This window comes from Patagioenas fasciata, chromosome 2 (genome assembly GCF_037038585.1).
Source record: "Patagioenas fasciata isolate bPatFas1 chromosome 2, bPatFas1.hap1, whole genome shotgun sequence".
In the NCBI taxonomy this organism is placed as follows: domain Eukaryota; kingdom Metazoa; phylum Chordata; class Aves; order Columbiformes; family Columbidae; genus Patagioenas; species Patagioenas fasciata.
Window position 1 is genome coordinate 113,065,338 of NC_092521.1, and position 576,716 is coordinate 113,642,053.

A 576,716-nucleotide genomic window follows, 5' to 3' on the forward strand; every position below is an offset into this window, starting at 1 on the left:
AATGTACAGGTTTGTTTTGGCAATAAAAGAGAAGTCTTAGAATATTATACTGAAGCCAGGTGACCATAAGGCCGTACAATGAAAGTTAATTGCAAGGAGTATTAGCTTGAATATGAAAATCATGTATATTATTGCTGTACCTTTAGAAACTAATAACCAGAATTTCAATTGAGAGGAGATAGAACTGTCCTTTAAAACCACATTAAGTGGTTGACACTGAGGTGAGAGGGCTATCAAAGTTAACAGGGTTATTACAAAAACATTAATATAACTATCACAAATACATTTCATTTGCAAATGACATAATATAAGAAAACCTTCTTTTTTTGGTCTGTTACCACAGGTCTGTTGAATATCAGGATATGATGGCGGGGTGTGTAAATGTCACCCTGACCATATAAGCCAAGGGCTATCTACAGAGATCTTTGGTTGCCGTTTTACAAAATGTTGTTGAGACCTCACCTGGAAATAACAATACATGTCAAAGTCACCTTTGCTGTAAAAATGATGAATTCAAACTGGAAAGGAGCAAAGGATTACTAAAAGGAACATAGAAATGTAAGGTCTGTTCTAATGGAGAAGACTGGAAAGACCCTTCTTCAGTCTAGAAATAAAAAAGAGCTGAAGAGGAAGAAGAGGTATTAAAGTAATAGGTATGAGATAAAATAGGTATCAGCTATTTTCAGTACATTTAGGCTGGAAATGAGAAGTAGATTCCCATGTGTCAGACAAGTGTGGTCCTTAGAAGAACCTTGCTGGCAAGAAATTTAACTGATTTCAAGACTAGACTTAATAAACTTGTATAAGAGACAGTAAGAGGTATTTGCTGACAGATGTTTCTTACCCAGAGAACTCATTCCAGTCCAATTCTGACCTTCTTGAATCTTAGTCCTGTTCAAATCAATGAAAAAAAATGTTTCTGTCAGTGGAGCCAGGATTTGTCCTGTAATATGTAATGCATAGCTACCTTATCTGATACTTGAAGACTCTGTATATCTAGTGAAAGGAAAATGCCTGATACAGGTTTTTTTGCCCCTCTTTCAGGGGAAAAAGAACTGCATAGGAATTTTGCATTTTGAGGTTTGTTTTATTTTTTATTTCTTTTTTCTTTCCTTTTTTTTTTAATTCTTTAATTCCTCAACAAAGACATTTTGTGACACTTTTTAAACTGGAATGAACATTAATAACTGACTTTGTAAATGCCAAGGAAAACAGAGTGTAAGGGAAAGGATGGCAGATCTTGTAAACTTTGCTATTATAACAGCTAACAGGGCACATTTGTTACAAAGAGAGCCGTCAAGGAACAGCTGTTCTTGTTTTCATTGCACATAGAATAAGTGGTATAAACAATGTGATTTACTTACAGTGTGCTACTTATTTCTGGCAGAAACACACAAAACTGATTTTTTCTTGTTTAGGCATAAGGTATTAATTTGATCTGCCATGATTATAGCTTTTTATTGTGTCAGGAAAATTTAATATTTTGGCATCTGATTCTGCCACCCTTCTCACACCCACCCTCCAAAAGTGCTGAAAGCCATGTAGAAGCAATGACGTCAATGGGTTTTAAAATCTTTCAGTATCTCCTGCAAAGCACTCAGCATCCTACAGACTTGGACCTGAGAACATTCCAGCCAAGCTTTGGAGATAAAAAGCTTATGCGTAGTTCAGCACAAGTGGAAAATAGAGCACTGCCTAAGGGAAGTAAATGTTCTGCCCTAACCTTAAATACTACTCTCTTCCACTGTCTTGCCAGCACATAGATCTGAAGTTTGGGTTAATTCAGTTGTACAAGAGGGAGAGGTTTGGGATCCCTGATGAGATTATGAATGCTTTGAAGTTTAGGTAGGGTGTTTTGGCTCAGATCCATCTCAAGTGATAGGCTGGCTCTACCTTATCATTTACTTGTAACTTGGTTCATAAAAAATAACACTTTTCATAAGTCTTTTAAAAAATATATTTTAGCCATACCACAATGCTTTTAATGTTCATAGTGCCTACTTTAATACAGAGTTCCAGTTGACAGGAATTCTGCAGGACATTTCTAACAGGATGCTGACACATCTATCCAGCTTTCTAGAATTCAAGTCTATCAGGAGTTTCCAATTTATCCTTTGCCACAGAAATCAGAATTATCATTGAAACTTGGCACTGCCAAACATTCAGATTCCAAATACTGGTACAATTTTTAGCTCTTCCTTTAACACACTTTCTCCCTGAGTACTGTGAAACATAACAAGTAGCAGGTATCCAAGCCATTTGGTAGAGGTTATTCCATTTATTTCAGTCTCCAAGAGCTCTCAGTTACTTTCAAGTAGGACTGATTCATCCAACAAAATATTCAGCTGGTTTATCTCCAGCCACTCTCACCACCACTTATTCAGTTAAAAAAAAAAAAAAAAGAAAAACAACCAACAATTTTGTCTGTAAGTTAATAACATTTTAAAACACTATACTGGATAAAACATAGCTAATATTGTTGTCAGAACAATAGAAGTTCAAAGGCTTTCCTCTTTCTGTTTGTTTATTTGTAGAAAGAAACTGGCAAAGGCTTTTCTTTTCTTGTTTTTTTTCTTTTCCCTTGATATCAAAGAATTATTTCTGTGAAGTTACTTTCAATTTGTACCATAGCTTCCATAAATATAGTCTTGAATATGTTCAGGAACTTCATACTTTAAAAAAGCTCCTATGTCAAGTGCTAGCATTATTTTGTTTTGCAGTTGTTTACTTTTTTCTTCTCAATCCAGCTCTAGAATTTATTTATCTCATTTCTTCTTGAAATATGTATCAGAACAATTTCTATAAAACCACTTCAATTATAAATTTAAAAAAACCACCAAAAACAAATAAACACACTTTAGTGACTTGAAATTAGATAAATCATTCTCATAAAGCTAAGATCTTATGCAAATGTTCATAGAATAATCATGCACAAGGATAAATAAATATATTCTTGTTAAATATATTAGTATCATATGAGCATCATAGTACCCGCCTTCTTTAACTGAAGCTAAAGATTACCACTGTGTAATTTACCATACAACCAGAAAGGGAAGGTAAGGAATGGAAGTATTACCATTATGTCCCACCACTGCAGCAGATTTAAACTGAATTTAAATGATCACCTATTTGTATAAAAATGAGAGTGGTAGTAATATCAGAAAGATTATTACAAATTATTTAAAATAGTTGATCTGTGTTCCCTGACATTTAAAGACTTTTCCAAATTATAGTGAATTATTTTCAAATCCTTCAGGCATAACATTGCCGTTAGTCTTTTCCTTCCTCCTCTGACCCTCACTCCCTGTGTTTCTTCTTCTCCCTTTCTTCATCTGCACTCTCAGGCAGTCTTTATTGAAAGATACCTTCTTGTGCTAGGTAGAGCACACAGAGAAGATGAAAAAATGTGAAGAACAGTAAACAACATAAAGCCAGTACAATTATCCGTTTATTAAAGATAAATAAAGGCTATATATAAAGAAAAAAGTAGTAAGGAACTCTTTCAAAAACCTTATAGTTAAAAATATTAAGGTCCGGGTAAAGAAGGAGCAAGTCTAAAATTGAAAAATTATTATACTATGAGAAAATTTCATAGATCTATAGATTACAAAGCCAGACGGGAATAGCACTGTGATTTAATCTCAGCTCCTCCTTAACATGGGCCATGAGATTTACCTGAATTAATTCCTCTTTGTACCATCTTTTTAAAAGAAAACATACCTGACATAACATTTCCAATTACATGGAACTCCCTGTGCTTCTGATAAGTCATTTCAAGGGCAGATATGCTCACTGCTAGAAAAATAAAGAAAGCAAAAGAAATGTCTTAATAGATCAGAGCAGTGGTCCATCCAGCCCAGTGTTTGGTCCCCAACAGTGGCGGTAAGAGATGGTCTTTGGGGAGAGCACGTACCTCTGAGCTCCACTCCCTTGTTTTACCCCAGCATCTGCTGGCATGGAATTAGGGATGTTAGAAGGCACATCCCTGACTGCTCCTTCTAGTATGTGTTAAGGAATATGTAGTTGATTAACTTGATTTCTTTTGGACCTGCTGATACTACTTGCCTCCACAAACTCCTGAGGCAACAAAGACCAGAAGTTCTCTGCCTGCCAGTTAAAGAAGTTATTTCTTTTTTCCCTGTTTTAAACTGCTCTGCCGTGGGTCTGCTACCAGTTTTGATATGTACCCTTTAGTTCTAATATTGCAGGACTTTCTACGTAACGAGTTTTCCTTATCCCTATGGCAGATTTAAATTGGTCTTACTTCAGCTTTGAGCCATTCCTTTATGTCCACTGTGGCATTGTCTGTTAGCAGATTTTGAAAGTTCTGTATTAAAAGATATCTGTTCTCCATGTGAGTACTTGTAACCTAACATGAAATCACTTAGTTATTTGTTAGGTTAAATAAAAAGATGCCACAAATTCTTTTGTGAAAGGTGTTTTACATCCTATGAATAGTTTTTGTGACTGTTGTCTGCTATACCTCCAGTCTGTTACCATGTTTCTTAATTTGTGTGGGACAGGACTCTATGTTAAAATAATGCAAGATACTCACCTCTTTCACATGTATTTTATTATTGTGAGTAACTTTACCAAATTCAGCTGTCATTCCATTTTTAGGATTGCTTCTCCTTCCTAACAGAATTAAAACCCTGTTTAATTCTTCTAACATTGACTTCTTTTATTCCTATTTCCTATAATATGTATTTTTATGATTCCTGTGTTTTAATTCATAGTTACTGCCACTGATTTTTTTTTCTCTTTGAAACAAAATACAAAAATGGAAGTCTATAGACATAAACCTTTAATGGATGCTTTCATGTCTTCCTCAAGGATATTTTGTGTTTTGTGGTCTTATAGAGTCCTCACTATTCTTTTAAGAGTTCCCTCTTCCCATTTATATGTTCCTCCTAGCTGGTTATTCATTAGTTTCATCTTTTAAAAGCAGCATTAAGTGTTTGTTTCTAGTAAGAGCTATACTCCTTTGTAAAACATAAGTGGAATTTGAGTAACAAGCATTTTCATCCAAAAAAGCACTCAGATGTGATCTAATTGAAAATTAACATATAATGGTTACAGCAGTCTTAAGATACTGTTTGATTCATGAATCTCAAGAACAAGCTTAAGTTTAATGCTCTTGTTCATATGTAGGTTCTCTTAGCTTCTAGCAATTGGACTTCCTTCTTGTGTATCAAGAACTGCTGTCTGTCTTCTTAAGTGAGACCAATTCTTAAAAGAAAATTCATATTTTGGTAGGACCCCAAATCTTGAATCTAGGATTTTATGGTTTTAGAAATATTTCTGCAATTTGAAATTGAAAATCCAGAATCCCAATTTCTAAATCCTCAGTCAAAGTTAAGATGTTTTTTATAAATCCGTCTTACAATGTGACTTTAACAGAACTGTTTATCATGTTCATTATGATCATCCATTTATCATGTACATTGCTGGCATAATGAAGTCCTTGTTATTACTGAATTATTGAGACACTTCTGTCTATATTCTTGTTATAGGTTGCACCAGCAAGAGAATCCTGGTTCCCGAGGTGATTGGTGCAGACTGTCTTAAGGCTTTGTTTTCTTGTGAACTTCCAATTTGAGGTACCTGAAATGATGTGAAGATAGCTCTTTCTGTTGGTCAGGTGGATGTCTTGCATTATGCTGAGATTTTTCATGTCCAGGAAGGAGACACAAAGGAACATGCAAAGGCACAAAGACTCTGGGGTAGTGTTGGAGGACTATCTTAAGAGGAAGGAGCCACACTTAATGGGGTCTGCCATGGTCTTATCAGTCTATAGGAGACCCTGGAGCAAACTGTCACAGAGGGCACTAGTGTCCTCACTACAGAGAGGAGCTTGGATGTGAACAGCCACAAGGACAGTTTCGGTGATCGGGGCAACTGGGCATTAGAGATAAAGAGTGAGCCAAGCTGGCAGTGTGGAACTATACACAGAAAAATTTTGTGCTCTCATGGTCTTTCTACATACAGGTGATGTTGCCTGGATATTTTGCTATTATTTTCCTTAGGCTGTTAGAAATTTGCATGAATCTCAGTAATATACTGCTGCTTTCACTCACACCCACCACAGCTGCTACCAGATATTGATCACAGGTAACCAGAAGATGATGTAGTAGTAAGTTTCCCTTTAAAGAAGACCTTGTTTAAAAAGCATCTTTCCAAGTGGCTTACCTAAACTGACACATCACAAAAATCTCTCTTTTCCAAATCTTAGTGATATTCTTCTGTATAAACTGTGTTATGGTGATACACAGACATACCTTGGATATAATTGGCCTGCTTGTATTTTAATCTAAAGAAAAAGGAAGTTTCAGGATAGAACAAAATAAATAGAATCTAAAGCGTTCTTCTTTTAATCTTGAATTTCACACCTGATGAAGGTTTTTCCACTTTTAGCTAAGAGGCTTTCATTAGAAAGACGTTCATTAGAAGGGTCAGTGTTAGCAACATTTGTTCCAAGTACCTTAGAGGAGAATATTGCAAAAACAGTAAAGGAAGAGATCAGTACCTAAACAGTGACATTTTCATCAGATACAATCCTGAAGAAAATGTAATACGGTATATTTATACATACAGTGGATAGATGAGTTTTCACTGGAATATGAAGCTTCTCTAAATTTGGCTTGGGCTGCCTTACTGGCTGGGTTGTGAAGACACAGTAAATCAGTTTGTTTATGTCACATCTTCTCACTGTTAGAGATTTTGAGTTCTTTTGGAAGTCTTTTCCACCTGAAACAAAAGTGGTATTCTTTTTGAATTTGACATATTTTGTATAAATACAAGGTGAAAAAACTATAGATTGCATGTATTTTCAAAATAACCGTCTTCCTCCACACACCAAAAAAAGCACCTATAAAGTAACATTTTCAGAAGCAGCTGCTTATTTCAGAAGCAGCAGCTACCTTCTGGTAGGAGTTCTGGTATTGTTTTCAGTAGGAAAATATCTAGACCAACATTTTATGCCTTTGAAAATTATTTTTCAAACAGGTAATATATAAGAAATAAATATTTAAAATATTGTCATATAGATATGGAAAATTCCATTTTCTTTACAGATGTGTTGTGTCTTGCCTTGAGTCTTGGAAGTCAAATCACCAAAGCCTAGTAAAGCTCTCTCCTATTCCTTTTCTTCACAAGTGTTATTTCTGATAATTATTTTCCCTCACTTCTTCTGATCTGGTCTGTTACTGAAGGTTTTTAATGGTGTCGATGTTAAACAGATCATTGGAAAATCTATTTTGTATTTATGGCAAAAAACACTTTTCTTCTTCTTCTTCTTGACATACACTTAACCTCAAGGAAAAATACTTAGCTTTCCACTTCCTTAAATAGTGTACATAACATAAAGGAAATGATTGATGAGGTTATCAGAGTCCCTACCTCAGGAATACTGTATGATTTCCATGCATAATGTTCTGGTCATAACCACAGAGCATATTACACTAACATTCTGAAGTGAATTTTCAACTTTGCCATCTTTGTATAGATATTTTGTAATACGGCTTAACTGAGATCTGGAGAGTGGAAGTAAGGAAAGAACTAAAAAGGTGAAAAGGGAGGAGAAGCAGCAAAATAAATTAAGCCACGATTAGACAGAGCAGATAGGTACTGGTACTGCCATTTAACAAATGTGACATAAAATTCTGGTTCCACTAAAATGAATAAGGGTTATGGTTTCACCCAAATAGTATATATTCCATGTTAAACTGATGACTGGAACATTAAATAGGAGTGAACACATGGACCTAGAGGCATAAAACTGGTTACAACAGAACAAAAAAAGCCTCAGTGTATATTCTAATGTTTAAGGCTGATTTCATTCCAAGTTAATACAGCATAACTGAAAAAATCTTAATTTATATATAGATTTTGCAATTCCATTAAAGAGAGAAGTCCAGTTAACTTCCCTACAGCCCCAAACATTAAATGAAATATGTCACGAACCTGTACAGCACCTCTGATTGTTGCTACCACTGAACAAGGTGCTACACTGTTTGAGCAGGGGGGGAGAAAGGATCCTGCCCAGCAGAATAAACCCTCGATTTTCTCAATGAACTCTCCTTTCTTTCCAGTTCTGTGTGACATTGACACAAATAATAATTTACATTTCAGATCCTTTTTACACTCACAATAAACTTAAAATTTAAAAAAGGCCTCAGTGTAACTGAGGATCTGACCATCAGTTTATTGCTGTTGGGCCTTTTAATCACAGATTCCTGTACCTATGAGACAACCTCTCCTTTTACTGAAAGCACAGTCCTCACTGTGTGTTCTGTTTGCTGATGCTCTAATCGCAACCTAGCTTAGAAAAAAACTCTTAAAACCAGTTCTTTCTTTCTTTACATCTTTAGCTGTGTATATCAACCCACTTCTTTGCACAGCTGTGTTTTCCTTGCCATGTCTCCCCATCCTCTTACATCCCCTCAGGATTTGACCCTAGACCACATAGCTGAAGTCTGACAGTTCACCCTGGGACAACCCTTGATTATGAAGCAATGTCAGAGTCAAAACCCAGGTCCCTGGGGTGCAAGGTAGTGCCTTTAAGTGGTGCCTGAGGTAATATACAGACTATTTAAGTATATCCTCTTACCTCCCTTCACCTTGGAGTGGAATAGCTTTTTAGTCAAATACATTCTCAGTGAGTTTTATTTTGATGTAGAAAACATACCTAGCTCTGGTAAAGTATCAGCAGATTTCAGCAAATTCAGATGTAATGCTTGAGGTTGTGTTATCCACAGGTTGCGGATTTAAAAAATGCTGTACAATCCACCAACCTCTGACATGGAAACAAAACTAACAGAATGTTAACAATCCTACTGAAGTCAATGGTCCCTACTAGGAAGGGATTCACCTCCAAAGGTTTTAAAATATATGAGTTTCTCTTAGAAAAATAGGCCACACAGCTTTTATACATAGCATTCCTACATATCATTCCTACTGCATGTGGTTATAGTATAAAAATGTTAATGAGATGATCGCTCTTGACAATGAATGTGGATAAATACAGCTGCCACATGACCATAATAGAATGATATCCTCCCAAGGATAAGCCATTTTTTAAAAAATAAATTCTTTCAATTCTTCTCATTCTTTAGCTCCAAAGAAGGTATTTTGTGGATAATAACAGTTTTATGAGCTTTTGGGTCAGATATTGAAGGGCTCTACCCATTGCATGCTAAGCGTGCATAGCAGTAGCAGAATGCCAGTCTTCACCTTCCCACTTCGTTTAAGTAGATTTTTAGTACAGTGCTAAGAAGCAGCCTCAGTTTTATCTGTGCCTGGATTGCTGTCGGCAGTGATAGTGGCAGGTCACCAGCAACACTTCTCCACAGTGTTCACTGCCAGGCCAGAAAGTACCCATAGTACTTGAAAACTGTTATCATCTGTTTGCTTCATGCAGCATCCACGAGGAGCAACTTCCCATTTTTCAAGTGGGGAAAGTGAGGCAAAGAGCAATAGTAACTCATTTTAAGCAATTCAAAAGGCATGTCTCTGTCTCCTGCTTCTCAGCCTTGTGCTTTGGCTACAGGACAGCCCTTCTACCCTTGATGGCCTGCCTCAAGTATTGACTTTTGCCATTAAGCAAATATTGATTTTGTTCTCCTGCTTGAAAACAGAATAGAAATTAACATGGCTCTTTTTGGTTACTTCATTGTTTGTGAACCACTTGGGAATAGTATTTATTAGTTAACTGCTGTTGCTCATCCAGTGGTCACTCACAATCTTTTTTTTCCCCATGGTAGGTATTAAACAGCAGCTATTAAGAATGCTTCTCTGTGACAAAGTGCCAGGCTTTCCCTTTAACATCATGCAGACAGTCCAGCCCCCAACATATGAAACAGATTATATAATTTATAAGAAACAGGACAGGGGCATTCAAAGATCTTGTTATTTATTTTATGAGCATCCAGCTCCTTATTATAATTAGCCATTTATATTGAGGTGGTGATGATAGCATGCTATTTATTTTTGAACATAGATGAGAGGATACAATTTCTGTCTGAAAGAACAGACTTCTAAATCAACACAGGATCTCATTTGAATTCCATCTAATCCCTTGAAGTAACAGGGATTAGTAAGAGATGGGGAGGATCAAAGAGTGATAGGGAAAGATGCAAGTGAACTGCCATGATGAGAGCTGGTGGTGGCAGGCACAGCACACTGGGATTTTAGAGGTTTACTAATACATCTAGCACTAGTCCTGAGGGATCAGTATACAGGTCTCCCCTGTCAAGTCATACATAACACGTTACTTCAGAGTTTAGTCAGAAGCAGGGCAAAATTACTGGAGTAACAAGTCCGACCATTATTTCCTAAGGCAATCCTTGTGAGAAAACTTGATTGAGATAGCAGAAAGGGAAAGTCATGGGAGCTGACTGCCATTCTGTGATGTGCCACACGCTCACTCAATGATAAGGGGAGAATTGTTTCACTCTTCTATACCTCAGTTTCCCCATCAATGAAATAGAAGTAATGAAATGTACTGATTGTTGTGAAGTATTTTGATATCTAGAGATGAAAAGTCCTAAGAACTTGAGTCTCGATCCAAAGCCCTTTGAAGTCCTCAGAAGGCCCTTGATTCAGCTTTCTTAATTTGCATTTGTCTAAGTCTGCAAGTCACCCACCAGTCTCCTGAAATTTGGAAATGTACCACCCAACATATTTCTCGAAGATGGAAAAATATATTCTCAAGTAATCATAATCATTATCTTCAACTATTTTACTATTCAGTTTGAATTTACAAAACAGCAGAGCAATATATGCATTTGGATTATTTGTAATATTTTACAAGATCAAGGTGAAAACTTGGAAGATGGAGAAGGAAAAAACCCAGCATGTTTCCCTGACACCAAAGAACAAACTCTGACAGAAACAAGCTTTTTTTTTTATCTTTCTTCTCTGAAGATAGATGAAAAAGATCAGGAGAAACTATGTCTCATTAGAAGTAAATGCAGTCTGTGGCAATCCATACTAAATTTATCAGGTCGTATCTTCTGAGAAGATATTAGGCACCAAAGGGCAGGTATTTAGATTGAAAAAATAAAAAAAACCTCACTAACAGTATTTAAAAGTTGGTGTTTAATTTTTGTTCAATATAATAAATGAAGTGGCACAGACTTTCCAGAAGAATTTTAAGTCTTTCAGTGTGATAGGTAAGGTGAGAGAAGGTTGTAAGACGAATGACAGTTTTGCTCATTATTCAACAAAGCTCACAACAAATGAAATGGGTGCCTTCAGAACATACTTTGTTTTCTTTTTTCTCGAGACTAAGCAGCTTCTTTTTGCTAAAAGAGAAATATTATCTTTATGAAGAAAATATTTTTCGTAATCAATATTTTGTAACCCCTGGGTTATTACTTCCTCAAATCTCTTTTTAATTTTTTTCCTCAAGATTGGTCTATGTACTTTAATGAAAAATCTGCAGAACAGACACATGCTATTGTTCACATTAAAGCTTTCAAAGGTTATTAACTGTGATGGGGCATTACTTGTCTTCAGCACATTTTTCTGTAATGTATCATGTTCTTGGGATGCGTGTGTGTATATATATAATTGAGAGCGGAAAAAATTAGCTGTTGGCAAAGCAGAAATGTCCACATGCTGGTTAAAGTCAAAGATCCAGGAAATACACATTCTGTTCTTGCTATGCCACATATTTCCTGCATCTTGTGTATGTCACTTAGCTTCTTTCTGCTTCAGCTCAGGTATCTGTTAAATGGGATTAATACCATGGGGACATTTATCTATCTTTCTTGACCACTTCAGAAGCCTGGTGATTAATGGAAACTTTTACATTTTTTTCTTTTAAACTTCCTGTGATGAAAAATAATTTAACTCTTCAGTTTTCTTATTTTTCTTCACTTTTAGAATAGAAAATATGCAAAGAGTATAGGAAATTATTTACATCCAAAAACCATTATGCCAGCTTGTCATTCTCCAGAAGCTTTTCGTCTTTTCGCGCCAGGTCATTATTTTGCATTGCAAAGCAGCTTAAATTCTTAGGAGTACAAAACTCCGTTTACTTCCATCAAGACTTCAACTGGTCAAGAACTGTTGGAATTAGTCCTTCTTCCAGATCTAATACTGGTCAAAGGGTTTGAATGTATTCACTTTAACCAGATGTAGCCTGTACATCAAAACAGAGCCTTAGATGTTTTATTTCTTTGAGCTCTGGCCAGAACGGTATGATGAACACTGTGTTTGAAACTGCTGATTCTATTGAAAAACCCTACAATAAAATATCTCATGCTATCTTTTTTACTTGATTGCCAAGCTGAAAGCAAGATTTTATAATAAATGGCAAATCATGATCACTTTCTTTTCTGCCTGTCACCTATCTTATTTGGAGAACTTAGACAACTATTGCTGGATTATTGGGCTCAATTCCAGTATGCTTGTAGAATTTCACTGTTCTCTCAAATCCCACCCCTACGTCATCAAAGTTCTTGGTGGACTCTTCTCCCACCTCTCAATCCTCTTACAAGCTACATTCTCTATCTCACATGAGTTTGGGTGCACAATTTGAATTGAGCCTATACCACAAACTTGATCACTCATATGAAAGTAGATAGAAGTACGGTTCTCACCTCACCTCACCTCACTCATAAACACTTTTAAGTTAGAGTCATGTCCTTAACTGCACTGGACCCACTTTTACTTACTAATCAAGCGAAGTCTGGAAAACTGGTTGCAGTAGAATAAAGATGAGTATACAAGTAGGAATACATGATATAGCAATATGTGATATCATGAGACTGGACTTGATCCTAGATGTCCTTTCCTGGAGTATCCACTATGTAAACATGAGGGTTTTTTCTTTTTCTCCTGTTTAATTTGTTTTTATTTTATGAGTTTGGGGACTTTTCCAAAGTGAACAATCTTGTGTTAAAATATACACATAAATTACATAAGGGTGCATTTCTTCTTGTGAGCTGACAGAAGTACAGGGGGAAGTCAGTGGCACTGAAAGAAGAATGTAACAATTCAACTTTATATCCAAACTCTGCTACAGGCTAGGACTGTTCAGATGAGGGGCCAACCCTCTCTAGTTCAAATTCTTGTTTCAGAATTGTTTGTATGTAAGTTTTTGGCAGTTTTTCTTATGTTTAAGAACATGATCCAATGCTATTAAAAGTACTAGAAACATTCCCATCAATTTCAACTGATGTTGCATGACAACAAAAGATAATAAAGTACTCAGTGGATTCATTTTTTGCTCTATAGGTCCTTAATGTTACTTAATTTTTTAGAGCTTTAATAAATCATCAGGGAGGAAGAAAGTATCTCTAATGTTAATGTCAGGGGCAGAATAGCTTTGTTAGCAAAACGTACAGTATCACTCTTGTTCATGGTGTGTTGAACACATCATTGGATTGAGCAAAGGAAAATTGGTGATGACAGATCTTGTTTTCTAAAGATATAGTTAAATATGTAGTGGAATAGGTTCTCCCACGTGAGTAAATGGATGAGAAAACATTTCACATAGATATCAACAGATATCCTAGTGAACCTCATGCTCCTAAAATTTACAAAACAAAAGATAATTCCAGAATCCTTACCATGCTTTCTGTGTCACGTCAGATTCACTCCTCTGCAATACTTAAAGAAACCCCGAATTGTATTTCATGGTTAATGGCTCAAAAAGTAGGTCTCTGATCTTGTAATAAACATGGCTTAGGAAATGCAAGGCCTTTAGCATTATGAAGGTCAAGGCACCCAGGACACTGTGCAGCACTACCCCAGAATGCCCTGTTGGGTTTTTTCATATGCTGCTTATCCTTTCATTTGTACTGCATCTGCTGCAAACACACGATTATGTTAGCCAGGTGGGCACAGGTTCCATTATAGCCATAGTTATAATGATTAACAGATAACCTCATGATTTTTTTTTCCCTGTTTTTCTGCTGCATCCTGCTTGCTTCGTTTCTGCTCATACAAAGAGTACTACTCCTGCTATCAAACTGATCACAACAATGCGCAATAAACACCACTATTATCCTTTGGAAGTTTTATTCCAAAGCACAAAATCCTGCTTGCTGGTGAATGAATACCTAAGATACAAGCTTGCTGAGATTAGCATCTATGTTTTCTTCCAAGCAAAACAATGTACAAAGTACCTTCCAAGGTCAAGTTCAATAGCAGGGAATCTCCAGCCGACAGAGGTATATAGGATAACTGATACAGGCACATGCTGGAGAATGAGAATCTGCAATGAATGAACATCCACCTGCAGCTTTTCCCTCTGAAGCATTAATACACGACCACAGGAAGCTTCTGTTGTTTCAGCTCCTCAGGAATTATAGGCTGTTTCTGTGTCTTGGTGGTACATTAAACAGAGACTGAGCAATGCAGATGCATAAAAAGAGCCTCCTTTTGGCATGCTGAGCAACTAAGGGACATTGGCACCTCACAGAGTTGGGCCTCAGAGGAAGACATCTCTACGGCTTTTCTAAACTTAGATGTTTTCTCAAATAGATGTAATAGAATAGCTATTCTAAAATGCTCTATATCTATATATATATATATTTTTTTTTTTTCCCAGAAGAAAATTTTGCATGCATAGGAGGTTAAGGAGAGGGGGTGGAGGAGCTCACTGGCCCAAGAAAAACTTTGTGCTATAGCCAAATGTTTTTAAGTATTTATGTTCTAGTTTAAACATACACAGAAAATGTAGACAGATCCACAGGTTAGTAGAGCTTCTTGCTCAGGTCTGAAGGCAGAAAACTCCCTAACCTCGTGGCTTTCTGGAGCATTCAATCTGCCTCCTTTCCACCTGAGTGCTGAGCTGCTTCTGATACTGTGGACCCCATCCCTCCACCGGCTTCCAACCAAGGTCTGATAAATGCAGGGAGGGCTGTGTTCCACAGTAACATAATACAGATGTGTATGCTTCAGCATGGAGAAAGTCAGATGCGAAAAGTCCAGGAAAGTTTGTGCTTTTGCTGGTCAAGGACGAGAATCTCTGCCCTACTTCTACATCATACTGTAGTCAAGTAGGACTAGAAGGACGGGTCTTTTATTTGGGTCTGATCTAAAGTCCACGGAAGTCAATAGAAATAACTCCTATCCAGTTCCACTCTGATTAATATTTTAACTCGTTAGGTTTTTAACCTAAGTAAACAAACCCTGAAAACAAATTATGCATTAAATTTATACCTTTGTGTGACTCCCTTCTGGTCTTCTCCCTCTCAAAATTTCCAAATGCAAAGCTTTCATGCATAGACGTGCTGCAGTTACAGAAAAACACTTTAAAAATGTATGCCTCATTTGTTAATTTATGTTAAATACCATTTCTGGTTCTGCATGACTTTGGCCCTTAGACTGAAGAGAAAGAACAGCTTTGCAGCAATACTGACCAGCAGAGAATCTCACTAGAGTAACATTGCAGTGCAGATGAATTATGAAAACAGATGGTGGCTAATGGCAGCTGAATTAAAAATAACACCATTATTAATCTAGAGGCATTTCTACAGAATTCTACCCATAGATCTCAGCAATTTATATATAGATTTTTAAACTGAAAACTCTATTTTGCCTTTCAGTTGCAACGAAATGAGAGCACATTGCTGGCAACTGTAGGCAGCAGCCTGTGCCCCATCTGTTGTGCTCTACATCAAGCCAGCTCTGCTGGCTTTCATCAGCAGGTGAGCCAGTGCTATCATATGTTGAGTAAAGTATGCTTTGCAGGAGCATACGGCCTTACCACATGGCTCAAGGAGTAGAAGGACTTTGTGGAAAGTATTGTTTCCATAAGCCATAAAAATTCTTTCCGTCCTTTTCAGAAGAGCAGGACACCCATATTCTTTCCCTGATTTTTCATGAGCAAGCTTCATGAAACACAGAAGTGAGGAGACCACATCTGAATGAAATTATTACACTGGTGGCTTGGGTGGCTAACTGAGCACATTGACCTGAACTACCAGCTTTAGGCTGTATCTGCCTGGATGCTTACATGGTGATACACTCAAAATCTGTGTAAATGCTGAATATTAGCTGTAGTAGTCTGATGCCACGTACACGATCTCTGGACTTGCACTACTATGAGAATTAAAGCCCACGTTTGAAACAAGAGATCTTACACCTTTACATCTGTAAACTCAGCTTTATTGCAGGATGTCACTGGTGACACTGGAGTTTGTATGTGTTTAACAAACACAGGAGCAGACAAGTGAAAATTCTGATTCTGAAAATGAGAAGTGACAAAATGAAATTCACTATTATGTTATGGAAGCAGCCTGTGTAGTCCTTAAAACTAAGACACTTTTAGAGCTAAAAAATGGGTATTTTCTATAGGACAGAAAAGATCATGATTCTTTTTCTGAAGTGGCAATAGAAACTTCCTAACCATTTACAATTTGACTTCAGACACCCATTTTATAATCCTCTTTTCCCTTGGTATACTCTGTACTAAAGGCAGAACTGGTGCAGTGCCGATAATGGTGTTTTCTGCAACATCTAAACAAATTCTAGAATGCAAAAAAAAAAGTAAAATAATTCCAAATCTTGCTGTTAAACCGTTACAGAGATAAGAAGCAATTATATGAAATAGTTGTTCTGTCTTTAGAAAGAGAGTATTTAATTTTTTCCTCTGCCATTTACCTCTTTATGTGATAATTACTTTATCTTGCAAGCATAGAAACTTCTTCACTTAAAGATCATGAAAAAAATCACTGAAAAGTAAAACAAAATGTACAAACACATGAACAAATTAAAATAGATTTTACACTCAGTAAAGTTAAAATCCTGCAATTGAAAATGAATATATTTCACTAATGCTGGTAGGAATTAGAAAACAGAAGTCCTGATATTTTCACTCTAAGACTTTTGCAGTTTCAATTTCAGTAATGCTTTTGGCTTTTGAATTGTTACTTTTGCTGACTTTCTGCTAATACTTGAATACTGCAGTCAAGGCAGCAGTATGAAGTCAAGAGATATATTATTTTACTGTCCTTGTTCTGTTGTGCTTTTGTATTAGTGAAACCTTTCCCAAGCAACTGTCGTGATTATATTCAAAGCTTTCAACTGGTTCAACACTGGCTGTGATCACAACAACCACCTTTCAGTTCAGGTGTCTTGGACAGTAACTAGACTGCACAGCTGCAGTTTCTTTTAACCCTTCACTGAGGACAGTGCTGGAACAGAAATTTTAGAAAATATCATCTGCGCAGTCTCCTTTATTTACTACAATATGAAATGTTGAGATATTTTTTAAAATCACCTGTAAAATAGTGAGAAGGTTGGCCACAGCTTGTTGCTTAAGTGATACCAAGGCTGTCTTCGTCTTCCAAAGCATTAAATTACACAAACAAAAAGAGCCACAGCTTACCCCCTTCAGTATTTTTTCTGAACCTGAGCGGAGTTCATTTCTACTCCAGGAGACTTACACAGCTGCAGTGTTTCAAAATCAGTCATTAGCAGCCCATCTTTCAGACGACTACTATTAGCAGCACTGTCAACACAGGTTACAGATGCTGTTAAGGAAACAAGGGCTGAGTTCCTCTCCCTGCCCCTCAGCCTGCCTGTGAGTCCACCAGACCATTACAAGTTCTAAATGAACAGTTCTGTGCTTCTGCTCAAACCCTGAATATCTGTGTGTTTCTTGGCCTGTTATAAGATTGTTGGTATTCAAGATACACAGTTAAAACTGAGGATGGTTTTACACAAAGCTCTTCATGAAGGAATCCTAGATCAGACTTTCAGAGAAGCTGTGAGCGCTCAGTGAATTTGACAGCACTTACTTGAAGTTCTGAAAGAAAACGACAATATTTTATATAACCAGTTGTTGTAAATATGTTTTGGGGGTTTGTTTTTTGTTTTTGTTGTTGCTGTTGTTTGTTTTTTTCTGATAATATTCTGCCTCATATATTTACTGTACTGATAAGTCTGAAGCATGAACAAAGCTGCAAGTCCCCGTAGTGTTCCAAAATGAGCTAGGACTATAAGACTGGCTTATTTTACAGAAATGAAATGGGCGTGACATGATTGTCACATTTTTTCAGGCCATATAGCACAGTGATGTCATATTTTCAAGCTTCCTGTACACACACCAGAATTAGAAGTTAAAGTTTATAGATGAAATCTGAGATTCCCATGCAATAATGACTCCTGCAACTGGAATTTTAAGGAAAATCAATGACTGCAAGACTTAGCAAGTCCATTTGTCTATGGGCCATTTTGCCTTCCTGAAGAACATAATAAGTGCCAAATTAGTTCACACCACAGGTGTTTTCAACAGTGGCTACTCCTAGGTGTTTAGAAAGAGAGTATAAAAATAAGGCAGATATAAAGTAATCCTCCTGACTTCTTACAATGAAGAACTTGTTTAGGGTTTTCAACCAGACCACTGTGTTCTGAACCCATTATCTTGTACCTTTGCCTTTCATAAAATCCTGTGGTTGTGAGTTCCATAATTTAACTACCTGCTCTTTTTTAAAGTGGCACTTGTGTGTTTGAACTATGTCATTTGATCATGCCATTGGCTTTTCTTGAGGTCTTGTAAGCAACAGTGGCCAACCACGCTGTGTTCATGTTGTCCCCATTGTGCATGGTTTTGATCTTCCCTTCTCCTATTCTATCTCTTCGTAGCCTTCACTGGCCTAGCTCCTGCTTTGAGTCTTACCCCTGAAGTCTGGTCCTCAAGAGACCTTACTCCATGAAAACATTAATGTTTATTGGTACTCAGTTGTACCCACTGTAATTCCTTAAATATCAACCATCCCAAAGGCACAGACATTGCAACTTCAACCTCTTTTAAAGAATATGATGAGTTGTGAAGGTATGATAGCCAGGAAACCACATTTGTGCACCACAGTAATTTTTTGGGAACTGGAAAGCAGCTGCAATTGACAGCAGATAGATTCTGAAGTGACCCAATTCTGTTATTTTTATGCTCCCTCTTTTCTTCATCCTCCAAAAATAGTTGGAAATATTGTCAGCTACCAAGGCAGTAGAAAATATCAATAACTACTTTACCTATCTTGTTGTTTCAGTGACTTGTGACAGAGGACTTGAGAGCGACTTAGTCAATACCTTAATGGAGATGCCTGTTAAAAATACACTGTTATCTGGTTGGTAGATAAAGAAGATAAAAGAGGAACGTTACAATGGAAAATGTTACAAGAAATCAAAATGGTGGCATTCTACAATGCCTCAGAATACATGAATACACATGAACTGAGGCAACAGGGAGTGAAACACAAAATTTTCACCAGGCCCTTAGCAGGTAGAGACTTGAATGTTTGGTCACAGTGCTACTGCCTCAGTTCTTGCAATTTTTTTCCGTTTTCATTCAGTGTGGGAGTCAACTTATGATGGTGTTCTTCCTCTCATTCACCTCCTTTGTTAGACTGAGAAAATCATATTAAAATAGAGGAAAGAATAAGTTAATTCTGCTAGTTTTTGGCATGACAGTTTCATGGAGATCTACATTATGAAGGCAGGAATAGCAGGGAGGTGATGTTTCTGTTGTACTTGTCAAGGTCAGCAGAGTGTAAACAACCCTGTTTTCTCCAAATCAGTCTCCAAAAGCTTGGAGTATTATTTGGAAGAACAAATGTAAGGGAAATTAGCTCCATTCCTGTCCTAAATGTCTACCTTCAGTTTTCAAGAGTCAGGCTTCTTAGTTCCTTGCTGTCTTGTCCAAGCTGGATCTGCACAGGTATAGATGCAGCAGACCCGTTACCCTCTCCACAGAAGCATTGGAAGAAACACAGGAAACTTCTTCAGATTATCATTATAATCTTAGCTCTGAAACTTGGACATCCTCATCCTCCAGTCTTTTACTTTCTGTTGCCAATGGCTGCTGTTGCCCCTTTGTTTACTGTCCAGCTCCCACTCCCTTAATTGCTCAGTTGTCCCCATCCTATTTCTCTGCCTTCTTGCTTCTTACCCTCCATTCTGCCAAAGTTTCGATTTTATTTTTTCTTCTCCCTCCCCTCAATTTCCTATTCCCCACTTACCTTTCTTCCCAAACTCCTTCGTTTAAAGACCCTTTAAAGAAAGTTTAAATGAGATATGATACAAATTAAATAAAATTTCTGAAGCTAGATACAACTAATGTGATTCTCTCAAAGCTGCCTCAGTCATTTTCATTTGGGTGACTGTCTTTCTTGTTTTCCCCCCTTTTCTTTAAATAGTAATTTGGATCAGGAGTTGTGTTTCAAAAGTTGTGTCTCATGATGAAGTGAGTGATATAATGAGGCCAAAGTTCAAAATGGTGTGCAGTCCTGATATAAATGACCATAAAATTAGGGGTTCTTGTTTTGAATGGGTGACAGCAGATGTAGATCCTGTATGGTTTCATTGTGCCAAACAAAATATGCTTTTGCAGTTCTGCATGGGGCTTCCAGCACAACTAGGGGTTTGGCTGGACCTAGTGTCATGTCAGCGATGTAGCAATGCAGTTACACATCTGTAACTGCTGCCTTTACACTTGGGTACCTTGTTTTTATTAGATGTGGTTGAAAAATGGAACCATTTTTCTCATGGGACTTATTTAATTTTTTATTCTTTATTTTTTAGATGTTAATTTTCTAGAAGTAAGAAATTGAAAGAAAATAAGAGAAAGTTGAGCAGCTGATTGATAATTTGAGTGAAAGATTAATGGTACAGTTTTTCAGAACTTGCGCCATGAGAAAGGATCGAGATCTTGCCAATTTTTGAGTAACTGCAATAGTGGCCAGCAACAAGTGCACAAGAAATTAAGGAACTGAAAATCCATTCAAGTGCATTACACTATAACACTACAACTTAGTTCAGACATGGTGCAATAATATTAGTATAATATTTTAAATTAATTTGTATTTTGCTTTTTTCTAATATGCATACTCTTCTAGTTAATGAACAAATGAAACTGCACAGTGATCATTTAAAAAAATCTCCTTGTTCTAATTTTATTGTTGTTACACACTTTTTACAGCTATATTTCTTGACTACAGCAAAACTGATAAATCTGTTGTAGTAGTCTCTATTTGATTACCAAATCCCAGTCAGGCAGAGTCAAGTCACAAACCTCGAATAAACAGATATGTGTGAGTTTTTCAATCAAATCTGACAGAAATTAATTTGAGGCTAACATTTCCCTTTGAGATATCTTCTGTGTGTGGTTGTGCACACAAGACAAGCTTTTTCTGCTGGAAGCTCTTAAAGAGGACCTTGATTTTAAGGGAATAGCTTTTCCCTTGCTGAATAGTAATAGGATTTGATATTATATAGGACAAGATCTTTGAAACTTTGATTATCCCACCAGAGAAAATACTTTCATGTAAACAGGTTATAGCCATGACATTCTTTTTTTCTGACTCTGAAGACATTTATCTTGTGGATTTATTCTGCTTCAGATATTTTATTTTATTTCTATAACATCAAATGCTAACATTATTCGGTTGCTATTGTTTTCTTTGATGTCTTGATAGCAGGTTCTTATTGAACTGGGGCAAAACAGAAATAAAGGCACATGCAGGTGGATGGGTGAGGCTTTGAGAATAGATGGAAGATTAAACGAGAGTGATATTCCAATACCAGGGAAGTATCTACATTTAAAATGTATGTTAGATCAAACATGCATGCTCTACACTTACTTTGGCATCCAGGCCCCTTTCTGTGCTGCCCATCAGAGTTGTGGCCTTTGCCTTGGTCCAGGATACATTCTCCCCCTCTCCAGAGCAGGGATGGTGCTAACGGAAATCGTCTTCCACTTCAGCAAGAGGAAAGGAGAGGAGCTAGAGGCAGATCACGATCCTCTTCTTCTTCCTAAAACCAGCATCTTTTCCACTGAGAGCAGAGCACTTCATCCTGTCAACAGAGATTCCTGGAGGCTGGAGATTGTAGCCTCTCTTTCTAGCTCTCCAAAGAGTCTTCCAGCAGAAACTAGGGAAGCTAAGATGCTATGCTAGATATTTCTAATGTGAGGAGGGGAGGGGAATGGGCAAAACACATCCAAGAAACATTCTGCAAAGAATTTCAATAAATCAGTTTGTATAATTTTAACTGTGAGGGTGTAAAATCTGGTCTTAGACACAAGTTGTTGCATATGCAATATATACTAGCTTAATATGTACTTGGTCAGTGTCTGCAACTGTCCTAAACAGACTTCCCTCTGAAGGCTTATAATGTTTTTACCATGGCCCAGAGAAGCATCTCTAACAATAAGGAAGGTCTTTCTGAAATAACCACAAAGGGCTGTTAACTTTAGCTCAGAGAATCTATGCTCTTAACCTGATCTGCTGCCCTTGATCTGCAGAGGAACTTGTACTGATATTATGGGCCATTAGGAAAATTGCAATTCTTAAAAGGACTGCAAAAGGACTGCTGAGAGGTAGTTTAGGTCCTAAACTTTGAGAGAGGGAATGAATGCATTTTTTACAGTGATTATAAAACCTAATGATTTTATGTAATGGTAATTCCATGGTGTGAATTCTTATCATTCTCCTTTCAGTGTTTTCAGTCCAAACACCGAAGCGTTGTGCATTAAAATTGGCACAAGAAACTGATTGAAAATAAAAGATAGTACTGTAATTTTTGTCCAATCTGAAAAATCATAGTCCTTAAAGTGAAAGCAAAAAGCAGGACAACTACTCTGAGTTTTAGGATTTTCTCTGTTTTACTGTTGATGTGGCTAGCAGCACCAACTGCTTATAATTTTTTGTTTCCACCCAAATATATCCATTGAGATCTTAGATCTCCATTTCTCAGAAATAGTTCTATTTTGTGTATAAAACTGCTTGAGGGAATAAATTTACAGAGCAAGGCCATAAAGGTCTTCCAGGAGTAAGGACATGCAAAGATAGAATTCATTAAAATCACAGCATGATATGACTTCTACAAGTCACGCAAAAAATAATCTAGAAGTATATGGACTTTATACATGTTTTACTTTATCTTGAAAATCAATGTAGTTTAAACACCCAGAAACACCAGAAGCATTTACTCCACTAAAGATGCTGAAAGCACTAAGCAAAGACTGGCCTACACAGAATCATGGACATTTGATACAAGTTTATATAGCCTGTGGCTTACAATATTAATAATAGTTCTCATTTTTACATTCTGTCCAACTTAATCCAGATCATTTGAAACTAAAAAAGTTGATCTAAAGTGCTTTGCACATGAACATGTGACTTAGTCTGGTTCTCTCTGTTCTCAAGAGATGTAAGTCAACATAGCTTCGTATATTTTAAGAATGCCTCTCTGATTTACTCTAGTTCAAGATTCAGTTGGAAATTACTTCTGTTTGCTCAATACTAAGTTTTAAATTATTTTTGTAGTTGCATAGGGAATATATTGATATAATACACTTTTGTCCTGCTCCATTTTCTTCAGATGTGGCTAATTTTGTCATCAGTCTCCTCTTCTTAAATGCTTTTATCCATTCACTGGCTACATTCATTCATTCATCCTTGAAAAATAACGGAGTGTTCTGTCCTAGCCAGGAGCCTACAGTCTCCACATTTTCCCTACTGGACTACATTGACCCATTATCTCAGCTTGTTCTCTTCATGGCTGCTGGCACCTATTTATTTGATGCAGCAGATCTCTCATTGCAGGCTTATTAACATCCATGTCAAGACAATGTGTAAAGTCCTCCTCTTTCAAGACTGATGAATGCAAACAAGTAGAGAACAGAACCCATGAGCAATCTGTATCATTTCACTGCCACATTAATACCTCTAATTCTAATTGACAGGGTAATTAAAACCCAAAGCTATCCCAAGAAAGCAGCCTGGGTAGCTGTGATCATGCCATGTAAGTGACACAGAACACATTCTGTGAAACAGGATCAAAATGGTTTCTCTGCATTTTGTGTCAACAAAACAGCTGTCCTGATTATTCACATCCTATTAAGTGTGCTTTGAGCATGTCATAATCAATTACAAATAGTTGTCATTTCAGATAACAGTTTTGAAATTTTGAAACTCATAATAGCTTCCTTGGGACAAAGACTCCCTAGGTCTCTCCTCCATAGGGACCCTGTCATTCACCTGTCTCTCATTCCTCAGGTTTGTGACAGTTCAGGGTCAGTCTTCCATGGGAGACCTCTACCACAGAGGCACCGCTCTATGTGCATCCCTCCCTGAGCTGCGTGCTCGCTCAAATTGGACAACCTTCCCCAGTAGAGGTGTATCATTCATCAGCCGAGGAAGCACAGTTGTTGCGCTCCCCTGCTAGAACCCCCAAAGAAGCTCAAGGTCCCTTTTTAGGAGAAGTTAGGGTAGTGAAGCTTCCAAAACTGCAGACACATCCAAGTGAGGCAGTGCATGGGGTAGGGTGTGTATTGGTTAGTTTAGCTTGTTTGGGTTTTGGTTGTGTAGGTTTTTTAGAGTGTTCTAGCTTGGTTGCTGAAGTTTGGTTGGTTTGGATTGATTTTTGGCTTGGTCATTTTAGGCTGGTTTAGGTCGGGTTTATGTTGGTTTGTGTCAGTTTATGTAGGCTGTTTCTTTAAGGTTTAGGTCATTCACTTTTGGTCATCTTGTTTAGGTTGTTTAGCTTGTTTGTTTTTTTTTTTTTTATTTTTTAGGCGGTTAGCTTAGGTAGTTGGTGTAGATTAGTTGTTTTAGGTGAGTTTATATTTTGTTTGGCTGTTTGTGAGTTGTTTCAGGTTGAGTAACGGTTGTTTTAAGTTGATTTATGTTGGTTGGTTTTGGTTGTATAGGTCCTTTGGGTTAGAGTATTTAATAGCAGTATTTCTTAGGATGTTTTTGGTTTTATTTGCTTGGTTCTATAATGTGTTTGGCCAGCTTTATTTTGTGTTTTGTTTGGTATAGGTTTTATTTTCCTGACTTGGATGTGAGGGCAATTTGGCTGCAACCTCTGTCACCCCACTGATGGCCAGTGTTGACTGGGCTGATCTGGCTGGCTGGGTGGGTGTCCCCTTCCTCCCTCCCCATTCCACGTGTGTCCCTCCTGAAGCTGCATGCTGCTCAAAGATGACAAACCTTCCCTGACAGAGCTGTTCCAGCCATAGGTCAAAGGGTATACAGTAGCTGCGCTCGCCCACTAGAACCTGCAAACAATCTCAAGGTGCATTTGTAGGCGAAGGTAGGGCAGTGAAGCTTCCGAGACTGCAGACACATCCAAGTGAGGCAGTGCATGGGGTAGGATGTTTGTTGGTTGGTTTAGCTTATTCAGGTTTTAGTTGCTTGGGAATTTTAGGGTGTTTTAGACTGATTGTTGAAGTTTGCTTGGTTTAGACTGGTTAGTTTAAGCTATTTGTTTTAGGTAGATTGGTTTATGTAGGCGGTTTTAGGTGGGTTTCTGTAGGTGATTTAGTTTGTGGGGTTTTTTGTTTTTCGGTTGGTATACATAGTTTTAGGTTGGTTTAGGTAGGTTTTTTGGGTCTTTTTTTTAGGTAATTTTCTTTTGCGGTGTATAGGATGTTTCTCTTCAGGTTGGTTTAGTTTTTTTAAACTTTTTTTTGTTTCACTTGGTTTAGGTAGGTTTGTTTAAGTAGGTTGGCTTAGGTTCTTTGTTTTTACTTGTTTGTTATAGGTAGGTGGTTTGAGGTTGTTTAGTTTCATTTATGGTGTCTTTTAGACTAGTTTAGGTTAGGGTTTTTTTAGGATGGGTTAGGTTGTTTTAGGTAGATTGGTTTAGGTTGGCTTTTTAGGTTTTTTAGGTAGGTTGGTTTCGTTTTTTTTTATTTGGGTCTGTTGTTTTAGGTTGTTTAGGTCTTTTCCAGTGGCTTAGGTTGGTTTGGATTATTTTAGTTTGGGTTTGGTAGGTTTGGTAATGATTGCTTTCATGGGTTGGTTAAGGGTTTTTTAGGTCATTTGGTTTAGGTTGGTTTACGTTGTTTAGGTTGTTTTAAGTTGGTTGTTTTCAATTGTTTTATGCAGTATTAGTTTGTGTGTTTGTAGATTTTCTGTTTCTTGAATGTTTAAGGTTGTTCAAGCTTGGTTCTTTCAGGTAGTTTAAGGTTGGTTGTGGGGTTTTTTTGTTTGTTTACATTGTTTGGTTTAGGCTGATTAAAGTAGTTTGTTGTAGATTGGTTAAGGTACTCTTTAGGTTGTTCAAAATGGTTAAGTTTTGCAAGGTAGATTTGTTTAGGTTCTGTAGGACTGGTTGTGTTCAGCTGCAACCCCTTGCAACCCCTTTCTCTTATCTTTTCTCTCTCTTCCCTCACAGTGAGTCAAATAACAAAGAGACTGTTTGCCTGAAAGGACAGGGGGGTTTCAGCTCCAAAACCATTTTCAAGGACACATAACACAATGCAGACAATTGTTTATTTTATTTTATTTTATTTTATTTTATTTTATTTTATTTTATTTTATTTTATTTTATTTTATTTTATTTTATTTTATTCCATTTATTTTATTTTTTTAATTTACCTTATGTTATTTCATATAATTTTTTTCTGTTTCTGATTCTGTTTCAGAGCCAGTGCTCACAATCCTTAACACAAGCCCAAGTGTAGCCAGGAGCAGGCTGATGCATTCTTCAGTTTAGCTTGAAAAAACAGCCCCTGCAGGCTGGCAAAGGCAAGTCCCAGAGCTGCAGAGAGCAACCGCAGGAATAGAGGCCAAGCTTTCCCTGGTTCCTAAGAGGGAGAACCTTGAGAATGAGGCGTGGGACTGACCATGCACAAAAGAAGAAGAAGGAGGAGAAGAAGGTGATGACGGGTGTGGTACCGTGGGATGTTTTGCAGACCTACGTGACACGTAGCGATGATGAGCAGACGTTTTGCCTTCCTCAACTTGTTTTGCTGCTGTGTTTCTTGGGCAGGGATGCACGAGAAGCACTCTGGTCCCTGCCAGGCGCTGGTGTTGCCCGCAGGGAGAGGTGCCGAGTGGCAGCTGTGGATGGTGCAGCCAGGCTGGAGCCCTTCCACGCAGGGGCTGTTCTGGTGGAGGGAGGTTTTTTGTTTTGGTAGCTTGGTTGAGGTTGTTGAGGTGGTTGGAGGTGGTTTGTTTGAGGCAGGTTCTTCTTTGAGGGTGGTTGTGAGAGGCTGGTTGTTGAAGGCTGGCAGGCTTAGGTAGCTTGATGAAGGTGATTTTTGGTTGAAGTTGTCTTCCGTTGTCTGTTTTAGGTGGGGTATGTGAAGTTGTCTTCATTGAGGTTGTTTTCAGTAGTTTGGTTGAGGTTGTTGAGATGATTTGAGGTTGGGTGGTTTAGGTGGGTTATTGGAGGTTGGTTTGATTTGTTTCTGTTTGTTTTCAGTAGACAGTTTAGGTAGGTTGGTGGATGTCTGTGTTTTTAGGTAGGTTGGTCTAGGTAGGTTTGGTTTCCGTCATTGAAGTTGCTTGAAGGGTTTGTGTTGAGGTTGGTTCAGGTTGTTTGGTTGAGGTTGGTTTAGTTGTATTTAGGTAGCTTGGGTTAGGTGATTTGATTTGGGTAGGCTGTTTGAGGTTGTTGAGGTGTTTTCTGGTGGTTTAGGTTGAATAGGTGGTTTAGTTTGGGTTTATTGGAAGGTTTGGTTTTGGTTGTTTGGTGGTTGAGGTTCTTTTGGTCATTTGGCTTAGGTTGTCTGGGTTGTTTAGGGTTTTTTCTTTTCAGTTGTTTTGTGCTGTCTGAAGCTGGTTGTGTGTTTCTAGGTTGTCTGTTTCTCAGAGGCTTCATGTTGTTGAAGCTGGGTTCTTTGAGGCCATTGAAGGTTGGTTGTTTGTTGGTTGGTTTCGGTTGGTTGTTTGAGGTTGATTTTGGCTGGTTCAGGTAGTATGTTGTAGATCGTTGAGGGTTCTTTTTAGGTTGTTCACAGCTGGTTGTTTTAAGATTTTTAAGCCAGATTGGTTTAGGTTCTTAAAGACTGGTTGTTTGCAGGTATTTAAGGTTGGTTTAGGTGAGTTGTTCTATGCCGGTTTAGGTAGGCTGTTCTAGCTAAGTTTAGGGCCAGCTCGTGGAGCAGCAGGCACCCAGCCCAAATGGCCCAAAGAAGCCGTGGCAAGGGGCCGTGCTCAATGCTGCAGAGGAAGGCAAAAAACCCCCGGAGACGCTTGCTGTCCCACCTGGGGGAAAAAAAAAGCCTTCCTCCCCCCAGCTGCAGGGCACGAGAGGCCATCTTCCTGGTGCTTGAGCAGCAGGCAGGATCCGAGCCAAAAGGGCCCAGAGGAGCTCTGCAAAGTGGTCATGCTCAATGCTGCAGAGGAAGGCAAAAAACCCCCGGGGACCAGTGCCAATCTGCCCTGGGGGAAAAAATTCCTTCCTGACCCCAGTGCTGGCGATCGGCTGTTCCCTGAGCATGTGAGCCAGACCTCTCTCCTTGTCCCACAGGCTGCTCACGCCTCCCAGGACCTGCCCAAGCCCTATCCTATCCTATCCTATCCTATCCTATCCTATCCTATCCTATCCTATCCTATCCTATCCTATCCTATCCTATCCTATCCTATCCTATCCTATGCTGTCCTGTCCTGTCCTGTCCTGTCCTGTCCTGTCCTGTCCTGTCCTGTCCTCCCTTGAGCTGGAGCCATCTCCCGGACTTCTGAGAGTGCTCAAATGCCTCTGAGCTGATGGACCTTGAGGGCAAGAATGAATTTGGAAGGTGGCCCTGCCAGCAGTTTGTCTTGCAGTGGAGAACCTCCAGCAGCCTCATGCAAGCCCTTCCTCCCTCAGCCCTGCCCTGTGATTCCACCAGCTCCTCAAGTGCTTCCTGTGGGATGTGTTGGGGCTGCCCCCGGGCCAGTTCTTGCAGTGGACAGGAGACCTGGCTGCTCCTTGTGATCCTGCCTGGGGCATTGTGAGTGCTGCGTTGCCGGGTGCTGGCATTGTGACACAGGGGTGACAGAGCCACACTTGTGCAGCCCTGCCCACAGCAGCCCCGCCCACCCCCCTTCTGCCCAGTGCCCTTGGGAGGAAGCCTTTGGGGTGCTGGACCCGAATCAGTCCCTGGGCTCAGGATGCCCAGGGAGCTGTCCCTGCCATTTGGTGTCCATGCACTGGGGACAGCTGCTGGGTGGCCCTGATGACTCTTCTGCCACTGGGCTCCCAGGACAAACCTGCTGTTCTTCTCTCAGACCGTGGCAGAAACACGTCTTGCAGCCGTGAGGCCACCCCATTAGCCATCCTCTCTCTGCCTCACAGCTATTGCCCATAGCAAGGAAGACCAGGTACTTGATCTGGCTCAACACAAATCCTTTTTGGGGGGCCTATGGGGAGGTATTTTGGCAACCTGAGTCTCAAGGAAAGCGGAAGTGTAAGCAGAGCCATAGACTGGGATGGATGGTGCCAACAGACTGCCATGGAAATAAAAGAGGTCTTGAAAAACAACTGAGCAGAGGTTATACTGGTGTGGTGGAAAGGTTGGTCATTTTTACACCTAGAACATTTGGATCTGTACCCAAAGCACAGCCAGGTAAATTACAACCCTTTCAGACTGTATAAAATAGCCCATTGCTGCTGTCGCTGCCATGTCCCCTTGTCCCACTGAAACCAAGCTGCACAGCTCCTCTGTTAAATGCACCCTTTGCCTGTGTTTATATGAAATATAAAATTTGCTTCAGTCCTGAGGTGAAACTTTCAGAGCTCATTTGCGACTTTAACCTGAGAGGTATTTGCCTATCTCAGTTTGTGAGAAGACATTCTGATCTTATCTAAAACCTTGCTAAGTCTCATTTTGCTTTACGATTTAGTATTTGGAGTACTGAAAGAGTGAGGGAATTACTATTCTTGTCATTTCGTACGTTGGTGCCAAGATTGCTCCATACCTTCAGACTATGTAAATCAGGGCATTTATACCCTAGACATCTATTTGTCTGTGGTGATGCCCAAGGTGAAAGAAAGGGATTTGCTTCCCTCTGTGTGAGCTTTGCAGAGATGTAGAGAGCATGCATGATTTCCCCACCATTCCTCACCAGTGCAACCATGGACATTTGCTACTATAGTGTCTATGGTAAGGTCGTCTTCTTGGAAAGAAGTTGTGGTGGTTTGACTGAAAATGAGTGCAGTTATAAACCTTTCTTTTTTCGTAGCTAGCATGAGAGTTGGGGGCTTCCTGTTTTGTTTTGTTTTCTCTTGAGCATTTCTCATTCTTGCTTTTTTTCTTTGTTGGACTTTGGATGGAGGAGTTTGGGTCAGGATGCTTACTTCGGCTTTTTTCCCATTTTGCAGAGGCCTCTGAGCCTTTCTGACTTTTTCCTCTCTTTTCTCTCTCTGGGATCGACTTTGGGATCAGGTGCTGCTTTCCTGCGACTGGCTGCTCAGTTGTGGACAGAGTTTGCAAGGAATTGCCTTGAATATCTTTTATTTCTATTTTATATATATTTACTAGTAGTGTATTAGTATTTTGTTATTTTATTAGACAATGTTTATCTCAATCCAAGTTTCTCCCTTCCCTTTTGATTGTCTCCCCTATTGGGGGGTGGGGGAGGGGGTGAATGAGTGGCTATCGTGGTTGTATTGCTCACTGGGGTTAAACCACAACATGAAATTACTGATGATGTTATTCAGATACAAAGGAACTTTTTTTTTTTTTAAATCAATGAAAGAAACTATGAAAAGCAATCTTCCAGCACATACATGGTATTTGCTTTCCAAAACTGGTGCAAGGAGTACAGAAAGCTGCCAGACTATCTCTGTTTCTTTAAAGAATCTCAAAATCTTGATAGATAGCTGTAGATAAATCCTCTCCTGTATGGTCCCCTCAGATGTAGGTCATAGCTTGCCTCTAGCCCTGCCTCCTGAGTGGACCTGGGATGCATGATGCAGCCCTGTCTACAGGTCTGTTTCCAGCTTCATATCTTGATATAGCCAGGCCCCTGACTGGACCCTGGGCCTGGCTCATCCCCTCGCTGTGTCAGGGGCTGTTGATGGGGCAGGTTATCAGCTGCTGGCTCTTCCTATCTGGGCCAGAGCCTGTGGTATGGGGCTCTGTCAGTGAGGGCATGACTTGTCCCCAGATTCACCAGCAGCTCCTGGCACACCTACCGTCAGTGAGCAGCTGGCCCTTGCTGTCCCCTGACAACCCTCTTGCATAGCCTCATCCTCCAACATTTTGCAGCTGTGGCACTTCCTAAACCAGAGGATGTCAAAGTATTCAGCAATCCATCAGTGGATTGCTGTCCTATCACCTTGTGTCATGGTTGAACCCCAGCTGGCAGCTAAGCACCACACAGACACTTGCTCATTCCTCTTCTGATGGGATGGGGGAGAGAATTGGAAGAATAAAAATGAGAAAACTCGTGGGTTGAGGTAAAGACAGGTACACCAAAAGCCACACACGCAAGCAAAGCAAAACAAGGGATTCATTCACTCCTTCCCATGGGCAGGCAGGTGTTCAGCCAACTCCAGGAATGCCGGGCTCCATCACACCTAACAGTTACTTGGGAAGACAAATACCATCACACTGAATGTCCTCCCCTTCCTTCTTCCCCCGCTTTTTATTGCTGAGCATGATGACATATGGTATGGAATATCACTTTGGTCAGTTGGGTTCCGCTGTCCCAGCTCTGTCCCGTCCCAGATTCTTGTGCACTCCCACCCTACTTGCTGTTGTGGTGAGAAGCAAAAAAGACCTTGACACTGTGTCAGCACTGCTCAGCAATAAATAAAACATCCGTGTATTATTAATCAACACTGTTTTCAGCACAAATCCAAAACACAGCCGCATAGAAAGTACTATAAAGACAATTGACTCTATCCCAGCCAAAACTAGCACACTTTGCAAGCTTCTGGTCCATAAACATCCTAAAGCATGAAAATATTAGACAAATTTAAATATAGGTATTGCTATTAACCACATTTATCATAATTGTCATCGCTAAATGACTTTCTCATATGCATAAGCCATTAACACAGTTTACTTGACAGGTGAAACTAACCCAGGAACAATTAGTGCATAGCAGCTCTTTCAGTAGCTCAAACCTATCACGTTTTCACTCCTGATCATGTGCAATACACAGCAGGATATAAAGTGTGTAACCAAACGATGTGAACTGACTATCAGAAGATCAAACATTTCTCACTGCAAGATGTCCTAATGTAATGCCAGGAAGTACCTGTCTGTATATAGCATACCTTTGTTTGACACATGAAATATTCAAACATCATCTAAAGTGCTTGGAGCAAGAGAAGCACAGGTAGATGGGTACATCACTTTACTTGGGTTCTGTTTTTTTTTTCTTCAGAGGAGAGAGGCATCTACTTAGGAGCTGGGGATCTGAGGGATATTGTAGTGTGCAGGAAATGTGTACTTTCACTGGCATTACCGACCCCTCCTGCCGTATCACATCCACTAATTTTTTTGTCTCTGATGCTGCTGTCACTCCATTGTGTTTTGTTGAAGTGGGAGCAGCAGTTATGTCAGATGAGTTATTTACAGCTCAAATAAATGAAAGCAAATATATCAGTGAATAAGCAGTTCATAATAACCATACACACTGTGAAACTACCTGCTTTTCTCTCTAGTTGTGGTAAAGAGCATTACTGCTCAGAAGAGTTATACAGCTAATACTGCAACTCATTAATAAATTCCTTCTAATCAATGAACATAAAAATATGCCTTATTTTCTGATGTTTCTGCTGTCCTTGTCAATGCTGTGTTCTAAATCCTACCAAAGATTTTGCAAAAATTTTAGAAGAAGACAATTCCCTTCACTGTAAGCATCATCTTTTTGCTTATTCATATTTCTTGGATGTCTTGCTTCAATGATGTTAGTTCAATCAAATAAGTCTGTTCTTCACATGATGTAAACCTCCATTATTGTCCATGCTATATCCAATAAAGAGATGGCTTAAAAAGCACATTGTATGAGATACTGCAGAAAAAACCCATGAGATGTGAAGAATGTGGTTTTATTAGACTGCTGTAACACATTGGGGACGTATATTCTTAAACCTTACCCAGTCAGTATCACCCTTTCTTGCTAATCCATTGTGCCTCTTGGCATTTTTTCCTCCGCAATTCCATTTCACCTGGGAGAGGTGTGACATTAGCTTGGCATCTGACCAACTAGGTTCCAGCATCACTGTAATCACCTCTCATCACTTTACCTAAGAGTAGAGGAGGAATGTGATGTCTCTTCACTATGTAGGTAGGAGGAACCACAGTCCCATTTCCTAGATTTTTTTTTTTAGGGGGTGCCCTGCATTTTATATAAATTATAATTTAATCAGAAAGTTGGAAAACTTACTGAACGATTCTCCAGCCAGAGAATAAAATAAGTTTTCAACCAAACCAGCTTGTTAGATCTAGCAGGAAAAGGAGACAATTTATTCCCACCTTCCCAAAGATACAGTGCATGGCAGCAAGCCTCTTTTTTCTAAAATAACAAGAGAAAGAAAATTCTTCTGCAGAAATTTTCTTTAGATGGTGCAGGGTAGTGCTGTGGGAAGGTGAGACATTCCACTGGCTGCACAGGAATGGGTAAAATGTAGGTTGTGCTTAGCCGTTGTTCTACCAATTTAGGCAGAGAATTATCTTCTTTTCCCAAATTTCCTTTCCATGATACAGTCAAGCCCTTATGAAAGGAAGCAAGTGCGGTCCTTGAAGTGAGTAAGTATGTCCTAGTAGTTCAGTTTTTGAAAAGTGGAGTTCTGGGGGAGTGGAAGGGGCCCAGAAATTATGCATTAATAAAATGTGGAGGAGCAGAAATTAGAAGCAGCAGTGTTGCGGTTGGTTTTGGTTTTTGTTTTTTGCTAGTCGTTGCTTTTGTTAGTCGTTTTTTCTTTGGGGTTTTGTGTGTGTGTGTTTGTTCGTTTTTTTGTTTTGCGTGTGGGTTTTTTTGCTTGTTTTGGGTTTTTTTTTTTTTTTTACAAGTGAAATTCCTTTCAAAAAGCAAAAATAATTTACCAGAATATACTTGCACAGACAGAGACTGTAATCCATTAGTGCCTCTTAATATAAAACAATTCTTTTGGAATTAGCATAAATGAGAGCAGAACTTTGTTCTTACGGAAAACCCACTCACATATCCATGAAAATCAAGATGCAAAATGTGATACAGTGTCTGGTTGGCACAGATGGACAGAGCGAGGGAGAAAGGGAGGAAGAGCCATTGACAGCTTAGAATTAGGCTTGTTTATCTTCGAAGAGTGCAAGACTGAGCTTTACATGTTTAACTTGTTCAGCACTCGTGAGTAAAGGGCCTGTAGTACGAGGTACAACAGCTTGTTTGGACAGTGTTGTGCATCCATCACTCCAGAAAAGAGGAAGAATAGTCCCCCTAGTGTAGCAATGCTGTAAGAAGCAGGAGAAATCTCTCGCTTGAGTCACTGAATCTGCTGCAAGTTCTGCTATGGCGAGTGAGCAACTGCATAAAGCTATTGCAGTAAAACCCCGAGCTCTGTTGATCACAAGGCTTGTATTTTTTGAGGCAAGAAATACTTGTAAATAATGAGCATTTTTAAAAAAAAAAAAGTGTTTTGACACATTGTAACTATTAAGTAATTGGGTTTTGCATTGCTATTTAATTATTTCTTTTCTCACTCAGGCAATGTACGTTCTCCTGAAAGAAAGAAGAGAAAGTATTATATACAGTAATACTATTTTCACAATTTCTTAGCTTTGTAGCTGAGAAGTAAATTCAAGCACATTATTCTATTCAAAAGTACCGCTTTATTTTTTTATTGTTTCAATTAAACAGGGGAAGTATACCGCAGAGAACTGATCAGAGAAAAAAGTAGAGTCTGAGAGGGATACAGCACAGCTGACCGGGAAGCAACATTTGTCATTCTGTCCTTCAACAATTTTCCTGAAGTTGGCAGTGTTAGAGTGAACCTGGCCTGCTGCGCTCCCCTTTGCACCCTGCTCTCCACCCCAGTCTGCCCTCTGGCAGATTAGGAGCTACCTGGCTCCCTCACCTTTCTGCCTGCTGACGGGGGAGCTAAATCACCTTTCAAGCAGCAAAGTAAGGAGGTGTTGTGGGGGGGGGAGGGAGGGAAGAAAATTCCTCACTATGAGTAAAGAGAAATATTGGACTGACACCTCTTGGGAGATGGCTGGTGGAAGACCCAAAGGATGAGCGGTGAAGCTGGGATGGTGCCCAGGGACCAGCTGTGCAGCCCCTACAGGACTAGGTGGATTTGGCTGAGGGAAAAGGTCTCCAGCTCCACAGACGTAAGGGCGGCTTCAGGGGCAGCAGGGGAGGCTGTTACAGCTGTTCAGGTTAACAGTGACACCGTGAGTTACGCAGAAGCATTAGCTACAGGGACGTTGTTTTACATTTTACAGGGTAGACTGGCATTTCCTGGAAGAGTAGGTTAATCGTGGTAAAAAGAGAGGCAGCATAGCTCTCATTTTGGGAGGAAGGAGCTCTTGCAGCTCTGCCCGAGTGTGTGCAAGAGTCTGGTTGGTTTGCCGGTGTGTAACAGTGCAGCAGATTTGTGTGCATATAGTGCTCTGCTTATTTATGTGCTGCAACATATGTCTAGGTCAGTGTCTTTGCTAATAAAAACCCCACAGTAGTAATTGTCATGTTTAGTTGCTTGGATAAGTTAATGGAACTTAAAAGGTGTTTGTACATATCCACTGCAAAAAAAAGGCTTCTCCTGAAGAAAAACCATAAAATAAACATCCTTACCTTTCCTTTCAGTTTCAAATACAGTATTCAACTTCAGCGTGTCTGCTTTCCTGGAGGCAGCCGAAGCAATCTCCGCTACTCACTCCCCCATTTACCAGTTTTATTTTGGATTGCTTGCGATGATATGGATGCTGATTATGGCCTTCACAACACTGCTTGGTTTTTCCATGGAATCGTCCTGAGGGATGAGACCGCAGCAAATTCTCAGCTGACCAAAAGGCAGCCCAGTGTATTAGTTCAGTGTATTTTCTTTCATGAGTAAGAAGCAGATAAGATTTCAGCACAAATGGTGCATTTTAATTATGTTTATAAGTGAAATGCAGAGCAGATGTTGGAAGCACCATTTCAAGTACTCCTTCCTCAACCCAGAGGCAGAGTTTCAGTGCCAATATTGTAGATCTCTCTAAAAAATGCTTTATTTGAAAAACTTCTAAAGCTAAAATATCCTGTTAGCCTAGGTGTACTTCTGAGTCCTCTTGCATCTCCTTGTGGATTTTTTTCTTGTTTCCGATTTTTGAAATACATACCAAACTTCCTTTCTTAACTTTTTCCTTAACAAGTAAAAAAAAAAATGTACTATGAAAATTCAAAGAATGCAAAGTAAACTTGATATTCCCTGCCTGTCTCATTCCCCTCGACACAAATTCTCTCTCCTGTACATGCATGCATATGCACATACATATACACATATACATATACCTACACTTGTACATGCACTCCATCACATTCCAAACAGTCCTGGATGTTGGACCTTAAAATTATATTGTAGGAAACATTAGACTGGCAAATGCTGTACATACAATTGGAATATTGTTGATATTCTCATTTCTTTGGCTATCACATGCTAAGATCAATATTGTCAATACCTTTAAAAGTGAGATAACAAATTCAAAATAGTGTCAGAACTTACTTAAAATGGAAGGGGTGCATTATATTAAGCTTAGAGACTAGACTGCTTTTTTCTGCATTTTTGCCTCTGATAGTCTTTCAAAAGGAGGTTGTTTGCACTAATGATAGAAATGTAATGTTAAGAGGGCAGAAAGATGCACTAATATTTATATGAAGCTGTAATAGAGGAAAAATTATATGGGCTGTTATGCTACTATATTGCCAGAGGACTGTATTGATCTTCAAAGGGTTAAAGTGCTACTGGGTTACATTAATGTCACCCTTCAGCAATCACTGGCCAATAACAGAACAGCAATCAATGCTGCAGCGTGTTGTTCACGACACTCAGTTTTTGGAGACAAGTGGCTGATATATTTTGACAAGAAGAAAAAACAGTCTTGGAAATTCTTGCAAATCTTAACTCAGAGGGGAAGATATATGAAACAAACTGCTTCCATTAGAAAAAATGGTAATGTTTGCCTTCATAAGTAACAACATTTTATGTCAGTTCAGTGGAGCAGTGAATGAACCAAAACTCTGCTAACCTTCAAAATGGAAAGGATTCTGTAAGTAGGATTTACATAGTCTGAATATTTTATATTTTGAGTGCTCATCACAGCTCACATAAACTAATACTTAAAAATACATTTCCAATAAAGAAAACATTTGACTTCTGGTGGAGTAAAGCAGTGAGGCACGTTTTGGTTTGTGAGTACAGACACAGGTTTCTCAGCCCCTGCTCCTTTTTTTCCTGCTAGCAATTTTCTTCTATCAAGTTCTCATAATTTGTGCACATCCAAAGAAGGCAACGCAAGCCTCTTCACTTTGACACAAAAGAAACTTACAGAAAAAAAAATAATGAGGAACTCAAACAGCCATGAAATAGAAGTACAAAGGGGAGAATAAAAAATAGAGGCTGCGAGAGGACACGAGGGGTTAAAGTTCTGACCACTGTCTGCATATATAAAATTATATCACCTTATCTGAAAAGTTTAGACTCAAAAGAAAAGCCTCCGTTTAAAACACCTTTTAGGTTTATTAAATCTTTAGAGTGAAGATTACAGCAAGTGTTTTGTCTTTGGTGAGTAGCTGTTTGTCTCACTTTATTTACTTGGTATTGGGTATTTGTCAATGTCATTTCATATCTGCAGAAAATTCATACGTTCTATGGAAGTATGTATGTGTGTGAGTGTGCTGAAGGTCACATGACTGTTTCATCCTATTTGGTGGAGCAGCTTGACTTTTTTTCCCTTGCTTTTGGTGATGGTTGTGAGTGCAGAAGTTGATTGACAGATGCATGCCAGAAACCCCCATTCTCCTTTTCAAAGACTACATATGATGGATTGCGATCTTTCAGCTCAGCAGGACACAGGGACCATGCAAGCTGTAATTGGTCAGGTATGGAGTCAGCCATTTCTCAACTCCCCTTTTATTTTTTTTTTTTCCACAAGGGTCTAACCATATGATTCACATAATTCATATTTACAGTACCATCTTTCTATCTGTATCTTCAGCTACCAGTGAGTGTAGTACTGAAAGTGAGAAAGGCAAAAGAACCACAGTAATCTGGCCAGGGAATCACTAGTTAAACCTAAAATGCCGTGCTTTCCTTCTGATAAACCCAGTTTATAATTTAGTCTGAGCTTTGCCAAATTAATCTATTTATTAATTTGTGGCTATATTTTGTTTAAATGTGCTGAAGTAGAAGAACTGAGGAGTGATAGTGCTATGTTTGCTGGGGAGTTGCTTTCTATTTCTAATGCTGTTCATTATTTCTATATTGACTGTATTCCTGTATCACAAGCTGTGGATTTTTTTTTTTTTTTTCTTTTTTCTTCTTTTACTCCTAACCCAGATAATGTGTGATTGAGCTTGGTAAATGTAGTAGTCTTTGCTGCTGCAGAGGGGCAGCCTGCAAATTAAACACTGCCACAATCTGAAAGGTCCAGGTGGTCTGCTCGTGCTTCCTAATGCAATCCAGCACAACAGCTTTAATAAACAGCTCTATTTAGTTCTCCCTCCCTGTATCCAGGGAAGTGAACTGGTCTGGGGCTGCTGTGATGAAATGCCAGAAGAATATCTCTCAAAGGCCTCACAAGCTGATTTTTAGAGCTTTTCCGTTTTGTCGTCTTTGTCTTCCAAATGGGTCAGTGAGTCCTTCTCTTTCTGTTTTGTGATTTCTGATAAGTCTGTAGTTTTTATGTGTGTGCTTTAACCGTGCTGCTTTGAGCTTTAGCCAGAAGAGAGGAGAATCATTGTCTTTTCATTTGCTTCAAATAATAACCTGAAGTGGGGAAAGAAATTAAATTATTTTGTCCTGATGTACAGGGAGGGCTGTTTTCCTATGAATGCAGTCAGAGTCAGATGAGGGTTGCTGTTTTTCTTTTTCTAACAAAATTTTAAGTGTTCAACACTTTCTCATTAACCACTGACTTGTAAATCAGTCTCTGGCAAAGGCTATTTTTTGAACTCTCAAAAGTTTTGTGTTTTTTTGCATATGTTTCCAGTGTAGTGAACGCATGCTGCTGAGGTGATGACATAGTATTTGTGTTTCCTATATGTTGATACAATGGTGGAAAAATACGCATCCTACACACTGTTTTCAACTAAATTATGGCAAAGCACAGAAGTCCCTCAAAGCACATGGTTTATTAATACCATCGTACGCAGTAATGCATTTCTGGGCGGAAAATGTCAAATATGTAATACCGTGTTTACCACAGACTTTTATTGCTCTAAATATTTTAAAAATAGAAGATACATTTTTTATTAAAAAATCCCCCAAACATTAACAGCTTTCTATTAGGCTGGCTTATAACTAAAAAGTGGGGCATGTCTGCCAGTATTACATCGTGTCAAAATTTGTATTTTTAGAGTGGATTAATTACCTTTTTGTGTAAACTTGTTTAGTCTTAAAGAAATACATTTAATGATTCTAAGGCAGGTACAATGGCAAGGCTTCGAGCAAGTACACTTGACAGAAAATGTAACCTGAAACCTTCATAAATCTCAAAGCTTGTAATATCTCTTTAATGTAACTTTTGCTTTGGCATGTAAGAAAGTGTAAGTTAGCTATTTTATGTTTAAAAATTCTTAGCTCTCGGAAAGTGATTTTTTAAGACTGGAAAGAATAGAAGCATGGGTTCGTTTCCTGTGTGTAACATTCTATATTTCATAAATTAAAAAAAAGTTCAGTGAATGCCTGGAAAAATGTTTATACTGTGTGTTAGTGTATTTCATTTCCTAAAAATCAATAGCAAGGGCATGGACTTCAAAGAAAAATACGTGTAGCTGTTTTAAGTGACTAACTTATTTGGGTTTTTTATGTCAGAATTTATGGCTATTATGATTGTGCAACTTAATGTGTTAGATGTTGCAAACTTTTATTTTTATGTCTGTGTGTGTGCATATTTACATATCATATGTGTAAGTGTGCACATCCAAATATCTTCATAAATCTACAAAATTCTCAAGTATATTTGTGTTTTGTTTAATTGTCCTGTGTGTGGTGGTTATTAGCTACATGTGAAGATAGAACAAAAAGTTTTTTATTTTTTTTCTGATAAAAATGATGTATTTTCTAGTTCTGTAATAAAATCATTAGAACTGTGAAACGCAGTGAAATCAGTATAATTACCATGCATTGCTGAAAACAGAAATGGACTTTCTCTATGAATTCTAATACTTAGCTGACAAGAGAAAATAACTATCAAAAGGCAAACCTTATGCCATAAGGTCTTTCCACAGTTTGTCTTTAGTACTAATAAATAATAAAGATATGCATACTTGGAATATGTATATTTTTAGAAGAGACATTCATTTTCTGACACTATTGTTTTAGAAAAAGTTCTTAAGAGTCTTTGTTAACTTTCAAACCTCCAAAAGCAAAAACTTAAATAACTGTTTATCATTTGGCCTTTTTATTTCCAAATTGTATCTTACTCCAACTGTGAGATTTTGACTAATCCTGCAGATGTAGCTCTAAATTCAGTCTTGTTTGCTGTTAATGGAGTGTGAACTTGCCTAATTAAAAATCCAAACTATACATGTACATCTCTGCTCCAATGGAGATCAGAAACACTGGCCGTTATTTGTAGTTCAAACACTAGTCTGTGTCTGACACAAAAGTAATAGCAGCAGCATGCTGATTTAAAGGCATTTTCAACACCAAGTACTTGTTCATCATTAAATGCTTTTTTTTTTTTTTAATATTCTTGATTTCATTGGTCTCCAAGCACCAGTGTCCACTTTGTCTCCCAGTGGCGCTGGCAATGGTGGGCATAGTGCTGCAGTCTTGACCATTACCTGGCACCTGGGTGTACTGGCTCCAAGGTGCGGAATGGCTTGTATACCTTCCCTCTGGATTTTTCCTCCCCCAAGCAAGCAATTAAACAGCCAAGTACTCTGAAGAACAATCTCCTTGCCTAGCGTGTCAAGCTCTAGAAACTCATTGCTCATTGTGATTTTGATTCATAACTGGAGTGTTTGGAATGAAACCCCGATCCCTGTCAGCACTAGTCTGTAGCATCCTTCCTTGCACACTGAACCACAATACCCATTATTTCTTCAAATGTGTTTTGCTCTTATAGGAACTATTAGCTGGATTTTTATGCCTTATCCCTTATATATCCTGAGCCCATCTAAATGAAGAGGTAGTTAAATGTGTCATCTAATTATTCGAATTATGCTGTATTTTCTAGCCCTTGTATGCTTTCTAAAATCTGTACTGTACCTTTCTCTTTTTTAAATTTTTATTTATCTCATCTCCCCCCCTTCCTTTCCTTTTTCTTTTCTTTCTTTTTTTTTTTTTTTCAGACCTGAGCTTGTGAGTGACAGGTTAGTTCATCAGCATTACAGCCCTCCTGTTTTTGTCTCATCTCATGCAGACAGGTCACTGTGTCCAATCACCCTCTGGCTCTGCGATCCCCGGGGGAGCCCGGGCCAGCCTGCCATCTTGATCCACCGGCCTGAGGGCCCGGGCTGGCTGCACATTTCTGTGTTCACTGGTTCTTGCAAATATAGTAAAGCGGGAAGTGTGCGTGGGGGGTGGGGGGAGAGGGCATATTAAATGAGATCTCTGTAAACTGAGAGGGAGTAAATTAGGTAACATTCTTCCTCAAATAAGCGGGCTTTTGTGGTTATTATTGCTGTGTTTGAGTTCTCTTTCTACATGTTAACTGTGTTTGTTTTCTATATTTCAATGGTATTCTCCATGCAATCTCATCATCTAGTAAAAGCTATTTATGCAAGGGTAAACATACGCTCTTTTCCCATAGAGAGTTCTGCTCTGAAACTAAATTTATGAGATTGATACATTGCTGTAGCCAAGGTGGGTCTTCCTGCTTTGTGTTTTATTTTGTTGTTTTTTTAAATTTTGTTTTGTGTTTTGCCCCTCAATTAACAACAGTAGGACAGGGGGATAAACGTTTCAGAGAAGCCTTTCATTTCCATAAGTTTTCAGAAGTTTCATCTGTTGTCAGTGTTGTTCTGTAACGCAGATCAATACATATCCAGGAGTTTAATTTTTACAAAATGAAGATCAGATCTATAATGTTAGTTTGTCTGGAGCAATCTTTGAGTGATTCTTCTTATAGTAGTAAGGGAGGTCTTTTTGTCTTCAAATACCCATTTCCATCTCTAATCTAATATACAGAAGTGCCTGTAACATACACAAACAGAAAAGAACCGTCTTACACATAAATTGGAGACTCACTTTTACAATGCAGCAAGGAATTGTACCCTTTTGTCTACAGTTTGGGACAAATCCTGTTCTCTCTAGCAAGAATAAGACCCATCACTGTAAGCATGACTACTTGCATAAGTAAGGTCAGGCTACTTATCCCCTTGTCTGTTTAGTGTATGTCCAGCACAGACGTTGTTGTCCTTTACAGTCACCAGCAGTTGTTTTCTGCGGTTCAAGACTGTGAGGGAGAGACTTATGGACAGGTACACACTGACTGTTGTTTCCAGTAGTAGAGAGACAATATAAACGATAAGAATCATGTTTGAAAAACTTCAAAAACATATTTTTTAATATTTATGAACAAGCTGGTACTCTGATAATGAAGTATTCCATCTCTGCAGAAACTCACTGTTTTATACAGTCTCTAGTTTACTGTGTCCTTAAGAATTATTATTGTAAGATGATGCAGGAATGTGGCTGTAATATTTTACAGTATAAATATTTGTTGTAGAGGAGTTTGGGTCTCGTTAATTTAATATATGTAGATTCTTTGGTCCTAGGCCTGGATTCCAGCAAAAGAATGCATTTCTCTGTTGGCTTTTGTTTTTACAGCAGAAAAGAGGGATTTTTACCATTTTCATTCATGCTTAAAAAGATTTTTCTTGTTTTCACACTAAAATCAGGTTTTAATTAAAATCAGCCCTCTAAAAACATCTTTAGTCATTTTTTCTTATTGAATTTATTTATTCTTTTCCATTCTGTGCTACTCTACTGTTTCATGTGTTAGTTTGTGAGTCAGACCAATTAAGAGGTCAAATCTTGAAAAAGCCGTGAATCACACTCTGTGTATATTCACTATTATTCTAATTGTAAGAGAAAAATAAAGTATGTCAGATGACCTTTAAATTGCTGGGCAAGTGACACTCATCCACCGATGTAGATTTTTATCTTTTGGCAATGCTTTTACATTCAAGTACCTCTGCTGTGTTTCCTAGATTCCAGACTGATAAGCTAAATACCAATCTGGGCCACTTTTGTATGTACCATACATAGAAGTGACTGTGCTGCGCCTCTTATCTTCCACTGACCTGTAGCTGTAACAAGACCTGGATTTTTCTCCTCTGATCTGAACTGCAACTCAAACGGAAGAAAACAAAAGGACAATCAAGTACAAATTGTATACAGCATTTTCAACATTAAATGAGGACGTGGCAAAATATTAATTTTTCCTGTGATTTACATCTTTCAGTGGCACTTGGTTGTAATGCAACTTCTTACTCTGAAATTGTAAAAATGGCAGGAAGAACCTCAGATCAGTCAGTTCTGAACATATGCATGTGTATCTCTTCTTAAAGGTAACAGGACTTAAACATTTACTTAAAAGTTGGTCACCAAACCACTTATGCCCATATAAGAAGCCTGCAGCTGCTAAATCTTCAGGTGCCCAGTACGATACTGAACTCAATGGGACTCCTCACGTAAACAGCACTTTGCAGGATCTGGTCCAACTTGTCTATTGAGTAACTGTCATTGCTAATTAATATAACAAAGTCTGGTTTAAACGCTGGCTAAAGAATTGCTATGCAAACTCTTTTATAATTAGAACTGACTATTGGGATTAAATATAGTAAATCAAGGCTCTTGAACACTTTTATTTTTTGAGGGTGTCAGGGCTACAGGTAAATGGACTATAGCTTCAGGGTTTTTGTTTTATCGTTGGCTTTGAAACCTCTGTGATATGTAGGACTCTTTCTTCAAAAGAGAAAGATTAGTTGTTGATATTTGCTGCTGATTCTCTGTTGACTGGTAGTGCTGTTCCATTGGAGCGCTTTATCTAACTGTTAGATCAAAAGAAAATTTTGAAGTTCAAGAGCCTGTTCTAAATTTCTAGCCATTTTAAAAAGTGGTAGTGGGGAGCAAGTTAAAAAACAACAAAAAAAAAGAAGGTGGGGGAGAAGAAGGACCCAAAAATCTTTATTCCAAACCATCCTTTTATGTTGAATGATATAAATTAATTGTTCTTAAGCTATTTTGAATAGATTTTGTAGTTACAAATAAGACTATTTTTTTCTAGCACAGAATGGTACCATTTGTACATGCCATACCATATTATAGCAAAACTAGGTCCATCAAACTTTTATTCGTAGTCTTCTTTTTACTCACATGAGTAATAGTAATTGATGTCATTAACACTGGTGCATATACTTGAAGTTGAAGAAGCATGTTTCAGAGATAAGAGCCTCGGAAACAAAACTTGGTTGCTTGTTTAGTTGCACAGCTGTCCTTTGCTCATGGGAATTAGGATTTACAGGGTAAGACACTGATAGCTGTTCTTGTCAAAATAGATGGGTCTTGATGGGCTTTCCTGTACCACCTTACCGTAAAAAAAGAAAAAAAAAATCCAATAATTTGATAAGCAGTGCTGTGAAATCTTACTTGTGAGAGTACTTTTTGATCCTGTGATATTTCCAGTGAGTGTTACTGAAACTAGTCGCTAAATATGATCTATTCCCATAGGTAACTCTCTCCAGGATGAGGCTTTGAACCCATGGATGGGGAAGGGCACTGTAAAGAGAAACAGGTCCTTAGGCCAAAAAAGAAAAAAAAAAAAAGTTAGAATGGGACTTCATGCTGAAGTCACTGATTTCATCAAGTAATTTTTATTTTACAAGTTTATAGCATTTTCAAGGATCTCAGACTTGCATGTGTTTAGAAGACACGATCCAGCTGTGTAATGGCACTTCCAAAAAAGAAATATTATAAGGGCGACAGTAAAAGACAAAAGTGTTTTTTTAGTCACCCCCTGCTATGGAAACAAGAGTTTCAAGCAATAGAAAATAACAGAGCATGAGGATTTTACAAGCAGATTAGTGAAAGTCATGTTAATAGTATTACACAACAGTTGCTGTTAGACGTATTAGAAGAGAGAATTCTGTATCAGAATGTTGTCCTTTTCACTAAACTGTTTACATCTCTGACTGCTTTTCCACTTACTGAGCCAACTTGGGAAGCTTTTACTTGAGCTTTACTCTCATGTTTCATGGGCAATGAAGTATGGAGGAGTTTTACTGGAATAAAAACTCTGGGGTTTTTTTTGAGCTAGAGGCTTTAGCCCATGTCTGGAATTTCTCTTTTTGGGGAAAAATATGTATATATTAAACTTGCAGCATGGACTAAGACTGAAGCAGCATTATTAATGATAGAAACATTTTGTATCCTTATTTCAGGCTTATGACTTAAAATCACATTGTCTCCCATCAACGGCAAACTAGCATTGGCTTGCATCTATTCATAGAATAGCAGACTAAAGGCTGTGATTTATTTTTTAAATTTATAACTATGGAGAACTGTACCTGGTTGATGCTGATTCCAGCTTTAAAAATAAAAAAGGGCTAAAGATGCAAATAACTCTGATAATGTTTAAGTCTGGAAGTTCTGAGATACCGTCATGATGGGTAAAGCTGTTGGTACTTGCACCAGAAGCTGCCAAGTGTTGAATGTTTCCAGATTCCTGGACTTCCCACTGGCTTTGTTAGGCAAGGCCTGAATGTTTTCAGTCTTCTTTGAAGGCAGGACTAGGCCCTGAAGCACATGAGGGCAAATTTTTTATTTGTTATCTTTTTTTCTGCTCAGACATTGTTAATGAAGGAAAAATTGAAAGTTTTCCTGTGAAAATTGTTTTGTGCAAAGTGAAATAAAATAATTGGGAATAAAGGAGAGTTATTCTGCTCTAGGAAACAAATAACTATTGCAGGATTCCTGTCTTCCCTTCACTGTGCCCATCCCTTTCTGTGTACAAAACGTGCTTCACATTCTTCAAATGGATTATACAAAGCAGAAATAATATCTGCAAACAAGAAGCTCCCAGTCTTTTGGAGGAAAGGTTGAAAGTTGTGGCAAATGTAAAAGTGGCTTGTAATGTGGATGAATAAAGCAGAGAACATCAAACTCATTTCACTTAGTGTCATTCATGATGATTTATCATTGTAGTCAGGGCAAACCGTGATCTTGGAGCTGAAACAATTTTGTCCATTAAGAGGAAAAAAACAACTCCAAAAAACAGAATGTTCCAGCTTGGTTCTTATATCCTTAGGGTTGCAATATTGAATTCAGAATTGGGGAAGCTTAATCTTGCAGCAAGATTTGACAAGATGCTGGTTGAACAGTAGGCAGAGTGATGGTTTGTGCTTTGTAATGTCCATGGTGGGAAACAAAGAAAGTTACGAAGATTTTTCCAGAAGTCTGGATGCCGTATTCACCACTTGCTCCAGTTTCTCACCAAAGTAGGCAAGAAAACCTGTGTGTGCAAGTTAGTAAGCAAAGTTCATATGTTCAGAGCCTTGGAGAAGACAAGCTGGAGCGCTCTGAAACAGCATGTGAGGGTTTGTAATGGCTCTGAACAATTACCTTTGTGTTTGTTCGGTTTATTGCTGTTGCTTATTTGAAGAGTGATCATGAAACCATTTAAGCACATCCATGAGTATCCCCACAGTCTTATGAGGAAAGCTCACATGAACACCGTATTGTGCATTAGACTATGTGATCCTAAGGGCTTGGATCTCACCTGGCCTCAAGGGGATACAAACATGTACAGCTGAAAAAAATCCAAAAAAAAGCAACAAACAAAAAACCAGTTCTTCAGCTTCACTCAGTTAATCCCGGAGAGTAGGAGTCTGGTGACGAGGGGAAGTAAGAGGTGTAGGCAAAAATCTGGAGGCTGCATCTGCAGTTTTGGAGGGATGACCAATGGACTCATTGGCAGGTGTTCAGAAAATAAGACCTGGATTTTGACTTGTCAAGCAACCACAAAAAAGGGCTGAACGCTGGACCTTCCTCCCCTGAATGTACTGGTTTCTGGTTATTTTTTAAGTTCATGTGGGATTCTTAGCAAGAGGAGAAACTGAGGGTTGCTTCCTAACTAGGGATTTAAACTGACTCTATAATGAATTTTAACCCAAGAGGCACTGTGGATATTCAGAAAACCTTTGTTCTATTCTGCTCATGTCCTTATGCTAGACCCATCACCGTAGTTATTAGATCTCAAAGATTACATTCTTTGATCTAGTGCTTCCTAAATCCTTAAACCACAGTTTATTTATTTAAAAGGTTATATCCAGCATTGGATTGGATTGTAAAGTACCCTTTGACTCTTTCATGAAGGACACAGTAGAAGCACCTGCTGCCGAAGGAGTATTGCCTTCTGACCATGAAGCATCACAGCATTTTATTGAATTAAGATCTGCACAAGGCTCTGTGCTTTTAATCTAGCCAGTGTGTTGTGCGTTTTGTCTTGTTTTGTTTTTCTTTTTCCTCATTGGTATCATGCTGTCATTCATTTCTGATACAACAGACATTTGTTAGGGTATGTAGATGAATTTCAGTTACTCTCTAACTTAAAAAAAACCCTGCAAAGTAGCCTCATATTTCCCTAATAAAATAAAAACACAATAAATGTCAAACAGATGTTAAAAATTAGTATGTTCGGGATGTGTTCTTGGGGTCTCTTTTTGATCTGATGTTTACTAGGGTTCATCACAAGTAACTGTGGAGCTAAAGAGATCTCCATGTGGGTAAACATGATCACCACAAGCTTTTAATCTTGTTCCATCAGATTCAGAAGCCCTTACATGAGCAAATTTACCAGTTTAGTCTACAATACTTGAGTAATTAGGAACTGTGTGATGAGACTCACCACCTAACCAGCAAGAAGGCACAGAAAGCAACAGAGAAGGACACTAAAATTGAGCCCAGTGTGCTCAGTCCTGACAGATATTAATTAAACTGTATTCAAACTGGTCTCCTTTTTTTTTTCCCTCCTCTCCAATCAGTCCTGCAAGGCAAACTATACAAATTCTCTTATGATTTTCCTTAATCCTGGAGAAACCAAGACTGAAATTGGCACCTGAAAAGAGAAATTCTATTAAAAATAGCTATTATTGTTACATGTTTTAATGCTTGTGTTTGGTTATTTTTCTTTTTTGAAAAGCTCAGCCCCTGGAGATAATAGCCTGGTTCTACTTTATAGTGAGACCTCTTTATGCCATCTGGTAGTATAAACCAGGTGTAAAGTGGGTGTAAGAGCAACTTATTTATTTGTATTTCAAAGCTCTTTTATATTTTCAGAATTTTCAGTACCTGACAACTTAACCCAAAAAAACATAAAGGTTGCTTTCTCAATCAGTCAAGTGCACTATAAAATGAGACAAAAGGCTTAAATTTTTGTTCGCTTGTTTTGTTTTCTTCATGGGCTGTAGTGTTGCTCACTGCGACATTTGACAAAGAACTGTGTTTCCAGAGCATTATTCAGTTAGTACACCTGGATTAGTGAAAAGGAAAACAAATGAAATGCATATGAATTAATGTCAGTTAAATTCCCTTCTTCTGTACTTTATATTGTCAAATGAATTCTTCAACTCCAAGTCAAAGGGTGAATAAAACCAGCAAAGACAGAAGCAGCAAAATGAAAGAATGACAGTTATGCTAATGGAAACATCTTAAAATTTAGTCAGACATGGGAAAAAATACTAAAATAGCAATTTTAGGATTGATCCAAGAGTTTTCTTTGAAATTTTGAGAAGCTTCCTACTCAGTTTTATTTCATAATCCCTTTTAAACAGGCACATAGGAGGCTTAAGGGATTCTGTGAAGGTTGTGAGATATTTCTCTGTTTGCTTCCCCATTTTGTGAAAGCCCAAGGGAAAAATATTGGCAGGGCTTGTAGGACCTTCTATAATTAAAGTAGCCCAGTATTTCCTATCTTAAGACCTTTACTGCTGCTGTTAGCATTTCCACGTGGTTGGCTACCTCTTCTTGAATATTTTTGAAGACGATTTCAGCTAAAATACTTCAGCAGCTCCTGAGGAGGATAGGGAAAAAATGGGATAGTTTTGCACATTTTAAAGACACTCCATATTTAAGTGCAAACCTCTGAATTTGGTGAGGAGCAGGAGCATTGTGTCTGAGATGTTTCTTCTGGTGTCCCCTGACAATCCACCCATGTTTGAATATGTTCCAAGCCTTTGAGAAATGTTGTTGGCACATGTTTACTTGGCAGCGCTAAACAGCTACATCCCTAAAGATTCACAGAAAATAAAGGTGTGAAAGGAACCTCATAAAGTCATCTGCACATAGACAGGATCAGCTTATCTGAGTCGCATCTGATGAGTATTTGTCTAAGCGCTTTCTGAAAAACTCCAGCAGCACCAATTCCACAGTATCCTCGTGATACTGGTTGAGTTTAACTATCCCTGCCTTAGTGTGCACTGTTAGAAAGTTTTCTTTGCAGCAAAAAGAAACTTTTTTGCCCCAAGTTAAGACCATATCTTCTTCTGTTTGGGGATATCTGATTATTTCTGTCCCTGCCTTGAAAGCCTAGATTCTAATTGGCCCATCTTAGAAAATGGCAGAGGTGCAACCTTCACTCTTCTATGTACTCAGCGACCACCATCTGGGGAGATGGGGGAGGAAAAGGCACAATTCAAAGGAAGACAGGACAAGAGCCAGGAAGATTTAGGTACAGACTGAACCAACGAGTGCACAAGTAGTGAACCAGGTCCAGAGAGTGGTGAGAGATGGAGAGGAAAAATAGGAGCTTGAGGGAAGAGTGGGCCCAAGAGAGGCTGGGAACTGTGAGGGCCAGTAGGGAAGAGGACTTGCCCCATCTGTGGGCAAGCTGAGAGGAGAGGAGCAATGGAGAAGGGGCTGGACCTGGCTAGGGATAAAGACAGAAATAGAACAACTGTGGGGCAGGTTCCCTCACTGCTCGGAAGTTGCTGCTGGCAAATCCCACTGGCAAAGTATTTCAGTTTTCCTTTAAAAAATACGAAGCTACATATGCCAAATGTGAAAAACATTATTTATATTGTTAAGCCACATAATTCAAATGAAGTATTGGTACAGTCATAATTTGTTTTCTTTGTAAGTATTTATAATAAAAGACCATTTAAATATGTAAACAGCTACGCATGCCACACAGATTAGGTTTCTTAAATGTGATCTCTATACTTCCACACTTCCACTTATGTTTCCATAATAGTATTTGACAATATAGATCATATTTTATTATGCTTCTTTCTGGATATTATATTTTATACATAATGGGGTTTGGCTTCCTAGAAATTGCAGAAAGTTTATGTACATGCACATATATACACACATACATGTGTACGTATATGTATTCTGGGCCAAATTCCAGAAGAGCCTTATTTTATTTTAAATGGTGTGTGTGTGGGGGGGTGAATTAGCATAACTTTTAGAGATGAAAAAAGAAAATTTTTAAAGAAAAAGTGACTTTGAATTAAGCACTCAAACTCTCCTGCTCACAAAACGCCAAACTGAAACATATGGACTGTTTTTATCTCTTTTTCATATGAATGGTAGGATTAAGGGTTCTAACATAGCTGAATTTTCATTTTGAATGAAAATTTTCCCAGAGATCTTGCCATTACTATTTCTAACTGACAAAACCTATCAACTTATCCAGTAGCTTTGCTAGAACAGTGAGTGACTTCTAGATTTCTGGATATAGACGCTGGTCTTTGTACCAAGTAGACACATGATATCCCTATAGTAGGTGATATCTGGCTCTTAATTCTCCACAGCTTCAGGTTACTACAGAGAAACAACATCGGATTATCATCTGAGCAGATATAATTGTTACTTTCAGCAGTTCGAAGTCACTAATTCCTAAACAATGCTGTTTTTTTCTCTGATGGGAAGGGATGAATTTCTGAAATTTATTTAGCTTTTTTCCTGCATTATTTACAGTTACGACTATAATCTAATGTATGATTTAGTAAGAACATGCCATCACACTAAAGGAGAACTGGGAACAGGCAGCTGGTGCAAACCATTTATGGAGGGCAGAGTAATGGAGGAAAAGAGTAATTGCCAATGTGAGGGTGTGAAAAAAGGCAGGATTAGGAGAAAAAGGGGGAGATGCAGGCTAGAAGGAGGGCATGGCAGCTAGAGAAAAAGGTGTTTTGGTAAGGCTGAAAATTTCAGAGCTATTTTTTAATAGGTTTGTTACAGTGTTATATATTGAACTAGTGGTAATAAGGACTCACAAAGGTTCAAAGATTAGGACTAGTGGCTAGGATTAGGCTGTGGCAGGGAGCTCTGGGAAACAGTTGTGTACAGTAAGACTGAGGATAATAAAACTACATCCATGTTATAGCCTTTCTCTTCACCTTTATCCATGCAGCATCTGCTCAGATGCAAGTTCAGGGACTGATCTTACCATGCGTCAGCAAAGCATGGCTGTGGTAGTGGGGCAGCAACAACTGAGACAAGTGTAAAACCAGGGATCGAGCCCATTACCTTCCTGTTCTTTAGCAACGCTTTGTAAAACTTTTAGCTGTTACCACAATTAATCTCTTAAATTCTGTTTTTATGCCTTAACAGAAGGTAGATTGGCCTGGTGGCAAATTGGGGCCTACAGTGTTTCAGATACAGCTTACAAAATTAAGGACAAGTCTATGAATCTGTCCTTAAAAGTGACTTAGAACCAGAGCTATTCTGTTAGCAGAGGCATTGCTGACTATGGTACTAATCATTCCCCTCAATGTGATGTAATGATTCTTTTGAAATGTTGTTTGGGGTTTTTTTTTTTAAACACAATTTGTTTTTTGGTCAGTATCCTTCTGCTTTGGATCGGCTTCTGTTTGGTAAATGACACTCACTGCATCTGCAGCTGTCTTGAGCATGAGTAAAGCTAGAAGGATAAAGTATGTATTTTTAGCCCCTCTTTCATGCTTTCTTCTGGTAAATGTCTCCCTGTCAGGCTAGAGAAAGAGAAGAACTATTATTTGATTAAATTTTACTAAAATAGTAATAATAGTAACAACAACAACAACAACAATAATAATTATTATTAGGCTTAATAATAATAATCATTATTATTATTATTTTTCTTCACAAATGATCTGATAAGAACGGGTTCCATGTGGAAGCTCACACGGGTATCTGGGGTGTATATCTGTATCAGTGAATCACTTTATGCTGTGGTCCCACATTGGTGCCCCTGGGTTCAGGTACAGATGCTCCTGGCATTGGAAACAGCAAATGCCAGGTAGAGACATTCAAAATTTGGCTCTTTAGCTCAAGGGTGGCATACATAAGAAATGTAGTTGCAATAGTATCATGTAATACAGTGGGGAATGAGCAATTAAATAAACTGTAAATTTTTTAGTGAGAGTTATTTTTTCCATAAGTTTTGCCAGACTGTGAAGTGACATCAGCTTCTTTAATTCTTATGCTGTAAAATTTTAGCCCCAGAGTTTTAACTGCAGCCCTTCACCTGCAGCTTCTTGGTAATGAGTAAGTTTAGTCACATGTGTAATCCTTTTACATGTAAATAGAAGACAGAAAAGGCATAGAGGACACCAGCTGGATCTTAATTACACATGGACATTTATTTCCATCAGCTGCAGTGGAAATCAAGCAGCACATTTACACAGGGAGGTGTGAGGGAGCTGCTGCCCTGAGATTTGGGGAGCAGTGCTGGGCTTCCCTGGCCAGTGGTCTGTCCCCACAGCTCCTGAGTGGGGCAGGCCCAGGATGGCAGGTGGTGGTGGCTGAGTCTGAGCCACGATGCCAGGCAGTGGTCAGGTAGGAGGCCATGCCAGGACAGGGGGGCTGTGGAGAGCTGGAGGTAAGCACAGCTGTGGTATTGCTGGGCTACGTGGGGGCAGGGTGGGGGAGGCCCCAGGTGTGGCTGTTTAGGGCTGTTAAGGCCTGGAGAAGATGCGTAAGTGTCCTCTGTGTGCAAGTGTTCCTGGGAGGTGCAGAGTGTGGCTTCTGGTCCTTGTCCTTCTGGTGCCAGGCTGGTGAGGTGGTGCTGGGTCCAGCTGAGAGGGCACTGAGGCTGCTGGCCATGCAGCTGGTGGGATCTACAGGCACACAAGTTTAATGCCATGTCTTGCTGGTGGTTTAGACTCGTGCTGCTCCTGGTACTTCCCAGTTTCTCTAAGTATCTTTGTAGCTGTGGTAACAGGTGCTATTTTTGTGTCTCTGGATTAACACTAATAATGTTGGATTGTGGGGTGACTCCTAGTGTGCATTAAATAACCAGCAAAGATCATGTTGATTGTAGTAGGGTTGGATTTGCTTTGTATGTTCATCTGAAATGTTGTGTTGGGATCATTTTGAAACTGTGTAAGTGCAACAGAAAGGGTGCTGCTGAGTTTCAGCTGAGAGCTTCCAGCTTGTAAATGACCCTGTGCTGAGGCCCAGATCTTATAGTGGTGCAGGAATAGACTCAGGTAATTGCAGGGATCCACTTACCTAGAGAATGTCCCAGGAAGGTACAAATAATAATAAGAAATTAAGGAGCAAGCTTATTTGGCCAATATTTATAAAACTTCATTGTCACTTTTTGATGTGCTTTATTCAGTTTGGTGTGAATGTTTGCTAGCTGCAAGGAAAGGTCAATGAAACCTTTAATTGGCCTAAAATGTAAGGTAAAATGATTGGTGGTTTTTGCAATTTTCTGCGAAGATGAAAGGCATGATTGTTGCATTGCTGAGTTTTAATTCCCGAGTGAGGTTCTCTGTGCCAGACACATAGGGAACTCCAGAGAAAAATGTAGTAGTTGAGTTTATCTGTGTTATGTTAGGGGAAGCTGATTTCATGGGAAGTGTAGGCAATCTGTGAGCAGCTGCAGGCTGTTACAGAGTTGTTGGTCAGGAAATATCTGGGTAATCGGTGTTAAAAGATTATAATGTCTTTCTAAGTTGCTTCCTAATTTAGAATTATGAAATACAGGTCAGAGACCTGTGATAAAGATGTAGCCTATTCTCCAGTATGTAGTTTGAGTTTGGAAGAAGTGTTTAGCTTATTTTTGTTTTGGTAGTGTCTGACTTTCCCATGGATTATTGTTTGAAGGCTTGTGGGTGGAGGAGGGGGAACCGAAAAAAACTAAAGCCCACCAAACAAACAGAAAACCAGTTTCAGGATGGATTTTTCAATAGCTGGAAACATTTTTTTCAAGGAGGAAAATCTAGCACAGATTAAAAAGTAGAACATTAATAGGGAGCTTTGAAAGCTATTTTTAAGAGGAGGGACAAAAAACAATCAGCGAGTGCATACAAGGCTATGGGTTTCTTTTATTTATTTATTTATTTATTTATTTTTTATATTTGGTTCTTTTTCCCGACAGCCTGGTAAAGGTTTTTGACATTCAAGCAACACAGACAAGAATGGCCAGGCTTACAGATGCATTCTCGTACTACTACTTGCAAAATTCCTGTTAGGCTAAACAAAATCACAGGTTAAAACTGAATTATTTTGAGCATCTGTCCTTTGCTGCACTGCGTTAAGCATTGCATTACAGTATTGCCGTCAAGCTTTCTTCTCAACAGAAAGTATGTTTGGCTTACTACAATTAAAGTTCACTATGACTGCTTTTTACTCTCTACTTGTAGAGATCTTCTACATCAAAGGGTTTTATTCTTGGATAATGTTATGTCAGTGCATCTGCATGTTTCTTAAAGAATCTTTCTTTAGTGTACTTCTGTATTCTGAAGTGTTTTACAAATGTAACGTTCTCCAGCTTCTGAGCCCTTCAGCTACCTGTAAGATGAAATGGAGAAAAATGTAGTGGAGCCTAGTGATTTTATGTGGTAGTGTGTATATGGAAGTTGAGAATGTGTTACCAGTGGAGTTCAAAGGAGTGTGGCAATTCCAGCATGGAGCTTGGGCAGCCTATCAGCACTGCTCTGTGGGAGATGTCCATTGCCCTCTGATAGGCCAAAAAGGGGCAGGATAAAAAATTGCTCTGCAGCTGCCCTTGTGCAGGCTGCTTTTTCACTCTGTTTCTCATTTAGGGAACAGATCACAGATGTTTCTAAACTCATGTTAACATGGGTTAGTGTGGCTTCTGACACACCTTTTCTCCTCTTCTGTGATTCTATTGGGTGTTTTTTCTGGTCTAGGAGATAGTCCTCCCTCAGGTGCTTTCCCAATACTGCATCTCCACTTTGGGTGGATAACAGGATCAGTAGATGGAGCTCAGGTGTACTGGGCTCACTTAATATCCCTTCTTTCTATAGTTCAGAATAGGCATTCATTCATTTTGTAGTAGCTGGTTCCTAGCAAAACCTGACAAAATAGCACACTCCATTCTTGTACCAATGGAGACAGAGCTAGAATCTAAACCGGTGTGCAAAATTACTCCCATTGACCCTAATATAGAACCTTGTTCAAAACAGGCTGTACACATGGACATAGTTTTGGCACTGTTGCTAAACATGGTGTTATCAATATTGCTAAACAGACCTTTATCATGAGCACAATCAGACCAAGTGTAAATACTAATTAGGGCCTAATCCAAAAATCTATTGAAGTTTGTGTCAAGGTTCAGTGTGCTTTGGACATGTCCCAAGGTAAAGAATGAATCACTTTTTTAGCAAGGTTCTGTCTTTACAGTTGAGAAAATTACCTTGCTGATGAGGGACTACTTAGTTTACTGAGTCTTCCCATATTACAAAACTCTTCTCTTTTTATCTCAGTAAAAATACTCTGTAAACTCTTAACAAGTATGAACAGACTGTGGAGAAACAGCAGCAGCAAACACTATGTTGCTGCATGAAGAATGCCATAATAGAAACTTACCTCTATAAGTAACATCTTGGGAATTTACACAACTTTATTGTCAGGCTACAAACTCTAGTAAACATGTTTGCAAAAGTCTGCGGAAGAAGGGTGAAAATTCTGGCTTTATTGAAGTCAACATGGATTTATTCATGAACTGATATCACCTGGACAATTTGTGGTAGTTCTGGGTTCAGAAAGTCTGTGCCGGGGACAGAACAATCCCAAGTCTGCTCTGAAGTATCTTGATGAACTCAAGTTATGAAGAAATTTCATAAGAAGCTACATATTGACTAATACCCAATGTATTGACTAGTTCCCATTAATGTACTAGTCAATTTCTTAACTTGTCCCATTAAGAGAGTCCCAAATCCTGAAGGTATGTTCATTCTCAGTGGTCTAAAGAACCAAATCTGCCAAGGATTAATCTTTTATTATCGCTGCTCCCTGTTGATCTGTGGCAGTATCCAAGTTTTACTGTAATTATTCACTGCTTCAGGAGCAACAAGAACGTTCATCGTAAGACCCCTGTTAAATATCCCACTTATGGCAATATTCAATACAGTGTTAAATGTTTTATGTAACATTTTAGTATTATAATACATGCATTTTCTTGGAATGTCAACATTAGGACACTGTGATACTTAAAAGTTACTATGGCAGCAAACTTCAAATGGATCTGCTTCAATAATGTTCTTATCACAGTATTTTGGAGCCCTGCTTGTGTGGGAGAAGCTGTGCTGAAGTCAGTGATGCTCCTCATGCCCCCTGTGCTGCAGTCCTTTGCTGGAGTACAGCCTAACATCTGAATGGGCAAATGAGGCCAGCGTGGGAATCTCCACAGTATGCTTCATGCAGTAGTCTTCTCTTACTGCTCCCTGGGCTATAGGAATCTAATTGCCCTTATGAACTTGGAATCAATGTTGAGTTGTCCAAATGTCATCTGATTAGCTTAAACAGATACCATATAGGAATATGCACAAGTGATACATTCACTTATACAGACCATCTGAGAGATTGTGGTGATTTAACCCCAGTTAGCAATATAACCACAGTAGCTGCTTGCTTGTTCCCTCTTGCCCCCCAAGTAGGGGAGAGAATCGAAAGGGAAGGGAGAAACTTGGATTGAGATAAACACAGTTTGATAAAATAACAAAATACTAATGCACTATTCGTAAATATATATATATGTAATAGAAATAGAATATAAAATAAAAGATACTCAATGCAATTACTTGTGAACTCTGTCCACACCAAGCAGTCAGTCTTGGGAAACAGCACCTGGTCCCAAAGCTGATCCCAGAGAGAGAAAAGAGGAAAAAGGCAGGAAAGCCCAGAGGCCTCTGCAAAATGGTAGGATGGCAAGGGCCGATCTAAAGAAAGTCCTGAGCAGAACTGCACTGAACAGGTCTCCGCGAGTGAAGAGCCAGAGAGAGTGCAAGAGACTGGAAGATCCTGAATCTCCTTAAATAATTAGCATGATACTAATGGGAAGGAATACTCTTATTGATCAGTCTGGATGTCAGTCAAGCTCTGCCCCATCCATGCCTTCCTTTCTCTGCCTTACAGCTGTGGGCAGAGCACTCAGAATGTCCTTGGCTCTCAGACCAGACCAGAGCAATGAAAAACATTAACTCTGTCCTGGGGTGTTATCTTCTTATTCTCAAACCAAGTCCAAATAATGACCGTTGTAGCTATGAAAAAGGTTTCTCACTGCATGAAGAAAATTAACTCATTTTCAGTCAAACCAGCACAGAGATTTACTTCTATTTATCTGCTTCTGTTATACAACCTATGCAAATTAAAATATGTATTAATTTAAGATGCTGGCTGTATATGAACCTCCAGACAGACATGCAGACTTTGTGTTGTTTACAGTCCTTCCTCAAGTACAACATAATTGGACCTTAATATGTTGATTCAGTTCCTCTGAAGAGAAAGGTACTTCTTTTCAAGATCAGATTTAACACGTTTTGGTATTTTTTTTTCTTTCCCTTCACAAGTTTGTCATTTTCATCTGATAAAAAGATTGCTGCTGCACAAATGGGAATTAGCACTTATCCCAGTTTTTAGGAATTAGTGTAGAGTTAATGTTATCTTAAAGGATTTCAAATTGTTAGAAGTATTTCCTAAATTTAAATCATTACAAGTGTTCTCATACATGAGACTGAATTCATTTTTAAATTATTAGATTTAGAGACCAACATAAAACTGCTGTATTTTTCTGGTAACTGAAAGGATGTTGCACTTTGTACAATTATATATTTCAGTGGAAGAATTGCCTGGCACACCTCCATCTACATAATTTAGGGGAACTTTTAAAGAGTTTTCAGTTTTCCAGATGTACTTGTGTGTTTTATGAATCTTGTAATTGTCAGTCAGTAAGTTTCCTCCTTCAACCTATAATTATGGTTAGACTTATTTAATGTGTGTCTGTACATCTTCTGATGTTTAATTTCTCATACGGCATTCATCTGCTTTGACTTGGGTATCTTAAAAAATTATGTGCTGGAGTCTGAGCCAGTCACTCTAAAGCCTGTTTTCTCTCTAAGTACTATAAAGGAGAGCAAGGACTGAGAGCTACGCTGGAAAGTCTTATTGACCTCTTGTAAGTAACTCTTCAGTTAGGAGATACGGACCGTACCTTTCATTACATAGCAGTTATAAACAAATAATTGTTTTAAAAGCTATTTTGGAAATTCTAGCTGACAGGTTAATTCTTGCAAATGAATTTCCAAAGCCTGTGAGTTTGGCTTGATAAAAAGACAGTCCTAAGCAATGCACTGAAATTGAGGGTTGGAAATGCTCTCTTTCCATAGGATGAGAATATGTGTTTCATAGCGCAGTTCACTTAAATAGTGAAAGAGATCTTTTTCTCATATGAATTATAATAGATTTTTTTTTTTCTGAATCCTCTGGTATGTGAGGATATGTTTCCCTGCAAAAAGTTTTTTAAAAATACCATGAAATTAGAATTTTTCACAGAGCAAGAATTCAGTGTAATATAATTCTTACGTGAGTTGAGCAGTAGTTGGGAAAGGGAAAAACCATCTTGCAAAAAAGTTCAACTTCAATAAAGAGCTTTTTCCCTCCAATTATTACATAATAATATATAATCACTTCCTAGTGATTGGTGCTGGATACTGAAAATAAATTGCTAGTGAATAGAGGCCTCTGGTTTGACCATGTCATCTGAGCCTCCTTTTGACTGTTATTTTCAGAACTTGCCAAGTGTCCAAAAATCATGTCTCTTTGTAGAGCTGTGAACTGGGCTCTCATGAGTTGATAATAACTGATCTGTCTTAAGTTCCAGTTATGTAGTTCTTCACAGCAAGAAGTTCTTTAGTATGTATACATAGTGATATCTGGAGTAGGCGTGTTAGTTATTTTATATCACTTATCAGCAATGGCTGTTGTAACGTGGTTTACTGTTCTTTTAAGCAGAGTTATGGTGTGAAATTGAAGGTGTGGTTTTTTGATGCTTGACTTGCTAGGTTGTGTAATAATGTAGTGACAACAAATACCAAATGTAACAATAAAAAGGTTGTCTAGGGTAAAAATAAACAGCCTTAAACAGCTTTTTGTAGGCAATAGTTCATTTGCTAAATTTCTTTATGGTAAAAAGCTTTGACATCTTACTCCTCCCTTCAGTCCCTCCACCAAATGCTACTTGTACTGGTGCTGCTTTTTTGATGTAGGTTCCTCACTGCAGCCCATTCCTGCTCCACCTGTCCTACCTCCTACTGTCAGTTTATTAAAAGGTTTTAAACAAAAACAAAAGCCCTCCTCAACCTATTCTACTGTATGCTTCCACTATGCTGCTCTCTAGGAGGGCAAAGTACTTGACTTCTGTAGCTCCTGTAAATATCATGTTCAAGAGGGTGGAGCCAGACTGAAACATGATGCACATCAAAGTGCTCATCTTTTGACTCCTAGCTTGGGTTTTCCTCTGGATCTGAACTGGGAGAATTTTCTGTCTGGTCAGCAAGAATTACACTAAGTCATACTTGTAGGCACAGCACAAATAATGTTGCTGTAATCACTTAGAAACAAAAATTCTGCATGAGGGTTAATTCCATTATTGCTGTGGAGTGGCGCATACACAAACCCATGCCATGAGCGTAGGGAGCCCTATCCTGGTTGCAGTGGTGTACTGAAATTCTGTGTAACCTATAGTAAGTAGTGTGCTTGTGCTGTAGAGCAGTTAAATAACTATATAGAGTTATGTCACTAAAGAGGGGCTGGGGCATCTAGATTTTTCTCTTCTCTGTTCCATTTCCTGTCTTTTATCATATGAAAATATAAATGTGGATTGACTGACTTCCAAAAATGTTCTAGCTGCTGCATGCTATTAATATACAAATATGCCTTTTTTTTTTTTTTTTTTGGCAGTCTTCTATCTTTAACTAAAAAAAAAACCAAAAACCAGTAACATAGACTGGACCTTCTCTCTTTGTTCTCCCTTGAACTGTTTCGTTCCATCTCTTCCCTTTCCACAGTACAGCAAGTTCAAGCTAAGTCACCTATGCCCATAAACTGGTGGTGGGACAGAGCAGCAGAAGAGCATGGTATCTCTAGTAAGGGGCTTAAAATCACATTTTTCCATAATGAATATTCTAACAAGACCTCCACTGTACTGAAATTGTTAGTGTTACATTAAAAAAATCTTTAATGTTGTAGTTGGAACAATGAAAAGCTGTTAAGATCTTCATAACATGGCAGCAAGTGTCCTGTGCAGTGCCATGTTCAGCAGGACTGGCAAGTGAAATGTTGTCCCATTATGCACCAGTGCCAAGGGAGGGAGGTTGTCTGAAAGGCAGTGGTCCCTATCTGGTAGGCTGGAGCAGGGATGCCTACCTGATAGCACAGGCTGGGTCCAGGTGAAATGATTAAAGGAGAATGCTTGAGTTTTGTTTCACTTGAACTTTTTCTCGCTATGCATGCTAATTATAGTGATTAATGAGAGAAGCTTTCCTTAGTAATATCTTCATCCCACCCTGACAAAGACATCTGCTGGCAGGATATTCTTTCTTGTATCTGCTGAGCATAATGTTCCGAAGTGCACCAAGTGCTGTCTGTGCTCATGCCATGCTGTTTCCCTATCATCTCTGCCCTCTTCCAGAGAGAGAACTGGGATGGTTCTCCATCTTTGTTTGCAGCAGAAAAGACTCAAGGTGAGAGAGAGAGAACAAATCCTGTAAGGCAATTCTGTCACTCACCTCATCTTCATAATCTTTCCTTAGCTTCCTCTGCCTTCTAACCCTGGTATTGATCGTGTCATAGGCTACAGTAGACCAAGGCAGGGGGCTGAAAACCTTTCCAAACAGCAGTTGCCAGTCTGCCTGTTGCAGCTTGAAGAAGAAAAGCATGCTGTGAAAACAATCAGTGCATTTGCTTTAGATCTAAGTGATTCCAACTAGGTCGATGCTTCATGCTGATGTGTTGAAAACATTTAAAAAATTTCTCTGAGTTTGATTTCAACTGAAACATTTCAGCATGTGTCTGACTCTCTGAAGTTGTTATTTCTCACTAATGTAGCAGACAACTGGTTTTTTCCACCCTAGCACAAAGCAGTAGGGAAACTGGGCCTCTTGTCTAGATAGGTTTGTTCTGAATGTTTTTATGGGAGAGGGAGTTGGTGTTTTGTTTTGTTTTTTTAATAAGCTGAGGCTCTTGCAAATTGACTTTAGACAAGTAGTAGTTTATTTCATGAAGGGGAAAAGAGGTAATCACAGTTCTACAGCATGTGAATGAGAGTATAGCTTTACTTAAACTGCTTTTGTTCCCTGTATTTGAATTTTCATTCTACGGCAGACTAGATCATTCATAAATACATGAAGAATATTCCATTTTCTTCAAAGCACATGATGATTCTTTATAATGTGTTTGCACTCAATATAATTGGCCTGATTCTCTCTTGAGATCACTGAACAAATGAAGCATTGCAAAAGCAAGCTATCCTCATCCAAAGTAGCGTTCATTGAGGTTCCAGGAGTGGCAGAAACCCAGAACAACATTTTTCTACAACAGGTGGTGGCACAATTGGTTTCCAAACTGCTTGGAAGGGACCACAGAGAAATTTGCTATAGTTTCTCTTACTGTTCGTTTTGCTCATGCTCTGCAACCATTAGAGTCTATAGGAAACCAAACCAGGCAAAAACGACAGGGCTGCTGTCCTAGTTTGGAGCGGGCTGTTCAGTGGTCTCCGTGGGAGCCGACCTCTAGGACCTCACCTCTGATTCTGCTCTACTGCAGTTTGGTGCATAATCCTTTCCTCCTTTTGTTTTGTGTGCCGTTTTCAGTAGCAAGTGCTTATCAGTGCCTGATGTTCTCTTTGAGATACCTTTTTAATTACATGGCATATAAATATATATTAAATATATTCTGGAATTTGTCTTCCCCCAAGGAAGTGAAGTCACCCACGTGTTGTTGCCATCTTTGCTGCTTGCTTCAAATAACACAAAGAACATTTTTGCACTGTTTCAACAGGAAATAGCGAACAAATACTTGCCTTGAGGTATTTCATTGAGTTTCAGGATACCAGCAGATAGAGATGTTCCAAAACCCAGATATTTTGTTGAAAGAAAATAATAATAATAATAATAACTTTAAAAGCTGTATTTATCTGTGGAGAGGGATTTCCCTCCCCCCTGAACTAAGCCTATACAAATGCCCTTTATGGTATATGTGGCACTAATGGATTTCATACTTCAGCATGTATTTCACCCAGTATCGTGCAGTGAACAACAGTTGTCATTTAAGCAGCTGTAGTTTGCAACTGTGTAAGTCCCAGACATTAAAACTAGATTAGCCAGTCTAGGGGTGTGTGAGAGGAATTCTCTAGTTTTAGTAGCATTATTTCTTTCATTTTTAAAATTAACTCCATGGGGATGCTGCAAAAGTGCAAGTTATAATTTAAATGTACTATTAGGAGTCCTGTTTCGAAAGAATATATATACTTCAGTCATATACTCAAACTGATGGTTTACGTAGGTACTTGATTATTTTATTTCACCCCAGAGCACTAGAGAAGGAGAAACTTCAACATTAAGAAGCTTATGCCAGGCAGGATTTTAGCTGGATCAAACACTTCTGCCATGATCTGGTATGGCTGTTGAACAATGATGAAAATGTTCTTTCTAAAAACAGGCTTGTCTCATGGGAGTTGTCCCGTTGGATTCAACAGACCTATATATGTGAAATCAGGGAAGGGAGGAGTGTTGTTTTAGTAACGAGTCCTCAGGGGTCCAAATGAGTTACCTTCTACTTGTGTGCATTTATATTTTTAATTTTGCAGTGGTTCACATAGCACTGGAACCAGTTGGGGATTTGTAAGAGTGTCTGCAAATATAAGGCCCTTTCAAGCAGAGGCCATTGATGCTGAAATGCTCAGTTCCTCCATTGAATTCAGAGGATGTGAATTAGCAAGTCCTTGTGTTGGTCTTTCTGGCACATTTTATTTTCTGTGCATATCATTACAATGATTTTATATTTTCTGCTGTGCCTTTGAAGAAGTATTTATAAGAGGCAAACTGCTTCCAGTGTAACCTTTCCACCTTCTATGAATTGTAAACAAAGGCAAATTTGAGAATTACTACCAAATTCAAACCAAAATCATGGAACTTCTTATGTGCGTACTGACCTTCGTCCTACTTTTCTTGATGTAGTTTTTTTAAGCCTAGGGTTTACACAGCATTAGCCATAATTGGAATCGACACTGGAAAACCACAGAAGGCAATTCCTTTAATCTGCATTTGTTGTTAAATTGAAAACAGAGCTGTGCCTGAATTCTCTGTAGGTTTCCTGGCAGGAAGCGTCTTGGCACTTTCAGGTGAAACTTGTTCAGGAGGACCTTAAAGAAAGGGTCTTGCTTTGATCCGTCTCTTACTGAAGTCAATAGAAAAGACTCAATTGATTAGAATTATAATAATACTAGGAAGCTGCCCCATTCAGAGCTACATGTAATTTCCACTTCTGGACAATTGCTTTTCCTCAATAGCAATCCAAGGAGAGACTGATGTCACTATATGGGGAAGGAAGACAGCGGTGAGTAAGAGGGAGCTCATCCCAAAGAGCAACTGAACAAGGAGGAGCAGAACATGATGACTGCTAAGCTTTGTTACTGCTCATGTGCTGAAATGATGGGTGCAAATCAGTCAGCTGTATACTGAGTTAGAAGAAGGAAATAAAGGAAGAACAGACATGTTAGATACAGTTGGCTGTAGGGCTCATAATTCTGTAATATTTTTAACTCTGTCTTCAAATGCTGTTAGTTCTTGGATACTTTTACTACAGTAAACAAAGTCTATCAATATATCCAAAGGAAGAGAAAAAGCTTGCATAACGCTGTCCAACTACTACCTGTACCTCTACCCTGTTGCTTGCTTTGAATTGTCTCCTTTGCATGATAGTAGTACAGTTTAAGTTGCTCAAATATTTTATGTACCAAGGTCAGACTACTAATGCCATGTATACTGTACAACTTGCATGATTTCTCTAGGCTTGTCTAGCTAAACTGTCAGCTAGACCATATAACTGTGTCAGTTTCTCTGCTACAGAAATCCCACAGTGCAGCCCTGAGTGATAATTGAATCAGATGGATATTAAGTAAGGCAATGAGAATGGGATCTAATATTATGAGAGGGATTTGGCTCTACTGTCTTTCAGAGTAATCGGGGTGCTTGCAGTTATCACAAGGCCTAGTACCCCAGAGCCAAGGACACTCTACCCAAAATGTTGTCACCAAGCCAATAGAAACCTAGACTAACAAGTGCATGTGGCTTCTGTGGTTTTGGTGGTGTTTTTTTTTTTTTCCTTCTTTTTAAGTGTGTGGGGGGAGGCATTAGCAGAGTTGTCTTATGTTTGCCCCCATTGTAAACACCATTTGATAAAGCTCTGACTTGGGCATCTGACAGCAAAATACTCTCTTGGGCACAAATCTAGTCTTCCCGTGGACTTAAGATATATACCAAGACCTTTAACTCTAGTTATTCCAGGCTATTAAGAGATGATGCTAGTACATGGTCAAAAAGTTTGTAAGCCGCGATACGCTAAAGTCAGTGGAAAACTCCCTTAGCAGAATTAGCAGCTACACTCTACTTCCTGCTTCCCCCAAACTTGTTTCTGCTTTGCTTTTTTCAACCAGCCTGCCAAGCTCAAGGTTTCTTTTTCAGAAACATATATTTCTTCTCTGGAAAAAGTTGATATAAAGGGGGAAAATAATTTTCTTTATCCTTTAATCCTTTATTCTCTTTGCTTTTAAAAGTTTATTTACTTCCCACAGTTGGCCATTGTGAGCTTCTGCTTCTCTGCTGTGTCAAGACTTGCTTAAGCTTGAAGGTTTTTTAGGCTTGACCAAGCATTGACAGCACTATCACAGGAGCTAATGCTGGAGTCTGCCAGTTTGATGGATTAAGTAAACTTATTGAAATCTTTTTTATTTAATACGAAAAGATGCCAAGGGCTGTTTTCTATTCTTGTGCTTTGTGTGAAACACCCACTGACATTAATGGGAGTCCCATGTGTGGAATTAGAGTAGAACATGGCCCTTAATATTTAAAAGACTTGTCAACCTTGTGTATGAAGTAATCTGGAGGTGTGTTTTGATGCTGATTTGCTCTGCAGAGGCTGTTCTCCTTATACTTTTCCTGCCTTTTAAAGACACTTCTTGCATGAACTGCATGGCTGATAGCAACAGCATTACTGAACTTTTTCCCCTTCTAAAAGTATTTGAAAAAATACTGTTCCCTTTTTGTGCCATCTACCTGCTTTGCTTGGTCAATAAAATACACTTGAACTGTTTCAGTCTAGTCTTATTTTCTGATTTTGTTCATGCTGCTACTCTGTGGAGGAAGAGGAGGAGAGAGAGAGAGCTTAACAGAGAAGTTATTTCCAGTGGCCTTTACATTCTTTTTAGTGTTTGAACAAAATGCCTAATCTTTCATGTTCTACTTGCTTTGATTCTCTGCTCATTCTCAAGTTGTACCTTGCTCTAATGCCCTGGTGGTGTGCTAGGTAGCTAAGGAAAATTAAATAATTTATGTTACCAAAAACCCCATAGTTCACCACCAGTCCCATTCCTATTTCAAATGCACACCCTGCTTATTTTGTTAGAACTGAGCCTGCATCGCCTTAGTTGGGCAGAACTTTCTGCTTAGAGAGCCAGCTGTAAACTCGTTTCTTTCTCTTCCCAGAAATACTTTCTCTGCTGAACCTCCTGCTCTTCCTTGGTTGTGGCTCCTGAAATTCTTCATCTTTACTTGGGAACAACTGCTTATGCCCACAAAGGAGGTCTTGGGTAGCTTTTCAGCAGGCAGGGTAGGAAATTATTCTTGAAGATTTTGGTTATAATGCTAGAAGGTTATGGAAGAAATGAATGGAGGTAGGGAAAGAAGGGCCTAGGTGACTGTGTTTTGAAGATAATTTTGACAATCGACTGAACAAGACAAAGGTGGTTACTTCCAGTCTCAAATGCTTCTGAATATGGCATTCATTTACCACCATCTAAGCCTTTTGCAAATGTGGCTAATGAGTTTGCTAATAATAAAGCATAAAGGCAGTTCTGACTATTTTTATTAGAATGAGGATGCTACTTTTTGTGAATATCCCAGAAATGCTGCCCAAATCTGTATAGAGAGTACATTAAACCTGATACTACTGATGTCAGTGACCTGGATCAGGTCCTAGATGTTCATCTGTGTTAATCAGTCTTCAACAGATCTAAGCATGTTAATGTGGAAGTCTACTGTAGTTAATATGCATAGCATATATGCTTTACAGTGCTGTGGTCTGCTCTGCAAACTGTAGTTCCCAGGAATTTTTAAAGGCACCTTCCCAGAGGACCTGCCTGCTATGCCATTTCTTAATTTATTAAATTTCTGGTACGTCTAATCTAGCTCACCTATGTAAACAACTGAGAGATGGGTCAAGTGCATCCTTTTAAATATGGTTCTGAAAACACATATGGGCTTCAGTAATGAGTACATTTTCCTGGTATGTTTACTGGGTTGGCATGTTAATGATTAGTTAGCCAAACCTGAGGGTGACTACAGAAGGTGGATGATACAAGCGATAGTAGCAGTTAATAGTGCAGAATTGCCAGAAACTGGTGGAAGCCCTTAAGTCTCCTTCCCAGATTCTTTACCTTAAAGTTGTTCTCTAAATAGTTACAAAAATTACTGTAGTATTTCAGGATGACAGTAGCTGTGAACTGAAAAGATGTCTGAACTCAACCCATATGGTAATTTGATTTTTTTTTTTTTCTTTATTATGGATGAAAGTGGAAAGCTTATCACGCCAAAGCAGACTTTGTCCTGCAGAATCCAAGGTGCAAAATGTGTAATGTGTAATGAAAGAACATTGAAATGACATTCCTTGATTCCTTACTCTGTTGTGCTCATAGCTGAAATTAGTTCACTTCAAAGCATGATGGCATTCCAGGTCCTCTGTTTTCCTTTACTGTTCCTCCTGTGCCTTCCCAAACTCAGCCTCTCTCTGTGGGACTTATTTTCCCCATCTGTCTCCCTTTTTGGCTCTCCATTAAGCATTTCTAGTTCCCTCATCTGTTAGATAAGACAGAGGAGAACCTGAAGCCCAACAAAACAAGGTAAATATTTTTAATTGGTTTTTAATTAAAAGTGATTCTTTCTACTGTTCTTTCATTCCTTTGCTTCTGTCCAGTGGGGAAGAAAAAATGTGGAGAAGTCACAGAATGGTTGAGGTTGAAAGGGACTTCTGGAGATCATCTAGTCAGTACCTCCTGCTCAAGCAGGGCCACTTGGAGCTGGTTGCTTAGGGTTGTGTCCAGGTGGCTTTTGATTACCTCCAAGGATGGAGATTACACAACCTCTCTATGCAACCTGTGCCAGTGCTTGGTGATGCTCACAATGAGAAAGTGTTTCCTGATGTTCAAAGAGAACCTGCTGTGTTTCAGTGTGTACCCCTTGCCCTGTCACTGGGCACCACTGAAAAGGGTCTAGCTCTGTCATCTTTGCACTGTCACTTCAGGTATTTATATACAATGGTGAGGTTTCCCTGAACCTTCTCCAGGCTGCACAGTACCAGCTCTATCAACTCTTATTCATATGTGAGGTTTTCCAGTCACTTAAGCATCTTAGTGATCATCCTTTGTTGGACCCTTTCCATTATGCCCATCTCTCTCTCTCGTACTGGGGAGCCCAAAACTGGATACAGTACTCCAGGTGTGGCCTCACCAGTGTTGACTAAAGAAAGATTGCCTCCCTCCACCTGCTGGCAATACTTTGTTTAATGCTGCCTGGGATACCTTTCACCTTCTTTGCTGCAAGGGCACATTACTCACTCCTGTTCAACTTAATGTCCACCAGAACCTCAGGTTCTTTTCTGCCAAGCTACTTTCCAGCTGGTTGGCCCCCAGTATGTGCTTGTAGTTGTTACTCCCCAGGTGCAGGAGTTCTCACTTCTCCTTGTTGAACTTTGTGAGGTCCCTGTCAGCTCATTTCTCCAGCCTGTGGAGGTCCCTCTGGATAATCGTTCTTCTACAGGGCAGATAAAACAGGTTAGAATAGGTTCATTTTCAATACCTCAAAGCTCTTTTTTATTATGCTTTTTAAACTTCTCAGAAGAAAATTTACTTTGTGATGTGCGTACAACTTTGTAAGTTGGGTTTCTTTGAGAAATCAAGTGAAATTTTATGGCATTAAGAAGGGAAATAAGCTTCAACCATTACTACAGGGTTCTTCCATAATTGAATTTGAAAATTCATGTTGTCTAGTTGTATTAATATGAGTGTAATATGCCTTTGAATACAAATGAAATTTTTAGTTCATGATATAGAAAGCTTAAGAAAGGAGCTCTTCTAGGAGTTTATTGTAGCATTATATTCTGGTTTTTTGCAGACATGTATATGTGCTATCTGACATAACATTCACATAAGGCTTCAGAGAATATAATTCAGTTAGCGAATCTCCTTCACATAATTTGTTTGGGGCAATGAGTCAAAATGATTGCTTTAAAATGTGGTTGGAAGAAACTTTTTATTTTGGAAAACACATCTTAAGATGCCTTATTGAAGGTTAATTTTGTTGTGGGTGTTTGACATAAAAATCTTGTTTCCAAGCAGTGTTTCCAAGGGCCTCCCCTTGATTTCCCGGATGATATCTCCCCTCTTGAAAGCAATGGGCATTTTATATTTTGGTGGGTGCAGGATTTGGTCCTTCATGCAAGTTACAAACATTGGTCTTTGAAGGTGTATGTGTGCTTTGGTGTTGAGGCGTTTTAGCTGGTATCTTTAAACAGAGATCCATACTATTTAGTACCTGATTTTCTTAGTCTAGATGAGGAGTAGATAAGTAGCCTCAAAGGGTATAGACAACCATGATTTGTCTTGGCTGTAATCACACAAACTCTTCCTGTTAAGCAATATCCTACAACTGAGATTGGCTTCCACTGCATATTATTCCAGGATTCTGAGTGCACTTCTGTTGTATGGTTTGTGAAAGGGCACAGTATCAAAAGCAAAAAAAAAGGGTAAATGAAGTTGTGTTAAGAAAAAACAAGCAAAACAAACAAAAAACCCCCACCAAAACAACAACACAACAATAAAAAATTCCAAACCAAACAACAACAAATAATTAAAAAATTGTTCGTTCTTTTTCTGACCCAAATAGCTCTTGTCCAGTAGCAACAGGCCCATTTTGAGTAGGCAGACACAAAGTTCTAAGACTTGGTTTTCTGTGTTTGTTCCAAAACCTACTTGCAGGAGAGAGCCTGATCTCCAGACTGTAGATTTCTTTGGGTAGCAGAGGCTACCCCCTCTGCTCTCTGCTTTCTCAGCATTATGGAGAGGGACAAAGCTCTTTTTTTTCTTCCCACAGCATGCATCCCCTCAAAGATTGCCACCCAGAATACTTCTGTGCTGGGAGCGCCAGGAATAGAAATGCAGCCCAGCATGCAAGTTCCATACTGGCACTGGCATTTAGAATTGGAATAGATGTTTAAGTGCCCACACTGTGCATATTACCACCGCTGCAGAAACAACACTACAGACGTTTCTGGCAGGATCCTCTTTACTCTCTGCAGCAGGAGAGATTGTGTAAAAAGGACAAATGAATTCCTCTGCTTGCGTGCGTAGCCCACTTCTGACTTGGCAATACCTTTGGACTGCTGGCTGTAGGCTGTATTATCTTGCTGTCTTCAGGCAGGTGCTGCTTTTACTTGTATATAAAAATCATATGTTAAAGTACAATGTGGCTATCTGATTTGAAAGCGTAAAAGCCAGATGGTGTGTGCTACCTCAGTAACTGGCTGAACACCTTTCAGGTCTGTGAAGCATCTAGCAGAAGTTACAGTTGCTATATATGTTATAATTAACTCTCAGTGCCTGAAAATGTAGCTATATATGTGCATGTACAAAATAACACAGTGCAAATACACAGAGTGTAGTAAATATTTGTGTGTGTATTTGTGTGTGTATACAGAGAGAATACAGAATATTTGTGTAGGTACAGAGAGAGTGATATAGTAACAAACATATATGTGTGCATGGGTGTAATGACATTTCCTCCTATCACATCTATCAGGTTACAAGCAGCTAATAATTTTCTTTTTCTACTCAGAGCCAAGCATTATAATGGCATATAGTCATAAATCAACATCAACGTGGAACATTGCTTAGCAAATATAAATGTATGTGCATTGCAGAATGATCTGAGATTACAAAAATATATCAGAAGTCAAAAGTAGCTGGTGGAGAAATGCTATGTCTTTAGTTTATTGAGATTGTTTGGAGGATCCTAATGTACTGTCACTGAAAGAATAATTTTTCCTTTACAATCTACTTAGCAAAGATTTATTGATCCTTTTCCCCTTCATAGAGAATTACTGATCCATTTTAGAAAATCAGATTTTCACACCTTTCATGAGAATGTGCACAGCGCAGTTCCCTAGGGATTGCCAAGGAAGTTGACTTTGACACGAAATCCCTAGGTACTGGTGCACAACAGCCTATAGTCTCATCACTGATTTGTTGCATGGGGTGGTAAAATACTTTTATACATTTATAGAAAAATGATTGCACTGCAAGGACTTATTTTTCCATGCTAGTGGATGTATTCAGGGTCCTGTTATTTGTGTAAACAGCATTTTTCAGGGGGGCTTTTTCTTCTCAGCTGTGATGTTATGAACAGTAAGGTAAGATAAAAGTTGTTGAAATTCATGTTGCAAAGCAGTAGGGTACTGTAGAATTTTTCAGTGTGTGTAAATAACTTTCTTCCAGATGTGTCTACTCTCTGTCCTCATTATTGTAGTATCCTAGGTAGCTAAACATTAGGCATGTTATATTGAAGTATGCATCATAATGAAGGTGATTTATTATAATTAAAACGGCATGGAGAGCAGCTTTTATTAGACATATTGTTTCACAGGAGAGCTTAATAAAGAGCATTATTATTAGTTATAGATCTGCGTGAAGGATGTTGTTTACTGAGAGTTATGTGAGTATTAGTCAAAGTCTGAAGTTGCTCATTTGAGCTGTCCACTGTAGGGGGAAAAAAGCATTCGGCACAGCAAAGAGAAGAATTTTAAGATTGGAGGGGAGAGAGAGAGAGAGACAGAAGGAAATGCCGAGTGCATGAAGTGTTCTCTGCAGGAGCAGTTCTAGAATACTTTATTACATATCTACGGAGACAATGGCATGGACTGTAAGTAGCTCCTGTCTCTCAATATAATAATGCACATAAAGTCGGGGTCAGATTGGGTTCGCTCTGGGCTTTGATGCTGCAGAAGGTCACCAGGGGAATCGATGGACAAAAATGAGACCTGAGTTTCATGCAATCAATGAGATTTTTCTATTTAAAGTGGACACTGCTGGGTGCGAGTCTGGGAGCTTCAAATGTGGTTTTGCTCAGCTTTAGCAGATTGAGAGAAAGATGCGCTGTAAATGTATTGTTTGTTTTAATAACTCTACTGGCACAAGGTGCGTATATCTAAACAGGTTAGTCTGGCAAACTCTGTTACCAAGTTGCATGAGCTGCAAATAAATGGACAAATTAGCAGCTACTTTGAATGTTAATTACACTGAGTTTTTATTCTTTTTCTGTGGAGGTTTAATTGCCTGGCATTTAGATAACCCTTAAAGTATGGTTAGAGAATTACTGAATCGTTTGTTTAAAAATCACGTGTAATTTAGCTGTTCTATAAAATATACTTTCTACTATGAATTTCTTAGTCCTCTATAGTCATTACAGTAATTTCTTTAAAAATTATTTACATTTCCAAGCATTAAAAAAATTCTTACATGCCTTTGGTTATGAAGCTTCATTCTTTTGGGTAGCAAGTGGATACTTGGGACAGAATTGCTTTGATAATTTTCTCGTTAAAGTTTTCAGGCAGCTGAAAGATTGTCTGTTGTTTTGCCTTTATTGTGTACAGTTATCTCTCTAGGATGAGGGAAGCAATCAGGGGGAATGTGATCAGTGAGTCTGACATAGCTGTAACACTGGCAACAGCAAATAATTGACTGATATGGAGGAGATTTATCTCTGCTGTGAAATGGTTAAGAAATTAAAGCATGTTACAGGCCAATTCCTAATCACTGATATATATGATTTTAACTGCTTCGCAGTCAATGGAGTTGTTTCAAATTTACACTGCCCTAACAGACATAGGTCCTGACACCATTTTCAATTTCAAAGCAAGTCAGCTACTGGACTGCACTTTGTGAATGAGAAAGCCACTTCAATCTGGGATTTAAATAATCTGATTGGTTGTCTTTGTAACATAAAAAGAAAATAGCTAATCACCCCCCAACAATCCTCTTTCAGTAGGTTGCATTCTGCATTTTCTGAGCTTCCATTTTACAAATTTAAATATTCAGTCTGAAGAAGTGTTTATTCTACATCGCTGCATAAGTAAATGTCCACCAGAGGCTAAGAGGGAGGAAAGGGGGAAGCAGCAAGCCCAGCCCCCTATGTTTTCCCGTGTATTATTAAAAATAACCTTTTTGATGACAGTAAATAAAATCAAATTATTCCCATAATGTGGGTACAAAACAATCCCAAAACAAACAAACAAAACAAAAACAATAAAAGGCTTTGATGGTCTTTCTTATTTAAACCTAGTAAAAGTACACTAATTGAAGATTTGTGAGAAGAGCGTTGGAAATCATAGGTTTTCTACAGCTCAAGTCTAAATTTGTTTGCCAGAGTCTGAAAAATGCCCCAAAGAAGAGCAAGTGCACAGAAGAGAACTTAAGCTTCTGCCTCAATCTAATTTCTGTTAGCAGGGTCATTTACAATTCAAGCAGAATTTATGCTCACCTGAAATGATTTATTTGTGTGTTCATACATGCCCTGAGTAAGAACACTTCAGTTTACATTATTCTGATTAGAAAGAAAGAAAAAAAAAAAAAAAAAAAACACACACCACAAAAAACCAAAAACATGCTCCACCTCAACATCCTCTCTTAATGTTCCTTAGTGTTGCATTCTTAGGATATGTTAAACATTTTCCAGCTAAATCTTTTTGAGAAAGCATAGAAGGAAATCTATTAGTTGAATTTTGTATATGAAGATATTGTCAATAAAATCCTCTTGCAGTAACCACGTTCCATTGTAATACAGGTCTCCAGCAGATAATGGAAAGAGTAAACAATTGCAGGTAGATTATATAAAACTCAAACAATAGCACAATGAGCCACCAGATTCTCTGTGTAACCTAAAATAAATCAGAAGGTACTACAGAAAAGAGGGGGAAAGAAAATACGGCAACATCTGTAACACTTTTCTCTGGACACGCTTTAGTTATCAGGATTTCTTTCTTGTCTTTGACTGCTAACATAGGAAGGTGGTAAACCATGGCACCTACAAATCCAATTGTTGTCATTTGTAGCGCAACTTACTTTTTTTTTAAGCCAATATTGAGGTTTGTGTCTTTTGGGGACAGCAGGCCTGGCAGCATTCTCCCTCAAGAGTCACTGAGAGTTAAATTATGTATTTTCCGGTAGACACAATGACTGCTGCCCTTTAAGGTATTTTTCTTTGAGTTAAGTATATGCAGCCTCCTTTGGGCTTCCCTAGAGAGATCTTCTGGTACAACCAACCCCAACAGGCTCAAGTTCCCAAGTCTCCACTCATGAAAAAGTTTTTTTTGAGACTTATGGTGAAATATCTACTTGCAGAAAGCAGAGGCAACTGGTTTTCTTTGCAAGGATTGCTGCAGAATTACTTGCTGAATTAGTGCATGCTGAGAAGACCTCGCATATGAGGCTAATAGAATGGTGGGTTTTTGATTCTCTGGTTTAAAGGTACTGTATATTTAATTGTACTTTATCTTTCTGAGTGTTTTAGTAGAGGGTGGAAGATGAACTGCATATACAACAGCAGGAACGTGTGGGCTACAGGGAAAAGTACAAATGATCCAAAACTGAGGAAATGGATGAGTTCAAATGAAAATTTTCACACACTGGGAAAATGTTGAATGTAATTTATAAGGACTTCGCCTTAATATTCACACAGTATACTTTCTATTTTATACTAAATAGTGAACTATGCTAATTAGTAAACTCTTTCATCACCTACACATTTTAATTTACATGTCTGTGTCCCAGTGTTTTAAAGCTTCCCTTGGACATTTTTAACTTCTGCAACCAGCTCTTATTCAACATATCATCCTAGGTCTCGCTGATCTTAGCAGCATTACAAGGATCATATTTTCACACAGATGAACCATTCATGGCAATTTCTCCAACAGATTTGACACAAACATTCTTTTCTTTGATATCAGAGATATAAGCTTTCTATTTTTGACCTATTTTTTCCCCCAACCGACATATTTATTGAGGCTATTGCAAGGAAAATCCCACTTTCCATTAATATTTGACTTCTCTGTTTCTTTCTCTTGCAGAATTTCAGGCTGATAGAGCAGTAAGAGGGTCTTGGTTAATGTCAGCTTATGTGTGTACATGGGTTAATGAAAACAAATCTCTAAAGTGTATTTAGAATTAATATTTAAATAAACACACGCATGCAGTAGTTGATAGGTATATATGTATCATTTTGAGTAGACACCTTCATGATTCTACTGTTGTAGATCAACAAGTGGCATTTATTGATCTGTTATAACAGCAGTTCCAGTTCCAGAGAAGATTTTGATTGATTGTCCTCATCCAGAGCGAGTTCTTTCTCCATCTCTCCAGAGTCTTCAGTGGCATTGGCTGCGGGTAGCATGGAGACAAAAGATTCATTTCTGAGGAAAGGATGTAATCGTATATGTGTATAATCACATTTGGATTCCAAGTAATTATTTCAATGCCCTGTATGCTAAGTGTCTATAAACTATCGGTACTAGTATATATATCTTAAGTCACCGTTCTACAGAATAAGAGGATTACAACTTAATGCACCGTGTATATTTTGTCTTGTAGTGTTTGTTTCATCAGACAAATGTTCTTCCCCTTTTACCTTTTAAATTAAACCTAAAATCAGTGTTTCGGTTTAAAGAATTCCAAGCATGCAAAATTCTGTTTTAAGAAAGTAGGAAAACACTTAACTTTGCAATTTTTGTTCTTTGATATTAAACTTTACCTTCCAGCATATTTCAACACTAAATGTTTATTGCAATGACAGTTTATTCTCAGTTTAGGTCAAGAGGTAAGAATGCACTTGTGTTCATTTAGATAAATAAGCTACTCAGCCACCCCTTGCTTACTTGTGCCAGGTGCAACCAAAAAAATGTATTTTATAGGTCAGGTTTTAGATCGCAGTCGCCAACTGATAAGCAGCTCACTTTTCTTATCTTGCCTTTATTCCTACATCTCCCTATGGTCTAAATCAGAGGTGTCAAACTCATTTTCACTGGGGCCACATCAGCCTCACTGTTGCCTTCAAAGGGCTGAATGTAATTTTAGGACTGGATAAATACAGGAGTAGTTACAGGCTAATGTGGCCTCTGGTGGAAGTGAGTTTGACACCCCTGGTCTAAATGATCTCTTACGTTTTTATCTCCGAGTTCCTTCTACTTTTGAATGAATTAAAAAGAAAGGGAGTCTATCCTCCACCTTTTGCATTGCCTTTATAAACTGAAATTGTCACCACAGAAGCCTGGAATGGAAATGTATGAATGCCAATACTACTTCCTAGGGGGTTCTCTGTCATCCAGATCTCTTGGTTAGACTCATGTCTCTTCAGGTTATTCTCTGAAAATAAATCTTGCACTGTTCTGAACACTTTTATAACCCCCATGCTGTTGCTTGTGGATTTTTTGGTGTTTGTGTTGTGTTTTTTGTTGTTGTTGTTTTTGTTTGTTTGTTTTGGGTTTGTTTTGGTTTTTTGTTTGTTTGGTTTTTAACTTTTTTTTTTTTTTTTAGACCAACCATACTTTGTGTGCATGCATGTAACTGTCCTGAAAAATGAGGCTGCTGGTATGGAATTCATCACATCTTCTGACAAGCTAAACTAGAATAACCTATTTGGAGGCTATTCTGCAAGAGATCTGAGCTTGGCAATGGTGTGAACAGTAGATAAACCTCATCCCCTTGCAGAACTAAACTGCCCCATTGGTTGTGTGGCTCCCTGAATACTGTAGTCTGTAGTGTGGACTGAAGGGGAGCTCTTTGCTACGTGCCAATTCAAGACGACTTTACTTACTCTTGAGCTGCAGCCTACCTCTGGATGGCAGTACGGTCACTGTGAACAGGTCAGAGCTCCATCTTAGGAACTACCTGTCTGCTAAATTTTTCTAGTCTTCACTCACACCCCTGGTATGTTTTGTCTTTACCTTGAGCTTTCAAAATTTGACACAAGAAGTGAAACCTCGAGGCTGGAGTCTCCATGCACAGACCAAGACCTACAGAAAACTTCATTTCCAGCTGCATTGTTTTCAAGTTTTTCTGTCCCTTCCTTCAACTGACTCATCATTTATGTCTGTTCAGCATTTTGGGGGGCTGCTTTTTTTTTATTTTTTTAATTGGGTGTTATTATAGTACCTCATCTGAATGTTCTCCGAAAGTTGTTGAGAAAGTAGGAACTTTTCTCACACAGGCTAACTATATTCAGTTTTAATGAGAGTTACTCACAATTTATTCCGTTCAGTAGACTTAAGTTCTAGTATCTTAAATATTTTTATATTATATAAAGATATTCAGGGTTGGTAATACGTTTTCTTGAGCTACAAGGAAACCAGAGGCACCTTAGTCATAAGTGAAAATTTTCTGAGTCTGTACTACCCCCCTCTGCCCCTATGAGTTGCAAACAGGAATTGTCTGACAAATTTTCCCCAACTATAGTGTAAGTTTTTATCTTTGGTCTTTGGAATGTATGTGGTATTTTTTTTTTTCCCTTGCAAATAAATGTTTGCAAGCCAAAGCACGGGAGTTTGAAGCAGGACAGGGAGCCAAAAACAGCACTTTGTAAAATTATGTAATCATCATGCTCACAGTTAAAATGAGATTATTTTCTAAATAATAACTATACACATTATAGTTCTTAGAAGTATCACATCAGTGTAAACGTGTATGTGGAGCAGGCATGCTAAGCAAAGTCAGATTTTACTGCTGTTGTATCTGTGACACCGACTGGGAGACTAAAGAGGACTCTGCTGTTTATTGTCATCAGCAATGTTATAAACTGTGCTCGACTTCTTGGACTTCCTTTGCAATCTCATTGCCTTAAATGAAGTGCTAAATTACACTTGCAGAACCCTAGTGAAGGCAATAGGATTAGAATAGATGTTACCAAGGTCATAACTTATTAATGATGCTGCTACAGTATACAACACAGGAGGAAACCCACTTTCATAGTGAGATCCTAGGCTGAGTCTGTAGAGACAGCATTTAGAGGGAAACCTAGCAAACTTGGGAAAGACTTTTGGAGAGAAAATAAACAAAAAACTGTATGTTCTTTCGCTTTTACTTTCATTGTCAGTACAGTGTTCCAAAATTTTTCACTGGATAATAAGTAGTGCAAAATGTATTTCTTTGACTCGTAGCAAGTTTGAGGTGAAAGACCTTTGGTGATACTATCAGAGAAATCACCATAACTGTGCATGATTGTGCACTGTTGTGTTGTGCATTTCTCTGTCCTGTAGAACTTCAAATTTCACAAATAGAAGAGCTTTTTCTACTTGCCTTTCTAGGAGAAGGTTGCAGTCTAAGCACTTTTCTGGTTGTTTTTCCTCTATTCATAATGCCCATTATATGCGTTTTGATGTAATTTTTGTCCTTTTCCTTCTGCTTAGCTCTGTGGTTACCTTTGAGTAATTTGCCCCCACTGCTGCACTCCAGCCTCAAAAACTCTGATCATATAAGTGGTCCCATTGATTCCAATATGTATACTTAGTGCAGGGTTAAATGCTTGAAGGACCAGTTTATACCCTTCAGGTATAGATAAATGACTGTCATACCTTAAATCCATAATTTAACCACAGCATAAACATGGCTTTGTTTTCATTACAGCAGTTGAGTTCTTCTGTCACAATAAATTTAATGTATTTGGTTGGGCTTCTTGTAGTGCTTTTAAGTATGTTGTCCTCTTTTTGCTGAGGACCCTTAAAGATGGATACAGGCACTAGGTCATCCAGGAGAAAGAAATCCTATTGATGGAGTGACTGCACAGTGGGGTAACATGAGACCCCTGAAAACTGGAGTTTGAAGCCCATCAGAAGTGTTCATTTGTGTTGTCAGTTCTCTGTGCCATGTATCATCTTTGTGGTCTTCCAGATCAGTTTGATAGCATAGAAACTGTGTTGAGATACTTTCAAAAGCATTACTTTACCTGTGTAAAGACGTGGAGATTAAAGAATTTTTATTTAACAATTTCTCATCATAAGCGTGCATTCATTCACTCTTTCTTCTTCCTTGATGTCTGCAAAACCACAATAAAAATAGTGGAAGTCTGCAGCTCAAAGTCTTCAGAAGAAAAGCCCAGTAACTTGATCGACTGTTTGTACTGTTAGATCGTCTGTCCTTCTCCTCCTATTACTACTTTTTCCCAGTTGCTGTGCTGGAATCAAGTTGGGGAGTGATGTAGAGCTGGGAACAGTTCTCTGAGTAAAGGATTTTATGTGGGCCATGTGAGATTTCGAAGATCATGAAGACTTTAAACTACTAGCCAAGGCAGATTTTGATGTGGTAAAGTCCAGGGACTAGCTTCTTAAGCATACAATTCATGTTAATGCACCCAAATCCCTTGTGAGTTTCTGATTAATCTTAAGTGGGTTCTAGCATAGCCCCTCAGTGGCTTTTTTTTAACTGATACATGGAACAAGATTCATTTACTATTATATTTAATATATGATCCTAGAAAACTGAAAAGTAGTCCAGCTTTTTTATCCTTGGGGATTTAGGTATTCTCCTTATTTTATTAACTTCTGTTCCATACAACGCTTGGCCTAATGAAAGTCATATTCTGTGCTTAATCCTTATAGTCCTCTAAAACTGGCATTATCCTTTTTATTTTTATATATTTCTAAAAATCTTGGCGTGCATTTGCTTCAGACTTCAAGGCTTGTGAGATTCTAGGCTTCTCACATGAAGACGTAGTTTTCAGTCCAACAGAAATTTGGTTGTGTATGTTAGGATTTGAAGCCGAAAAGTGAGCAGAAGAAGGAAGTTTGGGAACTGCTAGTAGAACTGTACAAGTAGTATTACTCATATAGGGGTTACAGTTTCTCTTTGCCACTAGAGTTTTGTATACTTCATAGGGAATATCTGTGTGCATATTCTAGTGCAACACAGCTGATCTTGTGCTAGCTAAATATCTAGGCTGAGAATATTTAATGCTTTTTCTATTTTGACTGTACAGGTTGTGCAAGTGATTTGATTCTGTGTAAATGGTTTTGGTCATCTTTTACTAATAATTCTCTATGTAGAATGTATTTATCCTCTCTTCAAAACAAGCTACTACTTTGTGATAGTCACTTAAGTGATGTTATTGTGTTCCCTAAGAATATGCCCTACTTGTGAGCACAAAAATGGTAGCAGGTTCCTATGGAAAAAGAGCTTTTTTTTCCAAAACCATTGTGGCTGCTATTGCAGTAATGGGATATCAAACAGGCAAAATTGTATGTGTTGTCAATGGCTACAATATAATTTCATTGACTTACAATGTTTAAAGTGAAGACATGATGGTAAGCTTATATAAGGTGTCACATTGAAGTAATTGCCCACCAGCTTGATTTTATGGCCAAAAAGAACATTTTAACATCTAGACAAATTCTGAGGACACTCTGGCCTGTGTGGAAACAGAGATCAAAGGATGTGATTAAGAATTCAGATAGTATAGGGCTGTGTACTTAACTCAAGAAATAAATGGATGAAGTAAATGTGGGTATAAGTAAATGAGAAAGTTGATTTAAATCTACGAATAAGAATTTGGTCTAAAATGCAAACAAGCACAAAAGTGGGTGGTCACTGTTTTTACTCAATCCAAATGCAGGCAGTTTTACTTATTTGGTGTTTGCCGAAGTCTCTGTTTATGATTTAATTACACCAAGACTTGTGTTGGGCGCTCCTCCAGCTGGCGTGTTGGGTTTGGAGTTGGGTGACAGACAGGAGCCCGTGTTTGGGCCCAGGGGAAGCACGGGAGCTGGGGCTGCCAGGCCTGCCAGCTGAGCAGAGCTGAGGTGCCGGGCTGCGTGGAAAGGGACCTCAGGGAATGTCAGTTGTGTGGGTGCTCCACCCATTTTCCTAATTGCAGATCTGAATTGTTATACTGAGACTGGCTCACTGGAGGTAACTTGCTTCACACGAGCCTGTATGGTGGCGCGGTTTGGCCTTGTGACTAAAACCATGCTGATAACATGAGTGTTTTGGCTGTTGCAGAGCAGTGCTTACAGTGTCTGTACTAGAGGTGGCGAGAATTTGGGAGAGGACACATCTGGGGCAGGTGACTCCAAATGACCAAAGGGATATTCCATACTATGTGATGTAGTGTTCAGCATTAGAATCTGGGGGTAACAGCAGGGATGTTTGTGATTACAGTGTTTGTCTTACAGTGTGGCTCTTGTGCATATGGAGGCCCTGCTGCCCTGGAATTGGCTGCACATCTGCCTGTCAATGGGAAGTAGTGGAAAATATTCCTTATTCAGTTTTGCTTACACATGCATCTTATGCCTCCTCCCCTATCAAACTGTATCTATATTGTTCCACAAGCTTTCTCTCCTTCCTTCTGTTTCTTCCCCATCGCATAGGAGAGGGGAGTGAGCAAGCAGCTGTGTGGGTGCTTGGTTGCTGGCCAGGGTCAGCTCACCACAAGAGTGCAAATCTACAGCAACTGCTGTAACCACTTAAACCAGAAATAAATGTGCTGGAAGAAAATCTCAGTAGGTTAAGGACTAAGACCCATCTACTTGAATTTTAAGGAGAGTTGTTTAGAATGTCACATTAATAACTGCTTGGAAAATGAATATTACTGAGGAAACAGCAGTGCTAGCTCCAGCTATGGAAGAAAAGGAAAAGGAACAAGGATAGGACCTGATAGCAGTAGAGATGAGCTCTGCTCCACTCCTGTTTTATAGGGCTTTACTTTCCTGTTTTCTTTCTATGTAATGAAGATCTGCTTTCCTAATTTTTCTTGAGATCTTCAGGCTGAGAGGATGGAAGGCACACATTGTACCAGTGAGTAGCAAGACAGTGATGAAAAACCATCTCTTACTCCTAGAGGACCCTTTGAAGTTGCCCCAGTGTTGGGTTTCCCAGGCACATCCAAGATCTGCAGCAGGTCTGTGAAAGGCATCAGAAGTCCCACCAGGTTGAGAAATGGGAGGGACAGATTTTTGTTGATGCAAGGATTAAATTGGTTAAGTATGCATAGCTTGGTTATTTGCTCAACACATGAGAAAATGGATATCAGAAGCAGGTAAATTGTCAAAGGAGTAGGTTAACAAAACGAATAAATGGAAGTGATGGGATTAAATTAAGAAAGGGCCACTTAAATAGAGTGGAAAGTGTCCTAACAGTGAATATCATCAAAATTTGATACCTATTGTTTGAGGAAAGTGGGTATTTATAAAACTTTAAGGTAGATTTTTTAAGCCTTTCAGTAGAGGATAGTGTAGATTACTTTGCACATTTTCACAGGAATGCTTAAAACACAAAATAGACACCTTTGCCCCGCTCTCCCTTTTGCAAATCTATTAAACAGATGATAGAGATTAAGTAAATTGGCCAGCAATGCGTAGAGGTTCAGCGCAAAACTAAACCTACAAGGTGCCAGCCCTCCTATTCTAACCACCTGGTGGCAAACTTCCTCTCCCACAAAGAAAAGGCTATTTTTCATTAAGAGGACTACTGGGGAGGCCAAAGGGTGGCTTGAAAATGTGTTCTCTTCCAGCTGTACCTGGAGCTTGCTGCAGGAAACCCAAGTGACTCTTCAAATTTGCATATACAAACTGTAAATTCATGTAGCCTACAGGTTCAGAAAACTAATGATAAATATGGATATAGGAATTAGCTTTTCCTTACAAGTAAAAAACAAAGATTATTTTTTTCCCGAACATTTAAACTGCATGGAAATAATTTAAAATTAACAAGTAATGCGAGATTGGGATCAAAACTCTTGGTCTACATTTTAGTGCATTATTTTTGTTAGTTTTTAAAAATAATTTTGAAGTTATTACGGGATATTTTTATATTCATATTTGGTTTGCTAATGGATTTTGTAATGGCATGCGTATTTCTGCATGGGTTGTGTATGTGCTTTGTAATCCTACAGATTAAAAAAAAAATCTGCAAATTATGCCATGTCTCTAAATAATATTAATCATTTGAAAATATGGGTTTTGAACATAACAGATAATTTTTTTTTTTCTTAAATAACAAAGTTTGTAGCAGGTTGAAAAGTAATTTGAGACAAATAATATTATGAGACTGTTTATGTTGACCTATGATTTTTTGAAACAACTAAACTACATTTAGGATTACCTGTTGTAGTTTTGTTATCGATTATTTCAGTGACAAGAAGATCAGGGCCCTTGCATAGATTTCGGTGATAATTTTTTTCATGGCAAGATGGGTTTGTTCCTGTTGAAGTGGGTGGCAACAATCCAAGAAGCCTCATTGGGAAGAGAATCGGGACTGCTGAAAAATTTTTTTATATGTAGTATAAGCACACGTATATACACGTTATATAGGTATGTGATAAATAGCAGCAGGTTGTTTGGAAAGGTTTTTCTGCTGTTGAAGCAGAAGGGAATCAGCAGCACTTGTGACTGTGCCCTCCAAGCAGACCAATGATGGTTACACTTTAAGGGTGGAGCTGAGCAGCCCAGTGGTGTTGGCCACTTTGCAAATAACAGGCACAAGCTACAAAGTGTTGATGTAGTTGCATGTTTTGTTTTACTCTGATTGGGTTTTCTGCCTTAAGATATCATTTGTTTAGAAGGACTTTCCTTAAGAAACAATAGGGAGCCAATGGCAAATCATTATGTCGCAACTTTTTAAAAAATAAAAACAACAACAACAAAACAAAACCAAGCAAACACACACACCAAACCCAAGCCAAAACACAAACCAAACAGTATCTAATAAATAATAGAATTGTTCATGTAGGAAAGTACTAGCAGATCTGGAAAATGCTTCATCCACTGTATATTGATAATCCAGTTACTGTAATTGCTACTAAAATGATCAGTAATTGTTACGCTGTTTTCCTATTGTAAGGCCGTAAACAGAAAAGCTGCTGTTGCACTGCTCTGAATTGAAGTGATCCTCCTGTATGTCCAACACATACTGTTACTGTGTGTGGTGTGTGACATATCCTCCCCCAGCATAATGAACAAAAAATTGCGAGTTTGTACATATACCTGCAACTTCCAGCAGATTAAGGCCGTTGACAAAAAGGTGAAGCACCCTTTGGGCTTCACTTCAAGTTCTTAGAGAAAGCCAAGTATTTATGCAAATTGCATTAGAAGTATGAAGCTGTGTGATAAGGGCATGTTGAATTGGGAATACATTTAATTAGAAATTAATATGTTGTGATCTCCAATGTGAAAAGAAAGCTGTGGTACGCAGGTGCTGATGAAGACCTGGTATGAAGAAAAGTAACTCTGAAGATCCTCGGTAATGATTAAAAAAAATTGCACTCATTTATCAATGGGAAAGGCTTGGAAAATACAAAAAGCATAATGTTATTGATCTGCAGTATTTGTGGCATTATTAAGTATGTTTAGGAGTTATAACAGTAGGTTTTGCTGTCCAATGAGCTCAACATAGGAGAACCCATAGGAAAACTGCTCGGGATTCTTACTCTTAACCTGGGAGCTGCCCGTTTTATGGCAGTGCATCTTCTAGTATCTTGATAAAGAAAAGAATATCTTAGCCTGTGAGGCTCAGTTCAAGTAAAGCTTTCAGGAAAAAAAAATCACTAGAAAAGGTTGCTTTATTTCACTAAAACTAATATGTCCCTGTTTCAACAAATTTTCTTTTGAAAGTGTTACTTCGTCTTTGTAATTTCTGGTAAGAGCCAGGGAAAGGCTCATCCTGAAACAGAAAGTGATTGTCCTGATATGGCCAAGTCCATGGCTGGCTACAGAAGCATCTTGATTAGGGTTTTCCTAGAGCAAATGCAAGTAATTGAATTAAGTGCTGAGCTAGGTCACTGTTTAACCCATGCTTTGATTTTCAAAAATTCAAGTTAATGGTTTTTGTTTTACAACTTGCAAATCCTGACATGTTACATAAAATCAAGTTTTTGTTTAACTAAGAGGAAAGTCTTTTTCATTTGCTGTGACTCCCTTCTATGCTGCCTAGCCAAGTTTCTCTCTTATACTTGATCAATGTTCAAAAGTGATTGTAAGTTTGTCTTTGGTGTGGTTCTGGATGTGCTGATTTGTAAAAGAGAGCAATTTGACCTGAATTCTGGCTTTGATATTTCTTTCCTCAAAGCTGTTTCTGGTATGTGCATGGTAGACAAAGCCTGAAAAAAATGAACATATATAGAAACCATATGTAGTAACATTTAAATTCTGATTAGGCCAAACTAGTATTGTTTGAATGCTTTGTGGTGGCAATCCTGCTAAGTAGTCTTTTGCCTAGGAAACTAACTGCATTTCTTAGTTCCAAAGAGGGCATTTGCAGCTTGTTCTTTCCCATGGAGAGCAGAAAAATTATGTTGATAAGGGGATGCTTTAGGTTCCAGAAGGATCTTTTAACATATGTAGCATGATGGTCTGGAAAGAGAAGCCTTGTGTTTAAGGCCACTTCATAACAGAAATAGAGCAAATATTGAGGGGAAAAAAAAAAAAAATTTTGGAACTGGCAGGCTTGTGAAAGAGCTCTCGTGAAGATAGTGCAATGATTTGGTAAACAGGATCATGTCTCCTTTAGGTGGTCAGTGTGTCAGTGTGGAGACTAAAACAACCCAATGTGAAGTCATTTTCAGGGTGAATGAGAAGGTTTTGTTTTGACAGCAAATTTCCTTTAGACAGCTACAATATGTGTCTATTACATGAGCACAGAATGGTATTTTTTGCCTTAAGAGGTGGGGTGTGAGGGCTTTGTGTTTGGTTTTGTTTTGTTTTGGTGTTTTTTTAATGGAAGACAATGTCTTCCTCTTCATAATGGAAATTTTTTAAAGTCCTCTGTTAAGTTGGCCCCACAGTATACAAGTTTTAGAAAATCCCAGCTATTCTTACAAGCTTATAATTTTCTGCATGGTTTCTTATGTTTGATGTGGCTCCCTGCAGAATAAAACCGACAGAACAGTGGGAATCATCCACTACTCCTATGAAGAAAATGTGTCAAAGTTTTACTCTCCTGATAGAAACCATCTCTAATATCAGATTTAGTTGCACTGCATCTCCTTCTTTTGGGAGACCACATGGCAGAAGAGAAGGAAATATCTTGATTCAGTGATCTTAAAAGGTCATTTTCAACCTAAATGATTCTATGAAATGAGTGGGAAAGTCTCTTGAAGGCTTATTCCACCATGTTGGCCCTAGTCAAAAATGGTCCTGCCTGTTCAGCCTTTGTCCTGTCATGATCTGCTGGGCCTGATCATCTGGTTTCTTAAGAATCGGGTCAGCTTTTGTGTGTCTGCAAGAATCTTTAACTAGAAGAAGACTGCTTTCTCTCACCACTCCCAAGACTTGTTATTTCCCCTGATGGCTGTATACTATTATCTGTCATTTGTTTTGAGGATCATGGCAGCTTCCCAGAATAGTAGCTTTTCTGGCTAGTGACCTCTGTATGCATACAAACTTGTGCTATATGTCCATGTATTAACAATCTCCTTTTCAGTAAGCAGGAATGTAATTTAAATGGGGGAATCATTATTAGAACTCTTATTGTCCTAACAGAGGAAAGTTTTATATAGCTTCACCATGTAGTAGAAAACTGTAAAGATGAAATGGTTTGCAACAAGAGCAGAATGACTCGTAATTCAGGTTAATAATTGGATCAGAAGCATTCAGGTCAACTCAAGAGTTGAAAGCAATGTTTACAGTAAAGCTTCTGTGCTGCGCGTACTCCGGCATTAGTGATTCTGAAGTGTCATGTGGGTCAGGAAAAACACAAAGTCTGGATTCATACATATGAGAGTCTGTCTTTCTCGGCCAGTTCCAGAAATGGCTCTTCTGGACCAGAGGTGCAGCAATCTCCTACAGTGGTGTAGTTGTTCCTCACTCTTTCTATGGTGAAAGCAACATACTTTGCCTTTCTTTTCTGTTTGAAGCATGCAGCATGACTGCTGGGGTACATTATAGAGCAATAAACCCAAGCTGATTATAAAATAAATTGTCATGTAGCCATTTACCGCTGTGCAGCTGCTGTGTGCATATTCCCTTCCAGCAGCCTATAGGCAGCAAGTCGCAGAACAACTTGACCAGCAAATGAGTAGGACTTGTCTTATGGACCTTTCAGCTTGCTCTCCATAGGTCTAAGAAATGTCCAAAACATTTTCAATAGGAAATACCATTTGATGTGGTGAGGAGCAGGGAATATTGTTTAATGAGGGGTTTTTAATATGATTTGAAAACCATGTTGCAGTACCTCAATCTCAAGACACAGTAATTAAGTGATATTGCCATATAAAACCTTGTTTAAGAAAAAATAAATCCAATCCTTTCCTCTAAGTAAAGTCTTTCTAATGTATTCCTCATTCAAAACCTATAAGCTAAGTTTTAGAACAGCTTTATCCCAAGTTATGAAGGTACTCCGTCTTGACTAAAAAAAATTTTAAAGCTGCAGTTTTTGGTGTAGTCATTAGAACAATGTATGAACAGTATAAATTTTATGTTTATTGATAGTATAATTTGAGTGTTTGCTCAAATGTATGCACTGTGTTATGTCCCAAATACAAGTCTGTGAAATATCAGAATCCTAGAGGGGGAGACAGGATCTATTTCATGTTTGGGGAAAACAAACAAAAATCCAAACCCCAAACAAACAAACTCAAACAACAACAAGAAGCCAGAAAATTAAATTCAAGTACTTCTAAGCCAGAGAAATATAAGGGCAGAATAAAAAGCAAAACAAAGGATCTTACTTTTTCTCCTAATTAAAGTAATTAAATTCAGACCAACAATGTTTATGGTGCAGTAAGTACAAAATTTAGACCAGTGGCTAAACCAGTGCATTAAGTTTTTATAAAGCCCTATCATTACCCAAATCCTACATTAAGGATAAAAGTAGTTTGTTCTCCCATTTTTAGACTTCTGCCTAGGGCATGTTTCTCACAAAAAAACCCATAGTTTCCTTTAAAAGCTGTCTTTGATTACTAAATAGTTTTTGCTTAGAAACTGCACCTTTACCCTTAAAGTGCAGAGGCAACGCTTTTAACACAGTGATAAACATTCTCCTGTACTTACTTCATACAGCGCTGCAGATAAGGTAAAGGTTTTAAAAAGAGGGTAACCAGAACTGTAATTTGCATTTGCAAATCCACACAGTTTTTACTGTTAAATGAAGCCCAACACCTTAAGTCATCAGGGAGTGGTAGAGCTGAACCAAGATGTCAGAGGTATTGCAGCTGAGTTACAGGAGGTATGAGCCACCCTTAAGGGAGACACACAGCGGGGAGGACCACTTGCTGTACAAAAATGTCAGTGAGATCTCATAGAAAACAGGCAAGTCTGGAAATACTGGTGCTAGTTGGACAAGAAATAGATGACAAGTTATACGAGTATCTGTGAGAGATGGTGTGTAAAATTTGTCACTACTTGTGTGGTATATACAGGTATGTTTTGAATAAGGGGATTGTAATTTCTTAGTTCTCATGTAACTAGAAATTTGCTCTTGTGGTTATAAAGCAATCTGACATTCTGAAGCATTATATCCCTTTTACGTACCCTTGCCTCTTACTAAAGCATGTAAACCCTTTTCACAAAGTTCATTTAGCTGTTTTTTTGTGCGTTCTTAGACTTTTTAATTTTGGATGTGAAAAACTAGAAGTTTTTTGTGGTGGCTGTTGGTCAAATCAATGGGAGATTCTGTGTTATGCTGCAAAGTGTAACCTGACCTTTAACACCTTCCAAATGAAACCAACCAACCAACCAAAAAAACCCCACAAACAAACAAACCAACAACAAAACCTGAGCATCGAGCCCACAGACATCCAGGGCAGCAAGCAGAAGAAATCCTAACGGGACTATCCACTAGTTACTAGCCACTTGCTATGCCCTGAAATTAGAATTTATTACACTTTTTGTAAAAATAATAGTTTTTACTCATACATAATCCACTGCAGAAGTGACATGTTCTTAAGTATGGAAAGCAATTGAAGGCCTGGAGACAACCTGAAGTTAAAAAATGTCAATTTAAAAAAAATGTTTTTGAAGGAAACAAACCTCCTCTCAACCCATCATTTCAGTGATTTATTTAGTCCTCATGTAGACTAGAATTTTAGACAGATTCTAATCCATCTGCTTCTAGAGAAAGTTGTCATTCATTTACCACCTGACAGAGAGAGCTACCCTAGGGGTTAACTACAGGTTCTGGTACTGTCTGAGGGAAGGGGCAGCAGTTTATATTATTTCAGTTTTTATAGTCCTCAGCTCTGTGTTTGCAAAGCTATTTTAAATTCACTGCTAAGAGTCTGCCCAGCCACACAAGCAACTCTGATGCTTACTGCAGTGCAAGTCTCTGTGATACCTTGAAGCAATGAGTTCCACAGGTTTTCACTTCTTATTCTTTGGAAAAGTATATTTTATTATGACTACATGTACAACTTTGCCATTTTAGTGGAGGCCCCTTTTCTCCTCGGGTGAAGTGGGGTGAATAGTTCCTGCTCTATGTTTTCTCCCTGCCATTTATTATTTTGTGTACTTTGGTCATGCTCATTCTTATTTGTGTTTTTCTGTAAACCTTCCCAGTCCTTTCGATCTCTTTATCATTCTTACTGCACATCTCTTTCTGATGTATCTTTCTTAGATGGGCTGACCAGAAATGAACAAAATACTCCAGGTGAAGCCAAATTATTGATGTACATAACAGGTAAAATCCTGGCCCAAATGAAGTTGCTGGGAATTCACTGACATCTGAGGGCTGAGGTTTCTCCCAGGGCTGTCACACTTCCTACATTATTCTTTCTCCGGTTTTTTATATATTCAACTTCAAAATTTGGCAGCTGAGACTTTAATGCAGAATCCTACTGATTCAGCATCCTCTGTTAAATTGCTGTTAGTCCTCAGATTAGCAGGGTAGCTCTGCGGACGGGTTTAGTTCTCTCCCCCAAATACTTTGATGTGAAGGGTCAAATTTTGTCCCGATTCACACTTGTTACGAACAACTCTTGATGTTAGTTTTGAACATCTGAAATTCAAGGGCAGCAGCCCAGACTTTGAAACAATGCTCTTTGTGTTCACAGTGACCTTTAGCTGCAAAGTCTGCTAAAATAAATTATTTAGTGTATGAAAGCAAACAAACAATTTTTGCCTTGATAAATGGCTGTCTATAATGCAATATGAATATGAGGCCAAACAAGTCAGAGGGTTTTTTTTTTTACAGCGTCTGCAAGAGAAATCTGTTAACTTCTGTTTCCTCCCTAGAAACATCTAAGAAATGTTCAGATTGTTGCTGGCTAATAAATACAGTAAATGAAATGTTAATAAATCACCAGCAATTTAGCCTGACGATAACATGGATTGACCACATTGATTAAATTGATTATGTTTCACATATTTACAATATGTAGACACAAGCCTAATTTATTTTCTGAGGAGTTCAAGGTAGGTATGAATGGCTTAAAAAAAAATGCAAACCAAAACAATGGAGTAATGTTTGTGGTTGCTATCTGCAATAATCTAATGCTGACAGAGAGCAGTATTTTATTTAGTAATTAACAGTGTAAAGGGGAGAGAAGCTGTCATGTTGGTTCTTAAGCTGGGGAATGTGATGAAAGATGATATCTGCGATCTCATCCTTTCCACTTGTTTAGGATTGTCAGGATGAGAAATGTCAGCATTATGAAAGCTCAGCTCTGCTCTTGATATGATAAAACCCTTCAAAAGCCAGTCTTTCTCTCCTTCTCCCCCCTCCTTTCTCCCTCTCGCACTTGCTTTTTTTTATTTATCCTGTTTTGTTAGATGGCAGAAATATAATTCTTTTCTTTCTTCCTATTATAAGCCACCATTTTTGTTTTATTATATGTTTCACAACCCCTAATGCCCCACTGAAAATTACCTTGTTAAATGACAGTGTTTCAAAGCCATGAATCCTTTCCACCATTCCCTCAGAGGTTTGAAACAGTCAACAGACTGTAAAGAATAAATAATAAAAAAGTATTGATTATTTTGATGACTGTGAGATTCAATTAAGTATTAATTTTGCCCTCCAGTGGACCTATCAAGGTATTCAAAAGGGAGGATTCGGCTCAGCTAAATGCGTGCTGAGTGCTTCAGCCTTAAATAGGGAGAAAATGTGTTTACCTACAGTATTTGAAGAGGAGTGCATTGATGCACAGAGTCCAATATTTAAGTGCTGTGCAAATTAAGCCCTGGTGACAGTGACATTGTTTTCAGCGATATGAGTATTGACTAAAGAAGTGCATTTGATGACAGCTTAAACTATTTGTATTGATTAACATTTTCATAGATTATCATGTGTCATATCAAATTCACTTTTCAGACACGAATACATTAAAAAACCCATAGGCAAACATCGACCAATGTGAGGACGGGGCAGAGGGAACATGCTAACCAACCTACTTGCTCGCTGGTCACCTGTTCTCTGCATAAGAACCATTTAGGCATGAACTTTGCAATAAATAGCTGCCAGAGAGCGCAACAAGGTCACTTGCTCCTTCCTTTCCTTTTTTAAAGTTTTTTTCTTTTTTCTTTTTTTTTTACTCTTTTTACTCTGGTTTCTGTGCTGTCATGATATTATGTCTATTAGTTTGCAAATGGAATATTAGAGTATGCTTGGAAATAATGCTCGACCCCCAAATGTCCTCAATGAGCAGAAGATAAAACAGATCCAAATCATCAAGAAAAAAATTAGATATATATGTGTAATGTTTTACGGGGGATATAATGTCACAAACACAAGAATAATTGCAAACTGTTTGTGTAAGTATCTTCCCTAATTTTATATTTTTAAAAATGGCTTCTGTGGGGATTTTTTAATTTTATTTTCGAAAGAAAAATGTGTGTTTGTGTGTGTTTTTATGGACTTTTGGAGCATAGTATCCCAGAGACAGGGTTAGAAGAAATCTGTATCTCTGAGTGTATGTAATGAAATGGCTATTTGTTGATGTGTATTTTCATAGAAATGCCGGAATGCTAGAAACTGTGTATTTGATTTTGTTAATGTTGTACAGCTGAGGATGCCTCTTTAAATCACTACGGAGCACTTGCAGGGCGCTCCTCTTCCGTGGCGTTGGAGCATACAGGAATTTCTTTTCTTAGTACGTTAAGGACAGGGTGAGGTGTAAAAACATACACACACACACACACACACACCAGAAAAAAAAGAGCACATCCCACAATTAAAGCTGTGCTGGTTATGTTGCTTTCATAGAAGTTTTTCTCCAAAGCATCCTGAATGTCTCACATGCTAGTTGAGCTTTAATAGGGTGGGGAGTAATGGAAAACTCATTGGATCTGTAATAGCTCTTCACTTGACTGCAGCCAGCAATAACAGCAGGAGCAGCCAGAGATAAGAGAGAGAGAGAGAGAGTGTGTGTGTATGTGTGTGAGAGAGAGAGAGGGAGTGGAAGAGAGACTATACGCACACCAAAGCTGCCACTTTTTTTTTTTTCCCCTCACTCCTTTTTTCCCCCCCCATCCTAGGATCCAATGATAGCTGGACAAGTCAGTAAGCCCTTGCTGTCACTGCGGAGTGAAATGAATGCAGAGTTGAGAGGTGAGGACAAGGCAGCTACTTCAGACAACGAGCTGAATGAGCCCTTGCTTGCGCCTGTGGAATCAAATGACAGCGAGGACACTCCCAGCAAGCTCTTCGGTAAGTCTGTCTAGGTATTTCATTTCACTGCTACCATGTTGTCCGGAAGAGCAATCTCCCCCCCCGCCGTTCTTTTTTCTCTCTCTTTTTTTTTTTTTTTTTGGTTTGCTCAGTTTTCTTGTAAGTACGAAGGAGTAGCTTGGAGCGTGTGTACAGCCCTCTGCTCCCACTGCAACTGGTTACCTGAACGACAGTGTCAGTCCTGAAAACTTTTGTCAACAATGAAGTTATTTTATGCAAGTTGCAGATGTTTTATGTTTTCTTTAGATTCGTGGTCTCTAATGTAAGAAAAAAGGGGGCATCATTTTCTCAGAGTAGTTCATTAACATTTATCTTATCAGATGCTGATGTGTCTCATGCTACTGTTTTTTCTAATGCAGGATTAAACTGAAAAGTTATCATTTTATATGGCAAAGCTGGCTGAAGAGAGGTGAAACATTCCCATAGAAAACATTCTGTACTGAATAAACAAAGGCTACCAAGGGTACTGCACGTGGAGCTAGTGTTTTTGGAATTTAAATTAGAAATTACATATTTCTCGTAAAAAAGCCTGTGTAAAGAGAAATTATATTTTGATTTTATTTATTTGTAAATAGTCGAAGTTGTGGCAGATAAGTGTAACTTTTCACAATCAAAACAAAAGCATCAAGAGTGACACTCCAACACAGACATCTGTCATTCAAACGGATGACACCCTGTAAACCAACTCAAGCAACTCTGATCTCTAATCAGAAAAGGGAGCAGAGTTGTTGAGGCGCGCGCTTGAGTGATAGATGTTGATAGATGTTTGAGCTGGAGCAGCGCTATATGGTACATAGTGGTATTTTGGGTTTAGAAGGATTGCTTTCCTAAAGGAGTTCCTTTTAATTATCTCCATTTGTGACTTGAGACAAACCTTAATAGAAATGGAGCATTTCCTTATTTTACATGATTGCAAAGGTGGAAGTTGAAGGGAAAAAGATCTTGTTTAAAGGGAGTGAACCTCTAAGGGAGAGAAGGTGAGAGCCCATTTTCTAAGATTCAAGTTTTGATTTTGTAATCTGCAAGGAAATCTATAGTAGTGTTCAGATTTCAGTATTCTAGCTACAGTAAGGGCTGCAAGATTTTTTTTTAAACAAAAGAATACATGCAATTTTATTTAAAAATATTCTTTACTCTTGACTAGAAGATACAGCACAAAATGTTTTACTAAACAACTTCACTACAGATATGGGAAAATAATAACAATTTAAAAATCCTAAAATTTAATTTCTGGATTACAGTAATGACCGTTACTGAATATCACATCCATTTTTAAGCACCCCTTTAGTGATCTTTGTTTCCATGGAAAGCATAATTTCCATTAGCAGTTTGAATGTTCAAAAAGCATATAATAATTGTTTTAGCCCATTTCATCCAGAAAATAATTATTGTAATGTCTATAATTCACAGGGCTATTAGTTGTCTGGAGTAGTATAAATATCTTCAGTTCTGTTTATATATTTTATTTGCTCAAATGTTTAGGATGTATCTATTAAATATAGCAAGGCATGTACGAAACAAAAAACAGACTTTTAATTTGTGGGTACTGAAATGTCTGGTTTTATATCAGGCAAGTGTCACAATAAAAGGCAGGATATCTTTTGAGCCATTGTCATTTGGATGCTCTGTAGTGATAGTGAAATATTCACAGACACTTCCATTAGAGTTGCCGTATGGGATATCAAAATTATGTGCAACAGCACTGTGTCTCCTTCTGAACTGCAAATATAATTTATGGCCCTAAAAGCACTAATGAAAAAGCTACAAATTAATATATTGTGCTGTTTCTATTGGGGAGTGAAGATGTTTGCCAGCCTCATTCTCATACTGCTAAAAAGATGTTCCCAAGTAAACGAAAGTAGGTGAAATAGTTCAACTGCCTTCCTATGAACTTATGTACTGTTTTTTGAGGTTCTGTTACAATCGTGACAGATGCCAAGGATCTTTTAGCAGCTGCCCTTTTCAGTGAATTTTGGTAACTTTGAGAACATAAAAGACAATTTCAGTACATTTCAGGATCAAACTGAGGAAAAAATACTTAAAATAAAGATGATTAGCCTTTATGTCATGGATGCATCCCTTAAGATAGATTTGCAGTGAACATAAGTGTAGTTTTGTTTAAAGCCTTGATACATAAACATGGAGCGTTATTCTATAGCTGTTTCTTTGTTTAATGTTATGAATAGCGTGTTAGGAATGCATACTTTAGGCCTTTATTTGCAGTCTCTGAAATTACATTATTTGTGAACTTTTTTTGACATGTGATGTATAGAGATTGTAGGTTTTCTCCTCCAATTTTCTTTCTTACGATCAGAGAGAATTTTCTTTTTACAATATAACATTTAATACATGCTGTGTGAAAATTTGCCCAGAATCTGTTAAGCAGGAGAAGGAGGAGCATTTTAGAAAGTCAAGGGGAGGAGACAGGTCCATAGAGAACAAAGTTTTTCTACACTGCTGCTTTCCTTTTTTTTTTTTTTTTTTTAAATTTGTGAAAATCGTGTACTGATTTAGTTGGAATGAATGACCAGCATTTGAGTGTTTTGTTGATGTTAGCAATATTTCACAAGACTTATTTTCATGTAGATGAACAGAGTTGAATGATTAGATGTGAAAAGCTTTCTTCTTTCTTGCCGGGCACGTTCTGCTTAGCTTCTTTTGATGGACAGGTTTATTTCTGCAAGGACTTGTATTGCTTACCTGTACATTTTCCTAAAAATCCTTCTCCTTTTCCTCAAACTTCCTTGTTTTGGCATTTCACTGAATACCTTAGAAACACTGGGTATTTATTTTTTGTTTTGGTATCAGCACAATTAATCATAAAAATGGCAACTCTTAAACAACAGTCCCTGCTGCAGGTGAGGAAGGGCAGGAGTACCATTAATTGTACTTATTTTAGAGTTAGTAAGATATGCAGTAAACTTTTGTTTCTCTTATGGGTGCTTTGCAATCAGTGACACAGCAGGTGAATGCTGAAGCAACTTGGGTCTCAGAAATAGCAGCGTGAGCTGGGCTAAGTTTCTGATGATCTGAAATAGCTCCCACCTGAAACTGGCGCACAGGTGACTGGGATAATGCACTTTGTTACTGCGGTGCAGTTGGTACCTGTGAGTGATAACGGGAGCAGCTCTGATTTAGAGGGGTTGTGTCTGCTTGTTGTTTGCATGCTTGCTTTCTCGTGGTGCTAATGGTTGGGGTTTTTTTGTGATTTTTATTTTGTTTTTGTGAAGAAGAGGGTGTCCTGCAGTCTGAGGGTTTGCATCTGTAATCCTCTACTTGTGTATTTATACTAGTGGACTTCTTGGAAACTGCATACCTGCGTGGAAAAGACTTGGTACTGAAACCATGTGAAACAAGAAGGGAGTTGAAAACATGGTGAAAACACTTTCTGAAGTGCAAAATGTTGTTAAAGAGACTCTATCCTGAAATGCAGTAGCTCAGCAGTACGGTTTTGAAGCGTGGAGTTAGCACAGCTACTGTGTTTCAGTTACAGAAATCCCAGTTTTGTTGAGCAGTATGAGGTGAAGTTGCTTTGCAAAACATCTTGTAGCATGTTGTTTACTCTTTAAAATACCTGTGAAGCGGTATCTTCCATTTTAATCATACAATGTGATTGAGAAACTGAGTCTGGCCGCTGACATTCCTGGCGATGTCATTTTCAGCTCAACTTGTCTTGCTCTGCAGTATGCTTCAAAACAGTAACCCAGGCCAAATGCTTTGGCTCTTACTAGGGAGAGCTTTGTTAATGCTAAGTAGTAGCTTCACTTGAATAGATGCATTGGGATTTGATCCTTAGTTAATTAACCCTAGTTCCCATTTTATACAGTGTCTTTAAACAAGTTTGGAATACGTTATGGAGTACTGGCCTGAAAAAATCTTAGCTAAACATGAGAGGTTTTTTTTTTTCTTACTATGCGATACTATAGCTGCTGATATTCAAAAGTTGGTATAGATACCAGGGATGTATATTGAGTGTAAAATTATCTGTACAGCGAAAAACCCAGGGAAGAAGTGGCTGGCCTGAGCACTAGAAGATGTTGTGGACTGAGGCTTGCTTTCCTAGGGTTAGATCAGTCCTTAATTTGTTCTTAATTGAAGGTAATTTGTGGCATAATTAGATGATTGTAAAAAGAAAGCCAGGTGTGCACTTGCATATTAAGGTAATTTTATTGTGTTATAAAAAGTTGCTCTTTAAGATGGAGCCTGTAGTTCTACACATTAAACTTATAGAAATAAAGCTGTAACTATATAGTGAGTGCAAGACCAAGCCTGTAATTGTGGAGCGCAAGTGTTTCCTATTTAATAATTGCAGGACAGCAAAAAAATGACTGCTTTTTTTTTTTTTTTGTCTGCTCACAAGGTTCTGCTCCAGTAAAATTAAATCTTAAGTTTCCTGTGCTGGATCTGAAAACTGTGGTTTCATTTGGTTCACTACCAGTTTTTTTGCTTTTTTTTTTTTGGTAATGCTATGTATGCTTGAAATATGGACTTGGGGATATGTGAGATAAATTACTGCACACACTTGTTTATACAAGGGTTTGCTTTCAAACCACTGCATTGGCTTTGGTGTTTTGTTTTCCTTTCCCATATTGTTACCCAAGTTTCAGCACTGCATGCATCTTTCTCTATAAGCATACATGTACATGCTGTAGCTGAACAGCGATGTGTTGCTGCTTGTGTTTTGCTAGTAGATGCCTTGTATTGCTCTTTAAGAAAACATTTGTTATCCTTTTTTTAAAAAAAAGAACGGAGTTGCCTTGATTAGAATTTATGGCACTGAAGTAATTTCAGTTACAAAGGATAAAGGACTAAATTGTCTTTTACCTCTTGAGACAGTGGTCTCCGCAGGTCAGTGCAGAGGTCATTGCCAGGTTGCTGTGAGGAAGCTCACATTATTGTCATTAACAGCATATCTAGCCTGGGGGGGGGGGGGGGGGGGGAAGGCATTCAGACTAAGAGCTTTCTTTTTATTGGTGTATTTAAGGATGATTCTCAGTGTTTTGGTTCTTTAGGAACACTTTAAGGTTTGGTAATTTTAGTGAAAGGTAGCAATGTGTGGTGTTTGCTCTTGCTGCATTTTAAAGATCTAGTGAATATTTCTGTTGTGATGGGCAAGTTCAAGGCCCAAATCATTTCCATATTAAAATCAGAGCCATCTTTTAGATACAGCAAACATTTAAGCCTTTATATATTCCTGTCTCCTCACCTAATTGTATTCAGTAATATCCACATAGTGGGTGCTTTGTTCTGAGACACTATCAGTATCCATGCCATCCATAAGGGCCATGGGACCGGTCCTGGTAGTACTTGAATGTGTGGTACCTTTATTAAAGCAAGTAATCTGTGGTTTATAGGATCTTTAATTCATTATAAAGACTCTGTCAATGAGGAATAGATGGCATGTTTACAGAACCAGGTCGTTATATAGGCTTGTAAATATATTTTTCTAAAATGTAGTGGTTTCTCTCTGAATTAACAAATAAGTTTTCAAAGAGTCTGAAAATATGGCTGTGCAATTGAAGGTTATTTTTGAACGATGTATTTGACATCAACACTTTAAAATAGGTGTTTGCGAACAGTTAAGCATTACTCTGAAAAATGTTGTCTGATCACTTGCAGTTGTGACTGAAGTCAGAGAGGGATGCACTTTTGAATGGAGAGTAAATTAAAGCCTAAAAGATGTTATGAGCATTTAAACAGAAAGGATTATGCAATGGTAAGAGGGGAAAAAAAAAAATCCATCCTTAGCTCAGCGTTCCTGCTGTGCCTCGGTATTGCAGGTAGCTCAGGCAGTGGTGGTTCTGATGCTGGCAGGTATATTCTAACTCTGAAGAGGCTGGAGTTTTAACTCCTTCAGCCTTCAATGAAAGCACTACTGGGCTGATGAAGGGCAAATATTGCAGCCCCACTTAAATTCCCTTGCTTGTATGGAAATAAATTTCTTATTGATGTGCCTGAATTGTGACAAAGACAGCCTATTTCAAAAAAGCAAACAAACAACAGAAGCTGATTTGGGTACAGAGAAAGTTAAATGTGTGGGATTTTTTTAAGATAATTCTGTTTATTGTCAAATTACTACTTTGCCAATTTTTTCTTGAGCTAAGTGTACGTTATATGTTTCTTAAATGAGGCTTGAAGCCTGATTTTTCTGTATTTATATACAGAATGACTAACATTAGAGAGGGAAGAAAAAAAGAATAAAATCCTAGTAGGTAATTGGTAGTGACTGAATGACAAATAGTTTGTTTTTAATTAGTTAATCTTTCTTCTCTCTGTTTTTGAAGTTATAAAAATAACAACAAACTTAAGAGCAACAGAAGTGGCTGGCTGTTTCAAAGGGGACTTGCCAGCTACTAGACAGTAAACAGGTAATTTGTGAAAGAACTGTTACTTTCTTTGATTGAGATCCTTGCCGGTTTGTGTTTTGAGATTAATAATAGATCAGACACTTGCACATTAAAAAGGAAGCAAACACAGAAAAGAGAAAGAGAATTGGATGTTTCTATTGGACTTCACATGATTAGGCAAGTTCTCTGTGGAAATGTGCAGGTGAGGCAGATGGACGCGAAGCTGGATTTGCCCAAGTGTGCACATGGCACCACTTAACACCTCTCTTGATTTCCTTATGCTAAACAAAGAGACAGCGAGTGCTTATACCAAGCTGGCACCCTGTCAGGGGGCAATCCTGTATAAAGTTTCCTGCTGTCAGGTTAATAAATTTTTTAAAAATATCCAAAGGCAGAGGTAGCTGTAGGAAGCTCATAGTAACAGTTGCCATTCTCCTGTGGATCATTTTTCTCTTTAATATCCTCTGTAGTGCTTAGTTTTTACTTGTTGTGTTGTCTTCCTAGGTTTTGTTCTTTCTGACATTTGTGAGTTTTTCGTTTTAATTCTTTTTCCTTGCTAACTTGTTTCTTCTGTTGCGCCCATCATCTGTGGTCCCTTTTTTGGGGGAGAGATGGTCAGAGGATGGGAGTATCAGCTTTATGGCTTTTTGTACTTTGGTTTAATTGTGTATTCAGTATATTAGTGTTTCTTCCATTAGCAGTTGATTTTTCTGACTACTTATGATTACTACTAGTACTACCAAAATAACATTATTTTGTTAGTTATAAAATAATTTCTGATGAGCTCAGTAGTAGAAGTTACGTTAAAATGACAACTAAATGAGAAAATTAATGCCGAATAGGGGCAAAAGTAGAATAAAATTAAATGTGTCATAACTTGTGTGTTTCAACAGGAACATTATTTTGTCATGGAAAGGGTTTGATATTTGTTAGTGTAAAGTCTCATTTTTCTCTTTTTTTCCAATGTATAAAAATCAAAATCAATATCAGTATGAAACAAAGGAAGATTTGTATTGTGACATGTCCTCCTTTATATTGTGATACTGCTTTGATGCTCTTGGAAGCAGGACTAAGCCCTTTTACTTTGAAAGCAGAGGTCATCTAGAGAAGAATAGTATCTCATCCTGGCTGGCTAAATAAAACCTGCTGTTTTCAGAGAGACTGAAATTGCGTTCATTCTCTAGATATTCCAGGGACATCTACATCTGCCAAATCGATGCACAATGCATACCCCTGCCACTCTAAAAATTGTTTGTTTAACACTAAACTAATGCTTGTCTATTCCTAAAAGTAGTTCGGATTTCTGTTATTTTAGAATATGCAAAAAGTGTCGTTGGGAGAATGGGAGGGGGTTTTTTTTGTTGTTGTGGTGGTGGTGTTTTGTTTTGGTTTTGGGGGTGTGGTTTTTTTTTTCTGTGTGCTTTTTTGTATGTTTGGTTGGTTTGGGTTTTTTTTTTTTTTGGTCATATCAGATGTCCTTTCTTTTCAGAAAGGTAAACCATCATTTTAATTCCTTAACAGCTTGAAGTTGTCTTAAGGAGAATGTTACATTTCAGAAAACAAAGCAATCATGCTACTTGAAAGTGATTACATAAGTTAAATACATGTATATTTATGTACATGTAAATTATCAGCCAGTGATATGATATGATGTAAAATATGATGTAAACTATTTTAACGCAATAAAACTAAGAGTCCTAAACCAGTTCCTTGTTATGATGAAGATTTGAATGTTGCACAAATAAGAAATAAATATTTTCCTATATTAACAACAGTATTCGCTACAGCAATCTATTATTAGATTACTTCTTTGCAAACTAGCGTGGAGTTTACAGAAGTGCATTAATACTGGCTTTTAAAAACATCTTTGTGCTTTTCAGTTCAGGTGGAGGTTGTATGGTTTGATGACCATTAGAGACTCTCTTAAGCCATTTTCATTTTCTAGCTCAGTTTCCCATCTGACATAGTTCTGCTTTTAAAAATCTTGTTTTTAAGTTGTTGAATAAAGAACAACAGGCAGTCAATTGCCTTCCAGCAGAAGATAAAGCAAGTCCTCTCCCAGCTTACACAGCCTGGCCTGGCATTTTCACTGCAAACACTGAGGCGTGTGAAGGGGAAGGTCAGTGAAAACAGAAGTGCCACCTTTCCTTTCTACCCGTCTCCTTCCTTACAGCCAGGTTTGGAGCCGCTTCCTTCCCTCACCCTCCTTGGTGCATGTGCACAGCTGGAAGAATATACAGCTGTGCACAGGCAGATGTTGCTCAGGTCTGCTCGAGTGCGTTTTGCCTCTGTGCTGTTGAGGTCTGCTTTAGGTTTCTGTGCTTTGTTTGAAGCTCAGCATTTGGAGGGGTTTGCCCTTTGAAGAGGATGATCTAAAACCTGTGTTTAATCAAGAAGGCAGAATTGCTTTTCAGTAAATATACCTTAAGGCATACTTTAATATATTGTACTATTAAGTATGTGTAATTATTTCTTGAGATAGCACAGTATTAACTGGAGAGGAAGAAAGATCATTTGAATTCAGTCTATAATCTCTTAAGCAAATACAATATGGGGCAGTTTTTGTGTTCTCTTTTGCATACAATTAGGATTTATTCACATGGTTTAGACATGTCATGTTTGCTCAGCGATTTGAATAAACATGAGGACAGATTCTGACAGGTTGCAGGTGACCGTCCATCACGTATGCAGGAAGACCAAATATTTTGAGGGGGGAGGTATTTGACCTATCAATAGTTGCATGCCAGTCCATGGCTTCCACGTCTGTAACATGGTCACTGCTCTACAGCTTCTCATGTTTTGGAGCTAAGATCAGCTGCGTAAACGTGCTGACAGGTCAGAGCAACCACTCTATAATTATGCTACCTTCATGTTTAACAAAAGATGAATTGTTGAGCCAGTCCCAGGTTACTGTGCGGTTCTGTTACACCGTGCAGGTGTATGTACCTACTCCAAAAGCTGCATGACTCATCCTCCGCTGTTTTGCCATGGGGACACAGGCAGAAGCTGTGGCAGGATCACCATCGGACCTACTGTGGGCAGAGGTGATGTGTTTGTGTCAGAAGCTACATAAAGCTTCCATAAAGGTGGAGAAGTTTTTAGAGGAATGCATATGGGACAGGTAGAGCAGATTAGCAAAATTAGTCATTCAAAAGTATATAAGGACCACAAATAGTACTTATTACTAAAACAAATACTGAAACATGACTAGTGATTAGGATGGAGGAAGGAAATTAGACAGATATATGAGCTCAAAGGTGATTGTAAATGTACGGGCTTGATATTTCTCCTCCTTTCTTATGCTTCCTTGCCTGAAATCGTAAATATTTGGGATTGCAAGTCACAAATCTCTCCAAAGGAAAAATGAAGTTTACAACCAGAAGAAAGCGGAAAATGACAATATTTTAATTTTTTTTTCCTACTAATTGAATATACTTTAATCTCTTAAGCACAATAAATGTAATGGTAATACCTAGCAAGAAAAGCATCTGCATAAGTCATTTAAGTTGTGATATTTTTTTCCCTGGTATGAAGAGTGTGAAGGAAACTCTTGTGTGGCTGTGTTGCTGGGATTTGATGCATTGCTTTCAGAGTCTCCTTATTTTAACTATGTGGATACAGCACAGTGAACCTTCTCATAACAGTTGCTGATAAAAAAAAAAAAAATCTTTCAATCATCTGGCCCTGCTCACTCTCCCCCAGCCCCTGCACCTCTCTCTGCTTTTATGAGGCAATGAATAAAAGAGGGACCAGATGATGCAAAGGTTTACTCAGATGAGATGTCCCAGTCAATGAGCAACTTCGGATTTGCAGGACTCCAGCTTGTGACCCTGAACCTCAAAGGGATTGAGTTTGGGGGCTGAGCCTTTCTCACAGTGCCGTTATCTCATTTGTGTGAAATGATGGCTGGCATGTTTTGAATAGCACTTCCCGTATTTCAAGCTTGCATGTGGTGGCAGACCCCTGTCTGGTGTAAAGGCTGGTGCACTTTTGGTGTGTTACAACACCGTGCATCCTCCTAGAGCAGCAGGAGGGGTCTCAGGGCTGGGACTGGAAGGGAGATGGAGGGAGGGTGGGTGTTTTTATATCTGTCTGAAAACTCAGGAACAAAACATTCATACTTATCTGAAGGAGCAGAATCAGTCCCTTGAAATTATTAAAAAAAACCAAATCTAACCTCTAGGCTCTGGTAAGGTTTTTGGTTATTTACTTTTAATAACTCATTTTTCTGGTTTTGTATTCTCTTTTCTGTGGGTTCATATAACTGGTGTATTTCAAACCAGGTGAAAACAGTCTAAAAAAAAAAAAAGAAAAATGAGGTTCCCTAGAAGACAGCTTACTGCTGACTGTTTTATTTTGTTTATATCTGATATTTCTTATGGTATTCAGATGGTTGTAATAGACTAGCACAAGAGCTGCATGTCTTGTCATCTGTACTGTATCAATACGTTTTTATAATGATACAATAACCTGAACCCTGTAACAGTTTATGATCCATTTGAGAATTCTTATGGATTCTCAGAGTGACGGAGACCTGAAAAAATAACTTGACTGCTTTCGCAAAACTGGTGCTGTGACAGGAAAAACTAGTGTGCCTGTGATTTAGTTGCTAAGGAATCATATTGATCTGATTTGTCATTAAACTTTTAAGTTTGAAGAAAAAAAAAGTCGAGCTGGTTGAAGGTGGAAAAAACAGTGATGTGATTGTGAGGGTCTGCAATACAGGTAGACTGTGCCATACCACTACTGCTATTGATTTGTTATGATTAATAAATATGATTTTATGCATTACCCATGCACTGTATCTATAATAGTGCTTTTTTAGAGCAGAAGAAAATTGCTTCTTGCTCTTTATTTTTCATTGACTATTTTTAGTCAATGATAAATAAAGAACTTTAACAGCAGTCAGAATGCAGGAAAGACAGGACTTTAAAACAGAAATGTAGAGGTAATGAATAACCACACAGTGAACTACACACGCGCAGCCATCTTAACATTTGTAATGGTGCTAATTTCCTACTGCTTTTTAAAATATGCTTCCACATGAGCTCTCAAGAACCATAAAAGCTTGGCATGTAAAGTAAATTGTTTGTCACTTGCTGACGACCTGCCATATTTATTGTCAGGAGAAATGGACATTAGTTGGAAAAGCAGTTGTTAAAGGCCAAACAATTTTTAAAGATGGCAAAGATGTGCAAGGGCTTTCCTTTTTCTAACAATGAGCCACCCCTTCAGACATCAAAAGACAAGATAATAAGACACTTCAAGCACAATTCAAGATTATATTCAACATCTAAAGGCTCATCTCTTGTCAGTTTGCATTTACTTTCCCAGGGATGTGATGCTTCTATCATCATTCTGTCAAGAGGAGTCTGGCAGAAGCGATGAGGGCCCCTCATTTCACACACTTAGTGTTTTTTATCAAATAGCCCACACTCATTCTGATTCAGCCAAAATGGAGGGATAATTTGAAGAAGGTCATGCACAAGTACAAAAATCTTGTGCTGATTTGTGTGATTAGAAGGCATTAAAATTGCACATTTATGTTAGTTCAGAGATGTTTTGGCAGTTTATTTAGTAATACACTGTTGGAGCATTAAAAACGTTTTTTTAAAAGAAAAAAGGAGTTTGCTTAAAACAACACACACTCTATTTTTCAAATATTTCAAACAGTTAGCTATTCTAAAAGGCATTGTTTTAATATAACCTTAAAATGCATTCACCTCCCCTTTCCCCTTTAAGAGTGGGGATGTCAAGAGCTCCAGAGATAAAATCTTGGCCCACTCAGGCTCATTAGGGTTTCACTCACTGGTGATTTCATCCTCAGAAGTTTTGTTTAGGTAAGGACTAAGAGGCTGAATTCAGCATAATATCGATATAAAGGGAATACTTTCAACAGCTTATGTCGGCATACCTAAGGACAGACTAAAATACTAATGCACCAATAGGGTTTCCTAGAGAAGATATTTAAATTATGTCACATGAAATCTTTGATTTGACACATGGGTTGTTTTCACCCTATTTGTATCTCAGTCAGTTTTATATGGGCAGCTGTTGTGGAGTATGTTCTTCTGCAAACCAGAGTTGTGATAATGTATGCTGCCTGAGGACATATTTCCAGTCCTTCCCCTCCACTTTTCATTCTGCAAACTGGTAATGTGGCATTAATATGCTATTCGTGATAACTTTTTCAGTGAATTGAGGGACAATTGTTCTGTGTTTTGGAGGTTTATAAAAGAAGGAAGGGGATGTGTCCACGTAAGCAGTTCTTTTGCTTGTTCTTTTCATATGGCTTAGGTTAATGATGAAGGGGCTAATTACTAGAGACAGCATTTGAAAAGCAGTTTTATTAATCCTAGTAAGATAATGTGGCATGACAATGTTCTCGAGTAAACCATAACACCACTTGTAGAGCAGTGGTCACCAAACTTTTCTGACTGTGAACCCCATCAGCTTTTGAGTGTGCACCCCAAATATATGTATATTTATATATATTTTATATATGTGCTATTGTAGTAATACGTACATCATAAAGTGCACACAAAAACAGATACTAAAAAGGATGAGATAAAGATGAAATAAACACAATTTTAAGAATGCCTTTAAATTTAATTGGAGTATAAAATAAAAATCTTCCTGCACCCCAGTGGATTGTCTTGCACATCCAATGTTGGAGAACAGTGCTGTAGAGGACCAAGAACTGGAATTAAAGTAAGCAAACTACTTGCCTGTCTAAGCATGCTGAGCTCAGAATCCTCACTGAAATGGGTAGGGCAACAGCTCTGTTTGTTTCCACATCTGTGAGGACAGAATTTAGCTCGTTGTGATTTGAACTGCCTAAGTGAAATTGAGTCTTGAGGAGGATGTTGCATCTATTTAAAATGTTAAATCACTTTGCTTGTACAGCATTCTAGCTTTTCAGGAAAGAAAATAAGACTGGTGCCTCAGCAAGCTTTTTTTGGCATTTCTGTTGCATATTATGAATTAAACTTCTCAAGGGATGTCTTCTGTGGTATGAATTATTTTCATGTCATTTGGATCTTGCCACCTCTTGTCTTGGCAATACACAGCTCTTTTTGCTAACAAGGGATATGAGGAGCTATGGGAAGAGGCAATGGGATGTGAGGCTTTTTAACCCCTCTTATAACAGAGCCACCGTTGATAGGCTTGGCTGGGGCTGCTCTGAATTTTGAATCAGGAACTTATCAGCTCTGATAGGAAGAGACCATGAAGGAATGTGTATTTTGTCTTGTGGAAAAAACACCCAAAACGCTGTGCTCTGTGGCTTGCCTTTGCACAACACTGAAGAAAAGTTAACCTGCAATCATGGTGCGTTCCAAGGATTTTCACCAGACAAGAAACAGCAAGGGAATTGGGAAGCTGTGAATAAATTGTCAAAAAGACAGATGGAATCACTGACTGACCTACTGGTAAGATACGCTAACAACTTCCACCTCAGTGGTGTGGTATTTATGCTGCAGTGCAGAGTGACTTCTCAAAGGAATTTGCTCTTCTACACATGTAAATGCCTTTGTGTATATAATATATCAAAGTAGTGTGCAGTATTTCTAGGCAACTTACAAGGAGAAGTGAGTGTGCATTTAAACAGCGGGAGATGTTTAAACTGCCAGACTGTTATGTCCAGAATAAACAGGATTTTTTTCTCATAGGAAAGACTTTTCTTGTTTATTCATAAGGTCTATCTATATTCAGAAATTTGGCTTCTTTCTGCTGAATTATTCTGGCAGATGACTTATGGCTGTTTCCACATCAGCGTGACTCTCTGTGCACCCACTTCTGCTCTTCAGACTGTCCACTGGAAAACCAGTTTCCTCTGAGACTGAGTAGGGAGACAGGGAGATGCTTCCTTTGCAGGATGCTCAATGTCAAAACGTTAAGCAGAAGCAAAGGCTGGGGGGAAATATGACCAAAAGGCAGCATGAACATAGTTGTACAAGACCCATAGTACCACTGGAGAGTGCAAGTGGTCTCTCTACAAAGCTTGTGTTCTGAACGGAATTTGATTTCTAATAGGACAGGATTTACTTGCTGAGTTTTTACCAGGTCTGTGGGCCAGCTCAAGCCTGTTGTGTTATCATCTCTTTCAGTATAGGTGCGTAGGCTCATAGCAACTCTGGTTGCTATGTGTGTGTCACACTCTTGGTGAAGTTGTTCCCCAGCATTTATATTAATTAAAGATCAGGTCCTGAAATAGTGCAGTGCATGGGGAGTGGAGAGAAGAGGGACTGCGAAGTTACAGGGCCCTCACTATAAATTTGGCTATGCTTACATCTGTCCTAACTTGTGTATCTTCCTTACTCTGTCCCTCCCTTGTTGCTCTAGGAGGCTTCTTCCCCTGTGTCTGGGGATGTTGTCCCTTTCCTCAGGCATGAATGTGCAGAAAACAAGCATCAGTAACAAGTACTGGTAAAGGTCTGTAAATTGTTCTCTATCTGCTTTCACACCTTTAACTCTGCAACTTGTAGGGGTATATGCAGGGAAGCTGATGCACATGCTCAATCCCAATGAACAGACCAAGCATCCCACACAGGGCAACAGTTTTCTGTTTAAAAAGTATTTAAACTGTAGCTATCGTGAAGTCAATTGACAGCATTCACAGTAGGATCCAGGAAATGAAAATGAATTTTCATAAATGAAGATAGAGGAACTGCTGTGTTTAAGGCATTATGGATGTGTTCTGTCTTTCTGCCTGTCCTTCTACAAGTAACAAGGATAGGTAGCAGCTTTTGCTAAAGTAATTGTTGATTTGCTCTGTGCTGCACACCCAGTTGCTTTTGGAACCACTCTCTAAGCTGTTCTGGCAAGAATTACCTGGTGCCTTAGAGTGAGCACCATGTGATAGACAGAAAGTTCACATGTGAAGTTGTGAGGACTGCAGTTGGTGTGCAGGAGTATAGAGCTTCTAAAGCATAAATATTTAAAACTGCTGTTTTGTTAATTTCAAAATCAAACTGAAAAAGCTGGAGTAGCAAATTTGACACTAGTTATGCATTTTCAATGTACATGAAGGCACCTCTCCCCCAAAGCCTGCACTAATATACAAAGGGACTGGGAGGAGCCTGCACTTACATAAAGTGCCGACTTAAGCTCTTGCACAATGACACTTTGAGTAATTCTGTATGCTTCTGGGTTAGTGTTTACATGAGTTAACTGTGCATTGTTTTCATGGATAAGTGCAAGTGAATAAGCATGCATAAATGTGCTTCTGAAGATACAATTCAACCTTTCTGTGTTACCATTCAACTGTTTTTCAACTGTGTCTCTGACTGTGGCATCTCCTGTTAGAAAATTCCTGCCTAACAAAGAGCTCATTAAATCATTGATAAGATTCTGCTAAACAAACACTGGATAACACAATATATCAGTCCCTGACAAGCACATGCACAGAAAGTTGCACTTCTCCAGTTTTATGAATGCTTTTGTGGGGTTTCTTTTGAAGTGAAACTGTTGCTCAGGCCTAGTAGAATTGTTGAAATTACTGAACCAAGCTTTAAGTAAATAATGAAACCTGTAGCAATGAAATAGTTTTTTGCATTTTAAAAATCATTACCATATTTCTTAAGTGTATCTCACTCTCCCTTAAAAAGATTTTCACCATCTCTTCTCTCAGAGGCAGGAAGAACACACAGTAGCAAACAGTAAAAAAGCAACAGTGTAAATCTCTGTCATTGCATCCTTTGGTCCCTAAAAGCCAGACTCTGACACCGTAATTTAAGTCATACATCCCAGGAAAACACAGGTACAGAACTGTTTGGTTTCGCTGAGGAAACTTAATAGCTCTGCGTGTAGGAAAAGCCATGTGCTGATATTAATCCAATACAACAGCAGCCGTTGAAGGTTGTTCTCTCACTTGTACTTGCAAATTGTGAATTATTTCAGTGAATGCTGGAATTACATGGCAATATTACATCTCTACTCTTTTGTGTGTGAAAAAAGATCACAATTTCTCAAGATGGATAAGGTGCTTCTTTGGAGGTGGTTAGCCAATGTTAAATGTGTTTGATGTGATAGTCTACAGGTTTCAAGTACGTAATGCAAGCCAGAAGTGACTTCAGAAAGCACCCTCTCCCCCTAAATGGTTCAGAATATGTTGTAGTAAAGCCAGTTAAAATTCAGCAAAGACGAGTGACACTGTGTACAGCTTTAAAAAGTCTATCTATAGGAAGTAAAGGCTTAAGAAATGGCATCTAGAATTGGTCAGAAAAAAAGCAAACCTCCTTAATACAGTTACAACTATTTCTTTGATTTTATTTTTTATTTATTATTTTTTTAATCAGAAGGTCTTTTTGGTTCCAACATGAATTAGAGGGAGACAGGTGAATGCCTGGCTCTCTCTCACCTGCAGTGAAGCCAAGGTGCTGTTATAAAATAATGGGATAATGGAATTTGTGGCATTTTTAATGTAGAAGTTTTTCAGGTCAGCTGTAGGGAGAAGGGGTTTTCAGTAGTGTTCTGTTTATTCCTTTAATTGCAAAGGACTGTGAATAGAGGCAGAAGAGCAAAGACTGGCTTATTTGTCAGTCTTCCAGAAAGACAATTTGATTTAACTACTTAGCATGTTGTAAAATACATAGAATATATGGGGAGATTTGTTGCGACACTGAGAACACACTTCATGGCCTTTCTCATTCACATGCTGTTATACCAGTTCTGAAATAACTCTCCAGTCTTTCTAGTCCACCCAGCCTCTTCTGAGAGAGAATTGTCATGCAAGTGCAGATAAGAGCCAAATCTGCTTTTTTAATGAGAGGTGACAAATGACAGTGGATTCAGATAGAGTGTATATAAACATGTCTTCCTGCTGGAAAATACAACTTATAAATGTAACAATCAATAGTCATTTAGGAATGATTTTTTGTTGGTCGTTTTGCTGGACTACAACTTTCCAGAGAGGAGACTTCTGTGATGCGCATTAGCTGCTGACAATGTTGCGTATTTTAGCTGCAAGAAGCACAGTGGCTTATGTGCACTGTCCTTGTTTACTATGCCTTATTTTCCTGTAATGTAATTTTAGTTGAAATCATACTTGTGGATTTTAGATGAAACAGAGACCAAAAAACACCATCAACATATCTCGACTTCGTTGTCACAGCAATACCATGCTGCGTTGCTTAAAATTTTAAAATAAGATCTTAAGCCATAAAATCAAACTCAGTAACATGAATTGATAAAACTTGCCTCTCAGTTTGCTTACTCACAGTTCATGGAAACTCCTACTCCAGGCTGTGTGATGGGGACACTTGACCTCCAAGTTGATGGAGAGGAGTTTTGCTGTATGGATATCATGAACTGTCATGGGAAATTAGAGACTTGCCTAGGATGGTGATAATAAGTAATAACTCTAGGAGAAGCGTTGTGATCATGGTACCAGGCCCTGATCTGGGCATCAAGCAGCACTTTCAGACGCTAGGTTTAGAGAACAAGAGGTGCAAGGTAGCTGAATGGAACCCACACGAGGATTTGGTGTATCTGGAGACTGTGTCCAGTAAAGCACAACAGTTGTATAAAGAAGTATTTACATCCTTTAAAGCCATGCTGTTATTTAGGATGTGATTCTTTTCTCCTTGGGGAGGACTGGAACTGGGGAGGATTCCAATGAAAACCTGTGGGGGAATACTCCTCTTTCCTGTTCACTCATCTACCCAGATTAAGGTAGAATTAGCTTCTGTTGCTAGAAGGCATATTTATTTATATTTAATAAAGATTATGTGTGTCTGCCCTGTGTTCCTATGACACAAGAGCTAATTTCTACTTTTTCATTAAGGTCATTTATACCTAAACTCAGTGCATGTAAAATGCTATCTTGGCAGGGCGGGAATGTGTTACGCCTACTTAACACAGATCTACCCATGGTGCAATGCAGGAAAGACTCTTCTACTTCGGGATTATGTTTTTATCTCAAATGCAGCACAGCAATATAAAACCCATAAACCCATTTATTTTTTATAATCATGTATTGCTGTATGTCACAGTTTTAGCAGACATTCCCTATTCTTTATTGACCTGTTTTGTGAGATTTTGTAAACTAGCTAATAAACCTTTGCTCTTGCTACTGTGAAGTTTAATACAGTACATTACATTCACAGCTGAAATAAAAACTAAGGTTTAGATAATTAAAAATTGTTCAAAATGTCCTAACAGTAGACACTTTGATATTTGTTCACAAATGGACTTTTATGTTGTATCCTGCTCAACACAGGACATTTTTTTCTCATTCATCTTCAATTTCCCCTTTCAAAGCACATATTTCTGAGTTTGGATTTAACTTGTATGCCTCAGGCAGTGCAAATCGCACTTTCTCGTAACTAAGGGGTAAAAAGCCCATATGTTGCAACAGTAGCTTGGTCGTTAGGAGCTGCATTGGAGTCTAGGATGGTAGAGGCTGCTTGGGGAAGTACTGAGTGCAGTAGATGTAGTTTTCTTACTTGTTATCTTTGGGGAATAAGACAGCAATTTAGACCCTCAATATTGGACTTTATGGGTGATAGGAGTCCTTTTGTTAGCCCAGACAATGGTGTGACTCCGCTGGTGATGGTCTGTCCAGTGCAGGTGTCGATGAGAAGTTCTTTCCAACTTGTGGGGTGTTTGTTGGATGAGAAGAGCCTCTGCTGTGGATGAATGGTCTAATATTTTGAACCACATGGATGAAGGGAAGTGTTTGTAAAGGAGTAATGGCATGGGATGGCTATGATGTTGGGAAGGTGGTTTGGAGTACAACAGTGGGGTACAACTCTTAATACAGTATTGAGATGAGTTTTAGGCTTTCTGCTGGAGTCTTCTGCTGCAGACAGGGAAGTAAGACTGATTTGGGAGGACCAGAGATGTTTCTCAGGACTGTCCTCAGTGTATGTCCTTCTGTCAGGAACCTTGGAAGCTGGCTGTTCCCTAACAGAAAGTGGAGGGTGACCCCTGCTGATGTGGGTGTTCAGTGGGATGTTAAATCAGGTCCAAGGCCTACCCAGGGAGCTCAGACAGAAACAAATGGAAATGGGGCCAAGGACAGGACTGGAGACAAACTAGGACATATGTAACAAGAGTTTGGCACAGGAGATAAGTTGCCTACAGTGTAGATCCAGGGATTATCCAGGAGACAAGGCCAGAGATGGGACTGGACACAGGCACAACTAAAATGCAATTTAAGCAAGGGTTAAATGCTCAGGAGTCCCTGACCCATGTGTAGGGCATGTAAGAGGAAGCCCCCACACATCAGATTGGAGACGTTAAGGCCTGTTGATGCACTCATGGCTCTGACACCACTGTTTTCTCACTGCTATCCAGAACTGAATTTTGAAGTGTCTTTGTATGTCTGCAAGACACAACAGGAGCCTTATAACAGAATGTATCCAGTACAGGCAGGTAAGACACTGGTGGGGCAGGACTTGCTGCTCTATTCAGACCGGTGATCCTCGGCAGTAGTGTATGTGAAAGTTATTCTAACCAGCGGATGATGCTATTTTCATGTGTGGCCCAGACTTAAGGGGAGATGCTCTGTGAACTTCTCCATTCTGATTGATTCTATGAAGTTTGATGTGTGGAAGGGTTTTTTCCCCCCACAACCTCAAGCAGTGAGGAAAGCTGCCTTCTCAGACCCTCCTTCCTCAGCCTTATGAGTCTGTGAACACTGATTGCACTGCCTGTATTAAGACCTTGTGTAACCAATAGGTCTTACAGATAAAATTGAAGACTTCCTCGGTTCTGTAATTAACAGGTTTTTACTCTGGCAAAACTTTCTAATGCTTATTTTCAATTAAAATAAGAATGAACTGTGGATAGAAAAAACACTTTCACTCCCAAAATTTAATGATCATCTTCATACTCTTTGAGTCCTCCTAGTCTTTGGAGTTTTTGTGGAAGGCCTTTCAAGCTTATCTTGGAAGAAAGTTTTTAATATACAGCTTTCAAATGCAGGACCAACTCTCCAAGGATTTCTGCTCATGGTGGCTGTGGAACACCACGCTGCTACTTCTGATTATTTCTCCTGTGAATTAAACCCAGGTCATCTTTTATGGCTATTGTCCTTTTAACTAAAGTAGTTAGGAAAACATGTTCCATTTGTAGCACGTGCAGGTTGATACTACTCTGGTGATAACTGGCTGTGGCGAGTTAGTGGTGACTGTCAAAGGAATGAATTTTATGTCTGAGGAATATTAATGTGAGGTGCTCATGCATAAAGAAAGAGTTAGTTGGAATTTACATAACACTTCCTGCACCTGCTGGAATGAGCTGTTAGATTATTGTACCGGGTTGCCTCTGTTCAAATGCTTCAGCTTCTGCCATTCTCAATGGATTAGTAGAAATAATTGTATGGTTTGACAGAGGAATTTATATTGTGTTTGAGAGTCTCTGAGCAAACACTAGAGAGTAAAAAATACATTATAGACATGGTGAGCTGTACTGTGGGAAATGTAGACTAAAGCAGTGATGTATCTTTAGGAGCTGTTACCCTTTTACTACTTTTGAAACACCTCCCATTTTAATCAATTGTGAATAAATAAGATCTGTGGTATAAACTATAAACTGATGAGGGAAATTTATTAAACTGTAAATCTCATGCAATGTTTACAGAAGAATAAGGGAAATCATTATATTTTCCTGGCATGAAGTTAAATTTGATCTCATAGGACATGCCCAAAATTCAGCTTTAAACTCAAATGTTTATGTTTTAAGGAAGAGCATACTATTTTTCCTTGTGCATGTGTTTACATGACTCTTCAGACTTTGTGATGAGAGAAAAAAAGTTGCCTTTATTTACTAAGATGGAGACAGTTGTCTTCTAATCTCCTTAACTAGTTATTTCCTTTGGCTTGTTCCTCCTGATTAAGAATGCAGTAGTTATTGATATCGTGAATGTTGACTGTTAGACTCCCACAGCTGCACTAACCGTAATAGGAGTGGAAACAGAGTTATTATAACGTATACACCCAAGGGTTATATGGAAGAGAGAACAAAATGAGATGGTAAGGGTAAAACACTTAGTGTGCTCCAGGTTTACGATGTTAAAAAAAAAAAAAAACCACACAACAAAAAACAAAAGGTGTGTTATACAGCTTGCAGGTCAAATCCAGGTACTCAGAAGATGATACCAAGGAAAACAGACTTGTGGTTGAAAGTGCAGCCATAAACTTACTAGCTGAGGTTATGCTATGAAATACCAATATTTAGAATTTTAAAACAATTTATTCTTCTTGACTTGTTGGTTTTTTTTTTTTTTTTTGCATTTACTTGGTACTGTCCTTATTCCAAGTCACTCTGGACTTACACTAGTATTTTAGATGTTAATAATGTGATCCTTTTCCCATTTAGAGCACATTCAATTTCTACATTTTGAAGCTTGCTTAAAAAAAATAAAGCTTCAGAACGTAATTCAGGATCATTTTACTTTATATAGTTAGACACATAGGCCTTAAAGACCAAGAATATAGGAAAAAGTTTTCACCTGTTTTTTGTGTATGTTAAATTTACATTGGATTTAATTACTGTTATTATCTCTATCATACTTTACAAACAATTCCCCTAGTATTACATGACAGCTCTCTAATTAAACCAAGTTAAACTGCTTTGCGTGACTCTGGGAGGTATCACAAGCATCCCAGAGAGCAGGCAGGACTTGAGAGGTGGTGTGTCTGGGAGTTGGCTGCTCTGACTCAGTAGATTGCAATCACTTATTTCCGTATGCTGTTAACAAACTTAGTCTTTTGGGGATATGTTCTAGAGTTTATCAAACAGCCATGGATTTCATTCTGGGTCTAGCACTTAATGACCTCATGCACTCATCCTTTAAAGGCAATTCTCTGTCATTAATGGTGTTGATAATTTTTTGTGTACTACAGTAGAAACATGATTTGGTCTATATTTCTAATAAGGTGTCAACTTGTAAGGTTTAAGTACTGTAGTTGTATCCTTTAAATCTGTCTCAGAACTTAAAAAAAACACCCAAACAAACCAACCCCAAACAAAATAAAAATAAGTCCCCATGTTCCCAATCAAAACCAGCATTGTGTTCAGGTTTTTTAGTATGTAAGATACCTCACTAGGCCAATGTGATCAATGGCATCAGGACAGCCTGTTGAAGCAGTGGTAACAGGAGTTAGAAATTTGGTGGTGTTAACCTCTAGAAGCCACTTAGTATTCAACGCAGCAAGATGGGGGAGCGTTGTATGAATAGTGCACTCCACAGTACCAGTCCTGCCAAAATGACAGATTTGGACCAGCTTCAGGACTGAGAGTAGGTTTTATTTAGATGTGCTTTTTGTGGGATACTTCTCATGTGCCTGAGGAAGATCCTTTGTATCTACTGTTGTTGGTCCAGGAAGCACCTGCAGTTCTCAGCCTGGAAGGCTGAACGCAGTAATGGGCCAAACCAGCCCAGCGTGTGTGCTGTAACACACAGACTTGGTAAAAATCCATCAAGTAGTTCAGCACTATTCAGAGCTGCTTACAAGGCAATGCAATGGCAGTGGTGAGGAGGGGATGAGTTTCTTTGTATCTTTACTTCCAAAGAGTAGGGAAGACCTTGCTGATTGTGTTTCTTGATTCCAGCCATATTCAAGGGCAGCATCTGATCTCTGTCTAGACATCAGCTGGTGGAGAGAACCAGAGGTTAACAGTTTTCCCCAAGATTTTGTGACTCTGAGAGCTGGTAGCTTTTGTCCACCAGCTCCCCACTCAGCATGAAAGCAGTAGAACTGGACTCTGTGGTTCTCTGTTCTGGTGGGTTCTATACTCTATAAACTGATGGCACCTATGGCAAAGTTACAATATGCTAAGGATTAGTCTCTGAGCTCCTTCAGGTTCGCATGAAACTCCCAGTGTTTTGAGGACTCTGTTTATAGACTTTTAAGTCTCTGGGCTGGATTCTGAGACCAAAATTCCCACTCATCTTGCCTGATACCTACAGGTGTTCAACCACGTGCTGCTGGGGCCAAGCCCTGGCACCATATGCTACAGAATGGTTGTCAGTGGCTCAGCTTAAGGAAACTCACTGTGTTTAGCCTTCAGTGGGTCTTTGAAAAGCCTTGTGGTTACTGTTTTAATAAATTCTTTTCTGATTTAAGATTAAAGGTTTGGCAGTTTGTAAATTAATTATTAGCTTATGTTGCTTTATAAAACAACAGATGGTTTAATAAAAGTCTACTCTCTTGCTGCCTTCACAACATCTGAAATTCACCTCCTCATGAGAGCAGTGTTATAAATACATACAGAGAGTGAGATGCTATAGCAGTTTTATGGCTATGTAAACAAAACTCCTTTGTCAGAATTCAGTCATCTTTAACAGCTGGGAGGTGATGCTTCTAGTGATGATGATCACCTTCCAGATGATAGTACCTACTTATCCATCTCATAGTAATTTAAAGAGGAGCCACAGCTCATCCATCTTTTTCAGAGGGTTACAATGAATATTTGACTGTAAGAATTTAGCATTTACCCTTCATGGGTCAGTGGATGGGTTAGTTTTAAAGCATCTTTAGGGGGAGATTATTCTAATAAAGCCTCTTTGCACACAACATACTGTACTAGTATTTTATGTTTCTCTTTAAAAAAAAGAAACTGAGTTGCAGGGCTACATGTCCTAACAAGCTGTGTTTCAGACATAACATCCCCACAAGCTGGGAATGATGTGGACTTTTGTAGAGAGTGGATTGATGGAAATATTTAAACCCTTTTTGGGGAAGTAGATATCCATAACAGGCTGGCAGGAAAGCACTCTGATTATTGTTTTGAACCAGTGTTCTACAAGCATTCATCTCAAAGGCAACCATATTCCTTTTGTTGTTGCCTACTCATTCAATGCCGATTTTTGTTAAGTTGTGATTTGTTTACAGAGTGGTTTACCTTGAAATTTGCAAGCCATGCAAGCATAAAGTGAGATCTTAATATAACATTTCTTAGGAAAATGTGTCAGTCATATTTTACAGACATGGAATTTTTTTTACAGCAAACTACAATTGTTATAAATTTTTGCATAGGCTGCACACTTGTCTTGCCTGATTTGCATCCACAACACTCGCTATGCTCAGTAGCTTACAATTTTAGAAAGTAGTTCAGGACAGGGAGTGAAGAACATTATTTTTGGGTAAAAGCAGAGGGGCATTTTGTCTGACAGTGTAAACAGCACGGAGACCATCGCTTATCACATGTCCTGACTTTGTAATTAGAGAGAACAGTATCTTTTCTTCCTTATGTTAAGAAACTAATGGAAATGCTACACAGTAAAAATCTGTGCCTTTACATTTGAAAATACTGTGATAAGCACTGAGGAAGAGCTTCGGCTTTTTTGTTGCCTGTTAACACTTACCATCAGAATTGCCATGTCTTTAGGAGGATTTGGCCTTCCATTAGTGTTTTTCTCATCATGAATACCAGTTCTGACATTCTATAATATACGAAAAAGTGAAAATCTTAACCTCTCCTAGACATAAAGCGAACTCTAATCTGTACAGAATGTAAGGGATGCACTGACATCTACCTGAGGTCTGTGAATCTGCTTAGCCTCAGCTCAGGATTGTGGAATTTGCTCGCTTTGAGATGGATCTTTGAATCTTTATGATGAAACTGGGAATACGTTTGTTCTTTTTTTTCTTTTGCTGTTACCAATAATTTCAACAGAAGCACGAGTGTGGTGTGTATTTGGTGGTGAGGTTTTTGTTTGTGTGTTTTTTATTTAGTTGTTGTTGAGGTTTTTGGTTCTTTGACACACTCTGATGGCACCTTCTTGATCACTGAATGTGCTCCTGTTGTTCTGTGTCCTGTACTTACAACCTCAGCCTTGCTGTCTAAACCTGTGGCACTGATCCATGTTAGGGGAAAAAAATACTTTGTAGTATGCTGCTAAAAATGTAAAGGAAGAGTAAAATTAGATGAATTAGAAGAAAAAAAAATATTTATGATCAACTTTTATTTAGTTGTTTTTAAAACTGAATTGAACTGAAGATTTCTGGCACTCCCTTGGGAGTACAGCAGAGTTCAGACTCCTGATACAGAGCTTGGACCAGGCAGGCTCAGCCAGGAAGGAAGCTGGGTTATCCAAGGTAAAACTGGAAGCTCTTTATATATAAGCAATATATAAGCTAATAATTAGTATGCGTCCTCTAATTTTCAATGTGTAGAAGTGCATTTTTTTCACTTGAACTCAAAGTAAAGTTTTGGAGACAGTCAGTAGTAGTAGGCTATCCAGAAATTAGTATAAAGAGGGTTTTTGGCAGAGGAATGCATGAGTTCCCGGATTTGCAAAGTTTCTTCAGTGAACAGAATTAATTTGTGATGTAAACAGTGAGAAAAGATGGTGGCTCAGAGAAGGTTCTTCTGAAGAATTCAAGAATCCAGGGTTCAAGTTGCAGCTTCTTCATGCTTTCCACACCACCAGTGGGCACAGCCCGAATTTTACAGATGTTGAAACACTGCCCTTGTAGGCATGGCAAGATCTCAGCTATTTGTGGGGGAGTGACTTAAGTACAGATTATTTGAGCATTAGAGCTAGGTATTTAAACACCTTTAAGAATCTGGTCCATAAGATTTTAAGAGGTTAACTTCTATTGACTTTCACTGAGTTTTAGGCACTGTTATAGTCACTTTTGAAAATGGTTATGGCCTGGAGGACCTCAAAATTGTTAAGGAGGATTAAATAAAAGAAGGAAGTGGAGAGACACAAATTAAGGCAGTTTCATATGTGTATATGGACTTTCTCCAAAGAGTTTCCAAGTGCTTTAGCTTAATGCTAGAGTCTAAGCACTTAAAAAACGTGCCTTTTCCTTGCTTTACCTAGCTTGCCTATGTATAAAGCAGGGATAATAGCTTGTCCCTGTCTCACAGCGATAAAAACATTAGAAGATTGTGAGATTTTTCTCCAGTGCTACACTAATGGGGGCTGTATAAACACCTTAGATATGGAAAGGTAAGTTGAACTGGCAAAGCAGAGGTCATGAGCAACTAGAGATGATAGGTAGGAAGAGCAAAGTTGTGCAAGTCCTGTAAGGCCTAGTAATAACTTTATGTACTATATTATGTCTAGGAAGGAGAATTTCAGCTTTCACTGACCTTTATTTTGGATTTTTTTCTTCTCTGTTTTATTTACAGTTACACGTACTGACATTTGTACAGTTTCACATTTGTCAAAGACAGAAATCTGGCAATTTTCTCTTTCAGACTTTGTTTTAAATTGTGTGTTTGTGAATGTATGAGATTAGCCTTCTGTTAACTACCGTGACATGCAATTAGAATTTGCAGCAAGGGTACAAAACTCTCTCTTGTAATAGTAATGGGTGTACAGGTACACGTGTTCAATCTAAGTAGCAAATTTAGATAAGAATGATTCTGAAACTTTTTCTGTGTCATAAGAACTGGAAGAAACTCATCTAGCAAGGCTTACCTAATATTTTGTGCTGTAAGAGTATGATTTCAGAAAAGTATGACTTTGTTAAGCTCCAGTCTTAAGTTTGAAAACTTCAAACTAAAATCTTCCATGCCATGTGATTGCCTAAGGGTAACTCTGCAAGAATGATGATTCAACCAGTTCTTGAACTAACAGCAGGGAAATATGTATTGCCTAGTATTGTCAATTGATTTTAGTTTGTTTGTCTGTCCTCATATACTGGAACGAACTTGGCAGGGTGATGTCCTCTTAATATTTCCTTTAAAATCTTCCCAAATTTCTCTCATTCAGCCTTGTTAGTCACTGGCAGCTAAGTTACTGGAGGAGTTTAGCTTGCATCCACCAGTGTGATTCACCTCAGAAACGGAGCAGGACTTCTGCCATTCCTGGTCCGCTCTGGCACATAGTGCTGCATCTAGAGAGCATGTTTGGTGAAGGAGATAAGAACAGAGAAAAATGGGTACAGAAGATGCTGACCAATAGTAACTGAAGAAAATTGGTCCTTCGATAAGCCCAGAAACTATTCTGGGGAATCAGTAATTTCACAATCCCCCAGAAAAATGCATCTTCCCCATGTGGTAGTGACTGGGCTGCATGGAGGATCCCTGCTGTCTTCTCACTGGACCTGCATGGGGAACCGAGAAGGTCCCAGTCCTGCTGAGAACCCTTTTTGGAGCCAGAGTGTGCTCCATGATCCCATCTCCACTGCTTCAGTTTTCTTTTGTGTTAGGACAGTAAAATCGCATCGCTGATTGCTTCTGGGTTAGGAGATGGCACGCCTGAGGCCCAGATAAACTTTACGTTAGTACTTCCCAGTTTTTACAAGCTCAATTACTATCTGATTTTTCTTTTGACCTAGTGATCCGAGTTAGGATGTGGTACTTTGCTTGAGAATGCATATTTTCATAAGATGTATGAAGGAGAAAAATCACCTTAGCCCCAGAGATGTCTGTAAATTTAATCTCCTGTAGTCACTGGTCATCTTTAAGAAAGCTTATGCTTTGGGTAAACAGATGGCTTGATCCTGCTGCTGCTGGAGTAGTGAGAATTTCCATTGCACCGATAGATACCGGGGTCAGGCCTAGAAACTTCTTAACCAAGAGGTTGGAGAAAATTATCTTTTGGACCGTTTTTTTAAAGGTACTCAACTGAGTGATCCTGTTCTTCCCCGCCTTATTTTGACACTGAGTTATCTGGCTAAAAACCAGTCTTGCAGAAGACCCTTTCAAAGCTGATCCTGCCAGAGGGCAACTGCTTCTTTAGCAGTACAGAGCCCTCTCATCACAAGAGAGAAGGGTTGTGTATTGAAGACGTTTGCCTCTCAGCACCTTGCAGCATCTCACCTAATATGCCTCATCTTGCAAGTATGTCAGATCTCTAAGTGTCATACAGCAGGTTTGCAGGATTAGCCCCACCTATTGTCCTTCAAAACCAGTTTTCTAACAATGGTAAAAAAATTGTACCTGTATGAGCAGGGGTATCTGTGTAATATGTGCATATGTACATACACACCATGTATGTATAGGCTGACTGTCACATATTGTATCTTAAATAGCAAGACGCTTTACTGTTTTCTGCTTAGCGTGGAAGTTTTAAAGAACATATGTGGACTATAAATTTATATATGCATACAAATGTACATTACATACACATGCACGCACACAAATATTCCTGTCATCTACAGTGCATTAAAAGGAAGACATCTCAGTTTCTTCTCCTGATGGAACTTGTTAAAAATAAGTGGATGGCATGTGTATTAGTTCCTGTATTTCAGACGAGAGCAGCACAGAGACATGCGATCCAAAGTTGCTTGGTATTTTTAAGCTGAAATTAGATTCATTGCTTTGATTATTCCATTGTGGGCCCCAAGTTATATTTTAGTGTCCTTCACCCTTTTCTCCTTTATTATTTATAACCCACACTCTTTGAGCAATGACCAGGACTAATATGTAACCTTCTGTCCTTCTGCCTGATTCGTTCTCTTTTGAAACACACAAAGATTGAAGCAAATATTCTCAGATTCTCTGTTAAAATATAGATAGATAGATAGATAGATATTTCTCCCACATGTCTTCTACTGAAATAAAACTTAATGTAGGTTTTGCTTTTCTAATTCAGTCTCAGTGGACCTACTTCAAAGTGAAATGGCAGAGGACTGGGAAGTATATATTTGGTATTCATTGTATTATAATGCATCTACCACACATGCTTGCGTGTAGGTATTTTATAGACGCTCACCAAATGGCTTGTGTGGCCATCTTGATTGTTAGATTAATGCATCTGTGCTTTGTGGGGTTCCCCCCCCCCCAATGTTTTTTTGTTTCCTCTGCAATGTTAGATGCACCTAAATAAATAAATTAAATAGCAATTCATTTGTGCTCACTCTGCATCACAAAGAAGTGGGGCATAAAACAGCATTAGCAGTGAATCCCCTGAGGACCAAAGAACCTCACAGGGGGCTGGTCCTCTGAATGGTCTCTGTCACTCCCTTGCAGCTAATGACTGAAACAGGATCCATTGCCACTGGGAGCTTTTAATTTCCTTACATTGTGCAGATTGCTCTGATCCAATGCAAAGTGACAGCTACCGTTTCAGTACAGCTCATTAACAGCTTTTGCGAAAGCCAGCGTGTGCCGTATCTTCATGGATGCTGTATTCCCGTGATCTGTGTTCGTGCAAGCTAGAATTCAGCCTTTGGATAAGTTATAAAATAACATAGTTGCAGGCATAATAAATGCAACGTGTTAGATACCTGGGGAAAATAGACAGTATATTTAAACTTATCTTGGGGCAGAACGATTCATGTCAATGCATCAGAATAACTTGAGAAAACTCAGGGGTTTCTTTGCATGGTGAAAGACCAACAATAATGTATTGAAGAGCAAGGAGCACAGAACGCTTTCCGGGAAATTTAGGGAATGTCATGATAGCTGATGGGGAAGCAGAAAAGGAAACAATTCAAGAAAATAATTGGAAAATTAAGGGAAAGTTCTCAAATTCTCTAAGGCACATGGAATACCAGGACACTGTTATGTCTGTTGTGCAGGGATAATAAAAGCAGAATAACTTTTCTTGTGTTAGGTTGGTTTTGTGTTTGTGTATTGTTGTAAGCACTAGGAAGCTGTAGCCAGCCCTGGTATCTCCAAATCAGTGGAAAAATCTTGCTCTGATTCATACAGGGGTGTTTTTGCTTTGTGTGTGTGTGGTTTTTTTTTGGTTTTTTTTGTTTGGTTTTTTTTTTTTTTTTTCCAGAATATGTGTATGCATGGAAAATTGTATTGGCTGGGTTAGCAGTCCTAAAAGCAACTTTGCTTATTTTTAAAAATAACTTTTGCTACAAACACAAATCCACTGAAAGCAAGGAAAATAAAGCCTGGATTTTCCATTTTTCAGAAGGAACTTTTATGCTGAGTAGGAGAAGAGTAGAACAAGTCCAGAGCATCGTGGTGTTCCTCAGCCTTCAGCCCTTTGAGAGGGGCAAGAACTGTCCAGCTGTGGTCTGGTAATCCTAAAGTAGTTGATGAACCCTGGAAGGGTGTCCCAAATCAGAAGCAAAGTTGATATTTGTCCTAGGATGACTTTGTGGGTGCCGATGTGTGGTGCTTCCATATCAGCATTTTTGTTCTGAGTACATCAGAGTAGGTTCAAAGTCTGGAACAAAAGTGTACAGTCACAATAAACTCAGAGGATGTTGCTGAGTATTTAATGGTGCAGGTTTTTATCAACAATTCTTCAACCCAGTGAAACCAAAGGTATTCAACGTCTTCTATGGTTGTAAAGAAGAGACAGTCTCAGAACTGAGAGTATAAAATATTCTGTGGGTGTTTACTGAGGGTGGCATTTATAGTTGCAGAATGAGAATTTGGAAAATCGATGGGAAACAGCATCACCTTTGTGTGAAGTCCTGATTCTGAAATATGCAAACCCTGAGAGATGGAGCTTGGGGTCTGCATTGCTGAGAAAAGGCAGCCCAGTTCCAAGTAGTTGTCATTTAAGTTATTTCTCTAGCCTTGTTTCTGACTCTTTCTGAGACTAGTTGGAGTCTAATTGTCAAGAGAACCTAATGGTGCTTAGAAAACTTTATTTTCACCTCTGACTTCTCTGTGAGGTAGAAAAATTAGCTAACTACTAAGGGACCTATTGAAGATTTTGTCCTCAGTGGTTGGGGTTTGGTTGTTGTGTGTGTTTTGTTTTTTTTTTGTTTTTTTTTTTTGGTTTTTACATGTTGTTACCCCAAAAGGTGCTGATAGTTTTTCAAGTGGAAAGGTTACATGTGTGAGTTAAATTGCAGGGTCAGATGCTGCTCTTGGATGTGCATGAAGAATCCAGTTGATGATGATAGATGAGTCAGGCCTTAGGTGTTGAAATTGGGGTTTTTACTCTTTAAGTTGAAGGAGAATGTGTGTGGCCATGTTTTCAGAAATATAGAGTGGCTGTGTACCCTTAAGAAAATGTTCCTAAAATAAGTACTCTGTTTTGGTTCACCTGACCTGAATAACTTTGGGAAGATTAACTTGTAAAACCATTAATATTAAAACCATAGTGTGGTGCTTTGGTTTTTGTTTGTTTTTCTTAATAGTAATTTATTGTTTCTTGAGTTTTGAGGCTCTGTATTTCTTGAATTCACATTTCTATTCTCTTAAACCTCGAAAAGCTGAGGGTTTGTTTTTTTTGTTTGTTGTTTGTTTGTTTGTTTTTGGTGTGGGGAGGAAGGGGAAAGAGACCTTTAGAAAAGCATTGAATACCGTAAGCCTCAGTGAAGGAAGGTGACTGTCTACGCTACATGTGGTCACTAGACTGAGGATCTTGTGAAAAATTCGTAGCTATGTTGATGCCTTTTTTCTTATTGGGGCCGTAGCTTCCAGGATTAAGAGAGAAGCAAGCAGACTTTGTGACTTCTCAAAAGTTCTCGTGATGAGAGATGTATCCTGGGCCTGGACATAGCGATGTATTTCCATTTAGTATTCAGTTCTCTGCTGGCCCGTGTCGGGATGCAGCCACTACAGATGAAGGGTGAGCTATTGTGGAGCTGCTTAGCCTGGCACCAGGAGCTGCAGGAGTTGAATGGCTGTGGTGAGGCTGTGCAGTACCTGCGCCTCTTGGGCTGAGCTCCCAGGAAATGGTGAGTGGTGATGGTTTTTCACTCTGCAAAGAAAGGAGACGCTGTTGTGTGGGGTCATCTGTTGTTTTCTGTCTTCAAATAGCACGCGGTGGTGGGGGGAAAAGGGGCAAATAACCTTTTGAAGGAGGATGTCTGCAAAAGGGTTCTTTATTAGGGTGCAGGACTAATGTGTTTAGTCTCTTTTTATGTGTTTGTTTTTCAGAGAGCAACTTAGTTGGTCTTACGAGTCTCAATGTTTATCTTAGCTGGTTCCCCTTCTCCCTCAGTTTGAAGGACTTGGTGAGGCAAAGGAGTGTGTCCAGGACTGGATTATTCTACCTGCAAGAAAGAGGAAATGGTATTTAAAAACCCATTTAATTAAATGACAACACTTGGGATTTCATTTAGTTCACATTACAGGAGGAATTTAGACTTCCACTGCTACCACCTGCTGCCAGGCTGAGCTGCGAGCGTTGTTCCCGTGTCTCACCAATGCAGGTGAACTTACTGCCGAACCACTTTCACAGTCCAGAAAGCATGACATTCCTTGTTACCAGTGGGAGGAAAGGCTAATTGAGAAGTGTGTATAAAAGCTGTAATGAGTAGCATTTACATGTATTGATTAGAAGTAGGGCCACCGTCTCTCATTTATCACCACCAGCAGCTGTGAAATTTTCCCCACGTCGATTGGCACGGCTCAGATTCCCGCTCCTCTGGTTCTTTATTGCTTTTTCTTCCCCCCTCCTGCCCTGAACCAGAGTGCTGATCCACCAGCTGGAATGGGCTGGTAATTACTCCAGCTTCTCCACCAGCTGCCACAATTGCCAAACCGCTGGAGTGAAAAATTCCATCCTGCATTTCCGATTTTTTACATTACCACTGCATAATCATATTTGACGAATAATTAACCTGGGTTAATACTTCAGGGAGCCATTTGCAAGTAAATTGATAAGCTGAGTGCTGTAAAGGCGCACAAGGGCTAACGGCTTTAGGAAGCTGCACACAACAGCCCACCCCACAGACTGTGCTGATTTAATCCACGCACACCTTCTGACCATCTTAATTAAGAGTGGTCTGTGGGTGCTGTCCCCCAGCCTCCTTAAACAGAGCGTGGCTCAGGAGAAGGGAGAGGATGGGAAATACACTCAAACTCTCCGCCGTATGTCTCTCACAGCAGTGATGCAACGGATGTGAATACGTGCACTTTTCCTCCCTTTACTTTAGAAATGAACACTGTTAGATGGGAAACTTGTTAGACGGGGTTGAAATCAATGGGAATTTTCCCTGCCAGCTCAGTGGAGCTGGATGCAGGTCAGGTGTGGCAGCCGTTTTCCCCACCTTTAATAATGGCATGCAGGTCAATGAGAGAGCAGAGTTTAGTCCTTTGGGAATGTATACATTTGTATATATATATTTTTTTCAATTAAGGCAGCTGCACTGTGTTTCAAATGCATGCCTTTTCTTTGGGATTGATCCTGGACTTCTGAGATAAGTGGGAAACCTCCCTATGAGACTTCTGTGGTTTACAAATCCACTCTTCTTTGACTTAAGCTTTTAGAGTTTGGCATGCATCTTATTCGGAGCAGCATTGCACCAAGTAGTTATTTGTAGTTTTCATCATTTTTGGGGGGTGTTGAGGGTTTTTTTTCTTTATTTTCTGTTTGTTCTTCACTTTTAAATTTGCTACCAGTATGTTAGGGGTTTTTGTTGTTGTTGTTCTTTTTTTTTAAAATAAATATTTTATAGCAAAATAGTTTAAAGAAATAAGCTTATCGCAGGTGAATCAACAAAAACTTTATAATGTACTTGTAAGGATCCTATAAAAAGTAAACCAGACTAAACTGTTTGCTGAAATAAAGGCTGTTCAAATGACTGATCCCACCGAAGGTTTTCGTGCTTCCAAGCCTTGTACTTAACTCCCTCCAACATGGACTCCTTGGCAGATCCTTCCTTGATAATTCAGCAAGAGAGAATAAAGCCACCTTCCTTTAGGAAGACAGGTACAATTCATTCTATTTCATCATCTTAGTTGATTAATACAATGCTTTTCTGACAAAAAGTCAGGTATTGATTGAGGCCACATGTGAAGGCTGTAGATGAGGGGTCCAGAGAATCTCTGCCATGTTTATTTTTCTGGTGCAAGGTTGCTGTCATCCAGGCAAATACTGCTTCTTCAGGGTGGCCAGTAAATGCCATAGAAATGTTCTGAAGCATAGCTTTGTGCACAGCAAGAGGAAAGAATTATAGTTGAATAACACTTCTATTATTGCAAATCTTATCTGGGTTTTGCTTTGATTTGGTTTTTGCTATGTGGCAAAATTTATTAGATTCACAGAAAAATCTCATAAGGAACATTAAAATATATTTCTGTTTCTGGTGAAAATGCCAGAAAACACTGTCTACATGATCTGAAAAAGAAACGAATTGGTCACTTGCTATCACAGAATCACAGAATGTTAGGGATTGGAAGGGACCTCAAAAGATCATCCAGTCCAATCCCCCTGCCAGAGCAGGAACACCCAGATGAGGTTACACAGGAAGGTGTCCAGGCGGGTTTTGAATGTCTCCAGAGAAGGAGACTCCACAACCTCCCTGGGCAGCCTGTTCCCAGTGCTCTGATACCCTTACTGAGAAGAAGTTTCTTCTCAAATTTAAGTGGAACCTCTTGTGTTCCGGTTTGAACCCATTACCCTTTGTCCTACTGTTGGTGGTCACAGAGAAGAGCCTGGCTCCATCCTCATGGCACTCACCCTTTATATATTTGTAAACATTAATGAGGTCACCCCTCAGTCTCCTCTTCTCCAAGCTAAAGAGACCCAGCTCCTTCAGCCTTTCCTCGTAAGGGAGATGCTCCACTCCCTTAATCATCTTTGTTGCCCTGTGCTGGACTCTCTCCAGCAGTTCCCTGTCCTTCTTGAACTGAGGGGCCCAGAACTGGGCACATTATTCCAGATGTGATCTCACTATTCTGTGATTCTGTGAAATTGTGGGATTTGTTATCTCCCCAAGAGTTCCAGCCCAACTTTGGGAACATCTGGTTTGACAGTCTCGGTGGCACCCCTGATGTGCCACACGACTGCAAAGGCTGTAAATTGAGAGACCAAGTAATAAATTTAATTATCACACCCTTGCAGCGTGCCCCAGGCAGGTGTCAGGGAGCAGAGGAATTCCGCAGCAGCTGCACAACCAGCCGGGTGGATCCATCCCCAGCCCAGGATGCTGCCTGGCTAAACTCCCTATGCAAAGCCCTGTGAGCTCCCATGGGGCCCTGGCACATCTCATCGCCCGTGCAATGGGAATACCTCTGGAGATGGTGAATGGGCACATTGGAAGCTGCAAGTGGCTTTAAAGTGATTTCATCTCTACATGAAAAACTATCAGAAGACAGTTAAATAAAAATGTATGCGTTAGGGTTTAAGAGATCAAGGCAGTTTTATTATTCACTAGGATGACTCAGGACAGAGATGCAGATGGGATTATTTACACTACAGCTCCATGAAGACCAAGGCTTTCTGTAACACAGTTCCCTCTTGTAGGTGTGCTGACTCTCGGAGCAGATTTGGGTAGGTTGCTGTGAAATTATAAGCCCAGTACCTGAAGGCAACAGCATTTTTCTTGAAAGGTATGATATTTCTTTAAGAAACATAAACCCTAATCTTGTGGAATATTTTCTTTCTATTATGTCATTTGCTTTAATTAATAGATTTTTTTCAAAAGTAACTCAAGTTAAAATTTACCTTAAGTGTAGTGATTAAACCCTGTTGCTAGAAGAGAACCTAAAAATTTCTGGGTCATTTTGTGTCACTTGAAATCTCTGTAGTTTCAGAGAATTCCAAGAGAAAGAATAACAAATATATGGTATTTACGTGATTTTCAGTGCTTTTGCTACTTTTTTGCAAATAAATTTTAAGAATTATTTTAGAAAAAAATTTCTTCATCATACAGGAGAAAGGGTAGCCAAACGCTGAATTTCTTCTTTAAACCTCAGGCTGAGAGCTACAAGTATTGTGGCAGATTTACAGGTCCTGTGTAAATCACTATTAGGAATTTGGTACAGGGGTTTTATGTGGCAAATATGATACACTAAAAACCGCTGCTGGTAAGCCATTGCTGGTCAAAACTCTGTGCAAAAGGTGAGTTTGCCCTAACAAGTGATGCTAGAAACTGAGGCAGGCGCTTTGGAATGTGGTCCATTCACAGTAAATTTGAAAGAAATTATCCTTTTCAGTTTTGTTTTCCTCCGCTGTGCATCTTCCCAGGTCTGCCTTATCATTTTCGTGCAGCCAAATTGTCAACTGACTTATTGTCTGCTCAGCTGTTTCTGTGAACATCCTCTTTCAAACCTAAATAGGATTGCATGGGATGGCCTGGCGATTCAGAAAATAAATAAAGAATAACATAAATATGACTATCATGCTGTATTCCCCCGGCATGTAAGCAGTCTGGATTTTTTTTAAAGCAGAGCTTCTGTGCATGCCAGACTAAAAGTCAGCGCTGGGCATTTGTCACCATGTGTGGTAATGCAGGCGAAAGCAGTTCCTTTCAGAGCTCAACTGTAGCACTAAGTGAAATCAATGGCCAAACAATCTAACACAATTGGTCACATATTGATAGAATTAAACACCGCTGTTAACGTGACTTGTCATTGATCTGACAAAAACAGAGTCCAGGGTAAAAGTCGCCTGAAGCCTTTAGACTCTGTGTTTATGTAGCAAAGGTTGGGAAATTATTCGCTCCATCTGCTTCTAACATAATTTTTTTTATTTTTGCTGACAATACTCCTCACTCTAGAAAACACGTGCAGAACTTTAACCTCTTCATTGTCAGAAACCTGGGAGTGTGCAGCAGCACTCGCAACATGCAGATTCTCTCCTGGTTGAGGGCACTGGTCTCTATCCCAGTGCATGGGTAGGGAAACGCTTACAGAAGTTGCTCCGAGTCCAGGGAAGATGCCTCCGGCTGTAAGTGGAGGGAGGCTGTTCAGCACAGGGATGTGGCCATCTGGATCAGCTGCAGGCAGATTTGTCAAACTCGAACGGTGGAGTACAAAGTGTTACTGACTTTGAAACGGGGAATATATCAGGAAAGCAGAATTAGGCTCATACCTTCTGGTGCACAGTGTGTCTGGCTTCTGCAGGGTTTAGCCTATTGTCATGTAGCAGCTATGGTTCAGAGGGTAAAAATAGCGATAAAGACAGCAATTAGGAGGTTCTCTGCTAATATCACTTGAAAATAGTCTGCATTTCAGGAATCATTTTTATTGAGCTCCAGCTTTGCATCTGTAGTTTAGCTCTTGGCCTTACGTTGGTGTGTCAGAAGCCAGAAGATTTTACATTATGAAATCTTCAGCTAGCTGGAATAATTGCCATGCATGCTGGAAACAAACGCCTAATGAGTGCCTGAAGTATCTGAGCAAATTGCTCCAGAATATTTTCAGGGGAGAGTTGTTCTTAATGCTGCTGAATTCTCCGATGTGACCTACGAGTCACATTTTGCTTTTAGGCTGATTGCAAACCTGATAATGTTTTCTTAAGTATAGTTAGAGGAAGGAACCTGGGTTGGTAAAAGACATATCTTAGCAGTAACTCGTGGTCGCAACGTGTCAGCCCTGTGTTTCTGCATCATTCGCAGTGTCAGGAAAGGCATTCTCACCTGCTCTTCACTCACAATCACTTCTCTGCTTCTGCAGAGCTTTGCCTCTTAGATGTCTGTTTTGTGTGCTGTAATCTTTATGTTGTGTTATAGGTTATGGATATTTGACACTTTGGTGGTGGGTTGTTGCTGCTGTGATCTGCTGGTTGCCGAGCAGGGGCATCGCTGGCGAAGGTGCCAGCCGGCTGCGCTCCAGCCCGTGCCGACTCGGGGTGCGGAGCTCCAGGGAAACCCAAGCACCCTGGGGTGATCTGCAGCAAAAGGCTCCTGCATGCCTTGGTTTTGGGTGAGGAGCTGTGTTCGTGCTTGTTTTTTTGTTTACTTCTTTTCCAGTGTTACAGCTGTATAATAAAAGCTTTCCACCTAAGATCTGTGTAGATATTGCTGGTGGATTGTTGTTGCCTGTGGCAGCCGCAATGCAAGATTTGCTGTGCTGCATGCGGCCTAGGGACTCTAAGGCAAGTTATGACACCTCCATGGCTCCTTCCTTTAATTCACAAGCCTTGAGAAAATGTAGGGAAGGAGGAAGAAAAAACTTCAATGTACACAGTAACCTCATTGCAGCGAGGAGAGAATCAGAAAAGACTTACGCTGCTTACTTGCACTTTTGGCAACATTACAAAAGCAGACAGGTTTCTTCTGAGTGGAATATGAGTTTTTCCAAGATTGTTAGTAGAAAGACATTCCCCCAGTAGGAAAAGAGCGAAAATACCTGTGCACAGTAATTGCATTCTCACAGTCTGAAGCTCTGTGGGACATGGTAATGGTTCTGATCCACCTTCTCCACGCTCTCATCATGAAACCAGTTCATTGACGGTATATGCATCTGAACTGGAAATGTGAAACGCTCGGAAAATATTACCCTGTGCTGAAGTCAAAAGATAATTGCACATCATGACAATTCCTGGTAGACCCATAGCTCTGAAGTCTCAATGTGAACACTAAAAGCTCATTCCATGGGTTAAAGAACCCTACTGACAGACAGGATGTCAGGAGGGAGACAAAATTGCACAAAAGAAGTGGTAACATGTATAGCTTAGGATAAAAATAGGACACAGCTCCCGCATCTTCAAAGAAATAGCTGTGGCCAGGCCTTTGAACTCTATCAGGAAAGATCACCTCTTCCAGGAATGCAGCAATGTGATGTGGCCTTCCTTCATACAAACGCTGTCTTCACCCCCTCTCTTTCAGTTGTACCCCTTCCCTCTTCTTAAAGTGAACTAGAAGTCCTGCAACTTGGTGATGGTTTCATGAAATGCCTTGATGAAGAATGTGAAAAGCATGTGAATTCCAAACATCATACTGCGGTGTGAAGGCAACACAGAGAGCCTTGTGCACATAAAGGCTTTCTCTCATCTTTCTATGCCGTGGTGGGAGTAACTCATAAAAGTTCTTCAGCAATTCTGCTTGAGTGTTTTGGATGCTTATAGCACCTGCAAAATCTGTTGAAGCAAGAATAAATGATGGGAAATAAATTTCAGATGTTTCAGAGTGGATCCACATCTGAATAGTGCCCGTAGTTTTAGTAAGTCTGCTTTCTCCTATGTTAGGGAATTCAAGATGTTTTTGTAAGACATAAGGTTGCATTTTTTCAGTAAGAGGTCTTAGCTGTAATGGCATTTTCTCAGTAAAAGAAATTAAAAGACAACTCAGTTTAAGGTGGGTAGACTACACAGATATATCTCAGTGTCATTTTCATGCTGTGTTATTAGAGAAAACTCAGAAATGCCCATCTTATTTCATTACTCATTGCAAATAAAGTGGATTTAAAAATAAAAAGCTCTTCATGTTTACTTGACACGTTTATCTTTTAGAAGGAAAAGGTTAAGGACTTCAGTTACATTTTATCTTCGAAGTAAAAAAAAATACCAGAAATTTTTGACAAAATCCCCAAATCTAGTCCTTAGAACTTCAAGCCTGTGTTTGTAGTGCTTCCTTTTGAATTTTTTTAACCATCAGCAAATAGTTCTGTCTAAAAGCTGCTCAAAATTTGTGTCAATTAACTTTTTCTAGACTTCATAGGATGCAGAAGCAATGGCCAACTCTGCCCTGATTTTTTTGTGATTTGCTAGAATAATGGTACTTAATTAGAAATGTGGAGCTAGTTAAATAACTACATGTAACCTTCTCATTAATGTTATTTCATCACTTTCGTTATTGTGTTCTAGTCTGAGAGAGAATTAAACCTAAATATCCCAGACAGACTTGCAGTAATGTATTGTGGTCACTGGGGACATGTTAACCAGTGCAGCCAGCTGAGTGAGGTTTCTCTGCTGTCTTTATCTCCTTGTGTCCGTGAAGTGTTTAGTTTTTATTACAACTTACTTATGCAGCCTAGGATTGAATTTTTTTTCCTTTAGCTTAAACAATTGGCTGATCAAGGACAGCTCTTTAAGTGAGGTTGAGAGATCTGTAATAAATTATCAAAAGCTTACGAAGCCAGCGTCATAATAAATTGTCCCAAGTCCCATGCAGTCCCTCGCATTGCAATTGGAATTCATGGGAGCCTGGCCTGACACATCTCAGGAGAAGGTCTTAATCCTTCAAGTGAAAGCCTGAGAAACTTGACATGACAGAGTCTATAAGATAAAGCCATGACAATCTGCCAGGACTGTTTTAGAAATTTTGTGCTTAATGGCCTCAGCTATATTTCTTGCTTGTATCATTCTTCCTCCAATGGATCTTTAAGTCTGTTGACATAGTAAAACATGGATGGGCCAATAGGACAAGTGAACTTTTAATTACCTGTATGCCACACTTCTCTTGCAGGCAATACTGTGGGTTCTTGGTTTCATAAATATTTCCATGTGTCCATAACCTTGCTGATGTAATTCCACTGATGGGAGCAGAACCATCCCTCCATCTCATGGCAGTATAGGTGCAGAGTGGGCAAGGAAGAGAGGATTTGCTGCCACTTGCACGTGAGGTGGGATCAATACTTAGTGGGGGCTGCCACCCCTGAGCAGCCCCCAATGTCTCTATCCACTCTATCAGTTCCAGTCTAAAAGAAAGCACATGCAAACGTACCTGTAGAATCAGAGCTTGTAGCTACTCAGTGTTGATTTTACTGCAGTTGTTTTTTTCAGTTCTCGAGTGTATTTGGGTTGAGCTGAACTGAACAAGTCTCAAAGTGATCCATAAGATCTTCCAGGGGGGAAAAGAAATCTTAAAATATCTTTTCTCTACATAAAATTGCAATGATGCTGAAGTGTTTTCAGTGGAGACCTCATGTACAAAATTTGTTGCTTTAGGAAGCCAAGACTCTGCCTTTTAGGGTAACATTAAGTTTTTCTGTAAGAGTATTGTGAAAGGCTTCCACCTTGAATCCACCATTAGAACAAGATTCTCTGTTCCTGTGTCCTGAGCTAATTTATTTTTTTAATAGAAGTTTCATGTTTTTGGAGATTAACAAAGGAGTCTTGCTGTGCAGAGAGACAGGAATCAAACAATTACCCATTGAATTAGTCAGCTAATCAGGGCATTAAAGGTTAAAAAAAAAATCCACACATGGTTCATTCATAAAATGTTCGTATGTGACCTGGCAAGATCTGAATGACAGATGTATGTCATGCCTTTCAATATTGTGTGGATAAAGCATCCACCTAGATTGTATAGTTCTATATTAGTTGTGTTGTAGTGCTTTCGAAAGACCCAAGAAGGATTGCATATTATATTGCAGTGTGTTTATAAGCATCAGAAAGCTGGTCAGGGAAGTGAAGAAAATATGTATTCTGATGACTATAATAAATCCAAGAAACAAGCAATGGAAGCGAACTTAGAGGAATATCTGCTGGCAGATGATGTGTATTGTATGATGTATCTGTGGGACACATACGACACTTCCTATAGGAGCAGCAGCAGCCATACGTGCACATGCAGCATTAAAGAGAGAATTCACGTCCTGCGTTAAGATACTTTGGTGTGTGCCCAGAAGCCAGTCTGCTCAGTGATTAATATTAGCGCTATTCTCCCTCTTGATTGAAACCCCTCTGGAGGGAAGGCAACCAGTAGCTTCAGCATCAGGTTATTAATGTTGCTGACGTTCAGAGGAACTGTTGCTAAAGTTGCAAGGTTTAACCAAATGAGTAACCGCAGTATGCTGTTCCTCCAGAAGGATGTTCACACCCCACACAATAGTGTCCCCTGGCTGTGACCCAGTGAGGTACATACGTCCAGTTTTAAGAGGGATGGTGCTCTGGGTTTGTCCCAGGAGACCTTCAGTCATCCCCACAGGGACCATGCACACTCATCTCTGCAGAGCCTGGGAGGCAGTGGAGAAAAAAATTGGTTTCCTTCCACCAAGAGTGTGGGAAAGATCTCTATTGGAATAAACAGTTCGCAGGAATAGGTAGCTGGTGGTGAAAGAAATTTCATTATGTGAAATTATATTGCTCAAAAATGCATATATATCTACTCATATTTATTTATTTTGATGTATGGTGTGAGATTGGTAGTTTTTGAAGGACTGGCAAGTAGTTGTTTGACAGTTATTACCACTGCTGAAAACTTACACATTTCTTAAGTTCTTGCAGTTCTGAGTAAAATTAACACCAATTAATTTTAAAAATTAAATGCTAAGTTTTCATTGATGTAGGTGGTGTGGGATTTGATTGTTTGATTGTTTTAATAGGTGCAATACAGGAGGGCAATCCTGGCTCTCCTGTTTTTTCTGCATGTGAACCACATGTAGCCAGAACCATTGCAAGCAGGTTCTTTGCACTGTAGCTGGGCTTGGATTTCTAACTTCTGCACTATGTGAGCTGTGCACTGACACTTCATTTGAGATGCCAAAGCACACGTAGGGTAATTCGGTAAGTGCTGGGTTCCAGGAGGGCTGAAGGCTGCTGAGAGTGACCCAGACACACAAGTCCTGCTTCACTGAAACACCAAGGGTTTGTGCCTGGCTTTCTTCCCATTATTGGAAAGTTGAGCTATTTCAGTAAAAGAAGATGGAGAGAAATGTTCACTTTAGTGAACATGATGGTATGGTGTCATGGGGCACTAGCTTGGAGAAATGAGAGATTCAGTTTTGTGTCCTGAATCAGATCTTAGTGCTCCCAGACTCAGTCAAGAGTGGAAACTGCTGGGGCACTGGGGCTCTTAGGAAGCCTGGTCCATTTCTTTCCCTTTGTCTGGTTCTGATTTTGTCTGAAATTTCATTCTGGAGTTACAAATGAGTGTTCTGCTCTATGTTGAGAGTACCCTTCCTCTTCTGAAAATGGAGGTTTGGTGCAATTCGGTTAACTGGTTTTAGCTACTTTGGCATTTTCCAGTAAAAATAGTAGTATAGAATCAGAAATATTCTACCTGGGTCTACAGGTCAAATTAATCCCATGTCAGAGATGTGGAATGCAGGTTTTATGGCAGTCCTTATCGCTAAGCAGGGTAAATTAAATTTGCTAAGGTTTGGTGTCTTAAAAAAAAAAAATATATATATTTGGAAATGTATTTTTAATTAGTTTATAAAACATTGGGAATTAAGTGACATGAAAGACAGGCACTTTTTAAATAAGAAAATGGTTGCATATTTTTAGCCCACTCCTTTTGGTCTAATTCAGCAAGGTCGACTGTTGTAATAGCTCTTTGTAATCCCACTCTTTGTAGAAGGGATTTCATGGCACTAGGTGCTGTACATACAGGACAAAAAAATCTTCTATCCCCAGAAGTTACAGCATTTTTGAAAAATAAGGAAAACTTAACAGCGCTGGGAATATTAAATTAGATAGTGGAAATGAAAGTTAAATAATTTTAGGTGCTGTTCCTACTAGGCACTAATTAATTCAAAGATATGCCAAAATGTTCCAAATTTCCATAAACCAGAGTATGGCTCAGTGTCTGGTGGGACTGAGCCCTACAATGCTGAAGCAACCATGATACTGCTGGGCAGGAGTTTTCTTAAAGCCTTTTGTTCATTCTATTTGTTTTTACAGGATGGAAAAACCAACGTATACAACAACTAGACAGCATATATTTTGCATATATAAAAAAGCAAACAAAATAGAAATAGCAAGTCATTGATACACATGAGATAAATTGCATCAATACTGTAGTCATACATCAGGTTATGAATACTGTATTGATCTGTTTTACTTCTAGCATCAAGATAAGATTAGTGTTACATGCATGGAGCTTCCTTAGCTGTTGGATGCAAGGATTAGTGGTCGGAGCATGGGGACAGCTAGTCAAAAGACCTCAAATCATAAGTTGGACAGAACACTCCCGACTTTCTTTTCTGGCTTTCCCTACCTGTTATTGTGACCAGAAAGATACTTCATACTTGCCTGTCTCACAGGTCTGATGTCAAGTATGTACTGGACAATTTGAACTATTTTAAAATATTTTATGTGCAGAAAAACTGCTGCCTGTTATTCTGATCCATGAGCGTCCCCGTTTGTTTGTTTTTACTTTGTAGTAGTTGTATCCTTGTGGCAACCAGAGCTAAGTGCTGCGTCTGACACTGTGTAAGTGTGTTGCAGGAGATGGCGCCTGTGCTTCTGGAACCAGTGCCTGCTCTGCAGACCAGGACTGGGCACCTCTGCTTGCGGGCGGCCCCATCCACCAACCCCAGATACCTCGTGCCTCCTCCTGGCAGAGGGAACCTTGTGTCCTCCAATTCTCTGCCGAGTTAATGTGCCTTCCACTCCAGAGCTTGTCCCGTGTCCCTGTGTCTTAGGGATGTGAGAGAGTCATCTGGTGATTGATCTTACGGAAGTAATAACAAAAAGAATCAGTTCCTTAGGAAAATGGTGTTTTTCCAAGTATCAAGTCGTGGTCTGAATTTCCTCCCTCCTCCCCTGTGTTTTGTGTAAGAGAGAGGGAAAATAGGAAAAACAGGTCACATAGCTTGCACATCATGACAATAGATAGTAGTAAGCAGCTCTGGTGGCCTTTCCTGTCGAAGTGCTGCCACTCTCCCTGACAATTTGGGCATGCTGACTAAGAAGGATGGAAAGGAGAACTGAGCTGGTACAAAGGAAATACAGAGTGTACCATACTTAAAGAAATCTAGATTGCTGTCTTCCTGAGGAAAACGCTTTTATTAACCAGCTTTACTTTGCAGCTGTAAAAAGGCATAGTTTTTACTTGTCATCTCCTGATTACATTTGTGTGAAGGAAGTACTTCAGAAGTAAAATATGCTTCTGAGTTTGGAAGACGTGGGGTTTCGTATGGTTTCTATTGACGTCTATTGGAGCTTCTCTCACTGGTCTTATTGGAAACACGTTCAAGCGCAGGAGTAATGGGAAGGACCTGTTCGCCTTTATAGTCTCACTTAAAAGTCTTCTTAGGGTCTTATGAATACTCTAATAACAACCTGCTTTTCCCCCTAGTTACCATTTTCAGGTATTATACAAATACATCACTAAAGACACAGTTCTGTGCTGGCATGTGTCTTGGCCAAGCCCTGTTAGAAAGTTACCACATTGCAGTCTAAAGAAGTAAGTGTTGAACTCTTGCATGTTTTGTGAGCTTTTGGAGTCTGGCAGAGCCTCAGGTTTGCCTTCCACCTTCAAATCTACTTTTTTCTTTTTTTTTTTTTTATGTGAGGAATTGAGGGGGAAGTGAAAGAGAAAGAAACATGAAGAAACCAGACAGGTAAACAGGCTTTGCACAGTGATTTTTAACACACCACTGCTTTTATTTAAAGCATGCTGTTGTTTCTATTTAGCAGCTCTGTTGCCAAGCTCCAAACCTAATCTAGTTCAAGCTTCCCTTGGGGGTCCCCTTTACTGAATTTTTGGTGAGTCAAGGAGTATTTCTACTTGCCTCAGTGTGCTCCTGAGACAAGAGGAAACGGAGAGGAGAAGCACTCTTGCCTTTCTGTATTGGATACTGATCTGATTTGCTCCCATCAGGCGACCAAATTCTCCTTTGTGGGTGACTTACCCCGGTGGCTGCCTCCATGACAAACTGGCACTCTTTAACAGGAGTTATTTTACATTCTGGGGCAGTTACCTGTCTGTTTCATAGCAAATAGGTCAAAGACCTTCATTTTCATGCTCATGTTTGTGGACTTCTAGTCTGCAGCTGAACAGACAACTCATCCTGCCCCTAATTCAGGGCTGGCTGGCATCTTGCTGGCCCCTTCTCCCAGCTCAGTGAGTCCATGTTCACTAGCAGGGTGTATTGCTCGTGTGTAGACAGGCATCGCATACGCTCTCCTGAAAGCTGCATGTAATTCTAAATGCTATTTTTTTCAATTTCAAAAGTTCAGTGGGGAATGCCGTGCTCTTTGATAGGAATTTCACTTCTTTATAGGCTTTCCATGCCATAGTAGGATTAACCTGCATGCATTACATCTCCGTATGCCAGTGATAGATGTGATCCTCCTAATTGTAAATATTCGTTCTCTGCATCTCATCCATCCAGAACATGTATATTGAAAATGCATTGATTTGTGGTGCAATTCTGAAAATCTTTTCTCTTCCCATCCTAGCAACATAGATATTGCAGCATTAGATTTTAACAAATTGGGTGGAAAATACCAGATATAGCAAAATAAAAGGAGCAAGATTTGCAACTCAGGCCTTTTCCTTGTTTCTTAGATGGTAGAAAAAAAATTCAAGTCATAGAACTGCAAGTTCCCCTTCAATTAATTTATTGAATCTACTTTGACCCTGGAAATGTTTCAGATTCTTGAGGTGAATGATTTACAGAATGGTAATAGGTGTTTAAAAACAAACCTTTGATGTAGTTTGAGTACTTGAACACATTTTACAACTAGGTACATGTAACTGCTGCAAACTTCAGATGTAAAATTTTGCTTGAAGATGAGACAGTGGAGGGGACTGACTTTTAGAGGAATATTTCTGTTGTAATTCTTTGTCCTTCAGAATGATGCTAAAGCATAAACTAACACTGAGGGAAAAAGGAGGGATATTATATTTTTACTTGTGTAGGAGTCAGCCTGCTTGCATTTCTGTGTATGAGGTGATCTGAGGATGATTTTACTCAAAAAGGAGAGAGGAAGTGGGGGAGATGTATGTGTGCACATGTGTATTATGACAAACAGGTTGTTTCTGAAATTTATTGAATAAATAATATTTCACTGAATAAAACAAAACTTGTTAAAAGCACCCAGCTTACTTCCAATGGTTTATGCCATATTCAGAAAAGCCACTATGAGCAACATAATAAATCGCATCCCTTTTGCATTAAGCTTGCATTAATGTTGTTGTTTTGCTTTTGATATTTTGATTGTCTCCATCCATTTTGGTTTGCTTCTGTCTTAGATTGTCTTCAATGGGCTCTTAGCCTGTGCAAATGCACAGTGATTCCCCACTGATGTTTTAACTGAGGATGGACCCATTGAGGAGGAAGTATAGTTGAATTTAGTTGACTGAATTTTTCTCTTCCAGTTCCTAGTTCTTTTTTAGCATGTTCATGTTTTAAAGGCGGCAGACAAATCTTTCTGTTATAAACCAGTACTTCACATATAGCCAAATGGTCCTTGTCCAACAATCATCTTTCAAATCGATCGGTCTTTCTGCTGGCCTTGCCACACCCTTCTGTCTTTGGGAGGCTTATGTGTTTCAAGTGCTTTGCCAGATGGAGGTTTAAGGGATCAAAGTACTGAGTGATGTTGGATTGGACCCTCTGTGTTTAAAATTATCTTTGTTTTGCCATTCCAGTTCTTAAGACACTCACCAGCCATCTTCCTTGCCTGTGATGCGACATCCAGTTCTGTGGTGGGAGAAGGTCTAATTTGAGGCTTTGTTTGAGCATGGAGCTGGTTCTAAATGCTCTTGCGTGCCGTTGCAAAACTATTATGTTTTTAAAAAATATAAAATAATGTTGCAAAATGCTGTGCTCAACTCTGGGGTCCCCTGGCCAGAAGCAGAGCTGATACTTCTGCTGGCTGGCTCTGGCTGTGAAGTCCCATGCTGGTCTGTGATGCTATAGTATCATGCACCGTCAGTGTTGGATCTAAGGGAAGGCTACAAGAGAACTGAACAATCCTATGATCTAATAGACCTAATCTTAATTATCTTTTCAGTGTCCGCATGCCATTGCTGGCACATGATGACAGAGCTATAGAGCAGCAGCAACTCTATTTTATTGTGTGCTTTTGTTTGTTTGTTTGTTTTTGTGTATGTGTGTGGTTTGGGTTTTTGTGGTTTTTGGTGTGGTGTTTTTTTTTTTTTTTTTTAAATTCCTGGAAATATTATTGGAACCAGCTAGTCCTCTTTAATTGCAGTATTGAACTCTTGTTTGGTAAAGATTTTTCTAACTGTATTGTTTGAGGCACCTAAAAAAAATGTTATCAGAACCCACCAGAGTTTTTTCCCCCAAAAAACCTTTTCCCGTTCTTTAAAAAAGGGTAAAAACCTTTGCAAGAGTCATCATAAAAATAATAATAAAATCTCAGCTTTTCTTTATTTGCTGTTGAAAATGAAAGCAGATAGAAGTACAACATTTCTCTTGGTTTTGAGTTCTTTGTGTTGTCTTAATGTTGACTTGAGAATGTGCAGGTGAGTGTTTCTTAGCCTTATTGTTACTTGCTACCATGTTAAATCCTGCAAACTAAAATATGAACCTCTCTTTAGAGAGAAATCCTATTGATAACTTGGTATACACTTGAGTAAAAATACTTTTGCTTGTATGAATGGAGCTACTCACAAGAGTAAAGTCCCTTTGCTACGTAGAAGTAAGTTGGATCCAGCCTGTGTAGTATCAGCCTGGTTATTTGCAGGGACACAGTGGGAAGCAGAAGCAATTTCTTTCATATTGTGCATCAAAATCCATTCAGATTTCCTAGAAGAGTCTGCTTCATTTCCACTTTATTAAATGTAGTCTTGCTTATCCTCATACCTATTGTGTGTGTGTGTTTTCTGAATGTATCTTCCTTTATTTATTGTAATATGGGAATATTGTATTTTGCAGTCTGTAAATTAGATATTTGATTCAATGCAGTGGCAGAACACAAGAGTGTTAAAAGTGTCCAATTTCAGCAGGCAAAGCCAAGGGATGTTTAAAGCTTGGTGCATATAATGTTTATATTACATTAAGTACTGTGTTATTGCACAGGATGCTTATTGTTAATGTCTGTAGGGAGAATCAGTTTCAAAGATTTCAATTTCAATAAACTGATTATGCCGTTCCACCACATACAATTAGGAAGGTAGTAATGAAATGGTTATGAAGTCCCTTGGCACTCTGTAGTTGTTTGTTTTTTTTTTTAATTTTGTAAATAACATCAGGAGCATTCTGGGGGGAAGTGTTTATGTATTTATTTATTATTGATTTTAAAAAATACATTTAACATTACTAGTTATTACAAATCCAGTCTCAGCAACAGGAAGGAGATAAGCTGTTTCCACATTATTAAATGCAAGATGCCTAGGGAATTGAGGAGATTTATCCTTTATATAAATATATTAAATATTAATGAATAGTGATTACAGAAATTAATTTATAGCTGCATTTAATTTTTTAATAACCTTTCATGGCTTTATTCCTTTGTTGCGAACACTGCATATTTAAATACAGCCTCTTGACAACTACCTTGGATGACTACAGAATGATCTTGTCCACTGATCAGAGTACTGTGTGCACTTCACTGGATAAGAGAGAGGATGAAGTGGAAAGAGTCGGAATCCAATCAGTGTTCTATGGCTCAAGAAGAAAAGCATCTCACATCTTCTGAATGTAAAATGGGGGTAACACAGAGAGGATTCAGAAACTTAGAAAAGGTTGTCAAGTCTTACTACTTGTCCCATTTGGGGGAGAGAATCTATTATCACCTGTTTTGAAAAACCTAAAAATATCTGGTTTGCTGTTTCTCATCAATTTGTGCTGAATGTTTTGAGTTTCTACGGCTTGTTGTTCTTTAGGTTTCTTGGGAAGAATGTTTGCATTTATCTCGTGCAACTTTGTGTTCTCATGAGTCAGTTTTCTACTTTCCTAGCTGCCAATACCATTTATTGTTGTTTTGTGGTTTATTTTTGCTTTTGTTTGAGCTCAAGCCTAGGCACAAAACAGCTCCAGAGAACAGGTCGGTTCCAATTCTGACATGGATTTGTTGCATCATCTTGGACAGGTCAATCTTTGGCAAGATCATGGTCAATATACTCCCTGTGCCTGAGTTTTCCCATCAGTGAAGTAGGTGGGGGACATCTTATTTCTTCTTTTTTTACTCATCTAAACAAATAGATGCAGGAGAGAGCTCAACTCTTCTGTTGTTTCCGTTAGAAGAGCTAAGTATACTCAGGTGGTAGGTTGGATATGAACCCTGTCTTTACTGTGGCTGACTGCAGAGCGTCTAGACTTCCAAACCTTTCATGAACTCCATTTCTTTTTCTATGTAGATTACAGGTGGGAGAAACATAGTAAAGAGAGAAAATAGTTCTGCCATGCGTGCTTATTTTTTTCCTGTTCAAGCTTTTCCTGGCTTCTCTTGGGAATAAAATAAAATGGACAAGTCTTAGTCTGTATGGCCACCTGAGCATGGTTAGAATTGTACCATTACTATCCAACAGGAGGAATTTTAGCATTCAGGTAAAGGGTTTTCAGTGATTAACTAGATTTGCATGATTTAGTGTCCCTGAAAACTTGGAAAACAATAAATTCATTCTCCGGTTAGCAGGGAGATGGTTGAGGGAGACTTGGGGAGACAGATGTAGACGGGAAAAAGGCAGCCATGGATTGTCACTTTCAGAGAACGTGGGGACCATTTTGCACCAGCTCAGCTGTGGAACAGAAATAACAACAGAATTTCCAAACAGAATGGTGCACAACAGCGTTGTACGTACAACAAGGTGGCAAAGGGATTTGTACATAGGTTGATAATGCAAGTCACGGGAGTTGCTTTGCTGAGTAATTCTCACCGTGGCTAACAGCGATGGGAAAGTATGTTATCTTCTTCACATTAGGCTGATTTTAAACAGTGGTGGTTTGTCTCATTTGAGTTGTCTGCTACATATCTGAAAACCAAGGCACTTTTTAGTACATGATGAATTTATGATAAGAAGGAATTGCCAGATTCCAGGGATGATGAGAGCATGTCTAAAGAAGTGTTTAAGTCAGAAGTGGGTGGAACACTGATCCCTCCTGCAGAGCATAGATGGAATGGTTGAGCACTTGCTGGGACTTTGGCAAACAGGACTCTTTGCATGTGCTCCTCCTGGTCTTTTACAAGAAGATGGTTTGATGTTGACATGCTGACTCAAACCTGTGGAAGTCAAAGAATGTCTTTTGTATTGAAAGTTTGTGTTATGCTCTGCAAATGTAAGTTCACTGCCCGTATAGAGCATTTCTAGCCAACAGAATGCAGAAAATCTCTTAGAAGACAAATTCCCTTTGCAGAGCAGATGTATGCAATTCAGGATCAAAACTGCAATTTGACCAAACAGGCATGTTAAATCATCTAGATCCTCTTGGTTTTCTCTCTTTTTTTTTTTTTTTTAATCAGTGGAGGTGGGCTTGACAAGTCTAAAAACTGTTGAGCACTCAGAATCACAACAAGCTCCCTGGGAACCCACTGAGAGAGCAGTGTATGTGTTGGCCAACATGGAGTTGAGCAACATGTCAACAAACAGGGTGTCAGGGAAGGCTGCAGACCCGTCGGGAGTCTATTGGTTTGAGCACTGATTCAGACACATGTATTAGAATACAAAGAGCTACTCTGGATCTTATCTCCTGGCCTCCTGCCAGTTTCATTTCCAAGCTCAATGTTTCATGCTGCCAGCCTGAGTAATCTATGCCTTTGTGTGTCTGGACGTACCAGCTCTGCTTGTTGTTGGTGAAATGCATGCTGTCGTCTTTGTGAGAAGGCAAACACAACCACTCTGCACTACTGTGTTGTGCTGTTTGGAGGCAAGCAATGTTCCATGAGAAGAGGAATTTTTGAATAAAACTTACATTGTCAAGCTTTCCTACCCTCTGGAATGAACATATGAGAATCCAGAGCAGATAGAGTATCGTACAAGGGTTTTTCAACTGCATTATAGTGCACCTGTCCAAAAATTTGAAAGCAAGGTCTTCAGTCTGGTTTGCTGCTGAAGTTGTTTCCAGTTCTGTCTGCCAGAGCAGAATCTCACAGGCTTGGGTTTTGTGACTGGTCCAATATACTGTCAGTATAGGTCCCTGAATGTGTGTTTGAACCATTCACATCAGTAGAAACTCAAAGATGAATCCTTTCTGCAGAAATAGCCATTGACAGCTTCAGCAGTACTGCTGTTTAAGCTTCCTCACTCCACCTTGACCCTGCTCTGCCCTTTGCACTGATCCCGTGTGGTGAATCAGATCAAGGAGCCCATCCTGCTGAAAATATTATTTTTCTTGTATTCTCCCCACTCCAGCCAATCTATCATTTCCCCCAGCTGGGTCTCCACACAGGCGTGTGAAAAGGGATGCTAGCACATCATGTTGTAGCAGATGCATAAACACATGGACAAGGTGCAGAATATATGCCATTGCACCTTCATGTGCTTTGCAGAGGACATGATGTTTAAGCATAAAAAATATGCATGCGGAAGGGATTTTGTTTAGCTGTCACATAATCCCCATGCCTGTACATGTTGGTGTGTGTATAGTTTTATGGAAATTAAGCAGAAACACGTAGCCTTAGAATTGAACAATAGAAGATGTTGACGTATGCCTACCTAATCTAACACATGTCAAGACCAGATCTATAAGCTCCCAGCAGAGCTGAAGGACAGTTAGACCTTCAAAGGGTTCATCTTTTTGAGTGATCTGTTGGAGCTCTCCTGTATTCAGCTGAACTGCATGAATGTCAGAGAGCAGCATTTGGCCAACTGGATGTAAATTCAGAAGAAGTCTACTACCCCAGGACTTGTCCTTTTCAGGAAAAAAAAGTATTTGCCAAGTGCTTCTATGAGAGGAAAAATAATTGGCAGGGCTTTTTGCCTGTTCTGTAATGCAGATTAGCATAGTGTGGTAATAATTATGTACCGTTTACAAATGAAACCCTTGGAAGAATTTAAATTATAGTAATGACTGGGAAGACTTCACGGAACACTATTGTTGCTGCTGAACTGACTGACAGAGTTAAAAATTAATACTTTGCTAATCATCCTAGTTCTAATACAGGTTGTTGCCATTTTAATTCGTGGTTTATTGGGCAGAAAATAATTCAGGCCAGTATCTCAGAAGGTAGCAAGGCAATGTGTTCCCACACAGACTGTCTTGGGTCTTTTGTGCAAATGGGCCCTAACAGCTTGACGAAGTGATGAGATTTCAGGTGAAAGCAGATGGTTACCTGGTGACACAAGCTGAAATAGTCATGATTCTACATAAATGTTAGGGAGTGCCAAAGGGAGAAACTGGATGCGAAGAGGTTGTGAAATAGTTGAGACAAGAAGACAGTAGTGAGGCCTAAGTGTTTTGCAGTGTTGGAGTGTACTTACCACAGTGATGATGGAGTCTAAGATATTCCAGCATCCACCTGGGAGCATTGCTCCAGTCCCACTGGGTGAGAGGGGTGACTATAGAGAAATCCTTGCCAGAAGGGTTGCTTTGGTGCAGTGTTCACTGCTGTTGTCTGCACTGTGGAGGACTGGAGTTTGGCGCAAAACTGACTGTGGAGTTGGGCTGTTTAAAACAGTCCTTGTTAGTCAGAAGGATGAGGGTGATCACTTCCAATGCATTCTGAGGTTTTTGTCTCTGCAGTAGCACATGGAGAGAGGACTGAACAGGTCTGTCAGTGAGTGTATCCATTTCAAAATTCCTGACTGTGGGTTGTGTTTGACTGATCGGTTTGGGATATGAATTCACTCCTCCTGGACTCTGTTAGCTCTGAGGAATTAGCCCTCAAGGGAAACTGAGCAGAAACAAATTCATGCTAATAATGCTGTCAACTGCCATTGCTGCATAGTTAGTATTTCTTTTCATTTATTAAAAGTGAGTGATAATGCCTTGATATTCACTGGCATTACTGTAGGAATGCCCTGTAGTTTTGTTTTGCAAAATCAGCAAAAGCTATCAAATGAGTTCAGGAAAATTAATGGACCCAGAGCATGTGAATTTCCTAGAAGAGCTCAGAAAGGAATTTTAGCCTCTGTTTTGTGCGCTTGGGGACTTATGAGAAGCAACTTATTGCACTTAAACTGAGACTGTATGAACGACTCCACATCTGCTCCGGAAAATGTTTGGGAGTTCAGAAACTGAAAACCTGTGGTACATGAGGACTGAGAGCTGACTAAGCATGGCTGTGGCATTTGTCGTGGTATATGACACTCCTGTCATGACCTTTTGCAATTTTTCAGTGGATCCCTTGAGAATAACCATAACCTGCTGCATATTAGAGAAGCTGAGGGTTATTTAAATTCGGATATTGGTTTGGAATTAAGTTGTCTGTCAAAGCGTTGGGTAAAAATGTGTTGGAAAATTCTGTTTGGTCCTCTGTAGTGTGCAATTCAGTAAGATCCGACCTCCAAATACAAAACCTCAGCCTTGACTCTTCTGTTCCGCTGAAATGATTTAAAAGTTTATTAATAGAGGAGAATGATGACAGTTACCATTTTCATTACCTGCATTATTCCCATCAGTTGTATACAAATTAAATGGTAAAAACATTTTACAGCAAAAAACTTTTTAAAGTATGAATTCTCTATGTGTAATTTTGTCCAAGTGTGCATTTACCCCCCAAACTCTGTAGACCCATAAAAATCAGGATTTGTAGTGGTTCCAGCTGGACTGAGTACAATGTGTTACATCTGAAAATGGCTAGCCAGTTGAGAATAATTAGTAAAATCAAGAATTTCAGGCATGGAAGTAGGAAGAGAAAGCTGTCTTTGAATGATTTTTTCATCATGGCTTTCAGCCTTGCTCAGGGGGGATAAAATGAGATGACATTGAGAAGAAAAGTACCTCACCAGAGCTTGTAGTTATTGCTGTTTTGAATGCTTATGCAGCTGCTCCACTGGAGCTAGATTGATCCATTTCTAGGCAATGGTCATTATATATCCTTTCATACAGAAAATGCAATACTTTTCTTTTAAGTTGTCCTTTCTGATAGATGTTATTATGCTGAATATTATTACATTATATTATAGTTTTGAAATATGAAGGTATTTATGTCTTTGGTAAGTACAGGAGAAGAGTATGAATATGATACAGTGTTTGAAAATATTTGTCTTTGCAGAGGATGAAAGTATCCTCGCAAAATGAGCTGCTCCTAACAGGGAAATTCTGCTTTCTGTTCCAGCATGGAAAGGTGAAATGTGTGGGGCTTCCAGCCTCAAGCATGCCCTGATATGTTTTAAACCTTTGTGTTAGTGGCAGGGTCTGTCACCCATTTACTCTGACTTCTTCCAGTGGTCCCTTTTTAATGCAAAATATTTTTTTTATTCCAAGTACGGAATTTCTATCAGAAAACAGTGGGTTTAAAAGTTGCCTTATATACTGCATTGAACGTTACCTGTTTTCAAGAGCCACCCTGCCTTTAAAAACGTAAGCCATTAACCCCACGTATTTTTAATATTCTTTAAGTTACTCTTCAAGGGGTTTTGTATAAGAATCCTCATAAAAGACGAGGTAAACGGCTCAGAAAAAGGGGAAAGCTGAGCAGTAATGGAGAGCCAAGGAAATCAGCTGTAGCCTGAGACCAATTCTTTCTTGGAAGTATGTCAGGTATCAGGCTTCAAATGTGTGTATGTTATGAGAGTGCAGCCCCAGTGAAAAGCCATGAAGAAAAAAGTTGGGATCGCTGTAGGAGAGCTTTTGTCCCTGATATCTGCAGGACTTTTCTAAGGATTACAGGGTATCTTTGAGATTACGTGATTAAAAACCATTGACTATCAAGGTCTTTCTGTATAAGAAGGGATGGTGTGCTTTGCTCTGTGATGTTTGTCACAGATCACCAGAGTGGGAGAAAAAGAGCTCAGAATTATAGATTTGCACTCTATACACTTATTTTTATAGTCTTGTGACCTCTTTGTTTTAAAGAAATAAAAGGTGTATATTCTTGCTTCCTCTGTTAGACCATGTGCTTCAAAATGGTTAAGATAGTGCCTGTTTTACCTATATATGAGACATAAATTTACTTGCTATTCATTACAGTGACTAAACCACTTTTTTTTTTCTGTTCCATGGGCTGTGTCCCCCATGGTGGGTCAGCCTGAAGTTCTACTATGAAATTACTTCAATGCCTGGAGCTCAGGCACAGAGGCACGCTCAGCCTGCTGCCCGATGCCATAGGCAGACAGCAGCCACTGCTGCCGTCTCTGTCTGAAGAGCAGGCCCCTCTCCTGAGGTCTACAGTCTATACGATGCTCAAACAATTCACCAAGTCTTAGCAATGGCTCTCCCTGACTTGACGATGCTGGCCTAGGATTTTGGGGAGCTATCCCTAGAAAGGCTGTCACAGAAAGATCAAACCCTGCTAAAAACAGCGAGTACCAACAGACATGCTGTGAGATGAACTTCCTTCTATTGTGTTGCAGCCCGTCAGCCCCTAAATCTGCTGCACATGGATTAGGAGAACTGATATTTGTGCTGCTTGGCCCCTTGCTTAGCACTTGGTGTGCTGCAGGGCAGCACTGCAGCCATTTCCCACTTAGCCCACTGGTATTTCACAGAACCACAAAATGTCAGGGATTGGAAGGGACCTTGAAAGATCACCTAGTCCAATCCCCCTGCCAAAGCAGGAATACAGGTTACACAGGAATGTGTCCAGGTGGGTTTTGAATGTCTCCAGAGAAGGAGACTCCACAACCTCCCTGGGCAGCCTGTTCCCGGCTCTGTCACCCTCACTGTGAAGAAGTTTCTTCTCATATTTAAGTGTAACCTCATGTGTTCCAGTTTGCACCCATTGCCCCTTGTTCTATCAGTGGTTGTCACCAAGAAGAGCCTGGCTCCATCCTTGTGACATTCACCCTTTACATATTTATAAACATTAATGAGGTCACCCCTCAGTCTCCTCTTCTCAAAGCTAAAGAGACCCAGCTCCCTCAGCCTTTCGTCCTAAGGGAGATGCTCCACTCCCTTAATCATCTTTGTTGCCCTGCGCTGGACTCTCTCAAGCAGTTCCCTCTCCTTCTGGAACTGAGGGGCCCAGAACTGGATACAACATTCCAGATGCAGGTTTCAGGGCAGCTGGGCTGACAGGAATGCTGCTGAGGGGTCCCAGTGTTGACGTGCTGCAGGTAAGGACTGCACTTGGAGCCCCCAGCCACGGTGCAGCCTGCACTGAGAAAGCACAGCATCCCTGCCTGCAACCCACTGTGATAGCCTCCAGCCCCAGCACAAGTCAGAGCACAACCATCCTGCCTTCCTCCAAGTTGGTATGTCAGGCACATGCACTGTCATATAACCCGGTGTTTAAGATCTCAAACTTTGCAAAAGTCAGAGAAACATTCTACTTTATTATAAGGCAGCAAGCCTGTAGCTTACTGCCATAATTTGTGTCACTGTTACTGTATGACATGAAATGAAAGTTATGGGGAAGATAGTAACTTCTGTGCAAGAAATTTTCATGCTCTTCACAGTAGATAGCACTCTATATTAATTGTGTACTTGTATCTGCCCAGCTGTCAGAGCCTGGTTCTTCAGTGCCAAAAAACCAACACCATGTAAATTAAAAGAAAATATTTAAATTCTTATGAAGCCTTGCAAGCCCTTGCAACCTCTCTAAGACCTGAGGGTAGTACTACCCACTCACTCTGTGCACAGAGGGGTCTTACCCTGGGGTCGTAAAGAAGCATCACCAGTGCCTCAGGCTCATGTTATTGCAGTGAGTCCGCTCACAAGAGCGAACTTGTTTTCTGAGACCTTTACAGTGTTGAGCCAAATGCAGGTGACTGCAACACCTTCCTGCATGAGGGACAGGAAAAGTAGAAGTGCAAGTCTTCTTCAAACAAAACTCCATAATGAATCCCAAACTGCATAGTCTTCTATTGCTCATCAACTGGATTTATACTCTGTATCTATTTTAGAAGCATTTCCTGTGGGCTTTGTGTGTTTTGTTTGTTTGTTGTTTTGTTTTGATTTTGGCTTAGGTTAACAAAGTGTAGGTATGTGTCTTTACCCTCTGCTGTTTTGGGCAACACTGTCTGTGGTAAATGTTCGAAAAAAATGGATCCAGAGGATGTCGTTGTACAACATGCATCTCCTGTGCTCCTCTGCAGATAACCTGTCGGCTGCTGGAGCTGTGTAGAAGGGACTGCATTTGTCCTCCAACCAGTGCTCCACAGCAATCTCATCCAAAAGCCAAATGCAGAGTTAGGACGTATTTCAGCAGTGAACCATGCATCAGAACAGGAAAATTTTCATCGATAACAGATCACGTGTTCAGCTAGCTAAGAAGGATGAAAGAAAAAGATATTGTATCTATAAGTCTAAGTAAGCCTGTGGGTGTGTATTAAGAACTTAACTCAATTTGAAAAATGCTGCCCAAATTTGTTTCTACTGTGAGTAAAGTGTTTCTAAGCCTCAGATGAGCCATTATATTTATCCAGCGTGACATCTGTTAAAATATTTTTGAATGAAGAGCCTGTATGGGGCATACATAATAAGATAGCTTTTGTGAGTATGTTTGTATTCCTGATAGATGAGAATGGCTCATTTGGAGCCCTCCCAATTTTATGCTGTTTAGGAGGTGTGCTAGATCCCAGATGAACACCCACAAGAAAATGTAATTAGTGGAACAAAATTTAGTGCATATGCCCCATGGCTACTTTTTACATTGCAGCAGCTTTGCTGTTAATTTTTCTTCTTCTTCTTCTTCATACTGAAAACAAGAGATTATCAAGTTAGGTACCTAATCACATCACAAAATTAAGCCTTATCTTCTAGTGCTTCAATATATATATATATTTTTTTTTTCTTAAAGAATATTTTTAAAGGGAACAAATCCTCTTTTCATTAAGAAAATAAACCAACCACGCTCATAAACTTTGACCTTGGATTGCAATCTGGCAGGACCCCACTAATGGAAACACACTCACTGAAATAAAATGGTCAACTTTCTTTAGTAAAGGTTTGTAGAATCTGGCTTATGGTTCATCAAGTTTCAGGCCAAAGCAAATTTTATAGCCGAGTTATAAAATTTCAGAAATGGGGAGCATAATGAAAATGCTGACACATCCTTAACCATAGAGGCATAAGCAGCACAGTGTTATAATCTGGCAGTGTGATTTTGACAGTGGTTATACAATAATGCAATCCAGGCCCGGAGCACTTCCAGCTAAATGTATCAATATGAACCTAATTTACTTAGACCTTCATGTAGTCATCCACATTAAAAACCTCTATCACTCTGATGTATAGATCAAGACAGTTTCTTTCTCCCCGATTTATTTATTTAAAGTACACAATAGATAGAATATTAAATTGCTGAGGTGGTGTTTCTTCAGTCTTTTCCTTAGACCACCATTTACTAAACAATATCATAAGAGCTATATATCCTTCGGAGTGTTAATATGTAACCAGAACAAACAGAGGACATAGGAAAGGTGGAGAAAAGTTAGATATATAAGCAAGAAAAAGTGAGTTATTGATTTTATTGACTGGTCTGTTAACTTCTGACATTGCAATAAAGCCTTATTTATTTGTATACAGAAGACTCAATTACACAGATACATATCATTTTAACAACTGGGTTATTTACAGGAGAATTGCAGCTTCATAAATAATATAGACTTGCATTTCTCAAGCTGATGTTTATCCATTGTTACCATTTAGGGAATTGTGGTGTCCACAAATGGTCTTTGGAGGAAAGTCATTGGAATAACATTAAGTAAAAACAATGCTATTATAATAATACATGTGTGATGTACACTAACTCAAGTGGTGTGCTTCACAATGACTGAAATAAAACCTATTGCATCCTGTTTTCTGCATACAACTGTTGTATGTATTATGGTAAAAGGCTGGATTTTCTCTGGAAGCTCTTTAAATACTATTTTAACTGAGAACATGGTAGGTTGGTTTGAGGCTTTTGTTCGGGGTTTTTTTTTACTGTGTTTTCAATCCAGATCAAGGTTTGAACCCAGACATCCTTTGCTGAGTGAAATCTACTTAGTGTGTTATCATCTGAATAATCAACAAGCTTTACAGAATGGCAAAGTGAGTAACCTGAGTGATGGTTAATGGGTTGACTGATTGTGACCAGAACCCAGCTTGAGATTATATACTCAGTAGTCAGCCAATCTTGCTTCCTTCAGCAGTTCTTCAGTAGCCAGTATGTGCAGAGAGTTAAAGAGAGGCGAGGTGATAAGAATACGAGCTTTCTGTGCCGATGTGAGGATGCAAGGGAGACATGCAGTGGCTCTGTCCCAACGACAAGAAGAAGTTATCCCAGATATCTGAATGCAGCTTCTTTTGATGAGGAGGAATGTCCAATATATGTGTTTGCCATGAAGAGAGGGTAGTGTCAGATGAGAACAAGTCTGAGACTGGAGGAATTGGGATGCTGGCAATACCTGCTGATGCAGCTCCTCTAATCAACATGCCTCTTTGGTCCAGAACTTTCTGAGCTCTGAGGGTCCAACAACGCTTTTTGTGTGTGAGATTAAAGGAGCTGGTAAAGGTCTTATAGGAGTTCTTTGATGGTTTGGCATTGAGCCTAAACCTTGCTTTTGCTGGATTAGTACCTGAGCCTTCTTTCCTTTATGGTAGCCATAAGGGATGGATGGTGAAAGTGTTGGCTATTTCAAACCAACCCAGGCTGTCTTTTGCATATCCTCAAAACCGAGAGCACTAAAAGAAGATATTAAGAAAGCCATGGCAATGCACCTCCATAAAGCACATCATATGTGCTGAACCATTTGTTGTCTACCAAAAGATCGGACTTGTAGGAAAGGTGGGCCCAGGCTCCTCTTTGCTCCAGGTCCTCTGTGCTCCACTGTGGCCAGACACAAGACAGCTTCTGCCTAGAAGCAACACAGCTGTGCTGGGGAGGCACACAGTGTGCATGGATGGAGCACCTCGTGAGCAGAGCTGTGCGGCTCCCACAGCAGGACCAGCTTCTCTCAGCTCACCTGTGAGTATGGACAAAGAAGTTCAAATCTGTTTGTCTGTTTGCATCTCTAGACGTTGCCTTTTTTTCTTTGTAAATATAGCTGTTTTTTTCTAAAGCGTTGCAATGGTCAAAATCAGATAACAAAGCTCTTACAAAAGTACAGAATAATTTAAAAAGGTTTTCTTTACAAGCATTTTTAGAAGGAATCAGCGATTACATTTTGCCCAACTCCAAATTATGTTTAGTAGGCACGTACACATAGTCTGAGATCTGACATAATCCTCAAAATAAATAATATGACAAATGGAAGCTGATGCTGGTTTTGTGTTGTTGTGTAATGGAGTTAGAATAATGACAGGACAATAATATAATAGAATTCTGCAAAGCCCTCACTCTACTTGACTTTAAGTGGAAGTAAAATCTTAGAAATGAGAGGACAATAAAATAATGCTTTGTAAAAAGGATAAAAGAATAATGTTACCTAAGTCTATTAGTGACATAACACACTATGAATGCACTTAAATTAATAGCATCTTTTACCAGTAGATATTTTTCAATTACAGTAATGCTGAAAAAATAAACAGAACAATAATATAAAGATGAAAGGGATGTAGGAAACTAATTTGTTTTAAAATATGTATCTATATATAGAGAGGCATACATATATAGATGAACACAAGCATTTTCATGGATTGGAAACACTTTGTATATTCCGTATAATTTAATCCTGTTAGGATGAATCACAGTGCCCTCTCTCACTCTTTGAAGCAAGTTGCCTGCCACTTGGTATTTTGGCGAAGCTGAGTCGTGTGGCTTCTTTTTGCTTTTTACCTTCCTGCACGGCATGTTGTTACAGAGAGGTCTTGCCATGACAAGGCATTGCTAACCAGGAGATCTTTCGTGCAGTATGACTGTCCTGGATATATGTCTCTTACGTTTAAGGCTTCTTTAACCTCTGGTATATTCTAATCCAATACATGTGAAATCTGGTGGGCGTCCGACTCACCTAAAGGCAAGATCAACATATTACAGGAGGTAAACTTCTTGGTTATTGCCCTGCAGTTCTGTTTTAGGGTATTTTTAGTTTGTGAAAGACCATCTTAGTGTTTGCTGCAGTGTTATACTATCATTGTTTGGAAAATAGCTGCTCTACTAGTTCTTCAGGTTTGTTTTGGTGTGGTTTGCTTTTTTTTTTTTTTTAATAGACTTTTAGCTTTTGGTCTACAGAGGAGGGAGGGAATGACATTGCGTGTGGTGCAGGACCCAAAAGCCCATGCTGTTTTAAACTTGGTTTAGTGACGGTCAGTCTTGCCATATCTTGCAAGATCTGGGTGGCAACCTGAATGCTCTTTAAAAACAGATAAATATAAAGGATTTAGGAACTCCTAGCAAAAGCTCCTTGTAAATAGTCACTACAATTGATTTCAGGTAATAATAAAGAGACAGAAGTTAATTCCGTTTAGGATTTACAAGATCAGGATGCATGCATACCACGAGTTTCTGCAGCTCCCAGCCAACACTTTCATTTGAAATAATGGCTCACCCTGCTGAGCCACATCACGAGAACTTGCTGCAGATATCAAATGGCACAGGCTGCTTTTGAAGGGGGAGGGCTGTTGAATTTTTGTAGCTAGGAATTTCTGAAGGTACATGTGCAGCTAAATAGGTTTATAATGTAGACTTGCCAGTTTTGTGATTTAGTCTGATCTGGGAGCATTGTCTCCTGCATACAAAGTTGCTGCCACTGCTAAGGTTTCCTCCTGGATGTCGACTGGACTCCTACAGTATGCCGCTCTGTGGGATGGCTCTTTCAAGAGTCTCAATAAAGTCTGAACAGCTGAACAACCTGTAATGAGACACTTGATGGAGCTGCCCCACAGGGCTGTGTAAAGACCACAGCAGAGAGTGTGAAATTGTTAAAGACACCACAGGGCTGAAAACAGACAGTGAACTCAGTAGCAGGAGCGATAAACCACTGTGGCCTGACGACACTTGCTGATCAGGATGCTCCAGTAGGAGTTTACATATATTGTGGGGTGCATTTTGCTATATGCCGGCTTTGCTGAAGATCTAAGTGCTAGGTGCTTTCACTGGGTTTAACTGAATGCTTCCTCCCTTGACTGGATATTCCCCACTCACCAAAAGAAATTATTTGAATTTCTCAACAAGCTCTCATAGGACTGGTAGGACACTGTGTTCATCCCCTCTCCATGTTACATTTTTTTCTTTCCAGTCCTTGGAAGGTCTCAAAACTGTGAGTTAAATTTCTGTCATCAGCCACCTACCCGTGCCTTATCCTTTGTAAATAAGTTTGTCAGTGTAACTTCTAAAGAGCAAAAGATGTCAGACATGCGACCCATTTGTTCCACCCAGAAGCCTGAATTACTCTGTACCAGATGCTGTCCACATTTTGCCTGACTTTCAGTAGCCCAGAGTGCCAGCAGCCAAGCCCATAATACGTAAATTGTGCAAGGTTCTCCAGGCAAACAACTATGTATATGACTATAAGATATCATCATAGTCTAACTTATTTTGGGGAGGGTATAGGAATCAGATAGGCAGGGTGAGCATCAGGAAGTTGGGTTTTTTCCAGAAAGCTTGTCCTCTGCATGCATGGATAAACACTGTAAAAATCATAAAGAAACCTTAGTTAGCTATAAAGATGGCAAGCTGTAGCAGTTGTCCCAAAATAGATGTTCTTTAATGTGCTCACTCTTTGGCATTTAGTAAGCTTCCAGGGATGGAAAGAAAGGAAAGTTTAATTTAGAGAAGCCTCCTGCCCTTCTTAGCTAGGGATCAGCTGCCCAACATGAAATAATAATGCATTCCACTGTCCATCTTCTGGTAAGTAACCTTTATCATCGTTGCATTCACTGGCACTAACAGCAAACAGTGAGTATGAAATGTTGTATGAATTCAGGGAAAACTGATAGGGTCTTTGTGACCTTAATGTGATTATATTTGTGCTAATGCGTACAGTATAAAAGAAACTAGAACTCTCAATATGAAGGGTCCAATTCATAAAAAATGTATGTACCATTAACAAGGGATTTTTATGCACTGTACTTAGGGGGTGAAGAAAAGTAGAATAAGTCTATTTTGAATAAAGAACATACTTTTGCAATTATATCCCTTCACATTTTCTGCAGTAGTGACGCTTCTTTTCTCACATGAAGTATCTGAAGTGGAAGAATATTCATATCGGCACCAGTAAGAAAAAAAATTTCACTTGGGGAAAAGAGAAAGAAGAAAAGACAAGAACAATGAAGGAGGAGCAAAAATAAAGATGGGAAAGAAGAAAAATTAAGACAATTGTGGGAGATGGGTTTTTTGCATTATCTGTGATTTTTGTGCCTTGGTATGGTAGTTTTTTTGTTTCGTAGCAGATGTAACTGCTGGTTGCCCAGGAGAAGTTCTCTAATATGAATCACTTTAATAACCTGATTTTCATTGTAAACAGTCATGGAGTTTTAATGTTATCAGTCCTGATGCAGAAAGATGCAGGTGTGTAAATACAAGCCAGACTCTGTGCTTATGGGTAATAAGCACAGTGATTTTGGCTACCTTATGTGTCTTGCAGAAGATTCTTTAGGAGAAAATATCCCCAGGGACCAGGGAAAGACAAGATTTTGTGCTCTGCTGGCAGAATGATTTTGAGCTTTGCAGTGATTTTGGTGGCTTTGCAGTAGCAACTGTGTGGCAGTTTCAGATAAGTGTAAAACTGAGGGATTTTACTTAAGTACTGAAAGATACAGTCAGTAAAGCAAATCTGCTATATGCATTCTGCTGTCTAATTCAATCTATTTTATATGCAGGATTTTAGCTTTTCTGTACAGGATATTGCATTGACATATATGTCAATATGGTAGATCAATACGTCATTTCCTTATCACACCACAAACATTTTCAAAGGTAAACTAGAAGGTTTTTGTAGGGGAAAATTAGGAGTGAGAGTTCTGTAAGTTGAGACAATCTGATGCTGTGGAAGATAAGCACAGTACTTGTATGTTGTGCTAAAATGATCGAACAGTAAAGTAATGATATTGACATTGCAACATTGTTAGGTTTCAGAGTGAACACGTACTGGTGATAATTCTGCACGCACCCAGATCTCTACGTGCTTGGTTTTCTTTGTGAGGCTGAAATCACCTCAAAATAAAAGCTTAGAATCCAAAGTAGAGGTCAACAGGAAAAGATGAATTGCTTAACGATCTGTGGGATAACCTGATACTTAGAGAAGTTTTATACAATCCAGATAAGTGAATTGTATGCCACATCTTGGTAATGGACTGGAAGAAGACAACTATCTGACTACTTAAATTAAATATGAGAAGTCCAAGCTTAAATTCATACCTTTCAGTGGGTGATTCATTATTCTTATTTAGTTTCTGAGCCTGATTTTCTTTGCTGAGCTAACAGGAATATCCCCTCTGATAACTGTAGGATAATACTGATGTAAAATGGATTCAGCATAAAATCTCAATTTTCTCTCCTGCAAGTATTGTAAAATGTAGATATGTTTGTGAAATTCTGTGTAGCAATCTGATTACTAAGGTTTTAAAATTAGGTGATTTGGAAAGCTTTCCTACCTCATGTCCAACATCTGAGGCAGCAGGAAAATGAAAGTAGTGAAATTAAGAACAACAATATGGTTTATCATGGCAGACTGAGGATTGTTTGGAGGATATGTCACGTTTTTTTCATTATCAGCTGCATCTTTTTCTTTCAGCTATTAAATTTTGTTCAGCAAGATTGCTCCTGGTATAATTGCTGACAATTAAGGGTTCATTTAATGAAGAGCTGAGTTACTTTAATTAGAGATGATGGACTTTCACACACCATACCCAATAATTTGAATATTGTCAGTCGGTCTATTTAATTTATTTAAAAATGTTATCTTTTTTCTTCTGGTAATATGGCTTATGATCTAAATGCGGCTATATTACATGCTCAGACTGTGAGCTTATTAGTTTTAAAAATGCAAGACACTTTTTTTCTCACAGGCAGTATTTTCACTTTAATGATTCCATTCTTAAAGCTGTATCTTTAATGTGAGTTGGCTCAATGAGTAAGAAAAAACGTCTACTCTTGATTTATTATTGTTACAGTTACTGAGAGATAAATACAAGTAATTTAATGTCACATTGTGGAACTGTATCTAAGGATGTTAATACATTGCTTGAAATGTTGTATTCTTTTATTAATGTTGACTTGTTTAAAATATTTGCTTAAATGAGTATCTTGGAAGGATTTATGTATTCTTTTGATTACTGAATATGTAGTATTATTAAATTTGATCCTGCTTGTTTTTCAAAAGCATTGAGTATTAAAGAGAGGTGGGCCAGCAGCTCCTGGGTTCTGATACAGATGCCAGAGACACTGAATTAATTCTTGAAGACCATGAGGGAATTATTTATGTCCAGATCATCTGCTGAGGCCAGTCCTGTGCTTTGGTTTGAGCACTGGCTTTGAGTAAGTTATGGTGCAGAGTTGGAGAGGAGAACCCCGTGTGCTGCACGCCTTGGAGCAGCCACAAGCACACATCTGCAGATGAGCTGGGACATCCCGGACAGAGCTGGATGTACGTGTTTAATGCACTTCATCCTATATCCCGTAATCTGCTTCGGTGTACACACGTGTGCCAGTCAGCTGCAGGTTCCCCGCAGGCGTCCGACCTGGTGTGAGACAAGAGCTGCTGGACGGCCAGCACATCCAAGTGAGGGTGCTGAGCAGCACGGGCAGAGCTGTTGGCAGCCCTGGAGCAGCCAAGGAGTCACAGAGCCCTTTTGTGTTTTGACTCGTGCTTTCCTGAACAGCGTCGCTCCACCTGGGGAGATCTAGCTGCATAAATCTTGCTGGCTTGAGAATCTGGATCTGAGTCCTTCTGTCCATGAGTTGCTCATTTGCAAAGTGGGGATTAGGGCGTTCCATCCTTTGTGGGGCACTGGGAGATAAATGCATTTAGAACTGAATTATCTGTTGTGTTGCTGAAGGTGTGTAAGAAACAAAAAGGAAGTAAACTGTGGAAAGCCTGTTTATAACTAGTGCATTTATAGTTATATAATAATTTTGTATGTGGCTCAAAGGCCTTGTGATGTGGATTTTTGTTTTCCTTCCAGTGTTTCTCTTGTGGTTTTCTTGTTTTCAAAGCAGGTATTGTTCAACAAGGTTTTTCACTTGGTTTTGGGGATTTGTCCTCCCCCCCCCCCCCCCCCCCCGCCTTTTTGATAAGGGGAGAAGAAGGTTGCCTTTGTTTTACTTAGCTTTATTTTAAATAATATTTTATTTTAAGAGGGTTATTTTACAATGTTTACAGTGTGCTTCAATTTTTTATTGTGTCATGCCCTCCCAGCCCCTTGGTGGGATGAGAGGTGAGTGTATGTATTATATAATTTATAATTAATTTATGATGAATCACATATGATGAATACTGCTTATTAAATATTAAAACCTTGGCTACAGTCATGGCCGTACCATGGCAGTGGCACTCCTGTCTGTTCATACGGTACTACTGAGCAAACTCATTGATTTAGGCTGCGATGGCAGTGGTCGGTTATAAATAAGAGAAGTCTCAGCAACCTGCTTGGGCAGACAGTGTGATGGAGAATTCCTTCTCTGTCCAGAGTAGGTGCCCTGCTGCTGCCTGCTCCCTGCCCCATGAGCAGCAGCAATCGGAGGTGTCATTGAGAGTATAGTCATAGTAGAGAAGAGAGAAGATGCTGCTAGTAGCTCCCTAGGGACTGCTGTGAGTCCTGGTTCCTCGCCGCTGTGCCCCTTGCTGGTAGAAAGCTGAGCAGCGTTGGAGGAGAACCTAACAGGAGGTGATGGCCTGGATCTGGACAAGTGGAAAATCTAGGCTAAATTTTGACAGGCCATTTTTATTAGTGACGACTGGAATTTGGACAGGGGAATAATTTACCTGCAGAGGTCATTCCAGCATCAAGAACTAATGAATTCCTAAATAGAGGTGGTAAAACAGAGGGGGAAAACAATACAGGGGATTGTGCACTGTGAGTTTAGGGCAATGGTTTTAATGAAGGTATTTTTACAAGTTAGTAGCAATGAGACTGTGAATCAGAAATAGTAGCTGTGACACAGAACTGTCCCGATTCCTCAGATCCCTTGAAATCAGGGAATCCACACGGTCAACATTATACAGCAGAAAAGGAAAAGTAGCCTTCTGCCTGTGTTTTGTGCTCTGCTTTGCCTTTCCAGGAGCTTTGACCTATGCGTCTGGCTGAAGATTGTGTACAGTAAGGAACAAATGTTGTCACCCTATGTGATGCAACAGAACTTAACCCCCAAATCCTCACTTCGCTGTATTTACTGCCAGCCCAGCAGGCAGATTTTCCTGTGCATTTTGAAAAAAATCTCGACTCATGAATGGCTGTACAGCAGGTAGATTAGAAGGGGCACAAGAGGGAATGTGAGAATTTTGGTCTGAGAATAGAGCGGGCATAATTTCATATAGGGTGCTATGTAAGACCGCATTCATGCACATATGTGTACTGCTTTGCTGAGATGCCTGCATCATATGGAAAGGGAGCTAGAAGCAGCAGGCAGAGCATTTGAGCACTGAAATAAAAAGATATATCATCTGCAATGAGTGACCGTATGAAAGGAATGCAATCCTAAGTGATTCCAATCAGTGCAATGCAAAAGGAAATAAGTGTATTTAATTTTTGCTTTATGGTCCCTCTTGTACTACATACAGCTTGTGAGACGAAATGTTGCAAAATCCTTAGGCTAGAGATAGCAGAAGACAGTGGTTCTTAGGATAGCTGCACCGTGGAAAGCATAGGCATATTTATTCAGAACTTCTTATTTATTTTCTGAGAGCTCAAGCTATTGTAGTTGCAATAAAACATAATTCTAGTCAATATTTTACTCCAGTTTTGTTCTTCTCCCAAGGCTTTCATAGGACAATTTAATGACAGATTTTCAGGAGCTCATTTTAATACTAATTAAATCACACACAAAGACAAAATTCTAAGCCCTTAAAATTGCATAAACAAAATTGATTTAAAATATTTGATCTTGATGGGGACTGATATGTTCCTTGGTATTGAGCCTTTGATCTAATATATCTTTATACATACAGCGGTGATGAGGAGATTAAAAAAAACCCACTGTAACGGTATGTGGAAATTACCAAAGGTAAAATTGTTTTTAGTAACATAGCACTTTATTTTGTGTAGGAGGAACCCCTACTGAAGAAAACGTATCTTTGGTCTTAGGGATGGCAGCAGTGCTATGATTGTAATGCATTTGAAAGAAACAGTTTTCACTGAATCTTGCATATCTAGTTGCATTTCTTTCTTTCAAGTAACTCGGATGAGTAAATTGCACATAAAAATTTAGTGACTGGGTCTCTTTTTGTGTGTTATTAAGCAATTGTTGGAGTCCTCACTGATTATAGTAGGTCACCTATTCTCATTATGAAATGAAAGTGGTCATTAAAATGCCAAGCATATTTTTATAGAACTCACTTTATAAAATGTCAGCAAGTCTACACGTTTTTATTAGTTCCAAGTCAGATATTTCAATAGACCATTTGTAAGTATTCCCAAAGCAACATCCATTTCTGACTTTTTGAGACCACACAAAAATATTACAAATTAATCAGGTTTTCAGATTTCTGCATAATAACTCTGCACTTTTATTGTTTAATCCTATTCTAAAATGCTATTTTGATTGACACCTTGCTGTAGAGATAGAAGTCAATTGAATAATACGTAGCAGTCAATTTTATTTGTACCTTAATGTGCTGAAGTATTTTTTCCCCCCACATTTCCATTATTTATAAGTCTGTCCCCTTGGAGAATATATAGAAGAATTTGTTTTAAATGAGCTGATAATACCCTCTTTAAAATTTATAAGTATGACAGAGTCATTTCCTTTTTCTTTGCTGCACCAGGCTGTGCCAATAAACCAGTTTTGAATTGTCTTGCGCTAGCTATCCATGGGACAAATGCTGGAGAAGAGCATCTCCTTAAGGTTTACTTAGAACAGTATTTTAGTTGTGTATCCGAAAAAATAGCAGAACAGAAGCTTTTGTACCAGCTGGGAAACCTGATGCCGTTGCCAGGATTTGCTTTTTAAGAGACCACAGTGCTCTTGCAGCTACTTTTGATACTTGCCATTCTTTCAGCTTCAAAGATAAATGTGGGCCTCATAGTGCCTGAAAAAGTTTGTGATTCAATGCAAGTCCTTCACCCAGAGGAAATGGAGGGTTGGGACATAGTTTTGAAAACATCTTGGTACTTTCTTCCAATGGATAGGGCATTTTTCTTTCTCCTTTTCAAATCTGTTTTGCAGACTTCAGTGAAATCCAGTAGGGCTGGAGTGTGTTCTGTGCTTAGTGAGTCATTAGTGCCCAGCATATAGTCCAATTGTTGGATATTGATAATCTCAATAAATGCTGGAAATCCTTGGGTTTAGAGAATTTTGCTTGTCCCTCACATGCAATTTGTAAAACAAGCTGTCATTTGGGAGCATACCTGTTTTCAGTTTTCATAATGCCTATTTATTGCATATAATACAGCCTTCGCTGCCTCAGTAACTGACAAAAGAAAATACTTTATTAAGATGCAAAGTAGATGTGACTTGATTGTTTTTCAGATAATTTTTGCTTTCAGAAATTAGAATGGCTGATGCTCACCTAAGCGTAAAAAATGCAGTTCCCACACACGCAGAGTGCTCATGTTCTGTATGTAAATTGATGTATAATGCAACCCACATTAGCTGGGTTGATGATAGCTTCAGTTTCACTGCTGTCAGATTTTTGTAGCTCCTTGAATGAGCTGGCTGGTCTGAATGAATGTTAGCATAATTTATGCAGCTGATAAGTGATTTGAGTGCTTGAGTTATTGATAAAGCACTTTAACATATCATTTTCAGCTTGATGTTATGTGACATCAGAGTAGAAGGTAATGTGCCGGTCCCCAGGCTTGATATTAAAGTCAATCTGCTCTTTGGATTTCAGAGGCCAGAGGAAACACGGTGCTGCCTGACACGAGCCCAGCAGACCAGCACCAACCCAGTCAGTCCCATCCTGCGTTCCCTGTTGGGCCTCAGGTCAGTATCTTTCCTTTCGACTAACTGAGATGTGAAATTTGATGAAAAGTAAAATAACTGCGATTCATCATCTTTGATCTGTGTAATGTTTGGTTTCATTTAGTGTTAGAAAAAGGGAGCATGTATGTATCGTGTATATTCTTTAAAGTTATTTGTTTGTTAAGATTTTTTTGTGTTTTTCTAAAAGAAAACCTAAGTAGATTTGAGTGTGTGGGAGGTTAAAATATTTGAATTCCTTATACAAGTTATATTTTAAATACATGTCATAATTTAATATTACAAAGCATGTGGAATTTTAATGCAACCTTATTGGCTCTGATAGTTCTGCCTGTCACACATAGCTCCTGCATTAGTAAAGGCGTTTCATTATCTTTTATGCCAGGTATTTCTTTTCTTTAGAGCAAAATGTAGGCATGATAGTATGGCACTGTATAACTTTTAAAGAGATTTCCTATGTCACTTCACGGTTTATCCAAGTCCAGCCATGCTCTAAGAAGATAGTCCACTTCCCAGGACAGTGTTGGTCCACGTAGCTTCTGGTAATTGTTGCTGCAGTGTTTTCAGCTTTTAGCGATCAGTATACAACTGGGAAAATCTGGGAAGCGTTGGCAGTTAGGTAGTTGTAGGCTGACTCAAGTTAGGCCTTCTTGTGTTCATAAATTATCTTCGGTGCACGTATAATGAATATTCCAGTCTAGATTCACCTGGGATTGCTACGATGCTACATAACTGTAAGGCTTACAGCTTCAGCCTGTCGAGTTTGTCAAAACTTTCTGTGTTGGTGAAATGTGTGCTTTAAGATATTGGGAGCAGTGCATGTCCATGATGGAACACAAAAGAATCCCACACCAGAAGAGTCACAAGTGTGTAATACCAAGCTATGCACAGTAAAATGGGCTTGCTGTTTGTGTTTTGTTACAGCCGTTACTGACAGCCCAACAGTTGGCCTCAGCAGTAGCGGGGGTGATGCCGGGAGGCACTCCAGCCCTCAATCAGCCCATCCTTATTCCTTTCAACATGGCTGGGCAGCTGGGAGGCCAACAAGGGCTCGTCCTAACTCTACCTACAGCGAATCTCACCAACATCCAAGGGCTGGTAGCAGCAGCTGCAGCAGGAGGCATCATGACTTTGCCATTGCAAAATCTACAAGGTAAGCCATGTTTAGCGTTTTTTTTTTCTAATAGGTTCTTTTGCCTGTTTGTTTAATTTTATCTCTCTCTTTTAAACTGGGTGATCTCTGTTTTCAATGAAATGTTGCTCTTGATGCATATGGAAAGTTAATACTTGGATTGTTTTGGATACTTGAGAGATACTTAAAGGATATTTGATTTTTTTTTAGAACAGATTGGAGGTTTGGTCTGAGATTCTATGGATCAGTAATGGATAGTACTCTAATGATTCATTAGGCTTTTCTGTCATCAGTGATCCGTGTTCCCTGCTCACAGTTCACTTTAAAATTTCAAATGACAGTATGAAGACAAGTATTCTGTTTCACCACTGCTGATTGGGGTAGCTGAATGAATGGGGGAAACTAAAACCACAGTATTGCATTCAAATCACTTAAAAAGGCTTTTATTTTAAAACTAGAGTTTTCTCAGCTGCCATCAGTGCCCCAGATATACATTCTCATTCTTGCTGTGGGATGTCTGCTGTATAAATAAGGTTCTGCCATCCTTATCCAAGCTGTTGAGGAAGTCATATGACTCCCAAATCACCAGCAAAAAGTTAATCTCTCTATGTATCCTTCCTGTTGTCTGAGATGTACTGTGTTTGCAACAGTTCTACCTGAAGATATCTGCTGCCTTCTCCCTGTGGCTTAAAATCATACTGAAAGGCAGTTCTGTAAGATCCCTGTTCTTCAGTAGTTTTCTCTGCTGTTCAATCAATGTGTCTAACATGGTTAGAAACAGTACTCAATCCAAACACATGATATAAAATATAGATGTATTTATTTACTATTCCTATTATGTTGATTGCTTCTCAGAAAGCAGTCAGAAAGCTGAGCAGAACTGAACCAAGTATAGCAAGATAAGTATTAGCCAAATCTTACAATAGAATTGCACAGCTTTAATGGAAGAGGATGGTAAAGAAGTGATTGTCCAGTGTGAAAGTGATGAAGGTGTGAGCAGGAAGTATCAAAATAAGGCTTTAGCTCTTTCAATTTATGTATTAATGTATTTTTATTTCTGGCTGATGGAAACGGTAGGAAAAGTTTTCCTTGAATGGAAGGGTAATTTTTAAAAATTAACGCTCTGCACTGCACCCTGGTTTTAGTTATTAAACTCTGGTGTCTGTTGATTACCAGATGAATTGTTTGAAGCACCAAATCCTACAGGTTGTGAAACAGAGAAGAGGAAGAGACAGCTCGTGTTGAACAAACTCCCTTACAAACCACATGCATAGTACTCTCACCTGTTGGAGCAACTACTTGCCTTTACCTTGTGCATGTTTTAAAGTTTAATGTCAACAGACCTCTCTTATCATAGTTGTAAATGGTTTTCACTTTAATGTTTAAAATAATGTCTCTCTCATACCATTAAGCTGCACCAAAGAACCTGTCATTCATAAATCATAGATGAAAAGGACACACTAATGCACAAATTTTACTTGTTTAAAATTTGAGAGTGCATGTAAAGTAGGGAACTGGAGATTAAAAAAATAATGCAGGAACAGGAGCGGGTAAAAGCAGATATAACAAAATGAAAGGGAAGTGGCTTTTTAGCGTAGGTGGGTGATGAAATCTTAATGAAGAAACAGGCATTATAAAAATGTATCCTTCCACCCTGGAGTGCTTCAGGTTATAGTTGCTGGGTATGTAGTATTATAAATAAACATAAGCTCGTGCAGTTCTTACGTCATTTATTCACCCCATGTTGCAAAGCTGGAGGGTAGGGATTAAGCCAAGCAACCTTTGGTTTTTGGATTAGCCATGGGTGTCTAATTGCTGGCGAAAAGATGTAACTCCACTGCCAATAAATTTTGCAAGCAATGACCTTACCGGATGAAAAGGTTTCCTCTATAATCTTTACTGGTAAATAGGAGCATGGAATCAAATAGGGACTTGCTGGAGCATCAGGTGCAGTTCCTTGTCTATGGGCATAATCACATCTTCCATAAAGTAGATGAAAGGAAGAGAAGCCATGAATTCACTTAGCTGCGTTGGTGTTTGTCATCTCTGCCCTTCCCTCCTGATCCTCTAAGCAAGTGCCACTGTCCTCATTATTTGGAAGTGAAAACGATACACAAGGAAACGAAGTAACTTGGTCAGGATAGCTCTTAAGAGCCCTGAGTCACAGCTGTAAGCTTCTACTGCTTCCTATATAGCTTACTGCCCAGTGCTGTATGAGTGAAAGTAGGAGTCGGGTGAGAGTTTCTAGAGAGAACGTCTTTAGCTGTGTGGTATCATCAGTTCCATTGAACCTGATTGATTCTGATCCCTGTGTGTGGTTTTTTTGTTCTTGTTGTTTGTGTGGTTTTTTTTTGGTGTGTTTTTTTTTTTTGTGGTGATTATTTGAAAGATAATAATGGGATATGTGTACTAGTTTGTAGCCAGCACTTTTGTAGGTATACTCATAGAAACCAATGCTTCGACACAGTTTTGATAATTCCCACCCTTTGGGTGAAATCAGCCCGTATTCAGCAACCTCTGTCTCTATAATTAAGTCTCACTGTGGCATGGTCAGCCTAGACAGCTGAGGGACGTGTTTTCATGCTGTTTTCTAACTTGTCTTATTACTCACGTTGTCGTCACGTGTTCTGTCCCTGAATTCCCAGCGCAGTCAAGCATGTATGTCCACAGCTCCTGTGATCTTGGACTTCTCTTGTCTTCTTTTTCTTTTCTCATCAGTAAACTTCTAAACCTCTTCATCACAAACTACCCCAGCGAGGTAACTCAAAAGACACCCTGAAGACTTTTTGAATAATATTTGAATTCAGAAAAGTTCTGAACAAACAAAATACTTGAATGCATACTAAACATTGGTTAAGGGAGTAATCCCACTACATTTTGTGTGATCCACATATGCGTTGAACTGATTTTCTTCTCAGGGACTTTCAGCTGTGGTTCAAGGTGCTAAGTGTGAGAACTCAGGGTGACGGGATAAAACAATGAAAAACTTTGCTTGTGGACAGAGAAAACAACATTCAGTGATAGGAAACATAGAGGAGATATGCTAACTATTTAAAACAAGAAAACAGGAGTTTCTTTAAAAATTCAAGATGGGTAAAATGGAGTGATTAATGATATGGAAATTACTCACACAGTGTAACTTATTCAGTGAAATTACCTATTCTTCAGTTGTCAGTTACTTATAAATAAGATTTTTTTTTTCAAATGTATTTGTGTTCAGTTGTTCAGTTGCTGTATGGTCCTGATCTACCACTGGGTCAATAGGAATTTTGTTGCTGTAAGTGAAAAGAGTTTTAGACTAAGCCTCTTTTAAAGCTACTGTTTTTGATATGTACTTGACTATTTTCTGTTTGTTACACTTTGTCATTTGCCATACACACTGCTATGCCCTATCTGTTCCCTGAACAAATAAGTCAGATGTGCATGAACAGAAGGAAGGTGAATGCATAAATTCTTGCTGTGAAACTTATAAAAATATGTTTTACCTGGCTCCCATTAAGCAAATTTCATAGGCACAAGGAGATGCCAGAGGGTTGGTGGCAAAACAGAGCCATCTGCTTTAGAGTAAACAGAAATCCCTGAATATAACACAGATTCACCTATGGAACTTTGGCTTTCCACCAACAGTTCTTTGAAGAAAACAATAAAATCAACAACTGTAACTTTTTACTGTGAGCTACTGAAAGCACTGAAGGCAAAACCATCCAAGAAATGTACCCACCAGTTTTCCCATCACCATTTCTTAGAATTACAGGTGGAATGCAGCCAATGCTTTTCTAACCAGCAAAAAATTTGGAGGTGCCACAGTAGCAATGGTAAAATTGTGAGAAGGGAAGAAGTGAGGCAGGTGCCCTACAGGACAGTGTGCCGCCTGTCGTTGCTATGAGTCTGTTGCTTTTTGACCTGTCCTTAATGACTTAATGCAGAAAACACTCTGCCAGCTTTCCTTTTATGATCCAAACTGGTGTTCGTCAATATTCAGCATTCTGTCTTCAAGAAATTTTTCTCTGTGCTGAACAGTTTCAGTTTCTGTATCTCCTTTGCCAGATCAGGTTTCTCTAGGTTTTTTGGGGAGTGTGTTCTTCTTTTTGATTGCGTTTATCCTCAAGTGTCTCTGCACAGGACTAGAAGTTGCTTAATCTCAGAGTGTTCAGGAACGCCTGTGAGCCGATATTCATGGAAACACATAATCTCCTTAAGCCTATCTGATTTTTATGTCTCAATGTAATATTTCTGTATATCTGAACAGAAAGATACGTTTTTGGTGGGCTGAGTTCTGTCTTGTTTTCTTACTCTAATGTTTAACCCCATTAATTTCATGTTGAAATCACTGAGAAATGGGTAGGTATTCCAGTGCTGAAGAGTAGCTAAGGGCTGTCCTCTCTATTTCATTCACTTTTCCATCACAGCCAAAGCAGTTTTGACTAAAAAGTACTGTATTTTAACTGTCCTTTCAGTGTAGTATACTTGGTTGAATTGAGAAGAAACTCGCACGGTGTTACCCACCAGCTCACTGCTGGCCACTCACGCACCATGGATAACAATTGGTAGTTAATCCAAATTTGGGTTAATCCAAATGCATTATATCACATGGCCCTGGCACAACAGCATTTTAGATATCTGCACGGATATGAAGCTTGAATGACACTTGAACCTTGAAAGAAATCATCAAGTTGGAGATTCTGGCCTCATGGCACTGAAACTTTACGTATTTTATTTCCACTACACATTGTATGGTTCCTAAAGTGGATGTCAATAATTTATTTCCAAACCAGAATTTCTCATTATTAGAGCTCTGAAAGAAATGAGAACAAACTAACCCCCCAAACCGTTAGCGAAAGGCTTCAGTGCTGAAAGGAAGCCTTGCATGTCTGAAAATGTGGAATCATTAAATTTATTATTTAAACAGCAGCAGGTCATATTTTAGCTGCAACACAATGGAAGGGGAAATCTATTAAGCACCTTGAGAGCTAGGAGACAGCCATTAAAATGTACTGATATGTGTAAAAACAGACAGTTGATGGTAAAAAAAACAAATGTAAAGAGGCTTTTTGATGTGGAGATGAGTCAAATGAATGTTGGGTAAAGACAATGTTAACAAAAAGGAAAATAAAAAGTATTGTTTACATTTATTAGATCTTGTTTCATCTGTGTCATTAATTGTGCAACAGATAAAGTAAACATGCTCTGTCTCCATTCTCTCATGTACACATACCTTAAAAATCAGAAATCAGAGAGATGAAAACCAAAAAAGAGACAGAAAAGTAAACTGCAAACCTCAATTGCTTACTGATCTAGAGTCCAAATTCCAGTATTTTAGAACATTTTCCTCTTTTTACTAAAGTGATGCAGTCCCTATTCATTTGTATTCCCCTTCAAGTAACATGAAATAGCTTTCAGACTCTACAGAAAGGCAGTGTTTCACTTATGTATTTTAATGAGCACCAATGTCAGTAATAATCAAAATGATGTTTCACTTAGAGGAATAGTTTATTCCCAGGTACTTCTGCAGTGTACTAACATAACCAGAACAAGAATGACAAGAACCAAGAAAAGGAACTGCACTCGCTAGCAATTTCCATGAAGCCCTCAAACCAAATATACCTCCCCTATCGCTGTATAAATGCTGCACATAATGCAGCCTCTGTGAGGGGTTCACTTACACAAAGAAGGGCTCAGCCACCCCCTAAGATGAACCTCACTACTTTAGTGCGTGGAAAGAAATAGGAGAAATTTGTGCACTGAAGCACTCAGTGGTGTGCACGGAGCTCCTATGGATTAGCAACCACCACAGCAAGTTTCCTTAGGCTAACAGCTGTATCCCAGGCAAACCGTGTTGTAGGGGAACTGAAGTCGTAGGCAGAGATCCCTAAAGATGGGGTGGATATTAATAGAAGGTTTTGTGTTACTGTCTGGTCTCCCAAGAAATGTACTGTTTGGGAGGCCTAACGTGCTGTGGGAGAAAGGTCAAAAACTGCTTTTCTGAAGGCAGCACAGAAAGAACCTTACTGGGCTTGCTGGTTGTTTTTTTGTTTGTTTGTTTTTCCCCACCACACAAGGCTTCTCCTGTGGGAATGCTGTGGCCCCATGTTAATTGCTCATCTTGTTTAGTGGCAAATTGCTGCCTTCACAGAGGGAATGTGAAAGGTTCAGGGCTTTATTAGTTACTAGTTGTTTATTGATCACTCCCTGTGTGTTAGCTATTTGTTGTTTGGATTTTGTGCCCCATAAGTTAAAGGCCTACCGTCAGAGGCATTAAAATGCAGAAGTCTTCATGCTTATGTGCTCTGTTGTTGACTTATACCCAGGATAGACCTCAGACATGCATATTTTTTTCACTGCTGAGGGTTATGGAATAACATCAGTGAGGAGTAATGATGTGATGTAGATCAAATTAATTCTGAAATTGAAGTGTTCACACCTACTTAAACTTTGTGGGCCAAGTTTTGGCAGAGTCTAAGTTTCCAGACTTGTATGCCAAGAAGCAGATGGGAAAGACAGAAGTAGTTTACACCTCCCCAAAGTTTCCACAAAAAAACCTCTGGTTAACTACCCTCTAGCAGACATGACCACTAGGGCTAGGAGTTAAGGACTGACTAGTATGCAAGGCCTGGGCATTTCTGGGAAGGTACCCCTTTATTTAGCCCTGACTTAGACCAATACTGCTCCTGGCAGGAATATGCTGTGTGCAGGATTATAAACGAAATTTCTGTCAACCAGAACTTGGATGCATTTTAATGCTGCTTTTAAAGTATATCTTTGCACCTGTTTCCAGGAGTCTTTAATCTTCTTGAATTTAGACTGTGACAATTTAAATTAATGTAGAGAAAACACATTCCAATAATTTTAAGCATTTAACTTACTGTAATCTTATAAAAGCCAAGAAATTGCAAATGCAAGTGAAAATCCCAGCTAGTGTTAGTCACTCCGTTCCTCACCTCTGCATTGCAGCGTGTATGTTACATACACTGGTCACATGCAAATACATACGGACATCTAGATCACATGCAAATAGATAGGTACATCTATATGGTATATGCATATGGAACTCATATGCTGTCATATGCTGATCCAAGACTATTTACTGCAGTAGAGTGAGTTGTAGAAGGATTACCAGGATGGATTTGCAGCCTTCACTCTTAATTTCCTTCCCTTAGTGGATTTAAGTCAGACATTTATAGTCTTTGTGGTTTAATTTCCTTTGTTTTTCCATGGTGTTTGTATTAATAAAACCCCTATGATTCATGTTTTAAAAACTCTCTGAATACAAACTTGTGTTCCTCATAGACCAGTGAGATTGTAATCAGGCACATATATATTTAAGGACTCACAAAAGCAACAAAGTCTTTATTGACCAACTGGGTTTCTGGGTGTTTTTAATAGTGTGAATTCTGAATGCATGGAACATACAAGATAACTGCCTGGGAGCCAATTGTTTAAATGAATATTTTTTTAAAGTCTATGTGGTTCTGAACCATACACCTTTTTATGGAGAACTTCTTTTTTTTTTTTTTTTCCTAATTGTCATGGAAACTTCTGAAGGTATCTTATGACTTTCTTATTAAAATCTTAATTAATGCGTCTCAAAACATTTTACAGCATTTGCCCCCCCCCCCCCCTTTTTTTTTTTTTCCTTAAGACAAAAATTCTATCTGTCACGGAGATTGCTCTAGAAATGGGAACAGAACCTGTCTGGTAACATCAGAAGCAATGAAAGTGAAATTTCCTTGATTTTTCTCATCCCAGACCTCTATGCAATTTTATGTCCTTTGGGTAGAAATCTGTACTTACAGAGATCCGCAGGCCTCAGTCTCATTTTGCCGCCGATCCCTGAAGCTGCTTTCATTCCTTGACCGCTTTGTTTTTACAAGCCTGTTGCTCTGACAAATGTAGCAGAGAATGCAGATGTGAGACCTATGTTCTGCTCTGTACTCTCCCCCCGATGTCCCGTGTGATGGCAGACAATTCATGCATGTTTTCTGCAACTCCCCACCTGTAAATGCATGTGTGGATAGTTAGTGTTATGCTTTCCTACAAAGTGGCTTAAATCACTACTATTGGATGCCTTGAGCTTCTCAGGCACAGCTAGATCTTTGCTAAATATCCTAAATTCTTGAGTCTTGTTCTGGTTCATAGACCTAAAAGAGACCAGGCTCTTTTTCAGTAGCTGCAATAAGGTGAATTTTCCTTATTAGGGACCTGCAGTGACCTTTTCCAGCCTAAAGAAGGATTGGAAGTTTCCATCAATGTTAGTGAGATCCAACCCAATATGGGTTTTCAGACTAGTGCCTGCTACAGGTTTTTTTTTGCTTTTTTATTTTAACATGAGTATTGCTATTAAACTTAATCAACTGTAGGTTTGACATATCTCACAGACTCTTCTTTCACCTAGTCGTGTTTTGTTAGGATAAATCATGCAATGCTAAAAATAAATCTTCAGCATAAAGACAAGTTTCTCATTTCATTCCATGATTAATTCCATTCAAGTCAATGCAGATTTTTTTGATTCAGATAATCTGATCTTTGAATATCTTTCCCTTTCTGTTTCTGAGATCCCATTTCAGTCTCTTGTCCCTTTCCTCATTGAGTGCTGTTTCTGTCCATCCTTTTTATATCAGCTTGTTTTTTTAAAGTTATTAAAATCCAGATATTCTTTGATATATTTTGTAGTGTGCAGCTGATTTCCCATTACATCAGCAGTAATAAGTGAAAAAGAGGTAAATGTCTGGAGGTGCTAAACCTGTTGTAATTTTCCCAGTATATTTGGGGTCCATATTTTAGAAGATACAGTTGTAAGAGGACACAAACTCTGTCTAAAAAGCAAGGAAATGATAGTAGTACATTTTCAGGAAATGCACTTATTGACAACCTGAAAGTTGTTTCTCTTATTTTGTTTATTTTTTAAAGGATGAGACCTTTCAAAACAAAATTTTCTACATGTTTGCTGAAAACTGTAAGTCTCGCAATATGAACAGAGCAATCACTTTCAAATTTTCTCTTTGAGATTTAGCTTTTCCTTTCCCAAATCAATGCTTGTGAACTGTAAAGGAAATCAAGTCCCCTTCCAGCACTGTAGCATCCTTAAAAAAATATTCAGTCCCAGCTTTTTTTCCCCTGTTCATTTTACTGGTAACAAAAACAGTTCTTTATGTCTTTGTTTTATTCTGCTTTAGCAGGAGTGGTAGTTCGAAGTTATGTCTTATGAAATTACATTTATCTAATATGAGCACCTTGGCCAGTTGCAACCAAAATTAAAATCATATACTATTTGTTCTATTTGTCAGAATATAATTGCTTGTAAGCGTAAGACTTAGCAAGTGTGTCTTTATGCATTTGTGTTCCCATGAGTGCCATTATTTTAAAATTTCTTAGTGGTATTTATATATATTCAACATTTGACATCAGATAATTTGGGCTTGCTATGTTTGCAAGATAACTCACAAGGGAGAAAGTTGTATTAAATAAATAATAGAGATAAATTTTATACTTCCATATATTTCAAAGCTAATGCAGCTAACTTGCAGTGGAATGGTAACATGAAGACACAGTGCTATAATATGATTGATTTGTTTTGACAGCAGCCAAATAATTGAGAGTGAAAGGTGTCAGCACAGATGAAATATTGTATAAGCCACATTCAGAAGGCAACCCCAGCAGCAACAGCAACTGGAGTTTTATTTCCTTTGATATCGCACTGTTACTCACTTCCAGTTTATTATAAAACCATGAAAGGTACACAACTTTCCATATGATGGAGGCTTTTATGGAGGGGATAGAAACAGAAGTTTGTCAGGTACTTGAACAATAGATACTGACAATGGGATTTATGATGGATACAATATACAAGGGTAAATTATCTTAATCTTTCCCCCTGGTTTTCTCTCTTCTTTTAATCCCTTTTTACAGGCTACTGCTTATCTGGCTTCTTACCTCTAGCTTGGAGGGTAAGTGACTCCCTCCAGAGCAAGCATCAGTGTCAGTCTATGGATTGCCTGGCAGGGGATTGATGCAAAAGCAGTGCTGCTATTACCCTCCCCAGCAGTGAGACTTGTTTTTAGTTCACCTCTTCTGCATGACAAACTGTACCCATTTGTGCTGAGACAGGGTAAGGCTTGTGTATTCGCATCGTGGCGTCCTACTGCACTGCAAGGAATACAAAGAACTGTAACATCTTTTGAGCCTAGAAGAGTGTAACTGTGCAAGTAACCTAGTGCAGAAGGTAGCCAAATAGACCAGCTGAAGTAATGCCCGAAAGCAGAATGATTTGAAAATCACTATCGGCCTTCTTTAAAAGCACACTGAACAAGAGACTAGGACGTGCCTGTAAAAACACAAGCTGTAAAGCTTCCTTTGTCCTGAAGCCCCGTTGACTTCGGTGGGAGCAAGACTCCAAGGTACAATTTGAATTGAAATGTGTATGTCCTGCGGTTCATTTCAGAAATGCTCCATTAAGAAGACACAAGTCGATGTGAATGACAAGGGTTCTCAGTAATGAGCTCTTGCTCATGCAAAACAAAACAAACTATGACAACCATCATGTTAACAAGATCAGGAACCCTTGTGGCTTTGTAATGTAACATCTAATCTATATCTATACCTTTACCTATACAAATATAATTATCTTACTTGGAGAGAAGTAAATAACAGAATGGGATGAGATTTCCAATACAGAGCAATTTATACACGGTCACATCCCACTTGCATTCTCATTGTCTCCTGATCCGATCATTTCATAAATGGCATGACAGAGGTTAGAAACCGGGGCTGAGAAAGCTAAACTTACTGGTATTAATAAGGGGAAAAATTTTGTTGGAGTGGTGTAGGAAGGCAGAAGGCAAGCCACTGTTCATTAAATAAATCTTACTGTATAGCAGGCTGTACCTACTGAAGTATTTTGCTTTAGAGAAGTAAAGCACATTTGACATGAATCCCTCTGTTTTCACCATTTTCCTTATGGTGGCTTGATGTGTGCAGAACAGATTTCTTTTGGAGGAAACTGAAGTAGGAGCCCCACTCCAGATGCACACCAACTGAATTCCGGAGCCAAGTGGAGATACCGAGGCCCAAAACAACAGCTGACCCTTTGGAGAGCTTCAAGACCCATACATTCAGTGCAAGATACCAAAGTAAACCCAGTCCAAAGTAAAAACCCCTAAACTGCAAGTAGAGGGAAAGAAAGGGACTCAGAAGCAACTTCCTCCATCTAGTGATCCTCTCACACTGCAACAAATCGCTTGCTAAGGTTGACGTGGTGTTAAACCTGTAGTAGTGCTTCAGGAAGAAGTAATTGGTGACTGGTGTATGTGCAATGAAAACAAATCCTCATTGCTGATGATTCAGACCAAAGTTATTCAGGTAGAGACTTCTGTTAGAGCACTGAGCGCCCAGGTTGCAGGGGTTTGTGGCTTATGCAATAAGTAACTCTGCCATCAGCGCCTGCAGAGTTAAATTTAACTTGGCAGCTCTGATTTTAGCCACCAGCACCTGTAATGTTCTGTTTAATAATTTTAGACAAAATCCTGAAAATTGAATGCCTGAATGTTGTGTGTATACAAATCTGTTGATGGGCATTGAAATGGGCACATAGACATCTAAATCTTGAAGTTGTGATCTGCATTTGCTAGTGAGGGATTTGCAGTGGAAACAGGCTTTCCAAGCGTCATGTTTTCTGTACAGACATTAGTTTTCTTATCTTAGAATTACAGGAAAACATGGGTGGTTGAAAAGACTCTTAGGAGAGTGCATGGTTTTCATGAGGAGTCTTTCCTTTCGTTTTCTTTCTAACATGCCTTCAGATATTTTCTTTTTCACATCCCAGCTTGTAACTATGAGCATGTGCATATACTTCTTTCTACTGCCCCTTTTAAGCTTCAGCTAGCTCCTTTGTCCAGAAGGCTCTGTCCAACAGGCTGTGGAATAGAAATTCCTTCCGAGAAGAATTTCACAATGTAATGTGAAGACTTAGAGGATCTAGTTAATGGAAAAACATTCAAGTGTCTAACATGCTTTCTGGCCACAGTAATTGGGATTCCTTTTTGGTCGCTCACCTCTTGATCATTAGAGGCATTTGCTAGTCCATTGCTGGTGGAACAAAAAACCACTAAAAGAAGTATGAGTGGAAAAATAAAAAGTGAGGTAAACTCAAGAAACACAGCCTTCTGGCCCTTAGCTGGTCAGGCAAATGGGAAAGAGGAAAAAAAAGTTAGCTAGCCACTCAACTGAACCAACTCTCAGGCATTTCCCATGTTGAATGTTTTTGTGGGCCTTTTACTGATTGGTCAGATAAGCCAACCACTGTTTTATTTAGTTAAAGTAGTTAACTTTAAAAGTCTTGTTAGAAGAGTATGCAGGTTGTCTTCATAGAATTCCTACTCCATAAACATTCCAGTGACTATTAATAGACGTGGTTTTGGATACTTCACTGTTGCGGATAGCTTCCTTCTTACATGATGGGTTTTCTCTAAATCGGGAAGCAAAGTAAACATTTTTCCCCACACCTTCTCACATCTGAAGCAACTCCACATCATTGTCACGAGTAAGTGGTCAGCTCTAAGTGGTGGTTGTGATATGCCAGCACAGAGCCAAATCCAGAGGCCCTCAACTCTCACTTTCAGTGAGGCAAATTCACATTAGATGTGATGCTTGAGGCCCCGTTGACATTTGAGAGGTTGGGTTTTAAAAAACCCTATGTGAAGACCCTCAAGGTTTGGCTGACTATAACCTGCAAATGGTTTGGCAAGACCCTATTTACAGAGACTGCTCAAGAGCCTTTCCCTTCCCCCATTTCAGTGGTCAGCACTGACATATTGCATTATGAGAAAGAGCCCCACTTAGCGCAGAACTACTTTCAATTGTCATGAGCACTCAGCCTTATTTAAACTGACACCCTCTCCATCACCCCCAAGCTAGAATCCCAATGTCAGAGTGCTTCAAGAACTTGGGATTCAAAGCTGTGCTGTCTTGCTAAGATCTGCGATAAGAGTGGTGCAAAACAGCAGGGAAGGGAACTTCAGAGGCAGAAGAACAATCCCAAAGGTGGAGGTAACATGGTAACTCTGTATATGCAGGTAAGCAGAAGAACAGAGAGTGAAGGGGGAAGGCTTGTATGTGGGTGCAGATAAGGAAAGAGTCTTGGGAAGGACCCTTGCACTTCATCAGTTCATTAGACTCCGGTGATCTGGGGTCATGCCATTAAAAAGCGTTACAATGCCTTTGTGTTCCAAGAAAATATACAACCCTTCTTTCTCCTACCGCACCAGGTTGCTCTGTTGGAGTATTTGTCCTTCAGGGTTTGGTGCTGAGTTTCTCAAGTACCAAGAACAAATGAAAGCAGTCTGAGATTAAGCATGGAAAGCCCTAGTGCAAGGAAGCATAGTCTACCTATAAAAAGGGTTAAATGACCACATGATCACTCTTACCTCATACTGATTCAGGAAATGCTTATGCAGACTTCAGTTCAGGCATTTAAATGGTCCTGATTAATATGAATAAAGGATCATTTTAATGATCTGCTTTTTTACTAATGGGGAAACTAAGGTGCAGAGTAGTGAAATGACAGCCCTGTGTTTCTCAGCAGGACAACAGCAAAACCAGCCATAGAAACCATGTTTCCCAAGTCTAGTCTGCCAAACATATATTACAAATTTATTGACGGAGAGCGCTGTGCTTAAAGGAAGAAAAGAACATTTTGGAGAATACTGTTTCAGGATATTTTCTGGGCATTCCTATTAAACATTTCTTATAGATTGTTTTAAAGGCTGAATCCTGCTTGTCTGACAGGCATATCTCGTTGGTTTAAGGGTGGCTGCTTCCATAAGTAAAGTTAGCAATATTCAGCCACGTATTTTAGCTCAGACAAAGGATCTGTTAGAATATGAGGAAAATAATGGTTCAAATAAAACACGGCCAATGGCTGAACTGTGTATGGTTTTCCTCCTTTTCTTCCTTTTCTGTCTTCTTTCCGCTGGAGAAGTGAAGTACAAGGTTGCAGTAGGGGTTTGGCAGTAAGTAATCATGTCTGCTTTGTTCAAATCTGAAGCAGTTTATATATTTTGCTGAATTTTTGGTTTAGGAACAAATGTCATTGTCGTGAAAGACATTTAGCTCTACATACGGTTACATTTCAAAAATGTACCTGCTTTTTAGAGGTGGGGGGAGGACAAGGAAGGGAGGAGTAGCATTGCTTGGGTCTCATGCCAGACTTTAATGTAAAATTAATTCCTTTAAAAAGATTTTTAAAAAACCACAACATTTTTCTAATGTGCATTAAGAATGTTGGAGAGCTCACTGAAGCATATGCTTTGAGCTTTCAGGAGCAATCTGTAGTCAGGCATTTTAAATGAAAATTGATTTGTGATTTACATGGTCAGTGGAAAGAAAATTAACTTATGGAAGGTTGTAATGAAATATTAGACAAGTAAAAAAGTAGATGGTGATCTAGTGGAACTAAAAGTCCCATCTGGAAGAATTCTGTGACATTTTTACATTTATCTGTGTTCTGCATGAGTTGTAATGTTAGTGGTAATTTTATGGGACTGAACTGAAATGAAAAGGGTGTTATCACAGATTGCCTACAATATAGGATTGTGTTCAGTGGAGAGTCCTGTATCCTTTTCTCCATTTTCCTATAATATGACTCATTGCACTTTTTTCAGCTACTGTTGTTGAATTCATTCAGCCTTTTACTTGAGGTTATTAAAGAAGAACATCAAATGCTCACAAATACAATCTAGCAGCACATTTAAAAGCAACACTGCTGCTTCCACTTATTCCTGCGTAGTCGAGGCACTGTCCAGGAGACCCTTTAAAATATATGCTAAAATAGCATGTTACCTCTCTGAAACACAGTTTGTAATCACAGTTTTAAGAATATGTTCTTTTTTGATTTCTGACTTATCAGCGTAGAAAGAGTAAGGAATTAAAGCTTCTCCAGAAAACATACTGCCATACTTCTATTCCTTGTCCCTTTTGAACTCTGATATTTGGTGTATGACATCTGTGATTGCTCTTACTGTTAGCTTCTTGGAGAATGAAACATGTTAGAATAACATGATGTCATACTCCCTGCACTCTTCTCTTGCTTTTGTACTAGACAATCTTTCTGTTGTTTCAATAATACAGACTTTGCTGGTATTGGAAATAGGAACTTCTATACTACCTTCTAAGAGATAATCTTCTTCCTTCTGTAGTCTCCACGTATGGCAACTTCTGATTTATAATAGTTCATGCACTTTGAAACGTAGGGCTCTGATTTGGCAGAAGATTAATATTCTTTGGAATCAGTAGGATTTATTAAAGCATTTGGTGAAATTAATCCCATTATGTATTTAAAATGCCTCCAGTTTTCAAAATCTAGAGAAAAATCTTCCCATCAAAGGCTTGCTTCCTTCTGTCATTAAATGAATTAGCTCATTGTCCTATCAAAGTCTTGTTTATTGTGGGCATTCTAGTTTCTTTGAACTGCACAGGGTTTAAACAAGGCTCAGCACCATGCAGGATTTGGGCACGGCCAAGCAAACAGAGACTGTAGATTTGTGCTTCTTCTCGTTGTTATTTTTAATTAAAGAAGACTGGAGAACCAGGTTTGAAATTATACCATGTGAATATTACTGTTAGCTGAAATAGTCTTAAGCATCAAATTGTATTAGTTTGAACGAGTGCAACATTCAAGAGTATAGTTTGAAACACATCATGTTATTTCTGCAGGATATTAATTTTGTAAGCATATTTGAAAGAGGAGAAATATCACAAAGAGTATATATGTTTTTCAATAGAATGATGTGGCTAATGATCATAGGAGCAGCCTTTCTAATCACAGGATACTGTAAAGGTCAATATTAGGTATTGGCTTTCCATCCTGTCCATCTGCAACAATATACCATAGTGAATGTAATCCGTAAATGGTGGTAAATGAACCTATTAGAAACATTAGCATTGCAGAAAGACAAGTTTTGAGAATAGATGTTAAGTGGATCCTGCAGCTGGTAATTGTCATCCTGGGAATAATTACACTAATTAATAGTTGCTAACCCCAGACCCTTGTATGTGTGACTTTGAATGAGTTAATGATTGCTGCTCTGGAGAGTGTATTGCTGGTAGATTTTCAGTAAGTGTCAGCAGAGTAAAAAGGCCCCAGGGAAGAGACTTTGGCTCTGATGATCTTTAGGGTCCCCATTTTTACAAACCACAAGTACATCACGGAATGATCAGATAACGTCTCCACAGACCACAGAGTAGTTGGGGATTTTCTAATGAAGAGATCCATTTCATCATAAAGTTCCTGATTTGTAAAGTTAATATTAAGTTTGTGTGACCTCAGACTTGTAGCACTTGCAATCAGCAGGTTTCACTTTTGAGGCTGTGCTTTAAATGAACCACAGAAGCCAATATTTTCTATTGTCTTTCCTCCTGATCCTAGTTAAGTGGACTCTATTTCTACTAGAGCTAGTTTAAAATTCTACCAAATATTTATTGACATAATTTAATTTTTGAAGGCTTTTAAAGGCTGGGAAATTTATTTTACATAGGAGAGTGGGTCTAATTCCTTTGACTCTTTTGTTCTCTTTCTCTCTCATCCCACCTATCCCCTAATAAATAAGTATGTGAATCCTGTAATATCCATAAATTCAGGGCATAAAATGTAGCTGTCTTCTAAGGGTAAATATCAGGGATAATATTGTATCATTAAAATCGATAATTGACTGGTGTCACAATGGCAACAGAATTCTGGTAAAATCAAGGTGATGTTACTCAGGCAGAAAAGATATGAAGAGGGCAGTATTTCTCTTGGTCTTGCAGTCTGTGAGGGAAAGGATTAATACACTTTGGAATATTAGTCCATGGCCTTTGATCACATGGAACAAAAAACGACTGAGTGCTGCCCCATGTTGGAGCCTTTACATTTTTTTTCTAAACAAACAAAAACCAAGGTAATATTATAATATCAAAAATCCCGGTTACTTACACTACTAGTTGATGATTCCTCATGTTGTCTTCAGGGAGTCAGAAGGTATTTTAAAGACAGATCTTCTCTCAACTGCATCTGCTACTTCTGATCATTTCCCATGGCCCTCCAAATGGACAAAACAGCTCCTTAAAGACCAGTTTGAGTTGTCCTGGATTGAGCTGTAAAGCTGCTAGTTGACAAGGGTCCTAGCCATCCTTAGGTAGAAAAGGAGAACTGCTTATAGAAAAATCTATGGAAGTTTCAAAGAATTGGAAAAATCAGTGCTTAAATGTTGCTTTGAGTGTAGAACCTGGAATATAAACTTAGTATCTCTACAGGACTTTGAGCAAGAATAAACATGACGCTTGTATGGGCAGCTCATCCATTTTCTACAATATGCAATAATTTATTTTGTAAAATTTTTCTTTGTGGCTTTTTTCTTGTTTGGTTTGTGTGGATTTTTTTTGTTTGTTTTGTTTTTCAGCACTTATTTCTCATTGGCTTGTGGTATTTTTTCTTTGCTTCCTTTTGTTTACTAATTATGCCCATAAAGGCAAGTGTACATAGTGCGGAAGTAAGATAAAAATGCCAGACATTTTAAGGAATAAACCAGAATTAAATTTAGGGGCCTCATGGGTGCTAAATGGCTTCTTTAGCGACCACAGTGTCATGTAGACTGAGAGGAAAATGTCCTTGGGGTTTTGAAACCAGAAATAAGAGCTATGTCATTGCTACCTTCCTTAATTAAGATCCTGTGATTCCTCACCTGACAATTTATTGAATAGTATGTTTTATAATGGCAAGTATATTATTTGTCTCAGAAGGAACAAACTATTAGTTATCAAAGTAGCAGAGCAAAAAGGTACGAAACAGCTAGAGAAACATATTCCTTTGCCAACTCTAACCACTAGTTTTTACAGTCCTAAAAGATTTTATCTCTGACAATATGTTAAAGAATTGTAAATATTTTAAGTAGTTCATGTTGCATTATGCCATGATAGTAGTGATGAAGCTCAATTGTCTTTATCTTCACTCAACATCTCTGAGAAGGGTGGCAGATAAAAATATGGTATCAGGGTTAACTGCAGGCCTGCTTATCATCTATAAAACAAGAAGAAAATTAATGAGATCTATATTTTTGTGTATACATGTTTCAAGGATGCCAGTGTCAATTTGTTAAGTTAAAAGAATACCAGAATTTTATGGAATAAGAAAACAACCCTGAGTAACAGGAGACTTCGGGGGAAGGAACGCAAACTGGGTGGAAGATCATGTTCATGGAAGTTGCAACCCATCCAGCAAAGCAGAATGAAACAAATGACCCTGAAAACATGCCAGTTGTCCAAAAAGATGGATATTATATACAGCAATAAAGGAATAAAGAAATAGTACAAAAGAAACTACTTTGTGAATGAATAAGAGGGCTTGGCTTTTAGAACTACAGAGTGTCTGAACTCAGACAGTGGCACAAAGAGCTGGTACAGGAGATGTCAGTGTTCTGGAAATGGTAAGAGAGTCCATGGGGTCTCCTCACGTCAGTTCTGAGGGTGAGCTTGCCCCTGGAAGACAACAGTCATTGCTCAGTGACAAAGTTAACCACATGATGCATAAACCCTTGACGTTTGATATCAACCAAGCAGATTAGGTTTTTTTGTTCCAGACATAGCAAAGGTCATGAGACTTGCATGAGCGAGCGAAGGACAGAAATTGGAGGCTTACAACAAGTGGTCTCTGAGTTGCAAAATTAATTCATTTCACTTCAACTTAGTTCTTAGACTGCTGTTGCTGAAACTGGGCATTTGCAGCTAAATTTCTAGAGGGCTGTGACTAGACAGGGTCTAGACAGGGACATGTTCTGGAAAGAGCATGGACTTTATTGAATTCTGTCCAGTTAAACTTCAAAGAGGTTTCATTGCCTCTTTCTTCTTTGTTTTTATACTTTGATTCACTGTGCTGCCGGAGACAGTAGTCTGTCTAAGAGGGAAAATGTTGATTCTGAATTAGTATTATAAGGGTAGAAGGTTTGAGAAAATCACAACGTGAAAATTAAATCTGGATTTGAGATGGACAGAGAAACAGTAAATCCACATAGATGGTGAGGCACAAAAATATTAAGCATAATGGCAAAGAACATAAAGCAAGGAAACCCAGAATTAAGCAAAAACACGAAGAGAAGTCCTAGCTCCATTGAATGGGATAGCAGAATTTCATTTGATTTCAGTCAGGTCAAGTTTTTGCCATTGTTGGAGTGGAAACAGAAATCCTAAAAACATGGAATGGAAAACAAAGCACTTGGGAGAGACAGCCTGAGAACGTGCGACAGATTGTCCCTGGAGGCACAGTGTATCAGGGAGTCTTTTTTGCTCTCTGGTCAAAATACTTGCCTAAATCACATCAGCGCTGCCATTAGGAAAGGCCATATAGCCTAGAGAGTGACCAGGGCAAGTCTACATCCAGAAGAGGGGCTGCTTCTTGTTTATTAAAGAAATATGCTCCTTTGCGCCTGTGACTCTTTGTCACTAGCGTTTTGGAATAGGGTGGAAATAATTCAGCCCATGGAAACAAGCTGTCCATCACAACATATGTTGGCAAGGACTAGAACATTTATGAAATAAATATGTGAGTGTTGCTGTAAATGTGTGTTACTTCTGTTTTGATTGTGGTGTAGGAGAAGGGAGAGATGGAGAAAGATAAGACAGGGAGACTTTTCTGATTAAAAAAAAAAGCAACAGGAAGACATTAAAGACATTATAGCCCAAAGTATGTTCTGCTGGTTTTAAAATTACTGTACACAGTAAAACTAAATCAGCCAAATCTCTCTGGAGGTGTATTTTATCCAGTAAGAATGGAAGAAAAGAGTAGGATTTGCTACTCAGTTTATAAGATTGTTCAAGCATTTAAATACAGCCGCTACCATAATACATAGACACAAGGCAATGTCATTATGCCAGATTTCTTGCAGTGAAGCAATTAAATTTCAAGGTGTTTCAGAAGCTTCTTTCAGATAAAATTCCAGAAGCTGACCAGCTTTTCCAATGCTCATCTCTCTTCAGTGAGGCTGTACAGGTGGTAGCCATAAAAACAGACACTCTCAATGTATTTTTAGCTGTGATTCCAGCTACCACCAGAATGCCAAGAAGTTTTTCCTTGGTATTTGGTGTACATTTTTTGCAAGAAAACAGGAGTATTTATAGTGTGTTAGGATTCCATGGTTATATGTCAGAAATTTTTATCATGAAATGTTTTCGTAAACAAACCAAATTCCATTGGGAAATATACAGATACCATTCCTTTTTTTTTTTTTTTTTTTTTTCCCCTGGCTTTTTTATTATTATTTTTAATTAGTGCTCTCCACAGAGTGTTGAAAGTCATTATAAATGTTTCCTGGAGCAGATTTTCAAATGATCACTCTGAAGAAAAAATATGCATTTAAAGATGCTGCCTTATATTTTGACTATGAAGAGGATTTAAAAAAATGTTCTCACTAGATGCTTTACAGTTTCTTTTCTCAAACGAAGTTATAGGATATCTAATGAAGGATGTTTATCCTAGCATTAAAATGAGTTAAATTTATGTGTACGTGTTTGTTATTTTCTGAACTACGTGACTCCAAACAGTTAAAGCACCAGGCTCAGCCAATATGGAAATACAGCAGAATTTGAAATTTACTATATGCTGTTTCTGCTTTTCATTTTTTACCATTTCACACCTTGTCCGCATCTTGAGCAAGCTTGTAAGTTTCCAACGCATACATTTCTTGTGATGATATATTGTCCTGGTGGAAAATTTCATTTACTGGCTGTGCCCTTTGCTGAACCTGTTGCTAGTCAGGGAACATGATAAGCGTATAAGTAGCATGCTACTTCATTTATCATACATCGTTTTAGACACTCAAATATCTCATATACAATTCTGCATTCTGCACCAAGGGAAACTACTAAAGTTGCAGGAAAAAAAAATCTACAAATAAATTGTCAGTTTCTAATACATAAATGTATCATCCTAATAAAAATTAATCACAGTTTACACTAAAACTGTAAGTGCCCTTTTTTATTTTTTTTTCATGGCCTCAGTAACCACATGCTATCAAACACTAATAGAAAATATCTGGCTTTTGTAATTTTGTTTATAACAGAATTGAAATATATAAAAATACTGTATATTTTTAATAATTGAATTACACTGCAAGTAAATCACAGGCTTGAAATATCCAGCAGTGCTAAGAACATTCTGCTCTCCTAGCATTTCTTTCAGGTTTAAACATTCACCGTATCTTGTGTAAAACAAAATTAGATTCAAAAAGCAACCAGAACAGCAACACCAAAGAAATCCTTTAACATTTAAGGAATTTAGAACTCACCAGAAAGAAAACAAGTGCAAGAAATTTAAGGTCAAATAAAACCAAGTCTATGTGATGTACTAGCTGTTCCTAGCAGAGCAGGTCAGGCCTCCCTAATTTCGGTAACTTGTCATCTATTGATTTCAAAGCTTCTTCAGACCATCATCACAATATTTTACTACAAGCGGCTTTTTATGTCCAACATAAAATAATCTACATCTCGTCAAGATGTTGCATTTGAAATGTTGAATGCAAAGCTCTGATTTATGTTAAGCAGTGCCTACACTAATTACAACCTTTCACTAAGATATTTGACTATGAAAAAGCCTATCTTATATTTATATAGCACCTTTCATCCTGCATCCTTTAAAAACTGTACATAAAAGAGTCACTTCAGCTACCTCTCATATATATCTATATCTAGGCAGTAGAAGCATTTAATGGCTCAGAGTGACATCGTATTCTAGCTTTGAACTGGAATTGAAGAAGGATTTGTTAAACAGAGTTTAATTACCTGAGCTGTAATTTGACTAGGTTATCAGAGCTGAGTCAGATGTGTTTGGGGAGAATAGAGGAGGGAGGGAGAGAAGAGAAATGAAAAAGCCAAACAGCCCATATGTCATGTGTCTCATCAAGGAGGGGGAAGGAACCGGCATACAGGGTTGTTTGTGTTTTGTTTTGTTGTTGTGTTTTTTTTTTTTTTCTTTAATACTTTTTGAAAGCATTGGCTTTGGAAAAGATGCTAGATAAGATGATAGAACAGAATCTCCAAAACAGGTTTCCTCCAGCTGAGAGGTTTTCTGCCAAAGTCCCCATAAGAACTGATCATGCTTAGCCTCTGGAATACAAAATGTTGACATGTAAGTAATCTGAATACGAAAATTATTGTTAGGTTGCAGTCAAAATTCACCTAGATGAAGAGAATGGGAAGATCTGAAGGCAAGTAACTTACACATGTAATCACCGCACATCGTAAACAGCGGACTGGAAAGGAAGGAAGTGGAATTGGGCCTGTACAAAATGGTGCATCTAGTCTAAAACTTGACATCTAGGAGATATGTACCATGATTCACGTCTTTATCTTTTCATAGGAACAAAGAAGTCACAATTTCAGTATGACCTGTCAGCTCTAAATTTGAAACTAATAACTCTGATTGGCTTATTAGAGCAAGAAGTTTGCAAGGTTTATTTAAAAACATAACAGTATTTTTTCCCATTTAGAACACGGTGATAAAGAGGTTGAAACTCAAGTCAGGTTCAGGACTTTAAAATTCCCTTCTAGAATTTTAAATGTAGATTTATTTACAGTTGCCAGGAGACTACAGGGGCAGACACTCAGAAGTTTCTGCTACAGAGCTGGATGACTTGTTGAGCTCTAACAGAATTGCTGAAATCAAGAGCTCCTTTTAGGATAGAGTAGTTTATGTTTATCTCAATAAGCAGGAGATTACATCTACTATGTTAGCTGCTGTTTATGGTTACATTTTGTTCCTGCAGCTTACAGATAAAAAGAATTACTGGGTAAATGAGTAATTCTATATTTTATTTACTCCTCCAGTGTTTTAATTATGGGATTTGGAGGTAGAATCCTTTTTATACAAGAGTTTTGCACAAGAACAAATAGTTTGACAGTTAAGAAATATCAGCTGTGTTTCTTCATAACCAGGTACTTCGCGTCAGTGCAAGGAGACAAATATTTGCTGCATTTAGTTTTCAGAAAACAATGTGACGCAAAGTGATTAATAAAAAAGTTCAAGTCATACATTTTGTTTGCCAGAACCAACTAGAGTGGATTCCATGTCCTGCTTTACAAGGCTTTGAAATATAAACAGCCATGGCTTTTCCCCTATAAAACAGGCAAGGCCTCAATAAAGGAAATAATTTCTTCTCGTGTTGAACTGCCTCACCTTCCTTGCCATATGAGCTTCTTTCATATGCTGTTAAAGCGGTGAAAGCTCATTCACTTTACTTTTAATATATATTTAATATGAGTATAGAAGACAGGAAAAACTGTGTTATGGAGGAAAGATTGTTGAGATACTTTAGTCAGTGATGTTCTCATTTGTTCTCCTGAAAGATATCCAAGGCTGGTTAGTAGAACAGTTGATTTTATTGTGGTGGGTTTGTAGATGCAAAGATAGCCTTTGAAGAAAATCTGTGCATAACTACATTAAAAGAAAAAAAAAGGCAGGCAACAATGGCCTTATTGTGTAGAAATAATGGTTTACATGCCCACCTTATTGTGTAGAAATAATGGTTTACATGGCCACCTTATTGTGTAGAAATAATGGTTTACATGACCATGATTTGTATCATCTTGCCATCTAAATGTGCTCTACAACCATTAATTAATATTTCACAACATCACTATTAAGTAATGTTATATCCAGTTCTTTGCTGAGGGCGTTAAGACGCTGAGAAGTTAGAGAGCAACAGAACCCAAGATTTGCCTCCAGACCTTTTCCTTCCTTTCTACACAGAATTTTCTTCCCATGCTCGGGGTCTAAAACCACTGGCAGACAGACGCATCCCCGGAAATAACAGAGACTCCAGAATCAACAGTTGTTTCTTGTAGAAAAACACGACTTGCAGTTAAAGAAGACTTAGACCTCCCATTCCTCCTTATGTATTCCTCAGCAATACCTTGATTTATGTTTCTGGAGACAAGTGTTTTGTGTTGATGCCCTAGATTTGTAGTACTTCAAATTCAGAAAAGAGTTCTGAACAAGGAGGAGGACAGAAAGGGCTCTGTTGTACTCCTACTGCAGAGCTCCTTGGCAAAAACAGAGCAATAGGATGCAGGCCTAACAGAAGCATTCAGGGGGAAAACCACCCTCAGTTAGAGGTAGTTATGCTCCCTTGTGCTTTGCTGGGAGCCAAGGGGAGGGAGAGAAACATGGTCCCCCAAGAGTCCTAACTTCTTATAGTTCGAGACACTCAATGGCATTTTTTTCTAAAGGTTTTGGTTTAGGGTACAAGATTCTCCTTTGAATCTTGAAGGTAGCTGTTAAATACACAGAGGTTTGCAACATCTCTTTATTATTCTATTCCCACAAAACAGCGGGGCAGAGTTTGCCTTCAAGTTGTTATTGTTCTAAGTAGACTTCCCGTATAGTGATATCTGTGTGAAAAATCATTATTATTTTTGTTTGTTTGCTTGTTTATAATTCGTTTTATATCAGTGCCTAAGGAACAGACTGGGATCCCATAATGCTGTGCACTGAAAAAATGCAGAACAAGAAGGGCTCCCAAAGCTATATGTAAGATAGGAGACCACAGGTTAATATGGTCAGATAGGGAATACAAAGAAACAGTAAAGCAGTAGTGGTAAGTATGTCTTAATGTGTACTGGCTGTCCTTGAAGAATAAATGAGAGATAATGGGGGCAGAGGAAGCGCAAAGGCAGGCAACACAGATCCTTGAAAATGAAAACAAGCAGCTTGTATTTAATGTGATGAAAAAATGATAAGCTGACTAAACAATGTGAAGAGACATCTCAAACAGTAGCCTTGGAGAACCAGCAGCACTCTAAATCGATGAAAGGCTGCCAATTTCTTTTCTTGTAATAAAAATAAAAAAGGATATTTTGATAAAAACTTGGGCAAGAGTTTTGGTTGTGCAAGTAGATAGGGAGAACCTTAAAATAGGCTATGTGTAAAGAAACTGTATGATTTAGGAGTTGACGGGAAGATTTGTTTACTGTCAGCATATAGACAGAATTGAATTTGTGTCTTCGAGATTACTTGGATAAAGTATTAGGAGGACAAGAAACAGGATTTGAAGAAAGTGTTACAGAAAGCTGGAATGAGGGATTAGAAAGATCTTCCGTAAGGCATGCCAATGAAGCAATTAAAAATGTGGCATGTGAAGTGCTCCAGGATGGAACACTGAATCTGAACAGGTATAGTAGAGAGAAAATGATGGGAGATAGGTTGTAGAGGTACGTGGTGAAATTAGTAAACAACTTCAGGCTGTGATTGTGAGTATATGTTTAATTATTAATTAACTGAAGAAGGCATCTGGAGCAGTAGTTGCAGTGTCAGATGAGGTCAAAGGTTAAGGTTGATACTTTTAAATTTAGATTTATTTTTCTAAACCCAAAGCGAATTAGTATTTTGAAAAGGAAGAGCCAGCAGGGCATGAAAGTTGATGAACAAAAGGCAATGATGGTATCTCCAGTGAGGAGAGAGGACCTTGTTAGTGGGAGTAGTGGCACAACCAGTAAGAAACTGATAGTTGGAGAAAGTTATAATTGCATTGTATGTTGTTAGCTTCCCCTTGGAAGGCATCAGGGCAATACTATGTGGAAAGAGGGGTGAAGAAAGTAGAATATGAAGAGGAAGCTGGTGATTTCCTCAGGAAGAAGCATTTGGGTTGGTATGAGACATCAACAATACAGTAGAAGAGAGAGAAGACTTAGATGTAGGGTTGTTGAAAGGAAAAGCATAAGGAAAAGAATGATGCTGTGATTTGAAGTAGAAACCATCAAAAGGGAGAAGCATCTTCTTCTCCTCACAAGCTACTTCAGATCAGGCAGTGCTGGGATAGGAGAGGGTTCCACACAGAATGGTTCTCAAAGCAGCAGCAGAGCAGTTGTAGGCACCCAACTGCCAGCAATTCACAAATCCTTCTCATCACCTCAGAAATGCGCTATATATTCCAGAAACAGTTGAAGAGGGGAAGGCAAATAGAGTAATGTCATCACTTAAATTTTCTCCTTGAAAATTAGTACTTAAAATTCCGCTTCTGAAGAAATATTCAGCATTAAATTAACAAATTCCCCAACTGTTGAATGCAAATCTGGAAAAAAATTAATAGCTTCAGTTTTTTGCTGCCTTCCTCTTACTTCTAAGTTATCTTTAAGAGCAACCACTTTCAAACTTGTTGAAATATATTGATTTTCAGAAGAAAATATTTTTTTTGGGGAGTCTCACAGCAGCTCATTTCTGCTGTCATTGTCCCTTTCCAACTATAAGAGCAGTGTAAGTGAAGTGGATAATGACTTTCCACATCTGTTCACTTCTTTAAAATCTTGAGGCAACTAATTATCTGTGCATTTTATTGTATAGCCAGCTAACCATGCAACCTTGTTTCAACTTGTTCTTGCACAATCTGTTAGATGAACAAACATACACCCCTGTATGTGTGTGTATTACGTTTTAGAGTTATGTATTTGACATAAAGAATACTGCTAGTTCTGTGTACATCCAGCTATGAATTCAGAGGCTTGGATACATCATTCAGAAGGTGATGACCAAAAATTAAGGGTGGAATCCAGCTTGTCCTCCAGCTGCAAGTTCCTTGATTTTATAGCAGTATTTTTTTTCCCCATTCTTTCTTGGTCAATTATATTATGAAGTACATATTAATTTCACAGGTGTTAAAGAGGTGAGGGAGGCTTTTGTATAGTATTCCTGTTTTAGAATATATTGTCTTTGCCATGTTGAGTTCTACTTTGGTGTATAATATTATTATTCCACTGATTTCTATGTGCTACTACTCAATATAATTAATATAATTTGAGGTTTTTCATACTGCAATGTGTACTTTCCTAGTTTGAAAGAAAATGCATTTAAATTAAGATGTTACTGTGGAAAAGCTGAAAAAGCTGAAAAAGCCTTATAGGACTCCACAGAACAAATCTTCATTAGGGAACCACACTAGGTGTTTTCCACGTGAGTACTGTGCCAGCGGTTATTTGCAAGTAAACATTTTTTCAATGAAGTTCTTAAGCAGGAGAACAAGATAAAGTAAACCAATGGTTAAGCTCCTGCAGAATAATAAGCTGGTTGCATTCACTGACTAAAAACAGAATTATAGGACAGGACAAAAGTAAGTAGTTGAGAAAGTTAGAGGACACAAACTCATTTGTAACTGTACAAAATATATTTGTACTAGTGGTAACATAACCCGTTCAAGTGTTTCTCATTGAATTTCCTTCAAACCTGATGTTTTAAACAATAAATATACTACATTATTAAGTGAAACAAGTCAACATGCAAGTTATGCTGCTTTGAGGTAATGAAACTATTGTTCTCACACAGATAACAGGAAACAAACCTTAATTATTAAATTTCAGTTTTTAATTTGATTTAGTTGAAAGCTATGCTGATTTGTCATCCCTCAACCTATCTTCACCTAGAGCCTTCGCAGTGGTGACGTATGGGTGCATCCTGTCTGCTCCTGACTTCCCTCAGCCTGTCTTGGTTTGTCTCTCTGACATTTTGTTTTTCCAAAGATGCCTCAACTTTCACCACTGTCTGTCACTTCTGACAACATCCTCTCCATTAGCCTGTCACTTAACCTGTCTTTGACTTCCTTACCATAGGTGTACCCAAGTCATCTCCAAAACTTGCCATTCTAATGTTTTCAAATAGTTCTAATAGTTCATCTCAACCATTAATAAAACTTCTTTGCAACTTCCTTTTCCTGATAAACCCTGTTAAAGCTTCGTGTCCTTTCCAAGCTCAACCACTAGGCTCTTAACTTTTCAGTCCGATCTCTTGGGAAGCCTTGCACTGCTACCAATCTGTTATCAATATTTGTGTTCCATGTCATTAAGGTTCTGCTCATAACCTCTAATTTTGCTCACATTTCCTCCCTTCTTTTGGTCAATCTGTTGTTGTAGCCTAAAAACACCTCTGTAAAAAGTATCGAGCATCTTCTTCTGAATTAGCTGTTGTGTGTCCATGGATGTGCTATTCTTGCCTTCATTCTCAGGGCACTTGCTCATTACCATTCCGGGGACATATTAGCAATGATTATTCATAGTGGCAGGGATGCAGATTAACCTCAGCTTCCTTTAAATTTGACTGTGTGTACATGCATGCATTTAAATATTTTGCAAAGTTGTCAGGATTTTCATTTAACAGCTGGAAGTACACCACGTTTGCAATTCTCTGTTTTCCTTCTCTCCTTTCTTCGTGCTACAGTTTTGCCCTTTTGCAATTTAAAGGCTCTATTTTTTCTTTGTATTTTTATAGTACCTTTCACATTGGGTAACTTTGAGCTGTTTGAGTAGAGCTGGTAGAGTTAGGGTCTATTTTTTCTCCAGTAGCTCTTAGAGACACTGATCGAAGACTTCACGTACTAGAAACTTTTCAAATGCACATTAACACAATTATTCTTGCCTTGGGCAGGTGCCAGGTCCAGCTATGATCAGATATGCTGCATAGGAGCAGCACACAATGGAGGAAAAGCAAGCTTCTGTGTATTAAGCCATGTTCTCAGTTTACCATGTACCTGGTCAAAGTTTGCTGTGGGGAAAATGGAATAGGTTTATGGGTACTTCAATACAGTTTCCTTGATGTCTATGGGTGAGATGATACTTTCTCACCAAACTGTGAGATCCTTGAAGCAAAACTTGTATTTTATATAGTACAGAATACTAAGCTCTCAGCAAGTAACCTTCACCATAATTGCTGTTTGTTTTCAGTGTTCGAGTGTTAAAAATTTGCTTCTAATACAGCTTTAATGTGGAATTTTTTGTTAGTTCATTCATTTTGGGAAGAGAAAGACCAGGAGAGAGTGAACTTCTGGTTTTGAGTAGAGAAAATTGTACCTATTTCTTTCACAGGCGTAGCGAGTAGTTTTTTGATATGGGACAAAGGAAGAAATGACCACACTGTAGAAACAGCCAGCCATGTGTTCTCTTCTGTTACCTTGAACCCAGAAGTCTGGACTCCCTTCAGGGGGACTTTTTGCCACTTTTGTTTGTCATCTTCCTTAAGCCAAATCTTGTAAGTTGGTGAAGAACTCGCTGCATCCAGAGGAGTAGTTGCTGGAGGAAAGGTTGAGAACAGAGCTGTTGGTCTTCAGCTCAGCATTTATCTGATGGTGGGACACCTTCAACTTATGAGAAGGTTTTGTTACACAGACTTTATTCTTTAATTTGGCATCCCTGATGAAGCATGAGTGCAAACAAAGGTGAATATACCAGTTTGTAAATAGATTGGTGCTTATTCCTTCCAGCAACTGTCATCTGTGACCCTGAAATCGATGTTCTTAGGCCTTGCATGCCTCTGATGAGCACTAGAACTGTGTTTTCACTGCTGTTGTGCTGTTTCATGTCTAATGAAGATTATCTATTAACACTGTTAATCATTTAGGCTAAGAGAAAAGATATATCAAAAGAATCAGTATAATTTATCATGGAAACTGTGATCTTTCTTCTTTGTGTTTCTTCTTTTGCATCACTTATTGGAGAAGTGTATCACACTACACAAAAAGGAAAACGAAGTTTTAAAACACAGAAATGTAGCTTGCCAGAAGAGACACTCCAACTCTTTGAGGTCTTTTTCTGTGCTACCGGTTACAACCTCCATAGGTAGAAAAGTGCATTGCCCCACATACTCTTCTGCCCTGCCAGATGTGTGTGTATAAACACTGATGGTAGAAAAAGCAGGCAAGCTAGGGATTTATACGACAGCACCCATAGTCTAAGGCATATTGCCAGTGTCTGTGTTCCTTGTTGTGTTATTTATTTTTCCAATCAGCAGGAAAATGTCTTTTTCAGCACTTGTTCAAAAACACTGTAGTCAAGCCTTGACAGACACCTCCCATAGAGCTACAATGTGACTCTGCATTGACTAGTTCCTATCAGGCATCAATCCGCTGTCTACCCTCTGAGTCAGCAGGGGCCTTCCCTCTTCCTTCCTTCTTTCTTAAAACAAGTGGATGAAAATTCAGCCTCTCTCCAAAAAGAATTCACTGAACCTCCATCCCACACCCAGGTAGGTTTCACACAGTTGTGTGATTAGTCCAGTCCATGTGGTGGTCCCTTCTGTGCCCCAGGAGGGCTCAAATGGGTGCAGTCATTCCACAGATGAACCTTCTACTTATTTCAGGCAGGGGGGTAGCATAACAAGAAAACAGAACAGGGGACCTTGATCTGAGGAACATTGGTCACCTCCAGCATTTTTACTGAAGTCATTGCAAGCAGATGCTGTCATCTCTTGGCAGTGGCACCTGAATGAAGGATAATGAACGGAGCTCCAGAGCTGGTTTATAGCTGTGCCAGTCCAGCTGCCGTGGATGGCAGCTGCTTCTTGGTGGTTCTGAGGTCACATGGTCACAGAAGACCAGTATACACGCACAAAAATGGCAGATTTAGGCTGAATTCACAAACCCTATTTGCACAAATATTTGTTATAGAAGAGGATTTAAATAGCGTAATCAGGATGCATGGAGCTGTGTTCCAACTGGCACTATCTATCTGTTAGGCACAACTCCTTTGTGAAAGTTTTTGAGGAAATGTTCTGTACTCAGCTGCTGGCGGGTGGCTGTGGCTCTGCTGCAGGAGCTCCAGCGGTAGTAATTTCTAATTTGTGAGAATTCAGCTAGCTAGCATTCATTATATTTCTATAGCATACAGACACCAGTGTTTTGTAAGGAAATTTGTGTGTTTTGTTTCCATCCCTTTTTTTTTTTTTTTTTCATTTATGGCTATAAAGGGCTGTATTTTTTACCCACCTCACATTTGATGGTTCGAATCTGAAATAAAGCCAAGGACTTGACCTGTTGTAATTAATCAGCATTAGTGAATGTTTTAAAAGTGCGAGCCACAGCTAAATAGGCACATAGATGTCAAAAAGCTGAATATGGGAGTATATTTTGTAATAATTTAATGACAGTTGCTATGGAATTCAGAGATTTCTAAACCAGCTAGCAATGCATTTCTTAATCCTTTCCCATAATCTGTATTAATCATTTTACTCATAAACTATAATTTATAACAAAAGTAGAAGACAATGATGAGAAGCTTGTAATGCCATCTAATAAAATATTTCTATGTATTTACAGTGAAAAAAATGCAGTGCTAGTGCATTCGTGTTCTGAACAGCTGTATTTTTTGATGGAAGGAATGTATGTAATTTTCCTGAAGTAGATTACCGGGGTTTGTTTCTTATTTCAGATATTAATTTTCTTCACCCATTTTCTGACACCCCCCTTCTGTGTCTAAAAAAGAAGTATTCATGGAGTCTTTAAAAATTCTTGTAGGATGTTCACCCTAATATTAATCTACATCTCGAAACCTATTTTCTAAAAAACCTTTGAGGGGCTGGGTTTTGTTTAGTTGGTGTTTTATTTCTCTTTCCCTCTCCTTTTTATTTTCTTTTTTTTTTTCTTTCTGTTAAACTCCATCTTTGTGAACTATATCTGTCCATGTTTAATGGGCAATATTAGCATCTTGAGCTACAACAGCCTGCACAATCTGTGCAACATCCCTGGCTTGTGTTGCCCTCTCATACAAAAACAGATACTGTGTATGTCTTTTTTAAGACTTACAACACACACTGCATTTTACTCTTTTTAAAATAACATCTGGGAAACTGAGAAGCTTCTTTTGAAGGATTACATTACAGCTTTGATTTTTATTTATAAAACATAAAGGACTAATATATATCAGTTAGGACATTTTGCTTCCAAAGTGCATTGTAGCAAAATAATTGGAAGGCAGTTGTGGTGTGAAATATATGACAGCTTTACAGGACATAAAAAGCAGCTTTTTCTTTGTAATAGTGTAATTGCCTTAAACCCCACAATCATAATTGTTATCAAAAAATAATCCCAAGAAAAGGCTAATATAAGGTGAGCAGACTATTATAAGAGCTCTAATACACTCAATTCCTTGAACGGCAAATGCAGCCCCTCAATCTCCCAGTGCTTTTAGTGTCAGTCAGAGAGCACTCAGTCATTTCTGTACATCAAGCCTGCAGTATTGATTTTTCCACTGACTGAAACAGCCATATAAGCATAAATTTTGCATGAGGCTTTCACTTTGTAGACTCTCCTTTGGTCAGATGACACATGATGTGAACATGAAGACTGTATAATAACAATGCATGGTCAACCTGCAGGCATTAAAGCGTGGTCTCTCACAGCTTTGAAGGACAAAAGCTGGAATGGTGCATCTCTGGTGTGATAGAAAACAAATATCATTTCCATCTTGGCAGTCTGCATTCAATTTTATACTCTCTATCTCCCCCCCTTGTGCGTTCACATTCTCCTTTTAGAGAGGAAATGCACACCCGTGCACGCACACACACACACACACACACACACACACACACACATGTATGGACGTAAAGTGTACTTATCGCTGATATCCAGTCCAGATAAAAATCAGCTCTATGGAAAAGCAAAGCTGTGATAATGACTGTGCATCAAACTTGAACCCTTTGCTGTACTTGCCTTCCACTGTTCTTTGGTGCCGGTGTGGTGTTTTGTTTTATAGTTGATGCCATTTCTTTTAAGTCAGCCCTTGAGACTAAATATTGTACAACAGCGTTTGATAACATCTTGTATCATGCTGAAAAACCCTTATCTAAAGATTCGGCCTTGTGATAGACAGGCAGGAGTGAAAACATTCCTTAATAGCAACGTTGCTTTCATCTCATTGCTGCCCTGTTGAAGTTCCCCTGCTCATTAATATTCCCACAGCCGCTCTCCCTCTCTCTCTGTGTCCTCTTTTATTGTTTAAATGTTTAGTGTAAAATACATTCATCCTGTTATGGGATCATGTCAATGGAATGAAACAGAGAAGTAATCCTAACCAGCATGAGTCTGAAATAACAGTGCAAGGAGTAATTTGTGACTAAGAACTGTAGCACTGCATTAACTGTTTGTTAAAGTGCATTAAACTGCAGGCAGTTGATGTAATTAATTTATAATATAATGCAATGCAACCTCTTAAAATTAAGTTGAATTGACCCAGAAGAAAATTTATCTGTAAGCAAAAAGCTCACTGATAAGCCAGTTTTAGTCAGTGAAAATGACAGAGCTGTTTCACCTTAAATAACAATCACAGGAGGAGAGCGGGCCATACTCTAATGAATAATTGCGAATGAATGCTGTTTTCATTTTGTAAAAGGGTCTCAACATAATCATTGCACAGCAACATGATTACTCCAGCAACAACAGATGTTAGAAATGCTGCTTCTGTTTCTATTTATGCAGAATCCGGATAAATGTTTAAATAGTAGGATTTAGTCCATAGTATAGGCACATTGCTGTTCAGTGCATTGAAAGAAGAAACTTATATTTTTCTATTTGAAAATGCTTTGCCAGGGTAAACAAAATCCTGACCTTCCTGGTCAGAGGGAATATTTTAGATTTGTTTCTTTCCTCCTCACCCAACTCTGCTTGTCTCCTCTCTTGAGGTTACAGTAACATAGTGATCTGAATACACTGACTGTGTAAGTGCTACCTTTCCCTAATGGGTAGAGTTGTGAAATTATTATTACACTTTTATTTCAAGTTGAGCATATGTCGTGAAATGAGAGTGTGTGGGGGTGTGTGTGCTTTTTTCTGTTTTAGTTCTTAACCAAAGAAATTACACTATTACAGTTATTTGTGTTCTCTGAAATGAGCTTTTTTTCCAGAAAGACAATGAACATAATGACATTTGCATACATGAGCTTCACTACAGACACCTGTTAATCAGACTGGGATTATAAGAAATACATGTCTAGGGCAATGGTGTGTTTGGGATTTTTAGTACTCCTACGAGTTAGACGCAGATTCACAAGTGCCCTCAGACACAAAGGTATCTGTATATTATAGCTCACACTGCAAAAATGTGGCTAGATGAAAAACGGATTAAAAGTTGTACTGAAAAAAAGAACACAGCTTGCCAGTTTTAACAGAGAATTGCAGAAGGATAATAGAGAAATAATTCTCAAATTTGACTAACAGTGTTCACGGGCAGTTTTTAAAAGGACCCTAAGCAAAGATATTTGTATTTCTGCGGTGGAAGCCACGGCCCTGAGCATTTTGAAAGGCTGGCTGTTAAACACAAATGTACAGATTTAGAAAAGGAGGCAGGCGTTTTTTAAGAGTCTTGGCTGACTGGCTGAGCAAAAAGCTAAAAAGATAAGTTCTGTCCCTATGTTTGCTGTAGAAAGGCTGTGTAAAAAAGCTAAGTAGCATAGAAGATAAAATTTGAAGGAAAAGACTATTTGCCTAGCGTTGCAGATGTGGGATGAGTTTTGTAACTTCTCCCACATAAACTGCCAGCCTAAATCCAGTGTAGGCAATGGTCCCGTTATTTGAGAAGCAGTTGGTGGCACATTCAGGAGGGATAACTATCCTCTGAAGTGCATTTTAGTTCTACTAGCTCAGCAGGCTGCCACCTGGACACCATGACTCTCTGTAATGTCATAGCTCTAGCCAGCTTCGGTCCTGAAAGGCAGAAATCTGGGTCCCTTCACCAACACTGGGTTTCCCAGGGCAAAATGCAGGTTTCCTGACATTGTGCTGCGCTGCTGCTCCCAGAGGGAGCACGGACTCTGGGTTGTGACAGTCTGTCTGTCTGTCCGTCTTCTGGCTCTTTGTGAGGCTGGCAGAAGCAGGAGCAGAGGAGGTGTCTGGGGTGGCTCTTTGTTGTTTTTAAACCACCAAGGTGTGTGACCAGGTGAATATCTTGCATGCTGTGGCTCTTGTACCGGCGAGCACAGTTCAGGCGAAAACAAAGAAAATATGGATGCGTTAGTAAGTGCGAGATGAAATTTGGATCCTCTCTGAATCCGGCTGAAATGCTGGGATCCAGATGGCTACCCCCTGTGAGCCTGTTTAGATAATCATATATTTTGCCTCTGCATGTTGTGGCATTTCAGTTTCTGTGCCCTCGTTTAGACGTTCTGGCATTTCACTTTGTGTGCCCCTGTTTGGACGGAGCAGAGCTTTTTCAGGATGTTACAGAATAATGGTGTTTGCCGTTGAAGGGGAACTTTTCAATGATTTAAGTGAACTTTAAGTAGTTTCATTATTAAATTGCCTCTTGTTGAACTGAGTGAAAGGTGACTTTCAAGAATCTTGTCCTAATCTTTGCACCAGTAGAGGTTTCTCTCAGATTTATTGGTGTTTTGGAAGCATATAGGAGCAATAGTTCGTCTGTTGTAAAATAGCAAACAACTGCAAGCCTATGTTTAAGTTTGTGAAATTAATCACTAGTTAAAATAGGTAAGTCCCAGAGGTACACCCTAGGTTCCTTTCACACAAATGTTTGATTGATTTAACAATATCTATAGCTATCCCTATTTCTATACCTGTACGTAGAGAGATATCTCTCTCTATATAGATATACTCAAACACTCTTAATAGTGCGAATACTTACATAAGTATCTAATCTTAAGGAGAGAGGCATTTCTTTTGAGTCATGCTGAGAAAATACCTTTTTTTATAGGGTCTGGGAGGAAATTGCCAAGTCAGTGGTTTTCTGAATTACCTAAGTAGACCTAAGTAGTAATATGGGGGAAGGGTGAATTACAAATTTTTGTTGACATTAAAATAGTCAACAAAAAACAAGCCTGTTGTTGGACTGTTTCAGAATCAAAGGGTCTCTGTTGAAGTGTTGTAGCTGTTTGTTCCTTATTTTCTCCTAGCTGATTTGAAATTATTAGTGAATTTACAGGAACTTTAACTGTGCAGTTTTCATAAACTTTGCATTTTAGTGTAGCTGAAGTAGAGTGCAGCCCTCAAAGGAGGTGATTCTTTGAAATCAAATGTTGGCTATACTACTTGAAACATGGAAAGAAAAAACAAAAGACTGCAAAACTGTTCTGCTGAGGAGGAAGGGCAAGTGACATGAGTTCCCTGAAAAGGTAGATGATAGGACTTGTGGGAAAAATCAAAAGATTTTTAATAATAATAAAGTTGCTCAGGGAAATATTCTGTACGAGATGAAAAGCTGCTTGGAAAATGCAGGAAAAAATTTACACAGGTGAGAAAGCAATGAGGAAAAGAGAAGAGGTGCTTGGAACCTGTTGTAGAAACTCAGCATGGAATACCAAAGGTCACTTTGAAGAGAGGGAAATACGCGTATATACCTTTTTCTTGTTCTGTATTTCTCTCAGGAAAGATATTACCCATCTTGCTTCTCTGAGGTTCTGGCAGAGTGTTTTGGGATAGTTTATGTGTATAATGTCTGCACATGTGAATAATTCATGCTTCTCAACTCTTTGCAGTTTATAAACATGAAATTAAGATACTCAATTTATTTTCTGTTACCGTGTCCAGTGTTAAGAAAGCCTCTCTTAGCATTTGAGTACTTCTGTTTGAGGAACTTGTTTGCAGATGATCCTTGGCATAGAATAAACACAGAAATCCACTAAATATTTGAAGAGTAAATGGGACAGGTTTCAGAAAAGTTAGGTTAGAGGAATGCTGTAAGACTGAACCAAAGACTATTGAAATGAAGAGGAATTAAATCAGATTTTTAATTAGGAGGCTAGAACCTCATCTCATACAAACTGGTAGAGTTTTCTTTATAACAACTGAGAACCTGGTATACAGTTATAGAATCAAGAAGATCTCAGACCTCCAAAATATAGATTAATTATTATATGATGAAGTTCACAGGTGCATCCAAACTGTAACAATATCCTCAAGAATACTTCAATACAGACACCAATGAGTGTGTGCTCACAAGTCAGTGTAAATCCAAATCAGCTCCATTGATTTCAGCAACACTCCTTTGCCTTGGAGTAATGTGAGTGAGGAGAGATTTTAGCCAATACCTGAGCAAATAAGCAAAGAGGTCATAGCACTCATCTCTTACCTATAGAAAATGCTATAAATTTCAAAAATAGTAAGAAATTTATGTCGAAGGCATAGTTTTACTGTAACAGGAATCAGGACATCCCAGGTATACAAGTATAGTTAGTACCTGAGAAGACTGATAAATCACCAATCTCAAAACCCATATGTACTGTCCAAACAGTATAAACAGTGTTATATTTCTTACTATGTGCTGCAAGATAAAGGGCTCTTAAAAATTATATTTTTATGAAGCTCCATGAAGGTAAAGAAGGGGAAAAAGTAATAAAGAGAGACACAATTGAATTAAAAGTCCAGGATTACAGAATTCCTCATCAAAACTTCTTCAGACTCTAATGAATCATTCAATTCCTTTTCATTTGTCTTTTTCTAGTTCTCTCCTCCGGGCATTTAAGATTGCTTTGCATCATCGTAGTCATAAAAAAAGAAATTTATGCCCCTCAGAAAGGATGCATAGTTTTGCAGGAAGTAATATAGACATGTCCAATTTAAGGTCAGCATAGTCCACCTTCAAAGAAATGTCTTTTCCAGGAAGCCTGAGTGGCTTTAACAATGTCTGGGTAAGTTAGATATATGCTTAGACAGAGACTCTTTCACCTGTACCAGATTTAAAATTCATCTTCCCACCTCACATTGGAAGGAATACATGACTGAGGTGCAAAAGTGAATTCTCGAGGTGTGTTTTTTCCTTTACTAGGAACTCTGAGAAGGACAGGGGAGTGCCAGAACAGAAATTGGAGGTGAGCATCATATTTAGCCTCTAGTAAATCCTTGACTCAGGATGACTGGAGATGGCTTCTCCAGAAAGGCTCATAATCCCAAAGGTGGCATTGCTGTCACCATTTTCCTGGGTTGAAAAGCCCAGCAGCCTAGGATTGTCTGCTGGAAGAGAGATGAAATTTCCAAGTCAGTTTGCAGGATACAAATGCCTCAGTTCTTCCCACCTAACTTTACCTGAGGTACGTATTTTGGGAACATGATGCCCCTAAGTGCTGTCTGGAGTTATTGCACACAGAGAAGCACCCACAGAAGCTGAACAAGCTGGCTGAGGTGTGAGTCACTCACAAGAAATGCCTGTAATTTTCCACTGGCTACCAATGTTGTCTAAGATGAATTGAGATGTACAGACTTAGATGAGTGAATTTGGCCTCAACTGTTAACATATATTCTAGAAATATTTTTTCTGAGTACTAAAGTAGCCATTCTTTCTGTAGAAAAGGTTTTCCTCCCCAAACCCTCAGAAGTGGTTATAGGAAAATAAGGATGGTGAGGTGAAAGCCACAAGCTCCAAATGCTTCAATTTTTAGGTGACCAGTTTGAGACATGCCTCGTGCATCAAATGTCTGTGGTCATAGATGTACTGGTAACTAAGTTGAGAGTATAGCTTCAGGTCCAAATTCTATGGTCTGATCCTGAGCTTCTTCCAATGGGTTATTTTTCTGTTCCATTTTAAGTAAGCAACAGAGATGTGTATACAAGTAAAGTATATATTTATTTCCAGGTACATTGTTCTGAGTGCTTAGGAGTGCTTTACAATAGCGATCCCATAAGCAGTAATGCAGTTGGGGTATTTTGACCGCCGTGGTCTGATTTTTCATGGAATTAGAGGTTGTTGTGTTTGGTCCTGTATTACCATGTATGCTTAGCCCATGTCTAGTTGGTGAAGGCAGTGAACTAAAGCTTGATTTCCATCAGTGTCACTTTGGAAGATGATGCATTGTTGTATTTGCTGATACTGATTTTTGTTCCTCCTTACCTCACTCACCTGCTGCTTCACAGCAGTTCCCGTGAGTTAATGTTGTCCTATCTGTCTTCTTCGAGAGGAAAAACTTAACAGTTTCACACACTGCAGAAACAAGACATCCCCAAGCAGAGAATGAATGGTGAAGAACTGCCTTAAATCTGCATAGATCAGTATACACAAGTAGGACAAATTTGCTTGACTGCTGCCACTTTTTTCATTTTCCCAACTTGATTTTATTACTAGGCAGCCTGTAAATAATGCAGAAAATGGTACAGAATCCTGAAGTCTGTTGCAACGAGGATTGGTTTGACTCTTCAGCAGGGTTGTAGTGAAATTCAGACCTGACCAAGCTAATATATCTGCTGATCATGACTGTTTTGGCCCATTCCCTCTGACTTCACATTGACATTGAGCACTGTGAAGACTCCATCAGTTTCATATTAACACTAATCAGGTCTGTGAGATTAAAATGCACACAGTCACATACAAGTGAACAAAAGCCCAATCTCACATCCATATGAATGCCTCAAAAAGTCCAGTGAATGTAATTGTAATAAAAGATTTCTTTGGTTTTCAGGAAAGGGAAAAAATCTGATTTTCAACAAGAAATAATAGTCACTCTTTATTCAAAAGTATATTTCATCTTTAATATCTATTTTCGCTTGAGCAGATTGCTAATGACCACTCATTTCTTCATAAAAAATTACCTCACTACATTTTACAGAATCTGTGTTTTAAAAGGCATTGATAAATTGAAGGGAGTTCAAGGAAGAGAATCAAAGATGATTAAAATGCTGCAAGTATTGACTTATGACTGAAGATTCAAATAATTGAATGTGTGTGGGCTTGCTAAACAGTTCTTACAACTTCTTTCTCAAAAAAGGAGATGTTTTATTCTTTTTTAATTCACGTTTAAAACTGAGAAAATTGTCAGGAAGAATGATCTAATTGTAAGGTGGACACATTTTTCAATTTTAAACCTCAAAGTTTGTTTCTCCCATACTACCTATGCTGCAAAATACCTTACTTACTAGATATTCTGGTTGCTACCAGTAAAGTATTTTAAGGATAAAGAACTACATAATCTTAGTAAGCCTGATAGAACTTTATCTATTAAAAGTAAATTTTGGAGAAAATTATTAAATGAGTACAACTCTGAATTCCCATGTTAAATGTGAGACAAAGATTCAGCTCATCAGGTTAAGACAGCATTTTAGGACTGAAAAACAGTTCATGTTTGGTTCTGGATCTGGTGTCATGATACGAGTCATCTTTTTCAGTTAAAAAAAAAAAGGTATTACGCTGTTAAAGGATTAACAGAGAAAAGTAAACAAAAGCAAACCAGCTGCGAATGCGATCCTCAGTTTATTGTTTCCTTACTTTGCAACTTTAGTTCTCTGTCAGGAAGCTCACGTGAGGGGCAAGAAGGAATCTTGGACAAGAGACTTGAAAGTTTCAGCCCTAAGAGCCCTCTTTGATAATAACATTTGTGGATATGCCTCTTAATGTAATAGCATAGACACCCAAAATTATCTTGATGACTCAACTAGTTCTCCATCTCACCGTATCTCAGATTATGTGGAAATTAAGTAAGCAGAAAAGATTTGTGAGGGCCACAATGAGTTTTGCAATGAGCTGGGACATCAGAATCAGTTTATTAGGGAGGACCATTAAAATGTTAACAATTATTAGAAAGAACTGGAGAGAGCAAAAGCAAAAAACATCATGATGTTACTTTTCAGATACATAGTTTGCCCACATGTTGAGTGTCTTACCCACTTTGGGTTACTGAAGAAGAACTGAAGTGGAAGTACTGAAGTAGAACTAGGAAGACCCAGAAGAGGGTGACCAAGATGTTCAGAAGTGAATGCTGGAGAAGGGCAAACTAAATAGATTAGTCATCTTCACTTTAGAAATATAAAAGAGAGAGAGATAGAAAAGAGAGAGCAGGTATGGAAGTTTGTAAGTCATGAATTGCATAGAGCAACTAAATAGGAAAGAGTTCTTCAGCATGGGCTGCCCGTTGAAATTGTCAGAGAATAGTTTCAAAACAAGCAAAAGGACATACTTTTTCTCACAGTGTGTAATTTAATTGTGGAGCTTGTAGCCACAGGGAACTATGGAAGCAAAATGTATAAATGAATTCAAAACAGCACTAGATAAAATAATGAAGGATTGGCTTGGTGGTTTTTCATAGTAATTAAGTTAAATGGCTTAGATGTGACCTTGGGCTGACGAAGTCCCTTGACAACTGATTTCTGGATCCTGGGATGATATGCCACAGGAAGGATCACTGTGACAGTGCCCTTAAACAACATAAAAGTTGGCCAATGACCACAGCTGGAGATTATATACTGTGCTAAATAGGTCTGATGCCATACAGTACATCTGATGCTTTTGTAAAATAGAGACCTGAAGTCCTTTTCCTCAACTCCCATCCACGCATGGTTTATTTCTTATAGGAATATCCTGAGGGACCAAGATATTGCATCTCACCCTAGAGAGGCAAATTTGTACCAGCAACAGTGATATAAATATGTGCCTTTGCACATTATGTCTCAGATAGATTTTTAAGACATAGCTATGTGTTTATCCTCCCTATTGTTATTATTTGCTATAGCATCCAGAGATCCAATTCAATAATGAGGACGTTGTTAAAACACTTAGTACTTGCCCTGGAAAAGAAATTACAAAACTGTACAAGGGTGATATTTTGACAACTCCATCTTTTTCATGTGTTTGTTTGTTTTTTCTTCTAATTTTAATTTCATAGGCAAAAAATGTTTTTTTCTTGTTCTGAAATGCTGGTATTTCTCCCAAAGCATGAACTATTTCTGAAATGTTGCCATCTGTCTGTAAGAGAATACAAACTAAACAGGCCTTCCATGTGCTGTAGTGTTGTCAGTGAATGAGAAAGCCTTTCTGTAGACAAGTCACTGTGGTTTCCCTGCCTTAAAACTGTCCCCATCGTTGTTCAGTTGATAGGACCTGGCACAGAACACAACATGGGCTTGTTGAGCCCAAGTAAGTAATTTTTCTCCCTATCCTTTTCCAAAGATCTCCTCTAATCCCTGGTGTTTACGTATATTTGGTTTATAAAATAATCTGAAATACGAATTAAATATTGAATAAAACAGACAAGGAACACCTGTTAGAAATATGAGACAGCACTAATTGTTCTTTCCTTGTCATAACACCCTTATTCCACATCTCTTTGTGCTGTTTGCTGTCATGTTCCACCATAAACATCTAATTTAGGCTCTAAGCACCTCAGGGTAGGGTCTTGTCATTCTCGTTCTCTGTAAAGCATCAGGTTCACCTGTGGTGATGTATAAATAATAATAATTAAAAAATGCTGAGCCACATCACTCAAGTAGGAAAGGTGTCAGAATGGATCCAAGCAAGGACTTTTTGATTAATAACCCACATACCTCTTATTTGCTTTCATACTAACTTTGTGGAAAATAAGATGCACACCTGAATAAGCAAAAGTATTTGGGTGGGGGTTTTTTTTGTTTGTTTGGTTTGGTTTTTGCTTGTTTGGTTGGTGTTTTGTTTAAATTTTATTTGTTTGGGTTTTAAGACATAATAAGCTATGTGTTTAGAACAACTTCAGAGCCTGGGGCTGCTTACTGTGCTGTGTTTATCTATCAAGATGGAATAATGGATAAAATAATAGAAAGCTAATACGCTAAAAACTAAAGCATGGGAATAAAATTTTTCCTGTCTAGTGCTGTTTTCTGCACATCTGTCGCTGGTATTTTGATGAACTTCAGTCAACAGAAAGGATTTGTCAATAGGAAAAGTGCATTTTCTTCAGCGAGACCACAAAGACGCAGTGTCTGCTGCTCTGTAATGTCCTGGTGCACCAGGCTCCACACATTATGTCACCTCCCTAAGCCAGGTCAGCATGGTAAAGGTTGTCTTCCCATGTCTGCCCAAAGATACGATAGCTAGCACATATTAGTGTTCCAACAGTAAAACAAACGAAAAGGACACACACAAAAAGCAAGAACAAAACCACAGTCACACATCTGGGTTGAAGCATTTAATATTGCATCGTGCAACATTATTGTTTAAGTAATAAATACTGCCCATGATCAGGGCTGAGCATGTCACGCTGAATGGTGAAATGGGAAGTAAAAGTTTATTGGAAACTACTAAATCAATGTAAAGTATTTTAACTGCCTTAAATCTGGTGAGTGGAGCTGTTTCTATGTACAGACAAGAGAGTTTGTGTTGTTGTTTATAGCACTACTAGGATCCTCACGAAAATATTTGTACACTTTTGACAGATATCCATCAGAAATGGTTGCATTGGCAAAGATATAGGAAAGAGGTTGAAAAATGGCTGGAGGACTGGAAAGTTTGCTTTGCATCTGGAAACTCAAAAAGTTTGATGTCTCTGGCTGTAAAAGAGAAAATTAATCACAGCCTACAAGTGCCTAAATGAGGGAAGCTTTTGTGCTTACAGTAAAAGGCTAGCAGTAAATCAGTCTAACAGACAGAGCTATGGCTTTGGATGAGTGGAAGCTGAAGTTATGTGGTGAAAATACACATTTTGATAAAAGCCGTAGTAATTAACCATTGATTGATCAGGACTGTGGTAAATTTCTCTGTCCTTGAAATCTTCAGAACAATGGTCTAAGACCCAAAAAGTTATCTTGTGCCAGTGGAAGTTGTGCTGCTCAGGCACATATCAAAATGCCCATCATTTATGTATGGGTAGTGCATATGTGGTCATGAAGGGTTGTTTCAGTTCTTTAAATAAAAGACATGTCAGAACTTTTGCTGGGTCAATATTAAGAATTGTCTGTCTCCTCCTCCCTGCCCCACTTATCTTTTCTGACTGTTTTGTAAGTTGAAGCCCCACCTCACACGATACAAGTTTGATTAGCTAAATCTGGCTTCTTCAATGCTCCCTCATGTCTCTTGTTATTTATTTTATGCATTAAATGCTTATAGTGTGCTTGAGGCTGTACAAGACATAAATATAAAGGGAGTCCATGCCCTGTAGGACTTACTGTGTGGAAGGCAGCGAGGAGTAATAGCTTGGGTGTACGATACTAGTTGTTCAGAAATAATGCGTTATTGTTTCAGGAACAGGTTGATGCTTGAATCCAAGAGCATGGGTCTGGGGAATGGGCTGCGATGAAGAAGAGGTGACTGGGGCTTGAACAACAGTTGACACGTTGGGAACAGGACATAGGAAGTTAGGGAGCAGAAGTCAGAGGAGGGCACAAAAGGGACATAGAGTGCCATAGGGTGACAGGCACACATGATAAGAATTAAGGTGTGGCAGCCCTGACTGTACATAGAGACTGGGGGACAAGGTGCTGGAGAGCTCTGCAGGGAGGGATTGATGGCAAGTTGAACGTGAGCCAACAGTGTGTCCTGGCAGCCAAGAGGGCAACCGTGTCCTGGGTGCACCCAGCACGGCATTGCCAGCCGGGAGAGGGAGGTGATTGTCCCGCTCTGCTCTGCACTGGTGCGGCCTCACCTGGAGCTCTGTGTGCAGTTCTGGGTGCCACAGGATGAAAAGGATATAAAGATACTGGAGAGTGTCCAGAAGAGGGCTACGAAGTTGGTGAAGGGTTTGGAGGGGAAGCTGTATGAGGAATGGCTAAAGTCACTAGGTTTGTTCAGCTTGGAGAAGAGGAGACTGAGGGGAGACCTCATCGCGGTCTATACAAGGGGAGGAGGAGGGGTGGGCGCTGATCTCTTCTCTTTGGTGACCAATGACAGAATCTGAGGGAATGTCAGGAAGATGTGCCAGGGGAGGTTTAGGTTGGACATTAGGAGAAGGTTCTTCCCCGCAGAGGGTGGTGGAGCACTGGAACAGACTCCCCAGGGAGATGTCACGGCCCCAAGCCTGACAGTGTTCAAGAAGAGACTGGACAAGGCCCTCAGACACATGGTGTGAACTGTGGGGTTGTCCTGTGCAGGGACAGGAGTTGGACGCGATGATCCTTGTGGGTCCCTTCCAACTCAGGACTTTCTGTGATTCTATGATTCTATGAAGATGTGAATTGCAGTTTGGGGTACAGTTATACAGATCCTGGAAGTGAAGGAGGAGTTGCTTAAACTTGAGACAAACATGAGAGGACCACAAATTGCTAAATTCAGCAGAGAGGAGAAAGCAAGACTCTCTCCTGCTAAAAGATTAACAATCTTCAGTCTGTTTTATGGAGGAAGTTGTACCAAAAGATCTTAAATGGCCTGCATATGAATGGCATGAGGAGGACTGTTGCAGTGGGGATAGCCATTAAATATTTGTGATTTCCTTGGTGACCTAGAATATCCATTGTCTGACTTTATTCAAAGTCCTTCCTGTCTTCAGGATAATACTGTTTGTACTATAGTAAATCTTTTCACTTTTATTTACGAATTGTACATGATAAACACTGCCATCAGTTTATTTGGTGGCCATTTCAGCTGCTGGAAGTATTTCATGTTACAGGTTGCACTGATTTCCCATATAATCTGAATCAGTAGCACTCTGACTGATAATTCTTTCATCTCAACCTCAGAATTATATGGGGGCTCTGAGCTCAAATTATATTTAAGAACTTTTGACATTTTGGATGTAAAAATCAGGAATAGTTGCAAATTGTTTTCTGGCTGATTTGTGTGTCTGTACTTTTTTTAGAGAAAAGGAAATCTGTAGTGTCATAAAATAGCCCAGGTGTGCAGAAAGCCACACTGACAGGTGTAACAACCCTTGATACAGATTTCACACACAGAGTGAAACAACATACCAAGGAAAGGGGACTGGGAAATAATTCTTCTACCTAAAGTAATTGTGTTATTCGTAGGAAAGTAGTTTGTAGTATTTGTAGCTACTCAGAAAATGCAAACTTAATTCTTCTTGACCTAATTCCACCATGCTGTTCAAAACCCATTTCGTTTAATATATTTTATTATGCAGTTTGAAGGAGAAACTCATTCCTCACGTAAAGTGCTCCAGCGCTTCAAGACTCATGTAACTTATTTAATCATGATAGTTATTTGATAGCGTTATCTAGTAATCACTTTATCAAACTCTGATGATCACCCAGAAGCAGCTTTGGGCAGGATTGTTGAGAACAGTATGGATTGATGAAGACAGAACTATTTGTTATTAGGCACTGAGCTTTATGGCTTGTGGGCAGTAAATGGCACTACTTTTCACATTTGAAACTCAAAAGATGTGTTAACTTCAGTATAACACTGCATTACTTCTTTTGAAAGGGGAAATTCTCTTGTAGTCCATAACTCCTTTTGTTCTCCTCCTAAACAAAAAGTAAAGATATTTTTCACTTATTTCAGTAGTGTGGTGGCCTCCCTCTAGTTATAACTGGAGCTTGCATTGTATCACAAACCTGATTTTGCTCCTCTTCTTTCCCACCTTTCATGTAACTATGAGTGTTTAATTCTCTCAGGAAATATCCCTCCAGCTTCTCTTCCATCATGACAAAGCAGGTGAAAGTAAGTTTTTCTTCCCATTCAGTGCTCTGGGTGTGAGGCCCAGAGCAAGCACTGGAGGCAACAGCAGTACATTTGCCAGCACCCGTGCTCCAGCCGAGGGAGGCACTTGGTCTTCACCTGTCCTTGTACAGGAAGAACAGTGCAGGCATGTGAAATGTGTCCCCACCCTGCCATGGAAACAGCATGTTGGATCTGATGTCGAATGTTTGTTTATACCCAAACTCCCTCACAGAGCTGATGTTCATGTGAAATAAAGGGACATGTTTACATGTGAGTGAAAATCATTGATTTCTTATAGAAAATGTACTGCTCCTTCTCAGCGTGACAGGTGCACGAGTGTATACACAGCAATAAAGCAAGAGTGGGATACAGTCTCAAAAGATTCCCTGAAAGACATGGAGATGAATTCAGTGAAGTTAGCTGTTTATTGGTAGCTGAACTATGCTGTCCAAGTACCCTGAGGATGACAAGCACGGATTTAACGTAGCTCATGTGTCTTATGCTGCCAGACCAGACATTCGGGGCTTTCAGAATTTAGTTGTGAATGTTCAGTATAGGCGCCAACCAGACGCACTTGAGTAATGATAAAGGTGCTACTCTCCTGTGCAGAGAACTAGACTTTTGATCCTTAATGTAGATGTTTGTATCTGGAATGCTTCCATTAACAGTCCTTTGAGGGAAGCACGTGTGTGGTAAATGAATGTAGTAATGTATTGATTACAGAGGGCCTGAAAGGTTTTGAAAGCCTTCAGTCTCAGACTGTTCTTTGGTGCAGGCCTGCTTGCCAATGTTCATGACCCCGGGAGCTGATCAATGGCCAGGTGAATGTGGAGCTCCTGGGGTAGTTCATAAACAGGAGATGCCAGCGCTTCCCCAGGGGCCCCGCTGCAAGATGGGCTAAGGTCTGTCTGCCATCTGCTGACCTTGAAACCTCCTTCCTCACAGGGGCTTGGATTTCACAGCAACTCGCACCCTGCCCCTGGTCCCATGGCGTAACTCCGTGTGGAACTGCATTTCCATTGCTCACTGTACCAGGGAAACTTGAGTACAGGGAACTGGTACAGGGAAATGTGCCAGTCAGCTCCCTGCCTGCTGGGACTTGGTGCCTCATACCACTAATTGTCTCTGTTTTCGGAATGCAAATTTGTTTTAACACTAAAAATATTCTCGCATCCTTAAAATAATTCCACATCAATGGAAGAGAAGCCCACTGGTGGTAGTAAGGCCCAAATGCAGTCAGTATGGGAGGGGACAGAAGTTGTGTGATCTCCAGTGTTGTCAGCAGATCATGCTAATTACACCACTTCAAAAAAAGCAGAGGAAATTATCATTAAGCAGCTGTTTAGGCACCTGTTCGACCTTTTGAGGAATTTTCATTTCATGTCAGTAGGTCAAAAATATGGACTGTGATCAAGTCCCTGGTATGAACGGGAGTTGTTTGTTTCCTCATTCCCAGCATCATAGACATGTTGTGCAACATTGAGCCAGTCACTGACCCATTCTGTGTGCCACTTTTCCTATCAGTAAAATGGGATAAGGCACCCCCTACCTCTTAACACAATTAACTTATTAACAGCTCTGTGATGCCAATATGATATGGTGGCATATTCCACAAAAATGAAAACTGTAAACATAGAAAAGTGCAAGCCATCTCTTTCTTCTATATTGCAACTTCTTGCTTGTACCCTATTTGTAGATTCTTTCTTGTCTCGGAGAATCAAACAATGTTGTTGGGGTATTTTTTTGTATATTATAAGCTGCAGTGAATAACATATACTTAACAAAATTACCCACTGCATTTTCTGTGAGCAGCACCCCAGTTCCTTTTCACTTCTGACAAGAAGAACACTATCACCAAGAAAATCACCGACCTCCATTTCCACCTCACTTTTATTTGGCAGAAAACAGTCAAGTTTGCCATTGGTTTCCTGTAGTATTGTTCAGCTCATCTGGTATGAGATCACATTAAAGAAGATTGTTGCAATTTGTCTCATCTTGTTGTGAAAGCACATACTGTCTCTATGCACTCAAGCCATACTTTAAGTATGAGTGATTGAGTGGACCTAAAGAATGCTGAGTAAATATGTTGCTGCAATTAGGCTTGAGAAAAAAAAAAAAAGTGTATCCAGTATTTTTCATTCCTTTACCATTCCTGTATAAAAGGTATACATGATCTTTCTCCTGCACACACAAAACTTAGCAGATAAAATAGCTTGGAAAAATTTATCATATTGAGGGCCCTTTTCTTTACTGGTTTACCTGCAGAACAGCACAAAACCACCTCCTGTAAAACAAAAGAGAATCTGGCCCTGTGAATACCAAGACTGACTTTACTAAAATAACCTACTAAAACTCTCATTTTTCTTTGCATTTTGTGCACAGAGCAGGGATGTCTGAAACACATTATTCTATAAAAGGGTACTGCAAGATAGGAATCTTTTCTCCATGTCATGCAACGGTTTGATTTTGCATTTAAATAACATCTTCCACCCAAGATCTTGCAAGTTTTTAAAGCTATTAATTTAGCCTCACAACAGCCCTGTAAAGAAGTTACAAATGAACAGCAGATAACAGTAGATGTAATAGTAGATAACTTAATAATAGGTTTATCTTTTTTTCTGTGGTCACGGAGACCATCACAAAACCCTGTTTTATTTTCTTGCTGAATATTAGTTTGTGATGCTTGTGGGCTTTAGATGGCAAACTAAGAGAGCTTGGGTTTCATTTTCAGAGAAATTGAACACCTGAAATGGTTCTTCATTTCAGCGAAAATTCTAAGGACTTAGAAAGAAAATCAAGTATATGTAGTCTCAAATGAACTCCCATAAACAGGGACTCTGTGGTCAATGAGCTACTTCAGAAAACATTACCTGAGGTATTTTGTCTCCTGTTACACAGGTTATGACTGGCCACATAGATACAGATAGACCCAAGCTCCTCTGTTTTTGAGATGGCCAGGTATGAGATAGCCCATGTGTGGAAGCAGATTACATAGAACTAATGGCTCGCAGAGCATCAGTTGAATTTCCAGTCTTCTGCCTCAAATATGAGAAATAGCACCCTTCCTCTTCTGTCACTTCAAAGGTGGCGCCAAGCTGTATGTTTTTGACCAGACTCTGTATTCAGACTTTTTGTTTTAAATGCCATTACTGTAACTATCTGCTGCTACATGGAAGAAAGAAATTAAAGTTAAGCTGTTTGAGCAGTGTTAACACCATTATCTGACCCATGCAACAGCAGAGTGCAGTCTTCAGGGTGCTAATATCCATGTCGTGTCGCTTCAGGACTTTGGGAAAAGCTTCGTGCAAGCACATTGCTATCCGACAACGAGAAGTACTGCTGTTGTGCAGGCTGCATTGAGATTTTAATGGAAGACAGTGTTGCTCTTTACATTCACCCTTGTTGACTTCCCATTGAAGCCAACAGGAGATTTGTTCCCTGGGTTCAGGATCAAATCTTAATACCTAACAAATGTGTATGTTATTGTACAGCGAAGATCTACTTTAGATTTGTTTCCAAGGTACCAGCAGTCAGAAGGACCAAAAAACTATTTTAAAAATGCCAGGAGTAGGTTGTTGATTAATGAGGAATTTATTTTATTTTGCAGCGTCTCTTATTTAACTGGATGCCTCTGGAGACATGCATTAAACAGCAAGGCACTATCTTAGACTAGTATGGTAGATTTTCATCTCACGTTGACTCCATTAAAGTAAGCTTCTATAAACAGACATCAATTACAACCAGTTTAAAGGGTTTTAAAATGTAATCCAGCAGTGCTGCTTAACTAAATGAATCCTGAGAACTGATCTCCAGTGAATTAATAGAGCAGTGTGTGGAGAGCTCACTATGAATCTGAGTTAATGACTGGAGAAGATCAAATTAATTACAACTGTCTCTGAGGACCTGCAGGGAAGAACTCCCCCGGATCAGCTAAGGTTTGATTAACTCTTCAGGTACCAAATAAAGATTATCTACAAGTCATTTTTAAGTAACTGGAGGTAAGACAATGGAGTGAGGCAGCCTGGTATTTCCCAGGTGGCATGAAACCACTATGAGAGGTAAATTTTACTGCAAATTTCGGTTTTCAATTGCTCAACTAATTAATTAGGAAAATAACAAGATACAACTGTGGGTTCAAAGCAAGACTGTGCTGATGCAGTTCTGAGGCCAGGAAGGCACACTACACAAAATGAATGGATCCAGTTCTGAGAAAACAGATATCCAGATAACAAAAAAATTCAAGTAATAACTGATAGTAATTGGCCATCTCAGAAGAAGTGTATATAGGCATTGGTCTAAACGTTCATCTTCTCAGAGACAAACTCTTTGAACTTTCACTTCTTACCCCACTCGTCTGGTACAGCAAACACTTGATTTTGTAGAACTGTAAAATGATCATCCCTTGCGAGGGGCAGACCAGCCCCAAGTGTCACCAGAGTTGGCCAGGGCATTAATATGGGATATTTATTCCCTGGAACCCAGGCCCCTGGCAGACGTCTCTTAGGTTTCTCTACGGAGACCGAGCAGACACCTACAACTGGAAAGAGACATATTTCTTTCCAGAAATACACCCATATTTACACCAGGCAGCAGAAAAGTATGCCTTCAGCCTACCCACCACATTAGCAGCCTGTAGTGACAACTGGCTGCTGCAGATTTAAATTCATGCTCTCTCCATGCTTTTGAATTACTCAAGCCATCAAAGAGTATACTGCTTTCTTTATTATTCAGTGACTATTCAGTTCTTGGTTGTTGGTTTTGTTTGTTGGCTTTTCTGTTGTGTTCCCCCACAAACAAACAAACAAACAAACCGACCTGTAACAATAAAATCCTGCAATGCATTCCACTTTATGGTACATTAGGAGGCTAATGGGGGGGCTGTCAAGCAGAAGAGCAAGGAAGGCTAAACAACAGATAATTATTGGGGGCCTAAAGTGAAGAGGATATGTTCAGTAAAGAAGGGAAGGTACTAATCAGCTCCTGAACTGTTAGACAGCATTTATAGTAAGAATGAGAGAAAGCAATACACACAATTAAGCAGCTGATATATCTGCACATTCAGGAACAGGCTAGTCATCCACTCTGCCTCATCCGATACTGAAGCTCCAGAGGAGTTTAGAGAGAAAGAAGTGATGGGCTAGGTTTTAGCAATTTTCAAAGCACTTTATAAGCCTGGCAAATTAAGCTTGTGATGATACAGTGGTTGCTCTGAAATCAATGGAAAAACCTCTTTCCTGTGAAGTGAATACAGTGATTCAGCAAGAACTGCAGAACAGCCCCAACACCCTAGTTTCCAAAGACTGACATCAATATTCTTCCCTCTGTATTTGAGTTCTTCCACAAAATCTGTGTAGCAACTAGAAGATTTTCAATGTTAGATTTTAGGGAGACACGGTTTTCTGCTCTGAAATGTTGCTTATATTGGGTTTTGTTGTTGTGTGCATATAACACATATTTCACTCATATAACATGTATACTTCACAGTCGAGTTTGGTTTATAATTTCAGGTGTTTAGAACTAAAGGAGCTATTTGTTTGTCCAAAATATTCTTATTTTTCACCCGGCAGACTCTGAAGGTAAGCTGGTGTGTTTCTTCCAGAAAGGTGTCAAATAATGAATCTGAATTCAGAACAATAGAGAAATCTACTGTTTTCCAGCCATCTTTTTTTGCAGTGGCCTTCATTACTAACAAACTGCTGTACTTCTTGTTTGTATTAATGTACACCTAGAATTCAGTGTCTTATGCGTACCTTGAGGAAACTTTTAGTGAAATCAAATGACCTCACTATTTGCTTGGTTTTATTTCAGATGAATTAAAGTCAACCTCTTTCAGACTTTCAGTAATATACTCTCTTTAACAGTTTTAGCAGCTCTTTCCACATCTCTTCTGTTTTTCAAGAACTTTTCAAGAACTTTTTTCTTTGGTCACTAGGACTTAATACAGTGCTCCAGTAGCTTTCTCACTGGTGGCTTTCACACAGCAATAACATTATTCTTGGCCTCTTGCACATGATATTTCTGAATTCCAGTGGTTCTTTGGGATGCTGCTGTACCCTGGAAGCTCTGTAATGCATTAAAATAAGCAACTTTGGAATGCAAGAGGCAGTTCTCCATTTGGAGATACGTCCTCTTACCTTGTCCATTGGTATTTAATTGTGCATTTTGTACTGTGTTAAAATTGATTTGGACCCAGCTCACGAGGTGTGTCAGGTTACTTTTGACTGCTCAGTTCCTCCCAATATTTGCCTTTTTGCTGTAGTGTTTATATATTTACTTCTTAGATTAAAATATTTAATGTTGTGAGAGAAAATGTAAACACCTTTGGGCATTGCACAGTTCTATTCTTTTGTGTCTACTTTTGATCCATACATACACTGTTAAAAATACCCCTTCCAGAGAATTATGCCCAAGTGTCAGACTGTCAGTTAGCTAGTTCTTAATCCATTTGACATGTACTATATTGTTATGGTATATGTCTGATTTTTTTCAAAAAAAGGAAATCTAAGGACTTCCTGTCATCACAATTTCTTTGTCCGACAAACTTGCAGCACTCTTGAAAACGGTAGTCAGGCTTGTCTAGCTAAGCCTGTTTTTCATAAAGCCCCATTGATTTTCACTATTCCAGTTTCTTAATTAAAATAATCCAATACTGTCTTTTTCATTATTTTTCCTGGGACTGAAGTCAGGTTACCATTTTATTTACAGAACAGTTCTGTTTTTTCTGCTTAATTTTAGCAGTTTTAACTACCTTTGTCTAATAATGGGCCTGGCACTTTACAGGACTTTTTTTTTACTCTTAATATACCTTTAAAATCATGTTCTTGTTGCTACTCTTAGGCTCTTATATTTTTTTCCCGTAAATTTTCATTTATCATGCTAACTCTTTAAAAAATAAGCTTTTACTTTAGACTGATTGCTTGCTTTTACTTTGTCCTATTTGATACATGTTTGGGGTTTTTTTTTCTTATTCCTCTCTTTGATTTTTTATTAAACAGGGGCAGGATTTTAGTCAAAGCTGTCCTCTTTTCTTACTTACGCCTGTTTGCTACCAAATTGTGATTTTCATTATATTTTTCCTACATGCTTTTCTCTCTTAGTCAGGTTTTGTTCTAATTAATTCAGCTTTCAGTAATTTCTCTTTTGAATCCTCAGCTGTAAATGTTAGTAAGAGTTCAGTCCTCTGTATGACATCAGGAACCTGATGAAGCTAATTTGGTCGTGATCTCTGGTCCGTTATCACTCACCAGCATGATGTCCAGATGTTAATTCATCTTCACCACACATTAGGAGGTCCAAACTGGGCTTGCTGCTTTTTAGATACAGTACATTTACTTTCAAAAAGTGTTTTAGAAACTGTAATTGTTTGTTGGTTTTGTTGTTGTTGTTTTCACTAAATAACTGTAGAAATTTATCTCATGACTTTTCACTTCCTTCATCCATCCTCTCCCTTCCTACCTATATTAAGTGGAAATACATCTACAAAAGCAACCTGCCATGACTGGTTGGTTTATAACAGATTCCTACCAGGGCTTTTAAAATGAACAATTGATCCATACTGCGTGGAAATGAAAGGTATAAGGAAATCATAACGGAAGCACTTTCTGAAGCATTTTACTATTTATGTTACATCACTTGAGGTAATTCAACATGTCCTGATGTTTTATTGTGTTTCATGCTTCAGTATCATTTTATTATGATTTAATTATATGTTTCTCTAATGACATCACAACTATGATGAAGACTATGTTAAATATGAAGCTTCCACAGTGTATTTTGCCCAAGTGCAAGTATATTCTCTATAGCTTATTTTTTGCTAGTCATTATTAGTAATTTGTGTTACACTGCATTATTTTGTAAAGCGCTTTACAACCTTTGCACTGCACTGAACAAAGAGCGTGGGTTGAGATTGTGTAAATGTAAAGGAAGAGGCATCCTAACTGTTTTGAGACCATAGCAACTTTAGCAGCTCCAAGAACAAACAAACAAACAAAACACGAACAAGCAAACAAACCAAACCAGAAGTGTGTACAGTTCATATGGTAGTTACAGTAAGTATTTGACCTTTGTAGAGGATTAAAGAAGCAAAGACTCGGAGTGAAGTATGGACCATCTTATTTGTAGCTTCACAGGGTGGGGACAACAATCACTAGGTAACTCATCCAGTACCAAGGTAGGTGACTAGAAGGTAAGAAGCCAAACTATGAGGGAGAAAAGACTAAAAAGAAAAGATTGTTACATGGCAAGAGTTAAATAGGGGATATTGAAGAAAAATAAGTTTATAATCAAGCGCAAGGAGAGATTTGAAAAGAATGAGAGACATGAACTTGGTGTGGAAATAGAGAGGTAGAGCGAGACAAGTAATGAGAGGGGAGAGTAGCGGCAGCTGATGTTGGAGCATCTTTCTGAAATGCAGGGAAAAGAAACAGGATGAAGCAGTCCAGCACATAGTTACGAGTAGTCAGAAAGACAGGAATGAGAAAGTGCTTTTGCCCAGTGAGGATGAAAGCAAGTTACGAAGGTCAGCCATATACAAAATCTTGCCAGGTCAAAAGAACAATTAGAGATTACATTGGAGGCCTGAGGAGAAGACATCATGGTGATGTTGTCAATCTTGACAGAGAAAAAGGAGAATTAGGGAAAAGAACAAAGCCATTTTTACAATGTAAATTCCTCATGGCAGAAATCTGTCTTTTTTATTTCTCTGCAAGACATCATGCATGTTTATGCCTTTGAATCAATCATATTTTCTGCAGATAGTAAGCCTGTAATAGCAAACAGGCTTCCAAAAAGGGGGAAGATGGGGCAGATTGAATGGGAAATGATGATGGTGGGGAGGAAATCTCTTCAGGAATCACAAGCTTAGAGACTGTAGCTGAAGGTGTAACAGTGGATGCAAACAACCAAAAAGGTCTTGGTAAAAACAATGAAAAATTGTTAGGAGCAAGAAACAAAAGTAATAAGAATGTATGAAACTCAGCAAATAATTAAGGTGATATCTCTGTGCCACAATGCAAAAATATGTTGCCAGTCTTCTCCATCTGGGTAATTAATGCACGTCCCCAGTCACTGAACTGACTTCTGCCCTAGGAAGGAGGCTGGAAACAGAAAGTGATAGAACGCTAAGGAATGTTGTATGGAAAAAAAGAGAAAATGATCCGCTATGTCAAGCACATGTAGTAGATCAAGATCCCCGGGCTTTTGCTTTAATACCAGCCTGAGCTGTGATACAGCAGCGATCAGGCATCCAGTGTCTGCTGTTACCACACAAAAATATGATTAATGTAGCAAGTGCTACCACAAGTCGCTACTTCATTACTAGGTTGGGTTGTAAACGAAAGAACAAATAGTTTCAGGCTTTGAAAGGTCAATTCCAACGCGCCATGCAAAACAACATGCCATCTTCCACCTGCCAAGTACCTAATGCGTCTCAGCACCAACCGTGTGATGTATCATTTCTGCTAGTCTGTACAGACAGATCAGAGGGAATTCACCCTCTTGGATTGAAGAGCCGGGATCATTTGCTTTGTGTTCAGCTGCTGCCGTATTTTCCTACATCCAGGGAATGATTTCATAGCCACAAAATTGGATGAAAAGCACCGATTCTTAATATTCTGCCAGCAAAGGGGATGTTGCAGGTGCAGCTCCATAGGTGACTCTGAATTACCACAGCTGCGAGATCACTGTGCTCTTTCCTTATTCTTGCTGGAGAAACCTCTTGCAGCATTCCTGTCGAGATGATATCTGTGTTCTCAGTGAGAACAATACTGTACTAGGAAGTATTCACATTAGGAATAATTTTCCCAGGGAATAATTTTCAGTAATAAAAGAAGGAAGGGATTCAGGCATTTACTCACTGTGTGTTACTGGGCTTTTTATGGAATATAACTATCCTCCAGCATGCTAGAAATGTATTGTTGTTACTTTTAAGCTGAAAAGGGATAACTTGACTGATTACTCCTTAGCCTGAAGTTGTTCTATACCTGACAAGTGAATCATAAAGCCATCTCATGGTTATGCAGCTGATCAAGTCAATGTGCCATAACAACAGTGCATACGTATAATGTCTATAATTTCGATTATATGAATGGTCAGAACCATAGGGTAAATTCTGGAGGAAAGGAAAAGGAAGGAAATATGGGACAGCTTCCTGGCTGTAGCCTTTATATCAGCAACCAAAGGCTGGTGAGGCAGGGACCAGACTTACCATAGCTCTCATGTTAAGTGCACACCAAAGACTGTTAGGTGTGTCGTACACTAAAGCATTTTCAGTCACATGCAATAAGACAACAAATTCCATAAGTTCAGCCTGCTGTGGCAGTAAAGCACCATTCCAACTGAAAAGTGAGTCATTTTGTGAGTCTAAGGGTACAGAAATTGCTATACTGCATTGGGCCAGGAATTTATCTACCTTAATGTCCAGTCTCCAGCATTGACCTCCCTCAGAAAATGATATCTGACAGTAATCTCACTGATAAATTTTTCATGTAAGAATTGACTGCAGGATAAGGCCCTGAACACAGGATGTACAAATGGCTGAAGCTGTGCAGATGGATGTAACAGAGAAGAGTGGAGCTGCTCAAGGATGTCTCATTGCCATGAGTGGACAGGCTTTACTTGAAGGTGTATCTTTACTAGTGATTTATTAGTGTTTCTGACGTTCATCTACAGTCCAAAAGATGCAACATGGGAGAAACAGTGTGGGGGCAGAATCAAGGATAGATTTCGTAGTGGATCCAGCTGCTTGGGTGTGGATACAGAGAAGAGACCAAGAAGGGAAAATCACTGAAATTAGTTAGTGCTGTAAATAGGGAGAGCAGAAGAGAGGCAAAAAATAAACAACTGAGATATACAAATCCGTTGCATCCATGCGCAGACAGCAATATCAGATCCTGCAGGTAGGCCCTAGGTTGGTGTTTGAATAGAAGCATCAGCTGCTTGGCAGAAATTTGCAACATCTCTTTGAGCTGTTTTGTAGACTGTAACTCTCTCCCCAGCACCAGCTGCCACAGGAAAGGACAGTCCTTTTCATTAAGTTTAGATATGTCAGCTTTCCATTTAATCTATCCCAGCGGCTGCTCCAAGAAGAACAAAATATTAAAAAGCAATAGGAAACAATTGTTTTATGAAGGCTTGATGCCTGCCATTCTATTTAGAGTAGCAGGAGCAGGGTAAGTGATTTTATGGTCTGGATAGCACATGAGATATGCAATACAGTGAATAGTATAACAGGACAAGACCAGAAAGCTCATCAACACCGAGTATCCTGTAGTATCAAAGAATAGTTATTAACACAGTTCTGTTCCCTCACGCTGTCCTGAATGCAGAGGAACTATTGATACTTCTTTTTTTAATTATGGAAACATTTTATTCCACTGGCTCTTGCTGTGGCCTGTCCATTATTGTTCTGATAACTATCTTGCTGGATATGGGTATCATTCTGATCAACAGGTACACACTGTACAGAAATGTGTGCCAACAATACCCTATTGGAGAACACCCTTAATTAAAAGTTTTATATTGAATTAGTTCAGTTCTGTAAAGAACAGAGTGAATGTAAACTTGAATATTAAAAGTTGTGTAGACCATTGTGTTTAAAGATGCCATTTTTTTGCAATGTTTAATCAAGTGCTTGTCTTCTGTGTCTTACTGAGTATACTAAGGAGTTTTCATTTTCATAATTGTGGAAATGATAATAACAGTTACATTTCAGAGCTTTGCATTTAGAGTGCACTCAGAGCTGGTCATTGTTCCAAGGGGTTATTTTTCCTCCTCCTTCTCCCTTCCCTGCTACTGGAACTGTATAACTGGGCAGTACACCAGAGGACAATATTCAATATAGTTAAATAGAAGATCATAAACTTAAGACATAAAATGGTAAAACTACATGCAAAAGATAAAACAATCAAAATTAAATGAAAATGTTTAGAAATCTCTCTGGCTATCTTAAACAATATGTGTAATACTTAATGCATAGTGCAAGCAAAAACATAGGAATGAAAGGCCATTTAACGAGTAGGAGTTAATATACAACATACTGAGAATGAAGCTTGGCTTCAGTAGAAACAAAGGCCACATTTTTTCACAATTGGAGTCTTCAAGCATCCATCCAGAATGTTACTCAAACATGTATATGAATTCAGAAATAGTTGGTTAAACTCAGTGCTGATGTGTTTTGTTTGTATGTTCTTATATCCAGGATATGTGCTCGATAACTTCACCAATATTCTTAGTAAATTATAGGCAAAGCTACCAAATTTGTACTTGGCTCTGTGGACTGAATTTCTGGTGTCCTGAGCAAGCACAGCTCTGAATCATGGACTCATTAGCTTATGGGACTGGAGTCAAGGACAGTAATTTTTTTTCCAACATAATAAGCTTCCATTTGGAGTTAGAGAGAAATACCCTCACCTTAACATGAGTTTATCCAAGTGGCTTTGACTGTGTAGCTGGTTTTCTAGCTGTCTTTGAAGGGTCTTTATCAGTATCTATTTCACATTTGGGTTGCTTAGGATTTTTAAAGCAAAGCATGGAAAGCAAGGTACTCGGCCTGTAACTTCTGAATGATCAATTTAAATGCCTTACATGTTGGCCGTCTCTTACATAGGGTCACTGCACAGGTAAAAATAAGTTTACCTCATTTTTTTTTTTAACTGCAAGACTGTAACCTATAGTTTGTCAGTGTGAGAGGGGATGCTCATTAGCAGGGCTACTGGGGCCAGATTCTTTGGGCTTCTCTTGATGACAGCATGAACGCTGCCTTCTGAAATAAGGCATCACCAGACCCACCGTGTGGCTGTTTTAATCCACTTTGTGTAATGGTATGAGTAAACTGAGGCAATTCTTCCTCCTGAAAGTCCATACAAATCTCGCACATTGGCCAGAGTGCGTGTGAGAGAAATATTCTCTCCCAATATACTAACAAGTGACATCTCGCTGCAGAAAGGATCAAAGCCAAATGCTTTCACTCTCATTTTCTGCATTTCTTAAGATAGTTAGAGGGGAAGCAAGATGTTTCCCAGCTCTGTTTTAGTGAGCGAGGATTGCATTTTGGATTGCCACTGATCTTCCTGGTGCTGTGACCACCTGGGAGGGATGAGTGGCGCTAGGAATGACTGATGGATAATGTTTGACATTTCAGTACTCTGCTAGGTGGCATCATAGGTGGATGCAGGCCTGGAAAGCATTCTGCTTTACGGGGTTAAACAGCCAGAGTGTCATGCAGGGCCTGATCCCACTAAAAAGAGTTTACTACAGGGGGAGCGAGAGCAGCTCCAAACAGAGGAAGGGAACACAAGGGTGTACAAATCCTGAAGAAATTGTAGCTGTGATGACAACGCGCTGGCTGGCTGGCTTCAGGTTGCTGAACACTGCCTCCCAAAGTATTTGGAAAGCCTCTCCCACTTTCTGCACACTCCCTGGTATAGATAATAAATAATAAGCAAAAGTCAAATATGGAAGAAGAACACGCAATTTTCTAGTCAATGCCTTTGTGTTAAAAGTGCTATTTGGTGAATTCTAAAAAGGAATATCTTAAAATCGCAGTTAGCACATCAGATGAAACTGAAATTATTTTTCAGAGAGGTTGGCTGTACCACTTTATAGGAGAAACTGTTCTGCCAATGCGTAAGCGAGCTGCTCAACTTGCAAACATTTTTTGCTATGAATGTGCTACAGGAAATTTTTACTGACAGGTTATTATGACTACTTTAATGCACATATGACCCACTGTCTGGAAGACAGTTAAAATTATAAACTGTTCATAAGTTTACTGACACTGTTGGCAACACTGTGTTACAGCAGTAAACATTTAATTTGATCCTCATTTCTTAAAATAGTGGTATTGCTATGCCTGCAGAAATGTGAAGCTTCCTGTTGAAGAAATCTCTTTCAGGTCTCTGCGTATTAGTCCTTCAGCTTTGCTTATGTGCATTTGTGACAAATGAAAGTAGTCATATAAAATCTCCATTTAATGTTAAAATGAAAGCAACAAATTCATACAATTCACAGCTTTCTGCATTAAAATTCTTATAAAGCCTTACACCCCAATTCAAGGAAATAATTTCTGTCCATGATCTTTCTCTAAATGATTTTTTATGTAGTTGTCTGCCACAGCTACTCCTAATACATGTGAGGCAGAAAGAATAGTCTTGTAAGAAGGGAAGCTTATAAGTTCTTACAGTTCTTACTCAGGCAAATTTCCTTCAGTGAATAGGAATTATGCTCAAGTGATAATTGCATCATCTGGCTCACGCTTTGAGTATTTAGAGATCTTTCAATTCAATGCCGTAAAATGATGTTAGGATGCAATGAAGCAATATCTGTAGTCTTCTGCCCTATTGTTCGCTTCTCCACATCCTGCAGCTGCAAGAAAGAGTTTCTTTTTCTCTCACACGTAGGTAGAACTCGCCTTCCAACAGGAAAATCTCAGGAACAGCGATACGTTGACGGGGGAAGAACCCCTCCTTGCTCTTTTGTTCTGTTAATTTTTACATACTGATGGTTGCTGTGAGGCTGGAGGAAGAGCTCTGAGTTTGCCAGCTGTTGGTTACATGCACAGAGCTTGCACCAAAGCCAAGCTTTGAGGAAGACTGTTAAAGCCCTCGTTTTCAGGGCTATCAAAGCTCATTTTGTTGGTTTTGCATGCTTCTGGACCCTTTTAATGCTGAACAAATAATAGCCCTATATTGCTTGCTGCTGACACCACAGGTTTATTTTAATGGCTCTCACTACAGCTTTCTTGAGCTTATCCTTCTGTCTTGTAAAGTCATTGCTTGTTGGTTCCTTGATTTTTTTGCAAAAAAAAATCCAGTTCTGGATTCATTTGTAGAATTTATGACATAGAATTTCAGAACTGTCTTGAGGACTCCTAAAGCACAACCACAGAAGGAAGTGAGGTATTGAAAGAGATCAGCATGATCAGAACATATGTGTCATTTTGTGCTGTTTCACCATAAACCTGAGGTTCATCATTGGAGATCAGACAGAAGACATAAAGATAGTATCAGGCCCAAGTAATGACTGGAGAGAGCTGGAGTGACAGAACTATGCAAATTTCATGAAGGAAAGGTAAACCTTAAAGAACTGAACACAAAATCAGGAAAGAATAGAAATGCCAGTGAATTAAAGTTCAAAACCCCCCAAAAAATCTCAAAGCAGAAAACCACATTGGATGTGAGCTGGGAAGGGGGGTGGAGATGAGACGGGATGCCACATACAGATAGGGTGAAAAGGTGCTCCATCACTTAGGAAAACAGGCTCAGCATAACACTCTGATGACAGGGAAAAGGGATTTTATTTTGTATTGTTTGGATCTGCAAAACATAGAGGTGGCACACAGCTAAGTAGAACAGTGAAGTCAATGGGAAACTCCAGTAGTAAGGCTGTTAGCAACTGATCATAATACTCTGGTAAACAGCAAAAGAAAGAAAGTAAAGGTGAGAGACCAACATTCTCTAAGGAAAAGTCTGCTTAGAAATGGTTTTAAGTTACATGAACATCAGTGTTGAAAATAACATGGGAAAACCAGGCAGGTAGCGTCAGCCTGCAGTGGAAGCGTAGCCAGTGTCTGAATAAAGCAGTGGTGAGAACAAAGTGTTACTAATATCTTATTCAAGCATAGAGCAGCTTACTATGGTTTTCTCCTTCTGTATTAATTATGCAACAATTGGAAGGCCAAAAAGCATGGAAGAATCCTCAGGCAGATGAGTAAAATTTAACTCGTTGTCTCCCTTTGAAAATAAAGCCCTCAATAGCATGGGAAATAGCACAGAATTTTTTCAAAAATTCATCTCAGTGGGCAGCTTTCAAACTGCTGTTGCCAAAATTGAGAGGAATTCAACTGCTTTTCACTTGCATGGTTCAGTTTCACGCAGTGAGAGTTGTAAAGATGATGTCTGATGGTCTACAGCAAATCCATACAGGGAACCCCGAGGAGTTACTGAATGAAAGGAAACTGAGGGAAAAAATATGAACAAAAAGGGAACAAAACAAAAAAAGTAATTTTTTGAGAAAGGGGGGAGCCAAGGGGCCAGTTCAGAGTAAGAAAAAAGTATATTATGGGTGAACTAACTGACTTTCAGCAGATATGAAGGCCCATGTACCATCCTTCACTAAATATTTAGTTTTATTATGTTCCACATAGTTAACAAGTATTCCTTAGCTAATTGGGTGGAGCAATGCTGAGTGGCACTTACGGTACCAAAACTTTGGGGTCTCACTGCACCTGGAAAGAGTCCTTGACAGTCTGCATCACTTCCAGATTGTTGAAGAAAGCAGCTGCCTGTCTTATATCCACAGGGGCTTCTTCATGCCCCCCACTCCCACCCGAGCGGCAGAGCTCACTGCTTCCTCAGCTAATTTCTGTGCTAGATGTGACCAAAAAACAGAGCCGTGTAGTTCCTAAGAGCCGTGGGTAGTAGAGAAGGGCTATAACTTGTCAGGAGAAAGCATGGCAGTTTAGCAACAGCCTGCTATGAATTAGCATTCATTCAAGGAAGTAAAATGTGTTTATGGTGGCAGTTCTCGGCACAGTATCATGGTTCTGTTGTACTGTTTAGCTAAATGTCATCTATTAATATTTCAGTGAACAAGGCTCCTTGCAAAACCCAGCTGGGATCTCATAATCAGTCATTTTACATAATGAAGAGAGGCTCTCCTAGACAGTGCCTTACTCTGTTTTCCAATTACTTTCATCCGTGCACTTGGCCTGATCTGCCAGTGCTGCTTCCCGCATTAGAGTAGCGTCACTCCAGGCTTTAAACTGATATACTGCAGCACACACGCAGAAGGATGTCCACACTGTAATATGGTTAGAAAAGCAGCATGCAAACACAGTGATACAAGCAAAATTATCTTAACGACAAAACATCTATTCAAATCTTAATTGGTGCCATCCTCATCCCATCTCATAGTTGAAAAATCAAATTTTGTTCCCACTGGAGATTTGGAATAAAGAAAAGTATCCTGAAGGAAAACTTAATTTTTCAATAAGAATGTTGGTGGTTTGGTTTTTTTCTTCACGTCACTTTGATTATTTCCTCTCACTGAAATTTCTTCTAGTTTTATCTTACTTGAGAACTGCTCAAAACTGAGTTGTTTTGGCTAACATTTTGGAAGCACACCATATTTTGTATGCCTTGAAAACCCAGTCAGGTCAAAGAATTTCAGTAGTTCCGGAAACTGGTCAATTCTAAATGCCACCATTACTGTCAAATAGCACAGGAGAGCCAGGTACCCTCAAATTTTGGATTAACTAACTACTGTCAACTTATTTTTGCAAAACATTTTGATTTTCCCATCTGAGATGCTGTTCATGCAGTTAGTTTCACTAAAGTCACTACATTTGCTTGTGCAGGGACCTAGATGAGTGTGAAATGTTATTCCATACAGATTTAGTACAGTTTCAGGATATTTTTGCCCAAGAGTGATTATAAATATTTAAAAGGTCATTTTTCTAGCTAAAAGGAGGTATTATGTTGTCGAGGGTTAAGATTGCGGGGTGACAATCAAACCCTGGCAGGTGTATTGTTAACCTCCTCTCCCCCCCACTTCCCCCTTTTGCCCCTTCCTCTCCCCCCTTCCCACCAAGGACAGGCGATCGGGAGGGAAAGAAGAACAGAGAGAAGAGAGTTGGAAAAATTAAAGATGTTTTACTAATGCTACTAATAAGAATAGAGAAAATAATACAAAATATACAAAACCAATCTTGTAAGTCTCAGCAACTGCAGAGCCAGCACCCAAAGGCCTGGATTAGACTCTGTAGCCAACCAGAGCTGGATTCAGTCTCTCACTAGGCCTCAGTTCGCAGGGACGACCAGCAAGGTCCTCTCCTAATGTCGGCCATAAGCAGAAGGGAAGGAAAAAGGGAAAAAAAAGGGAAAGAAGGCCGAGATCCTCGTGATCTCCCACTTTTATATGAAGTATTCACGTGAATGGAATGTTATACACCATTGGTCAGTCTCTCGGTCATCAGTTTCTTGTTGCCCCTCTCGCGAGATGTCCATCCGTGCTTATCAATAAGTTTGCATTCCATTGCTAGGTTTAACCAAAACATGTGTTGGGTTCTCCAGGAAAATGCAGCTAACATGAAGGCTTTAGCTGACAGGCAAATTCACTAAAAGAGAAACTTGTTTTTAACAAAACCAGGACAATGTCATTTAATCAACATACGTGTATCATCCTGTGCAGCAATGCATTTGATGAAAATTAATTTAGTAGATATTCTCATTCTGCCACTGAAGGGTTTCTGATTCTGTTCCTCTAAACAGAGGAAGTCCTTGTACAGATAGGCTTTAGATGAGGTTTAATTATGTAGTTTATCCTAAGATCTCTTTGTGTGAAAAGCACTCAGAAACCACAAGAGTATTGCCTTTATATAAATACACAAGAAGGTAACTGCACTTAAACTTACCTTTGACACAAAATGGTTTTATTTGAGGAAGCATCCCTTGGATGGCATCCCATTTCAGGCCAGCTGAAACTTCACTACATAGAAGTAATTTAACTTCAATTAATTTAGATGTTTAATTCTTTTAAGGGAATTATTTGCTATTTTTTTATCCAAATCAGGCATATAAAAATCATGCTCACAGTAAATCGACGGATAGTTTCAATATTAGCATTATTCCAGTGGTGCACAGCTTGTGATTATAACAAAAATATGTTTTTTTTTTTTTTCCTCATAAATGATTTCAAAATATTGTATGTTTTTTTTCAAGGTGCACAGATTTAAGTATGATTCAATTACATTGCTGTGTGGGCTTTGGACCTGCTATGATTGAATTACGTTTTTGTTCATTCAGTCGTTTACACTGCATGTATGTTTTCAAATCATTCTCACTGTAGTGGCAATTTTCCAACTTCTCTGTGCAAGAAAACGATCTTTAAGATTGTCCTCGCTCTGTGTTACTTAAGAAAGGGAAGAAGTAGTACATGAAGAAGAACCTCAAAGATGAAGGCCAGACTTGAGACACAGTTTCATTAATACTGGATGGCAGGAAAGGAGCCAAATGCCAGATAATGAGGAAGGAGTTGCAATTTTTTTTAAAGCTATCTGGTGACAGGGAAAACAAAAATGACATTCAGCTGACGAATGAGCAGAGTTTGACCTAGCCTTTTGACCCTTGACAATCAATCTTACCTGCTGCTTCATAAAGAATTATAGCTGTGCCACTCACATTTGACTCTGGATTTTTACAGTTCTCTGTTACTTCTTTACTTCTTTCTTTTTTCCTTTTTTTGAATACGTAGTCCAAGAAGAATAAATGTATGCGTTGCATGCAAGACCACAAAGAACAGAAGGTAGTCTTGAGAAAGAGAGAAAAAAGGATGGAGGAAATGCACAATTGAGGCAGGGTGGGGTTAAGCGATAAACCAGATTATACATGCAATTTGTAAATGCTTGTGATGGCTTTGGAGGATGACATAAATAAACAACAGCTTGGCATCCTCCTCCGAAGTGCCCTGTGCTCAGAGCTGACACTGCTCTCATTGCTCTGTGAAACTCAGAACAGAGTTTGTCCCACTGTCCTCATCAGCCATGTTGATTTGTAAGTTTTATTTTGCAACATTTTTGCTTTGAGATACTAAAGGTAAGGCTAGTCAGCAAGTGTATCTGTAATGTAGTTCACTAGCTGCAAGAGATGAGTGTTGGGAGGTTTTTAGTGTTTAAGGACAAGAGGTTGTCAGGGAGGAGATGAGAGGTCTATGAGGGATCTTCTTCTGATTTTTTTATTATTTTTTTTACTGCTAGTAATTACTGTGAAGGTACAAGAAGGTGCTATGTTAGACTCATAGACAAAGGAAATAATGATCAATCATTATTTTTAAGCTGCATATTGTAGAATTTTAAAGGTACATCCTTGGTACACACTTACATGAGTGAACACTCAAAACTGTAGCAGATGATGGACAAGCCTTCTGTGGTTTTTATTGTGTGAACATGTTTTTGCCCCATCATGTGTAAGGAAGGGGTAACTCCGCCTCATATGATGCCTTTTTAGACAGGGGAGAAAAGGATACAAATATAGACAGGACAAGTCACAGGCCTGTCTTTCTCTTGAGTTTCATGATCATGAGTAGCCATAGCCAGCTGGGTTGGGCATGGTCTTTTCATATTTTGCTCTTCAGAGGTAAGTGCTAAGAGAAGTAACTGTTTTCTCCTATTGTGAGCTGTAATAAGGAGAGCCGTTGGGTATACAGAGTGTAGGCCTGGAGGGTACCCCCAGAACACTTCACATGGCTGCTCTCTCTTCAGCTCTCTGACCCCTGCTGTGTGTTCTCAGTGGACAAAATGGCTGAATGTTGCCTGCACAGACTTTATAATGCATGAAGTGTCGTGGTATGTCTTTCTTGCATGTATAAATGTCACACCTGTATGTGAACATCATAAAATCTACTCAGTTTTCTTGGTTTATTTCTGTTATTACTTGTAATATATTTAGAAACCAAAACCAAGCAAGTCTTAGCATTGCTGGTCCTGAGAGCCTGAGAATTATTTTGCAAGGAGTCAGGAAAATGGAAAGAAGGGGCTGTTGAACAAGAGAGGGAGAGTAGTTTCAATTTCCCATTTGTTCTTCTGTAATTTGGGAGGCAGTAATCATTGGTGCAGGAAGGAAGAAGGCTCACGCGATGGTTCAAATTTTGTAATCATGATAAAAATCTGGGCACAAAGCAGTGCAGCCTTGTTAGTGGAAGAAGTAAGGCCAGTAGTCTTCAGCCTCTTGACAAGATGACAAAATTTATGAAGCATCACAGCACCAGGATATGGTTACCTGCAATCTTCACATAACAAACCCACCAGGGTCCTATAGTTATCACCCTTGAATTTCTTTCTTCATTTTCTTTTGTCATCCTCCTGTTTCTTTGGCCTAGCTGACCACAGTGGAGGAATCACTTTATTACCTGTGATGCCTGGTTGGTGAAATTTTCTCGTGTTTTTTTTTTTTTTTTTTTATCACTGCTATCATTAGCTAGTTTGGTTTAGCTGGCTCCATCAGTGTGTCTGTGATGACAGAGGTGCTCACAGTGGTGTACAATGAACTCTTAAGTACTAGTCTTCCAGGAAGTCTGGGATTGTTTTTCATTCTGAGGTATCCTTTAAACCCGGTGTGAGACAAGTGCCTAAAATGTGCCTGAGCTGAGAGTTCATCTTAAAAGACATCCTTATTATTGGAAATCTCAAAAAGTCTTATGAGCTGTTGGGAATAAAAGCATTACCCAGACATTATCAAAAAGTAGGAAAAAAAGAAAATAAATGGGTGCTTTTAAACCATCTATCTGTCTTTAATGCAATGTAGGAGGTAGTTCTAGAAGAATCTTTTCCATGGGGAAATAAAACTTCGTGTGTCTTTGACCCCCTTCATTTGGAGGATCTTATCGCACATTGCTGTACTTCGCTAATTTAGCTTCCTGTGGTGAGGAAAGCCAAGTTTATTATCCTTCCTTTTCTTTTATAGAACAGGAAAGTGAGGCAGGGAGGTTAAGTGGCATGTCCAAGGTGTTGCGGGTATGGTAGATTAGGAAGTGGTAGAATAGGAAGTGGGATTCCCAGGCACTGATCTTCATCCAAAAGACAATCAGTCCAAACTCCGTTTCTGATCTGACTTGTTCTGTCATACAGGATCTGGTTTGTTTGTTTGTTCTAATTAGGAAAATCGTGCTTTCCATCTTGGAAGCATAACATCCAGGTGGGAATAGTATTTGTCAGTACAGCATATTTAATTATTTATAACTACTTTGTCTGATGGTTTGGTTGTTATTTATTTTATTTTCCACTGGAAGGTTTGATCACTTAAGCAGCCTGAAATCAAACATTTGGCAGTGCTTACAAGTTATGAAAATGGTTTCTGATTAAAGTGTTCCATGGGGAGATTGAAGTTTCACATCAGTACATAAGCCAAAGGCACTCTTCTGAGTCTCAGCAGAGAGAGCTGCCCTGTGGCACTTGCTTTGCGTTCATACCCACGCTGGCACAAGGTGCAGGCGGTGGCTCGCACATTTTCCCTACCGTTTCCTTGGGGCTGTTTCTTTAGAGTGCTCTTACGGCAAGGGGCAAACTGAGCCCTCTCAGCAAAGTGAGATGCAGATCTGCAAGGCACCCATCAGACAGCACCTGACAAAAAGGCTGCTCACAGTCACAGCTGAAAGAAGTGACAGAATCGTGCAGGCAACTACAGCTTGTCTGTTTTGTGGATATACTGTGATCAGATCTGAAAATCATTACAGCGTCAGTTAAATCAGCAGTGCTTCTAGCGCTATAATTGAAAGAAGTCAGACGACATTTCACTGTGTAAGATAATTAAGGGCTATTAGAATTAATCTGTTTAAGAATACTGCTGCTTTAGGGAAAAAGGACAGAGATGGAGAGATGGAAATTACTTCTGTCTTTGTCTGTACTGGTGCAGAGACCAGTGTTGATTCACAGGTATCAGAGGTCTCGTGTTCTTGGCTTCCTCTCCTAATTTCCCAGTGCAAAACATTAAAGCATAAGATGCTTTGCTGGCAGTAGTTCCTTTATGAATTGGAAGTCCATGTGATCCATAATCCAAATACATAAGATGGTCAGCAGTGTATGCTGCCGACCTCCTCATGAAATGTGTGGCACCGGGTGATTGCTTAAAGAATGCTTGCCTTCACTTATGTGTCTTATCTTTGCAGGTGTCTTTCTGATGCAGTTCTCATCAGCTCTAATGATTGAGTAAAAAATACATCCCTAAACAATCTTGAAAAAATAAAGGCAGGAATTTACACAGCTACTTTTGCCCACAATCACAACAATAATGTTTCACCAGATTTACATTTGCTTCAGTCCCTTGTTCAAAGGCCAAGGTTGCTGGAGTGCCATCATAGGTCCTTAAGCTAGCAAGAAGTAAATGTGTAGATTTGGTAGGAAAAAGAGGCTCTTGAGGCTGTATCTGCTCAAACTGAGGGCTCTGTATGAGAAGAACAGCAGTTGAACTGCTGGGCATGACAGCCATAGGAATTTCCCTCCCCTATAGAATGCTGATGGACCTCTGTAGACCTGGGCTTTCCAGGTAGTCTTTAGACAAACACAAGGCAAAAAACTGCCTTTTTTTGGAAGACTGTGGGAGAGAGAGAGAGAAAGGAGTAGTGTTGGGGTCATGTGATGCTGGACCTGGCTCTGTCTCAAGGATGGAGATGAAAGCATAGCTTGCCCCATGCACCCTGGTGCTTGGATGGAAAATCAAAGGGAACTGTATTAATTTCAGCTTCATTGAAAACATACAGTAGAAAAAACATCCATAGTTGGCAAATGGAAAAGTTTTAAATTGATGATGGAAGAACGTTCATTTCCAAGCTTCTGAGCGAGCTATTAAAATCAACAGAGTAAAGACAAAATACCTGGCACTGAAAATGAAAGGAACAGTTTTTTTGCATCTGCTTAGTCAAAACTTGGCAAAACTAATCTAAAGTAGTGGTTTCAGATTTCCGTGTGCACTAACTGTGCCAAATTTTGTTCTCATGTTTGTTGCCATGATAGATAGATCATCCCGCTTGAGAAGAATTTTTTCCTCTAACTTTTTTAATCAGAAGTCAATTTAAGCGAAAAGCTAGATCTTCTATCAGCACTGACATGTGTTTCTGTGTTTTGTACTGTTGAACAGTCCAGGCTTTTGATTTAAATACGCTATTTTGGAACAAGTTCATCTCCATTTAATTGACATGGGAGGTACTGCAGTAAATCCAGTAACGGTGTTTGCCCATTATTTATGTAGCATTTTCACTTACACCTCTCAGTGGGCTTCCTCAGGAGAATGAGAGATCTACTAATTTCACAACCAAGGTATTTTTTTGCCTTTTCCCCCAGAGCCAAACATCATTATCTATGCCTAGACATTAGCAATCGTTTTCACGCGATGATCAATGTTCACATTATCATCAAAATTTTCTTAATGCTCTACAGTTAAAAGTTACCTTTTGCATTATTATATGAAAAGGTTATATACAACAGGATAAAAAAAAAATAAAAGAAAATTATAAATGTTCTATGGAAATTTCAAGTAATCTAGTTACATCACTGCCAGTAAGTTTCTATAGGATGAATAAAATTTGCCTATTTGGATACATTCTCTTGTGAATTTTCTGTATTTTTATAGCAATTTCTGCAACATTCTATTGACATTCTCAAAAGCATAACATTAACAGCAGGTGTGTTTAATATTTATACCAGCCTTAGTGCATTGGTAAACATTTATTTGAGCATTAACACATTGTTTAATTCATTTAAAAGACTGAGAAACCTGGAGATGACAAACAATGAGAAAACATGTTTTGTAGCAACATTGAGATTTGCTGTAGCTAAGCACATGCAGCTGATGAGGCCTAAACCCTTATTTGAAATGATATTTCATTATCATGAATATTAAAAATAAGGCAATGCTACCTTAAGGAAGGCAAAGACTAGCTTCCTATGAGCTTTTTGGAGAATTATGGTTATCAACCAAATTTGTCTTTTCTTCCATTATCTGGTCTGGAAAAACAATTGATAAGGGTAATAAGGTTAGTTAATGCGTAAAAAATAAAGTTAGTTAATGCATCAAAAGGGCAACAACGTTCTGTGCTGTCTGAATATGTGGACAGAAATAGTGAATTATTTTTAAGTAGATTTTTGGCCAATTGTAAATTTATACTTGGGATTTTGTTCACTTTCTCTAACTGGGGACTCCAGCTCCATATAAGTAAATACATAATGTGAATGAAATTTCTTTTACTAATTTCTGTGTACCCCTTTGAAAATAAAAATAATTAACCTTGAAGAAGCAGCTTGGTAGCTAAAGTAAGATCCAGATGCAGTTTTTTTCAAAGGCCTTCTTTTAACTGTTTTGCAGTGTACAAAAAAGCATGAATTATCAAATAGCAGGAGGTTCCTGATGTGCTTTTCAAAGCCGTGGACACGATAGTGCATGGACTGTGCAGAGCCATGCAGCTGCTTTTCTGGACTCCCCAGTCCTTCCATTCAGCTGTGGATTGAGCTTCGTCCCAACACAGAATTGTGACTGACGTTAGAGCCCGTGAATGAGAAATGCCTATAAAATCCTCTCCCTAAGTCTCCCACCTAAATTTTCTACCGATGAACAGTTTATCTGTGAGAATAACCAGGTTGTTTACTTCAACAGTGCAGGAAATTAAGGTAGGTGGAAGCACATGAGCACTCAGAGCAGCTAATTCACTGTTGCTGTGCCAAGGATTAGCACCTGGAGCAGCAACACGTTTGGCTGGTGAGCTACGGGGGCAGGAGAGAAATCTGCTATTCAGTTTCCCTCATTTTACTGCAAATTAAACATGAACAGTCAGTACATCCACAGCAGATGACCAGCTGCAGAGTTAGAACCACTGCTCACCTACTATTTAACTTCGGTTTTAATAGAAAGGAGGGATATAGGCAAATCGCCTTAAACAAACGTCTACTTAGCTTAAAGCTTACAAAAGTAAAACAGCTACTGGTACTGTGGTATGTTTTGAAATGTACACAACTAAATACAGCCATTCTTATATTTGCGCAGCAAATAATAAAAATCACAGAAGATTCTTAAATAAATCCAAGTAGTGCCACTGTGACTCAACAGCAGGCAAACATAATGTACCTTGCTAGTGGTACATACGTTCAGGAACGGCCTGTGGTGTGACAGATTACCAAATTAGAGTTCGCTTCCCAGCTCTTCTGCAATTTCTCATGTGGAGGGACTTGCGTAGTCTCTCTGCATTGACCGTTTATCTGAAGAAGGAACACCTGCATCTTCCGCTCGCATATTGAGGTTACAGCACCCACCACAGCACCTCCTCACCAAACCAGTGACCCATGCTCAAGATTGCTCCTGTACCACAGCTATTAAGCAATAGCTCATGTCACTTAGAGAAAGTTTTTAAGTCCATTTTGATGCTTCAGTGACTGATGAACAATGCCATGTTCAACATATTACTGCCTCTGTGTCCCAGCTGGTAAGGAATGGTCTCTGGGAACTGCATAGGGAGTGAGGGCATTCCAGCCCTTGTTCTCCTCCCCACCTTCTTCACCCTGTTGCTACAATCTTTAATTTTTTTATGGCTTGGTAAAAACAGAAGTTCAAGGCTCTATTGAGGATGATGAGGCCTGTTGTCATCAAGGGTGAAGTCACTGCTCTGGCAGAACATTTGTATGCATGGCCTTGCAGCAAAGTAGAACTGCCACTTTTGCACCTGGTTCTCATACATGCTGTTGCAGTTTTATTGATTATAATGGAAAAGACTGGGATGGGCTGCATTTTTTCCCTTTCTCCTTCTAGGGTACACATTGCTGTCTTCTGAGTCATTCTGTGGCCTGTTGTCACTCGTGTTCAGCTAGCTTCTCTAGCTGGAATTTGCGTGCTTGGAACAGAATTTGCAGTTGCTTGAATCTTGGAGTTCTTAATAGAAAACAGAGTTGTCTCACGTCTACCAGCTTTCAGAATAGACTGGAAGGGAAAATGATAGAAACATGGAGATAATGAGAGTCTGAGAGATGAAAGCAATCGGTTATACCAAATCGTCTGGTGGGCACAGTACTCTCTGCTACTTCGCTTGGCTTGCCCTTTGTCACTCTCAGGACACTTCCATAAGCTCAGCATCAAGGCCAGCCTTTTAAACCACAGACACTTTGATGCACTATTCCATTGCATTGGTATTAAAAAAAAAAAAAAAAAAAAAGACCAAACACACATGTGCACAAAAAAACAAAATAGAGGTGCGTTTCACTTACAGTAACTTCTCTTTTAGTTAAGGAAACGTGATTCACTTCAAAGACTCTTTGAAGAGACCTGTAATAATTCCTGATCTTCAAAGAACCATTGCTGGAGCTCTACCTGGTTAAATATTTCTCTGTCAGAAGAGCCATTTGCCATAAACAATTACAGAAAACACAACTGCAAATCTATTCTCTGAAAGAATGCAAAATTGCCCTTTAAATCCATCGGGCAGTTCAACCAGTTCCTCTTGACAAGACTTTGCCACAAAGCCTCACATAGCCACATTGTCAGCAGAAATGGCAGGCTGCTCAGTGGTCGGGGGACCTGTGGCTCTCTGAACTGCAGGACAGGATTCTGCGCAACCTCTTCCAAAGCTTCTGAGACCATACGTGATTGCAATGCTTCCTCTACAAGCATTGCTCTTTTGAGGCATGCCAAACATGCAGTCTGCTTAAGTGCCATGGAAATCATGTTTACCATCAATATTAGAGAATTTGAAAGAGACAAAGGGGCGGGAAATAAAGTACAGTTTGGCTGTTAAGGGTTGTGTGTGCAGAGAGTGCCCAGCCTTTGTCTGATGTCCATTATGAGTCATGATCATTGTTCTTTGAGTCAGCAGTCTTGTTGTAAACTTTATTTCTTTGTGTTGTCCGTCCATTCCCTGCCACATCCCTTCAGCTCTGAACTCTTACATTGGGCTCTATTAGCCCTTAGATGATAATTTTTTCTCCATCAATTAGTTTATTTCAAATGAGTCATGCAGATTTTTTCCCAATAAATGGAGGGTTATCTTAAATACATTCTCATAGGCTCAATATGGTCTGGAAATCCATCTGTAGGAACACCATGTCACTCCATTTGCTTTTCCATTCCAACGCTGTTCTGTTCTTGGACAGTCTGGGACCACTTCTTCTCACTGTAAGTAGAAAACTGCTTTTATCTGGCAGAAGGATTTGATGTTAAGAATCCTGCTCACTGATCTCTGAGAGTATCATGTTTCCACAAAAAAACAAAAAAAAAAAAAAGAAAGGCTGGTTAAATTAGGAGTTTACCAGATCTAGATATTACTTGCTTGACACCCAGCCTTTGGCATTCAAACACTTGCATTGCCCTCAGACTATGTTATGGTGGGTTTTTAATTGCCTGTCTTTGCATGAGAATCCCAAGATGACTCCCTGATTGATCCCCTGTGTCTTGATGATACCCTGACTCCAGTTAATGTTTCAGCCATCTGTGCAATATGAGGCCTAAGGTCCCATTTGAGCTAAGGAAGCAAATGGCTTATTAAAGTCTAATTTCTCCAGCTTGTTCTTGCCTTTGGGCATTTTAAATAGGTTAATGCAATTTTTACAATACACTCAGGGAACTTTACTCACAGAGTGTTGTCATAAACTAGAGGAAAATGTCCCCTAGATTATGTCAAAATGGCTAGTATTCCAAATATACTTACCCTGATACTTAGTCAAGCTCTCTATCCAGAACAACAACTTTTTATTTTTTTTTTTTCCCCCCCGCTAGGATTTTAGTGGATTATTGTACATTTTAAGGTTTAGTAGGGGAAAAAAAATGTCAGATTTATTTAATGCAGTGGATCATTTTTCAGGGAAGTTCCAGTATTCATCAAAATGTGGAGACACCACAGGCACCATATAAATTATGATGGTTTTCTTCTTAATACTTCCTTTTTATTGCCTATATTCTTTAAAGTGAATTTAGTGCTCATGAAAGATGCTGGATATGACAACAGTAGAAAGTGAAGCTCTCTGTTTATCTGCAGAATTGGTATAGAGGAGCATTGGCAATGCAAGTTTCTACCCGTAACCCCATCAGCGTTCTGCAGCTGTAACCTTGAGGGATCACCTTTAGGGAGGAGAAGATGACTTGGTCTCCTTATTCTTTCTGTCCTTACCCCCTCTGCTCCAAGTGCAAATAAAGATGTCAGTTGATGCCATCCAAGGCCATAGTCTTTATGATCTTCCTAATAGATATTGGGAGACCATCAGTTTAGTACCTTGACTGTGTGGCAGACTGTCTCCAGCACAGGCTCCCTGTGGGTATCTGTGTGTGAATACATCTTCTATACATCTAATACATCTTCTATAAGGTAGAAAACACTCGAAAGCACCGTTAAAGTGCAATGACTTCTGTTCCCTGTATTGACCTAAACTGGATTTGAACGAGTGATTTAGAAATAATATGCTCTGTATCCCATTACTAATCTCTTCGGCCACAAGTCCAACCCTTCTTTTTTTTTTTTTTCTTTTTTCTTTTTCACAAAGAGGATGCTAACACATTTAAAACAATTCACATTTTGCTCTTAAAAAGAAAATTCAAGCGTATGCAAAAACACATTGGATATTCGGCTAACCTACCCCTCATTACCCAGGAGGGAGAGAGCGTAAACACAGGCTTGCATTAGATTGTTCAGCGTGTGCATTCAATCTTTAGAAATCTGTTTCAAAGAAAAGAAATGCATATACCTCATTAGAAGAGAAGCAACAGGGTGGAAAAGAAAAGCAGGCCATGTCAGTTCAAACGCAAGCCCAGCTGCTTAAGTTAGTTACACTTTTCAGTTTAAGGCAATGCAAATCCATTCTCCATTACTGGGGAAGTGGAAAAAGGCCAAGTTCTGTGCTCAGTCAAATAGGAAAAGGTTTAATGTATGATTTTCTCCTTTTTAGTCCATTGTACATTGTATCAAGGCACTGGAGAACATCTATGCAATTATGTAAATAGGAGGCTAGGGTACAGAACAGCACAATAGTTTGTAGGCTAAAATTGTCTTATTCCTCCTACCCCTTCTTCATCTTTACACAGAAACAAAAATGCACAACACATTAATGAAATAAATCAGACATTATGTGAAGCTTATCCACAAGAGCAGATTCTAGATACAAATTGAATCCCTGAACATTATTTTGATCTTCTGCCAAGCACTGTAGAGGTCTTAAGATTCTGAGTTTGTATTGTGAATGACAGGTGAAAAGAGAGTTATAATTTTTACACTGTTTTCATTTTACAGAAAATTGTGGGCTTATGTATGTTCCTTGCTTATTGGAGAAATATGACTGAAGTTTAAAATATATATGTTTATTTAAAATATAATTCCCATACTTAATGCGGTTGGGATTTGAGGGCAGAGCCTTTTCAGTTTTCCTACTAAGAAAATGATTCACTCATTCTCCCTTTCATGAGGCAGACTGCTGCTTTCAGCATGGTTGCACCATAGATGAATTTTTCCCATTGCACCACTCTACTTGACATAGGGGCATTTTAGTTTCATTTCAGTTTGCTGTGTAGGTAACCAGCAGAGGAACAGAAGACACAAGGAAAACATCCAAAGTCATAATTTTATGTAAAAATTATAAATGCATAGAACCATTGTGCCTAGGGTGTTCCCCAAAGGAAGTCAAGGAGTGTGTTCCTTAGATCATAAATTTCTCTGAGTTCTTAGAGGAGTCTGAGGTCTGTGACAGGTACAGAAGCGGTGACCTGGGAGATGAGAAAGTTTGCTTTTGCTGCCAGTTGACCATCCATTTGCACCACTTAACTCCATATCTCTTATTCTAATGCAAATGCTTTGATACTGTGGCTAAGCATAATCTGCTTAAAGTAGGATCATAAAATGTGGGGTGATCCCTTGGGAGGCCTGCCATGGCACCACAGCAACCAAATAACCATAGTTATATCTGATGTTTGGAAACCTGTCATGCCATCATTTCTTCTCAGGTATTAGTTCTTCTTACTGTTTTCTGGGATACCTGGTGGATATTCAAAATGCATTTTTCTTAAGGAAAGTTGAAATGTCACACAGCCTTTGTGAATTTTCCTCGGAGTTTTTCATAGCGTGCAAGCATTTTTTTTAGTTAATTATCTCCCCTTTAAAATGATGTACTTTATGTTGTCTTTTAAAACTATATAAAGAAGCTTTTTGCAATTTTTTGCAAGCTTTTTTTTATTCTTGAATGCAGTTCTGAAAGGAAGTAGGCACTTCTTGCTTAAATACGTCAAAGTTTTACCCAGCGGTTAGCCAGTAAGTCATAAAAAGATTCCAGTGAGATAGGCAGTGCATGTTATCTTTTATACATGCAGACACAGCACTGTTGAACCACCTGAAATTCCATCAGGCTCCAAGCTCTGCAGAAAGTGACAAATGCTAGACAGGTATACGATCTATAATGGATGAGGTATGCAAGGAAGCTCTGGGAGTTGGAGTGGATTTGATTACAAACAATAATATGACACAACCCCTGCTGTGGATAGTACACGCGTTGCGAGAGGCAGTGCAATCAGGCAGCGTGATCACCGGGCTGCGGGCATGATCCACAGCCCTAAATCCACCTTTGCAGCACACCTACTGTGTGGCTTTGGGAAGGCTTGGTCTGAGGCTACAGTCCTTCTTCCAGCTCCCTATCTGTTTGTTTAGCAGCAGCACGTTAAACAATCATACCTCACTAGACCACTTCAGTGCAATTTATAGCTCAGCATGACAGCAGGCTTCAGAGAGGCTCTTTTAAGGAATTACATGAAGAGACAAGAAGTTATTTGAATAATTTTGTGAAGTTGTTTGCAATGAACTTGGAAACTTTTCCATGAAGTAACTTTTCTCCATCAACAAAATTTTCCCTTAGGGACAACCTTTGCCCCCAGCAAGAATGAATGCACTTCCAGTACAAAAGCGAATGACAGAGATATTGATATTCCTGCACTGGCCAACATTCAAGTATTGAGCAGTACTGAATGCAAAGCTTTTCTACACCTAGATGGGGAATGAAAAAATTTCCATACCAAGGCATCATCTGAGAATGCTGGGCATGCCCACAGAATTTACAAACTTCATGTTTTCCAAGTCAGCTACAGAGCTGCTTCATTCATCAGACAAATCAGGTTGGGGGCGAAAGGGCTTGGGGACCATTTCAGTACAAAAAAAACAAAAACAAAAAACAACCCCAGCCCACACTATATCTAGTTTGCTATAGAGAAAGCTTTGTCTCATCCTGTCCAGTTGTGCACATAGGATGTAAAACAACCCCTCGTTCCTCTCTATGAGCTGTGTGGACTACAAGTTATGCCTCTGTGGGGCATCATTGCATTCATTTCTGTATTGGAGTCTGTGGAAGCAGTTAAGGGCCTGTTGTGTTTGAAGACTTAGTTCTGGTTATCAATGGTTTGTCCAGACTGCTAAACTATCACAGATGAGGAAAGGGCCTCCACAAGATAAAGAGTTGATCTAGATGAGTTTTTTCCTCATGGGAATGGGAAGGGTCTTTTCATCTACCAAAGTGTTTCTTGCTATGGTTAATATTTGTCTATGCAGTTGCTTTCTTGTATAGACACCCTCTACGTTCTTTGTTTTCATATGCCTTAGATTATATTTTGCCTTACTACCCTCTTGGCTTTGGGGCATTTAGATGCGAGTTCTGATCGTGGAACTGATGGGAGCGTAACTGTGCTTCCCCAGCCTGATTCTTTTGCATGAGATTTAGAGCAGCTATGAGTATAGGAAGGGATGACCAACAGCTTTTCCTACCAAGACTTTCACTTTTCCTTTATACAGCCTTTTCTGGTATACCCATTCTGCCCCGTCTTTCTCCTTTTTCTTTTTTCTTTTGCTTATTCCAGTTTATGGCTCATTGATTTCATAAGTCATACCAAGACCTCAGGTTCATCCCCAGGGCATAGAAAGCTGAAATAGGGATGTCGGCATAAAAAGAAAGTGGAGATGACTTGGCTTTATCTGCCAATCCACAAATAACTTGGTGAACGGAGTTTCTAGACATGAAATCTGAATGCTATTTTAGAAAAAACAAATTTGATTCACTCCCAGTTCACTTTGGCTTCTGCCAATGGAAGTTAGAATAAAGAATGGTATTGACAAAGCACTGCAGAGGGCAAAGTAGTTCAGTGGTGTTGTAAACTGTTCCTCTTGGGGATTTAGAGCCATCTAACGCAACCCCTCAGGTCCTGATTGAAGTGGTCAAGGCTGGGGACCCAGATGACTTATTCAGGGCATAACCCCAGAAAGCATCAGGCTCCTGTGGTGTTCTGGCTGCTGCTTAAAGCTGTTCTTCCTTAGTGACATCTCTGTGGCACACTTTTTGCCTTCCTGAATTTAATGAATGCCCTAGTCAATTTGAAAAGTGTCTCTGAGAGATAAAGTTTGGTCCTCTGTGCCAGCAGGTTGATGTGAGCCACCAGATACCAAACCTCACATCTGGAGCACATGTTTCAAAACATGACAGACTACCAGGAGTAAGTGAGCAGTGCGAGTGTACAGAATAACTACCCTATTAAGAGGAACTTCATACCTTTGAGATATGAATGATAAGGAGCAGTTCTCATTTCAGAGACAGACACATTTTGTTGGATATTTTTGCTACATATGCATTGCACAGGAAATTTCACAGCTGAATGTTTTCTTCCCTGACATCTGCTGTATAAAGATGTGACAAAGCTCTTTTCAGAGCAGCCTTTGTTTTACAACTGTGGTTGTCTTCTCCTTCACATAACATCATCAGTTCATGTTATGAGTTCTTGCTATGCTATGTACAGTGATGGCCTGTTGGCCTCTTCTCCACGCAGGCAGAATTCCCACTGGCTTCACTGAGCCATTGTCTGAGCGAAGACTTCTGGTCAGCTCTGAGGTCTGTCCTGTGGGCAGAGCCGTAACCCTTCCAAAAGTTTGCTATCATTGCTTCCAGTGAAGTCCAGCTCTTACCACAGAACTGCACTGGCAGAACCACAGGGTGCTATTGATGGGAACGTGTTCATTAATTTCCTGCCACAACCTGAACTCTGACGCCACCTGACCTCAGTGGGCAGTATGCCCCACAATGTAACAGAACCATAATTTACTCCAGAACATGTTCAGCCCAGTAGGTATTACTGAAACCTAGATAACTCTCTTCCCTCTCTTCAATTCACAGCTACCTCATCCCTGAACTCTCAGCTTCAACAGCTTCAGCATCTTCAGCAGCTCCAGCATCAACAGCAGCAGCAGCAGCAAGGTCAGCAGCAGCAGCAGCAAAGCCAGCAGCAGCAGCAAGGTCAGCAGGCACAGACGCCACAGCCAGCCCAGCAGACCCAGCAGCCACAGCCACAGACGTCAGCGCCACCGCAGCAGAACCAAACACAGTCCCAGAGCCAGAGCCAACCACCTCCGGCCCCACAGTCCTCCAACTCCCCTCAGAAACCCAGCCAGTCGCCAGGGCATGGCCTTCCATCTCCTCTTACTTCACCAAATCCATTGCAGGTAGGATGCTGTGTACAGATCTCTGACGGTCTAACAACAGAAAGTGCATACTCTCTCACTGCAAAGGGAAATCAAGCAAAGATTATACCTTTTGACCATACAGGCTGAGAAATTCCACCACATATTGATTAATCCTTACAGGCATGCAGTTTAGAACAGCTCAAAGTCCTGATAAGACAGAAAAGCATAACTAACAATGGTCCTGCTCTTCTCCTTTCTGAAGAATAAACATCTGTTGCTCTTAAAGTCCATGGATTCAGCATGTGACCTTCGCAAATTATGTTTGCCCAGCAGTCACACTTTATGGTAACTTATAAGGACAGAAAAGTTAGCTGTTCATTAGCAGATGATCCTGACTGTCCCTAAAAGAAATAGATCTTCTGATGGTGGACATGTGCAAGGCATCAGTGGGTTATCCTTCATCTTGAAATTACAATCCTAACATTTATCCTGCTAAGAATCAAATGCTTCTGTTAAGAGTCTCAGTATATCCTCCAAAGCTAAGAATGCCTGTTCAATGACACAGATGTCTTTTAACAGACGAACAGCTGTGGCACCCACACTGATGCTGGGCTCTGCTCACCTTGGAAATCCTGGGCAGAAATAGGAGAGCTCCAATGGTCCTAGTTTCTTATACTTGGGTGTTCTTGCACTACATGTGTCATGCTATATTCACGTCATTCAAGAACAGTTTTGACTGTACCCACAAGTATGATTCTGAATAAACACCACAGTAGTCTGTGAAGTGAGGAGTCTCTTTCACTGGGCAGTGGAACTACACTTAGAAGCCAGCAGTTTCTATTCACTGTATTTTCTAAATGTTGAGACCCCACTTTAAAGGTTTTATCCACACTGATGGATTCTGCTCCATTCCGTGCAGAAATTAAACTGCATTAGCTTAATAATTAAAAAATCCTTTTGCAAACAATTAAGGGAATTGGTTTACAAGAAGCTGTGTTTGCCGTGTGAGAAGTTAAACCTGCATTAATCTGAGCTTCAACTAAATTGCATCAAATCTGATTTTTAATGGTTTAGATAATAGACTTAAAAGTCTGCAAGAGATATGTTCTTGCTTCCTAAACTTTTTCTTATAGTAGAGCATAGTGTTTCTAGAGCTGCTTCTGTGGATTGTCTTAAGGGCTACTTAGGCACCACTTAATGCCCAGTCTATCATGCTAGTGAGTGCTTCGGGACTCTTTAGTATGCAGATTATTGACATACAGAGACAGGAGTATTTCCAGAGGAGCTTCTGTTACATTTTATTGTCTTGGTGCAACTGTAATGTATGCATACTAACTATATACATGATATGTTGCCAAAACTGCCTGCTAAATATTTTGCTTCAAAAGGCACTCAGTTTTCCAAATAAAGGAAAGGCACATTTAAAGTAGGAGTAAGGAGGAAGTGGTATTATCTCAGTGAACATACCTCAAGAGGGTTGTACTAACATTGAATCTGAAGTCTTAGCTCTCATGTAGCCCCTGGTTGCAGTCTAAATCTCAGATGAATCCGAGTACTTCCAGTCTCATCTGTCACCTACAGGTACAGGCCAGTAGAAGCACTTTCTACTCTTAGGTCTCCATGGTCACATCTCACTTGCAGAAGTACAATAAAAGTAAAACCAATAATTCATTGCATGGGAGGTGCCACTGTCAATGTTTTCATGGAGATTCCTTGTTACATCACTCTCTTCAGCATGCTTATCCTCACAACTACCCTTTTGAAGGCAGTCTGGATGTGTCAGACTCAACAGAAGTAGAAAGAGTGAACTAAATACTCTTCAGGCAGTTTTAGTTTGAACACTATCCCTTAAACCTTTTAGGAACTGGGATTAAAGTTAATGAAAGACACCAGGGTGAGAGGTCTGGCATTCCCACTGGGCTGAGCTCGGCCAGTACTGCTAAGCCAGCTGCGTGACTGGGACAATTTCAGAACACCAGTCAAAGGAATTAGAAGTCATTAGCTGTCAGATCTGGCTCGGCATTAAAGATTTACTAATAAATTGGGGGATAAGTATTTTTAATGTTCTTTTGTGTCTGATCCTCACCCTTTAAATAACCATGAAAACTCAGTCTTTGTGTTCACATCCGTAAGAGAAGCCAGAATTCAGCACTGTACTTCAGTCCTCACCTTAGCGATGTGCATAGGGCTGTTAATTTGACCTTCTAGCCATTTCTACAGCACTTCTACAGCAAGCATAATACTTCTCAAGCTTCCCTAAGAAATACTTAAGAACCTGAAACTTGCTCTGTCATATTGCTGAGAATGGTGAGACTCTTTAATATGCAAACAAGTAACACTCAGAACTATTTCCAAAGGAACTGCTCTTGCACTTTATAGGTGGCTTAAGGATGTGTTTGGGCACTTTACTAAAGCAGAGCAGTGGTAAATCTCCTCCATGAAATTTGTCTTTCCATTCTAAATCCTGCAGAGAAAAGCTGTTTTACCCCTGTACATCTAGCTTGAGAACTGGATCTGAAATTGTTTTCTTCTGCACAAACATAAAAAAATTAAAAAAGAGTGAGCACGTTTGCAGCAGTTCATATATCCAGTTCGTAACAGCTACTTAGAATGTGGATTTTTTTGATGTCTAATGTCTTAACTTAAAAATTGACCTAGAACAAAATTCAGAGATATTATGGCCTCTAAGGTAATGTTCTTTATGAACTAGAATGAAATGGGTTTTGTTTGAAGAATATTAGGGGAATAAAGATCAACTAAGTTAAAGTTTGACAGCTTAAATTTCATTTCTGAATTCTTGATTTTTTTCACGTGGGCTTTATCGTCTTACATTATTCAGGATCTGTCTGAAAGATATTAGTTTAGAACAACGCAACCTCAAAAAATTGTCATGGAAAGTCAGTGATTCAGGAGGATGATTGTGTTTGTTTCAAAAAACTCTGAAGGATAACAACAATTACATCTCAAAATGTACAGATGCTGTCATGTCCTTCAGAAGGCAAATTAAATGAAAGTGACTTGCTTAGGTGTACCTGGGTGAGGTACTTCCTAGCTGATCAGAAACTAATAATACCAGTGCAGCATACACCAGCTAAAAGTCTCAGAATGATTCTTGTCAGATCATGCTATAATACTCTGCACTAATTTTATCACTGTTTTTTACTCAGTTCAGTGGGCTTGACTGTAGTTACAAAACTATTATCTTTAAGAAGTCTTTTAATGATTGTGTAGAAAGATGACAAACCTTTCTTCAGGTTCCAGGACCTGGATTCTGTGCTGACATTAGCAATGATGCTCTGGTAAAAGCAATCCTCTGCAGAACCAGGGTCATTGCTGATTTACAAAAGACAACAAACCAGAGGAGAATTGTCAAAAACAGAGCAATATTTCAGGGGGTGGTAGGTTGGGTGGATGATGGAAGACTTTCATCCCTTCATTTGAAAATGGTGAAATTCCTCATATAGATAATCATAGTCTGATTTTTATTTTTGTTTTGTCAATTTGTTGAGACAAAGGAGTCCAGAGGTGAAAGACAGCCTAGCTCATGTTGTAAATTGGGGACTTAGTTCTGGGAAAATACACTTCTCCAAATAAGCTTCTGCTGTGAATGTTTAATGTTATATGGGTTCTTGAATGGTCAGCATGTTGCAACTTCAGAGCATAGTTAGCACCTCTTACAGAGTTTCCATTCAATTAAATTTCCAGAGCCGTAAGATCTTGATTATATGCTCTATAAAATCAGATGAGCCAAGTACTAAGTAGCCAATTATTCTGCTTGACTACCAGAATAAGGCGCTTTGTATCAGGATGTCAAGGTTTAAAGCAAGGCAACAATAAACTGTGGCAGATGCTCTCTGTTGTCTCCTCATTCACCCCCCTTTTTGATAGGAAAGATGATAGGGAGGAAGGAAGAGAGACTTAGAGTTCAAGTTGGAAGGGTTTTAAAGGACTTTACTAATGCTACTAATAAACAGAGAAAAGACACAAAATATACAAAACCAATCTTGAATGTCTGATATGGAGTTGGCATCACTCCAGTGGCGGTGGAGCTGGGATCTGGCGTGGCTCCAGCAGCTGCAGGGCAGGCACCCAGAAGTCATGAGCGGGGCTTCACAGCAAACCAGACACTGGATTTCAGGGATGCAGGGCCTGAGGCCTATAGATTGCAGGCAGACAGACAAGGTCCTCTCTAGATGTCAGCCATGGTCCAAGAGGAGCGAGACCCTCTTATATGGGGGGTATGACGGTTATGGGATGGAATACTCAGTTGATCATTTTTAGTCACCTGTTCCATCCACCCCTCCTGGCAAACATGTCCCATTATCAGTTAACCTTGGTTACCATAGTAATAAATCTAAACATGAGCTTCTTCAGCATTCCGTTGGTCCTCTTATCAGCACCGAGCACAGTGTCCGAGAAAAATACGCAGTTACTTAGAAGGCACTTAGAAGAACTTAGCTGAAAGGAAAATTCACTAAAAGGGAACTGGTCTTGTTTTCAACAAAACCAGGACACAGGAACATAAGCAGCTCCAAATGAGGGATGGCTTCTGGTGCTAACAATCACTGTGTATTTTAGTGGTATGGGTAAGATGAACGTACCCACAGCCAGATCTACAAAGGGAGAGCTGCACTGTAGGAATAGAAGAATTCCCAATGATTTCTACTGCTCTGTTCATGTGTGAATAGGAACAGACAAACAGGAAATCCCCCAGGGATTGCCCCACTGTAAAATTATTCTGACCATTTTCAGAACTCTTTCCTAAAGCACCTTTTTTGTCATAGAAGCCTACCTACAATAACTGGAGCTGACGGAAGATGATGAGCGAGAAAAAAAAAATAATAAAAGGAGGCAAGAAGGGAAGCGAGGAGATGACAACAGCAGAAAAATCTTCCAAGTAATAGCAGACTCTAGGATAGCAAAACCAGAACCTCCTTCAGATTAAATTTTCATACTAATCTTAAATAATGTATTTGGAACTTCAACTCTTTTATAACAAAAGAGAAAAGAAAAGCAGAAAGGCTGAAACACACAGCTGTAAATGAGGGAGAATGTGCACACAGATGCCTCAGGCTCCAACAGTCACAAAATCCAAATCGCCAGTTCCTTTCCCACCCAGCCTCAATCACTGGTAAGCTTCTCATTAAGGAAAGATCTACTTTAAGGAAGTCTCAGTGATTACTGACACTTTGATAAATTTACATATATTTAAGTTGCAGAAGAAACAACCAAGTATCTGTTGGTTGGAGGAAGGCAGCTGGGATAGGTTTGCAAGGACTGTAGTCATGGGCTGCCTATATGTCTGTGTTCACATCTAAGACCTGATATATATTTTTCTCTTGCTTATTGAATTCTGAAGTGAAGAATACTTGTTCAAGATTATGACGCCAGTAATCCCACTGAGGTGTTTTTTTTTGTTTCGTTTTGCTAAAATTATCTAGCCTTCTTCCTGCATACGATACTGTGAAAGATATGAGTGCCTGAATGTGTTCCCACGTTACTTGTTAACCAGTTTGACAAAGAAATATTTTATAAATGGTGAACAAATTCAGTGCTTTTAATCCATTTTCCAAAATTTCCTAATTTTCGTTGTCAATAGGGAGTGAAATATTGCACATCACAAGGCAACAGGTGATACAGACATGTACAGCAGACATTTATTCAGGAAGGTTCGTGCCCATCTCCTGCTTAGAGTGAGCCTGTTGAAGTGTTCATCTTAGGAGGATTTCCAGCAGGTACTGGCAAGACCTAGATCTTAGCTCTAAACTGACAGCATGGAAACTCCCCAGCAACCAGCTAAATTCAGTTAAGCTTGGTGAACTGTTTAGAATATTGTGCGTGTTTCATCCCCTGCTCATTTCAAAGAGGTCCAGAAAGACTTAAACATCTTGTTCTATGTACAGTTTTGGATTTCTGGGTATTCTTACAATATTTTAATTTTTGTGGGTTGATAAAGGTGATTTAATGAGTGGAAGAGGCAAGTACTTGTGTAAAAATTTCCAGTGGCTAGAAAGTCATGGTCATACTGTTGTACCACCTACACACACGCTTATTACCCACTGTGAACGCTGTTGTGATGCAGGTCCCCTCCTTTCATTTTTGTGCTCTTCCTTTTGCCACTGCAGTAGTTCTGTGAACCACACAGACATTATTGTTCACAAAATGGAACCTTGCTTGAGAACCTGGCTTTGAGTTTCAGTGCATCCAGGGCCTCCTTTTCTTCTTCTCCTTTCACCTCTTCTGGGCATTTCTGTGATCCTCCTTGTCCCTTCTGGGTCTGCTACCAGCTAGGCCACTCTGACATGGCAATGTGGCAGTTTGTCCTGGCTGGACTCCCAGGTGTCACCACACTGTGCTGTACCATGCTCCTTGGCCTCGGTGCACGGTGCAGAGGCATGCAAGCTGGTTTCCTGGCACAGCTAGTTTGTTTGAGGGCTGCTATTCTTTGTGTCTACCTGGAAATGCAGGGGTGTTGTTTCCACAGAAAGGCAAGCTTCAGTTCTGTGTAAGACTGCATCCATCCGCAGCACTGAGTAGGGTTTCAGATCTTCTCAGCTGTCTTCCTTCTCTTAGAAGCTCCCTGCTTTTGGGGTCTGGGGCTTCACACTGTAAAGCTGCATTTCAACAGAGCAAAGAAATGATAGGCTGAGAGACTTGGGGTTGTTCAGCCTGGAGAAGAGAAGGCTCCAGGGAGACCTTATTGTGGCCTTTCAGTACTTAAAAGGGGCCTATAAGAAAGATGGGGACAGACTTCAGACTTTTTAGTAGGGCCTGTTAGGACAGGGCAAGAGGTAATGGTTTTAAATTAGAAGAGGGGAGATTCAGGCTAGACTTGAGGAAGAAATTTTTTACAATGACAATGGTAAAACACTGGCCCAGGTTGCCCAGAGAGGTGGTAGATGCCCCATCTGTGGAGACATTCAAGGCCAGGCTGGATGGGGCTCTGAGCAACCTGATCTGGTTGAAGATGTCCCTGCTCATTGCAGTGGGTTGGACTAGTTGACCTTTGAAGGTCCCTTCCAACCCAAACTATTCTGATTCGATGTTTAAGGGTTCTCAAGGAGACTTTATAAGCAACTCTCTTCATTCCCTGAGGAAACCTCTCAGTTGGAGCACTGGTCCATCCAAATCTACTCTGCAGGTGTTGCTATTTTCAGAAGCACAAGAAGTACTGATGTCTGACTCACATTCAAAGCAAAGGAAATTAATCTTCGAGCAAAACAACTGGCATTATTAGCACCCAAGAGGCAAAAACTGAGGCTAATATAGGAAACCATTTGCTAGAGAATTCTCTGAAGGAGAGGAAAGAGTAGCTGTTTGCCCAGAAAGCTCTGACTTCTGAAATGGGAGCTTTTAATAAATTCCCTAAAGCAACTGAAGTATTTAATAAAGGGGGAAATAAATAAATAAATAATATCCTCCCAGGACAAATTTGGGAAAGGATCCATATCCCAAAAGGTTGTCAGTTTCTAGAACCTCTCTAGGCAGAGATGAGGACCTTCGGGGATCTTAGGGACAGAAAACAATGACACAGCCCCTCAGATACTCTTTTGAATCCAGTGAACCTGTTTTGCTGGCATTCATTTATCTTAATTTTTCCTTTCACTCATATTTCCAAAAATTTTCAGGGATGTAGAGAATATCCCAAAGAATTAATTTATTTTCCCCTACTTTTCATACCCCTCACCTTTTTGTAATAAAGAAAATAAAAGATTGCAAGTCATCACAGTTCTGCAAGAAAAAAAATTCTTCTACTTGGAAGCAAGTGGACCTAGTGAATGCAGAGAACCCAGTGGGCTTGCTGCATCTGATTGAGGAGCAATATTCTGGAAGTGGTGTAACCCTGATGTTGTGTCGTTTGAGTCTCCTTGTACAAATAAGCACCTAAAAGATGTTGCTCAGCTTCCAGGCTGTGTTTAAAGTTCAAAATTAAGCCTTTTTCAGGAGTATTGCTGAGGTCTATCAGAGTGTGCATTTATGTATTCTGTTGGTGGTTTTGGCAGATGCAGTTTAGGACAGGTGTTTTAAAAAATAATACTACTTTCATTTTTTTATTGGTAACCAGAATGTTTTGAAAGAGTGACTAAGCACAGGCCTGGAGATTATGAAATTTGCTTAAGTGTTAATGGGTTGATTGCTGAGTTACAGCCTGCCGTCTTTACTGGAAATTGATTGACTGGTGCTGCAGGTCTTCACACTTGACGCTCGGATTTGACTCGAAAATTCTGCCAAGTCTTTTACTCTGAAATTTATCTTAATTAGATCTGAAAGACCTGCCACAGCAGAATAGTCACACCGATTAAAATGAAAAACAGGAGAAATTACTGATCAAATTAATCATAATGTCGGGTTACAGCTGTAGGTCTGATGTAATTTGCCACTCCAGTGAGTTACATCGGCCCAGGCAGAGGAAAGAGAGCTGGTTTTACGCTGATCCGTAACACCAGGCAGCTTCGGGCAGCCCATCAGGACGTTTATTCCATTCATTCTCTTGGCTTATTCTGACCTTAGTGCTGCAACTAGAAACAAATTAGGCAAAAGAAAAAAATATCCTTTTATCCAAGGGGTCGCGCTGGAAACATGAGCTTTCCAAAGCCGCCTTGTTTTGGTTTTCCCCTTTCTCCACCAACCTTCTGCTTTTGTTTGAAGTAACCAACAATTAATTATGTGGAAATTGGAAAATTAAAAGATCAGAGGTTATCACCTCAGGCACAAGTCAGAAAATGTGTATTTCTAACAGCTCCTGGTGAGTTGGTATATGAAGAAATTAGGATCATTTAAGCAAATGGATATATAGCAGCATATGAGAACACACGTCCTAGCAGGTAGGAAATAACAGTCAGACTTGATATCTTATACATGTGATGATCCCCAAATTTATTTTCATATTACATACTTGTAATATACAACATTTACTATAAACTTAAAAAAAAAAAAGTAGAAATCATTGGTTGAATCCATGTTAGTATTAGATAGGTTGTAGGGCTTAAGGGGCCTGAGCAGAAAATTTTCATCTAGAAGAGAAGTCTTCTGCAAGTTTCCTAATATTTGTTCCACCAGCAAGGTTTGAAATATTTTTTGAAACAAACTACCTTGTAGTAGCACTGTATTTTTTGCTACTGATCCAGGACAAGGTCATTAAATTAAGATATTTGAAAGCAGTTGAGAAAGGAAATTAAGTAACGACAATAAGAAGCTAGATTAGCACTGTGAGTCTCAGGGAAAAAAAAAAAAAGTCTTACCTTTGAAATACATACAAATTTTTATTTTGATACTGTAATAACATAAACTGATAATGAATTTTCTAAATGATTTTTCTTTTCCAACAATGCTGTAATTCCACTAAGTTGGTTTCTCCCCTGCCCAAAAATTCATTTTAATTTTCTATTTTAGGCCTGAGTAATGCAAAGAGTGGAGGATAGCTTTTGTTTAAAATTAGCTTAAGTTGTATATAAACAATTTATTACATTGAATTGCCTAAATATAGTGATGTAGCAAAAGAAATTGAAATAATCTTAATTCATGGTAGTGATTTGAAACCTGCTGAAATACTTCATCATTTTTAAACGCAAGTTTTGTTTGCTGAACCATTTCAATATTCCATGTTTTATCTGCATTTTCATCAGAAGTTACATCTTAAGTCAAAAGAAATTCCTGCAGGACAGGAATTTGACTTATTTCTGATAGCTTAGACATGATCAAATATCCTGTGAGGATTCCAGTTGGAGAACCAAGATAGGTTGTGTTTGTGAAAGAGACTGGAAGGCAAAGCAGAGTTTCCAGAAGAGAAAAACTGATGTATGAATATAGCACATCATATATTGCCAGGATTATCCTTTTACTAAAGCAATGATGATAGCGCATTTTGGTTCTTAAAGGAGCTGAAACTCCTTAAAGAAGGTATCAGTGCTGCAGTGTACCTGTTAAGAAATACTTACATGCTTGTGAAAAGCATCAGGGAAGTAGTCAGACCTGGGAGGATCGTAGACATGTAGCAAAAATACAAGATGCTATAAAGAAAACCCTAAAATGTGGGCCAAGTCAGAGTACAGAGCAATAGTCTGTAGTAGTGATAGCCAATACGTTGATATCAGAAGACGCTTCTGAATGAACATGATAACAAGTGATATAAAAATAGTTGCTAATGGTTTTATGATTTTTACCATTACCTTATAATCCCATTTTCAACCTGCTGGATAGCCAAATCAGGCTGGAGTGCTGTCTCTTCTTGCTCTCCTTCCAGTTTGGACACTGTGGACTGATGGCTCTAGCTGGCACAGGACAGGAGGTGTCAGAGGACTCTTCTCCTCTTGACCTTTGCCCAGCGGACACCCCTCAGAGAGTCAAACAGAGCTGCCAGTGTGGGTGCTCCAGGGGCTGTAGGGCAGGGGGGGCAGAGGATGAGGAGTGGCTGTACTGGGATCAAGGTCCAGGATGCATCTGAGGGTGCAGCTTCCAGCAGTGTAGAAGTCCTCAGAGGCAGGGCCTGATTTTAGGGAGGAAAGGGAAAATGTTTGGGGGAGGAGGAGATGGGAGAAAAACAATGTCTTTGTTATTCACAGTGCCTTTATTCCTACTGACGTTTTCCACTGGGAGAGAGATACAACAACAAAAAAAATCAGAAGGGAGACACAAAAAACCCATAAGGACTGGCATTGTGAAAGACTGAAATAGTGTCACTTGATCACCACTCTGGAATAAGATGCTGTGTGCATTTCTACCCTACCTCTATCTGCAACTTTTCACTTTAAAGCGAGACCTAATGCTATCCTAGGGAAGCTTCTCACAGTTCTCAAATGAGACAGGAGCAAGCTCAATATGCCATTAGGAAGGTTTCCCCCTCTTCTCCCTCCTCAACTTTATAGGATTACAGCTTCCTTTTTTTTTTTTTTTTAACTGTCTGCTGACTATGAAACATGTTCTTCATGAAATCAAAATGTGTCTGACAGAATTTTCAGTTCATGTAAAACAAATATAAAAATAAACAAAACTTGAGAAAACCAAGCCGTTCCAAAAATCCTTGATGTTTTCCCCATAGACATTCAAAGAGTATGTCTAGGGGGAAATCACTGGTACTTCAAATATACGAGCATGTATAGTGATAACGTGTCAGTCCTGTAGACCCAAACCTGGCAGTCCACGCTCTCATGAATGAAAACTACAGGGAAAGGAAGGGAAGGGAAGGAGTTATTTCACTGACACATAGAGTCTGCATATTTAGCACTAATCTCGTTATCAAGTTACACCTTTGCTTACTGAATTCACTTTTGGAAAATAATTTACACCAGGAAGCAAAGTGCTCTAGTAAATGGGTGGTTGGAGTCGGGAGCACCAGGCTGCAGTCCCAGCTCTCTCACTGTCTGGCCTGTCACTTCGTCTTTCTGTTCTTTTGTTGATTCTCCCACCGTTGTTTGATCTCTTTAGACCCTAAACTTTTAGAGTTTTTTCGGTATAATTCAATGAGGCCTTGATCTAGGCTTCTAGATACTGCTGAAACACTGGTACTACGAAAGCAAGGAATATTCAAAAGAGGAATCACATTGCCCCAGTCACTCACTCGCTGAATTCAGTAGTAGTATTGCTGTTGACTTCAGAGGACAGAGAATTGGTATCCATCTTGTTATCAAGCATATTGAATATTTTGAAGTTTCTGTCAGCTGCTCAGTGTGCTGTCAAATGCACTAATGAAAGGTTTTCCTAAAGTTAATTTTCCTACTCGTAATACAATAACCAAATTTGCTTTAACACTTGAAAAAATCCATCCATACTAAAGAGAATCAGTTGCTTAATCCTAAAATTAAAGGTTATTGCATGCAAGAGAAAATAATTACATGCTCAAAGTATGGAAAAAGAAAACTTTTTTAATATGTAGGTATTTGTATAATTAAAGACTAATCAAGCATGAACGCTGCTGACTAAACCAGAAAATGAGATTGTTGGCAAGCAATATTGTAATGTAAATGCCATTTTTGTTTAAGTACTAAAAAGCTGGAGGAATGATATCCTGAACAGATTAAAAGCAAACAGCATTGATAATACATATTTATCAGATTTCAGATGCAACACACAGAGATTTTTATATTTTACATGCAAAATATATTGGCATTGAAATATTCAGTCACTTTTCAAAGGTTTGTTCACATCTTCACTTTAAAATGTTGAAAAGCAAGCACTCACTAGTAAGAGAAACAGCTTTAGAACTCAGTCTTAACCTGTAGCAATGTCAGTAATCTGTAGGCAATGGAAAACAGCTGAGACTTGCTAACATACTTAACTACAAAATGTATAAGATCAGCTCCCGAGGCTGGAGAGCCGGAATTTTGATGGTCTTTATGTATGTTTTCTTTTTTTCCAAAATGTTCACATTAATTTTTCAAAAAGAGAGAGAAGCTTCTCAGACTTCAATCTTTGCCATGAAACAAATGCATAGTAAAGTATTTCTGGAGGACTTATGTAGATACAGAAATTTTCGCAATGTAACCACCATTTTGTTGTTGAGCACTGATTTAGTTAGAGTTTTGTGTCTTCTTAGGGCAATGCTTTTAAATTTGTGTAAAAGTATTGCACTAGTTAAATAGGCTCATCATATACCTTTGTGTTTTCTTACTATAGCCTACATCTTGTTCCAAAGTGGATATAGAGATATTTTGTTACATCAAGACTTGAGGAGAATAAGGAAATGCTAGAAATGAAGTACCAAATGTGTTTCCATTCGCATCCATTTTCTTTCTGTTTCACTCTTCCCAGAGCTGGCACTACTCAACATGCTGAAATCCAACAACAACCATGTCTTAATCGAACCTGGTCATGCGATAGTTGAAGCTAATTTAAAACGTCCTTTGACATCTGTGAAAAGAGGCTAAACCCCAATGGTTATGATAGTAAGGCAATGAAGACCTTTGCTGTAGTATGTGCGCTGTGGGCCGTTGCATCATTTGTGTTGATGTGTACCTCCTGTTGTTTCCTCAGACATTTACTTTTCAGAATAATTTTCATCTCACTTGATTATGACTGAGAGATACAATAGTGTGTCACTGACAGAGTTATCGGGGGAAAGTGACAACAGGGATTTTTGAATTTAAGGCTGCCTACAACATTATCAAATTTTTCCTAGCCTAGTGTAATTATATTCTATTAGCCTTTGGGCAAAGGGAGTGTAGACAAGTTAAAATTCAATAATCCTGTGCAAAAGTCTAATGCTAGTCTCTTGAATACGCATTGATCTAATTTTCACAGAATCATAGAGTGGTTGGGGTTGGAAGGGACCTCTGGAAATCATCTAGTCCAACACACCTGCCAAAGCAGGTACACCTGAGTAGATCACACAGGAATGTGTCCAGGTGGGTTTAGAACGTCAAATTTTCAGAAGGATTGAATCACTCCCACTGATACGAACTGCAGAAATTATTACTTAGACACTGAAGGAGCAAAAATAAAGATTTCAATGCCTGGATTTCTTAGAAAAATCTTACTTGTGTGTATAGGTTGTATCCCAGGGAACTGACAATTTGCAAATGCCGAAACTCAGACCAGGCCAGCCAGGTACATACAATAAATATCCTGTGTTTGTCTGAGTTACTGAGTTCTTAATAACTTTACAGATAGACATATTAATTTTTTTGTTTTCTAACTGCAGTGTCCTATAAAGTGTAAGTTAAAAGAAGGGTTTACCTATTTATTTCTAGAAGGAAGATTACAACAGTTTACTGAGGAAAACATGGTAACATGTAAATTATTTAAAGGCTGGAACGGACACTTTCACAAGTCATTAAACTACCCTATGTCTTGGAACACAAAGAGGTTATCCCTGGGATATTTATCTGAGGGGTCTGCAGGTCAAGAGGGGAATGGAGTCAGCAGAAAAAGAAGCAGCTACATACAGAAAGAGCAATTATTCACAAAATAAAAATGAGTATAGCGGTTAGAAGTGTCAGCATAAACATCTGAGATGCCTTTGGTGGGGCCATTACTTATGAAAAAAGTCATTATTGCCATTTTGCAGTAGATACCATGTACCTATTTCATGGTAATCGTGGCTCGCGCAGCATTCATTTATATGGAAAACCTACGAAGAAACCTGAAGCCACCTAGTGAAATGTAGAAGCGTCTCCCAGCATTCTGGCTTTGTACTCTCTGACAAGCATCAACCTAAACAGGCCCTTAAAATGCTCAACACTTGTATGTTTCATCTCCATTTACCTTCATGAATCAATAAGGACATGCAAGCCTCATCTTCAGTGTGTGGTTTTGAAAATCTGAATCAGATTCTTTAAGTTAACAATATCCTTCACTCCAAATCATAGAAAGTAAGATCACAGTCCTGGTTATAGCCTCACTTGGAAGTTCAAAGGCCAGCGAGATGCTGTTCTGTGTTCCAGGAGTGTCCAAAAAATGTTGCCTTATTTTCAGATAAGATTTGTGCTTCGTCTGAGCAACAGATACTGAAATTTGCACATTTTTTCTGGACATGCTATTTGGAGTTTGTAATTTCTTCACAGGGGAAAGTCTTATATTAGGATTAGGCAAAAATCAGACCCAAGGGTATTTCATGGTCCCAACAAATACTTGACTCCAAACAAAAAAAAAAAAAAAAAAGAAAGCAGAAAAAACAGGGTAGCTGACAAAGTTTCACATGGATGAAATAAAACTATGAAGTCTGATCTAGTGCATTACTTTATCATATGCACATGCACACCTACGCTATTTGAGAAATCGGATTAAAAATGAAGGGCCCAAAACTGGGGAATTTTAGTACTACTGAAACACTTTCTTTGTGAGCTTATGGAGGGAGAGACTTCCTAAACACGATCAAAATGCCTACTGCTTTTCAAAAAGTTTCAATTTCAATGGAAATAATAAAGTGATAAACTTTTCCATCAACATTTTTAAAACCTATTTGCCAAAAAAAAAAGGTAACAAAATATTTTAAATTAATCCTTATCTTGGAAATCACCAGGGGATTCAGAAATACTACCTGGTGCTTAGAAAATCTGAATCTGACATTTTTCCAGTAAACTGGAAAGCTGCACACTGTTGAATATAATCTTCACATTAGGGTGCTGTTTTTAAATTTCCCAGGGGGGTGATTCAGCGCATCAAGGCAACAGGGGTAATGATCTGAGGAGGAGACTCCTCCCAAAGTAAAAAGAAAAGATCAGTACACTTCCCACTTCTGACAGCTGACAGTCCAGGGTTTGCCCTATGAAATGAAAGTCAGCTGTGCCAGGGAAATGGTCCAGCGCTGAGCAAAGGAGCTTTAAATCAAGAGCTGAGGTTTGTAATCGTCAGGGCGATAACCACCCCCATTTTCCTACAACCTGTACCTTTTCAAAATGCTTAGCAACCTTCTTTTAAACAGCTAAACAACTCAAGACATGTTTTTCATTAGTTTTTGTTTAAAACCTTCGATTGACTGAAAAGCAAGTCTATTCATGGCATCTGGTGAAATCATCTCATGAAACAATACTTCAGGTTCAAGCCTTTTGCTGCACCCAGTTCAGATGGGAGGCTTCAACCATATTCTCCACGTGCTGGTGAATGCCCTGATTTGACAGAATAATGAATGCTTGTGGGCTCTTACTTTTCTACCTTGGAATATAAATAGTTGACTGTTCATTAGGCCAGAAGTAGGGCTTAGCCTCCTACCCGTCCCAATGAGCATGGTAACTTTTACAAAAGAAACAATTCTAAATAACAGTGGAGAAAGGTCATGACTCTGAAACTTACTGTGTATATGTATGTCTTTTCTGTTTGAGAATTGTCTGCTGGAAGTTTAAATGAACAATTTGTATGAGTGCTAGACAAGCCCACAAGGAGCTCTGTTATATATTCGAGATATAAGCTAAGACTTGTTTAGCTTTGTTCTCTTTGGGGAGAAGAGGGGCTGAACATACGGGTTACATGATATTCCATCAGTTGTTTGAATGTGAGAGCTGCCAGTTTAGCATAGCATGAGCAATACTTTTTCTGGGAGGGCTGGCTGACGTTTGGGTTGTGTCTGGCTAATGGATGAAGCATGTTTCCTCAGCTCCTTTAAGGGGGAAGTTTTTAAAAGATGATTGATACAGAAAGATGAGTATAAGGTACATAGGGAGGATAGGTCTGATGAAAGTTGATCACATTTTAAAAAAATAATTGGTATCTTCCGAGGATAAGGAATGATCTTTAATGTAGGTATTGAGTGACTTCCTATCATTCAACACTAATTTTAATATAATGGAGTGTTGAAATGCTTCTAGAAAGTCCGGTTAAAGTAAATCCTTAAATGTCTAAATGTTAGCTACAATAAGATTGAGATTTTATGAGCAAAATTTGACTTTTAATGATACTAGGTCAATACAGACTTTAAAAAAACTGGGAATTACAGGTTCTGAAAATAAAGTTTTAGCCTTAGTGCTTTGATAAAGATCCATGACCCCTGGCCCTTTAAATATTGAACTCAGACTGTAAAAATATCACTTCTTATTGATCACATGGTTATTAAAGTCAGTCAAATGCTCAATTTATATGTCAAATACTTGTAATATTTCCTGTAAATATTAGAACAAAAGAAGAGGGTGATAATATCATTGCATTCAGTTGCATTAGATTTATTCAGCTTTTCATGACTGAGGAATAATAAAAGTGTCACTAAGAAATGCATTAAATATGCCAAGCATTTATCAAGACTAAATTAGTTTACAGCTGCATCATGTATGTGGTGTATGTGTGCGTTGGTTCATGTATACAAAGACAGGATCACACCCATCCATGTTACGGAGTGTGAATATATATATATGCCATGTGCTCTCATTCTCTCCTTTATGTTCACCTTCCCTGTCACATACTTGCAACCCTGGAAGTGTATGGTTTATTTGTTGAATCACAAAGAGAATGAGGAAACTTAATCAGTCAACAGATATTAATTAAATGTTAAAGGCAGGTTTTAAAGTGCCTTCAATATATATTGCTCCTAATGACATTCAAGTGTGCTTACAAGGGAGGTCAGCAGGGAGATCTTTAGATCTCCTAGGCTCCCCCAAGATGCCTTTCCATAACCAAATGCTTTCATATGAGTAATCGAAAGAAACCTTTAGTCAACCACTGGGGAGTCTTTACAGCCTGACTTCGATTGGAGTCTGAGTGCAGGCCTGTGAGCAGGAGGTGTTTGTAAGCATTTCTAATGGCATTTTGATGTACATGTACAAAATTGATGTCGGAAGGATCATTGTAAAGTCCCAAACAGTGGAATATTGAGGACATTTTCAGGTGGCAGTCAGATTCTGGCTGGGTGAGCCCAGTATATTTTCTCATGTCACAGTTGATTAGGTTCACAGGGAAGTGGAAAGAGTAAAAAATTCTCTTATTACTGCAGCAATGCCATATCAGCCTCTTTTCCCTTTGAATGCAACATTAGTTTTTGTCCAGAACTCTAACTGCTTTCTACAGTTTGGGGAATTGTAAAGCAGAAACAATTTTCCCAGCTAGGCTGACCTTCACAGTAATGAGAAATGACTGGAATTTCTCTCTATTTCTCTAACATTTGGGGAGGGGGGGTAGGAGGAATGTGTTTGTTTTACCTGATATTATGTTGTGGGTGTCTATTTGGCACTTTGAGCCTAATTTTTTTCCATTCAGGAGATTACATGGACTGTTGCACCATCTGACCCAGTAGCCAGCCCTGAAGTGTATAGAGAAGTGATAGTAAGGCACTTTAAACCTTTTGTTATCGCAACAGCAATAGCTTTTTGTTTCAGCCATTAAATGATTTTTTTCTTCTTTTTTTTTTTTTTTTTTTTTCATGGGATGGCTATTTTCATTTACTCTTCAGTACTTGTTCAGATGATAAGCAATGATCTTGGGAAAATTTAAGATTCATTAGAGGCCAGGCAGATGGGGAAGCCTCAAGACGGAGATGCATCTGCAGAGTGTTCCTTGTGAGGCTGGCGCTATACTGCTACAATGCTGATCATCTCTTGGGGACGGGATATGAAAATTCTGCATTTCTCTGCAAAGCAACTTGGTACTATGTCTGAACAGTCTTTAACAGCAGCACATCTGGCTAGAAATGTGACTTGTTTCCTTGTTCTTCCCAGCTGTTTCAGAATAAACCTCTTTCCCTGTGGAATCTGAGGCCTCTAGCAATGCACAGTGGTCCAGGCTAGGGCTGCCCTGCAGATGGAGTAGTAGCATTGCGGAGGTGTTAACATACCCAAGCTACATTTTGTGAAGAAAAATTCAATGCCAGGAAGAGTAAAGGTTCTACAACAGGACATTAAATACAACGAACCACCCAAGTAAACATGCAGGATCTCAGGCACACTTATCCAGCCTCTGCTAAAAGTCCATACTGCTGCATCTTTGTTGTGGCATTGTCATGAACTAGATGGGCTCAAGTGGGACTCCACCTGCTCCTTATTATGGTGTAGACCTATCTGCCACTTGGCATCTGTGCTAGGAAAATACCCAGAAGTTCCTGGAAATGGGCACAGATCAAAACATTTCAAACAGAAGACAAATTGGATCCAATCTGTGGCTGCAAATCACTCCAATATGAAAGCTGAGTGGTAGTTTCAGGGAATTCATAAATTTCAAGAGTTTTAATTTTTGCGTTGTTATAGCTAGGGCAGGCTATGGAAACATCAAAATATTATGGAGGAGGCAGGTTTTCACCTGTTTTCACCATGAAGAAATAAAAGGTCTCAGGATATTTCTAGGAGAAGTTTGTATAATACCCTGTAAACTTTCAACAGTTTTACTGTACCCCTCTACTTCTACTGTAATCTGAAAGGTCCGAAGTGGTGAACGTATTCCATTAAGTTGGACTTATATTTTCCTAGTTAATATATCCAAGTTATGATGTTAGGACGTTACTTTGATTCCATGTTAATAGTCTGCAATATGGGGAGCAAAGTCAAGAAATATTAAACTTTGTGATCATGCTGTAACTTCTGGAGTGTAATAGCTCATTAATTGCAATTAGTGGCGCTCTGAAGCCTCCACTTTAATTTTTTTAAGCCTCCAACATAAGTGACATGATGTAATACTGACAGGTGACTTTTTTCTGATCTCTTCCTTCACTCAGAAATATCCGTATGTCTGCAGCTCATGGATTATGAACAAGGTCAATAGGGAGGAAAATACTTAAAATTGCTGGGAACATTTCCTTGTGTTGCTATAGGGCATTACAGGAGGCTTAATTTAGATGCCATTTTTCTAATTTTCTGTTAAACTATTTGGTAGTCATCCTTGTCTTTCTTTTCTTGTCATTTAGGGCAGATGTTTCTTGAAGGCCTCAGCAACCTATTTCTTACCCAGTACTGCTTTCTCTCTGTATTCTCTTTACTCCATACATTTTTATCATGAGTAAGAAAGATTGGATTCCTGTGCCCAGTAAAATGAACAGAAATAAACTAAAGCAAAATCTGAGTGGATCGAGACAGATCTGCTGGCCCTTAGAAGTTTAGATAGAGTGGTGGTAGAGAAAAGCAGCAATCTCAAACAGTGCTTGATGAAATAGTGCTCAGATAATGCCTTTACCTAAATTAATTACAGGAAACAGACTGATAATCTGAAACACTTTGTTCTTTTTATTATTATTATTATCAATGTCCTGCTTTGTTCACTATTTGCAGTGTCCCAGTGTTCAATTCATGCTCCCATCTATAGCTAACCTTTATGAAGACTCATAAAAAGAGAGCATATTAATTCACAGATGTTCAATGCAGATCAATATTCATTGCAAAGCAATTGCAAACACATCATCTTCCTTCTTCTATTGACAGCATTTGTCAGATTTTTTGTCTAGTCCTGAGTCAAGCCCTAAATCTGATTCTATACCAGTGAAAATCAGGACCAGCCAACTCTGTAGAAGGTCAGGTGCAACGCATCAGTACAAAAGCAGTGTGAGATTGATGCGAGTGGTTGTGAATTTTGGGAAGTTAGTCTTCATCCCACAACTAAAACTTTATGACTGTGACTTGTCTTCATCCTGGAGTTTCTCTTAAAATCTTTGGGCTTGAGAAAAGTTGGTAGAGCTCTCAGCACAGCATCCCGTTCAGAGCCGTCCCTGCCTGGAGACTTTAAGAAGGTCCTTCGTGTCGTAAGGCGGGATCTGATCCTGGAAATACAAAAGCATACCCTGATTCCAGGACTGGTAAATCAATGTCTGGTACTGACAGCCCTTAGTGAGAGAAGCACTCTCTCAAGCATTTCTTCTCTGGCTGGAGTGGGAAGATGTACACTGTATTGAATTTGCCATGCAAGGCAAGAGATACTCCAACTTCAAAAATAACAGCAATGTCTCCACATCAAGTGCTTCGGGATTTGGGTTATACACTTGGCAGTTTTGTATTTTTTTTTCTCTCCTAAGTAGCAGTGACAAATCACTAGGTTAAGAACGTACCCAATTAGGAACGAAAGGTGTTCTACCTCCTGATCTCTCTCCCTGGTGTGCCCATATTCCAAAGCCACATTGTCACTACTGCATGTTAGGGGCTAAATGAGTGTAAACTGATCATCCAGTCTCAAAGCAGTGGGCTAAGGTTTAATTATGCTTATTAAGAAAGGGACAAAAGTGCCTAAGATGTGTTGACCTCAGCTACTGGGCTATGTTAAGTGTCATTGTCACCGTCAACCTGAGGCCATCTTCAAATTGAGAAAAACTAGTGGGTAGGCTGCCATAATGAGGAAGAACACGAGAAGTGTGTTTGTGGGGCCCAAATACATGAATGGCACAAAGGGGTTGTGGCTGTCCTGTCTGGCACTGGCAAGCAGCAGGAGCTGGGTCTCACCCTGCTGACAAACTGACGATGAGGAATATCGTATCCTGCATCTCATCAGGCCCCACAGGTTGAGTCCTCACACTCCCCATGGCTGTTAGGAATTTGCTCAAATTCCTAAACCTTTTGGATGCTGAAGGAAGCAGCCAGGGAAAATGAAACGTGACTAAATACAGGAGAAATAAAAGCAGTATATAAATATTGGAAATGGCGTTCATTCCTGGCTCTGGCCTGCAGAAAGCAGATGAGTGCCACTGAAAACTGTGGAGAACCAGGACATTACTGCTCTCTGCCCTACACCTCTGCAGGAAAACTCAGCATAACCTTTAGTGAGTGATCTCCTGAATGCAAATGATGTTCATAGCAATTATTTTGAGGTTTTTCTGCCCCTCCTACTGCCAGAATTAATGGCACAGCAGCAGAATGAGCAAGTGCTGCATGGAAGTGTCAAAGAATGTGTGCCATAAATGTACAGTGGCAGCATGCACCTCATCCTGCTATAATTTCATAAGCAGAGTGCCCTTGTAGAGATAACCCTACCGCTCATCTTTTTGTTAAGAGGGTCCCTTTCTCAGCCCATTTTCTACACCCCAGCACATACCCTCTGGACTTGCATACTGAGCCTTGCTGCCATGCCAGTAATTCTCCTTGTTTTTCCTTTGCTGAATTCCTTCCAAAGAGCCTAGGAGCGTGCAGCCAGCAGGCCCGGGCAGCAACAGGAAAGTCTTCCCAGAAAACAGCAGGCTACTAACCAGCTGAAATGGGGGATTATAGTATCCTTAGGTTGGGCAGAAAAGAGTAATGTGTAAAGCATGGAGTAGAATTACCTGCCTCTGTTCATCCACAGCCAGGCTCACTCTGAGCACCACACTCTTCTTGTTGCAGCATTCAGAGATTTCTGAAGCTCTAATGATGCTGTTAGCACTTACTCCACTTCTAGCTGGTGAGGAGGCATTATCATTTGCTGGGTTTTCCATTCTGTCATTAAAGTAATATTTTTAATATACAGGTAGTTCCCTTTCACCAAGCTAGACAACACTGAAAGTGAAAATTCATTACATAAATCTATTTAGTATGAATTATTGCCCCAACTCTGCTAAGATGAGTATGCTTGAAAGTATTACTGTTAAAAAGATTAAGGAAAAGACAGCTTTAAAAACTTTTTTTTTCTTTCCAAAGGTATTTCCTTATCTAGACTTTTCCTATGTCTTAGTCAGTCCGTATTTTAACACAGTAGTTTTGCCCACCCTCCATCACAGTGTGCCTTACTGGAGTGTCAGAACCAAATCACAGCGATCAGCAGTCGTACTGGCTGTTCACAGTTGCCATTGTAGAGCAGTTCAGAGATCCATCCACTCCTGCCAAGCAAAGATGATATTGATAAAGAAGATCTGGAGTAGTAGTGGGTGTTAGGGAAGGATCTAGGGGAACAGGCTAAGATCACAAGCCACTGGGCTGTATGAAGTGCAAGCACATAGTCTGTAACATTTCCTGTTCCTGAAGATATTCCTGTCTTAGCAGACAAGCGAGACAAAGGAATTACGATTATCTCCACTTTACAGATGGAGAAATGAGTTAGTAAGAGATTAACTAGCTTGTCCAAGGTCACTCAGGGAACCTGACAGGCAGAGAACCAGGAACTAGATTTTCTGAGTTCCTAAGGAAGGATCAATCTCTAAGAAATAGTGTCCTAAGCTATGCTTCTTAATAAAAGAATCTTGTATTAAAACGTTACAAAAGTAAAAATGCAATTTCTTTACCTTTCAGTTTGATTAATGGATTCTTCACAACACAACAAAAGCAAGTTCCTTTTATAATATAGAGTATTTGAATTATTTTTTTCAGAAAGTAATGATGGGGAAAAAAACCTTTGATTAATTTCAGGTAGATTTTGTTTTCTCCTTTTTTTTTCTCATTCGGCCGATAACTTGTAGATATCAAATAGATGTATTTTAAAGTGCTAGGATTTGGCAGGATGGTGAGCCAACTACCAAGAGACCACCCTTTATAGATAATGTAATAGTAGAACAAATTGAGTTTCCAGACCTTAATCCTCTAAGAAAAGCTGAAACCAGAGGGGAAAACTTCCACAGTGTTACTCAGTTGGTTCACCCTATTTGATTGCCGGTCAGTACATGAACCCTATTTTAGAAGTGATGTGATTTCTATCTAAAATAAGCTGTTTACAATGTTCTATGGGTTATTACTGTTTGAATGCTAGTTTCTAAAGTTCTTGAAAGAAGTCTACATTAAAGCAACATTCAGAAGATTACAGGATTGTTTTGTATTCTCTCTGAAATGGAATGTGATTTCATCTGCATCAGGCTGATTTATATGGAGTAATTTTGTCGTTTTCCTTTTGAGCATTTTATGAACTCCCAGAGAGATTATTGACCCCGCTTAAAAAGTTTGTGATGAGAAGATATACCAAGAGTAGTCCTATTGTTAGTTATAATGACCATAATGGACATAAATTTAGCTGCTCTTTTTAGGAGATGAAATATTTTCTTTACTCTTTTATAGGCACAAGTTAGGCTGAAAAGCAAAGACATGGGGAGAGGGTCATGATTTTCTGTGAGTTCCCTTCCAGTGTAATATGTCAGCGTACAACAGCTGTAGAAAACAGGATCGCAAACAACCAGGGTTACTCAGTGAAGAACAACCACTAAGGAATAGTCTGAGGGTTAATATTTTATTTATTATGTTGGAAATTTTTGTACTCACTTGTTAAAAACATGGGCAAAATTACTTTCCTTATAATGTGGAGTGCCTTCAGGACCACACCTTCATTGTCCACAAGATATGAGCATGTGGTTAAAGTGAAACATAATTTCAGCCCAACAGCAGATTTTCTTAGGCACTTGGGCTTGCCCTGTGGGATACAGAATGGTGCAGAAGTACTGATGTGGGTGCAGAAGTTTGTCTTCCTTAACACTACACCCAGGATAATGAGAATGAAAAGCAGGGAGAAGGGGTCTACCGTGTTAGCACAATCAATGTTTTTGTGTGGCTTGGGCAAGCGTTTCTGCATTGCTGCTCTTTGTAGTTTGCTCTCATTATAAGACGTCTACATATATGCTCAGGAACTGATCATAGATTCCTGAAGCGAAGAGCTACAAGGTCCTGAATATGTCAGTCTGCTTTAGATGCAGAGGTAATCACACTGTCATTTAATTTAATGATCATTTGACTTAAACATGCCATTTGGGAGCTAGGCTATATAGTCCTATATAGTTATGGATCAGAGGTAGGCCCTTAATGCAGGTACTTGCCTCTCTCTGCTCAAATCTAAATCACTAAGTAACACATAGACAGACCAGGTCAGGCAGCAGGACTTGATGTGCAGTGTGACCAAAACCTGGAAAAACCGCAAAACTCCGTTTGAAATGGGTCCTGCTACAAGGCACGTCCCTTCAGTATGCGCCATCCAACTGAGCCACTTAAATGTATGCTCAGTTGCCTCCATGGTCACGGGGAAAAGAGAGCTCAGAAAAGGACCTTGTCTTGTAAGCTCTGAACTACCCCTAGAGCATCTGTTTCCCTTTACCAACTACAGAGACAATGAGGGGCAACTGGCTTTGTAACTTTAGTGTCTGAAAGTAGGTGTTGGGGGCATTTCTCAGACAGAAAGAAAAGTGTGACTGCATTGTGGGCTAACTGTATTCCCACACAGGCCATTTTTGTAGCTTTGTGACAGAATATGGGCTTGAGAGGAGCATTATCACAAGTTTTTTTCCTCCTGTACTAATGTAAGGTATATCAGAATAGTTGTGACACTATTTTGTAAAACTGAAAAGAACACTAGTCAAAAAGACTTCATGTTTCTAAGATCATCACATATAGATTAAAGGCTCATCTCTTATGCAATGACTTATGTATGCCTATCATCTCTTCTCCTAGATCTTCTGCACAGCAGGACTGGTGTATGGGCTTCATGAGATGCAGAAAGATGACAGAAATACATAAGTGTTTTGATTTACCTATAGTCTTCTCTCTTCTATTCCTAATCTAGGATTTAGTGTGTTTATGATGTGTTGTATGTCGTGTGTCTGATTTTAAATAATTATTTCGATAGTGATTCTTGTGGTTCCACTTTTTTGTGTTCCAGCACTCTTGTGTTGATATGTTAGAATTAGTTATTTCTTTTTATTAGCTCAGTAGTGCTTTGCTTCTGTAAATACAGTTCAAGACCTGTAATTTTCTTCATCCTTGGTGAGATTAATCTCTATATACTTTATTTTTTTTTTTAACTTGTGTTCTGCTTGGGTAATGGGAACATTCAGAAATGTATATATGGCATATTTCTTGTTTTTTTCTTTGATATAGCATGTCACCTATATTCGATGGTAGCCTATATTAGGTTATTTGTTTGTTAAAGTCTATGGAGCAATCCTGCATTTTGTGTATTTTCTCTTGCACATTTCTTGCACACTAACACACATACACACACAGTCAGCGTCATGGACTTCCAGGGCTCATTCCTAAGGGCAAACAATTCAACTGTGATTGCTTTTTTGCTTCTTTCTTATATTGTTTTTTTTGCTCAGTTTTCCTTTTATGCCCGTTGTCTTTTGTACTTTGCCTTCAATGACATTTTTGATCCAGATTTGGCAAATATGTTCCATGTACAGCATTGCTGTGGAATTCCTTTCTTTTTATTGCTGCACATTTGTTCTGTAATACTGTAATTTGAGTATTTGACCATCTATTTTTACTTTTAAGTTTCTGGATTTATAGTGTTAGACCTTGACTCTCATCTTATTTAAGCAAAGAGCAGGCCTCCAGCTGTACTAGGTTTTTCCAAACTTTTAACACTTTTGGATGTAAAGGGTCAAGAATAATTTGATAATACTTATTTTCCCCACTGCCTTTATTACTACGTATCCAATCCAGGACATTTATAAAGAATAGCTAGTAAGCACTAGGCATAAATCTCAGCTATGTGAGAAGGATCTTGAGATGCCCTTACAACATCATCTGTTGAGTTCCCCTGAGTAAAGTACCACCATCACTTTCCATTCTGGCTAAGTAATGTATTTTGAAGATTCAAAGGCAGCCTGTACTCAGACTGTTCCATGGGATATCATGCAGTAGCATATATTCTCTGTTGATCCTCCAACTTCTTTCTCCAAGAAAAGCAGAGGTAGTGGCAAGGAAGCAAAAGTAGATCTTGGATAGTAAGAATACCCCAAAGCAGAAGTAGGATGGCTAACATTTGAGAAAATGTCTGCCCATCAGTCACACATACCAAAAAAAAAAACCCACAAACCCAATTACAGCCATCCTTCCTGTGACAGGAACCATCCCCAAGACACTGCTGGTGACATAGGGAGCTGGCTGCCAACCATTTCCCATCAGTGACAGATGAGAGGCAGCACAAGAGCTCCCTGCTACTGCCCACCATGTCATCAACCCTTCTTTTCCACAACAGTCACTTGTGTGACTGAGCAGATGAGGCCTTGCATCCATCACTACTCATCTGTGCCCACCAGCCTGGAGGCCAGTTAGTCCCAATCATAAACAAGGGGCCTGTAGTACTTTTGTACTACTCTTGTAGGTTAACATGGAATTTTTCCCCCTGATTTTTTTATATTTAACATCTATATGATGAGGGTCATCTTGTGAGTCATCTTTTCTGCATAGTAAGATAGAGTGATAGGTAAGCATTATGTGAGTTACTGTAATTCATGTTAAAATAGGACTTGATAAAAACGAGGTATCGTATGTGACATTTACTACAAGAGTGTGAATAAACAGCAAGCCTGAAGGAATGGCAGGATGCACTGGGGATTTCCCCACCACTACAGTGGCAAGTTGAGTAGTTTATTTATCTTACGAAAAGTCCAGAGCATTAATGGTAAAATTAATGTCTTCTAAAGAATATATATGTTGTCAGATTGCAACTTCAGAGAGAAGACAAGGCTTTCATTTATGCAGGGTGTTCTGGTATCGTAAGCCAACAAAGCTGAACCAGTTAATTTATAAACAGCAGTAGATCCAGACATAGGTACTGTGCTCTCCTGGATTCCTTATGTAAAGTCAGCCTTCACTCTGAAATAGCCACTTGTAGTTATTTTTACCATTTATGTGCTTCTTAGTTAAAGACCTATATTTTGTGGGCAGCTTTGCTAGCCACTTAGTTGTTCATTCATTTCTGTACCTCAGAAGAATGTTTTGGCCTCCATTAATATTACTTGTATATATATTATGATAGTGGTTTAAGTGTCCAGCTTATATAATTACTAAATAAATACCTAAATCAGTAGGTACTGTGCAGCAAACAGGAAGAAATACTCTACATGTAGACTTACCCCGAAATAAGAAAATTGGTTTTAATTTGTATTTTGCCTTACTTTGGTGCATGTGTGTATGTAATCCAGTCCTAATGGACTTTCAGGTATATTGTCTAAAGAGAAAACAAGCAAACAAACAAGATGAAAGAAAGGGAGTTCTATTATTCTCATTTTTCAGACAGGAAATTAAAGAAATGAAAGTATATGGAAGAATTGGACCCCTAGTGAGATTTCTAGATCTCTACCCAGGGACCCTAATCACAAGACTTCCTTCCTCCTCAAACATAATTATTATTATTTCCATCGTATATACTTTGGAAAGTTTTTCATGTTTCCACATGAAATACTAATTTTCTAACCCTGAACTTTCCTTTTAAGCAAAATCAATGAAAAGCTATTGTTGCTTTTACAGATGCCAGGGAGAATTATTACCATCATAGGCAACAATAAAAAAAGATATTTTCACCCTTGGTAGATTGGATTACTGAGAAATAACCTTATAATTACTGTATAAAACACCCTGTTTTAACACTGTTTTTAATATCCATAAAGTTTCTGATTTATTTTTCACAAGCCAGCACCAATATGCTAAATTCTGCCTTGCTCTAAGCTGACGCAGTTATGCTGACCTCCCTGGGGCTCCACCTATTGCATTGGTGGCTGCTAAGAGGCATGCTATTTTTAGGTGGTTTATCTGATTTCACTGACATTGATTTAAATAAGCAGCATAATTTTCTTGAAATCAAAGGAAATATTTTGGAATTCTAACAGTATGTTGGGAAAATCTGTGTTAAATTAGGTCTTTGTCAGGCCAGTGGGGAGAAGCAGCCTTCTGATATCCCCTAGCATGGGATTCACCACTGGAAATGTCAGGGAACCCTTGAGTTACAGTGAACTTGCCAAATGGACCCTGGTCTCTTGCTCCTTGCAGATCTTGGCTCAAATGCCTTAGCAACCTGCAGTGTTCAGCCAGCTCATGTTCTTCAAGAGCGAGAAAGGAGATTCACCTCAGCACACTCACAGTGCTCTCTTGCAGCTACAACCAAAAACCTGGCTCCTGGACCCATGCAAAACTAACAACTTCTGGTCTAGTTTACTCTGTTGATCTTGTTTGCTTCTTCTAGCTGGCTGATGTTCACCAGGTCTTCTGAAAATCAGAGTCCTTGTCTGTCTCTTTGAGGTGAAACTAGGAGGATTGTTACCTGCCTGCTGATTGCTGTTGTTGAAATAGGAAACAACCGAATGCGGAGTGACTGCACCCTGCTTTTGTGTTCAGTTAATACATACTTAAAACTAGGCCATCCCTTTTCTGATCGTCTGCTTTCTTCTGGTGTGGTAAGAAACCATGCAAGTGCCCTCTGTGAAATTTCTCTTTTCAAAGGGATACATTCAGGTTTAAGTTTGGAAAGCAACAGCACATACCTCATATTTTATAGGAAGTATTTGTTTTATTGCATGTGCAAGTCATATGAATGTGCCAGGTGTAGTGAGAGAGTCTTGCCTAAAATTGCACTCAGGCTGAATTCAACACTGTTTCTACCTTGTTGGAGGTGCCTTAGAACAGCAGCATTATCTGACTGGGTTGCCTGCAAAAACATTTTGACCTTTGGCTTACCCCATTTACTGACAGAATTACCAGTGGCAGCGACCAGTCCTGGTGGCTGCAAAGAGGTCTGCAGACTGCACCCTTTCCAAAGGTGTATATTGGCAAATAGTTAGGAACATATATATGTTCCTCCCACCACAAAGTGGGTGAGATTGGGAAAAGGTATATAAGAATTATTTCTTTGGAAAGAAGTATTTCAACTCAATTTATAAAACACCCATCTGTGAGAGTGATCCATTTTACATTTCCTTTCAAGAAATCATTTCAGTCTGAACTAAATGTTTCATGTGACCTAAAATTTATGTCTTTTCCATTTTTTGTCACTCCAGATCTGCCCGAAGTGTGTTTCGTTATTTTGGGGGGGGATTTTTTTTGAGGCGGTGAGTAGGGTGTTTCAAGGGAATTTTTCAGTCTGCAAACAGAAAAATCCATTAGTTTCACAGCTGTAGGTGTAAATGTTTTGACCTCTGACTTCAATGGATAGCTTCTCCAGTTTACAGTGGCATAACTGAAAATAAAATCAGGCTTTAGGTGAGAATATTTGATTATAACAAAATGTCAGTGTAATTAGATAATTCTGCTATTTCAAATGAGAGCATTATTCCCCCCTTATTGCAGATTTGAAGCCTGTAAGAAATTGAAGGGGCTGATTCTGACAGTAGTTACTTCCTTTTAATGGATTGCAGTTCTGCTGACCTCATTAAAATTACACCAGATTTATGTCCTGGTGGAGAGAAATCAGAATCAGACCAAGAACTTGCAACTTACGTTATTTTTAGCACAAAAAAAATTCCTTGTTTTGTAAAGCACAAGAATTGCTACAGGGCCCATAAATATTTTGTGGATCTGGTCAACAGATGAAAGTAGAAAATACTTAGAACATGAAGAAATTCATCTGTCTTTCTATTGACAGTGCCTTATGGAAGAACAAGAGTCTAGGTACAATAAGGCAGTAATGAATTTAATGAAAAAGCTACAGACATTCAGGTTGTAAGCTGAGCTGCCGCTGAAAAAGATAGTACATATTTTTGCTGATATAGCAAAATTCCTTGGCTGAATGTCTATGAGTAGATTTCCATTGATAATAAATATGGAGGAAATTATTTATTGTAAATGATAATTAGACTTTCTCCAGGCTATGCATTCAGCCAGGAGGAGATACTGGATAATAACACAGGCATTATTTCTCACATTCTGCCTCAACACAAAAAAAGAGGATGATAGGCACTAAACCTTGCCATGACTTTGTTTAAAATACAGTAATATCAGCATAGGGATAAATTAATATTTCCATGTTATTTTATGTAATGATATGTATAACGTGGAGTATAAGTCAGGCCCATATTTTTCTGTGAAGCAGAAAAATCACAGTCACAAGAGCACACTGACACAAACTCTTGAGTTTACCCAGGACTGCATTAGGACTGGCATGCAGGCTAACTTTAAGCAGTCTTTGCAGGATCTCAGCCTCAGATTTCAACCAATTTGGAATTGATCCTTGCAGCAAAAAAAAATTCTTCAGTTTATACTTGCAGTCATCACTCACATTCAGCTAACAGCAGTTCTTCTGTTACCTCAAGCAATATGGAGCTATGCTTTTGTTATAAGAGGATCTCAGTTTCATATACCCTCTTGCCATCAATTTATAGTGCCTAGCACAGTGGCAATTGCAAACACCTCAGAAACAATACATTCCTAGCCTATATGTTTTTAATTATATTTCCGAGTTTCATTTGCTGTTGGCAACTTGACGTTATTTTGATTTTCCTGAGGTGAAAAATATGAGTTTCAAATACAGCTTTGAAATTGATTAGGAATTAATATGGCAGCATTACAGACATAGTAGATTTACTGCTGCTTTTGCAGCTCTGGGTGAACTCTTATATGGAAAACCTATTGTGACCAGATCCAGGGTGACTTGAGCAAAGTGGCTGAGACTGGAACTAAGAGATCAGAGAAATAGAATCAATAGCTAAAAGCAGCAGGAGGGTCTGTCAGGGAAAAAAAATTGATACCCACCCCTAAAAAAAACCCTGGGGAACAGTCACAGGAAAGGTGGGATATGGGTGGATTATGAAAAAAAAAAACAAAACAAACCAACCAAACAAAATGTATATATATGGAGATATATATGAAATACATAAATAAAGCTCTCAAGGCAATCGGTAAATTTAAAATGACTGGTAAGTGTTCTGTACACCTCTCAGAAGAACACGAACAAAATTAAACCTGGAATCACTAAGCTGATGCTGAGCACAAAACAGCTCCACACAGCATGTGTAAGGGGGCTCTGGCAGTGCTGCTTCTGGGGAAGGACTTGCAGCTCATTTTGGGAGCAGGTTTCTTGCTGACACCAAATGAGGTGGAAGTGCCTGGATGGGGAGAGGGTTCTCTGCAGAAATACTTTGTATGTGGCTGCATTACGCTGTTAACCCTTCTGCCTTTCCTGTTCTGTTGGAGCTGCATTGAGTGCACAATTTTTGGCATGTTAAATACACAATTGTTAACAGTTTATATGTAGCTTTACGTACTGAGCAGAACATCTGGTGAAAAAAAGAATAGTGTGTGTATGTGCGTATGAACAGTGGCTTTGAAATGCTGTGTCAGTCAGCTAGTGGGTTCTTATATATTTACAGTCAGATTAAACCTTCCAAAGGTGAATGTGGCAGGAGGTTGCTACCATCCGAGATGTAATATGCTCACACAGTGATGGTGCAAGGAGGGGGAGTTAGGGCTCATAAGTCTTCATTGCTCTATGTTTAGAAAAGGAGTAGCAGCAAGAACCTCCCCATTGACACACAGACAGCAAACAGTTGAACAAAGTCACGTTCCCAGACCATCACCAGGCACTCAGAACTGTACTAACATAGTAGAATAGTGCCCCAAGGAAAATGCAAACAGTGTCCTGCTTAGGGATCCCCAGCATCCTTTTTTTTCATGCCCTCTCCCGTCACACAGGCTTTCACTCAGGTTTCTTGTTTTAGTGGCTATCACTCACCCCTTATATTTTATTTTTTTTTTTTTTTTCTGACCTCAAGGTTTTCGAACTAAATGCTTCCTTGAACTTTGTTCATATTTCTCAAATCTCACTTTGTATTCTGAGATTTTAGCGAAACTGTAATGTCTAGTTAAAAATCAGTGTCTCCACCGATTTAATATCTCATATTCTCCATGAAACCTAGAAAATAGAGAACTTCTCAAACACATGGCATCAATTATGGTGTTTATATAATTTTGACTTTTGGGTGAACTGATGTAACCACAGAGGATTAAATTCTTCCAGCTTTCTAGATACCTGGATTCGGAACCAGATTTGGGGTTTGGACCGGCCTCTGTCTTTGCAGGAATCTTTTCACTGCAGTCAGGAGTCACCTGTGTCATTCTTCAACTTTGAATCAGATCAGTGCATCTAGTAAGGTCAGGTTTGGTGATGAAAGTAGTGAAAAATATTCTGCATAGTTCCAGTTTTAGATCTGATCTTGTTCACATTCAAGTCAATGAGACTTCAATGAAAGAGCTTACATGGAAGCAGACCTGTTTGGTGAAATTATTACATTACAAAGGTTATAAACAGAAGTACCCAGATGTATTTCTATCTTCAAAAATTATGAACTTTGCTGAACAGGTGTCTTAGAATTTTTAAAGAAGCCTTATTTTTGTTCTCAGTAAGCGATGTATCCGTAAGTATTAAGTAGGATTTATTCTTCAAAGAGCAAAAGAGAAGGTCTGTACCTAAAAGTCTGATTTTTAATATGAATATTTGAATAAACAGTTCCAGGCATGTATACTAATATTGCATGTTGTACTGTAAAACAAGACAGTTTCAGAAATATTCTCTCAAATACTCAACATAAATTGTCATATTATCATTGTGTGACCTCACATTACATTTTTAACATTTATATATGCAAATAGTCATATTTACATGAGCGTGTGCCATTCACACATTCGAATTAAAGGCAAATATATGTTTTAGATTAAAGAGATTAATTTGGTATGTCTCATGGTTGACACACTTTCTACAGAGACTAGATCACTGAGACCCAAGTGCTGGGCTCTTATCCAAGAAGACAGATGGCAATTTCCTTTTGATAAGAGTTCATTTTTTTAGCAGCAAGGGAGCCCTGAAGTAACCATTTTTCTTGTGGGGAAAGCATCTTTCAGAAGCCAGATAAATCATTCTAAAATAGACAAACACAGGAACCAAGGAACTGATCAACCTGAAATGAGCTGAGTTGCAGCCCCTTTCAGCAAGTTCAGGAGATCCTCTTTGCTTTCATTCTTGGCACACATGGGAACTACTTCAGAAAATTAAAGAATTCAGATAATTTCTTCAGTACTTTTTCCTCTCTTATGGGTGCCAATACAATTTATGATTAGTAGCAATGTAAAATTTCATCAGATGAAGTAGTTGGTTTACAATGCGTTTACATCATCCATCAACTAAACAGCTGTAGGTATTTTAAAGACTGCATAAACATAAAGGTAACTAACCAGACTAAACCAAGATAGCTCTGTTTAATTAAAATTTGGAACAGTGTGTGCCAGCTTGTATGGATGTGAAACACTTCATACTTGTAAGTTATAAATGCGGACAGCTGGGAACCCACAGGACTAGAGTCTGTGGGTAGTCTGTAAGTACTGACCTGCTGCCAAAGGAGTCAGCCAGCTATTCTTTGTAGTTTTTTATATTTAAATACATTTGCTCTTCCCTTTGGTAAACATATAAAACCCAGCCTCAGACATGTTGACGCCTTCTGTTTAGTTTATTTGGTAGGATTAGACCCAAACAGGATCCCTTCCCTTTAGTTTCCTTTCCTCTCTTTTCTATCTATCTATCATTAGCAGAGCAGAAATGAAAATGGCTAGGGTGGTTTCCACTCACTCCTTGCCTGTGCCCTACTGTGTTCTTCATTACTCATGTCTCCAGTAGTTTTGTCCTAGAGACATGGGAACAATGCCTGCTCTTTATTTGCTTTGCCATGGCTCTATTAAAAATACGCCCTTTTTATTTTGTAAATTGTCATTGTAGTTTTTTAGACTGGTTCCAATTTGACCAGCAGCACCTTGTTTACGAAGACATTGTGAGAAATTTTGTGCATCCTCCTCGTTCCATGTCATATCAAGGCGCACATGAGCACTGCGTGCTTCCCATCACCTCAGGTCGCGTCGCTTTGCATTGAATCAAGTCATGTCACATCAGTGATACCACTATCAGTACTTATTCTTGATAGAAAATTCAGCATAGATTTAGACAGCAAATAGCTCAACCACAACAAATGTATATAATGAGCAGATTAAGTATCTGTGAGAACCAGATATTTTAAGTGTCTCTGGCAAGTCAGTGCTTTCAGATATTCTAGTATTCTTGTCTCTACACTGTATTCTGCACATAAATATGTGATATATGTGCATATACTGAAATGTCTGTCTAAGCAGCCTATTTGGAACTCTTACCATCTACAGCTATTTGCAAATGTAGACCTGTGCAGTTTTGAAATCTCCAGGCATCATGATTGGATGGGTCTGGATATTGTAACGACATTGTATAGTTTGTAGGTTGATCATATCCTAGCAATGTAAAAATAACAAATGTTGACAGGTTTGGTTCTTTTTTTCATAATTTGGGATTTGCTTCAAACATTTGCCTGCTGGGGTGTGTTTTCAAAGAGTTATGCATGATTAGTCTCTGTGACAGCCATTTTATTAGACATTTTACCGTGTTGTTCATTTATAAAAGTTAAACGTTGTAATTATCCTATTACATAAACTAAAAAGAAGGCAGGGGAGGGTCAAAATCAATATATAAATAAAGTCTTTAACTGATAGCTAAAACATACAGGGATCCAAAAATATTTTATGAAAGTATCTCTTTGGATATAATTAACTTCTTTTGCTTTGTGTTACCTTTGTGTTACCTCTGTTGGCTTTCTTGGTATCTGCATGTTCACAGGTTTCTTGAAAATTTGACTTATTTTTGCTTAAGACCCCAAAACTAAAATAAACCAACAGAGCTCAGGCACCCATAATTGAAAAATTTGGCTGGAAAAGTCTACATAAATGCTAAATGGTTTTCATATTGTTGCCAGAAGAGCTACGAGGGGCTTCCAGAGAAACTGTACTTCTGCATCAGTCTGTTCGTGTTTATAAACCAGGCATATGGGTTTCTAGGTTGGAATATTCTGCTTCTCTGTCATCAAGTTATTGAAGATACTTGCATATTGCTGTTTGTTTTATATAATCTACAGTTACTGGAATGGGATGGTGTGGTGGGTTCGCTTTGGCCAACCGCTGAACACCCACCCATCCACTCGTTCATTGCCTCAGTGGCATGGGGAAGAAAATAGGGTGACAAAGCTCATGGGTCAAGATAGAGAGACTGCTTACCCATCACTTTCGCAGGCAAGACAGACTCAGCTTGGGGATAATTAATTTATTGCCAATTAAAATAGTGAGAAACAAAAAGAGAAACATTGAAATAACTTTCCTCCCCCCTCCCTCAGACTTAACTTCACTCTTTCACTTCTAACTCCTCTACTCACCCCTAATGGTGCAGGGGGCAATGGCGGGTTCTGCTGCTCCTTCCTCTTCACGCTTTTCCCCTGCTGTTGCACGTACTCTCCACAGATCACGGTTCTCATCAGGAAATATCCATCTGCCCCAGTGTGGCACCCTCCAAGGGCTACCGTGGTGATACCTGCTCTTCTGTGAGGCACCTGCTCCTACTCCTCCTTTCTCTGCCCTTGGTGTTCCCTCTGTGTGTTCACTCTTTTTTTCGCCCCCCTCTTTCTCTGCAGCTCCCCTGCTACCAAAACCTTGCCATCTACACCTGGTACAGATTATAATGCTGGTCACAGTAATAAAGAAGGTACCAGAATATCCTCAGAAGCCTGTGCTCAGTTTGAAACAGTCTTTTTTTCCCTTAAGACCAAGTGACCACTACCCAGAATCTGTCTCACGAGCCATTGTGAAAAAAACTGGAATAAAGCCCACTAGATTTTAACATGCAGTTCTCTCATAATCTAAACACACATAAAATTCACATAGATTCTCAGTTAAAAGTTCCTATAAAAGCAAATGCCTTGCTAATGAAATATTTCACTTCTGTGATCATTTTCACATAGTCTGGACAGAAAATAAAAATGTCATATGTTTCTGATTGAAATCCATTGCTAGATTCTTCTCAACATTTAGATTTATTTAAATCCAAGGATTTCTCCGTTTTCCGTTGAAATGCACCCATTTAGGCAAATGCTCTCAGTAGCTGATCGGTAGCTGATCTAGTAGTGTGATGCTCCCTACAGAAAGGATTTTCGGAGTACATAAGAGACTGAAGATATGTCAGTCCCTAATCAAATATACTGGTTTTCTACACTGATTTAATCTCTAGGAGATATCCAGAAATGTGTTGTATTATTTTGTTTTGTTTTAACAGTCTTCCTGAAAAACACCGCTACTGTTTTGTAAAATGAAGTTATGCCAGCTTTTACTCCACAATACATCCTTCCATTCTCTGTTTATGCATTCAGATAGCTTGTGTTCACTCGTAGCCTCTCCCAAAAGTCCCTTAGAAAACACACAAGATCTAACTTTATTCTTATACTGGCACTAAATAAATTGACCTTACCTTTCATGTTATAGGCCCAGTTTTTCATATGATCCTCTGGCATCCCAAAGTGTCTTGGCTTTTCATTAGTCAAATCATTTAGTTTTTTCTTTTTGTTTGTTGAATGGGTGATATTGTAATGAGTAAAACTGGTTCTTTGATTTCCAGACCAGGGGGATGAAAGTTCAGCAGGATATGCATTTTACAGAGAAAAGTAAAATTAGTGTATAGGCCATCAAATCTAATCTTGTATTCAGCAAGAAGTGAATGCTTAATCAGTTAGTGAGCTTTGGGGGGGAAAAAAACAAACCAACCCAACCAACCAACCAACCAACCAAACCAAATCAGACAAAACCAAACAAAACCACAAAACCAAACCAAACCAACAAACAAACAAACAAAAAAGAGGATATTCTTCCAGAAGAAAACAGTATTTGTGACTCTCAAGCTGCCTGCAGTATTGACTCTACCACACTTTTCTTGAAATTGTTCTTTTTGAAGTCTATTTCTCAACCCTAGAAACTCTCACTTCACATGTCACAGTTTTAGGATCTTGTAAGCAGCGCATCTTTCATCCCCCATCATTTTACATGTTAGTTTCATTTGTGTGAGTTCTAGTCGTTGCAGTGGAATGGGTCCTACTTTGCACTGAGTTAGAGCAGAACAACCTTCATATGCTTTTCCCTTGAAAGTTCAGCTTTGGGAAGTCAGAAAAATGTAGTGAAGCTACTCAGTTATTACAAGATTCTTCCTCATAAAGTTTGCTTCCCCATATAATCATACCATTAGCGGAGTTATCCTTGAGAGGGCTGACCTGTCACTTTAAACTAAGATCGCTATTACCTGCTGTTGCAACTGCTGGTTTGTGTGGGAGCAGAAATTTGGGTACTGGAATTGACAGCTCCAAATGTCTCAGCCTTCCAAATTGAAGCATTATTTAAATACAGAAACAAAATTGGAAGAGGCGTTTGTGGAATCTTTAATAATATATTTCTAATATTTCCAATAAGTGTTCTCAGGGATACAAACCTGTACTGAGAAATGGCGTAAACCTCTCAAATGAGAGATTTTATTTTTAAAATAAAAACAAGATATAATGTGTTAGAAGTTACCTTGGTGTCCAGACGTAATGAAATGAGGTGTATTTCTCCATCCCCAGTTCGCACACAATATAAAAGGGGTCAATTTAACGGAGTGTAACTTGTAGTCAACAGTTTCCCAAAGAGCTCAAAGAAAAATGCATCTTCTCATTTTCAATCCGCCTTATGAATAGATGGGGATGTTTTTATATGCAATTGGAAGTCTCTTACCCTGCAAGTTGGCCCATTCACTGTGATTTTTCCTGGAACATGGTACTACCCAGGGTACCTATGCATATCAGAGCCTCTGCTATCATTTTTAATAAGTAGCTTATCTCTGTGATGCAACTAAAAGCAATCCTGAGTGTCTCCAGGGTTTGTTGTAATTAAATTTTATTGTTGTATTTGAAAATGTACAGTTTTTCAAAACTGGAGCAAGAAAAATGGAAAGGAGATTCTAGGAGGTGATAGTCTGATTTTTAAACAGTTTTAACCCTTTGTAGTTTCTAGATTCGTGAGTTTACTTATGCTCTTCAAGTAACTGTTCCTATACACAACTAAAGTCATAAACTACAGCAGCTGGTGTGGTATATCAGCTGATGTCAGGTAACTGTGCAAAGATTATCTGTTATGACTGCAGTCAGATGCTGTATAATCACAGGTGCAGTAATTTGTAGGTTCCTAATAAGATTGTAGGCCTTCTCTGAAAGTCTTACACTTCTGCTGTTGCCCCTTTCATCTCCAAGTGTTTACAGCTACAAGGGAATTACTCCAAGTCCCAGCAATACCCATGAAGTGCTGCAGAGGAAGGAAGGGTTTACCATCTTCTGATCTGGACAATAAAGAAATGTCACTGTTTTGAGCAGAAAACTGACAATTTTCTTTATACTTCTATCTGGCATTATACTGCCATGCTCAGACACCACCACCAATGTGCTGAGGAGCATATGCAACTACATTTGGGCTCGCACCTTGGGCCGTCGGTGGAATTGCTTGCACTCTGCATGCAGGGACCAAGCTTTGCCTTGGTCATTGTGCCTGTCTCTACTCTCTTCAGAGCTCGTCAGGACTGGTTATCAAGCAGTCATTTCAGTTTCCCCCTTGATGTTTTATTCCTGCTTGATTTTCTTGCCATGGAATACCATGGACTGGTTTTGGAGATTCATATAGCAATTTTTTCCAAATCAAAATATTTCCTCCAACGATGTCATATTTTCTGTCCAGCATTGCTACTAATCTTTATTTACTTATTTACTTCACAATTTCTAGAGGGATTGGATGTGCCCAAGGCACCCCTTTAGGCAACATTTTATATCAAGGTTCCATTTATAAATACTTCATGAAGGGCTAATGAATGATTAATAGATGTTTTAATGTATGACCAATCAATTGTTGTAGATTTCGCAATGTCCAACAGACAAGTAGGTTTCTTATAAGCATAGATTATAACCATATCTGACATCTTCTACTGATGGGCTTCTAAACATCTATAACATACACACTACTCATATCTGTAACATGCTTAAAACATCTACTAATCACTGATTAATTTTTTATAACTTATTTTGAAGCAGAGCCTGTCTGTGGCTTACATCCTTTACTGGTGTCTGTGACTTCCCATTTCTACAGGATTGATAATTTACTCATCATGTAAGGGCTTTGAACTCCCACTAATTTCAGCTCAAACATAAAGCTTTTCTGAGATAGCTTCAGCATTTTCATCTCAGCCTAAGAAAAAATGTCTTTGCTGTCCCAAGACTTTTTTCTCCCTCAAACTTCTGGTTCCTTTACCCTGCTAATATGCATTTTGCGAGCTCTGCTACAGTGTAGTGATTCTTAGGGGGCAAACCCACTCTAAAATATATTTTCTTCCTGTTGAACTCAGTTTGTCTGATTGTTCTCAGGACAGATGTCCCAGTAATGATGGTTCTCAGAAGGTTTTTTATATATATGTATGTATACATATAAATATATATATTTTTATATATATATATTTTTACTGTCATCCCTGCGTGCTTGGTTCAAAGTTTGTCCATTCTCAGAAAAGGGTGACAAAATATAAAATTCAGATTAATCCAGTGAACAAGCCAGCTCCCAAAGGACATTTGATTCTGACAAAGGAACACACATTTTGTATGTTTGAGAAACCCAGGTATTGGTGGGAACGTTCCTCTGTGGGATTCCTGTAGTCTCCTAAGGTGAAAGCCAGGACTGTGCTTTATGTGGAGCAGCCAGATAGGACTGACTGAAGTGGGCAGTGCAACTCCCTTCCAGAAAATGTATGAGTCCTGCAATTAATCATTCACAGTTGAGAAGCAGTAAGTTGCTTAGGTTCATATCTCGCAAATGAATTTTGAATTTTTAGTCAATTTCTACTGAACTTAATCACAGGGTTGAGTCCTCTGCGGTGATTTATCTAGATGTTAAGACCAATTCTTTAATTATATAAATTCAAACGATCTGCAGGTTTTTCTCATTTCTGGTGTCATGGGTAAAATGATCTCTGTTCTGAGTATCCCCTAGTAAATATTCTGTTAAAATCAAATGCAGATCTTTCAGTGGTGGCTGTTTACAGCAGGATTAGGTTGCTATAACTGCAGCATTAGCACATTGAACATAAAGAAACATATCAAGCATAACTATGAAAAAAAATAATAAAGGGTAAAAAGAGAGTTTTATTCTTCAGTGTTAACATGGAATTTCCTCTAGCTTTTTAAAAACCATTCATTGTCAAAGTGACACCAAAGCCTCAGAAATAAGAACCTCTCAAAACTACTCAAGCTCTCAGAGTAGTTTTTTCCCCACGTTAGTACAATCACTTTCATGTTACCCAGTTAGCACTCCATGTTTCTGTGTTTATTGGGGGTTTTACAGTGATATTTTCTTTCTTTTTTTGTTTTTTTTTTCAGCTGGTGAACAATCCGCTAGCAAGTCAAGCAGCAGCGGCTGCCGCCGCAGCAGCCATGGGCTCGATAGCAAGCTCCCAGGCCTTTGGCAATGCCCTCTCCAGTCTTCAGGGGGTCACAGGTCAACTCGTCACTAATGCACAAGGACAGGTGAGTGGAAGATGGAACAAACAGTGAATTCTGATGGCAGGCTGATCTCGGGACAAAAATGAGTTCCGCTTGTATGACAGCAATTTAAAAGTGCACATATTGAAGATAAATAAATATTGATTTGCCAGACAAGGTAAGAAATGGAAAGTCTGAGAACTGGGAGGAAGTTAGGAGCTATTGGAAAGTGTTTTCAAGCCAGAAAAGGCTTAGGGTTTGTTTTATTTTAATTCAGTCTCTTGAAAAGATCACAATAGCGCAATAATATGGTATTTTAAAAGTCCAGCAAACTTGTGATTCTTAACAAACATACCAGATGTCTTCATCCGCTTAAATATGCCTAATAACAGATACCTACATTAAAGTGCTATGGTTCTAACAAAACCACGCTTCTTCTTTCAAATTGTAGCATTTCTGTATTACTTCATTTTAAAAAGGTATTACATGTTGTAAATGTTTTAAGTAAAGGAACACAACGGAAATTGTAATGGTGTATCTGGAATGGATTTAACTGGGTGACTTATTCATTCACTGATTAACTAAGTTAAACAATTTGCAATGAATCTGCCAGTGTGTAATGCAAATTTGGGAGAAAATTTTGCTTTACAGAAATTTTCCAAACAAAAACTTGAACAATATTTATTGTGTGTCTGAGAGAGAGATTGTGCGTTATCTGCACTTGGGAGCTGCTTATTTGTTGCAAATTATTTCAGTTTCAGTCTTAATATGATGCAGAAAGATATGAATCCATGTATATATAAAAATAATTCCATTGATGCAAGGTACTTAAGTAGCTTTCAGATTGTGGCCACTGTCATTCTTTATTGCACTTACTAGGACTAAAATTAACACAGCTACTTGTTTCATATAAAGTCACTTCCACAAATCTGTTCATATAAGTTATGACTGGATCTAGTAACAGAGTAATTTGAATGTCATTATTCTACATGGTAGAAATTGGGCACACAGTGATATCCACAGTCCTTATGTGGATTTTGGGCTCTGGTAAACATTTATTGAAATTATGCAGCTTAGATGATATGTGAATCTAAAGTTTAGTGTCAACTATTAGTGTTTCTAATGGGAAAAAAAAAATGAAGAGCAGGTTTTTCCTAGTAATTTTCTTTCGCCATGTTATTTACTTGGAACGGTGGTGACTTTTTTTTTTGGCCCATTAAAAAATAAAAGGCAACACTTTATAGGAGCACTTTTTTTTTTTTTTTTGTTTAACATAACACATCAACAAAGATGCATCCTGAGCTTCACTATCACCATACAAGTCCCAGGAAAAAAATGCTGACCTTGTTATATTTACTGGGTGGGTGCAGAATTGTTCCATCACTACCCCGAGGGTTGAACGATGGAGCTTGTCAAAGTGAGGCCTTATCTAATGAATCATCTTATCGCAGGTGCACACCACACATATTAAAGGAGGATTGTATGAACAATGTGCCCTCTACAATAACCTTTCAATGTCTACTTTAACCCTTGTTTCAATCCCTTTTCATCAAAGGATCATTTTATGCAGCCAGCTTTAAATGGAGGCTCTCAAAAGCCTATTAAGATTTCTGGAGGGATGGGGTATTGGTTTGGAAGAAAAGTTGGTTATAATACCTATAACTCATAGTCAGATCAGCTCCAACCTAGAAGCCTGCTTGTTTCTATCTGTGCTCCAGAAATGGTTCACAATCGCCACTCGCGTGAGGCACTTGGCATCAAAGATGTTCATTGTAGGAGCTGAAGATATAAACCCAGACTGGTTTTTCAATAGTTTTCCCTTTACATGTTCTCCACAGAAAATGTAAGTGAAGAGTAGCCATTCATTGTAAGTTTAAAAAAAAAAAAAAAACTACTGTGAAGATATCACTGAAGTAAACTATAGATTCCCTCAGGCTGAGTCTTGTTTATTCCTCACATGATGTAAAGTCCAATAGTTCCACAGGTTGCAGAGAAAGAGAAGAGAAAGGAAGAATCTTCCCTATTGTTGGATAAAATTACAAAATCTATCTGTTTGCCTAGCTCTTTTGAATAAGGGCTGTCTTTTTATTACTTGTTTTTACAAATATTCCTTGGTTTATAATCAGTATCGCAGACCTTGCCACAATATAGATAAATATTGATAAGAAGTGTGTAATATAACAACCATTTTTATAGCATTCAGCATAAACCCTAATGCTTAGAGCACACTTCTGAAGCTATCTGTCTACAAAACTGGACTATTCGGTGTAATTAAACTACAGTCCAGAAATTAAATTACATTCCCTGCAAATAGTAAAATTATAGCAACTGAACAAGAACTGAAAGGTGTGTTTCTTCAAAATTGGGAGCATAAGTGGATAGTAATTTGGGATACTCCATTTCTGAATCATCTTCTTGGACTTCTTAAGGAGCCAGATTTCCATCACATGTTAAGAATCTGCCCTTTGAAAATTGCCCCTTTCCAAAGAATCACAAATGTGATACCCAAAATTCACTCCTGTAAATATAAGGCTGGATGACTTACCAGACTGTTTGTACATGCAATCTTTGTAATTATACGCTGCTTCTGTTATAGAAATTCAGGGCTTGTAAATGTCCATCTGTCTAGCTAAATATATGGTGATCAGTAAAATCCCTAGAGATGTTAAGCTATAGGTCAAATCCAAGATCCTATGGCAAATTTAGGGAAATGATCTTTTAAGTGACATATGGCATGACCTTAATTCCCAATGGTCTAGGAATTCTTACAATCACAGTGACAAAATTATATATATTAACAATCATTTATATAGCATATTTGTTATTCATTTAATTACTAAATTCACCATGGTATTATTATTTTTAATTTTTTTTTTTTGCTTTAGATACAAGAGCTCCCCAAGACCACTGTAGCCAAGGGATCTTATCCATTGGAATAATATGATTAGATCACCTGAATTATTTGATACAGTACAGGTAGAGAACTCTAAATCAAATTTTTGTTTTCAGAGGCGTACTATGAAGAGCTGTTGGCCCATGTAACACTGCTTACATTCTGTTTGCCCTCAGCACTTTTCAGGAAGCGTTTGCAGGAGTAGTCTTTCATATGTTAAATTTGAAGGCCAGGGAAGCAGAATTGCTAGATTCCACACTGTCAGTAGATTAACTGATTTCAAAGAGAAGCTGTTTACCCACCTGGTTTCAACCTGCCCTTATAGTAGGATCCTAGTGCCATTGCTGCACCTGGACTCTTCTGAGATGTAACAACCAGTCATCTCTGGTTTTCGCTCTGTTATTGGAAAAGAAAGAAAATACCAGGAGTTTTGAGTGGGTTTTACCATGTCTATTAAATACAGAAAATGTGTATTTTGCCTGTTTTTTTTTTTGTAAGGAGGTAAACCACGGAAACAGGGAAGCAAGGCTGATGCTTCTTGTTTCCATAGGTGCTACCTACAAGCTAGCTTCCTGCTTGGCTAAAACATAGTGGTTAATTGTCATCTGTTGCATTTGTGTAAGTCCATTGACTTCAACATCATCAAATGCATTTTAACTATGGCTGCTGAGTAAGTTTCGTTTCTTTTTTGGAAAGATGGGAGCTGCCTAATAGGAGAAAAATACATCCTAATTCAGCAATTGCAAAATAAGATTTTACCGTAAAGAGTAAAAAAGTAGCGTGATGAGAGCTGGCATTATGAACCGTCTTGTGGTTAAAGAGGGCAAGGCATTCTATTTCCTGGTAGGTTAACAGGAAAACCTAAGTAAATGTGGTATAATTGTATGGTACGTACTTTAATTGGACAGTGGATTTAATTGGGATGGCATCAGTATAATCTAAGAATGTCCTTGGAGGAACTTGGGCTTCATTGTGCCCATGCCTTGCTCTTTACATGTGAAAACCTTCTGTGTACAAAAAACCTTGAGCACAGCTCCACCCTGGCAATTAACAAAAAAATAACTTATTTTTGAGAGTTATAGTCCACAAGTAGCTCAGGAAACTAAACAGAGAGAAGGGCATTGTTGATTCAATTAGATAATAGGAGTACTTTGGTTCTCATTATTCTGATGAGAGGGTACACGTTTGCTCTTTGAGCTTCTTGATGGTAAATGGTGCTAATGAGGCCTGATGGATTCCCTGCTCCTAACAAGCCTCTCAGCAGCGCGAGTGATTACAATGGAGATAGATTTGATGGGATGCGCTCCCTTTTGTAGTGTCTCAGCTGCTGACACTCTGCGACATAATCAGGTCACAGAGCCGGTCACAGCCATCAGCAAAAGCCATAGCGCTATCCCTCATTATTAAAGTGCATTATTCAGTTCCAGGCCTTCACAATACTGCCAAAGGCCTTTTTTTCCGTCTTCTTTTTTGTTAAGCCTCAGTTCTCAAATACAAGGGTTAATAAAATCATCAGCTAAAGAACTAGTAAATTAAAGAAATGGAAATAAAGCACTCCCTTTCAAATCCGTTGAAGGATCACAATTAAATAAGCAGGGAATTTCTCATCACCACACACTGTACAGTACAATGTAATATGTCATGTGCAATAAAAAAAGGGAGTAGGATTTTTAAAAAATAGCATTGTCCTCATTGTGGACTGGCTTGGAAAGTGCTGAAGTCTCTTTCATTCAGAAGGGAATTTCTGTCCTCCCAACTATTACATATGTACATGCAGTACTATTATTTTCACCACTTTCTGTAACTACTTTTCTGGCATGGTGAGCATTACTTGCAAACCGAGTTGATAATTTTAAGCGTAGCAGCTATCTTGTCTTAGTTAAAGTGGCTGAGGCCACAATCTGGAAAAGACCTGACAGGCCACTGTGCTGGGACTGCTCCATTCCCATAGACAAAGCCGTTACCGTCTTTTGGAGGGTAAGCTAATTACAAAATGGCAGGGAAAAGATGATTGTAGGATTTCCTTTCTCTTCAAATAGTATTCAGTTGGGGCTATCTCTCCTCCAAGAGCAAATATACTTTTAAAGTCTAAGGTAGGCTTTAATGCAATTTTGTTAAACAAGTGATAAAAAATGAGTGTGGAGTCCAATTTTATTATGTGGTGTGGTTTTTTTTTTTTTTTTTGGTGTTTGTTTTTTGTTTGTTTGTTTGTTTGTTTTGTTAATTCTTTGTTTCAATTTCATTTCAGCTGATTATGAACAATTTTCAGCTAAATAGAAATAAGATATTAGAATATTGAAGAGTTTTACAGGGATTTACACTGTTTCTGTTAAATCACTGAAGTACATATTCAGTGACAGTAGTGTAATTTTTTGTACAGATACTAAAGGGACTAATATATTGCACTTTTAACCATATTGTTCAGCTCTACAATTGTTCCTCCTTTTTCTTGCTGGTAGAGTATGCTGTGATGTGCAAATCAACATGTATATGCAAAGTTGCTTGTAAAACTTTCAGTTCTCTTGAACCACAGATGCAAGAATTGCTTGACAGCTACAGGTCAAAGTTCATATTGTCAAATTAGTAGTCATCTCCAAGAAGAAACATAGAGAGTGGCATGTAACCTCGTTATTTTTTACACTAGCCAATAGAATAGGCAGCTGTCAATGGGAATGCATGGTGGGCTTCCTCATGGGACTTAAAAACAGCATGTTGGTCATTTGTTGGTTTTGTTTTAGTTTGTTTTCTTCTGTGGTTTTTTTTTTTGGTGTGTGGTTTTTGGTTTTGTTTTTTAACTCTCCCATAAGATCTGGAAGGCCCAAAGCCATGTAATGTGAAACACTTTTCAAAGTCCTTCTGAATATGTGCAATTCATACTGTTCTTCAGGTGTGTGGTGTCCATTAGCGTTTTCTCTTAACAGTTGTGGTCATTGTTACATCTGTTTCAGCTCTGCATCTCTAATACATACTAACCACTAATATTTTAGCCCTCACAATGTCTAACAGTGTTCAAAATAATCTAAACAATAATTGTTTAAGTAATGACTACTAATAATGTCTTTCCAGGGCTAAGATTGACAGAGATCTGAGTTGGTGGTATCAGAATGATGTACATTATGGAAATGTCGTTACAAGCCTGAGATAATAAAAGAGGCACATTTTGAGGAAGAGGCTAGAGGGAGGGATTGTAGCAATCAAATAATATTAGCATTTAAGAACATTCCTTGGAAAACCCTTTTGCCAGACATTCATATTAGTATATTGAATTTCTGCTGGGTGGAGTCTGAGTCTCTGTTCCCCTTCTCAAAGTTTTATTGGGCTGAATACATTATTTCTACTGTTTTCAAGAAGAGAAGGACACATATTATGAGAAAGGTCAGTTGTAAGGGAAGAAATTTTTTTTGCATTGGTTTCTTCTCCCCACAGCCGAGCATCGAGGAGGCTATTTGTTTAATTACCTCCCATGTGAATTTCAATCAAAAGACAAATAATTCTTTTAACATAGTTTTGCTGACTATGTCTCTACTGTACTATTCACCTAACCTCAATTTTAGCCACAGTGGCATAAATGTGAAAATGTATGGACCAAACTCTCAGGTCATGCAAATTGGTAATTTCATTGAAATGGACAGGAGCAGAGAGTGAGGTTAATTATACCAAAACAAGACCTGGCTAGTCTGTTCTGTCTGTTTTAGGCAGTGATCACTCATGAGTTTTGGATACGCACAATAGTGAGCATCTGTGAAATTCATATCCATATTTTTTAAAACAGTGCTGAAATTTAAAACACTTACCATCTGCAACATGGAAAAGTGATACTCCGCTAACCCCTCATAACAACAAGGAGTTCATAACTACCCTGGTGCCACCATATCTAACGGAGGGGATCTTTCTCACAGGATTAAAAAAAAAAAAAAGGGAAGGGTAAAAAAGGTTCAGAAATTAATTATCCAAAGAACCAACAATTGCAAAAATATGGCAAAAACGCAGTATGACCAACTCACAACCTGCTTTTACAAAGAGGCTGGCTTCAAACCAGAAGCACCACCACTTTCCTCTAAAGCTCAAGGAAAATGAGTAGGAAGGAGTAGCGGAGACTCTAATATTCCAAAAAACTACCAGGACAAGAGAAGATATGTTAAATAGTACTTATTGCAAATAGGAACTGCAAGGGTAACATTGTTGTTTGAGAAAAGTGAGGAACTTTTCCTTACTGCAAAACTCATACTGGAGCCATACTGGATCACAACCGGAGTCCCCAATCAGACACCAAGGAAAGGACAATTGTGTATTAAAGTCTCTTTCAGCTTGAAAATGATCAGCTGCTATCCAGAAAGGCCTCCAAAATTTATTTCGTCTAGCTTACAACAAATCTTACTTTGAGCTTCACACTCCAGGCTCTTGCCTGGATCTCTGCCAACGTTCTGTATCTTTGACCTAGATTTTTTTTCAGAAGTGCCTAACTCTTACTTTCAAAATCAACTTACATACCTGTAAAAGCCTGAGTTTCCTTCAGTCAGTGTTACGAATCTTAGTGCTTGAAGGCACGTCTGTGCACTGTAATGGAGCATTGCAAGCAAACTCTAAGAGACAGAACATTTATATGTCTCAGACAGTGACAGACTAGCACAGATCCCAGAAGCCAAAAACCTTAGTAGTATGGTGTTATGGCAATACTAATTAATTCTGCTTCTCAACAAGGTGACATAGGATCTAGCTCATTAGTTACTAGCTCTGGGGTCTTGGCAACATGCTGTATTATGTGGAGTAAATACACTTTGAAGAGAGCCGTAAGAGCCTGAAGCATTTAGGTACTTTTAAAAATGCTATTCACTAATCTAAGTTAATCATTTCAAGTCAGAAATACAGGACATACACATCCTTTTGTCATTACTTTCTTAATTACTTTTCAATGGAGGAGAAAACAAAGCTAACTACTAGTTCAGCTTACCTACTATTTTCACAAAAACTAGTAACTAAAAGAAGCACCTACCACTCCTATAATCTGTTTATCTTCGCATCATGAGGTGGTTATAAGCATGGCAAATTTTCATTGTTATCACCAGTGACACACATCACAGTCAATGAAATCTTTCTGCTCTATGGAGGTCCTCACACTGCTCTCCTTATCATCATATCTTATCACCTTCCAATAACGCATTAAGAAACATGACTAGTGACTGTCACAAATCAGCCCTCCTCCCAGGAGAAGCCTGTAGAATACTCCCAAATTTGATAATGGCATTTGGTTTTGTGTGTCTTTGTTAAGAATTTTTTTTTGTTTCAGTTTCTTTGAAGGTTTTGTTTTCATCTGGATTTAAAAATCTTTATGAAGGGGTTTCTTAGAGAGGCATATTGCTTATATTTGCATTAGACAAAGGCAGATAACAGAAGCATACTTGGCTTTTGCAGCAGAATGTGGTGAAGCCAGAGACGATAAACGCAGGAATGTTCCTCAGCTATTCTTAATTTGAGATTTTGCCTTTAGACTGTCCAGATCTTCTTATGAGGGAATGCTCTGCACATTGGACTATAGGAAGGCTGTAGGTAAGCAGAAGAAACAGTGGACCAAATCTTAGGGTTTGTTTGAATTATCTTTCCAGATGTGCCTCATCATTTCTCAAAAAAAAAAAAAGGTACAGTTCTTTATGTAAGATGGTGTTTAGTTTTATTTAGATTTTATCTAATTTATCCTGCATGTATATCAGTTTTTTCCAATGTCAGAATTTTACTTTCTGCTCAAATGGCATTGATATCAGAAAAAGAAAAAGAAAAAAAGAAAAAGAAAAAGAAAAAGAAAAAGAAAAAGAAAAAGAAAAAGAAAAAGAAAAAGAAAAAGAAAAAGAAAAAGAAAAAGAAAAAGAAAAAGAAGAAAAAGAAGGGCTATCTGGGCAAAGAGGAAAAAAAGCCAGGTCACTCTGTCAAATGTGGAAGCTGATGTAAAATGATAAATATTTGAGGTCCTTGGCTCACTGGTAAAGCACTGCAGTTGTTTTGGGAAGGTATGGAATTTCTTAGAAGTCATAAATCTTCATGCACAAATAAAAGCCATCAGCTTTCTTGTTGGGCTGCAGTCTTGACATCTGTATGTCAATGTCTTAGAGATGCAAGTGAGGAGTGGAAATTTGGGGCTACCCCGTGTTTGCTGTGCAGTATTTGTTTTGAAATGTGAAAGCATAAGAAGCCCAGATATTTTAGCAACATCTTGTGAAGATTTTGAAAATGAAAAAGTATGTCTTCCTCAAGCACACAAAGAGGAGAAAATTGCTGAAGGACTTAAATCGTTTTTATAGTAACCAGCAACTGAGTTGTATTCATGTAACGTTCATAGTGATAACCAGCCAGATGCAGAGCCATAGGCTTCTATGTGCAGACCCACCTGCTTCCAAATGTCACCCTGAACTGGAGCTACCCTGCAGGAGGAAGGATTCTCTGTCTTCTGGTTTAAATCTAGAGTATTTCAAAGAATTGTGTGTTGCCTTTTCCTGTGTGTTGTGTCTGTGAACAGTGGCAGGGAAAGTTCAAGCAGAAAAAGTCACAGTCTCAACCATGAATGGACACTTAATCTGTCTTTCTAAAAGTATATCTCAGTTTGTCATTTTTCTTCAGATACTGACGGTGCTAGGCTTCAGTGTGTATGTATGCAAATGGCCCAGATATCAAAAAGAAAAAAAGGACTTTGAAATATCTATGCCAATGTTATTAAATATATATGATTTTTAAAGTACCCTTTTCACTTAAACTTCCTTCTTTGCACATTAATTAAATATTATCTCTAGGATAAGTATCTCTCATAGAAGATTAATGTATTATTGTCACATAATAATGGAAGAGAATGACAGAATCTCTTTCCTTAAGCACAAAAAAGAATTTATTAATATAAAGAAAACACTCATAGCCCTTGAGCAATTCTGTCTCTGCTTCACAGAGAACCTTTCCTAGTCTCCCCTCATGTCTAGCTTCACACTAGATTCAAGGAAGCAATACATATATCCTGCCAGTTTAAAAATCAATCCATCTTTCAGGAGATAATTTAATATCAAGACATGATGTACCCAATATCCAAATATACATTCATTTTAATGTTTGATGCATCAAATACTCTGACATTGCCAAGTTTCAAAATAAATGGTTTGTTTTAGAGGTTGGATATGTCATATTAGCATCCACCCAGCAGATAGCGAAATAGATCAGAGAGCGATCAGGACATCAGGGAGACAGTTTAGAGAGAGAGATGAGAGAGGCCAGGTACATCTTGTAATGTTAAAAAAAGCTTGCTAGCAAGAAAGAAATTGTATAAATAGGTCATTGCAGCCCAACTAGGAAAAAAAAAAAAAGAAAAGTTTAATTTGAACTTGTTAGTTATCATCTCCAGAGGCCCAATCCACACTCTTCATTGCAGGCTATGCATTAAGCTGAGATATGTCTTACTTGATAGCATAGATAGACAGCCTCAAAGTAAAAAGATGACATCAGGCTCATGCAGTGCAGTAGCTTTGAGGGAGAATCAGCACCATTTGCCATGATAAACTTTCCCTCTTCTTTCCTTCTCGGTTCTTCTTGTTAGCCTTGGCTTGTTGTCACCTCTCCTGGTTTTGCTCTCTCGGTTCCTTCTGTAAGTGGAAGCATAAAATCATGTGCGAACAAGAGTACAGATGAACAGATACCTGGTGCCAATGTCAGTGACAGATCCCCAGACATCCCAAGGTATCCAATTCCCTCATTCCTGTCCTGCTTCCCCTCTCTCTACCATTTTCATTTCCTGACAACAGCTCTTTGCCACACCTTTATCTGGGATTCAGTTAGTTGAACATAGGTCTTTAGTCCCATTGTAGATATTGTATTATACGATACTCCATTAGGCCTCCTCTGGCCAATCCAGAAAAAACGTTCTTCCCTCAAATTCTTATTGCCATATCCTGAAAAAATCTTAACACATTTCAAATAGAGTAGATGTCTACCTTTTTCTTCAGCTGAATTACTTCCCACTTAAATGAACATTTGCATGTGTTTACATATACAAATACACAGCTGAACATACACTTGCCTGGACCTTCATGCTCATATCCTCAGGCAAGACAGAAGTACCCACAGGGACCCCACATTACAACTATTTTAATTAACTCCTTGAGCCACACTTCTGTCTCTGGGGTCTGTTGAACCTTTATTCTGGTGACAAATGAAAGTAAACTAAACCTTCTCATCTTGTCTTGGGAGATACCATGCTGTCCCCTTTTACCTCAGATCTATCTCTAGTGTAACGATAGAAGCATGTAATCATGACTGTACACAGGTCATAACTATCTGCAATCTATTAACTGAGGAATAAAACCAGGCCTGTATTTTTTTAGGAGTTCAATTTCTGACCAAGATATGTAGTGAATTACTGCAAAGTGGGAGTTAGAGGACACTGTGTGTTAACACTCTACCTTCGTATTACTGGGAGGTGCCATGTAGACTGGCAGTATTGGCAGCTCTGCACAAAAGGCCAGAGTGAAGTATTTAAAAGAATTTTAGGACAAGAGGAAATGTCCTGAAGTTGTGCTAGGGGAGGTTTAGATTGGATATTAGGAAAAAATTCTTCATGGAGAGGGTTGTCAGGCATTGGAACAAGGCTGCCCAGGGAAGTGGTGGAGTCACCATCCCTGGAGGTGTTTAAAAGGTGTTTAGACGAGGTTCTTAGGGACATGGTTTAGTGCCAGAGTTAGGTTAGGTTATGGTTGGACTCGATGATCCTGAGGGTCTCTTCCAACTGAGATGATTCTATGATTCTATGAAAATGGAGGTTTGTTAGCAGAACTTCACTGGTAAGATTTCCTAGCCCCTGCTCACAGGATGGCATGGTCTGCCTATTTCTTGACATGTCTTTCATTTTTATGAACATCACCTGCACAGCCCCCTCTGAAGTGTTGGGAGGTGCCTTACCTTTTTAGGTGTTTAAATAACATCTTCTGGAATCTGAACTATAGATCTATTAATTTTAATTGTACAGATACTGATATATGGGTTTTATATGTGCAGTCTCATCATTATTATTATTATTATTATTATTATCATCATCATCATCACCTACAGTGCACCACTCTACATCTTTAAATCTATATATTGTTCTTCTGGATAATCTTGTGTTTATATCCAAGAATACATCTCTCATGGCTCTGATACACTGAAACATCCCAGCTGTCACACCTACTGTTCAAGTAGAAGCACCTGTAGGAGACAGTCACCTGTCTTTGCTCTCGAGTGAATTTGAAAACAGAAGTTGTTCATGGGCATTGTTGAAAGAGGCTTCTTTTGCTAAAGCAGGAAGTTCAAGAATCTATGGGCAGCACAGAGGGTAGATAAATTATAAGGTCCCCTCCATTGAACGAGAATAGCATGTAGTTGGCATTAGCAAAGAACACCACATTCTTCTCTACCGCATCAGAGAATTTTTGCCACAACAGCCAAGACCAAAACCTGCCTGGAGACTGTGTTTGAATATTTAATGACTGCTTAGAAAAGTTAGGATGTCGAAGTTTTCTTCACAAAGGTCTAAAGAGAATAAAACTACCCGATGCCCAGTTCACCAGATACAGAAAGGCAGAGGAAGCGCTGATATGATTCTCATCTGTGAAGTCTAAGAGCTGACTGAAAATGTTCTGAAACCGCAATCACAAACTACGTCTTTATCAGAATATAATGGGGTGTTAGAATGGAGTACAGGACAAAATCTAGAGATGTGTTTTGCCAACTTATCAGCTGGAGTAATTATTTAAAATCTGAATGTTAGATTACTCACCTGGAAATACTGTCAGCAATAAACAGAAGCATTTACCTGTTCAAATACCTTCATGCTTCTGTTATATACAATGATGAATAGTTAGAACTTGGCTTATATGGAAGTGCTTAGCCAACAATGTATTTCACCCTGTGTTTTGAAAATAAAATGTCACAATTAAGTACACTACAACAAAAGTCCTTTTTTCTGAAGACAGATAAAAATATAGATGATAAATATTACTTAGTCAAGCTCAAATTCTTATAACCTGATCCATCAATGGAAAGGGCCCCTCCTAAAATCTGTTTACTGAGACAAGTTGCACCTTTGACTCCCTCTTACCTTTTATTTCTGCTTAAAATCATATGCAGTGAGAAGAGGGAAGAAACATGAATGATGCATGCCTGATTCACTAAATCACTATGATCTCTGGCAACACCACAAATGTAGAAATGTTTAAATCGGCCTCATACTACCCAACAAATGATGCAAAAGGAGCCCTTGAAGAACACAGAGTGAGGAGAGATAAATGAGCATCATGTCAAGAAGGCAATTTCTCACTGAGTTTGCACAGAACATGGAAATTTGACTTCCGAGAGATGGTTAGGGAATCTTTCTAATAAATCTTCAGTCCACAGTCATTGCTGTGTCCTTTTTTCAAACCTACTTTTTAAGAGCTGTGTAAGTTATACCCTCCCCAGTGAAATGTATCAAGATATTACCAGTCAAGTTGAAGTCATTTAAGTGAATCATCTCTGTCTCCATGTTTATATTTGTGATAGACAGGAATGGTCAAGCAGGTTTCATTTTGTGCATGTGCCAAACAGCTTTTCAACCAGTGGGGTCTTCTCAAAGCTTTGTCTTCTTGTAATGGTAACTCACGAAGTCAAAAAAAAACCCCACAAAATCCCCCAAACAAAACAAAACAGCAACAAAACCCAAACAAACAAATAAACAAAAAAGGTTGAGCCTCCTCCCTGGAGAGAGCCTCTGTGCATTTTAAAAAAATTATTTTATCCTCCTTTTTTTGTATAGCTGAGATATTCAAATGGTCAATAAAAAGGCAACTGTATTCATTTTCCGTAATTTTAACGACAGGAAATTTAGCTTAGGCTTCATCAAATCTAAGCTAGCTGCTTAGTGTTCCCTATCACCGCTGAAAGAAATTGGCACTCTTGGAAATAAAACATCTCACTGATCTCAGGCATGCATTTTAGGCTGAGATGAATCACCTTGCAGAGGTTCCTCAGTCTCTACATTGACTCGAGAGAGCTGAATGGTCTTCTACAACTGGACTTCTAATGTTAGGTGGCTAACATTAAATGGCACAAATTCCATCCTTAGAATACCACACACCAGCTATTTTTAATGGGACTTGAGTCCTTTTGGTAATGTTATCCTTAAGCTCCTCGGGGTGGTCTCGGAGGTTCGAACTCAGATCCTGGCAGCAGCTGATGATGGCCACACAGAACTCGGCACTGGCTGACCTGCCGTATTTTTGGGATGAGTCTGGAGGCACTCCCCAGTTTTTCTGAAAATTGTGCTCCTGTTTTGCTTGCTTGTTTCTTTGTGTGTCCCGAATAAATAAAGCAGGATCCCAGAGACCAAGGTAATGGTATCTGTTTGAATTATTTAAAATGTACTTAACTTTACTGATACTTTAACTAAATCATGGATAGCAATGTGAAGGAAGGGTCTTTCTGTTGAGTATGTTTCAAGTAAGATTAAGTATTCCATCTGTAGGATGTTGTTATTTAAAAATCAGTTGTGCATAAATGAAGACTTTGTGTCTCTGAGGTTTTTCTGGTTTAAAAAAAACCTTCAAGCTTGTAGTAGTGAGGAAGAAATCTCTCCCTTTGATAGATTACTTTTTTACATTTCTCTGGGCATTTACCCTGCTGTTTTGGTTAGGACAGAAAAGAGTTGCACTAAATCCTCAGACCACAGACCAGCTTAAAAGTATTTCCAGCACATCTCTGAGTAGCAGATACTACAAAGGTCATGAGAGGGTCTTATCCCATAAGAATTTCTGCCCTAAAAAAAAATCCTAATTTTCCTGTGTTGAAATAATTTTAGATACATGTCTAAGCCAAAGTGATCAACAACTTTTGAAGCTAGGCCATCATAATCAGTGCAAGCTTTACCAAATATTATTTAAATTTCTGTTTATTCCCAAATGTTATGTATGCTAAGAAGGGGAGGCATATCCCGTACTTTTATTCCAAATATTCTGCTTTTGTTCAGAACTGAAACTCAAATGTCGCTCATGGAATTCTCCTCATTTTTTACCACCAAAGAGCATACTTCAGTCTGAATTCTGGACGTTGTCATTACGAGCCTATCAAAATAAACCCATAAGAATCAAATGGCCTTTCTAACTAGGGCACTTCAACATCCATCGCAGGGCTTGCACTGAGCATATGGGACATAAGGTTTTTATTACAGTGTCGCTTTGATAGCAACTCAAAGAAAGAAGTTGGCATCTCCACTTTGCACCTCTCCAGCTGGTCTTCTGCATAGGAGCTGTAGCCTCTTGTCAATTAACTCGCTTTAATTGGTTTCTGTTTCTTCTCTAACTATGACCCATTGGCCTTGCCTGCTGCACAGTGCTGTTTATTCTTAAGCACTGGGTTTCTATGAACTTTCTATCAAAATCATCCCTTTGGAAGGGAAGATACATGATAAGGAGTTTCAATACTTGTGCTATCTTTCTTATCTCTTGTGCCTCACCATGGAACCTGAATCATCATGAAATTTGTGTTTTATATGATGAACGTCTGTAAAAGAAGGAAAGAAAAAAAAAGAGCCAACAATTCTCTACCTCACTCTGTATCTTTTCTAAAAAATTTAAAAAATAAAATAAAAAAAACACCACAATGATTGTCATGGATAAGAGTGCAAATTGCTCACCTCTAAAATAAAAAAGTGATTCAACTTTTTTAGGTATAAACTCATTAACATAATTCTAATGAGTGGTGGTCTTTGTTGTAAGAAATGAGAAATCCTGTGGTCTCACCCTAAAGAACATTAAAAAAACATTACTGACAGGAAATTGAAAAAGTAATATATGTCTGAATGAATATGACAACTTTTTTCTGATAGAGCAGATAGATAAATGTCACATACAAGTTTCAAAATACATTTAATTTTGCCACCACAATGGATATTCTCTTCATAAAATATATATGAATCAGGTTTGAATCATAAAACTTGACTGTGATAAACAAATGCATATTTGATAACTTTCTTCCTTTTTTTTTTATTTAGATGCTCATTTCTTTTTTGAGGTTACTTGTTGTTTACACATCTTTACGTTTTCATTTCTGAGCAAAGCAACCTGGGTGACAAATCTTATGCACATTGAGCCTGGATGAACTTTCTTTTTAATCTGAGAAACGCGTTCCTTTTCTTTGGAGAGAGGGATGAGGGGGAAGGTGAGGGAAGGAAGGAGAGGCTGGTAGATGCACAGACTCTCTTAACTATTGTATTGGGCATCACTGAGTTGTCTGAGCATCATTCAGGATAGGGTGATGGATGAGAAATGCACGCAAGCATTTTCAGAGCACAGGGCTGGAGGAAGAATCAGGGCAGACTATCTTTTATGTTTTCCCCCACTGAGCAGCAGCTCTCAAACTGGGGGCCAGGATGCCCCTGTCCCAAGAGGTTAAAAAAAGTTTCCCTGTTCAAACTACAGAGTAAATTGAAGATCTAGCCTCTCAACAAACACGTATAGCTGTGGGTAAAAGAGGTTAGAAAGGGAGCGTCCTCCTCTTTTGCGTTTTTCAGGCACAGGTTCTCTGGGGAAGCAAAAGGGTGTGATTCTGTGCCATTGGAGGACACCAGCATGCTGCCCCTTATGGCAGCGTGATGGCTTCCGCACCGTTTTCAAAACAGGGACCACTTCAGCCTTTTCCTTCTCCAGTACCCAGAACATGAGGCTTCTAGTCCTTGACTGAGCTCTTGGGGCCTGCCCTAGTCCAAGTGCTCTTGGAGACCTTATCAGCAATGAATGCGGTGGGCTCTAGAGAAGGAAATCTATTATGTATCCAGAAGCATCCCTCAGGATTCTAGTGTTGCATTGGAATCTGTGTTGAAGAATGAGGTATAAGTATGTTTTACAATCTCATTTATCAGTCATTTAATGTAAATTCCTTCAGCATTGTCAGCAAAACCAAATGGCATTTTTTTTCATTGCTGACTTCTGATGGAAAAATGTCATTTAATCAAAATATAAAATATGTCATTTTGACAAATTTTGTTCAGTAAAAATTCGAAGTACAGTGTCTGCATAAGATTTAAATGTCTCATTTTTACATGTTCTTTTGAAAATTTAGTGGGATTTTTTTTTCAAGTTTAGAAAGGTTCAAAGGAATATGAAATATTTCCATTTTGATCAGAATGGCTCAGTCTACCCAGAACAGATTTTTCAGATTCTTATTTAATTTTCAGTTTAACTTAAGTTCCATTTTTAAATAAAACAACCTAATTCCCCAGTTTCTTTCCAGAACTACCCACAAGTTATCTGCTTGGTTTGCATGGGGCTGCTCCGTTGGGCAGAATGGCTTCTGTACAGATGGGAAAAAGGGCACGAGTCCCTACATTTTTCTAGCTCCAGCTGAAACCAAGGCCTGAGATAACCAGTCAGAACCAGATCTTGGCTGTGCAGGGTACAGGTTAGCCTGAGACCATTCATAATTTAAAAAGGACTACAGGCTGCAGCTAGACCCAAACATCAGCCTGTGCCTTGTTCAAGTCCCAGAGGCCATTGCGTTCAGGTCAGTAGATTTACTTCTGAGTTTCATCAGAAGTCAAATCAGAACAAGGCCTGACAATATTATGCAAGCGTAGCTCCAAACTAAAATGGAGTCCAGAGATAATTGGCATGATTATCAGTGAATGAGAAGCCCAGAGATTAAATCTTCCTAGAAAATATTACCTGGTGATTGGCAGCAGAACCACAGCACCATTGAGTGCAGCAGAACCAGTAGACCATTGAGTGAAACTCAATGGCTCTTGTAGATGACTTCTGGGATACCAGTCTTTCAGTCTGCTCCTGACTTGTGACATCTACACTGTGATATAATCCAGGACAATTTGCTCTCCCTAATATTGAGGGCTAAAAAGATACAGCTATTGTGTGTGTCAAGATCAAATATGTTTGCATGCTAATGACTTCGCCTGAATGAAGAAGGGGGAAAAGGAACCCATTGTGGCCTGAGAAAATCAGTGGGGTAGAACTATGAAGAATAAATATTTTTGTAGTCCTTAGTACACTCAGTGTCACTATTTGGGGATATTGTGCTATCTTGGCAACTAATAATATTTCTTTTCTGTCTAGCCTCTTCCTTGAAACTTATTGGCACTGTTCTGCTATCTTTAAGCATTCAAAAGCATCAAAGAGCTTTCATCTTTTAATGCATTTTACTGTGCCGTGCTCTGTGCAGGAAGAAATATTGATACTGTTTCAAGGGCAGTTAATATATTCAGTTCTGTCTCAGAAATGAGCACAATTCCTTGACTTATAAAATTGAAAATCTGCCATTACCCACAATTAAAATGTTCCATATACAAATTATACTGTGGCATTTGCACTTCACTCATCCTCTTCTGCTGTAATTCACATACACCAGGGATTCTTCTCCACTATTGCTGCAAGATTTAATAAGAAGTGCTTTATGGAGGGTTCATATTATTGAGACTTTGTTGTTTTTTTAAAAAATGTGTTACAAGGGCAGTTGTAAGTACAATATTCATTTTAACAATACTTAAAACTAAATCACACACTACAGTTGCTGTTTTCCCCTTTCATATCAGTTTTGTTTTCCTTATAGAAGGTTCCACCATTTGTAGTTTATTAACTAGTATGTTGCTTCATGGGTTGATACTGGGGAGACTACTCAAAGTAAGGCAAAGTTTGAATGAAGGAAGCACCATCTGACTGTCCTTACTAATAGTTTTAAATTCCCATATACTAAAGGTTAAGGTTCTCTGGTTCCTTAGCCCCTCACTCCATAAGGAGCCTTCTCGCTTCATTTGTACCGTTTCCGCATTAAGGTGTTACATACCAGGAAAAAGAGGTGGAACCTGGCCAAGTATGGACTGGCACAGCTGAGCTGGGGAAGTGCTTTGGATGCTCATGGAGAGGAACATCTGGGGTAGCAAGAGAAGGGCTGTAGCTGTTACTGTGAAAGATGTTCTCTGCACTTGGGAAGGATCTGGTTTTTAGTGCAATTCATTGAGGTCCACTGCTAACCCCACTGCCACAGTTGGAAGGGTAAGGGTAAGTTGTGCAAAACAGTAGCTATAGGGAAATATTTAAAATAAACTGTAAGCATAAGGGTCTCTTTTAGCATTATAATTTCATTTTTTTTACCCCAGCTTGTAGCCATGTTCTTAAACATTCTCCACAGTGCATAAAAATGAGCTTAATGTATTTTGCTTTTGTATTGGGAGTTTTTCAGTGCTAATGAAGGTAAAGTAGCACCCCCTTAGTTCTTCCCTCAGGAATCTGTAATTCCAGTAAAATTTACCAGAAAGCAGAGCACTATTAGCCCACTTGCAAGTGTTGGTAGAATGCATCACAGTCTTCAGTTACCTTAACTGAGAGGAATTATGAGAATATTACATAATATACATTTTATTTTTTTTACAAATAGGATTGTTGCTATTTATTGTCTGCAGCACCAGCATAATCATAAATGTAATACTGTACGAAGACCTGGTTCTAGCATGGAAAAAACCTATGGCCTGCCCAAAGTAACTTAAAATGTAAGTGACAAATACACAAATGGAGAAGAGATCCTGGAAACCGCTGATCTCTGCCCTTATCATCCCCCTCCTCTAGAGTCAAGAAGGTGAAGGAGCTCCTCACCTTTGGTTCTCTGCAGGTCACCATAAAAAACAGATCTTTTTAGGACTGATAAAAGAGACACCATGCAAGGATAGAAAGTGTTCAAAGTGTCTGTGATTCTCCACCTTCCACAAAACTGGCCTCAAAGATCTGGGCTTTGCTGCCAGCAAAAGAGAAAGATGAAGTGTTTTGAATTCATATCAAAATACATAAAGAGAAATTTCAGTATGCCCGTGTTTCAGAAGCATGTTGATTCAGTACAGTAGCAATGTAGATGCTGGAGATGGGATTACCTCAGGTCCACTGCTGCTTCTACTTAAGCAAACTTATGGACCAGTTCTGAATGAAATTGATAATTAAACTGCATGTTCTTCTCACAGGTTCATAAAACACAGTCTCTTGCTATGTCTTCCTCAAATTTGAGAATACTTTAGTTAGATATGACTGTCATTTTTGGTGTATTTGTTTAGTTAGGAAGATCTTGAGTCTGCAAAAATGAATTGATAGCCCTGTGAGAGACTCAAATCTATATAAGACCTACCACAAACAAATGTATTTTGGCCAATGGAAAAGAAGCAGTGACTGAATGCTAAATGTTCATCTCCAAATTCAGGGACAGCTGCCTCCTGAGTTAAGTGCCATTGCATCAGAAGAATGTTTTGCCTTGAGAGAGATGCTAGGACCAGTCATTTGTGGTAGATACCATCACATGTATTAAGTATCTGTATTACAGAACTTACTATTATAACCAGAGTAGAAGTTTAAGTCAAGCTGTGAGGATGTGAGCACAATACCTTCCTTCACTTTCCTTCTGTCATCTCAGGTGAAATGGATTAATGATGCATTTGATAATGTGAGATGCTTTAGCCATTGCACTTTCAAGCAGCGAAACATATGCTCCCACTACTAACATTCAAGGAACCAGCTCAGGGTACCTTCAGTGAGACAACCACCATTGACATAAAAACCTCTACCTTTATATGTTGGGTTTTTTTTTTTTTTCTTGATCACTCTAAGTCAGCCTTATAAAAAATACTTAAAGCTCATAGGAGTACTGCCAGGGAGATAAGTAGTATTTATACAAACATATTACAGATGATTGAATGGAGGACTGGAATTTTAGTGACTTTCCAAAGGTGAACTGATTGGCAGAGCAGCCCCCTGAACCAGCAGCCATACCAAATTTCACAAGGTAAGACGGACAAAGTCTGGCTTATATTTGGGTGGCAAAATTTCAAGGAGGCATTGGTACTGAGGAGAACAGGCCACTGTCTTTCTGATGATTGTATGACAAAGGAAAATTAGATGTGATCTTGGGAAGGAATTTTTTCCAGGAGAATCAGATCTAGAATCTTGCAATCATGACCATTATTTCATCCAAGAACTTGTATATGGCCCATCTACATTTTCCCACCTCCTTTCAGTGAAATGAATTTCCCCTTCTCCTGAATGTCCACATAATTGTGCTGCATTACAAAGAAATTCCACTTCATAGGCTGGAATATTGGTTTCCATAGTGAAGATCCACAGTAGGGAAGTAATGCAGAATGGTTTGTTCTGCCAAATCTGTACTGGTGGTTAGCATTGTGGTGCATTCTCGGTAGTCCAAAAATCACTTGTTGAAGAAGTGCATGCACTATAAAATTTGGAAGTTTTTGTGTAGTACATTTGTGTGGCCAAGTGCAAAGGTTTGCAGTTATTCACGTCATCCTTGCCTCGAGCTTTTGCAGACTATCACATTAAACATTGCAACTCTTAATTTATAAGATCAACAGTTTTATCTTTTATTTAACTGAAGTCCAGAACATCTACAATTGTAGAAATATCAGCTGAAGTAGGGCATGACTTCATATTTAATATAGTGTCTTATTGCACTGGTGCAATGGTGAAGTGATAGGTTGACAGAGAGATACTGTGTCATCCATAGTCATTGGATCTGGGCAGGAAGCTCAAGATTTATAATATTATTTGGAGAAATATGATTGTATAGCAACAATGTTGAGTAATATTGCTGCTGATCGACCAAAATATCAGCCTTCTTATAGTGACTTTTAGCTAAATCTGAAATGATGGCATTTAACATGCCCAACTAATTTCACCTTTAAGAGCTACAGACTGAGAAATCTGTTGATCTCTGATAAATATTTTATATAGTGTATGTAATTTGATAGTGAGAAGATGAGAGTAGATTATTCAAGAATATATTGATGGCCTATAAATTCTTTGACCTGTAATCTAATTAAAGAACTGTGGTCCTAAAGATTGCATCTGAAGATTATTTGATGGTTAATGATTTCAGTCCAATTTATCATGGACAAATGTCCAAGAGAACATACATTGGTATTCTAAAGAGACAAGTCAAGGCTATAATAAAACATCATTAAGCCTTCAAAGTCATTTGTCCAGAGTACGCTTCTGTTTTCACAGGAAATTTCATCAATGAAAATTAAAAAGAAAAATAACTCTTTGAGGATTCCAAATTTAACATGTATTAGCAATACCATACTACTTCTGATGGAATAACTTTCTCAGGGATGGCATCACGAGATAAAGTAGTGACTGCCTACTGAAGGCGCATAAGAACATGTCTTAGTCGAGCTTCTTGTCTGTGCAAAACAAGTTGAAAGAGTAACCAAGAGAAAGAAATAAAAATAGATCACCAAAAACTTTCCTGCTCATCCAGATACAGACACTGACTATTTTAAAAACCCAGGATCAAAGAGCAGTTACTAAATCCTGCCTCACTCTCACTCCTGACCCCTGGATAGCATCTCCATGGTAGGCCGGTACGGTGCAATACAACACCAAGTAGCAAAGCTAATTCGAAACAAACTGATAATGTCGCCATAGCATGGAAACAATCACATCGGCATGCATTGGGCTTGGCCTAATTAGGCTTGCTGAGAAAGGACAATTTGTTTCCCAAGCTAGTCTTGAATTGCGCAGTGTGACATGTATTGCAAAGTGTCGGGATACCTACATTTTCTTTTGGCCTGGAGAAAAGGAGGCTGAGGGGAGACCTTATCGCTGTCTACAACTACCTGAAAGGAGGTTGTAGCATGGAGGGTGTTGGTCTCTTCTCCCAAGTAATAAGAGGAAATGGCTTCAAGATGCACCAGGGGAGGTTTAGATTGAATATTAGGAAACATTTCTTCATGGAGAGGGTTGTCAGGCATTGGAACAGGCCGATCACGGAAGTGCTGGAATCACCATCCCTGGAGGTGTTTAAAAGGTGTTTAGATGAGGTTCTTAGGGACATGGTTTAGTGCCAGAGTCAGGTTATGGTTGGACTTGATGATCTTAAGGGTCTTTTCCAACCAAAATGATTCTATGATTCTTTTACTGTATGTCCAGTGTGTCAGATTTTGATATGGCTGAAAGCAAGTCCTATCTTTATGCTATGAGCGAGAAGTAGCAGTAAATATTTATGTTATGCTAATGCCCAAAAGAACAATCCTTGTTCTAAGCGGTTTGTAACCTAAAGACACAAAGTAATGGTAGGGTCTTCAGATGTAGCACATATGCTTTCTTCACCACAACAATACAAAGCTTGCGAAGGCTGAGAAATTTTATTTCAGAGCAGGAATTACTTGTCTCTGAGAAGCCTGATACTTAGTTGAGATTGAAATCTCCAGAGAAGCCAAAGTAACGATGATACCTCCGTAGGCAACTATGAAAATCTCAGCCTGCGTGAAAAGAAAGTAAAGGTGAATGAATATTTATCAAAATGCTTTCATTGTAATTAAATCTAGAAATTCATGCTGGTGGCTCAGTTGCTTTGTATTTAATTCCTGAGAAAATGAATACCATTACTTTTTGTTCTCAAGAGCGTTTACAGAAAGAAAAAACAAACAAAAACCCCACACACGTACAAAAGTGGATTTGCAGGTATACACCATAAAACAATGTGCACAACAATCATGAAAGCTGTTTGTGGTCTGGGAGACAAGCAGTGAAGTGCTAAAAACAGTAAGTTGTGACTTCTTTTTGTGATCATCAAAGAGTATTAGAAATTATTACTGTTTTGTCATAACAATTTCTATGATAGTATTGGCTGGTTTGTCATAATAAAACATCATAGAACTGTTGTCATAACGAACAAAAATATTACTAAAATATTTTATGCATGTCATCCATCAAATATTTTTAAATAATGAACACTTTCATAAGAATCTATCTAGCTGATTTTCAGAAATGCTCGGGACATGTAGATCTAATTAAAACCAACAGTTGCTTTGCTCAACTCAGGCAACTGTTACCTCCAAGGGTGATTTGAAAAGAGAACTAAGTCTGATAAGTAAATTGCTTAGAAAGAACAATTTAGCAAATGCGCAACATAATTTTTAATCTTTAATTTTGTACTTATATAACTTCAGATTTTTCTAATAAGAAAATTTTATGTTGTTTTATTTGGGATGTTTGATAAAAGAGACATCCTTTTTTATGACTGTCTACATGCCCCTGCTAAGAAAACATAACAGTATTTGCCTGAGAAAAATTTCACCACATAATTTCTACAGTGATGACAAATAACGTCTTGTACAGTTTGATGTTAGTATATAAACATGATTTTCTAAAATCTAAAACACCGAGAAAGTCAGACAGAATGTCAGACTCAATGTTATGATGCTTACAAACAATATATGATCCAATACATTGTATGATAGATGAACAACACTTAACCTTGAAAATTATAATTCCTTGCATGAAACGGTGACTCAGAAATACAGTTTCATAGGTACTTGTTTCTAGTATCACTGTTTGATGCCTTGTTCTCATGATAGCATTTTGGTGTGACAGTTTTTTGAGTTCTTATCAGGCAATATAATGTGGCAAAGGAAATCTGCAGGCTTTGCATAAATTAACACTTTGAAAGACATAGGCAGCCTTCGCCTCATCCTGCCTTGAGGTTCAACAATTGTATTGTCGCTGTTCTAAAGAACTAGATAGAGTAGCATTTCTTTCAGAAGTAATCTGAAAATGGAGCTTGTACTCATGCTTCCAATTTTTCACTGTGTAGGTTGGTAGTATATACAGTATAATGATTTTGCACCATGTATAAATGGCTGGGTTTATTTATATTGGTAGATAATCATATCTATATATAAATAAAAATATGTGTCTATGTGTTTACAATTTATATATATATATGTGTGTGATTTAAAAAGGGGCAGCTGCACAGGGGCTAAAAAATACTGTACAGATTTTCATTATTCTGTTTTTTCCTCAGTTATTTTCTCCTTAGATTATCTCCTCAAAGTAACTCATGCTGATACAGTGGCCATACAAGAAGGAACATATCTGTGAACAGAAGCAGCTTCTGAAGCCAAATTTGTAAAACTGTAGAAAATGAAGCAAACCATAAATACTGTCCTATGTACCGTAGGTGGTATGACCGCTGGGGTTAAACTTGCTTTTGGCCCTGTAAAACTGGAGAAAATAGTTTAAACATACTAGCGTCGTACAACAGAAGTGAAAGTGAGCTTTCATTTCAGATTAAATTCTCAGAACTAGAAAATGAAGGCAAGTGATGCATATTTAAATCAGAAAACGTTCACTCAAACAGTGATTTTTTGGCTCACTACAAAAGAGTAAGACTTTCATGCATTCTGTTCACAGTTTGAGATGTTAAATTAGCTTATGTGTGTATGGTGGTTTGCCTCATTTACTGAACAACTTTTCTGTTGCTCCTTTTACTTTTTCCCTGGATTACCATTTTATTTTTATATTGTTCTTCCGTTTTTCAAAGCTGCATAATTAACCTTCAGTATTTAAAGGGCTGCAACATTGACAAAATCAGAGATACATTCATTTTGATGATACTACTGAAAAACTGAACGTTTCCTTTTCATAGTTACAGACATTTTTTGATCAAATGGTACTACTCGTGTCAGACTCCAATGTATGACTACGCAACCTAGTATAGTCAGTCTTTGATTTTACTTAGCCTTTTCACAGCAGAAACAAAGTTGTTGCACCATCCATTTGGCTGCAGTTTGTAATGTTTTTCTGGTTGTGCTAGGAAAGCAGGGAAGCAAGGTAGCACCCCTGCTTCCAATGAGGGGAGAGGGAGAAGAACCTAAAAAACTGTTGCATGCTTCATTTTAGAGTATCATAGTAACTTCAACTAATATCAAAACACTGTGGTTTATTGGAAGCCACAGGGAAAGACCCACTGCTTGGAATGCTGAGCAATTAGTCCTCTCTACAGTTACGCAAAGTCTAGATTGAGATCTACAGTGTAAATGGGGCTACATTTAGATGTTTATCCCCAGAAGTTCTGAGCAGTCACTCAGCTTCTGCCCACGGTTTCAGCCTGTGAGTTACAGCCAAGTAATCCACAAAAGCAATTAAATGTGAAGATGTGTTGTCAGTCAAGAAAAGATAGAAATGCATTCTTTTTATGTTATTCTTTCTTAAGGATCAGGTGTTTAAGGGATCCTTTTAAAGGGATCAGATGGTTTTATTTGTTTTTATTTCATTTTTAAGAAGAAACCTTTACTGAGCAAGGCAATGGACTAACGTGTGTAATGGTACAATAAATGACCAAGCACTTCAGTGTATCTGTGCTAGGACATTACCCTGCTGTAGGGTGTAACACTCTACAGATATTTGTTGGTATGCTGAGGATTTGGGATTTTTTTCCCCTCCATGGTCATCTCCATTCCTTGGGATTTTGCCATCATTGTAATTGTGTGATAATTCTTTCGGTGCAGATGAATTTGCAGTTTGCAGGACTACATAGGCAAAGATCACTGAGCCCACAGATGGTGTGTAGGAGCAGATCAACAAATTAACTTCATGTGCAAGCCGAGCCTTGCAGCTTTGTTTCATGTGAATAACACTTAATCATGGAAGTTGTCTTGGAAATGGCAGATTCAGGTTGTAAGATTTGAGAGGCCTGATCTTAAATATCCTGAAATCCTAGGATGCTAAAATGACACTAAGAGATTAATCAGTGGAGAGTATTCAGATGCTTCTCATGATCAACCTGAATTTCCTTTACAGTTAGAAACAAATAATTGATTCTGAACATTTAATTAACATTTGGAAGCCTAAAATACTAAATTAATATCCGTAAAACCTGCTCTCTGAGCATCTCAGGATGCAATTGATGTATCTATCAATCCATAAACAAAAGTGAAAGAATCTTACTGAATAACTGTGGTGAAAATCTGATTCCACCAAGGCTTCTGGCAGATGTCTGTCACTTGAATAGGTCCAGAGTTACAGTCATGGTGTTTTAATTAGAGGTGGCCCAAAGCCCAGGCTCTGTAAAAAAAAAGCTGAGATCTGATTTTACATTAAATATCTCAGTAGCATTTCCAGTGTCACATCTGCACTACATTTTGTGCCTATCTCTGCATCCTACACCTCAGACAGATACAAGCAAGTGTATTTTATTTAATCAACAGTGCTATGCAGATTACTGTGCCTCACTTCCATAGAGGTTATGGGGCATTGAAAAGGGGGTCCCTTGCATTAACTCTTGGACTTTGAGAACCATCTGTTTGTTGTTTTGCATACACCACCTGTTTTGCAGCTCCCCTGTGAAGGCTTAGTGCTTGATTTCAGTTGTATGAGTTATAAGAGGAATCATGAAAGTCACGTGCATAGTGTAAAAACAAACAAACTTTTCTAAATTATAGACTTTTCTAAATTAAGACTTTTCTAAATCAAGACTTTTAGGTATGTGTTTGTTTTCTCAATAACATGTTTGACAGGTGGGATCGTTTATGAATTTGAGTCTAAACACTGACAGAGTAAAAAGCCTCTTTTGCTGGGTCTCAGAGAAGCTATGGATGCCCCATCCCTGGAAGTGTTTTAGGTCAGGTTGGACGGGGCTTTGAGCAACTTGGTGTAGCAAAAGATCTCCCTGCCCATGGCAGGAAGGTTGGACTAGATGATCTTTAAGAGGTCCCTTCCAACTCAAACCTTTCTGTGGTTGTGTGATTCTTTAAGTATCTGGTGGGATAAGTCCCTAACATAAGCTTTTCCTGCATTGTCCTTAAATATAATCTGAAATAATAGCAGTTGCTAGAAAGGAGCAATGCTTCCCCACCCGGGAAATCACTGGCAATTAGTCTGTACTGTGGCACGCCGGTGTTTCAAGGCCGTGGCGTGATCTCATTTCTTCCAGAAATTTAAATTGTCTTCATAAAGTGCCAGCTTTTTCCATACTTTAACGGGACAGATTGGCAAGGCCAAGGATGGACTTTCTCACAAAAATTAGAGGAAGAGTGATCTGTCCCAGCATCAGGACAGTGACACAAGGTTTGAGGAGAGGATCCAGTTTCAGTAGTCCACCCTAGGGAATATTTTACTTATTCATACAGAGTCAAGCAGTGTGAATCAGGGATCTGTGAGGATATTTGGGAAAGAGTACTTGGAGAAGCGGTAACTTGAGTCTGGCTTCAGTCATATCAAAAGTGCATGCTGTAACAGTAGCCCTGTTAACTAGAGACAGGTGGATGTGTTGCTTTTAACCAGACAGGATTTTACTTTATTTTGGTATAAAATGGGAAAAAAATAAAAACAAAATTGAAATCTTGGTAAGTTTCATGAAGTAGGAAAACTCTTTCACATTCAGATTTACCCTTGGCTCCTATAGCAAAACCCCGAGGGCATTTGTTCTTTTGTCCTTCTGGAACACCTCTCCCAGCTGTATGTTTCCCCTGCACTGTTTCTGGCTGTGTGCATGTACAGCACGCCATGTACAGAACGGTGTGTGACACACATTAATACATATAGATAGCCTTCTGCTTATGACCTTACAAACTGTCCACTTCAGCACTGTCATTCTATAAAATGTCCAACTGCAGTCCAAGAAATGCATTTTAAATGTGAATGCAAACATTTCTATTACTGATAACACCAGCGCAGCATTTTTTGCTTTGCTGGGATTAGGACCTTGATAGTTAACGTTATATTGGAGTAATGACACTCCAAGGTCATGTCCTTTACTGACATGGCAAAGGAAGGAGAGGCCCTTGCTGTGTTTCTGCTGATAAAATTTAGAAGGGTTATTCCTTGTGTTTGGTGACATATGGTAAAAGCAAAATAATATATTTGTGAACCATGAATATTTTAGGTCGTCAAAAACTGGGACAAATTTACATGTTGCACTGCATGAAAGTTGTATTTATTTCACACAGAAAGTTAGATTTTAGAAAATATTCTGAAATCTGATAATGATATAGATAAATGCCTCCCTCTCCAGTGAAGAGCCATCTTCTCACATGAACTGTAAAGCTGTTGCAGTTCAGCTAGGGACACCTTAAAAAATATAAAAGTATTGCTGGTCTGCAGAGAGAAACTCAAAGGCAATTCCAGCCTAGAAGGCTAATGCTCCAAATCACAACCTCTGCCGGAATATGCTTCACTTCCATGCTCTGTAAAATGGGGGTAATAATCTGTATCGATCTGTCTACCTTTTAGAAGTGCATTAAGAACTTAAACGATATCTTTACAGTGTTTTGAACAGTTTTGATATATGCAGCTCTTACAAGACAGCTGAGTAGGTGGGCTTGAATTCTATCAGGTCCTCTCACAGGAGAGCTCTCCTGCTTTTCTGTATGGCTTTCTGGTCTTCCCATCTAAACTTCTTCTGACTGGGCAAGTTTGGCAAATTGATGATGAACCATCGGGCTGTGACATCTGAAGGACCAGTTGCTCATTAGGACACTGTCATTGAGTGATGTCTTGGCTTAATAAGAGAAGGAAGAGGGTGATTCTCTGTTGAGAGCCTCTCGCCCCTCCAGCTATGCCTGGGTTAGTTGGAGATCACTGGATGATGCTTTCTTGAGAATGGATTTTCTGGGGTTGTCGTGTATCACCTCTGGTGATTTAGATATGCAGAGGTTTTCACAGATCCCTGCTATTCCTCACAACCCAGTTCATACATGTATCCTTTTTATATCTTTAGCAAGAGATTCGGGGCTGTTTCTCTAGTTTTGCACTCTCAGAAATTTATTTGTCTGTCCACGAAGCCACTGATATTTTCACTAAACAATCATTTTAGAGCTAATTTTACACTGTATTGTACATTTCCCATTGGTATAATATAAACTAATAGTTTAAATCAGTAGGAATAGTGTATATTTGCTTTGGAGACAAATTTGCCTTTAAGTTTCTTTAGAAACACTTTAGACTGTTTTGTCGAGGAAACAAATCTTATGGCTAGTGCTGTCTATCCTTCTTTCCCTCATCCGTCCGTCCATCCATCCATCCATCCATCCATCCATCTATCTCTCCATACCTACCCAAAGGTTTTGAAACAGCTGACCAATTTCAACAAAATTTATCAGAGATTTTACAAGATTATTAAGGAGAATCAACAGATAAACTGAGGAAAACTACCCTTTTCCTATCCCTACTGAGCAAAAAGAGGGACAACTCATAATCCACCCTATTTCTCAGCAACAAGGTAGATCTACACTAGTAGTCCATTTATGTGATAATGGACACAGGGCAACTGTGGTAATACTGGAGAAAGACCAAAGAGACATGCAGTGTGGTGGATGTTAGGGATAAAGAGGAAGAAGCAGGGCTTCTGGAGAGGGAAGACTGGAAGCCTTACAATGGGACAGATGTTTTTGGGGAGCTGTGATAAAGTCAGAGTGGTGAAGGAAATAGAGAGGTGTTTTGGGTTTTTGGTTTGGTGGTTTTTTTTTTTTTTTTTTTTCACTCTTCATGTTGCAATAATCCTATGACTCTATCTTAATTTGGTTTTATTCAAAAGTTACATCAAAGTTTGTTTCCAATGCTCTACATATAAAAGGAGTTTTCCAACAGAGTAACTTTCTTCAGTCAAGCAGCTTATTGACTGACAAGCTTTCTTTCAGTATCTATTTGACATTTCATCCTAATATTAGTTTTACATGCACATTCACATTTAAGGAAATCACTGTATTCTCAAATCTGAGATGTCACAAGTGTCTCTTTCTGCTAGTATTTGTCCCAGAAATGTTAGCTAAAATGTTTTATCTAACAGCAGCCCTCCTGATGTGTTGTACTACTTAGTTCTCATCCCAAAGCAACTGCATTTTTATGAATGTATCTTAATAAGCCATGTTCTGAAAGGCACCAGTTTCTCTTTGTTCCTCCTTGAAATTGCATGGGAGTCATAGGTGGTCATCTTGAGGGCACTGGGGCTGTTCAGCCTGGAGAAAAGGAGTCTGAGGGGAGACCTTATCTCTGTCTACAACTACCTGAAAGGAGGCTGTAGCATGGAGGGTTTTGGTCTCTTCTCCCAAGTAGCAAGTGATAGGAGGAGAGGAAATGACCTCAAGTTGCACCAGGAGAGGTTTAGATTGGATATTAGGAAACATTTCTTCATGGAGAGGGTTGTCAGGCATTGGAACAGGCTGCCCAGGGAAGTGGTGGAGTCACCATCCCTGGAGGTGTTTAAAAGGCATATAGATGGGGCTCTTAGGAACATGGTTTAGCACTAGAGTTAGGTTATAGTTGAACTTGATGATCTTCAGGGTTTCTTCCAGCCGAAATGATTCTATGATCTAGAGTACTATGTATCAGTAAATCAAGGCAAATTACATAAGCACATTAATTCACAGTTAATAACATTGTACAGATGAGTTGTAGAAAGCAAGCCAAACAGGACTGATATTTGCATATGTTTCTGTTCAAATGAGAGGTGGGAACAAAGCATCATCCAGGGGCCAGAGCATGGCCCAGCAATTGTTTCCTACACTCTCGCCACAGCAGTGTTTTTGGGGATGACAGTGGATGGTGGTAATATGTACAGGTGATACATGACACGACAAATGAGTTTGAAAGTCCTCATCACCTCAGTAAAGGAATGGTTGTTTTCTACCCTCAGCCTGTCATGTTCATCTTTCTGTGCTTATTTCATCTAAGTTTGATTTAACATGTATAAAACAAGTAATTATGTATGGCAAATATATATGGCATGTGTGCAGCTTCCCTTTCTGTGTTGTTTTTTTCCAGATTATTGGAACAATTCCACTGATGCCTAACCCAGTCCCCTCCAGCCAGGCGGCAGGTGGAGCTCAGGGACTTCAGGTGCAGCCGATAACTCCACAGTTATTGACCAATGCCCAGGGTCAGATCATCGCTACCGTCATCGGCAACCAGATACTCCCAGTGATCAATACCCAGGGAATCACACTATCGCCGCTCAAGCCAGGCCAGCAGGTAAAGCGTCTGTAGCCTGAACGATTTTCAAAACAGAGGCACAGAAATCTTCTCATGGTCTTTCTAGAAACTCCCACCTCTTTCTCATTTTTACTAAGCAAAGTTGAATTCTATTGTACATAGTTTATTAATGCTTACCATATATGTTGTTCTAATATAATGTCATATGATTTATTTATACATTCAGGGATTACTCAGTTATTCTTTTTTTCTTTTTATTTTAAAGATCAGGATAGGTCTAACTGGGAAATTTTCTGCAGCAAAAGTGCAGTAGGAATATGAGACAGGAACGGCCCATCTAACCTATAAAGTTCAGTTCCTTCCTTAGTGGTCACCCAGTAGACTGGGGTTTGGAATGTTTTGATACATGCAGAGAAAACAAAGAAAAATACAAAAACTTATTAGTCTTCTTCACTGGAAAATCAGATAAAACTGTGCATATTTGCACAAACAGAAAATATTGTTAGGGAAATTATCATTCACTCTAAGGCACTGAGTAGTTCAGAGAGTTCAGGATGAGAGCAGCAACTTCAGTGAGGTCCAAAAAGATTTCTGTAGTTATTTTTATAGTACTCTAAAGTAAAATTCATTAGTTTTTTCCTACATCCGTAGAGCAAAGAATTGTAGGGGCAACTTTTTTCTCTGAAAGAGAGGAAATTGAGGATAGAAAAGACATCAAATGTGATTACCCAAACGGTACTTATCAAAGTGTCACTCACTTAAATGTTCAGCTTAGCATTGCTACTGCTGGCAGTGCTTGTTTGCTAGTCCTGCCTACATCTCCAGTCACAGGTAACAGCCTTCTATGTGTTTCTGAGAATCCCAGAGCCCCTGATCTCCAAATTGATGATTTTTTTTTTTTTCAAATTTAAAGGTAGAGCCAATTGATCTCTAGGGTGACTTTTTTGTTTGTTTTGAAAATGTGTCACATCCAAATGGTTACACTCTCTTTGTTCGATCCTGTCCTCTGTGGTATCTAGCAGAGGCATTTTCCAAAGCACTTGTCATTTATCTAACTCTATTTTCTTTAATGGGAGCAGACTTATAGTACTGGCAAGTGCTTTTGCAGTTGTTGCATGTACGTGGTTTTAAACGAAGTGGGATAGATGGGAGGGCAGGCTCTGTGTTCTACAGCACCGGAAAGCCTGACAACGGAATAAGAAACTCCGCAGTTTACATTTGGTTTCCTGGGGGTGTGTGAGGTGGGATGTTTGGTTTTGGGTCAGTCCCCTGAAGAGATTAAGTCTTTCCCTCCTTTATGGGGGAGGCTCTCAAGAAGCATAGGAATTCTGAGATGCCTTGTGAAACCATGAAGTTTAGAAGCAAAGAGGAGGATAGACATCCTGTATTATTCCCTGAGACCTTCTCAGCCACAGAGCAACGCACCTTCTGAGTCCTGCAACAAAGCAACCTCTTCCAGGCATCATCTGCTAGTGGTATCTGTGGGCAAAGGTGTGATATTTCTCTGCAAGGCAAGTGGCACTGGGCTCACATAAAGGGACAAACTGCTGCTGAAGTCTGCAGCTTGCTGAATGAGAGCAGGGGATCCAGGTGGAAAGTCACTTTTCAGCCACATTGTGCCTTATTGTGCTAGTTCATCCAACCTGCGTGTCCACATGTGGTTCTCAGAACAATTGGCCAGCACAGACTGTCAATCAGCAGAGCTCTGGTTATGTTCGCAGCCAGAGATGTTCCCCATATTGTGCTGGTCTGCCAAGCAGTGCTGTGTGAGTAGAAAACATGGTTTTTGCAAGATCAGTTTTGGGGCATCTAGTCTGTGCCACTCACACAGAGTCCTGAGGTCCCAGGGCTTGCAGGAAGGGCCACCAAACAAGACAGAGTCTCCTTACTTGCACCTGATCAACACAATGTTTTTCGTGGAGGAAAGGGGGCATAATATAAATACTATATGAAAAAATAGTACACATTTTCAGTTTTATAGGGACCGCAGAAAATTCTTTCTGTGTATTTGTGCTCCCTCTACTGGCTCTTCTGCTTTTACTGAAAGAAGTCGGGAAATTTTGCCATTGATTTTGGTGGGAGCAGAAAAGAGGTATGAGAGCCAGATTCCTCATATGAATAATGCCGATGGAAAGTCAAAAGCGATTGAGCTAGTACTATACAAACTGCTGTATCATTTGAATAGTGAATGGAATTACAGAAGCTATAAGGAAATCCTGAATTTACCTTGTTGCCTGGGTAGAGACTTTGCCAAACTGTAGTGTTTGGCTAGTGATAGCGTATTTAATTATAAGTTTAAAACCTTGTTTTCAGAAGAACCAAGTGCTCAAACTCAGAGGGTTCAGCAGGAATTCAAAATATTTTTTAAAATAGTGTCACACTGCATTTGGTGTCTTGTAAATTGCTGAAAGAAGCTTCAAAAGAGGGAAAGAAAAGTACAAGACAAGTTTGGGAAAAGTTTTGAGAATGTCACAGAGAAATAAATGAGGAAATAAATAATGTAATAAAATGTTCCTGTTGTAGTGATCCTAGTTTAACTTTCGACTTGTCACTTTCTTGGAAATGAAGTATTGCAGGAGAAAGAGAGGTGATTGCAAGTGATGATAGTAAGCTGCTGCTTGTTAGCTGAGTCACAATAATTGCACCGTGTAGCCTGTTCTGGTCGCTGAGTAATGCAAGCTAGTGCTTCCTTTTTGCCTGAAGACTTAAATGCCTCAGATATAGTTTTTAGTCAGCTTTACTTACGCAGACTACATGAGTTATTTATTCATACAACTTTTTCAAACTTGACAGACTAAAACCTCAATGTCTCCTCATGGAAACGAGTTCACAGATTACTTCCATGTAGTGTAAAGCAGTGCTGCTTCTTCTGTGTGGTAAATAGGTTACCTTTTAATGTACACAAGTAATTCCGTTGTAATCCTATTCCTCTAGTTTTTAAGAGTAAATAGATGTTACCCACAGTAGGATTTACTCCTCTTGAAATTACACCAGGTAGTTAAAGCTCTGGTGTTTTCACTGTTTCCCAAGATTTTGCTAATCTAAGCAGCATCATCTACACACACGCTGAGAATTCTTCTAAAAATTGTAATGGCTTTCTAAAGCAGGCAGCTGATTGCACTCCTGTTGCAGTCTGTGTCCTTTTTATCTCTGTTTATAAGTTTTTCTTTGCCTTTAATAATTTTCAATGCCCATCTTCCAGCCATTTCAATTTCCACACTAATCTCTTTGAGATTTTGTGATCAGAACTGAATGCCAAGGCCACAGTGTGGACGCCTCACTGTTTCACATAATAACATTATAATATTTTCAGCATTATTTTCTGACATACCGCTTTTTTCTAACAGTCTCTGCTCATTGAGCAGGTTTTTCAATAAGCAGATGTATCCACCATGATATATCTTTGCTTCCCTGATTGTTACCATGTAACTCACTAAAATGGTTCCTCTTAGTGTGAATGACTTTCTACCTATCTACTCTGTATTTCTTCTGTCATAACGCTCCCCCGGTGTGTTGTAAACAGGGTCTCTAAGTTGTTCATGGTATTCTCTACTAACTTAAAAAATTCTCATGTTCCTCCTGCTGATTCAACTTCACCATTGTTCAGCGTCTTTTCTTGCTGCCTGCTAAAACCATTAAAAAAATTTCATATAAATCCTTTGTAATCTCCCTTCTTGAAAAAGAAAGATTTATTCCCTAATTGTATGTTTCTTGCTTTTTAAAGATGTTTACATCTCATAATAGAAGAGTACTTTGTAGCTGCAACTTCTGAACTTCCTGCATGATACTTGGAAGGATTTTGTCAGGTCTCATGGCTTAATGCACTGGTTGTTTTTTGTTTCTTTTTAAGAACAGATGAAGTTATTGTGACAACTTGTTAGCAGTGGTATTTACTATCAGATATGAAAACCTTGTTATTTCATATCAAAGGTGTTCTTTCACATCTTTAACAACATGTGTTAACACCAACACAACTGACAGAAGAACTTAAACTATGAGTAGGAGTCTTAGGAAATTTAGGAAAGGATTCACCTTGCTTAACTTAGTCACAGAGCAGTTAGGTATCTGGTGGAAGCTCATTCACTAGATTTCCTGTAGAGATAAAGGTTCATAGGCAAGGAGACATATCCATGTCCAATGGGCAACTCAAGCTGTCAAAATAGAATAATGTTTAGGTAGGTTGAATATCTAATAGGTATCTAAAGATACCTATTGTCTCCATTGATGTGAGAGGTGGCTAGGGCAGCTGTTTTAGGATAGACAATTAATTCTTTAATGAGTGAAATTAGGTAAGAAGAATGCAGCTACCCATGATCACTGGGGTTCAAAACACATTCTACTTTATGAATTCCTTAAACAACTTTCCTAATAATTGATGTTTTCATAACTATTTGCTTCCCCACACAGAAGCAACTTCTACATGTTATATTGTTCTCCAGTGTACCTCATCAAGCAGCTTCCCTTCTTGCAGTTGTCTGGCTCTTTCCTTCTACCTTCTAGATTCATTAAATCAGGCCTGTAGTGCCAGTTGTCCTCAGTCTTGTTTTATCTACACTGCCTGCCAGAACTTCTCATATTTCATCGTGTCTTGTAGCAGTACCAGCTTTGGGCTCCTGCCAACTCCAACACAATAAAACAAGCTACCAGGCAGCATTTTCTTACATAGTCAGTTCCCCATCACCGTTGTCATTGGCTATCATGCTCCAGATTAACTGTTGAAAAGACACAGACACATCTCTGATGGTCATTCCTGTACATCTGCTTTCCAAATTTCATGCCAGACGTTTTCTTTTCTGCAATCTCTACCTACCACATACACCCTACCATCTCATTATCACAATTCCATGCAAGCTCTTGGTATCCTCTCCCATTAAATTCTAACCAGCTCTCAATCATTTTCTCTCTGCAATGATTTTATTGCTTTGATGCTGTCTTGTTTAATGAGAAATGCACTTTTCTTTCTCTGTGTTTGAATATAACCACTAAACTGTGTTGTTTCAATCCAACTTTGTTTTTCTTTTGCCTTTTATATGACTTTCAATGATAATAGTGACATTTTTTCTCATTTCTTTCTCCTTTCCTATACCATCAGCATGGCATAATTACATTTCATCCATGGATAAAATTACTAGATTTTTGGTAGTCAAGATTACCAGACTTTTTACCAATACAAGGGCCTACATCAGATTTTCCTTGCCACAGCATGAACGCTTGACTTGTGACTTACGTCTGTTCCTCAGCAGGCTTTATTTGTGGCATCTGCACTTGCAGGAATAGGGTATCTCAAAAAAATCCAATATAACTGCAGCACACCACTGGGAATAGGAAAATATCACTACACTACCTGTGTAACTCTAAGGAACTGAGGCATAGAGAGAGTAAAGCACTGTTCACTGTTACTGTTACATTTGAGTTATGCACTTACCTACACCTTTAAGTCTGTTACTGTAATATTGACATTATATCATTCCTGATGGGGGTCAGAAAGATGACTGATGCAGTTGACTTGCATATAAAATTATATCTTCTATAGAAGCCTGGTGGTGTCCTCAACCTCGTTTAGTGAACTGAGAGACCTTCAATCATAGCATATGCTTTGAAAGTAGTTCCAATCCCACAGAAAGGCTTTGGAAGAACTTCAGCAGTTGCTGTCGAAGTCCTACCCGCAGTTACATCCACAGCACACCAGCACTTCTTTGCTGTTGTCTTCATTTTGAGCTGAGTGCATGCACAGCCTGTGTGAACCCAAAGACCTTTTCTGTTCTAGATTTCAAATGTACCTATTCTGTCAGTCTAAGCGTGTAACAAGGTCCTTTATATTATATATACTGTACTATATTAGACTTCACTGAGAAGATACTTAATAAGCATCAAATAGCTTTCAGATTCACATAATCACTTACTTGAATTTAGTTGAGTAAGCTAAATTAGGGTGATGGAAGTAAGATATTTGGGAAATATCCTGGCAGAGTTGACTGTGAAAGCAATTTTCCATGAAGCATGTGGATATGCATAATAACTTGTTCTCTACATTTTCTGGAAGATGTACGAAGACATTTTTGAAGCCCACGCCTGGCCATGCAGTATGAGTCGGTTTGACAACAAACATCCTCTGCCATGGTGCTCTCAAACCCTGGAGGGGCCATAGCAAACCACCACTCTTTCTCAAAAATAAATGTAATGCACATTTTAGGAAATGTAGGTGGAGCAGAGAACTCCATTTACAGGAAAAATGGAAGCACAGAACACTTAAACTACTGCTTCTGCAAGGCATTATCATGGCATTTCAAAGTGTTTGGGAATGTCTTTTTACGTCAAGGTGTTTATTTTTCAGCGCCTTCCATGGACTTTAGTCTTTACTAGATCTAAGTCCATATTTTCCAGGAAGAACTGAGTGATATCAGAAAAAATTGAAAATCTTTATTTGTATCATAAAGGGAATTGTTTAATCTTGCTCTCTATGCCACTCCTCTGAGTTTCATCTCTTCTGCCCTTTTTGTTATATTTGTCTTTTTCACCTCTGTCATCTCTAATTTGTTGTGTTTCCTCATCTCTCAGATTTCCTTTTCACTGAATTATAGAAAAATGAGACTGAAAAGGACCTGAAGAGGTCATGTAGTCCATCCCCCCTGCCCCAGGCAGGATCAACTGTCCCTGTATCATTCTTAACAGATGTTTGTCTAACCTGTTCTTAAAAACCTTCAGTGATGGAGGTTCCCTGACATCCCCAGGCAACCTAGGCCACTCTCCTTGGCATTAGAAAGGTCTCCCTGATGCCTGACCCTACCCTCCCTTACTGCAATTTAAACCCATTACTTTCTTCTCCCTTCCATTAGGGCCGTATTTTGCCCTTGCTATTTGTCCAGACTCTCTGTAGAAACAGTAGCAGTTCTTTCATGATACAGGGCAATAGTCTCTCAAAAGTTTTTATTTATTTCCACTTAGTTTCTTTGTCTTGCCTCAGCATATGCGAAATATGTTGTTACTCTACCACTATCATGTAACTTTCTGGATGCAGGCAGCAACATCCCTGATCTCTTAAGGAGACCTTAATACAGGACTCCAGTCAACCACCCCAAGGGTGGAATATCCTGCACACATAATTTAAGAACAGAATTTAGCTAATTCATTCTTCACCTCTGCAATTATCAATAAGTACTACCTTCACCATGTAACACTGATGTAAAAGAAAAAAGAATCAGGCCTTCGCATTTTTCAGTTGATTCTTATAAAGTATTAAGCTGCACTTTATGCTTCTCATATTCCTCTAGCTGTAGTGTGCATACATATATTCCTGACAGATACTGATCTGTGTTGCATACAGTCATCATTCTCGGCGTGTTTACTATATCCACCTACACAGAATGGCACTTAGAGCAACTGCTTCTGTAATTTCTGTGCCTCCTTCTGTCTTTGGATGGAAAATGCACAACAGTCATAAATATAATTCATATCATATGTACATGTCCAAAATGGGGAAAAGTCAGCTATTGCAAGTTCGAATGGATTCTGTCATCTAGAATCTAATTCATAATCTAATCGTCGCCTCTCCTTAAGGCTATTTCTGGAGTGGAAATTATAGTGGATGAAAAGAGATAGAGTATTTTAATGCAATTTCATGACATAGATAACTATCATTGTTCTTTAAGCAGGACATTTACAGCTTAACTGTCACGTCTATAAAACTGGGGGAGTGTGCTGGAAATTATGTAGGGAGGTAGAGATGGAATCCTCCCTCAGCCCCTGGTCAGGCCTTAAGGTGACTCTTCAGCTTTTCCAACCCCACTGCTCCCTTTTTCCTCACAAGAAGTGAGTTAGAAACCAACAATCTGTAAATATCCCTTATGTACTGTTGTTACACCTAAGGTCACTGTGCATCCAGACTTCATGAGCCATATTCTTTTTTTGCCCAGCTAAATTTTGAAAATTTCTTACACTTGTCCAAAGATTTATGGACGTCAGACAAGAAAACTGCCAAGCTTCTGGGCATCACAGTTATTTCAAAAATACACTTGCAAATGCATTTTGCAATACATGTACAGAGAATCACACATTTCCTAGACTTAACCAGCATACTGTGTGTGTGCTATGTAGTGGCTGCAGCTGTGTACGTACTTTGTACACACAGCCAAAAAATGCAGAATCCCCTCTCATTCTGGTGCTTCCTGGAAGCATCACGTTTATTGTGTAGATGTTCAACAGTTCAACTGTTCATGGGTAGCATGACTGGAAAATGTTGGATTTGCCATCTGTGTCTTGCATTACCATGTATTTCTCCCTGAGAAACACTGATGGGAAATAGCATCAAATAATAAAAAATTGAGGCTGGAAGGTCAAGGTTCAAGAGATTATCCAGTCCCCTCTGTTGTTCTCAGGAAGAGCAGCGATTCCAGTATTTGTCTAACTTGCACCTAAGCACTCTCATAGAACTTCACAGGTTCCCCCAGCAATTTATGCCAATGCTTCACTGCCACGTTAGACAGCTTTTACCAGCATCTAATTTGAATCTTCCAGGTTATTGCGCCTCATTCTACTATTAAATGTAAGAGAACTGTAGAATCATGTTTGAGTTGGAAGGGACCTTCAAAGGTCATCTATTCCAATCTCCCTGCAATGAGCAGGGACATCTTCAACCAGATCAGGTTGCTTAGAGCCCCGTCCAGCCTGGCCTGGAATGTCTCCAGGGATGGAGCATCTACCACCTTTCTGGGCAACCTGGGCCAGTGTTTTACCATCCTCATTGTAAAATAAATTTCTTCTTCATGTCTAGCCTGAATCTCCCCTCTTTCAGTTTAAAACCATTACTTCTTGTCCTGTCATAACGGGCCCTGCTACAAAGTCTGTCCCCATCTTTCTTATAGGCCCCTTTTAAGTACTGAAAGGCCTCAGCCTTCAGGCTGAACAACCCCAACTCTCTCAGCCTGTCCTCACAGCAGAGCTGTGGCCTCCTCTGGCCCCTCCCCAACAAGTCAATGTCTTTCCTGTACTAGGGCCTCCAGGTGGCATCTCACCTGAGCACAGCAGAGGGGCAGAATCACCTCCCTCGACCTGCTGGCCATGCTCCTTTTGATGCAGCCCAAGGCACAATTTGTCTTCTGGGCTGCAAGCTCACGTTGCTGGCTCATGTCCAATCTTCCACCCACCAGTACCCCCATGTCCTTCCTGGCAGGGCTGCTCTCAATCCCTGCATCCCCCTGCCTGTATTGATACCAGAGGTTGCCCCAACCAAGGTGCAGGACCCTGCACTTGGTCTTGTTGTTGAACCTCATGAGATTTGCATGGGCCCACTACTCCAGCTTGTCCAGGTCCCTCTGGATGACGTCCTGTCCCTCAGGTGTTCCAGCTGCTCCACTCAGCTTGGTATTATCCGCAGACATGCTGAGGGTGATCCCACTGCTTGATGCCACTGTCTGTGTCACTGATGAAGATATTAAACTGTAGTGATCCTAGTATGAACCCCTGAAGGACATGACTTGTCACTGGTGTCCATCCAGACATTGCACCATTGACTGTTACTCTCTGGGTGCGACCACCCAGCCAATTCCTCATCCACCAAACAGTCCACCCATCAAATTAAAGGCTCTCCAATTTAAAGAGAAGGATGTTGTGGGCACCATGCCAGAAGCTTTACAGAAATTCAGATAGACAACATCCATAGCCCTTACTTTGTCCACTGATAGTTAATTCATTTAGAAGGCCACTAAGTTGGTCAGGCAGGATTTGCCCGTGTCAAAGCTGTGCTGGCTGTCTTGAAACCCCTCCCTGAGAATCATTCTCTCCTCTTTTCATTAACTCTGCCTGTATTTGAGGCAGGCATTGTATCCCACTCAGTTTCCCCATTTTTAGATTAAAGATGACTAGTTTATTCCAGGTGTCTTCATACGCCTCAGTCAACTCCCAGGCCTTCAGCCACTCTAATTATTCTTCTGAAGTGCGACATCTAGCTATGCCCCCTCTGGACAGGTCTTTTCAGTACTTTTTAGAAAAGGAGATTCTTCACATGCACTGCAGACATCACTCCCACTTACACAGCTTGGTATGGGAGTTGCCTTTTCTTCACTTTTGCAACACGCCAGCATTTCTGGTGGTATGTTCAAACTGAAAGGATAATTTTGAATCCTAGTCCTGTATTCTAACCTATCAAAAGTCCCTCTCAGCATATAATTGGCATGTAAATTTAGTAAGCATGTTCTCTTCTCCATCATCTAGGTCGTTAAGAAAATACTGAGAAGTGCAGAAGGAGGACAGGCTTCTGTGAATCACCATACATGCACACTTGTGTTTCCACAGATAGATATCTATCCTCTTGGTTTTGTTTTCCAACTGCTTTTGCATTCACTCTGCAGCAATTTCACCTAAACTATGTTTCCCTAGGTTATAAAGAATGTCATACAAGGGGGTGTTGAGAGACTTGTAAAGTCAAACCACCTACTGCTTTTTCCCTGTCCGCAAGGCCAATTACCCTGTCTTAGAGGGAGATCAGATTGGTTTGACACAGTTTGTTCCTAACAATCCATGTTGTCTGTTGCTACCTTGTTTTCTTGCGGGTGCTTACAAATTGTTTGATTATTTTCTTCAGCACTTTTCCACAGGTTGAAATTTAGTTGACTGGACTATAATTTTGCAGATCTTTCTTTTTAAAGATAGCTACCACATTTGCTCCTCCATCCTTGCAGATAAGCACTGACATCTCTAAGACCGTTCCAGATAGTGCGAAAGCATCTAACTCATCTGAATACAACACTTTTCTAGGCTGAAATCTCTAGTTTTGCCAGAGGTTCCCTTGGACAACAGACCCAGAGCCCAAACACCTGCCTGTTTCTGAAAGCTGCAAACTGGAGTGATGTGGGTGTAATGAATGGGCAGCATGTTTCTGCAGCATTTGGAGGAGGCCGGCCATCCTAGTGAACTGCTTCCCTAGGATCAGATATTATAAAAGTAGACATTATGGGTTGGAAGCTCTCTATTAGTTAAAATCCAGCCCTTAGTGACATTTTTTAAAGATGCCCAGTGCTTGCATGAGACTGAAATCTGGAAACCTTTCAATCAGTTTCTCAACTATTATCCCTTTGATAAAAGGACAGTTTTATTTTTTAAAAAAATGTACTTGATCAAAAAAAACCCTCCATGAGATAATAAAATTGTTTTGTTTCTTGATCCCTGGGGAAGTTAGAATAGGCTCAAACTGGACAGATAAACGATTTTTATTATTATTAAAGGGTAACTCAAGTTTTTTTACCTCGTTTTGTGATATATCATTCCATGTGGGAGGTAGAAAAAGGAGTTGTAATTTTTTTCAATTCTTAAACAGACGCATAATGGGAATAATGTCATTAAAATTGTATTACACAGAAAAGTGTCATCTTGAATGTGATCAGATACCTCTATCTACTCTGCCATATAAATTGCTGTCTGCTTAGCATCAGTAATTTCTATGTGCTCCGGGAGCATATTATATATAATTTGAGTATTAGTAATCAATTCAGTTGCTTTTCTGAAGTTATTTGTTCAGTTAAATATCAAAAGAGAAAAACTCATACTCCTTAGAATTCAAGAAACAGATTTAAATTACTGACTTCAAGCAAGGCCAAATAGGCTTTTATCTTTCCTCATTTCTGAAGAACACAGATAACAGCTATCACTTTAAAGTGGAGCCTTTTAGTAAATTTTTGCAATATTTCTTGATCAATATCAAGAATCAACATAAAATAAAGGTACAATAAGTAGCTGTCACCTGAGTGTATCAGGACTATGTTACTGTATATTAGGCTCTGAAAGGGCTGTATTGGACCACTGGAAGCCAATTCAAAACTGTGAGGTCTGTTTTGTATCTTCATTCTATAGAGAGCCTTCCCTTTGCATCTGCTGGGAGTTTTATGTGAAAATCAGTACCAGAGAGTTGTCCTAATTTTCAGTCCCACATAAAACCTTATTATAGGCAGAAAGGATTAATGGCTTTTTCCTTTCCCCCACTGAACAATGAAAGTCTGCACTGTGGTAAAACTTGTAAAAAAAATAATTGTAAAGCCAGTTTCATGTATCACAGTGTATCATTTGCATCTACTGTACTTGCTGGACTTTTAGATATGTCTGACTCGACATGTCCTGATGTGAATGGTGCTCAGAAGGTTTACTACATGTTTTAGAGAAGGACAATTTATCAATTGAGAAATAAGATGTCAATATTTTGGTTTGTTTTCTAGATCTAATGTCATAAAACAAATTATTCCTTTCTGCAGGAAAGGGATTTTCCCCCACTTTATCTTCTTTTCCCCATTCCTGCTCTTCTTGGCCCTGGTCCTGCAGTATGAAAGGACCTCTCTGAAACAGTGCTGATTTATATGAAAAATCTATGTAGGAAATAAAAATCTGACTTCATGAGTCAGAAAACAGGTAAGGACATGTATTCATTATAGCAGAATGCTGCTGGGAATGTCATAGGTCTCTTATCACCCATTTCAAACAAGTATTTAGTTTCTAAATAGATTAAGTCTCTGATTAAACTGGGAAAAAATGGTAGATCAGAATTCGAAGGAGCTCCTGTCACCTGAACTAAGTCCATTGTATTTAATGCTTCTATGGGAATTTTTCCCCAGAAGTAGATGAGTGAGATGGTGCAATTAAAGTTTCCTGTTACTGCTTCGTTTTCTAAATACCTATTTTTACATTTTTTAACATATAGCTCCATCAGCCCTCCCAGACGCAAGTGGGACAAGCAGCCTCACAACCCAATCTCCTGCATTTGGCTCACAGTCAAGCATCTATGTCTCAAAGCCCAGTACGTCAGGCTTCCTCTTCTTCCTCCTCATCCTCCTCCTCTTCAGCTTTGAGTGTTGGCCAGTTAGTCAGCAGTAAGTATTGCTTCTTGGCTCTCCTTAATTCTCCCTTCTGTTTGTTCTCCTCACTACTGAGTTTCCTGATCTGCTTCCCCCACCCCCTTTGTTTTTACTATATAGTAGGTTGTATATTGCGAAGTAGAGTGACTTACCAGTAAGAACTGCTAAGTGCTGTCATGGATGGGGCTTAAGGTAAACATGACTTGAGAAATTGTAATCAGTGCTAAAAATGGTCATTAAAATGGTAGCAGTCATTAATTGACTTACGAGGGCAATTCTTATAAATAAAATGCAGTTTATGTTCTTTGGAAATTAGACATTTTTGAATCAGTCAGTATGATGAATTATATTGCTCAGAATTTGGTGGGCAGACACATCTTCCTACTTTTGGTTAGGCTCCTTGTTTGTTACTGTTTGCTTAGTTAGTGTAGCAAACCATTTTACAAACTCTAGCACTACACAAATCTGGAGTGAGAGACCTTTCTTGCCAGGGAAAGGTGCAGAATATAAACAAGAAAGAAGTATAAAACGTGGGAGAGGAGAGAGAAGCACATTGCAGTGAGATAACTGAGTTTCAGTGTTAGGGTTGTAACAGCTCACCTCCTGAGCAGCAGTTCAGAGTCCTCACTATTATCTTATCAGCATTAACTTTCACCTTTACATAGCAAAACCAACAGGTTAAAAGTATAGTTAAGAAGCATCAACAGTTTTTGCACATCTGCAAAAATCTGAGTGTACTGAATGACCTTGTTCAAAGATACTCCATGCACATATTTCAAGTAAACAAACACTTTAGCTCACACCGTATTGGTGATGAAAAATATATGACTGATACAAGCTTATGAAGGACCTGGAGAAACTGTCATGCAAGGGAAGATGTGAAAAAATCTTGGTTAGATTATTTCAGAGATTGTTTACATGGGGAAATTACTAGCAGAGCTATAGTGGCAAGATTATTCTGGTATAACTCCCAGTGTGAATACTTTTATTCTGGAATAAAAATATCTGCATTGGTGTCTGTAAGTACATAAAACATATAGATACAGAGATAATTATAGTGATATAAATATACTGCTATTGCTCTGTCAGTAAATTTTTTCATGTAGACAAGCTTGTAGGAAGAACACAAATAAGAGACTTCAAGTTCAAAATACATAGTTACCCCTTGTCTGTGTGGGAAAATTTACTAAAATAGCTTGTGCAGAATAAATTAGTTTTCAGTGGCTAGTCCACAATAGCCTCCCCTGTGGACATTCTTATTACAAAATATTCTAGAATAACTGTTGAGGGGTACTCTACCCCACTATAGTTACTCCAGTCGATTTCCCCATATGGATAAGCCCAGTACACAATAAAAGCAAAATGGAAGAAGCTCTTTTAAGTTTACAGGATAAATCCATCAAAAGCTAGGAGACGCTAGAAAAATAGTTGCTTGTTCAACTACGTGCAATTCCTCTTAGAACATGTATTTTATGATAATGATATATGTTGTGATTAAAATTTTCTCAACCTGCTTTCAGTGCATTCCCAATGGAATTGTTCTAGGGATGCATCAGAATTATTAGTGCAACAGGCAGGCTGCTGTCCCAGGGTTTGCTCCCTACCTGATTTACTAAACTGTTCCCCAGATTGTGTAACAATTGGGGTAGGGAACTGTAAAAGGATGAAGGATGATCTTGCTTCAGGCGGTAGAGGGCTGTGGAGCTGAAGCTTTCTGTCTGCCACAAAATTCCAGTGCAATGGCAGACAAGTCACTTAAAACCGATTTTTCACAAGTACTCCTTCAACATCCAGCTTGAGACTCTGGACTTTAATTTACAGAAGAACCTGGTACTCACAGTTACAATTTTAAGTGTACTTTCAATGTGGAACTGTATAAAGAACCATTTAAACACACAGTCTAAAAAATCATCTCCTACTTGACCTAGACTGGCTACCCAAAAATCCTTTTTCCCTTAATATCTGTCCACTTCTCTGTGAATGGGAAGGGGAAGACCTTCATCTTGTAGAAACACAAGAAAATAAATTAAGATTAAAAAAAAAAAACAACACAGAAGAGCTCAAGAGGAGATGAAGAACTGTGTCTTTGCTGAAGAGTTTTAATAGAGGTCTGGGGCTGCACACTGAGCAAGTAAAAAGGCATTGCATCAATCAGGTCCTCTGTAATGAAGCACAATTTGTCCTGTGCGCTGGACAAGACAGGAGTCTGGGGAAAAAGAACTTGTAATCTGGGGCTCAAATACTATGCTACACTGTGTTGTAGACTACTGCAACTCCAGCATCTTGTAGCTTCCGAGTGTTTATTTGTGCCACTCTAAGGATGTTCTTCTAGTTTCATTTTTTCCTTGGATAATTTTCAAGGTTGTTCCAAAAGCAGAATAGTAATATAAGTCAGTCATATGGTGAGATAATGCTTATATTCATAGTTAGAAATATGAGGTCTTCTGTCAGTTGAATGGATGGAGAAGCTGATAGCTTGTGTTATCATCTTGTTGGGCCTGCTGTAAAGGAACAAGACACATGCTATGCTTATGGATTTGGCTGAGATCAGAGAAGTACGAGACACAGAAACATCAATGTGGGGAAGAGGTGGAGATACACTAATGAACATAGACTTGCTACTTGTTCCTCTCAGGCTTGTCTCTTTCCACCATTTGTCCTGTTCCAGTCCCATTGCTTCCTTACACCGTTGTTCACAAAACCCGTGTTCCCTTTGCCTCCATGCTTTTTTTCCTCTTGCCTTCTCCCTGCAGTCGTTTCCTCACAGTCCGTCATTCCTCAGCTGCTCTTCCCATGTCACTTCCCCTCCATCTTCCAGTCAGTCTCTGTCCCCAGACCATGTCTGTGACCCTTTTCCCGGCCTTTTTATTAGGTAGCTTCTGTCCTCTTCTACTTTGTTTTATCACTAGTGACACCTCTGTTTCCCTGTTTTCTTTCCTCTATCACAGCGATTACTACTCTCTGCAGAGTCAAGCTTTCTGTCCCTCCACTCTAAACTCAAATCCTATCTCTTTAGTTGTCTTCAGTTTTTTTCCCCTTCTGTCATTTATTTTTCTTCAGCCTCAAAGTTACTTTTTTCCCCTCTGCATCCAAATCATGCAGATACCACTCCCACCCTCTCTGGAAGCCATGAGAGGAGTGTGGAAAATGATCACCAAGAAGAGAGGCGAGTCAGTCCCTCTGTCTTCACTGCTGTCCTGGCCCAAAGCAGACCAGAGCCACAACCATAGGAGGGGAGATTCTTCTCCATCTACTTCAGCCTTAGACTCAACCATCCTCAGTACAGAGAAAATCTTAAAGAAAACTCCACACAGAGGTCTAGCAAGTCCCTGCTGAGTAGATAGGAGCTTTAGAGGCTCACCTGCTTGGGCTTGTTGGAGACAGATTTATACTTGGGATGGCAAGAAGCCCGTTATGAACTTAACAGCTATCTCCCTGACACCTGTCAAGGCCATCCTTCAAGTTGTAGGAAAACTGAAATTTCTTAAAGAAAAAAAGAGTATTATAATTATTATTTCTTTTTAACTTGGACAGAACAACGTGTTTTATTAGCCTCATTCTCAGAAGCAGTTTACCTGAAATTTGGCTCATGATGGCAAATGCCAGGCAAATTTAGCCATAGTCAGTACCCTACCTGATATAATGAATGGCACAAAGAAGATAGTTGAGGTGCTTCTCCCTTGCTCAATAAAAGAAGAAAGCTCAATTGCATCAAGTGGGCAGCTCTGAGTAAAGAAACTTTTTTCCATACAATCAGACCGAGGAAGGCATTGGTACTTGGGAATTAATTGCCTGGGGCCCAGATCTTAAGAGCACTCCAAAGGAAGAGGCTATTGATAGGGATCTCCTGTAAAAAAGCCCGATAATGATAACACATAAATAAAACGTTGTGGTATTGTTGTAAATTTATGTTTCCAGCTTCATCCAGTCCCTAGCTATTCAAGATGAACAGGCTGAGTAGCGTAAGGGGCAAACCAGCTCATTTCTGCCACTTACGTAGTGTTATCACACAGACAGAAGTAAAATAGTCATCTCGATGGTCCTTGATGGATGTCCAGCATAATCTCAAGAGCCTGTAGCCAACCACAACCCGGAGTTAACACTGCATGCATAACCCTGCTTGAGCTGCCGTGTGAGTGACAATGTTCCAGGGCACAAGAGAGATACCTGCTGGTTTCTAGTAATGTGGAAAAAGCCTACAAGAAAGAAGAAAATATGGTCAGTTCAGTAGGGAAAGATCAAAGCATCTGTGTAATGAAATATGAAAAGGCAGACAGAATCCTTTATAGCTTTTTGTTGTCATGAGTAATACTATCTTTTTACACAAATAGACTTAATTGATCTTCACAAAATGGAAAATTGTTTCATGTGGCTAAAAACTCATTTGCATACAATTGTGACCGTACACAGGGAAATAAATAGGCTGTTTTGCTCCTTTGCAGAATCCATTCAGCATCTGGGCGCAGATCTCTGAAAGGCAGGAGCATCACTTTGTCAGGCCTATGGCCCATAATTGAATAAAACCTCCTTAGTGTCCCAGCTCCCACGCTGGCTGGCAGAGCTTTGTAGAACAGACCTACCATGGAAATCTTGTCTCTGCCAAAGTCCATTCAAAGTCTTTTAGAGGGATGAGGCCTGCAATGGATCAGTGGTCCTAAAAGAAACCCATTGGCATGAGGGCAGCAAGAAACAACTTGTGGCCTCCTGATCAGGAATATTGTTGTTTCCTTTTCTTCATTTGTTCCAAAGCTGCAGGCCAGTCCTCCAGCAGAGGCCCAAGAGTCAAGTAGAGATTTGCTATATTCCAGAAATTGTTGCTGAGTATAGCAAAGTTCATGTAAAACTGGGCATATTCAGCTACCTTATTCTGTTAATTGAATTGCTTAGCACAACGTAACTTCAGCAAATAATCTTTTTGGCTTACTGTAAAAAGAGTAACTCTGTTTACAAGCGGCTGCCTCACATCAGTGAAATTGTGAAGTGCTATGAGAAAGGGATCAGAATTGGACTTCACTAACTTTAGTGTTCCATGTTTCTTGTTTTTATTCCTTTTACTTTTCATTCTAGTCATATTTCTGTATGATTTTACATTATTACTTTAACATTTCCTAATTATTAAAAAAGTGCATTTACTTCTTTTTTTATTTCCTGTCTTCTTTTTCCTGTAGATTTTTGTGTTCTTCATAGCTTCTCCCTTTTATCTCATCATCACCAGTTCATCACTCACCAGCAACCAGTGTCTTATAAAGACAACTATGGTTGTTTGCGAAGGACATTTAAATAGAAGCTCTGCCTAAGCAAGGACTGCAAGATTCATCTCTACCCTTCCTGTACCTTCTGTATGATTTCTTCATGTTGTCTCATCCTATCTCTGTTCTCTTTTCTTTGTTTCCTCTTCATTAAATTCTACATCATAATTCCTTCTTTTTTCCCATTTCATTTTCCTCTTCTCAGATGCATCACTCTGTCAATTTCTTTAACTTTTCCACCATATGTTCTCTTTGTGGAAGTCACTGGTTTCTCCTCATGATCTGAGACTTGTGTTTCCATGAAGTTCCTTTCTGCCTTCCAAATTCATTTTACTGTCATCTGTTGCTATAAAATTAAAATGCCTCCCACAAACAAATTATTCGTCTTCCTTTCCCCTGAGCTCAGTTCCATTTTTCATTAACAATGTTTTGTCCTGCCTCTCTTATCCAATTTACTTTCCCTTGGACTTCCTCTGCCAGCTATTTCTCCTCCTGTCTGACTGGGGAAATCATCCCCTGTAATCCCTCCCATGGTACAACTCTGCACAACAGAAATTTGCTTTCTCCTTCAGGGTGCACTGATTTCTCTGTAGCAACACCTTCCCCTAACTAATAATATTAAAATCACAGCAAACTTGTACTCACCAACAAACTTATATGGGATTTTCTGAAGAATTCAAAGGTGGGAGTAGTATTCCCTTCAACAGGAAAAAGGGGGTTTCAGTGCAGAAGGGAGAGCCTTTGGATTTTATTTCTTCCACTCTGCTTCCTCACCTTCACCATCCACCAGGACATCTTGGGGAATTTTAGCTGTTTCCTTTTTGTTAGGGGATGTGCACACATATGCCCTAAAATGCTTGCAAACAACTCTCTCACCTTTCTCCAGCACACAGGAGCTTCATAGACACAACAGCCATTGTTTTATCAAGCCATAATGTGCACTGGGAGTCTTTAAGTGCCATTACTGTAGATCCCAACCACTCAGTGAGACTGGTATTCTTGATTTTCTTGTTGGCACTGTGCTGCATTCTCTAGGATATCTACTTAAAAGCACCATTTTATTTACAGTCTTCAATAAGCTGCTCTTCCTACAATGTGAAGTACATAATACAGTTAACTGCTCGGAGAGCTCAGAACCTATTAAAACAGAGTTCATTATCTGTTTGTATATGTTAATGTATGTGTATGTATTAGTCTACAGAGTCAAAGATCATGTATTAATGGCATTTTAATGGCAATAGAGTAAAACAGACCAGTGATGTTATATGATGATGTTAATAGAGTGGTCTTCATAGTACTATTTGAGTTTTATGGAACTGACAGAAATCAAGGAACTACTTCTGTAGATCTCAAAGGGCTTTGAATCACACCTGAAGTAGAAGTGGTTCTGATTTGATACAAACATTATTTTTCCTAGAGTTCAGGAATAAAAGGCTTCAGTGTTTTGGTCCATCTCTGTTAGTACTTTCTTCCTCCCAAACATACTAGGTAAGAATGAAGCTTCTTTCTCAACAGATACTCCACCATATATTACAACATACTCCCATATTCCTGAAGTGCATCAAAGATATTTTTTTTCTCATCTCAAGGAGAGCTCAGCCTAAATATTTCCTCATCCAAGCCCCCAAGAAGGGAAGAACTTTCCGTGATATTCCCTGTTCCAACAATGGCATACCAGAAGGATCCATCAGAACTTGGTAGAATTTCTCTATAATCGTATGAAAGCAAATAATCCCTTAGCTTTCTTACCTTCCTTTTTATTCCTAAGAGGAGCTGGGGTAGTTTGCAGATGCCAGTTGCCATAGCATTTGCTACTTCAAATGTTCACTGAATTGTCCTTTGTCACATCCCAAATAGCCTTAGTCAGAGGCCTTAGAGTGGAGGAAGGAAAGAGGTGATGAAGGTCACTATCTTAGCAGACTTTGCTCAAGGGAATCTTTGAGACCATTATCATTTATGATGTTTTGTACATTTATCAGTTGCTCTTCAGAGACCAAAAGGGCAGATAAGCATCCAGATCCATTCTGTGTGTCTGAAAATCAGAACTTGTATGCTAGGTACACTGTGTATGGGGTGAGTAGGAAAATTGCACACCTCTAAAGGCAATTACTTTACAAACCTGAGTGGCCCCTGTCACAAGGCCGATGGCTTAGAACCAAATACTATGCACCCTAGCTTTATACTGAATGAGTGCATGCCTATGTGCACAAGTGAGCTCAAGGGCTGCACTGACAACAGAAGGGATGATTCTGAGTGTGGAGCATTGTCAAAACTAGGTTCAGCCTACATGCATGTTTACCTGTATGCATGTGGTCCCCAAGTATTTTTAAAATACTATTACTATGTGTGCTTCTTACACCCAAGCTGCAAATTGATATAGGCTAAATTTATATAGCAGAAAAACCTCTTCCCTTTGTTATTGGACTAACAGATTTTTAATAGGACATCTCCATCATAAGAGAATTTTACATCAGGTTTATAAAACCCTGAAAATAAAAGCTTTGTTACTATAATGCTGACAATCCCTTAGCTATAGTAGTACTAGCAGGAGCCACTCTCCTGTAGGGTTCAGAATAGTAATGTAGTCCAGCACAGTCCGTGGACAACTGCTTGCATTTACAGAAATTGGTGGGTTATTGTGCTGCAAACTTTTCACCTAAGAAGTCTGAGGAATGAGGTGAAGAACTATAGAGATGTCTCGCTGGGAGAATGACTTCACTACACGCAGGATTGCACAACACTTTGAAATCTTCCACCATCCCAGTCCCATGCTGTCTCCGATTTGGCAAACGCTTTCATTTAGCCAGGGATCAGTAGCTTGGGGGGAAAAAAAAGTTCCATTCTCCAGCTGTTGTGTCATTTCCCTTGATAAGTCCTAAATTGACCGAGTTATCCAGCACCAAAGGAGCTTTCCTGTGGTAGACATGCTTTATTATGTGCCCTTTCAGGGACAAAGGCTTCTGTGTCAGTAAACTGCCATGGAGAGGAAGGACAGATTTATTCTCACACCATCATAAAGCATTATCTTCTGAGGGGCTAATGTAAAAGTAAAAAATTGTGCAGCATTACCATCCAATGCGTAATGGCTGATGTGGCTACTCCTTGATTATCCACCTGATAGGAGGCAGAATGAAAAGCTTGAAAGGCTGCTTCTCAGAAGGGCATATTTTAAAAGATTATTTTTAAATTAAGGAGTTTTAAAAGGCAGCATTTTGTTTGGGCTTGTTCATTCGCTGGGTTGTTTTGGACATTTGGCCGAAGGGAAGGAAAATTTTTGAATCTCCTTATTAGGCATTAATTTTAGATGAAGCACAAAGTCTTGATTTCAAATTAAAAACGCATGCAGCTCATGCATATATTTAGCCCTCCCCATAGACTGCAAACAAATATATTAACACCAGCCTTCCTTCTGTATGTGATAAGAAGGGGAAATGGGGAACATGATTTGTCAACCTGGGGGACATTTTACAAGGCACAAATGGCAGTGAGGAGCCCAAGCATCCCCTCACTCAGAGCAGAGTTTGCCATTTTCAGGAGTTCAGCAACAAACCATGTATTTGAAAATATCTCGCCAGCACCTGGAAGCACTGCAGCCTGGTTAGCATTTCAGCAATCTGAATACGCTTCGTAACACACTTGACGAAGCAAGCCTGCTTCTCTTTGGGGAAGAAGAGAAAAGGATAAATATTATTTAAAAAAAACCCCAACACATGAACATCTTGACAATAAAAACTGGCATAAGCCTAGTCCACCCAAATGTGTGACACGAAGAACTGACGTGATTAAAACAATATTTCAACAGATCCTCAAACTGCCACTGGAGAGGTGGATGGGGTGAATCTGGAAGAAATCCGAGAATTTGCCAAAGCTTTTAAAATCCGGCGCCTGTCCCTTGGCCTGACACAGACTCAAGTTGGCCAAGCCCTGAGCGCCACGGAAGGCCCAGCCTATAGCCAGTCTGCCATCTGCAGGTAACCAGTTACATCATAAACTCTTTGTTCTTATAATTATCCAGATTATTGCGAGGAGCATGCTTGTGTTCAAGTCTCATGTCTTTAGAATGTATTATTTAATCTAGGTCTTAAATTAGCCAATAATGTTAGTATCTGGTAGATAAAACATTCTTATTGTGTACCTCTAAAGTAACTTTAGTCTCTTTTTTTTTTTCTCCTTCTTCTTTAAACAAGTGGAAACAATGTTCCTGGCATTGAGACTTAATTCAGTAGATGAGCTGGAGACCCTGCTGATGCTGGATAAGCACCAGCTGACCCTCTTCATACTGTGCCATTTTCTACAGATAGGGTTACTGAACAAATATTTCATGGCTGCATCCCTGCTAAGTTAAAACCTGTATTACTGTGGTTAGCACTTCACATACAGGATGTTAATGATGATTTACCTAGGCAACACAGAAGGGAGAAAATTATCCTTCCTGCTATCTTTCAAACCAGCAGCTATTCAGCTTTTATCACCCAAATGTTTACTTAAAAAAAAACCCCAAAACAAACAGACAGCCCACGTATGCAAAGCAAAAATAGAAATCTGCCCTAATCATAAGAAATGATAATACAGTCTTGCCAGAGTTAAAGTAGTTAGAAGCAAACACCATATATGCATGTATGTGTTACAGTAATTCCATGTTTATGCATGAGGTAACAAACACACTTAGGTAACAGCTTTTTCCTCTTGGGCAATGCCTTATAGTCCTCCTCCATCAGTGAAAGCCAAGAAACCAACTCTAAGCTCATTTAAGTGGATTTTGTTCTTGGTGATCCATGAAATGCTCTGTCTTTTTATCTGCTCTTTATACTTTTAATGTATTCCCCATAGAACGGAAGTGTACTTTTCCTGCAGTTTAAGACTAAGGTTATAAATAACATCAGTATGGGGTAGTGAGCTTGCAGCTCACATTTTGCTCAATGATTTTCCATAAAAACCATTGATTGTTGTTAAATACAAAAAGCTCCATAGGATCCTCTCACTTCTATGGTATCCCCTACTGTTTTTTCTTATAAGATACCTCCCTGTAGAAAATAACCTTTATTCAGTCTATACAAGGATACTACTGCTGGGAAATTTGTTTCAAGACTTGTATATCGTTATACCAAACAACATGTACTGCAGTATCAACAATAACAAGAAATGCCGATGATATGAATGCTATTGCTCCCTGTTGCCAAGGATTAATTTTATTTTTTTTTTCTCCCTGTGATCAATTGGTAAAGAATGCCTAAAACGGGTGGAGTTTTTAGTAATTGCCAATTTGTTGTAGCCTTAAGTTGCTGTTTAATATATTATAAAGTGATATGTTGCAGTTTCCTTTGCTTTTGTCTAGTTTACTGTCTTCTCATCACCTCCATCTACCTTACACTTGAGAAAACCACTGGAGATGGTTGGAATTTTACTAAGAGAAAGCGTTCTCCACTAACCAGTTGTCATCAAAACCCCAAAACTGATGAAGCTGGAGCACAGATGTGGCTAGCAAATGACCAGAACGAGGAGACCTTTTACAGGGGGCTCCTTAGAGGGACAAATTGCTCAGAACATGAGTACTGGGTGCAGAAACTGGTCCCAAATACTTGCAGAGCTCTAGGGTTTTTGTTACTCCCTTTGACCCCCCCAGATGTATATTACTTTGGGGTGTAATAACGTGCTGTGACTGTGCATTTCTTGATAAGCACCAAGACAAGCTGCTTCAGTGGCAGTATGCCGTTCCTCAGAAATAGTAGGTTTGACTTTTCTTTTAATGGTAACAAAGGAGTTTCAGTGTGAACTCCAGGGTAATGGAAAGGGCAGTACGGTAAGCAAGTTGAATGGCCAGCTCAGACATAGATGTAGAGTCTCCCAGTGCCCTGTGCAGGTCACGTCAGCAATACACCACCTTCCTGATGTGTCCTGAATGCAAACAATGGCATTTTTGTGAGACCATGTGTTCTAAAACATACGCTTCAGCCTGAAATATTACTGGACACCAAGGAAGGACACCTTGCAGTCAATACCACACTAGGAACCCAGGCACCAGTTACAAATTCCTTGGAGTGTTATTATCTGAAATTATTGCTTGTCTTATTCTTTGTTTGTGAGAAATGCTTTGTTTCTTGCTGGCATATTTTCTGCAGCCACCCCGTGCTGAATAGAGACACTAAAAATTGCCAACGGCAGCCACTGAGCTGCCTTGCACTGAGGCACTGATTTGGTCAGTCCCATCTCCAGACCACCTCGTGATTAGTGGTGGTTCCTCAGCAGCACCACAGCACAGTAATTGTTGTCTTTCCACAGCATTAAATAACCGCAGTGTGCATGGTGGACATAGGCAAAGTGGAGAAATGCAAATGGGTGGCATCAGAGGACTTGGGTTAAGACTTCTTTAATGCATAGCAAGAGAGGATGAACTTGGTAAATGAGAGAAACAAGTACTTATATTATAAGACTCGAAATGTGAACTCAGCTCTTCTGCTTGTTTTTGAAAGGATTAAAGCTTTGTGTGGCTGCTTTTCCAGATGTTTTATAATACTTGTAAAATCTGGTTTGGCAAAAGACTTTTGATGGCAAAATGATATATAGAAGACCTCATTTACAGGAAATGATATCATTCTGGTACAGTTTGCAGAAATCCCACAATAAACCCAGCTTGGTGCCACAGCGTATTAGTAGACTATTATGCTGGGTTTCATCTGGAAAACATGAGTCTGTCTTTGCACATTATGGGGGCAGTCAAGATAATTGCAAACTGTCCAGCTGTTTCAGCTGAACACCACCGGAGCTATGGGAATCTTTTTCCGACCCAGAAAAGGGATATAGCGTTAACTTGCAAACAGTGAAAATAGCTGAAAAATGAAAGGAAAGGAAACCTGATATTGAGAGGCTAGTAACTGCCATTGGTTTGTATTATTAAAGCTGTGGTGTTTGGACAACGTAGCATGGGAGGGGGAACAAAAGGATTAATCACAAAGACGAGATGATAAAGAGTAATTACCTTTGATGTCATTTCCTGTAATTTAGACTTAGCCTTAAGGGTTTTGAAGATTGTCAGAAATACAAAAAACGTGACTCATAACATGTATTATTTAGTGTACTTAGAATTTTGTTGTAGTGCTCGTTTTGTGTTAGCTTAAATATCTAGCTCTCTCTAGATATATATATTTATAGCTATACCTATCTGGTAGTTTTTGTAATCCATTGTCAATTACCTCTGCCAGTCAATTAGTCAGGCAGGCAGGAAGTCCCACCCTGGCAGAGCATCAGTGTAAGACTCTTCTTTCTCAATTTTCCCTCAGACACACCATCCTGAGAAGCCACTTTTTCCTACCACAGGAAGCCCAAGAGAACACTATAGCTAGCAGTCTGACAGCCAAACTGAACCCTGGCCTTTTGTATCCTGCCAGGTTTGAAAAGCTGGACATCACCCCTAAAAGTGCCCAGAAGATAAAGCCGGTGCTTGAGCGGTGGATGGCTGAGGCTGAGGCCCGCCATCGAGCAGGTATGCAGAACCTTACCGAGTTTATCGGAAGCGAACCATCCAAAAAGCGCAAGAGGCGTACCTCATTCACGCCACAAGCCCTTGAGATCTTGAATGCCCACTTTGAGAAGAACACGCACCCCTCTGGGCAAGAAATGACAGAGATCGCAGAGAAACTGAACTATGACCGGGAAGTAGTTAGAGTTTGGTTCTGCAATAAGAGGCAAGCACTGAAGAACACAATTAAACGTTTGAAACAACACGAGCCCGCGACGGCAGTTCCTATGGAGCCTTTAACAGACTCTCTGGAAGAAAACTCCTAAGAACAAAACAAAACCAAACCACACACAAAAATCCCTGCACCAACAGAACCCTAACCATTTGAACTCTGTGAAAATACCTGTTCATCACCCTTGTAAGTAAAAGACTGAGAAAACCACAAGAAGGACAGAACAGTTTATAAATGTCCGTGAGTTTTCCTATTGAAAAAGAAAAAAAATACACAACACTTGGTGTGTGTGTCGTAGAATTAGTTCCCAAAACAAAACAAAAAAAAAAAAAAAGAAAAAGCCAGTTTTTTTAAATGGACATAAAGTAAACCAAATAACTGCTTACTTTTTTCTGTATATTATGAAAATGTGAACACATTTTAAGGAAAAACAAAACAAAACAAAAAGTACAAAAAAAAGAAAAAAAAAAAGAAAAAGGAAAAAAAAAACTTTTATCTGTTTAAAAGAGAATACAAGCCTGCCACCTGGAGGAGTGATTGTAGCCTTTCAGGTATCAAGTGCTGATTCACTATGAAAACTATTAACCAAAGTCAGAAACTTGGCATTGCAAGCTAGATTGTTAGTCTACTCTTTTATGAGTGTAAAATGGTGTTACAAATTTTTACATTTGTATTTTGCAAAGAGGAAAGCAACAGGATTAATTTCTCTCATCTTTGTTCACATCCCCTGCAAGTGTGTACAAACAGGTGTTAAAGCCATTCCATTGTGGTCACCTCCTTTTCTTTTGGTCAACAGTTTTGCAATCTCAAAGTGTTTGGGGCCAAAAATAATTTATTTTTATTGTGATTTGTGAGATTTGGTATTTCTCTTCTAAGGTGTATGTCTTGGTTTGCATTTCTATTTTTTTTTTCTAATTCTTTTTTGCTGCCTCCCCTCTTCCAGCTCATTCTCCACCCTTTCCCCAAACCCACATAACCCAGTACCGTTTGAAGATTTTTAAAAAGAAAAGTGAAATCTGAACACTTTTATATTGATATGCTGAAATGAAGTAGAGGACAAAGAAATATTAGGATTATATCTCATGAACTGTCAGCACACAATGCTTATTGTCGACTATAACCTGGGATTTCTCTGTCCTCTGGCCGTGAACCTGGAGAGGTTACCAAAACTCACTTTGTGGTATAAACTGCACACTTGGTTCAGTACTGCATCTATACTATGGTTCTGTTTGAAACAATTCCTCTCCAAAGTCTGCTAGCCAAAGAAATTTCTTGAGATTCTGATGAAAACGAACAGGCAGGCCGAGAAGCGATGAGGATGTTTTGATGGTTACGTCACTATGGACTGTTTCAGTGGTAGTGCTTTGTTCCTTCTGCCTTTTTTTGAGTCATCCCAATATTAATGCTCGCCCTGGTGACCTCTTCAGTAGGAGGATGTGTTTCTGCAGGTGTTTGCTGTGACCGCTGGCTACACTAAGCAATCAGGATCTAGGGAAACCTACTGAATATCCTTTGGGATTAGTGAGGCTGGCCACCTGCAATATGTTTCAGGTGAATTGATTTTCCTTTCAAGACAACTTATCTCTGTGGCTTCCTTTTTGATAGGACAAGCACCTTCTAAAATACTGTGGCCATTTGACCTGCAAGTATACCAAGGCTCAGAGGGAGAGAAGGGTGTTGCAGGTTCTCCTTGGGGTATGGGCTGACCTGCTGAAGGTCACCTACGATTTTCATATTCTTCTGAGTTCTGCTCCAGCCTTTGGGGTTCAGCCCACCGTAAGGGTAGAAGCTGAATCTTGATCAGGACTTTCCAAAAGAAAACACTGGGGATATGGTTCAGCTCACTGTAGAGGTGGTAGAGTAAAATTCTGCTGGTGTAACTCCTGATTGCATTCACTGACCTCAGGATGATTGTACTGGATGTTTGCTGGTCCACCCAGGATGTTGGAGGAGGTTCCTGAAGTGCTGAAGTCTTCAAATAACACCTCTCTTACGGAGTTTTCAAGAACTCAAGACTATATCCAAAGCTTAGTGAAAGAAAGGGACTTCCATTGATTTCACTAGGCTTTGAATCTGGCCCTCGCTATTTTATTAATGGGATTTGCCTTGCAGAATGGGGTATTTACTGCATGGTTGGTGGAGTTTTAAGGCTTCAGAGACCATCATCTGTGCCAGAAACTGCCTCTAAATGAGAGCACTCTCAAAGGTCAGGGTTGGAGAGCACTGAGGATCCAGTACTCCAGGCTGGGCTCACATCCAGCAAATGCATTTTAGGCTTTAAGCTTCAGCAGGGTATGTTTAAGGATATTTTCAGTATCGCTTTTACGACGAGGAGAGTGAGAATTGTTATTGACTCTTTTCCAACTGTTGATATATAAATATCTCCTGGGGGAAAAAACACCTCAGTAACCACAGGCAAATTGTGTGGGACAAAAAAGATGCTTTGCCCACACTGAGCATGTGAAGTAAAGAGTCTCACAGCAACACCTGCCCCTCTGGGTTTTCTTTTTCCCTCTCTATCCATGGATACCTATAATATATCCACAGATATATCTGTGTTATCTATGCCCACAGCCCTAAACTTGTGGCCACAATTCAGTTTACGTAATGATCAGGAGACCACCCAGAAGCCAAGAGGGAAGCAGGGAAGAACACATCGTACTTGGAAGTGGACGCTCCTGAAGTCCTACTTGTGTCTCCAGTACACTGCTAATTGTCCACTCATTAATGCCACATACACGATGACCTGTTCAGCCACCCCTGAGACCTTACAACACCCCACCACCCACCACCACCCCCATCATCAACAACCTGGGAACAAAACCATCAACCATTCTTTGCCAAAAAAATAGATTTCCAGTTCTCCCAGGGACTGCTCTAAATTTTGGGAAGAAAAATCCCCTAAGAAGCGAAGTTAACAAAACAGTGTATGAAAGATACTAAATGTTTAAAAATATGCTGGCAGCAGTTATATAAGCTCTTTTTTGTTCCAGAGTACATATCGGAAGGATATAACTAGGACAGTGAAAATGTAAAATAAATATAAATCGCCAGCTTGGAAGAAAAAATGATGTTCATCCCGCAGTCTTAAAGTCATTCATGTGCAGTGATTTTTTTTACAGTTTTCTAATTTTATATTATGTTTTGTAAATTATTTATAAAGTGTTGTAATGCTTCTTATATTAATTTTTTTATAAACAAATTTTTGCTATGAGGCATAAAAGGTGCCTGAACAGATTCTTAGGAAGATAAATTACGTGTGAATCGTACATCTTGGGGGGGCCATAAATATTTTGTTCTATTTTGTTACTGGCAACCTTTCTGGTTTCCATTTGTAAACAGTCTTCATGTATTTATTACATTTGAATACCTTTTAATTTTGCATGTGACTAAAAGATAGATTGCTACCAGCAAATGAAACAAAAGTCTCTTCAGTCATATGTGAAGGTTTAATGGTTATCCAATTTATTGATCATTGATTTTTTTAATATATATATATATATATATAATTATTTGAATAATGAACTAAGGATTCACGTACGGTTCTGATTTTGTCTTTTTATGTTTTTCACTAAAAAGCTATTTTGGACAGTTGAAGAAATCAAATGCATTCAAAAGGTTCAAGTCTCTTTATGTTATTACTGAAAAAAAAAAAAAAGAAAAAAAAGAAAAAAAGAGAGAACAAGAAAGCAAAAAGGAGCTAGGAAGGAACAAGTAGAGGCGTATCAAAGAACTCAAGCTATAACCAAAAAGAAATATGTAAAATGCCTTTGCTCGTCTTCTCAATGCTGGACCAAAGCTCAATGTATGTAGGTATATGCACATTGTATAGATATGGCTAAATGTTGCTGACAATCTCGCAATACTAAACTGTTACTATTTAAAAAAAAAAAAAAAAAAAAGAAATACAGAAATAAAACTGTTCATCAGTGTTTTACCTCAGCACTCTACTTGTACCCAGTTAATGACCAACATTCAAATAAGAAGATAAGAGAGGAAATTGATTTCCATGTCAATGTTTGACTGTAAAATCTGTTTGGAAGACATTTTGTAATGAGCTTTTTGTCATGTGGTTTGCTTGTTTCCAACTTGAGATTATGTGGGGCACATTTGTTTATTTATTGTTTAAAAGTGATATTATTATTATTATTAAGTATTATTATTACTATTATTATTATTTTTTTGTCCTATGTGCTATAATCTACAGAATGGTCACCAGGGTCACTTATGAAGCACTGCAGAGAGATCTGTTTTTCCATGCATGGAGCATGCAGCGGGAAAGATGGCAGTACAAAATGGACTGTATTGTGTTATTAAAAAATACAAATCATTACAAAAGGAGTTGATGTGGTGGACTTGTGACCAAGAAACCAAACTGAATATTCAAAAGCTCCTTACTACTCTGACTTTGAAACCAAAGCTGATTTATCTGCACAGGTTGCTTAACATGAAAAAAAATTTAAAAAAATAAAAAAAACTGACAAAAACTGTACTTAATCTAGAGCAATATCTGTATGGTCAGTAAAGCTGCACTTTGTGTATTTCTTAACAGCTTCAGATCTGTCACTTTTAATTTGTACCATAAAAAATAAAGAATTGTTTGACATGAAAAATAAGCTCCTTTCATGTGTTTGTCTTAAATCTCATGCATTATTCACATGATCAGAGCTCATGTAATTTCACATCAGTTCAATAAAAACACAGGGGAAAGAAAGGAAGAAAGAAAATCCGCTTGCACTGTGGAGCATCACTTTACCTGCAAAACTAAACGCTGTTTCTGTACCAAAAGTGGGCATGCACATTGGTGATGTCTTATTTTCTCTACAGATATGCAGAGTAGAGGATCTGCCTCAGGAATATCCTGGAATCACTCAGGTGAGTGTGTGTTATCCCCCAGGCTGAGTGGAGCAAAACACAGCTGGACATGAAGGCCAGAAAAGGTGAATCTTCCACAGCTCCCAGAACAAAAGCCCCGGTAAGTGATGGGAAGGGAGCGTGGCAGCGAGCTTGGGTCGGCCTTTCAAATGATTTCTCTTGCATTTTTACAGGGCTCGCGAGGTTCATTCCTCATATCTTCCTGTGATTATGATATTAGGCAGCAGAAATGCCTGTTTTTCAGGCCATTTGCGTTGAGTCATGTTGAGTTCTGCCTAAATACATTATTCTGAAAAATCGACACATTTTGAGAAATGAATGAATCGTATGATAAAGTTGTTTTGGAAAAAAAGAGCCTAGAAGAAAGCTCTGACAGTAATAGAGCATTGTGTTTGAGACTTGGGAACAGAACTTTTGCAAAGCCTTTTCCCTTTGATTTTGTTAACTATTGTTTTACATATCCAATACCACATGTTAAATAATCAAAAACAAACCTGAAATATTTATTTGTATAGAAAATATAGGGAGTACTTGAGATATTTATTTATCCTGATTTTTCCCAGATTGGAATTTCCCTTTTCCATGCATTTTTTACTGCATTTTATGGGATTTATAAGAAAAGGAAAGGAAAAAGGCAACTTCCTTGTAGACATGGTGATGGCAGGCAGCATGAGCAGGGCAAAGATGATAGAGGTATAGCCTTTTGTTAGAGCAGCTAGTACATGTGGAAAAAAGTACATAAGCTTTTAAGTGCCCAAATCCTCCTTGGGTGTGAGACAAAAGCAGCTGAATCCAAAGGTAAACAGAAGCTGAGAACAAAAAAAAATAAGACGCTGGGGTACCGTGGTGACCTGAAGTCGTATCTTGGTACAACCTGCGTTGCCATTTCTTCATATCATGGGCTAAACCTTCGTGTGCCAGCTTCAAAAGTAGTGACTACACGTTTCCACACACTACCTACACCCAGGGAGTGCCAACACCGTTAATCTCCACGAGGGGTGTCTTGGGACTGAGTCCTCTTTACTGTTACCCACTGTTACCTGATCCGCAGCGTACATCTTGCGATAGGGACAAAGATAGCCTGGCATAGTACAGACTGAGGGGGGGTATCAAAATTACACCATTTCCTCTAGGCATCATGTCTCCGCACCAGGGTTTAACAGCCATACTTCAAACCCATGTAATTTATATATCATACAAGGATGTGGAGAATTACCCTTTCTGCTTTCATACCAGATACTAAAATCTGAACTTGTATCTATTAATTCAATAGTGATAAAGCAATAAGCAAACATTGGTGAGCAGCTTTTTCCCCCTACTCTTTTTAAAAATGCAAAATTTTCTCTTTGGATTATACTGTAGATATTTTAGCTGCCTCATAGGCACATGACACTACTTAGCCTTTGCTTAAATAACCTGGATCTATTTTGTCACAAGAAATGGTGACTTCGCAAATTGAATCAATTATGTTCCCATTGATCACTGAACGCTCAAAACAAATCCTACCTTCAAGCCACTGAAAACTGACTGTAAGACTTTGCACCCCTTACTGACTGCTTAAAAATCAAATTTCTAGAGCTTGGCTGTGACAGTACTTCAAAGCTCCCTAAGAGCAACATTAATAACAAAGAGCTTTAGAAGCACAATTCTTTTCAGGGCCTCTCTTTTGTACTTCTTGCAAAAAATAACATATTTTCAATACTCTCGATAAATAATAAACTCTGTTTGTGCCCTGCCCTTCCCTTCAGACAGGTGTGAGGGGAGGAAAGCTGGCACTAAGATCAGAGAACTATGCAGGGATTACATGTTTTTATATGGCCTGTTTCCCTGCACAGCTGCTTTACGACCAGCCACAGTCTAATTCTGTATCTGGGAGAAAAGCTTTGAGTATTAGCAGGGCTTTGGTAATCAAAGATTCTCTTCTACTAAGTTAAACTTCAATTAAACAAGCTCTCAGGAAACAAAACAGACCAATCAAGAGGGAAGGATCTCTTGGGGTTTGTTTTTTAATCTGAGAATTCAGATTTAATATGAATCACTCCCATATGAGATCGCGATGCTCTTGAAAATAATTGAGAATTAAAGTGTTAGAAGGGTTTTTTTCCTTCTCTCTCCCTCTGCTGTACAGACCTGGAGGTTTGAGTTTTTCCTTCTTCACAGTCGTTTACTGTTGCATTTTGCCACATTATGGACAACAGTGGTCAGGAATGAGCAGAGAGTCACCAGGTATCTCACGAGCAATGACCATGTTTTTTAATTCAGAAGCCAATTGCCCTGGATTCTTCTAAAATGCCTGCAGCAGCCTTGTCTAATCCACCAAAGCGGCTGCGGGGAGAACAGGTAGAAGCTCATGTAATAATGAGTCTTTCGTGTTATTGTGTCCATAAGGACATTGAACTTCTTGTATCATTGCGTGATCACTGGCCTCATGTCAAAACATCAGCTGACTTGTCAGCCCAAGAGCTGTACTGGAAGGAGTCCAGCAGTGGGTTACAAAGATGATGAGGGGCTTAGAGCACCTTTCCTATGAAGAGACTGAGAGAGCTGGGTCTGCTCAGCCTGCAGAAGAGAAGGCTGAGAGGGGATCTCACCAATGTTTATAAATATCTCGGGTGGGTGTCAAGAGGATGGGACCAGACTCCTTTCAGTGGTGCCCAACGATAGGATGAGGGGCAACGGGCACAGACTGAAGCACAGGAGGTTCCATCTGAATATGAGGAGAAACTTCTTTACTTTGAGGGTGCCAGAGCACTGGGACAGGCTGTCCAGAGAGGCTGTGGAGTCTCCTTCTCTGGAGACATTCAAAACCTACCTGGACACATTCCTATGCAATCTGCTCTAGGTGAACCTGCTTTAGCATGTGGGTCGGACTTGATGATCTCCAGAGGTCCCTTCCAACCCCAACCATTCTGTAATTCCATGATTCTGTGATCACATGCACGCTTGGTGTGGGTAGATCTTGGTTCATGCCACAAACACACGCACAAGCTCCAGGGGCAGCAAAAAATGGCTTTGGCAGTACTAAAACTGTGCTAGGGACCACATGAGTGGGCCAGTCCTAACAGAACATGAGAAGTTCTGTTTTTGTGGAGCAGTATCTTGAAATTGTGACATGGCCTCCACCAGCACAGCATCAACAAGCTTGTCAGGTCTGGACTCACTTTGGTTTTTTTTGGATACCACATACTGCTGGTGTTCAGCTACAGCTAATGAGCTCCTGGCTTTCAATTAACAACAGTCCATGCCCCAGTCAGTCTATCTATCAATACCATCAACAGGAAGGTCTCCCATCTTGTATGTTTTCTCTAAGTGATGGTCCCAGAATAGTCCCTCAGATAGTCCCAGAATGCTGAAGGTCTTAGAGGACAGTGAGTAAAATGGGGACAATGCACACATCTGAATTGTATGGCCACTTGTAAATGTTTTGGGGAAGCCAGGATTGCCCCAGCAGGTGTGGACTCTCTGGCTGCTTGCCCACCCCTTTTATAAATTCTTTGAAGCCCTTGTTCTGACATTCAGTCTTTCCTGCCAGTTTTTGATGCTATTAATTTTAAATATCTCATGTTGTCATGAACCACTTATGCCTCTTCTTTAAGACATAGAAACTTGTCTATCGACTGAAGTTAAAAGAAGACAAAGCTATGAAATTCCTTCAATTTCTTTTTGCAAAGAAGGCACTCTGGTGGTTTTTACCCTCTTGCCTCTGTCCTTCTGACATTTTCAGTTCAATTATATGTTACTAAACAGTGGAGTACAAATCTGCCACCAAAATTACCCCTCAAATCCACCCAGGTTAAGCTACCTGAAGAGAGGTGGATATTTCTTAAATAAAGAGCTATTTTTGGTTACTAGTTGTGGAAAGTAAAGGGAACTGATCTTTCAAGTGCATCATGTAGATAACTTTATTTGCCCAACTAGTGTTATTGATGTTTTGATGTTACCTTCATAGATACATTAAGTGACATGTGTAAGTTTTCACAGGATTGGACTTACCCTAGGCATTTGTGAATCGATACTCATATTTATCACTCTAACTCATCCATCAGTAAATCTTGATATGTCTTTATTATTTTTGAAGCACGAACAGCTCAGAGGGGACTGTATCCCAACAAGAAAGGTATGTGCATATTCCTTCTAAAGTCAATACAACTATTGTTCTGGCTTGGCAGACGGCTGCCAGAAACATTTGCTTTTGAAGATAATCTCAAGGGGGTAAACACTGGGGAAACAGGATGAATGCAAGAGCGTGAGCCATTAAATATTTTTAAAATGCTCTCTATTGTTCCACAGCATTTAACATCCTTCCTTCTGAAGGTATCCTAACAAATTCACATACTGACCACTGATAAGGAGAACTGAAAGCAGCACCATTTTGTGCCTGCGCTATATCTAATCCCAAGCATGTGCATCAGCAATCTGAGTCTAAGACTTACCGGCCAGTGTGGGGATCGAAACTCATCAGGTGGTCTATACATCCAGAGTAAGGAACACAAAGAGCAAGGATCAAAAATCCACACTGACATGTGCACTTTACAGGTCACGGTATCTTCAAAGAAGTTACTCAAGAGGTAATATGTAATAAAGACTAATAAAGGGAAAAAACAAAACTCACAGGCATTTGGTAAAGGAAAAAGGGCACAACTGACAGAGTATGTTTCTTCTGAAGACGTGTTAGAACAGCCAAACACAGTAATAAAAACCTATCAATCGCGTGGTATCAGCTGAGCATACACACACGGTACATCAAGCCTGTGAGGAGTCTGTATTATTTATAACGTACTTTCGTCTGCTGTGGTTAGAGGTGTGATAACAAAAGCAGGTCCTGTGGCCCTAGACATCAGCTGAAGATGAGAATATGACAAGTTACATTTATGTCTGAAAATGGCTTGAATTTCATGTTAAAATTGAAACCTGACTGATCCATAACAAGTTAATATTTTTAAAAGATCATTGTTAAGTCTAAGACTATTTTACTGAAGCAACAGAAATAATTTTCCTAGAACTATTTTAAATCATCTTTCATATGTAATCATTCAGAGTTTTTAGAGGGCAGGAAGGTAATGTCCATTTTCAAATAATCACATGGCATTTTTATTTATGTTTCGATTGTGCACAGCTTGAATTTTTCTATTTTAATTATATCAACATTGTAATTCTGTAATATTTAAAAGCGAATGTGCCTATATACAAAGTCAGCATCTCCAGCCTATTCAAATCGTGTCTCGAGTAAGCAGTCAGTTCTGTGAGTATTTAAATGTTTATGTAGCCATGTTAGCTTGGTATCATAAGGAAACAAGCCATTACATGCTTGCTTTCCTTTTCTACTTAGATTCCATACGATTTTAACCTTGATGCTTTAAAACATTGGCCAGTTTCAAACTAACCTGACAGAAGGGAAGAAACCTCAGAGATAAATGCGTGTCTATTAGTTTAATGAAAATAACCTAGAGAACAAGAGACAGATTAGAGTCCCAGGTGAGAAAAAGCCTGCAGTAAGCTCAATCCTTACTCAGCACCAGAGAATCAACATGGGACGAGGAGAAAGCAAGTCCTCCTAATATCCTCACTTGCACGAAAAAAATATCACACTGAGCTCAAAAGCCATCAGGAAATGCTCATCCTAAGAAACCAGATTTCATTAGTTCTGGTGCCCAACAGTTTTTTGTATTCTTCATGTGATTTACAAGCCCAGCCACCAATGCCTCAGAACAGGCATAACCAGCAAGGCCTTGGTTTCCTTTAAAACTCTTCCTTACTGTGGAGAGGTACTGTCTCTGAAAGCAAGTAGTCTGTCACTTCCATTTCCAATACAGCAGTTATATTGTTAATTAGGATGAAACAAATGTCTAGCTGGGAAAAAAAAAAAAAAAAAGGTATTCCATTCCTATTGCACTGGGAGGGTGATTAAAAAGGAGGGAGAGAGGAAAATAGCCTCCCAGTAGAAACTGTTTATGAGGTGTTGTATTAGAAAGTCTATTTTCCTAGCTCAGGGTTTAAATCAGAAAAATAGGTTACTTGTGAACACAGGAGAGAAATAAACACAACTTTTCATTCATTAATTTAACAAAATCTGCAGCAAGTTTGAGCCTATTTTTGTTTGCTACTGTCAGCAAGATTTTGCACACTGGAAGCAGCCTATTTGAACTGGGTGGAGATGTTCAAGGTTTACCTTAAGTAGCTTTGTTGCTTATCTGCTTGAGTGCTGGTTCCAAAACTGGAAAGGATTTGGTCATTTCTTTTCAGTGCTTCCCTCTTCTTTTAACGCTTCTGCTTCCAAAGAAGTTCTAAAGCTCCCTGCCTTCAGCACCTGTGCAGTAAGTTAGGGTTAGAGGAGGCCAGCAAAGCCTATATCCAGTTCAGTTTATCAGCAAAAAAGGTTGATCATGCTTGGAACCTTCCATGCGAAGAGGAAAACCTGTGTCCCACCATGGAACACTGTGCAAGCCAAACATACTGCAAGACTAAACAAAGTCCACACCAGCCTTTAGAGACAGCTGTCTGCACTGGGGGTGCATCTTCACAAGCTGTCTGGTAATAAATCCTGTGGCTGGAGTAGAAACCCCAGCTTATGGTTTCTTGCTCCTAAAGTGAAAGGATGCTTCGGTATGTCAGTATGGGAGATATGAATAAGGAGCCAAACTCATTGCTCAGCCACAGACACTGAGGAGCCACAAAGCAGTGCAGAGCTGACCTTCCAGTCTCCGAAACATAAAATCCGATGAAACAGCAGGTTTGGCTAAGGAATATAGCTAATTGGGCTAAAATACAATCCTGAAGACCTTTTCTTTCATGAGCTGGTAAAGTAATTTTTAAGTATAGTCCAGATAATCAACATGCATTTTTTCCCCTTTGCTTGGTCAGTCCTAATGATTTTCCTTCAGGCTTTTCCATGCCATTTCAAGTCATTGCTTTCCTGTGCCTTTGACATTTACAGTGCAACCTGAACAGAATCAAAGACTATGAATATAGTTGGCAGAGGCAATTTACAGCCTCCCCCAACACCCTGATATCCAGATCAACTAGGCAACAAGTTGCAGAAGATGATGACCCATAATTTTTTCATGGCGAAGGCAAATGTGCTCTGCAAACATGTGCAACAGTTAAACTGGCTGCTAAGCCCCTTTCTCATCCCTATCTGCAGCTGCCACTTTAGCTCTTCCAGCAGATACTCTTTTCTTCTCATTCACTAACTCATTTCAGTTGGGACAACCTCAACAAACACTCTCTATGAAAGTTTTTTAAGCTAACCCGCTCCTCTATGACTGAAACATGTTGCAGAGCAGTCACACAAGCTTCTTCAATGGTAAAGGTGTGAAAAGAAAGGAAGGGGGAAAAGGCTGAGCGCAGAAATGACACCCAGGAGCACAGCTGGTTCTAAAACCTCACCCCTCCCAACCCCCACAAAAAGCAGATAACTATTCACTGCTTCAGAGTTTCAGCATGTCCTTTAGGGAGATTCACACTGCCTATGATTGTGCTTTTGAATTTTCTGCTCTCTTACATCCTCTCAGTAATTTTTTTTTTTTTCTTTTGGCACCATGACGAATATGCCGTATCTGTCCTGAAGAAGGAGAATTATTTCTTTGAGGATTGACTTGCCAGAAATACCTGTATTTTTGTTAATGAACCTCAGAGACTTTCCTCTAAATAAGGAATTCTGTGAGAAAAAAAAAGAACTGAAATGTGCTCTTGTTTTTCATATCAATATTGAAGCAGTTTGCCCTTTTTCCTTATTAATTTTTTACCATTATGACGTGACCAAATCACTTCTTTGTCTCTCTAATATCATAAACTCTAATTTAGGTTGCCATTCTGGCAAATAAGAAAAATTAAAATTCATTATTTTGATTTCATAATGTAAGTTGGTCCTTTGACTTGAGACTCCTGACAGCGTGCAAACTACTGCCAATGTAACAACAGTTTTCCTGTTACAGATACCACTCTGAGCCTGATCTGTCATCGCAATTCACCTCGCATAGGACACCAAATGGTGTCCCTCATGTGAAAACAACTTGTAAACTAATAAATAAGAGGAATAGATATTTAATAATTGATAATGAAATGGAGTAAAACCAGTGACCTTGGCAGGAAACATTCTGTGTCTTATTAGCAATTGCCAGAGCCAGTCATCCATCCTCCTTAAATCCATTTCCTGAATGTGTTGCATCTCTTGAATTTATACTGCTCTGGCATCAAAGCATTTCTGATGTTCACTGGCTTGCAGTCTGAATCAAGCAGACTTTGCTCCTCCTACCAACAACGGTCTCTTTGTCTATTTTTCCTATATACAGATATATATGCGTCTCTAAATTTTCCGCAAAAGTCTAGCTGTAGAAATATTTGTGGGTTCAATAATTTTATTGATCTTGGTAGCCTCAGGTTGCATAGTGCCTGAGCACAACTGCAGTTTATGGACTGCTGGCATGAGGTATATATTTTAGAGTTCTCCTTAGAAGCTAGAGGAAAAATGAGGGCCATATTATTCCGTCTACAGGTTTTATGGTGGAAAAAACTGCATTGTAGACAATGATTACTCAGTACATTGTGCAAAAATCATTGCCAGGGACCAAAAAAATCATCTCCTATACAGTGTTGTTGGCAGTACAACAAACATTCTACACCAGGCTTTTTATAAGTAATATTAATCTTTCCTGCTGGAGTTGGCCACTGTTAATGTATTGTCACAGCAAGGCTGTATATTTAAGCCATCCAGAAGTCCTCCCATTTAAAATAAACTATTTTTCAAGTATATTCCTACGAAAACAATTGCAACTACATTTCCATTCTACATCTTCCAGAGACTTAACAGGAGCATTCAGCCTTTTGGAAGATATATAAAACTGATCACATTTACCATACATATATATGTGAATATATATTCACACAAATGCAAATGAGCATATGCATGTTTATGTGAAGATATATGTTTGTATATTTTTATTTTTATATATACACACACAAATATGCCATAGATGCAGATATAGATAGATACATAAAACTTCTCAGTTGTGGTGAATGTAGCCACATTTGAATCCATTGCTGAATGAATGGTTGACCCACTTAATCCTTTTCTAAAGAAATGCCTTACTATGTTATTTTTGGTTTCAGTTGTGTTTTAAAGCACTCACCCCCAAATTAGAACTGGGGAGGTTCCAGGCTTAAGAAAAAGGCTAGCATTCACTAGGGCCCAGAACAAGAGCAGCGTGTTCCCTTAAATAAACCATCTGAAACACTTTTCTTAATGTTTGTGCATTTTAAGGACTCAGCAGCAGCAGAGGAACAGGTCAAGTATTTTTGATTATTTCATTCCTTACACCACACAGCTAATTATTTGGAAGTTGGGGGGTTTATTTCATCTTTTCATTCCTCTCAAATGTGGATTGATTTTTTTCCTGCCATTGCCTGCAGCAAAATGAAACGCACACATAAAATAACCATATTAAAGTCTAACAACTTTTTTCAAAGTGTTTTTTTTGCACATCCTCCTGGAAGAAAATTCACAGATGTTTGTTTTTTGGGGTATGAGGGATGTTGAAAGGTGAGGGGGGATACACTTGTCTAGATTTGGAACAGTTTTGAAATAATAACATTTCTTATGAGCAGCTGCAAGGAAGGGAGGGAGCATGAGAGAATTTGGATTCTGTGAGATTAGACTATAAGCAGTGTCAATGGTACTAAATGATAAATGAGACTTGAATGAAAACTGGAAAAAATATTTCTCCACAGATATGTTGAAACTCATTAGTGAATTTTGATTTTGATCTTCACTAGCTAGTTTGAGGGATGTTACACAAAGCACAAATAAGATAATTAGCAGAAGCTTCTCTCAGAGGTGTAAAAGCAGCCAGATGCACACTCAGACTTCAAAATCAGGAGGGGTCTCATTTTCTTTCAGATGTGGTGGAAGTGTCCAGTTTAGTGGTGAACAGAAAGTTATGTTGTGAACTGGATGAAATTCAAACATAAATTGTCCTGTCAAGATAGCCTGTCACTACTGGAAATTACCTGAAGAAATCTGCACTAGGGCTGAATGATACAGGCTGCTGGCTATTTTCTACTACCCAATACAATCTAAAGTAATAGGGCTATTTACATCAAAGTACATAAATTACTTTATTTAGCTCTAGGAACACTGACATTTTCCACTGGAAAACCACTTGGAAGGTTGTGTAGACATATCCACAGCCTCCGAAGCATTTAAACTCTTTGTGTTTGCATTTTGGCAGGGCACCCCTGGAGAAGAGCCCTATGGACTCTGCTCCCTCTTTGCCTCCCAGAAGGGCAGATTGCCTTGTTATCTTTCTCCAAAAACCTTTGCAGCAGCTTCCTTGCCACCTCCACACACAGGCGAGTACCAGGCTCACCCCTGCAGCACTCACACAGCGACCACCACCTGGAGCACCAGTGACTGCAGCCCCCTCAGATCATCTCGAGGCATTTACGGTTTCTCCCGTCTTCCCGAGGGCAGAAGTCACTATAATCTTGGGCCAGACCTCTCCTCTTGACACCACGAACACGACGTTCGGATGAGCACAAAGTGAGCTGGAACAGGTCTTCGGGGGCTGAACGTCTGACAAACTAAAGCATGCATCTACTGATTGCCTTTGTCAGCTCTTAGTAGACAATGTTTTAACATTTACAGGTAACTGAACGCTGCCATTTCCAATACATTTACAGTAAGAATCTCTCTCATCATTAATTCTACAGGCTTACATAGATGTTAAAATGGTGTTGACATTTAAGGAATGCCAACTCTAATACTTGCAACCAACACAGACGTCTGCATATTTGAAAATAAAGTTCCACACTGCCGACAATCATTCCTGTTTCTAGCAATCAGGATTTGTCTTGGTAGGTAACGTGTATATGTGTATTAGCAAATACATGGAAAACTGAAGAGGCAATTTTAAGGGCCATGCCCTGCAATTTCTGATTAGCAAAAGAGAGTTTTGAAAACCAGTAGCTGTCTCAGGCGGCAGAGGTAGAGCAAGGATCAAACATCCTGGAGAAGATCTGCAGGACTAAGATGGCAGGTGGGCTCAGGGAGTCACTGGGCTTTCTCCCTTTGAGGGAGAAAAATTCTGGCTGCATTTTTAGGCTTTGTCAGTTTGATTAGGGTTTATTTTCTCAAGGATCTGAACTTGCGCAAAGATTGGTGTTAAGGCCCTACGAGCACTAACAAAGCTTACTGTCCCTGGCCTGTCCCCACAAGGCTGCCCCCATCCCTGACTACAGCCCAAGACCTCATTTCAGCCCAGCCTGGGACCATCAGTCCCTGTCACAGGAGTGCTGACCTCCGGCTCCCCACAGCCCGGCCCTGAAACTTCACCCCACTGAGCCAGCCCGACTCACTGGCTAATGTCGTGATGTGGGCCCAAACCTGCCTTATCACCACAAACTTGCCTGACAACCTAGGCTGAGCTCAACTTCCTGTCTTCCCTAAGCCTGCCTTGCTCACCTCTCTCAGAGATGGTAGGACCAGTTCCTGGCCAGCAAGTCCTGCTGGCTGGATCATACCCCTTCCAGCCAACAGTGTTGGCTTTGCTTTGGGAGAAAGGTTCCGTCGGAGAGGAGCAGTCTGCAAATGATTTGCCTGGATTATGTTGGAGACTGGAGCCACCTGAAGAGCAGGCACTCACAGGTGAGGGAAAAATTTGTTATGACTTTCTAAGCTATTGATGGTATGGAGGACGAGGATTTATTACCAGTGTACGCCTGAGAACCAGAAGACTGATTCTGATATCATCTCTGCTTGTAGCTGCAACATCCCTTCTCTGTCAGGGACACAGAGCTTTGTACAGTTGCTCCTGAGTAAATGTGAAGGAGAATTCATCTACATAGAAGCATCATACACTATTAAGACTGTAGTACGACCCTAGTGTGGAAGTTATATCAGGGGCTCGTGTGAAACATGTTACCCTGTGGAGACTCCAAGCACTGTTTCCATCCTTGTCAGGCAGAGAAAGACAATAATTTGTGTATGCTGGTACCTCATGGCTGGAATCCTGACACAAGCCTCTAGGCAAATGGTAAATACAAATAAGTAACAGTGGACAGTCGGCTTCTGAAAAAGAAGTCTCAACCTTTAAGGGACAAGAAGCCTGTAGAAATCAGGAGTTCAAGTCCCGGACAAATATTTAAAATCCTATTAGTATTTTGATGGTTACAGATGTGACTGATTTTTGCTTTTACTTGTCCCCTTTCCATTAGCTTTTTAATAAAAATGAAATCTAATCACAGTCAGCTACTAGAGCTCTGCTGACAGATGGTAACTTGTTAAGCCATGGTTGTGTGACTGTGTTCATCATCTGCCCATACTCTGTGCCGGACCCAGTAGCCCTCATCTGGTCTCAAAAGCTTTATTAATGTAACTCAGTTTGGCTCAGAAATCACTCCGGCCACTTCTTGACCCCTACTGTGAGACATTATCTTATTTCAGGTTAAGTTAATAACTGACCAACTAAATATAAGACACTCCTTAAACCATTTAAGTTTTGTCTTGAAGACTGGAAGATAAATTAGTTTAGAAGTAGTTTTGTTACACTGACACTAAATAAATCACTATACTTTTCTGTGTATATAAAGTTTAAGTACACTTGAAGAAATGTCAAGTTACAGTGGTTCAAAATCATATTGTCCTTCAATCATGCCACAGCAACAGGCTGACTGCATGCTCCTGTAAAGTACATCACAGCAGCTTAAACCTCCCTTTGCTAGTTAACTTACAGATTAATGTATTTCATTAAAATGTAAACCACTCTCTCTTACCTGGAAGTCAGACTGACCTAAGACAGTGTCTGTGGTCAGTTGGCACATTTCAGCTGACGGGTAGAATTGGTTAAACCATTCACTGTTTCCTGGTGGTTTCACATGCTAAGTGCATTAACCATTTCCATATTTTAATCACTTGAAGGCTGAAAGGCATTTCAATTTGAAAATTTCTCATAGCTCCAATGAGCTTGATTCTTTTACAGTCTGCCTAAAAGCAGTGGAATTCACCTTTTGGAACAGATGCACAAATGGATGTGTCTTTGATGTATTTAGAGCTACAAAAGTTTGATGTTTTCAATTAAAACAAGTGCTATTTACTTCTGTACTTACGTGTAATAGAGCACTTTTGACTTCTACAAAGTGTGTGTTATTAAAGCACTTTGCTAATGTACAAAGGCACTTTCATAAAACAAGGAAGAAAAGAAGCAGTCCTCCTTCAAACTATCTCTGGAAAATGAGATGAAAGTAGAAAAAAACTTGTGACAAAAGAGTTCTTTAACAATATGAGAGCTGTCTTCAACTGTTCCAATGTATGATTTCAGTCATCATCTTTATGCCTAGAAGCACTTTTATAAACATTTGTAACAATTTAAACATATTCTATCACTCAAAACTTTTCACACAAGGGCTCTTCACCCTAACCTTTTTGATGAGGCCAGAAAACACTTATCTTGCGGTTTCCAAGGTATTCCTAAAATAGTACAATGGAAATATAATATGGTATTGTTAGTGTTCTGGAGTAACTATTACTGATTTATTATTTAATATCATTATTGAAACTCTTTGTGGAGCTCTTATTTCTGTGTATCTCAGTTTATTTATTTTCAGCAAATATTTCCTATATTACACTCTGGAATTGCAGTTTTCAGGAATTTAGGTGCTGATTCAGCCAGGCACAGGATGAGTTTAAGTCTCTTCTGAAACCATGTTCCTCTTCTTTACTTCTTCTTGCCCTCTCTTGAATTTAGCATTGACAATGACAGAGTTCCATCACCCAGAAATTTGCAGTCATATCTACAACTCATAAGTGTCTGGTATGATATGCCTTAAAACGTAACTATTATATTAGGTTTGTGGTGGCCAAGCTGAAGGAAGGGCTGGTGTATTTTTCTCCAAACCTTTTCCTGTTAGGCCATGAAAGGCTTTTTTATTTCTTCTGTTCCAAGTAAAGCTGAAAGACTGTTCTAAAGAGGGGGAAAAAATTATTTCCAACAAAATGCCCCTCAAACTGTGAGTGTCTCTAAAATGACAGAGGAAAAAAAGTATTATTCTTCAGGTCATAAAGCAATGTTTCCAGTAATGTGGCGTTTCTAATGGAGAAATCATCAGCAGAGATGTTTGTATTTTTCTGCAAAGACCTTTGTGCAAGATGCTTAAAACCTCTTCCATTTCAGTTTCAGAATAAGGCAAAAGAATGGGCAGTTTGCCCACTATCTGTTAAATATATGTGTTGCTTCTCATCTCTAAGAAGGAGTTTTTAACGTGGGAATGATGATTACACTGCATTATTTTGCTTCTGTAGTGGTACCTTCAAAACCAAAAATGCCCGATCTGAGTTTTCTATTAAAAACCAGCTTCTGATGGATTCTTCTTCACATCTTGTACCATCAATCTTCCTGTCTCTAAAGGATTTCTAGCTTTTCATTCTGCTGTGTTTTATTAACGATACATTTTTCATCTCTTCTCATTGGTGTAAGTAGTCAAATAAATAGAATAACCAACTACAACAGATGTTTAGTACAGAGTAGGTAGAGAAGCAGATACAGAGGAGCTTGTCTTGTAGGAGAATCCAAAAGCCACGCGTAGCTGTTGGTGAACTGAGCTTCTGAGGCCAGAGTCAAAAAACACCTTCTTGGGAAAGGATGGATTTTTATGCTCCTTCGTGCGCAAGCATTTATTTATTTATTTACTTACTTATTGTAGAGTAAAATGTCATCTCATAAAAGCATCAGCTGCAACCAGAGATGCTATTACAGGTTTTGTATTATTAGCATCCAAGAGTGCTGGGGGTGAGCAAAAGGTGCAGGAGCAGCAGGGGACTGTTGCCATAAACAGGATTTCACAGAGTCATGGGTCTTTCAGAGACATCTCCAGCTTACATTACTTCTAAAGTTAGCATTATTTCTCCATTCCAAATAATCAGAAATAAAACATCAGACAGTAAACACTCCCTCAGTGACTAACTGTGTTGTTTGGGTCTTTTCTTCCCCCCACTCCCCACCCCCCCCCACTACTTTGCAGAAAGAAAAGACACTAAAAGTTCCTTCTGTGAGTTGCCAAGGTGCTCCCAGCCCATTGTGCAGAATCATTGTCAGGTTAAATTAGGGAGTACAGACTCCATGAGTGTAAAAAAATCAATACTTGATGGAAGATTGCTCCCCGGAAAATCTGTTTTGATTCCAGGATTAATTCGCGACCAAAGGCTTCTGCAAAATGACATGCCATTAGTCAGAAAATGAACACATTCTACCCTTGAAATTGGATGGAAATATGTCAGGTGATTGACCTATTCATTCTCTTCGCTCTCTGGGCAGAAAGAGTAGGTGTGGTAGCTGTGAATTAGGCCCGCGAACCAGGTCCATTTTCCAAGCAGTAAAAAAAAAAAGAGAGAAAAAAAAGTCCAATGTGAATTGCAAGTATTCTCTAGGCCATTGTTGTAAAGCTATTGCAAATGCATTCCGTCAAGGTAAATGCATTTGTCTGGAAGGCCTGACTCTCTTGTGTTTTCTAAATCTCAGAATAAACCATACTAAAAATCTTAAAATAAAGCAGGGATTTTTTTTCTTCTGCAAAAAAGGCTTGCAATATTAATGAGAATGTAATTTGTTTGCCATAGATAAAGTAACATTCCACCCCCTGCCTCCCTTTGCTCACCAGTTTCTTCCACAAAAACTTTCTCGAGACAAACCCTGGGCTGAAGCTGCTTTGGCTGGTCTGTGTTCAGGTGTCTCTGAAGGGTCCCTGTGACCATGCCAGTGGCCAGTCAGGAGCTGTGCAAGTGGCCTCCAGGCTGCCATCTGAGCGCTCTGCAGCCACTGTGCTTCCCTGCCTTACAAGGTGCCAAACTCTAGGACAAAAGGGCATTCTAATCTTAGTGTTTATATATTCTGAGCTTGAACTGTGTCTGCTTATGCTGTTGAAACGTGCTGAATATGTGGAACAGAAAGGTCGCGACATGAGATATTTGTATTTATTTATCTGGTGTGGAATTGCCAAGGTGAAGCTAACCTCTTGGTAGATAGACTTTTCCAGTAGAGGAAGATGTTACGGGTGACAGCGTTAGACCTTGTATCTGGAGAGTGGGGAAGCTCTGTGTCACTCACAGTGACCTGACTGGAGTGCACTGAGATGGGAAAAGGTGCTCCCGAATATATTCATTAATGCAAAATTGCTATGTAGACTTTGCTCTTTCAGAAACAAGTCACCAACAGGGTTTCCTTTTTGCAACCTCTCTGAAGAACATTTCTAGCAGGTACATCATACTAGGATTCAAGCCATCCTGAGCTTTGCTTAAAAAAAACTCAGGGAAAACCATTTATTGGGAGAAAATGCATGCACAAGTAGAATGGAAGCAACAAACACCATCACCAAAAGCTATGATGGCACTGACTGAATACTCAATAGCACACTAATCCATCAAACTACTAGGAACTGCCATATCAAGGAACTGATACTCTAAAAATTGGACCCTCTTCTGTCTGTAATCACAGAATCACACAGAATGGTTGGTGTTTGAAGGAACCTCTTGGAGATCATCTAGCCCAACCCACCTGTACACCTAGAGTAGATCACACAGGAATGTGTCCAGGCAGGCTTTGAATGTCTCCAGAGGAGATTCCGCAACCTCTCTGGGCAGCCTGTTCCAGTGTTCTGTCATCCTCAAAGTAAAGAAGTTTTTCCTCATGTTTAGATGGAACCTCCTGTGCTTCAGTCTGTGCCCATTGCCCCTCATCCTATCGCTGGGCAACACTGAAAGGAGTCTGGTCCCATCCTCTTGACATCCACCCTTGAGATATTTATAAACATTGATGAGATTCCCTCTCAGCCTTGTCTTCTCCAGGCTGAACAGACCCAGCTCTCTCAGTCTCTCCTCATAGGAAAGGTGCTCTAGGCCCCTAATCATCCTCATAGCCCGCCACTGGACTCCTTCCAGTAATTCCTTGTCCTTATTAATCGGGGGAGCCCAGAACTGGATGAAGTACTCCAGATGCAGCCTCACCAGGGCAGAGTAGGGGGGAGGAGAATCTCTCTAGAACTGCTGGTCACGCTTTTCTTAATGTGCCCCAGGATACTGTTGGCTTTCTTAGACACATGGCACATAGTTGACTCATGGTCAACCTGTTGTCAACCAGAACTCCCAGGTCCTTCTCTGCTGCTTTCCAGCAGGTCTGTCCCTAACCTGTACTGGTGCCTGGGGTTATTCATCCCCAGGTGCAGGACCCTACACTGGCCCTTGTTGAACATCATCAGGTTCTTCTCTGCCTAGTCCTCCAGCCTGTCCAGGTCTCACTGAAAGGGAGCGCAGCCTTCTGGTGAGTCAGCCCTTCCTCCCAGTTTGGTATCATCAGCAAACTTGCTGAGGGTGCACTCAGTCTTTTCATCCAGGTCATTGATGGACATGTTGAGCAGGACTGGACCTAGCACAGACCCCTGGGGAACACCAAGAACTACAGAGCTCCAACCAGACTTGGCACAATTCATCACAGCCCTCTGAGCGCCCCCTAGAAATGGCTCTGAAGTAACTTCGGAGAATTTTGGACTTGAAATTCTTCAGTTACTATCTTCCATTTTACTTGTGATACAGTATCTGCTGGCTTCCTCATAAGGCCCACAATTCCCATAATAAAGGCTGAATTTACAAAAAGTTGTAATTTCTATGGCCAATACTGGTGATGCTTTCATTCAAATTTTGAAAGTGACAAATTGTGTAATGAGTAAGTCATTAAAGGTGATGATCTATGTGTGATTACCCAGGCTGGAGTGTTAATTTGTCAGTAGATCGGTTCTTCTACATGAGGCCAGACTAACCTTTTCAACATGGCCACCAATACCTATGGAGGAAAAAAGCTGTTTCCTAGCAGTACCACAAGAGTGGCTTGTGATGGTGATACTGGCACGCCCAACTAATCTTTGTTTCTCTGATGATTTCATGGACTAAGTGTCTTCCAAGAAAACCATTTAAAATTATAACACTGAGCTTAAAATCAGCAGGAGAAATTTCTCTCCCCCAGATCACAGTGATCCTCACTGACAACCCACTGCAGCATTTCTATTATAAATGTGCACCAGACTAATATTGCAACTTTCTCGTCAAGCATAGAGGATCCTGTCAGGCACGTTACACAGACTTAATAGTTATTTCTACTTGATGGGAACCCTGGAGATGTGAAACTGAAAAAAAAAAAGCTGCAAAAGAGAGTAATATCCCATGTTAATATTATAGAACAGGACCAATTGTTCCCCGCAATGTCCATATCCCAACCACACTAGCAGAGTGTTATCTTCAGTCCAAAAATCCACACAGTCACTGCTTCATTTGAAGAAATAATCACTGAATAGAATTTGTCTCTTCTGCCCTTTTCTAATCTAAAAGCAGGAAGTCAAATTTCTTTGTCTTAAGGAGATTGTAACCTCACAGAGAGGGAGTCATCCCACCCTGACAGGAAGAGTGAACTGTCCTCCAAAGTTTCCTTCCTCCTCTCTATTAACTTCAAGAGGGATCTTACAAGATTAACTTAGACTGGATGCCAAAGTGCTGATATTAGATAAAATAGATCCCTTTCTTCATGCCTACATCCTCACACCTGCAGAAGAAATATAAAAATTACTATCTCCCAGAAGCACCAAGAGAATTCCCGAATTAAAGCCCATGTACTGTTCTCAATGGCAAAACTCCCACTGCTTTCAGTGGAAACAGGAGCAATCCATGGGGTGTTGAGCCCGGTGGATGCTAAATGTGATATGGGCTAAAAATACTTTGGAGGCAATTTGGTTTTGACAGAAAGAAAAGCAACAGGCTTAACCTGCAGCAAAACATGTTAGATTGGACATTAAGGGAAAAAAAATTTCTTAGGACAAGGCAGGTGGAAGCTCTGCTTTAGAGCCTATCTAAGCAGTCAAAAATTATTTAAATGCATAAGATTCTGTTTCCAAACAGGATCTTATTTTTTATAATTCTGTAGCAGTTTTGATTCTCTCCTTCATTATTTGGGGTTCATCTAGAAATTTATCATTGCAGAAGATACGCATGCATAGAAGGTGTGTGTGAGGTTTCCAAGTTTCAGAAGCACAAGCTGTCAGTGGTTATGAAGGTATAATAGCTTCTGGGCTGGAACTACATTGTGGATTTCTTTTTCTTATGAGAAGGCCACTGTGACTGGGTTGTACGTGAAAAAAAAAAAAAGGAAAATAAAGACTGGCATATGCAGTTGTGCATGCACTTGTGTTCATCTCCTGTGGTGATGTGTCAGTAGAGCAGCTCCTCCTGTTTCCAATAGTAGTTAGCCAAGCTTCACTCTTAATGGATCTAGGACTTGAAAGAAGTCAGCAAATTATTCTAAGAGTGTTGGTGGAGCTTGTCCTTCAAAGAAAAAAAAATAATTGGTCCCAAGAACATGGAAAGAATTATGAGCCTAATATGGTCTTGATTGGTACTTTAATTAATACAACAAATTCTGTAAATGAAACTCCTGACCGTGGAGTCTCCTAGAACTACAAACTTGAAGTGCGTACTTTGAAGAACTCTGTACTACCTCATTTTCCTGTACACACTAAATATTGGTAAGGGTTTCTGGTCCACCTTTTGATCATTCCTACACTTTGTCACAGCTATATGTCCGTAAGTGTGGTCATCAACACAAATTTTGATGTGTAAAATTCAAAGGAACACTCCAGTGCTTCCACTGTGAACACTTTTTCATAGAACCATAGAATCACTTTGGTTGGAAAAGACCTTTAAGATCACTGAGTCCAGCCATTAACCTAACACTGCTAAGTCCACCTCTAAACTTGTTCTCATCCGAATCTCTCATCTCTTCCATAGCACAGAATTTACCTTTCCCTAGGACAATTCGTGTCCATCCCACAGATACAATAACCACCTAAATCCAAACTCATCTCCACTGGGCACTATGAGTAGCCCTTCCCTCTTCCTTCACCTGTAGCTGTGGGCTATGTGTCTGCCTCCTGCCTGGTCATGAACTCTTGAGGTCTCTGGACATCCACATCTCAATCTGTGACACAATAACCTCCTGGACACTTGAAATTTAAGGAAAAAAAAACAACAAAACTTTCCTGATTAATATGCCTAAAAAAAAAAGGAGGTAAAGTTAAAGTGAGCCTGAAGTCTAGGTATCATTTTCTTAAAATGCTATTAAAGATGCAGGCATTTATGTCACAAGGCTGAAAATAATATCTTGAAATCAATGAAGAGCAAAAGTCCTGTAAAGCCACAAAATCGTATGGTAGAATCAGGTTTCTTTGTGAAGTTCTAAATGCTTTCTTAGAAAAAAATCCCTATAAATTAGTGAGTCTACAAGAAAATCTAAAGGAAGGTGAACTCTTGGCATAGCTTCCAATCACAGTTTGCACATATAGTTCATAAGACTTAATGACATTTTTCTTCTCTTCAATTTCACATAAAAAGGTAAAAAGGAAAACTGCAAGAATTTGTCTATAGCATGATGACTGTGGTCAATATCTTGCTATTTGCTCTGTCAATGCCATCAAAATATTGTTTAATAATTTAGAAGCAACCATGTAATTTTCTTCCCCAGTAGTAGCAAATTAGGCACTTACTAAATAATTGACAAAAATACTTAATTCTAGGGATGCCTTGAGGAACGTACTATTAGCTGACAGTTTTTAAAACTTTTCCTTGCATTACTGATTACATTTTAAAACTATTTTCATGCCAATTCTCAGCAGTGTAGGAAACTGCACTGCTTGATACTTCAGCCTTCTCATTTCAGTAATTAACCACCTTCTCACAAAACTAGAGTGAATCATGCATAGGATTCATGAAAAAGTAGATATATGGGGTGATGAATTCACATAGGCAGGGGTACACACTTTCAGGTTCTGTATCATAACTCATTAAGTTTACACGCCTAATTCTATGAAGATACTGCAAAAATTCTAATTTCAAGGGGAAATGTCAACAGTTTAAAAGAACTGTGAATACAGTTTTACAAGCAACTTGGAAAAAAAAAAAGTGTTAAATAATGCAGCAAACTATACCCTTGAAAACTTTTTTAAGAAAAGCATGCCTATAGTTTCATGCAGGTACCTTCTTCAGACAGAGAAGCTGAAATACTGATATCAAAATGCATCAAAAACACTGGTAACCTGGAAGTGTAAGTTCCACATTCTCAGAAAAAAAAAAAAAAAAAAGGAGGAATTTCATTGTGAAATCATGTCTGATGGTGAAGTCATGGTTGTACATGTGGCATTCTTCCTTCAGGAAGGAAAAATATAACATTTAGCTGAACTCAGTTGTGTCCCACCCATAATACTGAGGGAGAGCCACCTTTCTTGTTTGAAGATTATTTCTGAGCAAGCAGTGCCAGTGCAGTAGGCATTTCAGTTAAAAGATTTGTACAGATGAGCTAGGTAGAGTTGCTCAGCAGTAGAAAGTTTAGCAGTTATCTTGGAAGAATGTTTGATATTTTGGCCTCACTTAGTTTTGCCAAAACCTCTAGGAGTAGAATTGGATTAGATCCTACAAGCACTGTAACCAAGATCTCTATAGTTTCATGTATGATTTCCAGTAAATCCATTCTTTTTCTCTAGGAAAACAGATGTTGCTGGAGTATTTGTTATATGGGTTGCAAGAACCAATCATTATGAAATATAATTAAACTATTCACTTGGAGTTTATTAATTTTCATTCTCATGATTCCATATCTTCTGTTTCACTTCAGTTTGTACACACAGAATAATTTTTTTTTTCTTAGTCAATGTTTTTCTAGTAGCTGTTCAGTACATGACAAGTTAGTGTTATAGCTAGGGACTCCAAGTCTTGAGCTTCAAGTTCAAAGACTGCAAGATCCTTTAGGCAACTTGCACCCTAAAAATTGGCACCCACGTGCCTTTGAGGGTCTTGATTGTGTACACTAATTGTTTGTCCGAATCATTATTTCTAAGCAGTCTCTGAAAACAGCTGGTTATCTACTCTGCAGAGACACTAATAGGGGATTCAGAGAATTAGTACTTGCTTAGATGGTGGGAGAGAGTGGAACAGAGAAAGAACCCAGTTCCTTCCTGCTCTCAGTTTCAGCAGATTTTTTTCCAGTGTGATGTGGTTGATTTTAATTCCACAGTAATTAAATTACTTTTTTACCCATGTCACAGAGCTCAGAGTTCTGCCCTACATACTGTATGAAACCCATGAAACCTATGAGGCTCTATTGTTGAAAGCTCAGATATTTGTATTTCTTCTGTACATGGCTTTAGCTGTTCTGACCAACTCACAAAAGTGAAGGTGTGTGTTAGCTGTTACTTTGTTTTTTACAAAGAAATAAATTCCCTATGCTTAAAAAGGTTACTATCTAAGTGGTATAAATTACAAGCCTTGCCATTCACACCTTACTGAGGTAATGAAGTGGAACAGGGGTAAGTTGCCATCTGCTGCCATTTGGCTGCAGACAGTTTTCTGCAAGACTAAGTTAACTGGTCAGCAGCACATCTGTTTTTCTTGTGATCTGTGATGCCTGTAATTGCCCACTGCAAAAATATAAAAGCATTATTTTAAGATGAAAATTGAGAATTCGCAGCAGATTGTTGGAGGCAGCAAAAGGCAGCGGGGTGTCTCTGAGACAGCAATTTCCAGAGCTCTCTAACATCCCACCTCAGGTGGGTATCTTGGAGGAACTGAGTGTTCATGTTCCAATAAGACATTGTGGTGTCTGCCTTGTAGGCTGGAGAAAGAAAATTTGTAGTGATTCTACATGTTCACGGGGATAGGACAGAGTCAATATTTCTTATCTGTTTTTCGGATAGGCTAATTAAAGTGCTAACATTTGTCACAGCAGAGTTCAGTTTTATTAGATCACAAGACCAACTCATTATCACAAAACACTTTCAGAAAGTAGTCAGAAGTATTACTAAGATCTAGAAATCTAAGCAGAGTCAGAAGTAACTTTTTGTTGGCTTGTAATGCTCTTTTTAAGAAAAAGCTCTACCTTATTAATAAGGCATGTTTTCATGTAATAGTTCAAAAGCTATCCTTGCTGGAGGTCTGCTAAAAATCCAGTGGTTATAATAGGAAATCCAGTTTGATTTGAGATTGCATTTGGGGAGAGTGTTTGCTTCTGTTTGTTTGTTTTCCCAATATGGATGCTGGGGGGGGAATATATATATATAGATACATATATATATCTATATATTATATATATCTATATGAGGGTTTTAAAGCAGTGAATCTGCAGGGGTTTATGAGATCTTCCTGGGGGGGAGGTATTACCTTTCACACTTACAGAGTCTTGTTCCAAAGATAAGAAACAAGCTTTGTTTTTAAAGACAACATATATCTCCAAGAATTTCAGGCAATGGTCTGATTTGAGCAGCTAAAGCTGAATCCATGAGAAAATTCATCCACATTAACAACATAACTTCACTTTTGTCATCTACATAAATAATACATCCACCTTTAGCAGCAAAAGAGCTGGACAAAAGCTGAGAAGGAATGATTCCAGTACAACTATGTTCATAAAGAAAACATCATACAATAAATAAAATACTTGGTCTTAGTCACTGCAAAAAGTAACTGCTGTGTTATACAGCTGTCTGTGACTAACCTGTCTCTCTCAGACAAAGATATAGGCAAGATTTGTCTCATTCACTATAACAACTGAGAATCAAGTAAGCTTAAAACCAGAAATAACTACAACCATTCCTTGAGATGTGTTTCTTGTAGGAAGGAAACGTGTAGCACATAGATTTGACTTTTATGTGCATGTATGAAAATTGCTAAGGGAAGTTAAACTGAAGATATTAAACCATAGACATTTTTATGTCTGCTTTAAAGCAGTTTTCACAGGATAGGTCCAGCTAAGGTGTAAATTTCACCTCTCATAACTGGTGGAAATCACAAGTGACAGATCATTGTCAGCCTGGAAAGAAGTGGAACTGCAAGGAGGCCTTACTGGGGACACTAGGTTGAATAAGAAGGTAAAGCATGTGCTAAACAACAATCATCTCCATCAAATAAATAATTTAGGAAGTTAGTAAAACCATTTAAGAGGCTTTAAATGGAAATACCAGTATATATATTATTTTTTTTTTTTAATTAGTTTCTTTTGGCTTTTTAAAACAATAGCGTCACTTTGGAAGGAGCTCATCTGGTTCAGGCAAGCTGCACATCCTCAAAGCAGGGACAGCTTCAAACTTCAAGCAGAAAAGTATACAGCTGGTTGGTGAAATTTTTGAAAGTACATACATTTGGGGGAATAATTTTTGTCTGTAATTTATTATCACACTGTTCTGTACTCTTTTTGTCTTCATTCTCCTGACTTCAGCAATGGAAAAAAAAAAAAAAAGAATAAAGTGGGAAAGGAAAATCAAAGGCTATTCTTGTTATGGTAACTGTGAAATTACACTTATATGATTCTAGCACTTGTTTTCTACATCATAACAATGTCTAGTTTTGTTTGTTTTCCTCTGACTTTCTCTATCCCAAGGTTTCCCAGATAGCTGAGGTCCTGGTGGTTTCAGCTGCTACAGCACATGGGGTATGGATCCAATTATATTGACTATATAGCCATTCCTTGTTTCCCTCTCCATACTCATTCTGTCACTCCCCAAAATGAAAATAAACAAGTTAGAAAAATTAAGTCTCTAACCTTTTGGGAATATAAGCATGCAGTCTGTTAATTGCAGTGAAGTTATTTCAGCACAGAGGGCTGGAAGCTCTCAGATGTTCTTGTGAATAGATCCAGGGAGAGATGAGGCCAGTGGTAAAACCTTCAGGGACACTTGTGACAGGTAAGAGAGGGATATAGCAAACAATGAGGGAGACCTTACAAATATGGAGGAAATACTTAGAGGAAAATCAAGAGCGGTAGAAAAGAAATGGATTATGAAAGGGGAGACATCAGTAGTTCCAAAAGCAGCCAGAAGTTTAAAGAGTCAAAAATAGACAAGAAGTTCTGGGATTTTCCCAGGAAGAAGACTTGGGTGACCTTTAAAAAGAGAGAACTCCTGTTGAGTGCTGGGTTCACAATTAAAAAACATAGCTCAGATGGAAATTAGGAAAAGTATCAAGGAGTTAAGTGACTGGCTAAAGCAAAAGGGTTGTCTGAACAAGGCTTGCAAAAGCACTGTATATACTTAGGAAGGTAAAAATACACATTTGTGAGATAGTAGCCCAGAGTTGCTAGCTGTCTTATTTTCCAGCTCTAGCTTCTATGGCTCAGTGAAAAGTATAGCGAGTAGGACAGGAACTGAATAGGAACCACTAGTTAAGGCAGATGCTAAATGACAAGGCAACAAAAAACTTCTGAGCAACATTTAAAACATGTATGTAGAACATACACTGTATCATGTGTTTTGCAAATGGGCTTGCATGAATACCACAGCTGAATTTGTGTTTGGCCATGAAAAGGAGAATAGCACACCTAATTTCTGAGCAGTCACTGGTAGCGTTAGAAACCATACCGAGTACATCATCTTGTTACAATATAAATCTTCGTCCTCCACCCACTGATGCTCCTTGTTCCAGTAATCATTTGTAGTGAAATTCCAGGGAGAACAACTAATAGAGTCACAGCAGTACACCTACATTATAACAGGAGGGGACTGTGATTACCAGAGGAGAATTTAAACAACTCAGGATTAAGTGATGCCCTAGCTGTTCTAGTCCACATGAAGACAAAGGACTTAGGCAATTCTGTTTTCAAAATCACCTACCGCCCATGGGATTTTTGCAGTTCTCTGTGTAGAATAACATGCTATTGGCTCATGAAAAAAAAAAAAAAAGGAAAATGACTGATACTGTCCCAATTAGAGGGTCTTACTGTCAGTTTTGCCATTCCCTGATATCCAATATGACCAAAATATCAACATGACCTCAATTGAACTATCATACCATGTGTCTGGGCAGATTAAGCAGTAATAAGCAACACAGTGGAAAGCATCAGGTAAGGCTTGTTCTGCCTGTGCTTTGGAGTGCTGGAAGGTGGCACCTGTTCAATCAATACATATTCTTTGCAGAATCCATTGATTGGCAAAGTTGCAAGGGTCATTCTATAGATGTAATATGTAGGGGTAGAAGGGTCTATGCTTGCTACTTTCAGTGCCCTGTTATCTATAGTTAAAGTTGGACTACTATCTCTGCATATACATGGGTGCTTCCTCCTTTTCTCATGAATGAAAACAAACTCTCAGTAGCCTAGAACTAAAAATTCCCCTTTTCACCTCTCACAAAAAAAAGACCTTGTTGGAATAAAAAAATGAATAGACTCGTGTACCTGACATGAACCTAGATATTAATAAGGAACATTCTTAGTACACTTTCCACTTCTTTTTTTTGGTGAAAAACAGAAAAATGAAACTACACTGTAGATATCCTTTTGAGCTAAAACACTATCAACTGCTAATGTGAGGTAAAATTGTCATATTTATACTCTTGGTTGATTCTATATTTCAACTTTATCCTTGAGTTCCTCAGTGTATATTCATGGAAAGATCATGACCTAATGCTGATCAATATATATAAAAATTGATTCATGTCTAATGTAACTCTAGTGTAGTTGATGGGCTACATCCATTTGTGGTGTAACTACAATGACATCAGTACAGATATTTCCAGAATATGTCTCGCCTTATTTCAGTATGAAGTCTGGGAAAATGCAGAAGAGAGAAGAATTCGTCACTTACAGTGTTTCCTGGCCACATCACAGAAGTTAGCACTTCAATTTTTTAATTTCTTTAGACAAAGAGGGCAAAGAGGTTTGGTTTAGGGGCAGCATGCAGAAGTTTAAATTTGTCGTAAGCAGAGCAGAGTTGTTTGAAAATGCATCTATAAAGCAAAGTGGGTAGAACCATGGCAATCAGAGGTAGAATTCAGAACAGTAAGACAATACAAGTATACCTTTATTTTCCTTTTAAATTTTATATTAAAATGAATGTACAGAATAATATGTAAATTCTTGTCATGTCTAACGAGATACACAACTGTGTCATGCAAATTTTCCTACCAAGTTCTTATCATGAGTAAGGCAGAGCTGGATTTCTGATTACTCGTTCGGTAGCTATGAAATGCCTTGACAGATTACAGTTCCTTCTGATACAGTTTTCTGCCAGTACAAAGAAAATTGACAAAGAAAACAAAAGCCAACTGACCCTTGGCCATGCCTGATAATTTCTCCATACATGTAAGACTTTACAACTCAATGACTCTACAGTTTCTACCATGTCAAAAGATATATCAGAATGCTGTCTGTACCCTTACAGTTTCTCCCTCCCCAGTAGCCTATCAAGAGCTACTGAAAGATCATGAAGCATTTCTGTATTAGGCTAGGAATGAAACATTTACATAGAGGTATTGTGGCTTTCCAAATTCTCCGATCTTTCTGTCAGGCTGTCAGATGAAAGAGGATTTGAAAGCATGCCCATTAAAACCCTTTTCGAAAAATGTTTACTATTATTACTGAAATCTTTGAGATTTCCTGCCGTTGCCACAACAGAACATTGCAGTTCCTTAAGCAATACTGACTGTCTTCAGCAGAGATTTGGACCCAAAGACAATCAGAAGCTAAAATGATACCAATGTTTTTTCCAGGTCGGTCTCCTCCCAGCTGATCAAAGGAAATTATTATGTGGTAAACATAGCAGGCAAGTCACCATGCAAGCAGAGACTACTTGGCAGCTCAGGACTGAACTGTATGTTTATAGTTTAAAATGGAGGTTGACAAAAACCATCCTGGAGCTGGTCCCTAGCCATTTTTCTAGCCTTTCTCCTCTACTGTTTCTGTTTATAAAGTTACATGATAGCAATCCACATCTTAGATATGCTTTAGTCTTCCTCCAACGTGGTGACAACTGTCAAAAAGACATCAGAGCTGCATTAGAGAGCCCAGGTGTTGATTGCAGATGTTCACACAAGTAGACTGAGAGCTCTTCTCTGATTAGCAAACTAGGTTGGGAGTTCGCTCACATGGCTGCTGCGTGCTGAAAGTCATAATCTCATCTTGCAGGAACTACTTCTGAGCTGCTGCTGTCTTCATTTTTTCAACCCCTTATTAGGGCTTTATGTGCATCTTGCAGATTAGAGGCAATTCTCTCTACATAATTCAGCATTTCAAGGAATCTTTGTACCTTCTTATTTATATATCAGAGCTATGTTAGTGATACCTTCAACTTTATTATGATCTATATGTGTATCTCTTCCAGGTATGTTACTTCCATCATACAGGCTTTAAGTTTTTTTCATTTATGGGTCTCTCCATAGTTGCTCTGTGCCTCCAGCCATGCTCAGCTAGTCTTTTTCCCCAGATCAAAACGTCATTCCGTTAAACCTTCAAGACTTCCATCCCATCAAAATATTGATGAATTTCCCCATAAAACACCCTGGGAGCTGAATACATGCCAGTTTCACTTGCTGTTTTTCCTGGACTGAAACTTTGAGCTCTGCATGGCTTTCTGCCTCAGGTGGCTCATAGTGGTTTAGATTTTCTTATGTCTTCAAGTTCAGAGCACTGACCATCCTCCACAGTATTACTGTGGGCTGGTTGATTTTCTTTGCCTGGTGAACTCAAAATGTTTCATGAGGGCTTAATTCTGATTTTCTCTGTAGTAGCCCCCAGAATTTTTTTATTCTGCTTGCAGACTCATCTCCTGCTGGGAACATATCTAGCTCTTAAAAATTGCTCTTCAGCCTCGGTTCTGCCACAGACCGTTCTCTGGTTTCACCTTCAGTTTGTATTTTTCATTGTTTGCAGTTCTGTGGTGCCATACTCTTCAAATTTCCTTATAACAGTTGTAGCATTACTTTACTTTGTTTGAGTTACATGAAAATTATTAGGCACATAAAGCACTTTAAAGACAGCTGTTCTAGAAATAGGACAACCTTCTAACTGATTTCTTCTGTTGCTGGCATTCTAATACAGATGCTTGCAAGTGCGGAGTGACATGCTATTTAAAACTTCCTGTGAGTTTTCCAAATCTCCAAAGAGTTTTGGCTCCAATGGAGCTTTTAGTTGCTCCATTCTTTCACTCCAGTTCTTTTCTTGTTCCATTTTACAAAGACCAGGAGGTGATCAGCAATCATTCAGAGCTTACCATTCCCACTGGAGTTCTGCTTTATTTGATTGTTTTTGCCAGATGCTCTGTGCGCAGCCAGAGGGAGCAAAGCATCAAGGACTCTTGCCATATGCTGGTAAGGAACGCACAACTGCTAGCATGAAGGAAGAGGTGACAAAAGTCACTGAGAGCTCTGAAAGGAAAGAAGTAGGGAACAGCAGCTCCCAATGGGTGATGGAGAACACAGGTGATCAGCCCTTGGCTCTGACACATGCCCTCAAATCGGTAAAGCATGCAGCCCTTGCTGGCTGTTGTTTCATATGTATCAGCCCATTTCTTAGCTGAAGAACACATGTTTTGCAGCTCATGGTCTTGTCAATCACTAAAAAAGCATTCAGCTGCTACCATCAGATCCCTGTGGGCTCCAATAGCCCTGACCAGCCTCACCTGGAGCCTCCTAACACCCTCTGCCCATTGGCTCAGGAGCCCTATTTCAGCTCAGCCCAGCATACCCACTTCTTGCCTAGACTGAGTTGCAAGAGTGCCTGTTTTGAGTCTGGCCTTGTTCCCTGGGTGGAGCTGGGGTGTGTGTTGTAGGTAACTGGTTTCCAGCATTGTCTCTGGCTGGACCCTGGATGTGGCTTGTTTCCTTACCATATCAGAGGCTGTTGATGGACCCTGTTTCAGACCTCCAGCTCTGCTCACTCAGTTTGGGCCCTGTGGGATGGTACTCTGTCAGTGAGGGGCTGGCCTGCTCTGGGGTCACCTGTGGCTCCTGGTTTGGCACCTGTCACAGTGTAGCCCTGCTCATGTTGCTCCTGGACAAGTATAACCTCTCTTCTCCACACAGAGAACAGCAACCTTACACCATGGCAGTTCCTGATAAAAGGCAGACCTAAGTTGTACAGGTAAGTACAAGAAGTTTGGTCTCCTGTTGTGTGACCTTTACTTACATGGGATATATACAGGGGCTATAAAATGCAAATTTTCATTTGTGCTTTTTCCATGAAGAGATTTTTATTTGTCACGTTAGATGACCCAGGGTCAGATTGGCTGGTGTGTACTTTCCCACCCTTATATCAGAGGGGATTATGGCCTAAATGTGTTCAGCTCATCCACTTCCCAGCTGACTTGTGTTGAGCTGAGGTATAACAAGATTAAAACTAGCAAAGGGTATAGTTGAGGGAATCAGGAAGGCTGGAGAAGTTCTATGACAACTTTCTCAAATGCAAAACTTTAGTCTGAAGTCCCTTGGGAAGACTGTCAAATCTTACTCCACAAGCAGAGAAAGGGAGAGAAGAAAGCAAGCTGCTGCCCTTAATGTAATTGCATCTGGAGAAGCCATTTGAACAGCTGAGAATAGCTGAGGGGAAAAGTACATAATATGCAACAGGTTTTTCCAAATGTAGTTGGGAATGATGTGGCAGTATAGAGACCTCACATATAATGGAGTCTGAAACAAGGCTCCTGCTGGGATGGGTGTTTGCCCAGCAGGGAGAAGTCACAAGCAGTTAAACAGCCATCTGAGATGGGAAGAAAATCACACTGCTCATTTCAAATACTACATCTGAACATTCAGTTGCAGAGCTACCAGAAATAAAAGCACACATAGTAGCAGTGGAATTCAAACACATAATTTTCTGCTAATGGGGTCTACAAGTAAGTTTCTTCTGACATGTAATTAAAGGCAGTCAGCCAGAGAGGCTGCTATTCCAGTTAAGAAATTTTTACATGAGGTTTCCTCTGCCATGTGAAACGCTTCAATGAATGCCAAAGGAACTCATAAAGATTTTCCAGTTTGTTTCTGATGTAGGAATGTATTTCACTGATTCCCCATAATATTGTTGCATAAAAATAGCACACAGGAATTTCCATCTGATGATAAAACCTGTTAATATTTCTCTGAAGCGTTTGTTGATTCAACCTTTCACCATAAGAATAAAACTTTTAAGGAAAGAGTGGTATTGGTAACTTTTATTTGTAGGATTTGTGTCTATTCTCAAATTGAAAACTATATGAAACTCAAACTTTTCTGTTTTTTCTCTAATTCTTATCTGAAAGAAATTTTTAATTCTGGCTTTCCAAAATAGGCATTTAATTTTCTGGAGGTTTTTTAAGAACAGAATTCTAAACAATTCTGTCCTTGAGTGAAAACAGTGAAAATCTCACTGTACTTCTGTGTCAAAAGTCTAACAAAACAACAGCAAAAAAATTCCTGTGAATTACTTACCTGAAGTCTACAAATATGAAAATAACTGTCATCTATTAACATTGTCTGTGTTTTATAGTCCTCTCCCTACAGGAAAATAAATAGAAGACAAAACAGTATAACTGTTGAACGGAATGCATGGCTAGTCATAAGTTATTAAACATCAACCCAAGTTTTCGTGCCTTTCCTTGTCACTTCTTATGTTGAGTTTGCTATGGGATCTCTTGGGTACTAATAACCCCAAATGGGAAGACTAAATTGACTTTATTATGTCACTGTGAAATAGCATTAGATTGTGGGGTGGTTCTCCCACCTCCCTTTGTCTTTGTAAAGACTCTTATCCTAATATTTTGAATGTGGCTGCAACAATTTTGGTACATAAAGCTGTTTTTATGCATGTCTACATGGCATTGGGCCTTTGATAGGAGTTACTGAAAACTGGACTTCTTACTGGAGCTTTTCAAAGCTGTAGTCCACAGAAACAATCTGTACAAAAGGTACAAGCCTCTTAAAATGTAAACCAACATTATTCTATGCTCTGTAAAGGCTGAAGGCTGGCTTCATTCCATAGGAACTAGTGAAAAGCTTGATATAAACTCCTCTGAGGAGCTAGTTAGAACTTCATTTTTAATGTGGTGGCACAAATTGAAAATCACATGTTTTCGTTGTTTTGTGAAACTGAGTGAAGTGTAAAACTACATTTTATATTACAGTGGGATCAGGTGCCCGAAGAGACATCAAATAGGGACTGTACTAATAGTGGTGGAACTGTTTTGTTTTGGGTTTTTTTGATGATGGATTTGTTATCCTATCTACCATCAATATAAACAGAACCTAAGAGTTAGGGCAGGTGAGGTGGAAATCAAAATTCCCATTTATTTGCCACTGCAGTTCAAGGCAAGAATCCTCTACTTGTTTATACTTCTTTATCTTTCCATTTCCTGAGTAGAGTTCAGAGACTTTTTTTTTTTGACAGGCCAAAATTCACTTAGACTGAGGTTCTAGCCCTAGAATATGTCCCAGATGAAATTTTAACAGAAGCCCAAAATCAGGGAACAAAGTGGCATTCTCTGATTTGAGCTCACCCTGTTAACATGTTTTTCCAGAATATTAAGTGGTCACATAAATTACTGGTATGAAAGGGTTTATTATGTCTTTTTGTTTCTAAGTGCAACCGTCTTAGTCATGGTATCTGCATAATCTTTAACTATAGACCTCTTATCTTTGCAAGAGGAAAACCTCAGCATGCTTTCCTCACACTTCAGTGACAACTGTAGAGCTGGAGTCAGGAGAGTGCTTAATCCCAAGTCTTATACCACCACCTGCTGTTCACTGCTGAGGTTTTCAGTCATTTTTAAATCTATCTGTACAGGAACTAGTTAAAATATGTAAATTAAAAAATATATGTTTAGGCTGGTGGGTGAAGTCCATACCCAAGACCTGAATGAAGAGGAGCCTGGATTATTGGGTGGCTGGAGTGCAGAAAGTATTACACTTATGATAAACCGGGGTTTTGTTCCATAGGCCAGCCTCCCAGCCACAGCTTTAGGAAGGATAAAGCACTGTGTCAACAGAAATTCTAATCCCTCTAGCTGAAGGAACTATAGCACCTGCTCAGCTCTGTCTCCTCCATCATGCTATTGTGAGTTAAGTTCAGCCTGGGATCTTTCTGTCCATAAAGAAGTAGTATTCAGTGCGACAAGCACTAGCCTAAATAAATGTCTTGGGGTGGGTTCTATTTGCTGTGGCTGACTGTTCTCATGACTTAGACAAAAATCTTTATTTCTTTTTGTCTTAATTTCCTCCTACGGAAAATGTAAACTAGGTAGTGTCCAAAGGATATCACACTGGGCTAGGTCTCGGAAGATCAGCAGTTCCTAGCTCTGTCATTCACCAGCTGGTTGATCTGGGGTACTGTCTGGTTCCCCAGTTTTCCTACCTGTAAGATATGACCAACAGTTCCTAGTTTGCTAAGAATAATGCAGCTATGTGTTGGTCCTCTGCTAACTCTCTAGAAGATATGAGAATATATATCAAAGATCGAGATGCTCAGCTAACTAGGTCCTGCAGAAATCTACCTGCATTTGACAGAAAGAAGACAGAAAGCTGGACACACTTCAACTCTGTTGCTGAAGAGTGCCCTCCTTATACCCAAGATACATGAAAGACCTTGGGTCTCATTGTGTTCAGTGGCAGTCAAGGACAATAAACCCACAAAATGGGTGAGAAAGATCTGATCTAATGAACACAGTTTCATGTCACTATAGAGATTCTGCAAAAAATCTTAAGTGTGATGGTTCTTATAATGTAATGAATTGATATTTGTACTTCAGTGATTTTGTTTGTAAAAGAGAAATGAGGGATAGATTTAGACAAATAAGAAATGTTATTTTTCTGCTTACAAACACTTCATGTTATATAGTTTTAATTTTTTAGCTTCCATTTTTTGATGGCATATCATCGAGATCTTCCCATTAGTACCTCCTGCTCAGCATTTTACATTTTAAAAAAGGGTCTTTGGGGTGTGTGGTTTTTTTTCTGTTCTTATGCCACTAACTAGTGGTTAAGCTACAAAATGAAATATTCTTGCTGGATCATGCAAGTTAGTATCAAAAACCTTGTGTTTTCAGTCTGTAAGTGCTACCTGATGTCAGTAGTCTATAGTAAATGCCCTTGAACGCAAAATTTATACAGAATCAAAGTGATGATGTGACCTTCCTATTAACTGCAGTAAAAGCTGCTGCAAGGATGCTTATGTAAGAAAGAAACTGAGGTCAGTCAATATGCTGCATATTTTCATGCTATGACAATGATGAAAATCAGATAAGTGGTGGCAGAGCAATATGGTGCATTATTGATTTGAGGTGGTGGGATCAAGACACAGTTAACCTGAGCAAACAAACATCAGGCCTCTCTGGGGTGCTAGTGGAAAGAATAGAAGCTAACAATGGAATCAAGTATCTTAGTTATGTTGGCAATTTTCTGTTTTCCTGAAGCAGTGATATGCTTCCCTAAACACTGAAGAAATCAAACAAGACTTTCTTTAGTCATGGCATCTTTAGTCAAAGGGCATTCGTTCACTTGAAAATCTTCCTCACGTTGCTTTTTCTCAGGGCCAGCTTATTGGATCCTATTGCTGGTTTCTTTTGCTGACCCCTTAAATTGTCACCTTAATATTGCAGTTGCAATCACCCAAATAAAATTATGCAAATCTTTTCTTGGACCTCCTAAGATATGCTTGCATTGCCAAATGACTTGGCTCTCTGTCATTGTCCTGGGTCCTTGCTCCTTCCTTACACCTAGGGCACGTGCATTGCATTGTTACAACATAGTGTCATTACTTCAGGTATTTTGAAGGGGTGGGGAAAAATGAAAACTTGAAAAAAAAATTCTTATGGTCATTATATTTGGGCTTATGTCAAACACTATTTATTAGGGCTGTTTTGCTGCAAAAAGGGACTAGCCCCTTGAGCAATGTATATTCTGCCCACTCTCCCTTGCACGGCTGATGGGCCAGGGATAGCCCCCTGAGGCCAGCGCCCTGGGCAATGGAAAGCTGCAAAGCTGGAGGTCCCTCTAGGCTACACAGATGAGCACCATTTAGATCCTTTGGGGTGGTGGAGCTCCTGTCATTTTGGTGACTTGCAACCAGAGGGCAGCCATTGCCTCAATATTAATCCAAGCCCATTTTAGTGAGATTAAACCTGAGCCATAAAAGCACACTTCATTTCTTGCAGCTTCAAAGGCTCCTCAGCATGTGTCCACATACCTGTTACTATTTTGTAAGTCATAAAGATGATCTTTGTTTCCTAAATGACAGCAGAAGAGTTTTGATTCTCTCCTTCCATCTGTGCATGTAAGAGGATACAAAAGAGGAATGACTTTCCCCCTCAATTGAAAATCATTCTCTTTTCAGTCATTTGCCCACTCTTAATACAGCACTTGTCTATATAATTTGGTACCTGATCCCCAGCAGTAGAGGATGCAATTTTATATTCCATACAGCTTTCTTCCACTCTGCAAGTACGTATGCAGCGCACACACACGGTTCAGTGATGTTTTCACATCAGGAACCTTCTCCTTTCAGCAGTAATGGGTCCAACTCAACCCTCACATCCAAGTAACATAGTATTCCTTTTCTCTCCATGAATTCCACCTAGTGTGTTGTTGCTTTGGACTTGAATAAGCCAGTAGGATAAACAGAGCCCTATACTGCTGTACTTAAAACAGGTGTGTCCTTTTGCACCTAAAGCAACATAACTTTATTAGGCAGTTGTCAGATATAGACAGACAGATTCAGGAGATTACAGCCACACAGGTCAGCGGGAGAGAGCAGCAGTAATAAAGAAGACAGATGATCTGCGGTACTCCCGATTGTCACTGCTATACCAACAGAGGTGTAAGTGCTTCTACCACACCCAGAGTGGCTGATACCTTTGTCCTGGAGGTACTGCCTGAATGTGGAATTATGCTGCCCTAGACAATGCTCTATGGGGTGTAGGTGGGGACAAATCTGCCCCTTAAAGTCCCTCTGTCATGCAGCGCTTCCTCAGCCTTTGTGGTGCAGCAGGGACCTTTTTGCTGCTATAACCCTACATGTGAAAAAATAAAAAATATAGGAAACATTATGCAGTCATTTATTGCCAAGATTGACCTCTTTCATGCTCAGTTAGAACACTTTTGCTTTCCCAAAAGTTCTGAGAGACACACTGTAATCAAAGACTATTGCAGGAAACTTCTCCTTTAATAATGATCTTACTTCCTTTTTTTCAGCTCTACCAACATGAGAAAAGTGACATTTTTCCTTAATAAGGACTGGAAGGGCTAAACCAAACCAGTTCCCAGCATTGTAGCATGCTGCTGCTGCTGTTTCAGTGGAAGCTTTGTCTCATTGACAGCTCCTGTCACTAGCATCAATAATTTAAAGCCACAGACACTGTGAAGCTGTAAATAATTTAAAAAATATAATTCATGTCTGTTCTTATTGCTGCAGCTCAGTCAGGATCCAAACTTTTTTATACCTGTATTTATACTAAGGAGCACACACAATAGCCAGCCTGAAGCAGTTCCTTCAAAATAGCTCTTATTCTTTTTATTTAGTTAACATTTCAACATTATGTTCTTGAGAGCAGAGGCTCTGCCATACTGTAGCACATTGAAACAGTACGTTTTTTTCTGTGAAAAGGTTTCCTGAGAATGGGAGCATCATTAAGTCATAGAAAACTCTTAAATAATGGTTCATCAAAACTAACTAAGTTTTTGCTGCTTGCTAGAATGTTAAACAAAAACATATTGAGACAAAGAATGATTGAGACGTGCTGCACCTAACAATTCTTCCTCCAGAAGCATTAAAAACAAATCAACAACAACAACAGAAAAACCACAAAAACCCCTTTCATTCTGAAGTTAGCTGTAACTTAAAAGAGCTCTTCATAGAATCAGAAATAATACTGGTTGCAAGGATATCTTGTAAAGTTTTCCTTAAGGACAACTTTCTGATAAGGACCCTTTCCAATAACTTCAGGTTTCTTTCCTGATATGAAACATTCATAAATGAGATGCTAACTAGTTATCTGAGTTTAAAAGATATGGGACCAGGTAAGACTCTCAAGTGACAGGTACCTTTGAAACACAATCATTACGGTATTATTGAGATATACTGCAGGATTAGTTCTTGTTTTGTAAAAGGAAACTTCAAGAATCAGTGCAGTTGTTGCTCAGGAGATTATTGCTGTCACCGATGTAATTTACATGCATTAATATTTTTTTGCCTATACGGATAAGGTTGCTTTACTGAGTAAGGCTGTTGAACTCGATTACTAATATACTGTTTTTTTTCTGAGGAAGATCATGAAAGTCTTCTGATATGTGTCTCATATGAGGTTCAGGAAAGGCTTTTCTTGTTTATTTTTTTGTTTATTGTTTTCCATTTCTTTTATAAAAGGAAGAAAATCTTATGATTTTTTTCTAAATATTGATGCTATTGGTTTGATAAGGTACCCTGTGGAGGGGAAAAAAAACAACCAAACAAAAAAACCCCATAAAAACAAACAAACCAACCAAAAACTTATCCCTGGCAGGAAGTCTTTGCTGTATCTCTTTTCAGTTGCAACAGTAAGTTTCAGAGCCTGCAGAAGAATAAGTGGCTTGTGTGCTGACTAGTTACAAGAACAGTAAACTAAAAATAGTTGCCAGGGCACAAGAAATCCCCAGATACAGAAACAAAGAAAAAAAAATTTCAAGATTTCTAAAGAAGATTCGGTCTTTATTTGCTATGAACTTTTTCCAAACTCTTTTAATCCCACTTGCTCCCTCAGCAGCCTATGTAGAAAGCTTTCAATTTTCACCAGTAACATCTCAATCCTAAAGCAGGGCTGTCCAAGACCCTACTTAGTGGGATCAGATTAGATACTGGTGTGTGGTTTTATGCATCTTGACATAATTTATTTGTGTTGGGTTTTTTTAAATTTTTTTATTCTGTGTTCTTGGTTGCTCTTACTGCAATTTAATCCATTGTGTGGCCTACTGTAACTAGGCTGTGGTAACTCATGCAGAATTCAGCTATAGTTTAGGTACAGAAACGTCCAATAAGACTTGCATCATCCAGCCTTTCAACATATTTTTTTCTTTACATATTCAGACTTCCCTGAAGTAACTGGAAATCTTCCTGGTTATTTCATTGTATTGGATCAGGCTTTTTCTGTTGGTTTATGTGAGCAAATGCAGGTTTACCTCTGAGCTAATAGTCTTGAGCAACTTCAAATACAATGGAAGAAAAATGAAAACTTTCAGGCAACAATTAGCTGTTTCAAAAATAATGTGTTTAGCTTGTCTATTTCTACCCAGAAGCTACAAGGGGAGCCATGATGACTTCTTCAGATGTGTAAATATCTATGCAGAAGAAACATGAAGTTGTTTGAAGTGTGTCATATTATGTCCCTGTCATTCTGAAAGACATGCACATCTTCCAAGGGACAGACCAAAAAAGCATGCTTCAGACACAGCCTTCAAACACAGGTAGAGCACACTGTGATTCCTAGTGTCACCCATGCTTCTACTCTAGCCAGAGCAAAACTCTGCATAACAAAGTTAAACACACTTCAACAGCAGATGAACAGGCAGGACCTCTTCATTCAGCCAGTACTGGTCTGAGTAGTATGAAAAATAAAACTCTTTACAAGTCTCAGACCTCTGTATATCAGAATGATTACACAACTTAGTGGGTGCACCCAGAACTGAACCTAGATCTTCAAAACTTAACCTTAATATGCTTTCCACTGGAAATCGTGGGTAGTATTCTCATGTCTTGCCCTTTTAGAAATAAAGAGCTGATTCTGAGCACCTTTTACTTCGTTTGTCTTAAATAACAATTCAAGCTTGGTGTCAGCTCCCTGATAACACGATACGTTTTGGGCACCACTTTCTTACCCACCAACAGGATGAAATAAGAGATCACAAGGCAAACCTTGCCCAGCTTTGTGTAATAGCACAGAATATCTGCCAGACATATGCTAGTAGCTGAGAGGAGGGCATCTGAGAAAATGGACAAAACTGTTATCATCTCATAATGCATGTCACTCTGCATGTTACAGCTGACTAGGGGTTAACAGCCTGGAGTAAATGCATGAGGAAGTATTTCACTATGTAATGTGATCAGCAATAAGATTGTTACAGAGCATGAACTTCAGAGCTTCATTTAGAATACTTTAAGAAGGTTTTTAAATATTTGGATCAGAACAGAAGCATGCAGGTATTGAAACTGCATTTGAAAATCTAATGTAAACATCCATTAGTGCTTCCAAATGCAGTCTTTAGCTTCTCCTAGCTACAGAAATGTTTATTTCTTCATTCCATGTAGTAGGGATTATTCAATAATGTTGAGCTAAAGAAGCCATACATCTGCAAGAAAAACTGAGTGGGTTCTCTAGTTGCATCCTAAAATTCGTGCACAGGGATTGTATCCTTATCTGGAAATACATAAGTAAATTAATATATAGATCCATGTGTCACAAAAATATCAATGTCTACTCAGTAAGTATTCTTATTCAGAATTACTAAATCCTGGTTTCGTGCTGCAGTAATTAGAAATTCTTAAATTAGATCTTTTTATAAATAAATACCTACAGCAATAAGCATAAAAATCTGTTATTGAATTATCTAGTAAACCAGAAGAGAGGTTCATAGTGGTAACCAAGGCTCCTTTTTTTACCACCTTGGGTCCGCATCATAAGTCAGATATTTCTCAAATGACATCAAAGTATTGTTTACTATTTCTCCTCATCTTTGAGGAGAAAAGAAGGCTCAAGACAGAAAGTTATCAATTCTAATCAATAACATAGCTATATCTTCTTTAAATTATAATCTTTGCGCTGCACATTTACACATAGGATGCAGAACTTTCTTTTTATGGTCCCATCTTTCAGGTAGTTAATAAAGGGAAAGTTTTTAACTGATGTTTCCAAAACTGTTTCTAAGTGTTCACTCTTTTATAAGTTTTACAAATGTCCAGTGCTTCAACACCTCTGTCCTTTATGAACTAGAATTCCCACTGAATCTACTAGAGGAAATCATGCTATTTCTACAAACTGTAGTAGCTGAGCACTGGCCAAGCAGAATAGCTGTTGTACTCTATTTACAAACTTATTTGTGTAGCAATGGTAGATTAAATAACATTTATGTAAGCACCCTATTAATGTGTTATCAGATCCTACTATATCCTATTGTTAATGTGAAACTCCCATTTTTACCCCTTGTGACTTTGCATATTTACCTCAGGTGTCATTTTTGGAGTTCATTGTTAGCTTCCACTGCAGCTGGAGAGAACCTGACATCTTGGGTAGGCCAGTGTTCTCCTGGTGATGCTTGAACACTGTATCAGTTGCACAGCATGACAAGACTTTTGATTTAGGTGTTCAGGAAATGGCCTGAAGTTAGCCTGGGTAAACCTAAGCTTGGATGTCCTTAGCTACTTAGAAGGCTACAGAGTATGAGAATTGGTATTCGATACTACTAGGTTCCTTAGATGTTTCCCTAGTATTCACTGCAGCTTCAACCTGCAGCCTTACCACAGCTACAGCCCACCACTCTGCTCCCTCCAGAGAGGAGGAACATGTTGCTCTTTCAGTCTTTTCAGTCACTTCTCAGAGTCTTATCTGAGACAGACATTAAGATGAAGCAAGAGTGAGAGGGAGAAGGGATGAAGAGTGGGATCAAGACAGGCAAGCTCAGATTTTGCGGCCTCAGGAAAAGACTTTGGAGAAAAAAGTTTTTTAGCTGAGAAATCTGATAAGCTTCACCTTTGGAGGTAGAGAGTGTGCAGTGAAATCCTTTATATTGTATGCTTGTCTATACACTAGAGTAGTTTCTCCACTTCCAAAGCTTCAATAAATAATAGTACTTCCTTAGCAAGAGCATTGCTTTTCAGAAAGTTATTCCATGTAAGTAGACTAATATTTACCTATTTCATCCATATTCTGACTATGACACCTACAGGCCAGAGGAGAGCTGTGCAAGAATGAAGATTATTTTTAGGAAATAAAAACAGAAAACGTACACTTGCCCATTCCATCGCAAGAAAACATATGTATGTATTTATGATGAGGCATACACCGCTCATGTTACTGAGCTAATAACAGTACTAAATTAATATGATTTTATTTTTTTCTTTTCATTTAAAGGGGAGCAAACAACTGCTTTCCTAAATCTCTTCAATGATATCTTTAAAAGCACAGCTGTAGATTAGTGAGAAAGAACTTTACAAAAGGATTGTGTAATTCCTGAAAAGTCTATTCACTATGAATAGCTACATTGTTCCACATAAGAATGCACGGGTATTAAAATATAGTGCTTTTCACCAATGGTTATTGGAAAATTACTGCCTGAAGACAGTTGTGACAGTTTTTATCTTCCTCAAATTGAAAGAGGTGAGGAAAAAGAGGAGTGTTTGTAACAGGGTAAGGAATGCTGTAATTTCTGTTTGCCACTGGGTCCCACGAAAACAATGAATTTGAGTTGCCTTGGGCTGGTGAGACATGGTGCCCAACCCAGCTGTGATTACAGCTTCAATAGTAACTCTATGAAATGAAAACTTGTTCAGAAGAGCTTGAACACATGGGGAGGGAGGAAAGGTGTCAATACAGAATCAAGAAATAGAAAAGACATGGTAAAATTTTACCTGCTGAAGGCCAGATACATCTTTTCAGAAACATTACCAGTCTTTTCTTCTGTGAGCTCCTTAAACATGTCACATTACTGGGGAAACTACTTGGACAATACAGTAAATGTAAAAGCTAGAAGAGAAAATGTCAATTCAAATTAAGGCAAATCACTATCTGCTTTTCAGCTCTTAATAATGCACAGTATAGACATACCAGTGTCTTAATCGTCAGAGATGCTGTCTATACTTCAGACACACCAACACTTTTGGTCTTTTTGTTGGGCATGGCAAAACATCTGGTGTCTGTTTTCAAGGTTTCCAAATCTCCCAGTGTTTGCTGTATTTGTCCCCTATTCTTCCTTTCATAGAACAGTTTCTGATTGTTCCTAGGTACCCTGGAGTACTTCCCAATGGGAAAAACCATATTCTGGGTGAGAAAATAGGAAGTTTACTTTAACCTACTCTGCGAAAGAAGTAGAGACTCCAGCCAAAGATCTATTTATTTTAGTGAATTATTTCTAACCACAATTTGCCATTAATATTGCCATTAATGTTGCCATTACCAATATCTTTCAGCTGAATCTACCATCTCCTCTGGTCACTCTGGATTTAATTCTGTTTACCAGAAAACAATTTTCCTCTATACTGAGCTGTTGGTATCACTGCTTTCCATTCTTCACTGTTAAACAAACTGCTGTGATGTAACTAATTCTTGTTTTCATTTTCTCTTTTTGAGACAATGATCTATGCTCCCAAACTCAATTTATTGTAGCTTTCCTTCAGCATTATGTCTCAAGATTTTTTGATTCATAGTTGAAGGAAGATAATTCAGTTAGCTTTGTGACAGAAAAAGAAGTTAGTATTTTCGCATCATGGATTTGTCTAAGGCTATTCTTTTTATTCTCCCCATATATATTTATGGACGTGTATTCATTACATTTTCATTTGACATTGCGTGTAGAGAATATCTGATTATTAGCTGAATTTTGCAAGATTAACAGACCCAGGAATTTTTCATTCCAGTTTCTACATCTTTACATGGAATGATTATCAGGGTATCTTATAACAGGATGACCTTTTGCTGGAAATTTGTCAAAAGTTTTTCTGGTATCTACTGTGGGAAAACTCTTCCTTGAGGACATATAACTTAACTCCTGTTCATAAACCTTCAGCCATTAAAGACTCAAAAGACTATTCCATTATCAGAAGTGATGGAAGATCTCTCATAGGTTCCAAAATCTTTGCATGCCTTTCCTATTCCAGGAAGGAATTCAAGAAGGCTCAGTGGCAGGGAGAGGGGAGGATATCAACATCACCCAAACAAACAACACCATAATGTCAGTGTCCCTCCCTGGAAAGCAGAGGCCAACATTTGTTTTTCATACAAGAAGCCAGCTTGTGACACTGATCTCTACAACACTCAACAGTGAGGACTGAACTTGGACCCAGTGGATCTAACAACACCCAGTCTACTGTTCTGAGGACGAGGGATTGAAAGCAGATATTGCTGCTTCTTCTATTGCTCCTATATTATGCTTACGATACAATGTCAGGCACTCTGGGCTTCTCCCTTTAAATGTATTGGGAGATGACATTTTCATGGCTTGTTTAGAAGAAAAGAAGTCCTGCTACTAAAAAGGTTTTCTTGGAAAACGACCTTCTTTAGTTCTTTTCCTAACTTTAAATCCACAAATTCAAGACTAGGAAAACAGCAAGATACGCATTTTCGTTGAAGATCTTATCCCTAGAACCAAAATCCAGATCAGTTCAGGCTTTTCTCTCAAATTATTATTTGTAATCATAATCTGCTTTCTTTACCCTTAGCAATCACTTGTCCTTTGTGATGTTTAATATTGCTCAATTTCTTCTTTCACTTATAGAGCATCTCCATCATGCAGACACTCAAATCAAGGAATAATAAAAAAAAAATCCTAAGAAATACTCTGACAAATAAAGACCATCTGATGGGCATAAACATAAATGAGATGCGAACCAAAAATTTCAATAAACACTGAATCACCATCAATCTAGTATACATGCAAAGTCCCAAAACAACAGAATTATTTTGCAATGAGTAATGTCTTGCCAGTAGGGCACTATGCACAGCGTGATTAATTTTCACAGTCTAATGAGTTCCCCCCACCGAAAAAAAAAAAAAAAGCCAGTCCAAATTTATTTTGCAGTATCAGTCTTAAATTTCACTCATTCATTTACTCTGAAGTACATTTGTTGTGATTTTTATCTGTGGCACTGTACTGGGAAATGCGTTTCATGTGCATACACAAATCGTTATTTTAGCTTCAGAATCTGTAAAGTTCCTTGCTTTCTGTTACAGAGTGGGGAAATGTATCAAGCAGGAAGACAGTGACATGGCTAAAGTCACGCCACTACTTCTGATCCAGCAAAGGAGGAGTAACGCATCAATTACCCACAAAGATTTGAATGAAGCTTCTTTTTGTCACAGATGTAAAACGCTGCTGAGCAACCCACACCTTGTAATTAAACATCGAGGGCTGGGCTGTGCCCTGCACTTGGCTGGGGCACAGGGGTTGAAATCCTGCCCACTGAGTCAATGGATTCAGCAAAGCCAAAGATTCAGCCAAGCCCCACGCCTTGGTGTCACACACTGCTGCCCAAAAACAGGGTATGAGAGCTACTGAAGGGATGGCCTGGATGGCTTGCAAATCTGCTAACGGCTAGCTGAAGGCAGAGACATAATATCCTGTTACCTCCTGTGTACTCTCCTCTCAGAAGGAAGATTTAGAAGCCAGTAGATAATCTGCCAAAGAAAAGATTTATTCTCCCTTCAAGGAATCTTCCTCTTTTTTTTTTTTTTTCTCCATTCCTGACAGTCATCTCAAATACATAATGACTTATCTCCTGTTCTTCCATTTTGTCTTAATTCTAGTGATTGCACAGAAAAATGTCAAAATCAAGAGTTTAAACCAAAGAAAGCTCACAAAATTCCCCTTACAAAGGTATAGAGAATAAACAGGGGAATGGATATAAGTTCAGAAGCATTTCAAATTTCAGATAATTTAAAATTAGTGATTGATATTTAATGAACATATGAACATGCTGTTACATTATTTAGTAGCACAATGTTCTTTTGCAGGACTTAAGGTTCTGTAGATATTTTTAAACTGTACCTTTTTTTTTAAAAAAAAGGACTAAATATTTAGGAAATGTTCAGTAAATGGAGCAGAATTTACTGTCTACCTCACTTTCTTGATTGGGTTCAGCTACTTTGAATCTACTGACTCCTAACCAGGTACCAACTCAGAATCTAAGCCCACAGTAGAAGTTGAGACTGTTGTTCTATTTAGCCAGACATAATATGAAGTGCTAGGAGTTTCTCTAAGTTCTCATGTGCAGAAGCCACAATAAACTTGCTCCATCTTGATGAATGGCTCTGCGCTCACCAGAAGTAAGTCCCCATGTTGATGTGCTGTATAGCATTGATGAGGCATCTACTACGAAATCCCACTGGCAGATGCCCCAGATTTTTACCCTGTTTTTCAAACATTTTAGAAATATGGTGAGCTGCAAGGGCAGCTAATTAATAGTTTATTGGTGGTTATCCTAGAGTCCATAATAATCTTCCACTATACTATCCTTACAGCTGAGCTCTAAGGCTATGTGGTCCCCACAAGTGACATATGAATGTCAGAGAGAGGTGTAGAGAAGGATTTGTCTAATGAACAGGACTAAGTTACCAGAATGCCGGGTTTGGGGGGATCTTTTCCTGCACGGTCTGCACTATGTTAAAAAGAGTGTTACAAGGGTTGTGTGTTCAATGTTTAAAAATATCTTCTGTAGCACAGTACTTCCCAATATGTCACCACATCCTTCCCCCAACATTTTTCCCCAAGAAACTGCATTAATGTGGAGGCTATGCTCCATGTACTATGCCCCCTCATATAATTCTTCCTATACTCTCCAGGCAGTCTTTGTTTTTATTGCCTCAAGTGTGGCAAGATTTTACCAAATCTGCCTCCTTGCTCTCTTTATTTTACACAATAGTTCTCCTACCCTAATTTCAAACACTTTATAAACCCCATTCTTGTGGAAGGACTGGTGGGTACCAGTGACCCTTCACCATTCTGAGCAACTGATTTTTCCTCTCATCATTGCCTAGATATTTGCACACTGCAAATGACTCACACACATGCTCCCCAGTCTCTGATTAGAGCTGGTTGGGTCATTCCTACAAATCATGCATTACAGGAATTCTCATCCTTTAGTATTAAAATAAATTATTCATGTTCTTTAAAAAACGAGCTGTTTTATTGCTGCTGATTAAATAATATGCCTAAAATACATTGTTTGCAATATTTTTTGCCCATCAATCATTTCATGAATTATTCAGAAATATTTGTATTACACTGTCTCTGGTACTGGTTATTTGGAGTCAGGGAGGTAGATAAATATCCTCTTAACATATTCTCTCTCAGCAGAGACTTGGACTGGGAGATGGGGGAAGTGTTGTGGTTGCTTGCTGTGGGTAATACCTAAAAGTAAAAAAAAAAAAAACCACAAACAAACCAAATAGAAAACTAAGATTAGATGCTCGTGATTCTAACTACAGTGTGACTTCTTTCAGACTGAATCTCCAGGAGGGGACACAATGAATAGACCAGGAGGAAGGACTGAACACTGATGTCAATTAAACTGAAACCATGAAATAAATGAGGGGTTTCAGTGGTTGTTCTTCATAGCCACTTCAGTTTGGTATGCAAGGGAATGCTTCTGTTTTATTGCAATAGTAAATTTTACAGCACAGGGAGAGAGAGAATATTGGCATTTCAATCAGGCAGCTTCACACACACGTGTGCAGCCCACTCAACCCTGTGTTGAAAGCTTTATGAAAGAAAGCCTGTAGGATATCCAAGAGATTACTTACAAGATTCTAAGGGATGGATTTTTACGAAATCCTTATAACACAGCCTGGTGCCCTTGCTGAAGTGAATTTGAAATGTGCCCCTGAGCTGCTGAGAGTCTGCAGACAATGCTGGTAGGTATCAGGGTATACATGCATACCTGTATTTATTACAACCAGCAGACATACGCTTCTTTCAGATACAAAGATAAGGTGTCAGTCTTTGAGATTTTAAAAAATCAATGGTGTTTGTAGGGGCTACTATCAATTTTCATTACCCCATCAGTCATTCAGGAAACAAGGTTTGTCTGTGTTGCTTTAGCTTCTGAAAAGAGAAAACAGCCATTGCACAGGAATATGGAGGTAAAAGGGACAGGCAAAACAAGGTTTGACATTTTCAAATGATCACAGATCATACCATCTTATGCCTTAATATATGCTGAGAATTTTCTTGAGGAGCTAATAATGCATGAAAACAAAATGTAGTCCTCAGCACATTAGTAAAATATTTATACACTATTTTCTTTCTTGCTAGGAAAAAAAGGGACCTATTCCGCATGTGCTAAGATGATTCTCAGAGGACCTGAAGATTCTCCTTGGCAAAATTATTAAATTGTAGTCTCTTTAATAAACTGGAAATGCCTTTACCAAAGTTTGTGATAAAGGGTGCTCCTCAATAGAATATGATAGTTCACAAAAAGAAAAAAAAAAAAAAAATCAGTTACATTGTTTAGAAAAAGACCCTAAAATGTATAATTTTTATAAAGTTCTGGGAACAGAATTGACAGTTAATTTCAGTTTATATCATAATTAGGAGTAAGTGGAATAGACCCTGATACTAATATCCCACAGACACTTGATATTCTAAAACCTTACAATATGCAATGTGATCAGTTTGCAATTGATACATAATTAGAATTATAATACAGTTTCCATTTTGAGATTTATTTTCCAGCCCAGTCAAACTATCCAAACAAAGCTGTTGCAGAGAGATGTGTTTCTTAGAGGAATTGATATCCGTATGGGAGTTAGAAAGATAAATGAGTGGAATCTGGGTTCGGGAAGAAATAAAATGAAGTAGCCCATTTCTATAGAGAGCTTTTTTGCCATCTCCGTGTACAAATTGCCTCAAATAAGTTTCCCTTACATTCCTTGTAACTTAAGAGTGCCTGTCACATTGCCATGGAATTTGATTCTCAGCCTTCAGGTGGTGTTGAATTCATTCTGATTTTGCTGTGTAATTGCTGCATAACTTGTAAAATTGTTTAGTCACAATTAGTCAGCTGATGCATTGAGTCAGTGGCAAAATCCAATACATGGTTTTGCTGAAGGTGTGACCTCATTTATTTCACAGAATGGGAGGGTACTTCATAGCTCTTTTTTTCTAGTTCTTTGAAGAACTTTAAAGCTCTTTATTGCTATTTAAATGATGAGCCACACCTGCCTGATGTAACCCACTGATCCACTCGTTGAAGCTTTTGGATGAGCAAAGAAAGGCAGCTTCAGACCTTGAATGTATCATATGCTTGCTCTGAAGTCAGGACCTGAGCTTGTAACATGACCTCTGTTGGCTCAGTTTTCTTAAAGAGCTAGCAAGTCTTCTGCTGCTGAAAATTTGATGAGGAAGTTCAACTTTTCTGTGATCCTGCACACTGAGAACTGCATTACCTTGAGTGCAAACCCACAGAAATCAATAACTACCTGAAAAGCAATGTGCTTCTCAGCATAAATCAGGGTGACAGATACAGACCACAATAATTCAATGCAAAAAGTACCTAATGTTTCTTGTTTAGATGGTGGGTTAGCGTTGGGTCGGATGACCTGCTCCTAAGCAAAATACTATGGCAAAGTATAGGCATGTAACTGCATGTAAATGTATATAGTTAAGTCCTGTGAAATAAGTCTGGAGTAACTCTGAGAAACATGCTCAATATTTTCCAGACTAGTGCGTAATATTCAAGATATGTCATGTGCAATGGGTCATCATGTTTACATGATGAATTCCCTGTTCTGTTAGCTGCATGGCACTTGCAGTTGCTATTGAAGGTAGCACCTTCCAGTGACACTGATGATAATTGCAAAAGATGAGCATATCTGTACTTGCAGGTCTGAGATGGTAACCCAGGGCAGTGGTAAGATCACATTCAAGGGCAGGCAGGAGAACAAATCTCTGAGCATTTAGCTACATGCCACCACCCAAGTGGCTAAAAAGGCCAACAGCATCCCAATGTGTATCAAGAATAGTGTGAACAGTAGGAATAGAGAAGTGATTGTCCCCTTGCACTCAGTGCTGGTGAGGCCCCACCTCAAATACTGTGTTCAGTTTTGGGCCCCTCACTATAGGAAAGACATGGAGCTGCTGGAGTGAGTTCAGAGGAGGGTGATGAGGCTGGCGAAGGGTCTGGAGCACAAGACTTACGAGGAGCAGCTGAGGGAACTGGGGCTGTTTAGCCTGAAGAAAAGGAGGCTGAGGGGAGACCTTATCGCTGTCTGCAACTACCTGAAAGGAGGTTGTAGCATGGAGGGTGTTGGTCTCTTCTCCCAAGTAGCAGGTGATAGGATGAGAGGAAATGGCCTCAAGTTGCACCAATGAAGGTTCAGATTGGATATTAGGAAATATTTATTCATGGAAAGGGTTGTGAAGAGTGGGACAGGCTTCCCAGGGAAGTGGTGGAGTCACCATCCCTGAAGTTGTTTAAAAGGCATATGGATGAGGTTCTTAAGGACACGGTTTAGTGCTAGAGTTAGGTTATGGTTGGACTTGATAATCTTAAGGGTCTCTTCCAACCAAAATTATTTTATGACCTCCAGGTGGCTCAGAATAACTCAGAGCCAGAACTGTAAGTAAAATGGTACTTATTCTTCCAGCTTTGGTTAAGAAGACAGGACTGAGAATGGGAGAAAGAGGCGAGTGAGATAGGAAAGTCACTGCCCAGGTGCCCTGCCAAGGGCACCTCACCTGGCTGCAGCAGCAGTCATGAGGTAAAAATGAGCAAAAGAGGCATAAACATTTTGCCATACCCAGCAACATGCTGTCCTGGGCAATTGGTTTCTCTCATCCAGCAGGCCCTCCTCAGAGAGCTGGGGTAGCAGTTCACAGGTGACAATGGCTCTGCAGGGGGCTGTAGCTCCCTGGGGGAGAGAGCCAGCCTCACCGTATAGCTGGGTCCCCAGCGGCCCAGCCATGCCAGCTCACTTTGTTCCACAGCTGAGGATATCAATTGCCCAGCAGCCTTTGTGCTAAGCACAGCCAAACAACCAATTACACACAGCAGATATGGCGTACATGCTGTACTGGAATTGTTCACAATCCACATGCAACACAAAAGCCACCATTTAACCACCCTTGTCATAACCTCCACCTTTCAGAGACTGTGCATTGTCACTGAAACAATTGTTTTCTCATGGTTTCAGGTGCCAAAGAAATCGCTGCACTCCACAAGTTTTATGCCTTCTAGCAGTTCCATTCACTTCAGACAATTGGATCAGCATTGTACAGCTGCTATTCCTGCAGTTTTTCATCATTTGCCTGAGTTTATACAAGGGATAAAACAGAGAGGGCAATTCGTCTCTTAACCAAAGGAAAAGAGCTGGCATTTCTCTCCCGTTGGAGCAACACAAGTGTGATATAAAGTCTGTGTGATTTGAATAGAGATGCAGCTCACTGGGGAAATTCATATGCGGAACACAGCATTATCCTTGGACCAATTACATTCACAATAATTATTTGCGTGTTATGATAGGTTATTATTCAAACAAAAACGCAGTTCTGCATCCAAAAATGTTACCAATAAGGTAGAAAAACCTTATTGAAGGATATCCGAGTCACAGAGCTACAAGGTCCTGATTGATTGATGACAAAAACCAGTCAGACTCATCACTGATATTCAGTAGGCACACAATTCAGCTACACAACTAAGATGTAGAATTTATTACATTTTCTTTTCCTTACTGACATAAACTTTGATGTTCATGTGGAATTTCAGACTGTAAAAAGCTCGCTATCAACAGATTGAAGACAATTAGCAATAATCTTTCTTTGCATCACTGTTGTATATTCTGAAAATAACAGTCCCATACTACACTTTCTTCTGTCAGCATTAGTCTTGAACTGGAATGTGTGTACAGGTCATTTTGATCTCAGCCATACCATCTTTTTTGCAATGTTTGGGTTGTTGTTGAAGTTCCAGAATGAATATATGAACTCTATCTGGGGACAAAAAATTTCACTCATTTGAGGAGCAAACCAAGGAAAATGACAGATGAGGGGGAGAACTGCGTTGGTGTTAATAAACTGTACCTACTGCTCTGTTTAGAATGCAACAGTTCAGAGTACAGCTTTTCAAACTGCAAGCGTGGCTTCCCCAGAGATGTTCAAAGCAAGCCTGGGGAAAGCAGGAAGGAAAAAAATATTCCGTCATCTAACCACTTCCACTTATAATTCCATACAAGCCAAACTGCTGTCAGTTCATGGAATATTTAGGGAAGGGTTTTGATGGTTTGTGTTTGGTTTGGTTTGTCTGGGGTTTTTTTTGTGTTTTTCCTGTTTGTGGGGTTTGTTGGTTGGTTGGTTGGTTTGTTTATTTTGCTGGTATCTGAAATGGTAACAATTACAGAAGAAGGAAAACTGCTCTGTTGTAACATCTAAATATAAAAGTTCTGTGCTTTGGTAATACAGAGCAAGGAAGAGGCAGAAAACTATTATCTCCCCTGAAAACACTTGTGTGAGAAATAATAGCAAAATGGTTATTAAGATTCCTGTGGTGCTTTGAAGTGAGAGTTAGACATTTACTGTTGATATATTCATGAATTTTTAGTTTCCATATTCTGCCATTTTCTTCTGACATTAAATGAGACATTTTGACCTAAAGTGTTGTGTAATTTTATCACGTTATTAAATAAGAGAGAAATTATTACACAAAACCAGGGAAAATATTCCTGTGTATTACTTACCTTCTTCACAAGAGGGTGATAGGGCTTTACTAGTAAATTGCCTTAATACCCTGAATGAGACATGTTACAGAAAAACACAGAAATGTTTATTACTGTGCCCTGGTAATAATCATTGATCCCAGAGGTTTATTTTAACCCCCTTGTTTAATTTAGGGTTGCTCTAGTCTCCTGTGCTGTAAGCTGCAATATTTAAAACCTCATTAAGCCTATGACCTTTCTGTCAACCTGTTAGCTGTTTCCTTCTCTGTTGTAGGTCTGGAAGCAAAGGATTTAAGCACTGGAGGTCACTGTAGCACTGTTGCAACACCCAGCCAGAAGTACACAACCCCACCACCCCTTGCATGAAGAGAGCCAGATCAGGACAGAGTGTGTGAGCATGAGCATGTCTACCTTGTTGCTGTTGTAGGCAGTCCTACCAGCGCCCTCTCATTCACCATGTTCAAGGAAAACAGCCTCAAATCTGACCAGTCAGTAGAGGGGGATACCTGAAAAAGACCACAGACCAGACCTTAGGCAGAATACACACTTTGGGAGGAACTTACAGTTTAAGGCTCTTCAGAAACTTTGTGCCATGCTTGGTGACAATGAATATATTATCTTTATCAAATATTGACTGTTTTCATTCTCCTCACATCTCAATAGCTTACTCTTTTCCACTGTGTTTTAGTCTTGTTTACTGCAGAGATAAGTGAACAGTGACTTCAGTGTTGATGAAATTAACCCAAATACCATTTAAGAGCTGTGATTTCTTAAAAGGATCATACTACTCCAAAAATTAGAGACAATGAAACATGGTTCTGTCAGTTCACGACAATAAGCACTGTATGGAGAATAATTTATGGAGTAAATAGTCCTTTGCCCTGGGCCTTCACAAGCCTTAGCTCAGCTCTGCCAGAGACAGCAGTACACAGCAACAGAAATTGTCCTAGGGAGAATGTGATCATCCTGCCCCACAGAGTAGCCCATAAGCAGCACAAGTCCTGGCTATGGTAATCAACCACCATCCAAAGAAGCTTGAAATCTTGAGGGGTCTTTATGCATTATGATGAAATCCATTGGCTGCTTCTGTCAGTTTGGGTTTGACTTGAAAGACAAGAGTGTGTAATAATGACCTGAATGGGAGCAATGCTTTATGTGAAGGTGTAAAGGAGCAGCTCATACTACTATGTTCATATATTTTACTTTTGGCTATTATTCTTGGCTGATGGCTTAATGCCATAACTTACCACTAAGATGCAGCAGACAGAATTCCTTTGTAATGGTCTCCTGCGACCCTTTGGTAGTCCTAAGTTCTGCATGACTGTGCACTCCCCCTCTGGAGCGTCTCCCCAGTACTACAGGTGTGCAGGGAGTAACTACTCAGCCAAGCATCTTCATGGCTTAGAGGCACCTTTGGTATAGCAGATACCATAAGCCTAAAATTAGCCAGTTTTTAACCTTAGATGTGGCAGTGACAAACTTACAATGGGTCACAAATCAACTACTTAGTTTTTTACATTTTCAGGTAAGCTTTCATTATTCTGCAAAAAACCACCAGAACATGTTTGTAGCCAGTGAAATATAGTTCTTCTGTTTTGATCCTTTGGCATGTGTTGTTACAAAGTGCCACCCTAGTATGCGGACACTGCTTTATTTAGAACACACACAGGTATGGAAAACATCCACACCCTGAGGCACTAAACCTCACCCTCAAGCCCTGCCAGCCACCCTGTCAAAGCCATCAGCATACAATCAATTTGTCTTCAGGTTACACCTGTACTTCATACCCCAACAATGCTGCTTTTGATATACAATATGATTCACTGAACTGTCCACCCAATACTAAGACAAAGGGGTAGGAATATGAACTTCCTTCATTATTTCTCATGGTTATAAGGATTTATCTTAAGCAAACATCTGTGTGGAATGATCAGCTTTAGTAAACGTAATACTGAGATGATAGTTTGAATTTGGGAGACACAGTGACCCTGAGGCATGACCTGAATATCTTTTCTAGAAGAGCAAGAGGCAGAGGGGTAATAAGCAAAGGGTTAACACACATTTCATAGCATCATTATGACCCATCATGAGGAGTCACGAGTTTCTGTCACTAGAAGGCTTTTCTGTGACTGTGCATTTGTGTGTTCAGGCTATACTCAGTATTGTTGCTATAAAAAAAAAAAAATGGTAGAGCTAGCTAAATAAGCCTTTATCAAACAGGAGGTGGAAGTGATAGAACTGGGCTAGGAAATCAGCAGTCATGAACACGTATAGTAACTACTGAGGAACAGATATATATGGTTCTGGCCACCCAGAGGCAGCAGTGTCATTTCACCCCCTGATACACAAGTTTCTAGACAGATTTGGGCTACTTAGCCACTCATAACTCAGCATGCAACCACCAGCGAGCATCCAAGAAGTGCCACGAGCAGGAGCACAGCCTGTCTCTGCAAAACAAGACGGACAAGGGGAACGAGAGTGCTGTGGCTGAGTAAGTCACAGCGTGCAGCCGTTCATCCCTCAGCACCCACAGTACAAGGACAGGCTCTCCTGTGTAGCCTCATCTAGGTGTTCCTGCTCCAGCAGAGGGACTGGACTAGATTATCTTCTGAGGTCCCTTCCAATCCCTAACATTCTGCTGTCATCTGTGTCCCTGCAGCCACCAGCCTTCCCTCCCACAGGAGCTGGGACACCGGGCAGTCACGGGGGTGAATGTGATACCCCGGCCAGCACGGTGAACAGGGAATTAGTCTCTCCAGACCGACAGCAAATGTGTTCCTGTCAGGGACCTGCAGAAGCGCCCAGGACACGAGGGCATTTACTGAAACAGGATTCAGCAACCTGGAGAAATACAACTTGAATTTGGAGGTTGATTTATAGTATGTTTAAGAAGATTAAACAACTTTAAACTCATGCTCTTAAGTCAAACGCAGGATGCACCAAAAAAAAAAAAACCACATTATTTTGTTGGGTTTATGTCAAAAGGGTATTGCCATTTAATAGAAGCAAGCGATGAAACACTCTACTCCTGCTGCCACCCTTCACATTAAAAATGAGTATTATAATGCCTAAATCTTGTAGAGGACAGCCTGAGGACACATCTGACACACAAGCATCTTGAGGATTCAGAAGCCAACAGTGCAGATTTTTTTTATTATTATTTTTTTTTTTAAATTCCACAATTTATGACTGAAAATAGGATGAAACCTCCACGCCTGGGAAACATGCTCCCTCTGGGTTGGCTTGAGGGCGCTGTGTAAGGAAGGGCTGAAGCAGCCACACGCCCTCGCCCTGGCAAGTCGGGAGTGTGGCTCACACAGACGACTCTCTCCTTCCCCGCCACAGCCCGGCCTCCGCCACTGACCTGCCCTCCTCGGCGGGCCGGAGAGCCCGGCCACCGCGTCCCGCCTCCTTGAGGAGGATGTGAGGCTGCGCCCGCACTCAAGATGGCCGCCCACTTCCAGTGTCTCAGACGGGCTTTGAAGCCACAGGGTTGCTGGTTAAGATGGCGGCCGTTTACCTGGGGCCTCCCCTGACCTTGCCCTCGCTCAACATGGCTGCCGCTTCCCTATTGCTTCCGAGGGCAGAGAAGCCAGTTTGCCCTCAGCCAATATGGCGGCTCCCAGTAAGCGGAGGCTGCGGTGAGGGATCGGGGTGGCGGCGGGGTCTGGGGGAGCGGCCGGGAGAGGCGAGGCGAGTTGAGGGGAGACTGCGCCTGCTGTTGGGGACGAGGGAAAGAGGAAGGCTTCTCGTAGCCCAGCCACTTTTAGGGAAGCTGGGCGTCTGCCGGCCTGAGCAGCCGGCTCTGAAATGGCGGGTCGGGGCCTAGCCGGTGCCGTGGCGGGGGACCTGAGGGCTCGGCCGGGGTTTGGGCAGGGTGTGGGGACGGTGGTATGCCCCTCTGCCCCCCTTCCGCGGGGAGGGAGCCTGCAGACTGCGATGCTCCAGCCGGTTGTGTCCCGGGAAAGCGGCGTGGCCGAGCGTGGGGTGGGACTTACGACCCTCGGTTCCCCGGGAGCCACTGGTGCCTCTGCAAGAAAACAGCGTTTGTGGGTTGTGAGAACTTAACCCGTGCAATGGATCAGTTGTGAGCGGCCTCTTAAAGCTTTCTTCAGTGGAAAAGATGAAACAATCCAGTTCTGTCTTCTTCCTTTTGCAATAGAACTATATAATTTATTCAAAATACAAAGTGTTTCCAAAAGATGGACCCAATTTGAAATCACTATATACAAATTCAACTATTGGCTTGATGTTGTCTGTACAGCAGGTGGAGAGAACATGGAGCATTTATAAAAAAGGTTACTGAAACTTGATTACTCATTAAACCATTTGTAAATTTTTGCGTAACGTGTTGCCATTGAGAAATTGGGTCCATCTTTTGGAAATACCCTGTGTAAAGGGGTATTTCTACTCAAGGTTTCTAAGATGGTTAAGTATTTGGCATAACCAGGAAACTGAAAATCAAAGGTGAAAGTCCTTGCCAGTTATTGACTCTGCAGGCAGTTACCTGTGTGTATAACTTACTTAATGCACCATATGGAGACTATATGGGGCTGTTTGTCACCTGCTTTCAGAATCAAGTGCATATTAGATGTGCATATTCATGTCAGTGCTATAAGAAAGGAAGAAACTACTGTCTTAAGTTGCCCTCATAAATTACAGAATTGCTTTACCAGTTGATGATGTCTTCTCTTGACAGATGCACCCTGATGGTCAACAGCATCCATTTTCCATGCGGCAACAAATGTATGGGTTGAATAATCAGCTCCTGACACGACTTCTCGTTAGAACTCACTTTTTTTTTGCCTAATCTGACACTTAGCCAGATGGACTTTTGATAGTTTCTCAGTGTTTTTTTTTAACTACATAAACAGAGGTCACAGTCATCACTGCTGTTATGTCCTGGGTACAAGTTGCAGTCAGCCGATCCAGTGAGGATATATTTGACGAAGATGCAGATGAGATGTATCTACTACAGAAAGAATGGAACAGCACCATGAAAAAAAGATTGAAGGTATTTCTGTAACAATGATTTAATAGTCTTTTAAAGCAGTTTACATTTACTGATACATACGTTGTTATACATATGGCTGATTTAAAGTGGCAAACTCAGAGTTACTGCTTAAAAGTTATTGTGGCATAGCTGCTTCTCAATGTCAGGAAAGCTTAGCAGGGGTTTACAGAGGCTCTGTCGTAGTAATCATCAGAGAAAAGTACTGTTTTACGAAGACATCGGCTCCTTCTGTACAACCATATTCATTTGTAAAAGGCAGTGCTAAATTCTGATGTCAGCTATTTGCTTCATACTTGTAGGCATACCGCTAGTAGATGTACGACAACACAGCTAAACAGTGCTAACAAAGAAATACGAGATGTTTGTGTTTCGAAGTAGAGTTCTTCATCAGTCAGATGGAAGATGTGTGACTCCATGTGGAACCACAATGGGATGTTGCAGTCTGGGTAGTTCTTTGGCTTATTTGTTCTCCTGGTGAAAAATATATGTTAAAGCTGGATTCTACAGCCCTTCACTCCCTGGAACTCTACAGGAACAAAACAAGTACATAAACCCAGGTTACTTCAACAGATACATTATCATTCAGAGTGAGATCAGTGGGGCTTCTCTGCTCACGGGTGAACAGCATTTGGCTGAGGAACATGAATGGAAGGTGTTGCGTAGGCTGTTGATGAGGAAAGGCATTACAACAGAGCTCTTGTATTATTCTCATAGGAAAAGTTTCTTCCATTTGAGTCCCTTGGAAAGACTGATTTTCTGACGGGGTTGTTTAGTGTTCTTACACAAATCCCTCTGCTATTTTATGAGTGGATACTGCAAAATCACAAAATGTTACTGAGGTTAGAGCTGTATGTTTGGCAGAATAAAGACATTCTTGTTCCTGGCTATTTCTCTAGCAAGGCCACCAGTTTTCTTCTCTCATGAGCAAATAGAAGTTTTCACTCTCCTAACTTGCTATTTTGGTGTGAAAAAAGTTAAGAATTATTCTACATTATATGGTTAGAATATATAGAGATTAATTTGCAGTACAATCACTAGCTGTTTCTTGCAGAAAGCAATCACAATGTTACATGTATTTATACGTGGCTCACTCCATCACCATCTTTTTTTAGTATAACTCTTGAATTGAGTGAGATCTGGCAAACAGAAAACAAGGCCAAGTAATTCATTTTGTGAAAACGGGTAGATGGATTACAGATAGGAGAGTACCACTGTGAAAAGGAAGGCTTTGCAGCTGTTGTTTTTTAGATGTCTAGAAATCTATATATGGTATTCTTTAAGAAATTTTTCATAAAGGAGCTGGTCATCATAAAATCAAGCATGCTTTCCTGCAGTTTTGTTTTATTTTTTGATGTTTCTACAAATACTTGTTTTCTGACTTTTGGGGATCTTTTAGGAAAGAACTGGATCATACAGATCAGTAAATCATAATGTACTGCAAAAAGCATGTTATGGGTTGGCAGTGGGGGAATAGCTGGGAGGGATGTTCAAATCTAGAAGCTGTAATTTAATAGACTGAATGCTTGTTTAAACTTTTTTTTGTTATTGTTATGAAATTGTCATAGGTCCAATTTTTCATCTTGTGAACAACCTGTTTCACTACTGTTATTATAGGAAGGCTATAGGGATGGAGTTGAGGCTGGAAAAGAACTTGCACTCCAGGAAGGCTTTAATCAAGGTTACAGACATGGTGCTGAGCTGATGGTTACATGTGGCCAGTTCAAAGGAACCCTGAAGTAGGTTACCATCACCTTAAGGTCATGTGCATGTGGAGGGTGTGTAGGGAGGGAGCATGCATGCAGTTTTTTATTTAGTTTATTTTTTTAAAAAAAGTACATTGTAAATCTGTCTAAAGTGAGCAACCTGAGAATTCTCATGTCTTGAATACAAAGGATTGCCTACCCAGGTGTAGAGTGATCATTCTTAAAAATCCTCCTTCAGTTGCTCTTCCAAAATTATCTGAATCTACATCTTTAAGCTTAATATTGAGTTCTGCTGCTTGAATTTCCCAGAAAATGTGAGTGAAACATATATATATTTATATAGTATAGATACCTTGTCACATTGCTGTCTCTCTTCAACAACTGGAGGTCTGTGGGGGTACATGTAATCACTTTGTTGTTGTTGTTTTTCACTTTTCAGTGCTCTCTTATCCTGGTGTCATTTTAATGGACATGATTCTGCTTTAAGTAAGATAAATAATCTCCTTGAAGTGGTTGGAAAGCATGAAGAAGATATGCTTAAATATCTGAATTCTACTGAACAACAGCCACATCTCGGACACGTTTTAGATTCTGTTCAGGATATGGACCTTAATCACACAGCTCCAGCTGCGACAGAGTACAATGAAGTTGAAGCTGGAAAACATGAAGGTGCCAGCAGCTCTGGTGGAAACATTTGTAGAAATAATGGTGATGTTGGTTCCTTGCAGTCTGAGTGCAGCAAGGCAAAACTCTGTGCAGATGCTAAAGAGTCAACCCTTGCTTGGGTTAAAAAGCAGACTATTTGGCTAGTAGAGCAGCTGGGTTTATCACTGGATATACTCCATCACGTCCAGCAACTGGAACATTAGTTTTTCTGTTTGGTGTATTTAAAATTCTCAGCTGGATTGGATGCTCAGTTTGTGGACCACATACAGGCTGATGCATCACTTCAATTTAGGGAAATCTGATTTTGATACTTCCCAGTAGAGGTAATTTCTGTAAATCCTCGCAAAAACCCTCCTGCTTTTAAAGCTCTACAAAGATCTACTGAACTGTTCTGCATGAGAAGCTGACGTCTCATCCTCACTTTGTCTTTTGGCAGTAGTTTGGAAATGGAGTATGCCCCTCTAAATGCATACCCTCTAATATCTGAAACTTAAATGCCCAGTGCTATGGACAAACTATTTTTTCAGAATAAGATGATTATGACATGTCAACTCTATGGAAAAGAGAACAGGATTTGCTGCTGATTTCTAGAGTGCTGTGACTCCCACTAGTCACTATATAAAAATAGGAATTTTTCACCTTTTGTCAAATTCTTCATATTTTGTGTCTACTATGCAGTGCACTTTCACAGTTAATTATTTTTTCCTTTTCCTACAGTTCTATTCATTTCACTTTTGCTGAAAACACACCATTGTCTTCAAATGCAGAATTATTGACAATTTCACTTTTCTAATGTTATACCATCTACTCTTACCCTGTTAGACCACACCGAACATGTTTCCAGTCTAACAAGCTTCCTTGTGTTACTTTTGTATTTATTTTGCCAGACCCTCTAGCCTGAACTTTCTTTCCCTCACTCCCATAGTGTTTTTTCCAAACTCTTCAAGGAAGCCAGGCTCATTCAGCTTATTTAGAAACATGTTGTCAGCCACATATGCATATTTGTGACAACTTTGTATTTCTGTGTCAACCTTCCTTTTCCTGTTGTTTGCCTTAATTGTAGCTGCAAGTTGCTCTGGTCAGGAGGTCTTTTCTTTGTGAATGCCTTTCTCTGTTTTACACTAATTAAACTGATTTACAGTAAGTTAGTAGTTTCCTTGTTTTAAGTTGCTTGTAACTTCATGTCTGAGACAAAGCAGGTCTAGGCAGAGTCAAACTGAAATTTTCAAAAGCTGGCTAAACTATGCTTTAAAAAAACAAAACAAAACAACAAACCACAATTTTTATACTTTGAGGCCAGAAAAAAGCTAAGGTAAAAATTACTTATTTTTTCAGAGACTGAGTTTACAATTTTGTTACTAAGACTCTTATTATCCTGCCATGGAGTTGGTAGATTTTAAGTTTGGCTACCATTCAGTACCACTGCAGTTAAGAGTCTCTGATTTAATCTGTTTCTGAAATAGTGGACAAATAGGGCTGTCTGCATTAATTATGTATGTACAAAATTGTTTGAGCAATCTGCTTTTTCTTAATTTATTTAGCAGAACACTGACATGGATAAACATTACTTTTCTACAAGTGCATGTGTTACAGCCTGTATCACATATGGTAGACAAATTTCTTCCATACTGTGGTAGGATATGATGCAGACAAAAATAGAGGTTACTAGAGCAGTGTTAAACTTTCCAAACTTAGGAAGTCTAAAAATGCAAATTCTGGAGTATTACTCCTATGTATTTAATGGTGTGCAAAGAGGAACTCCATTCACAAATTAATAAGTAGACAGTGAGCTTGCCAAGTTCTCTCCAACTACTTCCGCAAAAGCAAGATATGCCAGGGAAAATATTTCTTTATTCTTTGATTATCAAACAATACGTTGTGTGTTTTACTTATCTATTGTAACAGCTGCTGTACTAGCTGTGGAATTACTTTCTTCCACTCCGCACAAAGTTTCCGTGCTTACTGTGGAGTTACTTTTTTCCATGTTACTACCCAGAGTTTCCAGTTCGGCTGTGGAGACATTTTGGTTTGGGCTGTCTGTAATACTTGGCTTATCTGTCACTACTAAGTCTTGCTGACCAGCCACAGAAAGACTTTCTTCAAGACTACTATAATCTGTAATTTGCTTATGTGGTGGTTCAGGTTTTTGTTCTGTGTCTGCTTCCATGTCTTGTGTTTCACTATCAGCTTTCACCTTGGCAGCATTCCTGAAAATAGCTCTCATGACAACTGGGACTGACATGCAGCTGAAGGAGGAAATAAAACATTAGTTACTACTATAGACTTCATCCATTCTTCAATATACTTTTTTTTGAAACTGTGGACGACACCTGAGTGATGAAAAGGAATGATGGTGAAAACCAGCACTACCTTCTTGCATCTTTTTGCCCTCTATAACCTGATAGGTGTTAACAGTGTAACTACAATGTGCTATACCAGAAACATATGTTGAAACAATGAAATCAGTGCTGATCTTTGAGTTTAGTGATGCAAAGAAGCTTGATGGAAAGAGTGGGAGGGTTTGGTAAAAAAGTCATAAGGGTGCTTTTAACGAAAAACCTAAACTAACATTATTGAAATACATTAATTCTTGCTCAGTTTTATAATTGTAACTTTCATGTTTTGCATAAGACAGGAGCATATCTTCTCTAAAACACTATCCAACAGAGGTTTTTGGCAATAGAGTTATGTGGTGCCAGGGATGGTGTCTAGTATCCTGTGACTTAAGACAGGGCAGAATAATTAAACAGGTTCAAAATCCAGCCTGCATTGATCTTGCTGTCAAACACATAATAGTTGTATACTAACTTATGCCAAGTTAACTAGTGCTCTCAATCCTTTCTCTAGCCTATGTTCATGTATCAGAGCAACTTGTCTCTCTTGGACTGTGTTTCAGACAACAAAACAGAGACAGCATTGTAGACATACTATACACCCCTCACTTGATGAAAAGAAGCTCTGATTGATATTAGGTAGATGTGGAAAAAGTCCTTTCCATGCTATTCCTAGTTAAACCAGTCATGTTCTGAAGCCTCTAGCCACCAGCTAGAGGCTTCAGAAAAGCATGTTTACAAAAGAAAAAAGCATTCTTATAAAAGGTAAAGCTGCCTTCATTCAAAAGTCTTTCCTTGCCCCATATGCTTTCTACTAGAAAGAAACTGTATGACTTCTAATGTTTAAAATTTTTGAAACTGCTAAGACACTAAAGTAACTTATTGTCACTACGCTATCTTATTACTAGAGTGAAGTTTTGTGGTTACTGACCTTATGGCATTGTGAATACACACGGGTTTTCCATTAAATAGACATCTGAGGTTCATTCCAACTGTTAGGAAATAAAACTACTTACCGCTTCACAGCTCTTGCTATAAAGTCATCACTAGAATTTAGAGTTGGATCTCGAGGATTTAAATGAAGGTGACATTGGACTTCTCTGGAGGTTATGACATCAATTAGCACTAAGAAAGAACCAAATATAAGTATTTGAAAATGCATGTTTTTATAAACATTGAAAACCATTCTTTCATTCTGATACTTGAAAAGAGGTAAGACTGAAGTCAGTGGGAAGGGGTTTGCAGCAATGCTCTTGCATAAGACTGGCTTTTTCCTAATATACTTAATTCAGCAATACTAGAAGTTTCCATTTATAATTTAACTGTGGGTCAAAACGGAATATAACTTGAATATTTCAATTTACTTCCTGTTTTATGCTGAATACAGAATACTTTTTAGTAAGCAGTATGTACACAAGTACTACTTCGTGTTTTTTGTGGGTCACACACCATTGAGAGCAGCCCTTAGAATGTATTTGTAATCAAGAAGTGTAGTGGAAGAGCCTAGACATATCCAAGTCCCTTGTCAGCCCAATAAAGATGACAGCATCAATAATTCCACACATACCACAGGCTAAATTCTCTTTCACAGGATGAAGGAAAAAGACAGAAAAGCTGGTGTTCTTGTGTGGTACCACTTCAAAGTAAAGCAGTTCTGAATCATCTAGAAATAAAATTACTGTTTAGTGGTATCAACCCATTGAACCTGGACTCTTTGGCTCATCCCATGCCAGAATTTTAAAAATACCGATACAGTAGAAACTAATTACTCATTACTTCGGCAACTTAGTTTATGCTTATACAAGTGTCAGGCCTAGGAGATTAAAAAAATAAATATATTAAACAGAGTGTAATACTATAATTAAGGATTTTTCTTTTATCATTTAAGATACTCCACAAGTAACGACGGCTTTGGCAAGGGAGCAGTAAATCTGTTAACACCCAGCTTAGAAGCTAGTTTCTCTCTAATACTCTGCCATTCCTTCCAACCACACAATTTACCTTCATTTATATGCTTGTCAGAGACACAGCTGCTAATGAGAGTGTTATATGCCACTTGATGTCGAAGAATCTCTATTACACCAGGCACACACTTCGGGTGGCTAAACGGGATTTTACTGACCAAGGCTCCTGCTAAATCTGATTTTTCTGAGCCCTTGTTTATGAAGTAACAGTGCTTTGGGCAATCTGGAAGAGACTGAACAACAAATACGGTGATATTTCAAGCACTGAAAACAAGAAAGTAAAGAGAAAGTAAAGCTTTTTTTTTTGTTATCAGGCAACTGCAAAATCTGACAGCAAAAATAATTTTGGAAGACACACTTCTAGCATGTTCCTCATGTCTCTGCATTTCAGTAGAAATATAATCCTTAAAGGAAGCTAAATGAGATACACTCTCCCTCCAAAATTCATCCAAATTAGGCAAATATACCTGAGACAACTGATTGGGAGTTCAAGTGCCACTAATTCTTCCATCTACTCCTAAGAGCCCTGTAGACTACAGAAATGTTAACAACCAAGATCTTCTCTTAGAATTATATCACAGTAGTGCTGCTCGACAGTTGTACAAATAGGATAGCTGTTTTGCCTGAAATCTCTTTGGGGCATCATCTGTTGTTCTTCCCTCTATCAATACTGCTTACTTTGGAGAAGCATGTTTGGCTATAAAATCTCCCGTTGATTCATTGGAAGAGGAGATAGTAAAAAAACAAATGCCACCTGTCCATGTTGACAGTGATTCCATGACAAAATTAGAAGTGCAATATTGTGTTATCTACTTCAGGATGCCAAATGGGAGCTGTCGCCTTAAGAATAGGGCAGTTAATTAGCAGGGTCTACATTAAGAAAAGCAGAAGAACAGAATAAATGGGCTTTTCCTCCCAGGTTTGTGGAGCAAAAGGGTCTCTCCTATATTCCTTTCAAGGTTAGAATTCAGTTTAGTAATTTATTTCTAGAAATAAAATCTTTAAACTCAGAACCAAAACAATCTCCCAGCAAGTACTAGTATTTTAGGCAATTGCTGAAGAGTTAGAGAGCCTTTTGCGTGTATCTAATGGAAATGAAAAATTAATCGCATTTGATGGGTTTTATAGAGGAGAGCTTTGCTAAACCATATTTTAGCATGGTGTAAACTTACTACTACCTTCCGTACTACCACTTCAGAGTCCAAGCACTATGTAGGCAATGGGCTCTGCTAGCACTGTTCATAGAAGAGAAAGAAGTACCCTCTTCTTTTGTTGCCATGAATTGAAAAATTTATGTTTCTTAGCAAAACAAGTAGATCTTTGAAGCTTGTCTTCTAGTTCCCTTGCACATAAGTCTGGCAGAAGGCATAAGAGCCACCATTTTCTATTCTAAAACTTTTTCTCTACATTGAATGCAGTCTAAATTAAATATTTTTAATAAAACTGTTAATAGAAGGGAAGGCATCTACAGTTAACCACAGCTTTAGATAGTAATACACATCACTGTTATAGCACTTTACACATTTCTTCCTGCCAGTCCTTTAAAAAGGAATCAATATTCTCAGTGTTATCTAACCAAGAAATCTTTTTTTATTAAACCTGAATGATATGCAGTGTGACATGCAGCATGATAAAGACCTTCAAAAATCTACGTAAGTACCATCTTGAGACTTGTTTGTCACACCAGCCAATACGTTCTTTCTTTATAAGGTATTAATGATAAAGTTCTGAGTATTTTTTTTAGAAGAGTAAATACTTAGGTTACAGATAGACAAATTAGTATACTTCAGCAGCCATGCACACTGTTTCATTAATTAGGATGAGAAGTTCACTTACTTGAAAGAATCTAATATTGTTTCATAAGTAACTTGAACTATTTCCTAAAGAGCATTTAAATACTGTTAGGAATCTAGGAAGTCTGCATTGCTTGCTTATGGAGAACTATAATGCAGTATGCATCTTGCACAAGGGCAGGGTGTGTGTCAAATGCACACTATACTCACCACAAAGAAACGGGATTTATCTGTAGACAAGTCTTCACTGCATTTTTCTTTAAGGGCAGACTGAACAATCAGCTCATATAGAGGAGCTAGTTTCAAGCCAGTAATCTGAATTCCTGAAACCAGGCGATTTTTTGTTTTTATTAGCATTAGGTTATGACCGTACATGAAAGCTAATATTAAAAACAAAACCAAAATTTCAAAAATCCAAAAACATTCATCTCCATTCTTATTCCCTTTTTTGCTAATGGGAATTTGAGGTAGAGTATTTAACAGTTTTGCCTGTAATTGTCATATCTTTCTCTGAACTTTTGTGGTTTGCACTGCTAAAATGTTACACTTGGGCTGTTAGAACAGAAGGCATTCTGCCCCAGAAACCAGTTTTTCCTCTTACAGCATTAACACAGGGAAATAAAAAGTAAATAAGCAATGCCTAGTCACAGAAGTACTAGGCCTTAAAAGCAATGACAACATGCCTGTGAGCCTCTGGATCTCTTCAATACTGGGTGAGGACATGGGAATAGGCTGGTAGAACTTCAACACAAAAAATGCTGGCAAATCCATGCTGATTTCATCAGTCAGTGGTAGAAAAGCAGGGTTGCTGGGGAAGAAAAAAATAAAAAAAAAAAGGTCAGAAAGAAAGCTTGTTACAGAAATTGCCATAACAAGGCGTCTCGGTGCAAGGCCACTATCAGGTCCCTAGCAGTTTGCTATGCTTCATAACTTTTTCTGTCTTGAGAAGAGTTTTGCTTTGAAAACACAACTATAGCTTTTATCATTTTAAAACAAGCTAATGTGAAGACTGGCAGAAAGGAAAAGTGAGGCACCAGAAACTGAGTAACAAACAGTACACAAGGATGTTTGCTATAAATTATTCTGTAGGGATTATTTTGGAGAAGGATTTCAAACTTTCCTTCCAGCCTAGCACTGAAGTAGAGAGAGATGAGGGGTCAGTATCCCTGGTGGGATGACAAACTGTTTTGCATAGTAAAGGTGCAATATTACTCAATATATGCTTTATTTATTCTGAATCTACACAAGAGTTACTTGTCAAATACTAGAAAGTTAAGTAATACTGTTCCAGTGGATCCTTCTGACTTAAATCTACTAATAAAGCCACAGTTCAATGCAATCAACACTGTTAAATATGAACACAATAACTTTAAAGCCCATTTGGGAAAACTCTAAAAGCCACAGGTTACAGAGGGCGTAGCTATGGAGCACAATGCCATCAATAAAATTGTTTCCTGTTTCATTTATGGCATTATGGCTAAATGTAAATTATGCTGAGGTTAGTGCAAATGACTTGTAAATCCATTTCTGTGTTGAGAATTGTCCAGAGCCTCACCCGTCTTCTCCAGTTTGAGAATCTACAAGCAGTGGAGAAAGAGGAAGTTTGTGGAGCGTATCCGTGCCTTCAACAGTTACAACTGTTTTTGTTCCACATACCTGGGAACCTAAGGGAGAAAAGAACTGCATTATTTCTCCCATGTCAGTGTAGATTAATCCTATGCATACAAAACACACAATGGTAAGGTCTTGTAAAGGTCAGGTCCAACTGGCAGGTACAGTGGCTTGGGCAGGAAGGAGAAGCCTGCACAGGTCACAACCAGAAGGCCAAAGTTGACCAATGGCAATATCAGCAATAGCTGCTTTTGGGACATGCCATGAAACAGATCGAGCAGCACCCCGTAATTTTCATGCTGGCTAGGCAGTTATTTTGTTTGATACAACTCTCACTTCAATTTGGGTCAACAGCCAAGAAGTGAGAAAGCAGTTTCCTAATGTAGATTATAATTGTGCTACAGTGCATCACAGAAATTATTCTGCTAAAGCAGAATTTTAAGTCTTATTTCTGAGTCTCATTAATGAACTTTGCTCAATGAAACAGATACTGCTGAAAAAGTGATCATGTTAGTTATTTCTGCTTTTCTAGCTTTACCAGGATCTAGTTCTGCTTCCAAAACTTGATAGGGAGAAATGTAAAATTCAATGTTCGTAAGAGTTCCTGAGGAATAAAAAAAAATATATATATAAAGAGGCATGTAGACATCTTGACACAAAAAAGAAAAAAAAAAAGCAGCATAGATAGGCAGAAGAGGATTCTTCATAAGAGTACATCTCTAATTGCAGTATATGTTCAAATCACAGCATTTCCTTAGCATTTAACAGCTTAGCCCTCAGAGTATAAAGTCAGACATCTTTGAAAAGATTGAGTTTCTATTTCTTGCACAATAACCTGCTCTTCAACCTTAAAAGTACTAGCTGAACTGCTTGCTTTCTATGACTGGTCTGAAATAGAAGGAAAAGCTGTAGTGCTTGCCTAAAGAACACACATCAAACTGTGCAACAGGATAGTAGTAGCACGTATTAGAAGTACTTTAAAGAACTATAACACATTAATGGTTAAAGCTGACTTCTGACAGTGTAGATGAGCCAAAAAGCTTATCAACCGACTGTATTTGCCTTTTAGGCAACGTGAATATTATCTTAGCTACTACTGCTGTTGTCTCAGGGTTACTCCCAAATTGTGGTTTCCCACATAACCTCAGAATACTGCTGGCTTTGCTTTTAGGCTGCTGCAAAGTCAACATTGCAGTAGCTGATAAACAACCTGGGAGCTCTGTATTTTCTTCTTCTGTATGTCTGTACACCATCTGACAATACAGACACAGTAAGTCCCTACACCATGTTTTATGTATAATAGAGGATCTTCACTGGAAACAAATGTCTACTCAGTAGAGCTTTCTATTACAATTCCTTGAATCCATTAAAAAAGGAAACAAACAAACAAACAAAAAAAATCACCTCCAGTTCTTGGCACCAGGTGTCCTACTTTTCCATGAAGTACTTCAGTAATTCTGTTTACATCCTGTGTTCTAGTTCAAAACACATCTTGATTAGTGTTTCCTGAGATGCAGTGCTAGCCAGGCTAATTTAAAGGCTAATTTGCACCCTTAATCAAAGGGAGAGGACGCTTTCTTGGAAGTAGATTTTGTCTACCATTTGTTATGACAGCTTCCAAAACCCCATAATTCCATTCATGTATTACTCCCAGGACTTGGGCTTCCAGTTTCAACCGTGGATCTGAGATGTTTCATGTTTCAATTTGATGTGCTGTTTACCAGAAATGAAGGGGGACAAAAATATTGGAGTGGCAGCTTGAGCAAAGAGTGAAGAAATAACCTGGATAAACTCACTCAAACAGAAACAATCTCTAACCTCATATTTAATCATACAGCTGAATACATACAGCCATGCAATTATACAGCTGTGTACTAAAACTCTGCAGTGCATTAAATTATATCATAGATGGGAGAAATTATCTGTTTAACTCACAAATAATATTTACTGAGATATCAGGGATCAGCAAGGATATTTGTTCACAGAGTTAGCATGCTTCATAAGGAAACACTGTACAAACATAATCCAAGAGTGTATTTCAAGTTACAGAAGGCCATGCTTGCCATAAGTACTTAACAGGCAAGAAAACAGAAAAGATGCTTCAAAAATCCAGAAGGAAAGCACTGCCCTCAACTCTGATCTTCTGAAAAGAAGGAAAATCATTGTACAGTTACCAGAGAGTTTAGGAAAATCTGGTTGCCATCCACCTGTAATCCTACTCTTTGAAAGGAGAAATGAAAAAAGGATAGGAGGAAAGCTGGCATCCACTACTCCTGATCTGAAACCTGATCACAAAACAAGACAGTTAAACAACAGGACCCCAAAAGGTGTATTTTTACTTCTGAACAGGGAGATCTAAACATGACTGCTGACTTTCAGATGCACCGTTTGCTCTTAGTGGCCGGTCACACATGCACACACACACCTCCAAGCTCTGCAACCAACCAGTTTCCCAGCAAGTCTCTTAGATAAAGCACAGGAGCTCAGTAGATAGTCTTGTTTGGCATGCCTGGGGTTGGCAGAGTGCAGAAAGGCTTCAAGCTTTCCAGTGAGAAAACACTCATTAGCTTTCCACATCCTGCTCTATAATTAGATCGGTTAACTTGTTTTTTAGTGAAATGAAGGGGTGGGGAGGAGGGAAAGGTAGAAAAAGGTAGACTTCAAGTTACCTGTCTGCAAGAGACATTGTATAAAGGTCTCTTTCAAGGGCTTGCAAAGCAAAGTATGCCTTAGCTTGCATTTTGCTGGAAGAGAGAGAAGACATTTTTTTTAATAAGTAAACAAAAGCTATGCTATAGATTTTAAATTTTTTTTCAGGTAAAAAAACTAGTTGCAACCTGTTTCCTGGAATTTGATACAGATTTGACAGGTCTTCTAGAATCTTTCCAAAGGCATCATAGTTCTTCATCCTACCAAAAAGAAACAATTGCTATCATGCTACTAAACGAGATGGGTAAGTCTTTTATAGCTAGCTTGCTAGAAAAAGCACCATTTCAGAGAGACATAGGCTCTGGAAAGCAACAGTACTGCTTTTAAATTTTCTTAGAAGATACCAGGAAATGTGAGTCTTTGGCTCTGATGCAAAAACCAACGTAATTATAGCTGACACTGGTTAAATATGCATTCCTGAAAGCAATAGATGTGCATGACACACAAAATTGACAGCTTATCAGCTGCAAAGCACTTCTTCTGATGTTCCAACAAAGCCAGCCATGTAGTAACACTTCCCTAATACAATGCATTTGTACATTGTTCTTTCCATCAGAACATCAAGGATTATGTTAATATTGCACTTCACTGCACCCTGTTAGGGAGACAGATCTTATACACAATTGATAGATACACTGATAAAAAAGGACAGGAGATAAGCGGCTTCCTTAAGTTGTGAAGGAATGGTTTGGACTGCTCAAACCCCAGAATTCCTGCAGATTCTAACTAGCTGTGATAGCCTGGAGCTCTGCTAAGTCTAACCCAGCAGGTATTTACTCAACTGCTTAAGTGGATTTAAAGTGGATTTTACAAGCCTTACTAAACACACTAGTGCTGCAGCCACACAGACAGCTGTACCCAAGAAGACACACCTTACCTTTCCATACAGATGTAGCTGCAATGGGGATCAGCAAAGAGAACAAATGAGCCTGCCTGACATTCATGTTGGGACAAATCTTTTCCAAAAAGAAACCTTAACAAGTCACTCAGCTCTACCATGACTCCTTCCAGCTGGAGTGGTGGGGAAGCAAGGAAAAAGCAGGGCAGGAGGCATGCAGGGGCAGGCACAGACGCAGCACCAGCCTATGCATTAGCTGGCTGGTTCATCATGATTTTATAGTTACTTTGAGACCTGCAGGAAACATTACAGATATAACAAACTGCCTTATGACCAAATAAAATACCACACCAAGAGGTGCAGAAGGGATACTTGCACTGTGTGCCAAACCCTAACAAAAACAGGAAGGCAGACAAGTAGTACCCATAGTGCCAATAGTAACTATATGTCATTGCTCAGAGCCAAACTGCTGGCACTTAACATCACTGGCAGTCAAAAGCCTAGGAAATGCAAGTTAAAGCTTTAAAACGTAGCTGTTTACATCCATAAAGCTAATATAACTTTATTTCTGAGGAAGAAGAGGGCTGAAAAAACTGATGCATTACAGGGCCACATAGAAAAGAGGTGAAATATGCAAGGTCAGTTATTCTCTCTCTCTTCACCTTCACTTTCAACTGTTCAGCCAAAGTAATTAACTAATAATCCAATTTCTTAAACATGCTCATTTTTAGTAAAACCTGGAACCTTGATGATATAGGCTGGAGAACTTTTAAATGGACTTTTAAGGTGGTGGCCTGACCTGGAACAGCAACTATTCAGACAGAACAAAATATGATAATAATAATAATAATAAATATATATATATATAGTGCCCTAGCACTACATGAAAAAATTAAAGTAACATCTCCTTTGCATTTGCAAAGAAAAACAGGCCATGTGATATCACCTTGCTTTCATTGCTGTGACAGAAGCCTGAAGGACATGTAGTTAGAACATTTGCATAAGGATAATACAAAGACTATTTAGTATTTGATGGAAGGAGACGGGGTAAAAGTCATATCTTGTTTGGATCTGTAAATCTGCCAGTTTTGAACCATCATCATCATCAGGCCTTTTCCAAAGTTATGTATCCTTGGAGCTCTGTAATTCTGGCAATCAACACGACTACCAGTATTAAAAGGCAGTGTTCAACTGGCAGCTAGAGCCAATGTATTGGGGGTTACTCTTTTCCCCCGCTCCACTGAAACACAAGCAATTTAGCTGTTTTTAACAGAATGACTTGAAAAACAAGTAATGCCTGGAATATCTTTTCCAAATTATATTTGCTACAGTTTTAGCCTTGAATTTACAAATAGGAAGCAGGTAATAACAGTTACAACAGCCACCAACCTCCAATATGGAACACTGGAACCAACTTCCCACAGGAAATAAAACCCAAAAAGGTGTCAGTTCTTCTGTTGTTTCCTGGGTTTATATTATTGTTTCCTGATTCTTGCTTTTTTTACACGCCCCCCCCCCCCCCTTTTTTCCCCTTTCAGTTCTTATACTGAAACCATTCTAGCCTTGACTTCTCCACAACATTCAGAGAAACACAAGACTCAAGAATTATTTTCTATTCAACAAGACTCTGCACATGATTCTTTACCTTAGATGCTGCACCAAGTCATCACAAACCTACAGGAATAAGAAATGGGAGTTTTCATGTTTCTTAAACCACCTTTTGTGAAACATCTCTTAAAAGCATTTCATTGGCAACAATAAGATTGTTCTCCATTACTTCTCATTAGCTGAATAGTTAGCTTAAAAAAAAAAACACACAACAAAAACCAGACTAACATTACAATAGTTAAAATATAACATTAATATAATAATTAGAAGAACGAAGGCTCTGTAGAAGAGGATAAAATTAACAGAAATAGTTTGCTGATAAATTATTTCCAGAAAAAAAAAAAATACATCTTTGCCAGTTTTTCTTTTATTGGTAGTCACTGTGGTGAAATTCTCTGGATATGCAGTTCCATCCTAATAATATTGTCCAGCACTTTGCTGGTTAAACAGAACAACTCGAAATTCCTCCACTGACTCTAACTGAAAAAAGAGACTAAATTGACTCCAAATTAATGTAACAATTCGGATACTTACTGATAAAAATCAGAGTTTATGCTCCCCCCGCCCCCCCAACAGCTTGTTATATCTTTGATCTGAAGGATTCTCTGTAGTACTAAACAACTGCAGAGCATGGTATGTGAACTGCAGTGATATTTTGCCAATATGTCAATGAGAAATTTTTCAAGAAAAATACACCTAGTAGTAGGAATGCACATACTCCTAAAGAAGGCAGAAGGAAAAACAATCTCTGGTAACAGCTCTAAGACACCCATTTGGAATATATTTTGCACTACCCCTTGGTAGGAAAATATTTTAAGACTTTGTTATTTACTGTACACTGATAACGTCAAAGTATGAGAATATAAATATTTATGCAAGGTGCTACAAAATTATTGGAAGGTGGGCATGTCATCTGAGTTTTACCTTAATATTTAGCTTTATGGTACTTAATATCTGTAACCAAGTTGGAAGTTTAGGTGAGAGATTCAGATGCCTAAAGAGGTAGCTAGTGTCATGCCCAGGCTGGCAGGTGTGTGACAAGACCAAAAGGAAGCCAAAGGCACAGCAGCTGGAGGCCAGGTGGGAGACTACAAGGAGGTGAGAGACAGAGAAAATTAACTTTACCACAGGAGCTTCTCCAAGGTGAGCCAGCTTTACATCAATCACGTTTCCATCCTTCTCCAGCTGAACTTCTATATAAAACATGTTTGATGTTATGTAGCAGGCAGTACCACTGGGGCTAACATGAGCATTAAGCCTGAGGAGAAAGAAAAAAGAAAAAAAAAGTTTGTGTATCTAAAAATTCTGTCACATGAAGAAAGGAAATAAGTGTAGTTTACTTGGTCGTGGGAAGAGACACCAGGGATGCTTCAAAAATAACTCTTCCTTGGCTCAGCTTCTGAAAGCTATCCAACCAGTCATCGTATTTGTGTTCTGCTCTTTGCATTATCATGTTAGTTTGCTGAAAACTATTTACTTCAGTCTGTAGCTTTGGGACCTAGGCATGCATGTCCTCTGTTCACCCAACAACCCCCTGCACAAAGGGCTAATCAAAATAGCCAGTTACGTCTGTGCCGAGTAATACTCCATTAGAACATCAAGCTAAAAAAAATAAAAGTTGTTGACAAGCCATCCAGATGGTATTCCTCACTGGACTTGGGGCCATGCTTGCTCATTTGCATTTATTCATAAATAAACTTACCCTTTTTGTTTGGATAAAGATTCCAATCTGTTCATCACAGAAAACAAAGATTTAGCTGCAAAAAACAAAAATGTTATTTAATCAGGCTGCAATGATCAAGAAGTAGAACCACTATTATCCTGATTTAAAGGTTATGATTTAATAATGAGAAAATAGTATCTTTTGCATGACTTCTTATTTTTAATGACAACTATTACCCTATGATTAACGAGTGCTGTGCTGGGTAGAGCTTATTCTCAGACTTTGCGAACAGCTATAGCCTGAAGGCTTAGCCCAAAGATGAATCACAAGTCTCTGTGTCATATCCACCTCTGTACATTTGATGTCTTTGTGCAGAACATCACCAATAGAAAAGGATGGGTAGTTGCCATAGATTAAAAAATACACTTTGAGTTACCTGACAGTTCATTACCATTTAATGTCCTCTGTATCTTCTCCATGCAAGAGAGCAATGGACTATCTGGAGCATTACTGACAGGCTGTTGAAGTGGCTTATCCTAGCACAATTATTAAAAAAAAAAAAAAAAGACAAAGACTCCTTAAATTACTAGCCAAAGAGGAATATCACTGCATGTGAGACACAGAACACTGATGTCCAGTACAACAAAACACTACTTATTTATTTTTGTCAGACATAGCTACAATCATAGGCCACCTCTATCTCTAAAGTGGCAGCACTGAATGGATTTGTGAAGACCCTTTGCATAATTATTTATCAGAAGCCTCTTGAGCAGGGAGCAGTTTTCCGTTCCCTTTTCTTTTGCACTAAACACAAGCTATGCCAGCTAATTTCACCATGATACTAGAGATCAACTAGGAAGATACTTAGATTTTAATTTTAGGAGGAGTCTGCCTGAGTGAAAAGGAGATATCAGTAAGCACCACAGGTATACTTGGTTAGGCTTAGGGTGCAAGTTCCAGCTGAAGATAGTAACTTGAGTAACAAGAAAACTCCTTCTCTTCTGGCTCTTGTCTGAAAACTTCTTATACTTCACAAAGAATATTCACTGCTGAAAAGTTTTCACTATGTTCAGAATGAGGGCTTTGTTTTCAGAGTAAGACTGTAGTTAAGCATTAATAAAAAGCATGGACTTTTTATACTAAGATCAGAGCAGTTGTGCTAATCTGCTTTTTACAAAGATGATTCTTAAATATAATTAGCTACTAGAATGGCAGGAAGCATGGAATGACTTAAGGTACATTGCAGCAGGAGAGAGACTAGATAGCAGGTTGAAGGCCAGTTTCTGAAAACCAGTCTTTTCTCCGAGTCCTGTGGGCAATACTACTATGCAAACTACGAATGTGCTAATGATAATTAACAGAAAATAACCTGAAGTATTAGACAATCAGCAATAATTTCTGAAGAGTTAAAACAATGCAAGAAATAGCCTCTTCAGTGTTAAAATAATGCAGGAAACTTTTTAATCTACTGTTGTAAGAAAAAAACAACAACCAGGAACCTGGCCATAATAGGCACCAGTTTTCTGGAGTTCTTTGTTTTTTTTTTAAAAGGTCAAGCAGTGTTTGATCCATCTTGGCAACCTGCTCTTACACTACATATCCCTCTCTCACCTAATCTGAGATTCTTACCATACAAAAATGGACAAGTTTCTGAGTTTCAGTCCATGGTTTTTGTTGGTATTTTAAATACAACTGTTCCATTAAAGCATTTGTAGAAATAGGTTTTGCAGCACCTGAAAAACATGTCAAAATGTTCTAAATATAGTGGCATGCATTTACAATAGCAATGAGAAAAGTTGGAGAAGGAAAAACATAAAAACTTGCTAAGGTCATAGGTGTTATGCTTCGAAAGAGGAGGCAGAAAAAAATAGTTTAACATTGCATAAAAGTATCTCATTTTTCTAAGACTTCTGGCAGAAAAACAACAGGTGGAAATTTTGTACAGGCAAGTATTCTCTCTACTAAATACAGAGATGCAGCCTGGTCTTCAGCTTCTTAAACAACAGGCTTTACCTATGCACAATATCACACAGGTATTCTTAAGTTCCAAGGTTTTGCCATGGGCTTCAGGCATCCAGATTTCTACACCCACCTAGAGCTCATTAGAGCTAATTTTGATTAGAGATAAAAAATTAGAGATAATTTTTTATGATGAGGGTGGTGCAACCCTGGAACGAGTTTCCCAGAGAGGTGGTAGATGCCCTATCCCTGGATACATTCCAGGCCAGGCTGGACAGGGCTCTGAGCAACCTGATCTAGTTGAAGATGTCCCTGCTCATTGCAGGAGGGTGTGGGCTACATGACCTTCAAAGGTCCCTTCCAACCCAAACTATTCTATGGTTTTGCAGAGGAATGATCTCAATGCAGAGTTGTGGCTTTTTTTTTTCCCCTCTCATTGGGGTGGCAAGGAAGGACAATAGCACCAGGAAAAGGAACATTTTCAGCAGAAAAAAGGATCCAGAGTCTCAAAGTTTTTTGTTGAGACATGGTGCACCCATAACCACTAATTCCATCAGGAAAAAACCTGGAGTGAACATCCTAATACATCAGCCTGAGATCAGCAGGAAGACTCCAGACTGATTAGTAAGAGAAAATTGAATCCCTGCAACATACCACCCACTCTGCTCTGCCCCTCAGCACCAGGAAAAAAAAAAAAAAAAAAACCACAACATTGCAAAGTGCCTCTTTGACCTAGAGAGCACAACACCACAGAAAATTGCTCCCTTTGAGCTAGCAGGACTGCACAGAGGGAGTGAGACAGACTAAGAAAGGCACCTCTATATCCCTTGCATACACCAAGCAGGGATGGATGGTGAGTGAGAGCTAGCAGCATCTTCCTCCTGCTAACAAGGAGAACAGAGCAGAAACCACAGTCCCTGTAAAGCAGACCACCTCAACCAGGGGAGCTCAATCAGCTCTTGCAAGCACCTCTGCTGGGGAACATGCCCTCACTAATGTTCCCACTCACCCATACCTTGATGCTCACTACCCTCTTCCTCCATCTCTCTCTTCACACCACAAGAAACCAGAGCTCCTACTTGTAGCACCTGCACCACAGCACCCACAGGTGCTCTACAAGGCAGAAGGCTTTCTCCCTTATAAAACTGGTCCCCAGGGGTTAGTGTTTGAACTTGAGAAGCTTGATAAGCACAACAACATCACCTCCCAACTCTGCTAATTTTCAGAAGGGGTGAGGTATCCTGTCAGTCATGTTCTTCCACATCTATGTTCTAAGGAGAAGGCATAATGTCTGTCCCCATCTTTTCAAAAGGTATACCACTCTCAGGAAAAGAATGAATTTAACTGGAGGAGAGAGGTAGGTTAGGGGTGGGGAAAAACAAACAAAGAACCCAACTAAAACCACCACCAACAAAAAATGCACTAGTGCTACCTATATTTGTATAATTATTTTACTTCATTTGTGCATCCTTTTGTGGCCACCTCATGTTGCTGGTCTCCTTGTACATACAAATCAGTGCACAACAGCAGTTTGAGGTTTAATCCTGAACCTTTATATAGGCACCAGCCTGAAACTTGGTCACCAGGGAACACCAGGTCTACAGCAAGAAGAGCATGTCTTACATAATTCCTATGTGGCGGTGTTTCAAGATATTTTTACAGCATACTTTCTGTTTTCAGCTGTCATCAGCCATGCTGCACTGCCTGAAGTAGTCTCATAACATGTAAAGCAGATGATCTTGAACCTGTATGTAGGTATCTGAGTAGAAAGTAAATAGTCTGGTGGCCTTACTAAGATTACAGAGAAAACTGTATATTGACCTAGGAATCCATGGAGAAGTATAAGGTATGTGCCAAAAAAACAGTATTTGTCTCCAAACAGGCAGGTGTCAAGCATATTACTTAGGGAAAGTTGATTCAGCTGAGAGAGTTAAATATGTTTGGATTTACAATTTTACAAAGGAGGTGAAAAGTGATCAAGTAAATTGGTGATGTAATTCCACACTTGCTGTAGATGGCACTTCCCTAAAATTCTTAGCTTGGCTTATGCTATTAAATATTAATTTATTTTTAAAACTGACATTAGAATGACTATAATTATAGTAACGAGCTCTATCTGTGATTTTGTGTATCCATTTAAAAATCTGTTTTCAGCATTTCTAGAGAGACTTTCTATCTTAGGTTTGCTTGAACAACATATTGAATTGTTTTCTGCTAGGCAAGAACATGTACTATGTCCTATGTAAAGTAAGTAGGTTGCCTCAGTCCAGATCATGTGAATAGGTGTGTACACATGACATACCACAACTTGGTAGTGTTTAATATTTTTGTGGCAATTTTCATAAAAGTTTGCCCAGATCCAGAACTCTTCAGAATCTCTGTGATTTTGATACTGACTCAAGTGGTTTGATAATGTCCTGAATAAGCAGAAAAGTAAATTATTTGCTGAGCCTCTTGAGTAGAACACTTCCAAAATAAGGGAGAAAAACATGCCACTGCTTATCTTGTCCGCACAATAACTGTTCTGCAAATAAACAGGGGACTTGAAGTTTAAGTAGTCACAGTCCAGCCTAAAATTCACTTTGATTTTAAACACAAAATAACCTCTTCCATTGTGCTTAAATGTATATATTTAGGTAGATGAATTTGCATCATTTTTCCTGGATGGGGATAGTGCCAGATGTTCATAACAAGACAGATATTCTAAGACAAGTAGTAGCCTTCATATCTACATAACATTGTAATATTGGCCAAGATCATACATGAGAAACAGCAGCTCAAGCATTGTCAGAAAGCTTCGCCAATCAAGGTCTTGTTCCAGTATTCAGAACTGTCCTATCAAATTACCACGCTCAAGAGAAGAGTTAGAGAGTGTTGAATAATTAAAAGTATTCTAATTATAGTATCTCAGGCATATTAGATACACAAATATTTAACTGGGTCAGTTCATGGGGAAAAAAAAAGAAAGGCAACTGGCCAAGCATCTTCATCAGTATAAAAGATAACAGGAATAACTGCATGAATCCTGTATGCCCACCGGTTCTAGATTACTCTCTCTTTGCGCATTTAGCAAAACATTGCTGCTGAAATAAACTTTCATGAGCACAGTTAGAAAATAAGTTGTCCTCAGAGAAAATATTTTCTTACTCTCAAATAATGGGAGGTTATCTTATTCCCTTTTAAAGGGTTAAAACTTGTATACTTCTTTAGGGACCTTTTGAGAAATTCATTGTTATTACTACTGTGTTTATTTTTGTCATGGTTTTCTGCATCTTTCTAAATTCCTGATTCCATAATATGCTTCACATTATGCTTCAGAATGCATGCCATGGGAACATGGTGATTCATATGAAAATAAAATTTTGTCATTTCATAGTTCTTTCATTCCTGATGATTTTTCCATTTCATTGAATGGTACTTTGTTTTTCTGAGAAAGGATCAACATATTTTCTATTCATATTCTTGCATGAATTCAAGTAAACTATTTGTTTCAGTGAAGACACTCTAGACGTAATACAGAACAAGGGACAATTTTGCATATTTTAATGATAGCGGTCTGGGAAAGATTCCAGGAATTCCATATTCAGTGTAACATTGATGTATTTTTTTGTTTGTTTCTGGTTTCTTTTGGGTGGCTGGCTGGGGGTTGCTTTTTTTTCTATTAATCTTACATCCAGTTTTGATTTTTTTTAATCTAAAGAATGAAATTCAAAATAAATCACCAGCAATATCTTCACTGACCTGCTTCCAGCACTTTCTTGGAAATGCATCTTTCCAGAAGCCCTCAGCTGAACTGTTGATCAGAGAAAACAGCAGCTACATAACAGCCCACAGTAAGTCTAAATAAAGAATTGGAGCCTGAGACGGTCAGTGAAAAACTAGTGGTTCCAGTTAGAACTTCAGGATGTGTAAAAGGTGTTGCTGTGATTGTCTGAATTGATACTGCCTCAGGAGATCGGAGGTAATATTGTGTTCTTTCAGAAAGCCCCAAGGGATATGAGAGTGATCAGCAGTGACAGAGCTATAAAATGGGCATGTAACTGGAATGTGAATCAGTGTTTATAAAAAATGGTGAGCATTCAAACGATTCCTTTATCTATCCCAGGTGCTCTTCCATCTAAGGTAGGCTAAACCAAGTGCTGCTTAGCTTTTATGAACCATAGCTTAGTCTGTTACGATCTATAGTTTATGGCTTTACAACCCATAATTACTACAGTATGTTTTGTCACCTTTCTTTCACTCTCTACATCATCTCCACAGTAAACATTTTGTTCCCGAGAATATCAGAATGTTGGTGTCTGCATTTTATTTCTCAACAGCCATATAGACTGAACCAGTTTTACTTCATGACTTTCTGAATAACACTTCTGGCACTGTAGTCTGAGGCACTTAACACTGTCAGGTTTTGACTGTTTCATACTCCTTCACTGAAAGTGATAAAGATGTTTCAAAGCCAAAGCCTGTATAGATAGACATAAAAAAAATAGGTTCGTAGCAAATGGCCATGAACGTAGAAATATATTGACACTGACAAAGCATGTATTTTCTTTGGAGCATAGTCAAGATATGGCTAACATTTCTGCTTGACATTAGCATTATAATCTCCAAGTTGTTCTTGTCTAAGTGTTTTCCCAAAGTTACTAAAGACACGTGACCATGATTTAAATACCTTCATGAATGAACATGGGAGAGCTGGCTTCATAAGCACACATTTTTCCTTTCATAGGACACTGTGGCTGGTGTTCATAACCAAACATTTGTTGTTTATCCCACATCTGTCATCTTTCTAAGCCTATTCTGATCACTTTTATAACTAAAATCAGGTGTTGCACTATCATTTGTGTTCTTTACTGACATCAGTCAGCTGAAATCAATGGAACCCATCACTTAAGAGTAACAACAGTTCTCCTTCAAGAAAGTGAATGCAGCTGGCATGTATTCTGCAGAATACAGCAGAATTAGTAATAACCATAATATGCTGGAGGTCCACATTGAAAATGTTACTGTTAGAAGAGGGGGAAAGAATGGGAGCTAAGAGTTAGCTGAGGAGTTGAAAATCATGATAAGCATTGAGGAGGTAACTGAGATACAGAAGAGGTGAAATAGAGAAAAAGAATAATTGTGCTTAAAGGACCTTTCCACTGGTATGTCTCAAAGCTAAGAACATAGGAGGCCAGCTTTATGATCTTGTTTTTCCAGAGAGATGGTGAGAGGAAGTGACTCCTGGCCACAGCCACAGAACTAGAAACCAAACTGCAGTTTACCTGACTCCACTGTAGCACATCCCTATCAGAAGCAAGAAATAAACTTTCAAAGAAATAAAGAGATGGGGAGAGAGACCAGAGAAACACAAGAGGAAACGCTGTAAAAAGGCACATAAAACTCATGAAGTATGAAACTATATAAAGTATGAAAAACAGGAGCAATACATAATGAAGGCTATAGAAAGCAGAAAATATATAAAAAGGAAAAGATGAGAGAATTAATTATATAGACAAATCTAAGATGAGAAAAAATATTTTTACAATTTTTTTGTGTGTTGTTTTCATGACAGAATAGTGAAATGACTTTAAGTCTACTTTGAGATATTTTAAACCAATATTGGTTTGGGGATGATTGTTAGGCTTAAGTGTTCTGATTGAGTATATGTTAAGACAAGGGTTATATAACATGCAGACTAAAAAAAGAAACAGCACGCCATAGCAAATACTAATTTCAGTAAAATACTATGTGGGAAGGACACATTTTTCAGGAAAGATAGTACCATTAAGGAGCTCCATCCCAACAAACGTCAGTTAAAGATGTCGCATCAGTGCCATGCAGACAGGCACTCCATATAAACTACACAATTTTACATTATTCTATACTGGTTAAGCAATTTGATACTGCTTTTTGTATCTTTCGTTTTAAAACCCAAACTAATTAAACTACGAAGACTTGTTAAAAATAGATACATTAAACATTGTATTACACATTTTAGTGCCTGTATATTTTTAAACATTCAGTAATTCCTTAACTATCTTTCTAACAATGTTTTGTCTATTCTAACATCTCATAAACCAACTGTGCTGTAACCCTCAAACCTCAGATTTCCAGATTCCTAGTCACCTACTAGAATGATGTATTTTCTCCCAGTTCTGTTGAATGACAAGATGAATGACTGCAAACTCATCGTTACTCTTCATTTCATTGTTATTCAAGTCACTTCACTGCACTTTCTTTATAGGCACAAAACATTCAGGGATAGATTATCTTTTCAAAATCCTAAGAAAGCTATGAGTGCTAAGCACCGTGACTAGCTCAGATTGTGTACTGAGAATAATGTCATTTGGACAGCTAGTAGAGATAAGCAAATGCAAGTATCTCATTACCCAACAGTTTACTACAATAATCCCACTATCTTGTTTTTAGGGAGTATGTATCTGTTCGCAAGTGTAGAGTGACAGGTGTGACAGGTTTGTAGGCAGTCACAGATGATGGGAAGCTCCTCTGTTAGCTGACAGATTAAGATGTCCTTGCATTGAGCAAGAGCAGCAGGAGCAACTGCCCACACAACCTTTGTGTTTTTTGTAGTGTTGAGAATCTGGATTCAATTCCTTCATTTTGAGAATAGTTGATGTTTACCTGTGCACATCACAAAAATATTCCCTGCATTGTATATGCTGCAAAAGCGCAGAGAAAGACAGACTATTCCTACCTTGTAGAGCTTAACCTCTGAGTAGAAAAGGCAGATTGAAGTTGGTATAGGAAATGGACAGAGAGTTGACTGGCCGAGATCAGGGCAGATCAGTAACACTGTGAGGAGTATGTCGTGGTATAACCCCAGCCAGCAGCTACGCACCATGCAGCCACCTGCTCTCTCCCCGCTGGTGGGATGGGCGAGAAAATCAAAAGGGTAAAAGTGAGAAAACTTGTGGGTTGAGATAAAGACTGTTTAATAGGTGAAGCAAAAGCCGTGCATGCAAGCAAAGTAAAACAAGGGATTCATTCATTACTTCCCATGGGCAGACAGGTGTTCAGCCATCTCCAGGATAGCCGGGCTCCATCCCGCCTAACGGTTACTTCGGAAGGGAAACACCATCGCGCAGAATGTCCTCCCTTCCTTCTTCTTCCCAGACCTTTTATTGCTGAGTGTGACATCATATGGTATGGAATATCCCTTTGGTCAGTTTGGCTCAGCTGTCCAAGCTCTGTACCCTCCCAACTTCTTGTGCACCCAGATCCTACTCTTTGGTGGGGTGAGAAGCAGAAAAGGCCTTGACTCTATGTAAACACTGCACAGCAATAATGAAAATATCCCTGTATTATCAACACTGTTTTCAGCACAAATCCAAAACATAGCCCCATATGAGCTACTATGAAGAAAATTAACTCTATTTTAGCAAAAGCCAGCACAGAGTATCTGAATCGCAATTCAGTAGGCTGTCCCCTCAGACTTGGATCTGTGCTGCCAAAATGGCAGGCACCCAAATAAGCTTTATCTCATCAGAGTCTCCTGCTACTTTTTGGAGAGAAACAAGCACACTCAGAGGGAGATTGCACCCACAAACGCATGCACCACCCTCTCGAGGCAGCCATTGCTCTCAGTTGCATAAAGTGGGAGCTATGTACCGAGTATGCACTTGGGCAGGCCAGTGATGTACCTCAAATGTAGTACATCCCTAAAACCCTTAGACAAGCACACACAAAAGCACACAGAGTTACAAACTTGGGAAGTATGAGTATGTAGATAATTAGCCAAGCAATAGTTTGCCATATTCTTCACTCATTTTTACTTCTGATTTCTCACAACTGGTACAAACTGGAGGCGGGTGAAAGCTTTTAGCTCTCCTCTTTTGTTGGGGGGCTGATTCTCCCCAGAATCCATGGTGGATTTGAGTTAGATGGTTTAATTCCTTCAGTCCTCCTACCCAGAAACTCCATTAAATCACAAATAGACTTAATGCATCCTTATGCATTCGTAATAAATTGATGTCTAATAAATTCTAATACAGTTGTGCCACCAGCATAGAAGAAATTACCTGTAATATCAAGAAATCCTACCTCCTTGTATTGATTTCAGTTCAGAAATACTTGACAACACAGAGGCCCACACGCCCACAGACCCAGCAGATGCCACGCTAATCGATTCTGGGCTGTAATAGGAGGGTGCCCTCAAAAACCATTAAGTGATTTTGTTCCATTTCTATTTTGTCTCTTAGAAAAATGAAGTCTTGCCCTGGAAGATTTATTGAGATCTTGAAGGAAGAATAGATGTTTTATGCATGATTTTTCCAAAGAATGTGGTTCATTCATTCATGCGAACAGAAATCTAAGATAAAGTTACAGTGTTAAATTATGCCTACTTTGGATATATTTGTGTGCTACAAAATGTGTGCTAAAGTAAAGGGAAGAAGTACTTCTTGTTCCCTGGGAAGCTGCACATCAATGCTTTTCCCCAAAGATTTAGACATCTTGTCTGACATGTCCACTGTATCTTTAGCTTTTTTAAAATAAGTTAAATTCTTGTCAGTATCAGTTGATTTCTCGGTTGTATTATGGTACATAATGCAAATACTACTAGCAAACAATTACATCTCTGCTTAATTACACTTCGTAATTTTTCTCTGCAAGTATTTTATGTGCAGAGCTGTACTGGAACATATGCTAATACATAACAAAGGACAGTCACTACATACATCCTTAGGGCCACATTGCAAATGGCTACTACACTGTCTATATGGTTTTAGGTGCATTTGAACACCAGACAGCAATAAACAATTTTCCCAGTTTCAGCTGGGATAGGTTTAATTTACTTCTAGCAGTGGTATTGTGCTGTGGGTTGGATTTAGTATGAGAAGAATGTTGATAACACATTAATGCTTTAGGTATTGCTAAGAAATGTTTATACCAAGTCAAGGAGTTTTCTGTGAGGAGGCTGCCGGTGCATAGAACCCAGAAAAAGACACAACCAGGCAGGACAGCTGACCCAAACTGCCCAAATAAATATTCCATACCATATGACATCATGCTTGGTATATACACTTGGGGGGAGTTGGCTGGGGAGTGTGGGGGGAGTGAGCAATTGTTGCTAAGGGACAGCCTGGGTATAGGTTGTGAATGGTTAGCAATTGCATTGTGCATCAAAGTTGGGGTTTTTTTAAAGTTCATCTTTTTTCCACTTGGTTTAGGTAAGGTCCTAGGGGACATTTCACAGAGGATGAGAGGTATACTATAAACTCTTTTTTATTGCATTATGATATGTAGTTTGGGCCATTGGACAAAAATTCAAAATAAAATGACATTTGTCATCTCAAACAAGATAGCCCCTAAAGGGAGACCAAAAGGACAAAGGCCATGGCCATTAACAAGCAGCACTGAGTTAAACATTTGACACCAAGGCAACCACACTATGTGTCTTCCGTGGGGAGATTATTTTGAACTAGCTCTGGTCTGGTCCCATGAACAGAATGCCCATTGGCAGTGAAAGAGGCTGAGGCACACTCAGTGCATCTCAGTATCCCATCCTACACAAATCAAATTTACCTGTTCCAAGACCACTCTACAGTGCAAATCAAAAAGGAGTAAATCAGAACAACCTAGAGCTTAGTTTCAGAGGTGCACTCCTGATCTGAACTGTAACACTAATGGCCAAAAAATGTCCTTCATACTTTTTAGGCGTGATCCAAATTGCTATTAAAATAAATTCAAAGACTTGGTTAGCTTCAGCAATGGAACTTGCCTTTCACACAACGCGAAGGGAAGGGGTATGATTACTGGTCAAGAAAAGATGAAGGGAATAAGAGAGGGAGAAGTGACTGCATGTCCATTTTGTCAACCACCAGTGACACCTTTTCTGCAACTAATTATCTTAAAAACTGTGTGATTTCAGGGTGTGATTGAAGGTCGGTGTGGAAGACAGGGTATAATCAGGGGAGGCAAAATTAACATATTATTCTTGGTTCCTCTGTGCACTAGGAAGTATTGGATGGCTGCAGACCACAGTATTAATGACACCTTAACTATGACTCAGCCACTCTTCCAACAGAAGGATTCTGGAACATGTTTTAAGGAATAATACAGTATATAGATACTCAAAGGGCTGCAGAAGTTGCATGAGGATTTCTTGAAGACCCCCAAATCAATACATGTACAGGGTCATGCTAGGAGGCTCACAGTATTTTCATGGTCTCAAGAGAAGGCTAATCATAGCTAGAATGCAAATTTTTCCCCGTCATGAAATATCCAAAATGCTTCTTATTTTGGCTGTTCTGTTGAATCAGTATTACCAGTTTTCCTTCCCCACTCCCCCTTTTCCCCACCTCTCCACTTAACAGAATCTAACATCTGTGTAAATGGACAAATTTTAGTATTTTAATCAGAACTGACTGCATCTGGATTTGTTGCAATCAGTTTCTCAAACTCTGTGGAATATGCATAAAGTACCTCAAGCTAAAGATGAGGCAAATGAAACTAAATCCTAGAGGGAGATGGCCTAAACACTGGCTAAATGTCCAAGATTTCAGAAACTGCAGAAAACAGAGCATGAAGAACAACAAAGATTTTAAAGTGCACCTGCTTTGCAAATAGAACCCAATGGTTGCATGATGTGAACACTGAGGTAAAAGATTTCTAGCTGAGGTGTTAAAAACTGGAAATTTCAAACTTAGAAACTACCTTCGGCCAAGTAATTGTGAGGAGGAGGGGAAGAATCAACACAATTTGTCTCATCCCTGAATTATTGCAGCCTGATGAAACGAAAAAACATACTGAGCAGGCAATTTCTATATTATGCTTAGGTTACATCACTTAAGTTTAAATCATGCTGTGTTTACAGAAAGCTCCCATTTAAGTTAATGGTTAACAGCGAAAGATACAGTTATTAAGGCTTCACTATTATTATTTGAATTCTTATTATTCACATGGAAGCTCTTGTATTTCCCTGTTCTGTTTGGCATCTATAAAACTGCTTTTTATTTATTTATTTTATTCATGCATGGGTTGGTCCATGCCTACAAAAGACCCCCTAACAACATCAGTGCTTCACGTTCCCTTCTGCCAAGGATAATTCTTCTTAAATTCAGTATATTAAATGTTTCCTCAGCTTGTACTTATCCCTTGAGGAAAGCTCATGTTCTGCTTTCATCACTAAAAATAATTGCGTTTATAGATCTAGCGACAGATGTCAGGAACTTATCTCCTTACCATGGCAGAACATGCCTCATCTACTCGCCAGATCGGGGATTAGCTGGGGGGGAAGGAGGAGCGGACATGAAGCCACGGTGTTTGTCTCCCTGTCTCCCTTAAAACATTCAGCTGAAATGAACGGCGGAGAAGCAGGCGCTCTGCCGCCGTTAAGCTCCCGAGCTAACGCGCTGCTAGGGTGAGCGGGACGCAGCCCCGCAGCAGGCTTGCCAAGGCGGGAGCCTGCCCTCCGCTTCAGGACGCAGCTGCTGAGAAGAACGGGCCCCGCGCGACTCCCGGGGACAGCCTCCCGTCACCCGCCGCCGCCACAGCCCAACGAACCCGCAGCGGCCACCGCGCACAGAGGCCCAGTTCGACCCGGTCTCGCCCCGCCCCGCCCCGCCCCGCCCCGCCCTGCCCTGCCCTGCCCTGCCCTGCCCTGCCCCACCGCCCGCTCTGCCGGAAGCAGCTGCCCGCGGGCCGCCCCGCCTCCTGCCGGAAGCTGGTCCCGCCCGCGCGCACCCACAGACCGGCCCGTGCCCCGCCGCGCGCGCCTGGCCCGCTCCGCCCACCCCCGCCGCGGGCGGCCGCGCAAGCACTGCGCTTGCGTGCCGGGCGCCTGACTCCTCTCGCGCGGCGTAAGGGGCGGGGCGGCGCCCGGTGACGCTCTTGCCTCTGCGGCGGACGCCGGCGCGACGCAGCCCTCCCCCCCTGCTCCCCTAGGCTCCGCCCTCCGCCGCGGGCCGCGCGCGCCGCCGGCTCTGCGAGCGGGGGCGGCGCCAGGCGGCACCAGGGTCCCCCCGCCCGCCCCGCCCTCCACACTCGCTCGTCCAGCGGGCAGCGGAGCTCGCCCCGCCGCCGCAGGTGAGCCGGGGGCAGCGCGGGGAGGACGGGCCGCGGGCAGTCGCCTGGCGCCTCGCCACAGGGGCTGCGGAGTGGGAGAGCATAGGGACCCCTCCCAGCTCGCCCTCCCCATGGGAGGTGGAGCGACCGGGCGGGCGGATGGGGGCTCCCGGCGGCCCAGTGCCCGCCACTGTCCCTCACTCCCGGGGGTCGGTATTGGGGCGCGGCTGCTGCCCTGTCGGCCCTGGCCGGCGGTTTCTGCTGGCCGGCCGCACCTTGAGGTGTGGGGAGAGGCGGGCGCGGCCGCGGGCGTGGCCCGGAGCCTCCCGTGGGGGCCCGGTGACCGGCACCCGGCTGCTGCCTGAAGGTTACGGGCGTCCACCTTGGGGGCATCCCGCCCCAGCCTGCCGCTGCCCGCCCGGGCGGTGAGGGGAGCCGGGAGGGTGTGTCGGGGCGACGGAGCCCCCGGGGTGTGGGTGCGGCTGGGTCTGGCCGCCTCCTGTTGGAGCGGTGGCGGCTTGAGGAAGGTGCGGCGTCCCCGCCGCGGCCGCGTCCTGAGGGCGCGGGGTGACCGCGGCCAACGCCCGCACCTGCGGAGGGCGGAGCGCGGCAGCGCCTTCGCCCCGAACAAAGGGGCCGCGCCTCGGGGCCGGCGGGGGAAGAAGCCGGAGCTCTCGTCCCCGTGCCGGGATGGACGGAGCGGCAGCTGTGGCGACGGCTGCTGCCGTGGCGGCGTGTCAGCGGCGGGTGTTTGTGTGTGCGTGTGCTGCAGTTCGAGGACGAGTAAAGAGCAGCGTTTCTGCAACGTTTAATTGCTACTCGCTTTCGTGTGCAGTTCTTTTCTTGTAGTAGTACGCGTTAAAAGGCGTTGCTGCTAACTATAGCTTGTGTTTGCCTGCAACAAAAGGAAAATAAGTGCGAAGTGTGGCTATTAAGTAAAGGAGCCTTTGGGCGCTCGTGTATTTGATTAGGTAAATAATTTGGTGTTTACTTTTGGTTTTCTTTTAAATGGAAGCTAATAGCTTCAACTCCTTCCCCTTACTTGAGTCTCTTTGACAATGAAGATGTTAAGTGGGTTGTATGTATCCTGAGAGTCACCTGGAGAGACAATTTTATGTATGATGCATGTGTCTGCTTTTTGACATCACTGGACCGTCCTGGCAGAAAGAATGCCAAAATTTTTTTTTCAGACTCAAAGTGACGCTAATGTTTTGTTTCAGGCTTGCGTTTCCAGTTTTCATTGGAAAGAGATTTTGCATTCTGCGGTGCAAACCAATACACTTCCACAAGTAGAAGCAAGATGTGCCACTGCTGGCATTTTAGTATCTGGTGAAAGGTTATGGAGCAGTCTGCACAAAAAGCTGTCAGTTGTTTTTTGTCTTTTCCACTGAAGACTAAACTGAGAAGTGAGGAGCTCCTTGGAGAAGAGCTGCATGGGCTGGGAGAAGATATTGACATTCAATTAGTTATCAGTACAACTAAGAGTGATTATACTTGGATCCTTAATTAAAAGTCCTTTTATTTTCAGCCAGTTTATTCATCTAACAGCATGTGCCTAAACATTTAAATCTTAGGAAACTGTGAGCATTCTTAATAGAATGAAGAACAACTATGTGATGTGTAGATCTCTGACATAATTTCAAACCCTTTAGTCTGTGCTTGTGAGACAGCTTGTCAAACATTTCTTGTGGAAGCCTCCAAATGGTAGGAGTTATAGGTATTGCCAGTGCTAGTGATGTTTACCCTTTTTTGCTTTTCTGTAAAAATGGGAGAATGTGACATACTGTTACACTAAAAGATTTTAAAAAGCATTCAGTCCACTGCATGAGAGGTCAACTGATGGGTTAAAGAAGCTGTGATACTAGATAGTCAATATACTCCTTTACTACTGGAAATTCCTTGATCTCAGTCTTCACTTTGTCATGTTCTTCTGAATTTGAAGAAGGGAAAAAATATAGCCATTTTAAGGTGGAGTCAGTATTTTGAGTTGCATGCACTTTGACAATGTTGAAATAATGTGAATTTTTTTTTTTTTTTTTAAGACCTTAAAGAGAGGATCTTTAGCCATGAAAGAGAAAACTAGAATGTCTACCAGCTGTGCATTTATTATTATCTGTGTCACCTGTGGGCATGTACTCTTTACATAAATAACCCACAGAAATACTAGGCTATTCGGGACAAAAAGGAGTTAGGGAGGGAGACAGGAAGAGATGTGGCTGTGAGGGCAAGGCAGTGCTGTCTGAAAGCAATCAAGGAAGAACATAAGACTGTTAAATGAGTGTATTGGAGACCCTGAAGTGGTCCATGTGTCTTCTGTATTCAGACTGACTTCCATAAAAACAGTTGTGTTCTTAACCTAAGTCATGCACTGATGTCCTTGCGTTTACTTTTTCTAAGGGATTACCATGGAACAGGGATGTTGCATCTGAGATGAGCTTTTACTCTTGTTAAATTTCAAGTACATCTGACTTGGAAGAAGATAATTGCTGAGGCAAAGGGTGTTGCTGTCTTGGAAACTGATGTATGGCAGTCTCTGGTATTGAAGAATAGTGAGATACAGTGTCTTGTTATGTAAAAAGTTGTTTAGGCAACTGCTTTTCGGCTAATTCCCAACGACACTATTTTCCCTGCAGTTTCACAAATGAAGAAGAAATAATTGTATGAGAAAAATCTTGGAACTTTGTGATTAAATTTGTTTGTTTTGCCAACCCAGAAAGTGCTATAGGATATAGAGGTCCTGAAAATGAGTTGCTGATCACATCCCTGGTATGTTTTGTACAGGGAACTCCCACCCTCTTGAGAGTGCTTACAGCCAGCTTCTAGTAAACTTCTAATGGCTCCAAGCTATTGAAATTATTTTGCATCTCAATTGAAATCTATTTTAAGTGAACCGGGTAGTTTGGTAGGCTAGTGACAGCATTCTTGTGAACATATCATTGACTTTTATGAGAACATAACAGGATGGATGGATGATGGCAGAGTGGTGGACATGGTCTACCTTGACTTCAGTAAGGCATTTGCCAGAGTCCAGTGCAGGGCAACTAAGATGATGAAGAGAGTGGAGCATCTCCCTAATGAGGAAAGGCTGAGGGTGCTGGGTCTCTTTAGTTTGGAGAAGAGCAGACTGAGGGGTGATCTCATTAATGTTTACAAATATGTGAAGGGTGAGTGGCATGAGGATGGATCCAGGCTCTTCTCGGTGACAACCAATGAGAGGAAAAGGGGTAATGGGTACAAACTGAAACACAAGAGGCTTCACTTAAATTTGAGAAGAAACTTCTCGGTAAGGGTAACAGAACACTGGAACAGGCTGCCCAGGAGGTTGTGGAGTCTCCTTCTCTGGAGACATTCAAAACCTGCCTGGACACATTCCTGTGTAACCTCATCTAGGTGTTCCTGCTCCGGCAGGGGAAATGGACTAGATGATCTTTTGGGGTCCCTTCTAATCCCCAACATTCTGTGATTCTGTGTGATTCTGCCCACATCACGGATGCAATTATGGGACAACTGTTTTAAGTCTCCTTCCTACCTTATGAAGAATTGATGTGAGGAACTAAGGAAATAAAACAGTTGGTATAATTACTGTGCCTCCACTGAATGTTCTGCAAAATGTTTTGCATTTTATAAATTACTAAGTAGGGAAGAAATGGTTTTATGTTATTAGTCTGTTGTCGTACTTAAAATTGGCTTTTGGGGTGGTTGTAAAATGTTATTGGTAAGTCTTACTGTCTGCAGAGTCTGAAATTATTTCTAGTCTTTGTGTGTGTAAAAAACTTAGAGTCACTTTAACTATAGCAATTGTGCCTTACGGACAGACCAGGGAGTTATTAAATCCTGTTTTGCTTCTCATTGTGTTTTTTTAACTACTGTGAGTCAGAGCAAGCACCTACCAACCAAGGATTTGTCAGTGGGCACAGCTGCTTGTCAAATCTCTTTGGTAGATGTGTAACCCACACCCAGCAGGTTAGGCTTATATGACTGAGTCTTAGGAGCTCTACACAGCAGCAGAAAAATCTGAAATTCCTACAGAAAAAACAGTGCTGTATTTAGGAGTGAGAGCAAGCTGGAAAGAAAAGTAGTATAAGCTAAGTAGCACTGCCTTAGAATGACCCAATGTGAGAATTGATTGCCTTTGTCTAGAGGGTGGCTTAGTCTTTACTACTAATGTTTTGTTTAGGATTAGTTTTGACTGTCAAAATTTCCAGCACCCTTGGGGCAACACTGAAATGTCCAAGCTGTGTGTCAAGGGGAAGAATGGAGAAAGAGGTGTGTTGGAGAGGTTAGACAACATAAAGGGAGGAGATGTAATGAAAAAGACAGTTACTATAGAGAATTCAAAATAAGCTATGCTGTAATCAGTTTATAATGCTAATATGGAGAGGAGCCAAGAATGCAAAGAAGGTAGCACAAACAAGAGATATAAAGAGAGTTGGTTGCATAGTAACTCTGCAATTGTTACTTTAGTGGAGTTGCTGATGCTTATTTTTGTGATATAGGCTCCTTAGTTCAGGCAATTACAATATACTTTGTATTCCTACCAGTACAATTCATTAATGTATTTTTCTCTGTAAGTTTTCTACATCGTTTGATGCAAGTGTGTGGGAATGCCTGGTGCAGTGGCCCACAAGGTTTCATTTTAAACGTGGCATGTAAATACGCTGTGTGACCAAACAAGTGTTTCTGTAAATTATGGAAAATGTGATTTTGCACAGGAGATTGGCACCTGTGCTTAGTAGGTGGGTAGCAGGGATCAGCCATGCAGTGCTACTCCGCTGTGCTACTGTTAGGCTTGATCTTGAGCTCCAGTCCTTGTCTCCAGCAGGCTGAGAATGCTTATGTGTAACACCCACATATAGGCAGGCAGAAATGTTTCTATCAACATTAAACAGGGTGCTGTAATCATGGACATCTTCCAGACATGAAACTTCTGTGAGAAATGTTAAAGACCAGCTGTGTGTGGTGTAGTCCTTCTCTTTGCCAGTACTCTCGTTGAAGCCCATTAGACAGTGCAGAGTTAAGCTCGTCTGTCATTTCAGGGCTGTCCCAGTGTTGCCATGTTGATATAGCTGTGCTGTTTCCTGAAAGGGCTTTTAGTATGGAAGTAGTTAATTCCAGCAGCACTTCGCCCAGTGGGATTTATTTCAGACCTCAAACTAAAAGAAATCATACAGATGTTATTGTGATAGACTTCCACAGAATTGCTGTGTCAGTCCCAAACCCCACCCTTGACTGGTGAGGTCAAGCCATGGAAGATGTTTGAGTAGATGGATGTAAAGACCCTACTCAAAGCAAGGCTGGTAGAAACTCATTCTTAAAGCAAGCGCAAACAGTGAATTAAAGTGGTGATTGTGTGGAAGAGCTATTTTGGAATGACACCACAACATTATGAAGTTTTTACACACTTAACCACCTTAATTAATTCCACCTTCTAGTGTAACATGCAAATAAAGCTTCATTCCAGCCCTCAGAACTCTTATATTTTAAGAAATAACACTTTAAATCACATACTCTTAACAACTAATTTCTGTAAGGTCAAAATTTGTGTTCAACAGCATCCAAATTAAGAGTTCATTGCAATGCTTCAGTGACTGGTAGAGTATGACTGTGACTGATAGCTTAGTACACCTTATTGCAACTTGAATTCTCTGACTTCTTATACACTTATATTTTTGAAGTTGTCACTGATTTGAAAACAAATACGGAATTTGTTTTACATTGATATAGGTCACATTGCAAAGTCAATGATGCAGCAATATTCTGTATGAGTGTGATTTTTTTGAAAGTGTTGTTTTGCTTCATGCTCCAGGTTGTGTATTTTTTGTCTGCTGCTGACCTGCCATGATGGCTTTGAGATTCCAGCTCATTCATATGCACGGGAAGTAATAAAACAGGAAAACTTAACATAGACAGAAAACACTGCCCTCTGGACTCCTCTATACAGTCCAGTATTGTCATTCAGAATTTAAAGATCACATGCATTAGGCTAAAGATCAAAGTGCTTTCTGTTAAGCAAGTTCACCTTCTAAAATGTTATTTAATGGTTAGTGTTTCAAGGAACAAAAGATGGCTACATGTAACTTTCATAATGAAATTCAGTGTGGTCGGCAAATTTTTGGCATACCCTAGTGGGAAGATAACTACTGTAACTTAACATAAAATGCTAGTACTTGTTTGTTTTTCCATGTTTAATGGAGACTTAAGAACAGTAATGAAAAATTAAAAGACTGATGAAGAACAATAAGGAGGCTGCTAGTCTGAATTATTAATTTGGTTTGCATCAGTACTTGTTTTAGTGTATAGTGTAACATAAAGGACTGGTTTTAGAGCAATTAATTAAAAAATACAGGTACATTTGTTTAAGAAATATTAAAAAGGCTGAAGTTAACCAAGTGGTTTTTCCAGGTGCAGCATTCTCTCTGGGAAGAACTTGTGTATCAGGTGTGGTTGTGTAATGCCCGTTCAGCAGGAGCTGTTGCTGCCTTTTAGACTTAGAGGAGTTAAATTCTAAATCGTAATCCAAACTGTGTCCAAGTCTTCTTTCTTACATCTTGTTTTGATAATACTTGGATCTTAAGTCATTATCTCAGCTCTTTACCCTTCTGCTGCGAGGGGAAAATACTTTCAACCAGTATATATGGCTCATTGTTAATGTCTGTGTTCTTTGTTAAGGAATCCCATTGCAGGCATTGCCAACTGGGGTTTCCTGTGTTCAGAGCTAGGGAGGTTATAATCTGTAGATTGATGGTGTTCTTCCAGAGGCCATCAGCTGGTCCACAGAATACTTTAGGAAAGCCTGTATGCATACTCCCATGCAATTGGTTCCCTGTCAACCATTAACTTTAGGCATATAGTTATAGTTTTACTGACAGGCTTGCAATTACAATGGCACTTAAAAGAAATATTTTATAGGGCAGCTACTCACCGAAATGCTAGAATTTCTCAACTCCTCTTTGCCCAAGGACCGAAGAGTAAAATATAAAATGTTTGGGTTTAGAATAATTAAAAAACATTAGAAAGTCCTGGTTTTTATTTTGAGGAACTTCGTTACTGTCCTGTCTCTTTTATCGTTTTTCATTGGATCTTATTGGGAAACTCGGTCTTTTTAGTTAACTTGGTTTGGCACATGTTGTGTGTTTCTAGGAGAAGAGTGTATATTTTTATTAAAATTAAATGAAGGTTAACCTATATGTGTTAAATTTTCTGTCTTGCAAAGGTTGAGCTTTGTAGCTCTTGCAGTCAAGACAGAGGAATGAAGTAATCTAACAAAAGCATTCTTCTCTGCCAGACATGCGAGTTAGAAATGGGACCATACGTATAATATACATAGTTTGAGTTTCTTCAGGCTGGATTATTTTGAAGAGTGCTGCAAAAGCAAATTAGTTCTAGTGGTCTTCAGTAGTGAAGAAAACCATCTATTGCTTGAGAAGCAAAATTTTGTATTGTAATCTTTCTAGTAGGTGTTACTACAGTTTTAGAAATTAAGACCTTTTTGCAGATATGGGTAAAAAAAAAAAAATTCTGGAAGGAGAAACTGAAGCAGAAAGATCTTACAGCCAAATAGTAGGTGATGGGTTTGTGTGTTGTTGATTTTTGTTTTATTTGTTTTTTTTTTTTTTTTTTTTTAATATGAACCGTGAAATATAATATGGTAAAATACTGAAATGGTCATAACTAAGCCAATCAGGTTGGTATAGTTACTCTTGGATTTCCAGTAGTTTGAAGGAGTGATTTTTCTGATTCTGTGATTATCTGTGAACAATTTGAATGAGTTTTAACAAAACCAACTTTTCCAGACTTATGCATGATTCGGACTGTGTGTGTATTAAGGAAAAAAGAAAAAAGCCCTCAAGGAAAAAAAAAATGTAAAATGAGCTTCTGACTCTGTGGAGAACTGAAGCTATTAGAAGTACTGCAGCTGAATTGAAAGCATGCAAGTGATCAACTGGAAATAAAATTTTTCTTAAGTCACTAGTACTGAAGGTTTTGTAGGCCAGAAGAAATCCTATATTACACCATGCAACATCAAAAAGTTATTAGGTCACTTCTTACTGGAATTTAGAAGTTCGTGTGTACAGAAAGCAATACAGCTTATACTGGTAGTGTTTAGCATTGCACCATGTGTAGAATTAAATCAGTTAAGTGTTGATAAAAATACCAAGTTTCACTGTAGACAGACTTATATAGTAGTTCTTTGCAGGGGGGACTGACCTTTAAAATAAACTGGATTTGGTCTGTGACCACCACTGGAATGCCTTTGGCTTTTGCATTGTGTCTGGCCATAGGAAAGGAGATGCGTGAGACTCATCTAGTGATGTGCAATAGTATACAGTCTTCAAAGGGTCGCTTTTTCAAAACTCATTGCCTTTGGAATGTAATTACAAAACTATTTTTTAGGATGTTTATCAGAAGTTTTTGATAGCTGCTTTGTGTGGTTACACATATAGTCTAAAATGAGCGTACTTGTTTCTGTTTTCAGAAATTGATCCATGGTTTTCACATATATTTCTGTACAAAGAACTTTTTTAAACAGCTTGTTCTGTTAAAACTACAGACTTACATTCTTACAAGTCAGTTAACAGTTCTGCAGTATTCTGAATTGCCATGTGCACGATAAGAGCTATAAGAATTCAAATAGGTAATAAAACCAATTTTTAAAAGTTACTGCTTTACAATTTAAGAGAATTTAACTCAGAAATGTCTTCTGTGGTACTGCAAGAGAAGTCTGGTCAGTATTTTAAGCAGGGCAAGATTAAAACCACCTTGCACTGGAACTTAATGTGGAAATTAATAAATTGACCTGAATATTAATAATTTCATACTAAGTTCATGAACTGAATGCCATCTGTGTTTTGCCACTACATGTTTTATGACCATAATGTGTGAAATAACCATGAAACACTATCATGTGTCATATGATTGGCAAGCATATATTGAACTAAAAGACAATTAATTGCCTGGTTGGGTTTTTTAGTTCTACTGAATTGACTCTACCAATTTTTCAAGTCATAAATCTAACAGTTTTAGAATAAACAACATCTAAAAATGGGGAGGGATCAGAGTAAACACTGTTTCAATGTCATGAATGCTGTATTACCATGCACCGTCAGGTCTATAACCACTTGTGTCCTTGAGTCACCTACTCAAAAGGTTAATGACTAGTCTTTGTGTATTTGCAAACCAGTCTCATTCAGTGAGTCATGCATATGAAATCATCTTCCCCTGAATTTAAAAAAAAAAAAAAAAAATTAGGATTTTAGGAGGAACAATTTGCACTGCATAAAATCTAAACAGGAGGAGAAGTTACCAGAACAAAATACAGCTACAAAAGTAATGCTCTTACAATAATACTACAAAAGAGTGCTTACACAATTGTAATTGGGTGGTAAAACAGATGGCAGAGTTATAAAACAAATGAAGTAACTTACTTTGCCAAGTCAGATTTCACTAATGAAATTTATTTGCTACAGCTGGGTGATTCCTTAGAGGAATAAAAGGAATTTTTTGAAATGTAAAATCCAACATGCTCCTATTTTATTAGGTTCCATTTGGCTGGTGTATTGATGCCGTCTGCCTGTGGGGAGAGAGAATGCCTGCCTGTATTTGTGAAGAGGAGGCGGAGAATTTGGTGATACCTGCTGCTTGATGTTCAGTGCTGTGTGTTATACCATTTGTGCTGCGACCTTTGAAATAAATGTGCTTGCACCTGCTGAAGCACTTGTTCCCTGCATCCTTCATGACAAGAGGCCTATTAATAAAATGTGAAGGATAGTGTATTTTGGTGTTCCTATTTTACTTTTGTTGAAACTGCATCCAGCTGGGCACTGACCACGCAGAAGAAGGCAGTGCCTGCCTCCAAAAGGCTTTATTTGAAAGCTTAAAGCTTTCCCTATGTCAAAAATTCCATAGAAGTGCTATTCAAACAAGGCTTCTGTGTTCATTCTGTCGGTACTAATACCTTGAAAGAACTTAAGGGTGTTCATGTGAGTTCTCACCATAATACTATATGACTGACTGATGAGGCAAAATAAGTTGTTTTGAGCAGGATAAACTCCCTGAGCTATATCAGCATCAGAACTTGTCTCACTGTGAAGTGAGACGCTTGCAACGCAACAAGGCTGCTTCTACCAGCCAGAACCCTGACCTATGGAAAGGGTGTGGATAGCATCCCTTCTCTAGATTCCCTAAGAGTGTTGAGTGCAGCCTGCCATGAGCATAGTGGAAGCTTGTTCTTGCTTTGCAGATGCCATTTGTTTCTAGATTTCTCTGTCACAAGTCAACTTTCTTGCCGATGGAACAGTGAAACTATCTGGGTGGAGTTTTGATGTGTAGATCTGAAGTCATCCTTTCTGGCTGTAAAAATGACCATATGGATATTTGCTTTTTCTAGAAAATACACATCTGACGTACTGAACTTCTAAGTAAAGGAAGAGTATCAAGTTGTTAACAATTAAGGACATACTCTGCTAGCGGAAAACCTGATTTATGGACTTTTTCTGGCAAACCCAATTTTTTCAAATGTCTTTTGGAAGCCTTCTTCAGACTTTGTTTAAAGAATTTACTTCATCAAGCCGAGTCAAAATGCTTACATTTAAATCTTCCTTAGATTTCTTTAGTGAATGTTGAAGTGTAAGTGTATGTGGCAAAAAGGACAGAGTGACATTGCTGAGATTTCTTTTGAACTATTGTTGAAAAAAGCAAGCTGGGCTTGTGACACCGAATATACTGTAAGCACCTTTTGCAGGCAGAGCTCTTGAACTGCTTTTGGAAGTGAACTGCTGAGGCCCATGCTGCAAGCTCTGGCATAGTGCTTTCGAGGGAACTCCATTTTTGTTGCTTTCCAGAATAGATGGAAACAGCAGCTCTTTGCAAGTGTGAGTGGTACCTGACTTAACAGTCAAAAGTTAGCTTCTGAATGTGCTTTCTTGTAGTTCAAACACAGAGTGAAAATGGCTGTAGCTAGTGTGTCTTGGGTGACACATGCCTGGAGTTCTTCCCTCAGACCTTAGTTGAATAGCACTAAGACCCTGAGTTGTTGATCCTGTATTACTAAAATTCATTCCTGTAGGCTATGCCTTGCCCCTTTTATGGAAGAGGGGGAAAAAGTGTCAAATCAAATGCTGAATAAAATTCAATAGTAGCAGCTGGTTTACATAGCATCTCCCATGAGTGTGACCTGACTTTTGTAAGGAGACTTTAATAGGTATTTGGTATTGGAACCTTACTGCCAATGTCCCCTTCTTCTGTTCCAGCCTTTCATTCATCCTTAGTTTTGCTTATGCTAGAAAATTGGCTGTAGTACCTGTTTATCTGTCTTGCCTCTGAATCCATGCAAGTCTCTAGCATAGATAGCTTGGACAGACTAGTGACATGTAAGTGTTCATTTTTCTGCCATGACTGCTGTTAATGTTAGATCTCTCCTCATGGTATATAATGTTAAATCAATACAAAATGAATGCGTTCTGTTACTATTCTAGACCTTCATGTTTAGAAATTTAATCTAAGAGAAGATATGACTCCTACACTTTGTGTTGAAGCGTTGCTTCAACAGTGTCACCCTCAGGAAGCTAAGTTCCCTCAGTGATTAGAATAGAGATAGGGTGCCAGCCATGTAGTGAACTTGAGGAAACAAAGTATTCTAGACTCTGATGTAAAGGTGTATCTTACCAAAATTACTTCACAGTGTAACTTCAGTCAATTGAACTGTGAAAACAAGCTAGCTGCTGGTGTTAATATAGGTGTTGTGCTTGAGTTTGTTTCTTTTCCCAGTGATCCTCTGGATCAGTCCAGGTAAACCATTGCAAGTACCTAGAATTCTTCCAGGTGTTCCATAATAGCCATCACATAACTTATAAAAAGTGAGGAATCTTCAACAGGTGCTAAATTGCAGTTGAAGAACCTCACAACACTTGCATTGTTTTTCCACAGTGTTTACAGGCTGGAGGTGCTTCAGTTCAGCTTTCCCCATGCTCAGCTATGTGTTTTTCAAATGTCTACTGTGCCAGCAAGCTTGTTTAGGTAGCTAATCTGTCTGAAAACCAATATAGTTTAGCTTTTGTCTAGAGCAGCTTCTGAACTGCTTTGCTGCCTAGTTGTTGCAAACAAGTGCTATCAGAAGGAAGGTATGGGAATATCAGTCAGCCTGTGAGAGGTTCAGTTTTTATCAGCATTGCAGAAACACATGGTTGGGCATGAGTGTTGTGTGTTTTGTCAGCTCTTTATATACGCTTCATTTTCTTTTCAGTATGCTGCAAGATTTAAAATTTGAAGACCTTGTTTTTATTCTAGACTATTTCTACTGCTAAGTTTGCCAGGGTTTTCTTGTGCTGTGCCATATGGATTTCAATAAATTTCTTTATGGCAGCGCCTCCTCAGGAGTCTTCTTGCAGGATGCCAAAAAGGCTTTTTGCTAACAAAATGCTGGAATGATGACTTAAAACATGTGGAATACACATATGGAGTCTCAGTTCAGAGACTGCCACGTTGTTTATGACTATGCCCAGAAGCTGGCACTATGGCCCCGTGGATCTTTGGGGAGACTGCTGAAAGGCTATAAACTTGTTCACTGTTTGCTAGTGGTTAGTGACCTCTTGTTGGAGGAATCTCAGTGCTTGCAAGGGTGTCTTAAGAGCACAGAGCTGTGGGGACCACTGTTCTTTATAGCAACATGATGTAATTTATAGGATGATGGGGCCTCAGTTACTTGGTGAAGAGTTCACTGTTTGACTCTTCCAGGTTCAGTGCCTGAATATTGTAACAACTTGATGTACTGGTCTCGAGAGACAGGGAAAATGTAGGTCTTTTGCCTGAGGAGGTATGCTGCTGCTGAGAGATAGAAATTAAGACATTTTTCTACCCTTTGTTATTTTTATTTTTGTTTTTAGTAGATGTGTAGTCACCTTTGGTAAATTTGTTTTGTGGGTGTGGGAGGGACAAGCACCTTTTATGGTGCGTACTAGAAAGCTTTGGAACTAAGGGTTCTTACCAAACCTTGAATGTGGTTTAACTTGGTAAAGTCATGGGAAGCTATGAGTCCAAATTCCCGGTTAAACAGGTTTAGGTCAAAGGATTATTTTCAGGAGAAAGGAAAGGACTTATTGTGAAAGCATTTCTGACTTGTTCTGAGGATGAGCTTCAGGTGGCCTGTTTCATTGTCTGATGAGACTAGTCATTTCTAAGATAGGTTTGAATATTTGAGTTCAGTTTTGGCTTTCTTTAGGCAACTACTTAGAATTTATAGTTATTATTTAATATTCAAAATATTCTACCCTAATAAAATACTGGTATTACTTTGTGCAGAGCTTGACAGATGTTTTATATTCAAACTATAATAAAAACACCAAAGTCAAGGCGTGGAATGACACTTACTACAGTAATGCTGATCTAACCTAAAAAGCTTCCTTGCTCTCCAGCTCTTAAAACTGCTGGCATCATGTATCCCATCCACTGTCCCCATGTATCTCATCTATTTCTGGGTCATAGGGTGTTTCTGCTGATCTAGTTTGGATGTCGTAATTGGAAGCAGCTGTTGGGAGGGTTTGGTTCTGCTTGCCTGGAGTTGCCTGCCTCCATTTCCAGGAACATTTTCGTTGCAGGAATATTTGAGTCATTCCTGAGGTGTCTTCCAGATATTTTGCATCTAGTATGCTGGTCTGTGCTGATAATTTTCAAACAGTACATTCTCAAAGCATAATATTGCTGTTGTTAGCCAATTTGAAACTACTGGCCTCCATAAACAATGAAGTAACTGGATAAAATCATAGTATTTTAGTAACAGATAAGATTATATTGCTTGATGGTTCCTGTGGACATGAAAACATTGACGCTTCAAAAATTCTTGATCTTGTGCTTTTTTCAGAAAGGTCATGCAAGGCAACAGAGTTGGGAATCACTTTGTGGGAATTAAAAACTTCGGTGAATATTCGATCTCACTTTACGAGACGGGGTTACTGACATAATTACTATAAATTTTCACTTCAGAATAAGATAAAAAGTTGTAACTAATGTTTCTGGAGCTGATTATACTAAGTGTAAAATACAGAGTAGTGCAGGTATTAGTTTGTCTAATTAAAGAATTCAGAATTAAAAAATTAAGAATTTAAAATAAAAATTAATCAATAATAAAATAAAAATAATAATTGAGAATTTAAAAAATTAAAATATTAAGTTATTTGTTTAGGCAAACATGAGTCTTCATTACTAAATTTTCTTTAATTGTTCAGTAAATGTCTGATACATTATTTTGCCTTTTTGCAAGTATTCTGGTCAAAGCATTCTAACTGTACTTCTTAATATTGTGCAAATAGCTCACATATTTCAGTTAAGTTATTCCTGTTCTTTCAAATGTGTCAAATTCTAACTCAGTTAAAAAACAGAGTAAAAACAGGTGCTGTGATGTATGAGTTAGCAGTTGTAATTGATGCTTATTATATAAAATAGTCTTCAGGGAGGAAAGTTACTCATCATAAAAGTGAGTGGGTAATCAGGTTAATATGACTGTCTTGCAAATCTTTATGTAATCTTCTCTTAAAGGAAAGGAAACAAAAGAACTGGAATTCAGTTTTGATGTCATAGTTTTATGAATGCTATAAAAAACAATATGAGAAATTGTTTTGTAATTGAAGAAAGGCAGCACTATCTCTGCTTATTAACTAGAATCTGTTATACTAACTGTACCAACTGTCTTTAAACACAAAGCTATGTTTAACTAGTCCCCTTCAAACAAATGCCTGCAGCAAATCAAAGTCCTCCTGTTAAGGACAACTGCATTTTCACAAAGCCTGCATTCAGCTTTGTGTATAGCACTGCAGAGAATGCCAGCTGAATTTGTGCCTGTAATGATGTGTCTTCAGTGTAATGCTTCTCCTTCCCTGGTCTGTTCGCATTGACATTGCATTTACGAGACTCCAGGGGATCAAAATGAACAGGGTAGCATCTTGACCTCGTTGTAGTCACATTTGGTAAGAAAATGAGTCTGATCATGTGTTTTGCTCTTCCTTAATTTTTGGCCTGTTGGCCATTTTGGGGTGTCTTTGACAGAGGTTTAGGTGTCTTGGATATTATTGTTCCCTTAAGTTTCCTGAGTATGTGCTGTTGGCTAAAGAGGGAGAAATCTGTAGCAGTGCTCCCTGTGAAGGAGAGGAAGCAATCCGAGCTGTATGTCTGTTGCTACTCTGACCACTTTTTTGCTCCCTTTTAGTGTATAAATTGTTGAGGAGAGGGATGTAGAGGACAAATGGCACAGATAGGTAAGGACACATGCTTTGATTAACTGTTTTGGAGTAAGTTATCCTGGAAGAAAAAGCCATCTGAGAAATAGGACAACTTAAGAGGAGTCTTCTGAATTTAATCAGATGAGCAAGATGAGTGAGGGGATAAAAACCATACAGTGGTTTTCACCCAAGAGCATATTTTTAGGTCTCAGTTTATTGGACTGAAGAAGGAGATGGCAGGAGAAAATAAAGACTAATGTAGAGAGATCAAAGATTCCTGGTTCATTATTTTTTTTCTTCCTCCCTGTTGTGTATTTGCAAAGATATCTTTCCTGAAAACATTGTCCATGGAGATGAAAACCCTTTTTTGTGCTGGCACCTGATAATCTTTCTTACTCTTGCAGATCTGGATAACCACTCTGTGCTCCACAACTTTAAAGAAAAGTTAACATGATGCTTATCGTGTCAAAGTCCTGTTACAGGAACACTCTCCAGCTCACTCCTCTGCTGGGTGGAGCTGAATGTTGTGTTTAAATCCATCGGGGACTAGAGATAATGTTGTATTTCTTGCACAGTGGACCTCCTATGTAAGCTGTGAAACTCTGGAGAAGTTAGTATTGGTACACGTAGAAGCCAGTCACTCACGCAACTGTTTTACAGCTCCAGGTACAGGTTCCTGTTGCTATGTGATCCTAATCACCTAGGAACTTAAAAGTTATTTAACTGCCTACTCTTCTTTCCCTTGACCAGATATCTAGGCTGTTAGACAAGATACCATTGCTGATATTAACAAGAATTATGATTCCTGCTCCTGTAGTTCTTCTGACTTAATCTAATTGCTCCCTAACCTGGCTCTACAAAAATAATCCTGGCTCCAGCTGGAAGCCTGCCATTAAGTGGAGCACAGAATTGTGGGTGTCATTATCTGCAAGTGGGCAATGAGCAGCTATAGGAGCTTTGAGAACTGCTTACTTTGGTGGAGCAGCCACTGAGATTCATTTGTTTGTGCCTTATCTGCTCAAGCATGTTGGAAAAGGGCAGTTTCCTAGGAGTTTATCTGCAGCAGAGGTGAGGAGTGATCCATAGCATGGTGGTTAGACAATGCTGTCAGCCTTCTGAGTGAAGGTATGGCAGTACGTTGTTGAGCCAGTTAAGCTTTCACTTCTCTTCCAACCTGTTGGAGCACAGGAAGAACTGATTAAAAATAAACTTTCATATGTGTCATCAGCTGTATTGCTGCAATGGGGATTACCAGTGGGTGTGATAAAAAGCTGACCTGTATAAATGGATAATGCAGCTATTGACAACACCCTGCTTGGCTCTGTGTTAACCTATCTCTGCTGTAGGATGACAAAGGATTCTACTGAAGAACAAGCCTGTATTTATCTTCTGACCCCAAAACAACTTTGCACTGTGAAGATTAAAAAGATAATAATAATCACAGTACACATATGCAAGTATGCTTTTTTTTGAGCTTCATACAACAGGGTTCTTGCTGCAGTCTGTTATTTTTATCAGTTATAAATGAGGACAATTTAGAAACTAGATATGACCCAGATTAATACTTCTTATGAAAATAAGTCAGGCTACATAAATTAAGAGTAGAAAAATTTATTCTGTATGAAACTTCATGTCAGGTGCTTTACTGGTAAAATTAGAATCTATGTTCCTCTGTTTTTGAAACCAGTCTGAAATAGGTGGAGTTAAATGACAATAGTTTAAAACTTATCACTTTCAAGGTCTTTCTGGTCTCTGGCAGAATACTTGCTCTGAAGCAGCCTCTCTGGACTGAGTGTCACTTGCACAGTATCAGACTGTACTTGCTTTGTTTGTAACATATTTCTTTTCACATTATCTGCCTTTCAGAAGGTCTGAATTTTGCCAGAATTGTATCTTTATTGCATGGTGAAGAATTTGAGAGCAAACTGACCTTCCTGAGCTTCTTCCCACTACAAAATGTGGCAGAGTATTTATGATAAGTTTGTCTTTAAGATTTGAGGTCTGTGGTAGTGTGAAGTCTTATCTTCATGATCTTAATAGAAATGTTGTTCACTGACAGTTATTGATGACTCAGTATACTGCTTTGACTGGTTGGGTCAGGTTTTTTTAATTCCAAGTTTCTTTCTTTGACTTAGTCTCTTTGAAAAGATGTTATCAAGGCTTCTGAAAATGATTGGCTGCCCTAAAATCCTTCTGGTTAAAGAACTTTCAGTAAAAAGGAGCGTTGTCACTGACCTGATTATTTGTAAGGATCTTATTGGTTGGACATAGTTGTTTTGACTTTTCAAGTATGTGTCAGCTGTTGCACAAAGTACAAAAAGTGGCAACTTCTCTTTGTCGCAGTGAGACACTACTTGTTAAATTGCAACTTCTAGTAAAATATAATTGTCACATTTCTCAATCCACTTAAAGAGTGTAGGTTAATTTATAACACATATTGCAGTGAAACATTACTATTGTGTATTTGAAATTTTTCACAGATTGTAGTATTGATTTTGCACAAACTTACCTGTCAGCAGTCCTGAATTAATTTGGACTCTTCCAGTATTTAACTGCATGTAGAAGAATAGTCTGTTTTATTGCTTTGTGAGGTTTAGTATAGGCTATAATCAGGTATACTAACACTTCAGTTTATGTGCTCCTGAGAATGTGTATTGTAATCTGAACTTGGCAAACTGAGCTGTTCTCAGTTGATGGAATTCAGAGGAACTTTATTTATATTACTTGTCTGAAATACGTAATAGAACAAATAAGCACAACTTTTGGTATATGTGTTTCCTTTTAAGAAAAAAGTACAAAGACAAACCAATGTGGAGTAGTTCAAAATGCAGTGAAGTAGGTTGAAAATGTACACATGGCTTGGAGCTGTTTTCATGTTCTCGTACTCCCTCTTGAGTAAAGAGAAAGCAGTGGTTCATTTTAAGCAATGATGGCCAAAACTGAACTGGTTTTGTGTGTGGTTTTTTTTTTTTTTTTTTTTTGTTCTCATCCATCTCTGTTTTAAAAGAACTTGTAACATAATGTTAGTTATATTTCTTTGCTACATCTCTATAGTTACTCATGCTCATTTCACTTAGATAACCTTTCTGGGGAAAAAACAACTGAAGTGTCTTAATTTTCAGTTGCATGTTCAGAATTCTTTGACAACAGAATGGGTGCTGTTACTGACATGATCTTGAGAGTTTTTCACATGGGTTGTGGGCTAAACTTGGTAGGCAGCTAAGCACCACAGAGCTGCTTTCTCGCTTCCCCCTTGCCAGCAGGATGGGTAAGATATTTGGAAAGGAAAAAGTCCCCAGCCAGTGCCCTGAGCAAGGACAGCCCCAGCAAACTTCCCTGCGGGCTGTTAATGCTGAGCTTGTGGGATGGGGTATCCCCCTGGTCAACTGTCCCCACTGCTGGCCCACCCCGGTGTACTCGCTGGCAGGGCAGCATGAGAACCAGAAGCAGCCTTGATACTATGTTAGCACTGTTCAGCAAAACATCTAAAACATCTGTCTCTTATCATCATGAATCCAAAACACGGCACTACGCAAGCTACTCCGAATAAATTAACTCTGTCCCAGCCAAAACCAGTATGCTTTTTTACTGATATAAGTTTTCAGAAAATTGTTATGCTTCATATTCTGATTAAGCTGTACACAAGGTTGATTCATTATGCAGGAGGATGTAATTTTACTATGAGTTGGTCAAATGATCATGATGGGTAAAAGTAGTGATGTAATGATGTCTTTTTGCTGCACTGTATTATTATCTGATAGTTCTGTATATAAATTGTGCTGCCATGTGTATGTGCTCTTTTTGAGTTTTCTAATTAACGAGATCTGCAATAGATGTCTCTTGTGTTTACATGTCCTGTAATGTGTTGTTGTGTTTTTTGGATATCAGAGCTTGTTTTGATCTTAAATCTCTGGAGGAGGGTACATTTTGTCACTGTGCCGGGACTTTCTCATGTCTTAAGAACTGTGCAAGCAGACAAAATCTTCTGTCTTCATATAACACAAATACCCTTATGTTGCTCTTGGGATAGTGGGGGAATGAAATGAAGATATGGGAAGATAGTAGTTGGAGATGTGCTAAAACCCTAACCTTAATTTTTAAAAAAAGCTTTGAGATTGTTGCTTTTCGTATGTGTGCACATGCACATTATACTGTATGTGAATTAAGTATCATAGAGCCCCTTGGAATTAGTGAGGTCCAGAGATTTGTGTTTGAGGGATTGAGGCAACTTTTCCAAATATATGGAATAACTGCACTTGTAGCCTAGGAAGGCAGGTTGGATCTTTCTACTGTGCATAAACTAGATTATTCTTTTGGTTCCTGATTGACTTACTGGCTATTTTTAGGTTTTAAGTGACATGCTTGCTTTTCTCTGAAAAAATACACTAGCTAATCCCTGCTGCTGTGTCTTGGTTCTTGCTATTTAAGCTGGAAATTCCCTCAAATGTCTGTTTAATTTCCTAGCAGCTGTTATATCTCATGTTTTCCTGTATGGTGTTGACTCACTGCAGCTTCCTTTTTTAGTTCTTACTTAATAAACTAACAAGAATTATTGACAAGTACTATGTCTCTAAAAAGAAAAACGCTACATTGCCAAAGTGTAAATCCTTTCCCTTAATTGATCTTGTATGCTGTAAACCCACTTGTGCCCTTTGTAAGTGGTGAATGCTTTCTTTGCTCATGCTACAAAAAAAGATAAGTTCAGTACAATTTGTGGGATTCCCAGTGAAAAAGCAGGTAGCTCTCACTGAAGACAGCAGAACTGAAATTAAGTCCCTAGACCTGTAGAGTTTTAAAACAAATTCAGTTTAAACAGTGCATGTGGGAGGAAGAAAACTAATGAACCTATATTTTTCTTCTAGATTTTTTCATTTTATACCTGTGAATTTTCTGCAATCCAAAGATGGCGGCAAATAAGCCTAAAGGACAGAATTCATTGGCTTTACACAAAGTCATCATGGTTGGGAGTGGTGGTGTAGGAAAATCTGCTTTAACACTACAGTTTATGTACGATGAGGTAAGAATCTGAACCAGAAATTGTTTCAGGAGATGTGTGCTACATAGTGTTATTAAACATTTGCTGATACAGTGATTTTCTGAAAGGGTCTAAATGTATACGATGTGGTATGAAAGTCAGCAATTAAATTGAACAGCATTATTTTTTGAGATACCTATGAAGGTATAATTGCGCATTTTTCAGACTTCAAAGCAATTAGATGCTCTGTCATGTTATCAGTACATTTGTCATTGTTCACTAGAACTTATTTAGGTTTATTAGCTCAAGGCTTCTTCACTTAGGTGAGTTGCATGATGCCTGAAATTATAACCAATTTTTTCCATGTTTTGTTGGTGCTGCTTTTGAAGAAAGGAAAGAAAATCTGTTTCTTGTTTCCCAACTCTTTGCCAGTGAAAGTAATTCTTTTTGATTAAAAGACAGAAGTTATGGCTTTAGTGTCCTTTAAAAATTGATACTAAACATATTCAAAGTCAGGACTGCCTGATAGCATAATGGAACCAGGCCAGATGTTGTGCTTGACCAACAGCAGAGGCTTAGGGTAGTGCACAGATGTTGGTATTTTGCATTATCTTTAAAATTTCCTTGTAATGCCTGAAGAAAGCACAAACCTGTGAACTGTTTGATCCGATAGAGAGTCTGCTTTAACTATACTTATTTGGTTTGTCACATAACCTAAATACATATGTTTACTTATTAGTTACTGTAACCATATAAGGTGTTCGTTATATCCTTATATGCAAATAGAAGTATTTGCCTTGTACAGCCATGATTTTATACCATGAAGGTTGTTTTTTTTTTTCCTAGTTTGTTGAAGATTATGAGCCCACGAAAGCAGACAGCTACAGGAAAAAGGTGGTTCTGGATGGGGAAGAAGTCCAAATTGATATATTGGACACAGCAGGGCAGGAGGACTATGCTGCAATTAGAGACAACTATTTCCGAAGCGGAGAAGGCTTTCTTTGCGTCTTCTCTATTACAGAGCTGGAATCCTTTGCAGCAACTGCAGACTTCAGGTAAATTATAAGGCAAGATAATTATTCTAATTACAGTGAGATAATGACAAGTGATTTGTTTTGTAATATCCTTATGATAGTCCAGGTTAGGTGACAGCTTACTGTAGCCAGATAATGTTTTGAACATTTGCCTAGCCATGCCTTTGCTATCTCTACCACTTGAGAGATCTTTGCTGCTGTGTTTCTGAATACCAAAAAGGCTATTGCCACTGAGCAATATAGCAGTGTTCAGAAAGCTTCTGCCTTTTGTAAATCAGTGTTGCTTGGCACTTGTGCTAAGAAGCAATATTTGTGAGAAGGCCTACTGCTATCCAAAGTAATGGATCTGAGAAAAATTGCTTATAGATTGTATGGTTGCTTGTAATGTATGTACAATACTGCATACTCTCCAGAGTTGTCTTTAGTTCTTGCTTAATATAGAGGATTATATTGTGTTTTTCTTAACCTGTGAAGCACCACCTGGAGCAAAAGGGCAGCTGTAGCATGTACAGCTGTTTCGTACTAGAATATTTCATAGTTATAAAGATGATGTGACCAGATTAGAGTTGGAAACTGTGCAGAAGAACCATGTCTGATGATGTCTGTCTGCAAAGTCTTAGATGATGTGAAGTATATACATTGTCTTCTGGGCGAGTGAAATGCGTAGTAGCAACAACACAAATCATTTTACCTCTTAAAAATTATTTTCTGAGCCACAGAAATGAGAAGTATCTTTGCATATCTGTAGTAGCTATGCATTTTATGTGAAGGCCTGCTGTAAGTCTGTTGCTTCAGTTTTTCTTGGATGGAATTTTCTCTGTGAAAGATACTGATATAAATTTTTGAATTTACAAGACAAAAGTTTGGCATAGAATTCTGCATATCATTCACCCTTCCCATCCAAGTCAGTATTTTACTTAATAGGGAGCACTGTGGTAAAAAACTAAATTTCAGACTGGATCTTTCCAGTGTAATAAAGATTTAACAGGGTAGGGTTTTTTAAGATGCTTTTCAGGCATGCAGCGTATTATAATCTGTATAATGGTAAGAAACTTTAAACAAGCAGCTGTGTATTACAGGTGCTTGGTTTTGGTTGAGAATTAAAGCCTATTTCAAGCACTCATCACTGTATTTAGGAAAAAAAAAAAAAAAAAAAAAAAAGACAAAAGAGACCAGAATGGTTTGGTGTTTTGTTTTGTTTTTACGAGTTCAAAGTGTAGCAAAATAGGAGAGGAAATAACCTTTAAGATAAAAGGAAACAAGTCTTAAAAGAAATTATCTGCATCCCACTGTTATAAGGCTTCTCAGAGATGCTGGCGCATTTCTATTAGCACTAGGTATCAGAATGTGTTTAGTATCTCTGAGGGAGGAGAAAGAGGTATGGAGAGGGGAGAAAGTGAGCTTTTCCTCTGCTGGTGTCCTTTTCTATTTATTTCTGTCTCTGTAGGTATATATTTTGAGAATAAGGGAGGGGCAGGCCTTGATTGGTTTGCAGGCTTATGCGAGGTATTGTCAGTCCTGGAGGACTGTTTAGTATAGTTGGGCTCCTCTAGAGTGCAAAATGACCTATTCAAATGTTTAAAATCCTGTTAATGCTGCAAAATACATTATATTCTATGGTTCTAGAGGAAGTCCTGATTTTCCAGCAAAGGTGAGTCTTGACAATACACATGCTGAAACAGCAAAATGGAAGAAAATAATCTCTTCAGTGAAGATACAAAAAATCTGAATCCTAATCTGAAAGTACCATTCAAATTGTCTTTGAAAATGTAGAAACCTAAATGCTAAAATGTAACTCAGAAAAATTACATTCTTTCTCCTCTCTGTACAAGTAACCTGTATCTCTTGAAGGTACAGTTAAAATACCTTTGGCATTGTTGAGCAGCCTGAGGGAGTACTACTTCAGAGGCAGGTATGAAAGAAAGTGACAAGAAGAATTTGGATGGTTGATTGTTTCAATGGAATTTTGCTCTGCTGGAACTGCAGAACTCCCAACAGGAGAGCTGTTTGCTGCTATTTGGTGTTTTTGAAGGGGTTTGTGGTGTACTCTGAAATCCCATAGCTCCAAACATATATATATATATGTGTGTGTGTGTGTGTATGTATACACACATATATATACACACACACATCTATATATACACACGTACATATATATATATATTCAATAGAAAGCAGACCTGCGGTGGCTAAACTTTTAAATATTTGAAAGGCAGCTTGATAAAGTGTACTCTTGCTTTGAGTACAATTAGTCTGACTCTAATGATTTTTTTAAATTCTAGATTTCAAGATGGCTTATCATTAATAAGGTATTTCTTGTTTAGGAGATATCAGTCTTCAGAGAGGGCTCAAAGGAGAACAGTCATCTGGATCAGTGCTAGATTAACTCTTTACATGGTGAAATAGTTTTGCATTGCCTGAACAATTAGTGTTGAAAGCTACTAGTTTTCAGCAGAAGTCTTATTTGCACAGATAACTGTGGTGACACACTGAGTTACTTCTGGACACCCTTCCTAATCCACTGACTATTTGAACTACTACCCTGTTAAAATATTTGAACTGATATGTGTGAGGCAGAGGAGGAATGTTGTTTGAATTACACCTCAGAGATGAATGTGGTGTTACAACCTGCCTCAAATATATATTTGCTGGTTTACAAAAAAAAAAACTGGGGCTATCTGCAGTTTCTTATCCCTGTGAGTAGACTTCTTCCACAAGACTGCATGCTTTTCTGAGCTTGTTGTAACACTGGACGCCAAATCAAGGCTCTTTAGAATATCAGTTAAATTAACTTTTTTCAGCTTTTCTCCATTCAGCTTTAAATCTGGCAACAGGTTTTACCTCAGCCAGCAAAAGGAATTTATTTCTCTGTGCTTTTTTCAGTCTTTCAGAAATTGCTCCACTATAAAGGGCTACATTTCACTACTGAATTTATACTGCTTTCTAAGACAAAACATAGAGTATCCCTCTTCCAGAAAACAAACAAACAAACCCCCAAACCCAACACATTCTTTTGAGTACTTTTAATGCATTTTCAATTAGAAGAAAACTTTGATTATTTTTTCAGTGTTGAAGATTTATGTACCAAACCATTTGTTGTGCTGAGTTCTATTTACAACTTTAAAACCTTCATCCTAGCAGTTCAAACAGCAGAAGGGTCTGCCATTAAAAATCTGATGCATGTACTCTTTGTATCTGTATGCTGGCACTTAACTGAATCTCTGCAGTGACTGAATATAATTGACTTGCGAAAGATTCCTGAATGGAAGAGATTTTCTCTTGCTATGCTGTAGACCATTTTATTAGCTTTAAAATGTCACAGGCATTTTATCAGGAAAAAATCAAGAGCAAAACTGAAATTTGAACAGCTTAAAGATTGCAATCACAAACAGTAATATAAAAACAATGGTAAATGCTTTCATCAAGTAACACCTGTAGTAAAGGGAAGGATTTAATAATATAAATTCTCACCTGTTGTACTCTCTTAGTTTCCTACTGGTGTACCTCCTCCTTTCCTGGAGGACTAGTTGTCTGTCTTTGCTTCATCCTGTATAGCGTTATGATCAGGTTTAAGATTTTAATCTTATGTAAACTTCATAAAAGAAATAAGTGGGTTTTCACTTTGAGCTGGAAGAGTATTTAATCCAAGTTCTTATTTTTGTGTTCTAATAATAGTACTCCTTGCCAAGTTTAATTTTCTTTTTCTTTTTCTTTTTTTTCTCTACAGGGAACAGATCTTAAGAGTGAAAGAAGATGAAAATGTTCCTTTTTTGCTAGTTGGTAACAAATCAGATTTGGAAGATAAAAGGCAAGTTTCAGTAGAGGAAGCAAAAAACAGAGCAGATCAGTGGAATGTTAACTATGTGGAAACTTCTGCAAAAACACGAGCTAATGTTGACAAGGTAATAACTGACAACTTTATACAAAGAATCTCCCCATCAGTTTTTAATTTGTACCTCTTTTCTATAGGTCATGCTCTATACGTTCATTATTTAGCAGTTTTTTAATGAAATTTGATTCATATACTTTTCTCTCTTAGCTTGTGATGAGTGTGTGACTCAATGACTTCATGTAGAACAGTGAAAAGGTTAGGTATAACAAGTTTATCCCATCCCAAACTGCAAGGAGTCATTATACAAGACCTTACTTCATTTAAAATTTCTTGAGGCAGCAATTTTGGCCTAGGCTTCTTATTGCATTTTCTATAACTAGAAGCCAATCTGCTTCTGAACAGTGAGGAATGCTGTCTGATCCTCAGCCAGAATGAAACAGCTTATGAAAGTAGGTAAGGGAGGGATTGGAGCCCTCTCTACCCTCATCTAACCAGATGCCTGGTGGTATGTTGGTTTGATGAAGAATGGTTGAACCCTGTTCAACTTTGAACAGCCTAGAAGTGCCTCATGAGTTTTCAGGGATAAAACCTGGTTCAGAAAACCATGAGATAAAAGACAGAATCTTAGTCTCCAATAAGATAAATGATAGATTAGTTGTGATTATTTAATCTATAACTCTAAAAGACAGGATTTCTTGGAATACAGAAGTCAAGATAACAGCGTTGTAGAGTGCAAGAGTAACAAATGTGTGGCAAAAGAAATACGTAGTTTAGTTCAATGTGCCAGCCTTTCCTTTCAGAGCTATTGGCAGACTTGATCACACATTGAAAAACTCTGTAACGTAAAAATCCTTACATATGAGCTGTCAATTGCAGCATGGCAGCTGTAATGCAAGTTCTGTTTTGCAGTAAATTAAACTTGACTGTTGACTTCCTGAAGAAATTGATTGTTCAAGTAAGAACTCTATGCTGTTCTATAGAGAAAATTAAGCTAATTAAGTGCAGTAGAACTCAGTCTCGTCGAATATAACTTGTGGGGTTTTTTTGTTTGTTTTGGGTTTTTGGTGGTGTTGCTATAAAGACTAGTAATAGTACATCTTTTAGTTTTGGTGCATGATTGCAGTTAACATCCATCTATTACAGTCATGTAGAAGTTCCCAGCTCTTCAAAATCTACTTCACCATCCTTTAGCAGTTGGAAAAAAAAAAAGGTGTATGTACATATATTTTTAATAGCTCTCTAGTCAATAGCTTTTGAACATGCAGTAGGCTACTACAGAGCTGAGTCATTTTTGGAGCTGGTGGCATTATGGATCCAGATTGGCATGTTTCATATTAAGGTTTGACAGGTCACAAATGAGGATTTGTTGACACTAGTAAATACCAGTTATTCTTAGTTACTTGGAGCATTTGAAGTTACGGGCCTTGTTATGTGAATTTAAGTTACTATTCTATAAGGAATCTGGCTTCTCTGAATTCTAGTATAGTAGGTTGCCGAGTTGGGGAAAGCTCCCACTCACTTTGGTAAAGGTGAGCCACCACGCATCTTCTTAGAAGGTTGAGTACGCCAGGCAGCTAACTACTGTAGTACAGGATCAGTGCTTAAGCAAGTTGACAGTTACACAGGTTTAAGTACAGGCAAGTAACTTAATTCCCATTTAGAAATCTGAAGGCAATCTTAGTTCTTGATGGCAATGCATAGTAACATTGATTTTCCTCGTATCCTGTGTAATGGAGGCTGATGTTTTGGCTGCAGTCAATATGAGATTAGTGTCATTGCAAATAAAAACCTACTGAGCTCCACAGAGGAGCTTCCCAGCCCCTGCATTGTCCATGTTTCACTTAAGTAAGTGGATCAAGTCCCCTGACAAAGATCTAGATAACATCTCCTGAGGAAAAAAAAGCCTTAGAATTGCTCAACTGATTTCCAACAGTAAAATAACAAAGATGAAATTATCTGCTGTAGCCTTCTATGAGTCGAGATCTGCTTTTCAAGTGAGTAAAGTAGCCTTGAGCAGTCCAATCATAAAGCCTTAACTGACAGTGGGATCTTTAAGTCATTGGTGTTTCTCCAACTTCTAAATTTTTGTTTCCAAGTAAACCACTTGATGAAGATGAAGTTCATATGTACTTGTAGATTTTGATATTGCAGTTGAGATTACGTGATATAAAAAAATGTTTATATAGTTGTATGATTGATAGCTTTGGTTTAATGGAGATACTGACCTAAAAATTTTTTCCTTCAGTCACTTTGTGTTTAGACTTGTATATGGACATACCAGCCATGGAATGCTGCTCCATTAATATGTCTCTAGAATTGGTTACTGTACTTTTTCAGCCATTACAGTTCAGCACTGAAAATACTTGAAATGTAAACTGATTTCCTTGAGTCTCCTTAGTAGGATATAGATAATACATTTAAAAAAATCCTAGACAGTGATGACTCTCATTTCAGTCCTTGTGGAAAATTCTGACAGGGTCCATAAGCAAATATCAGAAGACAGGCAACGTTATGATACCGTGAAAGAAACAAGTTTGCATCATATCAACTTGGCCTTCAAAACCAGTGTAAGATTTGTTGGGTTAATATTTGTTTGCTTAGACTGCTTGTGCATAACCTACTTCATTCTAACCAACTAAAGTGGATGTTATCAATGAGAGCTTAAACTAAGTCTTACGTCCATGACTGTTTTGGCATTTACATTATTACATCTTTTTTAGGTGTTTTTTGATTTAATGAGAGAAATTAGAGCCAGAAAAATGGAAGACAGCAAAGAAAAGAATGGGAAGAAGAAAAGAAAAAGCCTAGCCAAGAGGATCAGAGAAAGATGTTGCATTTTATAATCAAAACCCTGAATTCCTTTCCTACCCTGACCATACTAATAAAAACCATAATTTATAAGCATGCCATTGAAGGCTCAAGTGACTGAAATTACTCTAACATGTTGGAAATTGTAATTACCGCGAAAAGCATGAATTGGAGCTGCACTGAAAGTCAAATTCACTGAAAAAAATGATGTGGCTTCAAGAGAAGCAAAGTTCAGTCCATTTCATAATTGCCTACCTTCTCACATTTCTTCTGAATGTAGTGTTTCATAGTCTTTTCTTTAATGGTGAACAGAGGGGGGAAGTATTACTTTGTGGGTTCTTGTAAAGCATACTTTTTTATCACTGGTAATTGTCAATTCATCTTGTCTTTTGTTGCCTTGAAAATTACAATTGTGAACGTGATACCTAACAAAGCAGTATGCAGTTGTTTTGCCATTGAGTTATGCAAATTAGAAAAGAATAATGTATATGCGAACAGTTATGTTGGGGAAAAATATATGTGGTTCCGCACTACCTGATTAACCTAGAAGAGGGATGTAATCCTTTACATTGAAACATTTGAATATGCCTTAATTTTAAAACCTAAACATAGCAGGTTGCTTAATCAAGGGTGTATTTTCGACTTTGTTGCAGCAGTGTGAGACCAAGACCATCCTGTCTGGGGAGCGCAGTGATGTGAATGATGTGCTAACTAGCTGTCTGATAGCCGTGTCTGTTCTTTACCTGTGTGCCATACTCCGGTATCGTGAATAATACAGGGCATAGTCTCTCATCTGTAACTTGGTAGACAAGTACGGTATCATAAACCTAAAAGGCCAGAACACATGTAAGACTGAAGTCATAAGCCTGTGGCACATCTGAGCCTGGAATGGTTGTTTAAAACTTCACACGCTGATACCTTGAAACTTCCCTTCTGGGAGTAGGTTTTTGTCTAGATGTTCCTTGGCTTTTATCTCCCTGGAGTTGGGTGGAGTGGAGCTGATTCAGTAGCGCTATTGTGTTTTGAGTTAAGATGTTGTCTGGGAAATTCTGGTGTCATCAGTTAAATTCTTTTGTGTTCCTAACACTCAGCTATGGGAACATGGTGTGTTACGCTGAAACTCTTTGCAGGTTTTGTACGGCTTATTCTGCTTTATGTTGATTTTCAAATGGGGAACATTGTAGCTACTTTTTCTAGTTAATGTTGATATTAAACAATGGAACATGCTTTGCAACACAGAAACATTTACCATGTGCATCCAAAATCCCCAAACAAAACATACTGTCTCAGTTGCTTCAGAACAGCAAGAATACTAGCGCACGGTTAGTATGCTGCATCCTCACTGAAAATAGACCAGAATGTTTGAGGGTTTTGGACTCTTCTGGGCTAAGACAGGCTAGATCAATTCCACGAACTGTTATACTTTTTATACATGTGTAAGCCTATAACTGACAATTTAAAATGTGTTCAAGCAAACTAGATAACAAATATTTAACTTCAATGCTAACAGACATTTTAGGGACTCAAGTCTTAGAAGTTATATTTGTCATGTTAAATATTTATCAATAGGAATTTTGTATGTGCATTTAGTAGACTGCCAAGTGCAGAATTAAAGTTACTCATGTAACTGTGGCAAATAAGCCAATCTTCATCTTACTGTGTACTCATTTGGGTCTATTTAACCAGGGAGTCTAACCACTAACATTGTGACTTTGCTTTGGAACCTGTATACTTGGGAACTGAGGTGTTATGAAGCCACTGGACACATGAAATTTGTCTTGGCTGATGCCTTATCCTGTCCTTTTATTTGCTATTTGAGCCATTGAAAGATGAATAAACTTCCATTTTTTTTTTAAATACTTGTGTAGTGTTAATTGATAATTATATTATTAGTAAACTTTTCTATGGCTGATGCCAGTTGTCAAACAGTTAAGCCTAAATATTCCAGAAGCCTTTTTTGTGTGTGTGAACAAAATTGTTGGTTAAACTTAGTCTGATAAAAAGCTACTTGGTAAAAGCTGTGCTACCTTTTATCCAGAGCTAATTTATCCCTACTTGCTCTAACAAAGCATATCAGAAACCAGGCCAATAAATTGAGGTAAGCTTGTTTCAGAAATATTTTTCCATAATAATAGAAAGTGAGATTTAACCTATGCAAGTTTGAAATAATAATAAAAATGTGTTCTGAATCATTTTCTTTTGGCACACTCAGGGAGAACTTCAGTGTCCTTCCTCCACTTGTAGGGAATATATCTTGAATTGTGTAAGATTTGGGTACATCTTGAGAGAGTCACCTGAAGTGAGTGATACATTTGCATCATAGAGAAGTGTTTGGTTTAGCCTACTTCTCTGTCTGAAATTCCTGGATCAATCTGCTCAGAGCACCTCTGCACCTGAGAGCACTTTTCCTCTCTGTTCCTCCTCCAAGAAGCTGAAGATACATCCTTACACTGGCAGGATCGAAGCCTTCTGTGGTATTTCCCTCCAAGTTAGCCTAACATGCTGGCAGTACCATTGCTACCTTTTGGGAAATGCATTGTACTGTTTAGTGGATATGCCTTAATTTGTAACAAACCGTAAAGTTCAGTCTTCCATTATGAAAGAAACTAATATAGAATTCTTTTCCTAACTCAGTTTTTTCCTGTAACTTCTCATAGCTTTGAAAACTGAATTGACTTTCAAAAATGCTGGATAAGAAGTCTGTGGTCTGTTTGGTAGTTTCTGTAACCTCCTGGTGAGCATACAATAGCTTAACGATACTGCCATCCAGCAGCTTGCTTTGAGTAGTCTGGAACAGCATCATGATGTGCAGGAAGCACTTTCCCATTCATAGAGACCTTGTTAACATCAGCATGGCATGCTGAATGACCCGCCCGGCAATTCCAGTCGCAATTATAGTGCGGTACACTCCCTATCTGAGCCTTATGCTCGCTATATTCACCTGCAGGAGCCAAATATTTTATCTATTAATATGTGAAATGGGCTTGCTGAAAATCTTGGGTTCCTTTTCTGTGACACCAAGCTTTGCAATGATTCTCTGGTTCCAGAGTCTGAGAGTGTATGTTTTCTGTGTGGTTATACTCCAATGCAAAATGCAGAGCAGCAGAGACACAGCTGGTATTACATGAATGCTTGTAATACTTTTCGCTATACCCGAGCTGGATCAGAAGGTAGGATTGAGCCTACAACAGTTGAGAATTGAATATGGAAAACTAATAGGTCACCTTAATTTCTAAACTTTCTCCCGTTGCTGTCAGATGTATTGTCTGTTCTAGCCCCATGGATGTGTAGACAGCCATGTGTAAACTGTATTTCTGTCCAGGGTTGCTCTTGCCACTTTTTGGCTCAGATTTTAACTTAAATAGATGAGTGGGTGTGTGTTTAACAGATGACTCGGGAAAGAAACATCTCCTTGCATATTTGCAATTAACCAGCAATCCTATGGAATTGTTTTCATTACGGTACTCATTTCTAGAAATTCTTGTGCTGTTTCCCATGTAAAAAAACATACTAAAATACAAGAACCTGAGAACAACAGTGCTCCATCAGAGAGAAGGTCCATCCGGCCCAATATCCTGTCTCCAAAGTGGCCAGTCATCAATGTCTACAGCAGAGCACATGAGCAGAGCCAGTCTACTTCTGCCAGGGTCTTGGGGGTGCTCCTAGGCCTCAGTGGCTGGGACAGGGCTCCCCTGGGACCCCCACCCACTGCCACTGTTTCCTGCCGAGGGCCCACAGAACGTGTCTCAGCTCAGCCTGGGGCCGTGAGTCCCTGCCTGAGAATGTTGTAGGTGTGTGTGCCCGTCCCTTGTCTGCCTTTGTCCCTGGCTAGGGCTGGGCCTGGGCCCTGCCATGCAGAGAGAGGTTATCCTGGATGGAGGCCTCAGGGCTCTGTAAGAACTTGTCATGCAGACCACGGCATAACACAGCATAACTATTATATTTTTCTCTATCCTATGTATTGTATTCTATTCCATGTGGTCACCATGAGTCAAATACGGTTGGGAACATTATTTACATGAAATGCCAGGGGGTTTTCAGCTCCAGAAACGCTTTCAAGTGCACAGAACACAAAGGATACGAGTGGAAACAGGATTTGATTATATTTTATTTTGGGTTATTTTATGTCATTTACTAACTCTCTTTACAGAGCCGATGCTCACAAGCACTAACACAAGCCCATGTGTAGCCAAGAGCAGACTGATGCATTCTTTAGTTCAGCTTGAAGAAACATCCCTTGCAGTCTGGCAAAGGCAAGTTACAGAACTGCAAGAGCAGCAGCAGGAAGAGAGACCAAGCTGTCCCTGGTTCCTGAAGAAGGAGAATGGGAGGTATGAGGATCAGGAGTGACCATGCACAGAAGAAAAAGAAAAGAAGAAGAAAAGAATAAGAAAAAGAAGGAAAGGAGAAGAAAGGAAGACTAACAAGAGAAGAAGAGAAGAAAATGAAGAGAAAAAAAGAAGAAGAAAGGAAGAAGTCGTGGTAGTACTAGTAGTGTGCCATATAGTGATAGCGAGCAGACATTTTCCCTTTGAAAACTTGCTAAGCTGTTGTGCTTCTTGGCCAGTGACACCTAACTAGCTTTCTTGTGCCTGAGCGACACAGTGTTCCACACAGGGAGGGCTGAAAATGGCAGATCCAGATGGCGCAGCAAGCCAGGAGACCTTCCAAGCACAGGCTGTTTTGCAGCAGCCAGAGCCCTTGGGGATATGGAATCCAGGGAAAAGAAAAGCTGGCCCCTGCTGCAAAGTTAACTCTGGGTAACACAGCCTGAGAGAGCCAGGGGCTGTGCTCAATGCTACGCAGCACAAGAAGTAACTCGTAGGAGCACCCTTGGGACCCACCCTGGAACTCCAAGAAGCTTTCTCCCCCCAGCTGCAGGGCAGGAAGGCCATCTTCCTGATGCTTGAGCAGCAGGCAGGAACCGAGCCAAAGGAACTGAGGAGCTCTGCAAAGTGGTCATGCTCAATGCTGCAGAGGAAGGCGAAAAACCCCCGGGGACCAGGGCCAATCTGCCTCGGGGGAAAATTCCTTCCTGACCCCAATGCTGGCGATCGGCTGTTCCCTGAGCATGTGAGCCAGACCTGGCTCCTTGTCCCACAGGCTGGTCATGCCTCCCAGGAGCTGCTCAAGCCCTATCCTCCCTTGACTTGAAGCCAGATCAGGGGCTTCCAAGAAAGCAAAAGTGCCTCTGGCCAGATTGACCTCAGGGGCAAGAATCCTTCCCATGCCTGTCAGAGCAGGAGGGGCTGCTCCAATTCACTGAGACCCCTGGCAACATCTCTGTATCCTACTTCTTACCGCTACTGCCCCTGGCTCTGCAGGGGATGAAGATGGCGAGTTCCGCAGTGCTCCTCCACAAGTTGTTCCTTTGCTCTTACCTCTGCTGTCCAGCTGAGAAGACCCGATAGATAGCCTTGGGCACCTCTAGGGGCTGGTGGTTCTAATCTCCTGAGGGGCTGTCCCTGCTGCTCAATGGCAATGCACTGGGCACAGCTGCCAGGTGTCCCTGACACCTCTTTTGCCATTCCGACTGTTTGTCTACTGTTTGTGGATTCTTTAAGGATTGTTGTTGAAGGATCCTCAAGGTTGCAGGTTGCTTGTTGAGGGTTTCTTGTTTCAGGCTAGTTTGGTTTAGGTTGGTTGGTAGAGGCTGCTTTGCTGTAGGTTGGTCAAGACTGTCTGTTCTAGACTGGTCTTTTGGTTTAGCTTAGTTGAGGCCGGTTGGCTGAGACTGATTGTTTGGCTTGTTGAGGCTCATTGTTTCCGAATAGTTGAGGCTGGTTGCTTTTTTTACTTTGGAATAGGTTGTTTCCGGGTTGTTTGTCGGTTGCTTGTTTCTACCTTGTTTGAAGCTCTTTGTTTTGAGGGTTGATTGACGTTGGTTGCTTTAGCTGGCTTTCTCTGAGTTGTTTGAGGGTGTTTCGTTGAGGCTGCTTGTTTGCAGGTTGTGTGCTTGTAGGCCATTTAAGCTTGGTTGGTTTGGGGCTGTTTCAGCTGGCTTTAGCTTGGTTGGTTTAGCTTGGTTGCATTGGTTAGTTGGTGGCTTGAGGTTCTTTGGTGTCATTTGAATTTAGATTTCTCTTGTTTGTTTCAGGTGATTTTTGGTATTGCTTCTTTTGGAGAAGCTGGTCAATGTTTTTTTAGGAAGTTTCTTTAGGGTTGGCTGTTAGAGTTTGGTTTTAGTGTTTTGGTCTAGATATCTTGGTTCAGGTTGTTGAGGTTTCTGGAGGCTGTTGTTTTGAGGCAGGTTGTTAGAGGCTGGTTCTTGAAGACTGGTTGGTTAAGGGTAACTGGTTTAGGTGGGTAGATTGGGTGAGATGACTTTTGGCTGAGATTGTTTGATATCTGTTGAGCTCGGTTGTTAAAGAAGGGTGATGGTTTTAGGTGGAATGTTTGATGTTGGTTTTGGTTCAGGTTGTTTTTGGTGTTTGTTTGAGGTTGGCTTAGGGTGCTTGTTTTGGGTCATTGGTATTTAGGTCGTTGAAGCAATGTAAATTGTTTTTTTCCATTAGGTGGCTTAGGGAGGTTGGTGTATCTATCAGTCTTTAGGTAAGTGAGTTGAAGTAGTTTTGCTTTGCATAGTTTGGTTTGGTTGAAGTGCTTCTGTTTAGCTTGGTTTACCTTGGTTTCTCGAATTGGTTTTGCATAGTGCAAATTAGCTAGGGTTTTTTAGTTTGTTTTAAAAGGATTTACTTTAGATTGGGTTGTTTTGCGTTCATTTAACCTGGTTTAGGTTGCTTGGTATACTTTGGTTGATGCTGTTTGTTTCAGGATTTTTAAGGTTGTTTGTTCTAGTTCAGCTGGTTTGGGTAGGTTGCTTTCCATAGTTTGCTCTGGTTTTGGTTCTCTGGTTTAGGTAGGGATTTTGAGGATGACATTGGTTGTTTTAGGAAAGTTGTTTGCTTGTGGTAGGTTGTTTTCTTTGAGGGGGATTGTGCGGAGCACGAGGCCCACTTTGGTAGAGCAGGAGCAGCAGGCCCTGAGGTTTGAGATTTTGGTGCTTGAGCTTTAGGTTTAGGTTGGTTGAGGCTGCTTGCTCTGCTGGTTGTGGCTGCTTTCCATATGTTGTTTTCAGCTGTTTTTTATACTTTGTGATAGGTTGCTTCTAGGTTGTTTGCAGGTTGGTTGTTTCTACCTTGTTTGAAGCTCCTTGTTTTGAGGGTTGATTGACGTTGGTTGCTTTAGCTGGCTTTCTCTGAGTTGTTTGAGGGTGTTTTGTTGAGGCTGCTTGTTTCCAGGTTGTGTGCTTGTAGGCCATTTAAGCATGGTTGGATTTGGGCTGTGTCAGTTGGCATTAGGTTGATTGTTTTAGGTTCCTTGCTTTAGGTTTGTTGGTTTAGCTTCTTAGGTGTGTTAGGCTTGTTAGGTTTGTGGTGGCTTGAGGTTGTCTGGAGTCATTTTAATTGAGATTTCTGTTGTTTGGTTCAGGTGTTTTTTGCTATTGCTTGTTTTGAGGAGGCTGGTTGGTGTTGTTTTAGGAAGGTTCTTCAGAGGGTTGGTTGTTCGAGTTTGTTTTTAGTGTTTTGGTCTAGATATGTCGGTTCACGTTGCTGAGGTTGTTGGATGGTGCTGTTTTGATGCAGGTTGTTAGTGGCTGGTTCTTGAAGACCGTTTGATTAAGGGTGGCTGGTTGAGGTTGGTTAGGTGAGGCGTTTTTTTGGCTGAGGTTTTTGCATGTCTGTTGTGCTAGGTTGGTAATGAAGGTTGGTTGTTTTAGGTGCAATGTTTGAAGTTGGTCTTGGTTAGGATGTTTCCAGTGTTTAGCCTGAGGTTGGCTTAGGGAGTTTGGTTTAGGTTGTTTCAGTTTAGGTCATTGGATTTAGACTGTTTAGGTGTGTTATGTTGGTTCTCCTTGGTAGGTGGCTTAGGTAGGCTAGAGTGTACATGTGTCTTTAGGTAAGACAGTTGAAGCAGATTTGCTTTCTGTTGTCTAGGTGAGCTGAAAAGTGACTGTTTAGCTTGGTTTAGCTTGGTTGGTTGAATTGGTTTTGGCTTGGAGTTGTTTAGGTTGGTTGAAATCTTTCTGTTTAGCTTGCTTGGTTGAGTTGGTTATGGATAGGGCAGAATAGCTAGTAGTTTTTAGGTTTGTTTTAAGAGGGGTCACTTTAGCTTGAGTTGGTAGGCATTAGTTTAGCCTGATGTAGGTTGTTTGGTTTACTTTGGTTGGTGCTGTTTGGTTTAGGATTGTTTAGGTTGTTCTAGTTCAGTTGGTTTGGGCAGGTCGACATCCATAGTTTGCTTTGGTGACGGTTCTCTGGTTCGGGTAGGGATTATTTTGGATTACGTTGGTTGTTTTAGGTAGGTTCTTTTGCTTGAGGAAGGTTGATTTGTTTGAGGGGTTTCAGTGGGGCTCGAGGCCCACTTTGGTAGAGCAGGAGCAGCAGGCACTGAGGCCAACATGGCCCCAAGAAGGCCTGGCAAGGGGCCGTGCTCAACACTGCAGAGGAAGGAAGCAAGCCCCTGGAGGCACTTGCTGGCCCACCTGGGGAAAAAAGCCTTGGTGCTTCCCAGCTGCAGGGCACAAGAGGTCATCTTGCTGGTCCTTGAGCAGGTTTGAGATTTTGGTGCTTGAGCTTTTGATTTAGCTTAGTTGAGGCTGCTTGCTTGGCTGGTTGAGGCTTGTTTCCACATGGTTGTTTTTGGTTGCTTGTTATACTTTGTAATAGGTTGTTTCTAGGTTATTTGTAGGTTGGTTATTTCTACCTTGTTTGAAGCTCTTTGTTTTGAGTGTTGTTTGACGTTTGTTGCTTTAGCTGGATTTCTCAGAGTTGTTTGAGGGTGTTTTTCTGAGGCTGGTTGTTTACAGGTTGTGTGCTTGTAGGCCATTTGGGCATGGTTGGTTTGGGGCTGTTTCAGTTGGCTTTAGGATGGTTGGTTTAGGTTGGTTGGTTTAGCTTGGTTGCGGTCGGTTAGTTGATGGCTTCAGGTGATCTGGTGTCATTTAAATTTATATTTCTGTTGTTTGGTTCAGGTGTTTTTTACTATTGCTTGTTTTGAGGAGGCTGTTCGAGGTTGTTTTGGGAAGGTTCTTTAGGGTTGGCTGTTAAGAGTTTGCTTGTAGTGTTTTGGTGTAGGTATCTTGGTTCAGGTTGTTGAGGTTGTTGGAGACTGTTGTTTTGAGGCAGGTTGTTAGAGGCTGGTTCTTGAAGGCTGGCTGATTAAGGGTGGTTGGTTGAGGTTGGTTAGGTGAGGCGATTTTTGGCTGAGGTTGTTCGATGTCTGTTGTGCTAGGCTGGTAATGAAGGTCGGTTGTTTTAGGCGTAATGTTTGAAGTTGGTCTTGGTTAGGTTGTTTTCAGCGCTTGTTTGAGGTTGGCTTATGGTGCTTGCTTTAGGTCGTTGGAATTTAGTTTGTTGAAGCAATGTAAGTTTTTTTTTTCATTAGGTGGCTTAGGGAGGTTGGAGTATACATGCGTCTTTAAGTAAGTTAGTTGAAGTAATTTTGCTTTGTGTTGTTTGGTTTGCTCAAAGTGTTTCTGTTTAGCTTCCTTTAGTTTAGTTGGTTGAATTGGGTTTTGATAGAGCAGAATAGTCAATGTTTTTTAGGTGTATTTTAAGAGGGGTAACATTAGTTTTGGTGTTCTTGCGTTAGTTTCGCCTGGTTTAGGTTGTTTGTTTTACAGTTGTTGATGCAGTTTGGTTTAGGATATTGAGAGTTGTTTTTAAAAGTTGAATTGGTTTGGTTAGTTTGCTTTCCAGAGTTTCCTTTGGTTTCGGTTCTCTGCTATAGATAGGGGTTTTATAGGGTGACGTTTGTTGTTTTAGGAAGGTTCTTTTGCTTGAGGTAGGTTGTTTTGTTTGAGACGGGTTGTGTGCAGCATGAGGCCCACGGTGGTAGAGCAGGAGCAGCAGGCACTGAGGCCAAAATGGTCCCAAGAAGCCTTGGCGAGGGGCCGTGCTAAAGTTCCCAGGCTTCCCAGAGTGCCCAAGTGCCTCTGACCTAATGGACCTTGTGGGCAAGAATCCTTACCGTGCCTGTCAGGACACCAGGGGCTGCTTCAAATCACTGGGATCCCTGGCAACATCTCTATCTGCATCCTATTTCTTACCTTTGCTGGCCCTGGCTCTGCAGGGGATGAAGACAGCGACCTCTGCAGTTCTCCTCCAGAAGTCATTCCCTTGCTCTTACCACTGCTGTTCAGCTCAGAAGGGTGTCCATCCAAAAGATGAATCTTGCAGCACAGATCCTCCAGCAGGCTCGTCCAGCCTCCAGTCTTCTCCTTCCTCACTACCCGCCAAGGATTTCCACCAGCTTCTCAAGGGCTTCCTCGGGGATGTGTTGAGGCTGCCCCCGGGCCAGCTCTGGCAGTGGACACAGGAGGCTGCTCCATTTTATCCTGCCCGGGGCAATGTGACCTCACCGTTGCCGGGTGCTGGCATTGTGACATGGGGGTGACGGGGCACCTGTGTGCAGCCCCGCCCGCAGCAGCCCCGCCTGCCAGCCCCTGCCCAGCATCCTATGGAGGAAGCCTTTGGGGTGCTGCCCCGAGACAGTCCCTGTGCTCAGGAGGCTTCATTGTCAAATGCTGAAATAAATACCACTTGAGATCTGTTGAGGATCTGGCAGCTGTCAAGACACTTCTCCCTTTCAAAGAGATCCTGGCTGCATCTAACCAGCCATCTAACTGGTACAATCCATTTGGGGAAAATATTCACAAGATACCATTTGTTTTGCACGTTCTTGCCTGTGTTTTTTCTACCTTGATTTCTTGCATGCACAATGGAGAAATACCAAAGTTTAAGTTGCTCGGAAAATGGATTTGCGTCCACCATCCTCTTGATTAATATTGCACTCACTAATATTTAACACTCCTCGAGCACTTATAATGTGATACGTGGCGTTTGTGGATTTCAGTGGGACAGTTCCAGTTCCACAGAAGACTGCTGTGTCTGATGGAGACAAGAGCAGCGGAATTTGGCCAGCTGACTCGGTGGGCCAGCAAAAGCATTAGCAGGCTTAGCACTCCCATTTTACTCCCATGCCTTGCGTCAGGCAACTACCAATTTTCTTTACTGGTGAAAAGAAGGTCTGGTAAGACTCTGTAGGAAACTGTACCTGTATCATAAAGCAGACGGGACAGGAGCATCTCAAAACCCTAGTGACTGGGTCCAAACCATGGCATCCAATTACGCTTTTCAACTAGAGCAAGGACAGCCCTTACCAGTAAACTCTGTTGCAGTGTCAAAAACTGAGGTCCTGTCTGCACCCCAATAGCATGGGAACACATGGCTTGTTGGGTGTGTGCAACTGCATTACTCTGCTCTTTACAGGATTTTTGTCCTCCTCCCGCTTTCCACAGTTGCTTGAGGCTGTTACGTACCATTCTCCTCCAGACAGACATAATTCCTGCACGTAAAGCAAGGATTGTTTCTGGAACAATTTACACTTGTGAAAGATTGTGAAGCCCCTGGGGAGTTGAATATCGTGATGCAAAACTGAGAGAAGAATGGCAGACTTGGTGGCCGTGACATCTCAGACCCATAACGCTGAACTGTAGTTCTACAGCAGTAGCACTGGAGTCTGTGCTCCAGTTTATGTAGCACTGTCCTAAAAGATTCAGGCTGTGCTAAAGGTAAGCAGTCTCCAGGATGCTCTGAAAAGTGTCAAAATACTGGGAAATATTTCATCGCTACCTTGTTTCCTTTTCACTGAGCTAAAGGGAGGTGGGGAGGAGGGGGAGCCATGTTTAATAACATCCCACTACAGTTCTCTCTATGGGAACCACTTTGGAAATTTTCCTGGAAAAAAAACCAAGCCTGTAGCAGGTAGTCTCTTAGGATGATAGCTTCAGTCATTTTTGTATGCCTCATGCTGGAAATTGTGGTTTGAGAAATCTCAGTTCCTAGGTGGTTTGGTGTTAATTTCAGGTTTAATTTTTCTTAATCCCAGACATTTTCAGAAAAGTTTGGTCATTTCTTACAATAATCGGACAATACAGTGCTCATTTCAAAACACATTCAGAGGAGAGCCACCCATCTCAACGTATGCCGGCGGAGCTAAGTGAGCCATGGGAATGGCAAGAGACTTGCCAGATCTGGGAACAAAACCTGTGCTTTGCCCAGCAAGCGAGGTGGTGAGGCCACCTCTGCTGTGTCAGGTCTACTAGGAAGACGGATGCAGCTGCATCAAGGTAGACAGAAGTACATCCACCTCCTGAGATAGTCATGGATGGCCTGCCTAGGTGCGTGGGGATTCGTGAGTTTGAGCAGCGTTTGGGGGTTAATTGCAGATTCTTTAGGAGCCAGTTTGTTGGAAATGGGGGAGTGGGGAAAAGATATACCTATCTGTTCACTTACTGAGCTGGGTAGCAGTCACGCTGTTTCTCCTTGTCCATTTCTATTTAGGTTTGACTGAATTTATGGCAAGTGAGCAAAGGAGAGGATAGGGGAAGCTGATTCTGGAGCACCTGATGGGAAGAAGCTATCATCCTTGGACAGCAAGGAAGCACATGGTGGGCAACCAGAGAAACTAGGAAGTGGCCAGAACCCAGGCAAAAGCTCAGGGGGTCTTTGCAATGCTTTGGGAGGTAAGATGAGGAGCAGGAACCAAACTGTGCACATGAGGGGTGGAAACAAAGCACTGGCATGCTCCTACTGCCAAAAGTAAGGTGGGACAAAGAGCCAGCGAGGCCCCCTGGCTCTAACAGTGTCAAGCTGCAAACCAAATATACATCCCCTCTTCCTGGTGACATGAGTACTGATTTTCAGGTATTTCCTTCCTGTCTCAGCAACAGATGAGGTAGCCCTTACAGGAGTATTGGTCTTTGGGTTTTCTCCACTACTTTGCTTTTCTCTTGTTGGATGTCAGTATCCCAGGCATGAAGGAAGGAGGGCATCTCCTGGTACAGTGGAGCTTGCGCCTCAAGGGCGCCCTGGCTAAGAGTGGAGGCATGATGCTAACCAGCAGTTTGAGTGTTATATTTTAGGCATTGACTGCCTGTTGTGGTTTATCCCCAGCCAGCAACTAAGCACCACGCAGCTGCTGCCTTCCCCCCTCAGTGGGATGGAGGAGACAATCAGAAGAGTAAAAGTGAGAAAACTCATGGGTTGAGATAAAGACTGTCCAATAGGTGAAGCAAAAGCCGTGCACACAAGGAAAGAAAAACAAGGGATTCATTCATTGCTTCCCATGGGCGCAGAGGTCTTCAGCAATCCCCGGGAAATCCAGGCTCCATCATGCATAACCATTACTTGGGAAGATAAATGGCATCACTCCAAATGTCCCCCCCTTTATATGCTGTATATGTACCTCTATATGTCCCCCAGCTTTTTTTGCTGGACATGATATCTCACGGTATTGGATATCCCTTTGGTCAGTTGGGGTCAGCTCTCCTGGCTGTGTCTCCTCCCAGTTTCTGCTGCACCCCAAGCCTTTTTGCTGGTGGGACAGTGCAAGAAGCAGAAAAGGCCTTGACCCTGTGTCGGCACTGCTCAGCAATAACTAAAAGATACCTCTATTTTCAACACTGGTTCCAGCACAAATCCAAAACATAGCCCCACAGTAGCTACTGTGAAGAAAATTAACTCTATCCCAGTCAAAACGAGTACACTGCTGTCCTGAAAGCAGCGAATTGGTGTTTCTCTTCAACTGACCTCAGCACACATGATATGTATCTGTTATAGTTATTTTTTGCTTTTAACTCGTTCTGTGAGGCAAGACTTAGGATAAGGGTGTGCCACTGCTTCTGGTTTTACAGCATTATTTAAAGCTGGAATGAACTAGTCATATTTTTCATTGACTTCCTAAAAAAAGATAAATGAGAACTATCTGTATCCATAGATAAGGTGCCTTGAGTGTGGATGCTAATGAGTAAGGCCAGTTGGTCCTACACAGAGGGCAGCACTCCATAGAGACCACTGTGGAGCTGCTTTTCTGGTAGTGGTTCTCTTTGTTGCATGAAAAGTTATCTTGGTGTACTGCATCCTACTTCAAGAATGGCCGTGTTTGTCTCAACGGGACAATGCAGTTGGTCCATTAAAGGTTTCTGTTTGGTACAGTATGAGCAGGTAGAAGAAACCATGCCACAGAGCAAGTTTCTTGCTCTAAGTTTTGTTTAGAATTCCTCTAGTCACATGGGTTACCCTTCTGACTACGGAGTGAAGACGCAAGTGTTGGAATGTATATTTTCTACCTTATATTTCATTTTGATGTTAAGAACTTGATACTTTTGTGTGGAAAGGGAGATTTTTTTAGAAGTATTTAAACCTCTAGTAATAAAAACACATTGTGCGTATTCACACAAAATGCTTATCACACTTGGTAATTCTTAAGTTTGAAGCAAAATCAGGAAAGAAGCATCCAGACAAAATAACAAGGTGAATTGTTGTCCTGGTTTTGTTAAAAGAAAACAAGTTTCTCTTTTAGTGAATTTTGCCTGTCAGCTAAAGCCTTCATATTAGCTGCATTTTCCTGGAGAACCATATACATGTTTTGGCAAACCTAGCAATGGAATGCAAACTTATTGATAAGTATGGATGGACATCTCGCGAGAGGGGCAACGAGAAACCGGTGACCAAGAGACTGACCAATTGTGTATAACATTCCATTCACGTGAACACTTCATATACAAGTGGGAGATCACGAGGATCTCGTCCCTTTTTTCCCTTTCCCTTTTTCCTCATGGCTGACGTTAGGAGAGGACCTTGCTGGTTGTCCCTGCAAACTGAGGCCTAGTGACAGACTGAATCCAGCTCTGGTTGGCTACAGAGTCTAATCCAGGACTTTGGGTGCTGGCTCTGCAGTTTCTGAGACTTTCAAGATTGGTGTTGTATAATTTTTATCATTTTCTCTATTCTTATTAGTAGCATTAGTAAAACATCTTTGATTTTTCCAACTCTCTTCTCTCTGTTCTTCTTTCCCTCCCGATCACCTGCCCTGAGTGGGAAGGGGGGAGAGGGAGGTGCAAAAGGGGGAAATGGGGGGAGAGGAGGTTAACAATACATCTACCAGGGCTTTTGTTTTCATCTCCGCAATCTTAACCCTCGACAGATAATTGACGCCCAACGTGGGGCGAGAGAAAGGGGTAAATTTGGAGATTTTTGGCTTTTCTACTGCTCTGATGTACCTTTCAATTTTCTTGGCACAGTGCCAACTCTTAGAGTTGTGATACTCGCATGTCCGTTTGCTTTGGATATTATTTAGTGGTATTAAGGTAAAGCGAATTACATTGACTTAAAGATGTTATGGCATAAGTTGTATCAGTTATTTTCTACATTGTGCTCGCTGATCCCGTATCTGTGTTGATGTTTCTTTCTGAATCGACGTATTCATTATATAACAACAAGAAACTGGACAGCGGTCATGATGATATTGTGTGGTTTGGCATTGGTTTATTTCATTATACTGCAGCCGCTAATGGGGAAATGGGGAGAGAGGAGGTTAACAATACATCTGCCAGGGTTTTTATTGTCATCCCTGCAGCCTTAACCCTCGACAGTTGCTTCTGCCAGTTGCATTTGTTCTTCATTTCTTTGACCATCTGCACAAATGTGCAAGAAGGAAGTGCAAAGTGCAGTTGTTTTGAAAGTCTTTTGTGCTCATCCAGTTGAGCTGGGTTCCCCTGGTGAAATAACTCCACATCTCCGACACTAGTGAGGCTCAAGGATCAAGCCCTCGCTCTGAAGCAAGACGTACTCCTCAACTGAATGCTTGCAAATCCTTCTGAGTTGAGAAATAAATGTTCCTATCCTATGGAATTGTTTTCCTTCTGGTACTCATTTCTAGAAATTCCTGAGCGGTTTCCCGTGTAAAAAAACATACTAAAATACAAGAACCTGAGAACAACAGTGCTCCATCAGAGAGAAGGTCCGTCTGGCCAATATCCTGTCTCCAATGTGGCCAGTCATCAATGTCTACAGCAGAGCACATGAGCAGAGCCAGTCTACTTCTGCCAGGGTCTTGGGGGTGCTCCTAGGCCTCAGTGACTGGGACCAGGCTCCCCTGGGACCCCCACCCACCGCCACCGTCTCCTGCCAAGGGCCCAGGGGACGTGGCTCCCTGCCTGAGAATGTTGTCGGTGTGTGTGCCCGTCCCGTCTCTGCCCTGTCCCTTGCTGGGCCTGGGCCCTGCCCTGCCATGCCCTGCAGAGAGCTGCTCTCCTGAATGGAGCCCTCAGGGCTCGGTCAGGGCTTGTCACGCAGAACTGCAGGCACAACAGAGCAGAATTCTTCTCTTCTATATGCTGACAATGAGCCCAATAACCATGAGACGATTTGTCTGAAATGCCAGGGGGTCTTAGCTCCGTAAACACTTTCTAGTACACAAACCACAAATGATACAAGTCAAAAGAGGATTTTATTTTAGGTTCTTTTATGTCATGTACTGACTCTGTTTACAGAGCCGATGCTCACAAGCATCAACACAAGCTCGTGTAGCCAGGAGCAGGCTGATGCATTCTTCAGTTCAGCTTGAAGAAACATCCCTTGCAGTCTGGCAAAGGCAAGTTACAGAACTGCAAGAGCAGCAGCAGGAAGAGAGACCAAGCTGTCCCTGGTTCCTGAAGAGGGAGAGTGAGAGGTATGAGGATCAGGAGTGACCATGCACAGAAGAAGAAGAAAAGAAGAAGAAAAGAAGCAGAAAAGAAGAAGAAAGGAAGAAGAAAAAGTAGAAAAGGAGAAGAAAGGAAGAAGAAAGGAAGAATAAGAAGAGAAGAAGAGGAGGAGAAGAAAAGAAGAAAAGAAGAAGAAAGGAAGAAGTAGTAGTTGCATTAGTGCCTGAAGCGACATAGTGTTCCACACTGGGAGGGCTGAAAATGGCAGATGCAGATGGCGTAGCAAGCCAGGAGACCTTCCAAGCACAGGCTGTTTTGCAGCAGCCAGAGCCCTTGGGGATATGGAATCCAGGGAAAAGAAAAGCTGGCCCCTGCTGCAAAGTTAACTCTGGGTAACACAGCCTGAGAGAGCCAGGGGCTGTGCTCAATGCTACGCAGCACAAGAAGTAACTCGTAGGAGCACCCTTGGGACCCACCCTGGAACTCCAAGAAGCTTTCTCCCCCCAGCTGCAGGGCAGGAAGGCCATCTTCCTGATGCTTGAGCAGCAGGCAGGAACCGAGCCAAAGGAACTGAGGAGCTCTGCAAAGTGGTCATGCTCAATGCTGCAGAGGAAGGCGAAAAACCCTCGGGGACCAGGGCCAATCTGCCTCGGGGGAAAATTCCTTCCTGACCCCAATGCTGGCGATCGGCTGTTCCCTGAGCATGTGAGCCAGACCTGGCTCCTTGTCCCACAGGCTGGTCATGCCTCCCAGGAGCTGCTCAAGCCCTATCCTCCCTTGACTTGAAGCCAGATCAGGGGCTTCCAAGAAAGCAAAAGTGCCTCTGGCCAGATTGACCTCGGGGGCAAGAATCCTTCCCATGCCTGTCAGGGCAGGAGGGGCTGCTCCAATTCACTGAGACCCCTGGCAACATCTCTGTATCCTACTTCTTACCGCTACTGCCCCTGGCTCTGCGGGGGATGAAGACAGCGAGTTCCACAGCGCTCCTCCACAAGTTGTTCCTTTCCTCTTACCTCTGCTGTCCAGCTGAGAAGACCCGATAGATAGCCTTGGGCACCTCTAGGGGCTGGTGGTTCTAATCTCCTGAGGGGCTGTCCCTGCTGCTCAATGGCAATGCACTGGGCACAGCTGCCAGGTGTTCCCGACACCTCTTTTGCCATTCCGACTGTTTGTCTACTGTTTGTGGATTCTTTAAAGATTGTTGTTGAAGGTTCTTCCTCAAGGTTGCAGGTTGCTTGTTGAGGGTTTCTCGTCTCAGGCTTGTTTGGTTTAGGTTGGTTGTTTCAGGTTGGTTGGTAGAGGCTGCTTTGCTGTAGGTTGGTCAAGGCTGTTTGTTCTAGGCTGGTCTTTTGGTTTAGCTTAGTTGAGGCCGGTTGGCTGAGACTGATTGTTTGGCTTGTTGAGGCTCATTGTTTCCGGATAGTTGTTTCTGGTTGCTTTTTTTACTTTGGAATAGGTTGCTTCTAGGTCATTTGCAGGTTGGTTGTTTCTACCTTGTTTGAAGCTCCTTGTTTTGAGGGTTGATTGACGTTGGTTGCTTTAGCTGGTTTTCTCTGAGTTGTTTGAGGGTGTTTTGTTGAGGCTGCTTGTTTGCAGGTTGTGTGTTTGTAGGCCATTTAAGCTTGGTTGGTTTGGGGCTGTTTCAGCTGGCTTTAGCTTGGTTGGTTTAGCTTGGTTGCATTGGTTAGTTGGTGGCTTGAGGTTCTTTGGTGTCATTTGAATTTAGATTTCTCTTGTTTGGTTCAGGTGACTTTTGGTATTGCTTCTTTTGGAGAAACTGGTCAATGTTTTTTTAGGAAGCTTCTTTAGGGTTGGCTGTTAGAGTTTGGTTTTAGTGTTTTGGTCTAGATATCTTGGTTCAGGTTGTTGAGCTTTTTGGAGGCTGTTGTTTTGAGGCAGGTTGCTAGAGGCTGGGTCTTGAAGGCTGGTTGGTTAAGGGTAACTGGTTTAGGTGGGTAGATTGGGTGAGATGACTTTTGGCTGAGATTGTTTGATATCTGTTGAGCTCGGTTGTTAAAGAAGGGTGATGGTTTTAGGTGGAATGTTTGATGTTGGTTTTGGTTCAGGTTGTTTTTGGTGTTTGTTTGAGGTTGGCTTAGGGTGCTTGTTTTGGGTCATTGGTATTTAGGTCGTTGAAGCAATGTAAATTGGTTCTTTTCATTAGGTGGCTTAGGGAGGTTGGTGTATCTATCAGTCTTTAGGTAAGTGAGTTGAAGTAGTTTTGCTTTGCATAGTTTGGTTTGGTTGAAGTGCTTCTGTTTAGCTTGGTTTACCTTGGTTTCTCGAATTGGTTTTGCATAGTGCAAATTAGCTAGGGTTTTTTAGTTTGTTTTAAAAGGATTTACTTTAGATTGGGTTGTTTTGCGTTCATTTAACCTGGTTTAGGTTGCTTGGTTTACTTTGGTTGATGCTGTTTGTTTCAGGATTTTTAAGGTTGTTTGTTCTAGTTCAGCTGGTTTGGGTAGGTTGCTTTCCATAGTTTTCTCTGGTTTTGGTTCTCTGGTTTAGGTAGGGATTTTGAGGATGACATTGGTTGTTTTAGGAAAGTTGTTTGCTTGTGGTAGGTTGTTTTCTTTGAGGGGGGTTGTGCGGAGCACGAGGCCCACTTTGGTAGAGCAGGAGCAGCAGGCCCTGAGGTTTGAGATTTTGGTGCTTGAGCTTTAGGTTTAGGTTGGTTGAGGCTGCTTGCTCTGCTGGTTGTGGCTGCTTTCCATACGGTTGTTTTCAGTTGTTTTTTATACTTTGTGATAGGTTGCTTCTAGGTTGTTTGCAGGTTGGTTGTTTCTACCTTGTTTGAAGCTCCTTGTTTTGAGGGTTGATTGACGTTGGTTGCTTTAGCTGGCTTTCTCTGAGTTGTTTGAGGGTGTTTTGTTGAGGCTGCTTGTTTGCAGGTTGTGTGCTTGTAGGCCATTTAAGCATGGTTGGATTTGGGCTGTGTCAGTTGGCATTAGGTTGATTGTCTTAGGTTCCTTGCTTTAGGTTTGTTGGTTTAGCTTCTTAGGTGTGTTAGGCTTGTTAGGTTTGTGGTGGCTTGAGGTTGTCTGGAGTCATTTTAATTGAGATTTCTGTTGTTTGGTTCAGGTGTTTTTTGCTATTGCTTGTTTTGAGGAGGCTGGTTGGTGTTGTTTTAGGAAGGTTCTTCAGAGGGTTGGTTGTTCGAGTTTGTTTTTAGTGTTTTGCTCTAGATATGTCAGTTCAGGTTGCTGAGGTTGTTGGATGGTGCTGTTTTGATGCAGGTGGTTAGTGGCTGGTTCTTGAAGGCCGGTTGGTTAAGGGTGGCTGGTTGAGGTTGGTTAGGTGAGGTGATCTTTGGCTGAGGTTGTTAGATGTCTGTTGTGCTAGGTTGGTAATGAAGGTTGGTTGTTTTAGGTGCAATGTTTGAAGTTGGTCTTGGTTAGGATGTTTCCAGTGTTTAGCCTGAGGTTGGCTTAGGGAGTTTGGTTTAGGTTGTTTCAGTTTAGGTCATTGGATTGAGATTGTTTAGGTGGTTTAGGTGTTTTATGTTGGTTCTCCTTGGTAGGTGGCTTAGGTAGGCTAGAGTGTACATGTGTCTTTAGGTAAGACAGTTGAAGCAGATTTGCTTTCTGTTGTCTAGGTGAGCTGAAAAGTGACTGTTTAGCTTGGTTTAGCTTGGTTGGTTGAATTGGTTTTGGCTTGGAGTTGTTTAGGTTGGTTGAAATCTTTCTGTTTAGCTTGCTTGGTTGAGTTGGTTATGGATAGGGCAGAATAGCTAGTAGTTTTTAGGTTTGTTTTAAGAGGGGTCACTTTAGCTTGAGTTGGTAGGCATTAGTTTAGCCTGATGTAGGTTGTTTGGTTTACTTTGGTTGGTGCTGTTTGGTTTAGGATTGTTTAGGTTGTTCTAGTTCAGTTGGTTTGGGCAGGTCGACATCCATAGTTTGCTTTGGTGACGGTTCTCTGGTTCGGGTAGGGATTATTTTGGATTACGTTGGTTGTTTTAGGTAGGTTGTTTTGCTTGAGGAAGGTTGATTTGTTTGAGGGGTTTCAGTGGGGCTCGAGACCCACTTTGGTAGAGCAGGAGCAGCAGGCACTGAGGCCAACATGGCCCCAAGAAGGCCTGGCAAGGGGCCGTGCTCAACACTGCAGAGGAAGGAAGCAAGCCCCTGGAGGCACTTGCTGGCCCACCTGGGGAAAAAAGCCTTGGTGCTTGCCAGCTGCAGGGTACAAGAGGTCATCTTGCTGATGCTTGAGCAGGTTTGAGATTTTGGTGCTTGAGCTTTTGATTTAGCTTAGTTGAGGCTGCTTGCTTGGCTGGTTGAGGCTTGTTTCCACACGGTTGGTTTTGGTTGCTTGTTATACTTTGTAATAGGTTGTTTCTAGGTTATTTGTAGGTTGGTTATTTCTACCTTGTTTGAAGCTCTTTGTTTTGAGTGTTGTTTGACGTTTGTTGCTTTAGCTGGATTTCTCAGAGTTGTTTGAGGGTGTTTTTCTGAGGCTGGTTGTTTACAGGTTGTGTGCTTGTAGGCCATTTGGGCATGGTTGGTTTGGGGCTGTTTCAGTTGGCTTTAGGATGGTTGGTTTAGGTTGGTTGGTTTAGCTTGATTGCAGTCAGTTGGTGGCTTGAGGTGGTTTGGTGTCATTTAAATTTAGATTTCTGTTGTTTGGTTCAGGTGTTTTTTGCTATTGCTTGTTTTGAGGAGGCTGTTCGAGGTTGTTTTGGGAAGGTTCTTTAGGGTTGGCTGTTAAGAGTTTGCTTGTAGTGTTTTGGTGTAGGTATCTTGGTTCAGGTTGTTGAGGTTGTTGGAGACTGTTGTTTTGAGGCAGGTTGTTAGAGGCTGGTTCTTGAAGGCTGGCTGATTAAGGGTGGTTGGTTGAGGTTGGTTAGGTGAGGCAATTTTTGGCTGAGGTTATTGGATGTCTGTTGTGCTAGGTTGGTAATGAACGTTGGTTGTTTTAGGCGTAATGTTTGAAGTTGGTCTTGGTTAGGTTGTTTTCAGTGCTTGTTTGAGGTTGGCTTGTGGTGCTTGCTTTAGCTCGTTGGTATTTAGGTTGTTGAAGCAATGTAAGTTGTTTTTTTTCATTAGGTGGCTTAGGGAGGTTGGAGTATACATGCGTCTTTAAGTAAGTTAGTTGAAGTAATTTTGCTTTGTGTTGTTTGGTTTGGTCGAAGTGTTTCTGTTTAGCTTCCTTCAGTTTAGTTGGTTGAATTGGGTTTTGATAGAGCAGAACAGTCAATGTTTTTTAGGTGTGTTTTAAGAGGGGTTACATTAGTTTTGGTGTTCTTGCGTTAGTTTCGCCTGGTATAGGTTGTTAGGTATACAGTTGTTGATGCAGTTTGGTTTAGGATATTGAGAGTTGTTTTTAAAAGTTGAATTGGTTTGGGTAGTTCCCTTTCCATAGTTTCCTTTGGTTTTGGTACTCTGCTATAGATAGGGGTTTTATAGGGTGACGTTTGTTGTTTTAGGAAGGTTCTTTTGCTTGAGGTAGGTTGTTTTGTTTGAGGCAAGTTGTGTGCAGCACGAGGCCCACTTTGGTAGAGCAGGAGCAGCAGGCACTGAGGCCAAAATGGTCCCAAGAAGCCTTGGCGAGGGGCCGTGCTAAAGTTCCCAGGCTTCCCAGAGTGCCCAAGTGCCTCTGACCTAATGGATCTTGGGGGCAAGAATCCTTACCGTGCCTGTCAGGACACCAGGGACTGCTTCAAATCACTGGGATCCCTGGCAATATCTCTATCTGCATCCTATTTCTTACCTTTGCTGGCCCTGGCTCTGCAGGGGATGAAGACAGCGACCTCTGCAGTTCTCCTCCAGAAGTCATTCCCTTGCTCTTACCACTGCTGTTCAGCTCAGAAGGGTGTCCATCCAAAAGATGAATCTTGCAGCACAGATCCTCCAGCAGGCTCGTCCAGCCTCCAGTCTTCTCCTTCCTCACTACCCGCCAAGGATTTCCACCAGCTTCTCAAGGGCTTCCTCAGGGATGTGTTGAGGCTGCCCCCGGGCCAGCTCTGGCAGTGGACACTGGAGGCTGCTCCTTTTTATCCTGCCCGGGGCATTGTGACCTCAGTGTTGCCGGGTGCTGGCATTGTGACATGGGGGTGACGGGGCACCTGTGTGCAGCCCCGCCCGCAGCAGCCCCGCCCGCCAGCCCCTGCCCAGCATCCTATGGAGGAAGCCTTTGGGGTGCTGCCCCGAGACAGTCCCTGTGCTCAGGAGGCTTCATTGTCAAATGCTGAAATAAATACCACTTGAGATCTGTTGAGGATCTGGCAGCTGTCAAGACACTTCTCCCTGTCAAAGAGATCCTGGCTGCATCTAACCACTTAAAATGTGATACGTGGCGTTTGTGGATTTCAGTGGGACAGTTCCAGTTCCACAGAAGACTGCTGTGTCTGATGGAGACGAGAGCAGCGGAATTTGGCCAGCTGACTCGGTGGGCCAGCAAAAGCATTAGCAGGCTTAGCACTCCCATTTTACTCCCATGCCTTGCGTCAGGCAATTACCAATTTTCTTTACTGGTGAAAAGAAGGTCTGGTAAGACTCTGTAGGAAACTGTAGCTGCATCATAAAGCAGATGGGACACGAGTATCTCAAAACCCTAGTGATTGGGTTCCAAACCATGGCATCCAATTACGCTTTTCAACTAGAGCAAGGACAGCCCTTACCAGTAAACTCTGTTGCAGTGTCAAAAACTGAGGTCCTGTCTGCACCCCAATAGCATGGGAACACATGGCTTGTTGGGTGTGTGCAACTGCATTACTCTGCTCTTTACAGGATTTTTGTCCTCCTCCCGCTTTCCACAGTTGCTTGAGGCTGTTACGTACCATTCTCCTCCAGACAGACATAATTCCTGCATGTAAAGCAAAGATCGTTTCGGGAACAATTTACACTTGTGAAAGATTTTGAAGCCCCTGGGGAGTTGAATATCGTGATGCAAAACTGAGAGAAGAATGACAGACTTGGTGGCCGTGACATCTCAGACCCATAACGCTGAACTGTAGTTCTACAGCACTAGCACTGGAGTCTGTGCTCCAGTTTATGTAGCACTGTCCTAAAAGATTCAGGCTGTGCTAAAGGTAAGCAGTCTCCAGGATGCTCTGAAAAGTGTCAAAATACTGGGAAATATTTCATCGCTACCTTGTTTCCTTTTCACTGAGCTAAAGGGAGGTGGGGAGGAGGGGGAGCCATGTTTAATAACATCCCACTACAGTTCTCTCTATGGGAACCACTTTGGAAATTTTCCTGGAAAAAAAACCAAGCCTGTAGCAGGTAGTCTCTTAGGATGATAGCTTCAGTCATTTTTGTATGCCTCATGCTGGAAATTGTGGTTTGAGAAATCTCAGTTCCTAGGTGTTTTGGTGTTAATTTCAGGTTTAATTTTTCTTAATCCCGGACATTTTCAGAAAAGTTTGGTCATTTCTTACAATAATCGGACAATACGGTGCTCATTTCAACACACATTCAGAGGAGAGCCACCCATCTCAACGTATGCCGGCGGAGCTAAGTGAGCCATGGGAATGGCAAGAGACTTGCCAGATCTGGGAACAAAACCTGTGCTTTGCCCAGCAAGCGAGGTGGTGAGGCCACCTCTGCTGTGTCAGGTCTACTAGGAAGACGGATGCAGCTGCATCAAGGTAGACAGAAGTACATCCACCTCCTGAGATAGTCATGGATGGCATGCCTAGGTGCGTGGGGATTCGTGAGTTTGAGCAGCGTTTGGGGGTTAATTGCAGATTCTTTAGGAGCCAGTTTGTTGGAAATGGGGGAGTGGGGAAAAGATATACCTATCTGTTCACTTACTGAGCTGGGTAGCAGTCACGCTGTTTCTCCTTGTCCATTTCTATTTAGGTTTGACTGAATTTATGGCAAGTGAGCAAAGGAGAGGATAGGGGAAGCTGATTCTGCAGCACCTGATGGGAAGAAGCTATCATCCTTGGACAGCAAGGAAGCACATGGTGGGCAACCAGAGAAACTAGGAAGTGGCCAGAACCCAGGCAAAAGCTCAGGGGGTCTTTGCAATGCTTTGGGAGGTAAGATGAGGAGCAGGAACCAAACTGTGCACATGAGGGGTGGAAACAAAGCACGGGAATGCTCCTGCTGCCAAAAGTAAGGTGGGACAAAGAGCCAGCGAGGCCCCCTGGCTCTAACAGTGTCAAGCTGCAAACCAGATATACATCCCCTCTTTGTAGCTTCTTCCTGGTGACATGAGTACTGATTTTCAGGTATTTCCTTCCTGTCTCAGCAACAGATGAGGTAGCCCTTGCAGGAGTATTGGTCTTTGGGTTTTCTCCACTACTTTGCTTTTCTCTTGTTGGATGTCAGTATCCCAGGCATGAAGGAAGGAGGGCATCTCCTGGTACAGTGGAGCTTGCGCCTCAAGGGCGCCCTGGCTAAGAGTGGAGACATGATGCTAACCAGCAGTTTGAGTGTTATATTTTAGGCATTGACTGCCTGTTGTGGTTTATCCCCAGCCAGCAACTAAGCACCACGCAGCTGCTGCCTTCCCCCCTCAGTGGGATGGAGGAGACAATCAGAAGAGTAAAAGTGAGAAAACTCATGGGTTGAGATAAAGACTGTCCAATAGGTGAAGCAAAAGCCGTGCACACAAGGAAAGAAAAACAAGGGATTCATTCATTGCTTCCCATGGGCGCAGAGGTCTTCAGCAATCCCCGGGAAATCCAGGCTCCATCATGCATAACCATTACTTGGGAAGATAAATGGCATCACTCCAAATGTCCCCCCCTTTATATGCTGTATATGTACCTCTAAATGTCCCCCAGCTTTTTTTGCTGGACATGATATCTCACGGTATTGGATATCCCTTTGGTCAGTTGGGGTCAGCTCTCCTGGCTGTGTCTCCTCCCAGTTTCTGCTGCACCCCAAGCCTTTTTGCTGGTGGGACAGTGCAAGAAGCAGAAAAGGCCTCGACCCTGTGTCGGCACTGCTCAGCAATAACTAAAAGATACCTCTATTTTCAACACTGGTTCCAGCACAAATCCAAAACATAGCCCCACAGTAGCTACTGTGAAGAAAATTAACTCTATCCCAGTCAAAACGAGTACACTGCTGTCCTGAAAGCAGCGAATTGGTGTTTCTCTTCAACTGACCTCAGCACACATGATATGTATCTGTTATAGTTATTTTTTGCTTTTAACTCGTTCTGTGAGGCAAGACTTAGGATAAGGGTGTGCCACTGCTTCTGGTTTTACAGCATTATTTAAAGCTGGAATGAACTAGTCATATTTTTCATTGACTTCCTAAAAAAAGATAAATGAGAACTATCTGTATCCATAGATAAGGTGCCTTGAGTGTGGATGCTAATGAGTAAGGCCAGTTGGTCCTACACAGAGGGCAGCACTCCATAGAGACCACTGTGGAGCTGCTTTTCTGGTAGTGGTTCTCTTTGTTGCATGAAAAGTTATCTTGGTGTATTGCATCCTACTTCAAGAATGGCCGTGTTTGTCTCAACGGGACAATGCAGTTGGTCCATTAAAGGTTTCTGTTTGGTACAGTATGAGCAGGTAGAAGAAACCATGCCACAGAGCAAGTTTCTTGCTCTAAGTTTTGTTTAGAATTCCTCTAGTCACATGGGTTACCCTTCTGACTACGGAGTGAAGACGCAAGTGTTGGAATGTATATTTTCTACCTTATATTTCATTTTGATGTTAAGAACTTGATACTTTTGTGTGGAAAGGGAGATTTTTTTAGAAGTATTTAAACCTCTAGTAATAAAAACACATTGTGCGTATTCACACAAAATGCTTATCACACTTGGTAATTCTTAAGTTTGAAGCAAAATCAGGAAAGAAGCATCCAGACAAAATAACAAGGTGAATTGTTGTCCTGGTTTTGTTAAAAGAAAACAAGTTTCTCTTTTAGTGAATTTTGCCGGTCAGCTGAAGCCTTCATATTAGCTGCATTTTCCTGGAGAACCATATACATGTTTTGGCAAACCTAGCAATGGAATGCAAACTTATTGATAAGTATGGATGGACATCTCGCGAGAGGGGCAACGAGAAACCGGTGACCAAGAGACTGACCAATTGTGTATAACATTCCATTCACGTGAACACTTCATATACAAGTGGGAGATCACGAGGATCTCGTCCCTTTTTTCCCTTTCCCTTTTTCCTCATGGCTGACGTTAGGAGAGGACCTTGCTGGTTGTCCCTGCAAACTGAGGCCTAGTGACAGACTGAATCCAGCTCTGGTTGGCTACAGAGTCTAATCCAGGACTTTGGGTGCTGGCTCTGCAGTTTCTGAGACTTTCAAGATTGGTGTTGTATAATTTTTATCATTTTCTCTATTCTTATTAGTAGCATTAGTAAAACATCTTTGATTTTTCCAACTCTCTTCTCTCTGTTCTTCTTTCCCTCCCGATCACCTGCCCTGAGTGGGAAGGGGGGAGAGGGAGGTGCAAAAGGGGGAAATGGGGGGAGAGGAGGTTAACAATACATCTACCAGGGTTTTTGTTTTCATCTCCGCAATCTTAACCCTCGACAGATAATTGACGCCCAACGTGGGGTGAGAGAAAGGGGTAAATTTGGAGATTTTTGGCTTTTCTACTGCTCTGATGTACCTTTCAATTTTCTTGGCACAGTGCCAACTCTTAGAGTTGTGATACTCGCATGTCCGTTTGCTTTGGATATTATTTAGTGGTATTAAGGTAAAGCGAATTACATTGACTTAAAGATGTTATGGCATAAGTTGTATCAGTTATTTTCTACATTGTGCTCGCTGATCCCGTATCTGTGTTGATGTTTCTTTCTGAATCGAAGTATTCATTATATAACAACAAGAAACTGGACAGTGGTCATGATGATATTGTGTGGTTTGGCATTGGTTTATTTCATTATACTGCAGCCGCTAATGGGGAAATGGGGGGAGAGGAGGTTAACAATACATCTGCCAGGGTTTTTATTGTCATCCCTGCAGCCTTAACCCTCGACAGTTGCTTCTGCCAGTTGCATTTGTTCTTCATTTCTTCGACCATCTGCACAAATGTGCAAGAAGGAAGTGCAAAGTGCAGTTGTTTTGAAAGTCTTTTGTGCCCATCCAGTTGAGCTGGGTTCCCCTGGTGAAATAACTCCACATCTCCGACACTAGTGAGGCTCAAGGATCAAGCCCTCGCTCTGAAGCAAGACGTACTCCTCAACTGAATGCTTGCAAATCCTTCTGAGTTGAGAAATAAATGTTCCTATCCTATGGAATTGTTTTCCTTCTGGTACTCATTTCTAGAAATTCCTGAGCGGTTTCCCGTGTAAAAAAACATACTAAAATACAAGAACCTGAGAACAACAGTGCTCCATCAGAGAGAAGGTCCGTCTGGCCCAATATCCTGTCTCCAACGTGGCCAGTCATCAATGTCTACAGCAGAGCACATGAGCAGAGCCAGTCTACTTCTGCCAGGGTCTTGGGGGTGCTCCTAGGCCTCAGTGGCTGGGACCAGGCTCCCCTGGGACCCCCACCCACCGCCACCGTCTCCTGCCAAGGGCCCAGGGGACGTGGCTCCCTGCCTGAGAATGTTGTCGGTGTGTGTGCCCGTCCCGTCTCTGCCCTGTCCCTTGCTGGGCCTGGGCCCTGCCCTGCCCTGCAGAGAGCTGCTCTCCTGAATGGAGCCCTCAGGGCTCGGTCAGGGCTTGTCACGCAGAACTGCAGGCACAACAGAGCAGAATTCTTCTCTTCTATATGCTGACAATGAGCCCAATAACCATGAGACGATTTGTCTGAAATGCCAGGGGGTCTTAGCTCCGTAAACACTTTCTAGTACACAAACCACAAATGATACAAGTCAAAAGAGGATTTTATTTTAGGTTCTTTTATGTCATGTACTGACTCTGTTTACAGAGCCGATGCTCACAAGCATCAACACAAGCTCGTGTAGCCAGGAGAAGGCTGATGCATTCTTCAGTTCAGCTTGAAGAAACATCCCTTGCAGTCTGGCAAAGGCAAGTTACAGAACTGCAAGAGCAGCAGCAGGAAGAGAGACCAAGCTGTCCCTGGTTCCTGAAGAGGGAGAGTGAGAGGTATGAGGATCAGGAGTGACCATGCACAGAAGAAGAAGAAAAGAAGAAGAAAAGAAGCAGAAAAGAAGAAGAAAAGAAGCAGAAAAGAAGAAGAAAGGAAGAAGAAAAAGTAGGAAAGGAGAAGAAAGGAAGAAGAAAGGAAGAATAAGAAGAGAAGAGGAGGAGGAGAAGAAAAGAAGAAAAGAAGAAGAAAGGAAGAAGTAGTAGTTGCATTAGTGCCTGAAGCGACATAGTGTTCCACACTGGGAGGGCTGAAAATGGCAGATGCAGATGGCGTAGCAAGCCAGGAGACCTTCCAAGCACAGGCTGTTTTGCAGCAGCCAGAGCCCTTGGGGATATGGAATCCAGGGAAAAGAAAAGCTGGCCCCTGCTGCAAAGTTAACTCTGGGTAACACAGCCTGAGAGAGCCAGGGGCTGTGCTCAATGCTACGCAGCACAAGAAGTAACTCGTAGGAGCACCCTTGGGACCCACCCTGGAACTCCAAGAAGCTTTCTCCCCCCAGCTGCAGGGCAGGAAGGCCATCTTCCTGATGCTTGAGCAGCAGGCAGGAACCGAGCCAAAGGAACTGAGGAGCTCTGCAAAGTGGTCATGCTCAATGCTGCAGAGGAAGGCGAAAAACCCCCGGGGACCAGGGCCAATCTGCCTCGGGGGAAAATTCCTTCCTGACCCCAACGCTGGCGATCGGCTGTTCCCTGAGCATGTGAGCCAGACCTGGCTCCTTGTCCCACAGGCTGGTCATGCCTCCCAGGAGCTGCTCAAGCCCTATCCTCCCTTGACTTGAAGCCAGATCAGGGGCTTCCAAGAAAGCAAAAGTGCCTCTGGCCAGATTGACCTCGGGGGCAAGAATCCTTCCCATGCATGTCAGGGCAGGAGGGGCTGCTCCAATTCGCTGAGACCCCTGGCAACATCTCTGTATCCTACTTCTTACCGCTACTGCCCCTGGCTCTGCGGGGGATGAAGACCGCGAGTTCCACAGCGCTCCTCCACAAGTTGTTCCTATGCTCTTACCTCTGCTGTCCAGCTGAGAAGACCCGATAGATAGCCTTGGGCACCTCTAGGGGCTGGTGGTTCTAATCTCCTGAGGGGCTGTCCCTGCTGCTCAATGGCAATGCACTGGGCACAGCTGCCAGGTGTTCCTGACACCTCTTTTGCCATTCCGACTGTTTGTCTACTGTTTGTGGATTCTTTAAAGATTGTTGTTGAAGGTTCTTCCTCAAGGTTGCAGGTTGCTTGTTGAGGGTTTCTCGTCTCAGGCTTGTTTGGTTTAGGTTGGTTGTTTCAGGTTGGTTGGTAGAGGCTGCTTTGCTGTAGGTTGGTCAAGGCTGTTTGTTCTAGGCTGGTCTTTTGGTTTAGCTTAGTTGAGGCCGGTTGGCTGAGACTGATTGTTTGGCTTGTTGAGGCTCATTGTTTCCGGATAGTTGTTTCTGGTTGCTTTTTTTACTTTGGAATAGGTTGCTTCTAGGTCGTTTGCAGGTTGGTTGTTTCTACCTTGTTTGAAGCTCCTTGTTTTGAGGGTTGATTGACGTTGGTTGCTTTAGCTGGCTTTCTCTGAGTTGTTTGAGGGTGTTTTGTTGAGGCTGCTTGTTTGCAGGTTGTGTGCTTGTAGGCCATTTAAGCTTGGTTGGTTTGGGGCTGTTTCAGCTGGCTTTAGCTTGGTTGGTTTAGCTTGGTTGCATTGGTTAGTTGGTGGCTTGAGGTTCTTTGGTGTCATTTGAATTTAGATTTCTCTTGTTTGGTTCAGGTGACTTTTGGTATTGCTTCTTTTGGAGAAACTGGTCAATGTTTTTTTAGGAAGCTTCTTTAGGGTTGGCTGTTAGAGTTTGGTTTTAGTGTTTTGGTCTAGATATCTTGGTTCAGGTTGTTGAGCTTTTTGGAGGCTGTTGTTTTGAGGCAGGTTGCTAGAGGCTGGGTCTTGAAGGCTGGTTGGTTAAGGGTAACTGGTTTAGGTGGGTAGATTGGGTGAGATGACTTTTGGCTGAGATTGTTTGATATCTGTTGAGCTCGGTTGTTAAAGAAGGGTGATGGTTTTAGGTGGAATGTTTGATGTTGGTTTTGGTTCAGGTTGTTTTTGGTGTTTGTTTGAGGTTGGCTTAGGGTGCTTGTTTTGGGTCATTGGTATTTAGGTCGTTGAAGCAATGTAAATTGGTTCTTTTCATTAGGTGGCTTAGGGAGGTTGGTGTATCTATCAGTCTTTAGGTAAGTGAGTTGAAGTAGTTTTGCTTTGCATAGTTTGGTTTGGTTGAAGTGCTTCTGTTTAGCTTGGTTTACCTTGGTTTCTCGAATTGGTTTTGCATAGTGCAAATTAGCTAGGGTTTTTTAGTTTGTTTTAAAAGGATTTACTTTAGATTGGGTTGTTTTGCGTTCATTTAACCTGGTTTAGGTTGCTTGGTTTACTTTGGTTGATGCTGTTTGTTTCAGGATTTTTAAGGTTGTTTGTTCTAGTTCAGCTGGTTTGGGTAGGTTGCTTTCCATAGTTTTCTCTGGTTTTGGTTCTCTGGTTTAGGTAGGGATTTTGAGGATGACATTGGTTGTTTTAGGAAAGTTGTTTGCTTGTGGTAGGTTGTTTTCTTTGAGGGGGGTTGTGCGGAGCACGAGGCCCACTTTGGTAGAGCAGGAGCAGCAGGCCCTGAGGTTTGAGATTTTGGTGCTTGAGCTTTAGGTTTAGGTTGGTTGAGGCTGCTTGCTCTGCTGGTTGTGGCTGCTTTCCATACGGTTGTTTTCAGTTGTTTTTTATACTTTGTGATAGGTTGCTTCTAGGTTGTTTGCAGGTTGGTTGTTTCTACCTTGTTTGAAGCTCCTTGTTTTGAGGGTTGATTGACGTTGGTTGCTTTAGCTGGCTTTCTCTGAGTTGTTTGAGGGTGTTTTGTTGAGGCTGCTTGTTTGCAGGTTGTGTGCTTGTAGGCCATTTAAGCATGGTTGGATTCGGGCTGTGTCAGTTGGCATTAGGTTGATTGTCTTAGGTTCCTTGCTTTAGGTTTGTTGGTTTAGCTTCTTAGGTGTGTTAGGCTTGTTAGGTTTGTGGTGGCTTGAGGTTGTCTGGAGTCATTTTAATTGAGATTTCTGTTGTTTGGTTCAGGTGTTTTTTGCTACTGCTTGTTTTGAGGAGGCTGGTTGGTGTTGTTTTAGGAAGGTTCTTCAGAGGGTTGGTTGTTCGAGTTTGTTTTTAGTGTTTTGCTCTAGATATGTCAGTTCAGGTTGCTGAGGTTGTTGGATGGTGCTGTTTTGATGCAGGTGGTTAGTGGCTGGTTCTTGAAGGCCGGTTGGTTAAGGGTGGCTGGTTGAGGTTGGTTAGGTGAGGTGATCTTTGGCTGAGGTTGTTGGATGTCTGTTGTGCTAGGTTGGTAATGAAGGTTGGTTGTTTTAGGCGCAATGTTTGAAGTTGGTCTTGGTTAGGATGTTTCCAGTGTTTAGCCTAGAGGTTGGCTTAGGGAGTTTGGTTTAGGTTGTTTCAGTTTAGGTCATTGGATTTAGATTGTTTAGGTGGTTTAGGTGTTTTATGTTGGTTCTCCTTGGTAGGTGGCTTAGGTAGGCTAGAGTGTACATGTGTCTTTAGGTAAGACAGTTGAAGCAGATTTGCTTTCTGTTGTCTAGGTGAGCTGAAAAGTGACTGTTTAGCTTGGTTTAGCTTGGTTGGTTGAATTGGTTTTGGCTTGGAGTTGTTTAGGTTGGTTGAAATCTTTCTGTTTAGCTTGCTTGGTTGAGTTGGTTATGGATAGGGCAGAATAGCTAGTAGTTTTTAGGTTTGTTTTAAGAGGGGTCACTTTAGCTTGAGTTGGTAGGCATTAGTTTAGCCTGATGTAGGTTGTTTGGTTTACTTTGGTTGGTGCTGTTTGGTTTAGGATTGTTTAGGTTGTTCTAGTTCAGTTGGTTTGGGCAGGTCGACATCCATAGTTTGCTTTGGTGACGGTTCTCTGGTTCGGGTAGGGATTATTTTGGATTACGTTGGTTGTTTTAGGTAGGTTGTTTTGCTTGAGGAAGGTTGATTTGTTTGAGGGGTTTCAGTGGGGCTCGAGACCCACTTTGGTAGAGCAGGAGCAGCAGGCACTGAGGCCAACATGGCCCCAAGAAGGCCTGGCAAGGGGCCGTGCTCAACACTGCAGAGGAAGGAAGCAAGCCCCTGGAGGCACTTGCTGGCCCACCTGGGGAAAAAAGCCTTGGTGCTTGCCAGCTGCAGGGTACAAGAGGTCATCTTGCTGATGCTTGAGCAGGTTTGAGATTTTGGTGCTTGAGCTTTTGATTTAGCTTAGTTGAGGCTGCTTGCTTGGCTGGTTGAGGCTTGTTTCCACACGGTTGGTTTTGGTTGCTTGTTATACTTTGTAATAGGTTGTTTCTAGGTTATTTGTAGGTTGGTTATTTCTACCTTGTTTGAAGCTCTTTGTTTTGAGTGTTGTTTGACGTTTGTTGCTTTAGCTGGATTTCTCTGAGTTGTTTGAGGGTGTTTTTCTGAGGCTGGTTGTTTACAGGTTGTGTGCTTGTAGGCCATTTGGGCTTGGTTGGTTTGGGGCTGTTTCAGTTGGCTTTAGGATGGTTGGTTTAGGTTGGTTGGTTTAGCTTGATTGCAGTCAGTTAGTTGGTGGTTTGAGGTGGTTTGGTGTCATTTAAATTTAGATTTCTGTTGTTTGGTTCAGGTGTTTTTTGCTATTGCTTGTTTTGAGGAGGCTGTTCGAGGTTGTTTTGGGAAGGTTCTTTAGGGTTGGCTGTTAAGAGTTTGCTTGTAGTGTTTTGGTGTAGGTATCTTGGTTCAGGTTGTTGAGGTTGTTGGAGACTGTTGTTTTGAGGCAGGTTGTTAGAGGCTGGTTCTTGAAGGCTGGCTGATTAAGGGTGGTTGGTTGAGGTTGGTTAGGTGAGGCGATTTTTGGTTATTGGATGTCTGTTGTGCTAGGTTGGTAATGAACGTTGGTTGTTTTAGGCGTAATGTTTGAAGTTGGTCTTGGTTAGGTTGTTTTCAGTGCTTGTTTGAGTTTGGCTTGTGGTGCTTGCTTTAACTCGTTGGTATTTAGGTTGTTGAAGCAATGTAAGTTGTTTTTTTTCATTAGGTGGCTTAGGGAGGTTGGAGTATACATGCGTCTTTAAGTAAGTTAGTTGAAGTAATTTTGCTTTGTGTTGTTTGGTTTGGTCGAAGTGTTTCTGTTTAGCTTCCTTCAGTTTAGTTGGTTGAATTGGGTTTTGATAGAGCAGAATAGTCAATGTTTTTTAAGTGTGTTTTAAGAGGGGTTACATTAGTTTTGGTGTTCTTGCGTTAGTTTCGCCTGGTTTAGGTTGTTAGGTTTACAGTTGTTGATGCAGTTTGGTTTAGGATATTGAGAGTTGTTTTTAAAAGTTGAATTGGTTTGGGTAGTTCGCTTTCCATAGTTTCCTTTGGTTTCGGTACTCTGCTATAGATAGGGGTTTTATAGGGTGACGTTTGTTGTTTTAGGAAGGTTCTTTTGCTTGAGGTAGGTTGTTTTGTTTGAGGCAAGTTGTGTGCAGCATGAGGCCCACTGTGGTAGAGCAGGAGCAGCAGGCACTGAGGCCAAAATGGTCCCAAGAAGCCTTGGCGAGGGGCCGTGCTAAAGTTCTCAGGCTTCCCAGAGTGCCCAAGTGCCTCTGACCTAATGGATCTTGGGGGCAAGAATCCTTACCGTGCCTGTCAGGACACCAGGGACTGCTTCAAATCACTGGGATCCCTGGCAATATCTCTATCTGCATCCTATTTCTTACCTTTGCTGGCCCTGGCTCTGCAGGGGATGAAGACAGCGACCTCTGCAGTTCTCCTCCAGAAGTCATTCCCTTGCTCTTACCACTGCTGTTCAGCTCAGAAGGGTGTCCATCCAAAAGATGAATCTTGCAGCACAGATCCTCCAGCAGGCTCGTCCAGCCTCCAGTCTTCTCCTTCCTCACTACCCGCCAAGGATTTCCACCAGCTTCTCAAGGGCTTCCTCAGGGATGTGTTGAGGCTGCCCCCGGGCCAGCTCTGGCAGTGGACACTGGAGGCTGCTCCTTTTTATCCTGCCCGGGGCAATGTGACCTCAGCGTTGCCGGGTGCTGGCATTGTGACATGGGGGTGACGGGGCACCTGTGTGCAGCCCCGCCCGCAGCAGCCCCGCCTGCCAGCCCCCTGCCCAACATCCTATGGAGGAAGCCTTTGGGGTGCTGCCCCGAGACAGTCCCTGTGCTCAGGAGGCTTCATTGTCAAATGCTGAAATAAATACCACTTGAGATCTGTTGAGGATCTGGCAGCTGTCAAGACACTTCTCCCTTTCAAAGAGATCCTGGCTGCATCTAACCAGCCATCTAACTGGTACAATCCATTTGGGGAAAATATTCAGAAGATACCATTTGTTTTGCGTGTTTTTGCGTGTTTTTTTTCTACTTTGATTTCTTGCATGCACAATGGAGAAATCCCAAAGTTTAAGTTGCTCGAAAAATGGATTTGCGTCCACCATCCTCTTGATTAATATTGCACTCAGTAATATTTAACACTCCTTGAGCACTTATAATGTGATACGTGGCGTTTGTGGATTTCAGTGGGACAGTTCCAGTTCCGCAGAAGACTGTTGTGTCTGATGGAGACAAGAGCAGCGGAATTTGGCCAGCTGACTCGGTGGGCCAGCAAAAGCATTAGCAGGCTTAGCACTCCCATTTTACTCCCATGCCTTGCGTCAGGCAATTACCAATTTTCTTTACTGGTAAAAAGAAGGTCTGGTAAGACTCTGTAGGAAACTGTAGCTGCATCATAAAGCAGACGGGACACGAGTATCTCAAAACCCTAGTGATTGGGTTCCAAACCATGGCATCCAATTACGCTTTTCAACTAGAGCAAGGATAGCCCTTACCAGTAAACTCTGTTGCAGTGTCAAAAACTGAGGTCCTGTCTGCACCCCAATAGCATGGGAACACATGGCTTGTTGGGTGTGTGCAACTGCATTACTCTGCTCTTTACAGGATTTTTGTCCTCCTCCCGCTTTCCACAGTTGCTTGAGGCTGTTACGTACCATTCTCCTCCAGACAGACATAATTCCTGCACGTAAAGCAAAGATCGTTTCGGGAACAATTTACACTTGTGAAAGATTGTGAAGCCCCTGGGGAGTTGAATATCGTGATGCAAAACTGAGAGAAGAATGACAGACTTGGTGGCCGTGACATCTCAGACCCATAACGCTGAACTGTAGTTCTACAGCAGTAGCACTGGAGTCTGTGCTCCAGTTTATGTAGCACTGTCCTAAAAGATTCAGGCTGTGCTAAAGGTAAGCAGTCTCCAGGATGCTCTGAAAAGTGTCAAAATACTGGGAAATATTTCATCGCTACCTTGTTTCCTTTTCACTGAGCTAAAGGGAGGTGGGGAGGAGGGGGAGCCATGTTTAATAACATCCCACTACAGTTCTCTCTATGGGAACCACTTTGGAAATTTTCCTGGAAAAAAAACCAAGCCTGTAGCAGGCAGTCTCTTAGGATGATAGCTTCAGTCATTTTTGTATGCCTCATGCTGGAAATTGTGGTTTGAGAAATCTCAGTTCCTAGGTGGTTTGGTGTTAATTTCAGGTTTAACTTCTCTTAATCCCAGACATTTTCAGAAAAGTTTGGTCATTTCTTACAATAATCGGACAATACAGTGCTCATTTCAAAACACATTCAGAGGAGAGCCACCCATCTCAACGTATGCCGGCGGAGCTAAGTGAGCCATGGGAATGGCAAGAGACTTGCCAGATCTGGGAACAAAACCTGTGCTTTGCTCATCAAGCGAGGTGGTGAGGCCACCTCTGCTGTGTCAGGTCTACTAGGAAGACGGATGCAGCTGCATCAAGGTAGACAGAAGTACATCCACCTCCTGAGATAGTCATGGATGGCATGCCTAGGTACGTGGGGATTCGTGAGTTTGAGCAGCGTTTGGGGGTTAATTGCAGATTCTTTAGGAGCCAGTTTGTTGGAAATGGGGGAGTGGGGAAAAGATATACCTATCTGTTCACTTACTGAGCTGGGTAGCAGTCACGCTGTTTCTCCTTGTCCATTTCTATTTAGGTTTGACTGAATTTATGGCAAGTGAGCAAAGGAAAGGATAGGGGAAGCTGATTCTGGAGCACCTGATGGGAAGAAGCTATCATCCTTGGACAGCAAGGAAGCACATGGTGGGCAACCAGAGAAACTAGGAAGTGGCCAGAACCCAGGCAAAAGCTCAGGGGGTCTTTGCAATGCTTTGGGAGGTAAGATGAGGAGCAGGAACCAAACTGTGCACATGAGGGGTGGAAACAAAGCACTGGCATGCTCCTACTGCCAAAAGTAAGGTGGGACAAAGAGCCAGCGAGGCCCCCTGGCTCTAACAGTGTCAAGCTGCAAACCAAATATACATCCCCTCTTCCTGGTGACATGAGTACTGATTTTCAGGTATTTCCTTCCTGTCTCAGCAACAGATGAGATAGCCCTTACAGGAGTATTGGTCTTTGGGTTTTCTCCACTACTTTGCTTTTCTCTTGTTGGATGTCAGTATCCCAGGCATGAAGGAAGGAGGGCATCTCCTGGTACAGTGGAGCTTGCGCCTCAAGGGCGCCCTGGCTAAGAGTGGAGGCATGATGCTAATCAGCAGTTTGAGTGTTATATTTTAGGCATTGACTGCCTGTTGTGGTTTATCCCCAGCCAGCAACTAAGCACCACGCAGCTGCTGCCTTCCCCCCTCAGTGGGATGGAGGAGACAATCAGAAGAGTAAAAGTGAGAAAACTCATGGGTTGAGATAAAGACTGTCCAATAGGTGAAGCAAAAGCCGTGCACACAAGGAAAGAAAAACAAGGGATTCATTCATTGCTTCCCATGGGCGCAGAGGTCTTCAGCAATCCCCGGGAAATCCAGGCTCCATCATGCATAACCATTACTTGGGAAGATAAATGGCATCACTCCAAATGTCCCCCCCTTTATATGCTGTATATGTACCTCTATATGTCCCCCAGCTTTTTTTGCTGGACATGATATCTCACGGTATTGGATATCCCTTTGGTCAGTTGGGGTCAGCTCTCCTGGCTGTGTCTCCTCCCAGTTTCTGCTGCACCACAAGCCTTTTTGCTGGTGGGACAGTGCAAGAAGCAGAAAAGGCCTTGACCCTGTGTCGGCACTGCTCAGCAATAACTAAAAGATACCTCTATTTTCAACACTGGTTCCAGCACAAATCCAAAACATAGCCCCACAGTAGCTACTGTGAAGAAAATTAACTCTATCCCAGTCAAAACGAGTACACTGCTGTCCTGAAAGCAGCGAATTGGTGTTTCTCTTCAACTGACCTCAGCACACATGATATGTATCTGTTATAGTTATTTTTTGCTTTTAACTCGTTCTGTGAGGCAAGACTTAGGATAAGGGTGTGCCACTGCTTCTGGTTTTACAGCATTATTTAAAGCTGTAATGAACTAGTCATATTTTTCATTGACTTCCTAAAAAAAGATAAATGAGAACTATCTGTATCCATAGATAAGGTGCCTTGAGTGTGGATGCTAATGAGTAAGGCCAGTTGGTCCTACACAGAGGGCAGCACTCCATAGAGACCACTGTGGAGCTGCTTTTCTGGTAGTGGTTCTCTTTGTTGCATGAAAAGTTATCTTGGTGTATTGCATCCTACTTCAAGAATGGCCGTGTTTGTCTCAACGGGACAATGCAGTTGGTCCATTAAAGGTTTCTGTTTGGTACAGTATGAGCAGGTAGAAGAAACCATGCCACAGAGCAAGTTTCTTGCTCTAAGTTTTGTTTAGAATTCCTCTAGTCACATGGGTTACCCTTCTGACTACGGAGTGAAGACGCAAGTGTTGGAATGTATATTTTCTACCTTATATTTCATTTTGATGTTAAGAACTTGATACTTTTGTGTGGAAAGGGAGATTTTTTTAGAAGTATTTAAACCTCTAGTAATAAAAACACATTGTGCGTATTCACACAAAATGCTTATCACACTTGGTAATTCTTAAGTTTGAAGCAAAATCAGGAAAGAAGCATCCAGACAAAATAACAAGGTGAATTGTTGTCCTGGTTTTGTTAAAAGAAAACAAGTTTCTCTTTTAGTGAATTTTGCCTGTCAGCTAAAGCCTTCATATTAGCTGCATTTTCCTGGAGAACCATATACATGTTTTGGCAAACCTAGCAATGGAATGCAAACTTATTGATAAGTATGGATGGACATCTCGCGAGAGGGGCAACGAGAAACCGGTGACCAAGAGACTGACCAATTGTGTATAACATTCCATTCACGTGAACACTTCATATACAAGTGGGAGATCACGAGGATCTCGTCCCTTTTTTCCCTTTCCCTTTTTCCTCATGGCTGACGTTAGGAGAGGACCTTGCTGGTTGTCCCTGCAAACTGAGGCCTAGTGACAGACTGAATCCAGCTCTGGTTGGCTGCAGAGTCTAATCCAGGACTTTGGGTGCTGGCTCTGCAGTTTCTGAGACTTTCAAGATTGGTGTTGTATAATTTTTATCATTTTCTCTATTCTTATTAGTAGCATTAGTAAAACATCTTTGATTTTTCCAACTCTCTTCTCTCTGTTCTTCTTTCCCTCCCGATCACCTGCCCTGAGTGGGAAGTGGGGAGAGGGAGGTGCAAAAGGGGGAAATGGGGGGAGAGGAGGTTAACAATACATCTACCAGGGTTTTTGTTTTCATCTCCGCAATCTTAACCCTCGACAGATAATTGACGCCCAACGTGGGGCGAGAGAAAGGGGTAAATTTGGAGATTTTTGGCTTTTCTACTGCTCTGATGTACCTTTCAATTTTCTTGGCACAGTGCCAACTCTTAGAGTTGTGATACTCGCATGTCCGTTTGCTTTGGATATTATTTAGTGGTATTAAGGTAAAGCGAATTACATTGACTTAAAGATGTTATGGCATAAGTTGTATCAGTTGTTTTCTACATTGTGCTCGCTGATCCCGTATCTGTGTTGATGTTTCTTTCTGAATCGAAGTATTCATTATATAACAACAAGAAACTGGACAGCGGTCATGATGATATTGTGTGGTTTGGCATTGGTTTATTTCATTATACTGCAGCCGCTAATGGGGAAATGGGGAGAGAGGAGGTTAACAATACATCTGCCAGGGTTTTTATTGTCATCCCTGCAGCCTTAACCCTCGACAGTTGCTTCTGCCAGTTGCATTTGTTCTTCATTTCTTTGACCATCTGCACAAATGTGCAAGAAGGAAGTGCAAAGTGCAGTTGTTTTGAAAGTCTTTTGTGCTCATCCAGTTGAGCTGGGTTCCCCTGGTGAAATAACTCCACATCTCCGACACTAGTGAGGCTCAAGGATCAAGCCCTCGCTCTGAAGCAAGACGTACTCCTCAACTGAATGCTTGCAAATCCTTCTGAGTTGAGAAATAAATGTTCCTATCCTATGGAATTGTTTTCCTTCTGGTACTCATTTCTAGAAATTCCTGAGCGGTTTCCCGTGTAAAAAAACATACTAAAATACAAGAACCTGAGAACAACAGTGCTCCATCAGAGAGAAGGTCCGTCTGGCCAATATCCTGTCTCCAATGTGGCCGGTCATCAATGTCTGCAGCAGAGCACATGAGCAGAGCCAGTCTACTTCTGCCAGGGTCTTGGGGGTGCTCCTAGGCCTCAGTGGCTGGGACCAGGCTCCCCTGGGACCCCCACCCACCGCCACCGTCTCCTGCCAAGGGCCCAGGGGACGTGGCTCCCTGCCTGAGAATGTTGTCGGTGTGTGTGCCCGTCCCGTCTCTGCCCTGTCCCTTGCTGGGCCTGGGCCCTGCCCTGCCATGCCCTGCAGAGAGCTGCTCTCCTGAATGGAGCCCTCAGGGCTCGGTCAGGGCTTGTCACGCAGAACTGCAGGCACAACAGAGCAGAATTCTTCTCTTCTATATGCTGACAATGAGCCCAATAACCATGAGACGATTTGTCTGAAATGCCAGGGGGTCTTAGCTCCGTAAACACTTTCTAGTACACAAACCACAAATGATACAAGTCAAAACAGGATTTTATTTTAGGTTCTTTTATGTCATGTACTGACTCTGTTTACAGAGCCGATGCTCACAAGCATCAACACAAGCTCGTGTAGCCAGGAGCAGGCTGATGCATTCTTCAGTTCAGCTTGAAGAAACATCCCTTGCAGTCTGGCAAAGGCAAGTTACAGAACTGCAAGAGCAGCAGCAGGAAGAGAGACCAAGCTGTCCCTGGTTCCTGAAGAGGGAGAGTGAGAGGTATGAGGATCAGGAGTGACCATGCACAGAAGAAGAAGAAAAGAAGAAGAAAAGAAGCAGAAAAGAAGAAGAAAGGAAGAAGAAAAAGTAGGAAAGGAGAAGAAAGGAAAAAGAAAGGAAGAATAAGAAGAGAAGAGGAGGAGGAGAAGAAAAGAAGAAAAGAAGAAGAAAGGAAGAAGTAGTAGCTGCATTAGTGCCTGAAGCGACATAGTGTTCCACACTGGGAGGGCTGAAAATGGCAGATGCAGATGGCGTAGCAAGCCAGGAGACCTTCCAAGCACAGGCTGTTTTGCAGCAGCCAGAGCCCTTGGGGATATGGAATCCAGGGAAAAGAAAAGCTGGCCCCTGCTGCAAAGTTAACTCTGGGTAACACAGCCTGAGAGAGCCAGGGGCTGTGCTCAATGCTACGCAGCACAAGAAGTAACTCGTAGGAGCACCCTTGGGACCCACCCTGGAACTCCAAGAAGCTTTCTCCCCCCAGCTGCAGGGCAGGAAGGCCATCTTCCTGATGCTTGAGCAGCAGGCAGGAACCGAGCCAAAGGAACTGAGGAGCTCTGCAAAGTGGTCATGCTCAATGCTGCAGAGGAAGGCGAAAAACCCCCGGGGACCAGGGCCAATCTGCCTCGGGGGAAAATTCCTTCCTGACCCCAACGCTGGCGATCGGCTGTTCCCTGAGCATGTGAGCCAGACCTGGCTCCTTGTCCCACAGGCTGGTCATGCCTCCCAGGAGCTGCTCAAGCCCTATCCTCCCTTGACTTGAAGCCAGATCAGGGGCTTCCAAGAAAGCAAAAGTGCCTCTGGCCAGATTGACCTCGGGGGCAAGAATCCTTCCCATGCCTGTCAGGGCAGGAGGGGCTGCTCCAATTCACTGAGACCCCTGGCAACATCTCTGTATCCTACTTCTTACCGCTACTGCCCCTGGCTCTGCGGGGGATGAAGACAGCGGGTTCCACAGCGCTCCTCCACAAGTTGTTCCTTTCCTCTTACCTCTGCTGTCCAGCTGAGAAGACCCGATAGATAGCCTTGGGCACCTCTAGGGGCTGGTGGTTCTAATCTCCTGAGGGGCTGTCCCTGCTGCTCAATGGCAATGCACTGGGCACAGCTGCCAGGTGTCCCTGACACCTCTTTTGCCATTCCGACTGTTTGTCTACTGTTTGTGGATTCTTTAAAGATTGTTGTTGAAGGTTCTTCCTCAAGGTTGCAGGTTGCTTGTTGAGGGTTTCTCGTCTCAGGCTTGTTTGGTTTAGGTTGGTTGTTTCAGGTTGGTTGGTAGAGGCTGCTTTGCTGTAGGTTGGTCAAGGCTGTTTATTCTAGGCTGGTCTTTTGGTTTAGCTTAGTTGAGGCCGGTTGGCTGAGACTGATTGTTTGGCTTGTTGAGGCTCATTGTTTCCGGATAGTTGTTTCTGGTTGCTTTTTTTACTTTGGAATAGGTTGCTTCTAGGTCATTTGCAGGTTGGTTGTTTCTACCTTGTTTGAAGCTCCTTGTTTTGAGGGTTGATTGACGTTGGTTGCTTTAGCTGGCTTTCTCTGAGTTGTTTGAGGGTGTTTCGTTGAGGCTGCTTGTTTGCAGGTTGTGTGCTTGTAGGCCATTTAAGCTTGGTTGGTTTGGGGCTGTTTCAGCTGGCTTTAGCTTGGTTGGTTTAGCTTGGTTGCATTGGTTAGTTGGTGGCTTGAGGTTCTTTGGTGTCATTTGAATTTAGATTTCTCTTGTTTGGTTCAGGTGACTTTTGGTATTGCTTCTTTTGGAGAAACTGGTCAATGTTTTTTTAGGAAGCTTCTTTAGGGGTGGCTGTTAGAGTTTGGTTTTAGTGCTTTGGTCTAGATATCTTGGTTCAGGTTGTTGAGCTTTTTGGAGGCTGTTGTTTTGAGGCAGGTTGCTAGAGGCTGGGTCTTGAAGGCTGGTTGGTTAAGGGTAACTGGTTTAGGTGGGTAGATTGGGTGAGATGACTTTTGGCTGAGATTGTTTGATATCTGTTGAGCTCGGTTGTTAAAGAAGGGTGATGGTTTTAGGTGGAATGTTTGATGTTGGTTTTGGTTCAGGTTGTTTTTGGTGTTTGTTTGAGGTTGGCTTAGGGTGCTTGTTTTGGGTAATTGGTATTTAGGTCGTTGAAGCAATGTAAATTGGTTCTTTTCATTAGGTGGCTTAGGGAGGTTGGTGTATCTATCAGTCTTTAGGTAAGTGAGTTGAAGTAGTTTTGCTTTGCATAGTTTGGTTTGGTTGAAGTGCTTCTGTTTAGCTTGGTTTACCTTGGTTTCTCGAATTGGTTTTGCATAGTGCAAATTAGCTAGGGTTTTTTAGTTTGTTTTAAAAGGATTTACTTTAGATTGGGTTGTTTTGCGTTCATTTAACCTGGTTTAGGTTGCTTGGTTTACTTTGGTTGATGCTGTTTGTTTCAGGATTTTTAAGGTTGTTTGTTCTAGTTCAGCTGGTTTGGGTAGGTTGCTTTCCATAGTTTGCTCTGGTTTTGGTTCTCTGGTTTAGGTAGGGATTTTGAGGATGACGTTGGTTGTTTTAGGAAAGTTGTTTGCTTGTGGTAGGTTGTTTTCTTTGAGGGGGGTTGTGCGGAGCACGAGGCCCACTTTGGTAGAGCAGGAGCAGCAGGCCCTGAGGTTTGAGATTTTGGTGCTTGAGCTTTAGGTTTAGGTTGGTTGAGGCTGCTTGCTCTGCTGGTTGTGGCTGCTTTCCATACGGTTGTTTTCAGTTGTTTTTTATACTTTGTGATAGGTTGCTTCTAGGTTGTTTGCAGGTTGGTTGTTTCTACCTTGTTTGAAGCTCCTTGTTTTGAGGGTTGATTGACGTTGGTTGCTTTAGCTGGCTTTCTCTGAGTTGTTTGAGGGTGTTTTGTTGAGGCTGCTTGTTTGCAGGTTGTGTGCTTGTAGGCCATTTAAGCATGGTTGGATTCGGGCTGTGTCAGTTGGCATTAGGTTGATTGTCTTAGGTTCCTTGCTTTAGGTTTGTTGGTTTAGCTTCTTAGGTGTGTTAGGCTTGTTAGGTTTGTGGTGGCTTGAGGTTGTCTGGAGTCATTTTAATTGAGATTTCTGTTGTTTGGTTCAGGTTCTTTTTGCTATTGCTAGTTTTGAGGAGGCTGGTTGGTGTTGTTTTAGGAAGGTTCTTCAGAGGGTTGGTTGTTTGAGTTTGTTTTTAGTGTTTTGCTCTAGATATGTCAGTTCAGGTTGCTGAGGTTGTTGGATGGTGCTGTTTTGATGCAGGTGGTTAGTGGCTGGTTCTTGAAGGCCGGTTGGTTAAGGGTGGCTGGTTGAGGTTGGTTAGGTGAGGTGATCTTTGGCTGAGGTTGTTGGATGTCTGTTGTGCTAGGTTGGTAATGAAGGTTGGTTGTTTTAGGCGCAATGTTTGAAGTTGGTCTTGGTTAGGATGTTTCCAGTGTTTAGCCTAGAGGTTGGCTTAGGGAGTTTGGTTTAGGTTGTTTCAGTTTAGGTCATTGGATTGAGATTGTTTAGGTGGTTTAGGTGTTTTATGTTGGTTCTCCTTGGTAGGTGGCTTAGGTAGGCTAGAGTGTACATGTGTCTTTAGGTAAGACAGTTGAAGCAGATTTGCTTTCTGTTGTCTAGGTGAGCTGAAAAGTGACTGTTTAGCTTGGTTTAGCTTGGTTGGTTGAATTGGTTTTGGCTTGGAGTTGTTTAGGTTGGTTGAAATCTTTCTGTTTAGCTTGCTTGGTTGAGTTGGTTATGGATAGGGCAGAATAGCTAGTAGTTTTTAGGTTTGTTTTAAGAGGGGTCACTTTAGCTTGAGTTGGTAGGCATTAGTTTAGCCTGATGTAGGTTGTTTGGTTTACTTTGGTTGGTGCTGTTTGGTTTAGGATTGTTTAGGTTGTTCTAGTTCAGTTGGTTTGGGCAGGTCGACATCCATAGTTTGCTTTGGTGACGGTTCTCTGGTTCGGGTAGGGATTATTTTGGATTACGTTGGTTGTTTTAGGTAGGTTGTTTTGCTTGAGGAAGGTTGATTTGTTTGAGGGGTTTCAGTGGGGCTCGAGACCCACTTTGGTAGAGCAGGAGCAGCAGGCACTGAGGCCAACATGGCCCCAAGAAGGCCTGGCAAGGGGCCGTGCTCAACACTGCAGAGGAAGGAAGCAAGCCCCTGGAGGCACTTGCTGGCCCACCTGGGGAAAAAAGCCTTGGTGCTTGCCAGCTGCAGGGTACAAGAGGTCATCTTGCTGATGCTTGAGCAGGTTTGAGATTTTGGTGCTTGAGCTTTTGATTTAGCTTAGTTGAGGCTGCTTGCTTGGCTGGTTGAGGCTTGTTTCCACACGGTTGGTTTTGGTTGCTTGTTATACTTTGTAATAGGTTGTTTCTAGGTTATTTGTAGGTTGGTTATTTCTACCTTGTTTGAAGCTCTTTGTTTTGAGTGTTGTTTGACGTTTGTTGCTTTAGCTGGATTTCTCTGAGTTGTTTGAGGGTGTTTTTCTGAGGCTGGTTGTTTACAGGTTGTGTGCTTGTAGGCCATTTGGGCTTGGTTGGTTTGGGGCTGTTTCAGTTGGCTTTAGGATGGTTGGTTTAGGTTGGTTGGTTTAGCTTGATTGCAGTCAGTTAGTTGGTGGTTTGAGGTGGTTTGGTGTCATTTAAATTTAGATTTCTGTTGTTTGGTTCAGGTGTTTTTTGCTATTGCTTGTTTTGAGGAGGCTGTTCGAGGTTGTTTTGGGAAGGTTCTTTAGGGTTGGCTGTTAAGAGTTTGCTTGTAGTGTTTTGGTGTAGGTATCTTGGTTCAGGTTGTTGAGGTTGTTGGAGACTGTTGTTTTGAGGCAGGTTGTTAGAGGCTGGTTCTTGAAGGCTGGCTGATTAAGGGTGGTTGGTTGAGGTTGGTTAGGTGAGGCAATTTTTGGCTGAGGTTATTGGATGTCTGTTGTGCTAGGTTGGTAATGAACGTTGGTTGTTTTAGGCGTAATGTTTGAAGTTGGTCTTGGTTAGGTTGTTTTAAGTGCTTGTTTGAGGTTGGCTTATGGTGCTTGCTTTAGCTCGTTGGTATTTAGATTGTTGAAGCAATGTAAGTTGTTTTTTTCCATTAGCTGGCTTAGGGAGGTTGGAGTATACATGCGTCTTTAAGTAAGTTAGTTGAAGTAATTTTGCTTTGTGTTGTTTGGTTTGGTCGAAGTGTTTCTGTTTAGCTTCCTTCAGTTTAGTTGGTTGAATTGGGTTTTGATAGAGCAGAATAGTCAATGTTTTTTAAGTGTGTTTTAAGAGGGGTTACATTAGTTTTGGTGTTCTTGCGTTAGTTTCGCCTGGTTTAGGTTGTTAGGTTTACAGTTGTTGATGCAGTTTGGTTTAGGATATTGAGAGTTGTTTTTAAAAGCTGAATTGGTTTGGGTAGTTCGCTTTCCATAGTTTCCTTTGGTTTCGGTACTCTGCTATAGATAGGGGTTTTATAGGGTGACGTTTGTTGTTTTAGGAAGGTTCTTTTGCTTGAGGTAGGTTGTTTTGTTTGAGGCAAGTTGTGTGCAGCATGAGGCCCACTGTGGTAGAGCAGGAGCAGCAGGCACTGAGGCCAAAATGGTCCCAAGAAGCCTTGGCGAGGGGCCGTGCTAAAGTTCCCAGGCTTCCCAGAGTGCCCAAGTGCCTCTGACCTAATGGATCTTGGGGGCAAGAATCCTTACCGTGCCTGTCAGGACACCAGGGACTGCTTCAAATCACTGGGATCCCTGGCAATATCTCTATCTGCGTCCTATTTCTTACCTTTGCTGGCCCTGGCTCTGCAGGGGATGAAGACAGCGACCTCTGCAGTTCTCCTCCAGAAGTCATTCCCTTGCTCTTACCACTGCTGTTCAGCTCAGAAGGGTGTCCATCCAAAAGATGAATCTTGCAGCACAGATCCTCCAGCAGACTCGTCCAGCCTCCAGTCTTCTCCTTCCTCACTACCCGCCAAGGATTTCCACCAGCTTCTCAAGGGCTTCCTCAGGGATGTGTTGAGGCTGCCCCCGGGCCAGCTCTGGCAGTGGACACTGGAGGCTGCTCCTTTTTATCCTGCCCGGGGCATTGTGACCTCAGCGTTGCCGGGTGCTGGCATTGTGACATGGGGGTGACGGGGCACCTGTGTGCAGCCCCGCCTGCCGCAGCCCCGCCTGCCAGCCCCCTGCCCAGCATCCTATGGAGGAAGCCTTTGGGGTGCTGCCCCGAGACAGTCCCTGTGCTCAGGAGGCTTCATTGTCAAATGCTGAAATAAATACCACTTGAGATCTGTTGAGGATCTGGCAGCTGTCAAGACACTTCTCCCTTTCAAAGAGATCCTGGCTGCATCTAACCAGCCATCTAACTGGTACAATCCATTTGGGGAAAATATTCAGAAGATACCATTTGTTTTGCGTGTTTTTGCGTGTTTTTTTTCTACTTTGATTTCTTGCATGCACAATGGAGAAATACCAAAGTTTAAGTTGCTCGAAAAATGGATTTGTGTCCACCATCCTCTTGATTAATATTGCACTCAGTAATATTTAACACTCCTTGAGCACTTATAATGTGATACGTGGCGTTTGTGGATTTCAGTGGGACAGTTCCAGTTCCGCAGAAGACTGTTGTGTCTGATGGAGACAAGAGCAGCGGAATTTGGCCAGCTGACTCGGTGGGCCAGCAAAAGCATTAGCAGGCTTAGCACTCCCATTTTACTCCCATGCCTTGCGTCAGGCAATTACCAATTTTCTTTACTGGTAAAAAGAAGGTCTGGTAAGACTCTGTAGGAAACTGTAGCTGCATCATAAAGCAGACGGGACACGAGTATCTCAAAACCCTAGTGATTGGGTTCCAAACCATGGCATCCAATTACGCTTTTCAACTAGAGCAAGGATAGCCCTTACCAGTAAACTCTGTTGCAGTGTCAAAAACTGAGGTCCTGTCTGCACCCCAATAGCATGGGAACACATGGCTTGTTGGGTGTGTGCAACTGCATTACTCTGCTCTTTACAGGATTTTTGTCCTCCTCCCGCTTTCCACAGTTGCTTGAGGCTGTTACGTACCATTCTCCTCCAGACAGACATAATTCCTGCACGTAAAGCAAAGATCGTTTCGGGAACAATTTACACTTGTGAAAGATTGTGAAGCCCCTGGGGAGTTGAATATCGTGATGCAAAACTGAGAGAAGAATGACAGACTTGGTGGCCGTGACATCTCAGACCCATAACGCTGAACTGTAGTTCTACAGCAGTAGCACTGGAGTCTGTGCTCCAGTTTATGTAGCACTGTCCTAAAAGATTCAGGCTGTGCTAAAGGTAAGCAGTCTCCAGGATGCTCTGAAAAGTGTCAAAATACTGGGAAATATTTCATCGCTACCTTGTTTCCTTTTCACTGAGCTAAAGGGAGGTGGGGAGGAGGGGGAGCCATGTTTAATAACATCCCACTACAGTTCTCTCTATGGGAACCACTTTGGAAATTTTCCTGGAAAAAAAAACAAGCCTGTAGCAGGCAGTCTCTTAGGATGATAGCTTCAGTCATTTTTGTATGCCTCATGCTGGAAATTGTGGTTTGAGAAATCTCAGTTCCTAGGTGGTTTGGTGTTAATTTCAGGTTTAACTTCTCTTAATCCCAGACATTTTCAGAAAAGTTTGGTCATTTCTTACAATAATCGGACAATACAGTGCTCATTTCAAAACACATTCAGAGGAGAGCCACCCATCTCAACGTATGCCGGCGGAGCTAAGTGAGCCATGGGAATGGCAAGAGACTTGCCAGATCTGGGAACAAAACCTGTGCTTTGCTCATCAAGCGAGGTGGTGAGGCCACCTCTGCTGTGTCAGGTCTACTAGGAAGACGGATGCAGCTGCATCAAGGTAGACAGAAGTACATCCACCTCCTGAGATAGTCATGGATGGCATGCCTAGGTGCGTGGGGATTCGTGAGTTTGAGCAGCGTTTGGGGGTTAATTGCAGATTCTTTAGGAGCCAGTTTGTTGGAAATGGGGGAGTGGGGAAAAGATATACCTATCTGTTCACTTACTGAGCTGGGTAGCAGTCACGCTGTTTCTCCTTGTCCATTTCTATTTAGGTTTGACTGAATTTATGGCAAGTGAGCAAAGGAGAGGATAGGGGAAGCTGATTCTGGAGCACCTGATGGGAAGAAGCTATCATCCTTGGACAGCAAGGAAGCACATGGTGGGCAACCGGAGAAACTAGGAAGTGGCCAGAACCCAGGCAAAAGCTCAGGGGGTCTTTGCAATGCTTTGGGAGGTAAGATGAGGAGCAGGAACCAAACTGTGCACATGAGGGGTGGAAACAAAGCACTGGCATGCTCCTACTGCCAAAAGTAAGGTGGGACAAAGAGCCAGCGAGGCCCCCTGGCTCTAACAGTGTCAAGCTGCAAACCAAATATATATCCCCTCTTCCTGGTGACATGAGTACTGATTTTCAGGTATTTCCTTCCTGTCTCAGCAACAGATGAGATAGCCCTTACAGGAGTATTGGTCTTTGGGTTTTCTCCACTACTTTGCTTTTCTCTTGTTGGATGTCAGTATCCCAGGCACGAAGGAAGGAGGGCATCTCCTGGTACAGTGGAGCTTGCGCCTCAAGGGCGCCCTGGCTAAGAGTGGAGGCATGATGCTAACCAGCAGTTTGAGTGTTATATTTTAGGCATTGACTGCCTGTTGTGGTTTATCCCCAGCCAGCAACTAAGCACCACGCAGCTGCTGCCTTCCCCCCTCAGTGGGATGGAGGAGACAATCAGAAGAGTAAAAGTGAGAAAACTCATGGGTTGAGATAAAGACTGTCCAATAGGTGAAGCAAAAGCCGTGCACACAAGGAAAGAAAAACAAGGGATTCATTCATTGCTTCCCATGGGCGCAGAGGTCTTCAGCAATCCCCGGGAAATCCAGGCTCCATCATGCATAACCATTACTTGGGAAGATAAATGGCATCACTCCAAATGTCCCCCCCTTTATATGCTGTATATGTACCTCTATATGTCCCCCAGCTTTTTTTGCTGGACATGATATCTCACGGTATTGGATATCCCTTTGGTCAGTTGGGGTCAGCTCTCCTGGCTGTGTCTCCTCCCAGTTTCTGCTGCACCCCAAGCCTTTTTGCTGGTGGGACAGTGCAAGAAGCAGAAAAGGCCTTGACCCTGTGTCGGCACTGCTCAGCAATAACTAAAAGATACCTCTATTTTCAACACTGGTTCCAGCACAAATCCAAAACATAGCCCCACAGTAGCTACTGTGAAGAAAATTAACTCTATCCCAGTCAAAACGAGTACACGGCTGTCCTGAAAGCAGCGAATTGGTGTTTCTCTTCAACTGACCTCAGCACACATGATATGTATCTGTTATAGTTATTTTTTGCTTTTAACTCGTTCTGTGAGGCAAGACTTAGGATAAGGGTGTGCCACTGCTTCTGGTTTTACAGCATTATTTAAAGCTGTAATGAACTAGTCATATTTTTCATTGACTTCCTAAAAAAAGATAAATGAGAACTATCTGTATCCATAGATAAGGTGCCTTGAGTGTGGATGCTAATGAGTAAGGCCAGTTGGTCCTACACAGAGGGCAGCACTCCATAGAGACCACTGTGGAGCTGCTTTTCTGGTAGTGGTTCTCTTTGTTGCATGAAAAGTTATCTTGGTGTATTGCATCCTACTTCAAGAATGGCCGTGTTTGTCTCAACGGGACAATGCAGTTGGTCCATTAAAGGTTTCTGTTTGGTACAGTATGAGCAGGTAGAAGAAACCATGCCACAGAGCAAGTTTCTTGCTCTAAGTTTTGTTTAGAATTCCTCTAGTCACATGGGTTACCCTTCTGACTACGGAGTGAAGACGCAAGTGTTGGAATGTATATTTTCTACCTTATATTTCATTTTGATGTTAAGAACTTGATACTTTTGTGTGGAAAGGGAGATTTTTTTAGAAGTATTTAAACCTCTAGTAATAAAAACACATTGTGCGTATTCACACAAAATGCTTATCACACTTGGTAATTCTTAAGTTTGAAGCAAAATCAGGAAAGAAGCATCCAGACAAAATAACAAGGTGAATTGTTGTCCTGGTTTTGTTAAAAGAAAACAAGTTTCTCTTTTAGTGAATTTTGCCTGTCAGCTAAAGCCTTCATATTAGCTGCATTTTCCTGGAGAACCATATACATGTTTTGGCAAACCTAGCAATGGAATGCAAACTTATTGATAAGTATGGATGGACATCTCGCGAGAGGGGCAACGAGAAACCGGTGACCAAGAGACTGACCAATTGTGTATAACATTCCATTCACGTGAACACTTCATATACAAGTGGGAGATCACGAGGATCTCGTCCCTTTTTTCCCTTTCCCTTTTTCCTCATGGCTGACGTTAGGAGAGGACCTTGCTGGTTGTCCCTGCAAACTGAGGCCTAGTGACAGACTGAATCCAGCTCTGGTTGGCTGCAGAGTCTAATCCAGGACTTTGGGTGCTGGCTCTGCAGTTTCTGAGACTTTCAAGATTGGTGTTGTATAATTTTTATCATTTTCTCTATTCTTATTAGTAGCATTAGTAAAACATCTTTGATTTTTCCAACTCTCTTCTCTCTGTTCTTCTTTCCCTCCCGATCACCTGCCCTGAGTGGGAAGGGGGGAGAGGGAGGTGCAAAAGGGGGAAATGGGGGGAGAGGAGGTTAACAATACATCTACCAGGGCTTTTGTTTTCATCTCCGCAATCTTAACCCTCGACAGATAATTGACGCCCAACGTGGGGCGAGAGAAAGGGGTAAATTTGGAGATTTTTGGCTTTTCTACTGCTCTGATGTACCTTTCAATTTTCTTGGCACAGTGCCAACTCTTAGAGTTGTGATACTCGCATGTCCGTTTGCTTTGGATATTATTTAGTGGTATTAAGGTAAAGCGAATTACATTGACTTAAAGATGTTATGGCATAAGTTGTATCAGTTATTTTCTACATTGTGCTCGCTGATCCCGTATCTGTGTTGATGTTTCTTTCTGAATCGAAGTATTCATTATATAACAACAAGAAACTGGACAGCGGTCATGATGATATTGTGTGGTTTGGCATTGGTTTATTTCATTATACTGCAGCCGCTAATGGGGAAATGGGGAGAGAGGAGGTTAACAATACATCTGCCAGGGTTTTTATTGTCATCCCTGCAGCCTTAACCCTCGACAGTTGCTTCTGCCAGTTGCATTTGTTCTTCATTTCTTTGACCATCTGCACAAATGTGCAAGAAGGAAGTGCAAAGTGCAGTTGTTTTGAAAGTCTTTTGTGCTCATCCAGTTGAGCTGGGTTCCCCTGGTGAAATAACTCCACATCTCCGACACTAGTGAGGCTCAAGGATCAAGCCCTCGCTCTGAAGCAAGACGTACTCCTCAACTGAATGCTTGCAAATCCTTCTGAGTTGAGAAATAAATGTTCCTATCCTATGGAATTGTTTTCCTTCTGGTACTCATTTCTAGAAATTCCTGAGCGGTTTCCCGTGTAAAAAAACATACTAAAATACAAGAACCTGAGAACAACAGTGCTCCATCAGAGAGAAGGTCCGTCTGGCCAATATCCTGTCTCCAATGTGGCCAGTCATCAATGTCTACAGCAGAGCACATGAGCAGAGCCAGTCTACTTCTGCCAGGGTCTTGGGGGTGCTCCTAGGCCTCAGTGACTGGGACCAGGCTCCCCTGGGACCCCCACCCACCGCCACCGTCTCCTGCCAAGGGCCCAGGGGACGTGGCTCCCTGCCTGAGAATGTTGTCGGTGTGTGTGCCCGTCCCGTCTCTGCCCTGTCCCTTGCTGGGCCTGGGCCCTGCCCTGCCCTGCAGAGAGCTGCTCTCCTGAATGGAGCCCTCAGGGCTCGGTCAGGGCTTGTCACGCAGAACTGCAGGCACAACAGAGCAGAATTCTTCTCTTCTATATGCTGACAATGAGCCCAATAACCATGAGACGATTTGTCTGAAATGCCAGGGGGTCTTAGCTCCGTAAACACTTTCTAGTACACAAACCACAAATGATACAAGTCAAAACAGGATTTTATTTTAGGTTCTTTTATGTCATGTACTGACTCTGTTTACAGAGCCGATGCTCACAAGCATCAACACAAGCTCGTGTAGCCAGGAGCAGGCTGATGCATTCTTCAGTTCAGCTTGAAGAAACATCCCTTGCAGTCTGGCAAAGGCAAGTTACAGAACTGCAAGAGCAGCAGCAGGAAGAGAGACCAAGCTGTCCCTGGTTCCTGAAGAGGGAGAGTGAGAGGTATGAGGATCAGGAGTGACCATGCACAGAAGAAGAAGAAAAGAAGAAGAAAAGAAGCAGAAAAGAAGAAGAAAGGAAGAAGAAAAAGTAGGAAAGGAGAAGAAAGGAAGAAGAAAGGAAGAATAAGAAGAGAACAGGAGGAGGAGAAGAAAAGAAGAAAAGAAGAAGAAAGGAAGAAGTAGTAGTTGCATTAGTGCCTGAAGCGACATAGTGTTCCACACTGGGAGGGCTGAAAATGGCAGATGCAGATGGCGTAGCAAGCCAGGAGACCTTCCAAGCACAGGCTGTTTTGCAGCAGCCAGAGCCCTTGGGGATATGGAATCCAGGGAAAAGAAAAGCTGGCCCCTGCTGCAAAGTTAACTCTGGGTAACACAGCCTGAGAGAGCCAGGGGCTGTGCTCAATGCTACGCAGCACAAGAAGTAACTCGTAGGAGCACCCTTGGGACCCACCCTGGAACTCCAAGAAGCTTTCTCCCCCCAGCTGCAGGGCAGGAAGGCCATCTTCCTGATGCTTGAGCAGCAGGCAGGAACCGAGCCAAAGGAACTGAGGAGCTCTGCAAAGTGGTCATGCTCAATGCTGCAGAGGAAGGCGAAAAACCCCCGGGGACCAGGGCCAATCTGCCTCGGGGGAAAATTCCTTCCTGACCCCAATGCTGGCGATCGGCTGTTCCCTGAGCATGTGAGCCAGACCTGGCTCCTTGTCCCACAGGCTGGTCATGCCTCCCAGGAGCTGCTCAAGCCCTATCCTCCCTTGACTTGAAGCCAGATCAGGGGCTTCCAAGAAAGCAAAAGTGCCTCTGGCCAGATTGACCTCGGGGGCAAGAATCCTTCCCATGCCTGTCAGGGCAGGAGGGGCTGCTCCAATTCGCTGAGACCCCTGGCAACATCTCTGTATCCTACCTTACCGCTACTGCCCCTGGCTCTGCGGGGGATGAAGACCGCGAGTTCCACAGCGCTCCTCCACAAGTCGTTCCTATGCTCTTACCTCTGCTGTCCAGCTGAGAAGACCCGATAGATAGCCTTGGGCACCTCTAGGGGCTGGTGGTTCTAATCTCCTGAGGGGCTGTCCCTGCTGCTCAATGGCAATGCACTGGGCACAGCTGCCAGGTGTTCCTGACACCTCTTTTGCCATTCCGACTGTTTGTCTACTGTTTGTGGATTCTTTAAAGATTGTTGTTGAAGGTTCTTCCTCAAGGTTGCAGGTTGCTTGTTGAGGGTTTCTCGTCTCAGGCTTGTTTGGTTTAGGTTGGTTGTTTCAGGTTGGTTGGTAGAGGCTGCTTTGCTGTAGGTTGGTCAAGGCTGTTTGTTCTAGGCTGGTCTTTTGGTTTAGCTTAGTTGAGGCCGGTTGGCTGAGACTGATTGTTTGGCTTGTTGAGGCTCATTGTTTCCGGATAGTTGTTTCTGGTTGCTTTTTTAACTTTGGAATAGGTTGCTTCTAGGTTGTTTGCAGGTTGGTTGTTTCTACCTTGTTTGAAGCTCCTTGTTTTGAGGGTTGATTGACGTTGGTTGCTTTAGCTGGCTTTCTCTGAGTTGTTTGAGGGTGTTTTGTTGAGGCTGCTTGTTTGCAGGTTGTGTGCTTGTAGGCCATTTAAGCTTGGTTGGTTTGGGGCTGTTTCAGCTGGCTTTAGCTTGGTTGGTTTAGCTTGGTTGCATTGGTTAGTTGGTGGCTTGAGGTTCTTTGGTGTCATTTGAATTTAGATTTCTCTTGTTTGGTTCAGGTGACTTTTGGTATTGCTTCTTTTGGAGAAACTGGTCAATGTTTTTTTAGGAAGCTTCTTTAGGGGTGGCTGTTAGAGTTTGGTTTTAGTGTTTTGGTCTAGATATCTTGGTTCAGGTTGTTGAGCTTTTTGGAGGCTGTTGTTTTGAGGCAGGTTGCTAGAGGCTGGGTCTTGAAGGCTGGTTGGTTAAGGGTAACTGGTTTAGGTGGGTAGATTGGGTGAGATGACTTTTGGCTGAGATTGTTTGATATCTGTTGAGCTCGGTTGTTAAAGAAGGGTGATGGTTTTAGGTGGAATGTTTGATGTTGGTTTTGGTTCAGGTTGTTTTTGGTGTTTGTTTGAGGTTGGCTTAGGGTGCTTGTTTTGGGTCATTGGTATTTAGGTCGTTGAAGCAATGTAAATTGGTTCTTTTCATTAGGTGGCTTAGGGAGGTTGGTGTATCTATCAGTCTTTAGGTAAGTGAGTTGAAGTAGTTTTGCTTTGCATAGTTTGGTTTGGTTGAAGTGCTTCTGTTTAGCTTGGTTTACCTTGGTTTCTCGAATTGGTTTTGCATAGTGCAAATTAGCTAGGGTTTTTTAGTTTGTTTTAAAAGGATTTACTTTAGATTGGGTTGTTTTGTGTTCATTTAACCTGGTTTAGGTTGCTTGGTTTACTTTGGTTGATGCTGTTTGTTTCAGGATTTTTAAGGTTGTTTGTTCTAGTTCAGCTGGTTTGGGTAGGTTGCTTTCCATAGTTTGCTCTGGTTTTGGTTCTCTGGTTTAGGTAGGGATTTTGAGGATGACGTTGGTTGTTTTAGGAAAGTTGTTTGCTTGTGGTAGGTTGTTTTCTTTGAGGGGGGTTGTGCGGAGCACGAGGCCCACTTTGGTAGAGCAGGAGCAGCAGGCCCTGAGGTTTGAGATTTTGGTGCTTGAGCTTTAGGTTTAGGTTGGTTGAGGCTGCTTGCTCTGCTGGTTGTGGCTGCTTTCCATACGGTTGTTTTCAGTTGTTTTTTATACTTTGTGATAGGTTGCTTCTAGGTTGTTTGCAGGTTGGTTGTTTCTACCTTGTTTGAAGCTCCTTGTTTTGAGGGTTGATTGACGTTGGTTGCTTTAGCTGGCTTTCTCTGAGTTGTTTGAGGGTGTTTTGTTGAGGCTGCTTGTTTGCAGGTTGTGTGCTTGTAGGCCATTTAAGCATGGTTGGATTCGGGCTGTGTCAGTTGGCATTAGGTTGATTGTCTTAGGTTCCTTGCTTTAGGTTTGTTGGTTTAGCTTCTTAGGTGTGTTAGGCTTGTTAGGTTTGTGGTGGCTTGAGGTTGTCTGGAGTCATTTTAATTGAGATTTCTGTTGTTTGGTTCAGGTTCTTTTTGCTATTGCTTGTTTTGAGGAGGCTGGTTGGTGTTGTTTTAGGAAGGTTCTTCAGAGGGTTGGTTGTTCGAGTTTGTTTTTAGTGTTTTGCTCTAGATATGTCAGTTCAGGTTGCTGAGGTTGTTGGATGGTGCTGTTTTGATGCAGGTGGTTAGTGGCTGGTTCTTGAAGGCCGGTTGGTTAAGGGTGGCTGGTTGAGGTTGGTTAGGTGAGGTGATCTTTGGCTGAGGTTGTTGGATGTCTGTTGTGCTAGGTTGGTAATGAAGGTTGGTTGTTTTAGGCGCAATGTTTGAAGTTGGTCTTGGTTAGGATGTTTCCAGTGTTTAGCCTGAGGTTGGCTTAGGGAGTTTGGTTTAGGTTGTTTCAGTTTAGGTCATTGGATTGAGATTGTTTAGGTGGTTTAGGTGTTTTATGTTGGTTCTCCTTGGTAGGTGGCTTAGGTAGGCTAGAGTGTACATGTGTCTTTAGGTAAGACAGTTGAAGCAGATTTGCTTTCTGTTGTCTAGGTGAGCTGAAAAGTGACTGTTAGCTTGGTTTAGCTTGGTTGGTTGAATTGGTTTTGGCTTGGAGTTGTTTAGGTTGGTTGAAATCTTTCTGTTTAGCTTGCTTGGTTGAGTTGGTTATGGATAGGGCAGAATAGCTAGTAGTTTTTAGGTTTGTTTTAAGAGGGGTCACTTTAGCTTGAGTTGGTAGGCATTAGTTTAGCCTGATGTAGGTTGTTTGGTTTACTTTGGTTGGTGCTGTTTGGTTTAGGATTGTTTAGGTTGTTCTAGTTCAGTTGGTTTGGGCAGGTCGACATCCATAGTTTGCTTTGGTGACGGTTCTCTGGTTCGGGTAGGGATTATTTTGGATTACGTTGGTTGTTTTAGGTAGGTTCTTTTGCTTGAGGAAGGTTGATTTGTTTGAGGGGTTTCAGTGGGGCTCGAGACCCACTTTGGTAGAGCAGGAGCAGCAGGCACTGAGGCCAACATGGCCCCAAGAAGGCCTGGCAAGGGGCCGTGCTCAACACTGCAGAGGAAGGAAGCAAGCCCCTGGAGGCACTTGCTGGCCCACCTGGGGAAAAAAGCCTTGGTGCTTGCCAGCTGCAGGGTACAAGAGGTCATCTTGCTGATGCTTGAGCAGGTTTGAGATTTTGGTGCTTGAGCTTTTGATTTAGCTTAGTTGAGGCTGCTTGCTTGGCTGGTTGAGGCTTGTTTCCACACGGTTGGTTTTGGTTGCTTGTTATACTTTGTAATAGGTTGTTTCTAGGTTATTTGTAGGTTGGTTATTTCTACCTTGTTTGAAGCTCTTTGTTTTGAGTGTTGTTTGACGTTTGTTGCTTTAGCTGGATTTCTCTGAGTTGTTTGAGGGTGTTTTTCTGAGGCTGGTTGTTTACAGGTTGTGTGCTTGTAGGCCATTTGGGCTTGGTTGGTTTGGGGCTGTTTCAGTTGGCTTTAGGATGGTTGGTTTAGGTTGGTTGGTTTAGCTTGATTGCAGTCAGTTAGTTGGTGGTTTGAGGTGGTTTGGTGTCATTTAAATTTAGATTTCTGTTGTTTGGTTCAGGTGTTTTTTGCTATTGCTTGTTTTGAGGAGGCTGTTCGAGGTTGTTTTGGGAAGGTTCTTTAGGGTTGGCTGTTAAGAGTTTGCTTGTAGTGTTTTGGTGTAGGTATCTTGGTTCAGGTTGTTGAGGTTGTTGGAGACTGTTGTTTTGAGGCAGGTTGTTAGAGGCTGGTTCTTGAAGGCTGGCTGATTAAGGGTGGTTGGTTGAGGTTGGTTAGGTGAGGCAATTTTTGGCTGAGGTTATTGGATGTCTGTTGTGCTAGGTTGGTAATGAACGTTGGTTGTTTTAGGCATAATGTTTGAAGTTGCCCTTGGTTAGGTTGTTTTAAGTGCTTGTTTGAGGTTGGCTTATGGTGCTTGCTTTAGCTCGTTGGTATTTAGATTGTTGAAGCAATGTAAGTTGTTTTTTTCCATTAGCTGGCTTAGGGAGGTTGGAGTATACATGCGTCTTTAAGTAAGTTAGTTGAAGTAATTTTGCTTTGTGTTGTTTGGTTTGGTCGAAGTGTTTCTGTTTAGCTTCCTTCAGTTTAGTTGGTTGAATTGGGTTTTGATAGAGCAGAATAGTCAATGTTTTTTAAGTGTGTTTTAAGAGGGGTTACATTAGTTTTGGTGTTCTTGCGTTAGTTTCGCCTGGTATAGGTATACAGTTGTTGATGCAGTTTGGTCTAGGACATTGAGAGTTGTTTTTAAAAGTTGAATTGGTTTGGGTAGTTCCCTTTCCATAGTTTCCTTTGGTTTCGGTACTCTGCTATAGATAGGGGTTTTATAGGGTGACGTTTGTTGTTTTAGGAAGGTTCTTTTGCTTGAGGTAGGTTGTTTTGTTTGAGGCAAGTTGTGTGCAGCATGAGGCCCACTGTGGTAGAGCAGGAGCAGCAGGCACTGAGGCCAAAATGGTCCCAAGAAGCCTTGGCGAGGGGCCGTGCTAAAGTTCCCAGGCTTCCCAGAGTGCCCAAGTGCCTCTGACCTAATGGATCTTGGGGGCAAGAATCCTTACCGTGCCTGTCAGGACACCAGGGACTGCTTCAAATCACTGGGATCCCTGGCAATATCTCTATCTGCGTCCTATTTCTTACCTTTGCTGGCCCTGGCTCTGCAGGGGATGAAGACAGCGACCTCTGCAGTTCTCCTCCAGAAGTCATTCCCTTGCTCTTACCACTGCTGTTCAGCTCAGAAGGGTGTCCATCCAAAAGATGAATCTTGCAGCACAGATCCTCCAGCAGACTCGTCCAGCCTCCAGTCTTCTCCTTCCTCACTACCCGCCAAGGATTTCCACCAGCTTCTCAAGGGCTTCCTCAGGGATGTGTTGAGGCTGCCCCCGGGCCAGCTCTGGCAGTGGACACTGGAGGCTGCTCCTTTTTATCCTGCCTGGGGCATTGTGACCTCAGCGTTGCCGGGTGCTGGCATTGTGACATGGGGGTGACGGGGCACCTGTGTGCAGCCCCGCCCGCAGCAGCCCCGCCTGCCAGCCCCCTGCCCAGCATCCTATGGAGGAAGCCTTTGGGGTGCTGCCCCGAGACAGTCCCTGTGCTCAGGAGGCTTCATTGTCAAATGCTGAAATAAATACCACTTGAGATCTGTTGAGGATCTGGCAGCTGTCAAGACACTTCTCCCTTTCAAAGAGATCCTGGCTGCATCTAACCAGCCATCTAACTGGTACAATCCATTTGGGGAAAATATTCAGAAGATACCATTTGTTTTGCGTGTTTTTGCGTGTTTTTTTTCTACTTTGATTTCTTGCATGCACAATGGAGAAATACCAAAGTTTAAGTTGCTCGAAAAATGGATTTGCGTCCACCATCCTCTTGATTAATATTGCACTCAGTAATATTTAACACTCCTTGAGCACTTATAATGTGATACGTGGCGTTTGTGGATTTCAGTGGGACAGTTCCAGTTCCGCAGAAGACTGTTGTGTCTGATGGAGACAAGAGCAGCGGAATTTGGCCAGCTGACTCGGTGGGCCAGCAAAAGCATTAGCAGGCTTAGCACTCCCATTTTACTCCCATGCCTTGCGTCAGGCAATTACCAATTTTCTTTACTGGTAAAAAGAAGGTCTGGTAAGACTCTGTAGGAAACTGTAGCTGCATCATAAAGCAGACGGGACACGAGTATCTCAAAACCCTAGTGATTGGGTTCCAAACCATGGCATCCAATTACGCTTTTCAACTAGAGCAAGGATAGCCCTTACCAGTAAACTCTGTTGCAGTGTCAAAAACTGAGGTCCTGTCTGCACCCCAATAGCATGGGAACACATGGCTTGTTGGGTGTGTGCAACTGCATTACTCTGCTCTTTACAGGATTTTTGTCCTCCTCCCACTTTCCACAGTTGCTTGAGGCTGTTACGTACCATTCTCCTCCAGACAGACATAATTCCTGCACGTAAAGCAAAGATCGTTTCGGGAACAATTTACACTTGTGAAAGATTGTGAAGCCCCTGGGGAGTTGAATATCGTGATGCAAAACTGAGAGAAGAATGACAGACTTGGTGGCCGTGACATCTCAGACCCATAACGCTGAACTGTAGTTCTACAGCAGTAGCACTGGAGTCTGTGCTCCAGTTTATGTAGCACTGTCCTAAAAGATTCAGGCTGTGCTAAAGGTAAGCAGTCTCCAGGATGCTCTGAAAAGTGTCAAAATACTGGGAAATATTTCATCGCTACCTTGTTTCCTTTTCACTGAGCTAAAGGGAGGTGGGGAGGAGGGGGAGCCATGTTTAATAACATCCCACTACAGTTCTCTCTATGGGAACCACTTTGGAAATTTTCCTGGAAAAAAAACCAAGCCTGTAGCAGGCAGTCTCTTAGGATGATAGCTTCAGTCATTTTTGTATGCCTCATGCTGGAAATTGTGGTTTGAGAAATCTCAGTTCCTAGGTGGTTTGGTGTTAATTTCAGGTTTAACTTCTCTTAATCCCGGACATTTTCAGAAAAGTTTGGTCATTTCTTACAATAATCGGACAATACAGTGCTCATTTCAAAACACATTCAGAGGAGAGCCACCCATCTCAACGTATGCCGGCGGAGCTAAGTGAGCCATGGGAATGGCAAGAGACTTGCCAGATCTGGGAACAAAACCTGTGCTTTGCTCATCAAGCGAGGTGGTGAGGCCACCTCTGCTGTGTCAGGTCTACTAGGAAGACGGATGCAGCTGCATCAAGGTAGACAGAAGTACATCCACCTCCTGAGATAGTCATGGATGGCATGCCTAGGTGCGTGGGGATTCGTGAGTTTGAGCAGCGTTTGGGGGTTAATTGCAGATTCTTTAGGAGCCAGTTTGTTGGAAATGGGGGAGTGGGGAAAAGATATACCTATCTGTTCACTTACTGAGCTGGGTAGCAGTCACGCTGTTTCTCCTTGTCCATTTCTATTTAGGTTTGACTGAATTTATGGCAAGTGAGCAAAGGAGAGGATAGGGGAAGCTGATTCTGCAGCACCTGATGGGAAGAAGCTATCATCCTTGGACAGCAAGGAAGCACATGGTGGGTAACCAGAGAAACTAGGAAGTGGCCAGAACCCAGGCAAAAGCTCAGGGGGTCTTTGCAATGCTTTGGGAGGTAAGATGAGGAGCAGGAACCAAACTGTGCACATGAGGGGTGGAAACAAAGCACGGGAATGCTCCTGCTGCCAAAAGTAAGGTGGGACAAAGAGCCAGCGAGGCCCCCTGGCTCTAACAGTGTCAAGCTGCAAACCAGATATACATCCCCTCTTTGTAGCTTCTTCCTGGTGACATGAGTACTGATTTTCAGGTATTTCCTTCCTGTCTCAGCAGCAGATGAGGTAGCCCTTACAGGAGTATTGGTCTTTGGGTTTTCTCCACTACTTTGCTTTTCTCTTGTTGGATGTCAGTATCCCAGGCATGAAGGAAGGAGGGCATCTCCTGGTACAGTGGAGCTTGCGCCTCAAGGGCGCCCTGGCTAAGAGTGGAGGCATGATGCTAATCAGCAGTTTGAGTGTTATATTTTAGGCATTGACTGCCTGTTGTGGTTTATCCCCAGCCAGCAACTAAGCACCACGCAGCTGCTGCCTTCCCCCCTCAGTGGGATGGAGGAGACAATCAGAAGAGTAAAAGTGAGAAAACTCATGGGTTGAGATAAAGACTGTCCAATAGGTGAAGCAAAAGCCGTGCACACAAGGAAAGAAAAACAAGGGATTCATTCATTGCTTCCCATGGGCGCAGAGGTCTTCAGCAATCCCCGGGAAATCCAGGCTCCATCATGCATAACCATTACTTGGGAAGATAAATGGCATCACTCCAAATGTCCCCCCCTTTATATGCTGTATATGTACCTCTAAATGTCCCCCAGCTTTTTTTGCTGGACATGATATCTCACGGTATTGGATATCCCTTTGGTCAGTTGGGGTCAGCTCTCCTGGCTGTGTCTCCTCCCAGTTTCTGCTGCACCCCAAGCCTTTTTGCTGGTGGGGCAGTGCAAGAAGCAGAAAAGGCCTTGACCCTGTGTCGGCACTGCTCAGCAATAACTAAAAGATACCTCTATTTTCAACACTGGTTCCAGCACAAATCCAAAACATAGCCCCACAGTAGCTACTGTGAAGAAAATTAACTCTATCCCAGTCAAAACGAGTACACTGCTGTCCTGAAAGCAGCAAATTGGTGTTTCTCTTCAACTGACCTCAGCACACATGATATGTATCTGTTATAGTTATTTTTTGCTTTTAACTCGTTCTGTGAGGCAAGACTTAGGATAAGGGTGTGCCACTGCTTCTGGTTTTACAGCATTATTTAAAGCTGGAATGAACTAGTCATATTTTTCATTGACTTCCTAAATAAAGATAAATGAGAACTATCTGTATCCATAGATAAGGTGCCTTGAGTGTGGATGCTAATGAGTAAGGCCAGTTGGTCCTACACAGAGGGCAGCACTCCATAGAGACCACTGTGGAGCTGCTTTTCTGGTAGTGGTTCTCTTTGTTGCATGAAAAGTTATCTTGGTGTATTGCATCCTACTTCAAGAATGGCCGTGTTTGTCTCAACGGGACAATGCAGTTGGTCCATTAAAGGTTTCTGTTTGGTACAGTATGAGCAGGTAGAAGAAACCATGCCACAGAGCAAGTTTCTTGCTCTAAGTTTTGTTTAGAATTCCTCTAGTCACATGGGTTACCCTTCTGACTACAGAGTGAAGACGCAAGTGTTGGAATGTATATTTTCTACCTTATATTTCATTTTGATGTTAAGAACTTGATACTTTTGTGTGGAAAGGGAGATATTTTTAGAAGTATTTAAACCTCTAGTAATAAAAACACATTGTGCGTATTCACACAAAATGCTTATCACACTTGGTAATTCTTAAGTTTGAAGCAAAATCAGGAAAGAAGCATCCAGACAAAATAACAAGGTGAATTGTTGTCCTGGTTTTGTTAAAAGAAAACAAGTTTCTCTTTTAGTGAATTTTGCCTGTCAGCTAAAGCCTTCATATTAGCTGCATTTTCCTGGAGAACCATATACATGTTTTGGCAAACCTAGCAATGGAATGCAAACTTATTGATAAGTATGGATGGACATCTCGCGAGAGGGGCAACGAGAAACCGGTGACCAAGAGACTGACCAATTGTGTATAACATTCCATTCACGTGAACACTTCATATACAAGTGGGAGATCACGAGGATCTCGTCCCTTTTTTCCCTTTCCCTTTTTCCTCATGGCTGACGTTAGGAGAGGACCTTGCTGGTTGTCCCTGCAAACTGAGGCCTAGTGACAGACTGAATCCAGCTCTGGTTGGCTACAGAGTCTAATCCAGGACTTTGGGTGCTGGCTCTGCAGTTTCTGAGACTTTCAAGATTGGTGTTGTATAATTTTTATCATTTTCTCTATTCTTATTAGTAGCATTAGTAAAACATCTTTGATTTTTCCAACTCTCTTCTCTCTGTTCTTCTTTCCCTCCCGATCACCTGCCCTGAGTGGGAAGGGGGGAGAGGGAGGTGCAAAAGGGGGAAATGGGGGGAGAGGAGGTTAACAATACATCTACCAGGGTTTTTGTTTTCATCTCCGCAATCTTAAACCTCGACAGATAATTGACGCCCAACGTGGGGCGAGAGAAAGGGGTAAATTTGGAGATTTTTGGCTTTTCTACTGCTCTGATGTACCTTTCAATTTTCTTGGCACAGTGCCAACTCTTAGAGTTGTGATACTCGCATGTCTGTTTGCTTTGGATATTATTTAGTGGTATTAAGGTAAAGCGAATTACATTGACTTAAAGATGTTATGGCATAAGTTGTATCAGTTATTTTCTACATTGTGCTCGCTGATCCCGTATCTGTGTTGATGTTTCTTTCTGAATCGAAGTATTCATTATATAACAACAAGAAACTGGACAGTGGTCATGATGATATTGTGTGGTTTGGCATTGGTTTATTTCATTATACTGCAGCCGCTAATGGGGAAATGGGGAGAGAGGAGGTTAACAATACATCTGCCAGGGTTTTTATTGTCATCCCTGCAGCCTTAACCCTCGACAGTTGCTTCTGCCAGTTGCATTTGTTCTTCATTTCTTCGACCATCTGCACAAATGTGCAAGAAGGAAGTGCAAAGTGCAGTTGTTTTGAAAGTCTTTTGTGCTCATCCAGTTGAGCTGGGTTCCCCTGGTGAAATAACTCCACATCTCCGACACTAGTGAGGCTCAAGGATCAAGCCCTCGCTCTGAAGCAAGACGTACTCCTCAACTGAATGCTTGCAAATCCTTCTGAGTTGAGAAATAAATGTTCCTATCCTATGGAATTGTTTTCCTTCTGGTACTCATTTCTAGAAATTCCTGAGCGGTTTCCCGTGTAAAAAAACATACTAAAATACAAGAACCTGAGAACAACAGTGCTCCATCAGAGAGAAGGTCCGTCTGGCCAATATCCTGTCTCCAACGTGGCCAGTCATCAATGTCTACAGCAGAGCACATGAGCAGAGCCAGTCTACTTCTGCCAGGGTCTTGGGGGTGCTCCTAGGCCTCAGTGGCTGGGACCAGGCTCCCCTGGGACCCCCACCCACCGCCACCGTCTCCTGCCAAGGGCCCAGGGGACGTGGCTCCCTGCCTGAGAATGTTGTCGGTGTGTGTGCCCGTCCCGTCTCTGCCCTGTCCCTTGCTGGGCCTGGGCCCTGCCCTGCCCTGCCCTGCAGAGAGCTGCTCTCCTGAATGGAGCCCTCAGGGCTCGGTCAGGGCTTGTCACGCAGAACTGCAGGCACAACAGAGCAGAATTCTTCTCTTCTATATGCTGACAATGAGCCCAATAACCATGAGACGATTTGTCTGAAATGCCAGGGGGTCTTAGCTCCGTAAACACTTTCTAGTACACAAACCACAAATGATACAAGTCAAAACAGGATTTTATTTTAGGTTCTTTTATGTCATGTACTGACTCTGTTTACAGAGCCGATGCTCACAAGCATCAACACAAGCTCGTGTAGCCAGGAGCAGGCTGATGCATTCTTCAGTTCAGCTTGAAGAAACATCCCTTGCAGTCTGGCAAAGGCAAGTTACAGAACTGCAAGAGCAGCAGCAGGAAGAGAGACCAAGCTGTCCCTGGTTCCTGAAGAGGGAGAGTGAGAGGTATGAGGATCAGGAGTGACCATGCACAGAAGAAGAAGAAAAGAAGAAGAAAAGAAGCAGAAAAGAAGAAGAAAGGAAGAAGAAAAAGTAGGAAAGGAGAAGAAAGGAAGAGGAAAGGAAGAATAAGAAGAGAAGAGGAGGAGGAGAAGAAAAGAAGAAAAGAAGAAGAAAGGAAGAAGTAGTAGTTGCATTAGTGCCTGAAGCGACATAGTGTTCCACACTGGGAGGGCTGAAAATGGCAGATGCAGATGGCGTAGCAAGCCAGGAGACCTTCCAAGCACAGGCTGTTTTGCAGCAGCCAGAGCCCTTGGGGATATGGAATCCAGGGAAAAGAAAAGCTGGCCCCTGCTGCAAAGTTAACTCTGGGTAACACAGCCTGAGAGAGCCAGGGGCTGTGCTCAATGCTACGCAGCACAAGAAGTAACTCGTAGGAGCACCCTTGGGACCCACCCTGGAACTCCAAGAAGCTTTCTCCCCCCAGCTGCAGGGCAGGAAGGCCATCTTCCTGATGCTTGAGCAGCAGGCAGGAACCGAGCCAAAGGAACTGAGGAGCTCTGCAAAGTGGTCATGCTCAATGCTGCAGAGGAAGGCGAAAAACCCCCGGGGACCAGGGCCAATCTGCCTCGGGGGAAAATTCCTTCCTGACCCCAATGCTGGCGATCGGCTGTTCCCTGAGCATGTGAGCCAGACCTGGCTCCTTGTCCCACAGGCTGGTCATGCCTCCCAGGAGCTGCTCAAGCCCTATCCTCCCTTGACTTGAAGCCAGATCAGGGGCTTCCAAGAAAGCAAAAGTGCCTCTGGCCAGATTGACCTCGGGGGCAAGAATCCTTCCCATGCCTGTCAGGGCAGGAGGGGCTGATCCAATTCGCTGAGACCCCTGGCAACATCTCTGTATCCTACTTCTTACCGCTACTGCCCCTGGCTCTGCGGGGGATGAAGACCGCGAGTTCCACAGCGCTCCTCCACAAGTCGTTCCTATGCTCTTACCTCTGCTGTCCAGCTGAGAAGACCCGATAGATAGCCTTGGGCACCTCTAGGGGCTGGTGGTTCTAATCTCCTGAGGGGCTGTCCCTGCTGCTCAATGGCAATGCACTGGGCACAGCTGCCAGGTGTTCCTGACACCTCTTTTGCCATTCCGACTGTTTGTCTACTGTTTGTGGATTCTTTAAAGATTGTTGTTGAAGGTTCTTCCTCAAGGTTGCAGGTTGCTTGTTGAGGGTTTCTCGTCTCAGGCTTGTTTGGTTTAGGTTGGTTGTTTCAGGTTGGTTGGTAGAGGCTGCTTTGCTGTAGGTTGGTCAAGGCTGTTTGTTCTAGGCTGGTCTTTTAGTTTAGCTTAGTTGAGGCCGGTTGGCTGAGACTGATTGTTTGGCTTGTTGAGGCTCATTGTTTCCGGATAGTTGTTTCTGGTTGCTTTTTTTACTTTGGAATAGGTTGCTTCTAGGTCGTTTGCAGGTTGGTTGTTTCTACCTTGTTTGAAGCTCCTTGTTTTGAGGGTTGATTGACGTTGGTTGCTTTAGCTGGCTTTCTCTGAGTTGTTTGAGGGTGTTTTGTTGAGGCTGCTTGTTTGCAGGTTGTGTGCTTGTAGGCCATTTAAGCTTGGTTGGTTTGGGGCTGTTTCAGCTGGCTTTAGCTTGGTTGGTTTAGCTTGGTTGCATTGGTTAGTTGGTGGCTTGAGGTTCTTTGGTGTCTTTTGAATTTAGATTTCTCTTGTTTGGTTCAGGTGACTTTTGGTATTGCTTCTTTTGGAGAAACTGGTCAATGTTTTTTTAGGAAGCTTCTTTAGGGGTGGCTGTTAGAGTTTGGTTTTAGTGTTTTGGTCTAGATATCTTGGTTCAGGTTGTTGAGCTTTTTGGAGGCTGTTGTTTTGAGGCAGGTTGCTAGAGGCTGGGTCTTGAAGGCTGGTTGGTTAAGGGTAACTGGTTTAGGTGGGTAGATTGGGTGAGATGACTTTTGGCTGAGATTGTTTGATATCTGTTGAGCTCGGTTGTTAAAGAAGGGTGATGGTTTTAGGTGGAATGTTTGATGTTGGTTTTGGTTCAGGTTGTTTTTGGTGTTTGTTTGAGGTTGGCTTAGGGTGCTTGTTTTGGGTCATTGGTATTTAGGTCGTTGAAGCAATGTAAATTGGTTCTTTTCATTAGGTGGCTTAGGGAGGTTGGTGTATCTATCAGTCTTTAGGTAAGTGAGTTGAAGTAGTTTTGCTTTGCATAGTTTGGTTTGGTTGAAGTGCTTCTGTTTAGCTTGGTTTACCTTGGTTTCTCGAATTGGTTTTGCATAGTGCAAATTAGCTAGGGTTTTTTAGTTTGTTTTAAAAGGATTTACTTTAGATTGGGTTGTTTTGTGTTCATTTAACCTGGTTTAGGTTGCTTGGTTTACTTTGGTTGATGCTGTTTGTTTCAGGATTTTTAAGGTTGTTTGTTCTAGTTCAGCTGGTTTGGGTAGGTTGCTTTCCATAGTTTGCTCTGGTTTTGGTTCTCTGGTTTAGGTAGGGATTTTGAGGATGACGTTGGTTGTTTTAGGAAAGTTGTTTGCTTGTGGTAGGTTGTTTTCTTTGAGGGGGGTTGTGCGGAGCACGAGGCCCACTTTGGTAGAGCAGGAGCAGCAGGCCCTGAGGTTTGAGATTTTGGTGCTTGAGCTTTAGGTTTAGGTTGGTTGAGGCTGCTTGCTCTGCTGGTTGTGGCTGCTTTCCATACGGTTGTTTTCAGTTGTTTTTTATACTTTGTGATAGGTTGCTTCTAGGTTGTTTGCAGGTTGGTTGTTTCTACCTTGTTTGAAGCTCCTTGTTTTGAGGGTTGATTGACGTTGGTTGCTTTAGCTGGCTTTCCCTGAGTTGTTTGAGGGTGTTTTGTTGAGGCTGCTTGTTTGCAGGTTGTGTGCTTGTAGGCCATTTAAGCATGGTTGGATTCGGGCTGTGTCAGTTGGCATTAGGTTGATTGTCTTAGGTTCCTTGCTTTAGGTTTGTTGGTTTAGCTTCTTAGGTGTGTTAGGCTTGTTAGGTTTGTGGTGGCTTGAGGTTGTCTGGAGTCATTTTAATTGAGATTTCTGTTGTTTGGTTCAGGTTCTTTTTGCTATTGCTTGTTTTGAGGAGGCTGGTTGGTGTTGTTTTAGGAAGGTTCTTCAGAGGGTTGGTTGTTCGAGTTTGTTTTTAGTGTTTTGCTCTAGATATGTCAGTTCAGGTTGCTGAGGTTGTTGGATGGTGCTGTTTTGATGCAGGTGGTTAGTGGCTGGTTCTTGAAGGCCGGTTGGTTAAGGGTGGCTGGTTGAGGTTGGTTAGGTGAGGTGATCTTTGGCTGAGGTTGTTGGATGTCTGTTGTGCTAGGTTGGTAATGAAGGTTGGTTGTTTTAGGCGCAATGTTTGAAGTTGGTCTTGGTTAGGATGTTTCCAGTGTTTAGCCTGAGGTTGGCTTAGGGAGTTTGGTTTAGGTTGTTTCAGTTTAGGTCATTGGATTGAGATTGTTTAGGTGGTTTAGGTGTTTTATGTTGGTTCTCCTTGGTAGGTGGCTTAGGTAGGCTAGAGTGTACATGTGTCTTTAGGTAAGACAGTTGAAGCAGATTTGCTTTCTGTTGTCTAGGTGAGCTGAAAAGTGACTGTTTAGCTTGGTTTAGCTTGGTTGGTTGAATTGGTTTTGGCTTGGAGTTGTTTAGGTTGGTTGAAATCTTTCTGTTTAGCTTGCTTGGTTGAGTTGGTTATGGATAGGGCAGAATAGCTAGTAGTTTTTAGGTTTGTTTTAAGAGGGGTCACTTTAGCTTGAGTTGGTAGGCATTAGTTTAGCCTGATGTAGGTTGTTTGGTTTACTTTGGTTGGTGCTGTTTGGTTTAGGATTGTTTAGGTTGTTCTAGTTCAGTTGGTTTGGGCAGGTCGACATCCATAGTTTGCTTTGGTGACGGTTCTCTGGTTCGGGTAGGGATTATTTTGGATTACGTTGGTTGTTTTAGGTAGGTTGTTTTGCTTGAGGAAGGTTGATTTGTTTGAGGGGTTTCAGTGGGGCTCGAGACCCACTTTGGTAGAGCAGGAGCAGCAGGCACTGAGGCCAACATGGCCCCAAGAAGGCCTGGCAAGGGGCCGTGCTCAACACTGCAGAGGAAGGAAGCAAGCCCCTGGAGGCACTTGCTGGCCCACCTGGGGAAAAAAGCCTTGGTGCTTGCCAGCTGCAGGGTACAAGAGGTCATCTTGCTGATGCTTGAGCAGGTTTGAGATTTTGGTGCTTGAGCTTTTGATTTAGCTTAGTTGAGGCTGCTTGCTTGGCTGGTTGAGGCTTGTTTCCACACGGTTGGTTTTGGTTGCTTGTTATACTTTGTAATAGGTTGTTTCTAGGTTATTTGTAGGTTGGTTATTTCTACCTTGTTTGAAGCTCTTTGTTTTGAGTGTTGTTTGACGTTTGTTGCTTTAGCTGGATTTCTCTGAGTTGTTTGAGGGTGTTTTTCTGAGGCTGGTTGTTTACAGGTTGTGTGCTTGTAGGCCATTTGGGCTTGGTTGGTTTGGGGCTGTTTCAGTTGGCTTTAGGATGGTTGGTTTAGGTTGGTTGGTTTAGCTTGATTGCAGTCAGTTAGTTGGTGGTTTGAGGTGGTTTGGTGTCATTTAAATTTAGATTTCTGTTGTTTGGTTCAGGTGTTTTTTGCTATTGCTTGTTTTGAGGAGGCTGTTCGAGGTTGTTTTGGGAAGGTTCTTTAGGGTTGGCTGTTAAGAGTTTGCTTGTAGTGTTTTGGTGTAGGTATCTTGGTTCAGGTTGTTGAGGTTGTTGGAGACTGTTGTTTTGAGGCAGGTTGTTAGAGGCTGGTTCTTGAAGGCTGGCTGATTAAGGGTGGTTGGTTGAGGTTGGTTAGGTGAGGCAATTTTTGGCTGAGGTTATTGGATGTCTGTTGTGCTAGGTTGGTAATGAACGTTGGTTGTTTTAGGCATAATGTTTGAAGTTGCCCTTGGTTAGGTTGTTTTAAGTGCTTGTTTGAGGTTGGCTTATGGTGCTTGCTTTAGCTCGTTGGTATTTAGATTGTTGAAGCAATGTAAGTTGTTTTTTTCCATTAGCTGGCTTAGGGAGGTTGGAGTATACATGCGTCTTTAAGTAAGTTAGTTGAAGTAATTTTGCTTTGTGTTGTTTGGTTTGGTCGAAGTGTTTCTGTTTAGCTTCCTTCAGTTTAGTTGGTTGAATTGGGTTTTGATAGAGCAGAATAGTCAATGTTTTTTAAGTGTGTTTTAAGAGGGGTTACATTAGTTTTGGTGTTCTTGCGTTAGTTTCGCCTGGTATAGGTATACAGTTGTTGATGCAGTTTGGTCTAGGACATTGAGAGTTGTTTTTAAAAGTTGAATTGGTTTGGGTAGTTCCCTTTCCATAGTTTCCTTTGGTTTCGGTACTCTGCTATAGATAGGGGTTTTATAGGGTGACGTTTGTTGTTTTAGGAAGGTTCTTTTGCTTGAGGTAGGTTGTTTTGTTTGAGGCAAGTTGTGTGCAGCATGAGGCCCACTGTGGTAGAGCAGGAGCAGCAGGCACTGAGGCCAAAATGGTCCCAAGAAGCCTTGGCGAGGGGCCGTGCTAAAGTTCCCAGGCTTCCCAGAGTGCCCAAGTGCCTCTGACCTAATGGATCTTGGGGGCAAGAATCCTTACCGTGCCTGTCAGGACACCAGGGACTGCTTCAAATCACTGGGATCCCTGGCAATATCTCTATCTGCGTCCTATTTCTTACCTTTGCTGGCCCTGGCTCTGCAGGGGATGAAGACAGCGACCTCTGCAGTTCTCCTCCAGAAGTCATTCCCTTGCTCTTACCACTGCTGTTCAGCTCAGAAGGGTGTCCATCCAAAAGATGAATCTTGCAGCACAGATCCTCCAGCAGGCTCGTCCAGCCTCCAGTCTTCTCCTTCCTCACTACCCGCCAAGGATTTCCACCAGCTTCTCAAGGGCTTCCTCAGGGATGTGTTGAGGCTGCCCCCGGGCCAGCTCTGGCAGTGGACACTGGAGGCTGCTCCTTTTTATCCTGCCCGGGGCATTGTGACCTCAGCGTTGCCGGGTGCTGGCATTGTGACATGGGGGTGACGGGGCACCTGTGTGCAGCCCCGCCTGCCGCAGCCCCGCCTGCCAGCCCCCTGCCCAGCATCCTATGGAGGAAGCCTTTGGGGTGCTGCCCCGAGACAGTCCCTGTGCTCAGGAGGCTTCATTGTCAAATGCTGAAATAAATACCACTTGAGATCTGTTGAGGATCTGGCAGCTGTCAAGACACTTCTCCCTTTCAAAGAGATCCTGGCTGCATCTAACCAGCCATCTAACTGGTACAATCCATTTGGGGAAAATATTCAGAAGATACCATTTGTTTTGCGTGTTTTTGCGTGTTTTTTTTCTACTTTGATTTCTTGCATGCACAATGGAGAAATACCAAAGTTTAAGTTGCTCGAAAAATGGATTTGTGTCCACCATCCTCTTGATTAATATTGCACTCAGTAATATTTAACACTCCTTGAGCACTTATAATGTGATACGTGGCGTTTGTGGATTTCAGTGGGACAGTTCCAGTTCCGCAGAAGACTGTTGTGTCTGATGGAGACAAGAGCAGCGGAATTTGGCCAGCTGACTCGGTGGGCCAGCAAAAGCATTAGCAGGCTTAGCACTCCCATTTTACTCCCATGCCTTGCGTCAGGCAATTACCAATTTTCTTTACTGGTAAAAAGAAGGTCTGGTAAGACTCTGTAGGAAACTGTAGCTGCATCATAAAGCAGACGGGACACGAGTATCTCAAAACCCTAGTGATTGGGTTCCAAACCATGGCATCCAATTACGCTTTTCAACTAGAGCAAGGACAGCCCTTACCAGTAAACTCTGTTGCAGTGTCAAAAACTGAGGTCCTGTCTGCACCCCAATAGCATGGGAACACATGGCTTGTTGGGTGTGTGCAACTGCATTACTCTGCTCTTTACAGGATTTTTGTCCTCCTCCCGCTTTCCACAGTTGCTTGAGGCTGTTACGTACCATTCTCCTCCAGACAGACATAATTCCTGCACGTAAAGCAAAGATCGTTTCGGGAACAATTTACACTTGTGAAAGATTGTGAAGCCCCTGGGGAGTTGAATATCGTGATGCAAAACTGAGAGAAGAATGACAGACTTGGTGGCCGTGACATCTCAGACCCATAACGCTGAACTGTAGTTCTACAGCAGTAGCACTGGAGTCTGTGCTCCAGTTTATGTAGCACTGTCCTAAAAGATTCAGGCTGTGCTAAAGGTAAGCAGTCTCCAGGATGCTCTGAAAAGTGTCAAAATACTGGGAAATATTTCATCGCTACCTTGTTTCCTTTTCACTGAGCTAAAGGGAGGTGGGGAGGAGGGGGAGCCATGTTTAATAACATCCCACTACAGTTCTCTCTATGGGAACCACTTTGGAAATTTTCCTGGAAAAAAAACCAAGCCTGTAGCAGGCAGTCTCTTAGGATGATAGCTTCAGTCATTTTTGTATGCCTCATGCTGGAAATTGTGGTTTGAGAAATCTCAGTTCCTAGGTGGTTTGGTGTTAATTTCAGGTTTAATTTTTCTTAATCCCAGACATTTTCAGAAAAGTTTGGTCATTTCTTACAATAATCGGACAATACAGTGCTCATTTCAAAACACATTCAGAGGAGAGCCACCCATCTCAACGTATGCCGGCGGAGCTAAGTGAGCCATGGGAATGGCAAGAGACTTGCCAGATCTGGGAACAAAACCTGTGCTTTGCTCATCAAGCGAGGTGGTGAGGCCACCTCTGCTGTGTCAGGTCTACTAGGAAGACGGATGCAGCTGCATCAAGGTAGACAGAAGTACATCCACCTCCTGAGATAGTCATGGATGGCATGCCTAGGTGCGTGGGGATTCGTGAGTTGGAGCAGCGTTTGGGGGTTAATTGCAGATTCTTTAGGAGCCAGTTTGTTGGAAATGGGGGAGTGGGGAAAAGATATACCTATCTGTTCACTTACTGAGCTGGGTAGCAGTCACGCTGTTTCTCCTTGTCCATTTCTATTTAGGTTTGACTGAATTTATGGCAAGTGAGCAAAGGAGAGGATAGGGGAAGCTGATTCTGCAGCACCTGATGGGAAGAAGCTATCATCCTTGGACAGCAAGGAAGCACATGGTGGGCAACCGGAGAAACTAGGAAGTGGCCAGAACCCAGGCAAAAGCTCAGGGGGTCTTTGCAATGCTTTGGGAGGTAAGATGAGGAGCAGGAACCAAACTGTGCACATGAGGGGTGGAAACAAAGCACTGGCATGCTCCTACTGCCAAAAGTAAGGTGGGACAAAGAGCCAGCGAGGCCCCCTGGCTCTAACAGTGTCAAGCTGCAAACCAGATATACATCCCCTCTTTGTAGCTTCTTCCTGGTGACATGAGTACTGATTTTCAGGTATTTCCTTCCTGTCTCAGCAACAGATGAGGTAGCCCTTACAGGAGTATTGGTCTTTGGGTTTTCTCCACTACTTTGCTTTTCTCTTGTTGGATGTCAGTATCCCAGGCACGAAGGAAGGAGGGCATCTCCTGGTACAGTGGAGCTTGCGCCTCAAGGGCGCCCTGGCTAAGAGTGGAGGCATGATGCTAACCAGCAGTTTGAGTGTTATATTTTAGGCATTGACTGCCTGTTGTGGTTTATCCCCAGCCAGCAACTAAGCACCACGCAGCTGCTGCCTTCCCCCCTCAGTGGGATGGAGGAGACAATCAGAAGAGTAAAAGTGAGAAAACTCATGGGTTGAGATAAAGACTGTCCAATAGGTGAAGCAAAAGCCGTGCACACAAGGAAAGAAAAACAAGGGATTCATTCATTGCTTCCCATGGGCGCAGAGGTCTTCAGCAATCCCCGGGAAATCCAGGCTCCATCATGCATAACCATTACTTGGGAAGATAAATGGCATCACTCCAAATGTCCCCCCCTTTATATGCTGTATATGTACCTCTAAATGTCCCCCAGCTTTTTTTGCTGGACATGATATCTCACGGTATTGGATATCCCTTTGGTCAGTTGGGGTCAGCTCTCCTGGCTGTGTCTCCTCCCAGTTTCTGCTGCACCCCAAGCCTTTTTGCTGGTGGGACAGTGCAAGAAGCAGAAAAGGCCTTGACCCTGTGTCGGCACTGCTCAGCAATAACTAAAAGATACCTCTATTTTCAACACTGGTTCCAGCACAAATCCAAAACATAGCCCCACAGTAGCTACTGTGAAGAAAATTAACTCTATCCCAGTCAAAACGAGTACACGGCTGTCCTGAAAGCAGCGAATTGGTGTTTCTCTTCAACTGACCTCAGCACACATGATATGTATCTGTTATAGTTATTTTTTGCTTTTAACTCGTTCTGTGAGGCAAGACTTAGGATAAGGGTGTGCCACTGCTTCTGGTTTTACAGCATTATTTAAAGCTGGAATGAACTAGTCATATTTTTCATTGACTTCCTAAAAAAAGATAAATGAGAACTATCTGTATCCATAGATAAGGTGCCTTGAGTGTGGATGCTAATGAGTAAGGCCAGTTGGTCCTACACAGAGGGCAGCACTCCATAGAGACCACTGTGGAGCTGCTTTTCTGGTAGTGGTTCTCTTTGTTGCATGAAAAGTTATCTTGGTGTATTGCATCCTACTTCAAGAATGGCCGTGTTTGTCTCAACGGGACAATGCAGTTGGTCCATTAAAGGTTTCTGTTTGGTACAGTATGAGCAGGTAGAAGAAACCATGCCACAGAGCAAGTTTCTTGCTCTAAGTTTTGTTTAGAATTCCTCTAGTCACATGGGTTACCCTTCTGACTACGGAGTGAAGACGCAAGTGTTGGAATGTATATTTTCTACCTTATATTTCATTTTGATGTTAAGAACTTGATACTTTTGTGTGGAAAGGGAGATTTTTTTAGAAGTATTTAAACCTCTAGTAATAAAAACACATTGTGCGTATTCACACAAAATGCTTATCACACTTGGTAATTCTTAAGTTTGAAGCAAAATCAGGAAAGAAGCATCCAGACAAAATAACAAGGTGAATTGTTGTCCTGGTTTTGTTAAAAGAAAACAAGTTTCTCTTTTAGTGAATTTTGCCTGTCAGCTAAAGCCTTCATATTAGCTGCATTTTCCTGGAGAACCATATACATGTTTTGGCAAACCTAGCAATGGAATGCAAACTTATTGATAAGTATGGATGGACATCTCGCGAGAGGGGCAACGAGAAACCGGTGACCAAGAGACTGACCAATTGTGTATAACATTCCATTCACGTGAACACTTCATATACAAGTGGGAGATCACGAGGATCTCGTCCCTTTTTTCCCTTTCCCTTTTTCCTCATGGCTGACGTTAGGAGAGGACCTTGCTGGTTGTCCCTGCAAACTGAGGCCTAGTGACAGACTGAATCCAGCTCTGGTTGGCTGCAGAGTCTAATCCAGGACTTTGGGTGCTGGCTCTGCAGTTTCTGAGACTTTCAAGATTGGTGTTGTATAATTTTTATCATTTTCTCTATTCTTATTAGTAGCATTAGTAAAACATCTTTGATTTTTCCAACTCTCTTCTCTCTGTTCTTCTTTCCCTCCCGATCACCTGCCCTGAGTGGGAAGGGGGGAGAGGGAGGTGCAAAAGGGGGAAATGGGGGGAGAGGAGGTTAACAATACATCTACCAGGGCTTTTGTTTTCATCTCCGCAATCTTAACCCTCGACAGATAATTGACGCCCAACGTGGGGCGAGAGAAAGGGGTAAATTTGGAGATTTTTGGCTTTTCTACTGCTCTGATGTACCTTTCAATTTTCTTGGCACAGTGCCAACTCTTAGAGTTGTGATACTCGCATGTCCGTTTGCTTTGGATATTATTTAGTGGTATTAAGGTAAAGCGAATTACATTGACTTAAAGATGTTATGGCATAAGTTGTATCAGTTATTTTCTACATTGTGCTCGCTGATCCCGTATCTGTGTTGATGTTTCTTTCTGAATCGAAGTATTCATTATATAACAACAAGAAACTGGACAGCGGTCATGATGATATTGTGTGGTTTGGCATTGGTTTATTTCATTATACTGCAGCCGCTAATGGGGAAATGGGGAGAGAGGAGGTTAACAATACATCTGCCAGGGTTTTTATTGTCATCCCTGCAGCCTTAACCCTCGACAGTTGCTTCTGCCAGTTGCATTTGTTCTTCATTTCTTTGACCATCTGCACAAATGTGCAAGAAGGAAGTGCAAAGTGCAGTTGTTTTGAAAGTCTTTTGTGCCCATCCAGTTGAGCTGGGTTCCCCTGGTGAAATAACTCCACATCTCCGACACTAGTGAGGCTCAAGGATCAAGCCCTCGCTCTGAAGCAAGACGTACTCCTCAACTGAATGCTTGCAAATCCTTCTGAGTTGAGAAATAAATGTTCCTATCCTATGGAATTGTTTTCCTTCTGGTACTCATTTCTAGAAATTCCTGAGCGGTTTCCCGTGTAAAAAAACATACTAAAATACAAGAACCTGAGAACAACAGTGCTCCATCAGAGAGAAGGTCCGTCTGGCCCAATATCCTGTCTCCAACGTGGCCAGTCATCAATGTCTACAGCAGAGCACATGAGCAGAGCCAGTCTACTTCTGCCAGGGTCTTGGGGGTGCTCCTAGGCCTCAGTGGCTGGGACCAGGCTCCCCTGGGACCCCCACCCACCGCCACCGTCTCCTGCAAGGGCCCAGGGGACGTGGCTCCCTGCCTGAGAATGTTGTCGGTGTGTGTGCCCGTCCCGTCTCTGCCCTGTCCCTTGCTGGGCCTGGGCCCTGCCCTGCCCTGCAGAGAGCTGCTCTCCTGAATGGAGCCCTCAGGGCTCGGTCAGGGCTTGTCACGCAGAACTGCAGGCACAACAGAGCAGAATTCTTCTCTTCTATATGCTGACAATGAGCCCAATAACCATGAGACGATTTGTCTGAAATGCCAGGGGGTCTTAGCTCCGTAAACACTTTCTAGTACACAAACCACAAATGATACAAGTCAAAACAGGATTTTATTTTAGGTTCTTTTATGTCATGTACTGACTCTGTTTACAGAGCCGATGCTCACAAGCATCAACACAAGCTCGTGTAGCCAGGAGCAGGCTGATGCATTCTTCAGTTCAGCTTGAAGAAACATCCCTTGCAGTCTGGCAAAGGCAAGTTACAGAACTGCAAGAGCAGCAGCAGGAAGAGAGACCAAGCTGTCCCTGGTTCCTGAAGAGGGAGAGTGAGAGGTATGAGGATCAGGAGTGACCATGCACAGAAGAAGAAGAAAAGAAGAAGAAAAGAAGCAGAAAAGAAGAAGAAAGGAAGAAGAAAAAGTAGAAAAGGAGAAGAAAGGAAGAAGAAAGGAAGAATAAGAAGAGAAGAAGAGGAGGAGAAGAAAAGAAGAAAAGAAGAAGAAAGGAAGAAGTAGTAGTTGCATTAGTGCCTGAAGCGACATAGTGTTCCACACTGGGAGGGCTGAAAATGGCAGATGCAGATGGCGTAGCAAGCCAGGAGACCTTCCAAGCACAGGCTGTTTTGCAGCAGCCAGAGCCCTTGGGGATATGGAATCCAGGGAAAAGAAAAGCTGGCCCCTGCTGCAAAGTTAACTCTGGGTAACACAGCCTGAGAGAGCCAGGGGCTGTGCTCAATGCTACGCAGCACAAGAAGTAACTCGTAGGAGCACCCTTGGGACCCACCCTGGAACTCCAAGAAGCTTTCTCCCCCCAGCTGCAGGGCAGGAAGGCCATCTTCCTGATGCTTGAGCAGCAGGCAGGAACCGAGCCAAAGGAACTGAGGAGCTCTGCAAAGTGGTCATGCTCAATGCTGCAGAGGAAGGCGAAAAACCCCCGGGGACCAGGGCCAATCTGCCTCGGGGGAAAATTCCTTCCTGACCCCAGTGCTGGCGATCGGCTGTTCCCTGAGCATGTGAGCCAGACCTGGCTCCTTGTCCCACAGGCTGGTCATGCCTCCCAGGAGCTGCTCAAGCCCTATCCTCCCTTGACTTGAAGCCAGATCAGGGGCTTCCAAGAAAGCAAAAGTGCCTCTGGCCAGATTGACCTCGGGGGCAAGAATCCTTCCCATGCCTGTCAGGGCAGGAGGGGCTGCTCCAATTCGCTGAGACCCCTGGCAACATCTCTGTATCCTACTTCTTACCGCTACTGCCCCTGGCTCTGCGGGGGATGAAGACAGCGAGTTCCACAGCGCTCCTCCACAAGTCGTTCCTATGCTCTTACCTCTGCTGTCCAGCTGAGAAGACCCGATAGATAGCCTTGGGCACCTCTAGGGGCTGGTGGTTCTAATCTCCTGAGGGGCTGTCCCTGCTGCTCAATGGCAATGCACTGGGCACAGCTGCCAGGTGTTCCCGACACCTCTTTTGCCATTCCAACTGTTTGTCTACTGTTTGTGGATTCTTTAAAGATTGTTGTTGAGGGTTCTTCCTCAAGGTTGCAGGTTGCTTGTTGAGGGTTTCTCGTCTCAGGCTTGTTTGGTTTAGGTTGGTTGTTTCAGGTTGGTTGGTAGAGGCTGCTTTGCTGTAGGTTGGTCAAGGCTGTTTGTTCTAGGCTGGTCTTTTGGTTTAGCTTAGTTGAGGCCGGTTGGCTGAGACTGATTGTTTGGCTTGTTGAGGCTCATTGTTTCCGGATAGTTGTTTCTGGTTGCTTTTTTTACTTTGGAATAGGTTGCTTCTAGGTCGTTTGCAGGTTGGTTGTTTCTACCTTGTTTGAAGCTCCTTGTTTTGAGGGTTGATTGACGTTGGTTGCTTTAGCTGGCTTTCTCTGAGTTGTTTGAGGGTGTTTTGTTGAGGCTGCTTGTTTGCAGGTTGTGTGCTTGTAGGCCATTTAAGCTTGGTTGGTTTGGGGCTGTTTCAGCTGGCTTTAGCTTGGTTGGTTTAGCTTGGTTGCATTGGTTAGTTGGTGGCTTGAGGTTCTTTGGTGTCATTTGAATTTAGATTTCTCTTGTTTGGTTCAGGTGACTTTTGGTATTGCTTCTTTTGGAGAAACTGGTCAATGTTTTTTTAGGAAGCTTCTTTAGGGGTGGCTGTTAGAGTTTGGTTTTAGTGTTTTGGTCTAGATATCTTGGTTCAGGTTGTTGAGCTTTTTGGAGGCTGTTGTTTTGAGGCAGGTTGCTAGAGGCTGGGTCTTGAAGGCTGGTTGGTTAAGGGTAACTGGTTTAGGTGGGTAGATTGGGTGAGATGACTTTTGGCTGAGATTGTTTGATATCTGTTGAGCTCGGTTGTTAAAGAAGGGTGATGGTTTTAGGTGGAATGTTTGATGTTGGTTTTGGTTCAGGTTGTTTTTGGTGTTTGTTTGAGGTTGGCTTAGGGTGCTTGTTTTGGGTCATTGGTATTTAGGTCGCTGAAGCAATGTAAATTGGTTCTTTTCATTAGGTGGCTTAGGGAGGTTGGTGTATCTATCAGTCTTTAGGTAAGTGAGTTGAAGTAGTTTTGCTTTGCATAGTTTGGTTTGGTTGAAGTGCTTCTGTTTAGCTTGGTTTACCTTGGTTTCTCGAATTGGTTTTGCATAGTGCAAATTAGCTAGGGTTTTTTAGTTTGTTTTAAAAGGATTTACTTTAGATTGGGTTGTTTTGCGTTCATTTAACCTGGTTTAGGTTGCTTGGTTTACTTTGGTTGATGCTGTTTGTTTCAGGATTTTTAAGGTTGGTTGTTCTAGTTCAGCTGGTTTGGGTAGGTTGCTTTCCATAGTTTGCTCTGGTTTTGGTTCTCTGGTTTAGGTAGGGATTTTGAGGATGACGTTGGTTGTTTTAGGAAAGTTGTTTGCTTGTGGTAGGTTGTTTTCTTTGAGGGGGGTTGTGCGGAGCACGAGGCCCACTTTGGTAGAGCAGGAGCAGCAGGCCCTGAGGTTTGAGATTTTGGTGCTTGAGCTTTAGGTTTAGGTTGGTTGAGGCTGCTTGCTCTGCTGGTTGTGGCTGCTTTCCATACGGTTGTTTTCAGTTGTTTTTTATACTTTGTGATAGGTTGCTTCTAGGTTGTTTGCAGGTTGGTTGTTTCTACCTTGTTTGAAGCTCCTTGTTTTGAGGGTTGATTGACGTTGGTTGCTTTAGCTGGCTTTCTCTGAGTTGTTTGAGGGTGTTTTGTTGAGGCTGCTTGTTTGCAGGTTGTGTGCTTGTAGGCCATTTAAGCATGGTTGGATTCGGGCTGTGTCAGTTGGCATTAGGTTGATTGTCTTAGGTTCCTTGCTTTAGGTTTGTTGGTTTAGCTTCTTAGGTGTGTTAGGCTTGTTAGGTTTGTGGTGGCTTGAGGTTGTCTGGAGTCATTTTAATTGAGATTTCTGTTGTTTGGTTCAGGTTCTTTTTGCTATTGCTTGTTTTGAGGAGGCTGGTTGGTGTTGTTTTAGGAAGGTTCTTCAGAGGGTTGGTTGTTTGAGTTTGTTTTTAGTGTTTTGCTCTAGATATGTCAGTTCAGGTTGCTGAGGTTGTTGGATGGTGCTGTTTTGATGCAGGTGGTTAGTGGCTGGTTCTTGAAGGCCGGTTGGTTAAGGGTGGCTGGTTGAGGTTGGTTAGGTGAGGTGATCTTTGGCTGAGGTTGTTGGATGTCTGTTGTGCTAGGTTGGTAATGAAGGTTGGTTGTTTTAGGCGCAATGTTTGAAGTTGGTCTTGGTTAGGATGTTTCCAGTGTTTAGCCTGAGGTTGGCTTAGGGAGTTTGGTTTAGGTTGTTTCAGTTTAGGTCATTGGATTGAGATTGTTTAGGTGGTTTAGGTGTTTTATGTTGGTTCTCCTTGGTAGGTGGCTTAGGTAGGCTAGAGTGTACATGTGTCTTTAGGTAAGACAGTTGAAGCAGATTTGCTTTCTGTTGTCTAGGTGAGCTGAAAAGTGACTGTTTAGCTTGGTTTAGCTTGGTTGGTTGAATTGGTTTTGGCTTGGAGTTGTTTAGGTTGGTTGAAATCTTTCTGTTTAGCTTGCTTGGTTGAGTTGGTTATGGATAGGGCAGAATAGCTAGTAGTTTTTAGGTTTGTTTTAAGAGGGGTCACTTTAGCTTGAGTTGGTAGGCATTAGTTTAGCCTGATGTAGGTTGTTTGGTTTACTTTGGTTGGTGCTGTTTGGTTTAGGATTGTTTAGGTTGTTCTAGTTCAGTTGGTTTGGGCAGGTCGACATCCATAGTTTGCTTTGGTGACGGTTCTCTGGTTCGGGTAGGGATTATTTTGGATTACGTTGGTTGTTTTAGGTAGGTTGTTTTGCTTGAGGAAGGTTGATTTGTTTGAGGGGTTTCAGTGGGGCTCGAGACCCACTTTGGTAGAGCAGGAGCAGCAGGCACTGAGGCCAACATGGCCCCAAGAAGGCCTGGCAAGGGGCCGTGCTCAACACTGCAGAGGAAGGAAGCAAGCCCCTGGAGGCACTTGCTGGCCCACCTGGGGAAAAAAGCCTTGGTGCTTGCCAGCTGCAGGGTACAAGAGGTCATCTTGCTGATGCTTGAGCAGGTTTGAGATTTTGGTGCTTGAGCTTTTGATTTAGCTTAGTTGAGGCTGCTTGCTTGGCTGGTTGAGGCTTGTTTCCACACGGTTGGTTTTGGTTGCTTGTTCTACTTTGTAATAGGTTGTTTCTAGGTTATTTGTAGGTTGGTTATTTCTACCTTGTTTGAAGCTCTTTGTTTTGAGTGTTGTTTGACGTTTGTTGCTTTAGCTGGATTTCTCTGAGTTGTTTGAGGGTGTTTTTCTGAGGCTGGTTGTTTACAGGTTGTGTGCTTGTAGGCCATTTGGGCTTGGTTGGTTTGGGGCTGTTTCAGTTGGCTTTAGGATGGTTGGTTTAGGTTGGTTGGTTTAGCTTGATTGCAGTCAGTTAGTTGGTGGTTTGAGGTGGTTTGGTGTCATTTAAATTTAGATTTCTGTTGTTTGGTTCAGGTGTTTTTTGCTATTGCTTGTTTTGAGGAGGCTGTTCGAGGTTGTTTTGGGAAGGTTCTTTAGGGTTGGCTGTTAAGAGTTTGCTTGTAGTGTTTTGGTGTAGGTATCTTGGTTCAGGTTGTTGAGGTTGTTGGAGACTGTTGTTTTGAGGCAGGTTGTTAGAGGCTGGTTCTTGAAGGCTGGCTGATTAAGGGTGGTTGGTTGAGGTTGGTTAGGTGAGGCGATTTTTGGCTGAGGTTATTGGATGTCTGTTGTGCTAGGTTGGTAATGAACGTTGGTTGTTTTAGGCGTAATGTTTGAAGTTGCCCTTTGTTAGGTTGTTTTAAGTGCTTGTTTGAGGTTGGCTTGTGGTGCTTGCTTTAGCTCGTTGGTATTTAGGTTGTTGAAGCAATGTAAGTTGTTTTTTTTCATTAGGTGGCTTAGGGAGGTTGGAGTATACATGCGTCTTTAAGTAAGTTAGTTGAAGTAATTTTGCTTTGTGTTGTTTGGTTTGGTCGAAGTGTTTCTGTTTAGCTTCCTTCAGTTTAGTTGGTTGAATTGGGTTTTGATAGAGCAGAATAGTCAATGTTTTTTAAGTGTGTTTTAAGAGGGGTTACATTAGTTTTGGTGTTCTTGCGTTAGTTTCGCCTGGTTTAGGTTGTTAGGTTTACAGTTGTTGATGCAGTTTGGTTTAGGATATTGAGAGTTGTTTTTAAAAGCTGAATTGGTTTGGGTAGTTCGCTTTCCATAGTTTCCTTTGGTTTCGGTACTCTGCTATAGATAGGGGTTTTATAGGGTGACGTTTGTTGTTTTAGGAAGGTTCTTTTGCTTGAGGTAGGTTGTTTTGTTTGAGGCAAGTTGTGTGCAGCATGAGGCCCACTGTGGTAGAGCAGGAGCAGCAGGCACTGAGGCCAAAATGGTCCCAAGAAGCCTTGGCGAGGGGCCGTGCTAAAGTTCCCAGGCTTCCCAGAGTGCCCAAGTGCCTCTGACCTAATGGATCTTGGGGGCAAGAATCCTTACCGTGCCTGTCAGGACACCAGGGACTGCTTCAAATCACTGGGATCCCTGGCAATATCTCTATCTGCATCCTATTTCTTACCATTGCTGGCCCTGGCTCTGCAGGGGATGAAGACAGCGACCTCTGCAGTTCTCCTCCAGAAGTCATTCCCTTGCTCTTACCACTGCTGTTCAGCTCAGAAGGGTGTCCATCCAAAAGATGAATCTTGCAGCACAGATCCTCCAGCAGGCTCGTCCAGCCTCCAGTCTTCTCCTTCCTCACTACCCGCCAAGGATTTCCACCAGCTTCTCAAGGGCTTCCTCAGGGATGTGTTGAGGCTGCCCCCGGGCCAGCTCTGGCAGTGGACACTGGAGGCTGCTCCTTTTTATCCTGCCCGGGGCATTGTGACCTCAGCGTTGCCGGGTGCTGGCATTGTGACATGGGGGTGACGGGGCACCTGTGTGCAGCCCCGCCTGCCGCAGCCCCGCCTGCCAGCCCCCTGCCCAGCATCCTATGGAGGAAGCCTTTGGGGTGCTGCCCCGAGACAGTCCCTGTGCTCAGGAGGCTTCATTGTCAAATGCTGAAATAAATACCACTTGAGATCTGTTGAGGATCTGGCAGCTGTCAAGACACTTCTCCCTTTCAAAGAGATCCTGGCTGCATCTAACCAGCCATCTAACTGGTACAATCCATTTGGGGAAAATATTCAGAAGATACCATTTGTTTTGCGTGTTTTTGCGTGTTTTTTTTCTACTTTGATTTCTTGCATGCACAATGGAGAAATACCAAAGTTTAAGTTGCTCGAAAAATGGATTTGTGTCCACCATCCTCTTGATTAATATTGCACTCAGTAATATTTAACACTCCTTGAGCACTTATAATGTGATACGTGGCGTTTGTGGATTTCAGTGGGACAGTTCCAGTTCCGCAGAAGACTGCTGTGTCTGATGGAGACAAGAGCAGCGGAATTTGGCCAGCTGACTCGGTGGGCCACCAAAGCATTAGCAGGCTTAGCACTCCCATTTTACTCCCATGCCTTGCGTCAGGCAATTACCAATTTTCTTTACTGGTAAAAAGAAGGTCTGGTAAGACTCTGTAGGAAACTGTAGCTGCATCATAAAGCAGACGGGACACGAGTATCTCAAAACCCTAGTGATTGGGTTCCAAACCATGGCATCCAATTACGCTTTTCAACTAGAGCAAGGATAGCCCTTACCAGTAAACTCTGTTGCAGTGTCAAAAACTGAGGTCCTGTCTGCACCCCAATAGCATGGGAACACATGGCTTGTTGGGTGTGTGCAACTGCATTACTCTGCTCTTTACAGGATTTTTGTCCTCCTCCCGCTTTCCACAGTTGCTTGAGGCTGTTACGTACCATTCTCCTCCAGACAGACATAATTCCTGCACGTAAAGCAAAGATCGTTTCGGGAACAATTTACACTTGTGAAAGATTGTGAAGCCCCTGGGGAGTTGAATATCGTGATGCAAAACTGAGAGAAGAATGACAGACTTGGTGGCCGTGACATCTCAGACCCATAACGCTGAACTGTAGTTCTACAGCAGTAGCACTGGAGTCTGTGCTCCAGTTTATGTAGCACTGTCCTAAAAGATTCAGGCTGTGCTAAAGGTAAGCAGTCTCCAGGATGCTCTGAAAAGTGTCAAAATACTGGGAAATATTTCACCGCTACCTTGTTTCCTTTTCACTGAGCTAAAGGGAGGTGGGGAGGAGGGGGAGCCATGTTTAATAACATCCCACTACAGTTCTCTCTATGGGAACCACTTTGGAAATTTTCCTGGAAAAAAAAACAAGCCTGTAGCAGGCAGTCTCTTAGGATGATAGCTTCAGTCATTTTTGTATGCCTCATGCTGGAAATTGTGGTTTGAGAAATCTCAGTTCCTAGGTGGTTTGGTGTTAATTTCAGGTTTAACTTCTCTTAATCCCAGACATTTTCAGAAAAGTTTGGTCATTTCTTACAATAATCGGACAATACAGTGCTCATTTCAAAACACATTCAGAGGAGAGCCACCCATCTCAACGTATGCCGGCGGAGCTAAGTGAGCCATGGGAATGGCAAGAGACTTGCCAGATCTGGGAACAAAACCTGTGCTTTGCTCATCAAGCGAGGTGGTGAGGCCACCTCTGCTGTGTCAGGTCTACTAGGAAGACGGATGCAGCTGCATCAAGGTAGACAGAAGTACATCCACCTCCTGAGATAGTCATGGATGGCATGCCTAGGTGCGTGGGGATTCGTGAGTTTGAGCAGCGTTTGGGGGTTAATTGCAGATTCTTTAGGAGCCAGTTTGTTGGAAATGGGGGAGTGGGGAAAAGATATACCTATCTGTTCACTTACTGAGCTGGGTAGCAGTCACGCTGTTTCTCCTTGTCCATTTCTATTTAGGTTTGACTGAATTTATGGCAAGTGAGCAAAGGAGAGGATAGGGGAAGCTGATTCTGGAGCACCTGATGGGAAGAAGCTATCATCCTTGGACAGCAAGGAAGCACATGGTGGGCAACCGGAGAAACTAGGAAGTGGCCAGAACCCAGGCAAAAGCTCAGGGGGTCTTTGCAATGCTTTGGGAGGTAAGATGAGGAGCAGGAACCAAACTGTGCACATGAGGGGTGGAAACAAAGCACTGGCATGCTCCTACTGCCAAAAGTAAGGTGGGACAAAGAGCCAGCGAGGCCCCCTGGCTCTAACAGTGTCAAGCTGCAAACCAAATATATATCCCCTCTTCCTGGTGACATGAGTACTGATTTTCAGGTATTTCCTTCCTGTCTCAGCAACAGATGAGATAGCCCTTACAGGAGTATTGGTCTTTGGGTTTTCTCCACTACTTTGCTTTTCTCTTGTTGGATGTCAGTATCCCAGGCACGAAGGAAGGAGGGCATCTCCTGGTACAGTGGAGCTTGCGCCTCAAGGGCGCCCTGGCTAAGAGTGGAGGCATGATGCTAACCAGCAGTTTGAGTGTTATATTTTAGGCATTGACTGCCTGTTGTGGTTTATCCCCAGCCAGCAACTAAGCACCACGCAGCTGCTGCCTTCCCCCCTCAGTGGGATGGAGGAGACAATCAGAAGAGTAAAAGTGAGAAAACTCATGGGTTGAGATAAAGACTGTCCAATAGGTGAAGCAAAAGCCGTGCACACAAGGAAAGAAAAACAAGGGATTCATTCATTGCTTCCCATGGGCGCAGAGGTCTTCAGCAATCCCCGGGAAATCCAGGCTCCATCATGCATAACCATTACTTGGGAAGATAAATGGCATCACTCCAAATGTCCCCCCCTTTATATGCTGTATATGTACCTCTATATGTCCCCCAGCTTTTTTTGCTGGACATGATATCTCACGGTATTGGATATCCCTTTGGTCAGTTGGGGTCAGCTCTCCTGGCTGTGTCTCCTCCCAGTTTCTGCTGCACCCCAAGCCTTTTTGCTGGTGGGACAGTGCAAGAAGCAGAAAAGGCCTTGACCCTGTGTCGGCACTGCTCAGCAATAACTAAAAGATACCTCTATTTTCAACACTGGTTCCAGCACAAATCCAAAACATAGCCCCACAGTAGCTACTGTGAAGAAAATTAACTCTATCCCAGTCAAAACGAGTACACGGCTGTCCTGAAAGCAGCGAATTGGTGTTTCTCTTCAACTGACCTCAGCACACATGATATGTATCTGTTATAGTTATTTTTTGCTTTTAACTCGTTCTGTGAGGCAAGACTTAGGATAAGGGTGTGCCAGTGCTTCTGGTTTTACAGCATTATTTAAAGCTGTAATGAACTAGTCATATTTTTCATTGACTTCCTAAAAAAAGATAAATGAGAACTATCTGTATCCATAGATAAGGTGCCTTGAGTGTGGATGCTAATGAGTAAGGCCAGTTGGTCCTACACAGAGGGCAGCACTCCATAGAGACCACTGTGGAGCTGCTTTTCTGGTAGTGGTTCTCTTTGTTGCATGAAAAGTTATCTTGGTGTATTGCATCCTACTTCAAGAATGGCCGTGTTTGTCTCAACGGGACAATGCAGTTGGTCCATTAAAGGTTTCTGTTTGGTACAGTATGAGCAGGTAGAAGAAACCATGCCACAGAGCAAGTTTCTTGCTCTAAGTTTTGTTTAGAATTCCTCTAGTCACATGGGTTACCCTTCTGACTACGGAGTGAAGACGCAAGTGTTGGAATGTATATTTTCTACCTTATATTTCATTTTGATGTTAAGAACTTGATACTTTTGTGTGGAAAGGGAGATTTTTTTAGAAGTATTTAAACCTCTAGTAATAAAAACACATTGTGCGTATTCACACAAAATGCTTATCACACTTGGTAATTCTTAAGTTTGAAGCAAAATCAGGAAAGAAGCATCCAGACAAAATAACAAGGTGAATTGTTGTCCTGGTTTTGTTAAAAGAAAACAAGTTTCTCTTTTAGTGAATTTTGCCTGTCAGCTAAAGCCTTCATATTAGCTGCATTTTCCTGGAGAACCATATACATGTTTTGGCAAACCTAGCAATGGAATGCAAACTTATTGATAAGTATGGATGGACATCTCGCGAGAGGGGCAACGAGAAACCGGTGACCAAGAGACTGACCAATTGTGTATAACATTCCATTCACGTGAACACTTCATATACAAGTGGGAGATCACGAGGATCTCGTCCCTTTTTTCCCTTTCCCTTTTTCCTCATGGCTGACGTTAGGAGAGGACCTTGCTGGTTGTCCCTGCAAACTGAGGCCTAGTGACAGACTGAATCCAGCTCTGGTTGGCTGCAGAGTCTAATCCAGGACTTTGGGTGCTGGCTCTGCAGTTTCTGAGACTTTCAAGATTGGTGTTGTATAATTTTTATCATTTTCTCTATTCTTATTAGTAGCATTAGTAAAACATCTTTGATTTTTCCAACTCTCTTCTCTCTGTTCTTCTTTCCCTCCCGATCACCTGCCCTGAGTGGGAAGGGGGGAGAGGGAGGTGCAAAAGGGGGAAATGGGGGGAGAGGAGGTTAACAATACATCTACCAGGGCTTTTGTTTTCATCTCCGCAATCTTAACCCTCGACAGATAATTGACGCCCAACGTGGGGCGAGAGAAAGGGGTAAATTTGGAGATTTTTGGCTTTTCTACTGCTCTGATGTACCTTTCAATTTTCTTGGCACAGTGCCAACTCTTAGAGTTGTGATACTTGCATGTCCGTTTGCTTTGGATATTATTTAGTGGTATTAAGGTAAAGCGAATTACATTGACTTAAAGATGTTATGGCATAAGTTGTATCAGTTATTTTCTACATTGTGCTCGCTGATCCCGTATCTGTGTTGATGTTTCTTTCTGAATCGAAGTATTCATTATATAACAACAAGAAACTGGACAGCGGTCATGATGATATTGTGTGGTTTGGCATTGGTTTATTTCATTATACTGCAGCCGCTAATGGGGAAATGGGGAGAGAGGAGGTTAACAATACATCTGCCAGGGTTTTTATTGTCATCCCTGCAGCCTTAACCCTCGACAGTTGCTTCTGCCAGTTGCATTTGTTCTTCATTTCTTTGACCATCTGCACAAATGTGCAAGAAGGAAGTGCAAAGTGCAGTTGTTTTGAAAGTCTTTTGTGCTCATCCAGTTGAGCTGGGTTCCCCTGGTGAAATAACTCCACATCTCCGACACTAGTGAGGCTCAAGGATCAAGCCCTCGCTCTGAAGCAAGACGTACTCCTCAACTGAATGCTTGCAAATCCTTCTGAGTTGAGAAATAAATGTTCCTATCCTATGGAATTGTTTTCCTTCTGGTACTCATTTCTAGAAATTCCTGAGCGGTTTCCCGTGTAAAAAAACATACTAAAATACAAGAACCTGAGAACAAGAGTGCTCCATCAGAGAGAAGGTCCGTCTGGCCAATATCCTGTCTCCAATGTGGCCAGTCATCAATGTCTACAGCAGAGCACATGAGCAGAGCCAGTCTACTTCTGCCAGGGTCTTGGGGGTGCTCCTAGGCCTCAGTGACTGGGACCAGGCTCCCCTGGGACCCCCACCCACCGCCACCGTCTCCTGCCAAGGGCCCAGGGGACGTGGCTCCCTGCCTGAGAATGTTGTCGGTGTGTGTGCCCGTCCCGTCTCTGCCCTGTCCCTTGCTGGGCCTGGGCCCTGCCCTGCCCTGCAGAGAGCTGCTCTCCTGAATGGAGCCCTCAGGGCTCGGTCAGGGCTTGTCACGCAGAACTGCAGGCACAACAGAGCAGAATTCTTCTCTTCTATATGCTGACAATGAGCCCAATAACCATGAGACGATTTGTCTGAAATGCCAGGGGGTCTTAGCTCCGTAAACACTTTCTAGTACACAAACCACAAATGATACAAGTCAAAACAGGATTTTATTTTAGGTTCTTTTATGTCATGTACTGACTCTGTTTACAGAGCCGATGCTCACAAGCATCAACACAAGCTCGTGTAGCCAGGAGCAGGCTGATGCATTCTTCAGTTCAGCTTGAAGAAACATCCCTTGCAGTCTGGCAAAGGCAAGTTACAGAACTGCAAGAGCAGCAGCAGGAAGAGAGACCAAGCTGTCCCTGGTTCCTGAAGAGGGAGAGTGAGAGGTATGAGGATCAGGAGTGACCATGCACAGAAGAAGAAGAAAAGAAGAAGAAAAGAAGCAGAAAAGAAGAAGAAAGGAAGAAGAAAAAGTAGGAAAGGAGAAGAAAGGAAGAAGAAAGGAAGAATAAGAAGAGAAGAGGAGGAGGAGAAGAAAAGAAGAAAAGAAGAAGAAAGGAAGAAGTAGTAGTTGCATTAGTGCCTGAAGCGACATAGTGTTCCACACTGGGAGGGCTGAAAATGGCAGATGCAGATGGCGTAGCAAGCCAGGAGACCTTCCAAGCACAGGCTGTTTTGCAGCAGCCAGAGCCCTTGGGGATATGGAATCCAGGGAAAAGAAAAGCTGGCCCCTGCTGCAAAGTTAACTCTGGGTAACACAGCCTGAGAGAGCCAGGGGCTGTGCTCAATGCTACGCAGCACAAGAAGTAACTCGTAGGAGCACCCTTGGGACCCACCCTGGAACTCCAAGAAGCTTTCTCCCCCCAGCTGCAGGGCAGGAAGGCCATCTTCCTGATGCTTGAGCAGCAGGCAGGAACCGAGCCAAAGGAACTGAGGAGCTCTGCAAAGTGGTCATGCTCAATGCTGCAGAGGAAGGCGAAAAACCCCCGGGGACCAGGGCCAATCTGCCTCGGGGGAAAATTCCTTCCTGACCCCAATGCTGGCGATCGGCTGTTCCCTGAGCATGTGAGCCAGACCTGGCTCCTTGTCCCACAGGCTGGTCATGCCTCCCAGGAGCTGCTCAAGCCCTATCCTCCCTTGACTTGAAGCCAGATCAGGGGCTTCCAAGAAAGCAAAAGTGCCTCTGGCCAGATTGACCTCGGGGGCAAGAATCCTTCCCATGCCTGTCAGGGCAGGAGGGGCTGCTCCAATTCGCTGAGACCCCTGGCAACATCTCTGTATCCTACTTCTTACCGCTACTGCCCCTGGCTCTGCGGGGGATGAAGACCGCGAGTTCCACAGCGCTCCTCCACAAGTCGTTCCTATGCTCTTACCTCTGCTGTCCAGCTGAGAAGACCCGATAGATAGCCTTGGGCACCTCTAGGGGCTGGTGGTTCTAATCTCCTGAGGGGCTGTCCCTGCTGCTCAATGGCAATGCACTGGGCACAGCTGCCAGGTGTCCCTGACACCTCTTTTGCCATTCCAACTGTTTGTCTACTGTTTGTGGATTCTTTAAAGATTGTTGTTGAGGGTTCTTCCTCAAGGTTGCAGGTTGCTTGTAGAGGGTTTCTCGTCTCAGGCTTGTTTGGTTTAGGTTGGTTGTTTCAGGTTGGTTGGTAGAGGCTGCTTTGCTGTAGGTTGGTCAAGGCTGTTTGTTCTAGGCTGGTCTTTTGGTTTAGCTTAGTTGAGGCCGGTTGGCTGAGACTGATTGTTTGGCTTGTTGAGGCTCATTGTTTCCGGATAGTTGTTTCTGGTTGCTTTTTTTACTTTGGAATAGGTTGCTTCTAGGTCGTTTGCAGGTTGGTTGTTTCTACCTTGTTTGAAGCTCCTTGTTTTGAGGGTTGATTGACGTTGGTTGCTTTAGCTGGCTTTCTCTGAGTTGTTTGAGGGTGTTTTGTTGAGGCTGCTTGTTTGCAGGTTGTGTGCTTGTAGGCCATTTAAGCTTGGTTGGTTTGGGGCTGTTTCAGCTGGCTTTAGCTTGGTTGGTTTAGCTTGGTTGCATTGGTTAGTTGGTGGCTTGAGGTTCTTTGGTGTCATTTGAATTTAGATTTCTCTTGTTTGGTTCAGGTGACTTTTGGTATTGCTTCTTTTGGAGAAACTGGTCAATGTTTTTTTAGGAAGCTTCTTTAGGGGTGGCTGTTAGAGTTTGGTTTTAGTGTTTTGGTCTAGATATCTTGGTTCAGGTTGTTGAGCTTTTTGGAGGCTGTTGTTTTGAGGCAGGTTGCTAGAGGCTGGGTCTTGAAGGCTGGTTGGTTAAGGGTAACTGGTTTAGGTGGGTAGATTGGGTGAGATGACTTTTGGCTGAGATTGTTTGATATCTGTTGAGCTCGGTTGTTAAAGAAGGGTGATGGTTTTAGGTGGAATGTTTGATGTTGGTTTTGGTTCAGGTTGTTTTTGGTGTTTGTTTGAGGTTGGCTTAGGGTGCTTGTTTTGGGTCATTGGTATTTAGGTCGTTGAAGCAATGTAAATTGGTTCTTTTCATTAGGTGGCTTAGGGAGGTTGGTGTATCTATCAGTCTTTAGGTAAGTGAGTTGAAGTAGTTTTGCTTTGCATAGTTTGGTTTGGTTGAAGTGCTTCTGTTTAGCTTGGTTTACCTTGGTTTCTCGAATTGGTTTTGCATAGTGCAAATTAGCTAGGGTTTTTTAGTTTGTTTTAAAAGGATTTACTTTAGATTGGGTTGTTTTGTGTTCATTTAACCTGGTTTAGGTTGCTTGGTTTACTTTGGTTGATGCTGTTTGTTTCAGGATTTTTAAGGTTGTTTGTTCTAGTTCAGCTGGTTTGGGTAGGTTGCTTTCCATAGTTTGCTCTGGTTTTGGTTCTCTGGTTTAGGTAGGGATTTTGAGGATGACGTTGGTTGTTTTAGGAAAGTTGTTTGCTTGTGGTAGGTTGTTTTCTTTGAGGGGGGTTGTGCGGAGCACGAGGCCCACTTTGGTAGAGCAGGAGCAGCAGGCCCTGAGGTTTGAGATTTTGGTGCTTGAGCTTTAGGTTTAGGTTGGTTGAGGCTGCTTGCTCTGCTGGTTGTGGCTGCTTTCCATACGGTTGTTTTCAGTTGTTTTTTATACTTTGTGATAGGTTGCTTCTAGGTTGTTTGCAGGTTGGTTGTTTCTACCTTGTTTGAAGCTCCTTGTTTTGAGGGTTGATTGACGTTGGTTGCTTTAGCTGGCTTTCCCTGAGTTGTTTGAGGGTGTTTTGTTGAGGCTGCTTGTTTGCAGGTTGTGTGCTTGTAGGCCATTTAAGCATGGTTGGATTCGGGCTGTGTCAGTTGGCATTAGGTTGATTGTCTTAGGTTCCTTGCTTTAGGTTTGTTGGTTTAGCTTCTTAGGTGTGTTAGGCTTGTTAGGTTTGTGGTGGCTTGAGGTTGTCTGGAGTCATTTTAATTGAGATTTCTGTTGTTTGGTTCAGGTTCTTTTTGCTATTGCTTGTTTTGAGGAGGCTGGTTGGTGTTGTTTTAGGAAGGTTCTTCAGAGGGTTGGTTGTTCGAGTTTGTTTTTAGTGTTTTGCTCTAGATATGTCAGTTCAGGTTGCTGAGGTTGTTGGATGGTGCTGTTTTGATGCAGGTGGTTAGTGGCTGGTTCTTGAAGGCCGGTTGGTTAAGGGTGGCTGGTTGAGGTTGGTTAGGTGAGGTGATCTTTGGCTGAGGTTGTTGGATGTCTGTTGTGCTAGGTTGGTAATGAAGGTTGGTTGTTTTAGGCGCAATGTTTGAAGTTGGTCTTGGTTAGGATGTTTCCAGTGTTTAGCCTGAGGTTGGCTTAGGGAGTTTGGTTTAGGTTGTTTCAGTTTAGGTCATTGGATTGAGATTGTTTAGGTGGTTTAGGTGTTTTATGTTGGTTCTCCTTGGTAGGTGGCTTAGGTAGGCTAGAGTGTACATGTGTCTTTAGGTAAGACAGTTGAAGCAGATTTGCTTTCTGTTGTCTAGGTGAGCTGAAAAGTGACTGTTTAGCTTGGTTTAGCTTGGTTGGTTGAATTGGTTTTGGCTTGGAGTTGTTTAGGTTGGTTGAAATCTTTCTGTTTAGCTTGCTTGGTTGAGTTGGTTATGGATAGGGCAGAATAGCTAGTAGTTTTTAGGTTTGTTTTAAGAGGGGTCACTTTAGCTTGAGTTGGTAGGCATTAGTTTAGCCTGATGTAGGTTGTTTGGTTTACTTTGGTTGGTGCTGTTTGGTTTAGGATTGTTTAGGTTGTTCTAGTTCAGTTGGTTTGGGCAGGTCGACATCCATAGTTTGCTTTGGTGACGGTTCTCTGGTTCGGGTAGGGATTATTTTGGATTACGTTGGTTGTTTTAGGTAGGTTCTTTTGCTTGAGGAAGGTTGATTTGTTTGAGGGGTTTCAGTGGGGCTCGAGACCCACTTTGGTAGAGCAGGAGCAGCAGGCACTGAGGCCAACATGGCCCCAAGAAGGCCTGGCAAGGGGCCGTGCTCAACACTGCAGAGGAAGGAAGCAAGCCCCTGGAGGCACTTGCTGGCCCACCTGGGGAAAAAAGCCTTGGTGCTTGCCAGCTGCAGGGTACAAGAGGTCATCTTGCTGATGCTTGAGCAGGTTTGAGATTTTGGTGCTTGAGCTTTTGATTTAGCTTAGTTGAGGCTGCTTGCTTGGCTGGTTGAGGCTTGTTTCCACACGGTTGGTTTTGGTTGCTTGTTCTACTTTGTAATAGGTTGTTTCTAGGTTATTTGTAGGTTGGTTATTTCTACCTTGTTTGAAGCTCTTTGTTTTGAGTGTTGTTTGACGTTTGTTGCTTTAGCTGGATTTCTCTGAGTTGTTTGAGGGTGTTTTTCTGAGGCTGGTTGTTTACAGGTTGTGTGCTTGTAGGCCATTTGGGCTTGGTTGGTTTGGGGCTGTTTCAGTTGGCTTTAGGATGGTTGGTTTAGGTTGGTTGGTTTAGCTTGATTGCAGTCAGTTAGTTGGTGGTTTGAGGTGGTTTGGTGTCATTTAAATTTAGATTTCTGTTGTTTGGTTCAGGTGTTTTTTGCTATTGCTTGTTTTGAGGAGGCTGTTCGAGGTTGTTTTGGGAAGGTTCTTTAGGGTTGGCTGTTAAGAGTTTGCTTGTAGTGTTTTGGTGTAGGTATCTTGGTTCAGGTTGTTGAGGTTGTTGGAGACTGTTGTTTTGAGGCAGGTTGTTAGAGGCTGGTTCTTGAAGGCTGGCTGATTAAGGGTGGTTGGTTGAGGTTGGTTAGGTGAGGCGATTTTTGGCTGAGGTTATTGGATGTCTGTTGTGCTAGGTTGGTAATGAACGTTGGTTGTTTTAGGCGTAATGTTTGAAGTTGCCCTTGGTTAGGTTGTTTTAAGTGCTTGTTTGAGGTTGGCTTGTGGTGCTTGCTTTAGCTCGTTGGTATTTAGGTTGTTGAAGCAATGTAAGTTGTTTTTTTTCATTAGGTGGCTTAGGGAGGTTGGAGTATACATGCGTCTTTAAGTAAGTTAGTTGAAGTAATTTTGCTTTGTGTTGTTTGGTTTGGTCGAAGTGTTTCTGTTTAGCTTCCTTCAGTTTAGTTGGTTGAATTGGGTTTTGATAGAGCAGAATAGTCAATGTTTTTTAAGTGTGTTTTAAGAGGGGTTACATTAGTTTTGGTGTTCTTGCGTTAGTTTCGCCTGGTTTAGGTTGTTAGGTTTACAGTTGTTGATGCAGTTTGGTTTAGGATATTGAGAGTTGTTTTTAAAAGCTGAATTGGTTTGGGTAGTTCGCTTTCCATAGTTTCCTTTGGTTTCGGTACTCTGCTATAGATAGGGGTTTTATAGGGTGACGTTTGTTGTTTTAGGAAGGTTCTTTTGCTTGAGGTAGGTTGTTTTGTTTGAGGCAAGTTGTGTGCAGCATGAGGCCCACTGTGGTAGAGCAGGAGCAGCAGGCACTGAGGCCAAAATGGTCCCAAGAAGCCTTGGCGAGGGGCCGTGCTAAAGTTCCCAGGCTTCCCAGAGTGCCCAAGTGCCTCTGACCTAATGGATCTTGGGGGCAAGAATCCTTACCGTGCCTGTCAGGACACCAGGGACTGCTTCAAATCACTGGGATCCCTGGCAATATCTCTATCTGCATCCTATTTCTTACCATTGCTGGCCCTGGCTCTGCAGGGGATGAAGACAGCGACCTCTGCAGTTCTCCTCCAGAAGTCATTCCCTTGCTCTTACCACTGCTGTTCAGCTCAGAAGGGTGTCCATCCAAAAGATGAATCTTGCAGCACAGATCCTCCAGCAGACTCGTCCAGCCTCCAGTCTTCTCCTTCCTCACTACCCGCCAAGGATTTCCACCAGCTTCTCAAGGGCTTCCTCAGGGATGTGTTGAGGCTGCCCCCGGGCCAGCTCTGGCAGTGGACACTGGAGGCTGCTCCTTTTTATCCTGCCCGGGGCATTGTGACCTCAGCGTTGCCGGGTGCTGGCATTGTGACATGGGGGTGACGGGGCACCTGTGTGCAGCCCCGCCTGCCGCAGCCCCGCCTGCCAGCCCCCTGCCCAGCATCCTATGGAGGAAGCCTTTGGGGTGCTGCCCCGAGACAGTCCCTGTGCTCAGGAGGCTTCATTGTCAAATGCTGAAATAAATACCACTTGAGATCTGTTGAGGATCTGGCAGCTGTCAAGACACTTCTCCCTTTCAAAGAGATCCTGGCTGCATCTAACCAGCCATCTAACTGGTACAATCCATTTGGGGAAAATATTCAGAAGATACCATTTGTTTTGCGTGTTTTTGCGTGTTTTTTTTCTACTTTGATTTCTTGCATGCACAATGGAGAAATACCAAAGTTTAAGTTGCTCGAAAAATGGATTTGTGTCCACCATCCTCTTGATTAATATTGCACTCAGTAATATTTAACACTCCTTGAGCACTTATAATGTGATACGTGGCGTTTGTGGATTTCAGTGGGACAGTTCCAGTTCCGCAGAAGACTGTTGTGTCTGATGGAGACAAGAGCAGCGGAATTTGGCCAGCTGACTCGGTGGGCCAGCAAAAGCATTAGCAGGCTTAGCACTCCCATTTTACTCCCATGCCTTGCGTCAGGCAATTACCAATTTTCTTTACTGGTAAAAAGAAGGTCTGGTAAGACTCTGTAGGAAACTGTAGCTGCATCATAAAGCAGACGGGACACGAGTATCTCAAAACCCTAGTGATTGGGTTCCAAACCATGGCATCCAATTACGCTTTTCAACTAGAGCAAGGATAGCCCTTACCAGTAAACTCTGTTGCAGTGTCAAAAACTGAGGTCCTGTCTGCACCCCAATAGCATGGGAACACATGGCTTGTTGGGTGTGTGCAACTGCATTACTCTGCTCTTTACAGGATTTTTGTCCTCCTCCCGCTTTCCACAGTTGCTTGAGGCTGTTACGTACCATTCTCCTCCAGACAGACATAATTCCTGCACGTAAAGCAAAGATCGTTTCGGGAACAATTTACACTTGTGAAAGATTGTGAAGCCCCTGGGGAGTTGAATATCGTGATGCAAAACTGAGAGAAGAATGACAGACTTGGTGGCCGTGACATCTCAGACCCATAACGCTGAACTGTAGTTCTACAGCAGTAGCACTGGAGTCTGTGCTCCAGTTTATGTAGCACTGTCCTAAAAGATTCAGGCTGTGCTAAAGGTAAGCAGTCTCCAGGATGCTCTGAAAAGTGTCAAAATACTGGGAAATATTTCATCGCTACCTTGTTTCCTTTTCACTGAGCTAAAGGGAGGTGGGGAGGAGGGGGAGCCATGTTTAATAACATCCCACTACAGTTCTCTCTATGGGAACCACTTTGGAAATTTTCCTGGAAAAAAAACCAAGCCTGTAGCAGGCAGTCTCTTAGGATGATAGCTTCAGTCATTTTTGTATGCCTCATGCTGGAAATTGTGGTTTGAGAAATCTCAGTTCCTAGGTGGTTTGGTGTTAATTTCAGGTTTAACTTCTCTTAATCCCGGACATTTTCAGAAAAGTTTGGTCATTTCTTACAATAATCGGACAATACAGTGCTCATTTCAAAACACATTCAGAGGAGAGCCACCCATCTCAACGTATGCCGGCGGAGCTAAGTGAGCCATGGGAATGGCAAGAGACTTGCCAGATCTGGGAACAAAACCTGTGCTTTGCTCATCAAGCGAGGTGGTGAGGCCACCTCTGCTGTGTCAGGTCTACTAGGAAGACGGATGCAGCTGCATCAAGGTAGACAGAAGTACATCCACCTCCTGAGATAGTCATGGATGGCATGCCTAGGTGCGTGGGGATTCGTGAGTTTGAGCAGCGTTTGGGGGTTAATTGCAGATTCTTTAGGAGCCAGTTTGTTGGAAATGGGGGAGTGGGGAAAAGATATACCTATCTGTTCACTTACTGAGCTGGGTAGCAGTCACGCTGTTTCTCCTTGTCCATTTCTATTTAGGTTTGACTGAATTTATGGCAAGTGAGCAAAGGAGAGGATAGGGGAAGCTGATTCTGCAGCACCTGATGGGAAGAAGCTATCATCCTTGGACAGCAAGGAAGCACATGGTGGGCAACCAGAGAAACTAGGAGGTGGCCAGAACCCAGGCAAAAGCTCAGGGGGTCTTTGCAATGCTTTGGGAGGTAAGATGAGGAGCAGGAACCAAACTGTGCACATGAGGGGTGGAAACAAAGCACGGGAATGCTCCTGCTGCCAAAAGTAAGGTGGGACAAAGAGCCAGCGAGGCCCCCTGGCTCTAACAGTGTCAAGCTGCAAACCAGATATACATCCCCTCTTTGTAGCTTCTTCCTGGTGACATGAGTACTGATTTTCAGGTATTTCCTTCCTGTCTCAGCAACAGATGAGGTAGCCCTTACAGGAGTATTGGTCTTTGGGTTTTCTCCACTACTTTGCTTTTCTCTTGTTGGATGTCAGTATCCCAGGCATGAAGGAAGGAGGGCATCTCCTGGTACAGTGGAGCTTGCGCCTCAAGGGCGCCCTGGCTAAGAGTGGAGACATGATGCTAACCAGCAGTTTGAGTGTTATATTTTAGGCATTGACTGCCTGTTGTGGTTTATCCCCAGCCAGCAACTAAGCACCACGCAGCTGCTGCCTTCCCCCCTCAGTGGGATGGAGGAGACAATCAGAAGAGTAAAAGTGAGAAAACTCATGGGTTGAGATAAAGACTGTCCAATAGGTGAAGCAAAAGCCGTGCACACAAGGAAAGAAAAACAAGGGATTCATTCATTGCTTCCCATGGGCGCAGAGGTCTTCAGCAATCCCCGGGAAATCCAGGCTCCATCATGCATAACCATTACTTGGGAAGATAAATGGCATCACTCCAAATGTCCCCCCCTTTATATGCTGTATATGTACCTCTAAATGTCCCCCAGCTTTTTTTGCTGGACATGATATCTCACGGTATTGGATATCCCTTTGGTCAGTTGGGGTCAGCTCTCCTGGCTGTGTCTCCTCCCAGTTTCTGCTGCACCCCAAGCCTTTTTGCTGGTGGGGCAGTGCAAGAAGCAGAAAAGGCCTCGACCCTGTGTCGGCACTGCTCAGCAATAACTAAAAGATACCTCTATTATCAACACTGCTTCCAGCACAAATCCAAAACATAGCCCCACAGTAGCTACTGTGAAGAAAATTAACTCTATCCCAGTCAAAACGAGTACACTGCTGTCCTGAAAGCAGCGAATTGGTGTTTCTCTTCAACTGACCTCAGCACACATGATATGTATCTGTTATAGTTATTTTTTGCTTTTAACTCGTTCTGTGAGGCAAGACTTAGGATAAGGGTGTGCCACTGCTTCTGGTTTTACAGCATTATTTAAAGCTGTAATGAACTAGTCATATTTTTCATTGACTTCCTAAAAAAAGATAAATGAGAACTATCTGTATCCATAGATAAGGTGCCTTGAGTGTGGATGCTAATGAGTAAGGCCAGTTGGTCCTACACAGAGGGCAGCACTCCATAGAGACCACTGTGGAGCTGCTTTTCTGGTAGTGGTTCTCTTTGTTGCAAGAAAAGTTATCTTGGTGTACTGCATCCTACTTCAAGAATGGCCGTGTTTGTCTCAACGGGACAATGCAGTTGGTCCATTAAAGGTTTCTGTTTGGTACAGTATGAGCAGGTAGAAGAAACCATGCCACAGAGCAAGTTTCTTGCTCTAAGTTTTGTTTAGAATTCCTCTAGTCACATGGGTTACCCTTCTGACTACGGAGTGAAGACGCAAGTGTTGGAATGTATATTTTCTACCTTATATTTCATTTTGATGTTAAGAACTTGATACTTTTGTGTGGAAAGGGAGATGTTTTTAGAAGTATTTAAACCTCTAGTAGTAAAAACACATTGTGCGTATTCACACAAAATGCTTATCATACTTGGTAATTCTTAAGTTTGAAGCAAAATCAGGAAAGAAGCATTCAGACAAAATAACAAGGTGAATTGTTGTCCTGGTTTTGTTAAAAGAAAACAAGTTTCTCTTTTAGTGAATTTTGCCTGTCAGCTAAAGCCTTCATATTAGCTGCATTTTCCTGGAGAACCATATACATGTTTTGGCAAACCTAGCAATGGAATGCAAACTTATTGATAAGTATGGATGGACATCTCGCGAGAGGGGCAACGAGAAACCGGTGACCAAGAGACTGACCAATTGTGTATAACATTCCATTCACGTGAACACTTCATATACAAGTGGGAGATCACGAGGATCTCGTCCCTTTTTTCCCTTTCCCTTTTTCCTCATGGCTGACGTTAGGAGAGGACCTTGCTGGTTGTCCCTGCAAACTGAGGCCTAGTGACAGACTGAATCCAGCTCTGGTTGGCTACAGAGTCTAATCCAGGACTTTGGGTGCTGGCTCTGCAGTTTCTGAGACTTTCAAGATTGGTGTTGTATAATTTTTATCATTTTCTCTATTCTTATTAGTAGCATTAGTAAAACATCTTTGATTTTTCCAACTCTCTTCTCTCTGTTCTTCTTTCCCTCCCGATCACCTGCCCTGAGTGGGAAGGGGGGAGAGGGAGGTGCAAAAGGGGGAAATGGGGGGAGAGGAGGTTAACAATACATCTACCAGGGTTTTTGTTTTCATCTCCGCAATCTTAACCCTCGACAGATAATTGGCGCCCAACGTGGGGCGAGAGAAAGGGGTAAATTTGGAGATTTTTGGCTTTTCTACTGCTCTGATGTACCTTTCAATTTTCTTGGCACAGTGCCAACTCTTAGAGTTGTGATACTCGCATGTCCGTTTGCTTTGGATATTATTTAGTGGTATTAAGGTAAAGCGAATTACATTGACTTAAAGATGTTATGGCATAAGTTGTATCAGTTATTTTCTACATTGTGCTCGCTGATCCCGTATCTGTGTTGATGTTTCTTTCTGAATCGAAGTATTCATTATGTAACAACAAGAAACTGGACAGTGGTCATGATGATATTGTGTGGTTTGGCATTGGTTTATTTCATTATACTGCAGCCGCTAATGGGGAAATGGGGAGAGAGGAGGTTAACAATACATCTGCCAGGGTTTTTATTGTCATCCCTGCAGCCTTAACCCTCGACAGTTGCTTCTGCCAGTTGCATTTGTTCTTCATTTCTTTGACCATCTGCACAAATGTGCAAGAAGGAAGTGCAAAGTGCAGTTGTTTTGAAAGTCTTTTGTGCCCATCCAGTTGAGCTGGGTTCCCCTGGTGAAATAACTCCACATCTCCGACACTAGTGAGGCTCAAGGATCAAGCCCTCGCTCTGAAGCAAGACGTACTCCTCAACTGAATGCTTGCAAATCCTTCTGAGTTGAGAAATAAATGTTCCTATCCTATGGAATTGTTTTCCTTCTGGTACTCATTTCTAGAAATTCCTGAGCGGTTTCCCGTGTAAAAAAACATACTAAAATACAAGAACCTGAGAACAACAGTGCTCCATCAGAGAGAAGGTCCGTCTGGCCCAATATCCTGTCTCCAACGTGGCCAGTCATCAATGTCTACAGCAGAGCACATGAGCAGAGCCAGTCTACTTCTGCCAGGGTCTTGGGGGTGCTCCTAGGCCTCAGTGGCTGGGACCAGGCTCCCCTGGGACCCCCACCCACCGCCACCGTCTCCTGCCAAGGGCCCAGGGGACGTGGCTCCCTGCCTGAGAATGTTGTCGGTGTGTGTGCCCGTCCCGTCTCTGCCCTGTCCCTTGCTGGGCCTGGGCCCTGCCCTGCCCTGCAGAGAGCTGCTCTCCTGAATGGAGCCCTCAGGGCTCGGTCAGGGCTTGTCACGCAGAACTGCAGGCACAACAGAGCAGAATTCTTCTCTTCTATATGCTGACAATGAGCCCAATAACCATGAGACGATTTGTCTGAAATGCCAGGGGGTCTTAGCTCCGTAAACACTTTCTAGTACACAAACCACAAATGATACAAGTCAAAACAGGATTTTATTTTAGGTTCTTTTATGTCATGTACTGACTCTGTTTACAGAGCCGATGCTCACAAGCATCAACACAAGCTCGTGTAGCCAGGAGCAGGCTGATGCATTCTTCAGTTCAGCTTGAAGAAACATCCCTTGCAGTCTGGCAAAGGCAAGTTACAGAACTGCAAGAGCAGCAGCAGGAAGAGAGACCAAGCTGTCCCTGGTTCCTGAAGAGGGAGAGTGAGAGGTATGAGGATCAGGAGTGACCATGCACAGAAGAAGAAGAAAAGAAGAAGAAAGGAAGAAGAAAAAGTAGGAAAGGAGAAGAAAGGAAGAAGAAAGGAAGAATAAGAAGAGAAGAGGAGGAGGAGAAGAAAAGAAGAAAAGAAGAAGAAAGGAAGAAGTAGTAGTTGCATTAGTGCCTGAAGCGACATAGTGTTCCACACTGGGAGGGCTGAAAATGGCAGATGCAGATGGCGTAGCAAGCCAGGAGACCTTCCAAGCACAGGCTGTTTTGCAGCAGCCAGAGCCCTTGGGGATATGGAATCCAGGGAAAAGAAAAGCTGGCCCCTGCTGCAAAGTTAACTCTGGGTAACACAGCCTGAGAGAGCCAGGGGCTGTGCTCAATGCTACGCAGCACAAGAAGTAACTCGTAGGAGCACCCTTGGGACCCACCCTGGAACTCCAAGAAGCTTTCTCCCCCCAGCTGCAGGGCAGGAAGGCCATCTTCCTGATGCTTGAGCAGCAGGCAGGAACCGAGCCAAAGGAACTGAGGAGCTCTGCAAAGTGGTCATGCTCAATGCTGCAGAGGAAGGCGAAAAACCCCCGGGGACCAGGGCCAATCTGCCTCGGGGGAAAATTCCTTCCTGACCCCAATGCTGGCGATCGGCTGTTCCCTGAGCATGTGAGCCAGACCTGGCTCCTTGTCCCACAGGCTGGTCATGCCTCCCAGGAGCTGCTCAAGCCCTATCCTCCCTTGACTTGAAGCCAGATCAGGGGCTTCCAAGAAAGCAAAAGTGCCTCTGGCCAGATTGACCTCGGGGGCAAGAATCCTTCCCATGCCTGTCAGGGCAGGAGGGGCTGCTCCAATTCGCTGAGACCCCTGGCAACATCTCTGTATCCTACTTCTTACCGCTACTGCCCCTGGCTCTGCGGGGGATGAAGACCGCGAGTTCCACAGCGCTCCTCCACAAGTCGTTCCTTTGCTCTTACCTCTGCTGTCCAGCTGAGAAGACCCGATAGATAGCCTTGGGCACCTCTAGGGGCTGGTGGTTCTAATCTCCTGAGGGGCTGTCCCTGCTGCTCAATGGCAATGCACTGGGCACAGCTGCCAGGTGTCCCTGACACCTCTTTTGCCATTCCGACTGTTTGTCTACTGTTTGTGGATTCTTTAAGGATTGTTGTTGAAGGTTCTTCCTCAAGGTTGCAGGTTGCTTGTTGAGGGTTTCTTGTTTCAGGCTTGTTTGGTTTAGGTTGGTTGTTTCAGGTTGGTTGGTAGAGGCTGCTTTGCTGTAGGTTGGTCAAGGCTGTTTGTTCTAGGCTGGTCTTTTGGTTTAGCTTAGTTGAGGCCGGTTGGCTGAGACTGATTGTTTGGCTTGTTGAGGCTCATTGTTTCCGGATAGTTGTTTCTGGTTGCTTTTTTTACTTTGGAATAGGTTGTTTCTAGGTTGTTTGTCGGTTGCTTGTTTCTACCTTGTTTGAAGGTCTTTGTTTTGAGGGTTGATTGACGTTGGTTGCTTTAGCTGGCTTTCTCTGAGTTGTTTGAGGGTGTTTTGTTGAGGCTGCTTGTTTGCAGGTTGTGTGCTTGTAGGCCATTTAAGCTTGGTTGGTTTGGGGCTGTTTCAGCTGGCTTTAGCTTGGTTGGTTTAGCTTGGTTGCATTGGTTAGTTGGTGGCTTGAGGTTCTTTGGTGTCATTTGAATTTAGATTTCTCTTGTTTGGTTCAGGTGACTTTTGGTATTGCTTCTTTTGGAGAAACTGGTCAATGTTTTTTTAGGAAGCTACTTTAGGGTTGGCTGTTAGAGTTTGGTTTTAGTGTTATGGTCTAGATATCTTGGTTCAGGTTGTTGAGCTTTTTGGAGGCTGTTGTTTCGAGGCAGGTTGCTAGAGGCTGGGTCTTGAAGGCTGGTTGGTTAAGGGTAACTGGTTTAGGTGGGTAGATTGGGTGAGATGACTTTTGGCTGAGATTGTTTGATATCTGTTGAGCTCGGTTGTTAAAGAAGGGTGATGGTTTTAGGTGGAATGTTTGATGTTGGTTTTGGTTCAGGTTGTTTTTGGTGTTTGTTTGAGGTTGGCTTAGGGTGCTTGTTTTGGGTCATTGGTATTTAGGTCGTTGAAGCAATGTAAATTGATTCTTTTCATTAGGTGGCTTAGGGAGGTTGGTGTATCTATCAGTCTTTAGGTAAGTGAGTTGAAGTAGTTTTGCTTTGCATAGTTTGGTTTGGTTGAAGTGCTTCTGTTTAGCTTGGTTTCCCTTGGTTGCTCGAATTGGTTTTGCATAGTGCAAATTAGCTAGGGTTTTTTAGTTTTTTTTAAAAGGATTTACTTTAGATTGGGTTGTTTTGCGTTCATTTAACCTGGTTTAGGTTGCTTGGTTTACTTTGGTTGATGCTGTTTGTTTCAGGATTTTTAAGGTTGTTTGTTCTAGTTCAGCTGGTTTGGGTAGGTTGCTTTCCATAGTTTGCTCTGGTTTTGGTTCTCTGGTTTAGGTAGGGATTTTGAGGATGACATTGGTTGTTTGAGGAAAGTTGTTTGCTTGTGGTAGGTTGTTTTCTTTGAGGGGGGTTGTGCGGAGCACGAGGCCCACTTTGGTAGAGCAGGAGCAGTAGGCCCTGAGGTTTGAGATTTTGGTGCTTGAGCTTTAGGTTTAGGTTGGTTGAGGCTGCTTGCTCTGCTGGTTGTGGCTGCTTTCCATACGGTTGTTTTCAGTTGTTTTTTATACTTTGTGATAGGTTGCTTCTAGGTTGTTTGCAGGTTGCTTGTTTCTACCTTGTTTGAAGCTTCTTGTTATGAGGGTTGATTGACGTTGGTTGCTTTAGCTGGCTTTCTCTGAGTTGTTTGAGGGTGTTTTGTTGAGGCTGCTTGTTTGCAGGTTGTGTGCTTGTAGGCCATTTAAGCATGGTTGGATTCGGGCTGTGTCAGTTGGCATTAGGTTGATTGTCTTAGGTTCCTTGCTTTAGGTTTGTTGGTTTAGCTGCTTAGGTGTGTTAGGCTTGTTAGGTTTGTGGTGGCTTGAGGTTGTCTGGAGTCATTTTAATTGAGATTTCTGTTGTTTGGTTCAGGTGTTTTTTGCTATTGCTTGTTTTGAGGAGGCTGGTTGGTGTTGTTTTAGGAAGGTTCTTCAGAGGGTTGGTTGTTCGAGTTTGTTTTTAGTGTTTTGGTCTAGATATGTCGGTTCAGGTTGCTGAGGTTGTTGGATGGTGCTGCTTTGATGCAGGTGGTTAGTGGCTGGTTCTTGAAGGCCGGTTGGTTAAGGGTGGCTGGTTGAGGTTGGTTAGGTGAGGTGATCTTTGGCTGAGGTTGTTGGATGTCTGTTGTGCTAGGTTGGTAATGAAGGTTGGTTGTTTTAGGTGCAATGTTTGAAGTTGGTCTTGGTTAGGATGTTTCCAGTGTTTAGCCTGAGGTTGGCTTAGGGAGTTTGGTTTAGGTTGTTTCAGTTTAGGTCATTGGATTTAGATTGTTTAGGTGGTTTAGGTGTTTTATGTTGGTTCTCCTTGGTAGGTGGCTTAGGTAGGCTAGAGTGTACATGTGTCTTTAGGTAAGACAGTTGAAGCAGATTTGCTTTCTGTTGTCTAGGTGAGCTGAAAAGTGACTGTTTAGCTTGGTTTAGCTTGGTTGGTTGAATTGGTTTTGGCTTGGAGTTGTTTAGGTTGGTTGAAATCTTTCTGTTTAGCTTGCTTGGTTGAGTTGGTTATGGATAGGGCAGAATAGCTAGTAGTTTTTAGGTTTGTTTTAAGAGGGGTCACTTTAGCTTGAGTTGGTAGGCATTAGTTTAGCCTGATGTAGGTTGTTTGGTTTACTTTGGTTGGTGCTGTTTGGTTTAGGATTGTTTAGGTTGTTCTGGTTCGGTTGGTTTGGGCAGGTCGACATCCATAGTTTGCTTTGGTGACGGTTCTCTGGTTCGGGTAGGGATTATTTTGGATTACGTTGGTTGTTTTAGGTAGGTTCTTTTGCTTGAGGAAGGTTGATTTGTTTGAGGGGTTTCAGTGGGGCTCGAGACCCACTTTGGTAGAGCAGGAGCAGCAGGCACTGAGGCCAACATGGCCCCAAGAAGGCCTGGCAAGGGGCCGTGCTCAACACTGCAGAGGAAGGAAGCAAGCCCCTGGAGGCACTTGCTGGCCCACCTGGGGAAAAAAGCCTTGGTGCTTGCCAGCTGCAGGGTACAAGAGGTCATCTTGCTGATGCTTGAGCAGGTTTGAGATTTTGGTGCTTGAGCTTTTGATTGAGCTTAGTTGAGGCTGCTTGCTTGGCTGGTTGAGGCTTGTTTCCACACGGTTGGTTTTGGTTGCTTGTTATACTTTGTAATAGGTTGTTTCTAGGTTATTTGTAGGTTGGTTATTTCTACCTTGTTTGAAGCTCTTTGTTTTGAGTGTTGTTTGACGTTTGTTGCTTTAGCTGGATTTCTCTGAGTTGTTTGAGGGTGTTTTTCTGAGGCTGGTTGTTTACAGGTTGTGTGCTTGTAGGCCATTTGGGCTTGGTTGGTTTGGGGCTGTTTCAGTTGGCTTTAGGATGGTTGGTTTAGGTTGGTTGGTTTAGCTTGATTGCAGTCAGTTAGTTGGTGGCTTGAGGTGGTTTGGTGTCATTTAAATTTAGATTTCTGTTGTTTGGTTCAGGTGTTTTTTGCTATTGCTTGTTTTGAGGAGGCTGTTCGAGGTTGTTTTGGGAAGGTTCTTTAGGGTTGGCTGTTAAGAGTTTGCTTGTAGTGTTTTGGTGTAGGTATCTTGGTTCAGGTTGTTGAGGTTGTTGGAGACTGTTGTTTTGAGGCAGGTTGTTAGAGGCTGGTTCTTGAAGGCTGGCTGATTAAGGGTGGTTGGTTGAGGTTGGTTAGGTGAGGCGATTTTTGGCTGAGGTTATTGGATGTCTGTTGTGCTAGGTTGGTAATGAACGTTGGTTGTTTTAGGCGTAATGTTTGAAGTTGCCCTTGGTTAGGTTGTTTTAAGTGCTTGTTTGAGGTTGGCTTGTGGTGCTTGCTTTAGCTCGTTGGTGTTTAGGTTGTTGAAGCAATGTAAGTTGTTTTTTTTCATTAGGTGGCTTAGGGAGGTTGGAGTATACATGCGTCTTTAAGTAAGTTAGTTGAAGTAATTTTGCTTTGTGTTGTTTGGTTTGGTCGAAGTGTTTCTGTTTAGCTTCCTTCAGTTTAGTTGGTTGAATTGGGTTTTGATAGAGCAGAATAGTCAATGTTTTTTAAGTGTGTTTTAAGAGGGGTTACATTAGTTTTGGTGTTCTTGCGTTAGTTTCGCCTGGTTTAGGTTGTTAGGTTTACAGTTGTTGATGCAGTTTGGTTTAGGATATTGAGAGTTGTGTTTAAAAGCTGAATTGGTTTGGGTAGTTCGCTTTCCATAGTTTCCTTTGGTTTCGGTACTCTGCTATAGATAGGGGTTTTATAGGGTGACGTTTGTTGTTTTAGGAAGGTTCTTTTGCTTGAGGTAGGTTGTTTTGTTTGAGGCAAGTTGTGTGCAGCATGAGGCCCACTGTGGTAGAGCAGGAGCAGCAGGCACTGAGGCCAAAATGGTCCCAAGAAGCCTTGGCGAGGGGCCGTGCTAAAGTTCCCAGGCTTCCCAGAGTGCCCAAGTGCCTCTGACCTAATGGATCTTGGGGGCAAGAATCCTTACCGTGCCTGTCAGGACACCAGGGACTGCTTCAAATCACTGGGATCCCTGGCAATATCTCTATCTGCATCCTATTTCTTACCTTTGCTGGCCCTGGCTCTGCAGGGGATGAAGACAGCGACCTCTGCAGTTCTCCTCCAGAAGTCATTCCCTTGCTCTTACCACTGCTGTTCAGCTCAGAAGGGTGTCCATCCAAAAGATGAATCTTGCAGCACAGATCCTCCAGCAGGCTCGTCCAGCCTCCAGTCTTCTCCTTCCTCACTACCCGCCAAGGATTTCCACCAGCTTCTCAAGGGCTTCCTCAGGGATGTGTTGAGGCTGCCCCCGGGCCAGCTCTGGCAGTGGACACTGGAGGCTGCTCCTTTTTATCCTGCCCGGGGCATTGTGACCTCAGCGTTGCCGGGTGCTGGCATTGTGACATGGGGGTGACGGGGCACCTGTGTGCAGCCCCGCCCGCAGCAGCCCCGCCTGCCAGCCCCCTGCCCAGCATCCTATGGAGGAAGCCTTTGGGGTGCTGCCCCGAGACAGTCCCTGTGCTCAGGAGGCTTCATTGTCAAATGCTGAAATAAATACCACTTGAGATCTGTTGAGGATCTGGCAGCTGTCAAGACACTTCTCCCTTTCAAAGAGATCCTGGCTGCATCTAACCAGCCATCTAACTGGTACAATCCATTTGGGGAAAATATTCAGAAGATAACATTTGTTTTGCGTGTTTTTGCGTGTTTTTTTTCTACTTTGATTTCTTGCATGCACAATGGAGAAATACCAAAGTTTAAGTTGCTCGAAAAATGGATTTGCGTCCACCATCCTCTTGATTAATATTGCACTCAGTAATATTTAACACTCCTTGAGCACTTATAATGTGATACGTGGCGTTTGTGGATTTCAGTGGGACAGTTCCAGTTCCGCAGAAGACTGTTGTGTCTGATGGAGACAAGAGCAGCGGAATTTGGCCAGCTGACTCGGTGGGCCAGCAAAAGCATTAGCAGGCTTAGCACTCCCATTTTACTCCCATGCCTTGCGTCAGGCAATTACCAATTTTCTTTACTGGTAAAAAGAAGGTCTGGTAAGACTCTGTAGGAAACTGTAGCTGCATCATAAAGCAGACGGGACACGAGTATCTCAAAACCCTAGTGATTGGGTTCCAAACCATGGCATCCAATTACGCTTTTCAACTAGAGCAAGGACAGCCCTTACCAGTAAACTCTGTTGCAGTGTCAAAAACTGAGGTCCTGTCTGCACCCCAATAGCATGGGAACACATGGCTTGTTGGGTGTGAGCAACTGCATTACTCTGCTCTTTACAGGATTTTTGTCCTCCTCCCGCTTTCCACAGTTGCTTGAGGCTGTTACGTACCATTCTCCTCCAGACAGACATAATTCCTGCACGTAAAGCAAAGATCGTTTCGGGAACAATTTACACTTGTGAAAGATTGTGAAGCCCCTGGGGAGTTGAATATCGTGATGCAAAACTGAGAGAAGAATGACAGACTTGGTGGCCGTGACATCTCAGACCCATAACGCTGAACTGTAGTTCTACAGCAGTAGCACCAGAGTCTGTGCTCCAGTTTATGTAGCACTGTCCTAAAAGATTCAGGCTGTGCTAAAGGTAAGCAGTCTCCAGGATGCTCTGAAAAGTGTCAAAATACTGGGAAATATTTCATCGCTACCTTGTTTCCTTTTCACTGAGCTAAAGGGAGGTGGGGAGGAGGGGGAGCCATGTTTAATAACATCCCACTACAGTTCTCTCTATGGGAACCACTTTGGAAATTTTCCTGGAAAAAAAACCAAGCCTGTAGCAGGTAGTCTCTTAGGATGATAGCTTCAGTCATTTTTGTATGCCTCATGCTGGAAATTGTGGTTTGAGAAATCTCAGTTCCTAGGTGTTTTGGTGTTAATTTCGGGTTTAATTTTTATTAATCCCAGACATTTTCAGAAAAGTTTGGTCATTTCTTACAATAATCTGACAATACGGTGCTCATTTCAAAACACATTCAGAGGAGAGCCACCCATCTCAACGTATGCCGGCGGAGCTAAGTGAGCCATGGGAATGGCAAGGGGCTTGCCAGATCTGGGAACAAAACCTGTGCTTTGCTCAGCAAGCGAGGTGGTGAGGCCACCTCTGGTGTGTCAGGTCTACTAGGAAGACGGATGCAGCTGCATCAAGGTAGACAGAAGTACATCCACCTCCTGAGATAGTCATGGATGGCATGCCTAGGTTCGTGGGGATTCATGAGTTTGAGCAGCGTTTGGGGGTTAATTGCAGATTCTTTAGGAGCCAGTTTGTTGGAAATGGGGGAGTGGGGAAAAGATATACCTATCTGTTCACTTACTGAGCTGGGTAGCAGTCACGCTGTTTCTCCTTGTCCATTTCTATTTAGGTTTGACTGAATTTATGGCAAGTGAGCAAAGGAGAGGATAGGGGAAGCTGATTCTGCAGCACCTGATGGGAAGAAGCTATCATCCTTGGACAGCAAGGAAGCACATGGTGGGCAACCAGAGAAACTAGGAAGTGGCCAGAACCCAGGCAAAAGCTCAGGGGGTCTTTGCAATGCTTTGGGAGCTAAGATGAGGAGCAGGAACCAAACTGTGCACATGAGGGGTGGAAACAAAGCACGGGAATGCTCCTGCTGCCAAAAGTAAGGTGGGACAAAGAGCCAGCGAGGCCCCCGGGCTCTAACAGTGTCAAGCTGCAAACCAGGTATACATCCCCTCTTTGTAGCTTCTTCCTGGTGACATGAGTACTGATTTTCAGGTATTTCCTTCCTGTCTCAGCAACAGATGAGGTAGCCCTTACAGGAGTATTGGTCTTTGGGTTTTCTCCACTACTTTGCTTTTCTCTTGTTGGATGTCAGTATCCCAGGCATGAAGGAAGGAGGGCATCTCCTGGTACAGTGGAGCTTGCGCCTCAAGGGCGCCCTGGCTAAGAGTGGAGACATGATGCTAACCAGCAGTTTGAGTGTTATATTTTAGGCATTGACTGCCTGTTGTGGTTTATCCCCAGCCAGCAACTAAGCACCACGCAGCTGCTGCCTTCCCCCCTCAGTGGGATGGAGGAGACGATCAGAAGAGTAAAAGTGAGAAAACTCATGGGTTGAGATAAAGACTGTCCAACAGGTGAAGCAAAAGCCGTGCACACAAGGAAAGAAAAACAAGGGATTCATTCATTGCTTCCCATGGGCGCAGAGGTCTTCAGCAATCCCCGGGAAATCCAGGCTCCATCATGCATAACCATTACTTGGGAAGATAAATGGCATCACTCCAAATGTCCCCCCCTTTATATGCTGTATATGTACCTCTATATGTCCCCCAGCTTTTTTTGCTGGACATGATATCTCACGGTATTGGATATCCCTTTGGTCAGTTGGGGTCAGCTCTCCTGGCTGTGTCTCCTCCCAGTTTCTGCTGCACCCCAAGCCTTTTTGCTGGTGGGGCAGTGCAAGAAGCAGAAAAGGCCTCGACCCTGTGTCGGCACTGCTCAGCAATAACTAAAAGATACCTCTATTATCAACACTGCTTCCAGCACAAATCCAAAACATAGCCCCACAGTAGCTACTGTGAAGAAAATTAACTCTATCCCAGTCAAAACGAGTACACTGCTGTCCTGAAAGCAGCGAATTGGTGTTTCTCTTCAACTGACCTCAGCACACATGATATGTATCTGTTATAGTTATTTTTTGCTTTTAACTCGTTCTGTGAGGCAAGACTTAGGATAAGGGTGTGCCACTGCTTCTGGTTTTACAGCATTATTTAAAGCTGTAATGAACTAGTCATATTTTTCATTGACTTCCTAAAAAAAGATAAATGAGAACTATCTGTATCCATAGATAAGGTGCCTTGAGTGTGGATGCTAATGAGTAAGGCCAGTTGGTCCTACACAGAGGGCAGCACTCCATAGAGACCACTGTGGAGCTGCTTTTCTGGTAGTGGTTCTCTTTGTTGCCTGAAAAGTTATCTTGGTGTACTGCATCCTACTTCAAGAATGGCCGTGTTTGTCTCAACGGGACAATGCAGTTGGTCCATTAAAGGTTTCTGTTTGGTACAGTATGAGCAGGTAGAAGAAACCATGCCACAGAGCAAGTTTCTTGCTCTAAGTTTTGTTTAGAATTCCTCTAGTCACATGGGTTACCCTTCTGACTACGGAGTGAAGACGCAAGTGTTGGAATGTATATTTTCTACCTTACATTTCATTTTGATGTTAAGAACTTGATACTTCTGTGTGGAAAGGGAGATTTTTTTAGAAGTATTTAAACCTCTAGTAGTAAAAACACATTGTGCGTATTCACACAAAATGCTTATCACACTTGGTAATTCTTAAGTTTGAAGCAAAATCAGGAAATAAGCATCCAGACAAAATAACAAGGTGAATTGTTGTCCTGGTTTTGTTAAAAGAAAACAAGTTTCTCTTTTAGTGAATTTTGCCTGTCAGCTAAAGCCTTCATATTAGCTGCATTTTCCTGGCGAACCATATACATGTTTTGGCAAACCTAGCCATGGAATGCAAACTTATTGATAAGTATGGATGGACATCTCGCGAGAGGGGCAACGAGAAACCGGTGACCAAGAGACTGACCAACTGTGTATAACATTCCATTCACGTGAACACTTCATATACAAGTGGGAGATCACGAGGATCTCGTCCCTTTTTTCTCTTTCCCTTTTTCCTCATGGCTGACGTTAGGACAGGACCTTGCTGGTTGTCCCTGCAAACTGAGGCCTAGTGACAGACTGAATCCAGCTCTGGTTGGCTACAGAGTCTAATCCAGGACTTTGGGTGCTGGCTCTGCAGTTTCTGAGACTTTCAAGATTGGTGTTGTATAATTTGTATTATTTTCTCTATTCTTATTAGTAGCATTAGTAAAACATCTTTGATTTTTCCAGCTCTCTTCTCTCTGTTCTTCTTTCCCTCCCAATCACCTGCCCTGAGTGGGAAGGGGGGAGAGGGAGGTGCAAAAGGGGGAAATGGGGGGAGAGGAGGTTAACAATACATCTACCAGGGTTTTTGTTTTCATCCCCGCAATCTTAACCCTCGACAGATAATTGGCGCCCAACGTGGGGCGAGAATGGGGTAAATTTGGAGATTTTTGGCTTTTCTACTGCTCTGATGTACCTTTCAATTTTCTTGGCACAGTGCCAACTCTTAGAGTTGTGATACTCGCATGTCCGTTTGCTTTGGATATTATTTAGTGGTATTAAGGTAAAGCGAATTACATTGACTTAAAGATGTTATGGCATAAGTTGTATCAGTTGTTTTCTACATTGTGCTCGCTGATCCCGTATCTGTGTTGATGTTTCTTTCTGAATCGAAGTATTCATTATATAACAACAAGAAACTGGACAGCGGTCATGATGATATTGTGTGGTTTGGCATTGGTTTATTTCATTATACTGCAGCCGCTAATGGGGAAATGGGGAGAGAGGAGGTTAACAATACATCTGCCAGGGTTTTTATTGTCATCCCTGCAGCCTTAACCCTCGACAGTTGCTTCTGCCAGTTGCATTTGTTCTTCATTTCTTTGACCATCTGCACAAATGTGCAAGAAGGAAGTGCAAAGTGCAGTTGTTTTGAAAGTCTTTTGTGCCCATCCAGTTGAGCTGGGTTCCCCTGGTGAAATAACTCTACATCTCCGACACTAGTGAGGCTCAAGGATCAAGCCCTCGCTCTGAAGCAAGACGTACTCCTCAACTGAATGCTTGCAAATCCTTCTGAGTTGAGAAATAAATGTTCCTATCCTATGGAATTGTTTTCCTTCTGGTACTCATTTCTAGAAATTCCTGAGCGGTTTCCCGTGTAAAAAAACATACTAAAATACAAGAACCTGAGAACAACAGTGCTCCATCAGAGAGAAGGTCCGTCTGGCTCAATATCCTGTCTCCAGCGTGGCCAGTCAACAATGTCTACAGTAGAGCACATGAGCAGAGCCAGTCTACTTCTGCCAGGGTCTTGGGGGTGCTCCTAGGCCTCAGTGGCTGGGACCAGGCTCCCCTGGGACCCCCACCCACCGCCACCGTCTCCTGCAAGGGCCCAGGGGACGTGGCTCCCTGCCTGAGAATGTTGTCGGTGTGTGTGCCCGTCCCGTCTCTGCCCTGTCCCTTGCTGGGCCTGGGCCCTGCCCTGCCCTGCAGAGAGCTGCTCTCCTGAATGGAGCCCTCAGGGCTCGGTCAGGGCTTGTCACGCAGAACTGCAGGCACAACAGAGCAGAATTCTTCTCTTCTATATGCTGACAATGAGCCCAATAACCATGAGACGATTTGTCTGAAATGCCAGGGGGTCTTAGCTCCGTAAACACTTTCTAGTACACAAACCACAAATGATACAAGTCAAAACAGGATTTTATTTTAGGTTCTTTTATGTCATGTACTGACTCTGTTTACAGAGCCGATGCTCACAAGCATCAACACAAGCTCGTGTAGCCAGGAGCAGGCTGATGCATTCTTCAGTTCAGCTTGAAGAAACATCCCTTGCAGTCTGGCAAAGGCAAGTTACAGAACTGCAAGAGCAGCAGCAGGAAGAGAGACCAAGCTGTCCCTGGTTCCTGAAGAGGGAGAGTGAGAGGTATGAGGATCAGGAGTGACCATGCACAGAAGAAGAAGAAAAGAAGAAGAAAAGAAGAAGAAAAGAAGAAGAAAAAAAGAAGAAAAGAAGAAGAAAAAGTAGGAAAGGAGAAGAAAGGAAGAAGAAAGGAAGAATAAGAAGAGAAGAAGAGGAGGAGAAGAAGAAAAGAAGAAGAAAGGAAGAAGTAGTAGTTGTATTAGTGCCTGAGCGACATAGTGTTCCACACTGGGAGGGCTGAAAATGGCAGATGCAGATGGCGTAGCAAGCCAGGAGACCTTCCAAGCACAGGCTGTTTTGCAGCAGCCAGAGCCCTTGGGGATATGGAATCCAGGGAAAAGAAAAGCTGGCCCCTGCTGCAAAGTTAACTCTGGGTAACACAGCCTGAGAGAGCCAGGGGCTGTGCTCAATGCTACGCAGCACAAGAAGTAACTCGTAGGAGCACCCTTGGGACCCACCCTGGAACTCCAAGAAGCTTTCTCCCCCCAGCTGCAGGGCAGGAAGGCCATCTTCCTGATGCTTGAGCAGCAGGCAGGAACCGAGCCAAAGGAACTGAGGAGCTCTGCAAAGTGGTCATGCTCAATGCTGCAGAGGAAGGCGAAAAACCCCCGGGGACCAGGGCCAATCTGCCTCGGGGGAAAATTCCTTCCTGACCCCAATGCTGGCGATCGGCTGTTCCCTGAGCATGTGAGCCAGACCTGGCTCCTTGTCCCACAGGCTGGTCATGCCTCCCAGGAGCTGCTCAAGCCCTATCCTCCCTTGACTTGAAGCCAGATCAGGGGCTTCCAAGAAAGCAAAAGTGCCTCTGGCCAGATTGACCTCGGGGGCAAGAATCCTTCCCATGCCTGTCAGGGCAGGAGGGGCTGCTCCAATTCGCTGAGACCCCTGGCAACATCTCTGTATCCTACTTCTTACCGCTACTGCCCCTGGCTCTGCGGGGGATGAAGACCGCGAGCTCCACAGCGCTCCTCCACAAGTCGTTCCTTTGCTCTTACCTCTGCTGTCCAGCTGAGAAGACCCGATAGATAGCCTTGGGCACCTCTAGGGGCTGGTGGTTCTAATCTCCTGAGGGGCTGTCCCTGCTGCTCAATGGCAATGCACTGGGCACAGCTGCCAGGTGTCCCTGACACCTCTTTTGCCATTCCGACTGTTTGTCTACTGTTTGTGGATTCTTTAAGGATTGTTGTTGAAGGTTCTTCCTCAAGGTTGCAGGTTGCTTGTTGAGGGTTTCTTGTTTCAGGCTTGTTTGGTTTAGGTTGGTTGTTTCAGGTTGGTTGGTAGAGGCTGCTTTGCTGTAGGTTGGTCAAGGTTGTTTGTTCTAGGCTGGTCTTTTGGTTTAGCTTAGTTGAGGCCGGTTGGCTGAGACTGATTGTTTGGCTTGTTGAGGCTCATTGTTTCCGGATAGTTGTTTCTGGTTGATTTTTTTACTTTGGAATAGGTTGTTTCTAGGTTGTTTGTCGGTTGCTTGTTTCTACCTTGTTTGAAGCTCCTTGTTTTGAGGGTTGATTGACGTTGGTTGCTTTAGCTGGCTTTCTCTGAGTTGTTTGAGGGTGTTTTGTTGAGGCTGCTTGTTTGCAGGTTGTGTGCTTGTAGGCCATTTAAGCTTGGTTGGTTTGGGGCTGTTTCAGCTGGCTTTAGCTTGGTTGGTTTAGCTTGGTTGCATTGGTTAGTTGGTGGCTTGAGGTGATTTGGTGTCATTTGAATTTAGATTTCTCTTGTTTGGTTCAGGTGACTTTTGGTATTGCTTCTTTTGGAGAAACTGGTCAATGTTTTTTTAGGAAGCTACTTTAGGGTTGGCTGTTAGAGTTTGGTTTTAGTGTTATGGTCTAGATATCTTGGTTCAGGTTGTTGAGCTTTTTGGAGGCTGTTGTTTCAAGGCAGGTTGTTAGAGGCTGGGTCTTGAAGGCTGGTTGGTTAAGGGTAACTGGTTTAGGTGGGTAGATTGGGTGAGATGACTTTTGGCTGAGATTGTTTGATATCTGTTGAGCTCGGTTGTTAAAGAAGGGTGATGGTTTTAGGTGGA

General features: G+C 40.4%; 4 protein-coding genes and 1 long non-coding RNA gene across 11 annotated transcripts; 3 read left to right on the forward strand and 2 right to left on the reverse strand.

The window, feature by feature from the left end:
- The first annotated feature begins 37,413 nt into the window (after nucleotides 1–37,413).
- On the forward strand, nucleotides 37,414–345,992 carry POU6F2 (POU class 6 homeobox 2). Of its 5 annotated transcripts, none has more exons than XM_071804758.1 (10): nucleotides 37,414–37,431; nucleotides 91,819–91,990; nucleotides 162,405–162,496; nucleotides 163,418–163,646; nucleotides 243,325–243,650; nucleotides 283,864–284,010; nucleotides 315,436–315,642; nucleotides 328,286–328,454; nucleotides 337,491–337,659; nucleotides 340,966–345,992. In XM_071804758.1, the coding sequence occupies exons 2-10, from the start codon at nucleotides 91,825–91,827 to the stop codon at nucleotides 341,468–341,470; spliced, it is 2,010 nt and encodes a 669-aa protein (XP_071660859.1). In that variant the 5' UTR covers nucleotides 37,414–37,431; nucleotides 91,819–91,824; the 3' UTR covers nucleotides 341,471–345,992. The 5 variants fall into 5 exon arrangements, with proteins under 5 accessions (XP_071660859.1, XP_065688184.1, XP_071660856.1 ...); XM_065832112.2 differs by lacking the exon at nucleotides 37,414–37,431 and adding an exon at nucleotides 37,633–37,748; XM_071804755.1 differs by lacking the exon at nucleotides 37,414–37,431 and adding an exon at nucleotides 37,633–37,748 and having other exon boundaries at nucleotides 341,074–345,992.
- LOC136098575 (uncharacterized) lies at nucleotides 330,970–401,052 on the reverse strand. Of its 2 annotated transcripts, XR_011737675.1 has the most exons (5): nucleotides 400,802–401,052; nucleotides 397,849–397,943; nucleotides 352,421–352,558; nucleotides 332,436–332,635; nucleotides 330,970–332,286 (listed from the first exon to the last, which is right to left on the reverse strand). It is a non-coding gene; the product is annotated as an uncharacterized lncRNA (long non-coding RNA). The 2 variants fall into 2 exon arrangements; XR_011737676.1 differs by lacking the exon at nucleotides 352,421–352,558.
- Nucleotides 400,944–405,964, forward strand: YAE1 (YAE1 maturation factor of ABCE1). Of its 2 annotated transcripts, none has more exons than XM_065832636.2 (4): nucleotides 400,944–401,062; nucleotides 402,137–402,451; nucleotides 404,066–404,187; nucleotides 404,594–405,964. In XM_065832636.2, exons 2-4 carry the CDS (start codon nucleotides 402,335–402,337, stop codon nucleotides 405,021–405,023), a joined length of 669 nt encoding a protein of 222 aa, XP_065688708.1. In that variant the 5' UTR covers nucleotides 400,944–401,062; nucleotides 402,137–402,334; the 3' UTR covers nucleotides 405,024–405,964. The 2 variants fall into 2 exon arrangements, with proteins under 2 accessions (XP_065688708.1, XP_065688707.1); XM_065832635.2 differs by having other exon boundaries at nucleotides 401,010–401,078.
- A 2,104-nt stretch (nucleotides 405,965–408,068) lies between these two features.
- Nucleotides 408,069–435,436, reverse strand: LOC136098879 (mediator of RNA polymerase II transcription subunit 1-like). Its single transcript, XM_071805506.1, has 21 exons — nucleotides 435,427–435,436; nucleotides 434,347–434,402; nucleotides 433,580–434,070; nucleotides 432,910–433,389; nucleotides 427,996–428,164; nucleotides 422,314–422,386; nucleotides 420,969–421,072; nucleotides 419,791–419,875; nucleotides 419,379–419,433; nucleotides 418,802–418,934; nucleotides 417,714–417,742; nucleotides 415,359–415,430; nucleotides 415,191–415,265; nucleotides 413,926–413,996; nucleotides 413,060–413,125; nucleotides 412,466–412,574; nucleotides 411,594–411,718; nucleotides 411,121–411,233; nucleotides 409,155–409,350; nucleotides 408,721–408,816; nucleotides 408,069–408,278 (listed from the first exon to the last, which is right to left on the reverse strand). Exons 1-21 carry the CDS (start codon nucleotides 435,434–435,436, stop codon nucleotides 408,166–408,168), a joined length of 2,721 nt encoding a protein of 906 aa, XP_071661607.1. The 3' UTR covers nucleotides 408,069–408,165.
- RALA (RAS like proto-oncogene A) lies at nucleotides 433,182–463,019 on the forward strand. The gene is made up of 5 exons (XM_065831607.2): nucleotides 433,182–433,325; nucleotides 453,376–453,530; nucleotides 454,335–454,543; nucleotides 458,250–458,424; nucleotides 461,075–463,019. Exons 2-5 carry the CDS (start codon nucleotides 453,417–453,419, stop codon nucleotides 461,195–461,197), a joined length of 621 nt encoding a protein of 206 aa, XP_065687679.1. The 5' UTR covers nucleotides 433,182–433,325; nucleotides 453,376–453,416; the 3' UTR covers nucleotides 461,198–463,019.
- The last annotated feature ends 113,697 nt before the right edge of the window (nucleotides 463,020–576,716 follow it).

What these genes read in the sequence shown, in the direction of transcription:
- POU6F2 (XM_065832112.2), top strand. Translation starts at nt 37,644, where the DNA reads ATGCATGCCAGAAACCCCCATTCTCCTTTTCAAAGACTACATATGATG. An exon ending in TGCAAGCTGTAATTGGTCAG is followed by an intron (nt 37,749 to 91,818) that starts GTATGGAGTCAG and finishes CCCCCATCCTAG; the next exon opens with GATCCAATGATAGCTGGACA. An exon ending in AGCCAGTCTGCCATCTGCAG is followed by an intron (nt 337,660 to 340,965) that starts GTAACCAGTTAC and finishes ATTTTCCCTCAG; the next exon opens with ACACACCATCCTGAGAAGCC.
- YAE1 (XM_065832636.2), top strand. Translation starts at nt 402,335, where the DNA reads ATGTCCTGGGTACAAGTTGCAGTCAGCCGATCCAGTGAGGATATATTT. An exon ending in CCATGAAAAAAAGATTGAAG is followed by an intron (nt 402,452 to 404,065) that starts GTATTTCTGTAA and finishes CTGTTATTATAG; the next exon opens with GAAGGCTATAGGGATGGAGT. An exon ending in CAGTTCAAAGGAACCCTGAA is followed by an intron (nt 404,188 to 404,593) that starts GTAGGTTACCAT and finishes TTCACTTTTCAG; the next exon opens with TGCTCTCTTATCCTGGTGTC.
- LOC136098879 (XM_071805506.1), bottom strand. An exon ending in GGAAGCAGAACTAGATCCTG is followed by an intron (nt 412,575 to 413,059) that starts GTAAAGCTAGAA and finishes TTTCTCCCTTAG; the next exon opens with GTTCCCAGGTATGTGGAACA. An exon ending in ATAAATCCCGTTTCTTTGTG is followed by an intron (nt 409,351 to 411,120) that starts GTGAGTATAGTG and finishes TTTGTTGTTCAG; the next exon opens with TCTCTTCCAGATTGCCCAAA.
- RALA (XM_065831607.2), top strand. Translation starts at nt 453,417, where the DNA reads ATGGCGGCAAATAAGCCTAAAGGACAGAATTCATTGGCTTTACACAAA. An exon ending in TACAGTTTATGTACGATGAG is followed by an intron (nt 453,531 to 454,334) that starts GTAAGAATCTGA and finishes TTTTTTTCCTAG; the next exon opens with TTTGTTGAAGATTATGAGCC. An exon ending in GCAGCAACTGCAGACTTCAG is followed by an intron (nt 454,544 to 458,249) that starts GTAAATTATAAG and finishes TTTTCTCTACAG; the next exon opens with GGAACAGATCTTAAGAGTGA.